Here is a 572,749-nt window from a genome sequence, read left to right as displayed (position 1 = left end):
TAGCAGTTCAAAAGCACATCAAAGTGCAAGTAGATAAATAGGTACTGCTCCGGTGGGAAGGTAAATGGCGCTTCTGTGCGCTGCTCTGGTTCGCCCGAAGCGGCTTAGTCATGCTGGCCACATGACCCGGAAGCTATACACCAGCTCCCTTGGCCAATAAAGCGAGATGAGCGCCACAACCCCAGAGTCGGCCACGACTGGACCTAATGGTTAGGGGGCTCTTTACCTTTACCTTTACTGATTGCAGCTGGGCAGTGGTGCTGCAGGGAAGCTTCAATCACCACCATGCAAATACCGCTCTGATTGGCCAGCTTCCACCTGTGTGGACTCAGGATGCTGATCTCAAAGGAGGAGGACTAGTCAATCAACAAACACTTGCATAGTGGCAGAAGAACCTCAGTCAGCAGTAAGCAACCATGTGATTGCTGATTGGCTAGCCATTTCCTCTTGAAGAGCCTGCTGCCTTCACCACTGCCTCTTAACTGTTACTGGTAAAGGCAGGGATCTCCTTTTCCCTTGATCTTCCCATAGCTGCAGCCAAGAGCTTGCTAGCCATTTCACTGACCATCACAGGGCCTCATAAAGATACAATGAGGTGCATTGCTGTGGGTGATATCCAACAGTTCCGCTACTTCAAGGAGTATTGGCTGTGCAATGGAACTTTCCTCATCCTCGCCATTTCCTGCACACTGCCTGCTCCCCAATATCTGTCCCCCACCACCTTCCAGAGCAGATTCACAGAGTCACACAGGGAGGGGACCAGGCAAAGGAGTTCCATTGTGCAGCTAAACAAAATACTCCTAGACCTAGCAGAACTAGCACCCTATAAAGCTAAGCTAGCAATCGTCATCATCATACAGGTTTAAAATACAACAGCGATGGATCATAACACATTTTGCTCTGGTGGAAAGCTAATGAATGATATGCACATGTATGTAAAGTCTCTGAGCTGCTTTTCAAATTAAAGCAGCAGGTGAGGAGGGGGGCTCATGGAGACACATGGCCAGCCCCATCTCCTTCTGCTGACACAGAGGCTGTAGCCCCATCTCCCAGCCCCAGTGTGAATGGCAGACATCTTTCCCTGCCACCTGTGCATTTGGATGCTGTGGGAAAGGACTCTGCAAAAGCACAGGTAACTTCAGTTCTGGTAAAGCTGCAAGGAGCGAATGTGGTCTAAAGCATCAGCGAAGGATGGATCGGTGTAAACCTAGTTCATGCATCCTTGTGAGACACACACACACACACACACACACACACACTGCAACTGCGACCCTCCTACGCCCTAGCTTCAATTCCAAAACATACATACGGTATCTGATTTTGTAAGGGGTGTTGTTTTTTTGTGTGCTATCCACAACAACAGAACCTCAGAATGAAACTATGGCTGCTACTTAGCAGTTGCACATAATTTTCATTTTTGCAAAAATGATTTACCGTGGTTTGTTTTCCCCAAAAAATGTAAACGTCACGCAATAACTGTGCAAGGCAGATTGTTCTTATTCCTACAGCTGATAGGTGAGTATTTGCCCAAGGGCACAAAATAATTGCTTATTTTGTGAAGTAGAAGTAGCACTAGAACTCAGGTATCCCAAATTCATGTTTAGAGCTAAGTCCACTAGACCTCATGTCTGGTCAAGATCTCTCTCTCTCTCTCTCTCTCTCTCTCTCTCTCTCTCTCTCTCTCTCCATACACAAATGTCTAAGGGCAAGCTGCTCAAGTTTTCTGTTCAGTAGGAGAAGAAACACCTGACCTTTTTCAGCAATATTGAATTCATGTATTTATATTTGCTTCTATGTTACAGTGTTACTAGCTGGTGCTGCTTCTAACTGCCGCACTTCCGTCCTCTTTGCCTTTACTGTCCTTTACTTAATTTGCCCTCACTGCCCTTAGCCTGGCTGCAGCAACCCCTGTGATTTAGCAATGACCCCACAATGCTGCATCTGACATGATGACATTGTGGATGCTGCAAGAATCAAGTCATCCTATGGGGGTCATCTCAGGCCGTCAATTTAAAGACAGTGAAGGTAAATGAAGGTGTGAAAAGTGAGGAGGAGGAGGAGGAAGAAGAAGAAGAAGAAGAAGACTCCAAGAAGGAGCAGCAACCAGGGAATCACAGAATCACAAAATGGTAGAGTTGGAAATGAGAAGGCACTGAACAGCATTGAAACAATAAGAACATTGTTGACCGTCCTCATGGTAATCAGTTTGGCTGTACTGAAAATGCCAATTCCAAAGCAAATATTGAAATGAGCAAACATTTGTCTCCAGTGTCAGATGTTTCCCAGATCTCCACAAGCTGCCCAAGCTGGGCTTTTCAGTTTGCAGCGACCATCTGCCTATCCCTTCGAGCCTTGATCATAGGGCCATAAGAACCTGCCATATACCAGGTCAGACCACTGGTCAACCTAGCTCAGTATTGTCCCCACTAACTGGCAGTGTCTCTCCAGGGTACATTCCCAGCTCCAGCATGTGAATTTTGAATTTCTGTTTGGCTCTTGTGGTTCCTCTTCTTGAGCCTCATACTCAAACTGCTGTTTCTCCTTTTTCTAACTTATTATGTCTCAAAGTTTGGTAGTATTTCTAGCTCCTTTGCAATCTCAATAGCAGCTATCAGAACTTGTTGCAAACCATCATCACACCTGCTGCCCTCAGGGGAAGTACTGGTCACTTGCCATTGGTTTGCAGCTGAATTTAAACCACCTTCCTTATTTTGCAGGAGCTTGCTTATAAGATTGCCTTCAAAAAGGATGTTGCACCTTGTAACAAGCGATGCCACAAACTGGAACTTACAAATTGCAACAGCTAGGGCCTCCGCTTCAACTCAGGAAGTACAGTACAGTAATTCTCAGATCTACCTTTTAGGCCTGCGTCATCAAAGATCTCTATTAAAACATCCTATATATTACCAATATGATATTTCCATTGTTTTAAAGCATTGCTTCAACTCTCCCATCTTGTTTCATTCAGTGGCTTAACAGCTATGCCTAAGTCTGATACATGGCTAGCTAGATTTTGTCAATGCTGAGTCAATGCAGATAAATAATTACAGATCTGTTGAAGGTGTGTCGTTCAACACACAGAGCGTGTGTCGAAGGACACAAAAAGGCATGTGAGTTGTTGCATAGTATTCTTTTGTATGCCATTTTCTTTGTCTTTCATGTGACTCCGATTATCATAACCTTGACTATACAGATTCTCAATTTGTAATCACATTTGGTCAAGCTGTCCAAGAAGAGTTTATGTCATGAAGGCACCTGGAGTCTCCTTTAGTGGAACAAATTCCAAGAAATGTTCTCAGGATAAATAATAATAATAATAATAATAATAATAATAATAATAATAAATTTTATTTATATCCCTCCCTCCCCAGCTGGCTAACACCAAATATAAAAACAATTGATTGAAATACAGCTTAAAAATAAATACAACATTAAAACATTAAAATGCAACCTCATTTCAGTGGAAACTCAATCAAAAACTTTTTGGGGGATAAAAACGTCAAGTCTTCACCAAGGCTAACTATCCAGACTGGTCCTACATGGGCCAGAAAAAAGCCAGGGAAGTCCCCAAACAGGAGTTCCAATACAGAAGGAGAAAGGAAAAAAGAAAGAGGGCAAGGGAATAAAATTGATTCCAAGCCAAAGGCCAGGCGGAACAACTATCAGGCTGAGGGCCAATGTCCCATGTAGTACAGCACCGGGTTTTCAAAGGAACCAACCAGATGTATGCAGGAAATCAGGAGCAGAACATGAGCACAAGAGCTCTCCTGTGGTTTCCAGCAACATTGTGGAGGCAGAACAAAGCCATCACGGCTAGATGCCGTTGACAGTCTTCTCTTCCATGAATTTGTCTAATCCTCTTTTAAAGCCATCTAAGTTGGTGGTCAGGTCCATATAGTTAAAGCTATGGTTTTCCCAGTAGTGATGTATGGAAGTGAAAGCTGGACCATAAAGAAGGCTGATCGCCGAAGAATTGATGCTTTTGAATTATGGTGCTGGAGGAGACTCTTGAGAGTCCCATGGACTGCAAGAAGATCAAATGCTTCCATTCTTAAGGAAATTAGCCCTGGGTGCTCACTGGAAGGACAGATCGTGAAGCTGAGGCTCCAATACTTTGGCCACCTCATGAGAAGAGAAGATTCCCTGGAAAAGACCCTGATGTTGGGAAAGATGGAGGGCACAAGGAGAAGGGGACGGCAGAAGACGAGATGGTTGGACAGTGTTCTCGAAGCTACCAGCATGAGTTTGACCAAACTGCAGGAGGCAGTGGAAGACAGGAGTGCCTGGCGTGCTCTGGGCCATGGGGTCACGAAGAGTCGGACACGACTACACGACTAAACAACAATAACAAAGTTGGTGTCATCGCTGCCTCCTGGGGTAGCGAGTTCTGTATTTTAGTTGTGTACTGCATGAAGATGTCCTTTCTTCTATCTGTCCTCAGTCCCCCAACTTTCAGCTTCATAGGTGGCCAAGCTCCAATTACGAGAGAGAGGAAGAAAAACTCTGTCCACTTTCTTCACACCATGCACAATTTTGTACACCTCTATCCACCCCCTTTAATTGCCTCCTCTATAAACTAAAAAGGCCCAAATGTTGTAGCTTTTCCTCCTAGGGGAGTGGCGCCCCCTCTTTGGCCACCAGCATCAGTCTGATGCTGACGGGACCCCAGTGTGCTCTTTCCCCTTGCTCTTGTCTCGCTTTGCCTTCTCGTTTTGGTTTCCCGTGAAACAACAGGGCCTTTCAAATCATGCCTTGCAGATTAGCTTGCAAGAGCCTTTCTTCTCTTCCGCCTGCAGCCTGTGGTCCTGCATCCTGCGGATTGCTTGCTAAAGTGACAGATCCAATCCCCCGCTGGCTTCATTAACCGCCCGTATTGGTGATACTGATTGCGACGGGTTTTTCCTTTGACAGCAGTGGGGAGGTTCAGCTGTCCGAGGCGTATTTCACACACTGGGTGATGAACAAGAAACATAAAGAGAGAAAAGGGAAAGCTACAAAACTGGAAAGCAAAATTAATTGCACCAAGCAGCCTTTTCTTGCCATATAACCCAGAACTAGTCAATTACCTCCAGAACAGCTGGAGCAGCTGTTTCCTGAAGCCCGCGGTTGCTTTTATTTTATTTTATTGGTTCTGGGTTTTGCTGCCTTGGCTGCATTCAAGGCATTGCGTTTTTGATCTCTATAAAGCCTAGTTTTGATTAGTGTCAATTGGATTAATCAAGGTCTGCTTAAAGCACATAGGCCCTATCAAGAGTTAGAAAACTACACAGCTCCTTGGTTAAAACTTGTAATATAATGCAGTTGGTAATAGGGGTGCCTCCACACTGTCAGCGTTTTCTGGGAGGGATTCAAGAGCTTACCAGAAAATGTGGGTTCGTGCAATTGAAGTGGAGTAAAGCACTCTGCTGCCCTAGCAGCACTTTTAGAATGAAACTGACTTTTTGCAGTTAGGAAAGTGACAGGGAAAATGCATTTGAAAAATGTGGGGTGAATGAATGATTAACAAGAAGATGTATAAACACCCTGCAAGCAGATCAAGATGAATGGGACAAACATCTTGTACCAAGTTTGGCTCAGTTGGTAAGAGAATGGGATTCTTAATCTCAGGGTTGTGGGTTTGAACCCCACGGTGGGTAAAAAGATTCCTGCATTGCAGGGGGTTGGACTAGATGACCGTAGTGGTCCCTTCCCACTCTACGATTCTATGAATACCCATTGTCATATAACACCCCCCATAAGCAAATCAGCATGAATGCTCAATAAAGACCAGATACAATCTAACCTCCTCTGTTTAAATTTTGTGCAAGGAAATCAGGATGAATGCTAGATAAATGGGAGCCTTAGGGCAGACGCTTTGAGACTATTTAAATAGAAACACAGGAAGCTCCTTATGTTGTCAGAGCATTCGTTGATCTAACTTAGTATTGTAAACATTGATTGACAGAAGCTTGGGGTTTCCCCCAGTCCTACCAAGGGACAAGGGCCATTGAACCTGGAATCCTTTGCGTGAAAAGCATGTGCTCTACCAACTGGGCTACGGACTCATTAACATGCAGCAGTCAGTATCTTTCACGTAGGAAGTTGAACTATTCATTTAGGACAGTATTGTCCTTTATGACAGGCAGCAGCTTCCCAAAATTGCCAGCAGAAGAGGGGTCTGTCCCATACCTATCTGATTCCTTGCACATCACTTGATTTATTCCATTACTTGATGGCTTGCAAATGGATGAGTGAACCAATTCCACATTGCCGTGGAGTTGACAAAATTTGTCTGTGGTGCTTCCCCTGTGGTGACTCGTCATCATTATTATTACTAATGTTAGTCGTTCCTTCCCTCCCAACACCAAGCCCAAGGTGGATTGCAGATCCTTAAAACAAAGCCTATCTCCATAAAATGCAATAGCCTGAAGCGATTGGTGGGGCTTTGTGCTAAAGGAAAGCACTGCCACTCGTGCAGGGCAGAGCACCCCATTTTTGGCAATCCCATCCACCTACTGCAGTCCCTGAAATGCTGCTCTGGGAGTCATGGGCTCTATGGAACAGAATGGGGTATTGCAGGCCTGGGGCAGTTTCAGGAGAGGGCAACAAAAATGATCAAGGAAGAGGTGCAACTCCCCTGTGAGGAAAGGCTACAGCATTTGGGACTTTTTAGTTTAAAGCAGGGGTCAGCAAACTTACCACGCCTCGGGCCGGTGTCTCCAGTGCCAATCGCATGGCGTGCCAGAGGGCACAGGAGCGTGTGCCCATACGCGTGTGCACACACTATTTCCGGTGCACTTCCAGGTGGGAGGAGCACCGGAAATAGCTTGTGCACATGTGTACGGGCCTCCTCCGACCCGGATGTGCACCGGAAATAACGCTTGCGCATGAGCAAATAACGCTTGCACATGCGCACAAGCTATTTCTGGTTCTCCTCTGGTCCAGAAGTAGGCAGCTGCGCAACGCAGCAACGGTAAGAGCGGGCGACAGCAGTGGATGGCAGGGGTCACCGTGGGCCGGATAAACAAGTCCCTCGGGCCTTATCTGGCCCGCAGGCCTTAGTTTGGGGACCCCTGGTTTAGAGAAACAGCATCCCATCCAACATTTTTCCAATGAAAAAAGGGACATCCTATTTTGTTCCCTCCAACATTTTTCTGTTGAAAATAGGGACGTCCAAAGGGAAAGCAGGACAGTCCGGGATCAAATCAGAAACCAGGACACATTTTGTACCTCCGGTGACTGCCCCTGGGAAATTGTGACACTTGGAGGGTGTGGCGAAAGTGGAGATCTGAGAGTCCTGATATCAAAGCAGGGAGTTCCATAAGTACACAAGACATAATTTGACGCTGCAGTCCTCAAGTGATGAGCATGCATGCCTGCATCTTTTGCTGCCTGGGCTTCTCAGGCTTTCTGACTCACAGCCACAGGGTTCCCTCCTTAAGAAAGGGCAGCATGCAGACAAGGACCCTGGCACAGCCTCTAGGTGACTTGATAAAGCTTGGCTGACTTTAATCAAAACATTGCTTTATGGAGGAAGATAATCTTCCTATTTAAGGATGCCTGCAGCCTCATCTTAACCATATAACTTGGAAGAAAGTCCCACTGAAATGAATTATGGAACTGACATCCAAGCAATGTGATTTTGAAAAGAAAAGAAAAAAATTCAGTGTAGGAGGTCTTTAGACTCAATCTCCAGTGTTTCCAAACTGGGAAAACAGGGCTGCAAAAGATCTCATTTTGAGAAACTAGACAGCTTAGTTTGAGACGAGTTGACAGTACGAGGCCAGATGGACCTCTGTTGTGGTTCAGTATAAGCCAGCTCTTTCTAATCCAGGATTCCTGAGATCCAGGTTGACATTTCAAGCGCAGCTGAACAGGAGGTGCAACATATGCAACAATGGCCTTATTATCACCATAGAGACGACGGTAGGTGACACAGCCATGTATCTGGTTTTTTTATTATTATTGGAAATCCATTATAGCCATCTTTGGGTGTTTTATTGCAAGTGAAAGCTGAGGCGAATCCATTTCCCATATTGATTCCACAGTGGCTGTCATAAGCAGAGTGGTGTAAGGCTCGAATAATGAAGCTGACCTCATTATTCAGTGCAGGCCCAGTCCGATGCAGCCAGAGCAGGAAACCTGCGGCTACAGCATCTCTGAACCCCTTGATAGACTCTTTTAATCCTTCACTGAAAAACAAAGGAGCGTCAACCAGCTTCCAAGGAAGTCTATTTCACTGTGGACCAGCATGGACCATTAGCTCATGGACCTTCATACAATGAAGCTGAACGCCAGAAGATTCAGATCCGAAGTAGTTTTTTACACAAGGAAAAGGTAAAGGGACCCCTGACCATTAGGTCCAGTCATGGTCGACTCTGGGGTTGTGGCGCTCATTTCGCTTTATTGGCCGAGGGAGCCGGCGTACAGCTTCCAGGTCATGTGGCCAGCATGACTAAGCCGCTTCTGGCGAACCAGAGCAGCGCACGGAAACGCCGTTTACCTTCCCGCTGGAGCGGTACCTATTTATCTACTTGCACTTTGACGTGCTTTCAAACTGCTAGGTTGGCAGGAACAGGGACCGAGCAACGGGAGCTCACCCCGTCGCGGGGATTCGAACCGCTGACCTTTTGATCAGCAAGTCCTAGGCTCTGTGGTTTAACCCACAGCGCCACCCGCGTCCCGTTAGTTTTTCACATAGCACCTAGTTAAACTATGGAGTTCGCTCCTACCAAAGGGGATGGCTTCAAAAAAAAAAAATAAAACATCTTCATGAAGGAGACAGATATCAGAGGCTACTAGCCCCTATGGCTATGTTCTACTGCCACTGCCAGAGGGAGTACACTTCTTAACTGCAGTTGCTAGGAATCACAAGTGGGGAGAAGGCTGTGATGCTCAGAGATTGTTTTCAGGGTCCCACAAGCATCTACTTGACCACTTTGAGAATCAGGTGCTGGATTAGATCAGTATTTTCCAAAGTGGGTAACACTGCCCCCCTGAGGGCCACTGGAATGACTAGACTACTGCAATGCACTCTACGTGAGGCTACCTTTGAAGGTGACCTGGAAACTACAACTAATTCACAATGCGGCAGCTAGACTGGTGACTTGGAGACCATATAACACTAGTCCCAAAAGACCTACATTGGCTCCCAGTACATTTCCAAACACAATTCAAACTGTTGGTGCTGACCTTTAAAGCCCTAAATGGCCTTGGCCCCGTATACCTGAAGGAGTGTCTCCACCCCCATCATTCAGCCCGGACACTGAGGTCCAGCTCTGAGGGCCTTCTGGTGGTTCCCTCACTGTGAGAAGCGAGGTTACAGGGAACCAGGCAGGGGGCCTTCTTGGTAGTGGCACCCGCCCTGTGGAATGCCCTCCCTTCAGGTGTAAAGGAAATAAACAACTATTTGACTTTCAGAAGGGAAGTTTTTAATATTTGATCTTTTATCATGTTTTTAATATTGTGTTGGGAGCTGCCCAGAGTAGCTGGGGAAACCCAGCCAGGTAGGTGGTGTATAAAAAATAAATTGTTGTTGTTGTTTTGTTGTTGTTGTAGCCTCAAGTGCCATTAGGGGGTGTTGAATAAAAACAAGAGGGCAGTGGTGGAAACATAAAGAAAGAAGAGAAGAGAATTTTGAAAAACACATTTCACCTGTTGTGTAATGACTCTTACCACCAGGTCTGGCGCCATTGTGGGACATTTGTCAGTGCATCTTTCTGCTCGTTCCTCCGGGGAGGAGTGAGGAAAACCCAAATTGCTGTGGAGATGGCAATCCTGAGGAGATTGCAGTGGGAGGGTGGGGTGGAAATTGTTAACCCTTTCCTCCCATCAATCAGTGAAAATGTCCCCACCAAATATTTGGCGAGGGGGAGAGCCAACTTGAATACAGAATTTTATTTTGATTCCCAAGTCTGGAAGCGGAGTTGCTACATCACTTCCAGCTTAAAGCAGGAAAAGTAACAACTGGAAGCTGCTAAAGCAGGGGCAACCCAACCATTAACCGTGGTGAGGCAGTGGCCTCAGGCGGCAAGCAGGCTGGGGACACCTGGGAGGGGTGGCAAATCTGGGCTCCTGAAGAGTGTGCATTTTTGTCACCCACAGCCAGCAGAACCACCGCTGCCTCCAGCCGCTCCTCTTTTTTTCTCCCCTGCTGCCTTCCATCACCTCAGGTGGCAGAGCAGGAGTGGGGCTTTTCCTGGTTTGCCTCAAGCGGCAAAATGTCTTGGGCTGGCCCCGTGCTAAAGCACCCACTTCTAGAATCCCCCTCACAGTGTCCAGGGAGCAAGGTGGAAACCCTAGTAGCAAATGGACCGTGATGCGAAAAGATGGTTACATAAACACTCCCTGCGGCACTGTAAATAAAAGCATCCTCCATTCTGCAATTTCACACCAGTTGCCATCCTAAGCCATTTTCAGGTCACACACACAAACACACGCTGCTTCATTTTCTCTCCTTTTTTTTTTTTTTTTTTTTGCCTTCTAAAACATCTCTGCAGGAGGGCTTGGGAGAGTACAGAAGCAGTTGCTGACTCATTGTTTGAGTGTGATGACTTTCCTATGGAAGGGGGGGAAATAACCCTAGCTTTTAAAAACACTGGACCAGGAGGAAATACTTGCTTGGAGCTTTTATTATTCATATGGAACGGAATGAGCATTAATAGGAATATTACAGAAACAAACAAAAGAATACTGGCTGGAGAGATGATGCACATTTTAGGTTACTTCCCCCTCAAAACAATCCTGTGAGAGCGGTTAGGCAGGAGGTCTGGCCAAGGTCCTGCAGCTGAGTAGGGATGTAAATTTGGGTCTCCTTACTCCTAAGCAGAGACATCACCTTGCCTACAAAGGTCCATATAGTTAAAGCTATGGTTTTCCCAGTAGTGATGTATGGAAGTGAGAGCTGGACCATAAAGAAGGCTGATCGCCGAAGAATTGATGCTTTTGAATTAGGGTGCTGGAGGAGACTCTTGAGAGTCCCATGGACTGCAAGAAGATCAAACCTATCCATTCTGAAGGAAATCAGCCCTGAGTGCTCACTGGAAGGACAGATCCTGAAGCTGAGGCTCCAGTACTTTGGCCACCTCATGAGAAGAGAAGACTCCCTGGAAAAGACCCTGATGTTGGGAAAGATGGAGGGCACAAGGAGAAGGGGGCGACAGAGGATGAGATGGGTGGGACAGTGTTCTCGAAGCTACCAGCATGAGTTTGACCAAACTGCGGGAGGCAGTGGAAGACAGGAGTGCTTGGCGTGCTCTGGTCCATGGGGTCACAAAGAGTCGGAAACGACTAAACGACTAAACAACAACAACAACACCTAAGCACAACATCACACTGGCTCTATTTTCTCTCTCTCTCTCTCTCTCTCTCTCTCTCTCTCTCACACACACACACACAAACACTTCCCAAGTTGCTTGTGATTCTCTCCCTGACTGCTCAGACCAAGGGTGCAGCACTGGGTTCATAACAGGATTGTGCACCTTTAACACTTAGAAAAGAGGAAGTCTGAATTATAAAAAAATAAGATCGGCACAAAGGCATCTCTGGAAAACAATGTGCTTAAATTTGCCCAAAAGGCAAGACTCAAGAGTCTAAAATCTGTTTTAAAAGATCTATCTTAAATACATCAGCAGAAGCCCAGAGTTTGCTTTCATGGTCTTCTACAGCTTCTGGGCTGATTCACTGCACAGTACACACAGATTCACTCCCCAAAGCTGAGCTCAGTAAACAGATCTAAATAAGGAACATTTTTTCCTTACTCCTGGATAAGGGGCACACTCACACCTCCTATCCTAAGACTGAAGTAGCAGCAAATTATGCCATATGGGGGCTCCTAAGGATTACTGCATTTCCCTGCCATGGTAGTTTGCTCCCAAACTCAGAAGCCAAACAGGAAATTACTTTTAGTTCTCTGGGGGTTTTTTTTTGTTGTTGAAAAAGGCATTTGTTAAGCCCATGTTAGGAGCTCCCATTGCTGGTTCTGAGCAGCAGTTCATGTTCCTTCCGCTGATTGCCCAATTTTCCATTTACACTAGCAATGCAATGGCACTAAGGCTGCTAGGTTACCAGCTGGAGAGACTCTGCACCAACTTTATTGACTTTGAACATTTGATTTTTCCCATGCTATCAGCAGTGGATTTAATTTATGATCGTTGATAATTTAACGTCTTTAAACTCGACAGGAGAGGGAATAAAGCCCAGTGCAGAAATAAAACACTAGTATGCAAATCTGAGTGTGTGGGATGCTGTCAGTATACCAAAAGGACACTCCATGGAAGGAAAAAAAGGTAACGATACCCCTAACCGTAAGGTCCAGTCACGGACAACTCTGGGGTTGCGTGCTCATCTTGCTCTATAGGCCGAGGGAGCAGGTGTTTGTCCACAGACAGCTTCCAGGTCATGTGGCCAGCATGACTAAGCTGCTTCTGGCGAAACCAGAGCAGTGCACGGAAATGCCGTTTACCTTCCTGCCAGAGTGGTACCTATTTATCTACTTGCACTGTGTGCTTTCGAATTGCTAGGTGGGCAGGAGCTGGGACCGAACAATGGGAAGGAAGACATCCATAGAAGTAAGGTTGCTGCAATTAACTTGCATGCATTGGACCAGCCTTTCTCAACTTTAGGTCCCTATATGTTGTTAGACACAACATTGATGGCAGAAAGTGAGGAAGAATTAAAGAAACTTTTAATGAGGGTGAAAGAGGAGAGTGCAAAATATGGTCTGAAGCTCGACATCAAAAAAACTAAGAGCATGGCCACTGGGCCCATCACCTCCTGGCAAATAGAAGGGGAAGAAATGGAGGCAGTGAGAGATTTTATTGCTTGGGCTCCATGATCACTGCAGATGGTGACAGCAGTCACAAAATTAAAAGACGCCTGCTTCTTGGGAGAAAAGCAATGACAAACCTAAACAGCATCTTTTAAAAGCAGAGACATCACCTTGCCAACAAAGGTCCGTATAGTTAAAGCTATGGTTTTCCCAGTAGTGATACATGGAAGTGAGAGCTGGGCCATAAAGAAGGTTGATCGCCAAAGAATTGATGCTTTTGAATTATGGTGCTGGAGGAGACTCTTGAGAGTATCGTGGACTGCAAGAAGATCAAACCTCTCCATTCTTAAGGAAATCAGCCCTGAGTGCTCACTGGAAGGACAGATCCTGAAGCTGAGGCTCCAGTACTTTGGCCACCTCATGAGAAGAGAAGACTCCCTGGAAAAGACCCATCTGGGGAGTCAAGGTTAAGAAAAGGCTGTATTGGCTGATAGCCAAACTAGTCACTTGTGCCAACCTTCCTTCGCAGATCTCACCTGAGTCTCCTCTCTCAATCACCTCCCCCCACCTTACCTGGAGGCATAAGAGGGCAAGCAAAGGAACTCCTTCTTGAAGCCCTACATGGCATTCAACGAAATTGACACTTTCCAGTTTGGTGCGGCAGTTGGAGTGTTGGACTGGGAGATCAGAGTTAAAATCCCCACTCATCCTGAAGTTCCCTGAGTGACCTTGGGCCAGTCACTGTCTCTGAGCATTTCTGCAACCAAACACTGTGTACAGAAATGAATCTGTCAGGGGCAAGTGCGCATAAAAACACACACAACATGACAAAATGCATCATATTGGAGGGAACTCTGGCACAAATGTACATTTTAGGCAAAACTGAATACCAAAAGACATTTTATTAGGAGAAATTCACACTCAAAATGTTGATGAATTTTCATTTTAATCACAAATTGCTGTCATTTTAGGAGAACTGAATTTTAAGATGGGGAAAAATGCTAAACTGACAGAGGCCAGATCTGGCAAAGTTGTTCATCCTGTGGGATAACCAGCTTCAAACAACAGGCTTAAGTCTGATTAATGCATGAAGGGGTTAATACTATCCTGCCAGGTTTTGCTTCACCCACTTCTCCTTACCTTGGAAGGAACTAGGTCATCAAGCCTTTATTTCTCCTCAGTCTACCCGAGAAGCTGAGCTTGTGAAGAGGTTTGAGCTGGTTGCTCCAACTCAGACCGCATGGCTCTCACAAGCCACTCTATACCAATAATTTAGGAAGAAAGAACTATATTTTGCTTCCATGTTGTTTCTCAGTAGTCCTGTTTGGCTCCAGAGTTCACTGTTAGAAGGAGTTGGTGACTATATGGAACCTTGAGGCTTAGTGGCGGAATGCCTCTGAATGGCAGTTGCTGGGGAGCAACAGTTGGGGAGAGTTGTTGTCTTCTGGCCATCACTGTGAGCTCTCCAAAGGCATCCGGTTGGCCAGAGGGGAAAGCAGAATGCTGGAAGAGATGGGAACTTTGGTCTGAGCAGGCAAGTTCCTTCTTACACTCATAAGGGACAAGTTGGCTAGAAGTTTAAAGATCAAAGCTGCAATGGTGTGACTTTCTAAAGAAAAAAACAAAGCCAAAATCTGATCAAGGCAAATTGCCACCTGCTTGTTCTGCACCATTTATTTCACTTCCAGAAACCAGATTTGGGAAGAGGTTAGGGAAAAGTTCATAGCTGGGTTGCCTCCTTGCAGCTTGACAAACCATACACCACCCATCTCATCCCTCTGCAAAAGCAACTAGGATACCCAATAGTTAATTATTATTATTATTATTTATTTGTACCCCGCCCATCTGGTTGGGTTTCCCCAGCTACCCTGGGTGGCTTCCAACAAAGATTAAAAATACATTACATTTTTGGTCCTGATGGGCATAAAATACCCCTTTTATGTGCTAGGGAAACCTTATTTCCCTGCAACAGAAAGCTTTATCTTGAAAAAACTGTGTCTGGACTGGACCTACCCAGAAACAACTGAAAATAGCTGCATTATCGTCCCAGAAACTTAAATCAGAAAAAAACCTTCTATCTTATTTTGAAATCCAACACGGCAGCATTCAAATATTGTTTTACTTTACTTCTCAACAGTAGTATTCAGGAGGAATGTGTGGTGTAGACATTCCATTCCCCATCTTCCTTTACGAGCACTTTTGTACTATGACATATTCCCCCCCTATATGAGCGTAGCCTTTACACTTGTAATTGTTCCCAAGAGAGCAGCTCCTGGGAAGTGATGCTTTGCCACTTTACCTCTCACACCATAAATGCAAGCGTGAGTGTTCTCAGCAATTCCCAAGACTCCTTCAGCCCCTAATTAGCTCTCAAAGCCAATTAAGCACAAGTATTTAACACGTTCTCTTAATTTCAGTTGGGATAGTTCAGATTCCTACCAAGAGAGTTTCATTCGTTGTCTCAGAGATCCCATGCCACAAGAAGGGAAGACAGTCCTTGTCTGTGGAAAAGGTGGGACATAAATAAATATAATAGTAATGCTAACAATAATGTTGTTGTTGTTTAGTCGTTTAGTCGTGTCCAACTCTTCATGACCCCATGGACCAGAGCACGCCAGGCACTCCTGTCTTCCACTGCCTCCCACAGTTTAGTCAAACTCATGCTGGTAGCTTCGAGAACACTGTCCAACCATCTCATCCTCTGTCGTCCCCTTCTCCTTGTGCCCTCCATCTTTCCCAACAACAGGGTCTTTTCCAGGGAGTCTTCTCTTCTCATGAGGTGGCCAAAGTACAGGAGCTTCAGCTTCAGGATCTGTCCTTCCAGTGAGCACTCAGGGCTGATTTCCTTCAGAATGGAGAGGTTTGATCTTCTTGCAGTCCATGGGACTCTCAAGAGTCTCCTCCAGCACCACAATTCAAAAGCATCATTTATTCAATAATAGAAATGTGTATATCAAACTAAAATATGTATTCAAATATGTATTTAGTGATAAAATGCCTGTTTTCACGTGGATTTTTTGGAGGGGAAATTCACAGACGAATGCAGAAACAAGGCAGAACAGACTTAGGCATGTATAAATGTGAAACTGAGATGGGCCCAAAATGGCAGAGGGCCTGGTCTGCCTGCTCCACTTCTGCCTTCCACCAACTGTCACCATAGCAGCCAGACCATGGCTGTGGCAGTAACTCCATTCCCAGCCTCTTCTCTCTTTTTTTGTATATCTTTTTTTTTAATTTTCTGTTTTACAATTTAAAGAACTCATTTTTACATCCTTAAGATATCAGTGACTTCCCTTCTTCTCTTTCCATGGTTCATTTCACATATCATAAATCCCTGTATATTTTACAAAAGCTATACCATTCAGTATTCCATTATTGCATCCATCAAAACTTGTTTACACTGTTGAATTTATCTTAATACTGCCAGCATTTTCAGCTGTGCACAATTATTTCATTCCCAACCTGTTCTCAATAAGCCTTTTAGGGAGGTAGGAATGGTTTTTAGAGAAGTCTCAAAATTCTGTTAGTCATGTGCATCAGTGCTGGCTTCAAGGGGCCGAGGATCTTTGGGCCCTGTGGCGTTTGCCTCCTAGGTGGGTCATAAGGAAAGGGTTAAAATGAGTGTGATGTGATTGGCCAGTGGAAACTGATAGGAGGAGTTAGGGTTAGAGGGAGAGTTGTGTGAAAGTCAGTTGAGAGTTGGGAGTTGAAGAAGGAAGAGGGAGGAATAGTCTGTGGGTTGGTCGAGTTGTGTGGTGAAAGAGTGAGAGGAATTATTTGGTGGAGTCAGATAGTTAGTCGGGATAATCAGTTTGAAGTTGTTAGGAATGAATAGGACAGTTAAGGAACTAAGATTAAGAAACTGCCAAGGAAAATTAACTGTAACCATAAGCTTGTTCATGCCTATAAAATAAACTTGATTATTTGTTAATGTTAACAACTGGCTGGATTCCGTGTGTACCCGTGAGGAGAAACGGGTTGGTGGCAGCGAAGAAAGCTATTACAGTGGTGGCACAGGGTCAATAGACCGTCAAACGTCCGGGGACCCTGTGTGATCGCCACAGGCCCCCTCAATCTTTTTATTTTTGAGGGGGTCAGGGCCCCCCATTATCAAGGCCAAATGTGAAACCGGATGTGGAGCGATGTCAAGACATCGCGCCGGGCCTCAATGTCCATTGGCTGCACCCAAAAACATTACTCCAGAATGCAGCACAAGATTCAACTAGCGCAGAACTTACTTGCATCTCTTGAAATTAAAAGCACTTATCTTTGCCTGGATTGAGCTTTTATTATCTAGAAAGGCCCAGCTTGTCCACAGTCACCATATGGCACTAACAAAGCCAAACGCTGCATTTTCTGCAGAGTGCTAATTAAGGTGCCCTTGACCAAACCTTCTAAAAAAAAAAAACGTGGTTTGAAACCTGTCAGGCACCATCTTCTGCAGAAGGGGAAAGGGAATTCTATGATTCTATGAAAGGAGGTAAAACTTCATACAGGAAAATGCACTTATGAAATGCCAGAGGCATAGAATCACAGAACCATAGCATTGCAGAGCTGGAAGGAACCCCATGGGGTTGTCTGCTCCAACCCCTGCAATGCAGGAATCACAACTAAAGAATCCTGACAGATGGACCTCCAGGTCAATTAGGCCTTTTTCAAGAGCACCAAAAAATGAAAAAATCCTGCCGTGGCAACATTACCCAAACAACTCAAACATTTAGTGATGTTGCCTTAGTAGGAAAACAACAACATTGTGCCCCTGAAGAACACAGGAAGATGCCTTATAACAAGTCAGACTGCTGCTCCATCTAGCTCAGTACAGTGGATGCTTGGATTGCGAACATGATCCATGAGGGAAGCACATTCGCAACCCGCAGTGTCTGCAACACATCTGTACACGCGCAGGTTGTGATTCGGCGCTTCTGCGCATGCACAAAGCGTGATTTAGCGCTTCTGCACATGCGCAAATGCAAGTGCTGAAACCCAGAAGTAACCCTTTCTGGTACTTCCGGGTTCAGCGTGGTGAGCAACCTGAAATCACACAACCCGAAGCGTCTGTAACCCGAGGTATGACTGTACCTGTCTATACAAACTGGAAGTAATAATACTAACAACAACAACAACATTTATACCCCACCAATCTAGCTGGGTTTCCCCAGCCACTCTGGGCGGCTCCTAAGAAAATATTTAAAACACGATAAAGCATCAAACACTAAAAACTTCCCTAAACAGGGCTGCCTTCAGATGTCTTCTAAAAGTCAGATAGTTGATTATTTCCTTGACATCTGATGGGAGGGTGTTCCACAGGGCTGGCGCCACAACCGAGAAGGCCCTCTGCCTGGTTCACTGTAACCTCACTTCTCGCAGTGAGGGATCCGCCAGAAGGCTGTTGGAGCTGGACCTCAGCCTCCGGGCAGAACGATGTGGGTGGAGACGCTCCTTCAGGCATACTGGGCCGAGGCCATACCTGTCTCAGTACCTGATTACACAAACTGGCAGTATCTCTCCATGGTTTCAGGCTTGGGGGGGGTTGAACCTTGGTCCTTCTACATGCAAAACAGATGCTCTACCACTGAGTTATATTTTTGCCAAAATGTGATGGGCATTTTATAAGCACGTTTTATTATTTTGAAGAAATTCTTTTTTTCCGTACTGTTTTGAGGTACGGCCCGCTTGATTTTTCCCTCCTGCTGTTTGATCTGCCATCCCTTCCTCACCACGCAAACCCCACTTGCCTTCCGCAGAGGAAGTAGATAGGATCAATATCCCCGTAAGGTTTTTAGACTACTGAGAGGGAGACACTTGGCTCAACCATCAGCTTTAAAGTGACACTGAGAGAAACAGAGAGGAAGGTGTGGCTTCAAAAGTAGATCGAGAAGTCAATGCAAACACTTCAAGGGCAGCTGTACTCAGAGGCTCACCTCAAACAGCATTAATATTGATGTTGTCAGAGATACAGCCAAGGGCAGGCCTGATCAGCAAGGAGCTGTCTGTCATTGCAGGGTGTAAACAGTCTGAGGAGAAGAGATGTCTGTGTGTTGTGTGTTGTGAGGAGGTATAAAAGCCATTCAAGTTTTTTTAATATCTTTGATGTCTCATTGTGTTTTTATATTTTGCTGGAAGCCACCCAGAGTGGCTGGGGCAACCCAGTCAGATGGATGGCATTCAAGAATAACATTATTATTATTATTATTATTATTATTATTATTATTATTCGGTTGTTCTTCGGTGCTTCTCCAGTGTTATCACATCATTGCCATCTGGAGGTGCAATCTTGTGCTATAGCTCAACGAAAGCAGGATTAAAAATAAAGGGGAACATTTGTGGTACAAAACAGTCACAGGATTTCAGCAGGAAGTTATGGGGCACGGAATGACTGGAAACAAAGTCGTATGTCTATCCAAAAGCTTTTGCAGACGTGAACAGTATTGAAAGCTGAATCACACATAACTGCCCTGATACTATCATGAGCATAAATTGTTGCCAATGCACAATAAAAAAAGGATTTCTGGAAGTGCCCGTACAGCTGTTCCCAAGGCCAAATCTGTTCCAGTGAGTGCTAGTTTGCCACCTCTGTTTTAAAGTCTGGCTAAGCTTAGGGAAGGGACGCGGGTGGCGCTGTGGGTTAAACCACAGAGCCTAGGACTTGCCTATTAGAAGGTCGGCGGTTTGAATCCCCGCGACGGGGTGAGCTCCCGTTGCTCAGTCCCTGCTCCTGCCAACCTAGCAGTTCAAAAGCACGTCAAAGTTCAAGTAGATAAATAGGTACTGCTCCGGTGGGAAGGTAAACGGCATTTCTGTGCACTGCTCAGGTTTGCCAGAAGCAGCTTAGTCATGCTAGCCACATGATCCGGAAGCTGTACGCCGGCTCCCTCGGCCAATAAAGCGAGATGAGCACCGCAACCCCAGAGTCGGTCACGACTGGACCTGATGGTCAGGGGTCCCTTTACCTTTTAAGCTTAGGGAGAATGAGTTAGTTAGTTAGTTAGTTAGTTGGTTGGTTGGTTTATAACAGCAGCCTTCAATTTTGTATCCTGCATTCCACACCTGAGTAATGAGAGACAGTCTCAAAATGCTATTTCGGTTCATATGCAACAACAAGGACAAACTCAGCCATCTGAATGATCTCTTGAAACTCTCCTCTCATGGTGCTATCTATGCTTTCTTTCTCTGAGAATAATAATAATATTTAAAAACCTAGCCCCATGCCCACTTTCTAACCAACGGCGTTCAACACACTTGGAAGAAAGGCTGAGATTAAATATTTGCCTTTTGAGAAGTCATTTGCATTCCAGCTACAGACACACTTCACCTTCTTGGAACTGGCTCAGAATTCCAAGCAGCCCCACATTTCTTTTTATTGGAAAGATGCCCAAGCCGGCACGATTCGTCAGCCTGGGTTTGCCTTTCAGAGTATAAGCATTGTATGTTTCAGGACCTTGCCTGCATCCGACTTCAATGCCTCCATTTTGTGCCGATTTGCGTGCAGTTTGTCAATTTGACCTTTGACGGGAGCATTTCCAAACCTGCTCTACCTGTGGAGCCAGCAAAGGGATCAGCTCATCTGTGAGGAACTTGTGGAGCAATCTGCATTTTTTTCTAACAGCAGAAAAACAAGCTGAAACATCTTAATTGGGCAGGAAGAACAGGTTTCTTTGCCAAAGGAAAATAAACTTCTTGCTTTCACTGCCTGAAGAAGACTGCAAGAATAGCGGGTGGGGGTGAACTGTCAAGAGGACTGTCAGCTTTTTCTGCTCCCATGAGTTTAACAACACCTTCACAGGCAGAAGTGTGGCAGGCAAAGCCTTTCCTGGCATGTAGATAACTTCACCTACTTAATTTCTCAGGCTGCTGTTGAAGACACCCTGGACTGGTAATACACACCCTCCAACATTTCTCCAATGAAAATCGGGACATCCTATTTTTTTAAATTTTTTATTATTATTATTATTATTATTATTATTATTGACACTTGGGTTGCGAACGTGCTCCGTGCGGGAAGCACGTTCGCAACCCACAGTGTTCGCACATGTGGGTCGCAATTCGGTGCTTCTGCGCATGCGCAAAACGCGATTTAGTGTTCCTGCGCATGTGCGAGCGCCGAAACCCAGAAGTAACCCGTTCCGGTACTTCCGGGTTCGGCGTGGTGCGCAACCCGAAAACGTGCAACCTGAAGTGTCTGTAACCCGAGGTATGACTATATTATTATTATTATTATTATTATTATTATTATTGTTATTGTTATTGTTATTATTAATACCCCGCCCATCTAACTGGGTTACCCCAGCCACTCTGGCAGCTTCCAAAATATATAAAAACATAATAAAACATTAAACATTTTATAAAAAAACCCTTCCCTATACAGGGCTGCCTTCAGATGTCTTCTAAATGTTATTTGGTTACTTATCTCCTTGGCTCGGAGGTCACATAAGGCTCTAACATTTCTCCAAGGAAAATGGGGACGTCCTAAGGAAATGTGGGACATTCCAGGATCAAATCAGAAACTGGTACAGCTTCTGTAAATCTGGGACTGTCCCTGGAAAATAGGGGCCTGGAGAGTCTGCATGGAGAGTCTGGTAATAGGGGTGGGGTGTTATGAGGAAATATGGGGTTGGCTTTTACAGCCCAACTCCCCATCAAGGGACCCAGTATGACCCAAGTTCTTTATCGGCCAGAGAAGAATGAGTGGAGGCAGGAAACTGTTGAAGAAAGCAAGGCAGAACTTTATTTTCTGTTGGAACTGAGTCCACCAGCCCCCCTTTGCAAGAAGGTGAGGGGACCCAGAAAAAAGGTGTGTAGCAGCTTTTAAAGGCTTTAGAAATTGTCTGAGACAACCATCATCCAAACGTCACAGAAAAGAGGCAGAAATATGAGGGTATGACCTGCCTGCTGTCTGTCAAGATACCTGATCATGCTTTCCTGGCCAGTGTGGGCCATTCTTTAGGAATGGTTCTTGAATCCATTATCATACCTATCCCTGCTCATACACAGAAGATGCTCTTTTGACAGGTCTGCTCTACTTGTCAGACAGGTTTCACAGAGGGGTGGTGAAAAGTTAATTTATTTACAGGATTTGAGGGATTACCAAGTGGAAGGAACAAATGTCTATCAGGAAAGGTTTTATCGAGAACTTCCTACTATCTGTTTTGGAGGGGGTTTCAGAGTTCAACTGTAGGCTAAAAATGGCTTTGGTCTTGCTCTCCGTACTATTTCAGACATGTGGTTTGTGTGTGTGTGTGTGTGTGTGTGTGTGTGTATGTCATTTGTGACAGCTTAGAATTTTTATAACGGGGAATTTGATGCAGTGCATATTTAAAGGCAAACCTACCTGATTTGCAATTTCCTAAACAATATGCAAACTGAAACACAAGTATCCTTTGAAATTTGCATTTCTCTGAATTTTGCAATGCAAAATCAGTCCAGTGAATATTGTCAGCCCTAATTATGCCCGTTCCCCAATTTGCATTGTGTTTCCTTTGCATTGAAATGAATGGTAGTAATATCATAACACTGCAAAATATTGACAGACCAGAGGCACCCTAAACAACAATACAAAGGAAGAAAAAATGATACCAACTACATTCAGCGCACAATTTGAATGAAATAGACACGTCTCCTTCAGCAGTTAATAACACTGCTTCTAGTATGGATATGTATCTGAACAACAGGCTATTGCACTGTGGCTGCCATTCATTTAAGTCTCATAATGACTCCTATTTCAACACAGAAGAGAGCATTTGGATTAATGATGCCCAAAATAGTCAATGCACAGATCTCCGATAATACCCAACATGCATTGCACTACTTTTACACCAAACCATTTTTCATGCAGTTTCATTGATCACATTTCATTATTTAAACTATCTTCTTTCTAATGAGGCCCTGATCACCAAGCCATACAAGAGGATGAGGTGCGATAAGCATATTAGTTTCAACACTTGCTTCCAAGGATAGTAAAACCAGCAAAGCCCTGTGCGCGAATGCTGATATTTACTAAGCTTGCTTTCGTATTAAACTGCAGTGTTCCTTTCCAACATGGAACACAGCTTGTCCATTGTGGTGGGGGGGCGTGCCCTAGTGAAGTACTGTTAATGTTCTGATACACACAATATGGGCACTTCCAGATGACCTGTTTCTTGAGCATTCAGCCTGATACACTTGCAAGGAGATTAGATTATGCCAGCTCTTTACTTAGCATTCAACATGATTTGTTAGTGGGGAGGTTAGACAATGCATCAAGTGTCATCCCATACTTTCCAGTGCATTTCCCCACCATGTTCTTTATCGTAAAAAGTCTGATAATTCCAGGAAGTGGGCTTGTTGCACGATACCTCCCAGTCAACTGTATTTGCATACCCTCCAACATCCCACTGATCAAAATTGGGATGCTCGCATTTTGGTCCTTAGCTCCTCATAGGCGACTTGTACAAGCCTGCAAGACCAAAAAATGAACATCTTTTGGTCTGGCTCTCTGGTGTGAGCCAGATGATTTGTGTGAGAGTGTAAGACCCCCAAAAACCCTGAGCATCTTTTGGTCCAGTGCTCTGGCACAAGCCAGCTGGCTCGCACCAGTGGAACAGACCCAAAAACAGGACATTCCCGAATCCAATCAGAAGCCAGTCAGGATGGCTTCTGTAATTTCAGGCTGTCCTCCTTAAATTGGGATGGTTGAGGTGTATGTATTTGTGCAATCTGGCCTCATGGATCAAACGGAGAGGCCTGGTGGGCCCAATTTGGCTCACAGGCCAGAGATTTCACACCCACGCATTAGAAAATAGTGACAGGCTGTCACTATTTTCAGGGCATACTAAAGAAATACTGTATCTGTTTTAATAAAAGAGCTGTTTAGCTTACTGTGCCTTTCATTTTCCACTATGGCAAAATGATATTGGCTGAACAAAATATGCTTGCTGCGAGCAAATGCTGCACCTGTGTCCATTCATCCTCTAAGCTTTCGTTGTCAAAACACGCATCTTCCTAGAAGCAGATATTGTCCTCTGTGTTTTTGTTGCTAAACCAAAGCCACTCTGAAGGCTTGTGTTAACAACCACATGGAACCAGAGGCAGGGGCACCCAAAGAGACAAAGACAAATCCCTTATGATCCAAGACCCCCAATTCCAATAGCAAACCTGAAAGCAGGGGGCCCGGCTGGGGACAGTGGGAATATGGACTTCTAGAACAGTAATACAGAATTCCTGGTTTAGGAACCTCATGTGTGTAACCAGGGTGTGTCGGTGCGTAATTTATTTTCATTTCCCAACACAATCCTTTGGATTCTGGATAGGGGCTGTTAACACAAATCTCCCGGAGCAATAAATCAGGCCCAATGAACGACGTCTTGATGCCTGACTCAAAGGACAAGTCGTCCCCTGCCCCATTCCGCATACAGAAGCCAGTCAGACTAGCGATTGAATCTTGCTTCAACACTGGCAATGGGATAGTGTCCTCTACTATGCCAGAGGGCATAGGTTGATTTAAGGAAATATTGTTCAACCTTTGGAAAAAGGCCTGTAGCTCAGTGGCAGAGCATCCGCTTTGCGTACAAAAGGGACAGTCTGAAAGTCCCCTGTTTTCACATTCTTGAAGGCCCTGGGTTCAATCCCTGCCATCTCCGGGTCCAGCTAGTAAAACACCCCAGTCTGAAATCCTGTGGAGCCACTACCAATCAGTGTAGATGAAGCTGAGCTCTATGGACTGTTGTAAACAAATATCTGCCCTTTCCCCCTTAATGGGGTATCCAAGAGCCCATATAGGTTCCTTATTGGTAGGAGAAAATAACAGAGGCCAACCAGGGAATATTAAGAAACAAGGCAGCTAGTAAGCCTGATCTTTATTGATCTGTTGCAACAGGGTGATCCCCTCACACACGGGAAAGGAGGAACCCAGAACCAAGGTGTGCCTGCCCTGGAGCTCAAGACCACCCCTCCATACATCATACATACCTCACAGAAGGGGTGTAACCCAAGACCACCCCCCAGATACATCATACCTACATCACAGAAAAGGTGGTCTACAGCAGAAATCTGAGTGCGTTGTTTATCTTGTCTGACAGGTTACCTGTTAAGGCTCACTTGATTGGATACCCTGGGGAGCCTGGCCAGTCCTTTGTAATGATAAATACTTAGTTCCTGAGCCAGGTCACAGGCTCACCCTATTCAAACACAGACATACACTTAAGACAGGATTTGTGAAGGAAAAGACAATGGGGAGGCTTTTCCATTTTCCTTTGACCTTGCAGAGAAAACATTTGGTCAGTTTGGGAATCAAAAATGGTTTCAGGTCGGTCTTCCTGTGCTGATCTACGTACGTGCTTGGTTGGTACATTTATTATATACCTAAGACCTTAAAATTCTTATCACAGAACCAATGGTCTGACTCAGAAAAAGGGAAGATTGCTAACCTTGAGTCCTCAGATGCTGCTGCCCTACAATTCTCACCAGCCCTGGCCATCAGCTAAGATGGCTGCAGATGATGGGCATTGTAGCCCAACAACATCTGGGACTCCAGGCTGAAGAACATTAGTTTAGGGAGTGCATGAAAGACAACGTGCCACACTTTGAGCAGGTGGTCTTCTCACCTTTCTAAAGCACAGCATGCATGCATGCATCTGTATTTATACCGACCGATTCACCCTCCATCTTGCTTCCCAACCACAACATTTAGGATCACAGAAATGTAGAGTAGGAAGGGACCCCAAGGATCCTCTAGTCCAGCCTTTCTCAACCTGTGGGTCCCCAGATGTTGTTGGACTATAACTCCCATCACCCCTAGCTAGCTAGGCCAGAGCTCAGGGATGATGGGAGTTGTAGTCCAACAACATCTAGGGACCCACAGGTTGAGAACCGCTGGTCTAGTCCAACCTGCTGTAATGCAAGGAGTTCAACTAAAGCATCCATGACAGATGGTCATCCAACCTCTGCTTAAAAACCTCCAAGGAAGGAGAGTCCACAATCTCCCAAAAGAGTCCATCCCACTGTCGAACAGCTCTTACTGTCAGAAAGTTCTTCCTGGTGTTGAGTCAGAATCTCCTTTCTTGTAACTTGAATCCAATGGTTCGAGTCCTACCCTCCAGAGCAGGAGAAAACAAGTTTGTTCCCACTTCCATGAAACAGCCCTTGAGATATTTGAAGATGGCTATCATCTCTCCTCTCAGTCTCCTCTTTTCCAGGCTAAACATACCCAACTCCTTCAACCGTTCCTCATAAGCCTTGGTTTTCACAAATGCAGCTACCACACTGTGCCAGGGAACTGAGAAGTTAGTGATGTCAGTGGTGCTGAGCAATAGGTGCCTTCCACAAGGCTGTGTTTGTGAACTTTCCCCAGGTCAAGTTCATCCCTACTTTCAGTGAGAGTTCTAACAACCAAGAGGAACAAAGTCTTTGTTCCATCAAGACCCGCCTCTGTAATATTTCTCTATAACCCATCTTTCACTCTCGGAAATGTTCCCATTGATTTCAGGGAGAGCAGATGGAGGCATTGTGTACTCATGACAGAGCCCAGTTGGATTTCCTCTTTGGCGGGAAACATCCTGTGATAAACGCACACTACAATAGCCCTAAGGCAGCTGCTGCTGCTCCTTTATTTGACTGAATGTTAAGCTCCTCAAACAAGACCCCCAGCAACAGCACAGAAAAGTGGAAGGTGATAACAGGCAAGTCGAAAGACGAAAGCCAATACCTCATACAGCCAACAGGTATAAGCGCACATTGCAATATCAAAGACGCAAGCGGGGAGGGAAAATAGTGTTTTTACAAGGTATTGATTGAAAACCATGTCAACACTGTGATTTCAGCAAAATGACCGCTTTGTACAAGTCATTACAAGCCAGTGAGAGGGAAAGGATGTTAAATACAGCAAGGGCCAGGGGATGTTATTTCACATTTCAGCAAAGAAGATTTCGAGGGTGGGAATTATTGTCAGCAAGGCTTCAAATAATGCTGGCCCAAAATCTCAGCTGCCAAAAGAATAATGGGAGCAATAAGAGGAGGCAGCATCAGTATCCCTAGACCATGGGTAGGCAAACTAAGGCCCGGGGGCCGGATACGGCCCAATCGCCTTCTTAATCTGGCCCACGGACGGTCCAGGAATCAGCGTGTTTTTACATGAGTAGAATGTGTCCTTTTATTTAGAATGCATCTCTGGGTTATTTGTGGGGCATAGGAATTCGTTCATATATTTTTTTTCAAAATATAGTCCGCCATCCGCCTCCAAGGTCTGAGGGACAGTGGACCAGCCCCCTGCTGAAGTTTGCTGACTCCTGCCCTAGAAAAACTAAAATCTAAATGTGCCTCTTTTAACTAGTTGCATCTATTTATTTATGCATTTCTGTGCGCTCTGGCACTCGTCACGGTCCTCCGTGCGCCAGTAGCGGTTTAGTCATGCTGGTCACATGACCCGGAAAGCTGGCTGTGGACAAACGCCGGCTCCCTCAGCCTGAAAGTGAGATGAGCACTGCAACCCCATAATTGCCTTTGACAGGATTTAACCGTTCAGGGGTCCTTTACCTTTTTACCTTTACACATTCCCTCCTGCTTCCTTACTGTGTTATTCAAGTCAATCAGGGAGCACATACCAAGGAAGGCGACATCACAATGCTATGCAACCAATCAGTGTCACTACAAAATGTAGTGAATTGCCCTCTTGGAAAGTAGGGAATGGATTGCATTCTCAAGGCAATGGACCAACACCCACTCACCCTGTCTTCCAACATTGTGTGTGCTCAGAACTTAAAATTTTTTTAAGACCTGCAAAGTGACTGGATAAATCTGCCAAGACTCACTCTTGTCAATGCCTAAAGACCCTAATTCACAAGACTCCAAGATTGTATGCTTGTGAAACGTGGACCACTTATAGACGTCATCTCCAACTCCTTGAAAGATTCCATTAATGGTGTCTCCGGAAAATTTTACACATCACCTGGAAAGACAAGCAAACTAATGATGCAAAGTTCACCAGTGTCGAAGCAATGATTCTTCAACATCAACTTCGTCGGACTGGTCATGTTGTGCGGATGCCTGATTATCGTCTTCCAAAGCAACTACTCTATTCCAAACTTAAAAATGGAAAGCGTAATACTAGTGGTCAACAAAAGAGATTCAAAGACTCTCTGATGGCAAATATAAAAAAAAGGAGTATAAACACTGACAACTGGGGAAAACTGGCATGCGAGTGCTCCAGTTGGAGAACAGCCTTTATCAAAGGTGTCCTGGGCTTTGAAGATGCTTGAACTCAGGACGCAAGGGAGAAACATGCTAAGAAGAAGGCATGCTTGGCAAACCCTCACCATGATCAACTCCCACCTGGAAACCTATGTCCCCACTGTGGAAGGACGTGTGGATCCAGAATTGGCCTCCACAGTCACTTACGGACTCACTGTTAAAACCGTGTTCATGGAAGACAATCTTACTCGGCTATGAGTGATTGCCAAAGAAGAAGAGATTGTTTGCATTGTTAGGAGTTTTGGAGGGGTTCTATTCTTGAGTAGCCAGGCTAGCTTCCTGGTGAGGCAATGGGTCATTAAGGGAACAAAGGAAGGGGCTCTGTGCAAGATGAAAAATGGGTGGGAGGCCCTCCCCCAACTCATGGGTAGGTAGAAAGACAAAGGCAGGGTTGAGAGGAGAGAGTTTGGAGTGATTTAAGCTAGAAGAAAAGCAGCAAGCTGAGAGACAGAGCAATATTTGATTTCCATTTGAATCCAAACCTGTGGCTACGAAGGAAACAAGGCCCTCTCAGGGAGTTCATGCTATGAAACCCCTCCATTGCAGACTCAGGTTGTATATATGTGTGAATACACCATATATCATAAAGACTGCCCCAAAGGAAACACAAAACCTAGGTAACCCCTGGAATCTCACAGCACTCAGAAATTGGAGTGACTGTGCAGAAATTGGAGTTTGTGAAATGCATATCGGCTGAGGAGGCTTGCTAACAGATTAATATCGTGACAGCCCTATGCTCACAGTTTTCCCTGCAGTTATTTATTCCATTTTGGACAGCAGTCACGTCTGCCAGGAACTAGGCAATGACCTTGCCTGGTCAAGAGCTTCTCATTAATGCCCCAAATGTAGAACTGTTCAATAAGAAAGATTAAAAATGTGATAAAAGATCTTTGCAGAAATTGAACTTGTGTGACGGAGCAACAATATCTTGGGGAAAGAGTCTTGACCTTCAAGTTAACTGCTCTAACAGGCAATGGATTTGCTAATCATTCCTCTGGTAAGGAATTTAGTATCCTGGGGTCAGCAGAAATCTTCAGTTAAGGATCCAAATGCTATTTTCTTTCTCTCTTTACAAATGTCCATGCAGAGAACTAGGGGGCATGAGCCTGAAAAGGTTAAGCCCTTTTAATTTCCATTGATTTAAAAATCTGAAACAGACCCACACCTACTGAAGAGCTATAGTGCTTTTGCTCTGCATGCAGAAAGTTCCATGTTCAGTTTCTGGCATTTCCAGGTGGAGTATTTTATTTTTAAAAATGCCTGTTTATATTGCAGCCTTCTAGATTGCCATTCCTGGAGTAACAACTCTTTAGGATGAACTCAAATGCCCAACTGCGTGTAGTAGTTATTTTAATTATTTACCATGTTCCATACATATGCATATTCTTATATTTAATGGATAACCATTTTTTTATTTTTGTCTTATGCTTTCAAGATTTATGGGAATAACCCATTCTATTTTTGAGAAAAAGAGGTGCTGGGACTCTTAGAGGTTCTCTTAGAATGGCAATGGCACTCACTTGAGATGTGCCAGAACTGAGTTCCGGCTGTGGAAAAAAAGGCCTTGGAAATAACATATTCCTGAAAGGAAGAAAAAAACGGAAAGAAAAATTGAAAGGGAATTAATGGCTGCCATTCACAAATAATTCTCCATTTTTTTTCTGAAGAAGTATGAAATAAAATCCTGGAGATCTTGTTATTATTATCTGTACTATTTGAAGAACTGCATTTTTTTATATACGGTGACTAGTTTGGATAAGTTGTATTTGTAATTCTGTATTTTATTCACATACACTAGCATACGTTTGCATTCAACTTTCACTAATAATCTTCATTTTATTGTCATTAGGGTCCCTACGACTTTATCTTTCTATTATTGGGTCTAAATTTTTTTTAAAAGCCAGTGTGGTGTAATGGTTAGAGTGTTAGACTAGGACCTGGGAGAGCAGGATTCGAATCCTGACTCAGCAATGAAGCTCACTGGGTGACCTTGGGCCAGTCAACATCTCTGAGCCTAACCTACCTCACAGGGTTTCTTGAGAGGATGAAATGGGGAGGAGGAGAACCATGTATATCACCTTGAATTCCTTGGAAGATAAAGGTAGTATACCAGGGTTGCCATATTTCAAAAGGTGAAAATCTGGACACAAAAGTTGTTCAGCTTTTTTGGGCAAGATCTCAAAAAAAAAAAAAAAAGTTTTTAAGTTATTTTAAAGGAAATTCGCCAAAGTCTACACTTCCCACTTCCGGACATGGGTTGCCATATGTCCGAATTTTTAGCGATTTAAGTGATTTCTGCCTGGACACTGTTTCCGATGGTTGAATCCTGGCAATGTCTGGAAAGTTCTGGACGTATGGCAACCCTAAGTATACAAAAGGAAGGAAGGAAGGAAGGAAGGAAGGAAGGAAGGAAGGAAGGAAGGAAGGAAGGAAGGAAGGAAGGCTGCTTCCTATGTTCCTAAATCCCTGAAGCTTAGAGTGCTTAACATTTAGCTGGATTATATGACATATATGAGCAGAGTCTTTTTTGTGGTAGCCCCAATATCAAGGAACATTTTTCCAAGAGACATTTGTACAGACTCCTGCCTGCTGGCTTTCTGAAGGCAGGTAAAAACCATTCCTGTCCTAGCTTTGAGGTCCAGCTTTTGCTTTGCTTGCTCTATATTGATTTTCCTTTCATTTCATTTCATTTCATTGCCGTGCTACTCCGTTTTACGGTTCTTGTTTTTCATTTGTGTTTTATTACTTCATTGTTCGATTACGGTTTGCTTTACTCGCTTACGAAATCCTCGTCAGCAGCGGGCACTGCAGACACAACTTTTAATCAATAAGGAACAATGAAAGGCTTCCATTCTTGCTTTCAAGTATGTCACACTAACGTTTATTTCGGGTGAGGAGTTTCTGCTGTACATCAGTTGAAAACTGGGAAATGAAAGATAAATCTGGCTGGAGTCAAGGCCCATGGAGAGCGTTGCCTTTTCAAACAGAATTCTCAATTTAGTTGAAAGCACCAAAGAATTTCATTGCACTTAAAGCAGCGCCATGTGGGAAGACAACTTGCTGGAACGCCACCCCCACCCCCAGGAGAATCAGGTGACAGATCCCAGAAGATTTTTCTCCCCCTGCTGTTCAATGAATAGAGTCATTGGAGCCGTAATATTTTATTGATAGATACTTGGATGCAGAAAGCAAAGACAGAGAGGTAGACTAGTCAAAATACAAGTTAAAATAGCTGGCATTTTTCATAAAGAGGGGGAGGGCGGAATGCTGCGTGGCAGCTAACTAGTTTTATTTGAGAATAAAAATTAGAGAGAGGAAAATGCTCTCCCTTCTTAATAATGCCTCTCCTTCAATGAATGTCCAATTAAGGAGAAAAATAAACGTACAGAAAGCAATCAGTGCTAATCATACTCCGTCTCTGAAAACATCCAGCAGAACTCCTTATGGCCCAATTAGATGAGCCCGGCAGCCTGAGATTATGCTTGTTTACATGGAAGTAAGCTCCACTGAGTTCAGTGGGACCAGTCACTGGTACAAGTGCTGGATTGGGGGGGGGGGTGCGGATATACATTTGTTATGTATTTCCATATCCTCCAACATTTCTCTGATGAAAATAGGGAAGACCCTTTGCATAATGATAATTTTACTATTTGTACCCAGGTTAAGAACAATTTCAGGTTAAGAACAGACCTCCAGAACGAATTAAGTTCTTAACCCGAGGTACCACTGTATTCAGCAATGAAACAGGTGGTGGACTCATCTTCCTTGAGGTTTTAAGCAGAGGTTGGAGGGCCAAAAGTCATGGATGTTTTAGCTGAGATTCCTGCCTTGCAGGGGGTTGGACTAGATGACCCTCGAGGTCCCTTCCAGCTCTACAATTCTATGATTCCAGAATACTCATAATCCTTACAAAACACAATTTTATAGTAATGAGAAAGAAAAAGAAAAACAGAGGGGGGAACTAAAAAACAAACAAAAACCCTTTATCACATTTATGTCATATAATATCGGGGGGGGGGGGACCAGATAAAAACAAGAAAAACTTATTTCTTCCTATGTGACATTTATCTGTCAAGTGATAAAGCTTTGGATTTGGCTCCACCTTCTGATGTGATAGGGGATGTGGGTGGCGCTGTGGTCTAAACCACAGAGCCTAGGACTTGCCGATCAGAAGGTCAGCGGTTCGAATCCCCACGATGGGATGAGCTCCCGTTGCTCGGTCCCTGCTCCTGCCAACCTAGCAGTTTGAAAGCACATCATGTGCAAGTAGATAAATAGGTACCACTCCGGTGGGAAGGTAAATGGCATTTCCGTGTGCTGCTCTGGTTTCGCCAGAAGCAGCTTAGTCATGCTGGCCACATGACCCGGAAGCTGTCTGCGGACAAGCGCCAGCTCCCTCGGCCTATAGAGCGAGATGAGCGCCGCAACCCCGGAGTCGTCCACGACTGGACTTAACAGTCAGGGGTCCCTTTACCTTTTACCTTCTGATGGGATGGAGTCCCCTGAAAGCCCCGTCCTTCCGGTGCCTTAACCAGCAGTGGGAAATCTGTGGTCCTCCAATCACTGTTGGACTCTAACTACCATCAGCCCCAGCCAACATGACCAATGGTCAGGGGTGATGAGAGCTGTCGTTCAGCAACACCTGGCGGGCCACAGGTTCCCCACCCCTGCCCTAAACTCCAACCATGTAGCAGATTTTTAAAAATATCAAAGTTGGCAGCCCTATGCTACAGGGCTGACTCAAAAAATCTCCTGAGCATCGTGTGCTTGCAATTAAATGAGCAACGTAGCACAGAACCCTGACAGCGCTGCAGCTGTAGCAATTACCTGGCAGCAATTGCCAGAGCTGCAGCTGTGCTTTTTCAAGCCGCGAAGCTCGTGGGAAATCGCGACTGGATTGCTGACGGGTAGGCCTTGTTCAACACAGCAAGGACGGCCAGGATGCATCGCAAATAACAGAGTCCAGCGGCACAAAACTAGCCCCAAGAAGGAAGGGTACATAAGCGAAGTCACACAGTTTTGCTTTTCTAATAAATAATAGTGAGAAAGCGCCACCCCTGTGTCAGAGCAAAGGCCTGTCTAGTCCAACGTCTTATTTTGCCCACTGGCCAGCCAATGCCCATGAGAATCTCACAAGAAGGTGTCATCCTACAGTGGGGGTCTGGAAATATGCCAGTCCTCTTTAGCCAAAATAAAGCGTCTCCACCCCTATCGTTCTACCCAGACACTGAGGTCCAGCGCTGAGGGCCTTCTGGCGGTTCCCTCACTGCGAGAAGCCAGGTTACAGGGAACCAGGCAGAGGACCTTCTCGGTAGTGGCACCCGCCCTGTGGAACGCCCTCCCATCGGATGTCAAAGAGAAAAACAACTACCAGACTTTTAGAATACATCTGAAGGCAGCCCTGTTTAGAGAAGCTTTTAATGTTTGATGCATTACTGTATTTTAATATTTTGTTGGAAGCCGCCCAAAGTGGCTGGGGAAGCCCAGCCAGATGGGAGGGGTATTAATTATTATTATTATTATTATTATTATTATTATTATTATTATTAAAGACAGTATGTCATGGAAAGATCAGCTTCATTGTAATTCAAAAAGCTGGGCAGCAAATACAAGAGTTCAAGGCATCTATATAGCATTCTGAATACATGAAGCCCTCGTGCCCATATCATCTCTGCAATATTATTGGTTACAGCAGTGGTTTTCAACCAGTCTGCTGTAGTACCCTGGGGTGCCTTTAATGATGGTCAGAGGTGCTGCTGGCAACACTGTCCTCTGTCCCTCCTTCCTTCCCTCCCTCCTCTGATGCCCTCTCGCATCTCTGCCTCCCAAAGGCTTGCACGGCTGTTTGTTGCAGCAGCCCCGGCTACAAGCTCTGCAGGCAAATGGTGCCTCTGGGGCTGGTCAGGGGTGCTGGTTGCCAGGAGCTGAGGCAGCCTCGGAGTAAGCAAGCAAGCGGGCGAGGGAGCCCAGCCAGCCAGCCCTTGCTGTTGGGAACGGACAGGCAAGTCCCATGACTCAGCTACACAGCTGCAAATTAAACGTTTTAAATGTGTTGTAAAGTGCAATATACAAATGCGTCACTAGATGGCGAGAGTGAGCTATGCAAAATTAAAAGTATTTTTCAAAACTTTTTTTTAAAAAAAGCATTTCCACAGCGTTTTTTTAATATGTGTGTAGATTCTTGTCCAGGCCCCTGTGGGACAGTGTGAGGAGGCACCTGTCTTTAGGGCAGGGGGGCAGCTCAGAGACCAGGGGCAGCAGCGGCGGCTGCCCAGAGGGCTCCCAAATAGAGGGTAAAGGGAAAGGAGGCTGAGGGAACACTCCACAAAGGAGTGTTCAAAAAAGGGTGAGAAGGTGACATAACTGGGGTCTTGAGCCCAACAGGGGTGCCACAGAAAGAATGTAGTTGGTTAAGGGAGCTGTGGACTCAAAAAGGTTGAAAGGTTACAGCAACACGTGAACAGCTCTTGTCTGGCCTTCAAAATAGACATTCCATATTTGGAGTTGTTTCGTACCTAAGAAACTCTCATTATCTTTATCAAGGTGTCATCCTCAATCATCTTCCAGCTGGCTCTGGTCAGCCTAATTGAATCTGTACCAGCCTCTCCTTTACTGGTGTGCATTCCTAAACTCTGTTAATGGGGCAGGGAGCCCTGCGAACTCTCATCGCCTGCTGATCATGGCACAGCTTTGCTTAACTGAAAAGCAAAAGAATACAGGAATACAGAGAAAAGGCACAATTCTGAACTGGGCAGTGGCTACATGGCTACAAAGGCAATTACAGTCATACCTTGGGTTAAGTACTTAATTCGTTCCGGAGGTCCATTCTTAACCTGAAACTGTTCTTAACCTGAAGCACCACTTTAGCTAATGGGGCCTCCCGCTGCTGCCGCGCTGCCGGAGCACGATTTCTTTTCTCATCCTGAAGCAAAGTTCTTAACCTGAAGCACTATTTCTGGGTTAGCGGAGTCTGTAACCTGAAGCATATGTAACCCGAGGTACCACTCTGGGTGGCTTCCAACGGAATACTAAAATAAAAATAAAACATCAAACATTAAAAACTTCCCTAAACAGTGCTGCATTCAGATGTCTTCTGAAAGCCAGATAGTTGTTTATTTCCTTGACATCTGATGGGAGGGTGTTCCACAGAGAAGGCCCTCTGCCTGGTTCCCTGTAACCTCACTTCTCGCAATGAGGGGACCGCCAGAAGGCCCTCGGAGCTGGACCTCAGTGTCCAGGCAGAGTGATGGGGGTGGAGACGCTTCTTCAGGTATACTGGGCCGAGGCCGTTTAGGGCTTTAAAGGTCAGCACCAACACTTTGAATTGTGCTCGGAAACATACTGGGAGCCAATGTAGATCTTTCAGCGCTGGTGTAATATGGTCTTGGTGGCCACTCCCAGTCACTAGTCTAGCTGCCGCTAGACATTATGAAAATGATTCATTCATACACTGCTTCTTTTCTGTCCCAAAGGCCTCCAAACTCTAGCAGAGTTTGTACAGTGGTACCTCGAGTTACATACGCTTCAGGTTACATACGCTTCAGGTTACAGACTCCGCTAACCCAGAAATAGTACCTCAGGTTAAGAACTTTGCTTCAGGATGAGAACAGAAATCGTGCTCCGGTGGCATGGCAGCCGCAGAAGGCCCCATTAGCTAAAGTGGTGCTTCAGGTTAAGAACAGTTTCAGGTTAGGAACGGACCTCCAGAACGAATTAAGTTCTTAACACGAGGTACCATTGTAGTACCATAGAATACAATAAAATCCCATAAATCAACTAGCAAGCAAAGCAACACAAGGCAACTGAATCACAAACTGGGAGAGTCAAAAGAAAACCTTTCCCAGATAAAAGATTAATGGGTGATCTCACCAACCCTGTACATCGCAACATAACGGTAAAGGTAAAGGGACCCCTGACCATTAGGTCCAGTCGTGGCCGACTCTGAGGTTGCGGTGCTCATCTCGCTTTTTTGGCCGAGGGAGCCGGCGTACAGCTTCCGGGTCATGTGGCCAGCATGACTAAGACGCTTCTGGCAAACCAGAGCAGCGCACGGAAATGCCGTTTACCTTCCCGCCGGAGCACCTACTTGCACTTTGATGTGCTTTTGAACTGCTAGGTTGGCAGGAGCAGGGACTGAGCAACAGGCGCTCACCCCATCGTGGGGATTCGAACCACCGACCTTCTGATCAGCAAGTCCTAGGCTCTGTGGTTTAACCCACAGCGTTACCCACGTCCCTTGCACATCCCAACATACTTAGCGGCTAGACATCTAAGCAGACAATGAGTTACACCACCAACTACAAGAATTAAGGGTGTTCTCACCACCCACATATTTGTCATTTAGGCTTTAAAGCTGGCGCTGGAATTCATTTTTATATTAAAAACAAAGCTGTTTGCGGACCTCCCAATCCACACTGTGGCCCTGATCTGCGGCTCATGTTAACATGGTTCTGTTCTTATTTAAACTGCCAATTTAGAAGCTTATGCAGAAGCAACTCTCCAAAGGGGTTCTGGTTTGGTCCTCCATTCTATTTAACACCTACTTGAACAAATAATCTGACCCGCAAAATACCTCCCCCAATGACTGCACACTTACTGAGGTTACGGGACATTTTTAGTGGTGACTCCACATCTGTGCAATCTGTTGCCACTTAAGAGTCACATAGTCCCAAACCCTGACGCCCTTTCAGGCATGCTGTTGAAACATTATTATTATTATTATTATTATTATTATTATTATTATTATCTCAAGCCTTTCATCTTCGGTGAGAGTTTACTTGATTGGTGTTTCCCTGCTGGTGGTAAAACAAGAAAATAAAAGCTCTCGATTCCGTTATCTTTGAGGTTTTCCTTACTGTTTACAGTTTAAATTGGGGTGGGGGGGTTCCCAGTGATTTTTTTTAAAAAAAGGTTTTTCACCATTTTTCAGAGCTCCTATGAATCGAAAAGCGGATTATAAATTTTCAAATTAAACGAATAAGTGAAATAAAACCGAGTCAGCTTCTCACCCCAGGCTAATATCATCACAAAGCATCCTGCATTAATTGAGGCCCCACAGGGCAGTTGTGTTTACAAGCCAACACAATTTTTCATCGCTAACTGGATCATTAACACAACAGTGTGTGAAGAATAGCGCTCTATGCAATTCAATGTGCGCTGAAAATCACCTCAGAGGGCGTCAGCAGTCTCTCCTTTACCTCTGCCAGGATGCAGAAAATTATACCGTTGGCTACCAGCATCCCAGGATGAAGCTTGCCATGCATTATATATATATTTGAGACGAAAAGGTTAGAGGGATCAATTTATAATTTAATTAAGCTCAAACCTCTAGACTCTTTCCTTACAAGGTTAAAAATACAACTTTACCTTAGACTCTCCAGGCACGCCATGTTTTATTTCAATCCATAATAAGATAATATTTATGTTGTTACTTGAGAGACAATCGTTTTTCACTCGACGCCCTCAGCAAAAGGCCCAAGTAAACAACTTTGCTGAACGCAGAGTTTCTTCCATTGAACATAAATAAATGTTTCCACATTTTCAGGTTTGTGGCAGAAACCTACTTCTTTTCGCACTCATACCGCTAGGACCCGGAGTCAGCCGATTTAACTGATTGGCAGGAGAGCCAGACAAAAGTGAAGGACTTCTTCATGCAGTGGGTAACAACTTTGTGGAAGTTGCTGCCACAGAACGCAGCAATGAGCAATAGTTTCGGTGGCATCGAAAGGGGATTAGATGAATTCATGAAGGACAACCGCAGATAGACTTACTAGCTCAGGGGTAGCCAATCTTCTGCTCTCCAGATGTTCTTAAACTCCAGCTCCCATCCACCCCAGCCATCATGGCCCAATGATCAAGGATGATGGCAGCTCTAGTCCAGCAGCATCTGGAGAGCAACACATTGGCTACTTGGGGTTGTTTCCAAAGCAATGCACAGCAGAACTTCTGTTTCCTCCTCTGCTGCCTGCCCACCAAATCTTGTCCAGATGGTCTTCTAATCCTCTGGAGCTGATGTTGAGGGTGCACAGGAAGATGCAGGAGAAAGGAGGGTGTTAAGTATAATTGTTTAATTCTCACTGAAATGGAGAATGCCTAAATGTGTATTACTGAAGGCTTCATCATGGGGATTTTCCATGGGGCTATATTAAGCTCTCTGGGTTCCTAGATGGGTTGATACTTAATTGTTATTGTTCTCTGCTAGCTCTGACATAGTGTTTTTTCTTTTTTCTTTTTTCTTTTAGCTCTGACATAGTGTTTAACCGTAGATCAGGTGACAAAGGTATTTGGCTGCAAATCTCCATTTTGAAACCTGATCTCCATTTGCCACTTGATCTAGGTTAAACACTCACGTGTTAGCTAGCAGAAATCAGCAATAGTTACTTATCAACCCTTCTAGGAGCTCAGAGACCACAATATACATCAGTAACATTTCTCCACATTAAAACCTTCAGTAATACACATTTAGGTATTCCCCCATTTCAGTGTCAATTAAACAATTATGCTTAACGATGGAATCCCAGAATAATCACAGCTTTCATTGCGGGAGGCCAAGGCTGCACAAGGAAGAGTGGCAGCAAGCAGTGGTTCTTTGCAACACAGCATGAGAGGAGAATCTCCATGGCTGGCTGTTCAGAACATCCTTCCAGAGCAGTACCCAAGGGCAAATGTCCCATTTACCCAACTGGAGGAAAAAAACCTTCAGTCCTGCTCTTTGGAAAAAGACACCTGCTTTGGAGCTCCAAGGCTAAGTTTAAGGCAGGGCTCATTGCCTCCAGGAGAAAATGATTGTTAATCCCTTTAAAGAGCAACATGGCATTACTTGATGGGCATTCTTCTTCTCCAGGGGAGACACGGCGAGAGGTCTGATGGCGACATTTTAATTTTCCTTTCTCATTAGCTGCTTTATGCCAAAGCTGGCCGTGTTTTTGTGTGTGGGAGAAGCCACACTTGCTACGTTCGGGCACGCTGCCTTATTAGCGACAAAATTATTTGTGTTTCTCTTCTCTTTGCAGAGCTGGCCGCCAAGAGGTGTTTGTGCATGATCGCTTCCCCACTCAATTTGTTATTGTAATTGCTGCCATTGCCATTTTTAAAATTAAGCAAATAAAAGCCAAGATTGGTACCTGGCGTAGCAGTGATCAGAGCAATAGAACAGGAAGGCATAAACTTGGAGATGTTAATTCAAGGTTGCCTGTTATAGCCAGAACAGGCTATAAATAACCAGATAAGATGGGGGAGAATGCCCTTAAACCTCAGAAGAAATTCATTCTTTTGTTTTCAGAACATTAGGGAGGTTCTTTTTCCATTTTTCTCCCTCTGTGTTGATATCCTTGATTGAGAGCAGTCAAAGCAAAGCCAGCACTTCACTTCTGAAACAGGGGAAAGCTGCACAGAATGCTAATTCTTTTATCAGTCCTTTCACACGTGGAGCATCAAAACCGAAAACTGGTAGCATCTGAGGCATTACACTCCCTATTTAACTGCTGTGAACTCTTTGCCATAATTAAAACCACCTTGGTACCCAGTGCTGGAAGCCCATCAGATCCTGGCTGCCTCTTCAAACAAGTTCCAAGGAAATGGCTGAGATTGAGGAAGTATCTGGTGACCAATATGTTATGATCCTGTGATGGCCAATTATAAGCAAAGATCCACAGTGGATTATTCAGTTACAGATAGGTGGCCGTGTTGGTCTGCCATAGTCAAAATAAAAAAATCCTTCCAGTAGCACCTTTAAGACCAACTAAGTTAGTTCTTGGTATGAGCTTTCGTGTGCAAGCACACTTCTTCAGATACACTGAAACAGAAGTTGCCAGATCCTTCTATATAGTGAGAAGGTGGGGAGGGGTATTACTCAGAAGGGTGGTGGGAATGGGAGATTGGCAGATAGCTGGGATGAGCCTGCTGACGACCCATTACAGTCGTTAAGAGTCGTTAAGAGTCGTCAGCAGGCTCATCCCAGCTATCTGCCAATCTCCCATTCCCACCACCCTTCTGAGTAATACCCCTCCCCACCTTCTCACTATATAGAAGGATCTGGCAACTTCTGTTTCAGTGTATCTGAAGAAGTGTGCTTGCACACAAAAGCTCATACCAAGAACTAACTTAGTTGGTCTTAAAAGTGGATTATTCAGTCGGCCAGCTGAACGCTACTAACTTCAGAATAATAGCAGCTTTTTGATAACCACAGAACAAAAGTGGGCCATGAAATGCTTCCCTTCCAAGTACTCAGAGTACAACAACAACAACAACAATGTCATTAATTATATGCCGCCCATCTGACTGGCTTGCCCCAGCCACTCTGGGCAGCTCCAAACAGAATATTAAAAACACAATAAAACATCAAGCATTAAAAACTTCCCTGAACAGGGTTGCCTTCAGATGTCTTCTCAACCTCAGATAGTTGTTTATCTCCTTGACATCTGATGGGAGGGTGTTCCACAGGGCAGACACGACTTCTTGCAGTGAGGGAACCACCAGCAGGAGCTGGACCTCAGTGTCTGGGCTTGACGATGGAGGTGGAGACGCTCCTTCAGGTATACAGGATGGAGGCTGTTTAGGGCTTTAAAGGCCAGCACAAACACTTTGAATTGTGCTCAGAAACGTACTGGGAGCCAATGTAGATCCTTTAACACAAAGGAGTATTTACTTGGACATCAATATAGGGCTATTTAGTATAGAGAAAAAGTAAGAGGTGACATAAGTTTATAAAATTATACATGGCATGAAGGGAATGCATTATTTTCTCCGCTCTGATAAAAATGGCACTAGTTGGCCTCTGTGAGAACAGGAATCTGGACTAGATGGGCCAGTGGCCTGATCCCACAGACTCTTCTTATAGGTCGAATGACAAGGGGGCCACCCATGCTCAGAGAGTGTCCCCACGTGCAACATCTTCCGCTTGATCTAAGTGGAGGGAGTAGGGATGAGCATATGAACTTATGCCTTCCACTGAAGTGAATGGGGAAGGAACATATGTCGGGATCTCCGCTCGGCCAAGCTGATAAAGGTCATTTTCTTCCCCCAAGTCTTAGGAATCGCCTCTCGACGAATAACGACCTGAGCCTTTGATGAGGCTCCAAGGCACGTTCCATTCAGCAGAGTTTCCAGCACAGGAAAGAGACGAGAGGTTTGGGCTACATTGTAAAGAGTTTATTTCTAAGCTACGCAGACAGAAAAAAACATCCTCTCTCTATGAAAGAAGAGCAACTGAACAAAGGAAACAGGAAACCACTAATGTCACATCCTGTCTCCTTTCCCGTGAGACTGGAAGGTCTCTGGAATGTAAACAGAGTCCTGTGACTCCAAGCAGCTGAACAGTGATAAGAACAGAAACTAACACCATATACCCCACTCAGTAGCCAGACCTAACTTGGGTGAATCTACCCATTCAGGACCAAACAAGACCATGATGATAAACCACATGGTGGTCCCTTGAATGTTTGCTTTTTCTTTATCAAACACTTGTCATGGGCAAAGTGCTCTGGTGTGAGACCATGGTTCACTTTACCCATGAACGTGGCACTAATCCAGATTACACTTACACACACACACACACACACACACACACACACACACAGTTATTCTTAAAGTGAAGAAGAATAAACTATGCAAGGGCCAATAATGTGATTGTGAGCAATCATTTCTTTGAGTAAAATCTTTCCATAGGATCCTTACCATAGGATTACCATAGGAACTAATGCCAGTGTACTGGAAGAAGCAAAGATCACCAGTGTCGAAGCACTGTCTTCAACATCAACTTTGTTGGACTGGTCATGTTGTGCAGATGCTTGATTATCGTCTTCCAAAGCAACTACTCTATTCTGAACTTAAAAATGGGAAGCGTAATGCCAGTGGTAAACAAAAGAGGTTTAAAGACCCTCTCAAGGCAAATCTTAAAAAAAAGGTAGTATAAACACTGACAACTGGGGAACATTGGCCTGTGAGCACTCCAATTGGAGAACAGCCTCTACCAAAGGCTTTGAAGACGCTCGAACTCAGGACAAAAGGAAGAAACGTACTAAGAGGAAGGCAAGCTTGGCAAACTCTCACTGTGATCAACTCCCGCCCGGAAACCCATGTCCCCACTGTGGAAGGACGTGTGGATCCAGAATTGGCCTCCACAGTCACTTACGGACTCCCTGTTAAGACCTTGTTTACGGAAGACAATCTTACTCAGCCACAACTGATGGCCAAAGATTTATAGTGAAGAAGAAATTATGCAAGGGCCAATAACGTGATTGCGAGTAATCATTTCTTCGCGTAAAATCTTACCATAGGATCCTTTTTGGATATTCCGCATTACACTGCATTTGGAGGAGCCCCCCCCCTCTGTGTGTGTGTGTGTGTGTGTGTGTGTGTACACCCACACGTTTCCCTCCAGATATTTCTGGACTACAACTCCATTGCTCATGCTGGTGGGGGGTGATGCAAATTAAGAGTCCAACAACATCTGCAGGGTCACAGATTCTCCTCTCATAATAGAAAATATATCTATCTGCACATAGATATCTAGTGCATTTCTAAATGGGAACTAGTACAGTAAAAATAGTATTATTAGCTAAGTTTTACTCAGAGTAGAACCACTGAAATAGAAAAAGTGATTAAGTTAGGTCCATTAATTTCAACAGGACTATTTAACTCAGTAAACCTGAGTTGAGTAACATTCATTATATGAGCATTTGCCATGAATATATCTGACACCTTGTACAAAACAATATCCGGCTTATTACAGTGTGTGACAACCCCTCCCCATTGCTAGAAAGAAGAATCAGGAAACAATGTGGGAGAACAACTATTCTGTTAATCAACACAGAAAATGTTAAATCCTAATGTTAGAAACATGTGTGCCACCTTGCTGGAAAGGATATTCTCTTTAATAAGCAACTTTTGGATGTGCATGGGCAAAAACCAAAGATTTATTTTATTTTTATTTCTTGCTTTAAATGTCATTTATTTTCATCACAGTGATGACTTGTCAGAATGCACTCCAAGCGCATCTCACCCCCCCCCTCCAATGAAGATAAATGCCAAGCTGAAATAAACAGATGAGAGAATATATTTAGAATTCGGACGTTTAGCAATACAGCTTTTTGCTTTTTTTTTTAAGGCTGGTTGTTGTGGGGGAGGCTTAGAGAAATGTAAGAGCAAGTTATTTACTGTAGATCTTCAGAAACAAAATCTTGTTATGATGGCAATTATCTAGATTAGCACATGCGAGGCAGAATTACGTATTCATCTATCACATGCTCAAGGAGGCTATACAGGACAACCAGGCAGTGTTCTGTTGATACTTATTGCAGCGTAATTCACTTTTAGACCATTCCCAATGCCATTATGCTTTGAAGCACCAAGTGGCTAATCCTGTTGCTGGCTAGGGATGGGGAACTTCCAGTTTGCAAGCCAGAGTTGGCCTAACTTGTGTCCCCATGAGCCCGAGGCAACTTCTCCCAAACCATGCCCATCTGTCCCACACCTTAAGTCATATGTGAGGCAGATAGAAACATAGAATTGTAGAGTTGGAAGGGACGCTGAGGGTCATCAACCCCCTGCAAAGTAGGAATCTCAACACGTGGTCCCCCAATTTGAAACCGTGCTGGCTCACACTTAGCTTTGCAAAGGCGCTAGCAGTTTTATTGCTGCATCACCAGGACGCCGCCCTGGTGGTGCAATAAAGAGGAGGAGGAGGAGGAGGAGTTTGGATTTGATATCCCGCTTTATCACTACCCTAAGGAGTCTCAAAGCGGCTAACATTCTCCTTTCCCTTCCTCCCGCACAACAAACACTCTGTGAGGTGAGTGAGGCTGAGAGACTTCAAAGAAGTGTGACTAGCCCAAGGTCACCCAGCAGCTGCATGTGGAGGAGCGGGGAAGCAAACCCGGTTCACCAGATTACGAGTCTACCGCTCTTATATGTGCCGAGTGGCTGACTTCCAGCACATTTATTATTATTAAATGCAAACTTTCTTATTTCAGGCAGTGGCCCAGTCTCACCAATGAAAAAACAGAGAAATGCGGACCCAGGGTGGTGCTTTCAAACACCAAGTTAAAAAATGGGCATTTTGCTATTTTTTCCCCCAGAAAATGAAATACTGCAAGTGCATTTGCCTGCCTAATGCTCACAACTCTACCATATAATATCCCAATTTCCTCCGCTGAATAGAAGCAGAAACCATCCTTTTCAAAGATGACAGCACCTCTAAAATATACCACCGTGGGCCATGTTTTGCAAAAAGAGGAAAAAAAGGTCTTTCACTGCAACCAAATGCTATTTTCCTCCGTAACTGAAAAGCCACTGAATGAACTGCTAATATTGCCTGTGCCTTCAGTCCTCAGTACCTTCTTTGGATGAATTACCAGGGTAAATAAGCACACCAGAGGAAGAAAATCTCATCGGCACACAGGGCTGACAGTCAAGTGACACTTGGACACTCAACAGCAGCACAATTTCAGCTGCGAGGCTTTGATGGCTCTGCATTCAGTGCAAATGTACTCCAGAAAGTCGGGGGGGGGGCAGAAATTAGAACAAGTAGCTTTTCCTTCTCTCTGCTTGAAGAAAACAGCAAGGTACAGCCTGTATGATGGATGGTTTCTTACCTCGGAGCCTGTGGAAGAGTTGGGCTCTCGCTTTGCAGAAGAAGGGATTTTACCCTTGGAATCCATCCAAACTAAGGCTGCAATCCAACTCATGAGTAAGTTTCATGGAAATTAGTGAGATTTATTCTGATGTTGATATGCACAGGATCGGGCTGCAAAAGCCACCTTTGATGTTATATTTCCCCACACAAAGTAAGATGTCTAGTGTAGTGTGTGCACACATTTTGATGCCACCAGAACTTTCAGTCTCCCAACGATATCGTAGGTTGAGGACAGTACTAATGTACTTGGGGTATAGTTGGGGTCATACAAAGCCATCTTATACCGAGTCTGACCAATTGGTCCATCTACCCGGACTGGCAGCGGTTATCCAGGATTCAGATGGAGGTCTCTCCATCCTTGGGAGATGCCAGGGATCGAACCTGGAAGCTCCTGTATGCTCTACCAGTGAAGTGTTGCCCTTTCCCGAAATTATTCAGCTGGAATGACGAAGAAAACTCCCAGTGACAACCAGGAGTGTATATTTAGGCAAAAGAACTGTGAGCTCCATTCCATTCTGGTGCTCAAAACAGCTCCACCTTCCAGGCCCGATTCTTCCTTCTTAGAAAGCTACTTTTACTTGATTTGCAGTATTGACTGCACTGTAAATTCCCCCCTTCCTTTACCCACCTGTAGTTCTCACTCAGTCAATATTGTAAATAAGGGGTAAGTGGGGAAATCTCAGGTCAGGGGGCCAAAAGCAGTCCTCCAGGCCACTGTATCTGGCCCTCAAAACCTTCTCTAGTTATCTTCCACCCCAGGCCATGCCCCTCACTGCTCCCTTGAGTCCTTCTGCTTGTGGCTGGAGAGCGTTCTTGAACTGTGGTTACATCTCTTGCCTACTACAGCTGTTGCTCTACCTATTTTTTCCTCTGGCCCCTGGAAAGTTTCCCAGGAGGAAATGCAGCTTCCCCCCCCCCCCATTGTAAACTGCTGAACTAACAGAGTCTCAACACAGATGTAATAAGGCATGGGAGAACATTTCTAGCAATAGTGAGCACCATGTCCAATTCTGTTTTCCTGCTGTTGCTTATTTAAATATTTCTATATGCAGCGGAAATAAAACAAGGAGTAAAAGTTCAAACCATGATGCATTGAATTTATTTAAGGGCAGCGATTTCAAAATTAGAACACCATAGAAAATTTTCAACATATCCACAACCCGTCATAGGAGAAAACTACTCAATAAGTAACATGCAGTCCTAGCTGGGAAATAACAATTTGTTCTGGTCTCCAGTATTGAGCATGGCACCTGCCATTGTGAGAAACAGGACGTGGCATCACCTCCTTTGGCAATGGCCTTTGGCTGAGTGCCACTGTGCACTTCCAACTTGAGTTCAAACGGCTCCTTGTTCAGATTTTCTCATGTCACGCAACTAGCTTTGTTTGGGAAAGGATTTCGTTCACATAGCTGTTGTTTTTTGCCCCGACTTCATCTTTCAGCTGCTTCAGTTTGGTTCTGATGTCCTCCTCAGACATGTCCGCCAGTGGCAATGCTTTCACATTAGAAAGGAAATCCTTGATTATTTTTTCACCTTCCTAGAAAGGAAAAGAAAATGATGTTCAGCCTCTGATTTGCGCCCTCCTGGATTCCTCTGCAGCGTGGGTGGGGAGCCTCAGAGGCTTCTGCTGCACCATTTCTAAGCCCCTACGAATGCATTCGTCTGGCACTGAAAATAGCAATTTCAACAACTATGGGTTTGTGGATCAATGACTTAAAATGGCAGAAAATGGCAAATTAAGCAGATGTGATACACAGAAGATCTAGATTCAGACTCCTAGTTAAAGTGTGTGTGTGTGTGTGTGTGTGTGAATACTGATTGCTATCACAGAATCTATTTGCTTTGGCTGCTGCACCCAAGTGATTTATACAAGTCCTGATAGCCTTTAATTCCTAATACTGTGTGTAACTGATGAGATGAGCTTTAGTCCGTAAAACCCCAGGCTACAATAATCCGGTTCATTATCTTAAGGTGCAACTAGAGTTTCCTTGCTGCAGCAAACTGACATGGCTACTTCTCAAAATCAGTTCACAAAGCGTTCTTTACAGTTCTGTTTATACCATTCAGCAAACGTGTCTGGACAGCATCAGTCTAACTGCAGAAATCAGGGAAGAAATTTGCAGACTGAAAAGGATTAAGCATTAAACACACATTGGCGAGTGAGCTTTTGCAAGCCAGTGCTTCAAAAACACAGAAAGTATCATCTGAGCAGTTGTTAATGCAGCAGCTGTTGCTCACCCACAAATCATCATCTTAAAGCAAAGAGGCCGCAGAATGCAAAACTCTCAGTGATGCAGTAAGCTATATTTCCTGGTTTTGGAGGAGATGGCTCAGGGAGCTCAAAGTGGGTATCAGTCTTCTGATAAATGACATAGAGAGACAGGGACCCCTGGATGGTTAAGTCCAGTCAAAGGCAACTGTGGGGTGTGGCACTCATCTCATTTTTCAGGCCAAGGGAGCTGGCATTTGTCCACAGACAGCTTTCTGAGTCATGTGGCCAGCATGACTAAACCGCTTCTGGCGCAATGGAACACCATGACGGAAGCTAGAGTGCACAAAAAAAAAAAAAAACCGTTTACCTTCCTGCCGCAGTAGTACCTATTTATCTACTTGCACTGGTGTGCTTTCCAGCTGCTAGGTTGGCAGAAGCTGAGACAGAGCAACAGGAGCTCACCCCATCACCTGGATTCAAGAGACAGGAAGGCAGGCAGAGTATACTAGGCACCCTATAATGTTTTTTTGTGGGCACCATTCCAGGGGCAGTGGTATCACTTAAGAGGTTCTTGTTGACAAATCCGTATCTAAATCTTGTAGATACATTATAGAAAAGGGGGAAAGAAATGATTTCAACAAGCGTATGACAGTTAGCAAACCTGCTTCTCTTTGTAGAAGTTCCTGGCTGGTGGCTCTTCCTCCTCGGCCTGTGGATTTCCAACGGTCTGGAACTCCCCCAACTCCAAGGCCTTTGTCTTGGCATTCTCTATCACATGCTTGGGAAAAGCAGCTAGCTCTGCCACGTGGATGCCAAAGCTCTGGTCACAAGGCCCTGGAAGAAGCATCACTGGGGTCAGTCCTCAAAAGGTGAAAGCAGAACCTGTGCATCTGATTCCATGCTGCCTATTTCAGAAAGAGGGGGGACTGACTGCCTGAAAAGTGATGTCCGGGTCAAACTCCACCCCAATTTCTAGCAGTTAAACATAATCCTGCTTGAGCTGGGGAAATCTGAAACTCAGCCTGGGTCAGGGGGTTTCAAACACCATAAAAGTGAACATTGCTAAGAAGCAGTAAGTTATCAAAATGGGGCAAGAGTACAAAAGGAAAATGTCCATTTGGGGTTGCAAAAGCATCGTGTGTCAACCATTAAAAGTAATTTGCGGGGGCCATAAATTGGAAAGGATTCAGAGGACAGGAATGGAAAAGGGTACCAAAATATGTACATATCCAGCCCAGAGCCAAGCAATGTTGGGACACCCCCAAAAGAGGAGTAGCTTGGAAACTTCCATTTAAGTTAATCGTGGCTTCCTGTGTCATTCAAAACAGGAACGGTGGCTAACATTAACCATGGTTGCTTCAACAAGCCAGTTTCTTGAAGTAGTTTAAAGCAGGCTTGTTTGAAACCAATCAGCTAGTGTGGGTTAACCACAGTTTGCCCTCCAGGTGACATACAGGCTGTTAACTAAAAGTGAAAGCTTCCAAACTCCTCTTCCTGGCCAGGTGGAGGGGTGGGGGAGCACATGAGTCCAGGAGGCGGCTATGGTTGTTCACAATGCACTAAACTAGGGCCAGGGAATCTATGGCTCACCAGGTGTTGTTGAACTCCAATTCCCATAATCCCTGACCACTGGCTAAGTGAGTTGGAGTCCAATGTCTGGAAGGCCATAGGTTTCTCACACCACCAACCTTCCCCCATGTGGTGCCTTCCAACTTCAATCAGCTCCAGCCAGCATGGCCAACGGGCAGGGATGATGGGAGTTGTAGTCCAAAACATCTGGAGGACATCAGGCTGGTGAAGACTGCTCTACAGTAAACAGGGTGGATTTCTTCCAGGGATCTGAAGCGAGCCTCACCATTTTTCACACGATACAGCATTGTCAGCGTGTCCTCTGTGGTTAGCGCTGTGACGTGCAAGTTATTCATGGTGGGGATCTCGTCAGCAAGTGCGGTCAGTTCGTGAAAATGAGTGGCAAACATACAAAACGCTCCAATTTTGCTGGCAATATATTCTGAGATTGCCCAGGCCAATCCAAACCCATCATAGGTAGATGTTCCTCTCCCAAGCTCGTCAATGATTACCAATGAGTTTTCTGTTGCAATCCTAAAACCAGAGGCAATAAAGTTGTCAAAAGTGGTACAGCTTCAAAACTAAACAGGAAAACTACACCACTGGCCGCTGAACAATCAAGGATACACAAATGCTACTTTCTCAACATTCCTCTCTTTTAAGAGCCTCCTCCAGATAACATTCCCTCTATTTCCAAAGTTTAGAACTCCTGTCTAGCCCAAACACTCCCAAAGTACTTCAGGGACTGAGGATGCTAAGTAGCCAAAGAATGTAAATGTCTGAATTTCATGGGAAGGAGGGTGAAGAACCTACGTGTGGAATGGAGTGTCCTGGAGAAGGGTACTGATATCTGACTATGGGACTGAACAGGAACACAGGATACTGAAACATTTTGCTGTAGGTCCCATTTGTTCCCAATAATACTGAACTAAAACGGCAATCAACTTAGAAGCAAAATGAGCCCGTTGTTTTCTTCCTATGTTTGGAGACTTCTGAGATTCTCAAAAATATACTATTCTCCAGTGGCTGTGGCCAGTCTCAGAGAGTATCTGTCCTGTGCACAAAACAGATCACAAGCACCTTGGGGAGTGGGGTCACTAAGCTTGTAGAAACACTTGGGGCTTCTGGCGAGCAAGGTTTGCAAACAAAGGTCTTACCTAAGGATGGCAGACGTCTCCAACATTTCCGCCATGAATGTAGACACGCCTTTCAACTGGCTGTCTCCAGCTCCTACCCGGGCCAGGATGCAATCCACAATGCTTATCTCTGCAGAGTCACATGGCACAAAACAGCCAATCTGGGCCATGAGAACAATCATCCCTGTCTGGCGGATGTAGGTGGATTTCCCTCCCATGTTTGGTCCTGCAGAGCAAGTAGCAGCAGGAAATTAAGCGGCATTTCAAGCAGGAGGAGTAAAGGTCTTCTTGACAACCTAATATGCAACTTCAGTTTAACATACTGTGCTGTTTTTTTATTTTAAATCACTTAGTATTTCAAAAATCTTTATTCGGTTTACACTGTACATGATATAAAAACAATATCTATTGAAGCAAAATGAAACCTAAAACCAACAAAACAACATTAATTCTGATTAAATACAGCTATTCTTCAATGTCCTTTTTATTAACTTTTGATTAATTATCATATTCATAAGCTGTTCTACCTTGTCAGTGAGCAACACCACCACCAATGCAACCATGGCTGTTCCATCTGCATTTTATGAAAATCACTTCCACTGATTTGCATGTTGGGTCAGTTTTGCACTGGTTGTCAGGCTTCAAACTTGAAAGCTGAAACGTTAAGGCTTGCCTGAAGATTGCTTCCCCATTTCAAATCAAAACACCCACCTAAATGCAGAACGCTCGTCTGCAGAAATTATTATAGGCTCATTTCTTCTCTGTTTTGAGGCCGGGATACAGGCTTATTTTAAAACATCCTCATAAATAACACGCACACATACAACACAGAAGATGGAGGCAAGAGGGGAAACAGGCATGGCATATAAACGAAGTTTTTACCGGTAATGATATGGAACATCTGCTTGCCCTTCTCAAAGGTCACATCGTTCGGGATGAAGGAAACGTCATCTTGAACTTCAATGCAGGGGTGTCTTGAGGCTTTCAGCACAATCTTCCCTGTCCCCTTTTCCAGAATTGTTGGGCGTACGTATGGGGTCGGCGCTGCATTTGACGCATGAGCAAAACTGACAATAGCATCCAGCTGGGCTATGACATCACTCAGGATCTGTATGGGCTCCTTATACCCTGTTGGAAAAGCACAGGCTCAATGCAGCTTCCTGCTTTGCAGAAATCTAAAAGGAATCCAGACATTAATCTGGCACCGCCACCCGCTTCTATCAACTTCTACCATCCTAGCATACAATGAGAATTCTAGCTGGTGATGTGATAAGCCAACTTGCAGGTGAGAACATAGAACACTTTTCTTTCTTTGCATTTGAATATCCCAAGGTGGGGGCGGGGGGTCAATTGGGGTCCTGGCTTCATGGTTGCAGGTGCAGCCGTTTCAGTTATGCAATATCCTTGCACCTCAGTGAAATGTGTTGCTGTCCCCTCTGGCTGAGTGGTCCCTCTCCCTGCAGGCTCAGTGTCCACACAGGAATCTGTATTATACGAAGTCCTATCAACGGTCCATCTAGCTGAGTACTGTTCATACTGGCTGGCAACTGCTTTCCAGGGTTTCAGACAGGGGACGTTCCCTGTCCTATCTGGAGATGCTAGGTTCTGAATCTGAGACTTTCTGTATGCAAAGCAGATGCTACACCTCTCTCTTACCACTTTCATTTCACTTTAAAAAAACAGCCAGTCTAAATAGCCACACCAATTCACTACATTAAAAAAGGACACATAAACCACTGTGGCACAAGTCTAGGTAGTGCGTATGGAAGTCCTGGGCTGCCCGGACGACAAGACCTGCCCCCTTCGGCCTCGCTGGGGTGGTCCAAATGAAAGCAGAGCAATATGTTTGGACCAGCTTGGCTGCAGGAGTTGCCGGAAGGAGGCGCACAAGGTGCCATCCAACCATCGTAGGGACTCCACTTTGGATTGGTGCAGGGCTTACTCTTTAACCTTTTCTTCTCCCCAAGATGTCCCACAAGCTAGCAGGTACGGGTTGTTCCTCAGGGTTTGCTCCCAAAACCTTTCTCAGGAACGAGTCTAGCCGCAAGGCAGCAGAGGTTTAGGATCAGGGTTTTCCTTCTCCTAGATGGGTTACCTTCCCAGGTTGACGATCCCCATGTGCCCCTCACTTCCCTCTACAGCCCGTGCAAAAACAATCTTCTTGAATATTGGACCCGCTACTGGCCTAGTCCGTTCAATCCGCAGGAGCCTGACTTCGCATGCAGAGGATAGTCAAGTCTTAAACACACACTACCACAACTGCAGTGATCAGGAACAGTATCTTCCCCCAACCCCCCATCCTCTCCTGACATATATACACTAAGTGCAACCCTCAGCCATGAAGGCTCTTGAAATCCTCAACCACCAGTACTCAAAGTGAAGCAAACTACCCCAAACCACCACTTATGTCGCTGAGGATGTCTGGGCCATAAAAAGTGTTCTGCCCCTAATAAAAAGGTAAAGGGACCCCTGACCATTAGGTCCAGTCATGGCCAACTCTGGGGTTGCGGCGCTCATCTCACTTTATTGGCTGAGGGAGCCAGCGTACAGCTTCCGGGTCATGTGGCCAGCATGACTAAGCCGCTTCTGGCAAACCAGAGCAGCGCACGGAAACGCCGTTTACCTTCCCGCCGGAGCAGTACCTACATATCTACTTGCACTTTGATGTGCTTTCGAACTGCTAGGTTGGCAGGAACTGGGACTGAGCAAAGGGAGCTCACCCCGTTGTGGGGATTCGAACTGCCGACCTTCTGATCGGCAAGTCCTAGGCTCTGTGGTTTAACCCACAGCGCCACCCGCGTCCCTGAGTCTGCCCCTAATAATGACACCCAACTCCGTCCGTCCCCCCTCAACTTCAGGTGAAGCACTGCATTCCTTAAAAATATGCCTGAAGGCAGTTACTGACTGCATAAGGGATAACAAATGGAAGCTTAATCCAGGCAGTAAAGAAGTGATAATGATGGGACAGCCCAAAACTATCCTAGCATGAGTTAGATCCCCCACTAAGGATGAGATTTGCAACCAGGGGTTGCTCCTAAACGCTGAACTTCTGCTGGATTCTCAGGCGACTGCAGAGCCTAGGAGTGCATTTTGCTGGGTTAAGCTAGTGAGCCAAGGTGATGCTCTTTTCAGATAAAGAGTTGAACTCAGTCCCTCATGCTTTAGTAACCTCCCACACAAGTGACTGAAACACGACCTACATGTATTCTATGTTTCAAGAAGCAGCTAGCGCAGAATGCTGCAGCTCATCTGATCACGGAAGAAGCCTCAGTGAAATATTCCAGATCTAGCTCATCTGCAGTGGCTGCCTGGCCCGGTTGCTTCCAGGCCCAGTTGAAATTGCTGCTGCTGATCTTTTAAAGTCTGCATCAGAGCTGAGGAACCTCAGGCCGGGGCCTTGATGCAGCCCTCTTCACCCCAGGCCATGTCCTCTCACCCCTAAGCAGCCATGTTCCACACCCAAACTGTCCTTTAATTGGGTTCGTGAACTGATAATACCTGTCGCTTGCCTAGATGGAGAGCTGTGGGGCAGTGGGACTGAGGCTAAAGAGCAATGAATGTAAATTTGGCTTTTGTGCGGTAGGCAGTTTCTACACCCACAAACACCCACCCACACATCCTTTCTATTCTCCATCCTGGGAAGTGAAGAGACACTATCAGAGCTTATTTCAGCCAGGATAAAGCACTCAAAGGCAGTGTAAAGCAGGGGAAGTTGGGGTGCTGCCTGGGAAAGTCCCATGAGCCAGATATTGAGGTTTGGGGGGCTGCATTCAGCCCCTGAGGTTCCCCACCCTGTTGTAGCATCAAACCAAGATATGGTACTACGCCTAAACAGAGTCACGGAGTACTATAAAGCACTAGTTGTGGGCTGCGCCAAAGTATCATTAAGCTCCAATTAAGCATTTGAAACCAACTACACTCAGAGCCTGTTGACACTACTCAGGAAGGATCCTGCCGCTTATTTGCCAAGTCCTAAAGTATGTAAGCGATGTCAGGTGACAACATTTTAGCACTCGGAAAGCTCATTCTGCAAGTGCACACCAGGGAAATCACTCTTGCACATTTTAGTATTCTCTCTGGAAAGTTTTCCAGCGCAAACCTTTGCCGTCTCATTGAACTGGTAAAGAGCAAGGGCTAATTAAACTGCTGTGAGCAACCCTGGCTTTGAAAAGGCATATCACTAGCTGTTAACACTGAATGCATAAATTGGTTGACAAGACAGACCTGCTGTCTCTCTATTATACATAAAACCTTCCACAGGGACAGAATCTGATCTTCTTGACAGCATCATTCTTATCCCCACCCGCCCCGCCCAAACGAACACCCCAATTCACTTTCACAACGCCTCCCAATTGTGCGTTTTATTGCCCCAAAAGATCTTCTAACTACCATGCAAAGATGTCTGGCCAGATGTTCAAAGACCAGTTTCTACCCACAAAAAGCTACTGGGGAAACAATTATAGATAATTGCCCTGGAAGGAGAAGTTAGGGAAGGTGGGTGGTGTTAGCTAATGCAGTTAAGAAAACCACCACTAATGTACTCACTGAGACATTTGCAATTCTGCTCCCATGCACCCACAAAGCTAGGAGGCATTCACCCGAGCAGCTTTTCCTGAAACTGCTGCTGAACATGCTAGCGTGCTCCAGTAGAGCCACTTCGGCTTTGGGTCAAACCAGATGAGATGGAGATTCAGTCACAGATTTCCTGATTCTAGTTTTTGTTCATTTTTTTACACATGGTGGTAGGGTACTTTTAATTTTCCCATAACAGGCAGGAAAGGGGCACAGGAAGCTGCCATATAATAAAGTCAAACCACTGGTCAATCTTACTATGTACAGCCTACAAACTGACAGGCGGAGGCTCTCTGGAGATTGTACAGAATGCTGCCATTCTGCTTGCGCAATGGACTTTCGATTGCTCAATTAATCTCCCCACTACCTCTCCTCTCCTGTGCAGTTCCCCATGCATGCCCAAAAAACCTGCTCGTGGGGGGGGGGGACGTCCTCCCAGCCCCTTCTTATCTCTCTTCCCACAACTTCCCTTAGTGTTACCTCTACTACAGAAATTTTGATTGTAAGATCCTTTGGGGTAGGGAACTGTATTTTGCTTATGTAATTCTGTAAAGTGCTTTGTACATTTCACGTCAAGCAATAAACACAAGATGTAGTCAAACAAAGAAGCCAGACGATTCCACAGCTAAACTAAACACCAGAGCACCCACAAATGAAGAATGAAAAGATTAAACGGTGCAATCTATTTGTTCATTCACTAAGCAGATTAAAAATATGAATTTTATGTAGGCTTTTTATTAGAGCTGTCCTCAGCGAAATTGATTCAGCACCGACTAAATTACCTGCGTCTTTTTGCCAGCTCGATACAAAACAGTCACCACAGAGGCCATGTCAAGTTCCTTCCTTTTGCAAGATGAAAACTGGGCTAAAATGGACAGACTATGGCCGTGTTTACACATTTGAAGGACTATGATGCCTTTTTAGACAGTCATGGCTTCTCTCAAAGAATTCTGGGAACTGTAGTTTGTCACAGAGCTACAATTCCCAGAGTTCCCTGTGAAGAAGGACTGATTGTTAAGCCATTATGGGACCTGTAGCTCTGTGAGGGGGAACAGGGGCCTCTTAGCAACTCTCAGCACACTCAACAACTATAGCTCCCAGAATCCTTTGGGAGGACGCCATGACTGTGGTATCACAGCACTTTAAATGTATGGTTTGGATGTGCCCTGTGATATAAAGCTTTGGCTGCAGATGTCTTAGTAAGTTGGACCCCTTCAGATCTAATTCAGCTTTAATCCAATCACATGGCAAATACAGCAGCCAGCACAAGGGGGGGGGGGGGGATTGGTTGTATGAATGCACCATTAAACAAATTTATAAAACCTTTAAAAAATGACAATCTTAGCTGACAATGTATTTCTTTTCTTATTCATTTATTTATTTCCAGCCATTTTACCTAAGCGGTGCAGTATCAATACCTCTCAGCACGTTTTAACACCTAAAGCAGGTGGTGTTATAATCAACACTTCCGTTTCACTCAAAACAGCTGGCAGCAAAATGCAAACGTAGCGCACAAAGGTAAAACGCTACGAGGCCCAATCTCACACACTAAACGAGGCTAACTGTTTGAACAGCACATTCCTTTAGCTGCCGTGCCCAAGTGCTTGGGCGCCCGCTGCGCCCAAGAATTTAAGCAATCTGGAACAGCTTATGCAAGAGAAAACCACAAGTCTTTCTCATCTGTATCACCATCTTACTCATGCTAAAGCTGCCTGCACATCAGTGCCCTGTCGGAACAGGATTTGAGGGTTGCCGTTGCTTGAATCTACATCTGATTCATGAGCACAGAGATCTCTGCAATGGCGCCCCTTTAGGACACTTAGGGGTGCAGAGATGCAAACTGTCACATTAAAAATCACAGGACATGTACACGTGCCAAAAATAATAGATCAGTGACGAAAAATGGCACCAGCATGTTTTAAAGCAAAGAATAGTATTTGGATATAAAAACAGACGTCTGGCAGTTCCTAGCAGTTTTAAAGCCCTCTCTAGACATTGATTGAGATGCTGCGACCTCAGACAACTGATGCTCAGAGTTGCTAGCATGCTCACTTTTGTTTCTAGAAGCGAGACCACCCAACCCGCCACTGTCTGAACAGCCGTGATGTCAGGGAATGTTCCTGGAAAACCAGAACAGGGACAGGAAACCAAGGTGGAAGGAAGGCTACGGTTCTGAAGTGCCTTCTGTTTCATTAGCAGCAGTTGTGCTGACATCTGTAGCTGAGTGCGATATAATATCCAGAGGAAAACCCAACCAAGTTCTGCTTGGCACCTCTAAGCAGACATACGGCTGCAGGCCATGTTGGCAAATTGTTTTCCGCAGTTAACGTAGTTTGTCCTCACCACAAGATGGGTCACATTTCTATTTCAGAGAGGCCGCAGGCTGAGAGCAGACCAATTACTTTTGTACTCACTCCACAAATGGTGTGTGGGTGTTCTACTCCTGGTTAAAACATATCCTCGGAACATATCTGGTGATTCCATGTATAAGCACACAGTGTTCCTTACCTGAGGCAACGCCGATGATTTCCTTAACAACGATGGCCTGGCTTTTTTCATACTCTCCTCTGATACTTATGTATTCTTCATTGATGCTTTTCAGTTGACTGTGCAGGAACAAAAAGGAAAATGTTAGCAAACTTCCGCAACCTGGCAGAACACTTCGCTGACTCGCACCCACCCCACAGGAAGTTTAGAAGACACTTCCATTGCCGTTCCGAAGCAAAGGCAGGGATATGTGTTTCACGCACATGTTAGAGAACTTCACCCCGTTCTTCTGGGTTTCCAAGACCTTATACTTCAGGTTGTTTCGCAGGACCTTCTCTTCTTTGTAGGTGATTCGGAAAAAATGCCCAAACTGGGAGTTGCATTCTAATTTGATGCTCTTGCCGGCTTCCAGACCTGTTTCATGGGAAGGGATTGGGGGAGAATAAAATCCATGACTGATTGCGGCATTATAAACACACAAATCACATTTTCGTTATCCCCACTCAGTGAGTCAAATTTCTCTCTTGGCTGGGTTTTGCTGCTTGATATTGTACCAGGCCACCTGCCGAGAAATTAACTCATAGTCACAGGGCTTGGAACAAGTCCTAACACCTAGCTCACTAAGAGTTAAGAGGAGTTTCAAACTGCGGTTCCACTCACCACTTTAGAAATCCCTCTACTGTAATGCCACGGAAACCTAAGGTTATCCAAATTGGCAAGGAGAGGGAGCAGCTCTTATAGGAATGCTTTATTTATTGACACTGGATTGACAAGATCATCACAAAGGATAAACGCATGCCTGTACTTCAACCGTTCTGGCTGCTGCACCTCCAAAAGGGTATTGTAGAGCTCAAAAAGGTGCAGAAAAGAGCAACCAGAAGTTATCAAGGGTCTGAAATACTTCCCCTACTAGGAAAAACTTACATGGGTTGGGACTATTTAGTTTAGAAAAAGGGCAAGTGGGAAGAATGACTGAGATTTCCACTGTTGTGCATGGTGTGGAGAAGGTATATAGGTAGACGTTTCTCTCTTTCTCACAAGACTCAGGGTCATGGGTTTGAGTCCCACGCTGGGCAAAAGATTCCTGCATTGCAAGGGGTTGGACTAGATGACCCTTGTGATCCCTTGCAATATAGTACAGTGGTACCTCGGGTTACATACGCTTCAGGTTACAGACTCCGCTAACCCAGAAATATTACCTCGGGTTAAGAACTTTGCTTCAGGATGAGAACAGAAATCGTGCAGCAGCGGCGCAGCGGCAGCTGGAGGCCCCATTAGCTAAAGTGGTGCTTCAGGTTAAGAATAGTTTCAGGTTGAGAACAGACTTCCAGAACGAATTAAGTTCTTAACCCGAGGTACCACTGTACTAGACTCCAACGTTATCCAACAAAAGCTGAATGGTGAGAGATTCAGGACATACAAAGAAAGAACCCTTCTTCACACAGTGCATAGTTGCAATGATATCATTTGACGGCAGCTTTAAAGCACTCATTCCACATTGCCTCATTTGCCAACAGATCTCTGTGTGTCTGCCAAAGAAAACCTGTGCACTGCGGGGGATTCTGGGTGCAGGAGAAGAGGTGTTCACTGAACAGAGACAAGGCGCTGGTCAAGTTTGCTGTGCTTCATGCAGGCATGAACTGACTAAGAGTGGACCTTAGAAGATAGCCAGTTCTCCTCCTTTGACCATGTATTGTGGGGGAAGTTTCCAACAACAGGTGTGTAGTTTTTTGTTTGTTTTTTTAAAAAGCAAGTGCACAACTGTATTTTAAACAATGAGAATGTGAAGCATTTTTCAGCATCAAAACACAGACTGTGTGGATAAAGTGACGGTCATGCCAACATACTTAGTTCCCTTGCTGCCGCCTTCAGCACACCCTGCATTTTTTCCTCTAGCTTATCCATATTCTCTCTCAGCTCAATGAGGCTCGGCTCAATGGAGGGTTTCAAGAGGTATTCGTGGCTCTCCACCTGGGATATGGAGAGAGAAGAGTTATCCACAGAAGAGTTAAAAACAGCCGCCATGACCCTTCGGTCGTATTACGAAGCATTTAAAACCCACCAGTTCATCTAAAGCAACTTCTGAGACCACATGAACTAAGTAACAAATGTGGAAGATTAAAACTCTTGATTAGATCAGTCTAAGTGTCAAAACAAGTATTTATCAAAAGATATGTTAAGTTCACAGAACATTCTGGGGTTTGCAGCCTAAGGGCTGATCAACACCTTACATAAAATAAAAATAAATGAATGAATCACATGGTGAGGACTTTTACCTTTTTTTATTAAAAAAAAGTTCAGTCACGTGAACTCTATGCATATCAAAAATGATATGGATTTGGGATGATTCTAATAAACATTTATGTTATAGCGAGATGTTAAACTTTTCAACAGTAGCTCCTCATTTAGAGATAGCGAGATGTCGGCATTCCGTAACAGATTTGTCCCTTGATTTGGTGTACTTGAGTTTGGGCAGTTGCTCAGGCAACTGACATGACAAATCCGAGTGGCCAGGGGTAAAACGAACCCATTGTCTTTTCACGTAACTTAGCAACCATTTACTTCATATATGCAATGTGAGGACCATACAAGAATACCACCCAAGACACATGGCAATCTGTGGAGAGATTTTGGTTGGTTTTCATGTACCTTCTTATATATTCTATATGTCTGCAATGAAATTCAAAAGCAGCTAACAAGCATTTCTCCAGAAAGATCAGACGGTGCAGTCACTGTCTGATCTTTCTTGAGAAACATGTTAGCTGTTTTTATTGCTCATCTTTTATTACTGAGTTTTGAAAATACAAAACTTAACAAAAAGAGTAGCACATCAGCGGGCTAGCCTAGAACCTCTCTCCACCAGTGTGACAATTCCTCACCTGCAGCCTGAAACTGCCTAGCTCAGGAAAGACTCAAACCTTTGCCAAACTGGTGCCTCCAGGTGTTTTAGACTGAAACTCCTGGCCAGCAAATGTCAGCTTAAGCTGCTGGGAGCTTCCATCCAAAACACCTGAAGGGCGCCGGAATACTCTACACTGAGATCCTGTTGAACAGGTAAGCTCAGATTGAAAAAGAACATAAAAATGTAAGATGAGCCTGAAGGACCATGTCAAGCCTGTAAGCTGGACATGAGCGCAACAATACTCCGCCAACCTGAGATTCCCAGCAACTGGTATTCAGAGGCATAACGTTGTCTTTTCCACCCGCCCAAAATGGCAGATCATCTGGAATGCAGATGAACTTCACACTCTGGTCACACTTAAATCTAAATCTGCTCCACAAGCTCCTCAGGAGCAATGATCTTTTGGGGCTACAAAGCACAGTATGAATTCTAAAGAAAGAATGAGAGTTTAGTCAGGCTGCCTTCGAGATCCCCAAAAGAGAACGCCAGAATAACACTTCTATGAACACTGCAGAAATCCAGTGAACAGATCTTAGGCAATAATATATTGCGATGTCAAACTACTTCTCACATGTTTTCTCGTAATCAGAAGAAGAAGAAGAGGAGTTTGGATTTGATATCCCGCTTTATCACTACCCGAAGGAGTCTCAAAGCGGCTAACATTCTCCTTTCCCTTCCTCCCCCACAACAAACACTCTGTGAGGTGAGTGGGGCTGAGAGACTTCAAAGAAGTGTGACTGGCCCAAGGTCACCCAGCAGCTGCATGTGGAGGAGCGGAGACGCGAACCCGGTTCCCCAGATTACGTGACTACCGCTCTTAACCACTACACCACACTGGCTCTCACACTGTTTTGAATCACTGCAGCCTTGCTCAAGTAGGGCCATGTCCAAAGGAACAATTTGTGCATAGTGTGTCAAGAACGGTGTTAATGCTAAATAATGCAGATGTGGTAGGAAGAACAGACTCAAAAGATGCCACTAGTTCATACAATGCACCATTTATGTATGGAATCTGCGGCCACCAGGTGTTTTGAGGGCCACTAGACTAGATGACTTGACGGCGACATCTCTGGGCTGCTTCTTTGCAGTGATGAGTATTAAGACACTCCCTTTTGGGTTTGGGAGAATGGGACAGCTGGGTTGGGAGGAAGGGGAGGCAAAGGTGAGCCAGCCTTGCTTCTAAGTCAAGGGTAGGCAAACTAAGGCCCGGGGGCCAGATCCGGCCCAATCGCCTTCTAAATCCAATCCGCGGACGGTCCGGGAATCAGCGTGTTTTTACATGAGTAGAATGTGTCCTTTTATTTAAAATGCATCTCTGGGTTATTTGTGGGGCCTGCCTGGTGTTTTTATATGAGTAGAATGTGTGCTTTTATTTAAAATGCATCTCTGGGTTATTTGTGGGGCATAGGAATTCGTTCTTCTTTTTTTTCTTTTCAAAATATATTCCAGCCCCCCACAAGGTCTGAGGGACAGTGGACCAGCCCCCTGCTGAAAAAGTTTGCTGACCCCTGTTCTAAGTGATAGGTAGAATTCTGGGGCACTGCATGTCTGGTGAGATCATGAGCACAGCTCACAGATGTATATTAAGCACAACAGGTAATTGTGCAGTTTCACATTTTTACTGATTTACTTCTGTATTTATTGTGCTTTTATTCTTCTTTTGTATTAATCTGTTCACTGCTTTGTGGGCCTTTGGGTCCAAAAGTGGCACATAATAGCTATATGAATGGACCTCCAATGATAGAGAAAGCTAAGCGGCAGCAGAATGGGACAGCTATTGCCTTAATTACCCTGCTTGAGGACTTTCCCATGGGCCACTGTGGAAAACTAGATGGACCACTGATCTGACAAAGCAGACCTCTTCTTGGTAAACTTTCCATGTGGAAACAACTGCGCTGCCACTTCTAATGGCAGATTGCTGGAGCATATTCAAAACAAAACGGGTGTCCTCCTGGGGGACTCACTTCTGCTTGGAAGGGTTTTTGTGAAAAGACGCAGCTGCTACTGTGATCGTTTTGTCAGAGAGATGCTCTAACATTTACCCAGCAGGGACACATTAGCAAAACAGAGGATGAGGTGGTCTACTGTATTCCCGAAACATCAGCCCAGCCTTCCAGATAAGTACAGAAGTCAAATCAATCAATTGAAAAGTTCATCAGCCAGCTGCCTGACCATACCTAGACCTAGAGCAAGGGTCAAAAGGTAGCTAGATACAGTCAGGCAGGCAGGCAGCCGGCTGATGAACTTCCTTGGAGAAGTGGGTTTCTTCTCCAAATTGCTGAACAAATCTCAAATAGCAGCAAGTCATCAATGGCAAAAAGGACAATAAATAAGAAGCACAAGGTCTGACTAAGTATTAGATATATAGCAGCATGCAGAAATATCTGAAACAGGGCTATCGAGCTCTAGGTTCGAGGTCTACAAACTTCTAGCAGCCACACACAGTGGGATGAAAACCCAAAAGGCAAGCAAAATGATCCACCAATATGTTGTGCTACTAGATCTCATGATTGCTCTGCTAATATTTTAACTTCGAGGACAGACGCTCTATTGTTGCTGTTTTAAACTTCTGGATGTTAAGGGATGGGGGAAGGACTTTTGTGCACTGAAGGTTCAGCTGTGTCAAAAAACATTTCCTACCTTACCAGGAATTGATTTTTGAAAACTCATCTCATGTTAGGTATAAGATAACATTCCTGAGGATCTATGCTTTTCTTTTCTTTTTTCAAAAACAGATTCTAGTCCTCAAGGTGAGTCACTGCCTCTCTCAAAAGTACTTTTCTTTCTTTTCACCTTGTACCAGAGCATCCTCAGAAATGCAAATTGCTTTGTTTTTGGTTTCCCCTTCATAATATGTTATTAAAGCTTTTTCGCACTTTGATTCATCAGTTAACAAACAAGATGCTTTTCAATATCCAGAGACTGGTCCCTCCCATTCATTTGCCCTCACATGTTAACTTCAAATTATCAACTCTGCACTTTTCTGCCCATTTGAGAAATCCATATAATGGGTTTCTGAAAGCAAAATTCAAAAACCATCTTCTATTAAATCTATCCCTAGCATTTTTAGGAGAAAAAAAACCTTTTAACTTTAAGCTGCCACATCCTTACACTGCTCACACGTTATCTGTTAAAAAGCTATTTTCAAAACAGTCATTTCATCAGGGAAAAACGAGTTTCTCGTAGGTCACACTACTCAAAATGGGACGAGGGAACCTCGCTTTTACCAGAAGCTTTGGGGGAAATAACAAAAGAGGTGAAAGCCTTCTATCCCCTTCACTCCCAAACTTGTAAGGATGATGAAAAATTCATTACAAAAATGCTGGAAAGGACTTGTGTGCTTTCTGCACATCACATTGTAACCTGCATTGCAGCAAAGAAAAGCTATCTAGAGCCTGCAGGGAATGGGAGGAGGGACAGAGCTTTGTGATCACACTGTACTATCAGCAACTACAAAGAAGCCCTTTGCTTGCTTGCGGACCAGGAACAGCTGAATGCCACCACCGAGGAAGTCAAAATATTCCCAGAAAAGTGCAGAGCAGACCCCAAAGAGAAAACAGGGGAAGTGAAATTATCTTTCCCTACATCTCCTGGCAGCTACCTGGACTACATTCAGGGGCACACCAATTATTTCCCTCCGTCCCTCTTCTGCGCTACAGCTCAATGGCAAAGCACTTTCACTGCATACAGGCACTCCTGGCTCAGTCTCTACCGCTGCCAGCTAAAATGTTAGGGACGCAGGAAGCTAGCTTTGAACCAAGCCAGACCCTCGGGGTCCATCTAGCTTAGTACTGTCTGGCAGTAGCTCTCCAGGGTTTCAGCCAGGGAGTATCTCCCAGCTCATGCTGTTGACATTCCAGAGGATGCTACCTTGCAATGCCCTGCCAGAGAACGTGTTAGCTCAACTGTAAACGGCATCTTTCTACCACCCCAGTGCTACGCATCCCCAGCTGAACTCCCCCCCTTTTTTTTTTGCAGGTCTGAACCACTGCATTCACTTGGCCTTTACAAACTTAACCCAAAGCCTAGGGCCTGAGTAACTTGCAATCCCTCAGCTCGAGATCAAGAGCAAGGTGACCATCAGTATGCTGGCGGCACCAGACAATATTTCTCCTTTCCATCAGATTCTGGCAAGGGGTGGAAGTGCTGAATCAGTGCTTGGGTTTGGTTAATGGAGTGGATGAGGGCCAAACCTGAAAGACCACCTGCCCCTCTATGGACTAGTAAGTTCGCTTGGATCAGATGGGTAAATTCTACTTGTGGCACTGTACCCTACAGAATACCCTGCGGAATAATACCCTTCCTTCTGCCACCAGTTGTTTCACACGTCTTGTAAAAATATACACTTTCCATGAGTCATAAGACTGAATCCTGCTTTATACGATTTCCCTGAATCTGTTTTATTAGACACACATACAAAACAATAAAGGGATATTGTTTTTACCCTGTACACAGTGTACACTGCTTAAGAGTTTTTAAAGTTAAGCAGTTAAGGTAGGCATGTAATAAAATACATAAAATAAACTGGAGCCCAGTCAAGAGATAATACTGGTATTATAAGCCAGTCAGAATTACTCCAAAGCACATATGGAGCAGATCAAGGATGGGGCCCCTCTGGGCCAACCAAATTCAGCTGTCTATGACCTGGTCCACATGCAAAATAGTATGGGATGGGATCCCACCTTTCTACCGCTGACATCAACCAAGGGACACTTCACCTCTGACTTCCAAGTCACACACAGATGGTGCAACCAATTCCAGGATTTTATCTAGTAAACTGGGGTAGGCAACCTATGGCCCTCCAGATGTGGCTGGACTCCCAATTCCTACTTTTTCAAGTGCCCCATAATGCCCAATCTGCATTTGCAAGGAAATGTTCCTTCACTGGGGTAGCTCCTGTGCTCTGGGGGTCCCTGCCTACTGACATGGGGCAAGCACTCACACTTTATTGTTTTTGACACTAGCTGAAAGCTTTCCTGTTTGGGCAAGCCATTTGCTTTTAACTGGTTTTTGGGTTTTAGTTCTGTTCAGGGGCTGCGGCACAGTGGTAGACCAGCTACTATGCATGCAGAAGGTCTCTGACAGACAATGTGAGCTAAATAGACCAACAGCCTGGCTCAGTATAATGCAGCTTCCTTTGCCCCAGCTGTCATTTTATTTTGCACACCACTTGGAGAGCTTATTGGTTGAGCAGTTTGTAAAAATTTCTCAAATAATAAATAAAATCTCAGCCTTGAAAATATCTCCCCCTGGACACCCACCAAGGCTTGGAAGAGACTATAAGCTCCTTGTCACAGGAGGCTTGTGACACTGTTCTGTGAAGTGCAATGTACACAAGTTCCACTATATAAACCGCCATAATATATACACGCTACTTCACGCAATGTATCTGTGGCTCTATAAACCTAAGTCCGTGAAGCTGGAAGTTTACTCAGCGCAGGCCGAGCAATATAATTTGGTTGCTATGCCAACCTGCAGCTTTACCGTACCCTATTAAAGAGAATGATAGATTCTTACAGGTCTTAATGCGAAACACAAAGCTGTAAAATCAGAACCTGCGAGATCCCGCTTTCTCGCCCACTGCGGACAGTTTGCTGTTCCAGCAACTGCAGCTGCCCCTCCAACATCGGCCTTAACTAACTTCCATGGATTTTGGAAATGCAAACAAAACTTGGAGTCATGTGTCTTACTTGGCTTCATTTAAACTTATCTACTTTAATATATGGAGAATTTCTTGTCCTTTTGTTTTTGAAAGCAGGTGGGTAAAACCTAGGGGAATCCTCGACAGCAGAGAAACACTCAGGAGGAGTGGCTCACAGCAACAGGTCCCTAGCGGTGGCAGAACTGTCTTACTTGCTGCGAAGAGAAGCGGCAATATCAGGCTGCATGGATGTACCAGCAGGAACGTCAGGCTGGCAAAACAAGCAAATGCACATTTTTTAATTTCTGTGTCCTACAGGTTGCAGAATCAATTTTTCTTTGTGTGAACTTCTGATGGGCGTAGAGCCAGACTCTATACGTACAGCACTTAAGTTAACTTCCTATTTTCTGCTTATCCAGATTTCAAGTCGGTTGAATATCTAGGAATATCCGAAGCTTTATAACCAAGTCAGACCAATGGTCCATTATCTCAGTAATGCAGACACCGACTGGCAGCAGCCCTCTGGGATTTCAGGAAGGGAGTCTTTCCTAGCCCTACCCAGAGGCACCAAGGGGTGCCTTTTGAAGTGGGAACGTGCTCTAACACTGACTACAACCCTCCAGTCATATCTTGACCCAGGCAGCCCAACAAACTTTAATTAACACACATGAAAAACCAAAGCAACTCTTTGTGGTAGGGACAACTCCTATTCAAAAGGATTCCCCACTAGAACTACTATTTTACTTATACACACACACACACTCTGTTCCTGTAGCATGTACCGTATTTTTCGCTCTACAGGACGCACTTTTTCCCCTTCAAAAATGAAGGGGAAATGTGTGTGCGTCCTATGGAGTGAAGACGCCATAGCCCCGCGACCCTCTCCCGGCTGGAGAGGTGACGCGCGGCTATGGCAGGAGCCTCTATAGCCACGCGTCACCTCTCCAGCCAGGAGAGCGTGCGCGGGGCTAAAGAAGCCCCCCGCGACCCTCTCCCGGCTGGAGAAGTGATGTGTGACTATGGCAGCAGCCTCTCCGCTGCACCTTTCCGCTGCTCCCTGACCTGCTCTTTGGGGCTGGTGGTGGGCTTCCCCCCGCCAGCCCCAAAGAGCAGGTCGAAAGGAACCTGAAGCCTGGAGAGCAAGAGGGGTCGGTGCACACCGATCCCTCTCGCTCTCCAGGCTTCCAAGGTAGCCGCCTGAACGCACCTTAAACGGCACCTTGTTTTAGAGCGGGAAAACAAGAGGGGGGAAATTCTCCCTCTCTCTGCGCAGCGCCTCCTGCCGCTTCGCTGAAGGGGTGCTGGGCAGAGAGGGGGAGAATTTTTTTTCTTGTTCTCCCCCCTCTAAAACAAGGTGCGTCCTATTGTCCGGTGCGTCCTATGGTGCGCAAAATACGGTGACTGCATTTCAAGAATTAGTTAAGACTCATGTGTAGCTACTTGGATATGCCAGCATCATGGTGCTATGCATGTCGTTCTATGTTAGAGGCGCTCAGCTGTGTTGGTTATGGGATGAGATTCCTGGATGTTGATGCTCCCACCTTGGAGAGGCAAGTTTTGTGTTGACAGCCTTCTGACTGGTTGGTCTTTGGTCCCAGCCCTATGATTTTATTTATTTATTAAGCTATTTATATACCGACAACTCATAATATATCAAGTCAATGTACAACAATATATACGTGTATAATAAAACCCAAGACACCATAAAACCAGTATAAAATAATCATTTAAATGACGGGCTAATCTAGAAAGTTTAAGCAGCTGCATAGGCTTGCCGGCCTTCAAACCAGTGTTCAAGAGATGTAAATAGGTATCTGACATGTCAATAAGGCGAAATGATCACAGAACATTCACTGAAGGAATGTCTCTGCCCACTGGAAGTCGCCCCCACCCTGGCCACTCAGATCTTCAGAAGAGGACCCACCACATCTAATATATAAGGGAAGAGCCCTATGGCTGTCTGTAGCAGGGCCTTCTCTGTGGTGGCATAAAGTCTCTGGAACTCCCTCCCTAAGAAACTCTGTCTCCATTACTCCCTACGTTTCTAAAGCACATCATACAGTTAGCTTCAACACGAGCCATACAGTACTGATGGGACAGATTTATGTTATAATCTGATTCCTCCATTAATGCCAGTCCTTGGTGATTTTTAAATTGTGCTGGCACTTGGTTTCTTTTATTGCCCTATGGCTGTTTTTAGTCATTTTGGCGGAACAGTCTTGAGTAAGTTTTTAGAAAGGCAGGCTGAAAAGTTTAAATATAGAAAAGTTGTTCATGCTGCTAATACCACCGGGTCATCATCCGCCCAGCACATCTTTGACAGAACCAAGCAACTTTATTCTGCTTCCTTCAGATTACCGTGTTCATGTCCAAAGTTTCATCAATCATATTTTGGAAATTGGAAAAGTCAGACAGCAGTTCCCTCAGAGGTCCTGTGAACACTGCTTGTACTAACGTTTTGCTGTTTTCTGAAAAAAAGGAAAAACACAAACATGTATCATAATCACCATCAATTTATTCCTTGCCTTGTAAACTGCCATCTCACGGCAATCTACATATAAGATAATTAAAAACAGTTCAAAACGGCAAATAGGTTTAAAGCAAGAATTGCTCTCTAAAGAGCAATACAGAAGCCAATTTTCAGGGAAAGGTGGCAAACACTGCAGAGACAATTTTAATTTTTTAAAAGACAACAGACACAATGTATTCCTCAGGCTGCCAAATTAAAGAGTGTTTTTTAATATATATTTCAGACATTCCCATTTCATTTTCTTAGCTACTGGCACATTCAAATCAGAAAAGTACATCTGAAGAGGTCAGCATAGCCCAAACTTAAGTTCTCTTAAGTTCACCATTTTGCTTTTTTAAAAAAATCCAACCATGTACTTTAAATTGCCCTGACTGAGAAGATACACTTATTAATATTGAAACCCGGAGTTGTGGGGTGGGGAGAGAGGTGGAAACAGCCTGGTTGTTCTGCTAAGCCTCTGCCCTCCGGAGGATTTTGGACTACAATTCCCAACAACCGCCAACCAGCTCCGGAGGGCACTGGCTTGGTAAACGCTGCTCTAAAAAAATTTAAAACTGGAGGAAAAATTAGCCACGCACTTCACAAATTAGTCCTGCAAAAGCAACACTTTCTATGTGAAAAAGGAAGGAAAGAATGTGTTGTCTTTTTTTAAAAAAAACAACGTAAAGACGTTTTCATGTGCCAAGGCTTCTCAGCACGTAAACTAGCTGCTTTTAATTGCCAGTGTTTTTTCCAGCCCTTGCGCTGTTTTTATAGCTTTTACAGCTGGTTTTATATGGAGCTTTTATTGCCTCTACTGTTTTTCTTGCTTTGTGCTTGATGGCTTTATGCCTCCTCTTTTATGACAGCGCCTGAGAGATGTGGGCTGTAGCCCTGGGCGGAAGGAACCTGATCCCAGGCCCACTCAACAAGCAGAGTGATATTGGGGGCAATTTCCTCCTCCAGCGCTCCTAGCCTCGATGGGCAGCCCACACACAAACCCTGCAGCCCATGCTCTGAAAGCAAGGAGAGGCTTTGGCCCTCTAGGTATTGGTGGAACTACAACTCTCATTATCCCAGCAAGCACAGCCAGGGACAGTGGGAGTTGCAGGTCGGCAATATCTGGAGGGCTAAAGCCACTCCACCCTTGTCCCAATGGAATCCATATTACGAAGCAAGCAACTGTATTCAAGTCCTCGCTGCCTCTCGCCAGCTTAAGATATAGATATAGCACAACAGTGAAAATGTATCACCATCAACTTTGTCCAGTGCTTCTATCACATTCGGTATCTGATTAACAGCCTGGTATATTTTGTAACAGTCCTGGAGTGTGGCTTTCTTGGGGAATTTTTTCGCTATCCGGTTGAAGTCCGGAAAGCGACGGAGCACATCTTCTTGAAGAGACTGCCTCAGCTCTGCGTCTTCCACAAAGGCCTCCACCAAGTTTAGCCTGAGGGTGGGACAAGATGAAACAAAAAGAGACCAAAAAATCAGTTCGTGCACACAGGGCTTTCATAGCCTCCGGAGGCAACTACAATCGCTCTCTGTCCCCACACTTCTTCTTTTATTTATTAATGGAAGCACAGAAGATTCAGCTTGCACCAACAGCCCACTCCCAGACGGTGGCTGAAAATCACAGTGAGAAGAGCCAAACAAGTGAAAATCTTGACAGCTTGGAGCCAGTCACTTGGCAGTTTGCTTTGCTGCCATCAATAATGTTCATGATAAATGTCTGGTCAAAGGTTTCAATGAGAATTAAACGGGAAACTGTTATCTTTTAAAAGTTCAGCAACACCCTCCCCTGAAGCAGAACACTAAATTATTGTTGTTGTTGTTGTTGTTGTTGTTGTTGTTACTAATTTTATTATTTATACCCTGCCCATCTGGCTGGGTTTCCCCAGCCACTTTGGGAGGCTCCCAACAGAGGACTAAAAACAGAATAAAACTTCAAACATTAAAAACTTCATCATCAACATCATGACATTTCTATCCCACCTTTCTTCCAAGGAGCTCAAGGTGGTGTACATGAGTCTCCCACCTGCATTTTATCCTCTCAACAACCCTGTGAGGTAGGCTAGGCCTAGGATGTTCAAAGCATACCCAGAAAAAACTAAGAATTTGTCAAGAATGTATAACTTGCTGCTGAAATGGAACACTCAGGATGAAACGGTAAAATCGGCTATGATTAAATGGGCACAAGACGTTGGACACAATATTATGTTCGCTGACTGGGAACGGTTATGGACCACAGGTATGAAATTTACGGCATGTAATGCCCTAAGAGAGAATATTATGAAAATGATATACAGGTGGTACATAACTCCAGTCAAGCTTGCAAAAATCTATCATTTGCCCGATAATAAATGTTGGAAATGTAAAGAAACTGAAGGTACATTTTTTTGGTGGACATGCCCAAAGATTAAGGCTTTCTGGGAAATGATATATAATGAATTAAAAAAGGTATTCAAATATACCTTCCCCAAGAAACCAGAGGCCTTTCTCCTGGGCATAGTCGGCCAAATGGTGATAAAAAAGGATAGAACTTTCTTTATGTATGCAACAACAGCAGCAAGAATACTCATTGCAAAGTATTGGAAGACACAAGAGCTTCCCACACTGGAGGAATGGCAGATGAAACTGATGGACTACATGGAACTGGCGGAAATGACTGGTAGAATCCGTGATCAGGGAGAAGAGTCGGTGGAGGAAGACTGGAAGAAATTCAAAGACTATCTGCTGAAACATTGCAAAATTAAAGAATGTTAGAGTGATGTTGGATTGAAAATAAGTGGCTTCCAGCTGTACAGGACTTAAAGTTATGGATAGATTAAGATTAAGGAATAGGATTAAAAAAAGTTTAAGGAAATGGAAATTTGATTTTTAAAAGGTAAAATTTTAATATTATATTATATGAAGAGTAAAGATTGGGATTAAAAAAGGGGGAAAGAAATTGCTGGAAGATTAAAGATTGGGATTAAAAAGGAGGGAAAGAAATTGCTGGACTAACAAACTGAATTGGAATACAAAAGAGGGAGGTATGAGGAGGTCCGGGAAACAAGTAAATGTAAAAGAAGTGATGAAAAGACGGAATTGTTTTTAACTGTTTTTTCTTTTTTCTTTTTGTATTTTGTATTGTGTATTTTTCTTTTTATTCTTAAATTCTTCTTTTTTATTAATGTGATTCTTTTCATGTGAAACTTTAATAAATATCATTTAACAAAGCATATCCAGAAACACACACAGAGAGAAAGTAATGCTTAAAAGACGAATCTTTAAAACAGAGATGGAAAGCAAGTGTCCTGCAGCCATGACTTTGCATTCCATTTTTACAGACAAGCCATGGACTGGCCCATAGGACCTTTGCCTGCAGCCTATACAGCACTCTCTCCTTCTCGAAGGAAAAACATACAAGGAGAAGCCATAACAGCATCTACCCCCTTCCCCGACTAAGCTTCATTCTTTGGGAGCCAAACATTGGCGTGTATGCCCCAAGGTGCTTCTCTACAGAAGCACGTTGGGGCTCTACAAGATATTGCACTCTTGGCCCCACCTAGTCCCTTCAAAAGACAAAATTGCTTCCCATCCTCATCACAAAGCAAAACCCGATAGTGGGGAAAGGAGGGGACGCAGGCTCACTAGCAGAAATGCAGTCTGAGGTTCCAAATATTGTCAGCTAAATAAGCTTACCAGCTTTGTCTTTTAATTAGTACTTCCATCCGCCACAAACAAATACCACTAAGACAATCAACTTTCTCTGCTTTTTTTTAAATTTTGCAGAAGGCTTCTCAACAGCAGCACAGTCAGCAAGGGGGAGACGGGTACATGTGCAGGAGGAGAGATTGGGAGAACGCTTCTGGTTTTTCAGTTCAGGTGCCAAAATGCCACCTCCAGAGAAACGCCTTGAGTCAAAGTATATGACCCATCCTCCTCCGTTAAATCCAAAGCAGGGATCAGAATGAATGACTTCTAGAGAACATTACCCTTTTATTCCCATTTTTTTTCATTGGTGAGGCTATATGGGGGGGGGGGGGGAAATCCCACTTTTTAAAAGGGTCATAAAGCAAGGAGACTTTCCCACCGTCGTATGACAAATGAGACCTGCAAGTAGTGGGTTTTATTTTCTCCAAAACTCAATGCACCCTCTTGAAGGATGATTTTTCTTCTACTCCTGCAATAATTCCATGGCATTAGAATTCTATCTCTTTCTGCTTCTGCAGCAAAGCAGAGTGCTCGGGATATTTTTATTGCTTCTTTCTCCATAAAGGGGACGATCCCTTACCTTCCTACACTCCAGCATTATTGTACTAGGAAGAACAAATTAATGCAAGCTTTGATAGCCGTCAAAGCACAGAGGGCTGAGATCTGCCGTCAGTTCAGTGCACAGCTGACTTGTTAATTTATGCTCACATATAAGCAGGCAGGCTAACTCTCCGTTAAATGCTTCTGGAATTAAGTAGAAACTCTTCAGTGACATCTTGCTAAAAGCCTCGCTAGCATAACCAGCGTTACGCTTTTCTTCTTCGTAGACACAACTGTGGCTTTGGGGGAAATTAGGTTAGATATCAGAAGCTGGTGGAGCCAGGGGCAGATCTGGTCCTGACAAATGTATCTGCCAGTTTCCAAGTAGCTCATCACCACCCCTTATGCCCTACGCTTCCTGGAAGTTTGGAAATGAAAGGGAGGAGGGAGAAAGGAATATCAGAAATGAAGGCTCTGCCCTCCTTCCATATCACTAGAAAGTAGCTGATGGGTCACTTTATTTGCAAAGCAGTTTCTTGCTGAAAAAATAAGTCCAGAATAAAGAAGGGGGAATAAAACGTATGAACTCAAATCAAGGGACACTGGCTAGACAGCAGCACTGCTGAGAACGAGGAAGAAGATCCAGGAGACGATTGTGAATCACAACTAAATGTGGCACAAACATCATGATGGTGCTAAAAAAGGAAAATGACATTTCAGATTCATGAGCTGAAGCATCTTATTGCATGACGTATCCAGCAGTTGTTGAGCAACCGTCAGGCTTTGGCTGAAGAAACTATAGGTACCATGCTCTTTTGGAGAATTCAAACTGAGGCACAAAGGGAAATAAGCAGGACTCCAAAATACATGGAAGGAATGGGAGAATTTGCCTTAGAGTGGAATGAGGGTCTTTTAGAAGCAAATAAAATCTAAAAATGTGCAGCAAATAATGTGTCATATTTGTTTGTTTGTTTGTTTGCATACAAATGCCACCAGCAAGCGGTACTGGTTTTGGTGTGTGAATGACTGTTATATGTCTTAGTACCAAACAACGCTTCTCTGAAATGTGTTAATGCTGAACGTGACTACTGGAAGAAATTAACAAACAAGCAATACATGAAGTACTGTATGTTCAACGAAAACGCACCCATGCAAATATTATCAAATTTTACAATGAAGATTAGGCAAACCTGGTCTGTTTGCAGAGAACTGCTTGGCACTTCTAAATTTATTCTGCTTCCATGATTTGGCATCAGAAAGAAATGTAGAGGCAGGGTAAAGGAACTGGTAGACATTTCCATATTGTTTTATGCAACTGTGATGAATAGGAAGCTTTTTATTTTGTAAAACAATTAACCACCAAGAGTATTTCATATAATAAATGAACAACACATATTTCCTCCAATAGTTACTTTCAGCATTCAGCATAACACCAACCAAGGCACACATTAAAGATTAGTTTTTAAAAAGAGTAAAAACAACCCCAAACACTCATGGATAAGATATAAAATAGAAACATGGTTTAGCACTAAGATTTATAATACTCTTTAATGTGCACCAAAGCCAGAGTTTCATGTAATTCACACACCTCTCTCTTGCTCACAATTCAGAGTCATAGATCTCTTATAAGCCTCTCGTTCTGCAGTTCTTTGGGGCAGAGTGCTCCCCTCTTGTTATTACTAAATAACAAAACAAGAACTGCATGAAGGAAGGCTTTGAAAGTAGATGCTGAGGTTATCAAGGCAAAGTGCGGACTACATATCTTTTTCTAGTGCTCAGCAGAATCCACTGCTGCAATTTTGAGGCTTGCCAGAGAGGTAGCAGCGTGTTGCAGCAAACACAACAGGTAGTCCTGTAGCATCTTACAAAACAGATTTATCACAGCACAAGGCCCCCAAGTGGGGAAGTCCACTTCCTTCATTGCAAGTGCCATCCCCAGATGACGGGGCAGATAAGATACTCATTCACAAGAGGGAGAAATTGCAAACAGAGGGTCACGGATTAAAAGGGTGGCAGTGGGTCTGTGGCATTTCTCTGCAAGTCACAAATAGATGCAAGAGCAGAACAGAGGAGCCCATTCAAAAGAGCAATTATAGTTGGGGGGTGGGGAAGGGTCACATTAAGATTCTGTTAACACCTACAGGGAAAGAGCAAACCAGAGTCCTGATTTAGTCCAAACTGAGCACAACAGAATTTGTAGTTTTATGCTAGAGCTTCCTGTGAGGTCTTGTTGTTGAAAGTATAGTGACTTTGAAGTCAGCTGCAGAATGCTCTGTAATGCATTACAGTGGAACCTCAGGTTGCGAATGTGATCCGTGCTGGAGGCACTTTCACAACTCACAGCAGTCGCAACCTGAGATTTAGTGTTTCTGCACATGCGCAAGCGCCGAAACCCGGAAGTAACCTTTTCCAGTACTTCTGGGTTCAGCGCGGAGTGCAACCCGAAAACACGTAACCTGAAGCGTCTGTAACCCGAGGTACCTCTGTACAGCTTCCAAGGTGCCTGCTAATTTTTATGTCAGATTTGAGCCCCAAGTCCTATTCTTAAATACTTACAAGTTATTAAACTGGTAATAAATATTTTCCCAGGGCTATTATTTCACGTGAATCCTTTCTGCTAGAGCAGAGCAAATCTGCTGGATCTGTATTTATTTCTACGTGCTGTTTCATATTATCCAAACGTTCATATGTATTACTTTTCTGTCCCAGGGGCAGGGCAGGTCTGCTTTCTACCTAACAATTCTGCATTGGAGAGCTGGATATTTATATATACTGTATATGTCTGGCTTATCTAGTCAGAATGATGCTGCCCTGAAGCTGTATCCAGAACAACTAAGGAATGTTGCGGTTTTCCCTTAACAGACTTAAGGCTCTGAAACGTGCAGAGGTGCATAAATTTTATCTTTGGTGATAATCCAAAATCGAGACCACTTAAAATGTGCCACTAGGAACATTAAAAAACCTATGTGAAGTGTTGGTTCTTTCTGTTATAAGTATAAACAGCATGTCTCCACTCAGAGAATACTTTCCTCTCACGGTGCGCAAAGACTTTTGAACAGAATAAATTTTCAAGTTACAAGTCCTCCAAATTTATTGGGGATGTGTAAGACTTAAAGTACAGAAACGCAAATGTAGCTTATTTATAAAGAGGTACAGACATTGGACTATATCCAGTGCTAGTCCTACTCAGAGTAGACCCACTGATGTTCACAGGCACGACTATTCTTTTTAATATGTCAACTCTTGAGTAGCTGGCTACAACGCTTTTAGCTCCTGCTCAGCAGCCAATGTGGTCCTCAGTACCACCAGAAAACAATGTAAGCCTCTGAAGATAGCCGCAGGTGGAAGAGCAGGGCAAGGGAGGGGAAAGGAATCTAGATCAACTACAAATGGAGACCCAACTGTGGTTCATGCCAGCACAGATGTACCGGAGATGTTTGGGAACTGACCATTAGGTCCAGTTGTGACCGACTCTGGGGTTGCGGCGCTCATCTCACTTTATTGGCCGAGGGAGCCAGCGTACAGCTTCCGGGTCATGTGGCCAGCATGACTAAGCCGCTTCTGGCGAACCAGAGCAGCGCACGTAAACGCCGTTTACCTTATCGCCAGAGTGGTACCTATTTATCTACTTGCACTTTGATGTGCTTTCGAACTGCTATGTTGGCAGGAGCAGGGACTGAGCAACGGGAGCTCACCCCGTCGCGGGGATTCGAACTGCCAACCTTCTGATCGGCAAGTCCTAGGCTCTGTGGTTTAACCCACAGCGCCACCCACGTCCCACCAAGATGTTTGGGAATTGAATGCACACGATTTCCCTTGCTGTAATTTTGCACCTTTGCACCTGCTAAAGGCAGGTGATTGATATGCATAATAATGCAGGGCTCTGGAGAAATTAACAAGGAAACTTGACAGATGGGGCTGGCGTTCCTGCACAGGAGAGTCCATGGCACTTGGGAGCATCGGATCAGGTTCAGCTGGCCCTGCTGCCTAATAAAATTCAGCAATAGATTACACTGCAGCCCACTTGACAGCCTTTTCACAAGCTATTAGAAGCGACTTCATGTTGGGAGACCCCTGGTTTCCAACAATTCCAGGGATGATGTGCTATAATAAGCATGTTGGCATGACTGTTCCCTGACCTTTATCTTGCCCCGCCAAGGTTTTGATGTGCCTGGGTCAGGGTCATTTCTCCTGCCTAGGCAGTTATCTTTTCACAAGGGTCAACACTGATACCAAAATCCAGCATCGCCTGAGCTCTACGAGTGCGGCTTTCTCCCGATTGAAGTGCAGAGTGTTTGAGGACCTGGACATTCGCAGGGAAACCAAAATGCTTGTTTACAAAGCTGTTGTACTAACAACCTTACTGTATGCTTGTGAAACATGGCCCACTTAGAAACGCCATCTCCAACTTCTCAAAAAATTCCATCAAAGGTGTCTCCGAAAAATCTTACATATCACTTGGAAAGACAGGCGAACTAATATCCGTGTACTGGATGAAGTAAAGATCACCAGTGTTGAAGCAATGATTCTTCAACATCAACTTCGTTGGACTGGTCATGTTGTGCAGATGCCTGATTATCATCTTCCAAAGCAACTACTCTATTCCAAGCTTAAAAATGGAAAGTGCAATGCCAGTGGTCAACAAAAGAGGTTTAAAGACTGTCTCAAGGCAAATCTAAAAAAATGTAGTATAAACACTGACAACTGGAAAACACTGGCCTGCGAGCGCTTCAATTGGAGAACAGCCTTTACCAAAGGTGTCATGGACTTTGAAGACACTCAAACTCAGGATGCAAGGGAGAAACGTGCTAAGAGGAAGGCACGCTTGGCAAATCCACACAGTGATCAACTCCCACCCGGGAACCAATGTCCCCACTGTGGAAGGACATGAGGATCCAAAATTGGCCTCCAAGGTCACTTACGGACTCATTGTTAAAACCGTGTTTATGGAAGACAATCTTACTCGGCTATGACTGAAGAAGAAATCACGAGCCAGGGTTGAGATTGATCACCTTGGATAATACATCTGGCGTTTTGAGGATGAAGGAGTACTGAAATTTATAGTCGAGGCTATAGCAGCACTGGTAATACTTCTGCATGCTATCGTGTGTGACTTGATCTTTCTGCCGGAACGGGAAAGGCTATAGCTCAGTGGTAAAGGACACACTTTGCATGCAAAATGTCTCTAGTTCACTTTCTGCTGGGCTGGTGTAGTGGTTAGAGTGTTAGACTAGAACCTGGGAGACCAGGGTTCAAATCCCCACTTGGTCATGAAGCACACTGAATGACCTTGGGCCAGTCCCTGTCTCTCAGTCTAGCCTATTCTCATAGGGATGTTGTGGGGATTAAATGATGAGGGGGAGAACGATGTACCGCCACCTTGAGCTCTTTGGAAGAAAAGGTGGAATATGAATGCAATGAATGAATGGGCTTTGGAAAGAAGGCTACTTTTGGACGACTATTTTAAAATCGTCACGGTCACTGCCCTCTCACATCACCTCTCTCCCTTGCCTCTGACTTTATGCAGCATTTTAGATGCACTCAGAATGCCTCCAAAGAGCGAGTAAAAAAATCAGCTGTCAATCCTAACTCTTCCTCAGGACTGGAATTCAGGCAAGATAAGATGTTCTGGTCTCTGAACCTGCGCTGCACTCTGGAAGGGCCCTGAAAGTCAGAATGTTTCCAAAGCACCTGCCAAAGGATTTTCTCTTGGTTGAGGGGGTGCTGGGAGGGAGAGAGGTAGATCACTGATGTTCCCAAATCCTGGCGGGCTACCAAGGCCATCCAAAATTAGTGGCCCATCTCTAGAGAATTCTAATAGCGTTTTATCTATAGCAGTAAGACAAGAGGTCTCGCAAGCAACGTTCATACCTGTTATCTGATCACAGCCAGAATGACCACTACCAGTTTAAATGCCTTTTCAACGCTTATTTTGTTATGCCGGCACAATTCCACTCAGTCCCAGAACAATTTCATGTTGTTCAATCAAATAATTCCTCACTTTGTGCTTGGCCAGACCTTCACAGCATTAAGAGAGACTATAAAAATGTAACTCAACAGCATGAACCAGCCTTCCCCAACCTGGTGCCGTCCAGATCTTTTGAACAACAACTCCTATCAGGGCTTTAACGGGTGCCATTTGAAATGCAATGGAGGAGTCACACTTAGAAAAATGAATGGAGCAGCATTCAACTAAATTGCACACTTTGGGTTAGTGGTAGAGAAACTACAAGTGTCCACTTCTTCCATGAGAAGACTAGGACTAGCTCAGACACCAAAGACCCAGAACTCATTTCCATGCCATTTGGTGGGATTTCATTTCTTACATGTCAAACTCACCCACCAAATTGCTAAATTTGGCTTTCAGGATGCGTTTTCCTGCTTTTTTCTAAATCAAAACTGCAGACAAATGAGGAAAAAAATGCCAACATAAAGTTGTGAAACACAGGAACAGTAAGTAAAGAGAAATGAAATAATTTTACAGTAACAGAATAATATTTCTAAAAAGAAATCAAGTTTCCTAGCAGCAAAAGTGGCTTACGTTTGTCGCTGAATGGAAGCCACCCCTTTAAAAGACATGCCTAGCATTTAAACAAGCCCTTAAAGACCTTTATACTCAACTAGGTATTGGGTAGGTTTCCCTGGAAGACACATGCAGATGTCTGGAAACAGACATTAATTATGGTTCATTTCAAACCCGTCATCGTCGTATTAAGGTTTTTGACACTCGCTTGTTGAAAGCATCCATAGTAAAGTGTTAACCACAGTGCTGACAGCACAGGAGGCAGGTGCTAACTCACAGCAGAAGCTTCCGAATGCCGCCTCCCAGACACCTGGATGGAGGAAAGGGGAGGAAGGGAATGAGCAAGCCCAGGACGAAGTTAGGCTCACTGGTATCTGCTAAACCGGGGGGGGGGGGGAACCTTTGACAGCTCAAGGGCCACATTCCCCGCTGAGGAACCTTCCAGGGGCCACATGCCAGAGGCTGCTGGAGCCAGAGGCAAAACTATACATTTGTGCAGTAGGCTGGTTTCTGCACATACACCCCTCTCTATGGAAGTCTATGGGTGACATTTAACCAAGTTTTATTCAGAGAAGACCCACTGAAATTAATTGACCTGGCTTAATCACAAACGTTCATTTCAACGGGTCTCCTCCTGAGTAAAGAGCAGTTGCATACCACTCCATTGTTCTAATTTGGCAGGAGACAAGTTAGTGTTATGGGCCTTTCTTCTGATTAAGCTTCAACTGTGCTGCTATTCTGCCAAAACAGGAAAGGAAAAGGGAAAGAGAAGATCACACAACTGACCTGGTGTTCATTAACTTGCAAGACACTTCAGGGGGCAAGACTGCCATTTCACATTCATTTTAAGTTGGTGAGTTCTAGCAACTGGGAGCGGGTAGTTAAGAGCCAGCTAGAAACTGCATCTGTGTACAGTCATACCTTGGGTTACAGATGCTACAGGTTGTGTTCTTTCGGGTTACGGACCTGGAAGTACTAGAACGGGTTACTTCCGGGTTTCAGCGGTTGTGCATGCGCAGAAGCGCTAAATTGCACTTTGTGCATAAGTGCCGAATCACAACCCGCACGTGCGCAGACGCGCCGCTGCAGGCTGCGGACACTGCGGGTTGCGAACATGCATCCCGTATGGATCACATTTGCAACCCGAGCGTCCACTGTACTGTACTTAAAAACTTCCTGCTGCTGGGAGCGCTGAAGTATCACTTGGTGGCCTTAATCCAACATCAATGGATTTACAGCATGCTCCTCAGACTTTGGATCTGGGCACCACAGAGTTGAATTGCCTGAAGAAATTGGTCATTGGCCCACAACTGTGATTTTATGGATGAGAAGAAGACAGCTTTGTTCTCACAAAATATCCAATGGAGCATCTAAGGTGTTTGTTGGGGTTTTTTTTTAAAGTATGGTGGGGGATGCACGAAGAAACATTTGATCACATCACACACACACACACAAATACACACACCTGCAGTCTGAAGCGGCACTGGCCAGATACAGCATTTTTACGTTTCTTCATTCATTAAAATGTTTATAACACAGGTTCATTAAAAAAAGAAAACCAAAGCAGCTTGCAAAAAGAACTAAAAGCAATTAGCGCACTGTATAAACAGAACGTAAATCAACAGAAAGCCACATCTGAGATTACAGTCAACAGTGTTTATATTTTTTAGAAATAGGTCCTTGTGGGAAAAGATTGCCTTTGCTTGACGTCTGAAAGCCACCAAACACAGGAAAGTGGGAAGCTACCTTGTGGCAAGTCAGAACATTGGCCAACCTAACTCACTGGCTGGCAGCATGTCTGGGATTCTGAAGAGAGGGTCTCTCCCAGTCCTCCCAGGAGATGCTGGGAACCAAATCTGGAAATTTCCGCATGCAAAATGGAGGGTCTACCGCTGAGTTACGGAGCTTCCCTACAAAGAATGGAGATTCCCAAGGGAAGGAATGCCTTAATGTCAGTGCTATCTCAGAGAAGGCTCCGACCTACATTGCCACAAACACCTCTGCTGCTGCTCCTCAGAAGAACAGACAGAAGCCTATGGACCAGGACTCATGTCTACCATGAACTCTGTAGTCCTAGGCAAGCAACATTCTGTCAGCACATCACATTAGGAAGGAGGAAGATAATGATATTACTGGTATTATTACTAATACTACTTATTAATGCAATTAATATTTCTAAAAAGTTATATACCACTTAATGCCAAAATACGCTTATACAGTACAAATATAAAAATTGTTTCGCTAAGATGTGGACAGTGATGGGCACCTGTCGGTGGGGTCTGTATCACAGAGGGCTGAAGTGCAAGGGGAGATTTCCCCCCACCTGATTTTGGGAAATTCCCCCCTTGCACCAAGCCCCATGGAACCCACAGCGTCAACTGTTCAGGAGGGGCCCCCAATTCTCTGGAGAGTTTTGGGGGGGGTACAGGAGAGGGGAGGGGAAGAGTTGCTCAGTTGGCAGAGCATGAGACTCTTAATTTCAGGGCTATGGATTTGAGCGCCACGTTGGGCAAAAGATTCCTGCATTGCAAGGGTTGGACAAGTTTGCCATCATGGTCCCTTCCAACTCTACAATTCATATTCTAAATCATATGATCCACTGAAAGTGTTAATTTTTAGCTGGCAGCTGGTTTCATCTTCTCTTTTGTTTTTTTTTGGTATATTGTTTTAATGTAAACTTGTGGTTTTATTGTTAGCTGCCTTGAGTGTTTCCTTTGGGAAAGCATGATATAACTTTTTATAATAAAGAAATATTACTACTGCTACTATAATAACCAGCGTGTTGGGGGGGGGTGTTACGTTAAGTAATTTATATACCACCGCAAGCACTTTGCTTGCTTTACAACATTCACAGCAGCCCCGAGAGAGAAGCTCCCTAAGTTTTTGCCCCACCATAGCTGAGCAAGGATCTAGGCACCCGTGCCAACGAACACCACAAAAAGGTTTTCATACAGGTTTCTGGTCTAGGTCAATCCTCCACAGGGAGTCTGTCAGGCTTTGTTGAACAGAACTTGATGTGTTTTCCCCTCGGGCTTCAGAAGACATTCATAGTCCTTCCCACACAAAGTCTTCTTATAAGCCCACATGCTGTCTGCTGAAGTCATTGGTCGCTGCTGACAAGCCTAAAGAAAGATATCTTCTGAGTAAGAGCTGCTTCTTTTTTAGGAGGATGGCACTACTACCATCCCAACTTCTATAGATCTGCAATGGAGGAGATTCTCATGGAGGGTGGCCACGATGTGGGATAGCTCAGTTGGTGGAGCATGAAACTCTTGATCTCAGGGTTGTGGATTTAAGCCCCAGCTTGGGCAAAAAAGTCCTGCATTGCAGGGAGTCAGATGACCTACGTGGTCCCTTCCAACAGTTCTATGATTCTCTGGTTAAGCTCTGCCTCCACAGTTGGAAACCACAGAATGGGAGGCTGCTCTTGTCCTCAGATCCTGCTTTGAGGGGTTTCCTGCAGGCATCTGGTTTGCGACTGAGAACAGGAGGCTGGACTGGATTGTCCAGCCAGCCAGCTCTTCTTATGTAGCAAACATGAGATGGGTGCAGAAAAGAGACAGTGAATGCTGCCTGCTTAAGGCTGTGCTGTCACCCACATGCACACAGAGCTTTATGGAATTCTCTGCTGCAACCCTTTCCCACCTCCTAAAAGCTGCTCCTGAATGCCCAGCAACCTCCCTGGGGGTGCATGCAGTGCACTGAGGTGTGCATCGCTGTGAAAACTGGGTGACACCTAAACCCACCCCAGACAGGCACATACTTGGAAGCACTTTCTGCTCTGGCCATGCTATATCCTGGGGTGGTATTGCTTGAAGCAGTTCTGTTAGCAGTGTCTCTCAACCTTGGGTCCCCAATTGTTTGATGGACTACAACTCCCATCATCCCAAGCTAGCAGGGCCAGTGGTCAGGGATGATGGGAGTCGTAGTCCAGCAGCAGCTGGGATCCCAAGATTGAAAAATACTGTGATAGCACAAGGATTTCTGGCTACGCAACGGAACCCCTCCTCAGGTGCCCACTAAATCTGTTCTGGGGGTTCCTCCAATCCTACAGAGCATATCTGGGCAGGGTGCAGGGAGAGGAGAGGGAGGTTTAGTTCAGCCAGAAGCACTTGTGATGAAAAAACTACTTTGTTGATGCTGCCCCGGCTATTCTTTCCATGTCTATTCATTATCCAACTTCTTCCCTTTCAGAACTAAAGGACTAAAACTTTAGTCCTTTAGTCTTAAAGCCAGTATTAAAGCCAGAAGATACTGGTGCCAAACTATTCAATGAATTGGATTCATTAAGCCTGAGACTCCACTTTAATCATACAAATTCATTAAGCCTATCCTAGTTAAATTCAGATAGTCCACTAACATACGCTATAAATCAGCCTTCCAGACCTTCACCAGGCAACCTGTGACAGGTATTTTTGGAGCTGTAAGACAAAGCTGAAGCCCCTTTGCCATGCAAGCACAGCAGGGGCACCGACTGTCATTTGCAATCCTCTTTTCCTTCTCTGTTGACCCACAAGTGAATCACACAGCCCCGAGCTGAATTGGGAGCTTTTGTTGTTTGCAAGATCAAGGATCCAAATCAACATTACTTCTTTAAAAGGTCAGATGCTCAGCTTTAGCTGCACTCAGCTTCCTCAGATTTCATGACCAGCGTAATACCAAGTCTGGTGCCATGAAGCAAATAATCATTTTAATGGCTTAAGACAAACAGAATCGGAAGTATGAGAGCAACAGCTAATACAAACGTTAAGATAAAACAAGGAAATGGCATGCCTAGTACAGTACTGATGTTTCATTGTTAACAGAAGCAGCAGAAAACTCAGAGAGTTGGACTCAAGACTAAATTAGCTGCACTTGGTTCCCACTGATTTCAATGGCTCATAAGTCCAACTAATTGAAGCCCAATTCCTCTTATCATAAACAAACTCATGACTTGCAGCAGAGAAAACCTATTAAGGGTGGTTCTAAACACTAGAACTACCACTGCTTACGTACATTCAGGAAGTTTTTCAGCCTTACCAGAACTCCCTGGACTAGTTTCCTTCCAGCTACTGAAAAGCAACTCCGCCTTTTTGGAGCAATCTAAACAACCATCCTCCGAAAGGCAAACAACTCAATATACTCACTTAAACACCAACAAAAATTGTGATCCAAAATTGTAGGAAAGTAGTGATGCGTTTTCTAATCTAGGCAGTTCCAAGCATCAGCGCTGAAGGAGAGAATATTTACCTTTCTTCTATTTTGTTCCTGTCCACTAGGGGCTGTTTGATCCACTGGTTCACCAGCCTCTGTCCTTGGGCCGTTCTGCACTTATTTAACAGGGCAGCCAAACAGTGCGTACCTTGAGCATTTTCCGAAGAACGCTGAGGGGAAATAACACATTGTGGCAAAAAGTCAATTTAAAAAAAACAACAACCAAAAAACATTTGTGCAAAAGTGAGTGAAACCTCTCTAAAAGCAGAATAGTGGCAAGTGAGAACATGTATGTGTTTTGCATTTTAGTACTTTTCTTCTGAATTAAGAGGTGGTCTCCACAGTGGTTAGAGTGTTGGACTATGACTTGGAAGGCCAGAGTCCAAATCCCCCCTCGTTCATGGAGCTCACTAGGTCACTTTAGGCCAATCACTGTCTCTCAACCTTGCAGGGTTATTTTGAGCATGGGATGCAGAGAGCCACGTATGAGTGTGTGAGCTCTTTGGAAGGCAGTGTTGGGAGAGCGCTCTGGGCTATCTGCAGCCCCCCTGGATCTCCAAGCGTCCTCCAGTGACCACAGTTCTGGAAAAGGCACCCCCTTCTTCTCCAGGGCGCTCCAGTGACATAAACCAACTTAATTTATGTGGGGTGTAAATGTAATAATAGATAAATAAAATTATTTCCTTTATGCTTTATAGTTCCTTTATAGTTAATTTGGCATGCTGCAACAGAGTTCAAGCCCATCCTTCCAGTAACAAAGGAGGCAACTCATAGGGAAAACAAACTAGCTGAATTGAGAGATGAGGAGAGGGGAGAAAAAAATGGGGGCGAGGGTCTTTCCCTTCTATGTGGATGTATACAAATGTACTAGATCAGTGAAGATGAGGAACCAGGAGCTTAGCTGTGGAGCGGTATCAGAGCACAGCTCGTTTTTAAAAACAATAAAGCCATGTAAAGCTCCGAAATAAAATAATGGGCTTTACAGGGCTATATACCAAGATCAATACAACTTTATAGCGTCCCTAGCTAGCTTCACAACGTGGCTTATGTCTTTCCTTATGTCAAGGCAGATTCTGCCACATTGCGTGGATTAAAGGTTTACTTCCCCAACATTTTCCTTCCCAAATGCTGCCTGATCCATCGATGCAACACAAAATACATTCTTTTAAAGCTTTCGGCACATATTTTATTTATCTAAGCTTTGCCAGCCTAATATGCTATGCAGGAGTGGGGAATACTAGCTGCAGGGCATCTGCATATATTTGCATGCGCACACCTGTCAAAACAAGGGCTGCAACATGTAGTCTATCTAATCTATTAGATCAGGGATGAGGAAGTAGTAGCCCTTACTGGACTATAACTCCTATTGTCCCTGAGCCTTGACCCTGAGACTCCTTTGAGATGTATGTGCGCCTTCTCACTTCCAATTTACTGTTTTATTTGTGTGCAGATGTTAATCAATTAAGATGCATAGTTTATTATGATTTATTTAATAAGTTGATTACCGTATGTTTCGCTCTATAAGACGCACCAGACCACAAGAAGCACCTAGTTTTTGGAGGAGGAAAACAAGAAAAAAAAATCTGAATCTCAGAAGCCAGAACAGCAAGAGGAATCGCTGCGCAGTGAAAGCAGCAATCCCTCTTGCTGTTCTGGCTTCTGTGATAGCTGTGCAGCCTGCATTCACTCCATAAGACGCACACACATTTCCCCTTACTTTTTAGGAGGGAAAAAGTGTGTCTTATAGAGGAAAAAATACTGTATATCCACTTAAGTCATGCTCAGAACAGACCAACTGGAATTGATGGACATGACAAACCCAGCCAATTTGACTTTGAAGGGGGGGCAATTCAAGAATGAGTTAGACAAAATTAATGGCCTTTTAGGCTTCTTCCATGTGAATAGTTCACTTTTTGAATAATAAGAGTTATAAAGATGCTTAGGTTGGATACGGCCAAAAAAAGGTTGGGAACCACTGCATTGGGCCATCAAAATCTGCTCCAGAGGTTTGGGGGACCCTCTGGAGCAGATCTGAGGAGTGCGCAGGGAGCTGCAGGAGGGAGGAGAGGAATTATTTGTGCAAGCAGAAGTCCTCTCACACAACGTTGGATGCAATCTACTGGTATCAGTGGGTCTACTTTGAGTATGCCTTGATCAAAATAAGTTCCGATGCGAAAATCCTTAACCTGGGCTAACTCCTGAGAATACTGTTCTCTTAATTCAACTAAGATTTGTTTCTGGAATGAGCTTGTGTTCACATTTCATTTACATGCTTATCTGGATGCCACTTTCCCACCCAAAAACTGTGTCCAACTTAAAACAGATGTGCAAAAAAAGGGCATGTGTCCCTATTTTAGGCAGGTTTGTGTTGCAGGTCTGTGCCCAGAGTCTTACGTACATAGCAATGCCCCGGCTTACCTGGAAAAGATTAAGTGCCCTGACAGCAGAATGATCCAGTGTGACATATTGATGGAGGTTCATGGTGGAGAGTTCGAACTGCCCAAAATTAGACTCGTCAGTTAAGAGTTCTAAATACTTAATCACTGCAGCCAAGGAAGTGATGGCGATCTGGGGGGGTGTGGGGAAAAAAAAGGGGGGATTACTCTACATGCAGTAAGACAGGCAGCTTGTCACTGGCGTACTGTTAGGTACAGAGCTGGATGCCATCCAACTAAGGAAGAGTTCCCAAATGAACAGTAGAATCGGCAGTTAAATAATTCCACGTGAAATTATTGCTAGAAATTTGATAGCAATCTAGTTCCGAAGATGCAACAATAAGCCAAACTATGGTTTAGCGAAAATGAGTTAAACACATGGTTTCTTGGAGCAAAGACTGCAAAGCCACTGTATCTCCCCCTGCCCCCCAGTCCTACTGCTGCCATGCTACCCAGACTCAAGCAATGGTTTGGCATAGCAATATATCCAAAGCTGGGATAATGACTTGTCTGGCTCCAAACAAACCATGGTAAGCCACAGAACAAACCATGGTTATAGCTTGTGTTTCGTCTGGAAAACTATCAGCCCAGGTTAGATGCAACACTTAGCCAAACCATGGTTGCCCCCCAGGTAGCAAACCAACAAGAGGAGTTGCAATCTTCATTCAATGAACCCATGTGTTTGCACGAAGCCATGGCTGACTCTAAGTTATATGTGAACTAGGTCTGTATCTCTGTGCTAGAAAGAGATAAGGTGAACAGCCAAGTACGGTGGAAAGCATTAAGAGCCCTATCCTGGACTGTCCCAGTCAAAGGCTTTATCCTTCACACACCTTTAAATTAGTGTTCAGAGAACTGCAATAGCCACTATCTGCAGCAGGAGAGCAAAGAAAGAACAGAAGCAGCCATTTATCCCACACTGAAAGGATTATGCAAATATAACAAAAGTACTTTAGTGTTGAAATGCAAACGTAAACTGCAGTTGTTTGAAAAGCTAGCTACAAACAGATCTTCTGTTTAAAAGTGACATTGATGCCCATTTTCTTCTGCAAAACTCCTTTTTCTTTTTAGCAGGTCATAGTGCTACTTCTCTCACTTGAAACTGCATGTTAAACATCACCAATAAACATTTGCAAAGCGTAGTTCAAGTGCAGAGAGAGAGGAAGGGAGACTAAGGCTACATTCAAGTTTGTGGCAGAGATGAGAATTGAACCAAGCACTTTTAACTCACACTTAGCAACTGTACAAGCCTTCCACCATTCAAATAAAGGTTGTCATAAAGAACAAAACCACAGGTGTGGTTCAAAGAAAACCTTTGGGAGAGCATTAGTTTAAAAGCAAGCCTTATACATGTTTTCAGAATGTTATTAAAAGTTGCAGGCAGTCTCCCCAGCAGGAGGAGGAAGTGCTAGCCATAGCTTATGTGTGTTAATTTAAAATTGCCCACGCACTGAGTTGGCTGTGTGTAATTTTAAGTGGGTGAGGGAGGAGAGCGTTAAAAAAAATGGTAATTTTAAAAGATGCCAGTCACTTATCTCGTGTAGAATGAATGCAAGAGGTCTAACCGATCTCTCACAGATTTTTTGCTACAGTTATTATTATTATTATTATTATTATTATTCCATAAAATTTATACACCGTTTAATTGTAAAAAATACCTCAAAGTGGTTTACAGAAGGTAAAACAGTAAAATCAAGAATTATTTACAGCCCTACTTAAAAAACATACAAAAGTTAAAATACTAAAACGGATTAACAATTCCTCAACTTTCTAAGCATCCATCCTAAAGATTCCAGAAGAGCTTCCCTGAAAAATAGTAATTACTGATGGGCTTTCCCTCTCCCAGTCACCTGTTTACAGTACTTTAAGAATGTCAGCATTCTTTAATTTAGGGTGGAATTCTAACCCCTAGACAGCAGCTTCAGGGCTTGCTGGAGCAATGCAGTCAAGCACAACATCCACAAATCATCTCTGCTGTACCAGCTCACAGCTCATTTTGGAGAAGAAGCCCACATTGGGCCTGTCTTCACGATGGCAGCAGGGGGTGCCCAGAATCAAGTGAACCCTGTGCCAGTCCAGCCCTCCCCACAAAAGCCCTGCTCTGGGGTTTTCTGATGGCTACCACTGGTATGAATACCAGCAGCAGCGGCTTCTGCCCATTCGCCATTTAAGCAATTGTATGGGGATGATCCTCGCCAGTGTCGTTCCCCAGCTGGCGGAGACTGGCAGAGTTGAATGGAAAGGTGGCTCTGGTCCCCACAAACACTTTCTACCATGGCAGTTTGGATTGCTCTGATATAATGGCTTGATTTTACCACACAGTCGTACCTCGGTCTAAGAACAGTCCTGTTAACGAACGATTCAGGCAACGCACTCCGCCAAACTGGAAGTAGGTGTTCCAGCTAGCAAACATTGCCCCGGAAAACAAACAGAAGCGGACCAGTGGAAGGCCACCAGCGGCGGCAAGCCTCATTGGGGAAAGCACGCCTCAGTTTAAGAACGTTTTTGGTGTAAGAACGGACTTCCAGAACGAATTAAGTTCGTAAACGGAGATACCACTGTATATTTAAATTGGCTGCTGCTGCATGAGTTTTCATTCCTTGTATTATTATTATTATTATTATAATTATTAATTATCACCGCCATCTTAAATAATCTTTTCTTACTATGTTAGTTACTCTGGGAACACGAGTATATATTGAGGGTATAGAATATGAATTACGTACGTACGTAAATAAATAAATAAAGGTTACAACAACTTTCTTGAAAATATGGATTAAGATGGGGTGGGTACAGTAGCTTTATACATTAACTAGACTAGGCAGCAATGCTGAATATCACTTTTAAAATATTCTTCACACATCCATGCTCTAATGGTTGCATTGCTTTTTGTAGCAACGTAAATATTTAAAGAGGGCTTTATCTCGTCTATCTGCAAAAAAACCCCTGTGAGTTACATCATTCAATTTTACAGATGATGCAAAATAACAAACAAAAAAGAGCAGCCAACGAAGGCTAGTTTACATGTGTCATTTTGTCTAAACAGAGGTAAGACCCGTGTAGAAAAATGTATATACCACTATGTGTGAGACGGCAACATGTATTTGGAAGTCTCTCCAGCAAATAATAAAATAGTAATACTTCAAAAGCATTCGTGTAACTTGCTTGATATTTAACTTCAATGAGAAGTAGCAAGAAAGTATTTGTTTTGACCATGTCCATTTTCACCGTGCATCCCATTCCATGTTGCAGCTTAGGACTAGACCCCAGGACTGAAGTCTAGAGCCACCAAATGACCACCCAGGGAGCAGTAGATGTCAGTGAAGTGGCAAACAGGCCCAGTATCAGCATCTGAACTGGTATGAGAATGCCTGGGTCATTGCAGCATCCTTCCTTTCTTCTCCTAAAACATATTTTTGGAACATAGGAACAGCCCTACCTGGAGCTGCCAGGTATTGAACCTGGGATCTCCTGTATGCAAGGCAGATGCTCTACCACTGAGCTAAGGCTCTTCCCCTTAATATTTTAGTCCAGGAGCAGACAGCCAGGCAGGTACATGGTTACAGGTGCTCATTTTATGTATTATTGTTTTCTGCAACAAAATGGTACTTATTCCCAGGTAAAGGTGTTCAACAGCAGGGTAACAGTAGCAAACACCCATTTTATTTCTGTGGCATTGGCAGTGCTACAATTTGAGTTTAAAATGCAAAACCTAACACGCTCAGGAAACTTAAAAAAAAAAAATAATGCTCAAGAGTGGTTTAAGTTTTTTGCTCTAACAGAATCAGGATTGTTAGAAGCTGCTGTAAGCATGGAACGGCATTTGTGGCGGGGGCGGGACAGTCTAGCACAAGGGCCTGCAAATAAAATGGCTAATCTGGATGATACCGATTCCTTCAGTATCATCCAGATTAACCTTTTGTTTGCAGGCCCTTATGCTAGGCTGACCCCTGGCGGCAATCATACATCATAGCAGCCAGCAAAAGACAACTGTCCAATCTAGGCTGCCAGCAAATGAGCTGCAGTGAGATCAATGAAAAACTTTTAGTTGACTAAAAAATGGGCACCCAACTAATCAGGTAGCAATTTATTTACACATGTTATAGATATATTTAGAAGCTCATTTTTTTATTATTAAAAAAATGGAATCTGCAGGCATCATAAAGGGCATTTCTCTCCTCTCCTTCACACAACAGGGAACACCTCTTCTAAAATGATTCCCATGATGACATGCTTGCATCAGAGAATTGTACAGTTGCAATGCAGAAATATGCAGCTGTCCCATACATGACTCGAATCTGCAACCTTGGCATTATCAGCATCACACTTTAACCAACTGAGAAAACAAAATATGCTTCTTGTTTTGGAACTACTGTTTTACCCACATGCACACTTAATGGACATGCTAAGCCAACTGGCATTCCTTTAATCAAGCACCAGCCCCTAGAAACAAACCAGTGTACCATCATACTATGGTCTGGATAAATAGATAGATAGATATCAGCATCAACCACTGGCCTTTGCAATTTGAGTATAAAATACAAACATGTATGAACACAAACATGTATAAACAAAATTACCAAACTAAATCAAAATACCAGCCATTGCAATTTGGCCTGGTTCAGACCCTCATTGAGACACCATTCCAATTCATCAGGAAGAATAGCACAAGCCAGTTTGGATGGGCATAAACCTCTCCCTGCCCTGTCATGCAGCACCCCCCTGGCATGCCTCTTTTTAGGAACTCAGATCAGCCAGCTGAGCCCTGGCATAGCCACGATGGATGACGTCTGCCAGTGTATCTTTGGCTGTGCTGGGATGAGGGACTTCAGCCGGCAGAGCCCTGGCAGAGCCCAGGCTCAGCTGGAGATCAGTCTATTCCAAATTCCACTCATACCAGTGGATTGCTCTATAGGGCACAAAGCTCTGGGAAGCATTGGATTCTGGTATACAGGTTCAAAACACCACTCTGAACCCGTACAAAGAAGAAAGCTGTCAAACAGGTTGAGCCATTTCTTCTCCCTTTCAAAAAGAATTTACATGAAAGTGGCCAAAGAGGAGGCGCTGGTGCAAAATGCCAGTGAAGCCACAAGTTACCAGACTAGGACACTTTTCTGATATATATCCCCCCACCCTCAAGCCTGGTTACCCACCTGTTGGTCCATTTCGGGTAATGTTGCACTAGACATCTTCTCTTTCCCTTTCGATCTCAGCAAGCGGTTGAGATCTTGAACAATGTCCTTTGTTACAAACTCGGTCTTTTTCCTCTCTGTAATCAGAATCCCTCCTCTCTGAACAACCTGCACAAATATATATATATTTAGATATAAAAATTGAGAATGTTCTCTTCCATTAGAGCAGAGATGGGGAACCTGTGGCGCTCTAGATATTATGGGACATCAACTCCTCTTGTACACTGGCCACTGGCCAAGCGGGCAAGGCTAATGGGGAGTCCAACAACATCTATAGAGCTGCAGGTTCTCCAGTGTTGGAATATGCTTCTGAATACCAGCTGCTGGAAGCCACAGGAGGGGAGAGGGCTCTTGTTCTCAGGGCCTGCTTGCAGGTTTCCCACAGGCATCTGGTTGGCCAGTGTGAGAACAGGAAGCTGGACCAGGTGGGCCACTTACTTGATCCAGCAGACTCTTCTTTGTTATTAAGTGCACCCGTATCAGCCTAACCTTATGCATGTCTGCTCAGAAATTGACTGAACTCAATGGCTGAACTCAATACCTCACTCCCAGGTAAATGTGCACAGAACTGCAGTTTTACCAGAAATTTACTAACTTCCATGTAAACATGCATGTAAATCTCTCAATGAATTCATTCAAAATGGATCTTACCATAACGTTTTTGTTACGATATGGATGCAATGCAGCTGCAAACTGCTAGCTTGAAAACATCACATGATGGGAATGTTGGAGCTGACTGTGGGAAACAGCCTTCCAGCCAGCTCACAGGGCAGTTCACTGGAAATTGCACAGAGTGTAATTTGAGACCTTCCTCATGTGATTGTACAGGAAGTCTTACTCACTTGTTTGCCGGAGTCTGAAGTGAGCAGACACATTTTATGTGATGCTGAAGAGTCAGAAATAAACCATGTAAATAAACATTTCTGACTATCTCTTTCCCCTGCCAGGGGAGCAGGAAAGAGTGGGTGTGTTCTTCCCACGCTGGGAAGAATCACCTATAGAGACCTAGCCTGAGTTTGCTGGGGAATGCAGCCAGGGAGGTCATCGGAACTCAAGCCGGGTGCCTGGGAGGGTTGCCAGCTTCTTCCGATAGAGGCTTGAATTCCAACAGTTTTAACCAAAATGTTTGAATCAATGTAACTACTGATAAACTAATAATCCAAGTGAGTTATTTAATAACAGACACAATAATGTATTCTCCTTAATCGTTTGTAATATTAGCAATTAATAAAGGGTGAAATTCTGCCAAATTATAAGCATTCCTATAGAGTCCAGAGGGGAAGGTACTTTACATACATGAAATCTTTCCCTTTAAAATCTATAGGATATGGAGCCAATTTAATGCAGAAATAGAAGATCCCATTGCGTTCCATTGAACTTACTCCCAGGTAAGCGTGCCTGGGATTGCAGCTGTAACATGTTTCACTTTGGATGGATTGTGTCCATTTTAGAACACGAACTACTCATTATTAACAAAAATTAAGCACTAGGAAAGATGAACATGCTTGTTAGACATGTATCCCACTACAGTCTAGAAACTATGAAGAAAGCACTGATTTCTCCATAAAAGCTCATTATTTTCCCCTCTGGGTGAGAAATATACATTCCCTGCTCCTTACAATTCCCCCTATATGGTGGAAAAGATGGTTGATGCTTTTACATTCCTATAAACTAAGCTGTGAATAACTCTGTACATACTATAAATATTTCATGAAACTGCTGAAAGCCAAATACCTATGCTCCAAAAATACGTGACAATAAATTGATGTGTCAACATCCCAAGTAACTTTGGACTTGTGAGTTGCCATACCAAAAAGGTTGGGAACCACTGAAGAACGTTAAAAGAAAAGGGAGAAGAGAATCCTACTTTTTCTTAGCTTTTCTATACCTGCAGCACAAATTAACTTGAAAGCCAAACCCTGTCCACTTCTGTAAGTCTTCTACCAAATTTAAGAGGAGTGGGGGTAGAACTGGCAGAAGGACAGAGGATTACTTGGCTAGTAATCATGGCTCATGTTTATAGGCGCTGGGCAGTAACCACAGCTAGCCTAATTCAAACATAATGCAAACCAGGTAGTGAGCGAGGGAATCTGAGAGTATGAAGGGAGGAGCACATGACCCTGAGAATCAAGCCATGGTTTGGCCATGACATTTGGGCCAGGCCCTTGAAAAGCAGCTATAACAAAAGTACCACCATCTCAGCGAACTTAATCAGCCTGGTATAGAAGGTAGAAACTGGAATCAGAAGCATTGACCCCCACCAAAAACTCAACATAAACTTAACTGCTAAAGCCAATTAAGGCTTGAAGACCTGTTTCAAAAGTAATCTTCAATGAGCTGCTCCCGCCTCTACTCCAAATTTATGTAAACAAAGCCTACAGCCCATAACATTTCCATGGCTTACCTCTTTCAGCTTTTCCATCTCTCCAGCAGCCTCTCCAGTAGGTAGAATACATTCCTTGGGGCCCATCTGAACTAGCAGAGCTTCAAGGTTTGAAAACTGGTCATTATCTGGAAACTCACATACTTCCAGCTTCCTCACTAATGTATCCACAAACCCAACTCCAACAAGTTTTTGCCCATCAGCTGAGGATACCCGAATGCCCACAACACCAACAGAAGATGACATATCGTGGTTAGAAAACAGAACGTCTTCAAAATGGGCAAGGTTCCCTGGAGAGCCCTATTTAAGAAAGAAAAATCACAGTTTGAGAGTTTCTTCACCTATGTATCTGGTCCACCTGCCTCCCTCTCCCTGCATTAGACAGACCTTTTGAAACACCTATTTAGGTAGTCTTAGCCTGAATAGTTTCTTCATCTCACCTGAGGCCTCTTGCTGACAGATCCAAATGCAAACTCTAAAGACTGCAGATTCGCAAGGCTTAACATGGATCAGCTTCCTCATCGTTGTCTGTGGGTCTAGGATTCTTAATACAATTTAATGCCCCTTATGCCCTTGAAAGGATCTCCAATATCATTTTCCACTGGGCAAATGTGGAGTCAGTAAGCTTTGCAAAGGTAAAGCTATGGCCACTCACTGGATCCTGGGCTGCCAAGCTTAAAAAGTAAGTTTCCCCAAAATGCACAAAAGCAAAACTACCAAAATTGCAACAACAAAAAATCACTCAAAAAGTGATTAGATTAGCCAAGACTAGATTAGCCTAAGCAGAGAAACAAAACTGGTGGGTGGGGAAAAGAAAAGAGAACATTGGCAGGGGGTTTGCTATCCCCATTAGCAAAAACAAAATAGCAAAAAAAAATGAAAGGCTCAAAATTCAAAAAGCAAAAACTTTTCTCAACAATTTAGGTGCTGTCTGAGCCCATAAACCAATGTTGGAGAGAGAGGTTTGGAAGAGATTCGTACTCAAGGAGAGAAAGAGGGGGAGCAGAGGTTGCTGCAAGCCTGCTAAGCAACACCCATTCTGGCAACTTGAGCTCTGGGCTCAGATTAACCCTTTTGTGCATGCAAGTGTGAATCAGTAACTGTATGTAACAATGACAATTTAAACATGTGAGGCACAGAATTGCAGGCACAGACTTATTATCTCAGGATCTAGGCACTGGTCTCTTATTCACCCAAATAATTATTCAGCTCTCAACACGACTAGTGCTTTGTGATGCTTTTTGAGTGATGCGAGGTGACTCCAACTGCTAAAGAATAGAACCCAAAATCTTAATGGATAGCAGAAAGGCAGTAGGAAATGCATCTTACTAGATATCAGACGAAAAGCACACACAGATTTGCAAAGCAGTAAGTATTTTATTTACTGCAACTGTTTGTGATGAAGACTTTACCTTATATGCCAAATACCACTCTCCCTCCTTGGTGGATTTATTTCCCGCCTTATTCTTATACACCTCAGCCCTGTAGCGACGAATCAAAAGCAGATTCCTCAAAAAAGATTCAAAGTTCATCTTGCTAAGCGCAACACTTTCAAGTTTCCGGTTTCCTAAGAGATGAGAAAGCAGCATAAGGAAAGTGGCTGACATACCACACAGAGAAAATTTGATCCACTGAAGTAAAACACATTTGATTTTGATGGGAAAGTTAATTTGCTCTTGTTAAAATCAAACATGCTCAAATTGATGTAGCTTACGTTCATGATAGCTCCCACACTTACTGTGAAAAGATTTTTTTTAAAAATGATTAAACAGCTTAGAAAGTAAACGCGACAAAGCAAAAGGCAAACAAGAAATCACATGAAGTATACCTTTCCTGTTGCATATAGACAAAAGGCTTACATACTGAATCAAGACAGTAAAATGAGAGCTCTAAAATAAATCTCCAAACCACAGGCGTAAACTTGAAGGGGGGCTTGATTCCCCTGGGGTCACCTCCCCAAGAACTTAATCCGTTCCAGAAGTCTGTTCTTAAACTGAAACCATTCTTAAACTGAGGCGCACTTTCCTAATGAGGCCTCCCGCCACCAGTGCCCTTCCACCATTCGGATTCCGTTCTTAGTCTGAGGTAAAGTTCTCAAACCGAGACACTATTTATGGTTTTGCGAAGTTTGTAAACCGAATCGTTCTTAAACCAGGCTGTTCTTAAACCAAGGTACCACTGTATACATTCAAGGCAACATAATTAACAGGAAACTAAAATATTATCTTAAAGATTTCAAAATAAAACATTGCAAAGGAAGTCAACTACAGAATGCACATTTAGAACAGCAGAGTTAACACAAAAAAATAAAAAGAAAACATTAGTAAGGGAAGTAAAGTATAAAATGCACATTTAAAACAGCATGGTTAGCAAGAGAATAAAATACTATCATAAACATAGAACATTATCTACTGAGCTCAATGACCTGGATCTGCACTCAGAGACAGCCAAGATACCATCAAAATCATTGCAAATCATGCTCAGTCTCACATATTGACAGTCTCACACGACAGACTCATTTACAACAGCAGCTGCACCACAGGTGTGGGTGGGTGTATATACAGTGGTACCTCGGGTTAAGTACTTAATTCGTTCCGGAGATCCATACTTAACCTGAAACTGTTCTTAACCTGAAGCACCACTTTAGCTAATGGGGCCTCCTGCTGCTGCCGTGCCGCCGGAGCACAATTTCTGTTCTCATCCTGAAGCAAAGTTCTTAACCTGAAGCACTATTTCTGGGTTAGCGGAGTCTGTAACCTGAAGCGTATGTTACCTGAAGCGTATGTAACCTGAGGTACCACTGTGTGTGTGTGTGTGTATACACCAGAGAGCCACTGGTGATCAAGACTTTTGAAGCAAAAGTCCATTTTAATGGAACTGGGTTTTTTTGTTTTTTGCTTTTGTGTATATATTTATTGCAATGTGATGGTTAGCGTGTCAAGACTAGGACGCTGGAGAACAGGGTTCAAATCCCAACTTTGCCACAAGCTCACTGCCGGCATAACCTACTTCACAGGGTTGTTGCGAGGATTAAACAAGGGAGAGGGAGGACCATATATGCCACCTTGAGCTCCTTGGAGAAAAAGCTGAGATATAAATGCAGAAAATAAATAAATAAAATATACACATATAACTTTTTTTTTTTAATGCTTTAAGCTCAGAAGTTAACATAATCTCCTGCCTTTACTTCTGTGTTCTAATTACAGGCTCTGCTTGCTTTTTATAACTTAATTAGCTGTTTATCTGGCAGAACTGTTTGAATAGCATTAGTTGTATAAAAGTAAATGTAAAGGGACCCCTGACCGTTAGGTTCAGTTCTGGACGACTCTGGGGTTGCAGCGCTCATCTCGCTTTATTGGCCGCGGCGTACAGCTTCCAGGTCATGTGGCCAGCATGACTAAGCCACTTCTGGCGAACCAGAGCAGCGCACGGAAACGCCGTTTACCTTCCTGCCAGAGCGGTACCTATTTATCTACTTGCACTCTGACGTGCTTTCAAACTGCTAGGTGGGCAGGAGCAGGGACCGAGCAATGGGAGCTCACCCAATCTTCTGATCGGCAAACCCTAGGCTCTGTGGTTTAGACCACAGCGCCACCCGCATCCCTATTAGTTGTACCCTGGTACCTCGGGTTACATACACTTCAGGTTACAGACTCCGCTAACCCAGAAATAGTACCTCAGGTTAAGAACTTTGCTTCAGGATGAGAACAGAAATCGTGCTCCGGCGGCGCAGCAGCAGCGGGAGGCCTCATTAGCTAAAGTGGTGCTTCAGGTTAAAAACAGTTTCAGGTTAAGAATGGACCACTGTATAGTTGAGTGTTATTTTTCGGAATCTCAACTAAAGCAAACCCTGACTCTTGCTGATTCTTAAACCCACAAGCGCACAATCAAAACTTGATACAGTGGTACCTCGGGTTAAGTACTTAATTCGTTCTGGAGGTCCGTTCTTAACCTGAAACTGTTCTTAACCTGAAGCACCATTTTAGCTAATGGGGCCTCCCGCTGCTGCCGCGCCACCAGAGAACGATTTCTGTTCTCATCCTGCAGCAAAGTTCTTAACCCGAGGTACTATTTCTGGGTTAGCGGAGTCTGTAACCTGAAGCGTATGTAACCCGAGGTACCACTGTACTGTATTTAACTTGACCACAAGCAGACTCCACCACCACCCCCCACCTCGGCTGCGGGTGGCTGACTCCCACTTCTCCCCCGCCCTTCCCCCACCCAATTCATTTCAGCTCCTGTTGTTCAAGACTTGCTGCAACTTTGCGTTATTTTCCTGCTTCCAAACGAAAAGAACAAAATGCGCGTGTTGGAGAAGGGGTTACTGTTTGTTCCCATTTTATATTGTAAAGCTAAACCAAGCAAGCAAGCTTCCTAGAGGAGCTGTTGTTATGAATGCATGTTATGAACTGTCCTGCGTCCTTCGGCTGGAGGGCGGCGTGTAAATTTACTTAATGATGATGATTGGAAGAACGGCAACAAAGCAGGTGACGAACGGAGAGGCAGCTTCGGCGAGCCCCGTCGTGTTAACGGAACCGGCGTCCGACGGAAACCTGCGGGGGGGGGCCGACCCCCTGTCCCTTCCGAGAGCCGGCAGCCTCCGGACTCAGCCCTCCCCCCGGCGCCCTTACCTTGCGCCAGCATCCGAATGACCGTCCGCGTCTTGAAGACGTCGGCGGCGGCCAGCAGCGCGTCCCTTCCATGCACCGTATAGTAGTCGCCGCGCTCGAAGAAGCGCACGGTGGTGTCCGGCTTCTCCGGCAGCGCCAGGATGGCGCGCACGAAGCCGCTCTCGGCGTTCGCCCCGTCGGGCCAGCACGCCTCGCGCGCCGAAGTCGAGGGGGAGCCGCCGACGGCGATGTCCACCGAGACCGCCAAGGCCGCGTTGAAGTCGGACGCCATGCTGCCGGAATCTCCCGCCAAACGAAAAAAACTGCCGCGCTTTACTGGTCGCGCCTCCTCAGACGCCGACTGCCACGCCGCCCTCTCGGCCGCCGTAGCGAGTCACGTGCTCCTCGGAGCCCGCACGAGCCCTTGCCGGATGTCATGGCAACGGATGCGCGCGCAGCGACGGCGGTTGAGATTTTCAGGGGCCGTTTTGCGCATGCTGTGAAAATGGTGGGCGGGCTTTTGGGCTCGCCTGTCTGTCCTTCTCTCGCTATTGAATGACTGAGGATCTTAGCCAGGGGTCAGCAACCTTTTTCAGCCGTGGCCCGGTCCACCCTCCCTCCGACCATGTGGGGGGCTGGACTATATTTTTTTTGGGGGGGGTGAACGAATTTCTGTGCCCCACAAATAACCCAGAGATGCATTTTAAATAAAAGCATACAATATACTCATGTAAAAAGCTATGGTTTTCCCAGTACAGTGGTACCTCGGGTTACATACGCTTCAGGTTACACACTCCGCTAACCCAGAAATAGTGCTTCAGGTTAAGAACTCTGCTTCAGGATAAGAACAGAAATCATGCTCCGGCGGCGCAGCAGCAGCAGGAGGCCCCATTAGCTAAATTGGTGCTTCAGGTTAAGAACAGTTTCAGGTTAAGTACGGACCTCCAGAACGAATTAAGTACTTAACCCGAGGTACCACTGTAGTGATGTATGGAAGTGAGAGCTGGACCATAAAGAAGGCGGATCGCCGAAGAATTGATGCTTTTGAATTCTGGTGCTGGAGGAGACTCTTGAGAGTTCCATGGACTGCAAGAAGAACAAACCTATCCATTCTTAAGGAAATCAGCCCTGAGTGCTCACTGGAAGGACAGATCCTGAAGCTGAGGCTCCAATACTTTGGCCCCCTCATGAGAAGAGAAGACTCCCTAGAAAAGACCCTGATGTTGGGAAAGATGGAGGGCACAAGGAGAAGGGGACGACAGAGGATGAGATGGCTGGATAGTGTTCTCGAAGCCACCAGCATGAGTTTGACCAAACTGCGGGAGGCAATGGAAGACAGGAGTGCCTGGCGTGCTCTGGTCCATGGGGTCACGAAGAGTCGGACATGACTAAACAACAACAAAAACACGTTGATTCCTGGACCGTCCGCGGGCCGGATTGAGAAGGCGATTGGGCCAGATCCGGCCCCCAGGCCTTAGGTTGCCTACCCCTGGTCTTAGCCATGCTCTGCGCCCACCTGCCGTGTTTACTTGGGAAGTCCAGCTCTGCTGAGCTCTGCGGGCATCACTGCTTAGTGGTCCTTGTCTATCCTACCTCCAGCAATCCCCGCTGAACTTCGTGGGACTGGCTTTTGAGCACACAGGTGTAGGACTGCGCTGCTAAATGAGCTTAGTGAAAAATATAAAAAGAAGTGCCCTGCTGGATCAGAACAATGACCCAGATAGTGTGGCATCCTGCTCTCAAAGGGGCAGCCAGATACTTGTGGGGAAAACCAGGGAGCAGAGCATGAGCCCAAGAGCACCCTCCCCCCCCCTCCTGTGGCATTTAGCAACTGGTGCTCAGAAGTGTTGCTGCTTGTGCAGGCTGAGAGTACAGTGGTACCTCAGGTTAAGAACTTAATTCGTTGCGGAGGTCCGTTCTTAACCTGAAACTGTTCTTAACCTGAAGCACCACTTTAGCTAATGGGGTTTCCTGCTGCCTCCACACCACCGCAGCGCAATTTCTGTTCTCATCCTGAAGCAAAGTTCTTAACCCGAGGTACTATTTCTGGGTTAGTGGAGTCTGTAACCTGAAGCGCCTGTAACCCGAGGTACCACTGTATAGGGCATTATGGCTAGTAGCCCTCGGTAGCCCTCTCCTTCATGAACTTGCCTTATGCTATTTTAAAGCCATCCAAGTTAGTGGCCATCCTTGTGGGAGGGAGTTCCACAGTCTTGACTTTCTTTTACATTGAATCTTCCAACATACAGCTTCCCTGGATTTCCAGGGGGAACGAGAAAGGGAGAATAAGCATAAAAGTATCCACTTTTTTCCATGCCATGTTTATACCAATGGTTCTCAAAGTTTTTTTTTCTCCAGGCTGCACTTTCAGGAAAAAAATGCATTGAAAAACACAACTGGGATTGTCCTCAGTATCACCTGATGTTCCTCTTCTCATTTTGAAAAGATAGTAAAGGTAAAGGTACCCCTGCCCGTACGGGCCAGTCGTGTCCGACTCTAGGGTTGTGCGCCCATCTCACTTAAGAGGCCGGGGGCCAGCGCTGTCCAAGACACATCCGGGTCACGTGGCCAGCGTGACGAAGCTGCTCTGGCGAGCCAGCACCAGCGCAGCACACAGAAACGCCGTTTACTTTCCCGCTATAAAGCGGTACCTATTTATCTACTTGCACTTAGGGTTGCTTTCGAACTGCTAGGTGGGCAGGAGCTGGGACCGAAAGACGGGAGCTCACCCCGCCGCGGGGATTCGAACCGCCGACCATACAATCGGCAAGTCCTAGGCACTCAGGTTTTACCCACAGCGCCACCCGCGTCCCGCGTGAAAAGATACCCATCTGTAGTTCACAAATGTTTTTATACTATACCATATAACTTAATTGTTTATATTTTCCTTTGGTTGTCCTTGAATCTTCCCACCACTGCCATCCTCTCCTGCAACACTAGTGTGGCGCACCACACCATTTGAGAACAAACAGTTTATATGTTTTTATCATGTCACTTCTTACTTGCCTGTTCTCTAAACTAAAAAGCCCCAAATGCTGCAACCTTTCATTAGGGGAATCACTCCATGCCCTTGATAATTTTGCTGCCCCTTTTCTGTTGTTTTTTAATATATATATATAATATTAAGTTTTCCAATTTAATAATCCAATGAACCACATTAAAACATTCCAAATTGCAATACAATAAAAAAGCCAAATATAAATGCCAATTTTTTTATCTTTGGGTGACTTCCCATGCTCTGAAGTGCTGATCATCTAATCTCACATTGCATTTCTTAATCAATAAGCCATTCCGATGTTAATCCTTCACATAATTTTCATTTACTTTCACAACCACTGGTCTATTCAACTTTTGCTTTCTTAAGTTCTGTATGAAATATTTTCCCGTTTTCCACAGTCCAGCAATTCCATTTTCAGTTTCTGCCCCCTTTCCAACTGTACAATATTATTTTTGAGGTGAGGTCACCAGAACCATACACAGTACTCCAAATGTGATCGCACCATAGATTTATAGAAGGGAATTGTGATACTGGCACTTTTATTTTCAGCTCCTTTCCTAATGATCCCTAGGCATGGAATATGTCTTTTTTACAGCCTTTGTATGCAAGTACCTTCATCGAGCTAGTATAGCAGGCCCCATAATACACTGATCTTCAACTGGTGCTCATGGCCTGATCCAAAGTGGGTCACAACAGCAGTACCACCATGCAAATATATGGTAAGTGGTTAAAAAATGGGTCCTCAGGTTTATGTTTGGGTGAAAAGTGAGTGCAGAGTCAGAAAAGGTTGAAGATAACTTGCCATAACACACTTCAGATGGAGGGAGAAATATTTCTTCCCCCAGATATTGCTCAACTACAACTCCCATCAGCTACAGCAAGAATGGCCAGTGGCAAGGGAGAATGGCAAGCTGCAGTTCAGCAACATCTAGAGGGCCAGAGGTTCCCTTTTAGACAGGTACAGCAAAAGGTGAGAAGGTAACTATCTAAAATTAATAAATCCTAGGCATGCAGTCTTCAGTGGAAATTATTCCTAAGGAAAATGTGCACCAAATGATAGCTCTGCTGTCTTCCAGCCAAGTACTTCTTTGCACTACTGTTACTCTTCAGGTTTTCCTCCCTGCAGCCCAGTCTTATACCTGTTTACTCAAACGTTCTCTGTACGATAGAACTTACTGCCAAATAAGTGGCATGGCACCTGAACCAATGGATTCAAGTTACAAAAAAGAGATTCCGATCAATATCAGAAATAACTTTTTGACAGCAAGAGCTGTTCCGACAGTGGAATAGACTCCGTCGGGAGATGGTGGTCTCCTTCACTGGAGGTTTTAAGTAGAGGTTGATGGCCATCTGTCATGGATGACCTAGCTGAGATTCCTGTATTGCAGGGGGTTGGACTAAATAACCCTTGGGCTCTCTTCCAACTCTACAATTCTATTATATCAAAATACCTTTTTCCTAAATGCTAATCTAATTAGAGTTATGTCTCTAAAACTAGAATGAAGATATTGGGAAGTGTCTCATTAAGTCATTCTTAGAAATACCACAGAAGAGCCGAAAAGATTTTCAGAATTTATTAAAATTACTTGTAAAAAAAAGAGCAAATCTGAAGGAAAATATTTACAAGCATTAAAAAAAACCACACACACTATATTCCATGATCTGCAAGAGATGCAAGGTGGCCAAATTCATTTAGTAACTTACTAGACACCTCAAAGTTTATACAAAACAGTTATTTAACATACATCCAACAAAAAGGCATCAGTAATTTTACACAAAGAAAGGACGTTCATCTTGCCCAACTAGTAAAAATGTTTAAAAAATGGATTACAGTCCAGCAAAATGCAGTCTAGTGTCAAAATTTGAAGTAATCCTTTTATTAAACTATAAGGAAGTATTTAAACAAAAAAAAAAGTCTCTACAGGTAATCTTCAGTTTACATGCTTCTGCCATGTTTATCCTTATTTCGTGTTACAGCAATTACGAGTTTAGTTCTCTGTGCATTTCGTTCATTTCCTTTACCTGAAGACACACAAAAAAGAGTTTTATTCCTTTTCAGTTTTGATGCCTTTAGAACATGTTCATTTATTAATACTGTATTACCAATAGAATGGACACCAGTCACCAGCCTAGAAACTAATTTTTGCTAAATGTAACTCCCCCTGCCCCCAATAATATCATATGTTCAGCTTTTTGGCTGAATTTGTTTACAGAAGAATCCAGAAAGCTGTAATTTGCAGTTTTGTTTTTACTACATAAAAAACCTCTTCCCTGGGCCAATGTATGTATCAGATCCTAAGCACTCTAGAAAATAATATTTCCTGTGTGCAGCATTTAAGTGACTCCCCAAACTGTTAGATGTCAAAACACATTCTCTCACACACAGAATGTTGGCCATACTTGTTACAAGCATGGCATATGAACCTTTCAGCAACTTATTGCATGGCAAGTTAAGCAAATAGATACTGTAAGAACCTGCGAATTGTTCCTGTTCACTTTCTTGCTAGATTATAGTTTTCATTATTATTTTGTTTTATTATTCACTCTTCACACTAAAGTCAAAGGGCAGGTCAAAACAATTTTACATACAACATTAAAAACAATTTCAAAAATTAAAAAAAAAAATGAACCACGAGAAGCTAGAATAAGCCGTAAAATATGCACCTCAGGTGTTACAAGCTCAGAGGAATTTTTATAGTACCGTTCTATGCCATTGTTTAAATTCTTAACAGTTCCTTTGATTTTGATTTTTTAAAACTCACCTCAGCTTTTTCATATTTCCCCTTCTTTCTTCTAGTAAAGACCTGCAGGGAGAGCAACAGGTTACACCAAGTTTTTGCAAAGCTTAGCAGTTCAAGGATCCACAGAACACTCATGCAACATCCACGACTTCCCAGGTCCCATTCACTGAGGTCCCCTAAATGATAAAACCTTCTGGCCAGTCAGGTCCATGTTGCTTATGAGACCTGCAAGCAGGGGCGACCCAGCCCGTTTCACCACCTAAGACAAAATAGGAATTGCCACCTCCTGCCCCCACACCCCGCCATAGTGTCCCACCAGAATGCTCCAGCTTCTCATGAAACTCAGGTGTTTCACAAGTGGGGCAGGAAAGATGAGTGGATCTGTAAGCAGCCATTGTGATTCTGCTGTCTGAGGGAGGTGCTGCGCCCTGTCTCATGGGTGGGCTTGGTTCATGTGCACACAGGACCAAGTCTCATCTACTATAAGAATTTATTTATTTTTATCACTGCAAGCCAGGTCACTGTGGGAAGCACAGTAGCTCAGTGGTAGAGCACATGCACTGCATACAGAAGGTTGAAGATTTAGCCTCTGGCATGTCGAGGTAGGACGGGGAAAGACCCCTGGAATGAAAGCCCGGAAAGCCACTGTCAATCAATATAGTCAATTGTGAGAATAATGATCCAGTGATCCAAACTCTGTATAAGCACCTTTTTCCATTTCTGTAATTTGGACCAAGGTATGAAAACTGGACTGGAATGAGCATATTTCACAGCAGCAGCCACCCACACCAGTGTCTGCCCGTTACAGAGACTTACGATATGGTCTCCGAAAAGTTTGCATGCCGTTTCTTTAACAAACTGGGCATTTGTTCTCACTATGATAGCTTCCTATTACCTAAATTCAGCCTATAGCATGTATGACGATCAAGTATTTACCTCGCTTATTCTTATCCTATTCAGGAGTGAATAGCTATTTCCACATAAAATACTACTACCTCGGACATAATACATGAAGTTATTCAACCTTAAAGATCCTCCCAGGAGGCCCTTCAGGTCCCCCAACCTTCAGAATACTCGCCCAAGGAGGTTCATCTGGTACAAGTCTCTGCTGAAATAGAGACTTCAGATACCAAGTTCCATTATATTATAACTGGCTATTTTATTTCTGCTGCTACTGTGACTGTTGCCTTATTACACAACTCTGGAACATTTTTAACCTGAAGAATGGGGTTAAAGTATCTTATAAAGTTAGAAAAACATACCAGTACAAGAATACCAGCAACTATGGCCAGTATTATAATTACAATCACAGCAATAATACCAGGATTCAAATGTTGCATTGTGAACTCTGGTGCCTTGTCATCAATGTAGTAGATTATAACATCATTAGATTGAAGAGGTCCTGTTGAACTGTGAAGGGTAAGATTTGGTCCTATAATCACAGAGTCCCCTTTCATCTGAAAGAGTAGAAGCACTAGTTACTTTTGGAGTAAGTAGTCCAAGCAATATCCAATCACTGAAATACAGGCAACTACTGACTTGTGTGGGGTTACATTTCTGATCCCCATGCATATTGGTGGAGCGTGCACAAGTCTATTACGTCCCCCCCTGCCCCCCCCTTTTCTGGTCACTTACGGGTCACCACACTGCACATGTGCCCAATTGCATATAAATTGGACAAGCGTAAATCAGTCGTTGCCTGTAAAGCACTGAGTTTACATGAACCATTCTATTCTACCTTGCACAAAGGGACTCGTATACTTACATCTTTTTCAAAATAGTACGCCACATCAACTATATCTACATCTGTGGCAGATTTCTCTGAAGCGTTTTGTTTCAGTTCAATAAAAACGAAAGGCTTTTCATACTGGGATGAAGAAAACACAGCAATTAGATCCACATAACCAATAAATAAATATATGAACAGAATGTGACTTTGTTAGGTTTTTAGAAATCTCTTGGAGTTTAAAAATCATGTTCTTTTTGAATAGTACTATAGTAATAATAATAAATATTAATAATTTTATTATTTACACCCTGCCCAATTGGCTGGGTTTCCCCGGTCACTCTGGGCAGCTTACAGAATATATAAAACATACACTTTAAGACAAGTGGTTTGTTTGTTTCAAGAACTTGTATTAAAAGAGATTAATATAACAGTTCAAATATCACAGCTGTATGATACAAACTCTGACAAAACGTCTTGAATTAGCAGGCTATGGAATTACAGGTGGAAGCTACAAAGAGGCACATTTCTTGTGAAGCCTAATACGTTCCATTCCTAAAACTTGTTCTTGGGAATTCTGGGTGACTCCCTCTTGAACCTTCGATTCTTTTATGTTTTCCCTTCAGTAGTTGATTATATATTTTGCTTTTAGCTGGGCTTTTTAGATTAATATAAAATACTTACAACAGAAAGTCCTTTATATAGTAAAATTAAATATTTAACGTTGGGGTTCAAGTATATCTCCTCTATCTTGAAAGTTTAAAGGCCATTTTTAGAAATACAGTGGACGCTCGGGTTGCGAACGTGATCCGTGCAGAATGCACGTTTGCAACCCGCGTCCACAACCCACAGCGTCGCATCTGCGCACACGTGGCTTGCAATTCGGTGCAAAGCTCAATTTAGCGCTTCTGCGCATGCTCGACCGCCGAAAGCTGGAAGTAACCCGTTCCAGTACTTCCGGGTTTCGGTGGCCCGCAACCCGAAAAAACGTAACCTGAAGCGTCTGTAACCTGAGGTACGACTGTATGTGAATACTAGCACAAAATTGTCTATAGGAATCCAAATATGACAGAAAATCTGCAAAAATTGCTATTCATACCGTAGCAGTTATGTGATTTTTATTCAATTTGTAACGCTGAGAAAGTCGTTCTCTGATTTCACTACAAAGACAAGAATTAGAAACTGTTAGTACTTGAACATGTGATTTAGAACTGAATCTTGTGTCATCCTCTAACAACAATCTAACATCTTTGCATTAACCCCTAAGGGACACATCAGCAACTTCTATTGGTTCTGTCCTGTCAACTACAACTTCTGCAACTGTATTTACACCTTTCCCCATACTTGGCACTAGCAGAAACAGAGGCAAAGCTGGCTTAAACCAGCCCACTTATATTTTGCTACCAACATCAGTTAAACAAGCAAAGTGTAGATGCAATATAGCAAGAACAATGGCTTTGGAGGAAGTTAACACTGCATTAGTATACAAATCACTTCCTTTTGAACTACATTCTGAAGAACATCCCCATCCCTAGAAATTGTATGTTTTGCAATCCTAATTACTTCAAACAGACTAAAGACATACCTCTCAAGGCTAGGTTTGTCCAAATCAGTTTCTGTCCCAGAGTGCTTCATTTCCATCGAAATCCAGCTGAAAAACAAAGTATTGCGCTCAGGAATTTAGCTGGCCGATTCCACACATTAAATACAAGCTTAAGAAATAGGATTTCAAATAATCTTTTATTTGTAAAATTACAGTGGGAACAAACTTGACAATATAAGGAGTGGGCAACTTTAAACACCACCACTCCTAGAGCCACATCTGCAGGGCTAGACATTTGGAGACACATACCACTGGGCAAATTGTATATTCACTTTAATCCCCATGCTCTGAAGTAGACAAAGTGCCTTAGGTTACTATTAGCAGTGTGGGGACAGTGATATTGGCTGCATTAGGAGTGCCTTGTAGTGCAGGGAAGAAATTAAACCACACTCCCACCCAGCTCTCAATGCAGGGGAAATCTATTTCTGCACTGATTGCTGATCAGCTTGGCAACACAGGAAGTGAGTGAGCCATGGCAAGCTGCAGTGTGTGCTGCTGAGGGACATATGTTGCTTGCTGGTTGCCCACCTGTGACATAAAACATTAATGTTTTGTACCTGCATGTTTATATATTTGCCTGGCACCAAATATTTATATTGCAAGGTACATGCAGTTTCATTGGAGGCTTACCTTGTCCTTACTACTTCATCGCATTTAATGTCTTTACCCCCCTTGTCAGTTCTTCGTACTCCAGCTGAGTTCACACACCAGCAAGTGTCTGTACCATTGCACTGCTTAGCTTTGAAGTTACCATTGTCATCACATTCTGGATCATAAATGCCATCATTGTCTCTAATAGCATGTTGTGGTCTATTACTTCTGCCAGTCTTTGTGCGGTATATTTCTGCTTTCATCAGCAGGCATTTTGAAGACACTGAAAATAAGATCGCAAAGAACCACATTTAAAGTTACCTTTTCAGTTTCAAATGTCTGATTATGCTGGAATGCTAGGGCTTCGCAGCTCATATTTGAAACTGAAGCAAGTTATCCAGGAGTTGTTGTACTCACATGTTCCACAGTCCACTGTGACATTGGACCCAAAACTTGTGCATCTGCATGTACTGCTAACTGAAATACAGTTTACCACGTTCTTGTTGTTCAGGCATAAGCAACCTGTAATAATTAAATGTATCAGTTAGGAAGGAAACCAGTCAGGTACCATGCACCAAATAGGCAAATAAATGTCTTCACTTCTGAGGGAGGAAGAAAAATTCTCTCTCTCTCTGTAGATATCCAAGCACTCAAGATAAAGCCAACAACTGACACCACAAATCAAAGCTCAGACGAAGTTATCATTTTAAGAAAAAATGGTTTAATTCAAGTGTACTGAATTTTAACTTAAAAAGAGGCCCATACCAAAAGTGTCTTGTGTTTATGTAATATTTCTGAAATTACTTCCTTCTGGTGCATTGTAATAATGTTATCAAAACAGTGCAGTTTGCATATCAGAGTATTTACATTGTTTACCATCAGCACACAGTAGACTCCTGCTTTACTATTCCCTTCTAGCAAGCAGGAACAAACAATGCTACATCCAAACCAGAGATGAGTTTTGTTTTGCTCAAACAACATCAAGAACAAACCACAATCTCTAGTTTGGATCAGGGTGGATAAAAAGTAATGATTTTTTAAAATGGGCTTTTATTTAAATTGAATTTTTTATAAATAAAATGCTTTTGGAGTAAAAATCTTTCTAAAGATAGATTTCTATTTAAGTTAAGGAAAAAACCTTAATCCCATTGTTCCTTTGCAAATTTATATACACAGAATCAACCCCATACCTCTTAAATGCTAAGTTCCAAGAGGTTCGATGAACAGATTGTTTGGAGTGGAATAGATCTGCCCAAGTAAGTGTGAAGCAGTAAAAATGAAAGTGTAACCTTGTGAGCAGAATACTCCACAAGTCTTGGGATATTTGTGTAATAATTGTGCGAGTCAGTTGCACGCCTGTGCAACTCAGACTTGAGGCAAGTGCTGAAGGCACTTCAGGGCTAGCAACCTCTTCCCAATCCCACTGGGTTCCAACAACTGCACCAACACTTAACTGTACAGAATAGGCACCTGAATGTAGAAGCAAATCCAAAGGGGTAGTGGTGGAAATAGTAACTGGGATCTGTAAGTCCTTGGCGAGACCTTGAAGTGCTTGCCAGTCAACTAATAAGAGTTCACTGGTTCCAGGCCCTTCTTCCCAGGGCTCGCCTGACATTGTCCAAACGATCAAGTCTCTAACCACATCAGTTTACAAACATGGATACATATGCTATAATGTTACTGTTTTAGTTAAATAAGTTGTTAAAATTGTTATTAAGGAAATGATTATTTTTCTCCTTCCAATAAAGTACAGCAGAAAAGTTGTCCAAATATAAGTAGTTAACTTATTAAACCTCACAATAATTTCATAATTATCTTCCTATGTATTTCTAGTAGAATAACCAAATCAGTAATTTTTTATATAACTGTAAAAACTACCTTGAAAGTTTATTATTCCAAAAATGAAACCTTCATCTGGTTGTAAATATTAAGATTATACCAGCAAGATTGTCTTTCTGTAAAAAAGTGATTTAAATCAAGTCTTACTTAAATTACTTAATTACTTAAATTAAAAATTACTTAAATCAAGTGATTTAAATCAATTTCATTTAAATCAAATCCACCCTGGTTTGGAAATAACTAAGAAATTACAGTGTGTTGCTCCCACTGGCTACATAGGAGTAGCAAAGCGGGAGTCTTCTGCTTTTGAAGATGTCATCCCCATCCTCAAAAAGGGGGGAAAGGAAGACCCAGGTAACTACTGATCAGTGAACTGGACATAGATACCAGGGAATGTCCTAAAACAGGTAATTCAATAGTTGGTCTGGGAGCATTCAGAAAAGGATGCTGTGATTACCAAGACCCAGCATGGGCTTCTCAAAAATAAGTCATGCCAGACCAATCTGATTTCTTTTTTTGATGGAATTACAAACTTGGTGGATCAGGGAAATGCTGTGGACATAGTGTATCTTGATTTCAGTAAGGCTTTTGACAAAGTCCCCCATGATATTATTGCGAGGAAGCTGGTAAAATGTGGAATGAAAGAGGTAATCGTTAGGTGGATTTGTAGCTGGTTGACTGACTGACTGAACCCGAAGAGTACTCATTAATGGCTCCTTGTCATCCTGGAAAAAAGACAAGTGGGGTACCACAGGGTTCTGTCCTGGGCCCGTTGTTGTTCAGTGTCTTTATAAATGATTTGGATGAAGGAATTGAGGGGACGCTCATAAAAATCTGCAGATGACACCAAACTGGGAGGGGTACCTAATGCCGCAGAAGACAGAATTGGAATTCAAAATTACCTTAACAGATTGGAGAACTGGGCACAAGCTAACAAAATGAATTTCAATAGGGACAAATGTAAGGTTCTGCACCTAGGCAGGAAGAACCAGGTGCACAAATATAGGATGGGGGGCACCTGGGTTACTAGCAGTACATGTGAAAAGGATCTAGAGGTCTTGGTCGACCACAAGCTTAACCTGAGTCAACAGTGTGATGCAGGAACATAACAGCTAATGCTATTCTAGGCTGCAACAACAGAAGTATAGTGTCCAGATCAAGGGAAGTTGCAGTATCACTCTATTCTGCCTTAGTCAGACCACACTTGAAATACTGTGTCCAGTTCCAGGCACCACAATTTAAGAAGGATGTTGACAAGCTGGAACATGTGCAGAGAAGGTCAACCAAGATTATCAAGGGTCTGGAAACTAAGCCTTATGAGGAGCACTTGAAGGAGCTGGCTATGTTTAGCCTGGAAAAGAGGAGACTGAGAAGAGATATGATAGCCATCTTCAAATGTCTCAAGAGCTGTCTCATGGAAGAGGGAACAAGCTTGTTTTCTCCTGCTCTGAAGGGTAGAAACTGAACCAATGGATACAAGTTACAAGAAAGGAGATTCCGACTAAACACCAGGAAGGACTTTTCGAGAGAGCTGTTCGACAGTGGAATAGACACCCTTGAATGTTTTTAAGCAGAGGTTGGTGGTCCTCTGTCATGGATGCTTTATTTGAGATTCCTGCATTGCAGGGAGTTGGGTGACCCTTCCAACTCTACAATTCTATGACTGCAATTTCCACTGGAAAGGATTATAGCTCAGTGGCAGAGCATGTGCTTTGGATGTAAAATATCCCAGGTTCAATTCCTGGCATCTCCAGAGAGGGCTGGGAATGTCCCATCTGAAACTCTGGAGATCTGCTGCCAGTCAGAGTAGACGCTACAGAGCTGAATGCCTCAATGGCTTGATTCTGTATAAGGCAGCTTCCTCTCAAAGTCTAAAGAAAAAAAGATTCAAGAACTCAGTGGAGGAAGTCACTAATCTAAAACAAAATTTTAAGACTTGCGTGTTGAATAATTTGAATACACACATTTAAAGGATTTGGTTCTCTCTCCAGGAAGGAAATATCTACTGCCTATTTTTTAAAAAATAAAGTGTGAGATGCTCTACTAGCTACACATGAGATGCTATGTTTTTAATAATTCATGCTACCGATACTCAAATTTTAAGCGAGGCTTTGAAAATTGGTGACAGATGGTTATATAAAAGAAACCCACTTGGGACATACTAAGAAACACTCCTTCCGCAAGAGTCACAACACATGGGCATTTTCAAGAGAAATTTTACAACTATTGTCTATCCTCTAGTAGAAGACCAGATTTGCTCTCAGGCACCTCCCCTAACCCTGGGTGTAGTCTCAATTGCAGAAAGGAGCCAGTCACATCTCTGCTCTGCTTTATTTCTGCTACCAGGAAATGTGAAATTTGAAAACAGCTCAAGGCCTCAGGGATGGGCTTCCATTTACCAACAGGAGTCACATAGGAGCTGACACAGATTAAAAAGGAAAGCAAAAGTTACTAGCCTGTTCTTTCCAGGGCTCTTAGAACTATAACAATGAAGCCTCTTCTCTTCCTGATGGAAGAGGTGCCCAGCAATGGCGGCAACAGCTCCTTGCAGCCCATTTAACCCCATGGGCTTGTAAACTGTACAAAACAATCATATTGATGGCACTCCCATCAGACAGCAGATATAACCAACACTGATGAGCCTTCTATTTACACACGTCAGCTCAGTCACCCATAGAATACACAGCAGCAGGAGAGGAAAAAGAAGGCTGCTTTGGTTAATCAGAATAAAAAAATTCCTTCCAGTAGCACCTTAAAGACCAACTAAGTTAGTTCTTGGTATGAGCTTTCGTGTGCATGCACACTTCTTCAGATACTGAAGTAGTGTGCATGCACACGAAAGCTCATACCAAGAACTAACTTAGTTGGTCTTTAAGGTGCTACTGGAAGGAATTTTTTTATTTTGACTATGGCAGACCAACACGGCTACCTATCTGCAATTGGTTAATCAGGTGATTGATCCGTTAATATCACAGCCCTAGAAGGTTCCGACACCAGGGCTGCTCCAGGAAATTTTACTGTCCGAGAGGAAGGGTTAAGATGACACCATCATTCTACATAGTGGCCAACTGGACCTAGCATTGGCAATGGGTCAGTGTCCTCCACCACACCCATAAGCCACAACCGTAGGGAGTTGCAGGGCAGGTTGTATAGTAAACACAGTCCTATCCTCAAACATCTCACCTGCCCCCCCCCAGGCAGCCACCTCACTCCGCCTAGTGGTGAGGCCAAACTCTGCACATCACCTAGCAGTTCAACAGCTATGTATTTTAAAACTACTTCCTCTTTGTGATGTCACAGGCTGAGCCTCATTCCTGTTCTTTCGAGGCAAACCTGGGGGGCGGGGGGCGGGGAGGGCGGACAACGTTTGAAAGGCAACGGTCCTTGGAAAGAAGAGTACCTCTGACAACGCTTAGATGTCGAGGGGGGGGTAGGGGAAGAAAGATTCTTCTGCACAGGGAATTTCTTATCTTGAGAGACGACACAAAATAAATAAATTCCGACGACATTCAAGAAAGGAACCCTGTAGCTGCTGAGCCCAAGTTGGCCTTACCTCCCATTTCTTCAGACAGGTTATGGTGAATATCGGCATAACCATATTGAAGCGCTGCTTCACCTGAGACACGCACTAATACTATATACTGCCCACATCTCAGCACACCATTTTAAAAATAATAACCTCAATCTAGGTTCTGAAATGAAAGTTAGTTTCTTCGAGGCGCGGGGTTGTACCTAGCTAAGTTAAGACTTCCACAGGATCCAAATCCGTCCCTTGACTTCGACGGATCTACTCTCGGTGAGTAGACCTAACACTCCAGTGGGGTCAAAATTTGAAGAAAAAGTCCCCCGAGGACCGCGCTTGGGTCGGGCCGCCACCCCCAACTCTCCCCGGAGGCCCTAGCTCTCTCTCCAGGGAGCTTCTTTCCCAAGCAGCAGGATCCTCGACGGGGGGCAGCCAGGTGCACCCCCAGCCCTTGTCCCCTAACCCCCACCCACCCCGCCACCCACTGAAGGCAAACCGAAGCTCTTTCTGTCCCGGTGAGAAGAAGCGCCTCGCCCCTTCCCTCCCCGCCCCGACGGGGCGCCATTTTGTGGCGAGCGGGCACGGCTCGCCTCGCTCCTGAAGGGGCTCTCTCCGGGCAAGGCGCCATTAAACCCCCTCACAGGAGCGGATAGTCGGAGGAAGGGGGAAAGAGAAGGAGGCTTCCTCGACGGATACGTACTGCAGTTCACGGTGGCGGCGAGCGCCAGCATCGCCAGCGCCAGGTAGACGGTCCCGCGGGGCAGCTCCATCGCTGGGCAAGTTGAAGGGACAGGTAGGCAAAGGAGGCAAAATAGTAAAACAGTAATAAAGAGGAGCGCTGCTTCGACGCGCCTTCTCCTCGAGGCTCCGCGGCGCCCTTTCTCCCCTCGCGAAGACGCTCAAGCTGCTCAGCAGGTTCCGCAGGTAGACCAAGCCCCCTCTCGGCCGGCCGCGCCCGACGTCTCAGGTTGCACCTGGGGCCTCCTCTCAAACGCCGCCTCCCCTGGCACCTGTGTCGCTCGCTTTCACTCGCGCGCGCTCCCGCTTCCTCCTTCTCCTGCCGCCAAGGACAAATGAGTCTCTCGGGGCTCCCGCCAGCGCTTATAGCCCGCAGCGCCACCTGAGCGAAACTGGGAGCGGCCGGCGGGGCGGGGCGAGTCCGGCGGCCGAGGCGAAAGAGGCTCACCTGCCCGCCCGGTGGCCCATATATGGACTTTTCCGGCGCGAGGCACCTTTGGAGGGACGGGGCGGGTGCTGAGGTAAGAGGCGCCTGGCACCTGCTGTCTGAGGGAATGCAGGTGGATCCTGCTGGAGCGCCGTCTGAATGTAACTTTAAAAAATGGGGATGGGTGGTGTTTTCACAATTTACAGTGGTACCTCGGGTTACAGACGCTTCAGGTTACAGACTCCACTAACCCAGAAATAGTACCTCAGGTTAAGAACTTTGCTTCAGAATGAGAACAGAAATCACGCGGCGGCAGCGCGAGGCCCCGTTAGCTAAAGTGGTACCTCAGGTTAAGAACAGTTTCAGGTTAAGAACGGACCTCCAGAACGAATTAAGTTCTTAACCCGATGTACCACTGTACCTGTGTGCTGGTCCAACTGGGGAAGGCTGGGGCTCGCCAGGTGGATGGCAGCGCAGTGCGCAAACTGAAAACTCTTGCTCTCTTTTCTCCCCACACCCCAACAAGAAACCAAGAAGTTAGCCCACAAGAATTTAAAGTTCAAGGAATAGGTTTTGACAGCCTGCCTGCTGGTAACTGTCGCAATTGTGCCCGAAAGAATTGGCCTGGTGAAGTCTGTGGCAAACACAGGCACAAGAAGGGGAATTCAGGGCACCTGTGGGGAAAGAGAGGATAGGGGATGCCCTCAAATTTTAAAGTTGATGGATCATGAGCTGCATATATCGAAAGCTTCTTCCTTGTGCTGTAATAAATGTATCTTCAAGGACCTCTAATGGAACCGGGGTTTCTAGTGTCCACTAATAAAACTACATAACTGACCCTCGTGGTACCTTCCAACCCTAAAATTCTATTCTTCTGTTATTATTTATTAAATTTGTGTGCCACCCTTCATCTGAAGGTCACAGGGTAGTTCCCAACCTAAAAATACAAAATGAGAACACAGAATAGAACAAAAACCAATAACCCCACTCCCATGAAGACACTTGAAAGCCATGGAATATTAATCAGCCAAAGGCCTGGTTAAAGAGAACCATTGTTGTCTGGAGTCTAAAGATAGATACTGAAGGTGCCAGATGAGCTTCCCTGGAGAGAGCATTGCAAATGGGGAACCACCACAGACAAAGGCTCATTTTCGTGTTTCCACCCTCCAGACATCTTTTGAAGGGGGGACAAGAAGGGCTTCAGATGATTACAGGGTCCAGGTTGGTTCAAATGAGGAGAGGCAGGTAGGTTCTTAAGGGGATCACAAGGTCTGAGTTGGTTCCTATGGGGAGAGATGGACCTTTTGGACATGGGAGAGGTGGTCCTTGAGGGACTGCTGTTTAAGCAATACCTGACTGTTTAAGGCTTTACAGGTCAAAACCAGCACTTTGAATTGGGCCCAGAGCTTCCCTTTTATAATTTAGTCTCACTAGGTATGGCTCTTGTTCTGTCTCTCTGCATACTGTATATGTTTATTTTTTAAAAGCATAAATCCCACTCTTTAGCCCAAAATGGCCCAGATTGACTTACAAAGGTCTGTGATAAGACAGTCCTTGCCATCAAGCATATAGTCTAAAAAAGCACAACGGAAAAGGAAAAATGAATTGGAAGGGAGGAGAAAAAAGCAAACTCGGGCATTACCGGTATTTTTTAGTTACAGAATTCTGTATTGACTAGCAGGAATAGAAAGGTTTCAGAGAGAGGACAAAAATAAAGTTGCTGGTCTTTCAACAGAGCTCATGGAGAAGCCTTGTAGTCCCATCTCTCTCCCTCCTATAATGTTGGAGTTAATAAAAAGCTGTCTGAGCTCTTCAGCTTAGCTTAGCAGCAATAAATTTATGTTGTCATATATTGTTCCTATTAAAAAGGAAGCTGTTTATAAGTCTACCTGTCTCTACGGAGTGCTGACCTGACAGCAGAACCTACTGAGGCATAGAAAGCTGACTAAGTACTCTACCCCTGGCCCACAGAAAAAGAGATAATATTATACCAAGCCATTCCTGTTGTATTCCCACCCTGTTGATGGATCCACCTGCAAGAAGCTGCTTTACATTTGTATGTTCATGCTTTTTCTTAATAACCTTACTTTATCAGATTTATGGAGGAAACCTGAGATTCGCTCACACATAATCTGCTTTGAGAGCCACAGAAAATGATTCTGCACACCTTAATCTCTCTTTTGTATTCAGAGTTGGGCATAGTCAAGATCTGCTCCCAACACTCTTTAACTATCCTGTTTTACAGGAGAGTGAAGTTGGTTCCCAGTTCCTAGTTCCTTATTTGCATTTTCCATGGGTTTTTTTATTTGCAGTACAGAGGAACAGGGGGAAAGCAGATATTCAAGAAATATTAACTTGCAACTCAACAGTTCTGTGAGTCTATGAATGTCCAGCAAACTGGAAAAGGAAAAGGAACAAATGCCAAAAGAGCTTTGTGTCACCTTTAAAACAAACAGAATTATTGTGGGAGGGGCTTTGGCAACAATAAAAGCTGTGCCACAATCAAATTGTTGGTCTTTCAGGTACCATAAAACATGGAGCAGGGCCATAGTTCAGTGAAAGAGACATGCTCATTATGCCTCTCCCATTCCAGGTCCAATCTCTGGCCTCTCCCATTAAATAGAGTTCAAACTCGTAGCAGCACAAGAAATGATCTCTACCTGTTATTAGTACAAAGAACATACCCTGGTTGCCAAGTTTCAACCACAAAGGCCATGTGGATTTTTAAAAGGGACAGATCTGTTCTTCAAAACCAGGGGTGAAGAACGTGTGGTCTTCCACATGTTGCTGTTCTTCAGTGGCCACCATACCTGACCATTGGCCATGTTGGTTGGGTCTGGTGGGAGTTGAAGTCCAATGACTCCCGGAGGACTATGGTTTCCCTCCACTGCCCTAAACATGTAGTACAAGCACTACAGATGAATCGGGGCTCTCTGACACATGACCATCAATGTTTAGCTTGAGATACTGTCTTTACTTTTTACTGAGCAGATCCAAAAGCATTTTTGGCTGAAGAATAGCTTAGAAATACTTTAAATAAGTACATTTTGTGACACAGGATTGCCCTTCACACATACCTTACTACTGGCAATACTGCTGTAACTATAATACGGAGCAGTGAGCATACACCAGACCCAGAGACCTGCGAGGAATATGCCTGAAATCCTTGGTATCTGAATACATGAATCCTCTCCCCAAGAATTTATTGTATTTTTGTTTTTTGCTTTTCAGACAAAAATTGTCTTCCAAAGTGGCTCACCCCAATCAAAAATAAAATAAGATACTTGTGGCAGATACTGTCTATAAAAAAGGGACACAGGCTCTCAGGCATACAAACAAAAAATACAAGACACACAAAGTAAGGTGGAGTAGATGGGAAAAGGTAGAGGAGGGAGATTGATTTGGTAATGCCAGAATGTATGTAGTTGTGATTGTAAGCAGGCATTTATTGCTATGTCGAGCTCAGCTGATCTGCCTTGCAAGTGTGTTTTCTTTCACAGAAGTACAAAAGCAAGTGGTCCTTGTTCCTCTGGGCACTGTGTCCTTTCTTTTACAGTCCTAGGGTAACTGGGAGTTGGAACAGTATTTTTTCTGGTGGGGTAAGGCAAGCTCCCTACTGCTACTTGTTTTCTGGTTGGTGCCTGGGGCAAGGTTGGTCTTTCCCTTAGCATGTGTTCTTCCTAGATGGAAAGGAAGGGATTCAACCTCCCAGAGTCCCTTGTTCCTCTGGGCAGTGACAAAAGCCATCAAGTTATTCCCCTCATTTCTGCAATCCCTGGGAGACAAGCATTCCTTCCTTTCCTTCTTGCTTCAAATTCTACAGAGACCCAATAAGTATAAATACTCCAGGAACAAACAAAATTGTGATACACAAATGAGCCGAGAATTATAAAACATATTCTACACTAAAGCATTACAGAAATGGCAACCTGTTATACTAAATACTGATAATAGCATTCCATGGCTACTTCCCATGGATTTAGCCCTCAGGGAAACAAAAACATAAAAAATCCCCGTTCCGCCCACAAGTATTCAATGAAAGAGTCACGGAAAGCTTATTCAGTTTCCATACTGTTGCTACCCATGTTATCTGGTGACAAGTATCTTAGAAAGGAATCGGAACAAGAAACAGCAGGCACTTTCTGTCTTTTCTCGCTCCCCCCTTTTACTTGTTTTGTTTGATTTATTGCTTTTTCTCCTTTTATTGTTTCTTGTGTGTACATGCTAGTAAAAGTGTGTGAGAATAGAAAGAGAGCACAAGGAGTTGTGTGTGTATCAGAAAGTATAATTGCTGTTAACAGAAGGCCTTGGAAAACCAATACACTTTTAAAATTAATTGACAGCTCCCCAAAGCCCCAACCACAGCTTTTTACCATTCTTTAAATCACAATGATGGGGAACACAAGAGTATGTTTGTTAAGCAATCTTTATGAAGTGAGTTTGTCTATCTGCTCCATATCTGTAAGCGGATTATTTGTACAAGTGTACAATCTGCCCCCTTCAAAAAGTACTGCATATATACTTGTGTGTAGAACCCAAGAAGAACAGGCAGAGGTATCCAAGTGCTGAGAACCAGGTACAACTTTCCATGAGCTCAGCAAGCTATTTTTATACAGTGCCCAAGGGCAATCTGAACAGGAGAGAGAGAGAGAGAGAGAGAGCGCTAGGCGAGGAGGAGTAACAGGCAAATGGAGACCATCAGGAAGATAAGAGAGAAATTAAAAGGCGAAGCAAAGGGCAAGGGTGGATTCTTGAGTTCGTCATCAGTGTAAGCAAAGCATGATCATTGTCTGCTAGACAGAGGAAACTATTACTCACTCATATTATTTGGTCACACAGAAACAACACACACTTTTTTCATGACACATTTTCTTGTAAAAACTGAACAAGAGCCTGTTGGATCAGGTCATTGGCCCATCGAGCCCAGTATCCTGTTCTCACAGTGGTCAGCTAAATGCCTGTGGCAAACTGCCAGCCAGCCCCATGCATGAGAGAACTCCAGTGGTTTCCAATAACCGGTCTTCCTAAGTTTACTGGATGTAAAATGTATAAAAAGGTAAAGGACCCCTGACAGTTATATCCAGTCGCAAACGATTCTGGGGTTGCAGCACTCATCTCGCTTTACTGGCCGAGGGAGCTGGTGTTTTGTCCGCAGACGGTTTTTCCGGGTCATGTAGCCAGCATGACTAACCCGCTTCTGGCGAAACCAGAGCAGCACACGGAAATGCCATTTACCTTCCCGCCGGAGTGGTACCTATTTATCTACTTTGACATGTTTTCGAACTGCTAGGTTGGCAGGAGCTGGGACCGAGCAACGGGAGCTCACCCCATCACAGGGATTCGAACCGGCGACCTTCCGATTGGCAAGCCCAAGAGACTCAGTGGTTTAGACCACAGCGCCACCCGCATCCCGCCTGCAAAATGTATACTGGATATAAAATATCCCAGGTTCAATTCATACTAGAGCTGCAGCTCCTCACTGACATGTGGCTGTGACCATCACAGCAACTGGGGAGAAAAGGCTGTGAGCAGACAGGCAGCTATAGCTGTTCCTGAGCCTCACCTGTGTGATGTAGATCGCTGCCTGCTCCCAGACCCAGAGCACTGAGTTCTAGGATGCACATAGGTCATGGCTAGGCAGCCCATGGTGCTCCTAATATCCCAGTGGTTTTTTTTCTACAAAAAGTAGTGCTGGTACTCACCATGAAGTTGTTCCAGTAAGTGCCACACTTTTTAACAACAACATAAAGAGTTTCTGGTACTGCGTACCCATGGATACCCCCTAAAAAAAGCACTGCTAATACCCAATCATATTTAAACTATTGAAAGAGATTAGAGAACAGCAATAATGTGAGCTTAAGGTAGTCCATGCCCAAGAGAACCCTTCTTACAACATACTTCTATTCCCCTCCCATAGAATTGTAATTTGACTGTTTGTGAGACCTTTCCTTGACACTGGTTTTGTTTTTGCTTTCCTGTAACTGTTGAATTGTCTTCTATTTTCCTTGTTGCAGTTGGTTGGATTTATATTCATACTCATTTTATTGTACCATTGTGTATTATAATAGGAAAGCAATGTATGTATTATTTATCAATAATAATAATAATAATGAATGAATGCTCTAATAAGGTCTATCAGGTTCACTTCCTTTAGTGGAAGAATCGGCAAGCTTTTGAGCTACCAGTAACTCTTTTCTAGGTTTGATGAACAGTTCTATATTAGTCAAATGTTTGCATAGTCTCCCAACAAAAACACCTCCATCTAATACAATACATGACTTAATCTCTCTCTCTTTTATTTGGTCTGCCCATTGACTGTATCCTGCTCAGTACTTAATATTTGCAGCATCCATTTATTCTTCTTGGTAGGGAATAACTATTCTGCACCACTTTGTTGCCAGGTTCATGCCCTCCCTAGGGAGTTATCTGGCAGCAGTAGCCAAACACTGGTCTGAAATTAGTCATGTATTTAGAACTGTAGCTTTAGCAGTAGTGTGGCTCCCAGAGGGAGAGGTGTGCTATTCCAATTTTTTTACAACAGAGAGCAGATAAAAAATAGTAACTGGAAAGCACACATGATGAAGTTGCCTGCCTGGCCAACTTCATTAGTATAAGCACATGTCCAGAGTTTGACATTGTGCCCCTCTCTGCCTGTAAATTTTGTCTCCATTTGAAATTTCCCTTTACTCCTTGTTGGGAAGAGGGCTGTTGTATTCAAGTCCTGCTGGCTGGGTTCCCATAGTCATGTGAGTGTGAGTTGATCAAGATGCCGGACTATGATGGATCTTTGGCACGGCTTTTCTTATATTCTTATGTCCTTTTAAGTAACCACTTTCTGGCTTCTCCCCAAGCATGCCTGCCTTGCGGATAACATGTGGTCTGTTCTGCTTCTTGATCTGATCCTCCAGCCTGCCCTGGGGCTACAACTCCCAAATTCAAACCTCTGAACTAACTAATCCTTTACTTTTTTGCTTGTCACTTGCTTCCATCCAGTTTTCCAGGATTCTTAATAATTTCTAGTCTGGAATTTATCCATTCCTGCTGCATTCCAGTTGACCTGCTCTTGCCTCATCGCACCATTAAGGGGGACGTTCTCCTTCACAAATCCTATGGAACTGACTGGAGGCAAGAGCACAGTTGCACTCCTATTCATTCCAATGGAGTTTGCAAAGGACTTTTCAGTGGATTTTGCCCTGAATGCACAACTTGGATCTTAATCTAAATTTACATGGGTAGGCAAACTAAGGCCCGGGGGCTGGATCCGACCCAATTGCCTTCTCATTACAGACTGCGGACGGTCCAGGAATCAGTGTGTTTTTACATGAGTAGAATGTGTCCTTCTATTTAAAACACATCTTTGGGTTATTTGTGGGGCATAGGAATTCATTCCCTCCCCCCAAAAAAGGTATAGTCCGCCCCCCCCCCCAAGGTCTGAGGGACAGCGGACCGGCCCCGTGCTGAAAAAGTTTGCTGATCTAAAAGGAACTGTACACATATATTCTCATGGCAATGTCTTACTCGTGCTTTGGCAATTTAGTACTAAAACGAGCAGCAGAACTCATTGCTTGCATATTATTATCAACAATACGTATTTACAGAACATGTTGCATTTCAACATGGTAGCTTAACAAGTTGAAACACAGCCACCAGCTCTATTCATACTCCTGAGTGTACAGGACTTTTGTGATAGCAATCTTTTCTGCTTCCTCTGATGATATGGTATGAGTCACTAAAGTCACTTTTGTGACCTGTTAAGAAGTGCACACCTACCCCTTCCTAAAATGTCCAGTATGAAAGTTCACATTGACTTAAGCATTGTCTTCTCAAAAGCAGACAAACAACATTCTTCATAAGAGTAAACATTCCACATAGGCATCACCAAACGTGCTGCAAAATGACATGCTTAGAAGGAGAAGAACTACCTTCGAAGTTGCATCTTGTAGTAAAGTCATAAAATTGTGTGAGAGAGATGGAGGGCCTGTCAGTACACAGGACTGTGGCTTTAATTCAAGTTTGCTGTGAATATGTCAACCGCTTACTGACAGAAGCAATTAAATAACCCCATGCCCTTGCTTTTTCATCTCACTTCAGGTTCTGGGTAATCCCTTCATTGTACTAAAACTGAGGAGGACTAAATACAAAGAACAGTTTTCTGAAAATAACCTATTTCGTAAAGATTCTCACTTAAAAAAATATCTGATGGGCTACTAGCTGGAATGACAAACACATTGGTTGTATGTTGCTCTGGAATTTTTACTAGGAGATTTACACAATTTTCTTGAACCAAAACTAAGAAGCAGATTTGTGTTGGGTTGCCAGACCATTAAAATATTATTGGGAACAATATATAAATTTATAAAGCTTCAAGTGAAGAACTCAAACTATTATCTTTATTCTGTCGTGTGTGTGAAAATGACCATGGAGATTCCTTCTGTGTCCATATATGGTGTTGTCTCTTTCACTTCCCAGCTGCTGTTTTCTCCCATCGTGGCTTCGGGCAGAACTGAATATCGAAGTTTCTCAGAGGTCTTATCTCTCCATCCCTCGCTTCGATGTCTCAGAACAGGCAACATTCTGCTAGAAACCATTCTGTCACAGATCTTCACCATTTCCCCCTCTTCCTAGGAAAAGGTGGGCAGTTTTCATACGTGCTGAAGATTTAATACTCCTTTCCAACTCCCATAATCTCTGCAGCATTCTTATCACAGCCCCCCAATTCTTTTCCTTCCAGCAAGATATTTATGCCCCAATTAAACTTTATCTTAGATTACATTCTGTCGGTAGCACCCACAAATCTCAGTCTCTTTTTCCTTGTCTGCTGTTTTTAAACAGAGGTGAGAGAAATTACTATGTCTTTCCAACACAGTCCTACTTGAGCTTCCTCTCCCCCTCCGTCCTTCATTTCAGATCACACACAGTTTCCATTTTTGCTTGTTAATATCAATACTACTCCAACATCACTTCCTCACTTGTAAATATATTTTAATCTTATATTCCGGAGAGGGTTGCTGAATCACAAATATATAAAAGAAACTTAGAATAAACAAACCATGGGCTTCCCTCTCCCCAAACGACCCTCACGCCGAATAAATTCTTATCTTAATTCAAACCTTTGATCCATGTAGCTGGCATATTCAGCAGTACGTTGTTGCAACCCTTTCCCATCACATGCCGGTAATTTAAAGCCAATTAAAGATCCAATTAAACAGAGAACCTGGGGGGAATTTGGTATCCTTGTTTTTGTTTGGCAATGATACCCTGCTGTCATGGGGGCTGCCTATACAGGTGAGACCGGGAGCCCTTTATAGGGAAGTTTTTTAATGTTTAATGTTATATTATGTTTTTATATATGTTGGAAGCTGCCCAGGGTGGCTGGGGCAACCCAGTCAGATGGGTGGGGTAATAATAATAATAATAATGGAATAGGATGTCCCTATTTTTATCAGAGAAATGTTGGAGGGTATGGAATTAAGTAGTAGTAATAAGTTTCCCTTGTAACAAATACATGGGACAAAATGTATAGTCCATGTGCATGATATTGCATTTCTCTTTCAGGCATCCTAAGAAAAGCAAAGAGCTACCTGGAGGTTATATTTAAGAAAGCGTATTAATTTTCTAGTGCCTCTGGTCTAGCGAACAGAGTGGCATCACCAAGAATGCAAAAATTGATCGCTAAAATCTCAGTTCAGTATATCCGCCTTATAGGAAGGAATACGTTATTGCACCAAGGAGTGTTTAAAGTTTAGCCAAACAATTGCTCTTCTGGGCTTGACTAAAATTTCTTAGGAGAAATGTTACTCATTTTCTGTGAGCACTACTTCATAGCACACTTTATTGCACCACCTAAGAATTCCCCAAATATATGTAGCAAGTTAAGTCTTGTTATTGTGGATAAATAAAGGTAGCAGTTGGGGTGGAATCCAGTTCAAAGAAAGCAAAATCCCACACCTTTCTGTATCGCAAGACAAACAAGCTTTCGTGTGTCATCAGCCTAAAGCTTACTTAAACCCTTGTTTAAATTTATAAGGAAAGTACAGACTCAAGCTTGATTAAGAGTCAAATACTTGAACAGAAGCAAAGTGTGACGATGACCCTCTGGTTTCTGTACATGCTCAGAGTTCTTCACTGCTGCAGCTTATATGCAACTGTCAAGAAAACAAAAACCAGCTAAGGCAGGAGGAGGAATCAAAGGAAATAAACATAAACAAAAAGGGTGAGTACTACCATGGCTCCTACTTTTTTCAACAAGAAAGGTATTTCTGGTGAACCGTATGCCCCACTTTCCTATAACTATTGTGCCTGTAGCGAAGGAGCCCTCTATATAGCAGAGACTCTCTGTTCACTTTCTAGTCGGTTTCTGTGGCTTTCCAGACTTCTCCCAGAACAGAAATATGTTGGAATTAGAATGCAGAAGTGTCTACTGCGGTGAACAGAATGTAGACGTGTTTTTCGGGGGGCAGGGGAAGCAGCAAAAATGCACACTTTCACATGCCAAAAATCTTGCGCAACACACAGACACAGACCACAGCATTCTTCTAGAACACGAGCTAAAATGCAAATATGTGTGATGGTATAGTGTACAGTGAATACAACCATCATTCACTGGGGACATGAAATCACTGGAATTAAGACACTAGCTGCAGAAACGATTCCTTCAGCTCTCTTTCGACACAGTGTTAAAAGTGCAATTTCAGCAACCAACAGTGCCAGCACCTGGAGTGCTAGGTTACATATGATAATAAAAGAAAACACTACGTTTTAAGTAGGGTATGGGGGCAGGATACAGTAGAAGTATCTGACATGCAAGTCCTTTTCTAGGTTTTGCATGGGTAGGTCCAAGGTTGATCATTTGATACAGAGTTTGTGGCTGAGGGGTGGAGGCAGGACCCAGCTGCTGTTCTGAAAGCCCCAGGTAACGTTCAGCAACCGTTGAGCCTTCTTGCTGATCTGGGTCTGTTGGGCAGTAGTGTATAAAATGTGTTCCACAAATCATGATTTGCACTTGCCAAGAGCTGAGTCAGCCAGGTCTGTGGTTTTAACAGGCGATAAACCAGTAAGATAAAGTGGAATTCTATAGGAGGTTAAATCTCTTATTTATATTGAATCATTGATATGCCCTGTTCGTCAAATATTGGACGAAGCAGATATAGGTTTGAAGTTTACAAAAAGAACACAAATAGAAAACAGGAGGGGTAAGAGAGGAGAAAAACAAAAGGAGGAGATGCTACATGACTCTTCCCATCCCTTTTGAGGGCAAGAAGCTAGCAACCACAGCAACAAGAATTTCCCTATGGTAACAGCAGTCACGAAATTAAAAGACGCCTGCTTCTTGGGAGAAAAGCAATGACAAACCTTGGGTATGCACTGGCTGAAGAATTTGTAGTGCTTCCTTTCGCCTAGATTGCCCTCTTGAACAAAACAGTCAGGATATCCCACCTACTCAGGGCACTGTTGGGATGCGTCCGGGGAGACGGGGGCATTTGGCAGGCCCCCAGCTGGCTCCAGCCACCGGCCGGCAGCCGGGCGAACTCCGGTACTCGGAACAGCATCAATCAGCGACTCGAGCCTCCGAACCCTTTGGAGACTGAGCACGCTCTTATCAGCAGATTGAATAAATCTCCACAACGGAAGTGGCGGACAGAGACATGTGTAGGCATTATTTACAGGCGTTTATTCAGCATAGCTCAGGAACAAAGGAAAAAACATGTCTGCTTCCCTTCGTGTCCAAGCAAACAGCAGTACAGCAAAAGCAATATACAATGGAAGTTCCCAGCAGACTGTGCTGGAAGTAAACAGACATGTGACATACAATGACTCCACATATCTGTTCCTCTTAAGGCGGAACAGAACATCAATATCCTAACAGGCACTAGCGCCCTCAGTGGTGCTTTATTTTCATGAAGCCATTTGGGGCCAAATGAGGGGAGAGACTCCATCAGGCAAGGCCTCCTTCCACCTGCCTTGCCCCACTCTCTACTTCTCATTGTGTATTGTATTGTTTTATGTACTGTGGACTTGCCGTTGTTTTATTGATTATAGTTTAGATATTATTGTAACTGTTGAGTGGATTTCTGTTTAACTTTAAATGTTGATATTATTTTATACTATTCTAATGATTGTCGAATGTTACTTTTTTGATGGAGGTTGCCTATTTTTAAGTTATGTTTTATTATCACATTTTTGTATTGCATTAGATTGTTATAAAATGTACATTTTTTGTTTCTTCAGCTTGTAAACCGCCTTGAGTATTGTAAGATGGAAAGGTGGTATACAAATTAAAAATGATGATGAATGATGAAATGTGCTGGCCTCCTGAAGCAAGGTCCTTCAGCATAGTTAACTGGCTGCCTTTGCTCTAAGGACGTTTGGATTCCCAAGGACCTGTTCTCTCCTGTGCAAGTGTGATTCACTTAATGTTTACCCAACGCTGGGTATTTGGCATCCGAAGGCTTGGACGGTTGTTGTTGGCATCTGTCGGTGTCGAGGGACAGTGGAGTGTGCCTCCAGTGGTGAAGTCAGAGCACTGTGCTAGCAGCACCAAAGTGACCTTACTAGGGCGCAAGCCTGGTCAGTGTGTATGGAGGTCCTGGACTGCCCAGACAAGACTCCCCTCTCAGCCTCGTTGATGTGGTCCAAAGGAAAGCAGAGAAAGACATTTGGCACCAGCTTGGCTGCAGGAGTTGCCTAAATGGCAAGAACGGACTGCACTGAAAAATACCATAGTTGTTTTGGTAACACGGAAATTAGAAGTCTCTGTTGGGCAAGGCTTTTTTGATAGATCATTCATATGTGGCTCTCACACAGTCAACGTTTGAGGAATATGCATGGGATAGTTAGCATTCTGGTGTACCTATTCTTGTTCAGTTACCAGAAAAGTTACTACGTTAAGGTGCGGCAGCATAAAAGAGAAAAAGGGCAGTGGCAACTTTGCCCCACCTTGCTGTTTGGCAGTTGCTAAATGGACTTTGCCTGCAGCCGTTGAGTTTCCTTTTACACACCCGACACTGCAGGCTTTATTGTATTGGCTTGGGTGGAAGGTGCTTTTTATGGGCTATGGTGCATGTCCCACCCACTATACGACAATTAACTGCTCAGTTCTCAGAAAATGAAAAGAATCTGCACCAAGCACTGAGCAAGCATTGACTGATTTAACTCACAGACTGTATTTTGCTGTTGCCAGACCTTGATGCATGCTTGCACAAGAAAAAATAAATCTAAACCTTCAGGAAACCCCATATTCTGGACAAAGGGAAACTTGGAAAAACAGGTGATAAATTATTACAAAGTTTGTAGTATGTAGGCTGGGTGTGTGTGTAGTTTATGGTGAACTTACCTGATGTGTTTGCACAGTTGGGCATTCTTTTGAGCGTGGAGCAATTTTGCTAAGAAAGGTGTTTTGATTTGCCTTTTTAATGGCACAGTGCCTCCTTTGTCTTTATCGTGTAGTTAAAAACAAATTCAGCAAAAAAGCTTTTTCTGGCATGAAGAGGAAACAATGGGAAAGAGGAGGAGGTTTCCTCTCCTACGTTTTTGCTTGTCCCAGTGTTAAAGACAAGCCTTGCTTAAAAACGGGGGGGGGGTTGGTACTTGCACAAATCAAGCACTTGTTCCTTCCCCCACCCCTTATTTTATTATAAATTTCTAGCCACAAAAGCATCATCATGCCTTTAAGATCTTTTGTAAGCTTTAAAATTGGCATCCACGTTGGCAAATCTTCCAAACACTCTGTCCCAGCTCCTGCCAACCTAGCAGTTCGAAAGCACACCAGTGCAAGTAGATAAATAGGTACTGCTGTGGCAGGCAGGTAAACGGTGTTTCCGTGCGCTCTGGCTTCCGTCGCGGTGTCCTGTTGCACCAGAAGTGGTTTAGTCATGCTGGCCACGTGACCCGGAAAGCTGTCTGTGGACAAACACCGGCTTCCTCGGCCTGAAAGCGAGATGAGTGCTGCAACCCCACAGTCGCCTTTGACGGGACTTAACTGTCCAGGGGTCCTTTACCTTTACCTTTTTTATATCCATAATACAGTACAAAAAGAACAAGAAGTTTTAATGAGCCATCAAGGACACTGAAGATCCCTTCTCTGTCTTGCCTGCTATCATCTTTTAAAACCATGGACAAGACTGATTCAAGTTGCAATCCAAACCCCTGATCCACTACATTAGGAAGGGAATTGGATGGGCAGGTTCCCCACCACCACTGCCACACCCAAAACAGTTCAACTGCTTCTATTATTCTCCAGCTTTCTAAAGGGGTAGGCAGAAGTACTGCCACAGCAGGATTCCTATTGAGGTAGCCAGTGGAATGTTCTAACACAGTGTTCCAGGGGTGAGGAAGGCTAGTGGCCAAGCTGGGCCAGAACCCATGGATCCTGAGCTGGTGCCACTGCTGTCATTTGAGCAGTGTTTTACCTGCCTTCCGCTGCAGGGGTGCAGTGCAACAGTGGCTCCACCACTGTGTCACAAGCCTTGGTTCCCTCCAGGTGCTTTGGATTGCACAGGTAACTCTTGGCCAATGCAGTTGCGGCTTGTGGAGTTTACATCCTGCCCCCAAAAGCCACTTAGAAGGACAAACATTCTGCCTGTCTTGCGGGTACTAAAGGCACAGGAGTGTTGTCAAAGGAAAAGTGGCAACGCTGCCTCTAGCTTGGGAAACGTGAAATTGCTTTGTGTAGAAACTCCTTTTCAGAAGGGGAAGTTGAGTTCCGGGTGGTGACTCATGAGTCCCGGAAGTCTGGCTGAATTTCCCAGGGGAATCACAGAGGAGGAGGTCCCTGGGAGCCTCTCTGTTTGCGGGAAGCTCACTAGTGCCACATACTGAGTAACTATTGTTCTTAGCAATTGGATGCATAAAGTGCGCATTCCAAAAGGCAAGAAAACAAGAGCGCTGCTGGATCAGAGCAAAGGTCCATATAGGTGGACTGCAATCCTACTTACGCACACTATAGATGCCAATAAAACTGCCAATATCACGAGACTTTCCTAAATATCCTTAGCACAAAATTTGCCTTTATTTTTTACAGTGCCACTGGCTCAGCATTTTCACTGAGCTATCTACTGTGCTCCAAAGATCCTTTTCCTGGTTAGTCACAATTAGCTCACGCCCCATCAAGGAATGCTTAGATTAGAATTCTGTTTGCCCCAGTGACTTCACTTTACACTTTCTGACTTACATCAAACCACAAATCCCTGGAGGAATAGATTGTTTGGCTTGTGCTGTCAACATTGCTCTAATACAAACCATAACAATTAATCGCAAATCCTCTGGATATATACTTTTCTTTTCTTGCAGTGTAATCTTGAACAAACATCTGTACCCTGTTCAAAATTTTGCTCCCCTAATCTAATGCCTTCATCTGCCTCAGCTGCAGCAAAACTTGTCTCTCTGGTATCAGTCTCTACAGCCACAGTAGCCGCAATAACTCTCCAACGGTTTGACTTCAACCCCAAAGGCGCAATCTCCCATTGTTTCCTGAGACAGACAGATGCCAACCAGTCTTTAGAATAGAGGTGTATGTACGTGCTTAATGATCATTTGCTGCCTGCATATTTGCAGCACTTGTACCTTCTGTTTTCATGTCCATGTAATAAACTGAACTTTACTGCTTCCTGTTGTGACATATACTTGATCTGGGTATACGTATAAGGGTTAAAGGTAAGCACACATTTTTATCAAAAGCACTGTGACTCCATGCAAAAGGTTCCTTTCTTCTAACCGCTGTACATATGAATTCATGCGTGACAAGCATGTGGGCTCAGATGTACATCTCTTAACAATACTTTCTGTCACAGCACTCAAAAGGTGTATTGCACAAGGGCAAGGGCAAATATATATAAAATACATGGCAGAATGCACAGGAATCATTTAGCAAAACACAATTTGAAAATCCATACATGTGGAATTTCCTGACAGGTAGTCCCGATTCCAATGGGTAGCTTAGAAAGTGAGCCGCACGCCTCCTACAAAATCTAATTTTAAATTGTCTCGTAATAAACTGCAGGAAACATGTCCATGCACACTCCGAAGCCAGACCTCTCTACAGCCAAGGAGAGCAGCATGCTTTCTCCTATTGCAATGAGCCAGCGTTCTTTGCCTGACAAAGCCGTTTCGCCTACCATAGAAACTTACTGCAGCTACATTATCAATAATTAATCCCAATGGAGGATGAATCACGAAGGAGCAGCTGACTGCAAAATGTGGTGTTTGCTTTCTTGCTGCGACGACTGAAGAGGAACAGAGTTGTCTAAGCTAGGGCTGAGAGACATCTTAAGGGACTGCCAAATGCAGAAATCACAAAGAACAAGACTAGTTATTTCTCAAGTTTCTAATACTTGGCGCACTATTGCTTTTTCTGGATTAAAAATAGAGATACTATATGAACGAGAAATATTTTTCTATTTTCTCCGAGCAGATAGGGGTCCTTGAAATTTCAGGACAGGACAGGTATAGACCGCTATCATTCTGCCCTCCCTTTTTAACCAGTTAGCAAAGGCTTAGGCATGGAACTTAATACCACAATTCATCTCCTTTCACTATGTCCAGAACCTAAGTGGATTGGGCCCTGAACATTTGGAGATAACTTTCGCACGCTTACTCTGAATAGACTGAGCTACCGATTAACTACCTTTTCAAAAAAGAAAACCGGATGTAAGGTAGGACCTAGAAACTCCCCTGAAATAATTGTACACTGCTTATGCGTTTCAAGTACACTGGGGCTGTATGCTGTTGAAATGTAGATACCAAAATATCTGAAAATGTACTTAGTTCAGAAAAGAACTTCCATAAGGTATTTTTTTATATGATCACAACAGCAAAACCTTTACATGCTAAATAAAAGATATATGGAATACCCCAGCTTAGAGATTGGCTTGTTAAGTTATAGAATTCAACAATTATCAATAAACTAAAATGGGTGTCTTTTGGGTAAAGGTAGGCAGCAGCAGAGTTGAGCAGGAATGATAATTTTTAAGAAAATACTGGAATACCGAGTGTAGTTTATGGTAATCCATTTTCTTTAATAAAATTTGAAGGTAATAATGGGCTGGATCCAGATTATGTTAATTGGACCTTAGATCCCATTAGAATCAATGGCAAGTTAATCACTAAATTAGTTCCCACTGATTTCAATGGGACATACATGCAACTTAACTCCATATGGATCCCACCCAGGGTTTATTATTTTTGAACTTTCAAAAAAAGCCAAATTACTTCCCTGCTGGATGTTTTTTTTTAAATACTTACAAAATCCCAGGAAGTTTCAAGGCAAGACATGCCCCTTGTAGAAGCCAAATTCTTTCTCATGCAGAATTTGTACTTCTACCCACCACATGCCTGCAAATTTAGTGCCCTGTACAGGTTTACTAGCAGCAATCTGTTTGCAACTGTACAGGTTTCCAAAGTGGCAATCTGTTTGCAACACATTGCATGCTAGTGCCTTAACATGGAGGGAGGAAAAATCAGTAAGACCAAACCAATCAGTGGCTTTAACTTGTAAAGACCTGCACAGCTTGGCTTAGGACAAGGGTCTCTCAAGGACCACCTGCAAATGTCTTGAGAAAATCTGGCAAAGCTGTTCTCCGGGTTCCTCTGCCTAGTGAACAGAGGTGGGTAATATAACTGGGGGACTGAACCTTTTCTGTGGTGGTGCTTCCTAGATGCTTATGCCTGGTTCCTCCGTTCACAAGTTTTCAGTATTGGACAAAAATTGTTTTACTTGACAAGGTATTTTAATTCGATGCCCTTGTTAAGCTTTTGTTGTCTTGAAGCTTTGAGTTTTAGCTGAAATGTTTATTTGCTACTGCCACTTTTTAGTTTTGTCCTTAACTTGTTGGTTTATTATGTTTAGCTTTATGTTCATAATTATCCAGTAAATTTCACAATCACTTTTTTAAAAAGGAAAGACAAGATATACATAATTAAGATACTGTACTACAATTATTGGATGATTTAATCATTTAATCTGTTGTTTCCATTGACAAATTATATTAAAGATTTTTAACATTTGTTTGTGTTATTTGAAATGCTGCCCAGATGTAAATCAGTAAGCCAGCAAAGCATTGGTTGGTTTTACTCTTAAAAACCTTATGCATATTAAATTCTTCTGACAAAATCTTGACATCTTAAAAAAACACCCCTGAACTACCCAAATAATAATAAAAGCACTTAACTTTATGAGTCAAAAACATAAAATAAAATAAAATATACTTTAAGTAACAAAATATCAGTTCTTATGTGCTTCAAAAAATTATTTCAATCATACAATTTATACATTTGAGTCAACCTTATGTTTATTACTATGTGAGTGCAGTTTTCAGTCAAATCCATACGAGAAATAAAGGCCTCAACGGATAGCTTGTACACCAGTCAGGTACAGGGTTTAAAGGCTTTTTCCTACATTGCAATCTAATGACATGAAAGCATTCCTATGACTGAAAAGATTGTGTTAGTGGTCAAATAATCTGTGCAGACACAAAATAAGACTCTGGAACAAGCTTCTTCCAAGTCAGTTGTATCTATTTACCATTCGGAGGATACATTTTCAAGTTTAGAGAGCCACACAGGAGTGATCTCATGTCTTTAAAATTACCCATGCAGAAAACAGCGGACAGAAAATAGAATTATACCTGTAATTTATTTGCTTATTAATACATCTATAAATGATAGCTTTTATAATGTGCATGCTTAGAAAAACATGCTTATAAAGACAAATCCAAGTTGGAAGCAAATGCATGCAAGACATCATTTTGGACTAGCAAGTAAAGTCCAAGGATGTAATTCCAGTATGTTATTTGAAGTGCAGACAGAATTATGTACATCTTTCACTAGTGGAAGCAGCTTCTAAAGAACATTATTAGATGTAGCAACTTTTGTTTTCATGAGGTAATTTTGTATTTATGTGTAAGTAAGTAAAGATACCAAAGATTGTATACAACTCACCAAGAACTTCTTCTATGCAAGGCCCATCAATTCAAATGGGAGTTGCACAAGACATTAGTGGATTGGGTTCACCGGTTTTATGGCATGGCATGCTTAATGTAAGAAACGCTCAAACTTTATTCCCTGCAAATTACTTAGGGCCTACAGTGCTCATGACTGACTGCAATTTCATTCTTCTTCCTGGGCCGTTTGCCCTTCTAGAGGAACTCAAGACAACAGCGGCAGTGCTTTTGGCTGAGAGAATTACACTTCCTCGAGGTTCAGTCTGCAAATAAAGGGAGACCGGAAGGAGCCCAAATAGAGATGTCCATCATGTTCATGTGCTTCACTTATGTACGTTGCCACCATTCCATTCGGATCATGGAAGCTTCTTCTGTAGGATCCGGTATCACTTAGTTCTAGAAGGAGGCTGTACTTGGGCACAAATTTTATCACCATTTCTTGACTGAGAAGCTGGGGGAAGAAAGTATTCATTTTAGGGATAACCACCTCAGTCATAAGCATTACGAGTACACTGAACAGTCAGTTAAAATATGTTAACCAATTCAGATTTTAAACCCCAGAACATCCAAAGTGTATCAACCATCCATAAGCTCTTTGAAGCACAATTTATTATTGGCCAGAATTAAAAATATGCTCAAGTATCTTCCCCAACCTGGTGCCCACGACCCAGATGTTTTAGATGACTTCTCCGCCATTCCTGACCATTGACCATGCAGGCTGGGGCTGACGGGAGCCATAGTCCAATGCTTTTGGAGGGCACTAGGTTGGGTAAGGGTGCACTAAATCAATGGGGAGTGTTAAAGCTTGCCTACAGTTTGCCCAAATTAAGCTTTTCGTGATGGGTGCTTTTTGTTTTTTTAAAAACTGCAAATGTAAGCATTTTAATCTTAAAGCATTTTTAATTTACTGTCTATTTGAGTGAATGTTGCAGTTTTAGTGCTTTTTAATTTGTTGCATCCATTTTATGCTTTGTTCTGCTACATAAAAATAAAAACTACTTTAATGTTTCATAAACTTGTAAACCACCCTGGGAACGTAAATTTATGTTGAAGGTGTGGGATATAAATATTGATGTGTTTCAATCTTCACACCAGTCCAACAAACACATAAGGTAATAAGCACCAGTGCTGGCAGCTGGGACACTTGTTGGACTGCTAAGAGGAATGAAGAACATCAGCCCTCGGAACTTCCGTTTGCCAGCACCACCAAAACGGAGGGAGGACTTCACAGGTGCCTCCAACAGCCATTGCCTCTCAAAGTCCTAGGGGTTGAAGTGGTTTCAATACCATCTGCCTAAAGCAGGAACAACTGCTTGACTAGGAAAAGGACTCTCAAGGGGAAAAAAATCCGTCCCCCAGAACTTCCTTTTGCTGCCACCATCTTTGAGACAGCACAACAAAAAGTCACACAATTTAAACATTTGATTGATATTGCCCGGTATTCTGGCTCTATCATTGTGAGGGCAATAGGATCTGTCCATAAATCGGCTATTTCAAATCACTTTTTGAGAAACATTAATATTAATATACTGCTTTTAAATGTCTTTTTTTAAACGAACCAATTGACTCTCAAGATAGGTTATGCAATTTATCATCAAAGCACAATTTGTTTTACCTTAAATATTATTCTTTTAATCCATGGTTTTTCAGATAAGAAATCCAACATAGAAAATCCAGGATTGGACCGAATAGCTGACATAGCCACCCAATAACCTCCAGAGCTGCTTGGACGTATGTTATCTGGAAAGCCGGGCATATTTTCTATAAACATGTCTTCTCCACCTTTCATTAGGCCAGATACGTAATATCTGCAAAATTAAAGTGCTTTAATATATTACAAGATAATAGCACATGTCAAGGAGGAACCATAGAAACCAACAAGTGCTTCCCAGGAGGAAGAAGAGCCAAGAAAAGACCTACTATATCACAAGTGGGCAAAATTCGTCAGAGCAAGTGAGTCTGCAGTTTGCATAGTAAAAGCAGTGAGTTCGCTTGCAGAACACAGTATTTAAAAAAGCCTCTTCAACAAGGATGATCAACAAACTTTGCATCGAATATATTCCTAAAAAGATAGGTAAAGGGACCCCTGACCATTAGGTCCAGTCGTGGCCAACTCTAGGGTTGTGGTGCTCATCTCGCTTTATTGGCCAAGGGAGCCGGCGTGCAGCTTCCGGGTCATGTGGCCAGCATGACTAAGCCGCTTCTGGCGAACCAGAGCCAGAGCAGCACACGGAAACGCCGTTTACCTTCCCGCCGGAGCAGTACCTATTTATCTACTTGCACTTTGATGTGCTTTTGAACTGCAGAAGAGTAACTAGTGGGGTGCCACAGGGTTCTGTCTTGGGCCCGGTCTTATTCAACATCTTTATCAACGACTTGGATGATGGACTCAAGGGCATCCTGATCAAATTTGCAGATGACACCAAACTGGGAGGGGTGGCTAACACCCCAGAGGACAGGATCACACTTCAAAACGACCTTGACAGATTAGAGAACTGGGCAAAAACAAACAAGATGAATTTTAACAGGGAGAAATGTAAAGTATTGCACTTGGGCAAAAAAAATGAGAGGCACAAATACAAGATGGGTGACACCTGGCTTGAGAGCAGTACATGTGAAAAGGATCTAGGAGTCTTGGTTGACCACAAACTTGACACGAGCCAACAGTGTGACGCGGCAGCTAAAAAAGCCAATGCAATTCTGGGCCTCATCAATAGGAGTATAGCATCTAGATCAAGGGAAGTGATAGTGCCACTGTATTCTGCTCTGGTCAGACCTCACCTGGAGTACTGTGTCCAGTTCTGGGCACCACAGTTCAAGAAGGACACTGACAAACTGGAACGTGTCCAGAGGAGGGCAACCAAAATGGTCAAAGGCCTGGAAACGATGCCTTATGAGGAACGGCTAAGGGAGCTGGGCGTGTTTAGCCTGGAGAAGAGGAGGTTCAGGGGTGATATGATAGCCATGTTCAAATATATAAAAGGATGTCACATAGAGGAGGGAGAAAGGTTGTTTTCTGCTGCTCCAGAGAAGCGGACACGGAGCAATGGATCCAAACTACAAGAAAGAAGATTCCACCTAAACATTAGGAAGAACTTCCTGACAGTAAGAGCTGTTCGACAGTGGAATTTGCTGCCAAGGAGTGTGGTGGAGTCTCTTTCTTTGGAGGTCTTTAAGCAGAGGCTTGACAACCATATGTCAGGAGTGCTCTGATGGTGTTTCCAGCTTGGCAGGGGGTTGGACTCGATGGCCCTTGTGGTCTCTTCCAACTCTATGATTCTATGATTCTATGCTAGGTTGGCAGGAGCAGGCACTGAGCAACAGGAGCTCACCCCATCGCGGGGATTCGAACCGCCGACCTTCTGATTGGCAAGTCCTAGGCTCTGTGGTTTAGACCACAGCGCCACCCGCGTCCCTAAAAAGATAGCTGAGCTTAAAACACTTGGCTAATGCTGTTGGTGCAAACTTTAATGTATAGCCACCTCGGGAGGCATCCCACATACCTTCGTATTCTTGCCATAGTTGTTTCGGCCACCAACACAAAGTCTTCAGCAGGTGAGAGCTGGACTCCATTTGGAAATCGGAGCCCTCCCATTAAGACTTTCACTTCCTTTGTGACAGTGTCATATTCAAGCAAGCTGAGGGCAAAACCATTAACACAGTCATTAATTTTTAAATTCATTTGTCATAAAGTTACGTGCAAACTAATACATAACCATGTAGACAATAACAGAACCAATACAAGGAGCACATATGTGTAAGAGACCCACAAGACAGAAGGGGTCTCAAGCACAGCAGTATTTATAGTCCAGTTTCCTAGAGATTTCAATACTCACAGGCTCATTTAACTTCTGTGAACCTACATGTTTCTTAGTTGCTTCATTCACAAATTTGCTTGTAATGCCGTATTTTTATTGGCTTGGTTTCCACGCAACTCTAAGCATAGTTTATTTTGAACTATGGTTTAACATAAACAAGCAGCCTGCTGCTGAAGGCTCCTCAAAAGTCTCACCACTCCTGTCTGGGCCGTTCTTGAGAGACACTAACCACAGCACTGGTTCACAGGTATGCATTAGTAGGAGCACAAGGAACCTAAACTCCAGCTCAAGGGTGGGGCTGCTCATTCAATTAAGCTATTACTATTACCTTTAATTAAGAATTAGCACATTGGCTAAGAGAAAATTCCACACCAGGCAGTCCCAGCCGTGCTACAGACCAGAAACTCACTAAGAAACCCAGTCGTACTGCTCTGTCAAAATTCTGCTTTCGCAACTGGCATCAAAACACTGCAAGGATTTTCCCCAGTTGGGACTTACCGTCCATCATCAGAAGCCTCCATGATTAATAAGGAATAGTCTTTTCTGTGCCATTTACTACTGGAGTCAGTAAAGTAGATTTTCCTTCCGTCTCGCGTCAGTGTAAGATCATTCACAAAGGACATGTTTTTTCCTTCAATGGGAATCTTGGAGGACACAAGTGGTTTCACTTCACCTGATCACAGAAAGGAGGACTTGGTTAACCCCTTGCTTTCCTACATGCTTTAAGTTTAGATTACAGTATTTTTCGCCCTATAGGGCGCACCTCGGTTTTTTTTGGGGGGGGAGGGAAATAAATAAATAATTATTTTCCCCCCAACCGCGAGGCTGGGGCGGGGGAAGCCCGAGCTTCCCCCGACCCCAGCCCCCAGAACAGGCTGTTTCCCGCAAGCCTTGCAAGCCCGCGGGAACTCCCGCCGGGCTCCCAAGGCTTGCGGATAGCTTCCAGAAGCCTGGAGAGAGAGAGGGGTCGGTGCGCACCGACGCCTCTCGCTCTCCAGGCTTCAGCGAAAGCCTGCATTTGCCCCATAGGACGCACACACATTTCCCCTTCATTTTTGGAGGGGAAAAAGTGCGTCCTATAGGGCAAAAAATACGGTAGTTAATAACTTTCCAATGATAAGAGCTTTCCTTATGCATCAAAATGGCAGGTAGAAAATAATTTACAAATATTTTCATTTACTTTGGCTAAGGAAGAGGAATCTGTGTTTGCACATAAGAGAGGTTTTTTGTTCTTAAAATGAACAGCTTGCATTTCAAGGTGTGCTTTTGTCGTATGTTATTTAAAGTAGATAGCTCCATCGGGCTGAGACTTTCCCAACTCCCTTCTTGCTGTATTGAAACTTTGCTTTAAACAGCCACCTTTTCCTGAGTGTTTCCTTCTCTCTGCTTGCTCTGCTTAAACCTGTGTCATTGTTTAAAACTGTAATTTTCCTCTTGTGTATGAGAGAAAAAGGATGTAGAGCCATGGAATATTACATAGTCCTTTCACACAACATGTTTCATTCCCAGTATTAGGGGTTGTTTTCAGCATGATTTCCCAGATTCAACACAGTAATTTAGAACAGGTATTTTATTAGCAAGCAAACACTCATGTATGTACAACATTCATCAGCTGATAATCTTCACTAACGGAACAAGACAGAACAGGATTGCTCATCTTAAAACAGTGACATATATCATCATGGTGTGTGGGCAAACGGCTGCAGAATAGGAAGGAGACATGAAAATGGGGGTGATCTGTATGCAAAGAGGAGTTGGAAAAGGAAGTGAAGGGGGGAAAGGGGGTGCAAAAAGGAGGGAGTAGGAGGCATGGGAAGGGGTTTAAGAAGAAAGCAGGGAAATGAAAGCATCTGAAGAATAGGAGATCATAGCGACTTCACAAGGAAGACAAAAGAAATGCCAGGCCAAAGCAAACATAAACAGGAAAAACAAGAGTGCAAGTTTACCTGAGACAGGATTGATTTCAAAGAGTCCATAGTATGCATCTGCCACAAAAAGGGTGTTCTCTGGTCCAACTCTGATTCCGAGAGGTCTCCCACATGTGGTTTCATCTTCTCTGGTTCCTTTTAAGACACATTTCCAGCAAGTTAACAGCAGCAGGTTTTATACAAATATTTCTATACTGCTTTAGGAAAAAATGCCATTACTTCAGAATTTAATCCAAAAACAAATATTCAGCAAAACTTTACTGATATCAACACCATTTTATGCTGACAAAATTCCAAAATGGTACCTTTAGTCTGTTGCAGGAAACAACAATGCAACTTGCAGACTATTGAGATTTTCTGGGCAACATTAAATTGTGCTAGTGCAAGGATTAGCATGAACACAACAAGACTTTCGCCCCTCTCCTCCTCCTGTGCGCGCCCTGTGCTATCCCTAAATCTGCTCCAGAGGGTGGGAGAACTCCCAGAACAGATTTAGGAGGCACACAAGAGGAAGAGAATGTTTACTTTCGCAAGGATAAATCCTTGCACTGATGGAACTATTTGTTTAGTGCTTCATGCCAGCAGGCACAACAAGACTTCCCCTTCCTTTCCTCCCACTTCTGCCCCCCCCCCCACAGCAAACAGGGAATTTCCCTCTTGCACAAGTAGGCTGACACTTCAATGTCACCCTAACATATTTATTGTGAAAATTTCATGGACAAATAACTAGTTGCCTTATAATAAATGTGATGTATAATCTCTTCTAATAGTGGATTTTTATTGCATTTATGTTTTTGTTGCCACTTTTAGGACAAGTTATTCTTTTTGCATGCAGAATGAAGATGTAGCCAAAGAAGCAGCAAATGTTTAAAACTTTTACGTTCACAGTGCCCTCTACTGGCTGTTCCAGAAAAGGAAATCAACACAAGCAGTATCAGTGCCTATAACAAAAGGAGAAATAATTTGAAGCTAGACGTTCATTCTGCAAGTTGCCAACAAGCAGTACTGAACAACAGTTAGTCTCTTTCTTGCCCCTTACTGACTTCACATGGCACAACCTGTGAAAAACATAGTAAGTGAAGTCATTTCCTTTTTCCAAAATACATTTCTCTTCCACTGTTCTATGTAGGAAAACACTTCTAGTCAGAACAATGCAGAGTTGCCTCTCTCAACTTTAACAGGCTAAAGCCAATCACTCCAAAAAGTTGGACCACTGCTATCCTATATTCTCTTAAGCACCTCTGTGTTTGAAGGGGATATCCTGAGTGTAAGTTATTGGACTGTGCTATATAACAAAATAAATGGATGGAAGCATTAGAGAAAAAGAAAAGCTACACAGAATTTTATAAAAACACAAAATCAAAGGATAGATGTTAAGGAAATGAGATCCTACAAGTAATGGTGCAAATCTGGATGCTGCAATGAGGCTTCTCATTCTGTCAGGGAACTGCCATCAATGCCGGAGGGAGAGAGCAAAATCCAGAGGGATTCCGGAGCGCGTCCCGGGAGTGGGAGAGGCAGCCCACCTTCTGGGGAAGAGAATCAGCGCAGCACCAGTGGAGAAGGGGGGCAGATGGGGGAAGCGGCGAGGCGGTCCCATGACTCCTTGCCGGGGACCAGCGGGGAGAGTAGAGGTCCTCCACTGCCTACGCCCTCCTTGCGCAGAAGGCTTTCGCGCAGAGAGTGTAGGAGGAGACTAGGCGTCAAAGAGCTTCTTTGCTGGAAGTAGTTTAAGAAACGCCCACTGACGGATTCTGCCAGCGATTGAGACAGCCACAGGTGAGTGGCTGTCCGGACAGGAAAGGTTCACTCAGGCAACCCAGCCAGGTGTTTGCACCGGCTTACGCACGAGCAACCCCTAGAACCACTACACATTCTTCATGTGCAATTTCAGATGTTGTAGTTCCTCATTTTTCATGTGCAATTTCAGATGTAGTTCCTCTATTTTTCTAGCTAAGCTAAAGTCAAAGATGGCATGATGTGCAGTACCAGAATGAGGGGCATGTTATCCATATTATATTGAGATACTGACTGTGCCTGGCTGCTATATGATTGAAATAAAAATTGAAATACTTTGTTGTCACTTGTACAACTTGTATACAGTGAGATTACACAAGCACCCCCACTCAGCTCTCTTAGTCTTAATTCCCCTCGTTTACTGACGCACACCCACCAAACCGAAAGTCAGTTGCCCTGTTGTTATCTTTTCATTCAGCAGCCTAACAGCCCACAGATAGAAGCTGTTCTTTACCCTGTTGGTGCAACTAATCATGCTTCTATATCTTCTATATCTATATCTTCTGCCTGATATCCTCAAGTGTAGCCAAACACCACCAGTCCTGGCTTCCCGTAAGCTACTGGGCCCAAATTATAAACTCCTGAACAGGTTAGGACTACTTGATGGAGTGCCTTTCCCAGCAGGTCCCAACCTGTCCAATGAGACTGGCAGGAGACTGGCTGGTGGTACAAGCAATGGGTGCTGTGCATTTGGCAGTGACATGGCAGGGATTGTAATGGTTTTTTTTTCCTTTCAGTAGTTTAATTTTTTTATACAGCATTGTACTAATTGGATGAAGGTTGGTTTGGAAATAAATAATTTCTTTTGAAGATTGCCAGAATATAGCTGTGTTAGTTCGGTAGCTTGGAATAAGGGAATCTGTATTTTCTTTCACTGGTAGCCATGAGTCTGGGAGAGCATCAATTTCCCAAGACCTTGCTGCATTCTCCCTTTCATTTACAGAACCTTATGACACATGGACCTTTACAAGTCCGCTCCTCTTAACCACTGCATGGTCAGTTTCCTGCTCCGAACATCCTCTCTGTTGCTGTCCCATGTCAAACTCAGCTAGGGTATTTTCAACCAAAGCCATTATATGGCAATCAGGGCTGCAGTTGAGCAGTTAGCTAGAATCATTGGCATGAAGGTTAAAAGAAGCACAAGAAGAGAACCATCAGGAAGTGTTGATACAGTTGCATACATAAAAAAATAACAAATGGTAGCGTGCGCTGAATTACTGACCATTACTCCACAGTGTTAGCAATATGTTTTTATTCCACAGGGGCATTCCTGTCTTCACACTTTCAAGTCAATTATTGGCACAGTTCTCAGACCAAACCTGTATAATAAGGCCCATGAAACTATATACCAAAAATAAACTGCCTGAAATGCACTGTGAAGAACATTATGAAATACTACTATTTTTCCGTTTAGGAAAAGAAAAATCATTAGTGCACCTTAAAATGAGTTAGATAATTTACAAGCAAATGACTTAGCAAAGCTTAAAATGTTGACAGTACAATCACTATACAATTCAGACTGAAATGCAATAGCAGCAATAAAATACGTGGTTCCTCTAACTTACCACAGGGGCCATGTCCAAGTCGGGCTAATGTGTGTATTTCGCCATTTTCAATCTTTAGAATTTTTCCATCCGCTGTACCAGTGAACAACACATCTAAGAGAGACAAGTTGTAAGATATGCTTTTTATGAATTCTGGAAACTGGAAGTACTGTATGAATTGTACATTGTTCCTTCATAAAAAAGCTCATGACCTTTAAATATTAAAACTAAAGTCAGCCTCAAATCATGTCCACAGTAGACTCAAAGCCACATGAACACACTCCAGTCAGCATCTGGCTCATAAACAGGACTCCAAATATACAACCTTTTGTAGGGATAACTTAGATCCTTTATATTGAGATACAATACTTGTTCAATTTTTACTTTCTTTAATGTTGGTATCTCTTGGATTTCTCGCCATCAGTGGACTTTTGTAGCTCTGGTGGCTGCTATTCACCAATTAAGATTCCAGTAGAAAGGGAAAGCATTGTTTTCATTTTCCATAATCCAAACTAATAGATGGCTTTTTATTTTGATGCATTTCCCATTAGTTAGAGTAATCAGAGATTGACCAGCCTTTAACTGTAACACTGGGACAACCTTAAGCATTCATGGTTATTTTCTTATTTCAGAATTTTGACATTCTCGGTATTGTCCTATTTTTGGTAGTATGTGTGTTTGGTTACATTTTCTGCAATTTATACGTTTGCTGTTTATTATTTTGATTATGAACTGTAAATAAATGGCGTTGCCTGTGAATCTATAGTGATTCTTGCCATTTGCTTCCTGGAAAGTTACAGAGGCCATGTTGGATCAGAAAAAAAGGACTTCTAGCCAGCATCTTGTTTCCCAGTGAGCAGCCAGATGCTTCTAGGAAGACCATAAGCAGGACATGAAGGCAATAGCCCTGTTCCATTGTTGCTCCTCAGCAACCATTGAGACATTTATCCACTTACAAGAGCAGGGACATCCAGGCACCTTGAGTATTAGACCCTGAGCACACCAGGTGGGGACCCAAGGTACACTAGCTCTCTGGATGTAGAAGATCAGCTCTCCCTGGCTCTTTCACATAACCCACAACAGCTACAGAAACCACACTGTTACAACTTATAGTATGTCATATCTTCTAACATGACATGCTCTTTCACTGTGTGCTTTATATAATTGAATTATTTCAGAAATCAATTGCAGAGTTATTTGGATCAATAACAGATGATCAATGGTTACACCAAGAGTTACCAACATGACTTATGGAGTAGTTATTATTATAAAGCAGGCTTCCTCAAACTTGGCCCTCCAGATGTTTTTTGCCTACAACTCTCATGATCCCTAGCTAGCAAGACCAGTGGTCAGGGATGATGGGAATTGTAGAAAAACATCTGGAGGGCCGAGTTTGAGGAAGCCTGCTATAAAGTATTTGGGGAAAAGAACAGAGCAAGAGAAAAAATGATTTTTTGCTAGGCTCAGAAGGTCTCATGTTTGACTCAAGTTCCAAGCATTAAGACCCTTCACAGTTTAGCATGCAGACATTATTGTGCTTACCGCCGATGTTTGCAATAGATTCTGGTCCAACAAGCTGATTTTCAAATAGCCTTTCTGCTTGTCGGAGCTTGAAGTTTGGCTCTAATGCGCCAGTGAGGAGAGGAGGTTCTTTGAAGCTAGGAGAGGGGAAGAAGGAGAAGCAATTTCATCGGTGGACTGAAAGAAAAGGGCAGGCAGCCAACCAATTTTGGAAGATTCTGGGTACAGATAAACCTAGTTTTCCTTTCTACCTCAGGCACTAAAAGGCAGGTGAGGCTGGACATGAGTTTCAAACACACTCTGCTCATACTGCATACGGAAGTCTGATCAAGGCATCAACATAAGATCCAAAATGTTACAATATCTTGATAGAAAATTTAAACTATAGTTTAACATAACATGCAAAATAAGCCAGCATCAGATAGAAAAGCCACAGAGAGGCCTGCAGATCTCTTTTAATTCAAAATAGGGGGGGAAAAACCAGGGCATTTGCAAGATCAGCATGATGGACACTATCACAAGGACATACAATGGACCACCTATTGGGGAAAATTCCACACTTACATCTTTTATACTAGTTTCCTATTCTAGTTTGGTGTCAAATGAACAAACACCAATTGTTCAAATGGCAATGCTTTCAGTTTTCAACATTGTACTCATTTCCAATGTTGAAGCATTTTAATACTGCATATTTGTAACTCAATTATTTCCATAGCTTTTCTGAAACAATTCTCCATTGCAAGTTAAAATGCTTCTTAATGAAGACTTGCTTTTATGGAACACCTTAAAGATCACTTCAAAATACACACCGTGATTACTTTGGCCAATAAGATGTAATCATCCAGAGAAATGATCATACCACCAGGTGGTCAGTAACACTACCAAACAGCTTAGGAAAGAATCTTACCTAAATGAAATAGTAGCCATTTCCCTGTTCTAGATCTGCTTAGTGCTACTTAATCCTGTATTTTGCTGTCAGGATAATGTAAGTTAAATGGACCAAAGCTGAATACAACATGAAAGGTTCTATGAAATGGAGGATTCTAAGGACAGAGATGTGATTATGAATGTTAAACTTGTCAATTCCTGAAACTTATCATGACAGTAAGATTTATAGGTTGATCTAACCTTATTTACTTGACAGTAAGCCCCACTTATTTCAGAGGGACCTGATTCACAGACGTATGCTTTGGACTGTAGCCTTAAAAACTTTTTTCATCTCAAAAAGATAAAGTATTTATTCTGACATATGTATGGCTCCTCATAAGAAAGTTATATGGATGGCCTCCATTATATAAGCAAAGAACACAATTGAAATATAATGCAAAAAACAAAAGCATTCAGCGGAAGGGAGAAACTGCATAAATACTACAAGACAGAACTTGTCACACCATACCCCCCCCCCCCCCGTTTCAAACATAAAATAAAAAAGGACGCAGGAGGCAGGGTGCCAAAGGCAGCAGGGAGTCATAATGATACATAACTTACAACAACCATGTTTGACTTAGTTTCAACCCCCCCCCCCCAAAAAAAGCCTTTGCCAATTTTTCTCTGAGCTTTCAAAGTCTAATGTGTAATCAAACATTTGTTTGCATTTGCTTCTCCAGCATACCTTTCTTTGTGTGTTTGTGGCAGCATTCAACGCTCAGCAGGTTTGGGTGCTTTTGACCAACGGGCAGCTTCCTCTTTCTACAGAGGTTTGCTCAACATACCACCACTGCATAACCTGTCACAAGAACAAGTCTAGTCTCCCATGCCTAACTGTATGTAACTGTCTCACATTATCACGGGAATGTAAGCTGTATTCCTGTAAAGCTGTGACTCAGGTGTTCACCTGGGCCCAAGTTTTCATGCGTGACTATTTTGATGAGCACCGTACACTTTTTGGCACCTGCTAAAAATATTCCTTTTTAGAAAATCCTACCCAGATGCTTTAAAAACTGAGGTAATCTTAATCTGTTTTAGTATTTTAACTTTTGTATGTTTTAAAGTAAGGTTGTAGATTTGTCTTGATTTTTCTGTTTTATCTTTTGTAAACCACTTCATTTTTAAAAATAATACAGTGGTGTATAAATTTTATGAAAAATAATAATAAAGTAAGTCAAATTTATTATCACTTCCTCAGATGCATGGAAGCGTTATCCTGAGTTTCAGGGGTGTGTACAAATTCACATGCAAGCATTTGTATAAGTTCCCTTAAGTCATGTGGGGGAACCCCTAAGAAAGGGTTAAACTGTTCCATAAACCAGGTGCCACTACTGAAAAGGCCTTCTCTCTGGTGGTGAAAATATGAAAGGTGGCATCCAACCAAGCCGTACTCAGAGAAGATCCACTGGAAAAAAATGAATTTAGTCAGTCATGACTAACTTGTCACTGATTTCAGTAGATCTACTCCAAATACGGTTAAAATATATATCATCCAAACATATATTCATTCTCAAAACCAATGCAGTAAAGCTTTAGTACTAACACCTGGCAAGACTGAAATGAGAACTGAATACTCTCATTTCAACAATATGGGATTTTATCAATCTGGAGTGTTCTCCTTGTTCTGAAATCTTTCCCAAATGAGAGATGTCACTTTTGGGTGCTCTCAGAGCCTCCAAAGTACAATTTCCTTCAAACACTTCTTGGTGAACTCCTGGCTCGCGGTACAAGAGAACTGGGCCTCTTATCATTAAGCTCTCTCCATGGCTACCATACAAATATCCTTCTTCCTTCCCTCAATATTCCTAAAAATGTGCTGAATCCACATTTGGCTTCATGTTTGCAGAGACCCTAGATGCAGAGAGACCATAGGCTCATTTTAGCTGAGCAATCTGCACAACCCATGAGCAAGGTATACTTATTGTGTTGGATCAAGTCCATGTAGGCACCTTTGCAAACATGTACGCAAGACAGGTGCGGAGCAGACTCACCAAGGGGAGTTGACACAATTCCCATAGTGCTAAACAAATGAATAACCAGCTCTAGCCAGATGAGAACACTTGCCAAAGAAGTCCTATTGTGCTTGAAGATCCTCTTCTTTGCTTGCAGTCTTAAAGGATGCACTGTTCATTTCACTTCAAAAATCAATTATCCATCTTCCTTATATTTGATTGCATTTATTTAAAAAATACATACGGCAACTGTTATTCATTTCTAAGATCTGAACTGAGACAGCAAATGTGAAATTTGTTGAGATACCAAAAGCAATCCAGCTTTCAATACGTCTTTCAATATCAGAATACTGTATATCTTAGCAGGCTGCACAGTCCTGTGTATACTACACATCACAGTTTAATCAGGTCTTACCCTACTAATACCTGCATTCTGAAGGAAAAAAATTAAACTTACTGGCGATAAAAAAAATCCTAATTAAGTATTCAGTTAAACACTTAAATTATATGCTACATTCTGATATCATACATACTTTGCAACTCACCTTATAGGCTGAGGGTCTATTGGACACTCCAGAAGAATTATTGCTCCAAATAAGGGAATAATTAGCGATACAGCCAAAGTCATGAAAGTCACACGGAATACTTTGTTGCTGTAAGTACTGTAACAAAAATACAAAACAGATTAGAAACTTAAATTGAAGCTCTGCACAATTTTAAACAATGATCACCAGTGGGTTAGTGTAAATCTGTACCAGCGATTTCAGGCCAAGATTATAATATTTTTTGAATGTGTAACTAGCAATACATCAATGTATGCCTAGTTTTTCCACATAAGCATGTTGTATGAAATCAATGATTACGTTATTCCACTAATCAAAGGGGAATCACTAGTCAAATGAAGAAAAAACTCCAAATATCCTTTTCAAACCCATTACAATTTACCAATGATGTTACAGCTGAGCTATACGTTAAGTATATCACAAAATGACATCTCAGGAATGTACCATTGCAAAATGCAGGTGTAAGATTACACATCCAAATGCTTCGTGTAGAAAAGCTCCCTGCACACGGAAATCATGTCTAAGAAGATTCTAGCCTACCCTTCTTCCCATTCTGTTAGTTATCCACAAGCAAGAATTTAAACATTTAGAGTTCATAATTAATATCCCACCTGCATTCTTAACAGTATAGTCCCAAGGAAGGATATAGCTTGTGATGCAGAAAGCTCAGGCAGCAGAAAGGGAGGGAAATCACCTCCTCTTTCTACTTCTCTCTTAACTGCAGAGATTTGTGTTTACTTGAACCTTTGCAGCTTATGCAAAGAATCTTTGTGGAGGGCATGTGGGAACAGGGGATTTGCCAATGGAGAACAGGTAAGTGGATTTAAGAACTCTGCATGTTAAATGTGACTGGTACTTTCCAGTATGTGTTAGAAGCTGCCCAGAGTGGTTGGAGCAACCCAGCTAGATGGGTGGGGTATTAATAATAAAATTGTTGAATATTATTATTATTATGTGTTTGAGGTAGTATCCACAATGCATGAATCTGACAGTTTAAATCCAAACCTTTTTATAGCCGCAAGAGAGATTAAGGGTAAGTAAGTGGGAGAAACAGAACTGAAGTTCTGTGGATGAAACCAGCTTAAGATTTTACTTTCTCAGGGTAAAGGTTGCATTTCTAACCCTTAGCAAGCTTTTTAATCACCATGATTTGTGAAAGGAAAACAAAGCAAAGAAAACTTGAAATCTCATTTTCTGTACCATTTCTCTTCAGTTATCTACAAAGATAGATACTGGAGTACATTTGGATACATGAAGACCTTTGTTATTAACAAATACAGTATGGTGTCCTTCATAAATCAAGGACAAAACCTCTGCTAAGAGGAATGTTACGCAGAATTTTTTTCTCTGATCAGCACATAAATGATTTTTTTTAAACAACTGCGAAGGGATAAGACAGGCTTAAAGGCCCTAGGAGCTGGCAAGGTCTGAACATCAACATTTCATCAAAGAAGTGAAGAAATGCTGAACATGGATAAAAATGAATTGTGCTGCTCAAAAACCTATTCATATACTTCTTTTTCATTTAACATGTCTAATTTGAAGACCACCAGCAACACAGAATTTGGTAAAGAAATTCAGCCATAGGAAATATGCCAATAGGACAGATAACAAACATCAGCCAACAGGCCCCACTGAAATGAATGGGATTACTTCTTGGTAGACAGGCAAAAAGAATTCCCCGTTAAATAATTAAAATAAAATCAGTTTCTCAAACTGCAGTTTTGATGACACCAACATGCAGCCTTCTTCCCAGTATAGAAATTCTGGGACATCTGAATTTGGCATTATCGTATTAGTTACACCTGAGAACTATTGTTGAAAGAGCTCTGCCCCACCCCAAACATGCAAGATTGCAATAGGTCTGTATGACTCAAGAGCTTACTACCAGAACCCGAAGCGCTGGAAGTTTATTGTTTTTGTTACATGTTTCTGCAATGTAGAAAGTATCCTAACTAAGTACAGTAATTTCTCTCCCAAATTTCTCTCTCCCAAATTTGGTGTGAAGGTAACATGTAGATTATAAACTGTTTTGCACACACACCAGATCAAGGATAGGTACATTCACTGAAAAGGACAACAAATTCAAGCAGGTTTACCCAAGAGGTTTACCCAACATTATGTCCCAAGGAGATGTGACATAATTATCCCCTTTTCTCTTCCATAGATTACCTCCAGGTACAGGTGTACAATGGAAACATGTGTTTACTGGAAGGTGAATCAGATATGTTAGCCATTGGGAAATAAGGAAATACTCCTCCAAGGAAGCATAAATGTAATTACAGTATTCTGCAGTCCAAATGCAAACTGAAATATGAACAGAGTGCTGGGTTTGCATGTACAGTCATAGCTCGTATTGCGTTAGGTTCATGTTGCGTCTTTTCAGCTTGCGAACGTGGCAAACCCGGAAGTGTATATACTTCTGGGTTTCGCCATGCGCACACGCGATCTGTGTGCTTCGTGCATGCACAGAAGCACTCAATAGTGCCACGCACATGCGCGGAAGAGGCACTCTAGTTGCGGACTTTTCGGGGTGCTAACAGCAACTCAGAACGGATCGTGTCCGCAACTAGAGGTACCACTGTAATGTAAAGCCAAAGTTAGAAGAAACCAAGGCTCATAAGTCAGCAAAAATCAAGGCTTCACATGATGATTTGTTGGCAGTAGAGAAACCAGAGTTTATTAACCATTGTTTAATAAACCATGATTGAAGTGTTAAGTGCAAACCAGGCTGTTCTTCGCAGTGGGTAGTGCTTCATTTAGACTCACTAAGCCACCACCCCCAAACCACACAGTAAGTCACATTAAGAACACAGTAAGAATAAGCAAACATACTCAGAAATGTACTTATGAAGGGGCTTGCCATGGATACTATTGCCATGATTGCCATGACTATTAGCATTTTTGAGTCATACTCTCGTATTTCAGCTGCTCACACAAATCCACCAAACTATCACTTATCTGAATTTAGTATTTGAACAATGTTGTCACCAGATAACTCCATATACTTCAACAGAGCTTGAAGATTTCGCCATGCTGGAAAGATGACTGAACTCTCCCCTAGTTAACCCTTGTCCTCTCTACATAATGCTTCCTTTGCAAATGAGCCTAACAGGCTTCAATGCTGGAACCAATTTTCAACACCAGAGTTCTGACCAGGGCATTTTATACAGAGTTTAATAAAAGAAGAGTTATTATTTTTATTGTACTTATTTACCACTTTTTTCTGCTATGAGCTCAAGTTAGCATACATGGTTCTCCCCCTCCTCATTTAACCTCCACAACAACCCTGTGGAGCAGGCTAGGCTGAGAGGGAGTGACTGGCCTAGTGAATTTCATGGTTCAACCCTGATCTCCTAGGTCCCAGTCTGACACACTAACCACACTGGATCTCACATTTCATGTGCATGTGCAGCACTCCCCAATTTCCATAACTAGTTACCACACATTTGGGATTTAGAAAGGTTTCGACTTAGGTCTCTCTTCTGGTGTTTTTTTTAATTACTGCCATTTCATTGCCTTTATTGCAGAATTATTCTTTTTGTTTATACAACCGGAGCACGTTTGACACTTTACAGCCTTGTATAATGGGTGGACGGGGGAGAGCTGGATTCCTCCTTTCCAAGCACTTTTCGATCTACATTTTGGTAGGTTAGAAATGAATGCCCAAATCTTTTTTGAGTGCACCATACGAGCAATGCTAATAAAATCCACATGTTGGTTTTTATGGCAGCTATACAGTACTGTGATCACAGAAGGGGCCCCGCGCGCGCGCGTGTATTTACTGTGGGGAGGTAGAAGAAAGCGTTGTAAACAGCAGGGCCAAAATACAATGCAATACGAGAGACACAATACACCGTGTTTGTGTTACATCGGGTTACATGCCTTGGCAGCACTGAGAGAGAAAAGAATCAAATTATTATTATTATATACGAATAAATGCCAGCAAATGAGAGGCCTTCCAAAAAGGTTTGAGCCCAGGAGCATCTCGTTGCAGAATTACGCGGCCCTCTCCACCTTCCACCCTGCCCTAGGCAGGGAGGCAGCTCAGCCTCTCCCCTCCCGCCCCAAAGCACCCTCGGGCCAGGCCAGACCCACTCCTTAAACCCGGGGTCTGGGGAGGAGGCCGAGGGGGAATGCCGCCTCACGCCGCCCACCCAACCCAGCTGCTCCCTCAAGGGCCGAGGCGGGGGCTCGCTTTCCGGCCCCCTCGCGCCCCGCGGAACAACAGGAAGGCACCCCTTTCCCTCAGGAGCAGGCGGGCGGGCGGGCGCCCACGAGGTCACCTCCCTGAGAAGCCGGCCGACGCCCCTCACGCACCTGCCATCCTTGGTCTCCTGAGCCGTGTTGTCCTCGGTGATCACCTGAGGGCGTATAGGGCGCCGCTGCCTCAGGCCTTCCGCCTCATTCATGTTGCCCCCGTCGACCCTCGGCGTGACTGAGGAGAAGCGCGCTCGCCCGCCGCCGCAGAACAAGCTCTCCACGCAGCGCCAAGAGGTGATGCCGCCCCGCCCCGGAGCTCCGCCCCCGCCTCCATGCTTGCCCAACGGCCTCCAGGCTGGGGCCCCGCAGGCCCCGCCCCCTACATACCCGCCCAACGGCTGCCAGAGCCACGCCTCCTCGTAACGGCCGCCCCGCCGAAGCCCCGCCCACTCGGCTATGCCCGCCCAACGGCGACCCAACGGCCCCGCCGAAGCCCCACCCCGCCGCCCAGGGTAGACCAATCGACGGCAGCCAGCTCTGAAGCCACTTCTCCCGTGACCAGAGAGCCGAATGGGCCGCCCTCAGCTTCCACGAAGCCAGCGCCTCGTCGCTCTTCGGGCAATGACTGGCTGAGGCGTTTCAGTGCTGCCCACAGACAAGACCCCTCTCTCTTTGTTCTCTAATGGGATCGACTTTCTCTCTGACACACACGCGCTTGACGCTTCGTAATTCGCAGCTCCGCCCACACAACGCGGCTGAACGTCGGTAAGCCCGTCCCCGCCCACACACTACCCACCACGCCCCCTCTCCCTGCGCCTGCCCAATCGGTGTTACAGTTGCATGCTTAGGGGGTGGAGTCAAAGGCGTATATCTTTCCCCGCGAGGAAAATGGAACTTAGAACGTCATTGTATTAGGAACGGGCAGTTGCAATGTGTTTAAATGTCCATATTGGTTTGTTTTTGTTCTTATTATGTCTTTTGTTTTTCTGTTTTGTATTTTTATGTCATGAAACGCCCTGCCTGTGATCTTTGGATGAAGGGTGGTGTACAAATGTAACGATGATGATGATGATGATGATATAAACAGGTGATTTGGGAGGGAATAACCTCTGGAGTTTACTGTACCTGAGCAAGTTGGGTATCTGAGCCCAAAGAATTAGTGGGTGTATATGCAACATCAGAAATAGAAATATTCACACATCGTCAGGGAAACATTTCAAGCTACCAGGACGCTGCCTGAATTACATTTCATCAAATAAATTCAGCTTAGGAGGATCTGAGTAGAGACAGGTTCTGCACCAATACAGATGTAACTCAGCTTTGTCAAGTTGAGCGCTGCTGCAATTGTAAATGGTATATATTACCAGTGCTTTTTTATGGGGGGACGCAGGGGCACGCATACCCCTGAACATTTTGTGAATCTAAGTTTTGCCTCATTGAGGGGCAGTATTTCAATACGAGTAGGAAAATAAGAGTACCCCTAAGCATTTTTATAAAAGCACTGTATATTACCTTACATATAACATTAGTTGCAAGAGGAATCTTAAGTGCACTTTCTGGCTTAAATGAGTATTCCATTACTTGATGCAGAAGTGGGTAGCTGCAGCCCCTGGGGAGCAAATGCAACGCCCTCCGTCAGACCCTCATCATTCTCCTGAGGAGGCCACACTCCTCACTTCCTCTGGTTCATACCCTCATGGTTTCTGATAGGCTGGAACACGTGCTTGAGTTTTGATCATGACTTTTGCTTATCTGGATGGAGGCTGGTGAAGAGTGTGTTTAGAACCCAGCCTACTGTACCAAAGGTAAGATTTCATTCACACTTTTGACTCTGGACCCACCCACTATTGGCATGCGGTTGTTGACCAGAAGGCTGCTCATCCCTGACAGAAAGCATTTTGATATTCTAGCACACCTGGGCATCCTAGAAAGGTTTCCAGAGACCAGCACCATCACTAACACCTGACCTGGGCTTCCAACTGCAGGGCCTATTAGTGACTAGTTACTGATTCCCATAATTCCCAGGAGCAACATTACGGCTGGACGCTCCAGGGCATTATGAAAAATTACTAATATGCTAGCTTTCAGTCACCCTCAGATTGCTGCGGCTACTACCAGCACTTTATATGTCTGAGGGGATCCATATACAAGGGACAGCCCACCAGCAAACTTTGTGTACCAGGAGATCCCTTAAACCAGTTGACCAGACTTTTTCAGCATTTCTTGGATAAACTTTTATCCTTAGCCTTATTAACTGTAATTGTTTTTAATTAGAATAGCACAATTTGGTTTTAAAACTGATAAACCGATTTGAATTTTTAAAATGATATTCAAATTTATTAATTGCATTTTTAATTAAATAATGCAAAATAGGTTTCAATTTCACGCAGAAGCTGCTGTTTTAATACAGAATATTTGTATGTAAAGCATATATTCCACAAAAATAGAGAGACTATCATTCATCTTGTTCTGTGGTGGGAGTGCTGGCTGCCCTTATCATTTCCCAAGTTTTGAGGGAGTGAAGCCATATTCAGGTGTTTGAGGAACATATGAGGGGACTATATAGACCTTCTGTAGGAAAATGTACATTAGACTGCCACAGTGGATATTTTTATAGATTACGAGCAGACTAGAAATCAGCAAAGATTTGTTTAATCAAGGGAGATTCCAATTCCCTTAAGATATGCTGCCTAGTGGCCATTAGATGGCACCAATTTTCTGTGTTGGTAGGATAAACTACTAGAAGTGAGCCTTCCAACGGTTACTTTTGGCTCCAAAATGCAACATTGTATAATTTATGCTACCTAATAAAAGGCAGAGATCGGAAAGAAGATTGCCTTGCATGCTTAAAAGCAAATGAAAAGAAGTCTCTTCCTGTTTTGAGGTTTTGGCCAAGAATTCTTCCAGTTCAAAAGCTGCAACCAAGCTAAAAAGCTCTTTGCTAAGACATACAGATCTGTATCCTAAATACTTCAACCACCTCATAAATGTTCCTGCCCTTTGGAATATAGGCAAAGTCCAATTAATATACTAACTCAGGTATTTTAATATATGTATTACTTAGCTGCAGCCCTTTGAATCCTAATATGGTTTTGATATTATATGCCTTTTTATAAACCTTGCATAAAGTATCAACAATAACTGGCTATAAAAACTATAGCAGATTTTTTCACATACAGACTGTTAACAAGGATCTTTCATGAAGATTTTCAGAAATATGCTATTTCCATTTTCTGTTTGTTAAAAGCAACACGGTTTGCAGGGCCGAAACTAGGCTTTCTGTCACTCGGGTCAAAGACCCATTTTGGCACCCTACACCCCCCCATGTGTGTTTGCGTACATACATACAAAGACACAAACCTCAACACATTTATTTGTAAAGGACATAAAAAGTAGGCAATATATTATTTGAATACAAAGGAATCCTAAGAGGTGTTATGACTGTATAATGAGCATCCCTTCCAGTAAAAGCAAATTGTGTCAAAAATAGAACTTCCATGTTCAGCAAGTGTCTATCCGAGGTCAGGATTTTTTGAATTGGATTTATTTGGTCACAGGATCAATAAAATACTGCATTTCCATAATATCAGCCAAGACCCTCTGGTTTCCTTTTAATATGTCCCCCCCCCCCCCCGAGGCTTTTTGTCTCCCACTCTTCTTCTTGGTTCTGTGCAAACCCTTTCAATGAGTTCAGACGTGTAAATTTACTCCCAGATAAGCTTCAACAGGATTCCTTTCAATTTTATTTTTGTTTGATTACTAATTTTAGGAAATGATAGTTTTGTAGTCATTTTAAGTTCCATGTAAGGTGAAGAAATGCTTTTTTTTTCTCTACACATTTTTCATCAAGCCATATATTATATATCCTTATTAAAATTTTATCTTTCAGTTATTCCTAATTAAAATTTGCTTTCACAAAATATGAAAAATAATTTATTCTACTTAAATGAATAATGTCCCTCTGCTTTTAATGAATGCAGTATCCAGAAAGATATCATGGGTTACTCAGAAGAGAGCATTTTCCCCAAGAGTAAGTTCAAAGAGTGATTAATATTTCCAAGGCACTGGTTTTAAGGTTGAATTAATGCTTTCTGTTTAGAGTTCCCACTCTGTGTGGTTTTAATAAAGTATTTTAAAAAGATAGGCAGGATATCCAAAATATCAGGATCTAACCTACATGCTGCATAGTTTCAAACAAAGGCAAAGTGCAGTGAAATACACACGAAGGGTATTGTAATATACGTATTTTTCAGAAGGAGAATCTTCTGAGCCTCACATGATTAAGCAGAATTCCATGAAAACTTGTGCGTATTTTATGGTTCCTTTCGTTTCTCGGCGTTTCTAATGGAACATATCCCCACAGCTTCTCATTACAAAGTAGGATGCTTAATTTTGTACTTCGCATATGCATCAAGTATTTCTTCAATGACACTGGAGTCATCCAGTGTGGTGATATCTCCCATATCGCTTACATTGCCTGTCACTATTTTCCGTAGCAACCTTCTCATTATTTTCCCTGAGCGAGTTTTAGGAAGGCGCTTCACTACCTGTTTGAGAAGGGGAAGAATTGTGTTATTGTGAAAGTGAACCACTATGGCAATAATATGTTAAATTAAGCCAGACACATACAGCCTTCAGCCTCTGGCCTGGTTCCCCCATTACAAGAACTGCAAATGGAAAAAGTTTAAGTGTTCTTTTGCAATTTGGAACAAACTGTGGTTTCCTACCATGTCCAAAAATGGCAAAACTGGTTTGCTCAAGAAAGTTACTTGGAAGACACCACAATCTGAAACTGTGGTTTGATCCAAGTATGTTTTAAGTATGGCTTGAAGATGCAACAGCTTTCCTGAATTTGGACATAACAAGAAACCAAGCAGCAAAAGGAAACTTTAAACTTCCTACCCTTGCATGCATAGAAGAAAGGAATGGGTCTGCTTAAGCCCAAGCCTGACGGCACATTCTTATAATAGGTTTTATTGTTGTTTAGTCGTTCAGTCGTGTCCAACTCTTCGTGACCCCATGGACCAGAGCACCTATAATAGGTTACCCTTTGCATCTTGACAGTGCCATTGTTTTGTGCCTATGTGATCTTTTAGCCATGTCCATGAAGTGGTAAATGTAAACATATGCCAAAAGACACCTCTGATACTACCTTTAAAAGAAAAGTGGTATATGTACAGAGGACAAAGAATAACGGTGGCACAAGTCAAGTAGGAGGAACTTAGGCTTCGAAAAACAACAACAGTCTAGTAATATGAAGCCAGGGTTTCGTACAAGGCTTAGTAATGTCATTTTATAAAAGGACTCTAAGGGAATTAATCATGAAGTAAGTTTTGTGTACAGCAGTAGCACTATAACAGAGGACAGTATATTTTGGAAGTAAAAGAAAGTCACCCCCTAGTTCAAGGGTCATCAGGCTAATGCAGTGCTTGCTAAATCAAGAAAAACCTGTCTGGCCATTACTAAACAAAGGCAACTGCATTCAAAGAAACATGACTGGAGTTATTCCTCTTAAAATTATGGATTCCCAAAATGAAAAAAGCCTATGAAAAATGTAGATCAATTGTACTGCCCAAGCACTTCTAGTCAATAATGGACAACCTGCCCCCACAAACAGCTGTCCCCATTTCACCATTAAAGAAGGAAGTGGGAAACAAGTGAGTACTGCTAAGTCCCTTTAACCAAACAAGGGGCAGGTACAAACTAGTCTGAGAGGAGTCTGGGAGATACTTGTTCCTCCTCTAGAAATTGTCCCCAGTGCCATAAGGAAGGTTAGTAGATGCATGTTGACCCCCTGTAGCCTGATATTATTAAAGACAAATTCTGATCCTGAAGAACTTACCAGAACATGATCAGGCACAGCATACTTGGCTATCTTGGAGGCAACTATTTCCCTTAGCTCTTTGGTAACCGTTTCTGGATGTGCTTTCTCATCTTTTAGAACTATGAAAGCAAATGCAGCTGGAAGAAAGGACCACAGTTCATTTACTATACATTAAACTACTCTCGACTCTTCCTTTTCACTACATAAGACATGTAGAATAGCCCATTACTCAGTGCAATGAAGCGTGAAAGTCTTGCCTAAAGCAATGGCTGTAAGGATATTCTTTTCTAGTTGAGTTAAGAAATTATGCTAAAATTCCTGTTCTGATCAATGTAGTTTTTCTTCATTGTTTAAAAATGTTTAAAATTCAAGTACCATTCTTAGATACAGTTGTGAAAATATTATTGCAGTGCAGACTTACACATGTCTACTTAAAGGGGAGTCATATGAGTTAAATGGGATTTAATCCCAAGTAAGTGTGTATAGCATTGCAGCCTTAAAGACCAAAAGCTTTAATGCCAAATCATGCCACATTTTGAGTAATGAATCCTCAAAATACTAAGGTGTTCAAAGTTCTTCTAGAATCATAGAACTAGGGAGTTGGAAGGGACCACAAGGGTTGTCTAGTCCAACCCCCTGCAAAGCAGGAATCTTTTGCCCAAAGTGGGCTCAAACCCATGACCCTGATATTAAGTGTCTCATGTTCTACATCGTGACGGGTAGGTAAGAAATCTTATAAATGCCTGATTATTCTACATGTGCTTCCTTATGTACAGAAAGAGAATCAAATATCAGAAATCAAAAGCACTACTCCTTGTGCGAGAATTCTTGGATCAAGGTACCATGAATTTAGTTTATAAGCTGACCCTGTTAAACTTCATATACAAATCCTGTTGCTAAATGTTTTAAGCAAAAGCATTTCAATTCAATGAAATACTATTAATCCGGCAGTATGTTTTAAAATTCTGATTCTGCACATCTGAACAAACTGGTAACAGGAGCACCTGAAATAGAATCTATTCTTTTTTTCTATTAAACCATACCTTTCCTTATCTGAACCTATAAAAAGCAATCATTAAACATGAAATTAAGTATTTGAATAATATCTTCAAAACATTTCATTTGCTTACCTTCCCCTTTGATATCATGCGGATAACTAATCACTGCTGTTTCAGGTACTGCAGGATGTTCATCCTTTAAAAAGACAAATAAAAAAAAATAAAGTTATGCTTCATACCTTCGTTTTACAAGCTGCATGAATAGATTCATATATACATGTATGCATGTCACTTGGGCCTAGTTCTTCAAACTGCCCCCAGCAGTTTCTGTAAGGGAGCGTTACTCCATGGAAAAAAGAAAAGAGATTCCTACACACACAAATCTGGCAGATCAGTGAGAAGGTTAGGCTAGAACACCACTTCACAATATACTGTTTTGTATATACAAGTGTATTTTCTTATATGTAGTCTGATGTGGTATTCCTGAGTTTACCCTCAAATCCATTTGAAAAGACTAGGCCTTGATCTCTCATCAGCCACTGACTCTTCACCAAATGTGTGAACCGTTTCCTTCTTAATAATTGTGTTTATGGTGATATCAGGTGGTAGACTGTCTGTGGTAACTAATCTGTAACCACATAAGCAAGTTATCTCTTAATGCCACAATGAAGATGTCAATGAATATCAATAGGTGAGCAAGCCCTAAAATGAAAATCTTGTGGATTAGTGTGATTCCCCGATGGTCAATTATGTTCCCACTGACTTAACTTAATTAGGGCCAACACTTTTCATTGCCCTAGTAATTACCATAGCATCTTCAATCTCTGCAGTTCCAAGTCTGTGCCCACTGATGTTGAGGACATCATCCATTCGCCCCGTTATCTGGTAATAGCCTTCTTTAGTTCTATAAGCACCATCACCTGTAAAATAATAACCTGTAACAACAAACAAGCAGTGTCAGTTAATGCCTTTGATGGCAGCACTAAAATTCAACATCAGAATGGGCACTGTCCATTAGTCCTTATAGAATAATTTGTATGTGTGAACATGATTCATAACCACTCACTGGTATTATTTTTTTAAAAAAATGGGAGGAAATGACCCATGTCATAGGTGACATTTTAGAAGTATGTACATAAAATAATGTATAAACAACACCAATTAGTAAATATGTTTCAGAACTTTTCATTTTTATCACTGTTGGCTTTACATATATACACACATATGCTTAACTGGCTGGGATAATACAAGGTGCAATATCCAGCTTGTACAGAAATTGCTGGTACAAAATTGATTTTTCTTTCTTTTTTGAAGTGTCACATATGCTATACAGTACTGTCAAAAGAAAAGAGTCTGCAGCTTATGCAAAAATTATGGTGCACTACTTGCACCAGTGTTTCCACTCTCACCTGGGTAAGCTTTGAAATAAGCTTCTACAAATCTCTGGTGGTCTCCATAGATGGTCCTTGCTATACCTGGCCAAGGCTGTGCTATGCAGAGAGCTCCAGAGACATCATTGCCTTCTACAACATTCCCCTGAGAGTCCAAAAAAAAGAAGCAACTGTCAATATAACAATTACTGTAAACAGAGATGTTGCAAAAGCTGAACTATATTGCCTAACTGTATGTTTCATTAATATTTACAATTTAGGACATCACCAGCAAGTGAACCACAACCTTCTATCAAAGTCCTAGACTAGAGAGCATTGATACAGTCAGCAATTTCCCTAACAAAAGTAAAGTCCTATCTAGATAGCAGTTCTGACCAGAAAGAAAATAATAAATGAGATAGGTAGGTAGGTAGATATGAGACAATGATTTGGGAGTTTAGGAACAATACATATACCAAAAAGGCACTATGTCTTTGAATGTTCTTTGGTCATATTTTAATAAATCTCACCCCTTCATCCATCAGAACTGGGGTAATCCCATAGAAAGGCCGCATTGCTATGGCAGGAATGATCTCAGCTCCTTTTTCTGAAGGCCGAGGAGCGATGCAAATGCCACCAGTTTCTGGAAGAAAAATGGTGGAAAGCAATTGAAATCTATTCATCCTCTGCTCTTCTGTAGGCTACGGTACAATGTAGCCCCAATAAAAACAATAGCAGGTTTATTATTCATTGCAATGGGAAGTGGATTGAATCCTTTAAAAATACGTAGAACAACCTTGCAAACAGTTCCAATATATAACAAATAATTCCAATCCACACCATCCATGCCTTGCAGGGAGCCTTTTCATCTGAGAGGCAGAATATCTGAAGGTATAAGATTTGACTGCCACCCCAGTCTCAAACCTCTGAAGGCAAACTCACACACATAAATATAAGCATTATTATATAGTGGGGCCTTACTTGCTTCTTTTCAATTTTCCAAATTTCCAGTTAGTGAAATCCCCATCAATAAAATGATCTGTGTTTATTTTAGCGGGGGGGGGGGGACTCTCCCATTCAGGCAGGCAGACGGGAGAGAGAACACTGGAAGGTAAGAAATAGAGCATTTCTAGATGCAACCCATCTGTCAGTGACAGTACAGAGGCTTCTAATCTAGTCTTCTCAGGCTGCCAGGAGAAACAAGCAATAATTGGTAGGGTGGCTCATGTAAAGGCATTACAAGAATGAACCCAAACTTCATTTTGTACTGCAAGTTGGTGGATTCCAACTAGACTAGACTTTGATGATGATGATAATGAGCAAGTATGAGTAAGGGCTCCTGAGAGGTTAACAAAAGCCCATGGATAGGCAATGGATCTATTTATGACATATATATATATTGTGCTTTTCTCCTATGATAAAACTCCAGGCAGCATACATGGGGCTCCCAGGCACTGACCAGAACTTTAGCTTCAACTAAACTGCTGTGCCATGTGTCTTCAGACCATGCTTTGTACATAGATGCCATCTCCCACAGGATACCCATCAATCTGGACTCCCAAGGGTGGGTATACTACACCAGAAGTCCAGCATTGTCAAGAGCCACAGAAATGATTATTCTCCCGGACATAAAATTTTCCTTGGCAAGCTCCTTTTTAACAAACTCAATTTTGTCTCTGTCCCTAGCCACACAATGGTTAAGAGCAAGGATGGACACCTGCAGATCCAGGTTAAAATTTAGATTTCTAGCCTACATTATATGGACTGCCAAACCATCCACAATGGAAAAAGATGGATGCTGCTGGGTGGGGGAGACAACCACATCTTAAAGGAGGGGCAAGTAACTATAGATTCCCATATGTTCTTGGACTACAGTTCCTATCATCCCTGACAACTGGCTATGCTGGTGCCAATGGGACTCTAGTTACTTCATGAAGCCACACTAAAGCATCTATAGTGGCATCTTTGGGGACAAGTTCTTAACATGTTGCAGTGACTGGTATAGGGAAGGTATCAGTTCCTGTGCAAAAATACAGGGACGCGGCTTGTTTTATTTCTCTCCCCAACATGAAGCTGCCAAGAAAATTGTATTCAACCCAATTTCATACACTTAGCAAGTAATTTCAACAGCAGTGATAGAAGTGCAAGGATATTAAGGAATGTGCTTCCTTGTGCTGTTTTCACAGCACTTCAAATGGTTTGCTTGAAAAGCGGTTTATGAGACTAAAATACTATTATTATATAGGATTAGATTCTCCCACCCATTATGGGCATTCTGCGATTATTTTCAATTCAGGACTGAGCCTCTTAATCATTCTTTCCTCATTTCTCTCAGGATAAATGTTAAATCAGATCAGAGATTTCAACCTTAATCAGATCTTTTATAGCCTAACACTACCAGATACACAAAAAGAAGCAAAAGTAATAAAACCACCGGAATATTAGGCCCTACAAATAAAGAAAGCCATATCCAACAGTTGTATTCAATTCCTTTGATAACTGTGATTTATTGCAAATGAAGAGCTACTGGTAAATGTGTAATTTTTGCTATTCATATCTAGGGATTTTGTCTCCTGATTGCCCTGTGAAGGTTGGAAAAGGAGAGGGTAGGGCTGTCCTAGTTGGCACAAAACAGCAATCCTTCATCTCCCTACCCCACCCCCTATTTATGGAGATCAGGGCTCAAACATGGCTTATATGCTAACAGGGAAATTATTTGGGATGTCTCAAAGGTAATGGATGTTTGCCCTAATTACAAATCATTGCAAAATACATTAAAGCTATTGTTACTATTTATCGTGCATATAGCACTTTTAAGGCATTAGTCCCTTTAGCCTGTTTGTCCGCTTAACTGGGGAAACAGAACACTCTACTCCTTTTATAAGAAAGGAAACAGAAATAAACTCACATGTAAAATAATCACAAGCACATCAACACTCAACAGGGAAAGGGTATGAAGTCTATAGTACTGACTTCCAAGACTTAAGTTTCAACTTGAGAATTGTTCCCATACAGTTATCATTATTTTCTCTCAAACTTAAGTGCTGCATTGGTAAGCATCTTAAACAACAGTTAATGGTTCTTGCTTTAGTTTTTTTAAAATTGGATTTGGGTACTAGGTGCTATTGGTTTGTTGGTTATCTTAAAAAGGTGCTTCAAAGAAAATTATATTGCAATGCTTCTCAATGACTACATTTTATTGTGTTAATGTAATTATTTTAGAACCGCTCTGGGATCTTGATGGATGAAGATCAGTTTAGAAATTGGCAGAATAGTAAAACTAGAAAAAGAACTGCGCAAGAGACATAGTGAATAGGGAAAAGGTTGAGCACCCCTTACCCAAGCCCATTGCTTCTCAACTAAAAACAGCAACAACTTTCTGAAGCTAGTGTCAGGCCTAAGGAACATGTATGTATGCGGCATGTGTAGTTAAACCCTAAGTTTCACATTCACCTAAAAAAAAACAACCCATAGACAATCCACTAAATTCTTAGCCACCTATCTGAAAAGGGAGATAATAATTCCTACTTTACAGGCTATTAAGATTAATAATACAATGTACACAAAATGCTTTGAATACTTGAAATTTGCTAGATTCATTAACCACAGTAGTATCTGAATATTCAAGCTGCATTTAGCACCAAGCCATATTCCATGCATCCTTTTGGCATCGTGACAAGCTTTTGTTTAGAATAATATATAACCTCAAAGGTCTTGTCAAAGCACCTTACAAAAAACTCTCAGAATAAAAATCAGATCCTAATATGGTGTCAGAAATGGTGAAAGGATTATGACTGTTTTTGCCCACATCCTTGGTCCTCCTTGGTGTCGGTTTTTGGCTTCTGTCGGCTAGACTGCAGAGCCTGTTCAGGGCTTCTGAGGCAAGGGAGTGGAGCTGAGCAGCTGGATCTTGCTCAGCCCACAATGCAGGCAAGTCTGCATTGTTTAATGTTCTGGAGTTTGCTGTTCCATGCTTAGGTTATTTCTGTGCTAACCTTGAATTAAATGCTGGTATTATTATGAGGCTTGGGACTAGATTACCTGAAGGGCAACCTGTTCCCACACAAGCCTGCTCAGCTGCTAAACTCTTACTACCTGAGGCTCAGGGACACTTGTTCAGGTTCCCCTGCCTTCATAGGTGAAGTAGATGGTTACCCGGAAAGGGCTATAGCTCTGGAATGTTGCCCCAGGGAAGCTCCCCTAGAACTGGCTGCTGTCTTTCTAGCATCAAATGATTTTTATTTTTATTTTACCAGACTTTTCAGATTCAATTTTGTGTAAGTCTCCAAAATAAATGGGGAAGAAACACAGTTCATCACCGGAGCACATGCTTTGCATACTGAAAATTATTGGCCTCTCCAGTTAAACATAGCAGGTGATCAGAAAGACTTCTGCCCAAGACTCTTGGCAGACACTCTCAGACACAATAGAAAATACTGGGTGAGATGGACAAACAATCTGACCTCCTATAAGGCAAGCTACCTCTGGTTTGAGGGCTGAAGGTTCATTGAACACTGGATCTGAAAATTATGCTACGGTGTAGAGCTTGATCAAACTTTGCAAATATATTAACACAAGATGTGCACAATGAGCTCCCTGTTACACACACACACACACACACACACACACACTCATAATCTCCCTCTCACTTATCCACTCATCCAAATGCTTTCAAATGGATTCGTAAAGCCTGATTTGTTAATCTTTATGCCTGTTCAAGTTGATTATCTTGTGGCATACTGCTGCTTCAGAGAGCTATGTTCCAGAGTGGATAAACAGCAATTAATGAGCTATTTTTAAATTGATTGTGAGATGTGCAATTGAGCTAACACGGTGGCAAATCAACTCACATTCTATATCCTCATAAACACTCCATGCGAATTATTCTTACCACTACCATTTATATCCAAAGGAAATAATAAATCCTCTCACAGGAATGTGTGCATTTGTTTTTGCATTGGGTATAAAGCTTTTGAGAGATTAAGGTTTCTGCTTCTGAGCATCAGCAATAATGGAAAAAATCATTCTATTTTCAAATAAATATTTAAACTAGATAGACTAACTTCAGGGGTGTTGTCACGAAACAGCTCAGGGGATCCGAACCCTAGGCTCTTTTGTAATGAGAGTTTATAATTTAGAGATATTCCGTTAGTATTAAGAAGTCAGTAGTTTGAAGACTCGCACCAAGGTCAGATGCCCCAGGCAGTTCCAAAGGCCTAGAGGCTGTTGCACAAGCCATTTCTTGTTCCTCTAGCCTGATAAGATGGCTTTAAACAGGATGCTAGCAGCTACCCAATAAACACACAATGTTTATTGTGCACAATGCTCTGTGTGTACATGTGTGAAGGGGGAGGGGTAGAAAGATTTTTAAAACTGTCATTTATTTTTACCTGTTTGCCACCAAGTGTCCACAAGAGAACAGCGTCCCTCTCCTACCACATTGTAGAACCACTGCCAAGCTTCATGGTTTATGGGTTCTCCCACTAAAATCCAAAATAGTAAAAGGAAGAATTGCAAGTTCTGCCAAAAGTATTTTATATTTGGTAACTGATCAACAATCATATTAAGAATGACTGAAGGAACTGGATATGTTTAGCAAAAAGAAGAACTGGTAGAGAAACATGCTAAAAATGTTCAGAATTGGTTGTCCTTTCTACTAAAAATAGGACATAAAGCAACAGGATGAAATTAAAAAGAAGATGCATTTTTGTAAACCTTTAAGTTACAAACGCGAATTAAAAATCATAAAACTTTGGAAGCTTTGAAAATGAAATGTGTGTATTTGCATCTACTGCAGATACTATAAAGAGTAAGGGGGCTGGGTGTCATGAACCAAATTTCCTAGGTTGTTTCTCCACAGCAACAAGCACTTGGGTGCACAAGACCAAGAACGGCAACAATCAAAAAGGTTCTTCAGATATTTGCAAAAGAGGCAGCTCACATCATCTTGTCAGTTAGATTACTACTGCTCAGGTATAAGAGTGGCCAGCCCTTGCAAATACAGCAGCCTATGAATTTGTGCTTTGACTGATTAATAAAGTATAATTTATTGGCTGGTGTACTCAGTGCTCAAATTGGAGCTTCTATAGCACTCTTGCCATACCATTTCATGGTTAGTCCACTCACAGCTCCAATGCGAGTGTGACACAGGACTAAACTGGCTATGTAAGTAGTCTTCTTCCTTATCATCTCCAGGATCCATCTTTAATCCCAAATGTTGAGATGGGTCCCAACTTCAATCATCGATTGCATATTTCTACTTTTTCTCTAAGCTGCGAACAGGGACAGCAAAGCCTCCTGCAATTTTAATAGTTGCAGAGATTCAAGGATGTTTCAGCTTGTCATGCCAGAGTGAGAAAAGCTTTACCTACTGAAAGCATCTCTAACCACTCAATTATTGGACTCTTGGGTGCTAGAAGTACTTTTCACAGGTAAATTAGAAATAATTAGTGGGGCAAAAGTCCTTGTGTTCCTTTTCCATCTGGTTATTATTTATCTCTCCCCTTTGTTTAGAAGATAAAGCTCCCACTGGTGCAATCCAGCTACTGTAAGGTCAGAGTGTGATCCACATATGGATCCTGACCTCCCAGTTGAAGAGTAATATGACATTTTCCACTGTCAACAAAATTTGCACTGTACTCTTCATGCTCTCAGATATTTCTAAGATTTAACTCATCTCTGACAAAATAAGAAGCTTCTCTCTCTCAAAATTATTACAGGACTGGGAAAATCTGCTTCCATAGAAATCAGCAGTACTGACTTCAAACGGAACAAAGCCTTAAATTGTGCATTCTCACCTGATCCAAGTGTAGTTAGGGAAGATCTGTCATACTTCTTTACATATTCATCTCCATACTTCAGCAGCAATCGCAATGCAGTGGGAGCACAATAAAATTGATTAATTTTTAACCTTTGAACAGTTTCCCAGTAGCGACCTGCAAAATTCCAAGTGGTCATCTTAAATTTTTCTGTGAACTCCATAAGCACTTTGTTGTTGCTGTTTAGTCGTTTAGTCGTGTCCGACTCTTTGTGACCCCATGGACCAGAGCACGCCAGGCACTCCTGTCTTCCCATAAGCACTACATGCTCAGAATAACTGGAGTACAATGAGAATACATACATTGTAATATGGGCACAAAGCACCTACTTTTTAAAGACTTTAAAAATATTTTTATAGATTCTCTGCCTGTCACACTAGCCCATCATTGTGCTTTGTGTTGTTGAGCTGATACCACTATTAGTATACCCCACCCAAAACACTTTGTACAGGCTTATGTTTAAGGCTGGAGCAGTTAAGTCCACTGATCTATACTAAAATCAACACCTACCTTTTAAATCGAGCCAAAACAGATAATTTGAGATACCATTTGTACTCCTTAAACACATAGCAAGATGGTGACTGGCAGGTGAATGTGGACAGTCTCTTCTTAACAATTAAGACCAAACCTTATCATATATCCATTGGTCTGCAGTCCTTATGCTACAGATTCACCAAATATATGCAGTGGAAGGTTGGCAGCTGCTACATCACCTCTGAAAATTCTCATTTCTAATATCTTAATACAAGTACATCAATAGAAGGTTACTAAGATATATAAATCAATATAAATTAATTTTACTTCCGACATTCCCTCCCTATCGGCCTCCAGGTTCTCACCCAGGGTCCAAACAAACTTTCAGCTCACCCACAAAAGTCTCACAACAAGAAGAATGCCTGGAAACAGCAGACATCACCCTAGTCTAGAACTGCCTTTTTATGGCCAGGCCCAAGGTGGATGGTGCTTCCTCAAGCTGCCACAGCTGTGTCCCATTCAGCTGCATTCTCCACACCCAGTTCCAGGTACAGCAGGTTTGTACCTGCTCTATGTTGCTATGATGCTCAGTTTCAGATTATGTGTGAACCAACACTCCTGATTTCTTTTTTTCAAATCACTAACAGCAAGACAACTCCACCTGTGGTTTGTTTGGAGAGAAACCAACCACAAGTGCCAAGTCACACGTAATGCCAAGCCGTACTTTATGGTATGTTTCTCCCAGAGGCATGCAGGGTGGAGCAAAGTGGGGGCAACTGAGCAGCATGGTTGTGCATTGTTCTTGTATGGTAATCTGTGGTTTACCATCATGTGCATACCAAGCAGTGTCTATACTGTAGCTCTCTGGGGATTATCGACAGGTATCTTTTCCCAGCCCTATACGGAGATGCCAGAGTTTGAAACTGGGAGTTGTTACATGAACAGCCCTTCTCTGTGCCCAGGAGTTAAACTTTTAAGTTTTTACTTAAGGCACCTGGATTAGGATAGACTGGAGTGCTTTCAAACAGAACTGTGGTGCTTCCATTGCAGAGTGGTCCATACACAACATAGCTGTGTCCCGTGATCCAACCAATATCAGCCATACAACCAAAAATGTCATCTTGCTTGTAGTCAAACACATGCTACAAAGATGAACAGTAAAGCAGGTTAGAGTTTACATGTTTATTTATTAATTATTCTCTCCATCATTCTTTAGCAGAATGGTACACTTCATGTGGTGAAACAGGTGTACAGCCACAGATTTCAGGCACTTTGCTCTTCACATTCATGGTTTCATGTGATGGCCGAGGGCAGATCCACACCATACACACATGCCTCCCCACAAGGAATTATGGGAACTGCATTTTGTTAAGGGTGCTGGGAACTGTAGCTTTGCGAGAGGAGAGCTACAGTTCCCAGAATTCTTTGGGGAAATGTCATTTATTTTGCTCCATCAAACCATTATCAGCAAGTCAAGAATAAACATTGCTGGAAGTGAAACAAACCATGATTCCCAATTCATATGTAAGACAGAGATCATGGGATGATTTGTCCCAGTGTGAGCAGGGAGGAGCAAAATGACCAAGGTAAGCACATTCATAGCAGAAAAAAGGAGAGCATTGGACTACTAACTAGGAAGTTGCTTTTAGGGAAACTCTAAGCCAGGCATCGGCAAACTTCAGCCCTCCAATGTTTGGAACTACAATTCCCATCATCCCCGACCACTGGTCCTGTTAGCTAGAGATGATGGGAATTGTAGTCCCAAACATCAGGAGGGCCGGAGTTTGCCTATGCCTGCTCTAAGCACTGTTCTTAAGCCCTTTTCAGCAGAACATGAATACCTCTCCATTCACCCAGGCTTTTTAATTGATGTAGTCTGTGCCTCTCAGTTTTAGCGTTTTGTTGGAGTGCAATGAGTTTTGATTTCTGTTGTGTTTATGTAGCTTTTCATTTTGTATGTTATTTTGTTTATTGCCTGTTTTTACTCATTTATTGTTAAGCCACCCAAAGAAATCTATTTTATGTAGCAGAATACAAATGCTGTAAATTAGTGAATGAAATATCTGGGAAGTGACCTTGCCCAATAGAATGTATAACCAGAATTATGGAGGGAATAAAATACTTTTCAATACTGAAGCTGAATAAATTATTTAGACATTTTAGGGCTAAAGTGTCAGCTTTTGGTGTGCATATAACTTAAGTCTAGCAGAAGGAATCAGAGAAATTTTTACCAGGCACCATTTCCAAAAATCATCAGTACATCTCCCCACCCCCAAACAAATTTATTTTTACTATCTGTTCTCCACAATTACTACAGATATAGTAAAACAACAAGTGTTATTTTCCAAGGGATATGATTTCTGATGTACCTTGTGCGTTAAGGCAGCATAAAGGAGATAGCCAGCTTGGGTGTGAACAATCCCTTTAGGTTTTCCTGTGCTCCCTGAGGTATAAAGCATAAAGAGCATATCTTCACTGTCCATTATTTCAGGGGAACAAACTGGCACCTCCTTAGCCATCTCCTAAATAAGGAAAAGAAAGAGGAAGTATAAGAAATATTATCATCATCATCATCATCATCATACCCCACCCATCTGGCTGGGTGGCTTACAGCACATATTAAAACATAAAAACATCCCCAAAAAAGGGCCATTTCATAAAAACTGAAGCAATGTTCTGGATTCATAGAGTTGTGGTTTTGTTTATTTAAATGCTTTCATGTTTCTGTGCAGAAACAGTGGCCCAAAGTCTATTGTGCTGCACTCTACTGACAGCTGCCATCTCCAGTAAACTCCAGGCACACCTGGGGTATGGATACAGTATTGTCCAAAGGCTGTGTACCAGCTAATTAGCTATTGGGTAACTCAGCCAGGAGCCACAAGTCCATTGCACTGTTTTTCACTGGGAGCTAATGCAACTGTTACACCATACATCCTCTTTTGTTTCAGTTATCTTGGAAGCAAGAACTTGGAGAAACAGTGGAAGTTCTTTACTGCTGTTTTGAGGGCAGTTTTGACCTGAATGAGAGTGAATCAACTGAAGTTTAATCCAGATAGGACAGGTACTGCTAAATGGGAGATCTGCTGATCTGGATGTACGTGCGCAACCTGTACTGATAGGGTTGCACGTCTCCTGAAACAGTAAGTTTGCTGGTTGAGAGTTCTCTTGGATGCTCAGGTGCAGGCACTGAGCAGGAACACCTTACCGTCTTCATTTAGTAAGTCAGCTGTGTCCTTACCAGGTGAAATCAGACCTGACCTCTGTTATACATACCGTATTTTTCGCTCTATAACATGCACCCGACCATAACACGCACGTAGTTTTTAGAGGAGGAAAACAAGAAAAAAAATATTCTAACCAGTGGATGTATGATTTTTGTGGTTCATGCTGTGGCCACAGACATGTGATCTGACAGTGAGTTTGGAGTAGCCCAATGCAAAAATCCTGAGGATCCATGTGGATCCATGCTTTGTAACTACGTTTTAAGTGGGGAGGGAAGGAAAAGCACTCAAGGGACAAGGAGCATATGTGGGGTGGGTGGAGAAGGATGCTGCTAATAATGCAGAAGAGGGGTTTAAGGGGAGAAGGCTCTTCTCCTCTCCCATTTTGCTCCTTTAAAGCAAGCAGGCTCTGCTTTTCTCCCTACTCCCCGCTCATCCCCGGCTTAGCGAGCTGAAAAACTTTGCTGCTATGTAGCGAGCTAAGTGGGGAGGAGAGAGGGACAGAGAGCCTGCTTGCTTTAAAGGAGCCAACCGGACAGGAGCCGCTTACACTCGTGTAAGCGGCTCCTCTCCTCTCCCGCTTTGCTCCTTTAAAGAAGCAGGCTCTCTGTCCCTCTCTCCTCCCCACTCAGCGGCTCTTCTCCCGCTTTGCTGTTTCAAAGCGAGCCACGGAGGAGGGAAGGAAGGGGAACCATGGATCCTCTGCTCACGACTGCAGCAGACCCCCCCCCTGCCACCCGTAGGCATTCCCTCCATAACACGCACAGACATTTCCCCTTACGTTCTAGGAGGAAAAAAGTGAGTGTTATGGTGCAAAAAATACGGTACCTTTGTCACTGCCTGGTTGGATACCTACAATGTGCTCTACACAGGGCTGTCCATGAAGACAGTTCAGGAACAGTTGGTTCAAAATGGAGCCACTAGGTCTTTTGCTAAGACCAGGAGATTTATACATATTGCTCAATCCTTGACCAACTTTCCTCGTTTGAAATCCGTTCAGACTCAACTGTGGTTGCTGCCATTGGTCTTTGAAACATCTTGGGACAATGATTATCTACAGAACCACATCCTCCTGGATGAACCTGCTCAAGAATAGAGTTTTTGGAGAGGCTCCTCCATGCTCCCACTTGCCATCTGAGGTGAGGAGTGGCACAAAAAGAGCACCTTTTCAGTTGTGGTCCCCCCACCCAAGGGAATAGATACTCCATCACTCCCCACCTTTTGATGACTGTTTTATTCCAACATGTTTTTAATTAATACACCTCCTCTTTCATAATATTTTACATTGCTACTATTTATTTATTTATTTATTTATTTATTTATTATTTTGCTTGCAATTTTTCATGATCCAAGATTGAACACAGACTCACCTAAGTCTTCCTGCTACACAGTTTAAAAAATCATTTTGGGAGAATATGAACACCTTGTCTTAAAAGTAATACTGAAGTAAAAGATTTCTTAATCCAAAAATGTGTCTAATTTTCAAAAACAAACACACAGCTTCAGAAAATAATGGGGATGGGGGGAAAGATGGGTTCCCCCCCAAATTTCCCCAGTTTGTCTGGACTCTCATCTCTAGATATGAAGCTGCAATCCAAGGATGCACTAACTTAACAATTCCAAGTTTCAGCCTGGCCTTTGATTCATTATAAAACTAGGCTCATCAACATTAATTTGTTCTAGACAAAACACCAGCATATAACCTGCTGTGATAAAATATTATTGCACCCTATAGAAATACCTGATTTAAAAGAAGTACCATGAACATCATGAACATACTTCTTCAAGGAGAATATCACGACTGCCCATGTGGATTTTGTTGGTAGTTCTCTGGGTCACAAAGACACACTTGACACTTGGACAATTCTTTACAGCTTCATCCACAGTCTTCTTCAGTTCTATGACTCGTCCGCCCCTGACTCCCTGGTTAGAGGTGATGACTGCTTTGCATTCAGCTAACAAGAAAAATCATTTGTGGACTTAGCAGTTTGTTTTCCTCCATTATTGTTCCGAGTAATATTGTAACCAAGACATTATATACTGTATAGTATAGCAGAACAGTAACTCATACACAGTTTCCAGAGGGGTAGCTGTGTTTTCTGTTGCAGCAGAAACAAAAGGTCTTGTAGCAAAACTAGAAACAGACTCTTGTCCACAAAAGATTACACCCCCTGATAAATTTGTTAGTTTGTAAGAAGCTTCAAGACTCTATAGTTAAGCAGAGGCTTAACTCTTATCATAGTGCTGTGATGCTTAGTCCGCAGATAACAAATCTCTGCATCTGATATCATATAACTGGCTGGTGGGTGTAATGAGGCCCATTGGCCAATGTTCCTCACAACATACTACAAAGGGCTCTAATGTACACACATGATTTTTTGTGCATACAGAGGCTAACACATTCTTTTCAATGATGGGGAATATTAGTCATGCATAATGGGAATGCCTGTTGTATGTGAAGAGAACTGCCCTGCAATATGAGGAAAAAGTCATACTGTACTATGAATGTTTATCAGCTACCCCTTCCCAGCATCTGAAAACTACTCACAGTCATTGATCCTCCCTGCCAATGAATCTGCACTGAATCCAGCAAAGACAACGGTATGAACAGCACCAATTCTGGCACAAGCCAACATGGCAGCCACTGCCATTGGGGACACAGGCATATAAATAGCAACTCGGTCCCCTTTTTTTATCCCATTCTTCTTTAATGTATTAGCAAGGCGGCAAGTCATATCCAGAAGCTCCCTGCAACACAGGAAAGAACCATGTCATTTCTGTATGCTCCAGTTTGTTAAATATGTATTTCTATAGCATAAGGCTAGTATAAAGCAATGCCAATCCCAGTAATTTGAGTTTTTAAGAAAATTTTGAATTGGAAGATATCGTAGAGTTAAAAATTTGAAACTGCCATGTTTGCCTAATATTGAACAGTACATGCAATTGGTACCCACTCATTGTTAGTAGTGAACTTATGAAATGAGGGAAATGATTTGGAAATTATTCACTGGCCAGTCTAAAGATCTATAACAGATAATTATTATTCCACCAAAGTCCCCATCTATGCAAGATTTAGTTATTTACTATGTATTAATTACCTGCCATTAAGACAGAATGAAGTATGTCATATAATGAAATATATGCACTGTTTTAACAGCTGAGAGCAACCATTTTAATACATGATCTAAAGTTCAGAGAAGTTGTTATCTGAATTATACCAAAAAATGGTATAACAATCCTTAGCTTTGTCTCTTGCTGGTCTTTTGGATAACATTTGCTGAACCACAGAAATCAATAGTGCTTTTGAAATATTGACATAATGAGGAATACTTGGCCTTCATCAACATTCTTAGCATTCAAGAGACACTTACAGTGTTCAAATATAAAAAAGAATGCTTTGTAGGAAGCTTGCCTCCTTGCTCAGCCTTAAAATCTGTAATTTGTTTCATATGCATTTGATTGTGTAATTGCTTCTTACCAACTAACGACCCAACCTGAAATCAACAAATCTATGAATAAGGCTATTTTTTTAAAAGTTGTTTTTACTCTTAGAATAGAGTCTAAAAATAATTAAATGGAGACTGGTATAAAGTTCGTATCTTTTCCAAAGCTACCTACAAGTTTTATGGCTAAACAAAAATGAGAAACTCGGATATCTGCCAAACCATAGCTGTCTTAGTAGACAACTATTCCATCCCACACTATCCAAATAATTCAGATATGTTTCAAGAATATGGTATCAAAGTCCTGCACAGGATCAGAACATTTCAGAAGGGACCATAAGGACAGAACTACACATTGTGAAGTAAATTCAAGGTTTCCAAGCTGAGGTTTGTCTCCTATTACTAACAAAGGGACCAGAAGACATTTACAAGTGAGAATTGACAGGTGGAGTTTAATCCTGCTCATATCCATGGATGAGTCTGGTGAAGGCTGGTCCACTAGGTCAAATGGGACACTGCTGCACCAACCTCAGCCGGCTCCACCTACCTGCTTTCAGTCTTGAGGGTGGCACTGGTTGTCAGTGCCTCCTCTCAGTCTCAGCATTGCCCTCGTGCAGCTCTCTGCCTTCTGCCCTACCAGTCCCTGTAGGCACAAGCCACCGCTGGATTATCCCCTGCAAACGCCCTTGGCTATTTTTCCTCCCAGTAGTGCTCTGTAACCAGATGAAGCACAGCAGGAAGAAACAGCCAGGAGAAATTTGCAGAATGATAAGAGCTGCAATCCAGCAACATCTGGAGGGCCACAAACTCCTCCCTCCCTGTATTGTGCTCAGAAAGAAAGCCAGCCAGCAACAAAAGCTAGAACTGTTTCCATTCCTATTAATGTATCTATATTGTTGTATAATATTTTCCATTCCTCCACTCAAGAAGTAGGCTGCAACGCTATCCAGGCATTCGCAATTCGACACCTCTAAAAAAAGGCAACAGCCTCTTGTGCTGACAGTTCCTATACAGTTATCAATATGCCAATGCTTCCATGCCTTCTCCTGAGATAAAGCAAATATTTTCATGGAAATATATTACATTTATCTATCCACTGGTAGCTGTAAATGGATCAGTTTTATGACTGTGTATTTTGCAAATATGCATCAAGATCGCACTGTGTATTTTGCAAATATGCATCAGGATCATGCTGAAAAAATCCAGAGCAAAACCTTAACTGATTATCACCAGTTCATTGTCACTGTATTATATATTTTCTGAATACATGTAGCTACAAGTCATAAAATAATAATAACACTAATTTTATTAATTATTATTATTATTGTTGTTACTACTACTACCACTACTACAGTATTATTATTATTATTACCCCACCCATCTGGATGGCTTACAACACATATGATACCACAAAAAAACCAACCATTAAAAACTTCCCTATAGAGGGCTGCCTTCAGATGTCTTCTAAAGGTTGTGTAGTTGTTTATCTCTTTGACATCTGATGGGAGGGCGTTCCACAGGGAGGGAAGCAAAGTGCCAAAACTTTTGAATGAGTGGCAAACAGCTTTTGACCTGCTTAAAAAAAAACTAGGGATATGAGAAACTCCCAATGAAAATATTTGCTTTATCTCCCAAGTTAAGGCCCAAGCTGAAAATGGCCTATCCTCCTAACACTATCTCAGTGTTTCCCAGACACTCCAAGTAGGAGGTACACATTATTTACTTTCAGATATGGAAGTATGTATGTATTCCACAAGTGCTCATGCCCAGCTTAGGTTGTTTCACCAGCTATGGTTCCTTCCTGGACTGGGATAGCCAGGCCTCTGTTGTCCTCTTGCTTAGACTACTGTAATGTGCTCTACATAGGGCTGCCCTTGAAGACAGTCCAGAGGCTACAGCTAGTGAAGAATGCAACTGCTGCATTGATAAGGGGTAGCTTGAAGGGACCATGTGATACTGGTGCTGCAATATAAAACCTTTAATGGCTTGGGTTCCAAGGACCCAAAAAAGCGCCTTCTCCAGCTCAGACCCTATCATCAGAAGGTGAGGCCTTGCTGATAGTGCCACTGCTGGGAGCTGCCCAGTTGGTTCGGCTGACTCATGACGGGGCCCTTTCAGTGGTACTTTGCCTGTTGTGGAAAGCCCTCCCTAGCAAGGGGCACCTGTCTCTATCATTATTAATTTGCAGGAGAAGTAGTATTCTTCAGTTGTGGAAAGCCCTCCCTAGCAAGGGGCACCTGTCTCTATCATTATTAATTTGCAGGAGAAATTTGAAAACATTCCTGTTTACCCAAGCATTTGGTGGCTGAAGAATACTGCTCCTGGCAACCTCAAGATCATTAACTGTCACTGTTAGGGCTTTTAAATGTTTTCAGTTGTAGCTGCCTTTAGAATGTTGACTGTTATAGAATGTTTTTTCCTCTGTTTGTTTTTAAATTGTGTATCTGTTTGCCATTCTGGTCTGCTTTGGGAGGAAGGGCAGGACGTAAATACAATAAATAATATGTGGATTTAACACAGGCTATAATAATAATCCCAGCTAAAATGTCCAGACCAGGGGTCATCAAACCTTTTCAGCAGGGGGCTGGTCCACTGTCCCTCAGACCTTGTGGGGGGCCAGACTATATTTGGGGGGGGGAAACCAAATGAATTCCTATGCCCCACAAATTTTAAATAAAAGCACACATTCTACTCATGTAAAAACACCAGGCAGGCCGCACAAATAACCCAGAGATGCGTTTTAAATAAAAGGACACATTCTACTCATGTAAAAACATGCTGATTCCCAGACAGTCTGGGGGCTGGATTTAGAAGGCGATTGGGCCAGATCCGGCTGCCAGGCTTTTGTTTGCCTACCCATGGTCCATACTATTTACTGATAAAGTACTCATGCCTCTTGACAACACACATATTTTTATTTTACTGGTCACCTACTTTCTGTGTGATACCTACATCTATCTATTTAAAGCAACAGCTGTGCATGGACAAAACTCCTTAGAGCAGTCAATACATTTTTATAGCAGCTTGGTTAATTAGCTGATAAGTCTACCAACAGCTTGCTATTATTAACAGATATCAGAACAGCTTGAAAGGAATCACTGTGTTTGCAGGCCTTGTCCCTACTGAGACAACCAAAGACCAGAGGATTGTCACAGCTCAGTTTCTTCAAACTCTTACTTGAAGGCAAACCTAACAAAATACCTAAAGGAACATACTGGTGTTTAAAATAGCCAATGAGCCTTATGCACAATTTGGGGGAGGGGAACCATGTCAGGATCAAGAATGCAACACATGGGGCTATCCGTTCCTCTTCCAGCCCCATGCTGTGGTATCAATGAAAACAACCCGAAGGCTTGCGGATAGCTGCCTGAAGCCTGGAGAGCAAGAGGGGTCGGTGCCAACTCCCGCTGCGCTCCCCGGGCTTCAGGCAGCTATCCGCAAGCCTTAGGAGTGCGCCCCCAGCCCTTGCCACTGCTCCCGGACCTGTTCTGGGGGCTGGGGTCAGGGGAAGCTCGGGCTTCCCCCGCCCCAGCCCCACGGCTAAAAATGAAGCCAAGACAGCGAGCAGGATCCATCCCGCTCGCTGTCTTGGCTTCTGCAAAAGCCGAGTGCAGCCTTTCCCAGCTGGAGAGGTTGCACGCGGCTAAAGAGGAAGTCAAGACAGGCAGCGGGATGGATCCCGCTCGCTGTCTTGGCTTCTTTGCTCTTTGGGGCTGGGGGGGGGAATATTTTTTTTTCTTTATTCCCCCCCCCCTAAAAACTAGGTGCGCCCTATGGTCCGGTGCGCCCTATGGAGCGAAAAATACGGTACATTAAATGTGATCAGACATTGAATGCAATGAATGGTTTGGCTAAGAGTTCCAATGTATTTAATTTCATAAATAAAACTAAATATGCTATTCATACGAATCTCAGACTAGAGTGGATATGACTCCATCATATTGAATATGAAACTAAATATTTGAGTATATTGTTAGAAGTTTGTGGATGCCTTGATTCCCCTAAATTTATTGGTGTCAGATGCTCCCCTAAATTCCTGGGTCTAGTGGGTATTGGAGTTTAATCAAGGCTTGGAGTATTAAAATGGGCTGCCAGATGCTGGTTTTAGCCAAACAGGCCAAATCAGTTTCCCATACAGGCAATCACCTGGGAGAAGAGCCAGTCTGGAAAACAAAGATCAAGGTGATGAGCCATTAAGAAGACAAGGTCTGTGCCAGCCAGTCTCCCTTTCCTACCTCCTTTTTTCAACTATCCCTTGAACACAGACACCCCCCCCCCTTACCGTTTTCATGCCTCATTCTCCCCCCTGTTCTGCAGCCCCCTCTGTGTGCACACCCCATGATAGTATATGTTGCTGTAGCTTTAAATTGAGTAGAATCTTAAGAGCAAGTCAGTCAGTTAGCTTGTTCAGTTAGAGAAGGTTAACTTCAGCTTATGGATGTTGTGTGCATGTGAGTGCTTGCTTGGTAATAACATATATTTTCTAAATTATTACTTTGCATCTGGAACATCATGTTGAAGATAGCAAATGGTTCCAGGAGTGAAATACACTGTGTTAAGGTACAATCTCTGCTGTTGTTTAAAACCACAATTTCCCTCCCATGACCAATTTACCCCTGCCATTGTTTAGAAGAGCCACTCATTTCCTTTCAGTATCCCCCCTTCTTGCTGTCCTGAAACTTCTTCCTCTTCCATTCCCTTGCTGTCTCATGTGAGACAGATAAAGAATGCACAGCTCTGAAATAATTCATAGCACTTCACTCATACTTCTGCCATTGTTCCAAACCACCACTCTCCCCTGTCAGTGTCACCCCCATGCCAAGGCCACCGCTGTTGTGCAACCAGCTTTCACTTTTGCTCCTCTACCCTAACTTGGTTTCTTGGCAATCCAGAATTGTGATGAGGCACTACAAATCCTCCAAGGTGGGTTGCACAGAGATATTCTTACATTTTTCTTAGACGCAGCCCATGTTCATTTGCAGAAAGACCTCACATCCATGTGGACTGGTTCCTTTTTCTTACACTAGCTTCAGTTTGATTGCAAACTATATTTCCTCTTCTGACACAGCTAGCTTCTTACTGTACATGTGTTGAAATAGCATTGTCAGGCAAATTTTTGTTACATTTCTATGTGCAACTATGTTTAGATGTAACTGTACTTTTGTAATATTTTGTAATAGATTAATTCATCCGTTGTTGTTTTTTTGTAGACATATTTTTAATATATTAAGTGGTTCAGAAATTATTTAATCATAATAATGAAATTCTGTCTTATTAAATACCTGTTAATGACAACTGAGCAGTTATGAATATTCTTTAGGCCACATTGCCATATGGTTTCCAGTAGCCCCTTTCTGACTGGCTGCTCAGCTACCGCCAAATGTCCCATCAATCTACTGCTGGGTTCTAACCCACTATTTGAATCATAGAATCATAGAGTTGGAAGAGACCACAAGGGCCATCGAGTCCAACCCCCTGCCAAGCAGGAAACACCATCAGAGCACTCCTGACATATGGTTGTCAAGCCTCTGCTTAAAGACCTCCAAAGAAGGAGACTCCACCACACTCCTTGGCAGCAAATTCCACTGTCGAACAGCTCTTACTGTCAGGAAGTTCTTCCTAATGTTTAGGTGGAATCTTCTTTCTTGTAGTTTGGATCCATTGCTCCGTGTCCGCTTCTCTGGAGCAGCAGAAAAATTGGGAACCGCTCTGCTAAAAAAACACTGGTTGTCTTTGCCATCTTGTTCACCACTACTCCTGGACTGATTCCTCTTCTTTAGGCTGGCCATCATCAAAGAATGGAAAAGATTTTGTACAAAAGCTCTTCTTGAAGTAGGCAGTAAGCACGCCCCAACTGCAATATAAGACACATTCTGAAGTCATACCTGTAGGTGACTTTCTCCTCAGTGCCAGGCTCATCTTTTTCCCAGATCAAAGCCACTCTCTCTGGAGAGTGTTGTGCATATCGGTCCAAGCAGTTAACTGCACAGAAACAAATTATAAAAAAGCAACATTTACAGTAGATTCTAAAGTGTCAGATTTGATAATCAACTTGTGCTGTTAATATTTTTAAAAGATAATGAACAAATATAATTTATTTAAAAAGCCTCTGATCATGCAAATCTACAATAATGTCCCAATGAAATAGTCAAGAGCATCAAAGTACAGTATTCAGAATCATTAAAATAAATGAAATTGCACTGTATATCAGTTTAGTTCATAAACATACACTACAGTCAAGCATCTACAATAATTCTGAGGCAGTAAATGTAAGGATGTCATTAGATACAGTTGCCATATACAATGGTACCTCGGGTTAAGTACTTAATTCGTTCCGGAGGTCCGTACTTAACCTGAAACTGTTCTTAACCTGAAGCACCACTTTAGCTAATGGGGCCTCCTGCTGCCGCCGGAGCCCGATTTCTGTTCTTATCCTGAAGCAAAGTTCTTAACCTGAAGCACTATTTCTGGCTTAGTGGAGTGTGTAACCTGAAGCGTATGTAACCTGAAGCATATGTAACCCGAGGTACCACTGTACAGTTGTTGAAACTTTGACAGTATGATTCTGTTTATAACACAAGATGGCCACAACTGACTAACTCCCTTCATGGGTTGTTGATGATCTTTGTAGTTTAGACCACCTACAGTCTAAAACCAGGCAAACAAGAGCTATGCGATTGGTATGTAAGCCAGGAATATATGCATAATATTTATTTATCTATCTATTTATATTTATTGAAAAATACAGCCTCTAACTAAGGCCTGCATAGGAAAGGCAAAGCAACAGGACATTGGAAAGGCAAGAGACTGAAAGTCATTTGGTTAATATAGCGCTCCCCCCCTGCACCCACTCTCTCTGCTAAATATTACAATTATGTGGAGGGATTGGAATGTGTATAACATACTGAAAGGAGTCCTGCCTCCTAAGCACAGGATGACTGATACACACAATTCTCCCTCAGCTTTGAGTTTACCAGGCCCTCTTTCCAGCGCTTAAAGGCCTTTTAAAATCAAAGTTGAAGTTTGGCCATCAGATTTTGCTGTAGATAGCTGTTGTGTAATTACTGTATGTTTCACCCTTCTAAAAATGCATATGTTTTGTAATTATAAGCTCATGTTTTGGAAACCTAATACTGTAGTGTTGTGCTCTTCAGCCAATCCCTTCAATGCCCTTGTTGGTGTCCTTTTCTTCTAATTGACCCTAAGGGAGTCCTCTATTTACAAATACTGTAATCAACAATCAAGGACAGTTCTTCACTGTACAAAGCTTAGAGAAACTTTACTGGGAAAATTATTCAGTAAAATACTTAATTTCACTGTATGTTCCCCACCCCCATGCCTGAGACCAACTATAACATCCTTGAAAATTAAGGCTTCTTCAATAAACAAAAGCAGCACTAGAGTCCTTTAATTATTCCAGCCACGTTCAAGTACCTTTTCAACTCTTATGTGTATGGCAATGGTAGCTTAACTAGGTCATTTAACTCTTCTCTTCCTTAATATTTAACATTTAAATGGTTTTCATGACCTTGATTATTTCTATACACTGGTGACTTGATTGCTTTTTAGCTAAATTCTACTTATTTTTAAATATTTTTATATTCCACCTTATAATCATTTTTTTCTTTTTACCCTTTTATTACAATGCAATTTGCTATCCTCTTCTATGAAACATGTATGACAAGATACATTCCCCCCATTAAACATTAACACATCAACTCTAAACCAATTTAAGCAAGTTATTCTCATCTTCTAAGTAAGAATGCATACAACAGTGATATGAAGATAAGAAGAGAAAGTGATAAGTAGAGCAAATGGAGTCAAAATATAATTAACAAAAGTGTGCATAATATAGAAAGCTCCATTAAAATAAATGAAAGTTGGCAGCTCTTCCTGTTGAATTTTGAACAATGTCACATGTAAGCTACAAAGAATTGGATCAAATGCTAGTCAATGATCAAATTGAAATGGATTCTAAAGCAGTTTCTTTCAGCATAATAAGCCATCTGTGAGTAACTTTAACACCCTCACCTTGTAGAATATTAACTTGTAAAAAGAAGCAGCTGAAGAAAATGTGGCATTTCTGGAAAATGTCATCTGTGACTTTACTGTAGATTTCTCCAGCATGTCAACTGCAATGATGAAACCTGATCACTGTGGTAATTGTTGAAAATAGGTAATGGTTGAAAATAGAAACTCACATCCAGAAAGTGTTAAAGAACTGATGTGCCTAGGTTTAAATCCCTTGAGTTTTATGAAGCTGTGTTGCACTTTGAATGAGAACAATTGGAATAATGAAGGATGCAATCCTAAGCACTGTGACTAGAGAGTTAAGGCCTACTGAACTCTGTGGAACTTAATTCTGAGTAAACATGATTAACAGAGCAGTGTAAGAGAAACAGCTGTATCTTTTTTATTAACTGAAATGAACTGTAAGTGTAAAAAGTGTAAATGAGTGCAACTGTATTTAAATTAACAGAGAGGAAGTGGGGAGAAAGATCCTAACATAACCTCTACTGTAATTGTTTCTAAAGAAAGCAAGCTTTTTTTATATGGAGAACAATCATGGGTGTAGCCAAGGGGGGCCAGTTGCCCCCCCCATCAAGTAATATCCTTAACTGACCAATCATGTCAGTCCTCCCTCCCCCCCCAAAAAAAAAACCTGGCTACACCCATGAGAACATTAATCATGCCACTTCCCACAACCACCCCACAGGTGGAACTGACTCTGACTGGCAATGGCTTTCCAGGATTTCAGGCAGGGAACATTCCCAACAGATGCTTGAACCTGGGACCTTCTGCATGCAAAGAAGATGCTCTACTACTGAGCTACAGCCCTTCCCCTATAAAGTAGTACTGTTCCAGGATTACTGTAGCCTGAGCTTTTGCTGAAAGTGTATCATCTCATGTGCCTCATTTGCTAAGGTTAGCACTCAACTTTAGTGGGGGTGGTGATAGCCACTGTTTATGCAATCACAGCTAGCAGCAAACAGCCATGGGGACACCAGTTCCTATAAGAGGGATTCAGAGCCACTTACTTTATAATGAACCACTGTGGATTTAAAATCTTATTACCTTGTTATTGCTAGTTAAAACAGTGATTACAATTAGAACCCTATTGATTGCACACAAATTCATTTGGCAGTGAGGGATCAGCACTCTGCATAGCACATGTTGAGAGGCACTTTCACCTATTCTTTAGTATTACTTAACACAACAAAAATTAAGATCCTGGTATTATAAACAACTTTACAGGAGAAAAGCAGCTATTAAAAAAGCATTTTTGGAATGCTAAAGCCAAAATGTTCAGTTCTCATCTACCAAAGCTGCACTAACACATACTTTATGACTTTGACAGCAGAATCAGTTGCCTCTAGGAAATTCACAAGCAAGGCACAAATGCAATAGCCCTCTCTCATTGTTGGTCCCCAACATTGTACAGTAAGAACCTCAAATAGCTTCATCTTTCACTATTTTTCCTTAATTTTTCAATATGTAATTGAATATGCTCGAAGTCTACAGTCACAGATTCATTATGTTTAGCATTAAACTTATAATTCTACTTTGAATAATCTTTGCCAAAGGAGAAAAAAGAAAATTACCAAGACAAATAGACAGGGAAAATCTTTGGTATATTCAGCTTCTTTCAAAGCAGGGCATGTGGGAGTAATAGTCTGTTCCAAATAAAAAATAAGGCAGGGACTGAGGGTGCATGGCTTGTCCATCCCATTAAAGTAACAGAATCAATGTTAAAGCTCATGGAACTGTTTTTCTGTTGGTTAATCTTCATTTTTGTTATTTATACTTCTGTAATTGCTGAAATATATGATAAACCATTATGACATGACAAAAAGGAAAAGGGATGCAGGAGCAAAAAAAAAAAATTCAGTCTCATGCTAAGTACATAATATTTGGAGAGGTTGTAGGTCATTTTTTCAATTGTCAACTGTGGTCAAGTTAGATTTTTATTTTTTAAAAAAATAATTGTCACAAAGCATTTTAGTATTACAGACCCTGCAGAAAACCAATAATAAAGAGAAATCACATCCTCATCTGCTAGCAGTTTCATTTACTATCCAAGTTTTAAAAGCAGGAGGGGTGGGAACAAATTGTGCTTTTACCACAAAGCCAAGTTCAACTTCCACAGATGAGGCTTCCTAGCAACAAGCATTCCATGTACCAGGAAAAATGTAGTGCCCATAGCAACTATTTAAGAGGAATTTGTGTTGAATTAAGTGGTTAGCACCATCACCAACTATAGCTCCTTGAGCTTTCCATGTTTCAGTATTGATACATTCACTCTTTCTGCAGAATCATGTAAAAGTACATACTGTACAGTATATGTCTTACAAGGCCTTTATTTATACATGTCTTATTTTTAACAGCAGGATTTTCAAAAATCTAACAATAGGTTCTTTTGCAAGGAAAGCTTCTGGAAGCTGTTTCATTTACAGTGGTACCTCGCAAGACGAATGCCTCGGAAGACGAAAAACTCGCAAGACGAAAGAGTTTTTTGTTTTTTGAGTTGCTTCGCAAGACGAATTTCCCTATGGGCTTGTTTCGCAAGACGAAAACGTCTTGCAAGTTTGTTTCCTTTTTCTTAAAACCACTTGAAGAGGTGCAGTTGCGACTTGACCGTGCTTCGCAAGACGAAAAATTCGCAAGACGAAAAAACTCACAGAACTAATTAATTTCGTCTTGCGAGGCACCACTGTACATTCTTATGGCATTGAATAGCTTTTTGATAGGACAACACCTTATTTTCTACTAGTCAAACTAAGCCCATCCTATATCTAGCTTGTTAATGCAACAGTTACAAAAGAATCAGCCCAAACTAGAAAAAATGGCCAATCTAGTTTTAAAACAGATGGTAGTTTCCAGAAGATCTGAGGTCAGCCAGGTGGTTAAAAGGTTGTGGAGCAGATGTGAAGAGTCTAAACAATGAAGGAAGCAAGTGGTGGTTTGTATTTTTAACAACTCTGTGGAAAAACAGGACAGCTAATTAAAGGGCTTTGGGGTCTAGTTTTCTTTTTAGTGGAGCACAGTAACCCTTGATGGGGTCAGAATTATGGATCTAACATGTTAATACTGTTATTTATTTGTGCTTAACTGTTTGAATATAACTGCAAAGTCTAATGCATGAAATGTTTGTAGGCCAATGTGAAATGACATGCACTTTGCAGCCAACATCCAGGGACTATGCTCATTCTCAGGGTTAATCAATAGAAAAAGCTGCCACCTGAAATAATAATAAATAAATCAATATAATCATGAGGTAAACCTATATGGCAATCTCAAATGTTGAAAGACATGCTTTTAGTATATATCCAACCTGTGTGCATCATAATCACACACACACGGCAAGGGTACTCATTTTATTCTGCTTCCCACACTCTCAATATGGTACACAGCAAGCAACCAGGAGTATGCAAAATTGCCACCCAAAAGAGCTCTCAGAGAGCTTTAAGTAATTATGACTTTTAAGTTCTTTGGTAAAAAAATATATATACCTGAAAAGTTCTTCGTAAGTTCTTTGGGACAGGGACCTGTTTTTTGTTCATATTACTTTGGAGGCAGTAATGTTTCCCACTACCAGTTGCTAGAAAACACAGGAGGGGAGAATGCTCTTGTGCTCATGTTCTGCTCCTTGGTTTCCCACAGGCATCTGGCTGGCCACTGTGAGAACAGGATGCTGGACTAGATGGGCAATTGGCCTGAGCCAGCAGGCTAGTCTTCTGTTCTTATAATCTGCCTTTTATGTTGATATATGACTATACAGTATAAATAAGGTAGGCCCTGCAATGCTTGCTCAACCGCATTCCATGTGGTATTTCCAAGCACCAATGGAAATGTCCACTGGAGGTAAAATGCTTCCCCCCCTCCCCGCAGCAAAGTATTTAAATGCTATTAATTTGTAAGATGAAAATGCTGCTTCCCTACCTCACAAAAACCACAGCAGCAAAAAAAATGTCATGAGAGAATGATAAGCCGCCTGTGACCGCAGACCCAATGAAATAAAAATAATGAGCAATTCACTTATTTGCATATTGCTTTCCCTCCCAGCATATCCTTAAGGAAGGACATCTGCATCACACAAAACAAAGGTTGCTTCCATTATGTGAGCTGACAATTCTGAAAAAGCTTGTTTGTCTACTTTGAACTCTATTTCCTGTACTCTATTCACAGGGCCACATTGGCTTTCACAAATGCACAGCAGATGGTGGGGAGAAAATGTGTTTTAAATATGAAGATGCATTATCCTAAGAGCCACAGCTAATTTTTTTCCTTTTTTAGGTTGACTCTTCGAGGTCTTATTGCAAAACTCTTTCCTATCCTAGGCACCCTATGAACTGCAGATGCCAAAGATATTTGAATTCGGGGCATTCTGCACTGGAGAACTTGTGTAGTCTTACAACTCATGCGGGCTTCTTGAGCTCAGCTCCAGAAAGCCACACCTCAGGCCCTAAAACTTGTTTTTCGCAGCAGGGCCGATCGAAAAGGCCCGACCTGACACAATGCAGGTGCCTCTGAGCATCTGCAGAGCGCATTCGACCCCTTATTTTCTTTCTCTTCGCCGCATTAACAGCCACCTCATCACTTTGCAGGCGCCTGGCTTTCCATATCACTTGGGTGGTGACTTCCAGGCACTGAATTAGATAAGCTTTCGAAACCTGAAGGACTCGAGGAATGAGAAGACGGACCGAGGAGAGAGAGAGATATATAGCTATATATATATATATATAAGATGTGTGCGCGCCAGGGGCAACTCCTCGCCCCTCCTGCCCAAGGAAGGCGCTCCTTACCCGCCACATTTAAGCGGCCGCCCAAGAACCAGCGGACGCGGCCCTGCGCGAAATCCCACTCGCAGTCGGTGTGGTGCGCGGCGTCCCACAGCAGCGCCTCCCGAGCCAGCGCCCCCCAGAAAGCCCCGGGCGCCTCGGCCGCCCTCCGGGACACCTCGCCATAGCTCCCCCTCCGGAAGGGGTCGCTCGCCTGAGAGAGGCAACGGCCGCCGCTGAGAAGGCGGCCGCACGAAGGCCGTCCCCAGGGGGCGCCCGGCCAGCTCCGGCTCCACCAGGGCAGCCTCCCTCGCCGCCTGCTCAGGGCGCTCCGCAAGCGGCTCAGGGCAGCAGCCGCGGACGGTGTGGCTGCCATAAGGCCGCCGGCGAAGGTTTGGCAGGTGTGTAGCGGCGGGGGGCGCTGAAACCGGCTCGGCGCCGCCTCCGAGGGGGCGAAGGAGGGGAAGCGGCTTTCGAAATCGGTCGCCTGAGGCTCTGAGTTGGCCCAGCCAAGTTGGCCCTGCGCGCTTCCTCCTTCTCCTCCTCCTTCGCCTCACCACGCCTTTCCCGCCCTTTTCCCCTGCGTCTCATGAGGCGAAAGAGGAACTGAGCGCTCGGCCTCTTTAGCAGAGGGGAAACTTAAAAAAAGAAGTCTGTGGAACAACTGAAAAGTTCCTGAGTTTCGGAAACTGCCGGAGCGGGTAGCGGTTAAGCCGTTAAACCGTGAGGCGGGATTCGAAAAAAGTTCAAAAATCGGCACTCAGCCGCGGCCGAAGCGAAGGGCGACCCCATTTGGGCTGGTTCTCTCTCTCTCGCTCAGCCTCACCTGCACCAATGGTTTGTTGAGGAGGAAAAGCATATTCTCTGTAAACCGCACGTTTTGATTTGCAGCTTCTCCCACAGCCGAAAAGCAAAACGACTCTTGCGGATGATCTCTCTTAGGATTGAGATCTGAATTTCTATTCGGAAACGCTAATTGCAAACGTTGGAAAGGTGGGTGTGTAAATAAATTTCGACTGGTGCGGTACCTTAAGGTTTGGCAAGGTGCTTTTTTTTTCAAAGAGAAATTGCCACAAAGCTAGGCGTAAGTAACCCGGGGGCAAAAGATAAAATATGGAAAGTATTTTTTCCTCATGTGTGAAGTATAATGTTTGCCCTCCGACCCCCAACATACGCCAACTATGGACCTTTTGAACTATTTGCCTCATCTGGAAATCTTGTGGAGAAAGTGTGCCAGCGTGTCTTCATCTCAGCCAAAGCACCCAAGAGATGTGTCACAGAAAAACCAAGTGATAGGTGGACAAAATATATTGTCATGCTTCTCTAGTAATGCATATACTGCCACCAAGCTTTGTACCCATTTCTCATCCAGATTATATTAGAAATAATTATCATGTTAGTGAGTTATGCTTATTTTTATTAAGCAGATAGGATTCCATGTCTATTCAGACTTAAATTACATCCACTTGCATTTTCTGCATATTAAATTAGTTTTTATTTAAAATCGGACTTAGTCCAATCCGCTGTTCATTAAGGAATTCCTGGTTAAAAAGGTAAAGGGACCCCTGACCATTAGGTCCAGTCGCGGACGACTCGCTTTATTGGCCGCGGGAGCCAGCTTCCGGGTCATGTGGCCAGCATGACAAAGCCGCTTCTGGCAAACCACACAAAAAGCCAAGAGCAGGGATGGGAAAGGGAACATGTAGCCCACCCAACATTATTTTACTACAGCTCCCATGATCCCTGACCATTGCCTATGCTGACTAGAAATGATGGGAGCTGGAGTTCAACAACATCTGGAAAGCCATAGGTTCCCTGCTTCTGCTCTAGGGGAATATACAGTGGTACCTTGGGTTACATATGCTTCAGGTTACAGACTCCGCTAACCCAGAAATAGTACCTCAGGTTAAGAACTTTGTTCAGGATGAGAACAGAAATCGTGCTCCGGCGGTGTGGCAGCAGCAGGAGGCCCCATTAGCTAAAGTTGTGCTTCAGGTTAAGTACAGTTTCAGGTTAAGAACGGACCTCTGGAACGAATTAAGTACTTAACTCGATCTGTTCCGGAGGCCCATTCGCAACATGAAAAGAGTGCAACCTGAAGCGCCGTATCTGCGCAGGTGCGCATGCGCAATTTGGCGCTTCTGCACATGCGCGAGCGGCGAAACCCAGAAGTAACCCTTTCCGGTACTTCCAGGTTGCTGCGGGACGTAACATGAAAGAACGTAACATGAAACAAACATAACATGAGGTATGACTGTATATTCAATGCTTTTTCTGTTTCTTCATTTTTTCCAGATCACGATTTCAGTTCTGTATCAACAGTGTTTAAGACTGAGTTTGAAAATGTAATATTGCCAATATATTTGGGGTGGTATGAAGGAGGAGGAGGATTAAATGCTACTTTCCCTCTACAGTTCTGGTAGGAACTCAGCTCTCACTGAATTGCTATTCCCATGCTAATCACTGAGATACTTAGGCTTCATTTGGAAACAATTTCCCATCTGTTGAGCCTTCGTTATTCATTCAAAAAAATCTGTTTGCAGGAAAATGTACGCTGGCTGCTGAAAGAATACTGTAATTATTTCTACTAACGGTGATAATTGGTTTCCTTTTGTGAACTGGGGAATGCTACCTTTACAGTTCTGTGTTTAAGAGGATTGTGTTTTCCACAGAAACAGATATAGCTAATTCATGTGTTTGCTTGAATGGAGCAGACCAACAGAAGACTAATCAGGGAAGGCTGTTTGGCACCACCCCTGCCTGGTCTACTCTCCCAGGCAGCAAGATAGTGTGCGTGTTTTGTTGCTTGCATCAGTTTGTCCACAGATATATTTGCCTGCAGGTAAGCGAGTGTTTATGCTGATTGCAGTACAAGGTATTGGCTGATTGTAGGCTGAGTGAATACAGTTGAGATGTGGCTGTGGTCTGGAGCCTGCCTTGCTATAAAAACAGGCTCTGCTGTGAGTGGCAGAGTTGACACCAAAGGGATTGCTGATTTAGTTCGAATCCACTCCACGGTGGTCAACTCCTATTGCTCTATCCCAGCTTCTGCCAGCCTAGCAGTTCAAAAGCACACTAGTAGATAAATAGTAGATAAATAGATATTGCTGCAGCAGGAAAGTAAACAGCGTTTCCATGTGCTCTGGCTTCCGTCACAGTGTTCTGTTGCAGCAGAAGCAGTTTAGTCATGCTGGCCACATGACCCAGAAAGCTGTCTGTGGACAAACGCTGACTCCCTCTGCCTGAAGTGAGATGAGTGCCGCACCCCATAGTCACATTTGACTGGACTTAACCATCCAGGGGTCCTTTACCTTTACCTTTTTTACCTGCTGATTTCGGGAGTCATGGGGCATCTCCTATCGTCAGTCGGGCTATGAAATTGTAGGCAGGCACTGTAGGAGGTAACCTGGGGTGAGAGTCTGGTAGAGGGGAAGTTTGGTTGGGTAGTGTTCCCACTCAGTAATGTGGGAAATGGACTGAGGATTAAATATGTAGATTTAGATCTAAACCTCCTCTCCCAATGTGCGTGGGAGAAATACAAAAATAAAAACTGGTTGTGAAGTCTTTTTAACAGAGTAAAACATTTGTAAGTTTTGCAGCTCATTAAAGCTTGGGAATTAGCCAATTACACATTTTAATCCCAATTATTTGTGGTCTGTTGACCTCCCCCTCTTCACCTCCATTCCAAATAATGAACTACATTTTTTAAGGAAGATAAATGAAAAAGGGTTTACTTACATTTCAATGCAGGCAGCAAATACAGCAAAGTAGTGAGCAAAAAGTACTTATAAGTTACAGTAAAATAAAAGTTGGTAGTCTTAGCTAACATGGCTTAATGCAAAATAAAAAAAATCCTTCCAGTAGCACCTTTAAGACCAACTAAGTTAGTTCTTGGTATGAGCTTTCGTGTGCAAGCACACTTCTTCAGATACACTGAAACAGAAGTTGCCAGATCCTTCTATATAGTGAGAAGGTGGGGAGGGGTATTACTCAGAAGGGTGGTGGGAATGGGAGATTGGCAGATAGCTGGGATGAGCCTGCTGACGACTCTTAACGACTGTAATGGGTCTTACAGGAAAAGGCAAGGGGTGAGAAGGTGCCTTTTCCTGTAAGACCCATTACAGTCGTTAAGAGTCGTCAGCAGGCTCATCCCAGCTATCTGCCAATCTCCCATTCCCACCACCCTTCTGAGTAATACCCCTCCCCACCTTCTCACTATATAGAAGGATCTGGCAACTTCTGTTTCAGTGTATCTGAAGAAGTGTGCTTGCACACGAAAGCTCATACCAAGAACTAACTTAGTTGGTCTTAAAGGTGCTACGGGAAGGATTTTTTTTATTTTGACTATGGCAGACCAACACGGCTACCTATCTGTAAATGGCTTAATGCAGGAACTTTAGTCATGCACATCTGGTCATCTTTGAGTCATGGTGGAAAGTGAAAGTCTCACAGGCAGAAGGAAGTAGAAAGGATTGTCTCCTTTGTTACAGAGTTCCCACCTGGAGGAGGTAAAGGAAGTTCCTCTCTAAGAAGAGTTCCTCTCTAAGAAGTTAAAGAACTCTCTGTCCACAAGCCCTGTGCTTGTCTAGCAAAACATGCATTTGTGATATTGACTGCAAACCTCACAAGTAAGATACAAGGGAAGGAGTGTTGAAATGGACTCAACATCTTCCTCTTGACATGTGGAATGTTATGTGCCTACTACTGGGCCTTAGTTTGTTATCTTGTGACCCTAATCTCCCAGTTGTACCTGGTGATATTGAATGATGGTTCTAAAACATGTCTGGGTAAGCAGGTAGCTGAAAAGCTCCATGATTTGTGGATGAGCGGGCCAACCAGGTGTGTATTGCTGGGGAGGCCAGATCTGACTCTGCTCTGCCTACCTGGGTATTCAGTATGACATCAGCCCAGACTGGAGGGGGTGAGGAGGTGTTGCTGTAGTGCATAGGGGCTTACTTCCCACCACCAGAAAACCTCTCTCTCAGAGTGGTACTGAATGACCTGCATCTGGTGTTGGGCCAAAGAGACAGGTTAGAGATGCTGTTGGTGTACCACCCACCCTGCTGTTCATCAGCTATCCTGACTTAGCTGATCTAGGCTGTCCTGGGTGTTGTGTTGGAGGAACCCAGAACTGTGGTTTGGGGTGACTTCAACATCCAATCTGAGGCTGTATCAGGCCTGGCTCAAATGGTCATTGGTCCAATGTAGGAGTCGAGGACCAGTTAGGAAGATCTGCCCGTGATGGAATCTGATAGATTCCTAACTGTTTGCAGGGGAGGGTGTCCAGTGGATAGAGCAGAGGATCTTGTTGAATCTCTAGTTTTGATATGGAATGGTGAGACCATATGGCCATTGACACAATCCCTCCTGAGGGCCCTCTCAAGTGTTGTGGAGTCTAGAATTTTTGGTTTGAAAGTGGAAAGCTAGCTTCAGATTTCTGTTCAGCAGAGCACTGTAACATGAGGAGTGAAGATATAGGCTAATATATAGGGGCATACAAATAATGCATTTCCCTCACCAGTGAGAATCCACAAAGACATATTTTTATGTCCATGTTTAAAGCCTTCCATGTTGATGGCCATTTCTGCCTCCTGTGGAAGCAAGTTCTATAGTTTAAATGCACTGTGTAAATAAGTAGTTTCTTTTATCTATCCTGAATCTTCCAATACAGTGGTACCTTGGGTTACATACACTTCAGGTTACAGACTCCGTTAACCCAGAAATAGTACCTCGGGTTAAGAACTTTGCTTCAGGATGAGAACAGAAATCGCACGGCAGCGGCAGAGCAGCAGTAGGAGGCCCCATTAGCTAAAGTGGTGCTTCAGGTTAAGAACAGACCTCCGGAACGAATTAAGTACTTAACCCGAGGTACCACTGTATTCAGCTTCATTGGATATCTATGAGTTGTAGTGCTATGAGAGAGAGAAATCCTTTTCTCTATCCACTCACATGCCATGTAAAAATTTATACACTTCTATCATGTAATCTTTTGTTTGACTTTTCTCTAAACTAAAAATTCCCAAGGGCTGCAACTTTTCTTCATAGGGGAGTTACTCCATTTCGTTGATCACTTTGGCCAAGGCAATCTCTGCTATAAAAGTCAGCTCCTATTGTGATATTATTTTCTGTTCTTATAACTATGGCTTGATACTGTATATTGGCTATGTACATGGCCTCCGTGGTTTTCTCAGGTTTTCTTGGTGAAAATACCTGTCACTGTGTGTGAAGAAAGATAATGTGTTATACTAGAAACCTAGAGGACAGGGTGTCCAGGATGTCTTCGTACCATAGAAAGGGGAGAAAAAAATGATAGCAATGGGCAGGTGTGAAGCTGAGTGGGAAGAAACCTGAGAAAGCAGGAAGGAAAACCATCTTGAGGTGTTGAGGAAGAGTGATCTAAGGGCAAAATTGATGGAGGAGGTATGAAGTTAAAAGCCTAAGTAGAAAGAGAGATGGTGTTGGTGGTGGAAACAAACACAGGGACAGATATATCTAGGTGCTATTGGCAGTATTGGGTGGCTGAGTTTTATATGTTTAAAGAAATGAGCCAGGCAAATTTTGGCTTTCAGTTTCTAGTAGCATACGTTCCCAAAGGGCATATGTAAAGCTACAGGCTTAAGCTAGGTTGAACAGTCATCTCCTCTATCCTGAGACCACTAGGAATGGTATTTTATGAGCTGGCTAGAGATTTCTATCACAGTTCTCAACACCCTCACCAAAGTATAATTCCCAGGATTTTTTGGCTATAAGGTAAAAAGGTAAAGGAGCCCTGGACTTCAGTCGAATTTGACTATGGGTCAAAGCTCCGTTTTCTCATCTCTGTTTTCAGGCCGAGGGAGCTGAATATTTGGCCACAGATAGCTTTTTTGGGTCATGTGGCCAGCATAACTAAACTGCTTCTGACGCACAGAATACTGTGACGAGTGCCAAAGCACATGGAAACGCTGTTTACCTTCCTGCCGCAGCTGTACCTATTTATCTATGCACACTGATATGCTTTCAAACTGGTAGGTTGGCAGGAGACAAATCAATGGGAGCTCACCCTGTCACACAGATTCAAACTGCCAACCTTACAACTAGCAAGCCTAAGAGGCTCAGGGGTTTAGACCACAGCGCCACCAGCGTCCCTTTGACTATAACAGTTATGTTGCTGTAAAACTGATATAATTTTGTAGCATTCAATATATCTCATTTTTCTTTTTCTTTTCTTTTTTACCGGAATCCTTATACAGTGGTACCTTGTTTTACGAACTTAATCCGTTCCAGAAGTCCATTCTTAAACTGAAACCGTTCTTAAACCGAAACACACTTTCCCTAATGAGGCCTCCCGCCGCTGGTGCCCTTCCACCGTTTGGATTCCATTCTTAGACCAAGGTAAAGTTCTCAAACCAAGACACTATTTCCGGTTTTGAGGAGTTTGTAAACCAAATTGTTCTTAAACCGGACTGTTCTTAAACCGAAGAACCACTGTAATCTACTTGCTTGTACTAAATAAACAGAAGACGAGTGTATATTCAATCTCTCTTAATAATTAAGGAATAGCTATAATTGCTGCTTAGTGATCCAGAGGGTTTAATGAAAATGGCCAATAATTCATTGGTGTACTGGACTTTCCTTCTTCAGCAGTTTTGTTGATAATCTACAAGTGAAAAATAATTGAAGAGTGCCCTCTTCTGTTTATTGCATGAATCACAAGTTTTGAAGCTGGACTGTACCTGACCTTTGCTACTGCAATGTAACAAGAATGTGAAATATATGTATCTGAAGAAGTGTGCATGCACACGAAAGCTTATACCAAGAACAAACTTAGTTGGTCTCTAAGGTGCTACTGGACAATTTTCTTATATCTTGTGAAATATATGGCTTATTGATGCACAAAGCAGAGACGTTGATAGGTGTATACAAATTCTGAGGTATATTGAAGGATAAGTAAAATTAACAAGGAGAGAAGTAAAGAAGTGTATACAAAATAAACAGCTGTTTGAGATTCATTTAATGATGGTGGTGGTGCAATGAATCCAATACAGCACACAGAGCAACCAGGCCTGTGCATGTAGATCCCTTTTAAGAAACCATCAATCACATGTTTAGCAGGAGTGTTTTAGTAGAAACCCTACTCCTTTACTAGCCAATCAGTGGGATCTTAGCCCTTTTCTTTCTTGTTAGCTTTACCAAAGTATTCTTTGCAAATTATATCATAAATGTTGCAGGGGAGAAGGCCATGCACATGTATTCCAGCATAGCTATATCTTAAGTGTCCAAAATGCCTGTTAGATCATAAGTGAAGATTGGCATGTCATGTGGCCTGGCACATCCATAGAGTATAGCATGAGAAGGATGGGCCTCAGCAGGTGTTCACAGATGTATGAAAGAGATAGCACAATGGTCCTGCTCTGAGTGACTGTGAAGTTTGTGAGTTTGGACCTGTCATGCCTAAAATCAGGTGAAGTCAAACCAAAGTCATGTTTTTGTCTGCCATGTTGATTCAAAATGGCACATGGTGTTAAAAAATCAACAAAGATGGTTGCTCACACTTCAGAAACCCTCATTCTGAGTTTGGCGATGATATCTCAAGAGGTGGCCAAACCTATGCCAAAAAATGGACAAAGTCACGTTACCATCTGCCATCTTGATTCAAGATGGCATTGGCATCCAAATGTCAATGAAAATTGCTACTCCCACCTTGGGAATCATTGTGCTCAGTTTGGCAATGACATAGGTTCTCAAGAACCTATAGAAAACAGGTGGATGAACGGACAAAGTATTTTCCAAAACATACAATAGATAAAGTGATCTGTCAAGTCACTTGAACTTGGCCCAATAGGAGATAGACAGCCAGTGTAAATACCGCAATAAAGGTTTTATATGCAGATGGTACTTTGCCCCCACAAGTAACCTAGCTGCTGCATTCTGCTAGTATTTCTGACCTCTGCTTGGTTTTAGTGCTTTCTGCCAGTTGTGGCCCCTCCCAGTCGCCACTGAGCAAGATTTGGATGCAGCATTGTTTGCACTGCCAGATTGTCAGCAGCCACACAAAATGTGCTTAACCATAGTTTGGACTGCTGTGCTCATGGAGAAGTGAAATAGGCATTAGTAATTGAATATATACACACTAAGGCCTCCAGTATAACTACATGCATGGGGGGGGGAGAAAATGGACAGAGCAGGAGGTTCAAGGCAAACTTGCTATCAGCAATGCAAATCAGAACTACGGAAAAAGGGATGTGGATCATAATCCCACAGTTAATCTGTGATTTTGGGGGCAGGCGGGGAACACAGCTTGTTTCTTCTATATGACTCACTGGATAGTAATGAACACTTCATGTTCTCTCTCATGTGCAATAACCTGTATTACCCTCTGGGGGGCAATCTCTTTAAACATCACATTTGCTTAATCTTTCAATCTGAAACTCTTATCAAGCAGCAAGATGGGATAAACCTAGATAAAATGCCAGTTAAAAATTAATATTCCTAAGTCATTCAGTAATGGCAGAATACAGATGTTTCTGCAACAAATGCACACAGCCTTCCCTTTTATGTGAACATGAGTCATTCATTATTAAAAAGAATGGGGGAAAGTCTTATGAAAGCCAAAGAAACATATAATCCAGTCAATCTCGTAACCCCCTCCACAAATTAAAATCTAAATAATCTCATTTTTTTCACATTTCATTTTTTATGTCCTCCCTACCCCCACACCTCTCATCATTAATTCAGCAAATACTCTTAAATCCTAGGATCTAACTGTCCATATGGCAAAGTGAAAAGATGTAAATATGAAAGAAAATGTTGTTGTAACCCAGATAAATTAAAAAGAATGTGGAATTACTTACAGCATTATGCATGTTTCTATTTTAAACATTCCAGATGGAGAGAGATGGTTGTTTCTAGAAAAGCATTTGTACTGTTTATTCTTGCTGCTTACTAGCCCCGTTCAGATCACTTCAACCAACCTACTAATGGTTCAGCATCATCACAATAATTGGTAGTAGTGATAATCATTAGGGTAATGTTTATATGAAAGAGGTTGGCTTGTAAATACCATTTTATTTTATTATATTTCTATTGCAACACAATCAAAATTTGTCCCCCTTGAAATGAGATGCAGTGCCACCCTCTAATACTTACATAACCTTATTTGAGGTTTTCCCTGTCAAGAATTGGTTAATCGTTTTGGTTTAGATAGCAAAAACCAAGGCTACATATCGCGAGCCCTTTTTGTGTTATTCATCAATGTGTTTTGTATTAGAAGAATCCACAAAATACCTCCTCTCTATTCAGACATACATAGTTAGGATTGTGTTGGGACATCTGTAGAGTAGAAAGCTGTGTGTGAAGGGCTTGTTCAGAGAGATGTCAAAGCAATAGAAATACAGGTTCTAGGTATAACAGCATAGCCTGAATAATGGGGTGGGTCATAGCAGAGGTGCCTAAAAGGGAGAGGGTTGAAAAACTGAAGCTTAGAAATTCCTGCTTTTAATATGTATGTTTTCTCTGCTTTTATTGTTTCCAATGATATCTGGCTTCTGTTTTCCAATGTGACAAGCAAAGAGATGTGCCATCTGTGTCATGTAAGGGGTGTGGTCATAAATGCAACAAAATGCTAGTGCCAGCACTGCACGGCACAGATAAATTTGTTTGCAAATGCTGCCGAATCAGGATTAGGCTTTAAATGTGCCAAACCTCGGCTCTTGTAAAGCCTAATTTCTGATTAAATAAGCCTTTACCCATCATTATTTATCATGGTCACTGCAAATTCACTTTTAGGAACTCAGCGTTTGAGTCACTCACAAATAATTACTTACTCGCCAATCTCTTTTCATCCTTTCCTGTTTATTCCAGCCAAACCTAGTTATTTTGAGAGTGTTTCAAAACATGCATTAGGATAACAATCCGGAGCATCTGTTGATCATAGTGTTTGCATTACTATGATGTTCTGAACAATATTTTCCTAAAATTTTCATAGCTCATGTTTTTGTTAGAGTTCTCTCTACATTTTCTTGCTGTGTAGACAACCTACCAGTCCTGCTCCAGGTGGGAATATCATTACGTGTTTGTTCACATGTTGATCTCTATTAGGAATCTTTCCAGACTGGAATTACCTAGATTTTAATAAAACCTTTACATCATTTTCAGATAAAATTTGTCTGGCAGAAAAAATTGGAAACATTTCAATATGTCTGTTAGAATGTGATTTGGGGCCAATTCTGTCTTACACAGAAGATGAAAATGTACTACGAGTTTATCAAATGGTATGAAGTGTAGCCATTTTTAAAATACTATTTTACTTTCTGGATTACAACCCACAGCCACTGTCCCCAAAGCCACCTGTAATTTATATCTTTAAAAATTATGTATTTACTAACAATTTTTTTTTAGGAAGACTAAAAAGCTACATCAAAAAAATTATCTAGTTAAGAAAATCAATGTATGAAATTGAGCCCTGTCTCTTTATACCACCACCACCCTCATGGATAACTTCTTGGTCAATGATTGAAGCTTGTGAAAAGCACCTTTCTAGTCTGTAGTACCAGTGGTCCACTGTCTCTGGGAAGTCCTAAGCTCACGGGTTACCTAGTAACTGAGGCTCCTGTAACTACTTCTCTTTACTGTCCTGAGACATAGTAAAAACTGCTTTCAGCCCTGCTGTGGCATCTTTGTCTCCCTTGTTGTCAAGCACTGAAATCCAGGACTCTCAGGTGCTCAAAAGCAGGAAATCAAAACCCTGATCTGACACTGAGATGGGGATATGTATCAATGCCTTAATATGAGAAGCTAGAACCAGTGCTGCTGGGTGGGGGAATTGTTATTACCAGCAGGATATTGCTATCAGGTAAACATCAGAGGGCAAGGCAATGCTAAGCCCAATGTGCCCAGTGTGTCATCACATTTTGCTTGATACCTCTAGGTGACAGTGGGACCCCCACACTGCCTGTTCAGCTCTTCATGTTGTCTAAGAAGCTGTTTCTAAAGGACATTCAGACAGTGTCTGGGGCTATGGCATGTCACCTAAAGATCCGTCATGTGCATGAATTTTATTTATTTAAATTGCTGTGAAAACAAAATTATTTCTCCCTTTCTCAATATCGGTTTCTTTAGAGGAAAAAGTAGGAGAAATTTTCTAATAATCTTAATGTAGGCAGAAACTGAATCATTCTAAATGCTCCTATATTGAGGGATTATATCTACCGTATCTAGCTAGCTATATTCAGATACTTTGGACGTTCTATTGAACCCAGTATGTATGGTTCCTTATCATCCTGAGAAAAAGTGACGACAAGCGGGGTGCCGCAGGGTTCTGTACTGGGCCTTTGTTGTCCAACATCTTTATAAATGACTCGGATGAAGGAATTAAGGGGATGCTCATCAAATTTGCAGATGACACCAAACAGGAAGAGGTACCTAATGCAGCAGAAGACAGAATTAGAATTCAAAATGACCTTAACAGATTGGAGAACTGGGCGCAAGCTAACAAAATGAATTTCAATAAGGACAAATGTAAGGTTCTGCACCTAGGCAGGAAGAACCAGGTGCACCGATATAGGATGGAGGACATCTGGCTTACTAGCAGTACATGTGAAAAGGATCTAGAGGTCTTGGTGGACCACAAGCTTAACCTGAGTCAACTGTGTGATGCAGGAACAAAAACAGCTAATGTTATTCTAGGCTGCATCAACAGTAGTGTCCATATCAAGGCAAGTCATAGCACCACTCTGTTCTGCCTTGGTCAAACCACACCTTGAATTCTGGACACCACAGTTTAAGAAGGATGTTAACAAGCTGGAACATGTGCAGAGAAGGTCAACCAAGATGATCAAGGGTCTGTAGACCAAGTCTTATGACGAACAGTTGAAGGAGCTGGGTTTGTTTAGCCTGGAAAATAGACTGAGAGGAGATACAGCCATCTTCAGGTATCTCAGGGGCTGTCACATGGAAGAGGGAACAAGTTTTCTCCTGCTCTGGAGGGTCGGACTTGAACCAAGTTACAGAAAAATAGATTCCAAGTAAACATCAGGAAAAACTTTGTTAGTAAGAGCTGTTTGACAGTGGAACAGACTCCCTTGGAGGCTTTTAAGTAGAGGTTGGATGGCAATCTGTCGTGGATGCTTTAGCTGAGATTCCTGCATTGCGAAGGGTTGGACTAGATGACCCTTGGCACCCTTTCAGCTCTACAATTCTATGATTCTATGACAGCTTATAGGAAGTAATGAAGCATTGTATTGTCTTAGTGCCCTGTGAAGATTTATTCTGCACATTGCACACAGAGAGTGACTGCAGATTTTGAAACAGGCTACCCCACAAGCTCACACATTTGCTCTATGTTCATACATAGCTTTGAGTACAGTAGGCTGATGTCAAATCAGCAATGTAGTCTTTGCAGCAGGGGGGCCGTTTGCTGAAAAATGTAGGCCACCTAAATCTCACTCTTTCATCAACAAAGGTTTTTGTAACCAAAATAGGACTTGCTTAGAAGCTGTATTCTCAAAATCAAGCCGCTAATATATATATATCTTCAAAAGCCACAAACAAACACAGAACTTTATTTGTGAATGCATAATAATAAATAAGTGGCAAACAAAACAAGTAGGGGAACATTCAGAAAATGGAGGTATCTAAAGTGCTTTCAGACAAATATAAAAAGACAAAGGAAATAAGATTAAACATTAACACTTTTACAGACATAATTACAAAATATTTTTCCTATGGCATTTTACAAAATAGGATTTTTTATTTCTGGGTTCTATGGCTTGATATTTTAATACAAGTGTGAATTCTATGCATAGCATGTCAAATAACATTCAAAAATGTAGAGTTATTGCATATGTTTTCCCAAATACAAATTTGTACAAATGCACAGTGTAATTCCATTTATTATGCTCAAATCATGGTAAAAGGGACAGATTCCTTATCAAGTAGAATTTGCTGCAGCTCAAGGTGAAATCATTGAGTCAAGAACAAGGAGATAGTCCACAGTGTTCCCAGGTACCATTTCCCTGCATCAGTTCCCAGGTACCATTTCCCTGCATCAGTTGGACCTACTGCATATTGTAAACACAGGTACCCTGATGTAGCATTTTCTAAACAAAGAGGGTTGATACACAGCTTTGTGCAGGGAAGATCTAACTGTTTTCTTCAGGGTCAGGAAATGGTCTTTGTGTGCAGAGAGAATTTGTTCAGCACAGTGTTTGTTATAGACTGAGATTCTCATTTTCTAGAGCTGTGCACAGCATTCTCTGACACAAAAGAAAACAGCGCATGTGTTCCACAGAACTCTCTATCTGGGCAAGAGGATTCAATTCAGCATGTGGTGGTGGAGTGAATTCTGGTGAAATTAAAGGGGATGCTGTCAGAACAGATTCCGGTGGCCTTCAGAGTTTGGTATAAGTATACCTTGTTTACTAAAGAATGAAAGGTCAACAGATAGTCTACCCCCTGTAGGACTCAAGATGTGCACAAACACTTTTTGCTGACAGTTTCACTTGTAAGGAAAAGAAACCATGGTTCTCCATACACATTCCAACATCATGTCTTCGATACATGTTAAGCCCTTAAATCGCTAGGCATTGCTTGTCAAGGCTGGTTTGTTGTGCCCCTCCCCTCCCTAGTCTTTGTAATGTCACCCGAAATATAGAAAATAACCATTCCTGTCCTATAGTAGCATGTAATCTAAAATAAAGTTTCCCTAAGGTTTATCACTTCTGAAAACAACACCCAAAGCATTTTTGTCAATACCACACCTTGGATTAGCTTAGATGGAGTGTCTTCCGTTTCTTTTTCTACTATAGCAGGTGTGGCTAACCAGTTGCTTTTGGTCTGCAACTCCCATTGGCCTCAGCCAGCTTGGCCAATCATCAGGAATGATGGGAGTTGTAGTCCAGCATCCGGAGGGCCACAGGTTAATCTCTCCCATGTTATAGAATGAGGATGCCCTGATGTTTTTTCTGGAGCTGCTAATAAAAGGTGACTTAGTGAAACATTTTTAAGGAAAAAAACAGTAACCCCAATTTATCTTGTTTACGTATAAACAACTTTAATGTTGAAAAAATAAATTTTATATTTTGGATGGGCAGCATCTAAAAAAGGTCCCACTTTTATGTAAAATGTACTAGTTAGTTGAAAAATACTAATAAATATTAATTAAACATTAATAAATATATTTTCCCATAGCATTGAAGAGGTTTCTTCATTTATTTATTTTCTATTGTACCACATCTCTCCTCTTTCTGATTCTTAGTGCTCACTGTCCTTCATTTTGGGCTGGGGGCCTCCACTGAGACACTGTCTCAAAGTGTCGTGCTTTTTCTCATGCTTTGCTGTGCTGGAGAGATCCATTGCAATGTCATCCGAATTGTCCATTGAGGTAAATTTGTCAGTGGAGCTTCTTTCCTGCTCTACCTGCTTAATTTTTAATTCCTCTTCAGGGCGTTGAGATTTCCAGTCACTGTTCCCCTTTTCCTCGCTTTCGGGCTTAGTTGTAACATCCATTGATTTTTTATGCATTCCTTTAAAGAAAAGCAAAGACCAGAGAGAGTACTGAGAGAGAATACTGATTAAACCTAACAGTGACTGAGAAAGCTAGCACACTCTAGCTTGACTGAAACTCATTGGGGTAAACTCATAGCAGCCCACTGAAATCAGTAGACCTGCAAGATAACCTTATCCCATATATGCCCGCTCAATTGCTTCAATCTGCAGAACTAGTACTAATACAGGGGCCGCACAATACTCATTATGCATTTGTAAGAAATTTACCTTTTAGTGCAGCAGCACCCATATTTCAGAACTCCTTGTCTACTGACATCAGGAGTACATCACTCTACTTTTCTGGGTGTCAGGTTAAAAGCATTTTTGCTTAGGCAAGCCTGTCCAGACATGTTAAATATTGACATGTGTTTTAATACAGTTTTTAGTTTATCATTGCTTTTAATTATTTTTTGAATGTTTTAAATGGTTAACTTTTTTTAACTGATAATTTTATCGTTTTATTCTTGTTGTACACCACTTTGAAGTTTCATTACAATCAAAGAGTATATAAATATTGTGAAATAAAAATAAATAATAGTCATCAACGGCTGCATCCATTGCAGTACCACACGTGCCATAGCTTGCTCATGTAAAACACATAAGCAGATCTGCCCTCCCCATCCACATGGTCCCATCATTAGCCATGCATACTAAGATATCATACAACTGGATTCATGGAAGACAGGTCAGTAGCTCTGCTTCTGATATTCAAGCATGGCGGGATCTCCATAGGGGATTTCACAAGCAAGGCAGCTGTTTTCTCCATGCAATGTCCCTGTCGTACAAGGAGGAAGTTTGAAGGACTAGGAAGAAAGCTGTTCTATCAGCTCTGATAAAATTCTTAACCAAAGAACAAAATGTCACTTTATGTAATTAAATCTAAATTTCACTCTAGTGCTTTATAAAAGTGATGACAAGTCAGCTAACAATCACTTCCTTATTTCTCAGTTAATGAAGTGAGAAGGGCTTTCAAAATGGCAAGCATTACTGGGGTAGAGAGCAGGTGTATAGGGTGTAACTAGAGAATGGATATGTATATTATAAGAAGTTGTATGTGTGCAAGCATGAGCAAACACATGAGTGCGCACCCACCCCAACACAGTGGGATCCTTAACAGTGAGGGTTGGAAGGTAGATTTCACCAGCATTGCAGCAGTGCCCACAAATGCACTCAGCAACACAATTGGGATGAAGGCTGTGAAGCCTAAGTCTGCTCTCTACCCCAGTAGTGGCTTTCATTTTGAAAGCCCTCCCCACTTAATTAACTGAGTTTCAGCCCAACCAGCGAATGCAGAGCACTATATGTTTGCTTACCGAGCAGCCAGGGGGCACAGGAGCCCACAAGCCCACTTTTGGCAGAGTTGATGATTGATTCAGGTAGTGGGATGGAGTGTCTCACCATAGCACCATAGAGACCATATTCTGCCATCACGCTGCTGCGGCCCCAGCACTTCTCACGCTTTCGCCACTTGGCTCTTCGGTTTTGAAACCAAACCTTTTGGATGTACATCAAGAAGTATATATTTAGCAAAAGTATCCATATTTGTGTGGAGGACTGATGGGGAGGGGGGAGGAAAGAATATCAAATAAAACATGTCAGATCAAGAAAGCATATGCTCTAAGTAATTTTTGAGTTCTCTGTTGGCATAAATAAGATGGAAAACACACACAACCAAATTAACAGTTTCTCAATCTTATTCCTGCACTAAATAAGCAATAGAAATTCTTTTTCCTTTCATTGTGTTCAGTGCTATTTTTCTAGAAACAGAAGTGCTGGAAGCCACCATGAACACCTCCTTTGTTCTCTTATAATGGCAATGGTGCCCACCTGAGAGGTGCCAGAACTGAGTTCCTGCTGAAAAAAACTCTTTGTTCCAGGTGAAGATGATACTACATAAATTAACTGATAAGGTTAACCTTCACTCCTTTTGCTATTATTTTTCTTTCTTAATACTACATAACACTGCCTTACTTGTAAAATACTACCTGGTCTGGGATTATGTCACTTCTACATTTTGTACAGTACCAGCACCCTGTTGGTGCATATTTACAGTGGCAGGAGAGTCATAATATTGGAAAGTGCAGGCTAGATATTGCAACTAACATCAGTTATTTTTTACTTATTTCAATGGACCATTCCTGTCCATCTATATACAATGGTACCTTGGGTTAAGAATTTAATTCGTTCTGGAGGTCCGTTCTTAACCTGAAACTATTCTTAACCTGAAGCACCACTTTAGCTAATGCCTCCCGCTGCTGCTGCGCCGCTGCTGCGTGATTTCTGTTCTCATCCTGAAGCAAAGTTCTTAACCTGAGGTACCATTTCTGGGTTAGCGAGGTCTGTAACCTGAAGCGTCTGTAACCCGAGGTACCATTGTACATTTTTATAGAGCTGAATTAGAATCAGATGGCTGGAAGATTATACAGCCTAGCCTCCTGCACTGTTGCACAATTTGCTAGGAAAAAATAATTCCTTACAGCTATTTACCCAAAATAAAAAAAATCCTTCCAGTAGCACCTTTAAGACCAACTAAGTTAGTTCTTGGTATGAGCTTTCGTGTGCAAGCAGAAGTTGCCAGATCCTTCTATATAGTGAGAAGGTGGGGAGGGGTATTACTCAGAAGGGTGGTGGGAATGGGAGATTGGCAGATAGCTGGGATGAGCCTGCTGACGACTCTTAACGACTGTAATGGGTCTTACAGGAAAAGGCAAGGGGTGAGAAGGTGAGAAATGGCTTAGTCATGTATAATGGGATAAGATAGCTCATCCCAGCTATCTGCCAATCTCCCATTCCCACCACCCTTCTGAGTAATACCCCTCCCCACCTTCTCACTATATAGAAGGATCTGGCAACTTCTGTTTCAGTGTATCTGAAGAAGTGTGCTTGCACACGAAAGCTCATACCAAGAACTAACTTAGTTGGTCTTAAAGGTGCTACTGGAAGGATTTTTTTTATTTTGACTATGGCAGACCAACACGGCTACCTATCTGTAGCTATTTACCCAGCCACTCCTTAATCCAAAGATGTCAAAGTCAGATGGGCTAGAGTACCAAATTCCCCATCAGGCAGATACTCAACATTTTTTTTAACTGAAAATAAAAGATGCTGTTGGTCTTCAACTTCCTTCAGCCTCAGCCAACATGGTCAATGGTCAGGCATGATAGGAATTGTAGTCCAGGAACATATCCATTCCTACCTGCCCTGAGGGTCTAGTAAGCTCTCATGACTTGTGTTTGATCAGTGCTTTAAATGAATGTGTTGACACTCAATACAGGCAGCCTTTACTGAGGACTGTAAATAATAATAATAATTATTATTATTATCATTATTTATAGCCCACCCATGTGGCTGGGTTTCCCCAGCCACTTTGAGAGGCTCCCAACAGAATATTAAACAGGATAAAACTTCAAACATTAAAAACTTCCCTAAATAAACTTTCCATTTCCACACTTTATGGTGGCTTAACAATAACAAACAACATACCTGTATCCTATCCTCAGGGAGCTCTGTTTTCATGGCTAACATTTCTCTGGCATACACATCCGGGTAGTGGGCTTCATTGAAAGCCTTTTCCAATTCCTCCAGCTGATGGGCAGTAAACACAGTCCTACAGGGACAATAAACTCAGTAATTCATAGATGGCCGTGTCACATCCTTTAGAAACAACTTTCTGCTCTAGTAGCAGATGTGTAGTTGGAATTATACAGTCCAGAGTGAGAAATACCAAGTGAACTTGTTAAACTCCTGTATTTGCTATTTGCCTGGAACTGCAAGTGTGTGTGTTTGCATGTGTGTGTGATGGAGTACATGGTTGATGGACTTCATTCATCCTGCAGGCCTCAGACAATATTTGGTGGTCCCCAGTATTATTGAACTCCACCTCCCATAAGCCTCAGTCAGCATGGCTAATGGTCAGGGATGATGGGAATTATATAGCCCAGGAACATTTGGAGAAATGAGAAATTAACATATGAGCTGTATTTTTTGGCATTGCTTTCTATGGGAAAAGTGCCCACAATGTTCTCACTAATATAAAAGCACGGTTATTTGTGACTTTTAATCTTTGATGCCTTAGGCAGGGTTGGGAAACTAGTAGCCACCAGCTGTTGATGGACTCCAGCTCCCATCATCCTTGACCATTGGGTTTACTGACGGGCTGATTGGAGTTGTTCCAACCTGGTCTGAGACCTTGATGTCTAAATTACCGTATTTTTTGCTCTATAAGACTCACTTTTCCCCTCCTAAAAAGTAAGGGGAAATGTGTGTGCGTCTTATGGAGCGAATGCAGGCTGTGCAACTATCCCTGAAGCCAGAACAGCAAGAGGGATTGCTGCTTTCACTGCTCAGCGATCCCTCTTGCTGTTCTGGCTTCTGAGATTCAGAATATTTTTTTTCTTGTTTTCCTCCTCCAAAAACTAGGTGCGTCTTGTGGTCTGGTGCGTCTTATAGAGCGAAAAATACGGTACCTTGCTCTTGTGCAAGGTAATGGGAATGAACAAGAGGGAGCTAGAGTCCACCCCAAGCTCTGCTGCTCAGACAAGCAGGCAGAGCGCAAACTATAACTTCCAGAATGCTGTACAAAATAAGAACTGGCATAGAAGGGTGTCCCTTTGTGTTTCCATCTGCCTAGGAATTTATTTTTTTCTGTAAAATCCAGAAATATTACCAGGTCTTCCAAGTCTAAAACGGAAGAAAAATCCTTTCATTACCAACCTGTGATTTAAATTAACTCAGAATCTCCTAGCTCAATCAGATTTCATGCTGCCTAGAAGTTTACTGTTGTGCTTTCAAGACAGTGCAACCTTAGATATGCATAGGTTTACAACCCCACTTACCTGGGAGTAAGCCCCCTTGAATTAAATAGGCCTTGCTTCTGAGTAGACATGGTTAGGATGGCTCAGTTAATCTGGGAACACGGAGAGCAACCTTTATACTAAGTCAGGCTACTTGTCCATCCAGCCCAGTACTCCCTACACTGGCTGGCATTAGCTCTTCAAGGTCTCAGGCTTTTCCCATCACTTGCTAATCCTTTTTTCAACTGGAGATGCTGGGGATTGAACCTGGGACCTTCTGTGTGGAAAACATGGGTTTTACTACTGAGCTATGTCTCTGTTGTGCCTTCAGGGCTTACTTTGAGTCAGGTTTTCCCCAATATATTTTCACTGCTGAGGCTTAGCACTGAGCATATAAAAAAAGAAAAAGATTCTGACCATGTGCAAAGTGTCTTTCCTTTGCCACTGAGTAACCACAACTAACCATTAGGACTTCAGGTTAAATGGTGTGATTTCTGTCTTGTCCCAAGCCCCAGAATTCTCTAGCAAAAATTCACATGTCTGATCAAGTGGCAGTTTCTTTCTCCAACATCTACAAACCAGATAACTCATTTTAAAAAGTTATACAGTACTGTCCAATACAATGCAGAAATGCTAACAGTGAAATCCTATTGTGTGTGTCTACTCAGAGGTAAGCCCTATTGAGTTCAATGATCCTCACTCCCAGGTGGGTGAATATAAGATTGCAGCTTAAGTGAGATTTTAAAGAGAGAGAATGTAGCGTACTTACAAAGTTTAACTTTGGGATGTAATGCTACAAGCTGTGTCTGGGAAGACTCCAGTTATATTTATCTGTCATACCTGTGCCGCCGTTTCTTTCTCTTGATCTGAGAATCGGATGCCTTGAGGTTGTTCTTGTCCCCCGACAAACTGTCTTCATCTAATATTTGGGTTGGGGAGAAAAACATATAGATCAAAAGTTTCCCCCATATAAGCATTGTTCTATTCAACTTATTTATATGCACTGTTTAAAACAGATTTTTTTCCCCAAAGCCATTTCCAAATTGTAAAAGAGCAATAAAAATTACTGTGAAGAAAATCAACATTAGTGTAAAAATCCAACAAGACAGCTTTCAGAAGTAGAATTTGTTAATGGCAACTCTGCTTTTAAGGCCCACCTAAAAATGGGAGAGGGAGCTCTGTAGACTTCCCCAGGGAGGGCATTTCACAGCTGCAGTGCCAACTAATATTCTACTTAGTACAGCATCTTCAGTGTCAAGAAATAGCCACTGATGAGCATATATTGACTGTTACCTACCACATATGCCACCTTTGAACCAGCCTATGTCCAATAGTCCCTGTTGTGGCAAGCACCAAGGAGGGGGGCAGGTAGCTGCCAACCAGGACTACAAACAGGGCTGGCAAGTGGCCAGAGCTGATTGAAACTGCTCTCCTCAGTCATTAGGAATATAGGTCAACTCCAGCCATCTCCACTGCCTGGCAAAATAAATGGGAGGGAAGCTGCCACAAACACCAGCTTTTCAGCACTAGCAGAGCAACTAGAGCAGGTGGGCAGAAGGCTAAGGCAGGAATAGAATCAGAGGAAGTCAAATTCTTCTATCAAGGGACCAACAGAATAGGGGGCTCCAAAGTAAACCTAGTTGGTCCTAGATGGAGCCTTCTCTGAATCACAATAAAAGTTATCAAACAGCCTTTATTTTTCCATTTCAATATTTTATTAATGCATAAGATATACAGAATCAAATATTATATGAGATTGCTTGTTTAAGCAAATTACTTTGAAACGCCTCCGTTCTCCCATAGTGCATAGGACAGTTTTTATTCCAATGTATACTGTTTTGCAGAACCCTTAAAAAACCCAAGAGAACTCTAGCTGAGCAAAATTCTGTAAGAACCAACACCTTCAAACAGCCGCTGAAATTTTCAGCTCAATAGTATTTTAGTGCCCTTTCCCTCCTTCAGTTTTATGCTGACCTCTCAGCTGGCAGCCGTGCTGCCTCTGAGATTACTAACTCAAGCAGGCATTCCTTTAATCTCTTCCCTGGAAAGACAGAGGCTGCCATCACACGCTTGCACAGCAGTGATTGAATCCCATGGGAAACCTGAGGAAGCCCAGTGCCATGGTGTTTCCTACCTGGTTAGAACCCCACCGTGGTGGAGGGTTTCAATCAAGTGAGAAAGGCCTACCTTTGATTGCCATTGGCCATGCTGATGTTCAACACTGCAGCTAAATGAACTATAACCATTGAAGAGAAACTCAAGCATGGTTTTGTATGTGTTGTATGAAAAGGATTTGAGTGAAAACATGCATGAGTGAAAATGTGCATATAACTTCCAAGTCCTAGTGTTCACCCACAGAGATAATTACCAAAATCACACACTGGAAAACACCGTGCCACAATATTTGACCCATGCTCCTCACCCAATAATAGTGCTGTAAGATGCAAGACTGTTAGATTCTTCCCATGGACTCACCTGTCCCAACAAGCTGTTTGCCTAATATTTCCACACCTATTTACATCTGCACATCCAAAAGTGATCCCTTATAAACAGAATGTCACAGAAATGGTCCTTGGTGAATCTGTCTGAACATTTGCACATGTGAAAATATTTGTACATGTGTGTTCCCACATGCAGAAGCTTGTCATCCAAATGGCCCATCCATATAAGGATTGTTTCAGATCTTTTTGGAGTTCTCTCATGAGCACTTTTATTTGCAGAAATTATTTAATGTCTGCCAACAGTTAATGGTTCTGAAATAGCCGTCTGGTGCTCCAAATCATCTCCTTCCAAATCTTTCCCCCAGCAGATCAGGTCACCAGGATTTCATGTAAAGCATTAGCATATCCATGTAGCTCTGCCTTTGGCTAGAACAGGGGCTAGAGTATTGGTGACAGATATGATAAACTTCCTGCTCAGTCATGAAGCTCACTGGCTGGGTATGGGCTCACTTTGGGAAGGGCCGTAGCTCAGTGGTAAAACATGTACTTTGTGCATAGAAGGTTTCAGGTTCAATCCTCAGCATCTCCAGGAAGGGCTAGCAGTGACTCGTGTCTTAAATTCTGGAGAGCTGCTGCCAGTCAAGGTTGACAAAATTTGACTAGATTGACTAGTGGTCTGATTCTTTCTATGTTTCCAAGTTACTGTTTCTCAACACACCGTAGGGTGTTAAAATGTTGTGAAGCTGTAATGTGGGTTATTGGAAGGACAGGATGCAAACACCTTTTTCATGGACACAGACAGGTCCTGTTTAACAGCTACATGATCTCCAGGATTCAACAGGTGGCACTTTTGCCTGTACAGAGATGTAGTGAGAGTTGAGGAAACCTCATGTTGTGGTGGTTCATATTATACTGCTTTTAAAAGGCACAGGATATCTGTTAGGAACTACAGTGGTACCTCGGGTTAAGTTCCGGAGGTCCATTCTTAACCTGAAACTGTTCTTAACCTGAAGCACCACTTTAGCTAATGGGGCCTCCTGCTGCCGCCGCTGCACAATTTCTGTTCTCATCCTGAAGCAAAGTTCTTAACCCGAGGTACTATTTCTGGGTTAGCGTAGTCTGTAACCTGAAGCATATGTAACCCGAGGTACCACTGTATATTAAACTTAAGATTGTTATCAGCTTTAGATATGGGAATCAAATTTGCATGTTGCGCTGGAAAATAAAGATTGGTGATAGCCCATTAATGCAAGACCCATGCAGTGTGAAGACCTAACGGGTTGGTTGGTTTGTTCGTTTGTCTATCTATGGCGTGCAGTGCACGCACCTACCAACTGAGGATATTTCCCGCATCTGGTAAGTAGACTCCAGCCCGCTGACCCTACCAAAAGATCTCTCGGTCCGTAAGGTGGCACACAGCAACTCTTTCAAAGTGCTCTTGGAACTTCGGAGGTGTCCAAAAGGAACTGATCGGCGCCTGCCTGCCAGCCAGCCTCTCAGCGGCTCTGTGCTGTCTGTGCGCCCTGCGGAAAGCAGCGCTGTTCCGAAGCAGCCACGCTGCGCAAAGGTCGGGCTCCTGCCCTGCTTGGTGCGCCGCTTCCTCCGGCCGCTCACTGCTCGATCTAACCCGGCCTGCGCTCCTCCACCCCTCCCGGCCTCTCGCCCCACGGCAGTCGCTCTCCTGGGTTCCCCTCCCTCCGGAGAGGACCTGCCCCAAGCGGGATCTCGCTTACCGGAGATGTTCTCCTTGTGCTTTTCGGCCCCGGGGCCGTATTGGTGCGGGTGGTGGCTCGGGTGGTGGTGCGAGTGGTGATGGTGCTCCGGGCGCGCTTGCAGAAAGGGCAGGTGCGCCGGCAGGAGGCAATGCGCCCCGGCCGGCTGCTGCGTGGCGAAGCCGCACAAGAAGCCCAAGCCCATGGGCAAGGGACCTCCGCCGCCTCCTGCCAGTCCCGCTGCTGCCCCTCCGCCGCCTTCGCAGCCCGAGCCGGTCACGGAGGAGGTGGCGGGCGGCTGCAGCTCCGCCTCCAAGCCCAGCAGGTCGGTGATGGCGAAGCCCTTGGAGCGCAGGCTGCCGCCCGACGGGCTCCCTAAGCGCGCCTTCTCGGGGCCGCCGCCTCCTCCGCTGGGCGTCAGCGCTTTCCCCTTGGCTTTGCCCTCCGCGATCTCTTCGCGGCCCGTCATGCTGCTGCTGCTGCCGCCTCCGCTCGCCTCTCCTCGGCAGCCGGGCGCCTACACACAAGCGCCGAGAGACTCTCCGAGGCTTTTTATCCTGCGCGCCCCAAGCCGCCCGGCGCCAATCAGCTGCAGGGAAAGTGTGCGCGGGACGGAGGGGGGGGGTCACTCCCTGAGAATTAATTGCCACCAATTTCCTCGCGGTCCTATCACTCTTTCCCCTGCTCCCCCTCCCTCGTTTCCCTCTCCGCTTTCTGACTTGGGTATTATTTGCTCAGGGTAACAATAAAAGAAGCCTGCTTCTTGGGAGAAAAGCGATGACAAACCTAGACAGCATCTTAAAAAGCAGAGACATCGCCTCGCCAACAAAGGTCCGTATAGTTAAAGCCATGGTTTTCCCAGTAGTGATGTATGGAGGTGAGAGCTGGACCATAAAGAAGGCTGATTGCCGAAGAATTGATGCTTTTGAATTATGGTGCTGGAGGAGACTCTTGAGAGTCCCGTGGACTGCAAGAAGATCAAACCTATCCATTATTAAGGAAATCAGCCCTGAGTGCTCACTTGAAGGACAAATCCTGAAGCTGAGGCTCCAATACTTTGGCCACCTCATGAGAAGAGAAGACTCCCTGGAAAAGACCCTGATGTTGGGAAAGATGGAGGGCACAAGGAGAAGGGGACGACAGAGGACGAGATGGTTGGACAGTGTTGTCGAAGCTACCAACATGAGTTTGACCAAACTGCGGGAGGCAGTGGAAGACAGGAGTGCCTGGCATGCTCTGGTCCATGGGGTCATGAAGAGTCGAACAAGACTAAACGACTAATCAACAACAGATTTCACTACGAGGTGCGCAAGCCCCATCGGCTTCGGCGTGTGTCCCCCATCTCCCTGCCCTCAACACCGTCCACCCCCACCCCACCCCACCCCCGTCCCTGGCACACAAGAAGAGGCTGCAGGCCACCCAGATCCCTGCGAGAACCTGCAAGCAGGACCTCACTGCAACGACACCCTCCTTTCCTGCAGTTTCCAGCAACTGGCATTCAGAAACATACTGCCATGAATTTGTCTAATCCTCTTTTGAAGCCATCCAAGTTGGTGGCCATCACTGCCTCTTGTGGAAGAGAGTTCCATGTGCTGCATTAAAAAGTATGTTATCTGTCCAAAATCCTCCACCATTGGGTGCCTACGAATTCCAGTGTTATACAAACTTCTATCCTGTCACCTTACTCTCCTTTTCTCTAAACCTAGAAGTCCCAAAAGCTGCAACCCTTCCTCATAGAAGAGTAGCTCCACCCCCCTGGATCATTTTGGTTGCCCTTTTGTGAATTCTCAAGGCATAGCCCATAGGAAGCTATATCAAGTCAGACAGGTGGTCCATTTAGCTCAGTACTGCCTACACTGATTGGCAGCAGCTCTCCTGCGTTTCAGATGGGGTTCTCTCCCAACCCCACCTACAGATGCCAGGGATTGGACATGGGACCCTCTACATGCAAAACAGATGTTTTGCCACAGAGCTACGGTCTTCCCCTCAGGACCACTGGATATTGTCACCCCTTAACCCCCTCTTCATTCTGTCATAGTGATATGGCGACAGATAGTAATAAAGAATGCTAAAGACAACCACTAGCAAGATAGCAGGGTGTCTGTTCAGAGATACTAATGCAGCATAACTGTAAGTGGGGGTCTAAAGGTAAAGGGACCCCTGACCATTAGGTCCAGTCACGGACGACTCTGGGGTTGTGGTGCTCATCTCGCTTTATTGGCCGAGGGAGCCGGCGTACAGCTTCCGGGTCATGTGGCCAGCATGACTAAGCCGCTTCTGGCGAACCAGAGCAGAGCACGGAAACACCGTTTACCTTCCCGCCAGAGTGGTACCTATTTATCTACTTGCACTTTGACATGCTTTTGAACTGCTAGGTTGGCAGGAGCCGGGACCGAGCAATGGGAGCTCACCCCGTTGTGGGGATTCGAACCGCCGACCTTCTGATCGGCAAGCCCAAGGCTCAGTGGTTTAGACCACAGTGCCACCCGCGTCCCATAAGTGGGGGTCTACACTGTAGCATATTTAGCATAACCATTAATTAGACAGTGAAGGGATCCCAATAATCATCTGCAGCCATTCGGACCTGGAAAATCAAGAACCATCAGATTTCTTGGCAATGAACCCTTGGATACCTTTAATTGCCTGTTCTGTCTTAATTCTCCATGTACTGAGGGAGTGCTGATGGCACAGGAGGAACAGATGATTTATTAAAAACACAGCATGCTTTACAAAACATCCCATTAGAAGTAATATATATTGTAAGCCATGGCAGCCAGACTGTATCTGCAAAGCTGCCTTACAGAAGTTCAAGCCATTTGTTCATCATTCTAGCCCCAAATTCTGTACTCTGGCTGGCAGCAGCTCTCAGGCTTTCTCATTACCCACAACTTGAGCCTTTTAGCTGGAAATGCCAGAGACTGAGCCTGAGGCCTTTTGCATGGGAAGCATGTGCTCTGCCACTGAACTATGGCATCTTCCAATAGAGGTACCATTGTCTTCTCCCCCAGACAGGGAAAAACCCTTTTCCAATTAAGGCAAGGATGAGTCCATGGGAGTCTGAAGGAAGAAAGTTAGGCAGGAGTTTATGGTAGACTCACAGAGCAGGGGACTAACAGGCAGGAAAGTTACAACTCTAAGGACTCTTAAGGACGGGGGAAAAAATTAAAAAGCACATGCAATCAGAAACAAATCCTTCAGAACCCTGGACAGGTCCCATGAGCAAGGTTATTTGTTGCATGAATGCCAAAATCCATATTAAGACAATACCTTTAATAGGACAACTAAACTATCACAAGGGACGCGGGTGGTGCTGTGGGTTGGACCACAGAGCCTAGGACTTGCCGATCAGAAGGTCAGCGGTTCGAATCCCTGCAATGGGGTGAACTCCCATTGCTCAGTTCCTGCTCCTGCCAACCTAGCAGTTCAAAAGCATGTCAAAGTGCAAGTTGATAAATAGGTACCACTCTGGTGGGAAGGTAAACAGCGTTTCCGTGCGCTGCTCTGGTTCGCCAGAAGCGGCTTAGTCATGCTGGCCACATGACCCGGAAGCTGTATGCCGGCTCCCTCGGCCAATAAAGTGAGATGAGCGCCGCAACCCCAGAGTCAGCCACGACTGGACCTAATGGTCAGGGGTCCCTTTACCTTAACCTTAAACTATCACAAAGCAATGTGTAAGCTTTTGAGTTCTCCATAGTTCTTCATCAGACAAGATGGTAAACAATGGGATGGGGGCAAACAAAGCAACACAGATGGAGAAAACCAAGGAGTCTGTCTCTCTTCATATCAATCCCCCTGCCCCCCCAAATGCAGCCCTCCAAGCCTCTCAGTCTGGGTACTCTCCCTAATGACATTATTTTTTTCCAGGCTGTACCCCTTACTGGCTTGCTTCACACCCTCCATGAGCATGAAATGTGTCCTTGAACTCTAGTTGTGCCTCCTGCTAGCCTAGCTAAAGACTAGGGTCTGTGAGCAACATGTGTAGAAACTAGCCTACTGCACATAGGTAAAATATACATTTGTTGCTCCACCTATTTGTGCCTCTGATCCCCACTCACTATTGGCATATGGCCCCTGGAAGGTTGCCTAGAAGGAAATGTGGCCCTCAACTTTAAAAAAAGCTCTTCACTGGCACATGTGCTCATAGACACATTGTCCTTTTCGCTTAGGATCTTAGACAATATCTGTCTGTTCACTGGTGTTTTGGTGTTCCATTAGTAAGCTGCACAAAAAGAAATGGGAAATGGATTTTTGTTTTTGGGGAGGGGGGCAGGAATCAGTGTCAGGTGTACAAATGACTCTCAGCTGCTGCACTCTACAAGCTGCTTTTGTGATTATACCAAAGGGAAGAGGGAGTTGCTTCTCAGTCCATCTACAATTGATAGCATGGGCAGCATTGGGGGCAGGTGGAAGCTGTGGGGTGGTACAGAAGAGGCAAGTGTATTTCTGGGGAGGGGGCAAGGCTTGTCCCACATTTTAGATATCCGAAAGAGAAATAATGGACCCTACGACATGAATTCTCCCACACCAAATCTCCAGCAAATCCCACTGATCTTTTTAAAGTTAACTTTCAAATAAACATGTCTAAGATTGTAGCCTTATCTTAATTTCCAGTTTATGATTTAAACTTCCCCAAAACATCCAGCACTTCTTGGGAGCAAGCCTCCCTTTACCCTCCTTTCAATGCTCCCTATTCTGTAAATGATAGTCCTAGGATTGCAGCAATCTAGTCTGTAAGAATTAATCTGGAATAATTGCTACCCTTTAGCCCCTCAAAATTATTGATACAGAATAGAAACTTCCACTTCACATGTGAGCAGAAAAGAAGAGATAAACTGACACACACACACATACCCCCCCCTCTCTCTCTCTCTCTCTCTCTCACACACACACACACACACTTCTCATTTATTGTTTATTTTGGCAATTACTGGGAGGGGAAAGGACACCTGAGAGCAACTTGCTCCAAATCTGTGTTGTATCAGGGGAGATTGTAAGGTATCTCTCAGGAACACACTCCATGTTGAAATTCCACCATAAAACCTACATTGGTTAGCATGTACAATTGGTTTTAAACTGGCTTTCTCCCCTCTCAGTTTCTATTCTGCATTAGCAGTGATCACAAAAGAAATATATCCTCACTAAAATGCATTCTTAAGGAAAGAAAGAAAAACTGCAAATTCCACACTGTTTCTGGGTGGTTTGTTATTTGGCTGACCAACAAAGCCAGCTTGCCAGCTCTTCAGTGTGTCTTTTGGACACTGGCATCAGGCTTGGTCAAATTCAAGCTGTGATTCCAGGTCAACTTTATTTTTAGCATCCGTCAAATCCATCAGTAAAGCTAAAATCTGCTAGGTTTCAGGCTCTCTCTTTTAAATTGAGAGAGTTGTTGCGTTTAACCACAAGCCACGTGTCACCAAACAAAAACAGGAAAGCGGGAGAGGGGAGACTGCAGCTATTTGTACCTCTGATTCCATTTCTTGCACCTGGATTGCATTTCCCCGCTTCATCTGTTTATGCAAACGATTTACAAACAGCTTACATCAAGTGCTCTAAAGCAGATCACTTTTTGATTTGGTCCTTTTCTGCTAAACATGCAGATTAAACAGGGGTCTTCTGATAAAGATAATTACAAGAGGACTGCGTATTAACTTTACATTATTAAAGAAAGACCCAAATCTCCCCTTGCAAGCTGTTCCTGGGATTAGCAAAACAATAACTTTCATTTAGGGTAATTGTGATGTGAATGGCTTGGGTTTTATGGTTTTGCTTTTGACGATTGCTTTTTGATCATTATTATTCTTGGTTTATAAGAAAAAGCTGGAATCTCGTTTTGAATTAGTCAGGTGTGAAGGAAAAGAAAAGAAAAGAAGGAGTTAGTAGTTTCAGACTGACTCATTAATGACAATGCTATTAGGGCTGCTGGTAATTTTGCTAGCAGCTCTGCTTACCCCAAACCAGGAAAGGGGAAATAGCTGTAGATTTTTAAGAAGCAACATTGGCTGCTTTGTATCCACTTATCAAAGAGTAAGCCCCATTGAACTTATTGGGGGATATATACTGTATAGGATTGCACTGTTTGGAAGAGCAAAATATTGATGACTACAGAATATAAACACGATTCATGCCTGAGATTTGTAGCCTATATTGTTCCATGGTCTCAAGACAGGTAACACTGTTAAAAGCACACACACACACAAACTGATGTGTAAAGACATTTTATAACAGCTGTCATCTAACTACAGAATTTTGTTTGATTCATCTGCCTTTGATTTACGTTACTGATTATATTTAAATATATCTGCAGATTACCAGCATCTTAAATTTTTTCTATCTTAAATAGATAAATTAAACTATGAAGCTACCTGACCATTTCAAACAATAAATAACTACCCTTATTTGTTCAAAGGAAAGTAAATCTTTATTACCATATTTAACCTTTTCAATCCCTAGTATATTACACACAAATCAAAATCCCTAGTATATTACACACAAAACAATTCCCAAATTTAACCTGTGTGCTGCACAACATGGTCTGTAGATCAAAATTGGTCCCATTGAACCACTGAAATCTTTAGGTGACTGATCTACTAGTTGGAAAGCAGGGAACAAAAATTAAAGTTAAGAATTACATTAAAAGTTGAATGCATTTTGGAACAGTAGTTGTATTCAGAACATCCTAATGAAAATATTAGCATGTTAAAAATTGTTCTTAATTTAAGTAAATAAAGTAGGGGGTTCTCTTTTTTAAAGATGTGGGAGGTTGAAAGGATATGCTTAGGAATTTTAGTTCATATTAACAATACTGAGTTTAGTGTACCTATAAGAGATTAATTTGTGTATTATAATTGATAGTTGAAATCCTATGCAGACTGATTTGGGAAAAAGCTCCTTTGGCTACAGCGGGTAACAATGGGACACATAGTGCCTTACTAAATACTAAACATTTTTGGAAACAAAACTCTCTCTCTCTCAAAACTTTGATCGCAGCAAAATGGAAGAGTAATGAAATCCCCTCTATACAAGATTGGATCCAAAAGCTGACAGAATATGCCGAATTAGATGGTTTATCAGAAAAAATAAAGAATAAATCAAAACAGGAATTTGTTTCTAAGTGGGAGGTTTTCAAAGAATATCTGAAAAATAAATATAGTAGTTTAAATTCTGTTGCAGCATTCGAGGAACTTCAGTGATAGTTGCTAGGTAGATAGAAGAAATTAGATTTATTGAGAATAAGTTTAATTATGAAAAAAAATGTGTATTGGCAATACGTAATATGAATTTGAAATATGGAATAGACGGGAAGTTGGGTCTTTAGTGTTAAGACCAATAGATGTTTTATTGTTTGCCAAGAAAATTATGTGTCTATGGTTATTTTTGTAATTGGTGTGTAATTTGGTATTTGTGTTTTTTTGTGTGTGTTTTTTTCTTGTTGTATAAATAAATAATTAAATGTAGAAGGTAAAAAAAAAAAAAAAATTTTTTTTGGAAACATGAATTCTATTCCTAAGTTATTTAACACTTGGGTGGCGATTCTAGCACCAGAAATGTCTCTGCTTATCACTGTAACATTACCCACCCTTCAAAAAATAAAAGCAGGATATATAACAATGACTCCTGGCAAACTTGTAAATTGTTCCTCTTGCTGGATTTTTATAAATAAGACACTCCCTTAACCACTGTGGCAATGAAAACTTGTTTGGGGGATAAACCCCTTCACGGGCTTTTAGGTTGTCAATTAAGAGCATTTCTTCCCTGCCGATCAGTTTAAAAAGATGTCACTAGACAGTTAACCCCAGTCGAGAGAATTATTGTTGACTCTTCAGAGTGTATAAAGGAGCTGGTTTCACTGCGTACAACATTTTGTTAAAGGCCACTTTTAATTTAAACCAGAATCATAGGCCTTGGTGGGAACATCCTAGAGAACTCTCATTGGAAATAGAACATGGCTGATATTAAAGGTCACAATCTTTCTCTTTTATACACTAGAGCGCCATCCCATTATACTGGAGGGAGTGCCAGGAAAATGAGACTTTTTTTGAAATGTGGTGGAATTGTCCCAAAATTAATAATAATAATAATAATTTATATCCCACCCATCTGGCTGGGTTTCCCAGGGGTTTTGGGAAAAGGTATCATTGAGAACATAAATGCCCTCTCAACTGCTTAGATCTGTACCACTGTTACAGGTATCACATAACACCCGTTCCATATTTGTAAGAAATTGATCTTATGGTGTGGCAGTACCTACAGTTTGGAACTCCCTACTGGCATCAGGCTGGCACCTTCACTGTATTCTTTTAGGCACCTAAAACAAAACAAATTTTTTTAATACAAGCCTATCCAGATATGTAGAAAGTTGATTAGTGTTTTTAGTCTATCACTGCCTTTAATTTTTTATAAAATGTTTTAAATAGCTGTTTTAAACTGTTTTTACCAATAATTTTGTTTCACTCCTTTTGTAAACCATGTTGAGGGTGTGTGCGTTTTTTCAATCAAGTGGTATATAAATTTTATGAAATAAATAAAATAAATAAATAACTGAGTAAACAGTCCACTCTTCCCCTTATTTGGCACTTTCAAATTGATTTGTGAACACTGATCAGGATTTGAAGAACAGAGAATTGGCACTTTCAAATTGATTTGTGAACACTGATCAGGATTTGAAGAACAGAGAATCTGTTTCACATCTCCTTACAGCAGAACAGGCTACAATTGCAAAGTTTTGGAAGATTTTCAGTCTTGATAATTTGGATTGTTGGTATACCAAGACTTGGCAATTTGCCTTCCTTGAAATTATTTTGCGTAAGTTAAAAGTATCCAGAGGCCAAAGTGCCCAATATTGCTTTATTGTCATTAGGTTTGATTTTATTTTCTGTGTGAATCAGGGCCGGCCCACACATGGGACAAGGTGAGGTGAGTGCCTCTGGTGGCAGGATTCACTGGGGCAGCAGATCCCAATGTCAACCTTCCGTCCCCCAACTTGTCCCTGATGTAGATTTTCCTTCACCTCTACTTCCCCAGTGGGGAGGACTACCCCCCCCCAATTTTGGGGTCCACCTCAGGTGCCAAAATGTATTGGGCTGGCCCTGATGTGAATGTAGCAGCTGAAGGACCCCAAGTCTCACTGGTTTAGGCAAATGTCTGGATTTAGTAAAATTCTAGCTTGTCATCTGTACTTTATTTTTGGAATTACTGTCTGTTACTATGTAGTCACAAGCTGCAAAATCTTTTACTGATGGCATGTCTTGGTACTGCCTTTGCGAGTTTTACATTTATTTTATTTATGATCTCCAAGTGACGACAACTGCATTATTTATTTGTACTCTTTTTTACTTTGTTATTATTAAAACCTGCTTAAAACTGTAAACACAGTAAAAATACTGAGGTGGGGTGGGGAGGAAGACTTTCACTGGTAGTGCGAGGGAGCAAATCTGATGTAGTAATTAGAGAAGCAGTAATCCGACCACCACCCACAACAAATTTCCTGTCCGACTAGATATTAATGGATAAACCCCTAATTTCCCCCTCCCCTCCCCCCACCCTTTTTTTGACGTGGCACCAGAATCAGCTTAATTTCAGCAGTTTTACGTTAAAGGCTGAGCTCCTGGCGGGGATGAGGAAGCCTTAAATATGCATATGGCCAAGTCATTTGGAAAGTTTAGGGATAAAGCATATATAATTGCTCCTAATCAGTTTATGAAACATAAAAGCTCAAAAGCGAGAGAAAGCCGATAGACAGAGGAGAGGAAATAAGAGTTTTAAATCTCCTGCACTTTACAGAGAGAGATGTGATTACTTACACAGAAGCAGACAAAAACAACCAGCTAGACATAAAGACGGGCTTTCTGCAGTGTACCTGGGGATTTTGCAGGAATATGTGCCTGTTGCGTGCTCTAGCTTGCGTATTTTCTACGCATCTTCTACTCTGAACCCTTTGTCAGTGTACTTTTTTGCTCCTGGGCTTTGCTTTGCACAGACATGGCATTTGCACTTCCACACTGCGTTCTCCCATGATTTGCACACTTTCTTTCTTGCAAGAGGGAGGAGGTGGGGGCAAAGAAGAACCCAAGTAGAGCATGCTCTGGACTGAGCCTTTTGACAGTAAATCAGTTAAAGGATCTCTTGATATATGCTCATCAGATAGGATTATCTGGAATTAAACTAATCAGTAAATGTTTCTCTGCTCATTATTTTGCAAGGGAAGATTTTTGGCCTATTCCCCGGCGCCAAAAGATTATTAATCCCTTAAAGAGCAGGACATCAAACATCGCTCCTCGCTCTAATTTTCTAGCATCCCCTCCCTCCAGGGCACATGGAGACTCTACAGTCACGTGTAAGGCAATCCTGGGGATTGCGTTTGCATTGGGAGCGCAGAAAGTAGATCGAGATGTACTGATAGATCTCTGGGTGACTTGCAGAAGATCAGCGAGGATTTCTGTCTCCCAGCTGTTTAACCATAGCAGCAACAAAATGTAAGACTTGTCAAAACGTTGCCAGAGGGCATTCCAAAAAGAGCAATATCACCTTTCTAGTGTGTCCTCAGCAGTTAGGAAGTAAATGATTATGGATTTGCTCATCTCCATGCAGGTCTCCCCTTCTGGGTCAAGTGTCATGCACCAAAGCTAGACATACCTGTTGATCAGACACAAGGTAATGGTTGCTTCCATAGCAGTCTGCTGCCTGAAGCAGCTGCATCATAAAGCTCTATGGGAAAGCATGTGACTTTAACACAAACTTACCTTATAGTGTTGCTGTAATACTCCAGACCAATTTAGCATCTACAAACACATAAGACAGAAAGATGAATGTATCCTTGACAAATCAGTTCTGTGCATTGGCCCCATTGTATGGACTACAAGGAAGAACAAACTCCTTAACATTCCTCCAGTCTCTGCCTAGTTGTCTGGCACAGGTTTATGTCCCTATGGACTGCAAGAAGATCAAACCTATCCATTCTTAAGGAAATCAGCCCTGAGTGCTCACTGGAAGGACAGATCCTGAAGCTGAGGCTCCAATACTTTGGCCACCTCATGAGAAGAGAAGACTCCCTGGAAAAGACCCTGATGTTGGGAAAGATTGAGGGCACAAGGAGAAGGGGATGACAGAGGACGAGATGGTTGGACAGTGTTCTCGAAGCTACCAGCATGAGTTTGACCAAACTGTGGGAGGCAGTGGAAGACAGGAGTGCCTGGCGTGCTCTGGTCCATGGGGTCACGAAGAGTAGGAAACGACTAAACAACAACAACAATAGTTGCACCTGATATCTCCTTAGTCCTCTGAAGTGACCGATCAAATCAATGCCTGCCTTTAGCTTTTAATTGATAGGATCCTACTTCCTGCATGTTTATCAAGTAACCACACTTACCTTTGTGGACAGCAGAATCTAGGCAACACTCCCAATTCTCAGACTTGGGAACCATTCACCTACAGTACCTTTGTCAGCTCCCATCTACTGATCTGCACCTAGCGTACCTTCAGCTTCAGCTTCTGCACAGCCTCTTCTGACTCAGATTTAATGGAGAAATAGAACTGGGTGTTAGTATACCGAAGACACCGAAGACTTCCTGATGACGGTTCTCAATGGCTTCATATAGATGTTTAATAACATTGGGGACAAAACAATGCCTTGTGGTAACCCACAACTGAGTTGCCAGGGTGTAGACACCCCAGTTCTGTTCTCTAAGATCATCTATGCCGGTAGGAGTGAAACCATTGTAAAAACTGCCTTCGGCTCCCAGCCCATAAAAATAGTCCAGCAGTACACCACAGCCAATGGTGTCAAAATCCACTGACAGCCCCAATGGGAGCAGCAGGGTCACACTCCCCATTCTATCCCTCAAGCAGCATGACAAGAGCCGATTCTGTACCAAAGCCAGACCTGAACCCAGACTGGAATGGGTCCAGATTATTGGTTTCCTCCAAAAGTACCTGGAGCTGAACTGCAACCACCCTCTCAAGCACCTTGCCTCAAAAGGGGTTCTTGTGTAGGTGTCACATATGAATTTCAGATACAGGAATGATGTATTAGTATCATCTGGGGGGAAGGGAGAGGCTAAAAGTCCTTTATAATTAATATATATCTGAAGCCACACCCATTCAATTGGTGGCATGCTCCAATTCTGGTTCTGCAATATATTCCTGTTAGCCTCATCTGCAGGGTGCCCAGTCAACATCCTTGCTAATTCCTGGTAATAGATTTCTTTCTTAAGGCGTTCCTCTTTGATTAAAAACAGAAGAGCAGTCATGATTTAAATGGACTTTAAGATAAGAGCAAAGCGTGTGTTGACACACTCGACTTTTGCATCTGGAGTGTCACAGATTAATCAAACTGCTGGAAAGTGGAAGAGCAAGACAGCTGTCAGAGCAGTCCTGGCTAGATCTTTTAATTAATTCATGGAGAAATACACAGTGGGTGCGGGGAGAAAAGTAAATGAACATCCAGTTCCTAATGTGGCAAGATACAAAATATATCCATTAAAAAAAACCAGTTATTTCGGTAACTTGAAATGGCACCTGCCTCATACACTTACAGTTGCAATCCTATACATGTCTACTCAGAAATAAGCCCACTGAGTTCATTGAGACTTATTCCCAGACAATACTGGATTGCAGCCTAATACACACTTACCTGGGAGCATGGTCTATTAGACTTAGCAGGACTTACCTCTGAGCTGACATATATAGGATTGCACCCCATGTGCCTCTATTCACAGCAACAACAAATTCATTTTAAGGGCATTTCTCCCACCCAATGCTGTGCAAAGTTTACATTAGTTAAAGATGCATGTGGCGATCACACAGGGTCCCCGGACGTTTGACGGTCTATTGGCCCTGTGCCACCACTGTAATTGCTTTTCTTCGCTGCCACCAACCCATTTCTCATGGGTACACACGGAGTCCAGACAGTTGTTAACATTAACAAATAATCAAGTTTATTTTTATAAGCATGAACAAGCTAATGGTTTCAGTTAATTTTTCTTGGCAGTTTCTTAATCTTAGTTCCTTAACTGTCCTATTCGTTCCTAACAACTTCAAACTGATTATCCCAACTATCTATCTATCTGACTCCACCTAACAGTTCCTCTCACTCTCTCACCACACAACTTGACCAACCCACAGACTTATATCCTCCCTCGTCCTTCTCCAACTCCCAACTCTCAACTGACTTTCACACAACTCCAACTCTCACTCTAACTCCTCCCCTGGGGTTCTCACTGGCCAATCACATCACACTCATTTTAACCCTTTCCTTATGACCCACCTAGGAGGCAAATGCCACAATGCAAAATATGTCCTTTTGTGTCCAGATTCCTCACTGGCCTTCTAGAATCATGGACAAAATTGCATTTTCTGCTCCATTAATTCCATAGGCTCCAACTCTCCCTACTTACCAAGGAAGTCCCTGTTTTCTGCACTCAATAGATTACTTTCTGTGTTTTGCTTTGCTCCTATTTTGTCCTTTGGATGTTAACAATCCAGAAGGCTTCAACCCCATACTGCCTACAAGTATTTAGAGCAGGAGTGAAGAACAACATTAAGTGTGTGACAAAAAGAATGTTTAGTTTACACTGGCAACAGACTAAACCAATAAAATTAAAATTAAAGATAAGCGAATGTGCCTAGTTTCTATGTAACACCGGACGTGGGTGGTGCTGTGGTTTAAACCACTGACCCTCTTGGGCTTGCCAATCGGAAGGTCAGTTTGAATCCGTGCAGCAGAGTGAGCTCCTGTTGCTCTGTCCCAGCTCCTGCCAACCTAGAAGTTCAAAAGCACACCAGTGCAAGTAGATAAATAGGTACTGCTGTGGCGGGAAGGTAAATGGCATTTCTGTGTGCCCTGGCTTCCATCACAATGTCCCATTGTACCCGAAGCAGTTTAGTCATGCTGGCCACATGACCTGGAAATCTGTCTGTGGACAAACCCCGGCTCCCTTGACCTGAAACGAGATGACTGCCACACCCATAGTCACCTTTGACTGGATTTAACCGTCCAGGGGTCCTTTACCTTTTACCTTACCACGTAGCACCCTTTTCAGCTACTTCACAGAACACAGGCCCAGTGGGGCATTTAGGTAGCTTTGGAAACAGTTGGGTGGTGAAGTTATTATTTGAAATAATATGTGAAGTTCCTCAGGTTTAGAGGTTTCTGTATATTTATAGGGGTTTTTTTTTAATAAGGGCCTGCCATTATTTTTCTGGCACTTATTTGAAGATTACATTGGAGGCTGAGGTGGAGAAGGTACAGCTAAATCCGACAAGACCAAATTTAAGAGTCGAATTGTTTCGCTACAGCTGAGAATTTGGTGGTGCCTCATATGTTACTACAGTGGTACCTCGGGTTAAGAACTTAATTCGTTCTGGATGTCCGCTCTTAACCTGAAACTGTTCTTAACCTGAAGCACCACTTTAGCTAATGGGGCCTCCTGCTGCCGCCGCTGCGCAATTTCTGTTCTCATCCTGAAGCAAAGTTCTTAACCCGAGGTACTATTTCTGGGTTAGCAGAGTCTGTAACCTGAAGCGTATGTAACCTGAAGCGTCTATAACCCAAGGTACCACTGTATGTGATAATGATTTAATTTTAGTAATGTATAAAAATCATTTTATTTAGACAAAACACTATTAATGGTTTATGTGTATATATTACTTGTCTCTGCCACTGCCTTTGCCATGAGTCCCTTCAGAGACACTTAGTAATGACCATTGGCATATAAACAAACATTAAGAATCATATCAAAAATACTTACATAAGCACAACCTGAAATGATGTATGCTATCTTGCAAATTGCACAGTGAAAGAAATCCACTGTGGCCAACCAGATGCCTCTGGGAAGCCTGCAAGATGGACATGGATGCCACAGTACACTGCCCATCTGCCTTTCCCAGCAAGTGGTGTTCAAAGGCATAACAATGTCTCTGACAGTTCAGGTACAATATAGCCATAATGATTAGAAGCCACTGAATGTAAATTCAAAGTCCCCCTTGTAGGATTAATTATGTACAGCACTTCATAAGTCATATATCCAACTCCTTAAATCATTTGATAATCCAAGTGTTTTGCCAGCCATTGTAAATTCTGCTTGCTTAAAATAAACAGCTGGTGAGCCAAATTATTTAACCACCTGAAACCCTTCAAAATTGCCTTCCTGAATTCAGTCTCTATTTACCAAGGGACCCTCTACAAAATACTCTGAAGTCGATGGAGGGATCTCCATTAGTCTTTCAGTCAAAGTCCAGCATCACTTGTAAATTAAATATAGCACAAGTACTAAATTAGCTGCGGACACAGCAATTATTTGCACTTGCTTATACCTAATTAGAGTTAATTGAAAGGACAACAGGAGCTGCAACTTGGTGGGCTGGTGGGAAGACCTGGCCACACGGCAGAACTGAGTAGTGGAACTCCAGCTGTGATAAGCTGCAAACTAGCTAAAAGGATGTCCACTTCAGTTCTCTCTGCAAAAGAGCTATTATTTTAGTGCACTATGCTTGTCCAATTGCCTCAACTTATTATTTTGATCACTCTTTCCAAATGTGCTAATTTAAACAGAAACCATCAAGCTCATTAGTGAGCCTCTCATTAAAATGGAAAAAAGAAAATATAAGCACCAAAGAAGGAAGTCTGAGCCACATACAATAGCTGCCATATTCATTAAATCAACATCCTCCAAAAGGAGCAAAACTGCTTCAGAAACACAGAAACTCTGCACAAGAAGGGTGTTCTGTGTCAGTCCCAGGTGACTCTGAGGCAACATATCTCTTGAACGAGAGCTTTCCAAGGTCCTGAAAATCAGGACCTTGCCTTGCTATTTGGCACTAGCCAGCCTGCCCTCCAAGCTTTTAGTCTTCATCCCTTCCTTGTTTGCCCATTTTAGACTGTGAACAAAACTGTTGCTATTGTGACATTCCTGCTTCTTCCAGTAAATTTAGCAGCACAAGCTAATAGTCAGTTTAGCTGTTAAGTGCAGGAAATTTAGAGATAGTATTAGATACAGAGAAAGATGATAATTAAAGAAGGAAATAAAAGAACATGTTCAAGACTTTGACAAAGCAGAGAATCCTTAAAGCTCTCTTTCCAGAGATAGTGCAAGAATTTGTACAGTTCTCTTGGGCAAGCACATAAATTATACTTTAAAATGTTTAAACTCTCAAAAGAGAGGAAAACATACGTATTTTTCCTATTGCCATGTCCCCTTTTAGTGAACATCTGTCACCAAATACATTTCAGAATAATATCATAACAGTGGCTTATAATTAATCAATTAAAAAAATGGAACAGATAATTGTACAGTATGCAGTGATGAGATGCTAATGGTTGCTAATCCAGTGTAAGCTCTGGCCAACATTTTTAATGAAATTAATCAAAAGAGTGAAATATCAGCCTATAAAGCAGCCTCCACCAATCTGGTGCCCTCCAGATGTTTTAGACTACAACTCCCATCAGCCCCAGCCGCTAACGCTGGCAAATCACAGCCTACGAGGCCACCCACGACAGATATGCTAAAAGAAGATTTCAGGTGGCTAAAATGGGAAAGATTGTAGTAAGACATCCATGGCACAGCAGAAAGCAACACTTTTGTGTTACCTTATACAGTGGTACCTCGGGTTACAGACGCTTCAGGTTACTGACCCTTCAGGTTACAGACTCTGCTAACCCAGAAATAGTACCTCGGGTTAAGAACTTTGCTTCAGGATGAGAACAGAAATCGTGCGGCAGCGCGGTGGCAGCAGGAGGCCCCATTAGCTAAAGTGGTACCTCAGGTTAAGAACAGTTTCAGGTTAAGAACAGACCTCCAGAACGAATTAAGCTCTTAACCTGAGGTACCACTGTATCCTGATGTGACTACAGCTCTTTTGATGAGTGAATTTTAAACCAGCCTCAGAATTGCTGCAAAAAAATTCCCTCTCCCAGACTTCAGTGGGAGGGAAGGAAATAGCTTCTCCTCATTCATGACCACCCTGCCCACATCACCACAAGAGGGCATAGGGAATGGTGTAACTCAACACCCAGTCACAGAACACCACCACAAGTATATAACCCCTTACCCAGGGAAACAGTAATACAGATGATCAGGCATGCGGCATCAGACTATATATCTCTGGCCTCTATCTAATTCTCTTTTATACTCCCTTCTCTTGCGGGGGCCCAATTAGTGCCATTGCCTTCCGTTAAGAGTTTGGGTGTAATCCTTGATGCCTCCCTTTGCATGGAGGCGCAGGTTACAGCAACAGCCAAGGCGACATTTTTCCACCTTCGCCGCATCAAGCAGTTGGTCCCTTACCTTTCCCGCCCCGACCTGGCCACAGTGATCCATGCGATGGTCATCTCCAGGCTTGACTACTGTAATTCGCTCCAAGCAGGGCTGCCCTTGAAGCTGTCCCAGAAACTCCAGCGGGTACAGAATGCTGCAGCGAGGCTCCTCACAGGGTCTCTGCCATGGGAGCATATTCACCCAGTGCTTTTCAAGCTGCACTGGCTCCCGGTGGAGTACAGGGCCAGATTTAAGGTGCTGCTTTTTACCTTTAAAGCCCTTCATGGCCTAGGACCCTCGTACCTGCGGGACCTCCTCTCCCAGTATGCCCCACGGAGAGCCTCAAGGTCCATAAATAGCAACACTCTAGTGGTCCTGGGCCCTAAGGAAGTTAGATTAGCTTCAACCAGAGCCAGGGCCTTTTCAACACTGGCTCTGGCCTGGTGGAACGCTCTGCCTCATGAGACCAGGGCCCTGCAGGATCTGGTATCTTTCTGCAGGGCCTGTAAGACAGAGTTGTTCCGCCTGGCCTTTGGCTTGGAGCCAATTTGATTCCCCCCCCCTTTCTTTTTCCTTTTTCCTTTCTCCTCCTGTGAAGAGGCTGCAATTAAATATTTTAATGTTTCAGTATTTTAATTGTTGTATTTTAATCTTGTTTTTAAGTTGTATTCATTCAACTTGTTTTTATTATTGCTTGTTAGCCGCCCTGAGCCCGGCCTTGGCTGGGGAGGGCGGGGTATAAATAAAAATTATTATTATTATTTTACAGCCATCCAAGTTGGTGGCCATCAGAAACAGTGTTGAGGAATCTCACACGGCGCGTTCTGGGGGACTTCAACATCCATGCCAAGGCGACATTTTTTCGCCGCATCAAGCAGTTGATCCCTTACCTTTCCCTCCCCTCTGGGGTGGCTCAGGACTTCATAACCATGGGGCTGTCCCAACATGTCATCAGTCCAACGCATCTGGACCATGTTTTCTCAACTGGGCAGGAAGAGGGTGATCTGGAGGCTCTTCTTTGTGTGCCTCCTCCATGAGAGGTCCGGAGGGTGGCTCCCCGCTTGTGGAATGCACTCTCCAGGGAAGCATACCTGGCAACTTCATTGCATATCTTTAGGCATCAGGCAAAAGTATTCCTCTTCTCCGTCTTTTGGCTAACTAAAGTATGGCCTTTTAAACGGGTGTGTGTGTGTGTGTGTGTGTGTGTGTGTGTGTTTGTTCATTAGTATAGCATGTGTGTGTTTGTTTGTTCATTAGTATAGCATGCATTTTTTCCTGTTTTTATATTGTAAGCTGCCCTCTGATCCTTCGATGAAGAGAAGTATAGAAATTTAATAAATAATAAAGGGCCCTTCTTAGCCTGGCCCAGGGCCTCATTATGATGATGCTGCTGCTGATGTTGATGATGCCAGCACCAAAGGACAAAGTTTAGTAAGTGGTGTGTTGAGATACCCAGCAATTTAAGTGGTCTGGAGTACGGGTTGAAAACCATTTGCCATACTCAATTGAGTTTACCCTGAGTAATGGGCAGGGGGATTAAGAGGCACAGATCTGCGCTTTCTAAGAGCTGCCTGGCACAGAATTCAGCACAGTTAGAAATCTGGGTTAAAGCATGTCTGATCCTTTACTATTTCCAGGCCAGTTCACCCATCTCTAATTGGCACACACTGGGTTACAAAGCATCCACAGAAGTATTTCTATATTAATTACTATCCAAGTTTGATAGCTTGAATAGCTTACCATATGGTATTAATTTTCAGAGGGAAGCCCCCTGTTGCAAAGTATGGCTTGGAGTGGGGGGGAAAGTTAACCCATCTAAAAATTAAAATAGACATATGACCATAAGATAAAGAAGCACCCTGTCGCATTTAGAATTCACCAATGGCTGTCATCTTCTTCCAAATGCAGACTGACACCCAAACTTGAGTTAACAGTTGTGCATCATTGCTTTCAAGGACTAAACTCCTTCTGGTACTACAGCTATATAGGTGCCATCTTTAATTATTTTCAGTGGGAAAAATATCCTTCCTAATTATGGGAGACAAGAAGTTAAGGAGGTTTACTTGATTTCATCCTGTGCCTGCTTTCAACTTCATTGATAGTTTTCATAGAAAAGTTAAAATCTCTTCGCCTCAGCTGATCAATCTCTAAAATGGATATAACACAAGACTTACAACACCCCCCTCACAAACCATGTATGTCAGCCCACCAAAGGCTCAATAGATGTCCTGTTTCATTGCCTGCTTGGGACTGCAGAAATTACTGAGGGGTTCGAGCACATGTTAGGGCCCAATCCAAGGCGGAGAAGTTGCCACGTTCAGAGTTGGATTTAGGCATGGGTTCAAATTCCCATTCAACCATTAATCTTTCTGGCTGGTGTTCAGGCCAGCTGCTAAATCTCAGCCTAAGCAACCTCACATGGTTGTTGTGAGGGTAAAATGGGAGGGGCACTGTAAAAAGAGTAGCCAAATAAACATGTGAAATGAACAGCAGCTGTACAGGATTATACCCAACTCAAGAAAGAATGAGCCCACAGGAAACTTTACAAGATCTGGAGGGTACAGACCCAGGCCATGGGTCATCCAGCATCCAAAAACCAAGTAAGGAGAACGGGTTTCAAGTAGCCAAGGATGGCTTAGATTGTGTAGAGCCTTGGACAGCTCCCAAGAAAGACGAATAGTGCTTTGACTTCATCAAAATAACATAAATGTAGACTACTGCAGACTGCTGAAAGCTAACAACATTTTCAAAAGCCAGAACCCTATAACACAATCTCACACTAACATCTGTGGGTAACCACCCTCCATGTTCATCCTATATTTGTTTACAGTGGAGAATGGAGCCTTAAATGGTTGTTGAGGTGAGGGAGAAGTCAAAACGATGCCAGAGTGGCAGAAGCAGACTTTAGCTACATTCACACAGCAGTTTATTCTGTTTCCCCAACATATCTATAACTGTTAATTTCTACATTAAATGTGAGCTTTCACACAATGTAAAAGCCACTTCCATAAATCTAGCAGAATAGAGTAGAAGTTTAGTGCTCATTTCCATGTTAATTCCTTCCAGGAAGAAAACCATTTGCAACCCCCATTAATGCAGAATATCATGGGTGTACAGAGATGGAATTTGAGGTGGTATACCTGCATACAGTTCATTCCTGCTGTTTTCATGGGTGACTCACAGGGGAACAGAAGCAGGTGTGTGCAGGAAGCATAGGGGAGTTGCAATATTGTCAATGTGGTGTAGTGGTTAAGAGCGGTAGACTCATAATCTGGGGAACCGGGTTCGCGTCTCCGCTCCTCCATATGCAGCTGCTGGGTGACCTTGAGCTAGTCACACTTCTTTGAAGTCTCTCAGCCCCACTCACCTCACGGAGTGTTTGTTGTGAGGGAGGAAGGGAAAGGAGAACGTTAGCCGCTTTGAGACTCCTTTGGGTAGTGATAAAGCGGGATATCAAATCCAAACTCCTCTTCTTCTTCTTCTTCTTCTTCCAATAATATTCATTGTTGTGCCACACCACACCCACTGGTATGAATGGAACTTAGTATAGCATGCTCATATACCAGTCAAAAAGCCACAGTTCTATAACCCAGCAGGTACTACAGTCTGAAAGAAACATGAGAAAGCAGGGCAGAAGCACTAATAATATAATCAGGAAAACTAGTGGACTGTTTTCCATATCCGAGGCTACATTCACATGGCAGTTTATTCTGTTTTCGCAATGTTTCTCTGACTGTTAAGTTCCACATTACGTTTGAGCTTTCACACAATGTAAAAGCCATTTCTAGAACAATAGTGCAAAATAGTGCAAGTTTGGTGCTAACTTCCATATTATTTGCTTTGGGGGGGGGGATCCATTTGCAAATAATATGGAATGGTGTGGTAAACTTGTCATATATTCCGCTATAATGCCAGAAGTGGCCTTTACTCTTATGTGGGGCTGTCCCTGAAGTTGACTCAGAAGCTGCAGCTAATGCAAAATGCAGCAGCCGAATTGCTCGCTGGAGTCACCATTATGTTATGCTGCTACTGAAAGAATTGCAGATAGCGACTGGGCTAAGTTCAAAGTGCTGGTACTGGCATGCTTGGGACGGTGCTGTGGTCTAAACCACTGAGCCTCTTGGGCTTGCCGATTGGAAGGTCAGCGGTTAAAATCCCTGCGACAGAGTGAGCTCCCGTTGCTCTGTCCCAGCTCCTGCCAACCTAGAAGTTTGAAAGCACACCAATGCAAGTAGATAAATAGGTACCACTGCAGCGGGAAGGTAAACGGCATTTCCATGCGCTCTGGTTTCCATCACGGTGTTCCATTGCACCAGAAGTGGTTTAGTCATACTGGCCACATGAACCGGAAAGCTGTCTGTGGACAAACACCGGCTACCTCGGCCTGAAAGCAAGATGAGTGCCGCAACCCCATACTCGTCTTAGACTGGATTTAACTGTCCAGGGGTCCTTTACCTTTACCTGAAATTTCATTTTACCTCATTCATAGTCAACTGAATGAAGCATTCTGCAGGAGAGGGCCTCCTATAGACACCATTTCACCAGGTGGTTTGTTCCATACAATGTAGGAACTGGGCCTTTAATGTAACAGCACCTACCCTCTGGAACTTCCTCCCACTGCTTTTTTGATAGGGGTCATCTCAAAGCCTACCTGTTGAAGACCTGGCTTTCCCAACAAGTTTTTTAAAGTGGAGATTTTTATCCAAGTCTGCACCTGTATTGGATTTGAAAATGTTTTGATATATGTTTCCATTGTTAAACTGCGTTCAGAAATGAAACAAATAAATAATACACACCTGTAGCACTGTTAGTAGCGGCAGGGGGGCCTCATTCAAGGAATACAGTCATGAGAATATTTCGATGACACATGCATCAGTGTGCTTTTTGATGGAGAATGCATAGGATGAAGTCACAAGACTCGCAGTATAGTAGCTGTACCTACAGTATGCTACTAAATAACTGGAATGTTCTCAGAAATTTATGTACCAGCCTACACCATCTGGGGAGCAAAGTTAATTCAGAAACCTCTCAGAACATGTCTTTTCTAAAGCTGTTGTTCTTAACTGGGCTTGTATCCATCTCATTTTACTTCTGTGCTTGAATCCATAAAATATCAAAATTTCACAATCTTCTATTTTTAAGGCATCATTTATTTTGAACCTTTTCGATTATGTGTTTTATGGTCTTGTTTTCTGTCACTTGCCTAAGCTTTCTTATTAGGACTGTATTTTAGGTGTTGTTATTTTTAAAGAGTATTTTGGTCATTATACACGCACATTCTGTACGCTGCCTTGAGTACACATCACCATAGAAAGGTGGTATATGAATATTGAAATAAACAAGCAAACACACACATAACAATTTAAATTACAGAATGAGACATTTCAGGGGGAGGAATTAAGAATCAAGGATTTGGGGGGAAACTGAAACATGTATTGAAAACAATAATAAAAATATGTAGGCATTTATTTTGGTTCCTTGTTCATACCATTTGAGATCAGCATGATTATTCGGGGATTCATCTGTTATTGCTTTTTTGTTATTTAACAGCTGCACATTAATAACAGCTCCATTTATTGAAGGATTTGAGTTGGGATTGCTATAATAAAATATACAGATTTATACTGTTCGCTTAAGAGAACTCTTTGCAAAAGTAGAATTTCCCCTCAAGTGATTATGAGGTCCAGAACATATTGTTTTTGCTCCAAGCTGCAGCAAAGCCCCATCACTGCTGAGCATGGTGACAGATGTCTTGTGTTAATGTTGAATGATTAAATATCTCTGTAGCCACTCCCTATCTATGTAGCACCACAGCACATCATCCGTGCAATCTGTCTTCAATCTGTTCTTTTTGCTGAAAGCTTCGAGTGTCACCGATTGTCAAGGAACTGACACTGCGGCACAATCTGCATGCTGTTTCTTAGGGCCAAACCTCCGCTCACAAAATCCTTCCAAGGAGGGAAGGGCATCCCATTTACTTTTCAGGCAGCTGCTGAGACCTCTGGTCAGTGATGATCATTGCAGACTTTTTAAGAAGCTGGAAGAAGCACGAGGAAGTCTGTGCACCTTATAGTCTTGCTGCCTGCCATCCTTGTTCTAAAATTGGTACCAGCTTTACCGCTCCAGTACGCTAATGGTATCGCACACATCCTGCAGAATATGATCACAAAGGTCTCTGCTAACGTGTGTCATGACTCAGAAGTGATCCAAGCACAAATCAGTAGAACCAAAGTTCCCAAGGATTTAGTATCACCACTTTTTGTGCAAGTCAGACATTATCTGGAGCACTTTAAGGAGGATATTTTTTTTAAAAAGGTTAAAGGACCCCTGGATGGTTAAGTCCAGTCAGAGGTGACTATGGGGTGTGACGTTCATCTTGCTTCAGGTCGAGAGAGCCAGAATTTGTCCACAGACAGTTTTCCGGGTCATGGCCAGCATGACCAAACCACTTCTGGCGCAACGGGACATTGTGATGGAAGCCGGGGCACACGGAAATGCCAATTACCTTCCTGCCACAGTGGTACCTAATTATCTACTTGCAGCAGTGTGCTTTCAAACTTCTAGGTTGGCAGGAGCTGGGACAGAGCAACAGGAGCTCACCCCATCATGTGGATTCGAACTGCTGACCTTCCGACAGGCAAGCCCAAGAGGCTCAATGGTTTGGACCACAGCGCCACCCGCCACCCTTCAAGGAGGATATAGACAAATTGCAATGGGCTCAGAAGAGCGCAATGGAGATGGCCAGCACTATGCAAACCAAGGCTGAAGATGCTGGGAATGTTTAGCTTGGAGGAGAAGAATGTAGAGGGACGCAATAGTACTTTTTAAATACACAAAGGACTATCATATAAAATAGGGCAAAGACATGTTCTCTGCTGCCCCAGAGGACGGGACTAGATCTAAAGGGCTTAAGTAACAGGATGGTAGATGTCAGTTGAATATTAGGAGAAACTCCTTGATGGTCAGTGGAATAATAGAAACAGTTACCTAGAAGGATGGTGGCTCTTCAAGCAAAAGCTGGCTAGCCATCTTTTAGGTATGCTCTGCATTACGCACGGGATTGACCTAGAGGTAACTCCAGGCTGTTAGTATGTTGCAGGAGGGATTCAAGCACACACCAGAACTTTAGGTTTGTGCATTTACAGTGGATTAAACTGTTCTGTGGCCTTAAAGGAACAAACCTACTTTTTAAAAGACAGAATCCTTGCGTCTTGAAAAGTGACAGAGAAATGCACTGAAAAGCATAGGACGAATGGGTGATTAGTGGGAAGATGTGTAAACGCCCCATAAGCAAATCAAGATGAAAGCCTGCTGTCATATAACCACCCCACAAACAAATCAGAATGGCTGCTCAATAAAGATCAGACATAGTTTAACCACCACATAAAGAGATCAGGATAGCTGCTGAATAAACCAGTCATCCTAAGTAGCCTGCAAGACCCCTTCCAACTATGTGATCGTGGGGCAGCTGCATCAGCTGGCAGTTTTTGAATGCCATTAAAGGTAGGAGAAAACGAGACTGAGAATGGTCCTGGGCAAGCCCAGTTGAAATGACCCAAATGTAGGCAAGAACGTTATTCTTTCTTGTGCAATCCCTTCCCATTCATTTCAGTGTGGCTTGATGGTATATATCACATGTAGATTGCAGGGGTGGGGGGAGTAGTACTATTTGCATGTTCCACAGGACTCTTCTTATGTTCTTAAGGCCAATGGCCCATCCAGTCCACCATTCTCTCCTCACGTTGGAAACCTGCAAGCAGGGTCCAAGCACAAGAGCACTCTCCCCTCCTGTGGTTTCTAGCAATTGGTATTTAGCTGCATTACTAACTTCAACTTTCTTGGGCTCCATGATCACTGCAGATGTTGACAGCAGTCGCGAAATTAAAAGACGCCTGATTCTTGGGAGAAAAGCAATGGCAAACCTAGACAGCATCTTAAAAAACAGAGACATCACCTTGCCAACAAAGGTCCATAGAGTTAAAGCTATGGTTTTCCCAGTAGTGATGTATGGAGGTGAGAGCTGGACCATAAAGAAGGCTTATCACCAAAGAATTGATGCTTTTGAGAGTCCCATGGACTGCAAGAAGATCAAACCTATCCATCCTAAAGGAAATCAGCCCTGAGTGCTCACTGGAAGGACAGATCCTGAAGCTGAGGCTCCAATACTTTGGCCACCTCATGAGAAGAGAAGACTCCCTGGAAAAGACCCTGATGTTGGGAAAGATGGAGGGCACAAGGAGAAGGGGACGACAGAGGACGAGATGGTTGGACAGTGTTCTCAAAGCTATGAACATGAGTTTGACCAAGCTGTGGGAGGCAGTAGAAGACAGGAGTGCCTGGCGTGCTCTGGTCCATGGGGTCATGAAGAGTCGGACATGACTAAACGACTAAACAGCTACAACAACTAACTTCAACTATATACATTTTATGAAATAAAATATAAAATGCAGTGGCAGAACACTTCTCAGAACACTTGGTCCCTCCCCTGGATCCAGCTCCTTACTCTCTAGCTCACTACCTGCCTCCTCGGGTTCTGACATTTTGGGGGGATGAGGGCTGATTTTGCCTCCTGCAAGCCGCTGCCACCCTCCCTGGAGTCCTCAAGCCCCAGCTCTCTGAGATCCTTCTACCCTTTCCCCATGATCAGACCATTCCCTCTATGGCATCTCCACGGGACTTACGACATCGGAGGATTTCATCCCTTACATTGTGCTTCCCACTCTTTTGTCCCCATTTGACACAAACAGCTTGGTGTTTATGCATTCCAGAGGAAAGGCAGCTTCGAATAATCAGATTGATTCTATTTCCTAGCCCCAGATAATGGCTTCTTCGTCCAGCTTTCTAATCAAGTAAACCAATCAGTTAGCGAAGAGATTTGCAAAATGAATGGTGTCTCCTGGTCAACTGAAATGCCAGTTTTTCACCCCATGGGTGGCGCCGTGATTTTCACACACTGTGTGACAGCAGGAATGCCTACACTGAAAGAGCCAGTGATAATGGCTTCTAGTTTCAGAACATTGATACACAAAGGGTCTTCGGACCTCTAACGACTATTGATAATGAAATTTACAAAGGCTTGTGAGAATGTTTCAGTTTCCAACCCCTTAGGAGGAGGAGGAGCCAGTGTGGTGTAGTGGTTAAGAGTGTTGGAATTCTGCCTGGGTCAGAGGAATGTGCCACAAGCGTAGGCACCGGCAGATATTCCTGTCGACCTCCCTGCGTCTCCCAACCTCTGCTGATAAGCAGGCGAGGTCCGGCGATTCTTCTCAGATGTATGAGCGGAACACACCGTTCTTCCTCTCTCCCCTTTGGTGTCCCCAGGGAGGGGAAAGAAGCAGACAGAAAACTATTTACATCATTTATTTCTGCCTCTTACATCAGTACAGAGAATCATGTCTGCACTCAACAACAGCAAGAAGAAAAACTCCTCCCAAGAACATCCAGTACGGGTCATATGACACACACACACACTGAGCTAACATCCGGTGCTCAGTACAGAATGGACTGCCCCTTTGTTCCCATGGCAACAGTCACAAACATCCTGTCTGGCTTTCCAGCCACAAGCAGCCGGCTGAGCTGCTAGAGCCTTTGCTTGCTGCAGCATTGGTGCTTTATGGTAACATACTCCCCCTAAAGTATCAATGTGTGCTGCGAGCAAAGCGTCATCCAGAGAAGAAAACAAACAGTTGTTATATTTATAACATTCCCCTGTTGTTTCAGTTCCACCCTTGGAACTACCCGCCACTGGTTTAACCAATGTACCTCTCTGGTTGTGTGACTTCGCATTACCTCGGTTAACAACTCTCTGTTGTGCCTTTGTCTCTGACTCAGACACAGCCTCAATCTGTCCTTGGGCGTTTACAATAGCAACATATGCAAGGTTAGCAAACTCCTTTGAATACCTCTTGGGTGGTACACCCTTCGTTGCTCTCTCAGACCTACGTATGAGGTTCTGATCCTCTGTGCTCACCGGTTCAACCTTTGAACTCTCTGGAGAACCAGTACTAAGCTTAATCAATGGTTCATCCTCCTCTTCTGAGGGTCTAGTCATTATGTGAGATTTCCTCTCAATGACTGTGACAACTGAGCTGTCTGAGCTATCGCTGTCATCATCAGTACTACTGAACTCAATAAGATCAAACTCATCATCATCATCATCATCGTTTCCTGTGGGAAATGTCTGTACTACCCGCTCTTGCTTTGGAGCACTCTCTAGGAACTTTGTGAGAATCACCTGACCAGATTCAGACAAAATTACTCTGTAGAGACCCTTTTCATAACCCACAAAAATGCCTCTGGCATTCTTTACTCCACCTGGAGCTTCTGTTCTCACATGAGACCCGAAAACCTTAAAATAGGCAACAGAAGGTTTTCTATTGAACAGCTTCTCAAAAGGAGAACATCCCAACTCTGTTGAGACTTTTCTCAACCACACATGAAGATAGGACGCTAGCGATTCGGCCCAATATTCATGTGGCAAATGTGAACTCAGCAATTGCGCATTCATCCCCTTTTGCAATTCTTTGTTCACTTTTACACAGACCCCCCTGTTCCACGCTTCTTGCGAAACTGCAACTTTGCGGTCTATCCCTTTTCCATCCAGGAACTTCTGAAACTTCTGTAACAGAAAAATTTGCTTCTCATCTGTGAAAAGACAATCAATGTTAGCATCATGCATACTTTTAACCTTGTCACAAAACTCCTGAAACTTTTCTAAAGTTTCTTGCGGTTTCTCCATCATATAAACCCAAGAATAATTAGTGAAACAATCCACACACAAAAGGTAATATCGTGCACCGCCTCTAGATGGTTCTAGAGGACCAATCACATCAGCATACACCCGCTGAAATGCTCTGTCGACCTTCTTCGTCACCTTCCTGGTGCTCACACTGGTCTTGGTCACCCCTGCAAGAGAGATTTCGTTAGAATCAGAAGAATTACATTTCATGTAATCACTTTGATCAAAAGTCAACAAATACAGTCCATCTTTCTCTTTGGCAGTAAGAAACAGTTCTCCATCTTTGTAGATCTTGCAGCTTTTAGCATCATAGGACAGTTTCAGTCCTTTCTTTGCAATCTGCGACACGCTCAGCAGATTAAATCTCAGTTCTGGAACCAGGTAAACATCATTTATAGTCAAGTTCAGACTCTCAAGATACACAGTCCCAATTCCAGTCGCTTCCAACTCCTGACCGTTGGCCTGTTTCACAGTGAAGCTTTGCTTCTTCAACGTCGAAAATAGTCCTCTGTGCGGGCACAAATGTTTTGTACAGCCCGTGTCGATTATGAATGCGTTCCCAACATCTGGCGTGGTTCCTTTCGCCATCATAGCCTTTGCAGGTTTCACCTGGCACTTGGTACGGCTTTTGCCTGACGCCTGAGGCTTCGTAGAGCTGCTCTTTGCTCCTCTTGACTGGCGCGGCTTCTTACAGTTTCGCTGTAGATGCCCAGTCTGTCCACAATTGTAGCATCGGACAGCACTCAATGCTACACCATGCTCTCCAGTAGCATCAGCAGTGGGGGAATTAGAACTCTGTTCTTCCCTCCCCCTGTCTTTTTCTTCCAGTGCAGCAAGTCTGTCGTGTTCATTCAGGACCACAGCACAAACTCTCTCCGCGGTCAGCTGCGCGGCCGGTAGGGAACCAAGCTGACTGGCAACAACCTTGTAGGTGCGGCTAAGGCTGTTTATCATCATGAAGCAAAACACTTCCTCCTGAAGACGAAATTGCGTTCCACCATCTGTTGACGCAGAAACTTCATTTCTGTCAGGTGCGCTTGAACATCTCCATCAGGCGCAAGTCTCAGATTGGTCAATTTCTCAAAATACAGCAACGCTGAAGAACCAGCATCTCTCTGATGCGTTGTACGCAGCGTGTCCCAAACCTCTTTCGCATTTTCTAAATGCTGAACATGCACCAACTGATCATCTGAGACACACAGAATTATAGCAGTCCTGGCCCTTACATTCCGTGATTCCCAACCTCCGGTTGGTGCTGCAGGGATGGGGTTTTCAATTACATCAAAAAGCCTCTGATTCTGCAGCAGGGCCTTCATCTTTACAGACCAAGATGAATAATTGTCATCGGTCAAGGGAGGTGGGCAAGGCAAACCTCCCCCTTTCTTGGCATCCATCTTGAAGCCAAGCCTCCAGCTCACAATGTCAAACAAACTGTAAAATCCAACAGTCGTTTTTTTCCTTTCTCACGCAGGCAAACTGCAAATTGTTTACGCTCTTTGCACCTGGCAGCTAAACTCAGGCTGCTATTGAAAAGTCCCTTCCAAGAGCTCGTAAACCTTGTAGCCAAAACATTCTCTGATTTTGTTTCGCTTTCCCAGGCTTACACTCACAGTCCAGCCCCTTTGCCAGTAACTTTCCGTTACCTAGCAACAATGCATTTCAATAGGACTTCTTATCTACCACAAAAATTTGTGGAATGCAGGCTTCAGCCTCCAAGCTGCAGGCCTCTTCTCCCGGAGCTTTTGTTTTCTCTGAAACGCAGCTCCGTGAACCAGGGAATTAATCTTCCTGCGTTCACACTTTTAGCCCGAAATGCAGCATACCTTGAACTTTGTTGCTCTGGAAAACACCTCTTCTTTCCACCAGCTGTCTGTGGAGCCTCTGGCTGTTCTCAGACGCTTTTCTCCCTCCTTGGAGCAGAGGAGGACAATCCACCAGCCTCTCATGCAGATGTCCGATGAATCGCAACCATCCGAAGGCTGCCACTGTTGGAATTCTGCCTGGGTCAGAGGAATGTGCCACAAGCGTAGGCACCGGCAGATATTCCTGTCGACCTCCCTGCGTCTCCCAACCTCTGCTGATAAGCAGGCGAGGTCCGGCGATTCTTCTCAGATGTATGAGCGGAACACACCGTTCTTCCTCTCTCCCCTTTGGTGTCCCCAGGGAGGGGAAAGAAGCAGACAGAAAACTATTTACATCATTTATTTCTGCCTCTTACATCAGTACAGAGAATCATGTCTGCACTCAACAACAGCAAGAAGAAAAACTCCTCCCAAGAACATCCAGTACGGGTCATATGACACACACACACACTGAGCTAACATCCGGTGCTCAGTACAGAATGGACTGCCCCTTTGTTCCCATGGCAACAGTCACAAACATCCTGTCTGGCTTTCCAGCCACAAGCAGCCGGCTGAGCTGCTAGAGCCTTTGCTTGCTGCAGCATTGGTGCTTTATGGTAACAAAGAGCGGTAGACTCGTAATCTGGGGAACCAGGTTCGCGTCTCCTCTCCTCCACATGCAGCTGCTGGGTGACCTTGAGCTAGTCACACTTCTTTGAAGTCTCTCAGCCCCACTCACCTCACAGAGTGTTTGTTGTGGGGGAGGAAGGGAAAGGAGAATGTTAGCCGCTTTGAGACTCCTTCGGGTAGTGATAAAGCGGGATATCAAATCCAAACTCCTCCTCCTCCTCCTCCTCCTCTTCTTCTTCTTCTTCTTCTTCTTCTTATGCCAAAGTTCGAAAGCACGTCAAAATACAAGTAGATAAATAGGTACCACTCCAGCGGGAAGGTAAACGGCGTTTCCGTGCGCTGCTCTGGTTCGCCACATGACCCAGAAGCTGTATGCCAGCTCCCTCGGCCAATAAAGCAAGATGAATGCCGCAACCCCAGAGTTGATCACGACTGGACCTAAATGGTCAGGGGTCCCTTTACCTTTACCTTTACCTTTACCTATGCCAAAGCTGATACTACAAGCCGCCATTGCTGGACACCTGACGACGTCCATCCCCAGCAGAAGTCCATCCGCAGCAACCTCATGGCGCTGCTCTTCCTCTTCCTCGCTGGTACGGCCCGTTCACTTGCCCTCTCCAAGCAGGGAAAAGACCAACTTCCAGTGTCAGAGGCAGAATGCCTTGGAATAACAGTTACTGGAAATTGCAACTTGGGGAGAATGTTGCTGAGCTCAGGTTCTGTTTGCGGGCTCCCCAAGGGCATCTAGTTGGTCACTATGGAAACAGAGAGCTGGACCGGTTTGACTTTCAGCCTGATCCAGTAGGGCTCTTCTTATGTGCAACAGCTGCCCCTCACCTTGCACTCTCCCTCTGAGTAGTAGATTGTGTAGATTGCCGCCGGAGGAAAACAGCAAGCGAATGGTCAGTGGGGAGAGTGGTGTTGAGAGGCCAGCCCCCCACCCAAAAAAAGTCCGGCAGGAAATGCTGCTTTATGCTAAAGGGCAATCATGACATCACTAGCGGAGGTCTGTATAACCTTCAGTATCAAACTGTGTGCTATCAACAGAACACAGTGATTAATAATAATAATAATAATAATGATGATGATGATGATAATGTGCCTAAAAGTTCCTAAAAACAATACAAACTATGCATGTTTATCCAGATGTAAAGGTAAAGGGATCCCTGACCGTTAGGTCCAGTCGTGGATGACTCTGGGGTTGCGGTGCTCATCTCGCTTTATTGGCAGAGGGAGCCGGCATACAGTTTCCAGGTCATGTGGCCAGCATGACTAAGCCACTTCTGGCGAACCAGTGCAGTGCACAGAAACGCCATTTACCTTCCCGCCGGAGCGGTACCCATTTATCTACTTGCACTTTGTGCTTTCAAACTGCTAGGTTGGCAGGAGCAGGGACCAAGCAATGGGAGCTCACCCCATCGCAGGGATTCGAACCGCCGACCTTCTGATCGGCAAGCCCTAGACTATGTGGTTTAACCCACAGCGCCACCCGCATCCCTTTTACCCAGATGTAAGTCCCACTATACATAGTAGGGCATTTTCCCTGGTAAGTGTGTTCAAGATACAAGCAAGTTAATTCCTGACCACAGGTTCACAACCTAAAGGACACAACATGAAAGGAAAAAGGAATGCGCAGGGAAGGAGAAGACAAGAAAATTCTGGCATCCGTTCATCAACTTTCCAAACTGTAACTCAGCAAAGAGGGGAAGGGTTTCTTGCTTTTTGGCCCTGAATGGAACTGGTGCATACATTTTCACTGATGATATGGTGGTTCTTGCTTGTCTTACAAATGATTGAGTGAGGTTCCACATGTATAAAAAACCTTCGGAATCCTGAAACATATCAGCTCCATGAACCACTTCCAGGCACCTTGAGCTATCTGTTAGCCTCTTGCAGTACCTGAATTTTCTGGAGGTAAGAACAAGGAGGCTGCTCCCTGCTGTTTCCCAGCCCTTGCTGTTTCTGATATAGCTTGTTGTTCCTGCTCAACATAAGCATGAATAGCTTAAAGAATCAAAGAAGAAAACAGTCAGAAATTCCTTCCTTGCTCCTCTCTTCCAAAACAAAACAAAACAAAACAAAACAAAACACAACACTTCCAGAGTAGGCATGTAGCAGCATGTCTCTCCTTGCCTGCTGTATGGGACAAGGAGAGGACTAGACAAGGCTCTTAAGTCACAGGTGCCTGTAGTTGTGGGTAAGGATCAAATATGGGAAATTTTGTATGTGAAGAATGCATTCCACCTTCTAGGACGGCAGCTCAGCTCTTGAAAGGTTCTCTTGGAGCAAGCTTCAGTGAAGCAAATAGGCGTGTGTAGCCAGAGAGCAACAATTTTTTATTTATTTTTTTTGCAAATGCAAGCTCATCTCCCTTGTACAGAACATCTGTATAATCTGGAAGTATATTGTCTTCCCAAAACTATTATCTGTTTGGCATCTGGTTGCAATGACCTACTCCAATGACAAGTCGCACGCGTTGTTCACACACACACACACACACACACACACACGAGCCATATGCAAAGGACAGATGAGGCTGTTTTTATCAAAAGGGGCCAACATGGGGAGGGGAAGCTGGTGAAGCTGGGATCAATTCACATGCTTTTACACATGCCACTTTAACTCCCACAACAACAAAAAAGAAAGAAACCTGTTATGAGGGCACTTAACCATGTCAGAAGACAGGACAGATTGTAATAAGGGCTCGTCTACCCCCCTCCTCCCCGAACATTAAGTCTTCCTTGCTTTACAGCATCGAGCATTACATGTGGTGTTTAGCATTACTAGGCTAGCCCAGAGCACAATCGCTTCTGTCATTCTCCAGCAGAATTTTTCATAGCTATTTATACAGAACAGTCTCAATACTCATGGGTCTTCTATTTCATTTTCATTTCACCTTTCCTTCAGGAAGCTCCTCTCGTTTTATTTTCTCAGTCGGCTGAGTGGCCATTTGTGCCTTGGGGTGGAATCCTACTTGGCACTAATTATTTCATCGAGCAAGAATTTCTGCTTGCCACTCTCTGTCCCCCTAAATCTGTAATAGGGGGTCCCCCATCCCTCTGAAGCAAAGACGTCCCACCATCACACTTCCTGGACTTCTTAGAATAACACCACCCTAAATCTCTTCAGTTCTAGTCCAACTTTCCTTGGCACTACAGCAAAGTGAAATAATATTTATATATAGCACATGATGAGTGTTCAAAGTGATCTGTTTGCCTCTTAGTAATCTTTACAATAGGTAGGCCAATATTACTCCCCCTCTACAGTGGTACCTCGGGTTACATATGCCTCGGGTTACATACGCTTCAGGTTACAGACTCTGCTAACCCAGAAATAGTGCTTCGGGTTAAGAACTTTGCTTCAAGGTGAGAACAGAAATTGTGCTCCGGCGGTGCGGCGGCAGCAGGAGGCCCCATTAGCTAAAGTGGTGCTTCAGGTTAAGAACAGTTTCAGGTTAAGTACGGACCTCCAGAACGAATTAAGTACTTAACCCGAGGTACCACTGTATTGCCATATTCATTCTAAGAGCGAAACAAGGCTGCTTATGGCTCAGGTTTTCTTCCCACGTTTCCCAGCAAAGTTTAGTGAAAGCAGGAGCACAATGTGACACCATCACACTCAGCATTGTTATTATTTATTAATGTATACACTGCAAAATATTTAAAAATATTTAAAAAGTCATACAAAGAGTAAAATGTAAATTTCTATAATTAAAATATGCAGTAATGCAATCCCATTAAAACAATGCAGCAATTTCAAAAAAGGAGAGATTGAGCAATCAAGGGATTGCCTGGGCAAAGAGGTGTGTCTTCAAAAGCTGGAAGAACGTCAACACAGATGTGATGTCTTGTATTTCAGCAGGGAGTGCATTCCATAACACCTGTGCTGCCGATGAAAAAGTCTGCCTCTTGTGTTACCGCAAGCCAATAATCACCGGGTCCTGGTCAGATTTATTTCCCTCCCTGCCTCAAGTGGCAGCCAGACTAGCAGAGCTGGGACAAGGAAACACTCAGCATGATGACATGATATTGTAATCCTCTTCCAATTTAAAACACTTCCAGGAGCCATGAGATGATGTAGGGTGGCAGCAGGTGATGCATTTATGGTAATATACAATCTGGCCTTCAGAGAATGTCTGAAATTAGCCAGTGGCCAAGATGAGAAGTGAGCCAGCGACCTTCTGGTTTGCAGCACTTTCCCCTGCATGTTTTCCAATAAGGCTCCCCTAATTGCGCACATTCATTCAGATACCAGCACCAAGCACCCTTAGGCAGCTGCCAGGTCCCCAGCATCCTGGTAGGGCCTTCTGGTGCTGATGCCTGCCCTAGGCCCTGACCGTTGGCTTTAGGTGTAAGGATTTCCCACAATACTCCCCAACATAGCATTGCTTTGGAGCAATCTTGGGTATTTAAACAGCTACCTGCCACTGCCAGGGGAGCCTGCGGATGAAGACCCACCAGTCTAAGAGGGGACCCACCAGAGGAAACTTAGCCAAAGGCCCATCAAATCTGGAGCTGAGCCTACATTCAGAAAAGCAAAAGCGTCTATTATTATTGGATGCTTGACCATTCTCTCATGATCAAGCATCCAATGAAAATGTGTTATATTAAAAGTACTGGGAATTGAGACACTCCAAAAATTGAACAAAGTTAAAAACAGGCGTTTAAAATATTCAAAAGTAAAACTTCGCAGCTAAGCTAAAAACAGATTAAAACATGTATCATCTTCTACCTGTCTGGATAGCCTTGTCTGGACAAAAATACGCCAATAAGTATGCGGAGGAGGTGCTTGTCTGATGTCAACAGCAGGGAGTTCCAAAGGGTGGATTAAAATATGGGTTTCTTAGAAGAGCAGAATGAATATTATGTGGCCCCTGTAAGCATGCCAGTTCCACATTTTTAACTGTGTACAGTGGTACCTCGGGTTACATACGCTTCAGGTTACAGACTCTGCTAACCCAGAAATAGTGCTTCAGGTTAAGAACTTTGCTTCAGGATGAGAACAGAAATTGTGCTCCGGTGGCACGGCGGCAGCAGGAGGCCCCATTAGCTAAAGTGGTGCTTCAGGTTAAGAACAGTTACAGGTTAAGAACGGACCTCCGGAACGAATTAAGTACTTAACCCAAGGTACCACTGTATTTGCAAAAGAAGCCAGGCATAACTTGCATGTTCTTCCATCCCTCATTAGCAAATATGAAGAACTGAGAAGTTTCAAGAGCAGCTGTAAGAGGGTGGCCAGAAATAAATTTTGGCTTATTGACAGCAACCCCTGTCCCACCCCAAAAAGCCTACCTGAAGTTAAATCCATTTTCAGACAATTTGTGGGACTTTTAAAATTACACACACACATACACATTTTAAAATAGGTTGGTTTTTTTTTAGTGTTTGTCAGCCAACCTAGTACAGTGGCTTTTTCACTTAGTCAATTGGCTTGAATACAGAGCCTATATATCTTTCCATACATCCCCATGAGTAAAAGGCCTAGAGACTTATCTTTCTCTTAAAAAATGAAAGCTGAATATTCAGGGAAAGGGTCTACAACAGCCTGAAGGGGTCCAGCATCTCGCTGCCCCTCCTCCTCGCCTACAGTGCTGTTTGGAGTTTATCCATCTAATAGGTCACGCTAAAACAGGGCAGTCCATTTTTTTCCTTCACTTTCCCTACACCTAAATTTACAAGTTAATAACAGGTTTCCATTAATTATTGATTTTCCTGATAATTCTTGTTAGAGTGGAATTAACACTATTGTTCCTGAACAAACACTCTGCCCAAATGCTGTGTTTAGTGGGCTTGTAATCAGCTTTACCCACTTTTCTTCTAATCTGATTGAAACAGATTTCCTACCCAAATCTTTTTTATTATTTTGTTGATATTAAAAGGTCACATATTCACGATCCTGCCTTCAACTTTAATTTAAGTCGCAGAGGCTGAGTTATCATGATGGGCAGATGAAGAGAAAATTCCAAATAGCTCACTTTAAATTAAAATTGGGGGGGGGGGAGGAAGCAAAGGAAGAGTTTAATGATAAAAATAAAATATAAAATGGAAGAACGCCCCATCTGATGGAATCCAAAGGTGGGTATTTAGAATTATTACTAGATATGTTTTAGCCAGTTTCCCAAGCGGTATGTTATGTAGCTGTTCATCATAATGCTTTTTGACCCTCTGCATTTACTCCATCATAATTATCCTTTAATACTCTTATAAATGAACTTTTAGCTTATCTTTCATTAATTCTCAGAACAAGCAAAGCACTATAACGTAACCAACAAACCCATCTAAATAAAGTGCTTAACCCTTTGGAGAAGAGAGGGAGGTATGTTTTGAAAAAGGCAGCAGCACACTTTTAAAAGTTAGAGGGCGTTAGGGTGCTTGCAGCTTGCAGCAGAAGATCAAGTGCTCTTCCAAACAGAAAGCAATCAAAGGGTGAAGACAAACATTTCATTTTGGGGGATTGCTCTGGAAATGCCCACACTGTAAATCAATCCAAGCAAATTTTAACTTGTGGGTTGTGGGGTTAGGGAAGGATTCTGGATGTCTGAAACCAGAAAACTGTTGTACATAACACTGGCTGGCTGCCCTGCTCTTAAAAAAAGCCCAAATAGTAGTTTTGTACCTTTAAAAATAAATAAAAATCAGAGACTTCCGGGGTAGCGCCATCGGCAATGGCAGATTCCCTCTGAACTGGAGGGACCAGCTCCACGGGAATTGGGTCTTTTCCGCTACGGCGAAGCGGGGACCCATTCAAAAATCACAGGCGGATGAAGCCTGTGACCATGGGACTCGGCGGGCACCTTTAGCACCCCCCCAACCCGCAAAGGAACCCACTAACGGGCTCCGGAGCGAAGAGGGGGAAGTGGCGCGGTGCTGAGAGTCAACTGCTTCTTCTGTGGAGCGAAGCCGCACAGCCGTTGCCGGAGAGCGCTGCCTTTTTCCTGGGACAATTTGGCTTTTAAAACAACCACCCGGGAGTACTTAAGTTTCGGACAATTGGACTCTAAATAAGGATTTGGGAGCAGAAAGGAAAACTGGACTTAAAAGTTTAATTTAATTTGGCACTGAAACGGGAAGGTCTAAACAGGAAGTCAGCCTTCCGTTTCTTTGTAGATAGATTAAAGCAAAGACACTGCAAACTAAAGTTCTGAAAATCGCTTCTAAAGGATTAACTTTCATCATTTAAAATTGTGGAACCCCCTTCGGAAGCAGGAGAAGAGGGGGCATTTTTTCTGGACTGTTTAAACCTGCAGAACTGAGTGTAAAGTAAAGTAACTTTCCACCGTCTTGATCCTGGAGCGGGGTGTCAGGACTGACGTTCTTTGAAGCTCATTGACCAGAGACAAACGTTTTTGACAGATAGCTAAAGGAAGAGATACATAGTGATTCCAGTGTTCCCCTTCGCATTTTAAAGGAACAAATATTGACAAAATATCTGAAAAAGGAAACTTTGTTGTTAGATTTGTTTTTAAAAGAAAAGAACAAGCAGAAGTTTTTCCCCTAGAGGGAGCCTGTGAAACTGTAACCAATTTTGAATTGGGAAGCTCGCAGCTGTTACAGATTACGATCGTGGGAATAGACTTCTGACCTTGCAGGACAATGTATTCAGAAGCTCTGTTGAGTGCTTTCTGCAAAACAAGTGCCCTACTGGAACAGCTACATGAGAAGACGGATTTTATGACTGATGCGATTAGAAATTTTGGACAAGCAGTGGGATATTATATAGAGCCCACCCAGGAATCAGATCAGGAGTGTGCCCTGACAGAACAGATGAGGGAAGAGGATGTTGCTGAATCTTGGGCGCCAGAGATGGAGGGAGCTGCGGCCCAGCAGGAACATGAATTCTTGGATTTGACAAATGAACTTGGAAAAAGCCAGATTTGGAAAGATAAAGTTTGGTTTGGTTTGGAAATTGGGGGTTGGATAGACCCCCCTATGCAGGGAGGTTTGGACTTTTCGAGTCTGGCAATGGGCCGTGAGATGTTTGGGGTTGTGGGGGCTCTCAATTTAAGTTTTAAGGTTTTCATAGTAAGATAAGATTAAAATAGATTAAGGTAAAGTAATGACAGAATATTATGAAATATGGAAAGGATTTGCTGTAACAATTAATAACCAGGATACAAAAAAAGGGAGGAGGAGGAGGAGGTCAAAGAAAGAAGGTAATGACAGTTAAAGATTATGAGAATATTGGATTTGTTTTTAAATGTTTGTGGTATATTTTTGTCTTTTAATTGTGTCGTGTTATTTTTTGATTTTGATTTTTATTAATCTGTATTGTTTGACTGTGGTTTGTCTTTTCTTCGTTTTTTCTTTCTTTTTTCTTTTTTGTTCTCTTTTGTAATTTTAAAATTTTCAATAAATATCATTTAAAATAAAAATAAAAATAAATAAATCAAATTTTCAGTGAAAAGGGGGATGAGTGAAGGGAGAAATGTTCAGGCAGTACTTTTATAAATTAAAAAATGAAGGCAGACCACTTGCGGCACAGAAAGAAGGTCCAAAACTGATGGCTGAGCCACTGAGGCAGTTGTATATGTACCTATTTCTAGTTCAGTTGTGAAGCCCAGAGGAAGCTGAGCCTGAGCTGTATCTTAGGCACCTATACTATGTCTTCCCCTAAGGGTGATGCTCAACTCTGCCATCCTGGTAACATGAGTGAAGGCACACACAGGAGGAGAATATACGGTACTTAAAAAAACAGAATTGGATACTCCTAAGAAGCGAGAATTTAAAGAGATGTGAATTAACTGGAGAGATGTCCATCATGATATGACACATGGCAGCAGGTACTATGAAAGAAAGAAAGAAAGAAAGAAAGAAAGAAAGAAAGAAAGAAAGAAATTTGTATGCCACCCATCATTTGGAGATCACAGGGCGGTTCACAACATAAAAGACACAAAATGAGAACAGAGGGACAGAGGCATAGACCAGGTGGGGAGCTGTCCAGCAGGAACCAAGTCTGCAGGACTCAGCAAGCGAGTGTCTTCATGAGTCATTTATTCATTTATTTTCCATACTTGTATACTGCAATTACATTTTTTAAAGAAATCAAAGCGGTTTGCAACAATTATATATATATAAAGTAAAGGTAAAGGGACCCCTTACCATTAGGTCCAGTCGTGGATGACTCTGGGGTTGCAGCGCTCATCTTGCTTTATTGGCCGAGGGAGCCAGCGTACAGCTTCCAGGTCATGTGGCCAGCATGACTAAGCCACTTCTGGCAAACCAGAGCAGCGCACGGAAACGCCGTTTACCTTCCCGCTGGAATGGTACCTATTTATCTACTTGCACTTTGACATGCTTTCGAACTGCTAGGTTGGCAGGAAAATGTATGTAAGGCTGTTTCTGCCTGGTTTCGAACCGGGGACCTTTCGCATGTGAGGCGAACGTGATAACCACTACACTACAGAAACCCAGCTGTATACAGAAACCCAGCTGTATATATATAACTTCCATAAGTCAGTAACTTGTTTTTAAAATAGAAGCAATTTCTAAGGCTGCACCCAGGGTTGTCCCCAACTAAATTCTACTTTGAGTAGGACTAGTATTGAACACCGCTCAGTTTTTTCTTGAATAGCAAATCCATTCACCCCTTTTTTATAAAGTAAAGAGATTGTGGTGCTGTTGGCATACATACCTAAAACATATGTCAGTTTAATTACTTAGGAAAATTGTTATTCTGTAGAACTAAAGGTGGGCCAGACAGACACGTGCTCCTAAGTAATAATCACATGGAGTCTGAAATGTAGTGGGAAATACTTCTTCTGTCCTCCTTAAATAATGCCTCTGCATCCCAGTCTCTAGCTAAATTGACAGGAGTCAGAATCGTAGCTGTCAAGCGTCCCTTATTTGGCGGGACAGTCCCTTATCCCAGCGCCATGTCCCGCTGCTGTCCCTTATTGATGATGTCCCTTAAATAAGCTACTGAAGGTAATGGGGCCCTTTCTATGTCCAGCTGTCCTTTGTCAACAACAAATTGTTGCTTTTTTTGTGTTGAATATATGCTATATGGTAATTTATGGACCTAATAGGTATCTAAAGCCATTTGCACGCAACAAAATATGTATTTTATCAAAGTAATTGTTGATCCCTTATTTTGGCTGCTGGTCCCTTATTTTCAAATCTGTAAGTTGACAGCTATGGTCAGAATACCAACCCACTCCCAAATATTGCAGTCAAAGAAGTTGCTGGGTACCACTGTTTTCTGGTTTGATGATCAATATGACTATCACCCGTTATTCTGACCAGTTTTTTTATTTAGGGGGGCAGTAAAGTAAACAGGGGTGTTTACTCTTCCCATGCACTTCTCCCTTTCTCAAGAAAAACAGCATCATCCTGCTAGAAACCAATCCAGTTTTCATGGAAACTTCTTTTGTGACATTCTCTGAAAAGGTATTGCATTCATAATAAGGAAAATACCTAATTCTCTTGGAGAAGAGTTTATGCCCATAAGGGCATTGACATTAACCTGGGAGGGTTAGATTATATCTGGTAATGCCCTGCAGAGCTTTAAAGAAGATTAGGCCAAGAGTATTGCTAGGCCAGGTGTACGCCTCCTGATTTTCTGTAGTAAATAGAAATAATATCAGTAATAAAAAATGTAGATAATCATAAAAAGATTAGCAGCTCTGTCCTGAGTTTCAAACTGACTTGACAAATTGGTAGCTTTTCAGATATTAAAACGTTCATAAGATGACAAATTAAATAGTCTCTCTCTCCCTCTCACATGTCCCTAACCTACCTTATTTGCTCTTTAATATGATTGGCTTTCATCAAATCCTGTTATATGATTTCCCATGATTCTGATAGCAAGGTGATGGTTTGCAAGGAATCACATGGCTTTATCTTCAGCATAAAACTATCATATGAAACAGAGTTGCTCTGATTTACACCAGGAGAAACCTTTACACCAGCTGAATGCCTGATCCCCAACAGTGCTTGACTTGGAAGACCCAGATAAAGAAACAATGTTATTATTTAGCTTTGACATTATTAACTTTTTATTGTAAAGAAATCACATTGAAAGCTTTTTTTTTTTTCAAATCAGTTTTGAATAACCCAATCCTCTCTTTTGTCTTAAAGGCATAATAACAGTTTCAATCCCATTTACCCCCAGCAGCCTAGCATAGTGCAAATGGCAAAACGTCTATTTATTTCCTGACAGCAATAATCCCCTCATCCTAGAGAATTTGCCATGATAAACATACCACTTTTTCTATTGCCAAAGTGTTAATGGCACAGAATAAAGACACAAAGCTGGTTTGGAACTAAGGGAAAGGGTGCAATATGGCACAAGGCTCCTACATGAACAAACAGCAATAAGTTAATTGCTTCTTTGGTCAGCTGATGTTGTTTTCCACATTTCACTAACAGGGCAGTAGCAAGTCCTCTCAAAGAATTGAGCCACAACCCAATCTGAAGAAATTAAACCCTACCAACAACCATCCATTCTACAAATTAGGAGCATTCATACATTACAGGGAAGCCAATCTGGGGTTTGCCACCAAGTGTGTACACTCAGCAGGGAGCTGCAGCCAAGAACATATGAGCATGTGTTTCCAAACCTGTCTTTTTTTGTACTCATGTGTTCCATTTCTGGGTGCACACCTATTCATTTAGAGAGAGGTTTCCTGTGTCGCTCAATAGGAAATAAGAATAAGAATAACTACCCACAGACTGCCGTTGTTTTCTACAACACAAATAGATTTGCATCAATGCATATCTGTAATATGTGTGTGTGTCATATATGTATATGCATATAATATATTAGGGAAATGTAACATCTTCCCTTGTCAAGGAAGAGAATCAGAAGCTCCCACTTCCAATTTTCAACAAACCACACCTCCCATGGTATCTGTTCTAAAGGGAATGTGTGTTTTTCACCACTATTTAGTGAACAAACTAGGATCTGAAACCACAGTTTGATCTGGTTTATCCCCACTAACTAGGGTTTAAAGAAACCATAGTTTCCCAAACTTAGATGTCACAGTGAACTGATATTTGTTTAAACTCAGAAGTTTCTAATCTGCTCCTCTGATAGAAGGTGAAGAGTTTGCTGCAGTTCATTCACAAAGGCAGAAACCTTTGTTTTCCATTACAGGCAAAACAGAGCATTGTCCTTCAATATATTCAAGCTGGAGACAATTTTTTTCAGCATTAAATGTTGTGTGAGGAAGCATCATCCCACGTGGCTTGAACACTCCTCTATTATATTGCTTGTTTGCAAATTCTTTGCAGCACTTCAAAAACCTGCAAAACTTACTTGACTAGAAACAATAGCCAGTCAAAGGAAAATATTGTAATACAAGAGGAATGGTGGGTGAATCATACCATCTTCAAATCACTTCAAAAATTATTCTCCGACTCCAGCCTAAGATACAAGCAGAAAGTGTTATGTATATAGTCCCCCCCCATTCCAGCCCCCCTTAAAGCCAGTGCTTTTTTCTTTAAAAAAATGTTTATGGGTATTCTCATTTTGACTCAAGAAAATCACCATTTTCTAGTTCAAATCAGGGAAAATAAATACAGTAAATGGACAAAAGTACAGAGATTCACAAAATGTTTAGGGGTATGCGTACCCCTGTGTCCCCCCCAGAAAAAAAGCTCTGCTTAAAGCTGTTTCTTCTTCCACTTGTCAAGGCAGAAACAATTACTCTTTTTGTTCAGTGCTCCTCATCAGATTACCCTACTTATTCATGGGACTTCCTTTTATGAAGGGAGGGGAGAAACAACAACAATCGTAATTGAAAATGAAAGCACGCTTTGGGGAGAGGAAGGTAACTGATTCAGGCCTGGATTTACAAACAGGCAATTTGCAAATTAATTGCCCCCTAACAATATGTTCAGCAGACAGGTTGTCCACACAGAGGCTGCATCCTTTTTGTTGTCTGGCGGCTGCCTGGTAATGGGCAGTTGAAATGCCCTTTTAAAAGGAGACAATGGGCCTGCTCATGTGTGCAACAATTTAGTGGAGAAGCTGTAACGCCCACCCCGGGTGGCAAAGGCTTGTTCTGTTTGTGTCCAGCTGCTGTAGCCTGGTCCCGGGAATACAGAAGCCATGTGTATGCAAAAAAAAGCACGCTTGCCTTATTGCCCCTTCTGGCCTGGAAATGCCGATCCGCAGATGGGCCTTAAGGGAATCTGCTCATTTAACAAACCTTGCATTCTCCCTAACAAAATGAAAATGTTATTGGGCCTTCGATCAACCAAGTAGCTCCAATTAAATTCTCCAGAGAGCCACAAACGGGATGCTAATTGGCTTGGCTCATAGATTTTCCACGCACCTCCCCGTGAAACAGATTGGGGCATTTTTCAGGCGACTGATTGTTAATTGAAGTAATGAATAGAGAGCTGGAGGGGCATATCACTTTGGTTTGGTAAATTTCAAACCCAAGCTACTTGTGGGAGCATTCTAGCAATGGGAATGCTTTTCATGGGAGATGGGTCAGCAATAGGTTAGCTGGAGGCAGTCTCCAGCCTAGCTTGGTCTTTTTCGGACAATCCAACTCTACCTATTTACTATTACCTAGTGTGGCTTCATCCTTGGGGAATAAGAGAGGGAGAGTTTACATTTGATCAGGCTTTTCTTGACAACTGTTGCTCTTTGGGAGGATCAAAGGAGCTCTTCCCAAACCAAGAGCTATCTGCACTGTAACGCTCCTGCTTCTGAGATTATCACTGTCCAATTTCCATACGGCAACTAAATTGAACTATCACTGGTTTATTGCAGTAAAAAAAAGTTTTTTGTTGATACCAATGTTCTGGTCAGTAAACGCATATGCCTCGCCTTGGTGGATAAGGGTTTTGTCATTTTAAATTTTATTAATATCTAATTGTTTGTTGTTATTATTATTTAACAGAAGTTGAAAATATAAAGTCTTGTTAGCCCTTGCATTTGTTAGCAAAGAGCCTAGTAACAAGTAGGATTAATTCTTGGTGAACGAAAGACCAGAATGCTGTATGCCTATTATTTATTTTATCTTTGAAAGCAAAAGATACTATCTTTTAAAGAAGAACTGAAAGAGAGGGAGCCTAAATTATTAGTATTGGCACCTCCAATAGAATGACTATAGCCTTGTTCAGAGGAAAACGTCAGGCCTTGGAAGAGCCCACACAAATCACATCAAGATCTTCCCGCTGTCAAAGCTGGAAAAGACGAGGTTCCAGTTCATCGCAACAACAACCGACCAAATCCTCAGACCCAATTCACTCTAAATTAAAGCCAATGTTTCTCCCCTCATCAACAGGTCTGCTTGGTGGATAAATCAAATTGCAGCAGCTGTGCCTGACTCTTCAGTTCTGTCATCTTAATGATTAATTGAGGGCCAGAGCTTAATTGGAGAAGCGTGTTAAAAGTTAAAGAGGCAAAGGCTAGCTAAGAAGCTGAAGGTTTTGCTGGACAAACACCATAACACTCTATTCTGCTGCTTAGGGACTTTGATCCAGCTTGCTTTTTAAGGGAGGGGAGGCCGGCTCAGCCTTAATCCTGATGTCAGTCTATTTATGTTTTGCCAGCCTGCTTTACACATTTTGCACTCTGATCACATGCTTATTCAAACGTAAGCTCTTCTGAGTTCAAAAGAACTCATTCCTAAAGTGTTCACAGGACTGCAGCAGAGCACCACCCATCTCTACTTGCTTCACTGAACTGATTTCTGTGTAAATGTGCATGGGATTTGGTTGCCTGTTACAAAAAGCCACACTGACTTCCATTTACTCCTTTAAATGTTTACTCAGTAGTGAGTATCACTGATTCCACATGGATGTATTGCTGTTGCCTAATCTACATGTTTCAGTCTCCATTTGAAACTCATGAGACTTGAAAGTGCTGAATCATGCCCACCCTTCATCTTATCAAAAGGCACACTCCTTATGTTTTCCCTGTTTAGCAAGCTCAGAAAACCTGACGTGTAATTCAGTGGAATAGGTGCCCAGTTCCCCAGGTGTAGATGGTCTATCACACTCCCATTCTGAGTGACTATTGCCTGCAGAGATTGCTCTAGCCATTTCTGTCTGTATGGTCTCTCTCTCCTCTTTAGGAATCAGTTCTATCACAAGCCTTTTTCATCCCTTTATATCAGATTGAGGTTGAATCCTGACAAGACAGAAGTACTGTTTTTGGGGGGACAGGAGGCGGGTGGGTGTGGAGGACTCCCTGGTCCTGAATGGGGTAACTGTGCCCCTGAAGGACCAGGTGCGCAGCCTGGGAGTCATTTTGGACTCACAACTGTCCATGGAGGCACAGGTGAATTCTGGGTCCAGGGCAGCTGTTTACCAGCTCCATCTGGTACACAGGCTGAGACCCTATCTGCCCGCAGACTGCCTCACCAGAGTAGTGCATGCTCTGGCTATCTCCCGCTTGGACTACTGCAATGCGCTCTATGTGGGGCTACCTTTGAAGGTGACCCGGAAACTACAACTAATCCAGAATGCGGCAGCTAGACTGGTGACTGGGAGCGGCTGCCGAGACCACATAACACCGGTCTTGAAAGACCTACATTGGCTCCCAGTACGTTTCCAGGCACAATTCAAAGTGTTGATGCTGACCTTTAAAGCCCTAAATGGCCTCAGTCCAGTATACCTGAAGGAGCGTCTCCACCCCCATCGTTCTGCCCGGACCCCCTCCACACCTGCCCGCCTCCTGTCCCCCAAAAACAGTACTTCTGTCTTGTCAGGATTCAACCTCAATCTGTTAGCCGCCATCCATCCTCCAAGTTAGAAGTTAGAAGTCGCAAATGTGTCCTCTTTTCTGCTCTTCAAAATATGGCAACCCTGCAGTGTAAATGGGCTGAAGGGGCAAGGAGTATTGAGCTCTTTCTCTACACACAATCATCCCAATGATTCCCCCCACCCACAATTTGTCCCTGATGCTATTTAACATCTCTACATGAAGCGGATAGAAATGGCTGTTATGAGTTTTGGAGCAGTGTTAGCAATATGCTGATGACATGCTGCTTGGTTTCTTCATAATATTTGAATGTGGCTGTGCAAGTTCTGGACCAATGCCTGAATGCAGTGGTGGACTGGATGAGGGTCAATAAACTTAGGCTAGAGCCTGTGAAGATGAAGGCTCTGTGGGGAGGTGGTCCCTGGGTCTGGAAGACAGGCCAGTTGCCTGTTCTGAATGGGGTTGCACTCCTCTGAGGGAATATACCACCTTGATGTTTTATGAGTGGGCAATATATACATTTATATTTTTGTAAATAAATAAAAAAATAGGGTGTCCAGATGCAAAAGAAAACAGGACTCCTGCATTTTTAATAGATGTGTAGAAGAGATAATCTCAGCAGGTGTAACTGTCATTTGAAGTCTAATTGGGAATGTTAAGAACTTAACCTGATACCTGTGTTCTCCACTGAGCTACAGACCTTCCCAACCTGCACTATGAAAGGCAGTCTGAAAGCGCTAGCAGCTTGGTTCGCACACACAAATGTGAAGATAATTCTGTTCCAAATAAAAGGACTCAGCCTACGCACTTAATAACAAGCAGGAGTCGAAATGCAAGTTTGCGTAGCAAAATGTTGCCCCCTGTTGGTTAAAAACTGTTTTATTGGTTAAAAAACCTTAAAGAATAGAACAATTAGCACTTTGACATCACATTTCATGATTTCAAGTTAAGAATGACCCGTGAACACTGACTTGGTAGGAAGGTCCACTGAAGCTCAGTTGGTCCAAGTCACAAACCAACAAAATTGGTATTTAGTTAGGAACTCCAAAACCAACATAGTTCTGTATCTTGAATTGCTCTACCCATATGCACCCCACTATACAAGAAGGGGCTTGTTTTCCTGTGACTGAACAATAATTTTCTGCATTTCGAATGTGTAAGGATGAGACATGTAGCCAAAGAAGCATAAATGAGACCTTGGGGTTGTAGTGGACAGCTCAATGAAGATGTCAACCCAATGTATGGCAGGGCAAAATCTAGCTTAGGCATCATAAGGTAACAGATTGAAAATAAAACTGCCAATATCATGAAGCTGTTATACAAATCTATGGTGTAGCCACATTTGGAATACCAGAATAGGTTCAACCAAAAGGACCAAGAGAGTAGAGTAACTCCTCAATGGAGAAAGGTTACAACATCTGGAACTTTTTACTTTAGAAAAAAGGCAAGTAAGTGGGGAACTGACAGAAATGTTTAAAGTTACCACTATGTTGAGAAAGTGGATGAGAGAAAATTCTCTGCATCTCTCATAATATTAGATCACAGTACCATTCAATGATTCAGGACAGACAAAATAAACTATTTATTTACACAATGCATAGTTAAAACTCTTGAATTAAGTCCCACAACATGTAGTGAAGGCAACAAACTTGGATAGCTTTGAAAAAGGATTACACACATTTGCTCTGCTTGCCTTTGGACCACATCAGTGAGGTCAAGAGGGGGTCTTGGCATCTGGGCAGTCCAGGACCTCCATACACACTGCCCAGGCCTGTACCCTGGGGAGGTCACTTTGGTGATGCTAATGCCTAACTTCAACCCCAGAGGCACACTCCATTGTCTCTTGACACAGATTCCAGTGAAATTATCAATGAAATTACTAGGCATGATAGCTCCAAATTAGAGATGGTGTGCCTCTGTACACCAGTAGCTGGGGAATCACACTTGGGAAGAGTACTGGTTGCCTAATATGGGAAGAGGTTGCTGGACTAGATCTCTTTTGGTGTGATCCAGCTGGGATCTTATATTCTCACTGGCAAATTTTCTAGTGGTTATTTCCAGTTATAGCCACTAGATGTCATAATACCACAGGCAATATCAGATACTGTACTGTACTTGTTTAGTTGTGTCCGACTCTTCATGACCCCATGGACCAGAGCACGCTAGGCACTCCTGTCTTCCACTGCCTCCCGCACTTGATCAAACTCATGCTGGTAGCTTCGAAAACACTGTCCAACCATCTCGTCCTCTGTCGTCCCCTTCTCCTTGTGCCCTCCATCTTTCCCAACATCAGGATCTTTTCCAGGGAGTCTTCTCTTCTCATGAGGTGGCCAAAGTATTGGAGCCTCAGCTTCAGGATCTGTCCTTCCAGTGAGCACTCAGGGCTGATTTCCTTAAGAATGGAGAGGTTTGATCTTCTTGCAGTCCATGGGACTCTCAAGAGTCTTCTCCAGCACCATAATTCAAAAGCATCAATTCTTCAGAGATCAGCCTTCTTTATGGTCCAGCTCTCACTTCCATACATCACTACTGGGAAAACCATGGCTTTAACTATACGTACCTTTGTTGGCAAGGTGGTGTCTCTGCTTTTTAAGGGGACGACAGAGGACAAGATGGTTGGACAGTGTTCTCGAAGCTACCAGCATGAGTTTAACCAAACTGCGGGGGGCAGTGGAAGACAGGAGTGCCTGGCATGCTCTGGTCCATGGGGTCATGAAGAGTCGGACACAACTAAACGACTAAACAACAACAAAGGAAGCAGGCGCCAGACCTTTCGATGGGGGGAAGATTAGCCGATTCTGAACCGATTTCCAACAATGTGTTTTTCGCTCCCCACTTAATAATCAATATCCTCGTGTCATCCTCCAGCGCCTGAGGAGGAGTTCTGTGAGACCCAAAAGTTCGCTCCCAATGGGGTGACTTCCAGATCCTACTACACTACAGGCCATAGCTGTCAAGTGTCCCTTATTTGAAGGGACAGTCCCTTATTCCAGTGCCATGTCCTGCTGCTGTCCCTTATTGATGGATGTCCCTTAAATGATGTCCCTTAAATTTCAAAGGAAGCAGCTCCTCTCCCTCCCTCCCTGCCGGCTAGGGAGGAGGGAAGCTCCAACTGTGTTGCTTGGCTGTGTTGCTCACCCAATAAGGAGTAAGGATGACTGGGGGGTGGAGCTTTCATGCCTTGTGCTGATCAAATCAGCTGTGTTGCCTGGGGACTCGCCTTTGCTCAGCACTTCCCAGCGGAGAGGTGACAGTGCTTTTCCTTGAGGCTTCGTTTGGCTGCTGGCTGGGCTTTCTGCCTTTGGCTCAGAGGGGCTCAGAAGTTGAACATACCTGTGCTGAGTGCTCGGATCGGAATCGGATGGATACGTCATCGACGGCCCACTCACCCTTGCCGGTGAAAAGGTCTGTCTGGAGCGGGGTCACATGGTGGGGGAAAAGGAAAGGAGATCTCATGGGAGAGGAGGAGGCTGTGTGTGTGTGGCTAGTTAATGCAAGCTGAGGGGTTTTTTGAATGCTGGACGCCATTTTGTTGCACCTGCTGCTGCAAAGTTTGCAGTGCAAAGCCAGGCCAGGGAGCCATCTTAAATTGAGGCTGCATAGGCCTTGTGGTGCATGTGATTCAGATTCTATTCAGTTGAACCTCTGGTTACAAAGTTGGTTGGACAATGTTCTTGAAGCTACCAGCATGAGTTTGACCAGACTACAGGAGGACAGGAAGACTGGAGTGCCTGGAACAGGTGAGGCTGCAGGTCCCTTATTTTGGCTGCTGGTCCCTTATTTTCAAATCTGTAAATTGACAGCTATGCTACAGGCACTCTCGCCTGTTGGCGGGCGGACGCCTGCCTGCCCTGAAGGCAGCTCCGTCACCTCGCGATAGGACCGGGAGGCGTGAGACGACAGGACCTCCCCCTCTTGAGCCCCAAAGCCGACTGAGGAGGCGAAGGACACGACGTAGTTTTAAGCGCGCGCATGCGTGGCTCCCTTCGGCCTGCCCCGCCCACTAAGCTCCCCTCGCGCCAAACGGGCAACCGTCGAGTGCGAGGGCAGGATGGGAAATGGAGGCCTCAGTTAGCGAGAGCGGCCGGGGAGCCGAAGGGGCTTCCGAAAGGCTGAGCCGCCAGCTTGAGGTGAGTCGGGCGCGTCTCCCCCCCCTTCCTCCGACTGAGGCGAGGCCGGGGAAGGGGCTTCCAGTCCGTGCGGGCTGGCGGACGGGGCGCAGCGGCCCCTCCCATAATGCGTCTTGCGAGAAGGCTGAGAGAAAGCCGGCGACAGCTGCCGGCACGTACTTTGCAATAGGCTAGTCCTCATGGAGCCGCGTCGCATACTCTCTCGGAGGGCGCTAAATTCGGTGGGGGGGGTTAAGGGTGCGGGGGGGGGGAAGGTTCAGGAGGAGAGAGGACTCCTTCCGAGCCCCCTTTTTAAAAAAGTAACTGGCTGTGAAGGAGGGCGGGGTAGGTCGGTGGGATGAGGAGGATGTGCTGGCAGGTGCAGCTTGTCGCTAGGAAGCTGCTCCACTGTGGAACTCCCTGCCACAAGATGTGGCGGTGACCCCGTGCTGCAGGTGGCTTTCAGTGGGTAGGTTTCTTGCAGGCAGCAAAAGGGAAGGTCGCAGCGTTTGCGGCTTGTTAATTCAGAGAGAAGGCGAGTAAGAGGCAGCGCGAAAGGAGATCATGAAGAAAGTGGGTTTCTCTGCCTCTCCAAAAACCAGGACTCGCGTGGACAGAGAAAAGAAAGTACCTCACGCCGTGTGTTGCTAAATTACAGAATTCCCTCCCTCAGGATGTCGTGTTTGCCACCAACTCGGATGGCTTTAAAAGAGAATTAGACAAATTCATGGAGGAGGAGGAGGCTATCAATGGCTACTAGCTATGGTGGCTGTATTCTGCCTCTATGGTTAGAGGTACGGTAGTAATGCTTCTGAATATCAGTGGCTTGTAGATTTCCCACAGGCACCTGGTTGGCTGCTGTGAGAACAGGATGCTGGACTAGATAACCCTTGACTCTATGCTAATTTAGCATATTGGCCTCAAAAACGTGTTTTCTCCTTGGTTATTCATTTGCAGTGAAAGACTTATGTTTTACTTGGTACTTAATAAGGTAAAGGTAAAGGGGCCCCTGACCATTGGTACTTAATAGTGGGCTGTTAAATTCAGTTTTTAAGAAATCAGATTTAGCATGCTTGAATTCAACTTTAATTTTAAACCGTCTGTTTTTAATTGATATTAAATTAAAATAATTAGTTAAATTGTTAATTTTGTTCCATTCTAACTTGACAGGATTTTTACATGCTAAGAATGCTTTCCAGTCTGCAGTGTGCTGGTTAATGCAGCACAGAGAGCAGAAGAGAAGCATTTTTCAACAGAACGTGCATCTTAGGCATCATAGGTTTTGCATTCCAATTGCAGGTGCAGAAAATGCAAGCAGCAGTTCAGTGGTAACTTAAATAAAGTCTGACCTAGAGCTTTGATGCAAGTATGCATGTGCAACTTCCATATTTGCATGTCCATGCTGTTGATGGTTATTTTAATTCCTCTGTAAGGCAAGAGCACAGATTTCATTTCAGACAAGGATTTAATTCTTGGGGCCCTACAATCTTCAAGTCACCTTAATAGACTGTTAAACATTACTTTTAATCATATTTTCCAGTTTCTTTCCCGGACCTTGTTAAATTGACTTTGCCATAGCCTTGAGTAAACAATTTACACCACACCTGACAATTAGTTTTACAACTAGTTCTCAAAGAGAATTGAATTGCTCTGTTTGGGTGGGGAGGAGGGTTGCCCTCCCTTTATTTCTGAATTGGGCTCCTCAAATGGCGCAGGCTAAAAATCTAAATTTAGTAGCCATGTTTTGCTCTTTCATGAAAAGGCCTGTGTTCTTGGAGATGAACTGTACCAGAATACACAACGTCCTTAGGCAAAACACACAGGTTCCTTTCAAGGTGCAGAACAAGTATAAAGATAAACAGTCCTTATGTAAACAGAGGAAGGAACTTGTAAACCTGAAGGAAATGACCCTCATAATATACCCACAATGTTCTAACTGAAACCTTACCCAAGTTAAGCAGCAGATTGTGAAACCTTTATTCTGAATGTGGTTGGTTAATTGTTGATGCAGGAGAAGTGTTTCAAGTTGTAGTGACCCCTCAAAAGGGCATAAATTCAAAGGGTGGATTTCAAGTTTGTACTAATACACTTGTTCTGTCAGCAAAAGTGTTTCTGCTTGCTGGATGGAGCACTCTCCCATTTCCTCCCCCCCACCATGCTGGGGTTTTTTCTGACATTTTGGAGCATATTTGGCACAGAAGGAGTGGGTGGGTGGGGAAGTCCCTTTGCATTAGCGGGAGTCTTTGTGCTGGCTTCCACTAGCAGCACAACAGGTTAGTTGAATCTAGCCCAGAGTGTTGGGCCAGTATAACTTTGTATCCACATCATTTTTTAAGATGCTTTGATAATTAATTTAAAAAAAAAAACTTTAACATACTGTTTGGCCAGTACGGAAGACTTTTCAAAGACTTGTAATAACCTGTCTTAATAAGCTAGCTTCATTACCTTAACCACATACACTTGTGTTCATATTGGTATTCTACCATGTTCTCTTGCACCCCCTCACTTTCAAGCCAATGTGTTGAAAACTTTTAGTGTATTATTTTTAAAAATAAGGTTTCAGGCATTTCCATTTTCAGTTAGCTCACAGGTTCCTAGCCCTAGAGTTCTTACAGTTAAATATAGGTGACATTTCTGTGTAGATCTTAATTGTCCTTTTCCCTTCTAATAAATTAATTATCGGTCTAATAATATTGGTCTAATTGCAAAATATGACCTTGTTCTTTCATCAGTATTTTGTGTAATTCTATAGTATAAACAAGTTTTTGAAGACCAGTCTTCGTAGTATTAAAAAATTAAATGGTCTATCTTTAGGGATATCTTCATAATTCTAAATATTAAGGCACTTTTTAATCAGTGGGCATCTTTATGTCACACCTGTAACTTTTTAATATGGCAAATGATTCTTCAAGACTAAAGACACAAGGAAAATATCAAAATTTTGTGCTGTATCAAGACTATAGGATGGATGATTCCCACATATTTTCAGGTTAAGCAGTCTTTCAGGATACTTTGCATTTAACAAATAGGTTCTGGTAACTTTTTCTTAGCGAGCAGGAACTTCCAGCAGTTTCAGTTTGATAGATATTTTTGAGTAAATATTGAAAAAGAGCAGTGGATGGAACTCGCCACATCATACATCAGCTTTCTCAGTATTTGTCTGTTAAGTTTACGTTGGTGTTACTTTAGTGTATAATTATTTGTTTTTCAATGCAGAGGCATCATGCGTAACTCCAGTTTTAAGTGAATCAAGAAAGATTAATGGACGCTATGAAGATACCAAAACCATTCTACACTTTCGCAGTTTTTACATGTGCTGCTATTTATGTGGTATATGTAAAATGGCATTTGGACTTTAAAACAAAAGCTGCTGTCAATGATTTGGAAAGCCAGCTCAAAAGTGAAACGTCAAGAACAGATCAGGAAGTTCTTTATGGAATCATGTTTGATGCTGGAAGCACTGGGACTCGAATACACATATTCAAATTCACACAAAAGCCAAAAGGTAGGGTAACATGTTTCAGTTAAGCTGCAAAATTTGTATTGGGACAGTACCTTTATTAGAGCAACTGAAATGTGGCAGGACAGCATGCAAGTTTTTGAGTTCTCAACAGTTCTTCATCAGGCTAGATAAAGTGGGGGCAAGGAGGGAGAACAAATGGTTGCTGATAAAGCCAGGAGCCTGCATTTTGTAAGAGTCTTAAGATAAAATGTGTGAGTAGGCACAAGAGGCTCTGTAAGTGCTATGCAGATTTTAGGTGTGAAGACATAGGTCCTCAGACCAGTTCTGTTGTGTTATCTGTATTATGGCAACATAGTTTGCAAGGCTTCATTACTTCAGGATGAAAGGGATGTGTTGCTAGTGAAACATAGCCAATAGCTAGTTCTTTATCTTAATTTTTATTCTATACACCTAACCTGGAGCCACTGATATCTGTGGGGATGGAGGAGCTTAGCTGAGATCTAATTCAAAGGCTGAATTTGAACATTGCCTTCAGATGATGCAGCCTAATTACAGTGTTCATATGAGCCGTTAATGTTAACCATATTGTGTAGCAGGGTTTCATGTTAATCCCTGGACAGTGGCGTTATCTTGGCCTTCAGTGTATAAATTTTTTAAATTGTAGATTAACTCAATTCTATTGTACTTCTTTAACAGAAATTCCTAAATTAATCCATACCACATTCAGAGCACTAACGCCAGGACTTTCTGCATATGCTGACAGTGTTGATAAGGTAATTTGAACTTTACTCGTCAAGAGAATATGTCTGTGATTCTCACTTTCTGTAATGTGAAAATTCAGCAATTTATGTTACAATCCTATCCATACTTTCCTGGGAGTAAGCACCACTGAGCACACAGACACTTACTGTGTAAACATATAGGCAGTGGCACTATGCAGTTGACACTTTTCCAGTCACTAGGTTACAGAAATACTGTGCGTACATTCTGTTAAATAGCAGTACACTTGGTACTTCAACAAGATGCCCAATCTTGTGGATTTGCAGCTTTGAAAGGCATGTCCTACCAGTTTGTAGAACATTGTGAAGTTCCACTGTGAAGGCTGTTGTGATGTTGTGCTAAAGGACCAAGTTATAAGTTAGAGGTTCTTTTAGCTTCAAAATGTCACTGCTGAGCGGTAAGAACGGAGTCTGACCTTGGCACTCAGGACTACTCATGTCAAACAGCTGGAACCAAAGTACTTAACACAGATTGACGTGTCTATAACTTCCCTGCACCTTTAGCCCTCAGGCCAGAGGCTCTGCACCCTTGCTTTATTTTGGCTAAAGACTGACGCAGGATCTCAGAATGGTGGTGGCAAAAAAGATATTCATGTATCTCGAACTGGAAAATGGGAAGTGATGAGCAAAACATGAATACTAGTGTGTGCGTATCTCTACCAAAGTCTTCATTTTTTAAGTGCTAAAATAGAAGCACATTTATTTATTTATTTATCTATCTATCTATCTCTCCAGAGTGCTCAAGGAATAAATGAACTACTGACAGTTGCTAAAGAAGATGTTCCTCTGGAATTGTGGAAGTCCACTCCTTTGGTCCTTAAAGCAACAGCCGGCTTAAGACTGCTGCCAAAAGAAAAGGCACAGAAATTGCTGGATAAGGTACTTTGCTTCTGCTGTTTTTTTGTAACTAAGTTAGCTGCACATATTATATACACTATGCTATCGGTCTTGCCAAAATAATCCAACATCCATTCTTCTGTCCACTAGCTAATAAACTTTGAGGCATAAAAGTGAACAGCACAGTCTCAAAGAATGGCTGCATCATAAATGAGTTGTTATCTGACAGGGTGCAGTTAACATTCTGGAGACTGAAATATAAAATACATAGATGAACTGTGTTTCCTCATTATGCACTTTGGAAAGGGTATATCTATAAATGCCAAACATGCAGGATGGATTACAACAGCAGACTTGCAAAGTTGGCAACAACCTTCTTTAAACCTTGGAGGGGGGAGTCTGTGACATGACAGCTAAATGAAGAAAATCCAGAGTATCAAGATAAAATCCAGGATAACATAGCTCACCAAAAATAAAAGTGAACAGAAGCTAGTCTATGTTTTCTGGTGAGGAACTCATGAAAGAAATGAAGGGAGTCATCATACTAAAAATTCTAAGGTAACACCCTCCTAACTACTCTGCAAATGCTGTGTTATTTTGTCTACAAATGCAAGCTTCCAAACCCTATCATAGCAGTTTTGCATGGTTAATCTCCACTTCTCCATAAGAATGTGATCTTCATCTGGACTGCTACCAGGAAATGGTTTATAAATGCTGTACGTGTTTTTTTGTGGGTGTGGAAGGATGCTTTTTTAAAACACTAAAAAAATTAGTCTTATTTCAAATTTAGGTAAAGGACATCTTTCAAGAATCTCCATTCCTTGTAAGGAATGACTGTGTCTCTGTAATGGATGGAACAGATGAAGGTAGGGATCTTGCTTTTGTCCGCAATTAAGCAAATTTTCTTTTCAGCGGTTTCATAAAATTACTTTTAATTCGGCAATAAACCTCTGTGAAACTCAGGGAAGTTGTTGTTGTTGCTAAATAGTTACACAGCACTGTATCTCCATGTGGCAAGTACAGAGCAAAACAAACAAATAAGCAAGTCCATGTCTCAGTGAACTTGCAATCGAAGACCAGCAAAGGCAAGGCAATTTCCATTCCTCCTCCAGCTTTGTTGTCAGTTTTTTTCCATTCAGCCAGACAGCACTCCCTGCCACTGAGTTCTTACAGGTCTGTTTTGAGAGGTCCTCCTTAGGTTTTTTTCTTAAGACTTGTACTTTTTTAAACCTCAGGGTCCACCCGAATCTGCCAATTCCTCCCACGTGTGGGCAAGTGCTGCAATTTTGGCTGCATAATAGGATGCATTCTCCCCTGAAGATAAGCTATTTGTTGCAGCATGCATCACTTCCATTTGCTTACACTAATGAATCTCCTCTGCCATTCTCTTGCTCATTTGTTCAGTTTGGAGAGACCCTAACTGAGCAAACATGTCCTGTTTATGCATTCATGTATTATGTATATTGATTACTAGAAGTGGAAAACCACTTTGTGTCTATTCACATAATTTCAATTTTTTTAAACCAGGTATTTCAGCATGGATCACTGTCAACTTCTTAACAGGTATCTATAGAAGTAAATTGTGATCTGTTAATGATGAGCCTTATGTTTTATAATTATTTATGTATCAAATATATATTCTGCCCTTCCTTCCAAAGGAGTCCAGGGCAGCAATTTTGTGGCAATATATGCCATGCTGTGACCCTTAGTTTGTTCTGTAAAACTACAAGATTCTCAGTGTAATTTCATGCATTTTTACTTGGAAGTACAGCTGTGTTCAATGCGGCTTACTCCCAGAAAAGTTCAAATATGATTGTAACTTCCTGAAGACGGTCTGCTTTCAAACCCTATCTGCATTTATAAACTAATATGTTGGCAATAGAGCTAAATAAAACAACTGTATGTTATGACCTTGTAATACAAAAAATACACTTCTTGCATTTGCACCATAAGTACAAATATTTAGCAGTGTTTCAGAGCAGGGTGGCACATAACACATTGCTCACTCAGCAGCTAGTTATTTTGAGTTGTTGAAAAAAGTAATATTTGCAAATGTATTTTTAAAAGATGCCCATTTAAAATTCATAGACAGTAACCCTTATCTACTTCTGAGTAGGTGTGGTTAGGGTTGTTTTTTTAAAAGAAATTATTTAATAGGATCTCACATTTTGTTCATAGAGCATAATTCCATGCAGATGCTTTGCCTGAGGTATAATGACTAAACACGCTATTAACTTTGTTTTTTTAAATAATACATTTCAGATAGCTTGAATACTCCAAGAAAGAGGTGTGTAGGAATGCTGGATTTAGGAGGTGGCTCAATTCAGATCACATTTCGCCCAAGCACTAAGGTAACAAGAACACGGGTCCCCTTAGTCATGTCAGTTGTAATGAACGACCAATTGATGTGTTGCTTTTTTCCCTTTGCTCTGCTTCCAGTTTGATTTTTGAGTGTCAAACATATTGCTTGGAGTGTATATTCAGAACTTTGTGCTTGAGAAGAAGCAGGTTGACCTTTCATTCCGGCTTTTTCCCCCTCAAGGCAACACTTTGCCCTGGGCTTTAAGGCTATAGAGCTGAACATACGAACTTTTACCCTAGTATGATTCAGTAACTTTGTGATATGGACTGTTCGGTGCTATTTATCCATGCAAGTTTTTCCACAGAGTTCACGCAATGCCCTCATCAAAACGCCACCCCTTATCCCTGCCACCCACCACTTCATCTGGACTTACTGTTTCTGTGTTATTGTTGTTGTTTGGGGGAGGAAACGTAGAACATCATTTTGTTGAGGAGGGTGTCATGTGGCTGCTGTGTAAAACATATGGGCGTGAGCACCACCAGCTCCACAAGAAACAGTCATACTTTATCATAAGTGCTCTGATGGTGTTTCCTGCTTGGCAGGGGGTTGGACTCGATGGCCCTTGTGGTCTCTTCCAACTCTATGATTCTATGATATTCCTAAACTGACCTACCTCATAGGGTGGTTGTGAGGGTAAAATGGGGAAAGGGATGGAACTTCCCCTGAGTCCCTGTCATGGGAAAACGGAAAGATATAAATTAATTAATTAAAAACAACAATAATATATGAGCTCCTTAAAGGAAAGGTGAGAGAGAGATGTAATAAACTTTCAGATATTTCAGATCTACTACCAGTTCTAAACATGTATGTGCCACACTTTGTCATTTATTTGAAATGGAAAGTGCCATTAAAAGGGGTTGGTATTTCATCAGGTTTCCAAACACACACAATAACCTGCACATTCTTTTTTCTACATTCAACCTGATAGGATGCTCAAAGCCAAGTTTTCCAGCTTATTTTTTTTTTATGGTATTTACGATGCCTGGCTACATAAAGACCATAAAGTTCTAAACCCTTCAGAACACTCTTGTTCAACACTCCTGAAATCATTGAGTTTATTATTCTGCTTTGCTTTGTATGGAGCATTCATGGAGTGTTCAATTTCTTTCTCTTTATAGACCGCCCTGGAGAGCTCCCCTGCTGGTCGCATCACTTCATTTCAGATGTTTAACACCACATACCAGCTGTATTCACACAGGTTAGTTGTGAGTAGGAATGGGCAATTCTATCCATTTTAGTTTCTCATTTTTCCAATCTAAAATTCCATTCAACACATTTCCCCATTTTTAAAGGTCCTTGTGAAAATTCACCTGCATTTCAGTTGTGAATTTCTCCTATTATCTTCTTTGGCGATCACGCGTAGCTGAGTAAGATTGTCTTCCATGAACACTGTCTTAACAGTGAGTCCGTAAGTGACTGTGGAGGCCAATTCTGGACCCACGCGTCCTTCCACAGTGGGGACATGGGTTTCCAGGTGGGAGTTGTTCATGGCAAGGGTTTGCCAAACATGCCTTCCTTTTAGCACATTTCTCCCTTAGATCCTGAGTTTGAGTATCTTCAAAGTCCATGACGCCTTTGGTAAAGGCTGTTCTCCAATTGAAGCACTTGCAGGCCAGTGTTTCCCAGTTGTCAGTGTTTATACTACTTTTTAAAAATTTGCCTAATACACACATTTATACAAAGTGATAATCCCTAATATTTCTGGTTTTGTACAATACTTTCACTAATACATGCGTTTTTTGCACACTTTACCCTGGTATATCCTAAGAGATCACTTTTTTTCATATAAAACATAGTTTCTATCTCTGGCGCAAAAATCAATTGTTCATATTTTCTGACAGTTTAAAACCCTAATAGCTGCCAACCTAATTGCCAACTTAATAGCTGCCAATAGCAGATTCTGTTTCTGTGTGTGTATTATTTACAGTGGTACCTCAGGTTACGTACTTAATTCGTTCCAGAGGTCCGTTCTTAAGCTGAAACTGTTCTTAACCTAAAGCGCCACTTTAGCTAATGTGGCCTCCCGCTGCTGCGCCGCCGCCACCGCTGCCGCGCAATTTCTGTTCTCATCCTGAAGCAAAGTTCTTAACCAGAGGTACTATTTCTGGGTTAGCGAAGTCTGTAACCTGAAGCGTATGTAACCTGAAGCGTATGTAACCCGAGGTACCACTGTATTTAGAGACGACCCTTAGCGGATACCATGTAACAATAAAAATGAACTCTGCCTCAGTGCCAAGAGTGTTGAGTTTGATCATGTTTTACCTCCTCCCCAGTTACTTGGGACTTGGGTTAATGTCGGCAAGGCTGGCGATTTTAGGAGGAGTTGAAGGTCAAGCCTGTAAGTATTGCACATTAAGCTTGAGTGATGGGGATTTTAGATTTTTAGATGCTTCTGTTTAACCTGAGCTTTGTGCTATATAGGTAACTTAACCAAATAGCAACCCATCTTTGTAGATAAGGGATCTTGCCAGTTTTTCTTTATTCTGTGTCTGCTTGATAGCTAGAAAATTGATGCTAAAATTATATCTATTTAGATCATTTTGTCTGAAAAGGATAAGATTCCTGCTGCCTCTCAAGTAAAGGATGAAGGTTGTGCAGTTGTAGGAACAGGATTTAAATGTTCTGAGATTTGTGTGGCTGAATAGAGGGACAGGGAAATGCTTTGTGGATGGGGAAGATCAAGATCTCCATATGAACTCTTTCCCCTTGTGTCAGTGCATTTCTTTCCCTTTTACAGTAAAGGAAGGTGAAGATCTTACAAGTTCCTGCTTATCGCCTGGTTCCCAGGGTGAATGGGAGCATGCCAAGATAATATACAAAATTAAAGGGCAGAAGGCAGGTATAGTAACTGGTCATCTCTTCATTTGGTAATGCACATTTCCCGTCAGTATCTCCATTAACTTCAATCGGGAATCGCCAGAGTGGCATGGGAAAGGAGAGAATTTGAAAGTGGAAGGGGAGAATTTACTGAATTCTGTGCCCCTGCCAGTGATTACACTTTCGAGATATTGGGTCCTTATTTAATCAGAATGCTCTATACTGGGATTTCGTACTTATGTTAAGTAATATTAGATATGTACTGTTGCCTTATAACTTCACTTGTTTACAATTGAACAATGTTCTAAAACTGTTTACTCGGCGAATCTCACATACTTGAATGTCGTCACCAAAGTTGAATTATTAAGGGTGTTTCCCCCCTGCTTTTAGGAAAACCTCTCTTCGAATCATGTTCTGATGAAATAGCAAAACTGATCAGCACGAAGGTTCATAGGACAGATGAAATAAAGGATTTGGATTTTTATGCCTTTTCCTACTATTACGATTTGGCAGTGGATGCTGGCTTAATAGGTAAAATTGCTTTTGATTTCACTAGTAATATAAAGGTGATTGACAGTAGTGTTCTTGTTTGAGATTTAGGGACATGCGAAACTGCCTTATACAGAGACCATTTGGTCCATCTAGCTCAGTACTGTCTACACTGGCTGGCAGCGACCCTCCAGGATTTTAGGCAGGAGTATTTTCCAGACTTACCTGGAGATGCCAGTGGGAATTGAACCTGGAACTTTCTGCTTGCAAGGCAGACAATGAGCCACTGAGCTATGGCCCTTCCCAAAGTGAGACAAACTCCCATATGAAATTGCTGAGCTAAAGTTCATGTGTAGATATGACACAGTGGTCTGAAGAGAGATTGGGAGTGACTAGCTTGCTACAGAAAGCAGCTATTCTTTGTTAGGTGTTAATGTACTCTCTATAAATTTTAATGCAGTTGGAACTGAGTCACTCCCAGATTTAGCTGGCTCTTTTACTTTTCCCACTGGGTTTTTGCTTTCATTCAACACTGCATAGTAATGGTGATCACATTTAGACTTTGTATTGCTGACTCCACTTTGTAATAATACTCCTGTCCTATACTGTACTCTTCTATACTGCGCTATTATACTGTATGAGAGCCAGTCTGGTATAGTGGTTAGTGTGTTTGACAAGGACCCCGGAGACCAGGGTTCAAAAACCCACTTGGCCATGAAGCTCATGGGTGACCTTGGGCCACTTACTGCCTCTCAGCCTAACCTTCACAGGGTTGTTGTGGAGATTAAATGAGGAGGATTAACTGTGTACACAGCCTTGAGCTCCTTGGAGAAAAAAAGTAGAATATAAATGCAGAAATAAATACTCCATCTAAGCCTGGCCGTCAATTGCAGATAACACACTTTTGCATCTCTGAGATAGGTTTTGGCCCATGATGAAATTTTAAGCCCCAACCAATTTTTTAGTGTGTATGGCACTACAGGACACCTTATGGGCTGCAACAGAGTCGAGACCAGTTCTGAAATTTGTCACCATTAACCCTACTAGCTAATTTTCTAAAAGCAAGTATAGTGGAAGAGGATTGAATTCAATAGACTTCTCATTCTTTCTGTTCCTACAAGTCAGCTTTATATAAACTGACTTCCTCCTGCTTCTGACTCCCAAGAAGCATTAAACTTCCTGAATTTACCAGGGACCTCCTTCGATCTCTCTCTGGAGTCCCATTGTCAGTGACAGATTATTATTATTAGTAGTAGTAGTAGTAGTAGTAGTTTAAATTTGTATACCACCCTTCATCCAAAGACCCCAGGTCTGTTCATAACAGAAAAATACAAAATGAGAATGCAAAAATGATCCCAGGAAGGCTTGCTTTATGCTTCATATTTTGTGCTCTTCACCGTTCACTGCAGTCCTTATTGCATCACATTACAATGAAAGAGCATAATGTGGTTCTCTAGCACAACTGGGATGGCTGTAAACATAGCCTCTTTGTTGCCAGCATACTGTTACAACTGAACACAAAACTGTTAAGAGGTGTATTTTGCGGCATCACTTCCAGAGGCCAAAGTCTGCTGTTTTTCCCGTCATTCTTAGGAGCATTAGCAGTGATGCATCCAGGCAGCTCTGCTCTGTCTCAGTACTTCCCATCCCCACAGTCAAGGTATGTAGGGTGCTTTGACTCATGTTGTTCCACACCCCAAAACTGGTCCACATGGCTGGCAGAGATTGAGACAGGATTAGTGTGACCAGTACTGTTGACATAGCTGGCTTCTTGAGGTGGGATGTAAAGAGAAGTACCTGCCTTCTTCAGAACTGCGTCTTTCCTGGATGTGCACTCTAGCAATTTAATTAGGAGAACAGAAAACCTCTTAACCTGTGCTTGCATGCATTCTTTCTTTCCTTTTTATGTGGGGTCATTCTGGCTAGATAGTTGTGCCATGGTGGGAGAGGAAAAAAGCTATCGCTGCACCAAACACAACCTGCAGACCATAATTTATTCAGTCTCAATACAAGACAAACTATGTAGATTCTGCCTCTAGTAAGGGCCTGGATCTCACTGATGATAAACTTGAGTCTCGTCTGTTCCACAATGGACTACAACTGAGGACTCAAAGAAAGGAATGTTCATCCATGTAGAAGGCTAGATCTTGGAAGGAAGACCTCACTATATACCAGTGTACATCTTTGCCCCTCCCCCCCCCAGCATGCTAGTTTTCTGTGTGCATTTTTCTGAATGGAGGAGCATTTAATTATGTTCAGTCTGAAAGCCAGACGGGTTTGCCTCCCTCACTGAGCCCTAAGCTAAAAAGTTCAGTTTGAAATGCACAGAGCAATTACTGCTTAAATTATGCATTTAGACTACCTGTAGGCTGGGTATTGTTCCAGCACAACTCTTCCTTCTCTTCCTCTACAACTGAAGAGCCCCTTTTTTCTCTTTAGATAATGAAAAAGGAGGGACCCTAGCAGTTGGTGAATTTGAAGCTGTTGCAAAGAATGGTGAGCCACTTCGTCTTTCTATTTGCTTGCTTATGTGTGAACAAGGAATGCATCATTAAAAGGTTGACAGTTAAAACTGTAGCCCACCTGAGGACCAGCACTGAAAACATCATTGTTGCTATTATTTATTACCCACCCTTCAACCTAAGATTCCAGGGTGGGTTGCAACATTAAAACACAGTATTGAAAACAGTATAAAAAAACTTACCATCAGAAAAATAAGGTGGGTCCTAAAACTGTACACCTCAAGTGGCAAAAGTATTGTGGAAATACAATCTGCTTTTTACAGCTCATTTTTCTGTTTCTATCCCCAAAGTGTGTAAAACCATGGAAGATCAAGAAGGAGAGCATCCTTTTCTCTGCATGGATCTCACATATGTCAGTTTGCTTTTGGAAGAACTAGGCTTTCCAAAGAGCCACGTTCTTAAGGTAATCATTCTTAGCCACTGTATTTAGAGCTAAATGTGAGAAGAGGCTATCTCACAAAACAAGCATTAATTCTGCAGGTTTTGAAAAGGGAGGCACATACGGCAGTATTCAACTAACATGTCTTGTGAGTGCAAGGATTTCTGCTTGCATAATAGAATCTCCCCTCTTCTTTTCCTCCTGCTCATGCCTCACACCCTCCCCAAATCTGCTGCAGAGGGCTGGGAAACCCCTAGAACAGATTAAGGTAACAGGAGAATTCCATTGTGCAAGCAGAAATCCTTGTGTTGATGGAACATTCACGTAGTGCTACTTTGAATACAGCCCTACTTGCAAATTTCCTCATTTAGAGTTGCCTGTGCAGAATCTTGAAATCTCGGTTTTGCTTTTTAAAAATATTTTTCATCTTGTGACAACAAGGGCTTCAGTTAGTAGACCGCAAAGAGCTGGGGGTGGGAGTGGTGGAAGAGAGAGAGACTGAGGACTCTGCAGGAAGGAGGGAGTTTTGCCCAGAACCAACTGCACACCAAGTTCTTAAACTACGAATCACACTGCTATTTGCAAACTAATTTTTAACACATGCAGAACTTATTTTGAACACTCAATTGACTTTCCCCTTTTCCCATTATGTAAGCTAGGTGTGTACTGGATTACATGACCGTGTTGATTTAGAGAGCTAGTACACACATGCATATTCATCATTTAACTGAAATGTCAAGTGATAGCTTGTACTTCTGAATGAGCCATCATGGCTCCTACAAACTCGGAGAACTTACATATCACCGGAGGCAAAACACATTTTTAATAGAGTTGGCTTGCATATACAGCTGCAAATCATGAAGTACAGAGGGGCCAAGTGACGAATGTGTGACGCAGGCAAGAGAAACAATCATTTCCAATATCTTTGTCCACTTTTCATTTTAGCTTGCTCGAAAAATCAACAACACTGAAACCAGCTGGGCTCTGGGAGCTATACTTCACTATATGGATTCACTTCACAAACTGCAATATTAGGGCTTTGGGAGCCTTGGGGATGCAGTGAGTCTGGGAGGATGTGATGTGGCAGCATTGTGGAAGCTAAGCAGGTGTGGACCTGGTCAGTTCCTTGGACCGGAGACTACTGGAAGCTGCACTACTGGAAGACTACTACTGTAAAAGCTATACATATGTGTGTGTGTATATTTCATAAATACATTTCAAAAGGCCTTGACCTCTTTCAGCAGGGAACTCAGGTGCTAGTTTTTGGTAGCTTAACATACCACTACTCTGAAATTGTGTACCTTTCTAAAAGTGTCACTTAAAGTCGGGGATGGTGGTTCCGAAAAGGACTAGGCCATGGCAGCTGAGATCCAAGTCTTGGGCAACATACCTGAGCTGAAATGGAATGAATGCAAAAATCACCCTGGGATTCATGATGAGAATATAGTCATGTTCTTCAGACTGCCAGGGGTACCTCCTTTCTCCTCCTCTGTCCACATTTGCCTAGTTTTCTATATTTTGGGGACAGTTCATTCCCTCCATGGCAGAATTTCTACAGTGTTTGTCATCAGGGATGACAAACTGACTCTACCTCCAGGAGGAGTTAACTCTTTCTTGAATGCTTCGCTCCCCCACTGACCAGGAGGAAACTTCACAGCAAGCCAAACCTGCCATTCTCTATCATGTTCTACAGTCTCTATGAGAAAAGCACATCATCCTCAGGCAGGCTTTTTGCCTTTCCAGCAAGCATTCTGAACCTAGTCTCAGAAACAAGTGTGACTTTTATATTGCAGTGTGTGCGTGCACATTTGGGGGAATTGCTTTGCTTTATTTAAATGTATAGAAACTAACAAATGGTGTCTTTTAAAAAATATTTTGCTTTGTCCAAGTTTACCAGTAGGCATTGAGATTTATCTTCTGAAACTCAGCATTTCTGTTCTTCATAGTCTGTACCATACTGGGTTATTTTGGCGGTGTTCTGGTGGTTTTAAGGCCTTTCTCACAATCTGAAGCCAGTTGGTGTCTCACTTGCTAGCAGCACACTGAATTCTTATTGCTGAAATTGAGTTGATTTTTAAATGAAAGGTTAATAGCAAACTTCTGCCCTCTCCTTAATGTTGATGGCAGAAAGAAAGGTGGTTAAAATGGCATGTTGGTGTCTCTCTGCTGGAAGGTGGGTTTTGTCATGATGGAGACCCCAGTTGTGACCCAACCATTGGTTGTCCTACCAATGATAGCAAGCAGCCCCCAAACCTGTCTTTCTTAAAAATCTCGTTTATTTGAAAATATTAAAACCAGCCTGTGACCGTTCTTGCTATTTCTTCCTTTTTCCAATCTTATAGAACCCTCTTTAAATTCAAGAAGATCTCTGTATATTCCCCAGTTCTTTTTCCATATTTAGTTTTTTTACAGCAACTGCCTCCATTGGGGATATCCAGCATGGAGTCTTACTTCTAGGAGATCCTTATGCCTTACTCAGACACGATACATACTCTTTCTGATCATGTTAGAGAATCCCTTGTGAACTTCAGCTTTATCATAATACAGATAACATTGCCACCCATACACTAGATCAAATCATTTTAAGTCCAAGATACCCGCATCTTTCAAATCCATCTACTCCTTCATCCGGCCCAGACAGGCTGCCTCATAATACATTTTTAGGTCCAGCAGGGCAAACCCCCCTCTATTCTTTGTGCCAATTAAAATTTTGTATTTAACCCTAGGTTTTTTTCTCTTGCCAGACAAAATGTGTTATATCTTTTTTCCATTGTTTAAAGCAGTTGGTATTTCTGATCACAGGCAGGGGTTGAAATAGGAAGATCATTTTTGATGACACATTCATTTTAATTGCAAAGATTCTTCCTAACTTTGCGAGGTTAACTCAGTTCCATTTCTCCATGTCTTTCTTAACTTCAATCCAAGTTTTATTATACTTGTCTTGGACGAGGTTTAATTTTTTAGAGGCGAGCCATACCTCCAGATACTTAACTTTCATTTGAACATGGATTACAGAAAACAGGGCTACAACTTAAGGGTGAAACTGCACATTATGAAGCACGTTTGATTTAAATAAGAAGAAGAAGAAGCATGAGGAGAGGGGCACTTATTTTCATTTGGATTGTGGTGTACAGGGAAAAGGAGTTTAGCCTTTTCTTTCCCCACCACAATTCCAGTTAAAAACTGCCTTTCCTCCCTGCAACAAGCTGCTGTTAGCCTGAGAGGGAAACACTTGCACTGTTGTCAATGGGGAACTTTCCCCTCTGGGCTAAAAGGGGTGGGTGGAGGTGCAGTTTTAGTCTGCAGAGGAAGAAACAGTTAAACTTCTGCTCCCCTGCATACTGCAGTCCTGACAAAAATTGCACTTGCTGCTGTATAGTTACTTTTTAAAAAACCTGACTTGGTTCCTAATGATGTACAGTGGTGCCTCGCAAGACGAAATTAATTCATTCCGCGAGTTTTTTCGTCTAGTGAATTTTTCGTCTTGCGAAGCACGGTGTCGGAAAAGTTTTGGAAAAGCTTCAAAAATCACCAAAAAACCTCAAAAAAGGCTACCACACCGCGCTCTATGAGTTGCTCCTCGAAGTCAAGTCGCAACTGTATTAACGGTGTTAAGAAAAAGGAAACAAACTTGCAAAAAACGCAAGACGTTTTCGTCTTGCGAAGCAAGCCCATAGGGAAATTCGTCTTGCGAAGCAGCTCAAAAACCGCAAAACCCTTTCGTCTAGCGAGTTTTTCGTCTTGCGAGGCATTCGTCTTGCGGGGCACCACTGTATTCGCAGAACATATTTTATTCAAAAATTGTCATTTCTCACCTGCAAGCTGAAATGGGGCAGTTTGTTCTGTTGCCATGCTCTGCTTCTGAGGTAGAAAAAGCCTTGGCTTCTTCAGAACTCTGCCTCTATCAAAAGAGGCAGAACCCACAGTCAAAGATCACTTTCTGGAAGCTCTAGTCACAAATCAAGCACACTTGAGCACTTTCCTCCACACCAGCAAGTTCTCATTATACCACTGAAGAAGCATGCAGCCATGTACCCGCCAGTGCTAGCTAAACTTAAACTGGTAAATAATTCCCACAGAGTCCACTAGGACTCATTTCAAGTAAACATGGTTAGGATTAGCTTGCAAAGTGAACAGACAAAAACCAGTCATAAAGCTGCCTGGATATAGTTTTTAAGAACCTTAAGAGTACTGGGGAAGTTCCCCAGGGCAATAAATGTTCTGCTTATTGTTTAAAAAGGGAAAATGGGACAACCCAATTGGCATAGGATGACTGGAAGAAAGAACAAGGGTTAAGCTAGATCAAATAGCCTAGAATGAGCGAAGATAGGGATCGCCTTGAAAAGTGGGTTATTGGACTGATTACAGAAGGTGCCTTCAATGTGTTTTGGGTCAATATTTTCAGAAAACTATTACCTTGAAGCTGAAGGTTCTAAGCAAGGTGGTCAAAGTCAAATTAATGCCTTCATTAAGAGTTACGATATTCGTGTCAGTAGCAAACTATTTGTTTATGTAGTTCCATCATAGTGCATAGTGCTTTGCAAAGTACAACAGGAAGGATCCTGGTCCTAGAGGACTTATGTTGTTGTTTAGTCGTGTCCGACTCTTCGTGACCCCATGGACCAGAGCACACCAGGCACTGCTGTCTTCCACTGCCTCCCGGCAAGCCACTCCAGCATCCCTGCCAAGAAAACTCCATGGATAAAGACAACAGAGGACTTATAGGCTATATAATTGAGCGCAGGAAGACGGCAGAGGAAAGGGAGCTAAATTAACACTAATAGGTATACCTGGGACTTGCACCTTTTTGCTCCCTGCACCTGTAAGAAAAGTGGAGATTGCTTGCTTAATGTTCTTGGAAGAAATTTCTGATGGCTCAGAGCTGTTAAAAACAAGCTGTCCCACCACATAAAACATAGGAAAGGAAATAGAACCCAAGGTTAAGGGGGTTATTCAGTTGCTTCTGTTTTTATTTTGATTACACATTTTGTGTTCTTATATCGTGATTTTATCCTGTGAACCGCCCTGAGACCTCCAGGTGTAGGGCAGTATATAAATTTAATAACTAATAAAATAATCATAATAGCTGGTTTATTCCTAATTGTTTATCTCCATTTGCAAAACAATTCCCTCACCGCAGTTGTTCCACTGTCCCGTGTAAGTAGAAGCATAGAATTGTAGAGCTGGAAGGTACCCCAAGGGTCATCTAGTCCAACCCCCTGCAGTGCAGAGATCACACTAAATAATCCCTGACAGATGGCCATCCAACTTCTGTTTAGAGACCTCCAAGGAAGGAAAAGCCACCACCTTCCGAGGGAATCTGTTTCACTGTCAAATGGCTCTTGCCACCAGAAAGTCCCTCCTAATGTTTGGTTCGAATATCCTTCATTTGAATCCATGGGTTTGGGTCCTACTCTCTGGAGCGGCAGAAAACAATATTGCTCAGTCTTCCGTGTGGCAGCCCTTGATGTATCTGAAGATGGCTGTCAGTTGAGTTTCATGTGCATTTGATGCAATACATTCTCCCCCTGGCAAATGCCACTTTAGAAAGCTGCCTCACTGACTGCTTTTTGTGTACTTGTCCAAGTGGGTTCTAGTCTGCGAAGGTTTATGCTACAATAAATCAATTAGACCAGCCTTTGCCAACCTGGTGCCCTCCAGATGTTTTGGCCTTTAACTCCCATCAGAATGGCACAGCACAGGGCTCCAGGTTGGATTAAGACTTGAAGGTGCCACAGAACTCTTGGGGGGGGTCTGCTTATTCATAAGGTTGTTAAAAGGGCTGTGCCAAGTCAGATCAATCATAGCTTACCTCTCCACACGCTCTTCTCAGACAACGGCCAAGTCAGTCACAGAAGCTACAAGAGACAGAGTGGTGGGATTTTCCATTCTCTGCCATCGACTCCCAGCTTCTGGCCATCTCAAAGGTACAGGGAATGTTTGTGTCTTACATATGTCTTTTTTCCATTAATGAAAATGGCTGGGGTGGCACTTTGCCACTTAGCACATTCAAGGCCTTTGGGCGATGATCCAGAGGCTCAGCGCCATGAGTCTCACTGTCTGGTGTGAGATGGCTTCCATTTAGGCTTTGCCTCCTTGCTTTTGATAATTGGCAGGGATGAGGAGACCTTATCGTCTGCATTTCATAAATTCCAGTTGCTAGAAACCAGAGGAGGGGAGAGGGCTCTTGTGCTCCTACTCTGCTCCCTGGTTTCCCACAGGCATCTGGCTGGCCATTGTGAGAACAGGATGCTGGATTAGATGGGCCAATGGCCTGATCCTGCAGGCTATCCTTACCTTCTTTTCTTTTCTTTTGCTAATGCAGTTTTTATTCATTTTCATCTTTGAAGATGGTTGCACTCAGCTATATCCCTGCTTACATTAGAACATATGACATGCAACAATTACAAAAATAAAACACTTAGATAAATATTTCTGAATATATTAACACAGTTGTTTTGAAGTGTATATACCAAAAGTAGCATTTATTACAGATGTGAAATGATGCAAAGTAACAGGGCTTAGATTGGGGACCGCGAGCAAAAGTCATTTTGTATCAATAGCAATTAGAATGAATAGGAATCTATAGGAAAGGGAGTGAAAAAAATTAAAAACTGCACTTCGTGCATGCCAGACTATGCTGCAAACTACGGGTACCGTTCTGCCGTGTTCCTCACTATTTATGTCATCAATATGGCAGAAAGTGAGGAATTTTGTTGTTGTTGTTGTTTAGTCGTTTAGTCGTGTCCGACTCTTCGTGACTCCATGGACCAGAGCACGCCAGGCACTCCTGTCTTCCACTGCCTCCTGCAGTTTGGTCAAACTCATGCTGGTAGCTTCGAGAACACTGTCCAACCATCTCGTCCTCTGTCGTCCCCTTCTCCTTGTGCCCTCCATCTTTCCCAACATCAGGGTCTTTTCCAGGGAGTCTTCTCTTCTCATGAGGTAGCCAAAGAATTGGAGCCTCAGCTTCACGATCTGTCCTTCCTTTTAGTGAGGGTAAAAGAGGAGAGCGCAAAATATGGTCTGAAGCTCAATATCAAAAAAACCAAGATAATGGCCACTGGGCCCATCACCTCCTGGCAAATAGAAGGGGAAGAAATGAAGGCAGTGAAAGATTTTACTTTCTTGGGCTCCATGATCACTGCAGATGGTGACAACAGTCACGAAATTAAAAGACGCCTGCTTCTTGGAAGAAAACAATGACAAACCTAGACAGCATCTTAAAAAGCAGAGACATCACCTTTCCAACAAAGGTCCGTATAGTTAAAGCTATGGTTTAACCAGTAGTGATGTATGGAAGTGAGAGCTGGACCATGAAGATGGCTGATTGCCGAAAGCGCTACGAGTTCTTAGACTAGTCTTATACTCCCGCGTCTCCCGCGCAAAGGAAGCTGGATGCCTCCGTCTTGTTTTTGAAAGCAGCTCAGCCTCCCTCCGCACCGCGCAGGCGCTGCCGCAGCGAGTCCCGGTCCCAGTGGGCGGAGGATAGGCGCTTGCTCGCTGCTTCCCTTGCATCCCACCCCCTCTGATGCTCTCAGCCAGGGCGCCTCCCCACGCAGCAGCCGCGGCAGGAGGAAAGCCGAGGAGAGAGGAGGGAGGGGAAAAAGAAGGAAAACACTTCTGCCTCCAGGCCCGCCTTTGCCCGGGAAACTGAAGCCGGCGCTGCGCCATCATCGGCCAGCGAGCAAAGCTTCCCCAAGCGAGCGACTCTCCCTTTGCAGCAGCGGGCGCCTATACGAGCCAGGATGGCCGTCCCCTTGACCGACAGCGAGAAAAGAAAGCAGATCAGCGTGCGGGGCATCGCCGGCCTGGGCGACGTGGCCGAGATCAGGAAGAGCTTCAACCGGCACCTACATTTCACCCTGGTCAAGGACAGGAACGTGGCCACCCCGCGGGACTACTACTTCGCCTTGGCGCACACGGTCCGCGATCACTTGGTGGGGCGCTGGATCCGGACCCAGCAGTATTACTACGAGAAGGATCCCAAGGTAAGGAGCTGCGGGGTTGCCTCCCCTCCGGCGCCGCCGCAGCTTGCACTGCAGGCAGGAATGCATTGGATTCCTCGCCCTCTCCAAAAACCAGGCGCAGCCTCTCTTTCGCTTCCACCCGCGCGCTAACCGCGCAAATCTTTCCCCGTTTCGCAGAGCCGAAGGCAGGCCTTGCCGGCTCTGGAAATGCCCCCCTCTGCTGGCCGACGGTTGCCTGCGCGTGTGTTTTGCGTTTTTGCCCGCGCTGCTGCGCTTTCCTTGCAGGGAGATGGTGCGCCAAGAAGCCGCTGGAGCGTGGCGCGGAGAAGGAATCCCATTTCCCATAGGCAGCAAAGCGGAAGTCTAGCAAATAAGGGCAGGGCCCGTCGCAAAGTCCAGGTCCGCATTGCAATCAATGGGAAATCTCTCTCTTCCACCGTGTGTGTGTGTGTGTGTGTGTGTGTGTGTGTGTGTTTAGCAGCCGTGGATTTGCGGCAGTGGATCTCCAACCATAGTGATGTCGACTTTAGCCAGTGTCTCTTTGGAAAAGGAGGGGTATTTCTGGGCAGCAAAACGCACCGAAATTAAGGGCGCAGCGAAAGAAGATGCTGCCTGTTCATTAAGGGAGGGGCCCTCCGAGATTCGTTTTGTTTCCTTTTGATTGCTGGCCCCGGGGGCTTCAAAGCTTTCCTTCCAACTGCTCTTCAATCCTACACTGAGCAGCATTACATGGGGAGATCCCTTCTGCTGAGTCAGACCTTTGGTCCGTCTGGCTCAGCATCTCCTCTGAGTGGCAGCGGCTTTCCAGGATTCAGCTAGATAGAGGCTTTTCCTGCCCTACATAGAGATGCTGGGGATTGAGCTGTAGGCAAAGGAGGTGCTCTGTTGCTTGTGTTACCTAGTCTTGCTCTGATAAAAACAGGAAATTCAGATCCCGTTCTGATAAGAGAGGATGAGCTCGTTTGGGGGCTGTACTACTTCATAATCTAGACAGATATTATTGAATGCTTTCCCCCCCACCCTGGTGGCGAGGACAACAGCAACACTATGCATGGGAAACTAGCGGCTGAACGTGCAGTTTATACAGGTCTTCTCAGAAGTAAACTCCCCAGAGTGCAATGGGATTTATTTCTAGGCAAGTGTGTATAGGACTGCAGCCTAAGCTCCTTGCTTTGTGCTGCCTTTCTGTGTGGAGGTGGGGACCCTCTTGTTTGGGCGAGTATTGCATTCTGGAGTGGTGCCAACCAGACACAGGTTCACCGTGTCCTTGAGAAATAAGCCTACATGATCAAGAGTTAGGAACATAAGGAGCTGCCTTATATCATGTCAGAACATTGCTCCATCTAGCTCAGTAATATTGTCAACACGGACTGGAAGAAGCCTCTGGGGTTTCAGCCCTAGCTGGAGACGGCGGCCATTGAACCCGGAGTTAACTGAATCTGCATGTAAAGCAGATTGACTGCCACTGAACTGCAGCCCTTCTCCAGAACACTATCATTTTAATGTGTAATGCTTGTTGCGTCGACAATGCCTTCCTTTTTGCAAGTTTTCCTATGTCCTGGGCAGCAGCCAACAACAATCTGAAAGCTCTTGGTTGTGTAGGTGATATCAACCAGCTCACAAGAGCTGCTAAACTGCCTCTGTCTGGGCTCACAAGTAATGCTAAACAATAGTTTAGCTATCAAACCATAGCCAATAACTGATACTTAAGGCTCTCGGCTCGGTTTGCATGTCACACGACTACTTAGTTGGCACCCATCTGTCTTGGGATATGCCAGCCCATGGTTTATTAACTATGATTTATTTAAGCTAAAGCGGAGCCATAGTTACCAGTGGGGGGGTGTTCTAGCCAGGGGGTTTTCCCCCGGGTGAAGCCTCCAGAGGGGTGCTATTGAGGCTCCCAGCCTGTGTGTGCCAAACTGGGTCTTTGACCCAGGTGAAATAAAGCCTGGTTTCACCCCGGCTAAAGGCTAAACCACAGTTTAGGCTTCTAAGGCTTCATTCAACAAGGGATGGGGGAACCCCGCACCTGCAGGCCATCCAGCAACTGGTATTCTGTGGAGGCAGAGCATAGCGTTTTCAGAACTTCTGTGTTTTTTGCTCTACTGTGCCGACATACGTTTTGTTGTTCCTGGTTTTATGAATATATGCATGTGTGTGTTTTTGAGCTGTGAGTGGTTTCATTCTGCTCATTTTTATAGCTCTTGTTGATTCTTCTCAAAAGGCTTTTGTCTTTTATTGCTAACCACCCAAAGGACTTTGTTTTAACTGGGTAGCATCCAAATGATGTTAAGAAACAAAGAAGGAGTTCCCTCATAGTCCAGCATCTTTGGATCGTTCAGAATCATCAGTGATCGAGGAAATTCATTTGAAGCTGACAAAAGCGATGAAGGGCAAAGCTGTGGCAGGCAGGAAACATCCAAGCAGGTTATAACCAAGGGACCCGTTATTTTGTGTTGGTCCACAGAGTCTAGAAATCAAAGGCATGCCACTTCTAGCGTGAAACAGAACTTCATTGTCAGCCATAGGTTGAATTGTCCTTTGTGAATTTTGTCACATCTACATCGTTCATTTAAAGCTCTCTTGTGCCACTTTAACAGTCATGGCTTCCCACAAATAAACCTAGGAACTTATTTGTTAAAAGTGCTGGGAATTGTAGCTCTGGGGAAGATCTCCTACCAGCGCTCAGCAACCTTAACCAGTGATTCTTTGGGAGATGCCATGGCTCTTGAAAGAGATAGGAGATGTAAGGATATGACCAGAATCTCTTCTTTCCCCCCCTGAAACGATCTCTGATGAAAATGTCTTCATTGGTCCTGAGCTTACCAGGGCAGCCATTTTGTTTCTTGAGGTGACCCTGAGTTCCAGTGTTCCGAGAGAGAATAATTTTGCTCGTGTCACCCTTTCCACACAGCTAGTTTTTATTGCCCTTTTCTCTGCCTTCTCCAGCTCTGCATTAATGGGAACATAATTCGTTGTTTGACAAGCCACCACCGCAGTCTCTGCCATCCTTCAGCAACAGGCAATTCCAGAATGACAGGAATAAAATTAGGTTCCAGTCACGACATCTCTAGCAAAATGAGCCTCGTGCAGATCAGCAAATGGCACATATACCCACCCCAAGTCAAGGTGCATAACACCCAAAGCCAACCAAAGTTATTTTGGAACCTGAGGCAGAAAATCCCACAGATATATGCCTCCTCTGTCACATGGCAAGAAGTACTTAGCTTTCAGGTTTTGAACCAGAGGGTACTTATTCCGGAAGCACTACAAGACCACTTTAAACAGACATGGCTTCTCCACAAATAATCCTGGGAACTGTAGTTTGTGAAAGGTGCCTAGAGTTGCTAGGAGACTCCTGTTCCCCTCACAGACCTACAATTCTCAGAGTGGTTTCTGGCCAAGGATTTCAGACAGAGGTGTTCTAACAACAAGAGGATGCCATTTTGTCTATGGCTTCATTCTCCAAAGATGTCTCTTAAGTGGTTATTAAAATATCACCAAAAATACCAGGGGGGAAATCCACATTTTTACAGCAGCACAGAAAGATTAGATAAGATCCTCTTAAACATCAGTGTAAATCCAAAGTAACTAATGCATGAGGACTATATTAACTACTGGCAAACTGAAATACAGCAGAGGCAACCTGCCCCACCTCACAGATATCCAAGCATTTATTTATAGGTAGCCTCAGCACTCTCATCTCTGCTGCTATCTTGGTGACTTAAGCTCACTATGTGATAAAGAGTGAGGCCTCCCATTGCCCATCTTTGATGAAGGCTAACTTGGCATCTGTGGGGTTTTGTGGCCTCTCACCTTCATGTCTTCCTGTCGTGTACCTTGCTCAGAGCTCTGAGTTTCGAAGTGGCATCTGCTGTCCACAGACCATAGCAGAACAGAGTCCTAAGTAGTCATGGAAACCGTTGCAGCTTTCCTAGCACGCTCCATTTAAGCATGGTCCGTGTACAGCCTGATCCTAGGGATGTTTGCACAAGAAAATACCTGGGGTTACCAGCTGATCAGAAGGAAAAAGACAGAACAGAACATCCTGGCCTGCATTTGACCCTTCAAGGGAAGCTTTTTTGAGCTGTACATCAGGCGTGGGAAACATCAGACCCAGGGACCCTCCAAGTTTCTCTCTCTGGCCTTTGGGTCTCTGGCCACACCACAAACCCCTCCCCAAAGCTGCATCCTCTCACCCCAGGCCTCAGTCCAGCCCTCCATCACACCCTCCTTTTTGCCTGGCTGGGATTTATCATTGAACTCTGATAATGCCTCTTGCGTGCCCGGATAGTGGATAATGGATTGGGTGAGAGAGGGGGGAATAGAACAGGGGCCACCAACCTGGCACAAGTGAGTCTTTCATGGGCACCCTCAGCCAGGGTCCCCAAGCTAAATGCCTCTCTCTCTCTCTCTTTTTAAACTAAGTCTCTAGTGTTCCTAGAAAAAAAGTTATGAAGCAAAAGGTGCAGGTACCCTTCTAAGTGATTTCTATGAAATGACCCCAGGAAAGTGGGTATAGGTTTGCAGCTGCCAGCTAGGCTTTGCTTTAGGGGTAAAACAGAGTTCTTGTGCCTTTAACGGCTGTGTGGCAGGCAGAAATTCAACAGGCTAGGCCTTTTCTAGTATGGAAATACCATGGCGGAAAAAGCTGCACCTGTTCACATTCTTTGCAGGCGTTCTACACGCGTGGACACTGATTTATTTTTGCACCCTCCACTTGTAAAAGAGGATACAACTTTGCATGTCAGGAAGCATATGCAGATTTTGCAAGTGGGGCAGAGAGCTCAATCCACATGCAGAAAACCCTGTAGGCATCCCTGAGTATGTGTGTGCATGAGAGAGAGAGACAGAGAGAGATCTGAGGGAGAGGGGTTGGGGTTGGGGTGGGGTGTATCACCTTGTATATTTTTCCTAGTCCTCAGGAATGCTCTCTGTTGTTAGATAGCACCAGCATCTTTGTGTGAAAGATTGATTTCCACAATTGGGACTAGCAGGAAATGGCAGCCATTTTGTATTATGTCATTCCCCCATGCCAGCCATTTTGTGGGAGGTACCCACAGCACTCTCTCAAAATATGCCCGCTGGTCCAAAAAGGTAGCTTGGTAACTCTTTGTGTAGAAAACAACTGGCTGTAGAAAGAGGGGGGAAATATTTGTTGCCCTGCCCATTCCCCCCCCCCCCCGGCTCTGCCCACCACTGAAATGTGGCCCCTGGGAGGTTGCCCAGAAGGGAATCTGGCCCTCTGGGTGAAAAAAGGTTCCCCAACTGCTGTATTTGATCATCTGCAAATGGGTGTAGACCGAACTGCTTTCCACAGGCTGGTTCAAAGGTTGACAAAACTCCTGAGTAACAGTGCAGTCCTAGCCATCTCTCTAGCAGAGAGGAGAATTCAAAGGGACTTACTTCCAGGTAAGTGGGGCTAGGGTTGCAGCTTTAGAAACATAATTTGGTACCATTATCGGTCTCCATGCCTCAGTGGCAGAGCATCTCTTTGTATGCAGAAGGTCTCATTTGCCTCCATCTCCAGGAAGGGCTGGGAGAGAGTCCCTGCTGCTCAGCATAGACAAAGCTGAGTTAGATGGACTCCGTATAAGGGAGCTTTCTGTGCTGTGCTTGAAATCTGCCTGACATATATGGATCACAAAGTCTGCAGTGAAAAAATTGTCTTAGATCTGCTACCCTGCAGAGAGTTCTTTTGCATTGACCTGTCACTAGAGCAATTCAGGCCATCGTTGTTGTTTTCACACAACAGAGAATAAAACAGCAAACGGATGGATGAATCCTTTCCTCTGAGGTATACAAAGGACCTATGACAGCCTGGTCCCTGGGCGTCCTGGATCAATTTCCTATTTGTGCCATTGGATACCATCTGGCAGACATGAACAGCACTGCAAAAACTGAAGTCGTCATGGTGGCTCTACCCTTGCAGAAAGAAGCCAGATTTGTCAGTTGAAATAATCTGGAATTCACGGCTGGGAGGTTTTCGAACCACGTTCCAGAAAAACACTGGATTTCACCAGCAGAGACGAAGCTCTATGGTACAGCATCTACATTTGCATGCAGAAGTTCCCACATTCAATCCCCAAGTAGGGATTAGGGAAAAATTCCTGTCTGAAATCCTGGCATTGCTGCTGCCAGTCTGTGTAAGCAATACTGAGCTTGACTGACCCAAGCTTCCTATGAAAGCTTCCTATGTTCCTAGATATTCAGGGGGTCCTTGTTGAGCTGATCAGGAATGGCAAATGAGTTTCGTACTTGCTGCCTGTTAATCTTCCTTTACGATGCGCACCCAGGAGGGAATGTCTGGCTGTACTCCAAAGTGCACACTTGGTTCATACACAAAACGTTTTGCTGCCTGAGGCAAAGGACAAGACGGCGACTCCTCTCCAATCCACATACCAAACCTGGACAGGACTGGTAGCTGAATGACTGGGACCTGGAAGATCAAGGTTCAAGTCCCCACTCAGTCATGAAGCTCGTTGAGTGTCCTTGAGTCAGTCACTGTTTCTCAGCCTAGCCCTACCTCCCAGGGCTGTTGTGAGGAGAAAATGGAGAGCGGTAGAACCATGCATGAGCTCCATAGGGGAAATGTGGAATATAAATTTAATAATAATAACATTGGGGGAGGGTAGCTTGCTGCACCTTATCTGAGGCAGCAGGGCAACTAAGGGCCCCCATGAGAGGTTATGCAACACCAGAGCAGATTGCTTGGGATGTTCAAGAGATACAGTTGGAGTCAGCTGCTGCTTGAGGTGGTACCAGGGTCATCTTAAGCATTTTCAGTGCCAGGGTGCAAAGGTCTGCCTGGCGCGCCCCCCGGTTGCCCAAAGTTGTTGACCTTTTTTTAAGGCGGGCCGGCAACGCATGCATGGCAGAGCTAGCCTCAGCAGCAACAGAGGAGCCCCAAGGCGCTGGCGGCAGTAGAGCAAGGCTGGGCCAGGCGCCTGGGGAGGGGTGGGCAAGCAGAGCCCCAGCGCAACAACAGTCGAGCCCGAGGCGGCTGCTAAGCAAAGCCAGGCGCCTCGTGTGAGCAGCATGTGGTGGGCGGGCCTCTCGACGGCCCGCCAATCCCAAGCACGTAGGAGGGCGGAGCCGGCCGGCTGCCTCAGTGCTTCGCTCGCCCGCAGCAGAAGAGCTGTGGCGCTCCGGCGGGCTCTGCTCCACTCGGCAGCAGCTGTCAGCTCTTCCCAATCCCCAGACTCCAAATCTCGGCCCCGGACTCTTGGCCTGGCGCCTCTGAGAGCCCGGCGCCCGGGTGCCCCGCACCCCTAGTGCCTATGGGTAAGACAGCCCTGGGTGGTACCTTGCCTCCCTAATGGTAGGGCCAGCCCTGTTTCTATATAACGCCGTGGCCAGAGACAATGTCAGCAGACGGCGTTCTTGGGCAACTCCTGAGGAACCTGCCGCTGCAATGCAGCCCCTTTTCTGGTGCTCCTCTGATGTCTGCCTGGCAGCTACCATTGTAGTTACCCACAATGCCCTGCTGTAATACCATAGTGCCAAACTTTTCCTCAGGTATGCCCCAACTGTCCCATGCACCCAGAAAAATAAATAGGAGGAGGAGAGGGTTTGCCTGCCCTCATGAGGGAATCCCCACTAGCGGGCCTTGTGCTGAGGCGCCCATTGGAGAATGTGCACCGGCCCTGGCCGTATTAGTAGTTCCCAACAGGACAAATTAGGCCCCATCTGCATTATACATTTAAAGCAGCATCATGCCACTTGATAGAGTCATGGCTTCCTCCAAAGAATCCTGGGAAGGGTGGTTTGTTAAGGGTGCTGAGAGTTGCTAGGAACTACAGTTCCCAGAACTCATTGGGAAGAGAGATTGGCTGTCAAACTACTTTGGGAATTGTGGTTCTCTGGGGCCTAGGTTTCCTGTGTTAACTGAGTGTTTACTATAGAATGCACCTTCAAATCCTGTACCATTGTTCCCTCTTTACTCACACTCCCCCTGCCAATAAAGATTTACACCAGTTTAGGTCCCATTATGCAGCTGTCTTTTTATAAAAACAGAAGGCGAGCTCTGCTGGAACAGGTACAAATTCTGTCTAATCCTGCATCCTGCTCCTCACGGTGACCAAACAGATGCATTTCCTGTAGCAGGAAACACTTGTTTAAAAAGTTAAAAATCCTTGTGTTCTGCAGTTGTTTTTAGATTGCTAATATAGATGGTGTTTACAACTGCCTGGTACTTTTTGAAAGTATTATACTGAGGCTTAATATCACTTGGTATCAACGGGCCACTCTCGGGCTAATTGGCTCTATAAGGTTGTTTTGAGGCAAAGAGCCACTGCAGTTTTGAGGAAGTTTTTTCCTCTGTGTGGTTGGTTAAATGTCTCCTTGCTGTGTACAAGGTCTGAAGAAAGACAAAAACCTCTTTGTTTACTTCTCAAATTACATGCTGTGTTTGTTCAGTTTTGCTCAGTGAAGTGTTGCCAAGATCTTTTTGCCTTCTGGACTCCGTCTGTGTCATGCAAATGACTTTGCTAATGCGGAAGATTGCAAGACTAGCCCAAGGTCACCTAATGAGCTTCATGGCTGAGTGGAGATTTGAACCAAGGTCTCTGCAGCCCTGGTCCAATACTCACACCACCATATGCAAGTCACCTCTTGACATTATAATCATCTTGGGGATGAATAATTTGATTTTATTTAAATAATAAAGTGATGAAACATGCATGTGCAATCTCCCCTTTAGCAAGGAACAGATAGTTTTTAAATGTGTATACTTATGTGTCATTAAGGGATGCGGGTGGCGCTGTGGGTAAAACCTCAGTGCCTAGGACTTGCCGATCGTATGGTCGGCGGTTCGAATCCCCGCGGCGGGGTGAGCTCCTGTCGTTCGGTCCCAGCTCCTGCCCACCTAGCAGTTCGAAAGCACTCTTAAGTGCAAGTAGATAAATAGGTACCGCTTTATAGCGGGAAGGTAAACGGCGTTTCCGTGTGCTGCGCTGGTGCTGGTTCGCCAGCTGCAGCTTCGTCACGCTGGCCACGTGACCCGGAAGTGTCTTCGGACGGCAACGGCTCACGGCCTCTTGAGCGAGATGAGCACGCAACCCTATAGTCGGACACGACTGGCCCGTACGGGCAGGGGTACCTTTACCTTTACCTTTTTATGTGTCATTGGGAGTCCATTCTTTGGGGGAAGCCATCCATCATGGATGCTTTAGTTGAGATTCCTGCATTGCAGGGGGTTGGACTAGATGACCCTCACGGTCCCTTCCAACTCTACAATTCTATGATTCTATGAATCTAGAACCTGTGGCCCCCCAGCTGCTGTTGGACACTATTCCATCAGCCATAGATAGCAGAATCATTGCTTGGGGATGATGGGTGTTGTAGTGCAATAACCTCTGGAGGGCCACAGATTACTCATTCCTGACTCAAGTTGTTCATTTAACTATCAAATGAAAAAGAGTTATGTTGCCGGGGGGGGGGGTGTCAAGAAATGTGGAAGGCTGTGGTGCCTATTTTCAGGAACAATTCCTCCTGCAATTTTCCAAGTAGATGAGAGTCTGCTAAAAGTAAACCCCTTTTTCTCCTTTATGCAAATGTTAGAGAGGCACTTAACATTATCTACATGGATTCAGCAGAACAGTGCTATTAATATTTTTGGAGCTGGCAACTGGTTATCTCAAGGGAACAAATATGCTTCACCATTCCTCTCACAGGAGTATTGCCAGGAAAAGAAGTTAAGAAAGGGTGTCCAACCGCATTCTTTTTCCAGAAAGTTCTGTAGAAGTGTCAGAGTGCAGGGAAACATACAGCAAATGTGTGAGGAAGAAGAAAGCCCCATAGTTTTCAGAATAATAAAAACCAATCCATTAAAAGAAAAATGATCTGGAAAGTTTCCAAGAGAGATCTTGTCTAGCTCTCTGTGGTAGGGTGAGGGTCTGGACCATGGAAGGACTACTTAAAATTAGGGATGGGCAACCTGTGGCCCGCCATTTGTTGTTGGACTCCAATTCCCATGAGCTCCAGACAGCATGGCCAGTGGTCAGGGGTTATGGGAGCTGTAGTCCAGCAACAGCAACCTCTGGCAGGCCACAGTTTCTCCACCCTTGGCTTAAGTGGTCTATCCTGCCAAACCGGTCTGGCTTTGTTACATAAAGTAGCAACCAAATACCCTTCTTTTTGTTAAATCTCCTGCAGCTGGACTTTTCTGGAAGGAAAGAGCCATTTGGGAACTTAGCTCTCTTCCTCCCTGTGGGTGATGATGCCATGAGCTTCCTTTTATGAGGAAGCAAGTTTAGATTTAGGAGAGAGCCTAATAGAAGGGTTGAAAGCTGTACGATGCGCTAGGACAGGGGAGGCAACCTAAGGCCCGGGGGCTGGATGCCTTCTCAATCCTGCCCATGGACAGTCTGGGAACCAGCGTGTTTTTACATAACTAGAATGTGTCCTTTTATTTAAAATGCATCTCTGGGTTATTTGTCGGGCATAGGAATTCATTCATTACCCCCCCCCCCAAAATATAATCTGTCCCCCCACAAGGTCTGAGGGATGGTGGACTGGCCCACGACTGAAAAAGGTTGCTGACCCCTGCGCTAGGACCTCTGAAGGACCTGGGTGCCTCCTCCAACCTAATGGGGGAGCAGGATCAATTGGAGTGTTAATACTGTGAAGATTCAATTATGCTTAGTCTGTGTCATGGTTACTGGCCTGAATCTTCTCCTGGCTCAGAGCTAGCCTCAGAAAGGGAGGAGACATTGTCTTGGAGAATGGTTGTCCTGTGCTCCAGGACTGTCAAGGCCAGAGGGTGTGGCTTTGCCCAACTTCTCAGACCCAGAGGGCATGCCCCAATGCAGCCCTCACTGCATCCGTGCTATAGGAACCAGATGCTGCACAACCAGGCAAGTGTCCCTTTAACAGAGAGCTCCACAGAGGGAATGGAATTAACAGTAGATCCGGATCAGCCAACAACCTTCAGAAGCCCTCAACATGCCGCTAAGACAACAGCTCTCCTTAGGTGAGTTCCAACTAGAACTTGCTACAGAGACCTGTCCAGGGTCCTGACGGATTGTGCTCTACCTTGTCTGTTGTGATCGGGGAGAACCTCCCTTCACTCTTCTCTATAGGTCTTGGCTTTGATCTCTTGGATGTGACTCTGCTCTTCCAGATGTTACCCTATTCTTAGAGTGATTCACTGCATCGCCCATCCTTCCCTGGGTCCCTTGAGCCAAACTAGGGCACAGCAGCCTGTATATATCAGCAGAGGATTCTTCCCCCACTATTTTTGGGTCCAGTCACCAACCCACCAACGTTCCTGGTCTGTATGTTGCATTTACGGCAAGATGGAAAAACAGGAAGAAGGCATGTTGGAAAGAAGGAGACTCATGGCAACCAGTGCTAGGAAACGGTCGCTAGGAGAGAGGGAAGGTGGTTGGAAAAGGACAGGAAGGGAGGAGAACAGTCCAAGGTGATTATTTTTGGGAGAAATGAAAGGGCAGGGAGAGCCCTATCAGCCTTGAGACTGGATGAGGAACCCGTGGTTTCATAAGTCACACAGTCTGCTGGAAATTCTTGGTTTGCTGCCTAGCAACCACAGGGCCTGTGTCTTGATCTCTTAAAAGAGGGCCTTCCTCAGGATCAGCCATCTCAGACACTACAGTCAGCAGGAGAGGCCCTCTGAATACATGACCCATAGCAGTGCCTTCTTGGTGGTGGTTGCCTATTTGTGGAATGCCCTCCTTGGTGAGGTGCACCTGTCTCCCCTGTTGCCAACATCCACAAGGAATTTAAAAGCATACCTGTTCACCCAGGCATTTGATGGCTCAAAGATACAGGTCCAGGAGCTGAGGATAATCACACAGCCTGTGATAACCTGCTGGTGTTTAGTGGCCTCGAGACGGTTAACAGAATAAAGTGGGTTAACAATATTTTGTTTTGTTTTTAAATGGAACGGACTGCCACTTAGATCAGCTACAAAGCCGGATTCAAGATCACTGGAGCAAGAACAAGCCTTTTGTTCCTGCTGTTCCCCCAAACCTGTCTGTTCAAGTGAATGATGACTCATCTTCACCCTTCTATTCTTTCACTCAGCTCTTTCACCTTGGACAATGAGGTTTGCCTCTCTTGGCTTCCATCAGCTTTGCAATCAAACACTCTTCCAGCTTCCCGGACCTTTATTTAAGTACAAGGTGGCGTCAGTATTGTTGCAATGCCAGGCCTTTCTCAAAAATCACAAAAATGCTTTGGGGAAAAGTAAACGTACACATTCAGACACACACTAGTGTGAGCAAAGGCTTGTTCTGTTGCAACATGCTTGTTGCGTTAGTTCATAGAATTGTCATCCAGTCCAATCCCTTGGACTGCAACTGACAGCTGCCAGTTTGTGCCAATCGTGAGGGACAGGACCGTGGCAGGGGGGCAGAAGCATGAAGTGCAGGCCCCAGTTCATCTTTAAAAGCCATGGGAAAACCCACACTACTGTGTTGTGCATTAGGAATTCAAGAGGTTGTTGGCCACCCTGCCAGATCCACATTCCTCTGTCTATGCTTCAGCAACGGTGAAGATTTTGGGGGACATGGGGCCAAATTCCAACCTTGGAGCAAGAGGGAGAGTTGCCCCCTTTCAGTGTTGTTTGGATGTTCTCTCTGGACCCTACGCTCCACTTGGGGGCTTTCTGGAGGCACCTGGTTGTTCTCTGCATGGGAACAGGATGTTCCTACTAGCTGATGCTTTGGGCTTAGCTAAATAGGGCTTCTCTTACGTTCTGATAGGGCAGAACCCACAATCCATTTCCTTCGGAACAGTCCTATTAAAATCATAAGCATTGCTGCAGAACTAGTGGAGCGTGGGTTCTGTGGTCATTTATCTTTTTTAAAGCAACTTACGCTGAAGTTTCTTAAAGAGACCTACATGGTACAAAACTTTAATGCATCCATTTTGGCGCTGGGCAGTGTACTCATTTCCTGACCTGAGACAAACCAGACCTCTCGGTAATAGTCCTAAATCCTCTTTTGTGTCTGGAGTCTCCCATTACTTCAGACTTGGTCTGCTGCTGCTCAGTGTACAAAGGGGCCAACAAACATGGCCATCACAACAGAATTGCAGAGGATCATCTAGTCCAACTCTCCCTGCAATGCAAGGAATCTTTTTGCCCAGTGTGGGACTTGAACCCTTAACCCTGAGATTAAGAGTCTCAGGGCTCTACCAACATCACAATTGACTGATTGATTTTACAATGGCAGTGCCTAGGCTACAAGGGAGAAATGTGCCATTTGCTACTATCTCTGCTGCCCAGTAGTTTATCAGCAACGGTATCCAAATAAACCTTACAGTAGGATTTTCATCAGAGTATATTTGTGTGATTTGGACTATCTAGCGTATGTACTTGGCCACTGTTTCCTCCTTATACAGAGACAGGCACTGACTGCCAGTGGCACTCCAAGACAGCCTTTCCAATGTGGTGCCCTCCAGTTGCTTTGAACTACAACTCCTATCAGCCCCGGCCAGCGCTGCTGGGGCGGTTGTTACTTCGTACAAATCACAAGGGTGATCAGCATGCCTCACAGCAAAGACGTGTGCAGACATCAGTCTTGCAAGCTGGGCATGTAAAAGAAACACTTAAGAACTAAGAAGAGCCCTTCTAGACTAAACAAAGATTCTGTTCAGCAACTTATTTCTAGCTATACTTGATCCAGTGATGCCTATGAGATGCTCACAAGCAGGGTGTGATGCTCCCATTTAGTGGTCATGACTAATAGCTGCTGATAGGCCTTTGTTCTTCATGGGATGGTAAAACTATTGCCTAACAGTAGGGACCCTGAACCGCAATTCTGTGCATGTTTACTCAGCGGTCCGGCTGTGTTCGGTGAATCTTACTTGCAGGGAAGTGTGTGTATAGGATTGCAGCCTTCGCTCTTGGAAATGGGAGCATTCATGGAGCAAGAGACCAGACCCAAGTGCAGGCTAAACAATGTGAGCCAACACTGCCATTCCTTTTGGTGCGAGGTAATTGCTAGTGTAACTTGCACCAAACACTGACATGTCACAGAAGGTAATCAAAAAGTGTGACAGTGAGCGAGCAACAGAAAGGGATTTTCACTCTCAGGCTCCCCCTCCCTCCCCCTTTTGTCTTGGTTGAAAGCAAGACTGAGAGGTAATAAATATTTCAGAATTGCTTAAGTGTTGTTCTACTTCCATTGATTTCCCTCCCCTAAAGAGGGATTTCTGCTTAGTCACTTATATCCTCATCCTCCAAGGACTCTCCTAAAATAAGATCCATTAAAATGAGTGGACAAGGCTGTCAGAACTCTTAAGTACCAGAAACACCAATTATTGAAGTTTTTCCCCCACAACTGACTATTCTGATCCTTCGAGCCAAATCTCCCTCCCGTGAAACGGTACCTTCTGGTGGTAGCAACATAAGAATGGCTGCCTTTTACTGAATCAGCCCCATTGGTCCATCTAGCTCAATGCTGTCCACACTGACTGGCAGGGTCTATCCAGGATTTCAGGCAGGGTTCTCTCCCAGCCATACCTGGAAGTGCTGGGGGTCAAAGCAGATGCATGCAAAGCAGATGTTCTGCCACTGAGCTGTGGCCCCTTCCCCTTTGTAAAGAGGAGGCTGCCAGATATATTGCCAAGGGAAAGAGAATTGTCACAGGTTGCAATGTGATGAGTACTGTTTTCATGTTTTCCTGCTTTTGTGTCCGTCCGTCCCCCCCGTGAGTCTATGTGTGTGTGTGTTTTTTAAACTTGTGTACTCAGACTTTGGTGTTAAGGTAAGCATTTGGGGGGGGGGGAACCTGGAGTTCAGGCAACTTCTTTGTCAGTGATTCCCACCTGGAAAGATCCATGTTAGAGCTACCAACTCACCTCCTTTTTCTGACCTCTGGATTACCCTGTCAGCTATACTTTGCCATCTGGGCACATTGCCAGTCAGTGTGGAAAAAACAACCACCCAATCCTGATCCAGGGCAGTGTGTTTACAAAAAAATAAAGTTGTGCAGGTTTTGTTACTACATTTTTTTACCTGTCTTTTCTCAAAGAAGGTTAGGGCAGTGTGAATAATTCACACTAACACCATTTGATTTCACACAACAATTTTATGAAGTAGATTGTGCAAAGAGCCTCAAGGCTGTTGTATGGATTAAAACTTGTCTCTCGTCATTCCTAGTCCAACACTCTTCGACCACTAAGCCACCCTGCAGAGTTTGCTTTGTGTTTTGTCATTTGCTCTGTTCCTTCTAAACACAGGGAGTGCTGGTCAAGGCAGCCGTTCTGGGCATTCAAAGCTAGGAGGATAGGAAGATGTTTATACCAAGTCACACTCTTGGCCCATCTATGGTAGCTGAAGAGTATTGACATCCTGATGACAGGACGTCTCCTAGATTTCATGCAGGGGACATTCCCGGCCCTACCTGGGACCTTCTGCATGCAAATCAGGTCTTCTGCAAATGAGCTCTGGCCTTTGCCCCGGAAAGCTCTTGTCTCCTGACAACTGGAAACATTATTTTATCCTCTCGAATTTTGCTTTACATTCTTCCTGTTGTCCAGCCTAACTTTGCCTTTGCAAGGCCTAGAAACTTGCTTTTAAAAAAAGGAAAGATAAGATGGTTTTGGTGCTTTTGTGGAAATGTGCAGACACAGCGGCCTTGCCATGTCCGCCAGAATTCATTATCACTGTCACCATTACTCTAGTCTAGAAGCAGGTGAGGTGTGGTTAAAGTGTTGGACTAGGATTGAGAAGACCCCAATTAAGAGCGATGAAGCTCCCTGGGTGACCTTAGGCTGTTCACTCTAAGCTACCTCACCTAACCAACCTCATAGGGTTGTTGAAATGGCAAATCAGCCTAGGACCCTCATACCTACGGGACCGCCTCTCCCGGTATGCCCCACGGAAAGCCTCAAGGTCCATAAATAGCAACACCCTAGTGGTCCCGGGCCCTAAGGAGGTCAGATTAGCCTCAACCAGAGCCAGGGCCTTTTCAACACTGGCTCTGGCCTGGTCGCTTTTGGCCTGGAATTAACTTGATCCCCTCCCCCTCTCTCTTTTCCCCTTTTTCCTTCTGTGACGGATATCCTGCTTGGGGACTTCCCTGGCTTTCTTCTGGCCCACGTAGGACCAGTTTGGGTAGTTAGCCTTGGTGAAGACGACGTTTTTATCCCCAAAAAAGTTTTTGAGTTTCTGCTGAAATGAGGCTGCATTTTAATGTTTTAATGTTGTATTTTAATCTTGTTTTTAAGTTGTATTTCAATCAATTTGTTTTATATTTGGTGTTAGCCGCCCTGAACCCAGTCTTGGCTGGGGAGGGCGGGTATTAAAAATAAATTAATTTTATTATTATTATTATTGAGGAGGAGAACTATGTTTGCTGGTGTGAGCTTGCTAAAATATAAAATCCAGCTTTTCTTTCTCACTTCTTTCCTAGCGCATTTACTACCTGTCTTTGGAATTCTACATGGGACGGACCCTTCAGAACACAATGGTGAACTTGGGTCTGCAGAATGGCTGTGATGAAGCCATTTACCAGGTATGTTCATTCCTCCTTTGGGGGCTGATGCTTTTTGTGGGTTCATCACCAGTCCTGTCCTTTTTCTGATGCAAAAATTGTGGCACTCTGCCTAGGGGAATCTCACGTTGCAGCAGGGTCAATTTAGTCTGAAAGCTTTCAGATTCTGAGAAAAACTAGGCAATGGAACAAGTTGCTAATGGGAGCCGTGGAATCGCCACTGGCAATCACATCCGTTAGATCAGATCCATCTTTTTTTTAGGACTACAATTCCCATCATCCTTTACCACTGGTCTTGCTAGCTAGGGATGATGATAGTTGTAGTCCAAAAACAGCTGGCTGGTAAACTAGCCTAAGACTGTGGTTTCAGAGTCTGTTTTTATAGTCATTTGCAAACCATGGTTTGCCAGATGGTATTGGTTCAGACATCAGAATGAACTGTGGTTCTGCTGTGCAAACCATGGTTGGCTTTACATCACTGTGGAGATGCACCATTTCTCTCCTCCTGCTCCTCCCTCTCTTTGTTTTTAATAAGTTTTTTCTTCCAAAATAGCTGAATCTATTCTTTTTTGGCACCTGGGCCCAAACTACAATAATAGAGAGCCCATTAATTTTTATGGCCTACTTAAGTTTCGCTCTTAGCCCCATGGCATTGCTCTGAATGTTTATTGCTAAAAGGAGCATGACTCAAGGATTCCATTCCTTTTGGCAGAGCTATCAATGTGTTTTGTCCCCTGGGCAGTTACCTTATTATCAGAGTCTGGAATATTATGAAAGCTTTGGAGGGAGTGTGGAGGAGCGGGAGAGAGAAAGAGACTTGCTTTGCTTGGACAACTACCAAGTCAGTTGGCTTTGAAGCTCAGATTTATCTCTGATCGGAACTCCTGACATTTCTGTTTTCAGTTACAACCAATGGCAGTGGGTTCCGATTCTGATCAGAGAAGCTATGGGGGCTGGGTTAGCACGTGCGCACACACACACACACTTCCCAAATCAGAATTGCTCCTGAAGCCACAGTTCTCCTTGTTGGGGAATAGGGTGGGTGAGATGCACGTATAAAAACACGCTTCAAGTCCAGATGCACATGTTGGCAAGAGTGATGGAGATAAACCATTGATTCTCCAGCCATGGGTGGCTACCACTGACAAAGATGTAGAGGTAACAACGGAACTGAATGGAGGCCCCATTCCCCCCCCCAATCCGTTGAGCTGCATACTTTCTTCCCACCAACCTTACTCAGAAGTAAGTCCTATTGAATTCAATGGAGTGTTTTCATTGCTGTTTCTGCTTTTCACTATAGCTTGGGTTGGACTTGGAAGAACTGGAGGAGATTGAGGAAGACGCTGGCCTGGGCAATGGAGGACTGGGGCGTCTGGCAGGTGAGCCCTTTCTGGGCGGGCCTGGGAACACCTCGCTGTCCTACAGTGTAGCGTAGTGGTTAGAGTGTTAGACTGAGTTCAAATCCCCGCTTAGCCAAGAATGCTCACTGGATGGCCTTAGGCCAGTCGCAGTCTCTCAGCCTAACCTACCTCACAGGGTTGTTGTGGCGATAAAATGGGGTGGAAGGGGACCAAGCACACCACCTTGAACTAACTGGAAGAAAGATGGGATATAAATGTGTTTAAATAAAGGGAAAGTATACCTGCACCAACCGCCGCCACTGCTTTGGCTTTGTACTGTGCTAGGTCTTGATTTGTTTCTGTTTTTATTTTTATTAGGCATTCTGTGTTTTTTATGTTGCATTTTTATGTTGCGAACCACCCACAGATCTACGGGTAGAGGGTAGTGTACAAATTTTAAAAATAATAATAATAATAATTAATAATAATGTCTTAAACATGAGTCCCAGTGAGTGGCATTGGTAGATTGGCTTTCCTGGACATTTGCTTCTGTCTACTAATGAAATAGTTTGGGCCCTTCCTCTTTTAGCTTGCTTTCTGGACTCTATGGCGACGCTGGGGCTCGCAGCCTACGGTTACGGAATCCGCTACGAATTTGGCATTTTCAACCAGAAAATCGTCAATGGCTGGCAGGTGCGTTGGTGAGAGAATTCTCGTTCCTTTTGGGGTGCTGCCATTGCCTCCATCGTTCCTAGAGATCACCATGCTTGGGAGGGCGAAAGATGCTTTATCGCTTAGGGTGAGGCCTAACCAAGTGTTTTGAGAGGCAGAGAAAATAGGTATCTGTGTCCCGGCCCTCCCTGAGGAGGGATCTTGTGGCACAAGCATCAAGGACGTTTTGGAAGGGACGCTGCAGGTGTGGGAGAGTACAAAATCAGCCAATAACGGTGAAGGAGTGGAAGAGGCTGTACCCATACAGAGATCAAAGGCAGTCGGCTGGGTAGATCACAGTTAAATATAGACAGCAGCTTTATACCTTTGGTTCTTTTAACTGAGATCCTTTGTTGCTGAAGATACAGGGAATCAAACCTGGGACCTTCTGCACGCAAAGCCTGTGCTCTACCATTGAGCTATGATTCTACCGGGTGTAAAGTGCATTGCTGGTCAGATGACCTGCAATGAAAGCAAGTTTCACATCCCATTTTTCCTTCTTTCAGGTGGAAGAAGCCGACGATTGGCTGCGTTATGGCAACCCTTGGGAAAAAGCCCGCCCAGAGTACATGCTTCCTGTACACTTCTATGGCCGGGTGGACCGCACTCCGGATGGTGTGAAATGGGTTGATACTCAGGTACAGCAGTAGAAACCTACCTGTGGGGATGCCACGAATAATATTATAATAATTTATGACTTCTGCTTTGCCCATCTGACTGGGTTGTCCCAGCCACTCTAGGCAGCTTGCAACAGAATAATACAGGACACAGGGTAACACCAGACATTAAAAGCGTCACAATACAGGGCTGCAGAAGGTCATATGATTGTTTGACATCTGATGGGAGAGTGTTCCACCTGGGGGAGCCACTACCGAGAAAGCCCTGTTTCCCTGTAACTTCACTTCTTGCAGTGAGGGAACCACCAGAAGGCCCTTGGAAGTGGACCTCAGTGTCTGAATGATGAGGGAGATGGGTGTGAGTCCGTGATGAAGTGGAGGTGTCAGGTTTGGAGACGTTGACTGTAGTAGCAAATATTTATACAGCTTTCCTCAGTGCAGTGTGTTGCAGGCACAATAATAAGGCTTTCCTCCCTATGAGAGGAAGCTTGATGGGTTGATGAAATAAGTAAATAAATTCGTAAATAAAAGTCATGCAGATTAGAAACAAAAGGGTTCAAATGGCAAGTTCTGAGGTAAGATAAGCTCTTCTACAGGAAGCTGGGAAACGAATAGGACACACAAATAGTACACGCCTGCCTCGCTCAACCAGGGGCTGATGGGAATTGTAGTCCAAGACTTCTGGAAGGCAGCACTGAAGCACATTTGCACTCGTCTGCAATTGAAGTCTCACATTTTTCTTTTGAAAGAGCCGTAATTAGGCCTGGTGCCTGACTCACTGAACAACAGCATGTGGTGGAGGAGAAAAGAAATACATTGCGTGGGGAGAAAGAAACAGGGGGCTTGATCCACCAAGAATTTCTTCTGTCGGTGCTCCACTGGCAATAAACGGGAATTGGTTCAAGAACAGCAGAACCTTCAAAGCCCAGAGGCTTAGATATATTTCTTTCTTTCTTTGTCCCTCCCTCAGTATTTTTTTCCCACACTTCTGATGCCCATACTCAGGTTGGTTTACAACAGTTTAAAAATCACAGTGCCATAAAAATGCATGCAAACTAAATTTATCTGTAATGTTCTGAACCTAAGAAACTGAATGCGAGTTGCAATATAGACAGTTTTGGGAATGGAAATAAATAAATAGGATACAACACCAAACTACAATGCATTAAAAAAGAGACAAAGCACCCCACTCCTCCCTGTCCTTACCCCCAACTGAGCGGCAGGCTAGGTATCCTGTGGGACCTTAAAGGCATGAGCTTTTTAAAGCTTAGATCCGATGTATTAATTTCTGTTGCTGCCTTTGCAGGCCATATTTGGGCCTGCTCTGCCAGCTTGCCCTTTCCATGTTTTGATCACTTCCACATACGCCGAGTCTCTGGTGTTCCACATTTGTTGCTTGGAAGCCCGTAATTGGTTTAAACAGCGGCATTCCTCTGGGAAGTTGGCTAGGCCAGCTATTATTCTTCGGTAGAGAGAGGCTCAATAATAATGCCAGCTTCTGGCTGTTTTGGAGGATATACAGTGGACGCTCGGGTTGCGAATGTGATCCATGCGGGAGGCATGTTCGCAACCCGCAGCGCCACATATGCACACACGCGGGTCGCGTTTCGGCACTTCTGCGCATGCATAAAGCGCAATTTAGAGCTTCTGCGCATGCGCAAGCGCTGAAACCCGGAAGTAGCCCGTTCTGGTACTTCCGGGTTCGGCACAGTGCGCAACCCAAAAACACACAACCTGAAGTGTCGGTAATCGAGATATGACTGTATAGCCCTGGATTGTGAATTTTCTGTAGCTATTGCAGTTGTACAGGCATAGGCAAACTCGGCCCTCCAGATGTTTTGGGACTGCAACTCCCATCATCCCAAGCTAACAGGACCAGTGGTCAGGGATGATGGGGGTTGTAGTCCCAAAACATCTGGAGGGCCGAGTTTGCCTATGCCTGCAGTAGTACATAGGTGATTGACCCACCTGCCAATCACCAATGTCATTGTGATGTCTGATGATTGACAGTTGCATTGCCCTACCCACCTGCCAATGCCTGATGCACAGCACTTTCCCAACAGCCCACAGGGTGCCGAGTGCGAGGGGCTTTGCTGTTCCTGCAACCCCAAGTGGGTTGCCTTGAAACCTCTTCTGAAACAGAGGGGCACTCTCATTGGAAATGTCTTGCTGCCATTGTCGGAAGGGGCTTTCTCCCCACACACCAGCTGATTGACAAGGGGAACACACTTTGCTCCAGCAAAGGAACAATTGGCAGCTCATTTCAAGCTCCCAGTTGTTGCTTGGTAACCATGCCAGTACCCGCCCCATCCCAGGTGTCACATATCACATCAGGTGGGTGCAGTTTAGGGACAACAGCCTCCCGAGCCAAATGGGGAGGCCTGGTGGGCTCAGCCTTTGCCCACAGACTATTGGGTGTAATCTTTGACACCTCCCTCTCCATGGAGGCGCAGATTGCAGCTATAACAAAGGCGGCATTTTTTCATCTCCGCCAAGCTAAGCAGTTGGCTCCTTGCCTCTCTCGCCCTGACCTAGCCACTGTGATCCATGCGATGGTCACCTCCAGACTGGATTATTGTAACTCACTCTACGTGGGGCTGCCCTTGAGACTGACCCAGAAACTCCAGCAGGTGCAGAATGCCGCGGCGAGACTCCTTACTGGTCCTCGCATTCACCCAGTGCTATACCAGCTGCATTGGCTCCCGGTGGAGTACAGGATCAGGTTTAAGGTGCTGGTTTTAACCTTTAAAGCCCTACACGACCTAGGACCCTCGTACCTACGGGACTGCCTCTCCTGGTATGTCCCACGGAGGACCTTACAGTCTTCAAATAAAAATACCTTGGAGGTCCCGGGCCACAGGGAGGTTAGGCTGGCCTCAACCAGAGCCAGGGCTTTTTCGGCTGTGGCCCCGATCTGGTGGAACACTCTGTCACAAAAGACTAGGGCCCTGCAGGACTTGACATCTTTCTGCAGGGCCTGCAAGACAGAGCTGTTCCACCAGGCCTTTGGCCAGGGCACAGCCTGACCCCCTCCTTTGGCAATCCTCACAGAACTCTAGCCCAATGGTTGCCATTAATCTGATTTGAACTGATTTTATAATGAACTGATTTTAGAATGTTGTTTCATTTTACTGTTGGTAGCTTCAGCTGGGGAGGGCGGGATATAAATAACATATTATTATTATTATTATTATTATTATTATTATTATTACCCCCAGTTCCGCTCTAGGTTGTGCCAAACATGCTTTTTGCAAGAGACTTGATGTCTGCTGCTTTATCTCACCTTCACTGGATCCCTTCTCCTTAAATTAGGTTGTACTTGCCATGCCTTACGATACGCCTGTTCCAGGATACAGGAACAATACGGTGAACACCATGAGGCTGTGGTCAGCCAAGGCACCCAATGATTTCAATCTTGAAGAGTGTAAGTGCCATCTCGTTCTCTTTTTCCTTTTGGAAAGCGCACAGGTCACATGTTGCGATGAGGAGTTCCCCCCCCCCCCTTTTCATCACGTTGTGGGGTTTTGTGTGGTCTGGTTCAAGAAGCTGGGTGACATTGCTTCTTCCTCATGCTTTCCTACAGCCAGGCATTTTCAGGAAAGTAAGGAGTGCAAGCCAAACAAACAAAGCTATCAGCCTGGATAGCTCAGTGGGCTAAAGCATGGTGCTGATAAGACCAAGGTTGCAAGTTTGATCCTCCTAAGGGACAGCCGCTTATTCCCCCAGGGTCCCTTCCAGTTCTACAATTCTATGATTCTTTGAAATGCCTCAAGTATTATTTAATTTATAGCACAAACCTATAACATGTCTACCAATCAGGAACTCCCACTGAGTTTAAATGGGGCTTACGCCTAGATAAGTTGGTACTGTATAGGATTGCAGCCTTAATGGGCGTTCTTTGGGCCAAACTGCACTTTACATAAAACATGTTATCCCATTTAACTTGGGGATTTGGTTATTTTCTGGGAACACAGGAAGCTGCCTTTGAGCATGGCAGTTCATTGGTTTGTCTAGCTCAGTACTGTCTACACTGGCAGGCAGCAGGATTTTACAAAGGAGCCTTTCCCAGCCCTGCCTGGAGACACTGGGGATTGAGTTTGGCATCTTCTGCATGCAAAGCAGATGCTAAACCACCAAGCCATGGCCCTTCCTCTGTTAAATTAGGGTTGGCATATATCCGGATTTTCCCAGACATATCTGGAATATCGTGTCCAGGTGGATGTCTGGGGAAATCCAGACATATGGCTGCAGTGCTTTTTTTCTTTTTCTTTTTTTGCTCTTTTCCCATAAAAATAGCTCAAAAAAGGCATTTTGTCTAGGCAATTTTGCCCAAAAAGCTTAACAACTTTGCCAAAATAAACTCAACAACTTTCCTGTCTGGATTTTCAGTTTGAAATATGGCAACCATAGTTAAATAGCAACTGGGGGGTGGGGGGAAGTATCTGGATTGGGTTCACAGACAGCAGGATCTAACCCTTCCTTCCTGCACCATAGCACAAACAAAATCCCCACCCCCCACCCCATTGCTATTTGCTGGGCAAATAGGGCTGCTGCTGATGCCATGGGACTTTTATCAGGAAAATATGCAATTATTCTAGAGTTTTGCATTTTATGTGGTGGGCTGCTCCGCTGAGATGTGTTCCTTCTCCCCACCTAGTTAATGTCGGTGATTATATCCAGGCTGTGCTGGATAGAAACCTGGCAGAAAACATCTCCAGGGTGTTGTACCCAAATGATAACGTAAGTGGCTCTTCTGTGTTGCATTAAAATCTCTCCTGGTTAACCGCGAGCTGATTAGAATTTGTTTTTATGTCCCCTGCGTTGACCATGGTTCGCCTTGGCAGAGAAACAGAGCACAAAACAACCATGGCAACCGCCACATCACCAACTACAGTGGTACCTCGCAAGACGAATGCCTTGCAAGACAAAAAACTCACAAGACGAAAGGGTTTTTTGTTTTTTGAGCTGCTTCGCAAGATGATTTACGCTATGGGCTTGCTTCGCAAGACGGAAACGTCTTGCAAGTTTGTTTCCTTTTTCTTAACACCGTTAATACAGTTGCGACTTGACTTCGAGGAGCAACTCATAGAATGCGGTGTGGTAGCCTTTTTTGAGGTTTTTAAAGACTTTGGTGATTTTTGAAGCTTTTCCAAAACTTTCCCGACACCGTGCTTCGCAAGATGAAAAAAATTGCAAGACGACAAAACTCGCGGAACAAATTAATTTCGGCTTGCGAGGCACCACTGTATTCTTACCATTTTTGCGCTGGATATCATTATTATTATTACTATAGCAGGCTTGTCAGCAGTGGCTGCAGGAGTGACGATTCTTCTCTCTCTGCCTTCCAAAGTTCTTTGAAGGGAAAGAGCTGCGTTTGAAGCAAGAGTACTTTGTGGTCGCCGCCACTCTCCAGGATATCATACGGCGATTCAAGTCCTCCAAATTCGGGTGCCGCGACCCCGTGAGAACCTGCTTTGAGACCTTCCCTGACAAGGTGAATATTTAAAAATGAGGGCCGAGACATAACTGCAGCTTTCGTTCCAAAGGACACCTTAGGTTTTTGCCTTTGGGATGGGTGGAGGAGCACTCGACATTTCACAGAAATGTTTGAGAAGCTAGGAAGTCCCCAAGCAAGCTCTGGTTGAACTCCCCCCCCCCCCAGTGGAAACAGCTTCAACTTTAGATGTCCATTTTACAGGTTGCCATCCAGCTGAATGACACCCACCCTGCCCTCTCTATTCCTGAGCTCATGAGGATCTTTGTTGATGTGGAAAAAATGGACTGGGATAAGGTAAGAGGGAAATGGACACAGCCATATTGCATGTGTCAGCAAGGTTCTCTCCATGCAAACTGTCCCAAGAGAACTGTGGGATTGTCTGCTGATGAAAGTGACCATGTGGTGATTGATAATACCATCATTTATCTGTTTTAGGCCCATAAGTAGTAGCAGTTGCCAGGACATTGCCCCAGTATATCGCCATGTTTTGCTGGTGATATATCGCCATGTTGAGAACCAGATATCGCCCAACCCTCACACACGTCGTGATCTGCAATATATTGCCAGGTCAAATGTTATGAAACAGTTATCATGATATGAACTTCCCAAACCGGTTTTGGATGATATATCGATATATCACCCAGCCCTACTGTTGACCAACCACATCCTCCCTCCGCAGCAACAGAAACAGGCACCAAATTTTTAAAAGCATACTCTCTTTGGATTCAAAAGAAAAAATAGGCTGTGTGTGCACCACTGTTTACTCTGGCTCCCTACACTCCCACCACTGGTATTTGAAGCAGAGTACATATGTGTGTTGCCTGTAGTTTCTTGAGAAATACTGCTGTTTAATTACTTTTCCTTCCAACCAGGTTCCATCCAATTCAAAAACGGGAGCTGCGGCTAAGCTGAGATGTGTCTATTTGAGACAGCCATTGCACATGCTCAGATAGCAGCTTAGTTGAATTCAGCATGGGTGGCCCCGCCCACCTGCCCAACTGGCCTACTTAGGATCTTGCTGAACAGCCAATCCCTGTCCCCTCTCCCCCTAGTGCCACAAGTCAGTCCCTATCCAGGTACATTTAATGCTTCCATAATGTGATTGCAACTGACAAGCCACAGATCGGGTTTAGCCAGACCTGCTTAGTGAGCCTAAGAGAGTGCAGCAGCTTGGTTGCTACCACGATCAGATTCTTTTTTTTAAGAATTTAAATAATTTTTATATTTTCCACACAACAACAACATGAAAAATATTGAAAAATAACACACAACACACAAAAACTATTCAAAAAACTAAAAAAGCAACAACTAAAAAAAAAAGTCCATATCTTACAAGTTAATAATATAAACATTAAAAAAAAACACAAAACATTGACTTCCACCAATCCCACAGCACCTCCTTTATCTCTCATTGTGTCTTCCTGTTTTCCTTATCATCTCTATCTAACATCTAGATATAAATCCCTCTTTCTTATCCTTTCACTTCACAAGGTTATTCCAGACGCAGCCAGATTTCTGTCCTCGAACTTTGACTTTTGAGGTATTCATTTAGGCACTCCCATTCTTTTTTTACTTCACTTTTTGGTTTTTGTCTTATTATGTCTGTCAATTTGGCTAATTCTAAGTATTCTGAAAGCTTACATAACCACTCTCCCCTAGTGGGTAACCGATTCCCTTTCCAATACTTAGCCAACAGGATTCTTGCTGCAGACATTGAGTATAAGAAAAAATTAGTTTTGTCTTTAGGAATATCGTCATTTAAAATTCCTAAAAGGAATGCCTCTGGCCTTTTACTATATGATATTCTTAGTATTTTCTTTATTTGTTCGTGGATCAGATTCAGTCTGCAGTGCCCTCGTGTTATCTCATCCGCTGTTTTTAATTTTTTGCTCCAGGCCTGGGAAATCACGAAGCGAACTTGCGCGTACACCAACCACACCGTGCTGCCTGAAGCCCTGGAGCGCTGGCCTGTCTCTATGTTCGAGAAACTCCTGCCAAGACACTTGGAGATCATTTATGCTATCAATCAGAAACATCTCGACGTAAGGAGATGGGATAAATGAGGTGGTGGGGAAAGGTTGACTGAGAGGCCTGGAGGCTCAGTCTGTACCTAAGCCACAAGTTGCCCATTGCCAAAGTCAGAAACTTTATAGAACTTTGTGGAATCCTATTGGCACTTGGCGTCACCTGAGCCCTGCTGAATTAGGAGCTGCAATGCTGGCCACCTTCAGTGGTGCCACTATGGCCCAGAAGGGAGGTGATGGCTAATTCTTGTACAAAGTGTTGCCAGCTGCCCGGGAGGTGGTATTGCAGCAGCAGTTCAGTGGGGATCAGGTGACAGAAAGGCAAACTGCTATGGTAATGCAGAACAAGGATGTTAGAGATTAAAGGGCTCTTTTGCCCTGGCACAACAAAATCGGGTATTTTGCTGTTTGGAAAGTAACGTGGAAATGCCTGCAAAAGTGTAGAGTGAGCAAATAGCTAAACAGATGTAGTATAAACACACCACAATAAAAACAGAATAAGTGTCCATTGCTGTAGAACCAACCTGCAGACAAATCAGAACAGATGCTCAGTAAAGATTAGACATAGTCTAACCTCCACGGGTGGCGGTGTGGGTTAAACCACAGAGCCTAGGACTTGCTGATCAGAAGGTCGGTGGTTCAAATCCCCGCGACGGAGTGAGCTCCCGTTGCTCGGTCCCTGCTCCTGCCCACCTAGCAGTTTGAAAGCACGTCAAAGTGCAAGTAGATAAATAGGTACTGCTCCGATGGGAAGGTAAACGGCATTTCCATGTGCTGCTCTGGTTCACCAGAAGCGGCTTAGTCATGCTGGCCACATGACCCGGAAGCTGTACACCGGCTCCCTCAGCCAATAAAGCAAGATGAGCGCTGCAACCCCAGAGTCGGCCACGACTGGACCTAATAATGGTCAGGGGTCCCTTTACCTTTTTAACCTCCATGTAAGTGTTGTGTAAACAAATCAGGATGAGTACTCAATAAGTAGGTCATCTGGAGAGGCCCAGAGACCGCCAACATACAAGCTGTGGCGGTTTCTAGGGGAGAGGAAGTAAAATGGGCTCATGACCTCAATCGTCCAGGGAATTTCTTCACATTTTTTCTGCTGTAAAGGGTTCCATTGTGGGATCTCTTTTAGATCTTGTTGTTAATATCCCCCTCTCCTTGTGTCCTTGCAGCATGTGGCGGCCCTCTTCCCAGGAGACATTGACCGCCTCCGAAGGATGTCCGTGATAGAGGAAGGAGACTGCAAGAGGGTCAATATGGCCAACCTGTGTATCATTGGCTCCCATGCAGTCAATGGAGTGGCCAGGATTCACTCGGAGATTGTAAAGAGCTCTATGTGAGTCCTTCTTCCTTCACTTTTTTGCAACAGGCTGTCAGCTCAGGGGAAGACAGGCCAGGCTGCCAGAGTCTCCCCAGAGATCTGTGAGCAAAGGTAGTTTATTTTCTGCACATGCATCGCTGAAAATCCTTCGCCAAACTGTTTGATTTTCCATTTTCCTTTTTATGCACCTCTTTCTCTCCATTTGGCCCAGACCCCAGAAATAGCTTATTGTTCTTATTCTTATTCTTATTTTTTATTGAATCTATATACCACCCTATACCCCCAGGTCTCAGGGCGGTTCACAGAATAAAATAAAAATATAAAACTAGAAAATTTATAAATCGTTTTTTTAAGTGGTCACATTGCATGGCTGAATGTTTCTGCTCACTGTTATCAACTGGCCCTAAATAGCACATGACTCCTTCTTCTTCTTCTTCTTCTTCTTCTTCTTCTTCTTCTTCTTCTTCTTCTTCTTCTTTTTTAGATTCAAAGATTTCTACGAAATGGAGCCGGAGAAGTTTCAGAACAAGACGAATGGCATCACTCCAAGGCGGTGGCTCCTGCTTTGTAACCCGGGACTCTCTGATGTCATTGTGGAGGTGAACTGACTTCAGCCAATAGGAGCAATTACCCCTGTTGTTGGGTCCTCCTCCTCCTCCTCCTCCTCCTCCTCAATGGATCTGTCTTCATTCCATTTTTTCCTTAGATCAGGACCATTGAACCTCAGACCTAGGGCCTGAATCTAGCTTCCCAGGCTTTGGTTTCTGATGCTTTGGACTCTGCAGACCACACCCCACATTTTTGCTTCTGGCCCCACCCACTTTGGCATGTGGCCTCTGCAAGGTTACCCAGAAGGAAACGTGGCCCTTTCATCAAAAAGCATCCCCCACCCTTGGCGTTTCTTGGGTTTGGGGTGTGCAAGAATTCAGTCGCCATGTCCCTAACTTCATAGTCTTTTGTCCCTGGCAGTTCATAGTTTTTGTAGTGCAGGGAGCGCAGAACCAAACATAAGCAGATCTGTCGATTGATGGTTTTCTTTCTTCTTTTCACTACAGAGAATTGGGGAAGATTTTCTAACAGATCTAAGCCAGCTCAAGAAGCTGCTAAGCTTTGTCAATGACGAGGCCTTCATCAGGGATGTCGCCAAAGTTAAACAGGTGAGGATGGCAGCATGTTAGCGAGAAACATTGTGATATGCTGGGCTGCGGTCGAGGCAAACCGTATATGTTAATTGCTGGTTCTAAACATGTTCCAATGTATTCTAATTACTTTTTAAAAAACTAATTTGTTCTTGCAACTTTGTGTTTTCTAATTTTGCTTTAAAATATTGTAAGCTCCCTTACAGCTTGGGTGGAAGGTGGGATATAGGTAAGTTATAATCTAGAATCCCAGCCTAGACCAAACTGTGCAGCTAGAGTCAGGCTTAAATGTCCTGGCCAGTAACTTCAGCCCTAAATTTCCTTTTGCCAGGAGAACAAGCAGAAGTTCTCAGCCTACTTGGAAAAACAGTACAAGGTGAAAATCAACCCTGCCTCTATTTTTGATGTCCACGTCAAAAGAATTCATGAATACAAGAGGCAGCTCCTCAATTGCCTGCATATCATCACACTCTACAACCGTGAGTAGCTCAGCCCAACAAAGCAGCAACTTCGGGGCTACGGAATGCTTTTGGACAAAAATAATCATAATAACACAGCACCAAATGTACGCAGGAAATTGGAAAAGTAGCTTGTTGGGGAGATAGTCTTCTTTCTCTGTCTAATGTGCGAAGTTTTCTTACATGCAAGGATGCTTTTGCAAGCATTCAGAAATGCAGTCACCCCACCTGCAGATTGAAGAGTAATAATATTAATAATTTATTATTTATACCCTGCCCATCTGACTGGGTCTCCCCAGCCACTCTGGGCAGCTTCCAACCAAATATCAAAAACAATACAGCATCAAACATTAAAAACTTCCCTAAACAGGGCCGCCTTCAGTGTCTTTTAAAAGTAATATAGTTGTTTATTGCCTTGACATCCACTGGGAGGGTGTTCCACAGGGCAGGCGCCACTTCCAAGAAGGCCCTCTGTCTGGTTCCCTGTAACCTCACTTCTCGCAGCGAGGGAACCGTCAGAGGGCCCTTGGCGCTGGATCTCAGTGTCCGGGCAGAACGATGGGGGTGGAGACGCTCCTTCAGGTGTACAGGACCGAGGCCGTTTAGGGCTTTAATGGTCAGCACCAACAGATACTTAGCACATGAAAAAAGGTTGAGGGGGGTGGCACATGATAATAGAATCCTAGAATCATAAAGTTAGATTACCTAAGGGTAATCTAGTCCAACTCCCAGCAGCAGCAGCAGCAGTAGCAACAACAACAACAACAATTTATTATTTATACCGCACCCATCTGGCTGGGTTTCCTCAACCACTCTGGGCGGCTCCCAACAGAACATTAAAAACATGATAAAACATCAAACATTAAAAACTTCCCTAAACAGAGTTGCCTTCAGATGTCTTCTAAAAGTCAGATACTTGTTTATTTCCTTGACATCTGATGGGAGGGCGTTCCACAGGGCGGATGCCACTACCGAGAAGGCCCTCTGCCTGGTTCCTTGTAACTTGGCTTCCCACAGCGAAGGAACCGCCAGAAGGCCCTCGGCACTGGACCTCAGTGTCCAGGCTGAACGATGGGGGTGGAGTATCCTTTGGGTATACTGGGCCAAGACCCCAATGTATGTTCTCAGCGGCCACTCCCAGTCACTAGTCTAGCTGCTGCATTCTGGATAATGCCTTTGAATACTACTTGCTGGGAGTCGTGAGCAGGGAGGTGGCTGCTTCACTCATTCCATGCTCAATGTCAGAACAGGATGCGTGGCCTGATCCTGCATGTCTCTTATGTTCTTAATTTTGCCGTGTGTGTAGATTAAGCTTAAGAGCCGTGCCATTTTACTCTATAAGTATCGACTGTGTGCCTCTCCACCAGTGATACTGCATTGTCTTTGGCTCAAGATCCCAGGGCAAGGGGCTTTGCCACGCTGTGAGATTTCAGCCTTAGTAGATGCATGTTTAGGAACTTAATCAGAACCTTATGTAATTAATAGAAAGGGCTGACAAACATGTCATCAGCTGACAGGCCAGAGCAAGAATGTGGATATCTTGCAGGAAGTCATCTGTGTGGTTTGCAGATCATGTGCTGGAATGTGATAGGAACCAGACCACAGCTGATGAGAGCGAGGCGTTTATTTTGCAATGTTCTTATTGAGGCATCGTCCATCTTGCATTTAAAAGCACATCTCAAAATAATATTCTGCATAGCAACAGCCTTCGATGGCTGAGTTCCACCATTGCTTTTTTCTTTTTTCCTGCATTGCTTTTTATGAATGTATTTAATCTGAGTGAGAGAAAAGAAAGACGAAAGAGAAAGGAGGGGAAAGGCCACAAATCTCTTAATTAATATAATAGTTTTAACAAAAGCAATTAAGATGAAATAATTATATAAGTTGAAATAGGTTGGGCGGAGGGGAAACGCAACCTGTAGTTTTCTCATTCCAATAATTGATAAAGAGAGACCATTTCTCAATGGGGTTATTGTTTTGGTTTACTTGTGTTTTATCTTGTATTTTATTCTGTAAACTGCCCTGAGATCTTTTGATGAAGGGCGGTATATATATTTAATAAATAAATAAATGACACAAATTAATCATCATATTGCTTTTTCCAGGTATCAGAAGAGACCCAAAAAAGTCCTGCGTGCCAAGAACAGTTATGATTGGAGGAAAGGTAAGGGACTTGATAGGGACGCGGGTGGTGCTGTGGGTTAAACCACAGAGCCTAAAACTTGCCAATCAGAAGGTCTGCGGTTCGAATCCCCGCGACGGGGTGAGCTCCTGTTGCTCGGTCCCTGCTCCTGCCAACCTAGCAGTTCGAAAGCACGTCAAAGTGCAAGTAGATAAATAGGTACCACTCCGGCGGGAAGGTAAACGGCGTTTCCGTGCGCTGCTCTGGTTCGCCAGAAGTGGCTTAGTCATGCTGGCCACATGACCCGGAAGCTGTACACAGAAGCTCCCTCGGCCAATAAAGCGAGATGAGCGCCGCAACCCCAGAGTCGGTCACAACTGGACCTAATTGTCAGGGATCCCTTTACTTTTACCTTTAAGGGACTTAATGCTCAAGCAAGCTTTTTCCTCAGTAGCTGGGACAGTGTTTCCCAAACTGCAGACAAGCACATGCACACACTCCCTCCCTAGGTTAGCACTGGGAGTGTGTTCCATCTTGCTCCTGCAGGGTTTATTTTTCGACCGTGTAAACATGAGAACTACCCTGTTTTCCTGACTTCCAGACAGAGGCTCTGATATCAGTGAATCTGGACAGCACCCCTCCTGAAGTTGTTTGCCTGATTACACACCCCGGCTCTTTCCCACCAAGTCCCTTTTGATCCATGCGTATCTTCCCTCTCTGCCTCCAGGCTGCCCCCGGCTACCACATGGCAAAAATGATCATCAGACTGATCACGGCCATTGGAGATGTCATCAATAATGACCCTTACATAGGCGACAGGCTGAAAGTCATCTTCTTGGAGAACTACAGAGTGTCCCTTGCTGAGAAAGGTAAGAGGACGGGGATGTTCTTAGGCTGGAGACTTTTGGCTTGGACTTTGGAGATTCTGGTAGTTGAGCCAGGCAATGCAGGTGTTGTACTACACATAGCTGTCAACTTTTCCCTTTTCTTGTGAGGAATCCTATTTGGAATAAGGGAATTTCCCTTTAAAAAAGGGAAACATTGACATGAGCTACAATCTAAGCAAAGGGTGTGTGTGTGTTTTTGTTTGTTTGTTTTAAGTAGGGGAGAAGCATTTTTTTTACCAGAATATCTTTTTTTCACTCCACCCCAGTGATCCCTGCTTCAGATCTGTCTGAACAGATCTCCACCGCTGGGACTGAGGCTTCAGGGACAGGGAACATGAAATTCATGCTGAACGGAGCCCTCACCATCGGGACCATGGATGGCGCCAATGTAGAAATGGCTGAGGAGGCCGGAGAGGAGAATCTCTTCATCTTTGGCATGCGGGTGGAAGATGTGGAGGCGATGGATAAGAAAGGGTTTGTACGAACAGCCGCGTTAGCCTTGCGTCCTAGAAACAGGTTGTGTAGCAGGGATGGCTTTCCCTTGACATCCCTTGGTCTTAGCCTTGCTTCAGCTGCATGAAAATGCTCAGATTAAATGGAGCAAAGGAGACCTGTTTTGTGAGGTTGATTGGGGGGGAACCTCAAACCCAGGAAAGGGATGTGGCCCTCCACACTTCTCACGGTCAGGACTCTCCACTGGCCACACCTCCTCCCTAGCCACGCCCTCTTTCTCCAAGCCACACCCCCTTGGTGGTCATCCTTTACACACACCCAGTGTGTGGTTTTACCTGGCTGGAATTCTGGTTGTTGTGCTCTTTGGTTGACTAAATGGAGAATAAAGAGGAGCCTGTGAGTGTGTAGGAACCAGCCTGCTAGGCAAAGACAATATTTACATTTGCCTCCAGCCCTGTCTGCTTGTGGCAAGTGGACCCTACCAGGTTATACAGCCCTTGTTGGGGAAGGGCTGGGGGAAATCTTGGTTACCCCTTTTCTAAATCATTGCCACAAGATGTTTGCTCTGGTGATAGAAAGAGCACACGCCATTCCAAAAAGAAATAGATTTTAAAAGTGTTGGTGTGGGAGAAGTTCTTCAAATACTACAGCAACTTACAAAAACACATAAGTGTAATGAGCACAGTACATAAGTCTATCGATCTGCTTGTGGGTTGCTTTGGACTAATTAACTCTCCATAACTTGTACTAGATCTAATAATGGCAGACCGCTTGCTAATAATTAGCCGAGCCTATGGCCGTTAATTTGACTTGGTGTCATCATGGACAATCGCTTCAAAATCAAATCCAGTTCGTCAGTCATTTGAACTTGGGCCAGCCCTGTCATTGGGCCGAGTGAGGCAGCCACCTCAGTCAGCAAATGCTTAGTGGTGGCAGGATGTTGGAGGAGAGCTATGTGTGCCATGTGGCTTGCCTCATGCCCCTCAAACTACCCTTACGCTGCCCTCAGGTGTGGTGGAAGAGCCCATCCCATCAACAGTGTTGACGCAAGGTCAAGCTGCCAGAATGTCATTTGCCTCAGGTGGTAAAATGTCTTGGGCCGGCCCTCTTTGGTTCACTTTAGTACAGGGCTGTTGACTCCTTTGAGTGGAGCATATAAAGCAACGTGTTCTGCAAGCGATGATGAGAAGGCCGAACATGTCATTTGTTTCCTCGTTTAGGTACAACGCTAAGGAATACTATGAGAGGATTCCAGAGCTCAAACAAGCTGTTGACCAAATTGGCAGCGGCTTCTTCTCACCAGATGATCCCGGGTGCTTCCGAGATGTCGTCGACATGCTTATGTATCATGACAGGTGAGAGGCAGCAATCATGCGCCTTCCCTGCATGCTCTAAACCAGGGTTAAGCAGTGGTATGCGTTTCATGGATAATAATAATAATAATAATAAAATTATTTATACTCTGCCCTTCCCGGTTCAGGAAACTGGGCTCAGGGCAGCTAACAACAAATTTAAAACACTTAATTGATGCTACAAAAAACAGCATAAAATACGTGTAAATAACAATAAAATCAAGAATCAAAAATTAATTTAGGGGGAAAATCCATCCAATAAACATTAGATGATCACCAGGGCTAGCTGGCTAAATTAGTCCCACTTGGGCCAGCGAGGAGACCAGGGGAGAACCAGCTGTGGGATCCCAGAGCGGGCAATCTTCACAAAACGGGGAGGGGGAGGGAAGGAAGGGGAACAAAAGATCAGGCTAAGTTCAAATTGAAAGCCAGGCGGAATAGCTCTGTCTTACAGGCCCTGCGGAAGGAAGTTAAATCCTGCAGGGCCCTGGTCTCATGGGACAGACCATTCCACCAGAGCCATCACTGAGAAGGCCCTGGCCCTGGTGGAGGATAGTCTAACTTCCTTAGGGCCCGGGGCCTCTAAACTATGATTATTCATGGACCTTAAGGTCCTCTGCAGGGCATACCAGATGACATACCATCCCTGGCTTCACTTTTCTGACGGTCCATGGTGTGGCTTTTCTATGCCTTTGCAGCCACCCAACTGGCTCTGTATCTCCATATTACGTTACCATCATCGAGAGGGAAATGGGCAGCAATTTACAATGGCTGACACTCATTTTATGTCAAAGGCGTATACACTTTTGTATATACCCTGGCCTTTGCAGTGGTGAGTATAAGAAAAAGCTGGAGAGAACACACGTCTGAGATCGCAGTTACTCTCAGATGCTTCTTTGTTTCAGGTTTAAGGTGTTTGCTGATTATGAAGCCTACATCAAAGCTCAAGGGCAAGTGGACAAGCTGTACATGGTAAGACCAATGTTCAACAAGTTTTGAAGATTTAAAAAATTGGCTTATTTGTGAAATAGACAGAAGACTATGGCTCTGGTTTCCTAAGGTGAACTGAGTGGTGGGAAAGACCCCTTCTTCTCAATGGATTTGTAGACTGAAAAGTGCATTTCAGCATTTTGGGTAAACAAAGTGTGAATTTCAGCCAGCAAAAGGCTGTCTTCATTCATTCATTCTGTATCCTACCTTTCTTTACAAAGATGCCTGAGGCAGCTAACCATGTAAAATGAAAAAATATATTAGAAAACCATCTAAATGCAGACAGAAGGCAGATGATATACAGGTCAAGTAAGCAAGAGATCAATGATTTCTTAATGGTGAAATATCAATGGGGAAAGTGCCAGATTGTGGGCAGGGAGTTCCATGGCCAGGGTGCTAACACTGAGAAGGCCCTGATAGATTAAAGTAGGTTGGAGAGAGGGTGGACAACAGGCCGGAGGAGGAAACAAGCCTTGGCTGCCATATATTCTGCAGCTGTAAGAGTGTTATGGACATACGACTATTCTATGGGGTTGTAGATTCCCAATTAAAGGTTAGCTGTTATATACAGGGAGCGACCATTTTAGGCACATCCATTTGACACACAACTGCCAACGTGCGCATTGTTTTGGCCCTGGGAGGGGATGGAACATACTTAAGTGCGACTGTTGACACGTGCAATGACACAGAACACAACACCCACAAAAACAGAGTTGTCAGCTGGCAACTCTTAATTTGCGCACATTTGATGCACGCACGACCGCACACACAGTGCTTGGCACTGAAAGAGGGTGGGGCGGACTTCTGCGCACGAAGACCCAGAACATAATCCCCGTGTAAATGGGGGCAGGGGGCTGCCTGTAATTATAACCTGCATTGTGTCTTTTGGGGTTCCTCTGCTGAAGCTACCAAACTTCTCACTCGTTTCCTTTCTAGAATCCCAGAGAGTGGACTAAAAAGGTAATCAAGAACATTGCATGCTCTGGCAAGTTTTCCAGTGACAGGACAATTACCGAGTACGCCAGAGAGATCTGGGGGGTGGAGCCCTCTGCCGTGAAGATCCCTCCGCCCAACATCCCGAGGGAGTAAGTCCGCTGCAAGAGGTGCATGCAAAGGCCCTGCTGCTCTGGCACTTCCTGCTTCCCAATGAATATTCCACAGATGAATTCAAAACGTGCATTTTACCACCCGCTGGGCTTCTCATATATTTATAAAAGGCATGGTGGTTACTTGAAAACGGAGGCAAACTGGTGCTCTGCAGGGTTACAGCCGATAAGCGTTGACCTTGTTGGCAGTGATAAGATTCTGAGCCTAAAGCAGGGAGCTTGAGTGAGGAAGGTGAGATGAGGCCATTCTCTCTTTTAAAACCCCTATTTAACCAATGCAACCTGCATGCATGTTCTGTATTATTGAGACGGTACCCGACTTCCCACGCCCTTTTGCTCCCATGCCAGGCCACCCTATTTAGTCAGGAGATGCTTATGTCTGTTGGGGGGGTGGAAACTGCAAAGACAAGAGTTGGGTGCTGTCAGATGACTTACTTTGAACAAACATGTGCTGCCCTCTGTTGGGACGTTAGGCTGGAACTCTTCAATGACCCCCAAAATAGATGCACTTTTCAGAGATCATGTTCTGAAGAAATTCCCATCCTTCCTGTTATTAGACGCCCAAACAGTTGTTATTAACCTGCTCCAGTTTTAAACTGTCAATTTGCATGTGCTGAACTCAAGTGTTTTTTTTAATTGAGAAGATCTCTCTCTATATATCTATATGGGAACTTCTGGCAACAGGACACCTAAAGAACACCTGGGGGTTTAACAAGGATGCTGAAGAATATTTAAGCAGTGCTGAAAGGACTATTGCTGTCATCTAGAGTGCAGACCATAACAACAAGTGAACATGAAGCTACTAGAGAAAACCTGTAGTCCCCTAGATACTTGGCAGTCTTCAAAAAATCCCCACCAAAAAAGCCAAGATGCTGTTTTGAGTCTTCAGGTACACCACCATCCGTGGTTTGTAGGCTCCTTTTGGCTTAGTGGGTCATCAGTAGTGCAGCTTTGATGCAGAAGTTGCATTTCCTACAGGAGGGGTGGGGAACCTGTGGCCCTCCAGATGTTGGACTGTCAACTCCCATCATCCCCAACCATTGGCCAGGCTGACTGGGGGCTGATAGGAGATGGAGTCCAAGAACATCTAGAGGCCACCATATAGCCCATCCCTGTATTACACTCCAGTGTAGAAGACCACACCTGGCAATACATGCAGCTAGCTTTGGAGTCACAGCTCCACTTCCAGCCCAGTGGCCTTCATTCATCAGTTACTGTTTCTGGGTCTCACATTCCTACCTTATTAAAAGAAAACGGCACCTATCGTTTGATTCCTTTTGAGTTTTAATTTCAGACCATACCATTAGTTTTCCTGGCACCTGAGCCAGCCCTTTGCAGCCTTGGCTGCTAAATAAGTGGCTGCTCATTTCTAAGGGCTGGGAAAATTAGCTGGAAAAGCGGCTTGATCCCAGCTGGGCATGGACTGCCAACTCAGCATGCACTTTAATGCAGAATACCAGGACCAGAAATGAATGTATGTTATTATATAAAATTCCAGAACCAGAGGGTTCATTAAAAGTGCTAGTTTCTTTTTTTCTTCTTCAGAAATCACCAGTAAATAATTGTATCTAGTTAGTATTAATTTGAAGAAATGCTGAAACACATGCCATATGAAACGACCACCCACATATATTTTCCACTTCTTATAGGGGTCTTAGTGGCCCTACCAAAAAAACATGATTGGCGTTATTAAAGTTGACCATCTCTTTTGATGTGGTGATGCTTAAGCCAATGCAACTAGAATGCTCTGGGTATTGAATACCCCATGAAAATAAGTAAATCAAAATGACACTAAATATGTTTTCAAAGCAAATTAAGTCATGTTACAAAAATTGATTGCTGAAAAAATCCATAAAACTTAACTTTGTGAAACGAGTATCTGAAAAGTAACACCCTTGTCATTTTCATTTCATGACAATCCACTGTATTTTCATCTTTAAAAAGTTTGTGTAGTTTTGCCGCAGCTTGTGCAAAGGATCTATATTTCTGTATTTCTGCTGTAAAATACAACACTTTCTGTTGTGTGGACCACCAATTTGATTCAGTAAGCACCTGTGATAGACATTTAAATCTTGCATGTTTATGCGACATCCAAGTGTATTGTTGGATAAATCCTTCACTACTGCATCTTTGCAGTTAGATCCTCCGAAAACACAGTTATGGTTGTTTTAGAGAAATGCATAAATGTATCTTTCTGAATCTAGCAGTAGGCATCAATTAATAACCTAAAAGGGAAAGGGTAGGAGTTGGAATATGATGTTTTGACAAATGAATTATTCCACCTTTCAGCACTGCTTGGCAGGTGCTGGTAGTGCAGCCCAGGAAGCTTGCATTTGCTTACCAAGATGGTGCCTTTCAGATGTTGTGGACTACAACTCCCATCATCCCTAGCCATTAGCCATGCTGACTGGGGATGATGGGAGTTGAGGGAAGGGTGCTTTTTGTTTTGTTTCTACTTATATTCTTTGAATCTTTGACTTACCTATGCCCTTGGTAACTATGGGCTATGGGTGTGGTACCAGAAATAGTCACTATATTTAACAAAGATGTTAATGTTCATTGAGTACACAAACTGATGTGGTTACTTTAATATGCTATTGCCTCTTTTAATTGGCATACACTGTCTGACTTGTTGCTGTCACTTAAATACCAATGGCTTATTTTGCGCTACTATTAGTAAACCAATAAAACGTTGAGGAAGCAGTTGCCGTATTTTTCACTCCATAAGACGCACCTGACCATAAGACGCACTTAGTTTTTAGAGGAGGAAAACAAGAAAAAAAATATTCTGAACGAAACAGTAGATGTATTATTTTTGTGGTTCATGCTGTGCCCACAGACATGTGATTTGATGGTGAGTTTGGGGTAGCCCAATGCAAAAATCCTGAGGATCCATGTGGATCCACATTTTTGCACCACTGCAGCCCCACGAAACAGTGGATGCATGATTTTTTGGTCAGACTATAGCCATGGACATGCTATGTGATCTGATAGTGAATTTGGGGTAACCCAATGCAAAAATCCTGAGGATCCATGTGCTTTTACCTCCCCCCTCCCAGGCAGCCTCCTTTATCGCTAGTGTCCCTTATCTCCCTCCTGGTCGCTTGCCGATCAGCTGCTCAGTGGCTTTGTTTCAACACCCCCTTCCCTCTTTCTAAAAAAAAGCACGATCTGCTTTTTGCCCCTGGGCAATTCGACTCCAGGGACCATGCATTCGCTCCATAAGGCGCACAGACATTTCCCCTTACTTTTTAGGAGGAAAAACGTCTGTCTTATGGAGCAAAAAATACAGTAGTTATCCTGTTAAAACCCTTTTGCCAGATTGTCCTTATATTTCACTCCACTCCTATTGAGACTTACCAATGCTGTTAACTGAGGACTTTTGTTGAAGCCCCCAGAGATCTGTTTCTGCGATATTGTCCTGGAATCTTCCTTTGGTTCTTTTACCAGATACTCCAAACTTCCTCTCACTTCTTCTCCCTCACTTGCCCTAAGCCAAGAGATTCAGCTACCTAAGCAAAACTTTGGCCACCAAGCCACTCTTGCCTTCCTTTCAGGTCTCCTTTCTTCTTCCTTGATCATCTGCTGTTGTTGTCTTCTTCTGGCTGTCCACCACAGACACCAAGCCCCAACCAACACGGACTGACCCAGACTGACTAGCACCCAGCCTTATATGCCCTACCCTGTCTAGCCCCCAACCAATCACATGGTCTAACTAAATGTTCTAAACCTGCAACCACCAATCAGAATAGACATACTCTCTAGCTGTCTTTTGCATACTCAGAGTTCCATCTCCAACTGCTCCTCAGAGGTCAGTTAAAGTCCTCCAGTGATAGTTAAACCAACTCTCACCTGACTAAACAGAAATGTCCCCCCATATCACATTACAAAACAAATTACATTAACAAAACAAATAGACATCATAAGAGAAGTTCAAATAAGCAGGATATATTCAAGGGGTCCTGTGAAGGCACCATGTGGGCTAGTCCTGTTAAAGCAACACTTCTTTAATCTGAGCGGGTCAGTCACAAAGTGCAAGAATTATTGAAATTATTCCCATTCTATTAAAGCAGAAAAGTTAATAGTTAAGGTGCTCTCATACTTGAGTGGACTACAAACCTTAAATGCAGTGTATACCATAATTTTCGCTCTATAACACGCAGATTTTTTCTCCTAAAAGGTAAGGGGAAATGTCTGTGAGTGTTATTGAGCAAATGTGTGGTCCCTGGAGCTGACTCGCCGGAGCGCAGGGGCAAAAATCAGGCAAAAATAAGATCGGGACGCAGGGGCAAAAATCAGGCAAAAGTAAGATTGGGCGGGCGGAGGGAAGGCGGAAGCTGCTGCTTTCCTGCATTCTGCCTCAGGGTCTTACTGCCCACCCGCTTCTGTTTCTGTTGCTGCGTTTGTTCAAACTCAACAAAGAGCAGGGAATCCCCTGCCCTCCTGGCAAGCAGAGGGTTAAGGAAAGGATCGAGTCCTTCCTTCTAATTCTTTCCTAGTCACACTGCGCCCAGGCTCCAGCCCACCAGGCTCCAGCCCACCAGGCTCCAGCCCACCAGGCTCCAGCCCACCAGGCTCCAGCCCACCAGGCTCCAGCCCACCACCTCCTCCTCTCCGTGCTCTAGGGACTCGCAGGCAGCCGAAAAAAATGCAGGTGGGGGAGAGAGAGAGAGAGGGCTGGCTTGGGTGGGGGGGGGGACTTTTGCCTTCCTTTCCTCCCCCCCCCCCGTTAAACCCCTCCCCTGCATTCTTAGCCAGCTGCTTTTCTGCACACCCCTCTCGTGCTCCTTGTCCCTTCTGTGTTTTTCCTTCCCTCCCCATTTAAAACGTGGTGACAAAGCACGGATCCACATGGATCCTCAGGATTTTTGCATTGGGTCACCCCAAATTCACCATCATATCACATTACATGTCCATGGCTACAGCCTGTACCAAAAAAATCACGCACCCACTGTTGCCTGGGGCTGCAATGGTGCAAAAACGTGGTTACAAAGCATGGATCCACAGGATCTTTGCACTGGATCACCCCAAATATACCATCAGATAACATAGCATGTCCATGGCCACAGCCTGCACCAAAAAAATCACGCACCCACTGTTGCCTGGGGCTGCAATGGTGCAAAAACGTGGTTACAAAGCATGGATCCACAGGATCTTTGCACTGGATCACCCCAAATATACCATCAGATAACATAGCATGTCCATGGCCACAGCCTGCACCAAAAAAATCACGCACCCACTGTTGCCTGGGGCTGCAATGGTGCAAAAACGTGGTTACAAAGCACAGATCCACATGGATTCTCAGGATTTTTGCATTGGGCTACCCCAAACTCACCGTCAAATCACATGTCTGTGGCCACAGCATGAAGCACAAAAAAGATACACCCACCGTTTCATTCAGATTTTTTTTTCTTGTTTTCCTCCTCTGAAAACTATGTGCGTGTTATGGTCAGATGCGTGTTATAGAGCGAAAAATACGGTACTACATAGAATGAACTCAAGGGTATAATTATAAAGTCAAAGAACCAACTAGGTGACACTGTGGACTAAAAACAGCATTTGAGTAGGTAGAGAACAGTAAATTAGCAAAAGATTGAAGACAGAGAAGAAAAGGTGGGGTGGAGAATGGCAAAGGTGAGAATTCTGATTAACCATGCTCTTTTTATAGCCTTCTGACAAAACCGTCACAGGCCCCTTTTATAGTTTTCTGCCACCTCTACCCCCCCTCCAGATGTTGTTGAACTGCAATTCCATCAGCCCCAGGCACCATGGCAAATAAACAGGAACTGTAGTCTATGATATCTGGAGGACACCATAATGGTTGCCACATATCTGGAATGGTGCTACCACAGCCTCATCGAACCCTCCAGGTGTACAACAGACTAATTGTGTGAGGTGACATAGGCCTTGCCTAAGGCCACCAGATACAGCTGCCTCTAATTCAAACCCAGCTGTTTCATCTCCAAATGCTGTATTTGGAGAAAAAATAGGTTTAAAATAACTGAGGGTTACCTGCTTCGGCTAGGGTCTGCAGAAAGGCCATCCATCGAAAGAGTCCCTACCTTCCTTGCCTTGCAAGTTTGCTCTGTAGGTTCCCACAAAAAGTGTGAATGTTGACCATTCTTAATCATTCCAAGAAATAAAGATGGTTTAACTAAAACAGCAGGAAGCCAGCAAGTTTATAAGCAAACAATAGGAAATGCTTGACTGTGAAGAGGACATTTCAAAGAGGAGTGGAGAAGTTTGCAGCAACCCAGTATACACCATCTCTTCATCGATTGATGAAGGTTCATACATGTAAACATGCTTTTAAGGGCATTTGAGACAAGGGCTAGCCTCTGCTATCTCCATTTACGCTGAGTAGGCTTGTGGAAATCAACTCTGTATTCCAACCTCCTCGTTAGGAAGAAACCATTCTGCTTGCCTTCCTTTGCATATGGAAATCTGTCCCTCCATTGAAGTGAGTGGGAGAGCCCCTACCAATACACGAGCACACTGGGTGTGAGGTTGGTGGGCTGGAGTTGATACATCATGTGCTTTTCGTTCATTTTATCAAAAGCATAATAATTGAAGGATTTCCTGGAAGGACAGTTTTGGAATTTGAACATTAATGCTGTTAATCTCACCCTTGATGGAACGGTTTATAGTTTGATTACAGGTCAGTATTTGTGTGCCTTGTCCTGCTGTGTCCATCTAAAACTCCAAATAGAGGGTTGTGTTTAACATTGGCATAGACAGTTGAAATGAATGGACATTACAAATTCCAGTCTATTATTTTCAGTGTGTTTAACTCAGCTGGATACAACCCAAGGGAATGACATTTTGCTCTCTTGAGTGTTTCTCATTATGTCTATTTAAATATACTTTTAAGCAATCAGGAACATCTCTCTCTAATGATAAAGCACTGTCCCGCATTGAGTCTCAAGCATAAAACGTCACATGCAGACATTCCCACTTTGCAATACAACTTTGTTTATATGGCCTAAAAACCCAACCTAGTAATTAACTTGTACTGCAAAGATGGCATTTCTTCAGACAAGAGTGGGCTGGAGTAGCAGAACTGGATCATTAATGAAGATCTCTGACTTAACCAAAATGGTCCATTGCTTGCAAAATAAATGTTGTTTGTCACTCTCATAGCACTTTCAAAACTTTGAGATTTTGAGTTTGTGTATGTGTGTGTTTGATATACTACTGTCAATCTCTTGTGCTCTCAAAATTATTAAAAGTCACACAGCCATCCACTGTAGTTGCTCTTTATTTCCCTATGCATTGTACAGAACTATTGCATTACATGGACACAGTGCTGACTGTGAAAGAACGTTGGGTGGGATTAAGCAGGGCTTTATTTTTTTTTAAGGAGTGCCAGCATAATCTCCTGTAGTTCTGCTGGTTTGGTTTCCATATAACGGGCACCTGTACATCAAAATATTATTAATAGGGTGGCTTATCCTAATAAGAAGAATGGGGAAAAGGCTTTGGGGGGGGGGGGAAGGCCATCCAGTGAAGTCTATTGGAAGATTAGGACATCTATAGGGTTGCCATTATGTCCCCTTTTCCAGGACACATCCTCATTTTCATGGGTATGTAAAATGAGTCTCATCCATAGTTAAAAGCAGAAGTCGGCAAATGTGTCCTCTTTTTTGTTCTTCAAAATATGGCAACCCTATATGGAAGGAAGTCCTTCTTCACACACTGCAGTTAAATTGTGGGCTAGGCCACCAACTTGGCTGCCTTGAAAAGAAAACTTAAGACAATTTAATGAGTGTCTTTCAATGGCAACCATTCATGATGGCTATATACTTCATCCCGTATCAGGCTTCTGAATTCCAGCTGATGGGGAACAACAGCAGGAAAGGGTTTTTTCATTCATGTCCTGCTTGAAGGAAATGAGCAAGAGAGATGGCTTGACCCTGTTGCATTATCTCCCCCCACCTCACAAACTTCTCTGTATGTTTAAGTATAATCTGCTAAGTAACATTTAATATCTCTGACCAAGTAGGCTCAGGTCCAGAAAATCTTGGGCCACAATAAATGTTAGTCCTTAGGAGTGTCATCAGGCTCAGAAACAGAGCCCAAGATGTGGGTGTCACCACTAACTTTTCCAGGAGTGTACACTTTGGTAGGAATTCAGAGTATTAAATCCTCAGTTACATAGCTCTGCCACCAGGGGACGGATCATTACTGAACACAGAAGTATTCCATTTTGCTTGCAGCTCTTTGTAAACAGATATCAGTCAACGGGAGGTCACAAGACTTGCAACAGAACGAACAAATATGGACAGACTAGCTACATACGAACGAATTGCATGTCGACGCAAATTAAGAATGGATAAATATGAAGAAATCTGGAAGGAATACTTAAGCGATAAAGCGGACAGTGGTAGGAAGTAAGGGGAGGAGAGGTGGGGAAATATTGTTAAAAAGGTGTAGTTACAGGTATATCAGTACTCAAACCTGATTTGTTAAATTGTGTTATTAGTGTTATTGTGGTTTTTGTTGTATGTGTTTTTTGTGGTTGTTTGTATTGAAAAAATTGATTAAAAAATTAAAAAACAACTAACAAATACTGAAGAACTCAGGAGCTTCAAACAATTTTTACCTAAATTACACCTTTCTTTCATCCAGAAGCCTCTTTTCACATACTTCAAGAAAACTAGGTTTCTGGTAAATGTTAGCTGTGTCAGTATATCCAAACGATATACCTCAAGCAACCGTCGTGAAAGGGAGAGGCCTAGGGACTTCTCCAAACTGCAGTTCCCAAGATTCCTTGGAGGCAGCCATGAAAAAGTAATACAGGAACATAGGAAGCTACCTTATACTGAATCAGACTCTTGGTCTGTTTAGCTCAGATTTCAAGCAGAGGATATTTCCAGCCCCACCCCCTCAAAGCTGTGCTGAGGTGTAAGGTGCTACTTGGGCAGTATGTTTAAAGCTGCAACACAAGTGGACAAATGTGGGTGCCAATAAAGATTATGATTGTAGGACACTTCACAATGTAAAGTGCTACAGAAATTATAACGAACAGCTAAACACATGGACCGCAATCCACAATTTCAAAGGACACGAGAGGAAGTCACTCAGCAAATGGAGAATAGAAAAACTTGCAACCCTACATTCATATTGAAAATTGGTTGCCAAACATCACAGTATATATACCAACTCTAGGAAACAGAAATCCAAAGTCCATTGTAAGTACGGTACACATGAGTTTGTCAGACTTGGGGCAGTGATGAATCACATGCTGCTGGCTGCTTAGTACATTTCTGCTGCTCAGGGGAGCTTTGAAAGAAATCAGTTCTATCTCTGTTCTGCTATTAGCCCCAGACAAATCACAATGGGCAGGATCCAATAGTTCCTTGAGTAGTCAGAAGGATCCTCTTTGTCCCAGATCCCCATCCATACCCAGCTGACCCCCCCCCAAAAAAAAACCCCACACCCACAGCATTTGAGAGGGTTCCTTAACCCGTAACCCCAAGGGCTGAAGCAGAAAGTCCAGTTATACAAGCAAAATTCCATGCACAATTATTTAGAACCCATCCAATATGCCAGACATGTTAAATTCTACGTGTCTTTTTGATAGTATTTTCCTGGGCAGATCCAGAAGCCCATAATTTAAATTTAATTTTTTTAAAAAGGCTACAACAACAAAAATTCTTAAGTAATTTGTTTTATTAAAACTACACACTTTTTAGATAAACATTTCCATTTCAATGTGTATCACTGGCCTAATAATTGGAACATATGTCTCGGGATAAACAGCACTGATACATGCGCTGGAATCTAATTTTTGTTGCATGGGAGGAGGTGACATTTCCACATTGGTTTGTACTTTTACCGACACTAAGGTGGGCGATAGCAGCGGCGGCGTTACATGGAACATTCTGTTTGCTTCGACAAGAAAGGCAAAGTTAAGTGTTTCTGTCCTTGTTAGTGTAGTAAACCAAAGCACATGGAATGTAGGAGGGAAGAGATGGGATTGTATATGTGGCACAATTTGCTCAGAGGTTATGGTGAATCAAAATCTTGGTAGATCTCACTACAGCAGAAAGTCTCACTGCAAAGAACAAGCTACTGTCTGCTTTGGAAGTATGATAATCTCTAAAATACAACTCTTTGATGCATGCAAAACCAGAGTATTCCATATACAGACAATATTAGCAAACACTGCTCTCTAATACACTTCAGGCTGAATAATTCACTTCTGAACACTAATATCTAAGACTACTATGCCAAATGCTTGTATGTTTGTGGAATGAAACAGTTCAGGGCCAATGACACAAAACCTGGAGCTACTGTAAATCAGTCTGCTAGGACCCAACAGCTAAACTGCCCATGGCCCTTTGATTCCTACTCACAATGTCTCAAATTGTCTGCCATGCCATGCCTGCATGAATGGTGGACTGAGAATCCTGAAGAAGAGCATGCTGAACTCACGTCTGGTTTAAGCAGAAGCCCTGACACGAGTGAGATGGGGAGGAATGGCAGTTTTCAGTTAAGAGCCATGGTGAACTGCAAGCCATCAGGACTCTTAAGGTCTAGTATTGCACTATGTAGCATCTCCTTCAAACACCTCCAAAAGGTTACTAAAGTGGTCTTTACTGTCTTCTTCTCAATATGGATGGATTAATGCATTTTTTAAAAAAATAATAATCTGTAAATTCAACAACATAATGGCTAAATGTGTCAATTTTTTACGCATCAAAAATGGACTCCAGCAGCCATAATGAGACCGAATCATCATGAGGTATATAAGGCCAAGGCCAATAAGGGAAAGAAATATGAATTTTAGATTCAGCATTTGCTACTATTAATTTACTATCGTGCTGCCTGCTAAAATTTCGATTCAGGCCAGGATTGTTTTGCTACAGCTAAAAAATGAAAAATAAGTATTTGTTCCTGGCATGTGCCAACTGAAGGAAACATTCAAGGCTGGTCAGGAAGTTTTCATACATCTCCAGCTTTTAATTAAAATATATATACCAAACTAAATATGTTATGCAAAAAAAGAATTTTGTTTTCACTTTCAATGCCTTTGCTTGGTCTGAAAAAAATTAGGACTTTCAAATATAATTGCTAATATTTTGCTGTTAAGGAAAGTCAGAGCAAATGTTTTATTGCCAATGAAAACCAACATAATTTACCAGATGAGAACTTCAGGTTAAAGTATTTTGATGTAATTTCTCTCACAGAAAACTTTTGACCAGCTTTAATGTACCTGAGTATTATTATTTTTTTAAGGAAATGAAAGGGCTGTAGGGGTATTAAGGATCATGATTATGAAAAATGATACCAATTTTCTCATCCCCAAAGTGCTTATATGTCTCTAGAGGAGACTGGAAGACATCTTCATCACAGCAGAAAAAAAAATCTCCACCCATTCTTGACAAAGTATAAAGACACCTTCTATTTACTGAAGGAGTCTTTCAAACGTTTGAGGGTGCAATTTGTATTCAATACATCTCACATCACCCATTGAACCTGTACATCTAAATAAAATGGTTTGGAGACAAGAAAGAATCTCAAAGTCAGAGGAAGAAAGAATCTTAAAGAGGATGTGTCTGTATATGAGGTATAATAAAGATTTTTATATATTATCTATATGTGGGAGACAACTAAGAAACTTCAAAGCAAGGCAACAGAGAAAGAGAAGCTTAGTCACTATTAAATAGTTGCCTTATTTTAAAGGAGAAACATCCTTCATTGCATTCTGAAATGTTTTCTTGAAAGCATCCTGATCTCTTGAAAGTTCTCAAATGAATTTCAGAACCAAAAACCATATTCAGCAACTCTGCATTTGACAAGGGTAGGGGAAACTCCTCACTGAACTAAATTCTATTAAAAGAGCAACCTGCAACTCAGGTAAACTAGATGCAGCACTGAAATATTATAGCAGTTACATTTTTAAAGACAATTGCAGTTCATTTGCGTTTCCGAGTGCAAGGGTTTTTTGTGTTCTAAAAAGCTGTTGCGGCCGAACAGACACTTGTAGGAATGTTCATAATTTCTGAAAGGTTTTTGCCAAGTCCTTCTTGTGCTTGAACTTAGTTGTTGTGATTTGTTTGGTTTTCTTGTTCTTTAGAAGGGGCTTGCGGGGAGAGGGAGAGAGACGAGCCAGCTACATTCTTTTCTTCGTATCTCTATCGCCCCAGAGGCTGGGTTTCCAAGTGTATGCATTAAGACTGAAGCAGGAATCTGTGACTTATTCAGTGTCTGGGTTTAAAAGAATGGCAGACCTTTTCTTGTAGATGACAACTTAAGTCAACCATGCAGTTAGTCCTCAGTGACGATGCTCATGTCCCAATTTTCCCAGGAATTCCCTAAGAGGGGAAAATACACACCACACACATATGTATCAGCAGTGTCAGTTGTTTTGGTACTTCAACTTCATCCATTCTCTTCCCACCTGCCCTTCTGAGGCCAGTAGATTTCAGAACTCCGGTCAACTTAAGTTTTCCCACTTAGATACTCTTAAATGCCCTACATTGCAGAGCAATCGCTCTCTTTCAAAGATGGGATCATGATATTTAAAAAACAAGCAAAACAGAAGAAGGGACACAAGCATACACATAGTCTTACCAAGCTGTCAAACTTGAAATTATGTTTGTAGCTGTTTTTGTTTTTATTTACATTAGTTTTCTATGTCTTAACTGTTTTACAAAAAAGTTTAATAAAAATCTTAACACAAAAAAGCCCTTGAGGTTCTGGGGTGCAGCCTTTTTTTGCTTATTCACATGTCAACCCCCCTTATACATTTAAAGCAAGGGTGTGTTGCTTTTGACAGGGGTGATGAGAGAAGATGTATGAATATAATGTCAAAAGGATGCATAGGGAGTGAAACTTGCCCTGCCTTAGGAACGCAGCACCCTGAGTTTCAGACTTGGCTCTTTCCCAGCCCTACTTCTAAGATACTAAGGATTGTTTTTATGATATGTTTGTAAGTCACTCTGATGTACATGCAGCAGGCTATTCATCAATTAACTGCAACAATGGACCTTTTCATACAAAGCATGTGCTCTACTACCAAGCTTCCTTCCTTTCCCCTCTCCTATACCTGCTCAGATACTGGATGTGAACCAGGGTGAGAAAGAAGCGCCCCAAGTGAAGTGACAGATCAAAAGGAGGCAAGACAAGAGGGCGGGAGGGGGGAGGAGGATTGGCCACTCTCACCCACACACCCATTTTTATGCAAAACCCAAACCTGCCATCCTTCCTTGCTTTAAATGCATTGTAAAAAGAGGAGACATGCAAACATGCATGACTGCACCAATCATATCTCATTTGGCCCTCAGTCTCACCCAAGTCATTTGGAAAATGTTGCCAATTTAATCAGCAGTTACTAGCAATGATGTGCTTTTGTGCTTGGGTCCTACAATAAACCTCTGGGGTAAAGTGGAAGACAAAGGAAATTATTCCAGAATAAGCACACGCACGCGCGCACACACCCTTTATGTTGTACAGCTCAATTGCATCTGCCTGTGCAAACAGCAGAACACAGATTATGAGTGACCCTTTTAATTACCGCAATATTCGAGGTAGTTCTGGGCTCTTGTAGATGTATTTATGCCTGTAGCCTAGGTCTGTGTGAAATGGAACGAACTGTACTTTGTAATCACGGAAGCTCCGAGATGGGGCAGCAATGTTGTATAGCTGTAAAAGACATTTCAAAACAAATGCAAGTTAATGAAATGGATAGCCCCTCAATACAGAGCAGTGACAACGTCTATTTCTGTAACTATATTTGATGTAGCTAATTAAGCACCAGTTACTGCACGGCAATTTCTGTGCCCAAGAAACAATCATACTTGCTTCATGTCAGCTGGTTATATCACTCTTTGACCATTCTGTTCTACTTGAAACTGGGTAGTTACAAGAACACTGAAGGGACAAAGTCTCAAAGTACTTTTCAAATGTGACTTTATGGATTGAAGGAGAGATCAGAACCCACAGGTTTGTGATATGTGGATCTGTGATAAGTGAAGCTGCACATCTGTTGCTCAGAATTTTTTTTAAAAAGAGCTTTGAGTTTTAAGCAGCAATGGAAACTCTTCCAATGTTGTATAACAATGAACATGCACAAAGTTCAGTTGTTCATGACTTGTGTACACAAATATATGCAACATGGGCCTCTTGAACAGGTATTTTCCAAGGGAGGAAACCCATGTTATCTTTTCTAAACAAAGATTTGACTGTGGAGCCTGATCTTTTTCTGACACATGCTGTGGAGAGTCAAACTGATTCTCAAGTGAAAGTCCACTTGAAGGATAGGTATTTATGTCAGACGCTTATGTACCACTTAATCATTTGTATGTGTGAACAGTATACATAAAAACAAACTTTAAAACTGCTTTATCATAAAACTGAATGCTGCTGGAACAAGGAACTTTTATTGAGGCTTGGTCCCATTACATTAAAGACATGGCTTCTAGTAGTTGCAAGTCATGCATTTGAGCCATGGGGGACTACCAACAGAGACTCTCACAAAGCCTCTGTGATTGGGACATGGGATATGGGATCTGGCAGTCCTTAAGTTGTCCTGGACCAAAGCTGATAAGGACCTTCGTAAAATTAATAGAAGAACCTTGGAACCTTGTCTGGGCAGCTTTTAAGTACCAGAGTTAGTCCTGGTGATAGTTTGTCCCCATCAAGAGTCCAGCTGCAGCAATTTGTGCCAGCAAAACCTAGTTCCAAACTCATCCTATTTTTGTTTTGCATCACACTGTTCCTGAAGTGATAATGTCCTATTCTGTCAGATAAAGAGGTGATTTCCATGAAGTCTGAGTCCTCAGAGAGCTGGCTTAAGAGCTTCTCACCCTAGACATGGGATAGCTGCCACCCCCTCAAGACTGAAGCACAAACTGGGCAGCAGAAATTACTCAAGATTAATTAGTGCAGAGTACAAAAGTTGCAGTCCTGCATATGCAGCATTATTTTTGGCACCTCCCTTTCGCTGCCGCCTCTTAGGAGCCAACTATTCCCAGCAACTTTAGGAGCCATCTGTGCGGAGCCCTGGGAGCACCATACAGAGAAACAAAATTTGCTTCACGGCAGCTAATTTTTGTTTGTTTGTTTGTTTTTTCTTTCTTTTTTTCTGTTTTATTAAATTTGCTTAGTAACATAAAATTATTATATATATTCTATAAAACAAAGAATACAGAACAAAATTCATTCATACTACAATGCCTAACTACATAACATTAATATATATGGTTTCTGAAAAAAGGCTTACATAACAAAATCAATTCAAAATACCATCCGGTTTACTTTTTTTCCCTTTCCCTCCCTCCCCACTCCAGCCCTCCCCCCACCCCGGTCAGGCCTTCCTTCTTCATATCTTTATCCATGTACACAGTCTGTTCATTCGAGCTTGTATGTTAGGGTTGGCTTCCCCTCTTTCTATCCATTTCCTGTAAAATGCCCATTTATTTGTGATTCTTTGGCATTTATTTTCCCACCTATCCTCTGCCACTATCTGTGTGAATATTTCTGATTGTACGTATTCAAAAACATAATCATTCCATTTTTCCATATTCCATTTGGCCTTTTCTTTCCATCCCAAAGCAATAACTGCCATTCCAGGTAGAATCATAATCTTGTACAACTCTTGCTTATTACTCTTTACTTTGTTATTTCCCAGTATTCCCGAAAATAACAAATCCCTATTAACTTCTATGTTTATTTGAAATAATCCAGAAATTACCTTTATAATTTTTTGCCAATATTATAATCTTTTGCCAATACAGGGCAGCTAAATGATGGACTGTTCTGGATTGTGGCAAAGGAAAGCACAGGAAAGGAAATAAAAAGGAGGTTCATACAAAGCCAGATTCTGCCCACAGTTCTGTTCTGGTTAGCCCAGGCCCTGGCCCAGGGCTGAATTACACATTCCATGCAAATGTGTATAGAACAGAACCATAAAGGCTGCTACTCCTTGAAGGGAAAAGCAGTTTTGCCAGTAGCTTGCCGAAAGGGAGCTGCAGTGTAAAAGCAGCAGGCAAGGAAAATGTTAGGCACTATGAAAATAGCTTCCATCCAAAGCTGTTTTTATCTAAACCAGTCACAGGGTTTAGTGTTAGTTTGGTCCATGGAACCTGGAATTAAACATGGCCCTCTCTACTGTACACCGAAGAGCTCTCCAGGTTTTTTGTAAGAGTTTTTATTGTTTTCTAGAAACAAAACAGAGAATCTGTTACAAACCATATGGACAACAGAAAGTATATTTTTGGTCATATAAACATGTACTGATAGAAACACTTGTTTCATTATCAGGCCAACAAACTTCACTGAAGTTGGGAGAAACAGGCGATTTGAGTCCTTTTGTTTGGGAGTTAATAAAATAGATAAACTGAAACCAAGCCGTCTCGAACATGCCATTTGTAGTTTCTCCTCTAGCCACTTGGCACTTTGAGGTTGCTCTCCCAGTTCTAATTCATTCAGGATATTTATGAGCAGAGATTGGGGGGGGGGGAGCTTAAGGTAAGGAAACACACCTTTTTTCCAAGATGAAATGGTACTACAGGATCATCTTCAGCATGAAGAATTAGCAGAGAGCAAGAAATATGCTTCACGCTGTAAAAAAACCCACAACATTAATATGAATTTTTAGAAGTCCACCAACTCAGAATATCTACAGCTTAAGTCTGTGTAACGCAGAACAAGAAGTTTTATTTAAAATAAAATAAAAATATTTCTGGTTAAAAATGAAGTAGGCCATATAGATCCCAACTTTCTAAGTCAACAAGTTCTATAAACAAAAATTTCTGTAATAAAGGCAGCAAAACAGCTGGACTGTAGAAGCTATCCAGTGATCTTGAGATTGTCACATGCCTACTATGCAGAAGTTATGGGTGTACTTGGTGAAATTAGCTCCTGGCACTAAGTTGCACAATTTGATCCCTTGAAACCAAGGTAGCTGACCTAGAGAAGCTGGTTGAAGTGGACTAAGCCTTCAGGGATGAGACAGCAGCTTCTGATTCTCAGGATTTAGAAACCTATCAAGAAAAGCCTCAGTCAGAAAGACAAAGACAAAGAACATTCAAGAGATTTACTTACTTCTCATCATTTGCAAACTTAATTCCACTCGATGTGATGGGATCAAGGAAGAACCAATCAAATCCTGGGAAATATCTATAAATCTGAAAAAAATAAAGTTCACAAGTATGTGAGTGATAAGAGTATTGAAGTTTCTTTAGAAGATTTTGGCTATTTCTGAACAATTAAAAAAATACCAAACCCTAAATTGACTATAGTCACACAGGTAGTCACAATGCAGGTACGGGTAGGAACAGGTAGAACAATGCAGACTGTGGAAGCATTTTTTAAAAATTAAATGTTGTGCTGCAAACATCAGAAAATGATGGTTTTAAAATCTTCAATTAAATTACTTTTTAAAAAGGTGCAATCTGTTCTATTACTTAATATTTCTGTGAATGGTTTAGACTGAAAAGTTGGTCATAATATCAACAGCTTGCACACATTAGCTCAGTTCTTATCGGGGAGGAGAAGGTGGGGCCAAATTTATTGAGAAGACATATTTACACCCTGCTCTTTGCGCTTGAACAGCTCATTCGTATAATAGAAAAAAAGGGAATATCAGTTCTCCATTGGATGCTAATTCAGGAGTTGCTTCAATGAAGAAGTGGGAAGCAAATAGGAAAGCGGACTTCAATTCTTCCTTTCAAGAGAAGGACTGATGCCACCTCATTCCCTGGTGATCATTTCCTGTTGAGGAGTATTTTGATGATGAAGAAGAAGAAGAAGAAGAGTTTGGATTTGATATCCCGCCTTTCACTCCCCTTCAGGAGTCTCAAAGCGGCTAACATTCTCCTTTCCCTTCCTCCCCCACAACAAACACTCTGTGAGGTGAGTGGGGCTGAGAGACTTCAAAGAAGTGTGACTGGCCCAAGGTCACCCAGCAGCTGCATGTGGAGGAGCGGAGACGCGAACCCGGTTCCCCAGATTACGAGACTACCGCTCTTAACCACTACACCACACTGGCTCAGGACAGAAGAGCTGCATCAAGCTAAACAGCCAATATTTTTTTTAAAAAAAAATGGGTCAGAGTAATTGGGGAGGATGAAGGTTTCTTCTCCAATCCTAGCTTTTCAATCTAGTTCTAATATTTGACACACTATGCTAGGAGGACTCTCCTTTTCACTCCTCCCTTGTTAGTGGAAAACACTCACATATTAGAAAGGAAGACTTCAGCAAGCAGCTTACACTTTCCCCAGCCAACAAGTGAAGCACCAACAATTACTCCTCACAGGGATATTAGTGCAAATGGCACCAGGCGTTCCCAGGATGTATGGCTCTTCATAGGCTCAGCAAGGCCTTCTTTAGAAGATATATATACCTGGAGGGTGTAGCTTACACCCGTTTACATTTCAGAGTAACCTCAAAACAATGATGGTTTATAAGACCCAGTTGCAGGCATACAAGATGCATTTAGAGCTCCTTGATAGATTATCCCAGCTTTGCGAGTCAGTATGAAAAACCGAGAAGTGCAATACCCCATCTTCTGAGTGCTGATGCATATTACCTTTAATTTCTACACTATCTCTTAATAACATCGGAGTCAAAGCTTCAATTTTACTGTACTATTAGGAATGTATTAGGAATGCATTTGCAGAGTGTGCTTCTGACATGGAATTTTTTTGTACCTCGGTGGATTGGCAAAGCTCCTGCAGAAGAAAAAACATTTCCAGAACATGGAAAAGACAATACTCAATTTTCAAAGGCTAGCTAGCTCATGAGCCAACAGACTTCAGGTATGATTAGAATTCTCAAGTGAACAGATGCCAGATCACACATGAAAAGATGAGAAATCCAGCATATAAATCTGTACTTGCCACTGAAAAAGGATGGCTTTTTGCTTCTTCACGTATGTTCGTAAAAGGTGACTCTAATATCAGGGCATCAGGGGGCGTTTCTGAAAAACAAATAACAGAACTTCAGTGCTGTCCATTTAAGACACTAATGAGGGTCACTGGTGATTAGTATTGCTAGGCTAGGGTGTGGGAGACTAGGGTTCAAATTCTGATGCTTACTATGTGACCTTAGGCTAGTCACTAGTCTCACAGGGTGGTTGTTAGAATAAAATGGAGAGGGGGAGACCTCTTTACACCAACTTGAGCTCCTTGAAGGAAAGGTGGAATATAAATGTAATAAATAAATCTCTGTGCTATGCCCACTGCAAGATATGGAAGCTGCAAAGCAAATGTTTGGTATAATGCACTTAAATGAAAGGGTGTTTGAATGATACAGCAGAATATGAATCCAGAGCCTGAATGAAACATGAGCTGCAATTCAAGAACATGTTCACCTGATCAGAAACGAGACAATATTCTCAATTTCCTCACCCCTCTGCCTGAAAGGGCACCAACTGATTACATTTTTAAAAGGTCAGCAGACTCAATTGAAATCAAAGGCTTTGAGACTAACAGAAAGTTGTGAAACAGAGCATTTCTACTAATATGTGCCCTAAGCTTTGATGGCAACTAGAATCTCTGCAACACGGAATGCCACAGACTAAAATTAAACATGTAGATGTATATATGGCTTAAGCTCTCAGTCCTACTTTTGCTGAAAAGTGACAGGCAGATGCACCAAGACCATATAAATCCTATAGCCTTTAAAAATGATAATAAAAGTTCGCCTGCATCTATTTTAAAACTCCCATAAAGGTTTTTAAAGCTCAAAAAATCATTACTGCTAAACACAATCACAGTAACCCTTTTAATCTATTTTGAAAGACAGCAGGAAGTTGGGATATATGAAATGGTGTTTGATAACATCACCAAAATATAGCTCTCTTACCTCGCTCACAAAGACGCCTTACAAGATTGGTTGCAACTCTACAAAAATAAAATCTACAATTAAAGATACCAATTACAGAAAATTGTATCATCTTCCTTACAACCCAATCACACCCATGTTTACTGAAAAGTAAGTCCTACTTTGTCCAGCAGGGTTTACCCCCATCTATGCATAAGATTGTAATCTCACTACCAAGTGCTGCTCAGCCTTTTGGAATGCCTATAGGTGCATCTTTAGTTCTGTGATATCATCAAGATTTCTTCACTGTGAGACACTATGGGTATCCAGTTTTCAGAGTTCACTGGCTGGCTGGCAGTCGTAATAATGCAGATTTGAAATGGGAATAAATTGGCACCGTAGACATGTCCCAATAAAAGGAACAAATAAAGAAGGGAGTTTAGGTTGACACATCTCCATTATAATTTCACTGGAGATGCTGCTCCAATAGGTTCCTTATATCGTAGGTTCCTTCTATCTTATTTTCAATTCATATTCTCTTGAATTCCATTATCTACGCAATATAATCCATACTATGATTCACTATTTGTTCAAAGAGTAAACACAAAAATCAAACCACAACAATTAATTTTAATTCACTGCTAATCCAACAGAAAGTACTTCAGACTGCAATTACTGTATTTAGCATCGAATTGTTGTCTCAAATGCAATGTGTTGTAATAACACAGCCTCATATATTAAACGATTGCTTTGTGCAATCTGGCCTTACCCAGTGCCCAAGGAGTGTCCCCATATATACACTGGATTGTCTCCACTTCTTGCTTTTATCCAGTCAAAAACATGAAGAGCATCATAGGTCATTCCACTCTCTGAGGGAGTGCCTATTGAGTCTCCCCAGCCTACAAAGAGAAAAGCTACTTTATTCCAGGAATCATGTTTCAAGCCAATCAAAATAAAGTGTTCTGGTTTCATGTCTGAATTAAGGCCAAATAAACTGAGTGGCCCAGGGAACTGCAACTTAAAATGTCAGTTCTTAATTGTCTTTTAACACCCTGGACCTTGCTGAGATACCTACTGAAGAAAAACTGAACTGGCAGAATACCAAAACTAAAGTCCAAGAATCTTTTTACTCAGTCTGGTTCTATTATAGCCTGAAATATTCCAAGGCAAACCCTCCAAGAGTTCAACTGTGGGGGTTGAATAATACTGTAAAATGAATGGTACCAATTCAGACTGTACGTGGGAAATGCCATTTGTGAATAGATGAACTCTCTTCAAACAGAACACTAGATCATCAGAAAGGAAGACTCTGACCCAGCCTTTTGTCTGTTGTCCTGCTTTGCAGTGAGTTTTAACAACGCAAATGTTCAAAAATATGAGCTCCTCCCCCCCAATATTCTGAAGAAGTACAGTCCATTCTACTTTCTTACTCTATCAGACTTGTCATTGCTTTCCAGAGATTTCCACCTAACACTGCTTAAATGCGCATGGAACTAGTTTGAAAAAAGTAGTATTTTTAAACTTTGCCCTTCTTATCCAAGTCTATCGGCTAGGGAAGGGAGAGGAAACAGAAGAACACCTGCCTGCTGAGAAAGAGTTCAGTCACACCCAGCACTGAATGGCTGCAGGGCAGAGCAGTGAGCTTTGTGCAGCTTCTCTTCTATCTGCAACAGCTGTCACATTATGTTCTCTAACAAAACCTCATTCCATGTTCCCTCAATAAAAGCCATTAGGACACAGGGCCTTTCAGAGTCACGGGATCATCTCTGTGGAACATCGTTCTCAGCAAGAGTCTAATCTAATCAAGCAGGTCTTTAGGAAATTATTATTATTGGTTGTTTTAGGAAGTGATGAGGTTTTATCTTTAAAGCGACTGAGTGCCACAGGTTCTGTACAAGTAGTGTTTTAGGACTTCTTTTGCATTTTTAAAGTTCTAGTTGCGGTTCTATTGTTTAAAAAGGCAGGGTGAAAATAAATCGAAAGCCTATCTTAAGAGGTGAACCTCACTCTAAGATTAAGCCAAAATATGGCTTGGGGCAAAGATACAGGCTTCCCAGTCATGGCTGCTTTCCTCCTCAGTCATTCTGCTGCTGTGCTGAACTAAGTCATGGTTTGGCATTGCATGTCATCTGAACCTGGGCTTGTGGTTCCGCTGCCTTCCAACAAATGACAAGCTATAATCAAAGTCTGTGCCATAGTTTACAGCTCACTGTTTGTCTGGAGAGAGCTAAAATATGAGCCATGGTTCAGACAACATGCTACACCAAACCATGGCTCAGCCCAACACTGCAGAAGGAAAAGCAGGGGAAGTTGTGTGTGGCAGTTTCCAAAGTGCAGGCACTGTCACACCAAGATATCAGTCTCTTACAAATGCAAAAAGGCTGTTCTGCAGCACCTGTAACAGTGCCAGCTCTACAGATCAAAACCATCAAGTCGGCATATATGAGGCAGGCCAATCTCGCATGTAAACTGGTCCCAAGTTGTTAAGGGCTTTAAATGCTAATAGTAACACCCTGGACATGGCCCAGTTGCAAATCAGCAACCAGTGCAGATCTCTGAGCACAGATGTTATTTGCTTACAAGCAAGCATGGTTCAACATTCTGCACTAGCGGCAGCTGCTTGATCAAGTGCAAGGGAAGCCCCACATACAGAGCAGACTGCAGGAATCATTTGGTGAGTGTAGTAAGCAAGGATACAGCCCCTAGAAAAGTAATAACATGTCATCTGGATTTTCAAAGAGTTTATGAAATAGACTTTTATTCATCAGTCAATAGGATAGTAGTTACAATTTGTTAGCATGAGTAACAGATGCCAGCTCAGGACAAAAGAGTAAGAATCTCACCTCGATAATCAAACGTGACCACATGGTAACCAAGAGAACTCAAAACCTATAACAGAAGGCAAACAGTCACAATTAAGATTATGAAGTATTTTAAAAGGACAATAAATTGATACATACTTTCCTGTTAACATAATTCTTCTCCCCAGTACTACATATTTCCATGCAAAAAAATATTTTTTTACAAGGGTAGAGAACACGCAAACAAAACCATTCCAGAACAGGTTTTACCACTTGAGATTCTGTAAAGCACATAAGCAGCCTGAGGTAGTGTCAAGATGCATAGCTAGGAGTTGATTACTATTACAGCGCTAGCACTTTATGGCTGTTCCTCACAAAAACTATAGAAGATAAAGAGAAACTCCTCTGGAAGCAAGCTTAGATAGCTAAGCTATTAACAGAATTGCATATAGTAGTATTCAGGTCATTTGACTAATATTACTGCTTTTCTCACCTTGTAAAGTTCCACACGGTGATCCCCTCCTCTATTAAAAGAATTTGGAAAATCACACATTAGTTTTAAAGCCCCAAGACATATGGTTCTGGTACATTATTTCCCTGATCTTTCAATACAACTAGGAGGACCTTTTTCTTTTAAAGACTAGCTAGTTGAGCATGGTTCAGTCAAATTAGCACATTGAAGCTGAATGGAATAGTTAAACACATGCAAAAACTGCAATCCTATACCCAGTTAGCTGAGAATAAGCCCCACTGAATTAAACAGAACATCTCAGTAGAAATGTATAAGATTGTGCTGTAAGGAACTGCAGGTCAAAGGTGAGCTTGCCTTGCCCTGCCCAGTGACATGGCTGGCCCTCACCCAATCTATACCAAAAGAAACAACAGGTTATCCTCCTTCTCATCCCTTCATTTATCTCTCTCTTACCTAGTCCCTGCATTTCCATGTAAGTAAAGGATCACAGGGTGGCTGGAACCCAAAGCATCCTCATACCACAGTTGGTCCTTGCCTTGAGCATCTTTCCATACAGCTGTGGGAACCGTATGCCTGGAAGGAAATGGGAAATCAGGAGAAAACTGTGACCCTCCCAGGGCGCAAGTCTGGGCAGTATGTACTGAGGTCCTAGGCTGCCCAGAGTTAAAACACAGCTTAAACTTTAACTGTGGTTTTACGTGACATGTTGACCAAGCCAAAACATCTACATACAGGTCAAGTTGAACTAGACATTATACAAGGTGGGGGAATGAACTAGACATTGGGCTGCAGCAACCCCAGTTTCTTTGTAATGTGTTTTCCTGCCCTCAGTTTCTATGAGAGGTCAGGAAGAATGTGCCTGTTCTTCTAGGACAAGCCTTCCATGGTCAAGTGACCATATATGAACATACATGGTCAGCTCACTGGTCCATCTAGCCCAGTATTTGTTTGCTCTGCCTAGCAGCAGCTCTCAGACTGAAGTCCTTCCCAACTGCACCAACCTGAGATCCAACTGGAGATGCTTGGGATGGATCCAAGATTATGCATGTGGGAGGCATGTGCTCTACTACTGAATTTTGACTTCCTATATAAGGAACAACCATCCTACCAGTTTCAACTATAGAAATATTATTGATCATTTATTAATTAGTCCCTTGAATATTTAAAAACAGGTGACTATCTTTTCAGACAAACACCTTACAATTCATACACACATACACAGTAACAACCCTCCCCTCAAGAGCTACTGGAAGCTTTGGCAGCACACTAGCAGCAAAACAAAGTAGTTTTGGGCTGATCGAAACCACAAAAATTTTAGTGTTGGCAGTTAATAGCTTTTCACTATAATGTGGGGCACATTAGTATCTGAAGTCTATAGCTGTATCACTCAGTGAGCAGTTATGGCAGTTCTTACAGAAGGAAAATGAAGAAACCAGACACAGCCAGAAAAACTCTGGCAGAGAATTTAAAACTGCTTGCTGCAAGAGATCTTACAACATGATGATTTACCATAAATCAAATGCACCCACTCATATTAATCATGCACCTCAGGAAAAAAAACCAATGACACCAAAAGTCACTTGAGGCTTACGTTTTTCTCCATGAACTAGGACAAGACTTCTTCATTTCAGTTAAAAGATAAAGCACCACTGAGTTTTAATTAACAATATTTCGGTTGACAAACTTTTTTGCCATCTAGTTTTGTAAATTTTATTTGTTTTGTAAATGTTCATTTGTTTTTGTCAACACAAAATCAATGAACTAAGTTGCTCTAGGTCTAGGAGCCAACACAGGCACTATTACAAATTAACAGAGCCAAGCTACTCCAAGGCAATCACCTTTTCACCTTTTTAATTTGTGCCTTGGAGCAATCCCACATCATGTTGATTCACTTTCTTAGGTCTTCTCTAAAGCATGACCTTCAACATTACAGAACTAAACTTTCAGCTTTGTATCACCAGTCTTCATTGCATTTTGGTCTAATTGCTCAATTTAGTTTAGCTGCAGCCCAGAGAACAGTGTATCTTTCAAAAGAAAACACTGCATTCCCAGCAGCAAATTATACACTCCCACACACAGAAAAAGCAACAATTGCAGGAGTTTGCATGGTGTTACTGAAAGCTCTCTCAACAAAGGGATCAAAAGCACAGCCTCTTTACATAGGCTAAAACAGACTCCAGTGGATAATGGGAGTGGCAAAGCTTTCCTTACCAGACTCCAATTGTCACATCTTCTTCTGGTTGTAGGTAGTAGTTACAGGTGTGGTTCAGACCTTGGTCCTGAGGCTTTTTCAAGTCAATGAAGTAGGGTACTCTCACTGAGAAAGAAAATAAATATCAGTTTTACATTCCGTTTACCTACTGCTTGAGACCAAACACCCTTCACCAAAAAATAATTTTAATACAGAACCTCATAATGGTTATTGCACTAAAATTAAAATGCATTGGCAATGGCATTTTCAAATTTCATGAAAGAAGTGTATTTATTAACTGCAATGGTTTATTGTCAAAACAGATACCAAAGTGGCTGCCCTATTTCCAAGAATCAGAACAGATAATTAAAAATATTATTTCAAAAATCCTGGAGACCTAAATTTGAAGGGCAGAATGGAGGACAGTTTGAAAGACAGTGCCACTAAGTGACAGTTTTCCCATACTGTATACAAAACATTTGAGAAAATTGACAGTGAACTTTCTACTATCAGGCAGGCACAGATTTTAGAATATGATCATACCAAGCACAACATGGAAGATGTCACTAAAGAGAGCAGGCAGGGAACAATTGCTTTTTCACTAACTGGTACTAGAACATTCACTGCAGATGCTAACAAACAAACAAAATTTCCAGGCAGCATCAAGCTTTTCCTCTATCAGCACTTCATGAGCAAGTAATGAAATACAGGCAGATGCTAACAAACAGAGATCTTGGTATTCTTTTCTTTCTTTCTCTTTCTTTCTATCATTATATAAAATCTGACACTGGATTTTACTGCTGGGAACAGCAATCGAGAGAAAGTTGCATGTGGCTATGCAAAATGATTGCAGATCCTAATTTTTTATTCTCATATGCATATGATAGGAGAGTTATCGTGCACACAAGTTGGAAATGCTAGAGCCTAGATGGTGTCTTTTGTATAAAAAACTAGGAACTTGTATATTAAAATGTCCACATGGTTTTAAGACACACAGAGAGAGGGTGGGAGAGAGAGAAAAGCAGGATTCTTACCAAAATTTAGGAAGACAAGCTTTGCCTGAATAGCGGGACAAAGTTTTACTAGAAATGGAATGGCTATGTACACTCCCAACAACCAGATTACTACCTTCCGCAATCGAAACCACATTCCATGTCTCCTGTAAAAGAGGAGGGGAAAATATAATTTCACACTACATTCAAGACACTTGTGAAGCAAGATCTACTCTGCCAGGAATATAGTGGGTACTACTATATTCAGGCTACTTCCATGCTCAAATACATAGCTACAGTCATCTGTTTTAAAACATGTATTGTTAACATTAATAGCTTCCCATTTTTCTAAGCACAGCATAGACAGTTCCAGCGTTGAGAAAACTTCTATTATTTATACATCACTTTACGTGGCCCCTTGAAAAGAGTTGCACAGAGAGTTCTTGACCAGGAAGCTTAAAAATTACGCTGACAGGAGGATGCAGAAGGCAAGAGTAATAAGAGATGAAGTGAGGCGTCTCTTTAAAATGTAGGGGGGAAGCGAGAGAGATTTCCTGATCTGTCAGTGTCATGATTTGCCCTGGTACTGTTACACACAAAGATGCATTGGGGGGAAACAGATATATCTGAGCTGCTTGCCAACTGTCTACAAATGGAGCTTACTCATAAGTGTCAGTCTAATTACATTTGGGAAACTGTTCTGTCTTACTTTGAACTATTCTTAGCATAATTTCAGCATCATCCAGCTTTACGCACAGAACTAGAAAAGCAAAAACACCCTGTTATTACAATTATAAAAAGAGATAGAAGTCTGGAACAAAGACCTAAGGATATATGGGAATTTCCTCGCACAATCTAAGTTGCTAGTTTCCTGGTGTATTAGAATTTGAACTTAATTCATAAACTGGAATATCCAGGTTTGGGCACGCTAAAGAAAGTTAATTTGGTATTTCTTAACAAGTGAATTTGAAGCTGCGTGTGGTTTTTATTATCACCACTACTAATACAGATAGGAATAAACTAGCATAAGCTAAGGCGGATAACAATAGAAATGTCAACAGGCACCAATAAATACAATACACAGGCGAATGTACAAGAGTATGCCTACTGGAATTATTTTTAAAACTTTTCTCCTTTGAAGGGTAAGACATCATGCAACATCACAAACATTTCTGGAAACTCCTCGCAGCTTCAAGGGCGAATTTTATTGCAGGATGGTGGCTACATGAGAAATATATGCCCAAGGCCCTCTTATGCATCCCAAACTAGTTGCATAGTTCTTTAGCTTCAGGAAAAGAAAGCCATGGACAAGAGGCTTAGTCCACATTTTCCCATAGAGGAGTTGACTGCCAAAACACAGATGGATCTAAGAAGTCATGGATCTTCAGAGTCATCCCAAGACTTTAACCAGCAAGGGGGGGGGGGGGGCTTCTTTCTATATGGCGGCTGCAGTCTAACTTAGTTCACTGAAGCTTCTGTGAGCTTGCAAACAGACCTCACAGCCAGAGGCATCTGAAGGTGTTTAAGGGAGAGGCCCAGAGTACTGTGTCTCAGTGTGCCTAGGACTAAGAGACATGGAGGGTGAGGAAGCTGCTGCAGACCTGCAACATCTGTGCCATGATTTTCTGCCGGAGAACATGTAACAGTAACACAAGTATTTTAGTATTTTGTAAAATATCAGAAAGGGGAATGTTCAGGCAGGTAGAAAATACACAAAAAAGCATCATCAGAACTGAAGTGCAGGTTTGTTGCTAAAAAGCAGTCTTAAACCCATTTGATATCCTCTAATACAGGTATGCTTGTCCCCCTTATATCACAGGTGGGGAATCTTTTTTCAGCCGAGAGCTGCATTCTCTTCCAGGCAATTGTCAGGAGATGACATGCTAATGCTAGGTGCGGCCAGAGCAACCAATGTAAATTTATCTTTGTACAGTAAGCTCATTTCTGCACACACCCTTTTCTATTGTCCATCCAGGCAATCACAAGCATTGTCCTAGTTCAAGGACATATTCCAGCCATTCAAGGAGGGTGGCAAAGCAGGGCTGGTGAGGGCCAAGTCCCAAGAATCAGACAGAGAGGCTTGGCGGGTTACAGGTGGCCCCCAGAGCCGAGGTTGCCCATGAGTGCCTTACATGCACCACACATTCTGATTCTACTTCTAACCTATGGCAAGCATGTGGAGGAGCTCAAGAACCATCAAGCCTATAATAAATGACAGGACTGACCAGTTTTGCTCACCTGCAATGATGGGCAAACCTGACAAAAACTCTTGTTAAATGGTGAACTGATCCCTAGCAGATACCACACAGCTCATTAACTCTAGAGATTCTTGTGGAACCAAGCATTTAAGGAACTAGCATTTTACTAAGTCCAACTCCTACCTGCATGACTTGGGTGGTTTAGTACGTTCCACTCATTGTGGTTTGTATATGAAGTTGCCTATCTGATCCCTGGTGTCATAGCACCAGATGAAAACCTAGATTCTTGATACTTGGGTTATATGGCAAGTTTATCCTATATGAGACCATTCCCAATTTGGCACTGTGTTTTGGAAACAGAACAATAAATTACAGTAGGAGTCATTAGAATATAAACATGCAATCATGAATGACTGGGAAGGTAATGGGTTTTGGGGTGTGGATTTTTGTGTTTTGTGTTTGTTTTACATGGGACAATTCCTCTATAGAATAGCACAGGGGTTCCCAACTTTTTTTGGGGTCCAGGCGCCCATTTGGATATCCAAGCAACTGTCATGGGACCACAAAAGGCCCATTTCTCAGACAAAACCTGGTGAGTGGGGTTAAATTTTGCACTGGCCTGCATGTGCCTGTTTCCAGGAAGGAGCAGGGGCACACAGCCAAAGCAGAGGGATTTAACCCCCCAACTCATCAGCTGGGTTGCTAGCACAATGAATTGGTGGGTGTGGGAGAACTATGTACATCACCTTCAACTCCTTGAAGGAAAAGGAAGATATAGTTCAAATATTATACCCTTTGTTGAACAGTTTCAAAAGCATTCAAACTGTATTTATAAACAGTAATTTCTAAAACTTACAATAATATCATCTTAAACATGGAATTTTTAGCTCCTCCAAAGAAAGGTTATAGCGAAGCAGACACACTTTCAGGGGCACAATCCCCTGAGAGACAGGATCTGACAGCTTCTGATTTTCAAGGAGACCACCACTGGGTAACTTATCTTATTAGCAGATAGAGGCACCTAGACTCATCATGAAAGGAGAGAATGGAAGACAGCACAACGTAACACTCCCCACCAGTTCATGTACTGTATTCCTAAAGATTTGGATTACCTTCCTCACCAGACTTCTGCTTTCTTAAAAAACAACCTTCCAGGCTTCTCTTCCTCTCCCCCTTCCAAAATTCCTTTATAAAACCCACACCTTCCCCAGCTGCAGTCCATTTACTTTAATTGCAGGTTGGACTACTCATGAGTAAGCAAATGCTCTGGCAGCTGCTTCTTCCCTTCACCCAAAGAAACCTTTTTCTGGGCTGCCTCATCTAACTATTGCAAGCAGTAACCATTAATGCAACATATTTACCAAATTATCAGGGCAGTACCTGTTTAAAAATGGATCCAGGACAGATTCAGTATCATTGTTCATCAATAACCAGAACCACTACTATGATGTTGCTGGGTTTTTATTATTTATTATTATTATTATTATTACTACTGGCATGAACAGGGAGTATGACTGAAGTCTCTTTCATAGAACTTCTTTTTAAACAGAAGAGGGCATCAGATCTTAATCAATTTTCCCCTGGAGAAAAGTACTGCAATAGAGCAAACAGTTCCTTTTCTGATTGTGCAACAGTTGGAAAAAGTTTTTAAAACTGGTTTATTTTAGATTTGCCCAAGCTAAATTATTAAGAGCACAGTCATGAGACAAATTCACTTACTGAAAAGTTAGCTTGTTTTTTTTTAAACAATTGCATTCTATGTAACAATTGGAATAATTCACAAAGGAGGAGAATGGGGAAAAACAGGAAGAGAAACCAGTCACAGTCATATGACTACCAGCGCAGCTTTGTTGCTCAAGCAGTTTGCAGATAAGGGCTCATGCTTCTATTAAGTATTTGCAGACATTTCTGCTTTAGTACAAAACCAGCTAGAAATAGGTTTTCGTTTACAAGCTGCTTCTGTGATAGAGGCTCAAGATAAAAATAACTTTCAATTTAGTGCAAAAATGTGGAAATAGGGGCAAAAAGGCTTCTCAGTAATTCAATCTTTGAAATATTTTTCAACCTATTGTAAAAGTTAATGTGTCCACCAAGAATGCAATCCATAATGCACATGCTATACTTCCCTTATTGTTGCAGCCTGCCGGTTGTAAAAAATACTGCCTTAGCAGGATTTGGGGTTATTCTGCAATTACATCTTATGACTCCGTTACCTTTAGTCTCTATAAGCTATATTTATTGGTCACCTTTTTACTAAGGTAACTCAAAGTAACTTACAATACATAACACACACATACATTAACACCAGCATAAAAAAAAACCCAAAGAAAAATCTAAAAGATAATCCTATTTTTAAAAGACAGTATTAAAACATCCCACCCACACAAGGATGCTACAGATAATTAAGAGCCAAGGCACTGGATAAAAATAAATGCTTTTTCCTGATGCCTAAAGCTATGTCATGATGGTGCCAGGTAAGCCTCCTTTGAGAAAGCATTGTACAAGAGAGGAACCACCACAGAAAAGGCATTTTCTTGTGTTGCCACCCTCCAAACCTCTCAAAGGGGCACACAAAGAAGGACCTCAGATGATGACTGCAAGGCCTGGGTCAGTTCATATGGGGAAAGGCAGTCTTTGAGATATTGGGGTCCTGAACCACATGAGGCTTTATAGGTCAAAATCAGCACATTAAATTGGGCCCAGAAACTAATCGGTAGCCAATGTAGTCAGGCTAGGATTGGTGTTATGTGCTCTGACCATCTTGCCCTGGTGAGCAACCTGCCCACCAAATTCTGCACCAACTGCAGTTTGCAAATCGCGTTCAAAGGCATCACCTTATGTAAGTTATTGCAGTAATCCGACCTAAAGGTTACCAGAGCATAAACAGAAGTCAGGCTATCCCTGTCCAGATAGGGATGTAGCTGGACCACCAGCTAAAACTGATGAAAGGAACACCAAGGCACAGAGAGCACCTGAGCCTCAAGCAACAGGGATGGCTCCAGGAGTACCTCTAAGCTATGTATCTGCTCTTTCAGAACGACTGTAACCCCATCAAGAACAGGGAACTGGAGGGTAGGACCCAAACCAATGGCTTCAAGTTTACAAGAAAGGAGATACTGACTAAACATCAGGAAGAACTTTCTGACCATAAGAGCTGTTTAACAATGAAACAGACTCCCTCAGGAAGTTGTAGTCTATCCTTCCTTGGAGGTTTTTAAGCAGAAGCTGGATGGCCATCTGTCATGGATGCTTTAGTTGAGATTCCTGCATGATAGGGGGGTTGAACTAGATGACCCTCAGGGACCATTCCAACTCTACAGATCTATGGTACCATGAATCTACCTCCCATCCACCCAGTCTCGGAAACCACCCACTAACAGTGTCTCAGTCTTAGCTGAATTGAGTTTCAGTTTATTGACTCTCATGTAGTCCATAACTGAGGAAATACATTGGTCCCCCACCACACCTGCTGTACATTTTAGAGCAATTAATTCATATAATGAAGATTCTCTCTTGCACACAAACACAGGTGAATTACTCGTCCTAAGAGACTACTGAATGTCAAATCTATTAGGCATTGTTAATAACAAAGTAAATACAGTATACAGATTCTGAATAAACCAGGAGTTCGTACTCACTATTAGTTTACAACACAGCATTTTACCCTTAAACTATGCTTAAAGTCATAGCTCAGCAGTGCAGAGCAAACTCCTTTGTATACAGACTCTCACTTGCTTTTCCAGTTAAGTGTTTCCATATTGCGAGAACTGCTGCCAGAGAGAATAAATACATAGTGTTACGGAATGGAAGTCAGTATAAATCAACTTTATATGTATATATTCAGATCAGGCAGAATTTTAAATAGCGTGTTAAGCACATGCTCTGCAGCATCACAACTACACACACAAACATACACTATTCCTATTCAATTATTATTTGTTTCTTTTCTGAGGGCACAACCCAAATGGTGGCAAAAAGATTTCTCACTACTGAGGTGAGAACTGCCTAACCTAAGCCAGCCATCACCACCACCCTGATCTCTCACAATCTTCCACTGGCTCCATGAAGTAATAAAGAGGTGAGACAAGAACCAGAGCTCCATAGGCAATTATATAAAAGGGCCTGGTTGTGTATTCATATTAATTTCTATTTGTCATTGGACTCTAGCCCGAGATGAACCAGACTGTCTGTTGTACACCTCCCTCTGACCCCGGTTTCCAGGTTACTGAGTCCTAGACTTTGACTGACTCATCCTACAGCTTCATCAACTATCATTACCTTCTAGTATTTAACACCCACTCCCAATTATGATTTGAATCTTATTTCACAGCTAATAATCAACCTTTTGCCTTGTGACTCAGACCTAAACCTTGGTCTTGTGCCAGACAGATAAGCCATCTCTTATAGATCAGCAGTCAGGCATGCCAATCTGCCAAAACCATAGAGAACGTAAGACCTAAAGGACCCCTTTAGGGCAAACCAGCCTGTAACACATACTAGTCCACAAACACCTATATTAGTCAGTATGACCTAAAAGAGAAAGGGTGACAGCCATTTTAACAGTTCTCTGCCTAAGCTTTGGCCCCAGAGGAACCTAAGAATTGGCTCCAAGCAATTGGGGGGGGGGCCCATGGGGTGAGCTCCTGTTGCTCGGCCCCAGCTCCTGCCAACCTAGCAGTTCGAAAGCACGTCAAAGTGCAAGTAGATAAATAGGTACCACTCCTGCGGGAAGGTAAATGGTGTTTTCGTGCACTGTTCTGGTTCGCCAGAAGCGGCATAGTCATGCTGGCCACATGACCTGAAAGCTGTACGCTGGCTCCCTCGGCCAATAAAGCGAGATGAGCACCGCAACCCGAGTCATCCATGGCTGGATCTAATGGTCAGGGGTCTCTTTACCTTTACGCATTACCAAAATGCATCTGAGATGCCAAAGTGGGCTTTGATGAAGAACAGCTGACTCCCCCATTACCACTTTCTGGCCCAAACAGGGTATGCACCCCTAAAATCCAATTTCCGACCCCAAAGATCCCTTTGGAGAATGAAGTTGGCCCACTTTTGCTGCTAAAAGATCATAAGTGAAGGAGGAATTGGGCTCCCCTGTGCTTTTGTGCATCTGTTACTGATGATTAGCTCAGTATCATCTGCCTAACTGGAAGTGGCTCTCTGGGGTCTCAGATAAGTGTTTCCATCAGCCTTGATACTAGGGATTGAACCTGCGAACTCCTGCATGCAAAGCATGCTGCCCTGCAAGACACCTATTGTCTCTGTTCCAAACAACAATTGCTTTAGCTATTTAAAGCCCTTTGCACAAACACTGAATAATTACTCCCAATGGTGGTAGCAACTATGACACTTTGGGGATGGAGAAACAGAGACTGTAGGGAATAGTTTAAGATTTATTTTTCCTTTTGGCTCATCTTCAGCAGCCAAAGGACTTTGTTGTCTCGTCTTTGTGTGTCCACAAGTCAAAACAGTGCAAAATGAAGACTTAGCATCTAGATTTTCTTAATTGCATGTAAACTATGTAGAAATAATAAAACAAAGTAACGTTTGGGCATTTCTTAACTGCATGTAAACAAAAATATTAGTGTTATTGCTACAGACGACAATTTACAGAACAACATAAGCAAAAAGTAGGGCCTCTCAAGGAACTCCCAAGAGAAAAACAAAGAGAGGAGAATGAGAGGCCAGGGTAGTAAAACATAAATAGATGTAGATGAAGTTAGACATACTTGGGTTTCATTTGGAGGGGGGAGAGAAATAAGGGTTATGAAAAGGCTTTGCAGATAAAGGTAAATTTCAAAGAAGGATTTGAAAGAATTTATGACTAAGACAGACTGAACCATTTTAGAAAGTAGGAGATTAAGTTTGGATTGCAGAGGATAGGAGCGCGATGGCCCTCTCATTTGCCTAGCTGGGAATGCTCATGAAGTTCCCTTGGCAATCAGTATCTTAACTGCAACAATATCATTTAAAAGCTTGATTTTTTTAGGAGGATGATGATAATGTCCTATAAGTAACACAGAGATTTTGGAGGAAAAAAACCCACTTCCAGACACAGTACACAACATGTTCATGTGTGGTCAAGAAACGTAGTAAAAAAAGGAACACTCAATACAAAACGCTATAACAAAGCCTGCCAATACATAGAAACAAAGAAGTATTGAAAAACAGATATATACACACCCTCACAGTGTCAGTTGGGGGGAAAAACCTCCATCTATACTATAGAAACAAGTTTTATTTTGACCCCCTAAAGTAATAAAATAAATAGGGCTTACTGTAACCTCATCTCAAGCATATCAAATTTGCTTCCTTTATTTCACTCTGAACTATAAAGCTGATCAAGCTGTATTGCCAGCTACATGAACACGTTAACAGTATATTTTTGGAGGACAAAGTAAACAAAAGACATGACCAAAAACAAGCTACATACATAACTGATGCATCTACATGATACAAAGGCCCTTGTAGAATGTAATTTACTGATTTCATAGTAAGAATCCAGTCTTCATGACTGGGAAATTAAAAATGTGACAGAAAAACATACTAAAGGATATGAAGGCAACTGGAATGATTAAAAGTCCATGGTTTTTGTAGCTAATGATTTAAGAGCCTGCTGATTTTTCAAAAGGCTGGCTCAAGTTTCTCATATAAGGAAAATATCTAAATAAAATATTGTAAGAAGCAACACCTCTGCCAATTGTAGTTTGTCATCATCAAGTTGATAAGATTTTTGTAAATTGCAGAAGTTAGCTACAAGTAATGCATACAAAGCTGTGCCTTACATAGTATATTATTCCAGATATGGTCCTCAGTACCAAACATATTTTCCTCCTCTCCTACATTACACCAAGGGGGGGCGCAGAGAAATAGTCCTCACAGAAGCACAGGAAAGCCCAAGTTTCTTAGAAAAATATGCAGTTAACAAGTAGCCTACGAAGAGGAGGTGGAAAGGCTTGAGGGCAAACAGCAGCAGCATATTGAAGGACTTTTATATCTTGTAAAAATCAAGTTTCAAATACTGTGCCAGATCATTACTGTGGTTGATTTCAAAGTCATTCATTCAGTAATCCTAACACTACGTATGCATTTGTTTATACATTTGTTTTTCCAGCAGCAGGTTCAGCTATGATATGAGTACTGGACTTCTTAAGAAAGTTTTCCACTATAGATTGCATGAAAAAGATCACATATGTCTTTTTTTTAATGCCCTCTGTACTTCACTGTCAGACAATGAAAAAGTACACACAAGTAAGCTATAGAAGGCTAAGTACAGAGACAATTCAAGCTACTTGATGGCTGTGTCTACACAAAACTAAATAATGGTTTTGCGTTCAGAGAACAAGCTTCAATGAGTCTTGGGACAGTACTCTCTTCTCCTCCTCCAGTATGGTTTCAAGATCAGAAGCTTCTGCTTCCTTTTTAGATTAGCCAGCAGTTCAGTGTGTTGCCCAAACCCTAAATGGTGGCTAATTTTAACTATGGCAGGTTGAAATATGCAAGCTTCATAAATTACAGTTTGGCGCTAGCTTTTTGAACCAGTTTATTCGGGTTCAAATAACACAGAGGTTGTAGGATGTCATCCTCATAGATACACCAGAGGAAGAGGAAAGAGCAAACAAGTCTAAGGCTCTTTGTGGCTTTTTCTCGTAACACTAAACTATGGTTTAGCATTACATCCAAACCACCCCATTATTTATACTGATGCCAAACTCTGATCAGTGTCAGACTGAGATAATGAGACTCAAAAGTACAGTAAGATAGTTTAACAAGGCTGATTGGCAAATAAGGTATAGAAAGCTCAGTGGTACAAAGGGAATGTAAAATAACCAAAACAATTTACATCTCCAGTAGAAAACTCTCCCAAGACTTTACTGATTTACCGAAGCATGTGAAGCGCATGCTTCACAAACATTTTAAAGCCCAGATTCCATTTCCTGTTAAAGTTCCACAGAAAGCATCTCTGAAAGAGAATTCTGACACTGCTTTTAAGAGTAGACATTGGTGGACTAATGGATTGGCTCTGATAAAGCAATTTATATATACCTAGATTTTAAAAATGGTTGAACCTCCACTCATTTTAAAGAATACTATCTTATTGCACAGGGAAAGCTCCAAGATGTCTTCCATGGACTAAGTGAGGCAAAACTATATTCACTTTTCAGGATTACACATAAGCCTGTGCACCAATTTATAGAAGCAGGAAAGGTTCACCAAACAATTTCAAAATCAAGTTGAAATAAACTGGTCTCAAAATTAAAAATCCAGAAAGGGAAAACTTTGAGGGAATATTTAAATCTTGTTTTTATTTAGCAAAGGTAATATTATAAATATTTTAAATAAATGAAATATTTATGGTGTTTCTGCTTTAAGTACTCATTGTTAACAATGCCTGAACTCAAAGAGAAATTGAAACAGAAAATTTACAACAGCATAATGAATTACATTCATACCAGAAGCAAAGAAACCTTAGGACGACTTGATAAACGTAAAAGAAGCCTGAGAGAATTGTCCTGAAACAGCTCTGAAATTGTCAGTTATTAAAGGCACTTTTAACCCATGCTTCATCAAAAATGATGAAAGGGTAAGAACATTCACAAGACCAATTTAAAATAATAAAAACTACAAATCAACACAACCACAAGAAATGCTAAAAATACAAAATTAAAGCTTAACCTGTCCATCCAACACACACTCTAATGACCTACAAATGCAAACACGAGACTCTTTAGTAGGTAGAAAAATGCTAAATGTGTTGGCACCAGGAATTACTTCACTGGAAAGACACTCCACAATCAGGGTACCAACAGGGTACCCTTCTGTGCATCACCACATATTGTGCACCTGCCACTGGTGGATCCCAGAAAAACGACTCCTCTACAGATTATGACTCTTTTGTACATGTATGAAGTTTATAATCCTATGTGACTGAGAAGTAGGTTCTGTTGAACTCAGTGCTGCTTACTTCCAAGTAAACATGCAGTGGATTGCACCCTATGTTCTTCAAGTGCTTATTGAGTGATAATTTCATTTGTTGAGGAGTGATCTTTGTGAGAGAAATTCTTGGATTTCCCCACACACATTTATTTGATAGAGATCAATTGTGATGAAGTGATGGATCTGACATGCAGGCACCCAGGCTCATTCCTTGCTAAACTCTGAAGTTTGCTACATGGCCTGACCAATCCTTAGACTAACCTTGTTCACAGGTTGCTGTGAGAATTAAAAACAAAGATAATCACCACCAGGTTCTAGGGCACTTATAAATTGCAGTGTGTATAAATTGCAGGGAAGAGGTGGTCAAAAACTGATGACAGTGTAGAGAGGACTAGTCAGCTAGCTGCAGAGGAAAAGATGAAATGAGAAAACATTTGCTAATATGATGCTGAACGGGGGCTTTGGCTTTGTACACATTAGCAACATAAAACATAGCTAGATCATTATTTTTCTCAATCCAGATCAAAGCTGGTTTGGGGGGAAATAACTCAAAACATAGTTTTACATAAGAAACAACAGAATAGATGTGGATTGTGGCTAATGTGTGTACACCGCTTCCCAAACAGCAGTGGGAGTGTGTGGGATGCAGAATAAACAGGATTGTGGAGACAGCTATATTATTATTTAACTACAATTACTCCCATGCATGGGGTTTGTGAGGCAACATCTTCAAACTAATGTACACTCTGGTGGCGCCAGAGATTCCGCTGAGGACTGAAACTAAAATAGGGCATGCTCAGAGGACACCTTACATTTTATATTTATTTGAGATTTAATTAATCTTTTCTACTTTAAATCTACCGTCAGAGATTATTGATTAATGGTTACTTGAGATTTGAAGGCTTGGAAGGTCAGTGATCACAGCTGTGAATTCACCATGCCTAATTACTTGCAGCAAGTCCCAGCAACCACAATAAGGTAAAGGTAAAGGGACCCCTGACCATTAGGTCCAGTCGCGGACGTCTCTGGGATTGCAGCGCTCATCTCGCTTTATTGGCCGAGGGAGCCAGCGTACAGCTTCCGGGTCATGTGGCCAGCATGACTAAGCCGCTTCTGGAGAACCAGAGCAGCGCACGGAAATGCCGTTTACCTTCCAGCAGGAGCGGTACCTATTTATCTACTAGCACTTGTCTGATTGGCAAGCCCTAGTCCCTTGTCCCTCCTAACCACAATAAGTCTTTCTACCAAATAAACATGCATGGGATTAATATGAAGGTCTCATAGTGTGCTGACCTCCAGCACCTCCACCCCTTTAATAAAGGTGACAAAGAGGAGAAGCACAGATTATATAAACAGTGGTACCTCGGGTTAAGAACTTAATTCGTTCTGGAGGTCCATTCTTAACCTGAAACTGTTCTTAACCTGAAGCACCACTTTAGCTAATGGGGCCTCCCGCTGCTGCCGCACCACCAGAGCACAATTTCTGTTCTCATCCTGAAGCAAAGTTCTTAACCTGAGGTAATATTTCTGGGTCAGTGGAGTCTGTAACCTGAAGTGCCTGTAACCTGAAGCGTATGTAACCCGAGGTACCACTGTATTGTCTTTTAAACTGTTAATGTGTACAAAGGCAAAGTCCCTTTCCAGCAGTATAACAGGCAAGCATTTTCTCATTTAATCTCTTCCTCTGCTGCTAGCTGACTGGTACTCCACTCATTCATCAGTCTCTGACCACCCTCACCCCCATCATTTACTATTCTCTAACACTTTGCAATTTAAAATACGGAACGGGAAAAGAAAAATGATTGTGTGCGTTTAAAAATATGTGTTGCTGACAAGCTGAGTCAGGATGCAAGGAGGAGGGGGAGGGAGAAAGGAAAACCTCCCTCTATCCTACCATTGGGTCAAGGGCACATAGTTTTCAATATTTTTCGGGGGGGGGTGTGAAGATACAGTGGTTCATTCATAAAAGGTTTGTAACCGATAACCCATTTTGCAGCAAAGCAAAATGCTTATAGCTAAAGACAAACACCATTCGAGGTCGACTAAAACATCTCCAAGCTGTGTTTTTCAAAGCCATATCGAACCCCACCACCCCCACCCCACGAAAACATCCATCCTCCGCAAACCTGAATCGCCGTCCGGCTCTAACACACCCTCCTCTTCTTGGCCTGCAGCCGCACTCGGTGAACCCATTGCAGCAATAGGGGAGGGAACACCCAGCAGCGAAGGCCTCCGACCCTTTCACTAGCAAACCAGACAGCCCCTTCAGGCAGGGGCTCATTCCGTCGCAAGGGCCGCCTTCGCCACCTCCCCCCCCCCCACTCCCGTAACCTAGAACAAAAAGGCGGACGGAGAAGAAAACAGCCAAGGGCATTCCAGTATGAATCGCTCGGGGCTATGGCGGCTGGCGGCGGGGCTCAGGAAGGTTGCCATAGTAATGCCAGGCCCCCGTGTGAGGGTTTTTCTTGGGGGGAGGGAGAGAAGAGGCGGCGGTTGAAAGGGTCGGAAGGCTCGGCGACGTCGAGCGGGCCGCCCGTTGCCATGGAAACGGGGAAGGCCGAGGCCGGGCTGGCGGTTGAAGAGAAGATGGAGGGGTTGCCATAGCGACGGGGGCCGGCGGGGGGGGTCGCCTCACCTGCCGAGCGTTCGCTTCATGCCAGAGTCGGCGGCGGGCCGGGAGCTACCAGGCAGGCGCAGGCTCGGTCTCAAGCTGAAGCCCTTATCCGGCTGCTGGGAGGAGCAGGAGGAGGAAGACGCGGCAGCCGCTGCCGGAGCGGAGGAGGCGAAGCGCTCATGCTCCAAGGTGACGGACTCGTTCCGCTTTCTCATGCCGGCGGTGCGAAACGCGCGGGCGGTGCCAGCTCAAGCCGCTCGAGGGAAGACGCCTCCGTCCCGAAACCGACGCTGGCTTCCCCTACATTATGCCAACCACAGCCCAGCAACCGAAAGACTAGCGGCGCCTCTCCGGCGCCACCAATGAGAGGCGGCCTCGGCCCACCTGACCTCCCTACGCGGTTACGTCACAGGGAAGGGCAAACGTGACTGCCTCCTGCCCCCGCTTTTATTTAAAAAACATGGTATTGTTTTGCTCACAAAAAATATGGCTCCCGCGTCGTCGGATGCCCTCATACATATCTGAGTACAGTACAGTGTTTGCAAACGCCTTTTCCTCTTCCCCGCCCCACTCTGCCCCGGCCATTTTGAATGAGGGCAACCGCGAAGTCACAAGCTTGCGGGCTGAACCGTTTGTCTTACCTGAACTCTGGGCTTCCCATCCGACATTGCGGCATTATTATATTATTATATTATATTATATTATATTATATTATATTATATTATATTATATTATATTATATTATATTATATTATATTATATTATATTATATTATATTATATTATATTATATTATATTATATTATATTATATTATATTATATTATATTATTATATTATATTATATTCTGTTTTTCAGACCTGTAGTCATCTACATGTTAGAGGCTACACTCTGAAAACATGCTGCGGGCAGATGCTCTTTATAAAAACTTGAATGCAAGGTCATATTTTCGAAATCTCTAGTAATAGCTAAGCTGCCTCTAAAATTCCAGCAGCATGGTTGTTATGTTCCTGTTATTAAATGCTCTTTAACCTGATATCCGACTGCCCTCCTCTTTTGCTATATGCATTCAAGGGCTTTTGCTTTTTGCACAATGCTCAGCAGGACTGGCTCACCTATGAGGCAAGGTGAAGTGACCACCACAGGCAGCAGGATCCACAGCAGCAGCAGATCCAGCCTCTAAGGGATACATTGCTTACCACTGTGGCTGCTGCAGCAGCAGTGGCTTTGGGTGACATGCTCCTTGGAGTCTGGATCAGTCACCACCTCAGCAGCCCCACTTCAGTGTTGCATCTACATCAAGTCTCTCAGCAAATAAGAGGCACTGCTGGTCTCCTCCTACCCCTAGGGAGGAAATGCCCTCCTACACCTAGGGAGGCTGCCCTCTGGTCTCTGCACCCACCCAGCATAACTTGTTCCTGAAGAAAACCCAGGACCTTGAGATTAAGAGTCTCATGCTCTGCTGACTGAGCTATCCCAGTGTGTTTGGCTGCATCTTTATCTGTATCTGGCTGTCTCCTTGTTGTCCTTCTGCTGGCAGGTGAATACCGGTACTTTTTTGTCCCAACAGGCTTTTGGGAACTGACTGGGTTGGGTTTTTTTTTTCTTTTGTAATCATTTGTATGCTTTTGCTAGTTTTTATATATGTATATGGTTTTACTTCTATCAGTGTTTGTTTTTTCAATTATTGTTTTTTCTACGTTTTTATCAGTTTTCATTTTTATCTGTAAGTCTCCTGCCTTCATCTTCACCATGGACACAAGCCATGTACAACCCATCAAGCTGGCCTGAGTCCCCTAAGTGCGGGACCACACTGGTTCTCAGAGACATTGCACTAAATCCGTGTGGAATCCATGGATGACACCAGCCATCTACAACATGAAAAGTTCAGTCTGGGAAGGAGAAGATATGCTGGAGGCTGGATGTGAGGCCCGATGGTTGTGCTGAGGAGCCCTGCTTTTGGCCATAATCCAGTGGGGTCAAAACTCTCTGGAGTGGCATGTTCGTAAACTGGTCAAAGCTGATCTGTTCCCACCTCCCGACTTTTAAAAGGAAGGAAAAGGTGGGTTAAATAATAATAATCATCATCATCTCACAGAAGACTTACAATGTGAGATTTTTTACAAATCGAAACAAAACCAGCTGAATCATGAAATGAATGTCACTGCAAAGCTGGCTCAGGAAGAAAGTGGAAAACGATATTTAAGTTTCACACATTCGGTTGCCTGAATCAGATCCCCAACGATCTCTCTTCCCGCCAGCTGAATCCCTAACGGTGTAAACGTATACACAACTCCAGAGGTTTCAAACACTGGCTAGGTTGTGATACGAAACTCATTGTAGTGTTATTGCAATTCCAAACAACCGCCGGCCGCGAGCTATAGGAAACATATGCGAGGGAGAGCTAAGTTTGTCCCTTCCCTTTTCCCGTACCGTAAGAGGCGGTGCTTCTCCCCCTCGCCTCGCCTTCCTATTGGCCGAGGAGTTCAGTGGCGCGGGTTTTGCTGCAGCGCGCGCCGAGCGAAGGCAGTTGCGCGTCTGAGGGGAATCGATCAGTCCGGCCGCGGCCATGTTCTGCGAGAAAGCGACCGAGCTCATCCGGGAGCTCCACCGCGCCAGCGACGGGCAGCTTCCTTCCTTCAATGTGAGCCTTTGGCGGCGCGGCCTCCCTTCCCTTCCCCCTCCTCCGAAGGGCCGCCCAGCCGCCCTGAGGGGACTTTCGTGAGAGAAGCGGACGGGGATCCTTCGGAACTCCCTGCCTCTTGATACCAAGCCTTCCCTGAATTCCTACTTAATAATAATAATTTTATTAAATTTACCCCGCCCATCTGACTGGGTTTCCCTGATAATCAGGAATGGCGCTGTGGCTTTTACCCTGCTTTAGCATTCTAACTTTTTGTAGGTTTTAATGTATTTTCCCCCGATTTTATTTTATTTTTACGACCAAGCGGTGTATAAATTTTATGAAACAAACAAAACAAATGATTGGATGGCTGGGATTGCTCCACAAGGCTATTCCTTCATGAAGATGGCTGTTAAAAGCAAAGAGGATGGCGAACTGGATTGGCGTTAATGCCATAAAGCCCACCTTGATGGAGGGTTTGATGGTGAGTGGGAAAAGGTAGCAGACTAAACTCTTGATAGCCATTTCCCTGATGATTTGAGTGAGTGGATCTGGGAGTGCCTGACTGCCTAATAAAATAACGTTCTGCAGTATAAAAGGCTTCCCATTAATTATCTGGTTGGCTAGTCAGCCTGAGACTGAAATCCTATGCATGTTCACTTGGGAATAAGTTGCTGAGATTTACTTAGTGAGCATTTCCCCACAAACTTTACAAATATATGGAGAGGAAAGTTGGACTGAAAATCTAAATGACTACTGCGCCTGAAAATCAGCACTGAGGTACATCACGGTTGACTTGAATGAACATCTGACCAATAAATGTTTCACTGATGCACCTGGAGAGAGAAAGAGTGGTCTAAGCTATGTTGATAGTACGCATCTTTTCTTCTTTAGCTTCTGTAGAAAATGCCCTGCAACCTACACACCACCATAACAGCTGAGTTTTTTCTATGAGGCTTGTAATCATGCTGAACCACTCACTTGTACAAATATTTAGTCATTGTCTTATCTAGCAGCTCAAAAGGAAAAGAAGCAAAGGGAAAACTTCAGAATATTGATAGAAACAAATTCTGGATAGTGAACAGAGCGGAATAGAACTAGAATAGAAATATGTATGCATATTTGAGTGTAGAGTTGGCACATGTTTCCTATTTTACAATGTTTTAAATAAATATTCCAACTGGTGATATGCTGGCTAAAGGTGTCGGTTGAGTTGCATATAAATATTTCTGTGGTAATGGTTGATGGCTACTTCAATTTTTATAGGAAAAAAGGCGTGCATTTTATTTATTGCGGTTTTTTGTTTGAATTAGGCAGAGTAATCATGTCAAATTATTAATGAAATTCGTACTTTCCATGTTGCAGGAGGATGGAATCAGACAAGTACTTGAGGAGATGAAAGCATTATATGAACATAACCAAACTGATGTGTAAGTAAGGTTCTTTCAGGAAAAACAGACCCAAAAAAACTCTGCTAAAATAATTACTGTATTTTTCGCTGTATAAGACGCACCAGACCACAAGACGCACCTAGTTTTTGGAGGAGGAAAACAAGAAAAAAATATATTCTGTATCTCAGAAGCCAGAACAGCAAGAGGGATCGCTGTGCAGTGAAAGCAGCAATCCCTCTTGCTGTTCTGGCTTCTGGGATATTTGCGCAGCCTGCATTCGCTCCATAAGACGCACACACATTTCCCCTTACTTTTTAGGAGGGAAAAAGTGAGTCTTATAGAGCAAAAAATACGGTAAAAAATAAGTTGCAGAAGTGAGAAATAAAATACTTTTTAATATTATGGAAACAACTTTATACCTACCATGAGTTTTCCACGTAACTTTGTGGCTGTCAACAGACTTGGACTTGATTTAGTAGGCAGCGCACCGACCCATCTCGCTCTACAGGCTTCAGGAAGCTATCCACTAGCCGTGGGAGACGCAGCTCTCCCACGGCTAGCGGAGAGCTTGCCTGCACCCAGAAGCTTGGGGCGCGCTGAGCTCAGCACACCCCAAGCTTCGGGCTTCGTGCAGCCCTCCGCTAGCTGCGGATAGCAGCCTGTTCTGGGGTCGGGGGAAGCTCAGGCTTCCCCTGCCCCAGCCCCACACCGGGGGGGGGGGAATAAGAATTTTTTTTCTTTATTTCCCCCCCCAAAAAAACTAGGTGCATCCTATGGGCTGGTGCATCCTATGGGGCGAAAAATACTTACTTTATTAAATTTGTATATCATCCATCCAAAGATCACAGAGCAGTTCACAACATAAAAACACAAAATGAGAACATAAAATACACAATAAAAGATAAACTAACCAATAAGCACCTTCGCACAAACACATTTAAAAGGCCATAGAATGTTAAGCAGTCAAAGGCCTGGTTATAGAGAAATGTTTTCGCCTGGCAGCTAGATATATGTAATGAAAATGCCAGATGAGCCTCCCTGAGCAGAGCATTCCACAAACAAGGAGACACTGCAGAAAAGGTCCATTATCGTGTTGCCACACTCTGGACCTCTCATGGAGGAGGCACATAAAGAACGGGCTCAGATGGTGATTACAGGGTCCTGGTTGGTTCATATGGGGAGAAGCAGTCCTTGAAGTATTTTTACAATGCATTTACTTATTGACATTCTCATTCATAATTGTTATTTGTGTGTTTTAATTATTGATGTTTATTTGATTTGTTGTGAGCTGCTTTTTGGAGAAGAGCAGCGTGCACAGAGTAAAAGAACTAATAATGCAGTCATTGCCTGATGGGCTAGGTTTACACACTAATTAAAGTGGTCCCCCTAACCACAATGTGTACTTTTATGTTTCTTGCTTTCAAAGTATATGTAATATAGCTTATCCTTCTATTATCAGAAATGAAGCTAAATCAGGACACAGTGAGCTGATTCCAACAATCAAGTTTCGCCACTGCTCTCTGCTGAGAAATCGCCGATGTATTGTTGCATACCTGTAAGTTTCTTGCAGTCATCTGTGACTAGGGAAATGAGATAAAAAGCATTTCAGAAATTGTTTCCAATTCCAAGATTTTATTCCTTCACTTCTGGAACTGGTAGATTTCAGAGGGATTTCCCAAGGTCACTGGATTTGCATGTTTGGGCTTATCCATTTAACCTCGCAAATCATTCCCTGTGATTGATACTCCTGTGATTTGTAGGAGTAGTTTGAATAGCCTCAGGCCAGGAGCTGGTAAACATGGCACTATAATCCCAAATCAGGGACTGTTACGATTCTCCATACATTGAACTGAGCTGTGTAACACCAGAGCAAAAATCTTCATTTTTTCATAATTAGTTAAGGAGTTAGTTATCAGTTTAAAATAAAAGTCTGATTAAGAACACTTCGTTATTCATTAAGGGATTAAATGATGTCTGTTTCTGATTATGAATACTTTTGTTATGCTACCATGTTTGTTTTCTCAGGTATGACCGCTTACTTCGCATCCGGGCGCTTAGGTGGGAATATGGTAGCGTGCTGCCAAACGCTGTCCGATTTCACATGTCGACTGATGAAGTAAGCCAATTTGTTATATGTGTAGGTTGAAAGGACAATGATTGTACTCGAAATAAAGGAAAGTATACAGAGTATATTATTAATAAATGTTGAGTAACTTAGCCATGTAGGCACACTTAAATAGACACTTGTTGTGATTTAATGTACCGTATTTTTCGCACTATAGGACGCACTTTCCCCCTCCAAAAATGAAGGGGAAATGTGTGTGCGTCCTATGGGGCGAATGCAGGCTTCAGGAAAGCCCCAGCGCCAGCCCCACAAGGTCGGGGGACAGAGGGAGGCGGAACGCCGCCATCCCGCTGTCTCCCGAAGTGGTTTGGAGGCTGACGGCGGGGAGACCCCGCCGCCGGCCCCGCAAGCTCCGGGGACAGCTGGGAGACGCAGCGCATCTTCCTGCTGTCCCCGGACCTGCTCTGAAGGCTGGCGGCGGGGAGAAGAGCGCTTCTCCCCGCTGCCTGCCCCCAAGCTCCGGGGACAGCTGGGAGACGCAGCGCGTCTTCCCGTTGTCCCCGGACCTGATCTCAAGGCGGGCGGCGGGGAGAAGAGCGCTTCTCCCCGCTTCCTGCCCCGCAAGCTCCGGGGACAGCTGGGAGGCGCAGCGCGTCTCCCCGCTGTCCCCGGACCTGATCTCAAGGCTGGCGGCAGGGAGAAGAGCGCTTCTCCCCGCTGCCTGCCCCGCAAGCTCTGGGGACAGCTGGGAGGCGCAGCGCGTCTCCCCGCTGTCCCCGGACCTGATCTCAAGGCGGGCGGCAGGGAGAAGAGCGCTTCTCCCCGCTGCCTGCCCCGCAAGCTCCGGGGACAGCTGGGAGGCGCAGCGCGTCTTCCCGCTGTCCCCGGACCTGGTCTGAAGGCGGACTGCGGGGAGAAGAGCGCTTCTCCCCGCTGCCGGCCCCACAAGCGCCTGGGGGGGGAAATAATTTTTTTTCCCTTTATTTTCCCCCCAAAAAACTTGATGCGTCCTATGGGCCGGTGCGTCCTATGGGGCGAAAAATACGGTAAGCTGCAGCACAGTGGCAGAACGCATGCTTTGCATGTAGAACGTGTCAGGTTCAGCCCCCAACTTTGCCAAATAAACTAATCTGATATCAGGGCTGGGAAAGATCTGCCCGAGAGCTTGGAGAGCCCACTGTCAGTCACATATTAACTGTGGACTGCTTACTTGCTAATTCATCACTCTTCTGTTGCACATTGACAAAAAAGGAGTACAGTCATACCTTGGTTTTCAAACTGCTTAGTTCTCGAATGTTTTGGCTCCCGAACACTGCAAACCCGGAAGTGAGTGTTCCAGTTTGCAAACTATTTTTAGAAGCCAAACGTCTTGACGGGGCTTCCACAGCTTCCAGTTGGCTGCAGCCAATCAGAAGCCGCACTTTGGTTTCCGAATATTTTGGAAGTTGAACAGATTCGAACTATATGCTCTATAGAGGAGGCTAGATAGAAGTAAGCAGTTCCAAAACTTGCACATTACTCCCCTCATATCCCCATGTCTTTTGTTTTAAATCTTTAGGTAATTCTTGCTTGACAGTTTGAAAATAGTATTTCAGGATTAATTAAGCCAACTTTTTTATAATTCCAGGTGGTGTGGTTCAACCAGTATAAAAAGTCTTTGGCTACCTATATGAGATCTTTAGGAGGAGGAGACGGGCTGGACCTCACACAGGACATTCAGCCCCCCAAAAGTTTGTACATTGAAGTAAGTGAAATTTAGAACTATGGAAGGCTTGTTGTATTTGGATGTCATTGGCAGTGTAGTCATATGTAGGTACTAAGAAGTCAGTTCCTTGTTTCAAACTGGAAGCAGTTTGTTGCAGGCAGAGGAATCAGAATTGTAGAGTTGTAAGGGACCCTGAGAATCATCTAGTCCAACCCCCTGCAATGCAGGAATACGCAGCAGCCCCATATAGTGTTCGAACCTGCAACCTTGGTGTTATCAGCACCTTTTCACAGAATTGTTGCAGTTTATTATCACAGATAATAACTATTGTTTAACAGGGTAATAAAAAGCTAAATGAAACTTACTGATGTGTTCATATATTGGAAGTATGACTCCTTTTGTCTACATATAGCTTTGTTGTTTAGTCGTTTAGTTGTGTCTGACTCTTCGTGACCCCATGGACCAGAGCACGCCAGGCACTCTTGTCTTCCACTGCCTCCCACAGCTTGGTCAAACTCATGTTCATAGCTTTGAGAACACTGTCCAACCATTTCGTCCTCTGTCATCCCCTTCTCCTTGTGCCCTCAATCTTTCCCAGCATCAGGGTCCTTTCTAGGGAGTCTTCTCATGAGGTGGCCAAAGTATTGGAGCCTCAGCTTCACCATCTGTCCTTCCAGTGAGCACTCAGGGCTGATTTCCTTAAGAATGAATAGGTTTTATCTTGTTGCAGTCCATGGGACTCTCAAGAGTCTCCTCCAGCACCATAATTCAAAAGCATCAATTCTTCGGCGATCAGCCTTCTTTATGGTCCAGCTCTCACTTCCATACATCACTGCTGGGAAAACCATAGCTTTAACGATACGGACCTTTGTCGGCAAGGTGATGTCTCTGCTTTTTAAGATGCTGTCTAGATATACATACAGATATTGCTACATATAGATAGTTTTTCTTAACACAGACTTCCTGACAGTACTTTAAATTTGATGGTTATTTGTTTCTTTTTACAGGTTCGGTGTTTGAAAGATTATGGAGAATTTGAGATTGATGATGGCACAACAATTCTGTTGAAGAAGAACAGCCAGGTATTTATGATAAGATGGCAAACAGAGCAAGAACTCAATTTGGGTTCCCTGTTGTTTAAGGAGCTAGATGGAAGTGGTTCTCCTCTGCTTCTGGCACAGTTTAGGATACAGAAAGTTGCCCTATACTGGATCAGGTACAGTTAGCCTAGTATTTTAACTGGAGATCCCAGAGATTGAACCAGAGCCAACTCCAGGTTTACATGGGCCCTTGAGATTCTTTCATTGTCCTGCCCCTCTGTCCTATAAAAGTCCACTGGCTGATGGGTGAGGGAAATCTCACACACAGCAAGAAAATTGGGAGGAGGATGCAGCAGTGCTGATGAAGAAACCAGTGGCATGGCGAGGAAGGAAGGAGCAAGGAGATGGTGCAGCTGTCTATTTGTGACCTTCTGTATGCAAAGTGTGTGCTATGGTTCCTCCACACTCTCATTATGCTTACCATTGTCAGCTTTCATGTCATTCTACTCATTTTCATGAAGGAAAACACTGGAGCCATTTTAGTACTTTCTATCTGGAAAGATTCAAAAGCATTTCATTATGTTGGTTTATTTAAGACATTTATCTACTGCTTAATCATTCATATTTCTAAACAGTGTTAATAACAGCAATGCACAGAACATGGGAGTTACAGTAGCTATGGCTAAAATAGCAGGGGTTATTCTATTATTGGACCTCATTTGAAAACAAACAGTACAGGTAGAGTCAGGAGTTACTACCTTAACTACACCATAAATAAGACTAGCTTTAGCTTTATAAAGGGGACGATGAGAGATTGCAAATGTTTGCCTCAGCTTTGAAAATTGTTTGCTTCCCCACAGCATTTTTTACCACGCTGGAAATGCGAGCAGTTAATCAGGCAAGGAATTTTGGAACACGTCCTTTCTTAACTTGCTGTTCGCAAGACTGATTTAAGTACCTATAAACATTTTAGCAGATTTTAAATGGGGTAAGTATAGAAACATGCCACAGTGTCTTGTGTTTTTGAAAAAAAAAATGCAGAGACTTAGTTACTGTTGTGGGAACTGCATGGATACTTAGTGAAGAGGACAAAGAAGAAGATGATACGATCAACAATTTAAAAATATCTCTATCCCAAAACAAGTGGAATTTCTTTTAAGCTCATAGCTTGCCTTCACTTCTGGACACATTTTGAAGTATCATGTTTTTATTCGCTGGCCTTTTTGTATGAACCAGACATCGTCTTACTGTAAATGTCATGCTTAGAAGAAAGCAACAACATTTCTACTATTAAGTGTGTGCATTGTTAAAAGACCTTTGAAACGATGTAATGATAAAGTTACTTAAGGAGTGGTACTGGTTAAGTTGCAGTTTAATTGCTGCTAACACTTGTGTTTTCTCTCTAAGCTTTTATGCTATAGTACTCATTGAGCAGGGCCTTGAAGTAGATGAACTACAAGGCTCCTTCCAACTCACAGAACAGAGGTGGGCTAAGTTTTATTTGGCCTGAGGCCTTGACCAGCATTCAAGTGGCTGCAGGCCAGCAGTGGGTGTGACCATTCCACATGCACACAGATGCCCACTTTCTACAACTGATTTGTGCAAATTGGCTGGGTGGAGAGACTTATCACCCCCTCTCCACTCATCAAAACATCTATCTGGTGACTAGGAAGGAGGTGATTTGCACCCCGCTCTAGCTACCACCCACCTCAATTCTGTGTCCATTATAAATAAATAAATGGCTCCATTGTCAAGCTGTTTCTTGTAAGATGTTCAATAAAAAATATTGCTGCTTGCACCTTTAGCCTGTTAGCTCTAGTCCTGTCCACTGGAGCAGCAGAGAACATATCTTCTGTGTGTCAGCCTTCATCCTTTCTCTCCTCTAGTTAAACACACCCAATTCCTTCAGTCTTTCCTCATTGAACTTGCTTTCCATACTACTGGCAATCTGTACTGTCTTATCCACTGTACCCTTCCAGTTTGTGCAGTGTCCAGAACTGTACAAAGGGACTCCAGATGATTCTGCATAGTGCTGAATAAATTGCAGTACAAGAGTTGAATGGTTAGATGTAAAATTATATCATTTTGCCTTAATTACCAGATTGTACTTCATTAAATATTTCCTGATATTTGATCAAGAATTTTATCTCCAATTTCATATGCCACAAAACTTCCAGAAGTTGACATTTTACCTGCATTGAGGTCGTTTGTAATGAGTCACTCTTGTTTCTATCAAACTCAAGAGTAAGCCGTTCTTGAGCTTGTGCATAACATACTTGGTCACAGGACCACTGGTTTGGGGAGACTACAGGGAGCCACAGACTTTGGCTCTCTTCCTGGGTACAAGATATAGAAGCATGATTAGTCGCACCAACAGGGTAAAGAACAGCTTCTATCCATGGGCTGTTAGGCTGCTGAATGAAAAGATAACAACAGGGTAACTGACTTTCGGGTTTGGTGGGTGTGCGTCAGTAAACGAGGGGAATTAAGACTAAGAGAGCTGAGTGCAGGGTGCTCGTGTAATCTCACTGTATACAAATTGTACAAGTGACAAAGTATTTCATTCAAAAGATTTCTGCATTGCAGGGGATTGAACTAGATGATCCCAGTAGTTCCTTCCAACTCTACAAATCTGATACATGGTGTCTCTGTCCATAAGCAAACAAAACATAAAAACACCACCAAAACAATTGCTCTCTTACTTTAAACTAAATGAGATTTAATCCGCCAAATAGGAAGGTACTTTAAAAAGTCGTCTATTTTCTGAATTTGCCTTAGTTATTTTAGGACAGGCTCTTACCCATGTTGTTCCTCTCATTTAGTTGGGTTCCAGCTTTACCTATGTTTGCTGCTCTCTCCCGACATATCTACCCCAGCCATTTGCACACAGAGAGAAAATCCAGTGACTTCACAAGCAGTATAAATATCATTTAATTAAAAAAGTCATGCCAAATTTTACCAAAAAGGAACATAACCAGTTTTTTTTCTGTTTACATCTGATATACACTGATTTAAAGGAGTACATATTATACTTGTAGAAAACTGTACATATATATACACAATACAAGCCAGTGTACAGACTAGAGTGGGGGTGAGGCACGGGGAGGTAAGAATATTGCAATCACAATAAATATTCAGTCCTGAGACAGAACGAGAGCCAAAGAGACTTCCGTGAAAATGATCAGAAGGCACTAAAAGCTTTAGCTTCCCTATTGCAAAAAAAAAAAAAAAAAAGAGAGAGACAGGGTAGTTTATTGCTACTGACTAGTAGAGCTGTATCTCCCTCTTCAAACTTATCCCTGAGAGTATGTTTCTCATGCTGGTTATGCTGCTTTCTGTGATGGTTTCCCCACATGAAAGAGATGAGGGATCCTTTGAATATCATGTCCTTTTTGAGTCTCGTGAGAAGTAAATAATATTCATTTGGCCAAGATCAGAAAGGTATACAGTGAAGTGGACCACTGCATGGAGTATTGCTTCTACCACAGTTTGTCACTTTTGCTTTAATGCCAACAACTGAAAAGCAGATTTCATTGAGATGCCAGAGTTATTTCTCTAACTAATTTGTTCAAGGATGAGATTTTCTCCTCCAGTATTAAATTTCTGTTGTCTGTGTTCTTCTGCCTCTGTTCTGTAACCTGCAGAGTTTTCATCAGCTGTGCATTTTCCACATACAGGTCTTTCAGTAATAGATTCGACTTGGCATTTTTTTCAAACTGGAAAATAAAATGAATAGCGCTCCATTAATCTGTGTTTGGTGATGATACAGAACTCAAAAACATGCTGCTTTCTGTTTTGCTAGAAAAGCAGTCGCATGAATATTAACTAGGAAATAAGCAAGTGATATGGTCCACTGGTTTTAAGTTTTAGCGACAGGTTTAAGCTAACCTATGATGCTCTATGATATTTGACTACAGCTCCCATCAGTCCCAGCCAGCGTGGCCATGGATTATGGGAGTTGTAGTTCAAAAGCATGGAGAGGAGGGCCACAGGTTAGCTGCCCCTGCTTTGAACAATTGTTTTTATATCAAGACCTTAGGAGGTAACCACCATTCTCCCTCATTCCCAGAATGTAGCCCATCTTAAACAGAAAATATGAACCAGTGCAAACATAGGGACAATCACGTCTTTAATTAAAAGGATGGTTCTTAAAACATTCATGTTTCGACAAGACAGTTGTGGTAATTTTAATGTGTTGGTGTTTTAACTTTTGTACACTTAGGTATGGTGATTTTTTTCTTGATTTGACTTCTGTAAACAACTTTGAGAGTGTTCTCTTTCTGTCAAATTAAGAGGAATATAAATTTTATGAAAAATTAATCATCATCATCAAACATTGATCCATAATAGTAATCTATTTGGAAGTAGCAATATGATTAATTTAGAATAATCCCTTTTCATCCATCTTCCCCCTGTTAAAAAAATAACAATTTATGTCAGCACATTTCCCATTCCCTTCGTGTTTTGACCTTGGAATAATTAGTCGATGTACAAACTGTCCAGAATAACAGCTTTGCTATAAATCCAAACTGGAAAAGTTTAGAACAACCCCAGATCCAGTGCTAGCTTGAAGATGTGCTCTAAGAATGGCTATAGATAGCCTGTTCTAGTATTGTGTCCTACCAAACCTGCCTGGGAAAGGGGGTAGCTGTTCTTTTGTCTTTCCATATACTGTAGCCAGAAGTGCACTGACTGATGGGGCCACAGCTTATACCAAGAGTGGAGAATCCTGGATTTTGCCACATGGGGCTTTTATGTGTTGCCTACAAGCCAAGCAGCTTGCAGTTCACACAGTGTGCAGGACACTTACAAATGACTGGAGAGGACCAGAAGCAGTAGCAACCATGAAACAGGGTCACTCAAATACAATATATTTGAAAATCATTCAGTGCCAAATACATTGACATAATTCGGGACACATCTTGGTGGTGCCCTGGCTATTTTTGGCCAGCTTATGTCCTTTTCCAGACAAATTATATATTTTTTACATTTAATAAAAGAATTAATGCCGTAAACAGATCATGGGCCCATAGACCACCTAATCCCCATTCCACTGACCTGCTCCTTGAGTTCAGCCACCTTTTCCTGAAGCATTGTTTGCACGTTCTTCAAATTCATCTCCAGTTCTCCCACCTTTTCCTCCATTAATCTATGCAAGTTCTCATGCTCTTCCTGCAAAATAAAGGGACCAAGTCATAGCCGTGATAGTACAACAGTTATGGGAAGTAACTACCCTTGGGAAATCAATTCACTTCAAACAAGTCCCAATGCTGCATCTGAAATAACGATTTATTATCTTGGAATCTCCTTGTAACTTAAAATTCACTGGTTCAAGTCCTACCCTGTAGAGCAGGAGAAAACAAGCTCGCTCCATCTACCATGTGATATTTCCTTTAGATATCTGAAGATGGCTACCCTTATCTCCTCTCAGTCTCCTCCTATCCAGGCTAAACATACCCAACTCCCTCAACTATTCCTCATCTGGCTTGGTTCCAGACCATTTATTATCATCTTGATTGCCCTCTGCAACCGTTCTAGATTGTACATAATCTTATATCATGGCATCCAGAACTGGACATAGTACTTCAGGTGTGGTCGGACCAAGGCAGAATAGAGCTCATTCTCAAACACAATCCACAAATTATCCCAGATGTATATCGATGCTCTCTGTGCTGTCTGCAGCCAAGCCTTTACATAATACAGGTACAGTGGTACCTCAGGTGAAGTACTTAATTCATTCCGGAGGTCCGTTCTTATTCTTAACCTGAAGCACCACTTTAGCTAATGGGGCCTCCCACTGCCGCCGCACCGCCGGAGCATGATTTCTGTTCTCATCCTGAAACAAAGTTCTTAACCGGTGGTACTATTTCCGGGTTAGCGGAATCTGTGACCTGATGCGTATGTAACCCGAGGTACCACTGTATTTTATTCAGAGTTAAGAGTCCACTTTTCAATAGGATACAACTTTCCCAGCACAGTATTTTACATGCAGCGTTGCCTCAGACACTTAACTGCATGTGGTGCTCCTGCACCAATAACAAAAGGAGGCTTGTATAATTTATACAAGTCACAGAATTTTGCTTCATGTGCTGGATCTATTGTACCTTTTTATTTAAACAGGCATATTAAGTAACAGTTCCTCCCCCCCCCGAACCCCCGGATTTTCACCATTAATTTTAACCGATCTTATCTCTGTTGGATGTTTTTTGTAACTTTATTCTACAATGCTTAGAGACTATGGCATTAAATGGTGTATAAATAGTTGAAATAATTACATAACAAAAATGAAGACTAGACGAGAGTCGCTGTTTGAAAGTGCCTGTTTCAGGTAGTAAGAGGCTGTGTAAAAACCACACATGTACACATACTGCGTTTCCACCTCGGGAGCCTTTATTTTTATATGAGACACAACTCGAGCACCATTCTTCCCTACCTGATATGTGGCCGCCTGCCATCTCATCTGCTTCGCCTGGGAGTCCAGCTCTCCTTGCAGCTGCCTGACCACATTCTGTTCTTCTGCCAATCTCTTTTCTAGCTCTGCAAGGCAGGCCTTAGGTACGGAATTGCCTGCCTGGCCCTTTAACTCTTCTAGCTCCTGTGAATGCCGAAACTTGGCCATGCTCAAGCTCGTGTTGGCTTCTAGTAGCTGCAATGCAAGAGAAAATTTAAAACATCATTAAAAGTTGAAATGCTGAAGACCAGGAACAGAGCACCTTTCTTGGACTGAGCGCTGGGGGAAACTATCAGGGGCTGCATTCTAATAGTGGGTAGGGACAAACCCCACCACAAAGCTATTTCCCATAAAAGCAGGCATATATTTAAATCTAAAAGCTTTGTCCTCTATTTTATTCATACTCTGGCTTTTTTTTTAAAACAAAAAAGTAAACACCTCTCCAACACCTTTCATCTGTCCTGTCTGTTCAAAGGCAGAAAGAACTTAATCCCAGATGAATGCAAACAAGGCAGATGAACTGCTAAGCTGAAATAAAGCCTCAAACATCAAAATGCAATTGCTTCCTGCAAAAATGCATGCATGTAGTTGCAATATGCAGGGGTTACTTTTTGCCTATTTGCAAGAAACGTAAGCCTGAGACATCAAATTGGGGAGGGGGACATCCAGCTGCTAGAAGGGCCTCCACTGTGGGTCCCATCACCACTGGTAAGATTCCTGCCCTTGAAATAACCCCCGAAATGCCCCCCCCCATTCTGCCATCAGCCAATGGGGGGCAGGAGAACATTTTAGCTGAGCTGCAGAATGAGCCAGACATTTAACAGAATAGATTGGCTCAGGGGTTTCCCCTTTGCACTTGAGCAGATTGCGACAAGGGTAACTGCCGGTAGCCACCCAGAATGTCCTTGTGTTGGCAGAGCATAAAACTTTCCCTGATCCACAAGGTTAGATCCTGTACCATTGGTATTCTTCTATGGAGTTTTTAGCTTCGTTCTATTGTTTCAGCGGTTCTTTGTTTTGCACCATGTATACCACTCAGAAATTAAATAAATATTAAGTGGTTTACCAATAATTTTAAATAAATAAAAAATCGCCTCTGCTTTGATCTCCTTGCAGCAGATCTTGCCGAGCAAGAAGCTTAAAATTGTGCATTTTGCACAACAAAGCCCTTTCCCCTCCCTACTTAATAGCTGATGGCTGGGCCCCAGTAGCACACAGAGAACTGAAATACTCCACAGTCCATTTAAAGGTTATTTCTCATCAGATCTATTCAAAATAAAGTAGTGGTACTAATCCACTACTAATTCTCTTGGAAAATCTCGAAGCCAGAATTTATTGCAATATATATCCAAACACAGGCAAAACAGGTGAACTCCAGCAGAAACTGCCCTGGTCCTTGTTAGTTTTGCAGAGTAAGAAGTGCACAACCAGTGCCAAGTCATCTAGCTCTGTTTTTCTTTAATGTTGCAAAACAACAACACTGCTATCCCGCTACAACAGTGCTACCCTCCCCTCAAATCTATGACATTGGGACTAGATCTTCTCTTAGGTTTAATGTTTGGACACATTTCTTTGACCAGGTGTAAAGGCTCCAGGCCTGCTCCTCTGTCCAACCAGGGCATGCACTTCACTGCTGCTTCAGCCGTGCCGAGGCCCTCGTTTGTAACAGGCAGTGATGCTTCCAGTGGGACAAAGGCAGGCCATATTCAGCTGCACCAGCCTACCCGATCCTGGCATTCTTCCACCTCTTCTCTCAGCTGTGCTTTTGTTAGCCGTAGCATCTGACACTCCTGTGTCGAACGTTCCAGTTCAGCCTCCAGCTCCTGAGACTGGCTGGCCTGTTCAAGGAGAGAATGGCAGGAAAGGATGAGGCCAGCAACAATGTGGGATCTTTCAGTAGTAGTAGTAGTAATAATAATAATAATAATAATAAAATAAATAAATAATTTTATTTATATCCCACCCTCCCCAGCCGAAACCGGGCTCAGAGCGGCTAACAACAATAAAATTACACAGAATTCTAAAATCAATTCATTCTTAAATCAATTCAAAATCAAATTAATGGCAACCATTGGGCTAGAGTTCTGTGAGGATTGCCAAAGGAGGGGGTCAGGTTGTGCCCTGGCCAAAGGCCTGGTGGAACAGCTCTGTCTTGCAGGCCCTGCGGAAAGATGTCAAGTCCCGCAGGGCCCTAGTCTCTTGTGACAGAACGTTACACCAGATCGGGGCCACGGCCAAAAAGCCCTGGCTCTGGTTGAGGACAGCCTAACCTCCCTGTGGCCCGGGAACTCCAAGATGTTTTTGTTTGAAGACCATAAGGTCCTCTGTGGGACACAGCATACTCAAGACACAAATCCTCTTGGTGCACGCCTGCTTTCATGTGTGTGTGTTTCAGGGAATATAGGGGCTTTGGAAGAGTTTTTGAGCATCCCTAGGTTTTTCCTTCTGTGAAAGGGGTATTTCAAGGTACCTGTGACGATTTGTTAGATTCCCAGGTGTGTCCTTGGGCCTGAAAAGGTTAGGGATGCTTGATTTCGTATTTATCCATGCAAACCCAAACCTTATGTGTGACCATTGTATTCTTCCTCCGATATGCCTAGAATGACTCTCTTTCTAAATTCCATTGCATTAATAAATTCACTAGGCAAACAAGTCAACCCAATTACACTCCGATATTCACAGACTTGCTCTATGGGGCTGTTAATGGGCAGCCCATTTCACCCTTTATTACTCCCAGAAAATAATTGCCACTAGCCATGGGCTAGCAGTACACAGGCAAGAAATCATAAGCATGCTCAGATAGTTTATAATTTAAACCAAGTGCGCAGCAAAAAGAATGGAAGAATTTTCATTGTGATGGCTCCTTTTGAAAGTACTACTCTTCCCCTGTTCAGCACTTCTATTTTTTATTTTATATAACAGAATTTGCATACTGCTTGATTGTAAATAAAGCCTCTAAGCGGTTTATACAAGGAATACAAAATACAAACTTTAGTTTTAGTTCTAGTAGAGGAATGAAGTAAATGCAAGGTGCTGCAGAATTTTCACCCGCCTTCTCCCAGAAGGCAACATATTTTAAACCATCTCCTTTGCCTAAACACAGCAACTCAATGACCACCACAGCAACCCAAGCTTTCCATCAATGTAGTAAAAAGCAGTGCATCCCTGTATCCATGGTCCACGTATTAGGCCTTAGAAATTTCCACCAGAATATTGCATGGCTGGCTCAACATTATAGGTGGGTTTGTGCAGTGGGACATGGCAGCCTGGAACTGATGTGCCCCTTCCTCCCCGTTCCGATCAACCTTACCTTTTCCCTCCAGGCCTTCAGCTGCTGCTCCATCAGGGCCTTCTCTCCCTGCCATGCCAACCGCTCCTGAAGATGCTCCTTTGTCAATTCAGCAGAGGCCTCTTGAAATTGCCTGGCAACCGCAGCTTCGTGGTCCCTTTGGCTCTCCAGCTCGACAAGCCTCCGATTCAGTAAACTGACGGTATTCCGGCTGACATTGTTATCACTGCTCAGTTCAGAGAGTTCATGGCTCAGCTGATCTATCCTGGTGTTTAACTGGAAGATTTCCACCTCGTAGTGTTTATTCTAAAGAGGCATTTCAGACATTCAGAGCTGCGGCATTCATCCCAACCAGGGGAAAACATCTTAACATCTAATCTTGAGTTCTGCATCAGGGGGTGTCTCATACTGCTTGCCCGCAAAGAACGGGTGCAGGGGTCTTCTCCCCGTTTTTTGGAGCAGTATCACACCTAGTGTATATTTCTTAACGAGGGTGGAGGAAGTTAAGAAATGCCTTTTCTCGGGATGAAAGGGCTGGTTTGTTTGATGTTTGAATTACTGGAGCTATGGCAAGCAGAGCAAAAGGGGGCACTGCCAGAGCAACCCATGACTGACTCCAACGTTACACGTACATTGTTAAAGGCACATGTACTAGAAAGATTCAAAAGGTTGCAAAAGAACTCAACCCCTACTGAAATAGCATTTAACTCTTTGCAAGGTGCAGTGGCGTAGCGTGGGTTCTCAGCACCCGGGGCAAGGCAAGTAATTTGCGCCCCCTAACCTGGGGCAAGGCAAGTAATTTGCGCCCCCTAACCCGTGGATTTTAGCACTCGAGTCTCTTCCGCACCCCCTCCAGATGTTGCGCCAGGTGCAGCAGGCCCCCCTGCACCCCCCACGCTATGCCACTGCTCCCACCACAAGTCTTCAGGACAGCCATCCGAAGGCTGGCGCGGGGAGAAGGTCTCTCCGCCCGACCGCCAGGCTTCGGAGCAGCCTTCCGAAGGCTGGTGCGGGGAGAAGGTCTCTCCGCCTCACCGCCAGGCTTCGGAGCAGCCTTCCGAAGGCTGGCGCGGGGAGGAGGTCTCTCCGCCCCACCGCCAGCCTTCGGAGGAGGTCCGAGGACAGTGGGGTTCCTGCTTCCTCCAGGAGGGCCGGCCAAACGCGCCCCCCCCCCCAAATGTTGCGCCCGGTGCGGCCGGCACCCCTGGCACCCCCCACGCTACGCCACTGGCAAGGTGGGACAGTGTATGGTTTTGGCACTTGGAAATCCAAACCTTGGGCAAAATTGGTGTCCATCAGCCTAACCTTGCATGGATGAAGTTAGAAGGATTGTAAAGCATTTAAACATTGGAAAGAGGATACAGAAATTTAATCTCTTGTGTCTCCAGATGGGGTTGAAACCCTGTACTCTGCCTGAAACCCCGAAGAGCCAGCTGCCAGTCAGTGTAGACAATACTGAGCTACATACACAGCCTTTAGCAAAGGTGTCATGGGCTTTGAAGACACTCGAACTCAGGACACAAGGGAGAAATGTGCAAAGAGGAAGGCACGCTTGGCAAATCCAACTGTGATCAACTCCCGCCTGGAAACCTATGTCGCCACTGTGGAAGGACGTGTGGATCCAGAATTGGCCTCCACAGTCACTTACAGACTCGTTAAAACCGTGTTTATGGAAGACAATCTTACTCAGCTATGAGTGATTGCCGAAGAAGAAGAAGACATAGACTAATGGTCTGACTTGGTATAAGGTTGTGTTTTTTATGACTGGTAGCAGCTTTCCAGGGTTTTAGGAAGAGCTTCCCCCATCCCTCACCTGCTAGTAGATCATTTTATCAAAATCCCAGAACTGGGTCTTATGTAAAGGCATATCTAATTGTACTGTTCTCTCTCTCTCTCTCTCTATATATATATATTTATATAATTTACCAGTTGATTTAATTCTTCTATTCCACGCATCACCTTCTCTTTTTCCACCATCAATTCGTCAATATGTTTTCTGAAGAAGGAAGGGGAAACAATTTAAATTGTACAACCATTTAAACATAGTTTGCATAGATTCTAAAACAGGAGCAGGAAACACACTGCCACAAGTCACAGCTGATGTTTCACTATTGTCTGCAACAGCAGTGCAAGTGGCTTGCAAAAAAAAAAGGGGGGAAACGCAGCTTCAGAAAATGAGTTATGTTGGTCCTCAACTCTCCAGCATCTTGAAAAAAAATTTTTTTTAAAGAATATTAATAGTAGGTCTGCTAAAAACAAAGCTGTTTTTCATGGCAGCTAGATCTAGCCCTCTTATTTTTAGTTCTCCCACCATGTCTATGTACAGATTTAAGGTGGCAGACCTAAGGACCAGACTGGAAATTCTTGTATGTGTAGTCATACAACGCTATAACTGAGCATCCCGTCAGGTACACTGGAGCACACACTTCATTGCACTGATGCAGCCACATTCTGAGGGCTCGCTGTGCGCGGCTAGACCCTCTTGCCAATATTTCTGTTTAAAATTACACAATCCTTTTATTCAACAAGTTGCCTCTTGGGAAGACGTATGGTTTCACATTTACAGTTCCTCTGCAAGCTTCCCAAAGAACCGCACCACCGCCCCCCTTTCTTTAACCTGTGCTTTCTGTTTGCTTCACCAACATCCTCCACTTCTTGCTGAAATCTTCCAAGTTTATTTTTTAGGATGAGGTTGTCTTCTGAAACTCTGTGGAGCTCAATTCTGCATCATGGGAGAGAGAAAAAGTATTGAAGGACCGGAGTTAGTTTGGGGATGTTAAAGAAATCAGGCAACTAGATTAGCCATACTCAGCTAAGCGTCATCGAAATAAATATGTCTGACAACAAGCAGTGGAACTGGACAATCCACTAAAAGAGAAGCTTTTTTTTTTAAAAAAAATCTTATTACAGTATATGCAATGCTTTGAAAACTAGCTGCTTCCAAATGTGCTGTTTATACCCACGTACATCACTGAAATAAAAAAGAACACTTGATGTTATTCATATTACACCACTTGCTCAGTAAGGGTCAAACTACATCTGGTGTTAAAGGTAAAAGGTAAAGGACCCCTGGATGGTTAAGTCCAGTCAAAGACGACTATGGGGTTGCAGCATTCATCTTGCTTTCAGGCCGAGGGAGCCAGCGTTTGTCCACAGGCAGCTTTCCAGTTCATGTGGCCAGCATGACTAAATCGCTTCTGGCACAACGGAACACCGTGACGGAAACCAGAGCGCATGGAAATGCCGTTTACCTTCCTGCTGCTCTCCTTATTTACTCACACTGGTATGCTTTCAAACTGCTAGGTTGGCAGGAGCTGGGACAGAGCAATGGGAGCTCACCCCATCATGGGGATTCAAACCACCGAACTTCTGATTGGCAAGCCCAAGAGGCTCAGTGGTTTAGACCACAGCGCCACCCATGTTAAGTGTTAAATGTGTGCCAGCACTACACATTCACTTATTTTATTCTTTGAATGGCAGCTGATGGGTGGGTGGGGTTAACCCTTTCTCTGTGTGCTACGGACTTGCCAAACATCCCTCCTCAAACTACTGGCTCCCACGTTTTGCTACTTACTTATCCTGTTCACAGGCAATCTATGACTTCTTTCTTCTGTGAGACAAAACTAGAGCTCTATGCTACGGCACGGGACACACAAACTTGATCTCAAGTCACTATGAGAATAGTAGTTGTGACCCAGAGATCTAAAGTGCCCCATAAAGGAACACATGCTCTGTTCTCTTTGATGTTAGGCATGTTTCGTGTAGTTGCATCCGTTAAGCATCCCTCGCAGAAGAAAATGCATCCACGCACACCAACACACGAGAACTGAAAGGCTACATACACATCACACATTTAAAGCACACACACCTCAAATCCTGCAAACCATTGTTTGTTGTGCATACAGTCAGAGTCTGAATTAATGCACACTATGGAACAGAATTTCTATTGGAAGATGGATCATCTCTGCTATAAAACGTAGCACGTGAACAAGCCCAAAAGTAATAAGCAAGCATGCAATGATTAGTCAAATCATTTTAAAAAGATGAGTGCATTTTTATAGAAGAACCATACATTTCATAGAACAGTAGCTGTGAAACAGCATATTAGCAATAATTCTTTAGCAGGCACATGGAGAGCCATTCCAGAGACAGTGTGCCAGCCAGATAGCTGCTACATGGCAAAAAATGTCACAATTCCCCAAAAGTGAGAAGGGAATTGGACCAGGTACCATACAACCGTATTGGTGAGAAAGGCTTTTGCCTAAATTACCAAAAGTTCAACCATAACACAATGTGGCAGAATATGAGACTACCATTTATATTGCCAAGTGCCCATGTTTCAAAACGGTAATGTCACCAGACCTCATGAAGTGTGTCTCAGCCTCATGCTTCATCTTCATGTCTTCTTCCAGTCTGTCCCTTTCCTGGGCCAGTCTCTGTCCCAAAATGGAAATCTCTTTGGCATAGTACTGCTCCATTTCTGACCTCTCCTTCTCAAAGCTCCTCTCGAGTTCTTGGGCGGGAGCCAGTTTCTGAAGCTGGTCTTTCAAGCCATCAATCACCTCCTGGCATTTGGCGTTCAGCTCTTCCAAATCGCTCTTCTGTTCCTCCAGTTCGCTGATCTCAATCTTAAAACCTTGTTCAACATCCTTCCTTTCCTTCTCAAAGTTCCTTTTCATCAGCTCAATTTCTCTTTCGTAGTAATTGACCTAGCACAGTAAAGCCAAACCAAACTTTTGTTACACATTTTTTAGGTAGCATGGTTAATACATGCACAAACCGGTCGAGAGTCCCTACTTCATGTTTAACAACTTGATCCTTGAAGTGAGGCATTGCAAGAGCTAGAAGCCTATGCGTTTCAAGAGGGTAGGATTTTTATACAGAATGAGGGCATTTAACAGCAGGAAATCTTGCGTAAAGATTTCTTACTCCATACAGACTTACTCCATTCATACAGAACTAACTTGTCATCCACAGTTGAACCAAGCCCAGCCTTTTCTACAAACAGTCATAATAAGCCATCCCACATTCTCCTAATTTACATTGGTGATGAGATACTTAATTTACAAAAGCAATGGAGAAAAGCACCACAAAAAACCCCAAAACATTTCATTATCATAAATAAGTTTACATCTATAAAAAAAAAAAAACTTAAAATGCTGATTTATTTTAAATTTAACAACAAAAGCTACATCATTTGGTCAACATACTCAAATGTATCCTGCTGAGCAAGTAACCCAAAGACTGCATTCAGAAATATATTGAGAGTCTACTGATTCTGATGATGATTTTTAACCTGAATTGGCGTTTAAACACCTGCCTGTGTCTTCCTCCTCGACTCACCTTGGTTTCCAGCTGTATTTTCAGGTCTTGATGCTGTTCCTTCAGTTCTTCAACCAGAAGCTCCATTTCTATGCTTACTGAATAGGGACTGGATTCAATGAAAACGACACCTATAAATAAAATTATTCTTGAAAGAAAGGAAAAGAACAGGCCCAAGAATGCAGAATCGTGGAGGATAAAACTACTACTACAGGATGACCATGCCTCTATGAATGGATGAAGCATGTTTCTCAGTTGCTGGAAACCGCAGGAAGAGAGATTGCTACTGAACTCAGGTCCTGTTTGCAAACTGCCAATAGGCATGTGGTTGGTCACTGTGAGAAGAGGATACTGAAGCTAGATGGGCCAATGGCCTGATCCAGCAGGATCCTCCTTTGTTCTTAGAACACTGAGGAAACAAACTGCCAAGATTGATCATGTATCTGGGGTGTGTGGTCTGGTTGCTGTTCCTCCACCAACACACTATTACATAGGGAGCATGGGAAGGGGAACGAGAGCGCAATGGTTCGAAGCATACAACTGTATGCTCTACAAATAGAGGATTTAACCTCCTTCCATCGGGCCTGTAAGACAGAGTTATTCCGCCTAGCCTTTAATCTGAATTCAGCCTGATCTTTTATTTCCCTTCTCTTCCCTCCCCCTCCCCTTTTATGAAGATCACCCGGTCTGAGACCCCACAGCCAATTCTCCCCTGGCCTCCTCGCTGGCCCAAGTAGGACCAATTCAGCCAGCTAGCCCTGGGAATTATCTAATGCTTATTTCCCCTAAATTGATTTTTGAATTTTATTGTTATTCATGTTTTTATAGTGTATTTTATGCTGCTTTTATAATTAAGTGTTTTGAATTTGTTGTTAGCCGCCTTGAGTCTGGTTTTTGAACCGGGAAGGGCGGGGTATAAATAAAAAATGTATTTCTATTTATATTATTTATAAATATGCGCCATGGTGATTGAATAACTTAAAACGTGGGCCCGTTATCAGAACTGGTTACTGACACACTGGAAAGGTTTCAGAGTCTAGATGGCTCAGGACCGTAATACCTCAAGGACCGCCTCTTTGCATATGAACCTTCCAGGACCCTAAGATCATCTTCTGAGGCCCTCCTTCGTGTGCCTCCTCCTTGAGAGGTCCAGAGAGTGGCAACACGAGAACGGGCCTTCTCTGCAGTGGCTCCCCGTCTGTGGAATGCTCTCCCCAGGGACGTTCGCCTGGTGCCTTCATTATACACCTTTAGGCGCCAGGCAAAAACACTCCTGTTTAACCAGGCATTTGCTTGACCTGAACCCTTTTAAAATGTGGCTCTTTTGGGGGGGGGATGTTATTGAGTTATTGTTCTTATTTTGATTTTATATGTTGTGGTCTTTTCTGTGAACCACCCTGAGACTTCTGGGTATAGGGCAGTATATAAATTCAATAAAAAAATAAAAAATGATAACAGTTTAGAAGAAGCATAGCTGTTAACGTTTCCCTTTTTTTAAGGGAAATTCCCTTATTCCAAATAGGATTCCCGGCAAGAAAAGGGAAAAGTTGACAGCTATGTTTAGAAGAGCCACACGATACACAGGTCATGCATACCTATTAAAAAAAACAAAAACAAAGGAAAACACACACACACACATGCTTAAAATGCATGTTCTACAGGTACACTTTCTGGGAATGTGGGATTGATCATAACACCTCAGGCAACAAATCTTACAAGTCTTGAGGGGAGAAGATATTAAAAACAACAGAGGTAGATGTTTTAGCTATCTGAGGGAGAAACGTGATACGTTATTCTTTTAATACGCATTGGATAAAAGAGCTGTGGGTTGAAATTACAGACCACGACACCTGCAGCTGAAACATTTGGGGAAATATCTGTAGCCCTTGAAGAAGCTGCCTGGGAATCTTCGTATCTGGAGGTTATCCAGAAGAAACTGGACAGGATTGTCAAGAGAAGATTTTGATACTGGATATCGTACTGCCCACGGCACGGGGGGGGGGGGTGGATTAGGTTTCTCTTGAAGAGTTCTAGAGCTGGCATGTATCTTAACACTTACTCCTTCTTAGAAAATGCACACAGCTGGGAACATTTCTTACCATTTTGGCCTGCCACCGGAAAGTGCTGGTGTCCAAGAAGGAGTTCCTCATCTTTTTGTATGGTGTCTTAAAAGAAAGAAAAAGGTACACATTATGACGAAAGGAGTTCTTCAAAGATTTTGTATAGCAGAAGGGAAAAGGCAGACAGGACCTTGTGTACCACAATTTGCTTTAAGATGTTTTCATTGCTGTATTTTAAATTGTTGTGACCCCCTCTGGGGGGGGTCAAGGGTGGGTCAAGGGTGGGTAATAAGTCAAATCAACAGCAACAGCAACAACAACAACTTGCCCTTCTGGTGCAAGAGAGAAGAATGGATGCAAGGACCATTGTGCCAGAATGATGCATATATAACATCAAAGCAGTGTATCAAGATACTCAGGAGAGGCCCCCCCCCCAAAAAAAACTTTGAATCATATAAGCACGCTAGGGCACACTGCTGATATGGGGAGAAAAGGGTACATAGCATGAAAAGGGCTGAAAATTTTAAAAGGCGACTTTCCCCATGCTAATAGGACCTGGATACAACACTGTGGACATAAATACCAAGCGCCAAGGATCAACAGTCCCCCCAGGACATAAGATTTTTTTAAAGGGCAAGGAAAAGGCTACAGCAACATAATGAGGCACATCGATAGACACCCCCCCCCCGAGAGACGCACATCTATACAGAGAAGGAAACAAAGCAGGTTTTTGGCAAATCAAACAAACAAACAAAAGCCTAAAGGGTGAAATATGAAGAAAGCAGGGATAACTTATGTTTAATCTGTCACTTAGCCTTATGGCAAGCCTGAAAGAAACCAACAGGGAATTTTCTGAACTCCTGGCAGCATGTGTTTTTATCACATTATCGCAGTGCCTTTAAAATATATACAGTGGAGAGGCAATTGATAAATAAATGCTTGACTCTAACCTTCATTTATGAATTCAATCCAGCGTGGAAAAAGCAGCCTAACCCGATATCCACCTGGTCTAGCTTTCCGACTCTGATTGATCCATCAGAATTGCTATTCATTTCTACAAGTGTTTATATACTGCCCTCTTGCAAATAGGGCTGGGCAAGAGATCCATATATCGTCCGAAACTGGCTTGAAGTCCATACCATACCATGATATTGGTTTCAGTTTTTGAGCTGGTAATATATTGTGAATCATGGTGTGTGTGTGCGTGCGCATGCACACTATGTGGGGGAAACTGAAAATTCAACCATTGCTCCATCCTTATTTCAGACATTGTGATATATTGTGATGTTTAGCTGGTCATATTGCCCAGCCCTACTTGCAAAGCATTTCACAGCAATGTAAAATCCTTTAAAAGCAATACAAACCAATCATCAAAACGAATGGCTACTCAGGAAAAAAATAAATAAAACTCTATGTGCCTGTTGGCATAAAATAAAAGAGAGATGCCTAAAAGTGAAAAGTCGAGGATACCTGCCAAATCTGCACAACACTAAATGCCTGACTTCTGGCTGAGGTCAGTTGGGCCTCTGCAATGTGGGGGACAATTAACAGGGCTGCTCCAGATGATCTCAGTGATCAGGTTGGGCTCTAAGGGATCAAGCGGTCCTTATGCTATACTGGACCCAATTTATTCAGGGTTTTGTGTATCAGCACAAGAGACTTATACCTGGCCTGCCAGGATATGAGCAGCCAGCGTAGGTGTTTCAGCAGAGGTGTCACATGCTAAAGCTTCCAGGCTAGGTCCAAGGGTGGCCCAACACAAAGCGCACTGCAGTAATCCAGCCTTGAGGTTACCGGAGCGTGCAGTACAGCGACCATGTTTCCCACTTCCAGTTACGACTGCAGCAGGTATACCAGACACAGATGGCGAAAGGCACTCCTAGCCGCAACAACCTAGTGCTACCTGGCTACCTTTAACCATCCCAAAAGAGCGAGAGTCCAGAGGGTAGGTGGTCAGACACACTGCTGCAAGTATCTTGTTAACATCATCAGGCTGCATCAGCAGGAAATGGTCCCATTAGAGTGGACCAGATGTTGCCTTAGATCTCTCAGCTGCATTTGCTGTAACAGGGGCAACATGTCATTTCTCTATTCTGCCATCTGGAGCGTCTGCGCACATGCAGGTTGCAGTTCTGCGCTTCTGCGCATGTGCGACCACCAAAACCCAGAAGTAACCTGTTCTGGTACTTCTGGGTTTTGGCGGTCCGTAACCCGTAAAAACACAACCTGAAGTGTCTGTAACCCAAGGTATGACTGTATTTGATTTAACCCAATCTGACGTTCTAAATGCAACTTGCAATACGCACCCAGAATTCTGGCTTTTACGTTTTCAGGCAGCAGCCTTTCTCCAAGTCTGCTGGCCTTCATTTGACACCAGGCTAGACTATGCTTGCTTTCGTGCAGCTGGGAACGCAGTTTCTCCACCTCCATTTGCAGCTCATCGTTCTTGTCGCGCAGCTCCTGAAAGGGAAGAACCCGGAAGCTCAAAATGTGGAACAGCCTCCCTCGGATCTACCTCGTTGGGTGCACAGCAACCGCTCCTCGACAGAATAACCAGGTGTGCTTGCAAATAACTCTCACAGAAATGCTATAAGACAGTCTTTAAAAAACACAAGACACTGGAACATAAGAAGAGCATGCTGGATCAGGCCCGTGGTCCACCTAGCCCAGTGGCTCTTTAACTTCTTTCTCTGGGCCGTACTTTCAGGAAAAGAATTTGGTCGCTCCATGCCACGTTTTTTATTGACTAAATACAAAGAAGCAACTCCTAGCAGTGCTTGATTTATAGCACAGAACAATTTGCTGTGCAGTATCATACAGTTAAAGTAAAACCAATCAAACAAAACTGAAAGGACAGAGGGAAGCAGAAATAGGCTCCAGCAGAGCCCTCTGGGCATATACTTCGTGCAGATAATTCAAAATACAGACTCCCAATGTCTGAGTGTTTATTTTCTTTGCAATGCTTTCTTAAAGGTAGCTACTTCAGATGCTGCAAGAGCACTGAACCCTTTTTAGCAAATTCATAGTTTTTTGTAGTACAGCTATTCTCCCTCACTGGATCATCACCTTGTCGTGGTGTGTGGGCTTCAACGTTCCTGGGATCCTTTGTGAGCTGTTGAACTGCAGGACTTGCTCAAAAACAAAAGCCTACCACTCAGTTCTGAAAGACACCTGAGTTTCTGGAGACACCATGAAGTCTGTGGGGGAGGAAGAATTGGGAGCTACGGACAGAACTGAATTTAAAAAGATCTGCACTTCTCATTTCCTTAGCTGACAAGGTACACGAACGATATAACTTTACAAGTACAGAAGGGACTAGAGGGGGACAGGACTGAGGCCTACTCAACACAAAGGAGGTAAAAAGCGAGCCGCGATATAGAAGTCCATCGAAATGGGAACTCAAGCATTTCCAAAAACAAAAACCTTGTAACACGCAAGATCTCAGGCTGCAACAAGACATCATGCAGGTTTGCTAAAGAACAGTATACCACTACAAACAAGTGGATCGTGCACACACCTGAGGAGGGGGAAAGTGCTCACCTTCACTCTCTATCAAGATGTAGCAGCAGCAAATGTCGAGAGTTTGGGGGGAAACAGGGAGAACTGAATTGGTAGCAGGACACATGAAATAACTCTAGTGCAACAGCAGCAGTTCTACCTGCACTGTCGGAAGCGACAGATATTACATTGTGATTTCCTTCTGGCAAGAAGCAGAGCTGGAGCAAAAACGGCAATAGTCACATGCTCCAAGTTATCTCTACAACCATTTGGTAAGGTGCCCCCGATTTTTATTCTAATAAAATATAGCTACCCTATGGTTAGGATCTCACTGTTCTGGTCTACGAGTGCAGCTCTCCATAGGCTCTGTAATTAATGAGAATACATTTAAAGCGGTATCATACCACTTTAAACAGTCATGGCTTTCCCCAAAGGATCCTGAGAGCTGTAGTTTGTTAAGGGTGACGAGAGTTGTTAGGAAACTCCTATCCCCCCCGCAATCTACAATTCCCAGAGTTCCCTGGAAAGAGGAACTGACTGCTAAACCACTTTGAGAATTGTAACTGTGAGGGGGAAAGGGGTTTCCAACAATTCTCAGCACTAGTAACAAGCTAGAGTTCCCATGATTCGTTGGGCATAGCCAAACCGTTGCTTTTTAAAAAAAGTAACAGCAAACCATAGTTTACAGCTAACCAGGAAGTAACTAGCTAAATCTGCACAAAGGAAGGAGGAGTGCTTGAGGCTTGATCACACAACATCAAACTATGGTTTGGCACTACGTCTGAACTTACCCTCTGTGTTGAACCTTGGTGTTTAACTGCTATTCTAAAACGTGCCATTGAGGAATTGGTGTAGGCACTTATCAAAAGATTGCTGATCTTTTAAAGAAAAGAGGCGTGAAGCCTTAATTATTATGAGACTTGAATGAAGGCTGTTCTCTCGGCACTCGGATGGGTCCTCCCTGCACAATGCCATTTATAACATGTACAGGCCACCTACCCGGCACTGCAGCTCATATTCCTGAATGATTTTGGCAAAGCGTTCTTCTTGATCAAAGAGCTCTGTGCTGTGTGGATCCAGCAGCCCCAGCTAAAGCAAGCAAAGAGGTTTATTTTAAAAGTATTAGTGGTGAAATTACTATATATATTCATTCATTCATTCATTCATTCATTCATTCCAAGAAATTTATACACCCCTTGATTGGAAAAACAAACAAACCCTCAAGCAGTTTACAATTAGCTGATGGGAGCCAATTTTTTGGCAGCAGCAGGCTAGATTTATAGCTTGACCTTAAATACATTTAATTTGGAAGCTCTGTCAACTTCAAGAAAATGTGATTTTTAATACATGCACTTATTCTTGTGATTAGGAACCAAATAAGGCCACAATAGAAAGTCAACTGAAAGAGGTCAAAATCCTACAACAGAGATAAATATGAATTTTATTGGTTTTCAACATGAAGAGGAAAGCATTTTCATCAATCCGAAGCTACCTTGTCTTTCAACATGAAGTTGAGATCCTTCTGAAGATTTAGTACTTGCTTTTCAGATTCAGACAACTTTTGAACCACTTCAACAAGTTCACTTTGTAAGCGACTATTCTCCTTTAAAAAAAAACAAAAATATGAAAAAAATGAAATGAAATGAAAGTGCACATTTACCCTCATTAAACACGACACTGGGGTACCTTTTGCAATTCCTGAGCAAGATACCAACATGTAGGATACAAAAAGGTGAGCGCCCAGAAGTAATCCTGAAAAACCAGCTCCACCCAACAAGGTGCTCCAATCCTCAAGGGAGCATTTTAGGGGGCCAGAAGGGAGGTGGGGATAAGAAAGTAAGTTTCCACCAGTCCAGATAGGTGGATGGATCTCTCTGAAAAGTGGGTTAAATTCATTTAAAAACAAAATATAACTCTCTAGTCCTCACAGCTGCAGATTAAAGTATAGCAGTAATGCCTGGTGAAGTCTCCATAAATCAAGAGACGAAAGCATATTTTTACTTAATATGTACTATTTGCAGAATTCAGCCTCCCTTCAGGCAGGATTTTTACTTTATTGTTATTTTCAAGCTCAGAATATGCAGTCTTGCTGTAGGCTGCACTGGTCATCCTGAAGATAACAGATGCTCGGAATCTTTACCTTGATCACTAAGCTCAGCTTCTGCCTCAGGCTAGATTCTTCCGCTTGAAGAGATCTGATGTCTGCTTCTAACTTGGTTTTCTGGTGGTTCCCTTGTTGCAAGAGCCGCTCCTTCTCCATCTCCGCTTCAGACTTCATAACACTGAGTTTCCCTCTGTAGTCTTGCTCAAGGTCTCTGCAAGATACAAGCACTGTTATGGGTATGTGCAAGGATTTTCCATGTGAAAATAAAAACAGAATGGTCCACAAGAGAAATGACTAGTGAGACTGAGGAGTTGGCCTCTCTACAGTCACAATTTTGTGAACATTGGCTGCATAGCTTATGCTGTGCTGTTTCACTGGATGGCAAGTTGGGTCTGCTCTTCACACTCCTCCTTGTGTATAAACCCCATCAGATAATGACACCAAAAAGCTGGCTCACGTACTTCATTTTACTCTCATTGTGGTGCTCCAACGCACTATTGTGATCATCCACCTCCTCAAAAAGCTGCAGCTTCTGCTTTTCCACCTTCTCCAATTCAACTCGCGCTTTGTCTCTCTCAGTGGATATTTGCTCTACCTGAGCTCTGCAAAGACAGTGAAGGTGCTGTTAAGTATGCAACCGAAATGTTGCAGAAACATCTTTCTGTTCAGTTTCTATCCTACCGTTTCCCATGGGATCAGTGCAAAAGAACAGCAGATTTTTAATTAATTTAATCCAATTTAAAACTGCATGTATTTGTTATCTTCCTATATACATAAAACAGTAAGGCTGTCGCCACACTGCGGTTTGGGTGGCAGACAGCACAGCAAGCTGTTTAACAGTAGGAGGGAAGGTGCTTCAGAGAACAGTTTGGACAAACTGCTCTCTGAGTTCTTCCCACTCTTTTAAAAGGGTTGGGAGTTGGGATAGGTTTGGGCAAACTGTGAAGCAATAGGTGAAGGAGTGGGTGAGGTGTAAAGGGAGAAGGGGTTGGCCAGGAATGGGGCCTCCACCCAAAACAGCCAAAGAACAAGTTACTCTAGATAGCGAAGTTCGTGTCTGTAAGAAGCAAAAGCTGCCTGTTGAAGTCCGCTCTTGGGAACTGTTATCTCCTCATCAAGGGCTGCAGACAGCTCCAAGAGGTTAACTCTCTCCTCCATGTTGAAATCCAGACTCTGTTAAAACACACACAGAGAGAGCTTCTCAAAATCAAGGGAAATGTAAGTCAAGAGGTTCTAAAACTACTGCTATCAATTTTTATTCAACGCCAGTGTGCTAGGCTCTGTATACAGAACAGCCAGAGCAATTGAAGGAAGGGGGCTTTAAAAAGGCCGATAGCAGGAGGTACAGAAAGCGTGAGTCTATGGTGTTCCAGAAAAGGCTTGGCAGAAATGGGATTTAGAGGGGAGCTGCCTTAATAGAGAGGGCAAGGCTGTTTCAGAAGGGATAGCCAAAATGGTGTCCTCCAGATGTCTTCAACTACAATTCCCATGATCCCTGTCTGTTGATCATGCTAGCCAGGGGCTGATGGGATTTGTAGTTGAAAACATTTTGAAGGCACCATGTTGGCTATCCTTTCATCTAAGCCAATGTTTCCCAAATTTGGGTCTCCAGCTGTTTTTGGACTACAACTTCCATCATCCCTGACCACTGGTCTTGCTAGCTAGGGATAGTGGGAGTCCAGAAACAGCTGGAGACCCAAGTTTGGAAAACACTGATTTAAGCCATCAGAAGAACCTTGGGCAGAAGGAAGAGAAAAAGGGTCAACAACAGATGGGTTAATGCAGCTTGGAGCAAAGAAAACAAGAAGGGGAAGAATTTCAATTCCCAGGGTTCTTTGTAGGGTGCCACTGTTGTACTACTTTCTGAGTAGCTTAAAATGTGTCACACGGATGCTAATTAATATGAAGGTGCTGCAATTCATCACTGGGATCTTTAGTGGGAAAGAGGGATGCGGGGGGGGGGGAGAGAGAGAAGGGGGGAAACGCTTCTTCTTGGGATGAAAGGAAAACCAAAGCTTTCGTAATCTGTAAGGAGCAGCTAGAAACCTTAAGGATCTCCTTGCAGTTTTCAACCCCTTCCTGGGCCCAGATGGAGACAACTTGCTCAGGCCTTGCAAAGCCACTGCCGTCATCGATGCTGGAGAAAAGATTCAAGGCCACGGAGCCAGATAAGAAGGATGGAGTTGTGCTTCTGTGCGCACCGTCTTTGAAAATCTGGGGGCGGATTGGGGAGGGAAGCGATGGAGGGAGGAAAAGAAGGAAAAGTCTGTTTAGACAAACAGTGTAGCAATCAAGTGAGACCTGAAAGGCAACATGTTTTTACCAATGAAGAACACCCTTATGCATCTATAAATAAAGGAAGTTGGTTGTTCGCAGCTACCAGGGTTTGCATTTTAATATCAGTTGTGATCGTATGTAAAAACAAATGCCTTCAAAAAGCTTGTCCAAAGGTGAGCAGAAGGAGGCACTGTAAGGACTTACCTAAGTTTAAACCAGTTCTCTAATCCTCCACCTAAACAGAATTAGCTTGTTTCAAGCTGGGAAGACCAGAAGGGTTACCTAGTAGCCAGATGCATGCAGCCCATCTGAACTCTGTAAACAGTACTCTATTTATTTATTTATTTTGACCCACCATTGGAAAGCTGCTTATTCTCCAGTGTGAATTATTACTCTGGGTTACATCCGCATGGGTACTTAGGATTTTCTGCACCAACTGCTTTAACTAGGGTGTGTTCATAGCTCCTACTGGATGGGATTACTCTATATCTGAGCTTTATATCGGATAAGCAACTCTCTCATTAAACAGGCACTAGGCCATATTGCAGGGACGCGGGTGGCACTGTGGGTTAAACCACAGAGCCTAGGGCTTGCCGATCAGAAGGTTGGCGGTTCGAATCCCCGCAACAGGGTGAGCTCCCGTTGCTCGGTCCCTGCTCCTGCCAAACCTAGCAGTTCGAAAGCACGTCAAAGTGCAAGTAGATAAATAGGTACCGCTCCGGCGGGAAGGTAAACGGCGTTTCCGTGCGCTGCTCTGGTTCGCCAAAAGCGGCTTAGTCATGCTGGCCACATGACCTGGAAGCTGTATGCCGGCTTCCTCGGCCAATAAAGCGAGATGAGCGCCACAACCCTAGAGTCGGCTACGACTGGAACTAATGGTCAGGGGTCTCTTTACCTTTACCTTTTAGGCTAGAAAAGGCAACTCGGAGATCCCACACACCACTCCAATACTTCAGACTGAATTAATTGTTAGGATATTTCCGTTCCACCTTAAAAGGGAGCAGGGTTTGTGAGTCACAGAGTCTGCGCATTTCCTGTTCACAGGAAGTTTATGTTTTTCTATTGCTTTCGTTTCTCTCTCTGTGTCTGGAGACACTGAAGCAGGCAGTCATGTTTTTCTTTGTTCTGATCAACGCTGAATAAAACTTGTAAATAATGCTCTCCTGAGTGCGACTTTGGCTGTGCATTATCTGCTGATAGAGAGTGTGCATCGGCTCTAGAATGTGGCAAGCTATTTCTGGAAGCTCGTGTTGCTAATTGCTGATACTGTATCTACGGGAGATCGATGGATTGTCCGGCAGCCGGCTTGGGGGCCATGATGGACTTTGTCTCCCTGGCAGTATCCCAACATTAATAAGATGAAGTCTGCTAAATTCTGCCTTTGCTTTGCTTTCCAGGGATCATAAAAAGTAGAGTAAATGAAAACAGTCCTTGGCATCTGAATCTTTCAGGTCACCTTTTGCATTTGAAGGTCAGTTCAAGACATTCTAGCCTAGTTCTCATATGCAGCAGTAAACCACAGTTGCCCATTATGTGCACGAGGAAGAGGAAATGGGAAACTTCCGTTTCTGGTTTGCAACTAACCACGGTCACCCACAACATTTGAACTTTGGAAACTGTTGTTTATTTAAACCACTGCTAGTGATAACAATTCAGGAGGCAGCAATGGTTTCAGAATGTGGCTTGCTTTAGAAAGTCACATTTCCCCAAATTTGGAGGTCACTGAGAACTTTGAAACAGAAAGCAGGTGGTTCCAGTCTTCTCCCTTATGCACGCGAAAAAGCATGTTGCAGCTTAGTCACACAGCATGAAAACATGGCTTCCCGTGTGTCATAACACAGCTCTGCGTGAAAAGGCGCTGCTGGAGATCCTCTGAATGGTTTCAGATTCTGAGCCTTAAAACTATGTTTCTGAAGGAAGTCTCTCAGAAATTATGCTTTGACCGTTACCTGGTGGGATGGTGATCTCTGACATCTTGCTTTGAGAGGTGTGGAAGAAATAGGGCAAAGAATGGGGCTGTGGTTGAACAGGCCAAGCTGGAACTCCTTTAAGCTTACTCTGCCATCTCCATCACCATCCAACTGGTGGAACAAATCTTCGAGATCCTGAATAAAACATTTGTAAAAAGCAATCTATCACAAAGTATCAGACATTATATTTAGGGAAAAAATTACCTGAGGAATTTGACCATTTTATGCTGTCCAAAAAAAATACAAGAAGTGGTATTTTATAACAATTTAAACTAATAAATGCTCTTGGAAGCACAACAGTTTCCCCTAAAACAGTCATTTTACTGCCTAGTCATTAAGAGGAATAAATTGCCTTTTGGAAGGTGAACCTACTACCAGGGAGAAACACACAACACAAATACTCCAAATAATGCCCCCCACATCAAAATACATTGATTTGTTCCAACAGTACCAATAGGCAGCCTACCACAGCAGCTCACCAGGTTGTGACCAAAATTTAATAAAGTCTACCCAACCTTAAAGACTTGGAGAAGGCACATTATTGTTAGTGCTTTCAAGTTCTTTGCAGTTAGTGGGCAACTGCGGCAGCACTCTTGCCCTGGCATCTCTTCTGCTTCTTTGAGGACTGCAACGAAAAGCTGCAGCACCACCTTGGTGGTCTTTCTGGCCAGAAAAAAAGGAGTGTGGTACTACAACATCTACAAAAATGTAACATGGGGAAATGCCAGTATGGTACAGTAATTAATAGTGTCGGACTAGGACTGAGAAGACCCACTTGGTCAAGAAGCTCTGGGAATAATATCTATATCTATATCTATATCTATATCTATATCTATATCTATATCTATATCTATATCTATATCTATATCTATCTATATCTATCTTCAATACTTGGCCAAACGATTTCCAACAGCTGAATTTACCCCACCTCTTTTTCCATCTCTTTGAGTCCAATGTTCTTACAAACGGTAGCCAGCTCTTGTTTGTTAAGGTGCCCGTTCTTTCCAACGCCAAGATCTTCCCAGATGTCCCGAACCTGATTCTCAGTCATGCCAAAACACGAGGGAGAGACCTTTCTGGGGCTATCATAGAGGTCATCATGCCAGGTACACCTTCGCCCTGTAAATATAAAGAAATTCCACCAAGCAAGAAGAGCAGAATTTTATCTTTAAATTATTCCGTCAGTCACAGCAAAGACTGCTCTTTCCACAAGCCTTCAGCCATTTAACAGAGAATCCCACTCTCCTCTGTAGACTTAATTTTTCAAAATTGCTTCCTCCAATATTTGCCCTGTGTACAAGACTCCAATGCTCTGCGAACCTTCAAGTACAAAATATACCAATGATTTTGCATTGTTTACAACGTAAATAGGGTTTCCACTGTAGATGGAAGTATATAACACAATGAAATAAAATGGGATTTCCCCAGGAATGCATGAAAGCATTCTCAGAAGAATATTGACCTGTCTGCTTCATCAGTCTCCCTTATCCTCTAACTGCATCTTTCCAAACAACGTAAGCATGGCATAGTGGTCAGAATGTTGGGCTGGGACCTGTTAGAGCAGGGTTCAAATCCCTATTTAGCCGCAGAGTTTACTGGGTGGCTTTGGGCCAGTCATTGCCACTCAGCTGAACCTACCTCACAGGGTTGCGGTGAGGATAAAACTGGGAAGGAGGAGAACCATGTATTGCTCGTTGGAGTAAAGGTGGCATTTAAATAAACGAGCAATAGTTTTCAATGCTAAACGTTAGCCCCATAATAAATCTGAGGGAAGAAAAGTTTAGGGTGATTGTTTTAGCAACTAGTGAAAAAAGAATACTGATGTGCTGAAGTTATCAAGTTGTCTTTTAGCAAGTTGGACCACTGGTCCACTTCACCCAGTACTGAACTGGGAGAAGGACTTTGCACGCAGAAGGTCCTGGGTTCCATTCCAGCATCTCCAAGTAGGACTGGAAATAATCTCCTTCCTCAAACCCCAGAGAGCCACCTGCCAGTCAGTGTAGACAATACTGAGCTAAGATGGACCAAAGGTCTGACTTGGGATAAAGCAGCTTCTTATGCCTACTCTGACAGGCAGTGGCTCTCCAAAGTCTCAGAAAAAGGTTGTTTTCCACCACTTGCTTCCTGTTACATTTAACTGGAAATATCACGGACCTTCTACCTGTAAAAAACAGATTTTGTTACTGAACTATCACCCTGTCCTTAAAGTCACTGATTGAAATCAGATGACCAGAGAGTTAAAGAAGGAAAGTTTCCATCCTCAGTATTGCTTTTTCTCCTTTCCTTCTTTCAAAAGGAGAGAACCCGTTCTAATTGTTTTAAACATGCATTTTGAGTTTAGGTTTCTCCTACCTTGACCCTCAAACATCTCATGCTGTTGTTCTTTTGTGCTTTCGGCCTCTTCGTCTGATTTAAGGCTCTGAAAATAAGAGAAGGATTCACTGTTTCATGCAAGCTAAAGAGCCGAGCTTTTTTTTTAAAAGGATTATCATGAGTCTTGTGGAGGTGTCCTGGAGGGGATGGTCAGATCCTGAGGAAGAATGGGAGGAGCTCAGGGAGGTGACCAGAACGACCCTGGGGAGGATCCGAGTGGAATAAAGCAGGTGGAATCAGGATCCCAAGAAGTATCTGCACCCGGGGAGGAGATCAGTCGTCTGAAGAATGGACAGCTAGATCCAGGAGAGGGTCAAAGCAGATTGGCAGAGGGGTGTTCTGCTCCTGCAATACTGCATACACCTAGTCAGACACCTCCTGCTAAGTGACTTCTCCTGCCAGAAAGGGGCTCCCTCCAGAGAGACAGGCAACTGAGAGGATGCTGGATGCTGAGCTAGCCCCAACCCCACTTGTCTCTGAGATGCACTGGTTCTCTCCAGCCTTATCCTAAGTAACATCAGCTTCCTGGATGCTGGCTTTGGATACAGAAACTGTGGGAATGTTCAGGGTGGCAGGAGAGGATATATTGTTTATTAATATCCTTCCTAACTTGCATTAGCAAGTTCCTTTTCTTAGCAGAGTGAATTCCCCTTTACACAGCAGAAAACACAGTTGCAAACTCATGTGAGTTTCTTAAGACAATACGCAATTCAATCTGGCTTGTCCAGACTGAAATGTGTTCTAATATTTTCCTGGTAAGACCCCTTGAATCCCTCCTAAAAGAATAAAGACACCACAGTCTTACAATCAGGCAGAGCACAGTGTGATCCCTGAAGGCAGGCTTACAAGCATATACAAACAGGTTTACCCCATATGTGGGTTGACCTAGTGACTGCAGTTAGCATCCAGGAAGTTCGCCGGACGAAAGGAAGATGGAAAAGAGGGAGAGTAGAAGCATGCCTTGGCCTTTTACCAGGTCTGGAAAGGTCATGCCCACCCACTAGTCACATGTAAGGAAGGATGCTCCAGGCCAGGAGGAACAGGAAGTTTTTGACTTGCTGGACTAAACATTCCCTTGCACGTCCACTCTAGCAAAACAAGGAATGTTGTATTTGACTGCTCCCAGTGGATTACATCCCACAGAAGCATGCAAACACCTCCTCTGCAATGACACGTTCACTGCCTTGATATCTGAGCCTAATATTTGCTGGGCAGGCTTTGGAAACTTCTGAACTTCTGGGTAAGCATGAACTATGAAAGAAGCCTCATGTTTACAAGGCTGCTTCTTCTAAAGTAACATACAGTAAAACTCAAGAGACTCGACCTCACCTCCACACTCTCCAAAGATGCTGAGCGTCTCAGCTGACTTTTCCCATTTGCCTTTGCTTGCTGCTCCTGTAAATACTTGGGAGTTTCCAGACTTGCACCCTGCAGTTCCGGCCTCGTCCGGCGGCCGTACCACTTGGCCCCATGGATGTATTTAGGCTCGACTTCATCCGGAACAGCTAAGAGTTGGAAACACAATTGTAGATCAGGATCACCAGTCTGATTGCAGCTCTGCTCTACAGCATACTTAAGCTTAGTGGTCAATAGCGCACTGTAAACAAAGGAACTTGAAAGCAGTAAATCCAAAACAAGTAATCTTTTAGCAGCCTCCACTCTTCACCCACCTGGTTCCAGGTAACTGCTCTCATCATCTGAAAGACCAAGACTGATGCTTGAGGACAATATGGTCACAAAGCCTTCCTTAAACTCTTCAAAGTTAACCTAGGAGTGGACAGACAAGACATTGTTAAGTCAGGTGTATACCAGTTCTTGTTTCTGCTTTATGCTGAGTCAGACCATTGGTCCACATAGCTCAATACTGTCTACACTGACAGTGTACTGTCACTTTTGCCAATCCAGCTAAAGAAGATCTGGTGGTAAACAGGGCAGCACTGATTCCCAGCACAATCTTGTTCTCGTTCAGTTACTCCAGAACCTACCCCTACTGGAGGACGTTGCTAATGTTTGATGAGGTCTCAAAGACCAAATTTAATTCACCTGACAGGAACTGATATTCATCAGGTTTGGGGAATGAGCAATACACCCATGCATTTTGCATCACTGCCCTGGCACTCTGGTTTTAAAGATAGGCACCAGCATGAATGCAATACACCAGATGCTACCTGCCTAAAAGGAGACTGCTGATTGCTAAGCTCTTACAGACTCCACCACTAGAAAATGTACCGTTCCAGGGCACTGTAGCTTGGGCACCAACGTGGCAAGCCAAAGTGTTTATTTGGTCTGGCTTTTGATTCACCAAGGTGTTTTAAGATGCCACCTGAACAATAAGTACACAAGTGTAATTTCAAAGGGTAATTCTCCTTTGAAAATGAGTAGATAGTTAACGGGATCAAATTGGAATGTTGTCGAGCTTCAGCAGTTATGGTAGGGGTGCAAATATGTGTGTGTGTGTGTGTGTGTGTGTGTGTGTTTCATAAAAAGATAGCAAGGCGGAGTATAACATATAAGGATAAAATCAGCAAAATATACATAAAACCACACTTAAATGTTTACTTTACTAAGCTATCGTCCCATAAACAAGCCTTAAAAAAATGCTCTATTGGTCTGGGGTAGAGATTTCAACTTTTCACACCAGAAATATACATGCATTCTATTAACAAACATTCCGAGATACTAGAATTTCCATGTTCTTTCTATTAACCGTTTTGACTATTGCAATCAGTCACCCTTATCTTTCTTATTCTTTACAGTAAGAAAGAGAAGTCACTGTATTTTTGCACTTGAGAGACTGAGAATATTTGATTGGCAGAAACCTTTGCAGGATCATTTGTAAGAATGGGAACAATACCCTCAGTCAGTTCAAAAGTGCAACTTTTGTTAACAGAGAACATGCTTCCAGCTTCTTGCAAGTTCCATTAATTCAGGTCCCAATTTAGAAAAGACAGGCAACAATTTATAACTCTCTGCTGAAAACCCAGCAAGGATGCCCATGAATTCTCTTACATAGGAAATTAGTTTGAACTTTAGAAAGCTAGTCACATAAAACAAAAGAACAAACAGAGCTTTGCTTCTACACCAAAAGATTTGGGCCACATAACTGGCTTGGAGGATTGAGAATAAATACAGCAGTGAGCTGCAGTCAAACCATTTCTCCTCTTCTCCAATAATACAAGGGGAGGAGACTGGAAGGTGCTACTTAACAGCACACCATAATTTGCCTTTGTGTCCAAATGCAATAAACTATGGATTGTTCATAAACTAAGATCCTAAGCCATCCTGGATTGGGAATGAGCAGCAGTGAGCCAGGACATTTGGAGAAGAAGAAGAAGAGTTTGGATTTGATATCCCGCCTTTCACTCCCTTTAAGGAGTCTCAAAGAGGCTAACATTCTCCTTTCCCTTCCTCCCCCACAACAAACACTCTGTGAGGTGAGTGAGGCTGAGAGACTTCAGAGAAGTGTGACTGGCCCAAGGTCACCCAGCAGCTGCATGTGGAGGAGCGGAGACGCGAACCCGGTTCCCCAGATTACGAGACTACCGCTCTTAACCACTACACCACACTGGCTCTCCATTTGGAGGTCCTGGTTTGTATGCAAGTTATATTTTGACCAAACCAAGGTTTAGTGTACTTGGACACAAAGAAGTAGAAGCTTCTGATCTCCACACACACACAAAAAAAACATGCTTTGGAAGATTGTGTGAATGCAACCAACAGCTACCAGGTAACATTTTCTGTTGAAGATGAAGACTACTCCATACTTCTGTACGATAGTTCTGTATTCTCTTGGTTGCATTCAGACAATCATGCAACGGTCACCTCCAGACTTGATCATTGTAACTCGCTCTACGCGGGGACTGCCCTTGAAGCTGACCCAGAAACTCCAGCGGCGAGGCTCCTTGCAGGGTCCTTGCCGTGGGATCACATTCATCCAGTGCTTTAGCAGCTGCACTGGCTCCCAGTGGAGTACAGGGTCAGGTTTAATGTGCTGGTTTTGACATTTAAAACCCTATATGGCCTAGGAGCCTCATACCTATGGGACTGCCTCTCCTGGTATACCCTGCAGAGGACCTTAAGGTCCATAAATAACAACCTGAGCCTCAAGGAGGTTAGATTGGTCTCAACTAGGGCCAGGGCCTTTTCTGCACTGGCCCTGACTTGGAGGAACGCTCCATCACAAGATACCAGGGCCCTGCGGGATTTGACATCTTTTTGCAGGGCCTGCAAGACGGAGCTGTTCCACCTGGCCTTCAGCTTAGACTCATTCTGACCCCTTATATGGGATGTGGTATATAAATTTTCCCTTGGCTTTTTTTTTGCTGGCCCATGTAGGACCAGCATGGATAGCTGGCTCAGGTGAATATCTGATGTTTCCTCCCTTTATGGTCTTGATTTATGGGCTACTACTAAAATGAGACTGGTTAAACCACAGAGCCTAGGACTTGCCGATCAGAAGGTCAGCAGTTCGAATCCCCGCGACAGGATGAGCTCCCGTTGCTCGGTCCCTGCTCCTGCCAACCTAGCAGTTCGAAAGCACGTCAAAGTGCAAGTAGATAAATAGGAACCGCTCTGGTGGGAAGGTAAACGGCGTTTCCGTGCGCTGCTCTGGTTCGCCAGAAGCGGCTTAGTCATGCTGGCCACATGACCTGGAAGCTGTACGCCGGCTCCCTCGGCCAGTAAAGCGAGATGAGCGTCACAACCCCAGAGTCGGCCACGACTGGACTTAATGGTCAGGGGTCCCTTTACCTTTACCTTTTACTAAAATGAGGCTGCATTTTAAGCCGTATTTTAATTAACTGTTTTTCCCCCTATTATGTTTTATTATAATTTATATTTGGTGTTAGCTGCCCTGAGCCCAGCCCTGGCCGGGGAGGGCGGGGTATAAATAAAAATTTATTATTATTAATCTTCCAAAGCATGTTGCTTTTTGGTGGAGATAAGAAGCTTCTGTGACCATCTAGGTCAGTCCTTTGTCTGCACCTACAAAGTACTGTCCTTGTAAGGTGCTAGTTTTTGCAGAAGCAAACAGCATAAATCCACCACCACCATTTTGAGACACTGCTTTCTGCAACTTGGAAAAGAAAGATCTGAAGGGATGACTGCACAGTAGGCAACAGGGATGTGAACACTAAAGGAGTTAAAGGTAAAGGTAAAGGGACCCCTGACCATTAGGTCCAGTCGTGCCCGACTCTGGGGTTGCGGCGCTCATCTTGCTTTATTGGCCAAGGGAGCCGGCGTACAGCTTCCGGGTCATGTGGCCAGCATGACTAAACCGCTTCTGGCGAACCAGAGCAGCGCACGGAAATGCCGTTTACCTTCCCGCCAGAGCAGTACCTATTTATCTACTTGCACTAGCATGCTTTCAGGCTGCTAGGTTGGCAGGAGCAGAGACCGAGCAACGGGAGCTCACCCCGTCACGGGGATTTGAACCGTCAACCTTCTGATCGGCAAGTCCTAGGCTCTGTGGTTTAACCCACAGTGCCACCCGCTAGGATCCCCCTAATCACATCCTAGGCTTTGCAAAGGCTTTGCAACCGGGAGAGAAGAACAAGCCATGCCCAAAGTGGGACAGTTAAAAAAAATGACACAAGAGGGAAGTTTAGGCCACATTCCATAATGTCCATCGGAAAATAAGTGGGACAGGGTTTATTTAGGTCTCCCTGAAAAGCGCAGGGACGGCATCCTATCCCACTTCAACACAGACATGTCGAGTGGTGCAATTTTGGGGGGAAAATATGCCCCTAGGCTTGCCTTTAGGAGGCACCAATGGGATTTAAAAGTGTTCAGGGCCAGACAGGAAGGATGAAGAGTGACCAGCTGAGAATTCCATGCACGGATGGGAACAACTGGTGGGGAAGGGCCGGGAGACAAGATTGCCATTTTAAACCGTTATGAGAGAAGTGCTCCTTCAAAACAGTCAGGCGCAGAGGCCTTGGGCCTACTTACCCTGGCAAAGAGATTATTTCCCAAGAGGTTCTCCAGGAGTAGGGGTAGCTGCCTCTCCAGGTGTAACTTGCGACATAGCTCGGTCAGCTCTTCCTTGTCCAAATACCCGGTGCCTGTGGCATCGCAGCTGTTGAACACGTCCTTCAGCTGGGACACATATTTGTTCTCTTCCTCACCCATCCCATAGTATAAGACTCAGCCTAAAACAAGTCAGTTGCAAAGGGGAGGAAGGCAAGAGAAGTGGAAATATGAGAGTCAACATTCCTAGTAAGCACTGATATCAAACATTCAACCACCATTCTTTTCTCCTTTTGCATTTTGTAGAACTAGGACTTTTCTTTTCTTCTCTCTCTCTCTTTCCCCCTTTTAAGCGCCTAAATTTAAAATATGGTATTTGAGCAGGTTAAGGGTAGCCAACATGTGCTTGGGCTACAGTTCTCATTATTTCTGATCACTGGCTGCGCTGCCTGGTGCTGATGACAGGGATCAATGGCGGTTAACAGCCCAGCACAGTGGTAAAAAGCACCAAAGAAGAAATTCCAGGTTCAAAGCTGAACAAAATGTGAGCTCACTCGAATAATAATAATAATAATAATAATAATAATAATTTATTTATACCCTGCCCATCTGGCTGAGTTTCCCCAGCCACTCTGGGCGGCTCCCAATCGAGTCTTAAAAACAATACAGCATTAAATATTAAAAACTTCCCTAAACAGGGCTGCCTTCAGATGTCTTTTAAAGATAAGATAGCTGCTTATTCGCTTCACATCTGAAGGGAGGCCGCTCCACAGGGCAGGCACCACTACCGAGAAGGCCCTCTGGCTGGTTCCCTGTAACCTTACTTCTCGCAATGAGGGAACCCCCAGAAGGCCCTCGGTGCTGGATCTCAGAATTGCCCAACCTAGCACCCTTCTGATGTTGTCAGACGTTTTTGTTCCAATAGTCAAGAAGCTTTGATCCTTGGCTTCAGGGAGCCTCTACCCCAAGGATGGGGAACACATGGCCATCCACATATTGCTCCCAACAGCACCAGCCCGGATAACCAATGATCAGGAGGTGATGGGAACCTTAGTCCTACAACATCTGGAAGATACTAGGTTTGGTGAGGCTGGTCCACACTGATTGGCAGCAGCCCTTAGGGATTCAGCCAGGAGTCTTGTCAAGCCCTACTGAAGATCTGGGGACTGACCCTGGAGCGCTTCTGCATGCAAAGGATGTGCTCTACCACTGAGGTACAGTCCATCCCCAAACTCATTCAGTTGTGCAGAGTGGCTACCGCTATCAGTTTTCCAACTCCATAACCGTGTTGGAACCATAACCATAACTGCCTAAAGCAGATTAGCCACCACAATTTTCTGTCCAAAACGCCTTTCTCCGCCCAATGCCAGCACTAACTCCGGAAAGCAGAAGCACATACTCAACTTCTTTACAGAGTAGTTACGCCCCAACTGTGTTGTGGGATTGTGTTTGTAAGAAAAAGTTTTGAGTATCCCATGATCCAGGTTTTCCTTCTATTCTTCTTCCATTCACTTCTGCCTTCCTGTATATTTGATGGTTTCTTTGTTCAGTACATGATGGTTGGATGCATAAAACTCCAACCATAAAGAATCCGTAGTTTTTAACTGGAGGAAAGTATGCAGTGGATTTGAAGTGACAATTCTAACTTCTCACAACGCACTTCTCTACCCGGTGAGCACCACACTGCTGGGGTATGTTGAGGCAACAGCTTCCCATGAAGTGCCTCTTGCCCATCTGGTGGGAAACAGAAAGGGAGGCTTTGGGCAGGCTGCGGTAGCAGAAGAGAGGCTGAAGGCTGGATCCGTCCCATAGTTCCCCACCCTTGCTAGGGGAATCTCAGGAGGAAGAACCCAATCTCCTTAAAGAATGTAAGACTGTAAGCAGAGTCTCCTGGATCAGGCCAGTGGCCCATCTAAGTCCAGCATCCTGTTCTCACAGTGGCCACTCACATGCCTGTGGTAAACCCACAAGCAGGATTCGATCGGAAGAGCACTACCCCCTCCTGATGTCACCTCAAAACATGGAGGGAAGAACACAGCCCTCTAGAAGCCTTCAAAGGCCTTCTTCCTACATGAACTCCTTCCAAATTTCCTTTCACTGGAGGGAGGGGGGAGAAAATATTGTGTTTCTAAACCTCTTTTAAAAAGCCCTAACAGTCAGCTCAGGTTAAATTTATTGTACCGACCTAAAAACCAAAGGGAAAATTTGTGTTGTAACTCGCAGCCCATGTACCAGAGAACACCCCCCAGGGGAGACTTGACCGTAACATTTTAAGGGTCAGTCAGCATTATACTGTAGATGTAATACATCAAACAGCTGGAGAGAGATGGCTGGAGAGAGTGATTTCTACATCAAGAGAAACAGCAGAATGGCCTGAAATTAATACAACGGGGCGAAGATTCAATCATTTATGTAAACAAACCCAGCTTCCTACCACATACCTCTTTTTGAGTGTCCAGAGGAGCTGGCCTCTCACCCGCTGCTCTGAGCAACACCCACGCCAGGGCACTTTGCTGATCTGTGAGATTTGTGTTGTTTTAGGTGCTCAGTTCCTTGAGCATTCACGGCATGGCACAAATCATTACGTAAGAGTGGAATGTTGACAGCTTGTAGACAGAAAGAGAGCGAGGGGGTATAAAAGTCTGGGGTTTGCCTCAGTGTTGTATCCTTTTGAAATGAACTAATTGACCATGGTGGTGGTGGTTGTTTAAGAAGTACAGCATGCCATGCATCCATTTCTATCCAACAAAGTAGCTTTGGAGGAGAGGGAGAGCTAGTGAGAAAATGGAAACTAGACAGCCTCCTTCCTCCATCACCAAACTCCTTGAAGACAGATTTTCATTTGGCACAGCCAAGAATTTCCGTTCTGGAAGCATTCTTGGCTACACCAACAGCTGGAACTAAGAGGAATTAAGTCTGTCTTTAAGCCAAGCCAAACTGCACTTCTGGCACAAAGATGCTTATCAGACAATCCTTACCGTCTCATGGCCAAACCAGCCAGACGTAAGAACGTGGACCTCTTGTCCATCCAGTTTTGCCCCCAGTCTCCTGCTGCTGATTCCACCCCACCCTCGCCCCGAAGAATTGGGCAAAAAACAAACCTGTTTTAAGATTCATGTAGGAAGAACTGACCGAGCTCTAAGCAGTGGGCAAGTTTTTTTCCATCCCTTTGAATAGCAGGCTCTTGACATATTTTCAGGAGGAATTCCACCATGGAGATCATGGCTGCTCCCTCAGCTACATTCTCCTAAATTTTAATCTGCATTTACTTTTCTGAGATTCAAACAAAATAATAATAATGATATAACTTCTATAGCAGCCAGAGAAGCAGAAGCTTCCCCAAAAGAATCTCATTTTGCAAGGGCATGCCCAGCTCTAGGTCCCGTTTGAAGGCAACTGTGGGATGGATGGACCACTGACCACACCAAGTACAGTTGGTTTTGCATTCTTAATTCTACTGTTGCATAAGGCTGACATTGATTTCATCGAGAGTTCCAGTAGTGGCTCAGGCAGTAGTATCTGGACCAGGAGATGTCTCCTGAAGTTCATTCTCCACATTAGTGACCTAGAGGAATGTCTTGGGTGTGCCATGCCAGTTATACTGAGTTTTAACGTAGGGCCTGTATTTAGCACAACACAACTATTTATAATGGAAACTTCTGCGGCACCAACTGCTTCAGTGTCCTGCACCGGTCAAGCACACAGCCACCTGCTCTTGTGAGACCCCACTGTTGCTGGAGCTTAACTGAGCTGGAGGCAAAGAGCATATAATGGAGGATTCTGGATTAAAAAAAAAACCCCTATCAACAGGATAAGCAGAAAAACAGCATCTGCATACGAGTTTCATTTATAGGCAAGCGCTAATGTTAATTTCACAAATTGAATATGCAGGTGGAAAAAACGAATTAAGTAGTGGCAGGGTTAGCAAATGTAATTCTGGTGCGTGGTAATGAGCTTAGAGAATGACCTCAGCAACTCCCAAGGGCTCATGGTTTAAATTTCATTTTAAAATCAGGCAGCTAGGAACTTCTAAGCATCTGCCTGGAAAATAATACGCAGAATCTTCCTGCCCTCTCTTCTCAGCTGCAAGCAAAACTAAAATCGTAACAAACTCCAGTAACTGTAAGTACGGCACACTTCATCCAAGACAACATCTCCCTGTTCGTTCTGAAGGCTGGGAAGATGAATTATCAAGGCTTTTAAGTTTTAAGCAAAAATCTTTTCAAGTTTTGGATGCATTTTTAACATATCTTCTGGAGCAGTGCCCTTGGACAACCTGCCTACAAAGACATCCCCAAAATCTGGCCACAAAGCAGGTGCAGGGAAATGCACACACTCCAGAAAAAGCAAGGCAGCCATGACCACACACACTAAGATACCTTTTTTCTGCTTGTGCTACCTGCCGCAAACCCTCAGTGTGTTAGGGACTTCCCCTGCATGTGAAGACAGGTTCCCATGGATTGAGCGGACGAGATAACAGGTCCAATGGTCAAGAAGATGGTTTCTGCATGTGCTGTAGAGGGAAGTGAGGGGCAGATGGGGCTCATCAACCTCGGAAGCTAGCCCATCTAGGAGAAGGAAACTATGACCCTAAACCTCCATTGCCTTGCAGGTTATCATCCGGAGAAGAAAAGACTAAGGAGTAAACCCTGTTCCAGAGTGGAGTCCCTAAGATGGTTGGATGGTGCCTTGTACGCCTCTTTCCAGCAACTCCTGCAGCCAAACTGGTCCCAAACATTGCTCTGCTTTCCTTTGGACCACATCAGTGAGGCTGAGAGTGGGGTCTTGTCATCTGGGCATCCCGGAACCGCCTTACACACTGCCCAAGCTTGCGTCCCGGGGAAGTCACTTTGGTGCTGCTAACCCAGCAGTTTCACTTCCCCTCCTGAGGCGCACTCCATTGTTTCTCAAGACAGATGGATGCCAACAACAGGCTACCTGTACTTCCACATGATTATTAAACTAAAGGCAAGGGGGAAAGCTTCTTTGCAGATGCATCAGATTGGTCTTAGTTGAATGGGATATTGTTTATGCCAGCAAGACTGACACACACCGTAACAATTGAGGGCAGGCACTGAGACAACACACAACCTTCTGCAAAGCAAAACAAAGCACAAGAGCCACTTCCATAATATTACCTGAACACCATGGTGTCCCAATAGCAGTGGAGATTGCAAGAGGCAGTGGGGTTTCTCATGGATGGTGCAATATGCATGTCAAACAAAAGGTTGAAAGTGCTCCACGTTGCTCTTTAAACAGAAAGTATAATGTATGTCACAGGTGCAAGTTATGGACGTAAAACATAGATGGACCCTGGGACCAATGCCATTCTAGTAGCCAGGGCTTTAAGAAAGCACCTGGTACAGATTTAACTGGGGTTAGAGGAAGGCAGACAGACTGGCTTTCACAACAGAAAGCCCTTTAAGTAGATACTAAGCTTATCTTCTCTTCTTGAGTCTTACCCTCAGTTGCCCATATCAACTTTTCCTGTTATTTGCCACCCGTCTTTCCGGTCTTATGTAAGCTCCTTGTTATCCCACAATCCATTAGGCTTCTACCAATCCCACCCTAGCTATCCTCTTATCTTCCACTCTTGTCTCCTTCTGTATTAAACATATGCTCTGCATCTTGCTATTGTAACCTGCTATTTATCGTTTATACTCTCACTCCTATCATTTATTTTTGTTTAAACTTTGCCTTTTCACCATAGGGTCTTCAAGGAAGCTTACATTATCAATGACTAGCAAACTTGTAGCCACGTTGCTCAGGAATTCTAAGAATGCCCCCCCCGGCCCAAAATCAGTGCAGTTTTGAAATCAATTGTTAAAATCTGTGCAGTTCAGAAAGGTTCAACCGCCATCTTGAATCAAAACGGTATCCAACTGTATCCAAACGTAGAAGGAAACCTGCTCCTTGATTCTCAGGAACCATCATGCAAAATTTGGTTAAATCATAAGAGCTGGAAATGCATAGCAAATAAACAAAATACTGTCCAAAACACATAGTAGATAAAAACTATTTTTTTGAACAGAATGAAAATTTAAAACCCACAACTAAAAAATGCAAGAAATAAACAAATTTAGCAGCAGTGTTTTAACACCCCTTCTTTTGCTTAGTACAAATGCTAAAACTAACCTTAAGTGTTTATCAATTACTGTCTATGAGTCCCTCAGTCCAATACAGAGACATGATTTACACAAAACATTTCATCCTCTTTCAGACTTGTTTTGACTGTCCCACAACCCGAAGCCCTCCAGATGTTTTGGACTATAACCCCCATCAGATCCAGCCACAGTCCAAAACATCTGGATGGCACCAGGTCAGGGAAAGCTGTGCTGTACTAATAATTAACACACTTCCTACAATCATTTCCTACCTTAGGTGCGAAAAAGGTCCTTGCTGCACCGTTCTTTTCTGTGTTTAAAATTTGCTACAGAGTGCTTACAGACAAAATGTGAGTCACAGCACATTTCCATCCCCCCCCCCCAAACAGAGCATATTATTCAGATTGCTGCTGCATCTGGAACACAAATTAAAAACATACTGATCAACAAATCAAAGGTTCCGTCTGTTCTGTTTTCTTGTTCACCCTCCACCCCAACGCTTTAGGTAGGCTGTCTGCCTTTTCATATATTTTCAAGATGACTATGTCCATCTTTATCACGCAGACATTTGACCACTAACTTTTTAATTGCAGTGTTGTATTTGAAATATTGTTTGAATTAGCAGGGCTAATCAGCGCTTTGAATGGACAACCCTTGACGCAACCATGTAGAACCAGTTCCTATCCCCCAAAAAAAGCTTAATCCCGGAAAACAGATGGCATGTTTGAATAAAATGCATTGAGTGCATGTCTACAATAGGATCACTATCCCATATGCTCCAAAGACCCCTATTTACCGGGGACAGAATCTATGTGCTGCTACCTGTCCCTAGTAAATCCCTGTCCCTATTTTTTCCTTTGAGCAATATTAATGATTTGCTTTCAGCACGAGATACTAGATTTTTCATGGCTCAGCTCCTCCTTCAGAGGCTCTACAGTGGTACTTCGGGTTACATACGCTTCAGGTTACATACGCTTCAGGTTACAGACTCCGCTAACCCAGAAATAGTACCTCGGGTTAAGAACTTTGCTTCAGGATGAAAACAGAAATCGTACTCTGGCGGCGCGGCAGCAGGAGCAGGAGGCCCCATTAGCTAAAGTGGTGCTTCAGGTTAAGAACAGTTTCAGGTTAAGAATGGACCTCCAGAACGAATTAAGTACTTAACCTGAGGTACCACTGTACAGAAGGATGGAGAACTTGGGAGCCCTCTATAATTTGTTTGGATTACGACCACCATTATCTCTTGCCATTGGCAACGCTGACTGGGACTGATCCAACCACATTTGAAGAGCCAAAGGTTCCCGAGCCGTGCTCTTGAAGACAGCTCTCCAAGGAGGGTGGAGGAGGCACCTTGTCTGTGCATAAGAACATAGGAAGAGCTTGCAGGATCAGGCCAATGGCCCATCTACTCCAGCATCCTGTTTTCACAGTGGTCAACCAGATGCCTTTGGGAAACATACAAGCAAGACCTGAGGACAACAGCACTGTCTGGAGGAACTGCTTTCAAATATGTATTTAATGTGCAAAGCAAAAAATAAGATTACACAGAAGTGAATATTATTTGAGACAGCCTTCTACTGAACCGGGTTTTCTTAAAGTAAAAGCCACCATGGGATGGAGCCAATGTTAGAAATACTCCAAGGACACCCACAGAAATTAATGGACATGGCTAACTTAGGTCCATTAGTTTCAACAGTCAACTGAACAAAACATTGCTTCCTTGGTTTCCAATAACCAAACTACTCCATGCAACATGACGGCACACAGAAAAGCAGATTGCTCATGCACAGGACTTTGTATAGCTGAAATCCTCAGCTAATTCACTTCAAAACCTCACGAACACATTATTTTTATGAGCCTAAGCCTGGGACAATTGATTGAAGATCACATCATATTTCTCTCACTAGCAAAACCGAAACACAACCACAAAGCCTGGTCAAAACAGACTCCAAGTTAGCTGTCATGAAGTCTTTTCTGCTAGCAGACATTTGTATTATAGTTTTGACTTGTGTCCCTGCCAAATGTTCCTGCTTATAAAAACTCTGTCTCATCGGATCCAACTCAGAAGAGCCCAGAAATTTAAATATCACTGCATTTGAACTCAACTGCGAATAATACAATGTCATCCCATTGTTGAGATTAATCAACAATGCAGAAGGAAGGTCTAAGTTTTTCAACTCCCTCACATCAAATACACATTTGGGTTAAAAAACTGAATATGAAGAATGTTCTTGTGGCAGTGAGATTCTCACTCGCTTCAGCGAAATCAAGGAAATTACTTTCACAAACTTGGAAAAGCTCCTTCTCATTGGCTAGAGCTGTAGCCCAAAATGTGGGAAGACACTGAACACCCACCAATTATTTATAAAATCTCAATAGCCTGACTTTCACTTCAGTTGAGGTCCTAGGGTAGCTTACAATTACATTTAAAACATATACCGTATATAATCAAAATCACAACTAAAAAAAACTAAAAACAGCAGCAGACTAAAATTTCAACGAAAAGCAATTAAAGCCATTTGCCTGGCACTGAAAAAATATATATTTTAAGAGAACAGCAAGGAGACCACTTGAGAGTTCCACAAACAGAGGGCAACAACTGGAAGGTTACGTATTTTTCGATCTATAAGACACACCAGACCACAAGATGCACCTAGTTTTTGGAGGAGGAAAACAAGAAAAAAAATATTCTGAATCTCAGAAGCCAGAACAGCAAGAGGGATTGCTGCGCAGTGAAAGCAGCAATCCCTCTTGCTGTTCTGGCTTCTGGGATAACTGCGCAGCCTGCATTCGCTCCATAAGACGCACACACATTTCCCCTTACTTTTTAGGAAGGAAAAGGTGAGTCTTATAGAGCAAAAAATACGGTATTTTCCTAGTGAACATCTGCCTCACTTTAGAAGGCAGGAGCGTCAAGGGAAGGGCCTCAGAACATTATCTTAGCACACAGGCAGGTTATTGGGAAACTAAAATAATTATTTGCAAGAGGTTCAAAAAAACCAAACCTGGACCCATTTTTAACATACAAGAACCCCACTAGTTCAAGCTCCATTATCTCACACCCATTAGCATCAAGCCACTTCACAACGAATATGGATGTTGTTACTACCTAGGACCACGCCACTTCTATCAGAAGACCCCTGACCCTGGGTCACTGAGAAGGTAGTTGGTGAAGAGGCTCCCCCATGAGAGTGCAACAGCTATTCAAGTTTTTCTTCCTTCTATTTCCTTCCTAATGAGTCTTATCTTTAGATTATAACCCTTGTGCCCATTTCTAATTTTTTGTACAACGAGCCTCAATTTAGAGGCTTCAATTCTGTTTCCCTTAAAGGAATTGTTTTGCAAGCAGGAATGTAGCGAGGTGAATTTACAACCTCTTAAATAAATCTTCTTGGCAGATTAAAATTGACACCAAATTAGTTGTATATTAAGAAATAATCTTCTCCCTCTAAAGTCTAAGCTCCAAAAATTAAAGTGCTTGTGAAAGAAAGTTGGCAGACCACACACAGCTATTCATTTTTAATCATTTAAATGTAAGCAGAATTTCTGTGTTCTTCCTACAACTTTCAGGAATAAAACTCATTTCTACAATACTGTTGAGTCTTTCTTTCAGACAGGACTGAACCAGTGGCAAATGTCCAATTGCCTGGGTAAGTCGATTTTTGACACAAATATCTAGGAATCTGAAATATTTTCCTAGACTTTTTCTATGTTTGTTATCATTTACCTTTACATTTTTATGTTCCTGCGTTGTCTCAGTTACACAGACAGTGTGAAATTTTGGTAAAAGTCTTTAGCCTTTCCTGAGCACACTGGCTTTAAAAGTTCAACATTTGATTTCTAAACAGAAAAAAATAATAATTTAAAAAATCACAACAAATGTTTTTTAAAGGTACTGTTTTTCTACAGTTTAATGTTGAATGCACCCACAAGCAGACAACCCTGATGCAAGTCCTTAATCTTCCCATCACCTCAAAATTGATATATCTGAAATGGTGAATCCTGCGTTCTTAAAAGATAACTAAAAATGTAATTTAAATTCAGCTGTTTCATTATTCTGTGGTTAGTCTTTCGGTTGTACCTGCCCATTGGACTTGTATGATAGACTTTTAAAATAAATTGGTCTATACATACACATATATAACTTGAAAGCGATCCAGATCTCTTTAATTTCCAGCCATCTATTCATCTTCTGAAAAGCATACAATTTATTTATGCGTTGCATTTATATGCAATAATCAGCAGTCTTTCCCTGCCCCAGGAGGGGATGCTAGGGATTCAACCTGAGACCTTCTGCTCTAACCCCTGAGCTACGTCCTTCTCCACAAGCTATACCAGGCTGCAGACCCCTTACAAAATGAGATGAGGTTATAAGAATGCCCAGAAACAGACAATGCAAAGTTGTTGTTTTTCCCAAAGTCACTCTCTGGGGGTGGGGGGAGCTGTAAAATCTCATTACAGTTATATTGTTACAGACAGACCACAGTGCTTTCACACTGACTGCATTCAAGGTTGATGAATGACATCAGTCATAATAAGGAGTAGATTATCAAAGGGTAGAATAAACCTCCCCCCACAAGGGCATAAATTGATACAAGGAGACTCAAGCATCTACACAAAACAGAAAGGAATTATTATCTCAACTGGGCTTGCCTGCTCCCACTCATCACAAACCTGGCAGCTTTCTAACATCTCTTGAGAGAGTGTTCTGGGGCATTTATTACAACATTTATACCCTGCCTTTCCACTCTTTGAGTTCTCAAGGTAGATCAAAATAAACATTAAAATGTTTAAATTAATTAAAAGCGTAAAAAGTACGTCAACGCTGAAAATGAAAGCAACACAGAATACATGCACACACAGAGATGCACTGCAATCCTAACCCCGTTTACTTGGAAGTAAGCCCCACTGAATTCAAGGGGACTTCTAAGTTGACATAGTTAGAAGTGTGCTGTAAACACCAACATGCGTTCATATACAAAAACCATCTTAACTTGGTGCTGGAAACTATAATAAACCAGTAAAACTATGAGGCACAGGGTGCCCTCATTGGGCAGGGAATTCCATAATCTGGGCAATCTCTCCTTTTCCCCATCAGCTGTGCCTCAGCTGGTGGCAGGACACAAAGCAGGCCCAGCTGAGCACATGGGACAGGTAGGACCATGTCTATCTGCTAAATGAACAACGATAACACAGATATCTAATGATATATGGGCTGCAATGCGGAAAAGCCTATACTGTAACAAATCTGTAACACATCACCACGATAATAATAATTATTATTATTATTTATTATTTATACCCCGCCCATCTGGCTGGGCTTCCCCAGCCACTATGGGCGGACTCCAACAAAATATGAAAATACATTCTCAACCATTTCTGGTATATCTTTGTCTGTGCATGGATCTCATAAATTGATGGCATAACTGTCTATTAAACCTCTAGTGCAAAATAAAACTAATTTTCCTCCTTGCATTTGTGATTTATAAGAAACCAAGGTAAACCTTAACGGTAAAGTGCAAAAGGCACATATAGATCTTAACCTGTTAGTTATATTCCACGGGTCAGAGCTGCCAAATAATACAAAATGAGGGGTTACTTTACAATTAAGATCAAGGTATGACAAATTATAGATGCGTTTGTTCAACAATTTTAAGTCGACAAAATATGTCAACATAAAATATAGTTTAATATGGCCTTCTATTGCTGTATACTTCTATCCCAAACACAAAGCTGAGTTCAGTGCTGGAAAATTCTAAAATCCTGTGGTTAAATCCTGTTACAAGACTTTTGATTGTCTTCACCCTAAGGTGCTATAAGTGTACTCCTTAAAATTGTAAAGTGTGAACTGGGACAACAACAGCTCATCTTATTCCCCCCTTCCATTCAATATTTACTTAATTATATGCTTTTTTGAGAACCTTGAAGCCTGCCAACAGGCCGGTTTTCTTTTCAAAACAAAAAACCCACCATTAATAGACTTGGCTTCATGCCTGGGACAAAGCTGAGCTCCGCGGGTCAACTGATGTTTGTCTTTCTTACACTTGGAAAGATACAAACCATTTGGCTAGTGGAAACTTGCTGCAACTAAACTTTGAAAATCCTTGCTCATAGCTGAGGTACAGCCTTATTCTGATTTGAAGATGGAGGCACGCTTTAACTCTTACAACCCCCAAAGCTTTGCTTTTACAGTAAGAAATGCATGGTGGGGATTTGTTCTGTCAGAAGCACCCGTCTTCCAGAATAATATGACAAAACTCCCAAGGGCACACATGAGTTTAAAATGTCACTCAGGGTTCCTTGGAAGAAAAGCAAGACACAAGTGTAATTAAACACAAGATGCTGCCTTATAGTGAGTTACAGCCTTGGTCCATCCAGCTCAATATTGTCTCGGTTTCAGGCAGGGAATATCTCTGAGCCCTACCTACAGGTGTTCAGAATTGAATCTGAAGCCTTCTGAAATTGAGGAGATCTTCTGGCACTGAGTGATGGCCCTTTCCCTGATACTTTGGATTGGGCATCTAGAAAAAGTAGGTAAAGGCCACATATCCTTCAATATGGATATCCAACAGTCCTCTGGTCACTCCTAGAACAATATTTTCTCCTTTGGGCACGGGAAAACAATAAGGAACAGGGCAGAACAAGTCTCATAGGCCCTAAGGGAGCCTTCATCAACCAGGTGCCTTACAGATGTGTTGGGCCACATCTGTCCCACCCAGCACATCCTGAGGGCAGAGGATGCTCAAATAGTTAGCTGTTGTTAGTTTACACTTGTCTAGGACTAACAGAGCAATCCTAACCATGTCACTTTAAGTTCCTTTTTTAAAAAAGCAACTGACTAATGAAATTAACAGCACTGCTACTCATAAGTAAGTCATATTGAATTCAATGGAGCTTACAGCTAGGTAAGCAGGGTTAGGACAGCTACCTAAACCAGTTTACATTTCAAGTGCAGTGTAAATGGGTCACAGCTGATGACTGGGGAGGGGGAGCTGAAAGGGGGTAAGCTGGGAAATTTTGCCTTAAATTTGATGCAAGAGATGGATGGCCGAATTCCTCCTACACCCCAAACTCCCTCCACACAAGAGGAACTAATAAAGGAGTTTATACTATAAAAACCAGACAAAACAACAGCTGGTGTTCCTTGCAACCTACTTCTCTTTAAAAACGGAGAAGGTGCAGAGACGAGATTTCAAAATAAAGTTTTGGTTGCTTTTAGGACCAGGCTCTTCATATAATAGCACAAGCTGCACATTTGGCGAAGAAGGAAGCACCAGGTACATGAAAAGGAAAGGGATTTCAAGGCAGGACCCAGCCAGTTTGGAGAGCTGGAGGGAAGAAATGTGGAAAGAGTATCGACAAAAGGTTACCCCACAGAGAAAAGCGGGCGGGGGAAACCTCTTAGAAGCACAACCCCCCTGGCTGGTGAGGAAACTCGGATTTTAAAAGACCAACGGCAAAAAAGCTGGTCTCAAAGAGGAGCAGCCACGCCAAGAAAAATTCGTACAGAAGTTGAAACGCAGATATAAGAACAGGGAGGTTCATCCTTGCCGTCGCCCCTCCACAAAATGTAAACACACGCGATGCATGCTTCAGTTGAGATTCCTGCGTCGCAGAGGGCTGGACTAGACGACCCTCGGGGTTCCCTTCCAAGTCTATGGTTCTGGGAGACAATCTGCCGCCCAAGTTGCAGAGCCAGGATCAACTCCCCGCACAAAACTCCCTGGCTTCCCTTGTCCCAGAAGATAATTTGAGGGCGGAGAAGATAATTTGAGGGGCGGGTGGGGGGCTCCACAGAAGCCAGAGTCAACCTAAGGAGCAGTGGGGCGGTGGGCGTCTCAGCGGTACCCACCTCTCTCCTCCGGCCGCTTCTCTCCCTTCTACCACCCGCGCCGCGCCCGCAGCATCTCCCCTGCAGAAAACGACCTTCCGCCGCTCGCGGCCCCTTTGTGTCCCCTCGGCCAATGCCAGCGTGCTCTGCTTCCCTTTCTCCCGAGGCTGCCGCCGATGCTCCTCCCTTGAGGACGTCCACGCTGAAGCGAGCAGCCTCCGGCTCGCAGGCGGTTTTTCCCTTGCAGCCTCCCCAGCCCGCTCCGCCCACCCCGGATTCCTTTCAGGAGCAGACGCGGCGCGCAACGGCTCTCCTGCGCGCTCCTCTTCCCAGGCAGGGGACCGACCTCTCGGCGAGGGCTGCGCCTCCGGGGGACGAGCACTGCTCTCGCCCTCTTCTCCTCCTGCTGCCGGGCTCGCTTCCAGCGTGTCTTCATGGGCTTTCTGGCCTCCTTTGCTGGCTTGGAGGAGCCGGCAGGTGCCCTGGCTGCAGGGCTGCGGAAGCCAAGCCGGGAACAGGGGAAGCGGCTCTGGTGGATACCACCGCCGGCCAGCAAGTGCCGGGGCGAACTTGGGCGTTATGGCGCCCTGAGCAAGGGCAAAATTTGGCGCCCCACCAGATATTTATTATTATTTTCACAATTATTCATTTCGGTACGGCTTAGGGGCCCACTCTCTTGCGGGCCCCCCAAAAAATTGAAAGGGGAAAAAAACCTCTGGATGTACATTTCCAAAATATAAGATACAAAACAAATAAAATAAAACCTACATGCAGCAACAGTGTTTTGTGTTGTGTAGGCCCCTATTTGTTATGTGCAAATGGCTTTCGATACCGATTAGGTCCATAAATTACCATATAGCATATATTCAACACACAAAAACCGACAATTTGTTGTTGACAAAGAACAGCTGGACATATAAAGGGCCCCGTTACCTTCAGTAGCTTAGCGTGGGTAGGCAAACTAAGGCTCAGGGACCGGATCCGGCCCAATTGCCTTCTAAACCCAGCCCATGGACGGTCCGGGAATCAGTGTGTTTTTACATGAGTAGAACGTGTGCTTTTATTTAAAATGCATCTCTGGGTTATTTGTGGGGCATAGGAATTTGTTCATTTATTTTTTTCAAAATATAGTCCAGCCCCCCCCCCCCCCAATGTCTGAGGGATGGTGGACTGGCCCCCTGCTGAAAAAGTTTGCTGACCCCTGGCTTAGGGCCTCATCAAACCAAAATCCAGCTCTGGAACAGTTGCTTTTCTTATGGATCTACTCAGTAGGTACGCCCATAAATATAGGCAGTGCTTTCCCCCCCTAAAAATAATGATTAGGGGTACTCTCATTTTCCTACTCATATTGAAATACTGCCCCTCAGTGAGGCCAAACTTAGATTCACAAAACGTTTAGGGGTATGCATACCCCCAGAAAAAAAAGCACTGAATATAAGTATTGTTATTTTGAACCCCCTCGGCATGGCGCCTTGCGGGGGCGGGGGACGACAGCCTGCACTGCTCTAAATTCAACACTGGCAAGTGTAATTGACTTTCTGAGCTGCTAAGCATTTTTGCTAAGGAGCAAGACTTTTTAAGTTCAGTAGGACTTACTTGCCCGTGCACACCTTATGTAGATGGCGTTTCTGTGCGCTCTGGCTTCCGTCACGGTGTCCCGTTGCGCCAGAAGTGGTTTAGTCATGCTGGCCACATGAGCTAGAAATCTGTCTGTGGACAAATGCTGTCTCCCTCGGCCTGAAGCGAGATGAGCGCCTCTTAACCGTCCAGGGGTTCTTTACCTTCACGTGCTGTATATACAGAGCCGTAGCTAGGTGATCTTGCGCCCCGGCAGAACTGTCCAGATTGCGCTCCCTAGCCACGCACAAATTAGCTCTTCTTTCCGCCTCTCTTCTAACCCCCTCCCCGCCTCCACACATTCAATTCACCAATTTAAAACCATTTCTTACGAGGCAATAATCAATATTTATATTTATGGACATATTTTAAAGCCGATTTTGCCCGCCCCATCGCTTGTGCCCCTGGTGGGGGCCCACCTCACCACCCCCTAGCTACGGCCCTGTGTACATACAGTGGTACCCCGGGTTAAGTACTTAATTCGTTCCGGAGGCCCGTTCTTAACCTGAAACTGTTCTTAACCTGAAGCACCACTTTAGCTAATGGGGCCTTCTGCTGCTGCCATGCCACAGGAGCACGATTTCTGTTCTCCTCCTGAAGCAAAGTTCTTAACCCGAGGTACTATTTCTGGGTTAGCGGAGTCTGTAACCTGAAGCGTATGTAACCTGAAGCGTATGTAACTCGAGGTACCACTGTACAGTATTCAGCCATGTTCACACCATACATTAAAAGCACTATGATACCACTTTAAACAGCCATGGCTTCCCCCAAGGAATTCTGGGAGTCGGAGTTTGTTAAGGGTGTGGAGAGTTAGGAAGCCTGCCATATTCCCCTCCCAGAGCTGCAATTCTCTGAGTTCTCTGTGAAGAGGGATTGATTGATAAACTGCTCTGAGAATTGTCAGTCTTTGAGGAAAATAGGGGGTCTCCTAACAACTCTCAGCAGCCTGAACAAACTACAAGTTCTCTGTGGGGAAAGCCATGACTGCTTAAAAGTGGTATTGCAGTACTTTAAATGTGTGAATGTGATCTCAGAGTAGAGTTGTTGGAATTTGGGGCCATTAATTTCATTTGGTCTAGAACCCGCATACTTCAAACCAATGTCAAGCTTCTCCCTAACTTCTTTCATCTAAATGGTTAAGAAGTGCTTCCTTCGTTCCGCATGATAAAGGCTGAATCACTGCTATCTGTCCCCATCTCCCCCGCTCCCCATTTCTAAGAGTCACAAATATAGCATGACCAAGTGTGACTAATGTGTCTGACAGAAAACAGACTCAGATGCAATGTTTTTTAAAAAATAAAAATATTTGGCTGAGGGCAGATGAAGGTTGGTGGGGCATTTGCCCTAATGGACTGGCCTCTGCCAAGTTTCAAAGGGTATGCAAAACCAACCAGATACTTTTCCCCCTGTGGTTATTATGTGCAGAAAACTCATTTACAGCATAGCAATGTTTTTCCTGCAAACACCCCTTTACTAAGGGGCACAATTTTTAATGTAAACATGAGTGTTCTGCTCACATAGCTGTGTTTTTGCATTATTTTATCTGAAGAACAGAAAGCTATCCAAGTGAAACACTTGGGACCTCCACTGGCATGCAGTGAGCTAACAACAGTTACACAGAGCGTGAAAAGTAAATGGATGGGTTTATGCAAACACTGCACCAAAGATATACTGTATCACAACGGGCCAGCCAACCAGTTGAGAAATTGACACGGTTGAGAAAAGCCAGAATTGCTGAGATTAAAGTGTCCGTCAAGAGGCTGCTTGGTTGGACAATGGACATAATAAATGTTGTTGGAGTATATTTTGTAAACCTGGAAACATTGCAGCAGTGAGCACTTTATAGCCTCTATTTGCTCTTGGGTACCCAAGAATCCATTGGAAAAGTAGTTCTTATGTGTTTCCCGAACAACTGGCATTGCTTCTCAGCCAACTGACTAAGATCAAGTGTCAGTATCTATTATTATCAGTGCAATATCTGGTATGTCTGCTACTTGTGGAGTGTTTGTATTAAATATATTTTTGGAACTGGGAGATAGAATAGGAACTTGTTCCATTCGCTCCCTGCATCAACTGGGTATTGCAGTATTCCAGGAATAGTGCACCACAATAATTCTGGTCCAAAATTAGACAAAACTAATTATGCAGGAAAAGAGGCGGCATTGGGAGCAGACCATCAGGCACCCGAGGAAACTTTATTCTGCTTGCCTGGCAAGCAGGAATGGCAGTAGGGATGAAGAACTTAGGATTCAGCTGCCACTTTGGGGGCTTCTGGTGCCTGCTTCAGTTCACCTAATGGTTGAGTCAGCTCTGGCTGTATGTCACTCACAGCAGCCTGGCCACACACATAAGCTCAGACATTTGCTTGTCTTCTACTGCTGTGCACACTCCAAGTCCATGGTCACCCATAGGAGATGCATCAAGCAACCTGGGTGCCTGTTCAAGACAACAGTGCCTAATCTGCTCGGGATGCATACAGGTCTCTGTGGTGCAGTTGACCCGCTCAGCCACAAATCCCTGGTGAATCCTAGACCTCCACTGCAGGAAGAAACTGTCTAATGGTAAGAGCTGTTTAACAGTGGAACAGACTGCCTCAGGAGTTCATGGGCTCACCTTCACTGGAGGTATTTAAGCAGGGAATGGATAGCCATTTGTCAGGGATGCTGTAGTTACAAGATTCCTGCATTTGCCATACTCTCTAGTGTCAGAAAGCCATCCCTGATCTCATATTTGAGACATTGCAGCTGAAACGATAAACTGTAAATTATCAATTTATTATATATTTAACGAAATGAACAAGTACTGTTCTCTTGGCTTTAAAACCTGTTAAAGGTATAATATGTACCCAGCCTTACTGCACAAAGCACATTTATCCACATTCACACCCACACACCCAAGAATCCTGAGAATTGTAGCTCTGTGGTGAGTAGACTACATTAACTAGGATTCTTTTCAGGGGTACATGTGGGGTTTAAATGTATGGTGTGAATGCAGATGTTTTCAGTGGAATGGGTGGCAGGTCTATAAAATAAGCTTTGGGAAACTTTGTCAAACCCTTCAATCTGCACTGCTTTCCCATTTAAATCTCCTGCCTCAAACATGGCAAATAGACACGCGCTTGACATTCCTCACCCCCAGCCTGCTCAAAGCAAAAGAGGAAACTTTTGTATTTTAAAAATACTTAAAGCGACAACATTTTGTTTCACTGTTAATTATGATGCTGCTTTACATATGTACCATTATTACATTTTTTATTTTAACTTGTAATGTTGTATGTGATGTTTTAAGCCATGTGGTAAACCATTTAACGGTTCCACCCCAGAAATGTAAAGCAGAACACAAAAATGTGAAAGACAGACATGCATTTAGAAATTATTTAAAGAAAATGAATCTGGGTTCAGTCTAAAACACTCAAAACACACATAATTAGACCTAGGCTAAAATCCAAAATGAGTTTCCTTCTTGATTTCTATGGAGATTTCTCCTTGGGTCCGCAGATGTTGTTGGACTACAACTCCCATCATCCCTAGCTAGCAGGACCAGCGGTCATGGATGCCGGAGCTGTAGTCCAACAACGGTCAGTAGGTGGGACAGCTCAGTCTGTAAAAACACGAGCCTCTTAATCTCTGAAACCTACATTGGGCAAAAAAAAAATCCTGAAACTCAGAGGTCGAAAATAAACAAATATAAACAAATAAATAAACAAAAATAAATAAATCCTGAACCTTTCAGAGCTGGACGATGAACCTCATGGTCCCTTCCAACTCTACAATTCTAACATCTAGGGGCCCAAGTTTAAGAAAGGCTGTTTCACTCTAAGAAATATCCGTGGCACCTCTAAGTTCCTATCTCTATGGGAGTGACGCAACGCCGCCCGGGCGCAGGATTTTGAACGAGCGTCGAGCGTGCTCACGTCCATTTGAGCGCGTCGGGAACGGGCGCATGCGCAAATCCCCGGCGGTCTCGCGCGGGGTGCGTGTTGCGTTAAGGCCTTTGCTCTTCCGGCGCGTCGTGCGGGCATCTCCTCGGTCGAGTCCGGTTCGGTAGAAGAAGGTCTCCTGCGGCGGCGTCGGTCGGGGTTCGGAAGGGCTAGAAGAAGAAGCCTCGAGCGGGATGTCGGGGCCTACGGCAGGTTCGGCGGGCTCGGCCCGAAAGCGGCTGCTGAAGGAGGAGGACATGACCAAAGTGGAGTTCGAGACCAGCGAGGAGGTGGACGTCACCCCCACCTTCGACACCATGGGCCTCCGCGAGGACCTCCTGCGCGGCATCTACGCCTACGGTGCGCGCGCGGAGCCGGCGGGGGGGGGGGGGCCTGGCCGCGCCGCCCTTTCCGCGGAAGTAGGGCGGGAGGGAAGGGAAGGGAAGCAGCTCTCCGCCCTCCCCCGGGACGGTTTCGGCCGTTATTCTTACTTGCGTTCGGTGCTTTTTATGTATCCTCCTCTGCCCAGGTAGGCGCCGGTGTGAGATTTAAATAACGGCGTTAAGATTCGAAACCAATTCAAAGGAATACTATATAAGATTTATTATTATTATTAATAATAATAATAATAATAATTTATACCCCGCTCATCTGGCTGAGTTTCCCCAGCCACTCGGGGCGGCTCCCAATCAAATGTTAAAAACAGTACAGCATTAAATACTAAAAACTTCCCTAAACAGGGCTGCCTTCAGATGTCTTTTAAAGAAAAGATAGCTGCTTATTTCCTTCACATCTGAAGTCTGGTAGTTGTTGTTCTCTTTGACATTTGGTGGGAGGGCGTTCCACAGGGCAGGTGATACTACCGAGAAGGCCCTCTGTCTGGTTCCCTGTAACCTCACTTCTCGCAATGAGGGAACCGCCAGAAGGCCCATGGCGCTGGATCTCAGTGCCCAGGCTGAACGATGGGGGTGGAGACGCTCCTTCAGGTATACAGGACCAAGGCCGTTTAAATGTAGTACCATTGTAATTCGTCCCCACGTGTTTTTTCATTGGGTTATTTGTTTTACTTCCATGAAATTTATACGCCGCTTGGTAGTAAAAACAAAGTGAATTCCTCGAAGCAGCGAAGTCTCCTGCTTAATATCAATTGGCAGGGTGTTCCAAGGTGTAAGCGCCGCCACACTCAATGATCAGGTTCATACAAATGCGGAATGGGTATTATGTAGCACCTGTAGCAGTGCCTAAATAAACTTTTAGTATGTATTGTATTGCTACTGCATTCCAAAACATCAGCTACATCAGTTTTAACGGGCACACTGGTTTTTGTGTATTTTTTGGGGGGGGGGGTGTCTCTCCTTTGTGTTGGTGTATCAAAGTCTACACGACACAATACAAAAGGAAAAGGTGAAGAGGGTTGTGATGAGAATTGCTGTTGGAAAGTGTGCCCAAGATAGGATTTCTTCTGAAATAAATCTCACTTCAAGCATATAAAGCAGTGGTGCTGCTGGACTTGAGCTCTGATCTGCCCCAACTACAACGGGGTGATGGGACTCCTAGTCTAACAACACCTGGAAGGTACCATGTTAGCTACCCTGGATTTGTTTCTTCCTCTTTTCTCCCATAAATGCAAAAGCTTGTATCAGATTTAAACCATACTCAAGAGTAAACCAGTTGAAATCAGTGGACTTAAGTTAGTCATTATTTAAGTCTGCTGACTTCAGTGGGTGTACTCTGAATATGATAGTTTGATACAACCCTTTGTTATTTACGGAGACATCAAACCAAACTTTCCCTTCTTGGTCATTTGTAGCTGCGTCCCTCATTGAATTTTTACTTTGTGAATTTAGAGATGTGCGAAGTTTGCAGATTGTCGTTGGCCACTTTCATTCCCAAATAATAAATGTTGGCACCTGACTGTCACTTTTTCCTTCCTCTCCCCAGCCTCCTCCCTAGCTCCTATTACTTTTTAAAATTGAGTGCCAACAGCTATAGATTTCAGTTCTTTGGATTCTAAATGTTGGTTTTATTACAGTATTGCTCTGGCCAATGTTTTTAAGGTACATCGTGTAATTGGAAGGGGAATCTAACCTTTACAAATGAATTTTGTAGGTTTTGAGAAGCCTTCAGCTATCCAGCAGAGAGCTATCAAACAGATCATTAAAGGAAGAGATGTGATTGCACAGTAAGTGAAATTGCACACACACACACACACACACACACGACTTTGGGATATTGTCAGACTAAGAATGCAAATAGTTTATTGAATAATAAGAGTTGGAAGGGACTCCAAGGGTGATCTAGTTCAACCCCCCGCAATGCAAGAATCATAGGTAAAGCATCCTTGACAGAAGGTAATTCAACCTCCGCTTAGAAACATGCAATAAAAAAATGGATTCCTATTTATTTATTTTAAAAGTAATAGCAATCCACTTAAAACTCCCCACTCTAAAGGGAGTCAAGGTCTGCCTCACAGGATTGCAGTGTGTGCGTGTTGGTCCTCCACCTCATCCACACAAGCCCTGCCCCAACTCACCAGCTTCATGCTTTACTCAGCTCTTTCCATGTTCTTTAATTGTAAGGAACGATGCTTTTGAATGCACAGGACTAGAGTAACTCCAAGAGGGCAATTTATGGCATGTTTACTGAAAACTAAATCCCATTGGGTTCATTGGGACTCGCTCACTAGTAAGCATGTGTAGAACTGCTGTCTCCGTGAACCATTTAGAAAGAGATGCCTTTACTTGGTGTCTTTTACTCTTTGGCACAGTCCCATCCAGCTATAATTCTTACCTGTAGGTATAGTTTTTCATAGATTAAGGTTACCAGACATCCCCATTTCCCAGGGACAGTCCCCAGATTTACAAATCAGTCCCCATACAAAATCCATTGAAGTTGAAAAGTGTCCCTGGATTCAATGAAAACAATCTGGTAATTTTATCATAGATGGCATTCATAGGTAGCTGTAGGTGACCTCCCACATTGATCTCATTGTGACCATATACCTATAACTGTCTAAAATTAGAATCTAGGTGTTCAGGGGAATTCTCACTTATTTTGCATGTAAGTTCTAGTATTAGCTTTATCTACTGTAAACCACTTTTATCTTAGGTTAAATAAGCTGTAATGCAGATAATCCCTGTAGACAAAGTTTGTTCCATTTAGAATTGATTAGCACAGTACATATATTAGTCTTAAATTTTATTTGGAGGCTGGTCTCAGGTAGATTTGCATATCTGGTTTCATTAATGGATAATCTGTCAAAACTTTTGATAGTACTCAACAAGGTTAATATTGTATATGGTGATATTTATTGCTTATGTTTTCAGACACAGCTATTAAAAATACTATTCTTTCTAGATCACAGTCTGGAACAGGCAAAACAGCAACGTTTTCCATCTCCGTTCTACAGTGTCTGGACATCCAGGTACCTTTGGAACACAAATACTCAACACTTACTTTTGAAGATGCAAATAGTGTTCTGACTAGTTATAGTATATAATCTCATTGTCTTAACATTGACCAAGGAGAGCGTTCCAGATTAATTCCATTTTTTGAACATTGGATTCCATCCCAAATACTCTATACATGCTTTGTCTCATTAAGAGAGATCATAAGTTGATATGTGAACACTTCAAATAACTTTTTCGAAGGAACGAAGGCTGCAACACTTAAACTGTTTCATTTCAATCAGGTTCGTGAAACGCAAGCATTGATATTGGCACCTACCAGAGAATTGGCAGTACAGATTCAGAAGGTAAGCAAATCTTATACAAGATTGTAACTTACGAAAATGGAATGCTGCAGCATCTCTAGGCCCTGTGACAAGCTCTGTTCTCCTTCCACTACAAGCAGCTCAGTTATCTCAGGTGGGTGCAGCATTATATTGAAGCCTCAGTGCCCTGTGGATGCTTCTAGAGTGGCTGCAAATGTTTCTGCAACAGCCTAAACAGAATGGTGCTGCATACAAGCGCCCTTACACTTAGCACAATCCCAGTGGTCTTTCCCGATTTAAATTCTGAAAGCCCATAATTTGCCTACAGTAAAGGTAAAGGTACCCCTGACCATCAGGTCCAGTCGTGACCGACTCTGGGGTTGCACGCTCATCTCGCTCTATAGGCCGGGAGCTGGCGCTTGTCCGCAGACAGCTTCCGGGTCACGTGGCCAGCGTGACTAAGCCGCTTCTGGAGAACCAGAGCAGCACACGGAAATGCCGTTTACCTTCCCGCCGGAGAGCGGTCCCTATTTATCTACTTGCACTTTGAGGTGCTTTCGAACTGCTAGGTTGACAGGAGCTGGGACCGAACAACGGGAGCTCACCCCGTCGCGGGGATTCGAACTGCCGACCTTCCGATTGGCAAGTCCTAGGCTCCGTGGTTTAACCCACAGCGCCACCCGCGTCCCGTTGCCTACAGTAGCTTCTTGTAATTAGCAGCAAGTCCCAGGCAGGGTTTGAGAACACAGGATTGCAGCAACCTTCCAAATGCTAAGCAAGTTTGTATTGGGTCAGTGCTTGGATGAAAGACTGCCAGGGAGCCCTTTGCATGCCGCCTGGAGTTGTATGATAGAGGAAAAGTAGAATAGCAGTGTGATGTATATAGAATGCATTGCACCATTTAGCACTTTTGAATCTATCGAACAGCTGTAGAAATGGCTGCAGCAACAAGACAAAAGAAGTCAAACACTCTTGACTTTGAAAATGAAATAGTATTTACATACAGGAGAATGCGCCTCTTCAGTCTCTGACACATGCATTCACAGGAGATGTCATGGCTCTTGCCAGGGTCCCTGGTTCAGTTACTGTTTGGGTTGTGTAGTACCCTTGAATATAAGCTGTTTGTGTGCTTGCTCCTGCAGGGGCTTCTTGCTCTTGGTGACTACATGAATGTCCAGTGTCATGCTTGTATTGGTGGGACCAACGTTGGTGAAGACATCAGGAAGCTAGATTACGGACAGCATGTTGTTGCTGGCACACCGGGGCGTGTATTTGGTGAGAAGATTAATTTTATTAAGGAAAACCAAAGAATTTGCCTTAATGTGTTGAGTAGATGCTTGTAAGCTTTATGTTCAAGATACTTTTCAGTCCTTAGTTCTGTGCTCCAGGTGTGGAACTACAGCTGTGGTTCTCTTACCCTGTCCTCCCCATTCCTCCCTTATTCTGCACTTTGTCTTAGTTTTAAACAATCTATGAAAGCACCATATAAACAGAAATGCAACTATAGAAAATTAGGTTAAGTAGTGCTGTTGCTTTGTAACTTTTGTATAATCAGATTTTTTGTGTGCTTGGTAAGTATACCACTGCTGTCATAATCCCAATTGAGATCAGACTCCCTTTGCTCCTCTGAGCCATCAGTTTGCAGAATAAGAAGTGACTCTCAGCATCTCTGCTAGATCCCTGTTTCTTGACGCAAACCTGAAATCTTTCAGATATGATCCGTCGCAGAAGTCTAAGAACTCGTGCCATCAAAATGTTGGTTTTGGATGAAGCTGATGAGATGCTCAATAAAGGTAAAGAATTATTTTAACCCCAGTGTCCTAAACTTTTGTTGTGGATGCAAGTCATGGTTTTTTTTCTATAAAAATCCAAAACATGTTTGCCTAAAATGTCGGAGCAATGTGTGTTTTTCTGTCATACAAATACTTGGAAACTCCTTCCAGGTGGCATCAGGGGGGAGTTCCCGCGGGCTCACAAGGCTTGAGGGCGGCAGCCTGTTATGGGGGCTGGGGTTGGGGGAAGCTTGGGCTTCCCCTGCCCCAGCCCCGCGGCTGGGGGGGGAAATATTTTTTTTTATTCATCCCCCCCCCAAAAAAAAACCCGAGGTGCGTCCTATGGGCCAGTGCGTCCTATAGGGCGAAAAATACGGTATTCAGTATAAGAACTCCGCAAAACCGGAAGTAGTGTTCCAGTTAGCGAATTTTACCTCGGTCTACGAACAGAAACAAAACAGTGGAAGGCACCGGTGGCGGGAGGACTCATTAGGGAAAGTGTGCCTTGATTTAAGAACGGCTTTGGTTTAAGAATGGACTTCTGGAACGGATTAAGTTTATAAACCGAGGTACCAGTGTACTTGTTAATTATCGGCAAGGCACCAAATAATTATTTGGTGAGTAGGCAGGAAAAATCTATGGCCAAATGTCACCTGCAGCTATAGCCCCCCACACACTGAAGCTTTATGCCATAACATTAAAACAAGTGTGAGTGCACCTTACCTTTTTAGATTGAAGGGGTAAAGTGATGAAAGGTGAGTTTGAGCTCCATGTCGGGCAAAAGATTTTTGCATTGCAGAGGGTTGGACTAGATGATCCTCGTGGTCTTTTTCCAACTCTTCAGTTCTATGATTGCCAGTGCTTCATTCGTTAACAGCTTGCAGAACTGCTAGCTTGTATTTTGTTTGATTGCAAGTCACTTTGGGTTGCCCTGGGCAATATAACATGACTAAATGCTCTTGCCAACCTAGCACTTCAAAAGCATGGCAGTGCAAGCAGATAAATAGGTACCGCTGTGGCAGGAAGATAAAACAGCATTTCCGTGCACTCTGGCTTCTGTCACAGTGTTCCATTGCGCCAGAAACGGTTTAGTCATGCTGGCCACATGACCCACATGTCCTGTGGACAAGTGCTGGCTCCCTCGGCCTGAAAGCGAGATGAGCGCTGCAATCCCATAGTCACCTTTGACTGGACTTAATCGTCCAGGGGTCCTTTACCTTTTTACCTTTACCTATGTCAAATGAGCCTCACCATTTCAGCAGACAGCCAGCAATACTCCTACCCAAGCAGTTTCTGGGGTACTCTGGGCTTAAGTTGCCTGAGGCTTTGTAAAGGAATACAGAGACCTTAAACCTTGTTTGGTAGTAAATGGGCAGCCAGTCCATTCTGCACCAGCTGGAGCTTCCAGACCAAGCCCAACAGAGTGCATTGTAATCCAGCCTAGAGGTTACCAACACATGGACTATAGTCATCGGGCATGGAGGAAACAAATTTGGAGTGGCTTTGGTTGTAATAAATGTGCACCAAGGTACAATAAGGTTCTCAAATGTACCCTCTCTTGTTTGGTTGGTTCATCTAGGTTTTAAAGAGCAAATTTATGATGTGTACAGATACCTTCCTCCAGCAACACAGGTGGTTCTGATCAGTGCCACCTTGCCACATGAGATATTGGAGATGACCAACAAATTCATGACCGACCCCATCCGCATTCTGGTCAAGCGGTGAGTGAGTGAGTTTGAGTTTAGCTCACGTTGGTGCTTCCTCTTATATTAGTAGTTCTGAATCTGATGACAGTGACAGTGTTAAATATCTGAAGTATTTTCTCTGAATGCATTTGATTGTTTCCTTCCTGATCCTTGTCCTGCTGTCTAAATTCTTCTGGAGGGTATGAAAACTGGGATTTTGGCCCCATTGGGTTTTCTTGAGGCAGATACAAAAGTGTTTTGTAAACATTGTACTTAGCATTTGTATAGCACTTTGCCTGCATATTCAAAAAGCACGCTGTAAGGCATGTCATTGTTATCCCCATATTACAAATGGGAAGGTGCAAACAGAGGCTGAGAGGTTATTGACTACCCTAAGGCCACTTAATAGGTTTGTGGCTCAGGTTGGGACTTTCCAGCTCTTATCCACTGCATTGTGTCACTTCTCTTTGCCTTGTTAATTGCAGAATCAACTACTGAGTTTTAAAATTGGACAGATATGCACTATATTACCATCTGACAATTTAACTATAGGCATTCCTGTAGACTTGAATGGGCAGTTCTAGAGAATAACACTGCAGTGATAAATGTTCAGTTTTATAAATGTAATGTCTTTAACAATTTAAAATCAATCAGCTCAAAATTTCAACCCCCTCCTGTCTCAATCCAGTGATGAGTTGACGCTAGAAGGGATCAAACAGTTCTTTGTGGCGGTGGAGAGGGAAGAATGGAAGTTCGATACATTGTGTGACCTGTATGACACACTCACCATCACGCAGGCTGTCATCTTCTGTAACACCAAGAGAAAGGTACGTCAGCAACAAACAATGCCTGATTTAGTCAAGTCATGATTCATGTTGGCGCTGACAGTTGGGCAGAACTAAAACTAACTTTTTTTGGAGGATTACTCCTGCCAAATTTAAAAATTAACTGACTGCTCCCTGGCTCAGGTTGACTGGCTGACTGAGAAGATGAGAGAAGCAAACTTCACTGTTTCATCCATGCATGGTGACATGCCCCAGAAGGAAAGGGAGTCCATCATGAAAGAATTCAGATCTGGGGCAAGGTATGGCAGTAATTTTTGAATATAGCAGGGATGGGGGAACATTTCTGGAAAGAGAGCCACGTTATCCTACTGGATAGGTGTTAGGGTCCGTCCCCCCCCAACAGCGGGCAGAGCAGGACCCAGAATTGGACAGAACAAGATCCCAAGCTATTTCCCATGGACACAGAAGTATATATATAATTATTAAATCCATTCACGTTTCACCTTTCCCCAGAGACTTTTACCAAGGTTGTGTGTGTGTTTTAAGTTGGCCAGTACCCTTTGTCTCTCCTCGCTTTGCAAAAGGCAAAAAGAACAGGGTTATCCTAGCAGAAGAATGCAGATAGAATGAATGCACAGCTGAACAAGTCTTGTGAAGTAGCTGCATAGAACTTTGAAATGAAATTTCATCCTGAAAATTGCATGCATGCCATTATAAAATCATGGACAACTCTTTGCATATTTGCAGAAAACACAAGTCTGTGAAGACATTTTCCTTTCTACTTGGATCTTTTGCAGTAATTTTTGCAGACAAAGGAACAAGTGTAATTTATGAGGGTCTCTGCAATTCAATAACTGCTTTTTTCTTTTTCTTTATACAGCCGAGTTCTTATTTCTACAGATGTTTGGGCTAGAGGGTTGGATGTTCCTCAGGTGTCCCTGATTATTAACTATGACTTGCCAAACAACAGAGAATTGTATATACACAGGTAAGTGTGCACGTATATTAAACTCTTATTTTGCAATGGGAAGCTTTGAAAAAGGTTTTGGGGGAGTAGCTTTCCCTCTCCAGCTGTCTAAAAATGGGGGAGCAAGTGAAAAGGGAGATACTTGGATGTTTTGGGGGGACACTTAAGATTTCTTCCAGAAAAAATGATGGAAGATTTCAGAATATAGTGTTTAACAAAGAAAATGCTCCTGCTTTTTTAAGTCCTTCACAAAACTTATATTTAACATGAAAGATGTGCCTTTTAAAAAACTTGTAAGATGAATTGTTGTATAGAATATATGGCACATGTCCATCATTAGTAGTTTTTTGGTTGGTTGAAGTTGTTTTTTGGTTGCCCTGAGCAAGATAAATGTAAACAAATGTAAAAAATAAACAGTATAGGAAAATTCTGATTTGTGTGATAATTGCTTATTTAATTTCACTGATTCTGAGTCCCGCTCTTGCCCCACCAGGATTGGAAGATCAGGCCGCTACGGCCGGAAAGGTGTCGCCATCAACTTTGTAAAGAATGACGACATCCGTATTCTGCGAGACATTGAGCAGTACTATTCCACTCAGATTGATGAAATGCCCATGAATGGTGAGTATCTGATTCTTTGCCTAACCTGGTCCTACTCAGGCAGATAGCCATCATCTTCTTTGGATTGACTGGTTACATTGCATGTATGAAATAAATAGCTGTTCACTAATCAAACAGAAGCTTTGTGATTTCAAGATTGCTGAAGGGCAGGAAGATAGTCCTTCCATCACACGCAGCATGCCAGCTCAGTGATGAACAGGCTCCATAATTGTATTACTGCTGTACAGTACAGACAGTTTAAATTGGACCTGTTGTCCCAGCTGGAATCCTGTTGATAGATGAGAGATGATATGGAATTATGCACAAATATTGATGCTAAGCAAGCTTGTGCAAATGTTACTCCTGCCATACAATATAGCAAGGAAATAAAAACAAAACCCTGAGAGTTCAGATATGCTGCTCTCTTAAACTTCCATCAGCTCCATCCACATGCATTCCCTATCAAAGTTAGTTGCATTTTCTTAGCCATATACTTCATAATGGACTATGTGGTGGATATTAGGAATCCAGGGCTCTGTGCTCCTCCATATTGGACACTTCCCACTGTGCCAGACTGTCTCCCCAGCCTTCTGTGTATTGCAATTGCGTCTCTTCCCCTGGTCCCTAACCACAATTTCATCTCTTTGTTCATGCGCATAAAGTTGTAAGCCAGATGTCAAATGGATAAATGTTTGGCTTGACCCTCAAGTATTGTGATAAATACTGTTTGCACTCAGCTCATTATCATGCCTTCATTATGTTATCTCTTTCTTTAATCTAGTTGCTGACCTTATTTGAAGGAACAGGATGGACTGAAGACTTTTAGCTGTGATTTGTTACAGCACCGGCTGCTGTTCACGGCTTCTTATCTTAAGACCAGGTTGTTGTAACTCTAAAATAGCTATATGTACATCTGATTCAATTAGGCCTGTACTTCTGAATATGGTTCTGAAAGATCAGAGTTGGTGAAAAGCATATTGGAAGCAGCTACAAGTTTGTGGTGATATTTTTTTAAAAAAACATTGTCATTGTGGGAATACCCTAAATGTAGAAAACTCTTTTTAATTTTCTTGATGGAAGCTGTAAAAGTAGCATCTCTGTAAATAAGGTGTTCATTGTCATCCTGCCTGCTACTATCTTTTTTTCTGATTAAAACAATGAAGTTTTCATATAAATTCCTTGTCAGCTGAATGGCAACTGGTGCTTTAGAACAAGTTGTTCTGGTGTTATGCCTCTCAAACAGGGTCAAATGATTTTTAATTAGCAAGTGAAGAGGTCAGTTTAAATGAAGTTTCTGATGATGCTATTTTATATATTTTCTAATTAAAGGTGCAGTGCAAGGGAATGCACTGTAGACATTTTCATGCTTTTTTTCACTGTTCTAAAATCTTATTTATGTATTTATAGCAGGGAAGTGGTAACTTCCAATTTGTGTGTATTGCAAGTACTGATAAAAGATTTTACCATGCCAAATTTTACGTCAGATGCAGAGGTATGTTAAGATTCACTGCTTTGCTAGAGCAGTACAGATGACAGTACAGTATTGCCACATAGTTATGTACACTCCGAGTTACCTTAAAGTGACTGTAATGTATCAACTATGGTTAGGCAGCATTTGCATGTGGACTTTCATTCTGTAGTGCTTTTTAAATGGTTGAATGCTGTTTCTAGCCTTTAGTGACCAACCTGAGCATCATTGTTAAAGTGGTCTTCATTTGAAGTGTGGACCACAATAATGGTTGAGCTCCTCTCCAAGGTGAATTACATGAAAGTTAGCAGCCCTATCTCCCTCAGTGTTCCTGTACAGAATGCTTACTGTGTTTAAACATCTGGGGGTTGAATCCAGTTGGACAGCTTTTGATCCAGCACATACCTCTGTTGATAGTTGACTTTTGCTGATTCTTCCTCCCCATTGCAATAACTCTTTAAAATTTGTTCCAGAGAGTTGAAGACACCTTGCAGAACTAGGTGGAAAGCAGTATGGGGCGGTTGAAGGCCGAGTTGTGAAAAATAGCCTCCTCCCCTCTTCTTCTTTAGTAGCAGCACCTGCTGGGTCAAAAGCTGTTGGGTTCTTTGCCGTGTAATGAACTTTGACTGGCACTTAAGTTGCACAGAGAACTGAACACCATTTTGTAAAAGTTAGTCTCTTATGCTTACAAATAACCATTGCTGGCCAGCACATCAAGAGATGCTATATAGTTGATACAGTAAAGTTACATCAACATTTCTAAATAAAAATCATGAGTTTAATTTCATATATACACAATTGATTTTAATAATGTACCGGAAAATAAATTACAGGAAATAACTTTAAAATGCAACTGAGGACAAAGTTTCACAACAAACATTCCCACTGATTTCCCATGGGGGTGAGATTGCAGTGCTCAAGGCAGTAAATATCACAAATATATCAAAAAACTCCAAATTGTGTTGATGCATTCACACATTTACATGAGCCACAAACATTCCTTTACAGGGACTGTACTTTGCCTATCACAGAACCAGGTTTTGCCATAAACTACAAAACTTTGATACAAAATTGTATTTATATATTTATATTTTTTACATGCCCTGTGGTTTCTTAAAAAATAACTAGACACACTGTACAGACAATCCTAACTCATTGCTTTGTAGCTGTAGGCAACGGTTTTTGTTTTTGGATGGATTTTCTCCCCCGCGAGTCGTATTAATGGCATTATATATACATGAAGGCTAAAACTGCAGAGAAAAATCTGCTCTCGTTTCTCAATACGCATATCCTGTAGGACAAGGTCTCCAAAGTTTAAAAGGCAAGACAATGTACACTTGAAGATAGCTTCCTTGGTTACAATTGTTACCTCTAAATGTAATTTCTGTGGAGATAATATACATGCATTTGGGTAATACTGGTAGAAAAGGCAGAAAAGCAAGGAGTAGCTAAATGTAGTGGCTCAAACATGACTCCGCAGCTGACTGCAACCGCTGATATGTCAGCTGGATTCATCATGTTAACGGTTTACAAGTGTTCACAAAGTTAAAATATTTGATGGGATATTTTGTGGCTACATACATTCTGTTAAAAGATTTCCTTGTATAGGCTCGATAAATTACTTCCCTGAAAAACCCTTTTACAGTGGATATGTTTCTGCAAGACAGAGCCCACACCACCTCCCCCTGGGTACACTAGTGTCGAAGCAGATACCTCACTTTCCTGTTCTCTGTGGCATTGGGCTGTGTCTCAGAAGCAAAAAAAAGGAGAAAGCCTTAAAAGCCATCAAAACTTCTTACCCTGCACCCGCACCCTCCCACAATGTGACGGCAGCAAATTGAGAAGCCAGTCAGAATAATCTACTTCTCTAGAGTCAATGTAAACTTTGGTTTATTGAGTTCTCATTGTACAGCAAGCAAGTCTAGGATGGGCAGGCAGATGAAAGGAGATGAATGGTCAATCTGTCTTTAATCTGGCATGCTGAGACATCTGTTCAGTCAGGCCTGCTTTGAGAGAGTTTGTAACCGATTGTCTCATAGTATCCTCAATCAAATTATCACCAAGAGGTTTTATCACCTGCAGCATGAGAAATGTACAAAAATAAATAAATAAACGTAACTCAAAACCCCAAACCCGCTGAAACATAAAAAAAGAAATTAGACAGAACAAAAATTAAAATCATGTATGAAATGCATCCCAAAGTATAATACAAAAAGAAAAAAAAAAGATGAGTTTGGCTACCAGCATATGGTTAATAACTTCCAGAGCATTGAGTGGTTTCCTCCTATGTAGTATTTGACTGAATCCAAATCACTTTACAATTCCTAGAACGTCAGGTGCAATTTCATACCCTATAATGCATCTTCAACCTGGTATGTTTATAGCATTTATGTAAAGTGGGCCAGATGGTCCTGCTTACTGTCTATACGAGTTAAGTGTGAACGCTTCAGAAAGAAAAGAAAAGAAAAGAAAAGAAAAAGAAAAGGGTAAAAATACTGGCTAATTTTTCTTCTTGTTATTGTTGGATGAAAGCCGCTGCCGTTGTGCTGAGGTAAGAGCACGGCGAATCACTCGACGTCTAACAACTTCAAAGAATTTGGAACACACCTAAAACATGGAAGCGAGTTGTTAGAAAAGCAGTTGGCAGAGAGCAGGGGGAAGGGGAAAGCAGTCTGGGTGTTAAAGACAGTCCCCACTGATATTCTCACCTTCTTGGGACTCCTCTGAAGCAAAGGAAGAAAGAGACAAGAGACAGGAAGGTGTAAGGTCAGTAGTGAAGGATAGGAGTTAGACACTGAACAAGACAGCTTTTGCTTTCAAAATGTACAGGCTGATCTTGTAGGCTGGGGTCTGCCTTCTAAATACTAACTGCTGGGCCTTAAAGTTTAGAACAGGTTATTCAAATTCACCAAAGATTTGGAGTGCAGCTTTGACAGTTCTATACCACAATCAACCAAGGTCTTGCACCAAAAGACGAGTTCAGGAACAGTAAAAAAGCTTTCTCCAAATGAAAAGCATCTGGCTATTAGCAGTACAGGATCTGCTGTGTATGCTGAAGATACAGGTTCAGTTCCCAGCATTTCCAGGTCAGGCTGAGAAAATTAGAGAGCTTCTGCCAGTCAGTGTTGACCCAACTCTGTACAAGGGAGATTCCCAAGTTCCTGGGCATGGAGCAAGTTTTAATAAAAGGTCATTTCCATGAGAAGAATCAATAAGCAAGTGAGAATTTAAAAAACATTCTGAGTAAATCTATAGAAGCTGCTATGTACTATATCCATGGGTGGCTTTGCAGTAGTGGAAGCCGGGAGATCCCAATCCTGCCACAGCCCATCCAGCCATACTGCAAGCTGTTTTGGAGGGTCCCCCAAAGTGCAGGGTGTCCCATTCTGTTAGGACAAAGCCACTATTGGATACAACCCTTTATTTCCAAGCCCCATCAGTAAAGGTAAGGTCTCCAGATGCAGCAGAAGGGGTGTTCATTTAGCACACGGGCTACAGAGGTTTCTACTATATTGTCTACAAACAGAACTGTAGCTGGACCACGACAGGACTGCTTGAATCATGTATCTTTGGTAGCTGGTTGGTCGCTCAGGATACTGGAATAGATCAGGGCTCTTGTGCTCTTTCTACACCTTAGTGATATTCAGTACCCAAATCTTATAAAAGTTGTTTGTGGGGGGCAACATCCTAGTTCTATAAAAGCTCGGAGCAACCTTCCTACTCTTACACTTCTAAAAGAAGTGGACCTGCGGCTGCTCCTGGCTGCAAAATTCCAGTTAGCCAGCAGGTGGCAATATAAGGGCATCCTTTTAGTCATGCAACAGGACTCAGTAGAAAAAAATGACTCTTAGGCCAAGTCTAACCTAGGTTAAATAATGAGGGGACTCAACATTTGTACATGAAAAGCCACAAAGTACAAAATCAGAGCCAATGGTAGGCTACACATGGTGTGTTTGTGGTTCATTCTTTACATATTTACAATTCAAGATTCCTCCCATCTCTAGTTTCAGATTAAGGCTACACTCTGAAACACACTTTACTAAGAGTAAGCCCTACTGAACACAGTGGGACTCACCTCAGATAAAACATGTAAAGGATTGTGCTAAGGGAACTATTAATTAGTTGATGAGAAGGCACTCTCAAATGTCTTGGAAGCTGTTGCAGCAGAGCACAATGTATGTTTCTTTTGTTCAGGTTTAATCAAGAAGAATTCATGTGAAAATCTTTTTGAACAAAGAACTCGGAAACCCTTTGCTGAAGTGCATACATACCTTGATGTGGCCAGCCATTGATGGCTCATAGTCCTTCCCCTACACAATAGGAATTTTAATGAAAAACCTCCTACCATGTGCCTAATTAAAGCTTTTTGCTTGTCACATTCCAATTCCAAATCTCCTGCTGACATGTTTATGCACTTAGTCTGTATACCTTTATACAGTCTTTAAGAACTGATCATTTTATGAACAAGCAATTTTAGTGTGCAGTAAACAAGCCAACGTATGCTACAGCAGACGGTCCTATAATGTACTCAAGCTCAACTTCCATGAAATTTCCATTCAGTGTCATGACAACCAAATATGGAATCAGAACTGCTAGGATCTGTCTTTCGAAAGACAGTTCTTACTTACTTTTTAAGAGTATAAACCAAACCTGTGCCTTTTATGGACACACACAAAGGGAGATGAACTTACATTACTACCCCTGCCTTCTAGGGATTTTCAAAATCTGGTTGTATGATTGGGCACGGAGGTACTAAAAATATTCTGGGTGGATTTCAAAGGCTATTTCCACCAGGTTCATTCTCTAGTGATTTATTTCTGGTGTTTGTTCTTCGTTCTTGCAGGAGGGGCATTTAGACCAACTACTGCTCAAGAACAGCAAAGTTGGCAAGTTTCTTCTGGAAGGAAAACTTTTAGATCAAAGGTACCCACCTGATCCCATAGTAGCTCAGCCATCTGATCAATGAGTGTTCCAACTTCTCTGAATTCCCCAGAGTATTTAACGTATGCCCAAGTACAAAGGGAGACAAGAGCGACCCCCATTACAAGGTTACATAGGGTAGCTATGGAGTTCATTCCAAGGAAGCCAGTCAGTCCTGAGATTATGTACATGGCAAACATAACAGCAAAGAGAGTAGCAGGGGTACGGGCAGCATAGAAGAGGTTCTTGCCATCGTTGTGCTTCACAAAGTTTGCATAGACTTCGTCGAGCTCTTCATCAAGCTGGTCCTGGTAACGGCGACAGAAATCCTCACCTCCCATCTTTTTCACAGAACGGAACTGTTTTATGGCAAGCTCTTTTAGATCTAGGTGCTTCCGCTCTAAGTCTGCAGGAGCAATATAAGGCTTATCTCCTCCACAAACCTGTTGGAATAAGCAGAATCGACCTATTAGCTTGCATTATGTTAGAATTCGCCTAGCGTTATAGGGGTACGAGGGCTACAGGTGTAAGTTTATTCAGATGCAGTGTTTATTCTATTGGACAAGGACTGGGAAGATCCAGGTTCAAATCCTCGCTCAGCTACAAAGCTCACTGGATTACCTTGAACCAGTCACTATCCCTCAAGACCAGCCTATCTCACAAGGTTGCGAGGACAAGTGAGAGGCAGAGAACCATGCATACCTTTGCAGAAAAGGCAGAATAAGTTTAAATAAATTTAAAAAAAGGAGGTGAAGGAGGAAGCTTCCCTTCACTGCTCCTTTTAAAAAATGTAGTAGCTCTCCAGCATCACCTTCGGAAAGACGGCTGCTTGTGCCTAAATCAGACTGACGCATGTGGAGCAAGGGCAACCAAAGGGCATTAATGTGTTAATTTTACATTGCCTTTATATATATAGCACCACATAACAGCTCCAGAGCCATTCACGATCCTTCCAGTGTACTAGCTAAGCAATTCATCCGAGGGCTGATGCAGGCATAACATCCATGCTTAAGCGACCATGCTGCGGAATCAGTCTTCCTTACCAGCTGTCCCCGTTACCTCCCTCAAGCCTCAACATCACAATTTGAAAGTTTCTCTGCACTAACATTAATCTTGGTATATTCAGGTACATTTGAGCGGCATTATTCCCCACCCCCTTTAATATTTCCCCCACTTCCTTTTCTGTGTTCAATTTGCAAATAAAAAGTAAAAAGTCTGAGAAGCAGGCAACACCACAGCTCAGACTTTGATTTATTTATATACTGGAACCAGGTGCAAAGAAGTAGCTCACCGTGTCTGTATTCAGAATTAAGGAACAGGGTGCGCCTTTCTCAAACATCCTTGACAATCCACTGCAAATCACTCAGAGATTTATTGGTAGATCTTGATCTACCTACTCTTGGTTTATGAGATCTAAGCTCAAACATCTACCCAGTGCAGAGCAGTTCTTAGATTAAACTAAAAGCATGCAACATATCGTCCATTCACATCAATACCTGCTCCATTCCTTTGTTGTAAGTATCTTTTGCTCCAGCTACTGCAGCAAGGTTGTTGGCTTCTGCTGTTGCCTTAAGTTTTAAAAAAAAACAAAGCATAGCAAGTGGCACTAAACAGCTTGGAGGAGTTTCATTTGTGTCATAGTTTCCATATTTGTGATCTGAATACCAAATGAATGTATTCTTACCATATTTTCATACCCTAAACTCCTGAATCATTACTTGCAACACCCACCCTCTGATGTCAGCTCTTGGACAGAATTGCTTGGCAATCTTAAAACAGTTTTTTGGGCTAGTCTGCTGCAGTTACCAGAAAGAGAATCCCAAAAAACACTGCTTTACGAGAAACCCACACCAAAGAAAGGCACGTCAAGGTACTAGATGGGAAAGACCCATTTAATCTCAGTTTATCTGACAGCACAAGTTGGCTATGTGCAGAATCAGTGTACACCTTCGTTTGTCACGCTGACATTTAACCTTTGTATGCATAAAGCTTCCATTTCAGCATCTAGGTGGGAAACCTCTGACCCATGGGCCAAACTTGGCTTGCCAGGCCTCCCTCATACGTAACATTGGGTGTGGGGCAGGCAAGGGTGGGGCTTCAAATGAACAATTGGGAGTTTAAAGTGGGCTCCCAGTTATTTCTTCGCTGGAGCAGGGCATGCCCCCATCTGAGGCACAAATTTACTGATCTGGGATTTCAATCCCCAAACCTTGAAATGTCTCCATTAACATAGTATAAGAACACAAAAAGAAACTGCAGGATCAGGCCAATGGCTTATCTAAGTCCAGCATTCTGTTCTCCCAGTCGCCAACCAGAGGCCTATGAGAAACCTGCAAGCAGGTCTTGAGCACAACAGCACTGTCCCCTCCTGCAGTTTCCAGCAGTTTCATTCACAAGCATACAGCCTCTGACCATCAGCTGGGCTGATTTGCATTTAACACTCTTGGCATCAGATACCTTTAGAGATGGAAGTGTACAAAACTTTACCTGAAGCATTGACTTAGGGTGAGGCAGCTCCTCTCCTTGATAGATTTTAATATAAGCCTAAAAACAAAGCAAGGTTTTACTGTCTAGTTTCAATCGACTGGAAAAGCAGATTTTAAACACAACGCCCAAAATTCAAGTTCCATTAAAGAATATAACTTACTGGATTAAGGTGGTCTATCATGTCCACCAATATTAAATGTTATACTTTTTAAGCAATGTTGAAGATTGGATTTACTGAACAACCACCATGCTGTAGGGAAGCATAACCATAATTAAAGGTGGTTTTCCTAGGATCATTTTGTTGGGTGTGCTTTTTGGTAGCGCTCTGTACCAATAGATGGGTGCAGCAACACAGTTCAAGGACAAGTAGACTCCATGCTGCCCCACATATGCCAACTTTGGGTGATGACAAATCAGATGTGATTGCCTACTCTTTGGTACAAAACACTGCAACCACCAGCCAGAGCAGGAGACTACTACTTCAAGAACAGGAGTTTGCAGATTAAGGTCCTGGATGGTGTACGTGCATCACTCCAGGGGAAACTGGAAACCACTTTGCATCATAAAGAGGAAAACAGCCTAATGAGATATGAGGCAACCTGGGGTGAGTGAAGTTGCCCATATAGCAAAGAGTTAGTTTAATGCTGGAAGAGCCAGGAAAGGAAACAACATTGAAAGTCTCAACTGAAAACTGGGGCCATATAGCTGCAGAAAGCTTCTTTTCTCTAGCAAGAGCATAGTTAACAGAACAGAAAAAATAACTAAGCTTTATGACCAAAAAACAGCCATGCCTTTGATTATGCTAGCCATAATGTGCAGAAATTGCACACTACTGTATTTCAGTGGGTCTCTGTCACTTAACAGGACTTTGGCCTACAAGCTGAAGGGCTTACAATAGGTTCGCTATTTTAAAGAACTGATCAATGAGCACAAGTATTTGCCTACCTTGAAATATTGCACAAGATCTCTACATGTCACCTTCGAGCCACTGATCTCTTTCTCTACCAGGTTTTCAGGAGCAAGCAGCAATGGAACCAGATTCCGTAGCTCACTCTTAAAGTCGTCATCAATGTCTAGTGGAATCAGTCACAGAAAAGGAGTTGCAATTTTGCCGCAATTAACAAGACACTCCTTCTCTCCAGAGTCAGTGGCGGCTTAACATGATGTGAAACACCCCAACTCAATAATTGGATATCCAAAAAGAAAGAAAAACCTTAAAACCTTAGCCAATGCTGAAGGTTGTTTCATTGAAAGATTGCCAGTCCTTTTTAACAAGGCTATCCAAAAACCAGAGCAGCAACAGCAGCACTGTCATCGATTTGTGTTCTTGAATCAGAAACACAAGATAAACAAGATCTTTATTGTCCCAGTTTATTTCTAAAATGCTGTGAATGTTAGATCTTAGTTCTCTAACAAATACTCACATAAAAAAATTCAGTCGCCTAATACATGCCCTGGCTGATGGCTACTTTGCTGGGCGCTCTATTCCAAGCACAGAAGAAGTGAGCAAAAGCTTATCAGTGAAATATAAACATTGCTTCAGGTGTGTGTAAGAGTTTCTATTTATGCCCATCAGAAAGAATATAAATAAAAATACAGCATTAAAAATATGCAATGATAGGCAGCTGCTGTTTTTCAAGCATGTCCAGATTCTGTTGAAGCTTTCCCCCACCCCCAAGCTAGCATGCCTATACAGTTCTAGTATAGTAAGTTTCTCAAAACAAAAGCCCAGTTCAGATGTAATGGGAAACCATGTTGGCAACAGTCTGGCTTTGTTTCCCCTACTCCACTTTCATTACTGTGTAAGTTTCAATCAAACATCCCATTCACTGCTGTCAGCAGCTTATAAAATACATTTCAAATATATACACTAGTGCCCCCCCAACACCCATCAGCTGAATATTTGACTACAGCATTCAAACAGAATTTATACTAATATCTCCTTCTCCAATAAGCATATTACTCTATATATCAGAGCTCATCCGTACTAAATTTTAGAATTATGTACACTTCATCTACCACCTTCAGTACATTTGCACTTGAATACAGATTCAGATCAGTAATCTATTAAAGCCAGGAATACAAATGAAAAACCTCATACCGTTTAGCCTCCCATCAAAGCTTGGGTTTGTTGCGACTTTAAGACCAGGATGTGGCAATAGGAAACAGCCAAGATTACTGAAACATGAGTGAATGTGCTTCCTTACATTCTGGAGCTCTTCGTGCTGGTGCACCTTAACCTACAAGAAATACACATTTTTCATAACACAATCTTATCACAGATGTTATACATCCTTCTGGCACCACAGCTTAGTATTATTTTATTACAGAGAATATTAAAGCTGACCTAATCCAAAACAATTGCTTTTAGGTTCTACGTAGTGCAGCTCTCATGAACCAAGTTCTCGTTTGTTTAGGAACATGGTCTTACTAACGATTTACTGCAGGTCATGGCTTACCTGTAACCGTTTTTCTAGAAATTGTTTTCCTCCAACTAAGCCATATGGATGTTCATAAGGATAGCTCCAGTCTCTAATTAAGAACATTAGTGTCTATATGAGAAAGACAAAAGTAACCGTTAACTGTTGCCCTGGCCAACAGAAGAACATGCATAACTAGAAATACTCAGAAGCTGAACAAGTAGGATTTTAATCCCCAAAACACAAGTAGCCTGAAAATGCCACCATGGAAGCCGTAGTTTAACCTCGGCCTTTCCATAAAAATTATACACCAACTGCTTTGCCATGTGTACCATCATTGCTTAATGTGCACAAGGTTTGGTCACAAAAAAATGGCTTTTGGCTACCATCAACAAGTCTGTTAAGGCCAATAGCTTTATAGCAGACTGAGCCAACACTATATGAACTTTGAGAGGAACCTTTACCCATTATGGCTTGGGCAACTTACACACAATCACCATGCAACACGTGATGGAGCCCAGGGAAAATATGGCTGCCCTGATCTACACGTACTATCAATGTGTAAAGTTAGGGACTATGTAACTGCCTTAAATGTTTTGCTGAAGTTGGTATATGCTATGATTAATGCTTACTGGATTCTACTGTAGTGTGTGAAACTGCCCTACGTTGTTAAATATACATACAAAAATTAATTAAATATGACCAATATAATCATGCTATTACCTGAAATGGCTTTTGATAAATTTCTTCCATAGCTAGCCTTCCGTACTCTGTAAACAACTATAAAACGAAGCCATTAAGCATGCATCGAGAGTACAGAAACAAACAGTACTGCAACACATGCTCAGACAGACATTAAAGTAGCCCAATACTGGATTTCAAGTCATTATTCATCATTGTTAGGTGCTTGCACTGACCAAGCTTATAATACAAAGGAAAGCAATATACAGTCATACCTTGGTTCTCGAACAGAATCTGTTGCCGAAGTCCATCTGACTTCTGAAAACATTTGAAAAGCAAGGTGTGGCTTCCGATTGGCTGCAGGAGCTTCCTGCACTTAATCGGAAGCTATGGAAGCTACGTCGGACATTCGGCTTCCAAAAAACGTTCGCAAACCAGAACACTCACTTCTGGGTTTGTGGCGTTCGGGAGCCAAAATGTTCAAGTCGCAAGACGTTTGAGAACCATAGTACAACTGTATTCCAATCCATTAATAAGGCCTGCAGTACTAAACAACTTTTTGCCTACTTCCACTGTCTTGTGACTCAACAGTAATCCTCTGTTTAATAGGATCCAACCTACTTTTGCCAATTGTGGCAATAAAATGACTACTATAAATACATTATACTATACAATATTTCTCCTTTCTAAAAAGAAAATGAAAAACTGCTGCATTAGCCATTTGAGGTCACAATGTTCAGTATGTCTGGGAACACCTCCCTTTAAAGCTGATAACTGAAAAATAAATTGACTAGCTTGTACCATAGGCAGCTCTAAAAATTGTGCTCCAATCTGAATATTTACCAATTCTTTAATTTTATCTTCTAGCGGTATGTACCAGCAGTGCCCACCTCCCCATATTATCTATGTCAAGGTTACTTTTGACCCATGCTGTCCGACTTCAAAACTATCTCAAAACCAGAAAGATCATCTTTTAGTGGCAAGATCCAGATGCTTCCATTACTCTTCCACCAAGCAGCTCTACCAACCAAATAATTTCATTCTTCAAACCTAGCATCCTTCTGTTGAATCATCATAGTATTTTCCAATAGGAGGCCAAATTTAGCAGAGCCAATTTGGACAAACATTCCATAACTGCTTAGAACTGCATAGAATCCAAGTATTATTATTTTTTATTACAATCAGTATACTTAAAAAAAAATGAAGACAAATATCTCAGAAGTAACGGGCAGGGAGCACATTGCAATGTAATGGCCATGACCCTAAGCATTCTGTGCTGTGTCCTATGTGCACATCATGTCTTTCAACATCCCATCACTCTTCCTACCTCTAGTAGCAGCTACATTCCAAAACAGCACTCCTTGAGATCAGCTACTAAAGGAAGTTAGCCAGATTCTGCTTACAGGAATATTTCCCCCCCAAGAATTCTGACCTGTCCTATGACCTGTCCTATGTCAACACGCAACTCAACACTCAACTCAACAACTCAACACTAATTATAATCTAAGTTCTACAGTCATGTTCCTTAGTGGGAGACCGTCATTGCTTATGGACATATTTACCTGCAAATGCTGAAGATCATCTTCTTGAATGTTCTGTGATAAATTGTACACCTAGAAAACATGTTATTAGTTTTTTTACATTTCTGCAACAGATTTTATACATTTTCCTATTAAAAAATACACCAGCACTGAGTGAGTTACTACCCAAACTAACAATCAGGGATGGGGTCACACTGTCCTAAATCCTAGTCAGAATGCTTCACATCAGAAGTAAAAAGGGAGTTTTTAAAGCAAAGCAAACACTAGCATGATCACGTCAACTTTCTCAAGTTGCCTCGTGTCAAAAGTTAATAAATGCTAACCTGCGACAGCCACAGAAATAAGGAATCAAAACCAATGGGATTTGGGTGGTTAACTAAGCAGACAGAGCCCTGTTGCTAGGTATTATGTGGTTGGGCATACATCAGATGCCAGAGCTCTTCAAAACACTCCCCAGCTTAGCAATGGTGAGCATTCCTTCTCATTTTAGTGAGTGCTAAGGCACTTTCCTTTGTCCAGCAAATATATGATTCTGTTTAAAACATAAAATTGTAAAAACAGAACCAATGCCGAATCAAATTAATTCTCTAAAATCGTTTGGCAAAACTAAAACTATTTTCAATAGGCACTGAAATACCAAAATTGTCGATGTCTGCCTTCATAGGAAGTTTTCCAAAATACTGGTGACACTGTTCTAAAAACCTTACTGAGGGTTCACAATCAATGTCCAGATCTAAGACTGTTTAGCTTTTAAGCAAAGCTGCGATGTCATATGGCTTCAGACTGTGCATTTTGAAGCTGTAGCCTGAGGATATTCAGAGGCTACCACCACTTTGAAAAACATATATCCTTAGCAGTGTTCGAAACTCCCATTGTCCCAGGTGCATTTTGAGACAGGGAATTTCATTAGCGCAAGCAGTTTCTGTGCTCTGGGTATACTACTGCGCCTAAGATTTCAGATTAAAACTGCAGAGTAGAAGAAAAAGAGGACCTTTTTCTACCTCCCCATTTCCAGCTACTCCGAAGACTGGAGAAGAGACTCTCTTAATAATATTAGGGGGGTAGACAGGGAAAGGACTAATAGACCATGTGAAAAATGAACATAATATTTTAGCTGTGGTTCATTCATTTTCAGCTTTTATTCTTTTTATTAAAAAAGCATGCCTAGACATTCCGTTGTGGCGCCCATAACCTAGGTTTAAGGTGCCATTTAGCTCCTAGCTTTCATATCTCAGTTTTAAACAAGGGTCCTTACCTGGACCGAACTCGTCATGGTGCTCAAAGCAAATACAGTTGCACAGTCTTTGATAGTTGATTGGCTATCAAAGGCACCTTGGGTATCCATTAGCAATACTGCAACCTAGAGGAGTGTTGCCATTAAAAAGAAGAAGCAAAATTACTAAACAGGCAGTTCTGACATCTCTATGCTAAAAACTTAAGCTATCCCAGCTGTCTTCTATTAAGCCATCTCAATTACCTCAATTTGGCTGTCATAAGATATATTCCACCAGCCAGAGACTGTTTTATTGGCAGCCTAAGGACTGGCCAAGTAACCCAGCCACCTTTCTCTCTGTTGCACTTTGGTTTTTTTTATACAACATGTTTATGCACTAGACTGAACCAGGATCCTAACTAGATTCTAAATATGACCTAACTTCTGGGGGGTGGGGGGTCGGGCTATTGCACACACTGTTCAAGTCATAAACAGGTAAGCTTTAAGATTACCTTATCAGCTTCATGCAACTGACATTCAGTAACAAGTTGTCTGCGTATCTTGTTTCAACTTTACAAAATGGCAGCGTTTTTTTTCAAAGTGGCAGGAAATAAGATATGCAGAAAACATGGTAATAATATAAAATATATTAAGCTAATATTATTTATTTCATAACGTTTATATGCCACCTGATTGCAATGAAACAGAAAACCAACCCCTCAAAGTGGTTTACAAAAAATTATTCAACTCTTGAGGAGAGAGCCAAGGTTTGCCACAGTCACACCCAACGTACTTCAGACAGTAAACACCTGCCAGCTATTTAAAGTAATACCTTTGTCCCATCAGGCTTGGGAATTACGAACACTTCACTCCAAATCTGAATTCCAGTTGTTTCTCTCTCACACCCTCCTCTCCATGTAAACCCAGTCAAAGGCTCTTGGCTTCCACCTATCCAAGAAGATGATTCCTGTAACAGGAGTCACATACTTATTCAGTGTGTTAAGAGGTTCTAGGTAATCTTACGTTAGAACATTTAAAATAACTAGTCAGGGGGAAATCTTATTTCAATCAAAAAATAAATGTTTCAGTTTTGCGGAGTTTTCAATACCAGTCAGAAGTTAAAGTGACTGCTCTCAAAGAACACAATTCTTGGTTTCCCCCCCATGTTACTTCAAGGACAGTACAAGCTTTCTACATTTATAGAACCTGAAAAGAAATATCCTGCTGAGTTAAGATACCCCGTAATCTTATTTGCATTTCTATTCATATTATGTTCCCATAAAATCTTGTAACGGTGTTCCATTTCTTTGGCTTTTGTCAGCACTTGCCAAGCAGTTTGTTAAAGTATTCTGCCCTACCCTTTAATATATCTACGCTTTAATATAAACAGGGAACCAGCTTCACAATGCATAAGGCAATATTCAATGTTAGTTATACACAAAATAAACCCAGTTAAATCAATGGATTTAAGTAATACCTATTGATTTCTAAAGGCCTACACACGAGTATGGCTTGGGTCATTATCACGAATAATGTTAACTGTGCAAGAATCTGCATGCTGTTTTTTTTTTACAAACCCATCCATTTCAGCTCTATCATTAGGTAAAGGCTTGCATACACACACGCGCACACACACACACACACACACACACACCCCTTTTAAACAAGATGCAGGGAATTCCAAAGTAGCTCTCTGTAGAAGTGCGGCCACACTGAAGAAGTCTAACCTAGCAGCATGTATTCCTAAGCAACTCTCCCATCATGTCTTTGCTGAGTTCATAGCAATCTAAGAGGTCATGGTTAGTACTAGTGTTCTTTCCAGAACTGCTGCGTGACTCTCTCAGCTGCAGAGATGCCTAGACTAGAACATCAAGAGACACAAGTAGTGTCCCTCTATCACTGAGCTCTTCCCTGCTCATAAAGGCACTGCTTGAACAACACAAGCAACGCTGACACCAAACTCTACATACATTAAACATAATAGAAACACCGCCACCCGACCCCACCCCCATCCATCTTCCCTCTCTCCACCCCCCTTTTCTTTTTTCTTTTTTTTTCTTCTCCCCCTAATGCCTCAACAAATGAAACGGATTTGTAAAAATGTTACATGGGAAAAAAAAATACGAGGCACTACACTTCTGTAAAACAAGAAAATCCTTAATAAAATATTTAAAAAAAAATAAAATAAAGGCACTGCTTGGTCACCCATGTTTGTACCCAATGCTCCCTTAGCATAGCAAAGTGTTTTAGCTCACAGAAGGCAAGGCAGCTGGTTTTTGCCATTTTCCTCCATATTTTAGTGTTTTCAGTGGCCCTGGGATCTACAGTAGATCAGACAAAATTAGCTAATAATCCTGCAGGTGTGCTTGTGTTTTCCACTATTGCAAAGTAATCACTGGACATAGGCCATATTCTGTATGTTATTCTCTGAAAAACCACTTAGACTAAACTAATTTATACCAAAATAATTATGCCTTTTACTTCCAAAGTCAATATCAGATCACTCTGTCGAAGCCACAAGAGTTTAAGAACAAACTGGGGTTTTAAAGGTTTTATTTAGGAATGCATTACAATGAACCCTAAGAAGCAAATACCTTAACATTTCCAGTTAAAGAGTAGGACGTAAATGTTTTCAATAAAACAGACTTGCATTCAAACTAGTTTGAATTTTCAAGCTGGTGTGCTTTAAGCTACTCACCTTGTTGTACATATACCTAAGCATAAAGTCCAAGAGAAAAGATTTGCCTTTACGGAATGCACCAGCTACAGAAACAACTACTATATTGAGATCTCTTATGTGTTCCTGAAGCAAAATTCTCTCCAACGCTGACTCATCCAGTTCAAAGTTATGATCGTCTTCATGAGCAAGAACAATTTGTATTGGGCGTGGCTTCTCTGGAACCACCTCTTCATCAGTATCCAAAAGGGCGTTCTCTTCTGCGTCCACAAAGTTTTCCCCTAGGAAATAATTTTTTTAACATTAGTTACATTCTGTTTCCAAATTCTGTTAGAACAATTCTGTTCATTTATACATTAAGTGAAATGGAACGTAGGTTTCTTATCACTAGGAATGACAACTTGGTAAGTCATCTCAGAACAGCTGCCCCTTCAGCAAAATTACCTTTTCCCTCCCGCTTACCACAGCAAGTCTAGAAAATATTTTCAACCTGGGAAGCAACTTTACAGTTTGGTTTACCAATTAAGCTCGCATGCATTTTAATTCTGTGTTAAGCCCCAAAACTAAGGAAACCACAATAAAGAAGACCTGATAGTCTCGTTGTCAATATTAAAGAAAAGTATATAGTAGTTCTCCGTCTAGCTGAATTACATCAGTAGCTTTCAAACTTTGCAGACCTGGGACCCACTTTTACCCTAAACACACCTTTAGGAATCCACTTCTTAAATTTCTTACCATACATTTGAAAGGTAGTAGTTCTGTTGTGCTCCATCTTGGGTCAGACTGAGTCCCAATTTACCAGCTGAAGAACCAATGAACTAAATGGAATGCAACAGAACCTTCTGGTCCAAAGCCAGAACCACAAACCTGCTCTCATGGATGGCCAACTTTCTCCTTCCCACCATGGGACATTCAGAAAGCACGCGTCTTCCTTCTAGCCCTGCGTCAACTTACAGTAGAAGGACAAAACTCATCGTAGTGTCCTGGTTTTATCCCACTGTGCCTGTGAATGTATTAAAGTTCTCTCTATGCAGTTTTAGAAAAGGAATTATTTTATTCTAAACGGTGCAAATTCCTAAATTTTTTTCTGGGTTCTTGTTCGCTTCTATACATAGTGGCTATTAGTGCCAGTGTTAGAAATTCAGATATATAAACTAGGCGCCAAATGGCTCCTTAAACCAGGGTTGCAGGCACCAAAATGGAATGTCCAGTTGCCATTTTTGAGCAAGAAGGCTCTAAAGTCTTATTTTTCAAATGATGGAATGCCAAATAATAGTGAGAAATGGTTGTCCGCATGCTCTGGTTCTGCAACACTGTAGCACAGCTGAACTGAAGTTAGCAAACAGTTTTAACCTGACTGACTTCCCTAATTCCTAATTGTGCTGAATTAAGACTTTGTGTGCAAGATACATGTTGACACTTGCATAACCTACGAAGTCCAAAACTTCAGATTTAAACAGAAATGCATGCATAAAGTTTTCTGTGAAGGAGAAATACAGAAAAGCATTTGTTAAGAAAATGTCTAAAATCAATCTATAGAACCACAATGAACTATTGTTGGATATGGCACCATTCCATTCATTTGGGCACATACCAAATGTTTACTCAAACCTTCACCCCACAAAGGAAGCAATTCAGATTACATATTAAAATTAGAAGAGTATTTGAGCAAGATCCAATGTCATGCCAGCAGACACAATATGATTTCCATGTCTTCTATGCCTCACCACCCACAGAGGGTCACCCAATGTTCTAGAGCAAATTTTGGGTGGGCATTAAGGGAAGAGGGGAAGGGTAAATCTGGTTTGCCAAAGCAAAACACCACATTTGATTAGGACCATTTGTATACAAGACAGCTCTCAGAAGAGGAAGTCAACACTTATCTGAATGTTGCATTAGTAGATGTTAGTGGTGAATGATATCCAATCTTAATCATACTCCAAGTAGACCTACTGAAATCAATGGGCTCAAGTCCATTTATTTCAATATGTCTACGCAGAATGTGGCTTAGTTGGACATCACTCTGTGTTTAAGGAACTCAAGGGGGTTTGCTGAACTAAACATGAAGAATTCACTTTTCAAACTCCACAACAGCTGATATTGGATTGCCTGCGATGAGCCAGGGGTTTAGTCATGCAGCTTGCATACTGTTTCCTCCACTTAAAGAAATTGGGGGTGTTTTTTTTGGGGGGGGGGGGGGTTACTTAAAACACACCACATACAAATCATGGTCTCTTTTTTTTGCTGTCAGCTGAAATGAATTCAGGGTCTAGTAATCTCTTGCACAATAGATTTTCAGTATGAAACCGAATTCTGCTATTACTATGCAAATTTTTCAAGAAAAATTTAACTGTTTAAATGGAAACATTTTTAGAAAAACAATTAGAACACTACCTTGGAAGATGTGTTTTATTGGCTGTCTTCCTGACAAACCGACAAGGAATGCACTACATTCCACAGCCTGTAGTTCTGTGCCAATGGCTATTAATGGATCTCAGCTACAACTGAATACAGCATTTCTCTGGCAACAACAGTTTGATGTTAGCATGGGCATTTTTGAGTGACCTGCTTCTGATAATTATTCATTCAGGCTGCAGAAAAATATTTAGAATTTCCATCAACACTTTTAAGGTCCCACTTTTAAGGTCCAATTATAACCAGTGCTGTATTAGTGATCTCTATAAGATGAAAAAATCCTTCAAATAAAGATCCAAATTTAGCAACAAAACTCTTCAAGTAACCAAAAAATGTATCTGAAATAGGTAACCATGTCTTATCTACCCAGGTTTTTACTTTAACTAGGTACATACAAGTAGTCACTAAATTGCAGCTTTTATCGCAGTAGTGCAAGTATTATTCATACTATCTTTTGGACTCTGCTTCCCTGCAGATTTCTTACAAACAGAAATCTAAGTAGTTGTTCCACAAGTCTGATTAGAAACTGCTTTGATTAGGAACCCCCTATGGATCAGGTGACAGGTCTCAGAACAGAACAGCTAGTAAGTTCAATAGACAATGTTCCTAGCAATGGAGATGAAACACCAATAAAAATTCAAAGTAGTGAGTAGAAAGGACCACAGTTCCTATAGCTTAGGGAGTGCTACTCTTATAATAAGTGTTTTTAAACATGTCAGAGGTATCCCAATAGAATTCTTTAAATGGTCACACTGATATTGTCAGGGAAGAGTTAGAAGTTTCCAGTTTCTCAGAGGGAGAAAGCATTCCCCAAGGGGGGAGGGAGAGCAGTGAATCTAATAGAAGGGAGCAAGAGGAACAACAGGGAGGGACCGGCTGTTCCCAGGAAAGGCAAGGGTTAAGTTCTAGCTCAGATTCGGAGGAGGGGAGATACAGGCCAGCTCTAGCCAGGAGGTTAGAAAAAAGAGCGGGAAAGGAAGGGAAGGGCGCCTTCGCCATTTTGAGGGTGGCTGGTCACGGAGAAGCAGCTCAGAAGGTATCCGAAATAAGTGACTCTGAGGAATAATAGTTAAGAACCGTTTATAAGAATGTTTTGTTAATACGCAATAAAAAGTTTTATAAAAGAACAAGAAGCGTTTGTGTGGTGATCTGAAGAGGACAACGACCAGTCCTGACAGATATGCTATTATCAGAAGCCTTATCTATATGCACTTAGCATCTTCCCCACCAATTTTCTCAGCAGCACAAATAAGTGATCTCCCTCTTATTGGATCTGTATTATTTTTCAGGTTGCCAAATTTAAGCAGCCCTGCTGCATGGATTATGAACCACTTCTGACACACTTTCAAACACACCTTAAGTATCTTCATCTTTATCCTACTACTTTTTGGCCAGAGTCCAACAAGAAAGCAACACTAGATCCCTTTCCCCTACCTGGATCCAGTTGCATGCTAGAAAATATCTACATTACAGAATAGTTGAAATATGGCACTGCTAGTACCTTTAAAATAAATCATTTCTTAGCCCAAGGATACTGAAGACTCAATATTATTCTTCCAAGACAGCATCCCACAATAACCCCACTGGCTAACCAGTCATCTCCTCCTGCCATTTTCTAAATGCTAGTCCACAACTTAAACACAAATGAGTCACTCCCCAACACTGTACTAGACCAACAGAAGAAAGTGCTACTTCTAGTTGTTACTGGACCTGTCAGCGTATTAGACAGAACTGAACAAATCATGAAACATTTTAAGCAACCTGAGACCTTCAGCAGGACGTAGCACAATTTAACAGCAAATCAGAATGATATTGGAACACAGTCTCAGCTATTCAAGTGGGATGAAGTGCTGTTTACGTAAGATGGTACCCTGACCTAAAAGCCTGTATATTCTGGCCAATTTAAATATGCCATTGCTACACACTTTCTCAGAGCAGCCAGGAGTCTTTATGTCTAACAGTCAGAGTTAGACAGGTTGGACAAAACTGTCACAGAAATGGTTCTGAAACAGTTGAAGACACAGAAATATTTCACCATTTCATGACTTTTGCTAGGAGGCATTATCCCCTTCTTCCTCCACTTTTGATAGTATTTAACAGTAAAAAAGAACATTTGACAGGATAGATTAGATCCATTTCAACTGCTCATATATCTGCAGTGACAGTGGAAACAGTTAATATTTCAGAGTTTGTTCTTCAGCCAGTGGTTGTATAATTGTTTATTAATGTTGGTTATTGTATTTTAAAAGCTATTTTTTGGTATTATACATTTTATCCATATGGAAAGTTGCCTAGAGTTATCTATCTGTGTTAAACAACACACACATTTAATAAATGCAATCTAATCATATTATTGGGGCCATTTTATTTATTAGACTATTTGTATCCCAGTCAACACCCTAGGATCTCTAGGAGGGAGATTTAAAAATCAATAAAATGACAGAGTTTTAGTTTAACACACATATGCCAGAAAAAAATGCAATAAAAACAAAATATCAACAATATTAAATAACAGTGGTGCTAATAACCAAAGTCTTGAACAACCAGGTTTTCACCAGGTACCTGAATGCCAGTAATGTGGGTACTAACACAATTTCCAAAGGGGGACCTTCGAGCAAGGGTGCCACCACTGAAAAGTCCCCTTTGATCTCTAGACAAGAAGCCACAGGCTGAGACGATAAAATTTGCACCACCAAGTAGTACTTGTGGAGTATGTGTGCTTAAGCAGAGTGTGTGTGCTCAGAGAAAGAATGCAAATAGTCAGCAGATAATAGAAAAAGTAATATTTACATTAAACATGGATCATTTTTATTTTGTAATGTTAAAAGTATGGAGCTGCTTTTTCATTTAATTTGAAGAATATTTGCTTGTGCCATATGAGGAAAGTAGATAAAGAACAATCAGTTAAAAAATAAAACTTCATCTGGTCTAGTAACTGACTTTAACTTGATGGAACTAAGCCACATGTTATCTTGGTGAGTTCTGCAGCTTCCAAGAACAGGCACAGTTGCAACATGAGCTTGAGCTAGGCAAAAGCTATCTGGCACAAGCAGCCATGGTTAAGCATAAAACCAGGGGCACATCCAAACTCTAAACCTGCATTTTCAAAGCAAGTGCTACCCTCTTAAACTATGCCCAAGACAGCTCTACTGACCAATACCATCTCTATCTTGTCTGGGTTAAGTTTAAATTTGTTTGCTTGCATCAAGTCCATCACTGCGACTCATAACATGTGAAATCAACACACCAATTTTAAAGCTGCTTTTGTTTTTAAAAAGTGAAAAAATGTCATGAATTGGCCTTACTGGATGCAACGACAGACAAGTCCTGTATCCCATTCTAATCATCTACTGAATCCAGCTGTGTGGTCTTGTACTCTTCTACTCTGCATAACAAAGGGTGCTGGATTATGCTCCTTGGCAGTATAAAAGTTGAGTTGCAAATATATATTTTAAGTGTTATACATGTACATGTATATACATTTCCCACCTCAAGAATACCCAAGTTACAGAATGGGAAATGTTACCCTGACCAGGGGCCAGATAAATTGCTTTGGGACTACATCATGCCTACAGGTTCTCAGCTGGTCATCCCTAGATTAGATATTACAGCCAAGATCAAAAGTTCATATGTTACTATAGCAAGAATGCCCTAGCTAATGTTTCCTCAGAAAATGTCTGGCTTACATAACAAGGATCAATTGACAGTTACTGACCAGCTTTTCATAGCAGCTGAAAAACAAGAGCATGGACTTGATCTACTACTACAAGTCACAGCATATGGAACTCAGTATGTTGTATGACCAACAGAAGTCTCTTTACATCTTTAAGTAAGAACACATTGTACTATCAAGCTTATTTATTATCACCAAAATGCATAAGCCTGCAATTTGGGTCAAGCAAACAAACAAACAAACAAACAAACAAACAAACAAACAAACAGAACCTGGTCAGGTCTGATTACTGCACCCCTTGAACATACAAGTTGGTTGGCTGATGATGGGCAGTAGTATTTAAACAGTTGTGACTATTTAAGTATTTTGGCATTTTTAGTAGCTTTTTAAAAATAAGTCTGGAAAGAATTTAATGTATCCCTTCCAATTTGTAGCCTCTGGTATGGAATATTCAAAGTTTAGGCTCAAGATTTCTCAAATATCCCAATGATTGGACAACTGGAAGTATTATGTTGCTGTGTACCGTATTTTTTGCTCTATAAGACGCACCAGACCACAAGACGCACCTAGTTTTTGGAGGAGGAAAACAAGAAAAAAAATATTCTGAATCTCAGAAGCCAGAACAGCAAGAGGGATCGCTGCGCAGTGAAAGCAGCAATCCCTCTTCCTGTTCTGGCTTCTGGGATAGCTGCGCAGCCTGCATTCGTTCCATAAGACGCACACACATTTCCCCTTACTTTTTAGGAGGGAAAAAGTGAGTCTTATAGAGCAAAAAATACGGTAATTACATTACCCAAACCCAGCATGTGTATAAATCTTTATGGAAATGGTGCTGTATCCTAAAGCTTCAAAAACAAATGCCAGTTCTTGCCATTTTTCCTCTTTCTGGAAAGCTTATTGGAAGCAGTGGTGAACACAAGTAGATAGAATGCATGACATTTCTTCATTTTTTATTGGTTTTTTTCTATATTACATCACAATGCAAATATACCAAAGCCATCCCCACATCGTCCCCATCCCCACATATATTTATCATTTAAATCATCAATCAAATGTAATATTTTTTTGTCCTTCCCTCCGCCCCCACTCGATTTCCTCTACATTCTGAGATTACATTTATCTTTGCATTCTACAATCTTCTCAAATCTTCTATGTATTCTTATTATCCTTCCTTACTAATTTACCTTCCCTCAGATACTTTACATTTTAATCTAGGCATATTAGCATATTTTTTGATCAATATTTTCCCATATATTCATCAAAACATTTCCACTCCTTTTAATTTTTGATTTGACTGATTTCTTATAATAGCTGTCAATTTTCCCAAAGCTAAGTATTCATTTAATTTACAAATCCATTCCTCCCTTGAGGGTACAGTTTTTGACTTCCATTTAGCAGCAATCACTACTCTAGCTGCTGTACTTGCATGGCATTTCTAGTTTGCTGACCTAGTGAACTGACCCTAACTTGTTTTTCAAAGTGTTGTCTTCCCGTGCTTATTATCAGACACTAGAAACATGCCTAAATGGCAGGAATGCACACCAAATTCAAAATGGTACCCAAACTAGCTTATAATAGGTTTCTGACAATAGCACAATAAACATCCTTCATATGTGACACAACAGCATTAGTCAGCCTTTTAAAAACACTTCAGCAGCTCAGTAAGCCAAAGCCCCCAAAGCTCACCTGAGGAGTTCAAAAGATTGCCAAGCTGACACTCTATCAGACTACACTGGGTAGGAAATTATAGGACAGCAGTGACACTTCAGCAAATGCCCTAGGATCTTGATCCTCCCATGTGATGTATTATGCTGGAGGGAGCAGGTGATCTATGCAAGAAAGGCTTAAAGGCAGGTACCAGTACTTTGAAATAGGCCTGGAAGCATAATGACAACATGTACAGCTCCTTAATGTCAGGAGCCCTGTCACTGCATTTTGGATAATTAAATTCTTGCATCGCAGTAATTTTATATTAATGCAACCCAGTTTCACCCAATGGCTATATCAGGCATCCCCAAACTCGGCCCTCCAGCTGTTTTGGGACTACAACTCCCATCATCCCTAGTGAACAGGACCAGTGGTCAGGGATGATGGGAATGATAGTCCCAAAACAGCTGGAGGGCCGAGTTTGGGGATGCCTGGGCTACATCTATCATTCCCAGAAAAAAGGTACAGCAGACACACCAAGCTAAGCAGAAATAAGGCACTCCCTGCTGTATACCAAGCAGTAGATCTAGGTCCAGACTTATCTATAGGTTGCTGCACATAAGAAGAGCTCTGCTGGAGCATTAAATAAGGCTTAATCAGATTCTCATTTCATTTATTGATTTTTATTTATAAATAAAACTATTAGACAATTCTGAAATAATCTGTAACTAATTGACACATTGATGTATATATGTATGGTGATTGACAGCCAGGGCATTTTAAACAGAATTGCTTATATATGTATTGTTCATAAAGAAAATTTATAGTGTTTTGTTACATGTTGCTTGCATATAATTTAATAAAAATTAATGGAAAACATTTTTTTTAAAAGGAATGGGTGGAAAAGAAGACCCCTGCTGCATCAGGCCAGAGGTCCATCTAGTCCAGCATCCTGTTCTCACAGTGGCCATTCAAAAGCCTAAAGAAAGGCCACAATCAGGGCTCAGGTAAAACGGCACTCTCTCCATTCTTTCCACCAACTGGCACTCTTTCCAAATGGCACTCTTTCCACCAACTGGTATTCAGATGCATATTGTCTCCAACAGTGTTAGTAGAACCTGGCCATCACAGCAGCACCATGAATTTGTCTGTACAGGCAACTCCCGTTTTGCATGCATTAAAAGAATGCATGCTCCCATCGCCGCAACGGGAAGTGACTGAAAAAGGAGGCATTGTGGGCTTACATGTGCTCTGGCAAAGTGCACGGGGGACAGGAACGCACTCCCCGTGCAAAACAGTTGTTACCTGTACTGGTGACCGGGTATAAAGAGAGCCTATTCCCTGAATCTCTGGTAGATTACCTACACCAGTAACTGCTGGTTCTGCTGGACCTCTCAATGGCTGTTAATGTTGCCTGTGGCATTATTCTGGATAGCCTGGCCAGGATAGGATAGGGTAGGGGCATGACTTTGTGACTGTCCTAGTTGGGAAGGAGTGATGAGGTGAGTGGTGCTGGGACTGAAGATGGCCACTGTCATATGAAGTGTCTTCAGGTTCTATTTTGCCTCTCATGCTATTAAGATCAGCATGAAAACTGGTTATCCAGAGATCAGTGGTAAAGTAACACTAGTAGCACTAGTGTGTCCATAGCCAAAGAGAAAAGCTGAGTCCAGGTGCATTCCCAAACTTCAAGGGTAGTGCAGCCTCATCCAAAACCAGACTGTAACCTAAACTATGATTAGCTTTCCTACTGACAAAAGCACTAAATCATAGTTTAGCAGATTCAGCGGGATCAAGTGAAATGTCGAAACTAATATGCTCCATCTTTTCCCTGCTGATATTTACTTTTAATTTCAAAGAATCTCAGTTTAGAATTATATGCAAAGCAAGAATCTTGCTTTAAAGCAATGGTTAGGTAAACAAGACAGCTTCATAACCCATGTTTCGATGTTTGCTCATTTAGCAACTACTGATTGTTTAAAACCAGGATTGTTGATTCACATGCAATGCTAAGCCAAGTTGTTTTTTTTGAGACTGAATGTACCTCTGAAAAGTAGTCCTCATCCTGGCTGCATTAGAGGAGGTGTGTATGTGTGCACATGTGTATGCTTGACATGGAGTTTACTGAAGCTGGTCCATGTAGCACCGAGATGGGAAGCCTTTTTCAGCCCAATTATCATGCTTTCTTTGGGGCAACCTTCCAAGGGCTACAGACAAGCAGTGGGCAGGACCAGGATAAGTGAGTACAGCAACTGATGTGCCTTTTTTCTTTGCACTAGGATAAGGAACTCTAAATCAGGAATAGCCAACATGGTGCATTCCAGATGTTTTGAACTACAACTCCCATTATCCCTGCTGGCTGGAGCTGTTCTAGATGCTGCTGGACTACAGCACCCACAATCCGTGACCACTGGCCATGCCACAAGGTGAAGTCCAACAACATCCACACAATCAGAGATTCCCTATCCCTGCTTGTTATATTCCCTTCACACAAACGTCAGGTTTCTACATGTCTCTCCATCCAGCATTATAATTCAAAGGCACAGTCAAGTCACACAAAGCACCTGAAGGCATAATGAAAGGCCAGATAGAGAGGCCTGGAGGGCTGTATTTGGCTCCTGTGCCTAAGGTTCCCAACACCTGATATAACACTAAACCAGTGATATCTAATGTGACGCCCTCCAGAATCTAGATGCTTTGGACCACAACTTCATCATCCCTGATCATCAGCCATGTTGGCTGGGGCTGATGCAAGACATCTGACAGACACCAGACTGGAGAAGCCTGACTTTAGAGTTATATATGAACCAGACAAGCAACTGGATTATCTGTCAATTACTATTCCCATTGCTAGAAGATGTATCTGTAAACAAGTTAATGAGTAGAATTCAAGTCATGCTATAAAAATGTTCCACCTGCACAAGCTTATCAGTTTGCCAGGTAGAATGAGCCTCCTCTCCCTCAGTCGTGGGGGGCTCTCCCAACCAACCTAGAGCCAATTTGGGGGGGACAGTGGGCTGGGAAAGTCCTGCTGCGCAAGCAGAAGCCCTTGCGCAGGGCTTTCGCTGATAGGGTTTATTAGGTGACTCCTGCCCAATATGGGGAGGGGAGAGAAAAGAGAATTTACAAGTCTACCAGTACATGGTAGCAAAGAGTTACAGCTAAAAGTTTAGCAGTGAAGAGTTAACCGACATTTGTACCCCTCATGCAAGGGTTCTGTAACACACAGCTGACACCTGCTGGTACACCCTCATCAGAAGTTGTTAGTTTGCCAACACTTGAGATTACGTCATTAGAGAGAAGTAAACGCATTCACATCTTGTGTAAGGCCCCAACCCGTACAGCTCAATTACAAGCACTGTGAATGCAAGATTTCTGATGCCCTTCATTCCAGAAGAACCCTTTAACAAGCCACCCAAATAACTCTGAATGGCTTCAAGCAGCAGCTTTAGAAAGCAAGTTTGATGCTTTTTACTGCTGTAAACAAGGAATAAGTTTTTGTTTCATTTTTAATTAAAAACTAGGTGATATGCTCACAAATGAAGGTTAGAACTTTAAGTGTATGGATGTTACAGGAAGTCACAACTGTAGTGCAGATATACCACTTAGGAACTAGTTTAAAATTAAATTTAATAGAAACTAATGGGCACAAAAGTTAGTTTAAAATTCTATCTCAAAACATTTTCGCTATTAATTGTGACATGATGAACCCATAAACCATGACATGATGAACCCATCCAGCAACTTTAATTGTGACATGATGAACCCATCCAGCAACTTTAAGCAAGATTGCTAGAGGTATACAACACTAGACATTTTGCCTGGTGACAACACTAGTATGTTGGGATAAAGTCTTAGAATGCTAGGTACCCAAGATGAACAAATATGTAGTACAGTATGTGCCTATACATGTTTTACCAGGGAACCAACATGTTTTCACTAAATTTTGCAATAAACCTCCATTCAGTGTCATCTGGCACATGCAGAAGAAGCAGGAGGAAATAAAGGGTTAGCTTTACATTTGAAACTTTAAAGCTGCATACACTTCTCACCACTTCCACATGCCTCTAAAGTACTGAACCAGTCAAGTGACAATGGCCCCCTCATTTTGCATGTGCCAGAAAACTTTGCCATTGGAAGAGGTTTCACTTCATGCCCTTCCACGATGTGATTGCCAAACAGATTCCTGGCCTCAAGTGTGGAATTCAATTTATTCAGAAGCATTTCTACTGCGCTCCAGAGATGCTTACTCATGTAAGCTCTCCATAAGTCTACAGTCACACCTTACTTACCCTTCCAAGCCCTTGAATTTGCTTTTTTACCTGTGTGGCACTTGTTACAGAATGTACACACATACCTGTAGCTCTGAATATGTTCATACACTAAGACTTCCAAAGGCTTTATTTTGGGTAAACTGCATACACTTTTAGAAAAGTTTGTAAGAAAAAAAACTTTTCCAGAAAAGGGGTTGATTCAGTTTCATGCTTAGCTTTAAGTGTTAAAATAAGCCAGCTACTATAGATGCCACCAATTATTTAACAGATTTGTTTCCATTAGCTTTCTAACAGAACAGAATTTCCCCTGAAGAGAGACTTTATTTAAATATTTCTAAGTTACACACATAATGGTGTCAAAGCACTATCATTTGCCAGGTTTATTTATGGAAATAAGTGGAACAAGCATTATACAAGCAAATCCCCCTAGTGGTTTGGCAACAAACCTGCATACAAGTTTATCACATGATGTACACAAAAGCAAGACTTCTTGGGCATTTGCCAATTTGGACCACATTAGAGGGGAAAATAAGGTCTCTGGTTATCAGTTTGATTTCATATTTCTCCCCCTGCCCCACACAACTTTTCAGATGCACCAAAGACATGCAAATGCTAGTTTGGGCAAGTTGCATGAACTAGCTGTATACAACAGCATAACTGAGATTCTTTTCCATGGTAGGAAAAGCAGGAGTGAAAGAAGAGAAATTACGGTACTTTTGTTAAGAAGTAGGTCACAGTATACAAGCTGTGAACATTGCAATCAGACATTTCTCCATGCAACACTGCATCCAAAACTACCAATCACAGCTCCCAAGCACCAGCCAGAAACAGATCTCCCCATTCAGTCATGAAGTTAGTACTTTACACCTGTGAAGCTCAGCTACAGTACCTTTCCTCCTAACACTAGCAACTGAAAATCTCCAGTATGCCATATTTTGCATATAGAACTTAACATTTGATATACCTTAGCTCTACAGTCTAACAATGTTGTGATCTACACATTTCCCCATATCACTGAAGTAGACACTGAAAAAAGTCTAACATCATACCTCAAAAGACTGAGTTATGTGATCCACATAACCAAACTATTCACTTATTCAACCTTGAAGTCATGAAGGAGGGGCACAGATAATAGCTGAGCATATGTTCTGAATGTAGAACCTGCAAGATTCAAACCTGACATTTCCAGGTAGAGCTGAGAGAGACTCATGTTTTGGGAGTCTTATGCTCTGGAGCATAGCTGCCAGTAAGTGTAGACCAGAAGTGGGCAGAATATAAACTGAAGTGAATAACAGGATATCAGCAAGAATTCCAGCTCCTGGTTGTTTATATTCTCTCCTTCTCTAAATCAGGCAGCCAAGCTGAATAAAGCTTGGGAGGAAAACCAAGAGCAAATATTTGTGCATCTGAACTGTGAGCTCAGTTCTAGTTCTGAAAACAAATCCCTGGACTGAGCATGAATCAAGTATGCTCATTAACTCTGGGAGCAGGCTGACCCCACCACCTCCTATTTTGTCCTTGGCTCCATATGGTGGATCTCAGGAGTCCAGTAAAGAAGCAGCAGCAGCAGCTCCACAAAAACCTGAAGTCTGGTGAAGACAACACGGAGCTAAAAGGTTCAGGGGCTTGACTTGGTATAAGACACCTTCTCATGAGCAAATTCTCCACTTTGCTCCAGAAGCATTCGGGAAGGAGGCCACAAACTCCCATGCCCCGCAGACCAGCTAGCCTCTACCACGTGGGGCACTGGCTCTTTCCACCCGGCTCTGTACACCCGCCAGAGCTTGCAACACAACATGCCTCCGAGGCATTGCTGTGTGTGTGTGCGTGTGTGTGTGTGTGTGTGTGTCTTAAGACACAGACACACACACATTCTCTCTTCTCTAAGGGGGTGGGGGAGAAGAGTCGGGCCTGTCGTAGCGATTCCTAATCCACGAGAGATCCTACAGCTCTTTCCCCTCCACGCACCAGCCACGCTGTGTCACCCGCCTCCTCCCTGGCCCGCCTAATAGACCCACGGACTCCCCTTCCTCAGCCCCGCCAGCAGATGCCAACGCCCTCCTGGGGGCAAGGCGGCTGCCCAACCACCCACCGACCTCCCCCGAGGAGCAGGAGGCCTTACGGCACCCACCCCGCTTCCCCCAGACCAGCACAGACGGTGCCGCGGCCTGGCCGGAGCCGGGGAGCGGGGAAAGGCCGAGGGACCGCTCCCGTCGCGCTCTGTTCTCCCCCCCCCCCACGCCCCTCGGCTCGTCCTCCCGCCACGCTGCGCCCCTGTGAGGGAAGCCAGTCCCGCCCGCAGCCGTTACGGGAGCGAGAGAGAGAGAGAGAGACCGGGGGACGGGGAGGCAGCGGGGGAGCCCTAGGCCCCGGCCCCCCGCCCAGAGCGGCGAGGCTCCGCGCTCTTCCCTCTCTCGTCGCCGCGCCTTCCAGACCCCAGGCAGGCGCCCGGTTTACCTGCCAAGTCCGGCTGTAGCCGGGGCAGCGCTACTCGCTGCCCGAACCGAGCCGCGTCCCCTTCCGCCATCTTGTCCAGGTTTAAAATTAACTCCCCGTGACGTCAAACGCCGCCGCGAGCCCTTTATCGGCGCCCGCGCCGAGCCCGCCGAGGTGGTCCTAGCGCCGGCATGATCTGCCCGCGCGCGCGGCTTGCTCTCCCTCCTGCTTCTCTCTCTTCTCTCCTCCCCCTCCCCCCGTCAACCGACAAGGCGCCTGCGCGATCGCTCCGGCCGTTTCCCGCTCACCTCGGCTCTTCTGCTGGCTGTCGCCGCCGTAGGCAAAACGACGCCTCCCGGGTCCTAAAGCCGTTGCGCATGCATCCCGCGCGGAAAAGTCGGTAGGTTACGGATTATTTGTTTCTTCCTTTCATCTTTGGGCCCCTACGAGCTCAGCCACTGGTCTTGTTTGCCGTGACTGCGGCCCAGTAGTGGAAAGATGTGAGAGTTGAAAGGAGTGGGGGCCTCTGAACATGCACAGAGTGCATTTGGTTCCCCCCCCCATCAATAACCAAAGTCTGACCTGTTTTTTAAGCATAGTAGGGTGTTAGGAAAGAGGTGGAGAGGCTTCCAGCTCATGGCAGGCTAGAACTCCAACTTTATTTTTAAAAAGACATTATAGGGTACAGTGGTGATCAAAGTAATTTGCTGCACAATCCTATATACATGACCACTCAAAATTAAGGCCCATTGCGTTCAGTGGGGCTTATTCCCAGGTGAGTAACTACAGGAGTGCAGCCTGCAATCTTATGCCTACTTACCAACAGTTTAACTGTCATTCACTGAGGATGCCATTTTGATGCAGAAAAAGGAATCCTCACCATCACTTTGAGTGAAGCGAGTCATTTTTTTGTTTCCTTTTCCCACAAAGCCTCTGATGGTGGAAGCTTCTGTTTTGTTTTTAATTGTACCTCTACCTATATTCACCTTGAATTCAATGGGGCTTATTCTCGGACAAGTGGGGATAGGATTGCAGCCTTGAACAGCAAAGTAAAGACATCAATTGCTACTCTTTACTTAAGTACATTTAAGGTTAACAGGACCTGGGTTTCCTTTTGCACCAGGCAAGTCCTAACTTTCCCCCTCTGTTGTGTGGCAAGCCTCAGCTTGGGTACAGGACAAGGTGGGGTGGGAGAGAGTTCAGTCTGTGCTCAACACAGAGCTCTGAAGTTGCTACAGATTCCTGACAGGAGGATATTGGCTCTTTGAGGAGAAATAAAGTTGCAAAATCATAACATAAAAACCCTGTTAATGCCATTTTGCATTTAGTGTAATAGGTTGCCATATTGCTTGGGAATTGTCCAGATTTCCTCTGCCTGAGCAGATGCCAGCTTCATAGTTTTGGCACCACCCCAGATCTTTTGAACCCATTCATTAGTTTCTGGGGGTTTGTTGCTCTTCTTCCAATATCGTGCATTTAATAGGAGGGATCTAATTCTGTGAATGGAAGGGGCTTCCATTCAAGGAACCAACTGCATCGGATCTCCCTTCCCTTCAATATTTTTCTCAGCTATCAGCAGATTTGCTGTCAATTTCTGCCATTTGCTTGAAGCAATCTCCTTCAAATAATCAAAGCATTATCAGTGGGTCCCTTGATAAATTTATTCCTATACAGTAATCCTGATTATAAAAGCAAAGAACTTGTTCCAGATAAATAGCTATACAGGGTTCACAACATATGCCATGTATATTTTTTAAGAGAGAATATTAAACTCAAATCCATATTTTTTACTTTGGTCTTGTGGACCTATCTTTTGGGATGTGTTGGGAGAAAATTGTTTTACAGAGAAAATATTATCACAAGGAATGTGATAAGAGCTTCACTGTCACTTTCACACATGAAAATTGTTACTTCAGCTTTGAAATGGGAGAAATGTCTTCCAGTGCTGTGCTCTTTGAAAAGAGAATGCTCTCTGTGAGAATGTGTTTGTGCTAATTCAGAAAGACAGCCACTGATAAATTAGGAACAAATATTAAAAATTAAAAGATACACTACTGGTTATAGAGTGCTTTTTTCAATCTTGCATGTATTTGCTTGGCTGTACTGAAGAACAATGACCAAAGAAAGATTGGGAAGTTATTTTGACTACGGCCGTCTTGGTTTGAATGGTTTACTAAAGACATTGAAAGTACAGCAGCACATTTAATACCCTATCAAGATCCAAAATGAACTTTGAATGTTGTGCGTGCGCAGTTCCTTTGCTTACTTTCAAAAATACATAGCCTGCAATCCAAAGAGTTATCTCTTGCATGATCCCAATGGGAATTTTTCTGACTTTCCCCCCATTCACCAGAGGTCTACAATGCAATATTGCAATTTGCTTTTGAACTTCGTCTCCATTTCAAAAGTGATTTGTCGTGGGGGCAGTTGTCCAAAGTACTCATGAGCTAGTGCATGGGTGAAGAATCTCTGGTTCTCCCATTGTTGAACTACAACTGCATAATCCCTGACTATTGGCCATGGTGGCTGGAGCTGATGGGAGTTGGAGTCCAACAGTAAGTGGAAGACCACAGATTCCTCATCCCTGAGCCCGTGAAATTGTTTTCATGATTTATTGGATCCTGGCTATAATGAACAACACTGGGAAAGACATCAAAGCTCTAACATATATCTTTTGTTATCTTCTGTATTTCTCTGCATGGCCTTATGTTAACTCACAAAAGCAAGTTTCCTGAGAGTCTCCCCTCTCATTTTCATCCCCCGCCTGTGTCTACTGTACGTCTGTTTATTTCCCTGCCCCCCAGATAATTTGCCTGGGTTCAGAGTTCCTTCTTCCAAGAAGGGGCAAGCACTGCATTATGCTATCTGAAATTACTGTCTTTAAAAATATCACTACACACTCCAGACAACATCAAGCACTGTTAATATCGTACTGATTCCAACTGCAGACCTATAGCATGTGCTTAAATTTATCCTGCTGAAATTAGTGAGGCATTTAGAAGTGTTTAACTTGGTCTAGATTGTGCCAGATATATTTAGAAAGGGGACACGCTGCAGACGACCTAGTCGGAGGAGGGGAAAGAGGCTGGGTAACTTTCTAAAACTGATGACATTGGTGGAAACCAAGCGCAGAAAGAAGATACTAAAAGTGCATCTCAACTGGCAGCTGTTTGTGGGATATTTTCCAGCTGCTAATAATGCCCAGCTGAGAGCATGAATTAAGATAGATTGAGAAAGCCAATTCCCTGAATAATCTGTTCATTTATATATGAGGAGATTCATTCAGTTCTCATGATGTTGATTGCTTTGGGAGGAAGAATGCAGTAAAAAAAAAATTGTTTTCACGCCGTGACTTAAAATCTATGTTGCTAGGGATCGGGTACCATGAAGGTCACCATAGTCCTTAGTCCATTCTGACTGTCTTTGCTTCTTGAGACTGTTCAGGTATCAGTTCAATACTATTTTGCTTCTTGCTTCTTATTCTTTGATTACTATTTACAACTACCTCATTTTCAACCAACAGAAATATATCTATCTCTTTATTAATATGCTGCTGTTCATCAAAAAATACCGGACTCGTCTACAACAGCTATACATAAAACCATACAATAAAAACCATTTTAAAATCAGAGCTCAGCTCTCTGCTGTGGAAAGATGTGTTCTTAATGGCCCACATGAGCCTAATGGAATGTAGAACTTTTCATCAGGCGTTTAAAAAGTTGAAACAGAAGGTGCCTGTTGAAATTCTGTTGGCAGAGCATTCCACAAAGCTGGCCGGATGACACCAAAGGCTCGGTTTCTTGTTGCTGTCAAAGGAGCCTCCCCAACTCAAAATAACAACTAACAACAGCCCTGCAGATGGTCTCAGTGATTGATCTGGGATATAAGGGTTCAGGCAGTCCCTAAGGAACCCTGGGGCCTAAGTTGTTCAGGGGGCATAAGTTTCAACAAGGACATCACATGGTGCCAGATGCCCTCAGCATTCTGCACCAGCTGGAGTTGCATCACCAGGCCCAAAGACAGCCCCACGTAGAGCTCATTGCAGTAATCCAGCCTCAAGGTGACCAAAGCATGAACTACATCGGTCAAGCTATCCCTGTCCAGGAATGGCTCTAGCCGGCTAACCCAACAAAGCTGGTAAAAGACATTCCTAGCCACAGAGGACAGTTGGGCACCTAATGACAACGATTTATTTAGAAGTACCCCCAAGATATAGGGATGCAGGTGGCGCTCTGGGTTAAACCACATAGCCTAGGACCTGCCGATCAGAAGGTCAGTGGTTCGAATCCCCACAACGGGGTGAGCTCCCGTTGCTCGGTCCCTGTTCCTGCCAACCTAGCAGTTCGAAAGCACATCAAAGTGCAAGTAGATAAATAGGTACCGCTCCGGCGGGAAGGTAAACGCTGTTTCCGTGCGCTGCTCTGGTTCTCCAGAAGCGGCTTAGTCATGCTGGCCACATGACCCGGAAGCTGTACGCCGGCTCCCTCGGCCAATAAAGTGAGATAAGTGCCGCAACCCCAGAGTCGGTCACGACTGGACCTAATGGTCAGGGGTCCCTTTACCTTTACTTTACCCTCAAGATACGCACTTGCTCCTTAAGAGGGAGTGCATCTGCAGCAGATAACTTTCCTATCTCCAGGACATGAGGACCACCTACCCAAAGAGCCCCTGTCTCACCAGGATCCAAGCCCTCATCCAGTCCACCACTGCATTCAGACACTGAGCCGGATATTTCACAGCCTCTCCTGATTCAGGGGTTATGGAGAAATAGAGTTGTGTGTGCTCAGAGTACCCATTGCTCCACAGCTCCTAATGACTGCTTGATGACACCTCAAAGTCAGGGATTGAAGTGGAAATTGAGGAAGATACTGGAGCCCTGCATCTAAAACACAAGAATTTATCCCTCACTTAGAAAATGAACACTCTTTGTCTCTTCCCATTCATTTTATGTATTATTATGTTTATATCCCACCTTTTCTCCAAGGAGCTCAAAGTGGTGTATAGATGGTTCTTCCCTTTCCCATTTCGCTCTCTCAACAACCCTTTGAGGTTTTTAAGCAGAGGTTGGATGGCCATCTGTTGTATGGTTTAGTTGAGATTCCTGCATTCCAAGGGGTTGGGATAGATGATCCTCAGGTTCCCTTCCAACTCTACAATTCTACGATTCTGTGATTAAGCTGAAAGACAGTGAGTGGCTCACGGTCACCCAGCAAACTTCGTGAGTGGGGATTTGAACCCTGCTCTCACACATCCTAGTCCAGCACTCTAACCATTATGCCAAGCCGGCTCCCCATGTTGTCTGGGTCTAGCCTGCATGCTATTTTCAACATGCAGGAATTTCTTAAAACAGCCTACGTGTGGTGCCTTGCCTACACTGCTCCCATAACAGCAGCCCTCTCCTCATAATTTTTCCGCACGTTGTGGAAACTTTCCACATGAACGCTATCTGTTTCTAGCAGCAGCTGCTGCTCTCCACATCAAGCGGAGGAATCTTACAAAGATCACTGTAATACTTTTATTACAGTGCTTTCCCCTAAGTCAAGGGTGTGGAATCCGTCGCCCTCCGTTGCTGTTATTGAACTACAGCTCCCATCATCCCTGAGCATTGGCCATTATGGCTGGGGCTGATGGGAGTTGGAGGACTTCCATGTTGCAGGAGACTGCCTTAGCCAGTAGCAGAAAGATTATGTTCCTGTCTAAGGAAAAAATGGCATTGGCATAGGGAGGACCCACAGCACACATGTAAAGCACATCCAACACTCATTTAAAGCACATGGCTGGGAACTATAGTTTGATAAGGGTGGTGTGAATTTTAGCTGTGGGGGGGGGGCAAACTACAGTTCCAGGGATTCTTTGTGGGAGTCACATGCTCTGAATATGTGCTCTGAATACCGGTATGTGGCTCTGCCAATAGGTTCTATGGAAAGGAAGAGGAACCTCAAATGAGCATTCAGAGGGGCTGTCGTTGACAAGTTGGTATCCTTTAATATTACCCCATCTCCATCTGCCACCACATGCATCCTGTCTAACTCTGCCTAATGAGACCCAGTTTACCAAAAGGCTTAACATGCTGTTTACTACCATGGCATCAGTACATTTGCAAAGTGTACAGCAACACTTAAAATATGATCAATGCATTCATTTTCATCCAGCAAATCTTTATCACATGTTCATTGACTGATCCTTTCAACCCTAATTACGATGTGTAGATTTTTTTTAATAAAAAAAAAGGAAAAGAGGGTGCTACCAGATGGATGTTTATTGTGGGATCGGTAGTCATGTATGCAAACCTTTTGGAGTGTCCACACAATATTGTTGGTATCAAAATTCCAGCCCATATTCCCCCCACCCCATTTAACTCAGATTTACCCCTTCCACAAAAAATCAAGAAGGGTTTTTTTTTGGGGGGGGGGGTTAAACTAGTTGCCAGCAACCCATTTGTGATATCTGAATGACCTGTTTGCAACATCAAGCTCCCTTTTGGAAAGACCCAGAAAGCCGAGCCAAGACCCAGATATGTTTTGCAAAGTAACATGTCACACTCCAAAGATCTCAGTAGCTGGGCTTTCAATTTACATAACTCTTCAGAGGCTTATGGATTGAAATACAGGAAGTACTGTAAAAACACAGCAGCCATAGACAACAATACAATTCTTTATTTTTGTGATAATAATTAACGGGGGAAAGGACAACAGGTTCATTGAAAGTTTGAAGGCTGCCACGGCTGTTGAGTGTTACACAACCACTCTAGAGATTTAAAGCCAGAGACCTGGCAGGACTACAGAAACAGAATAAGATGTGAGAGGAAGTTTCTTGCACGCTCTCTCTCTCTCTCTCTCTCTTTCTTTCTCTGAACCAGCATCTGAAATCGGGATGACCAAAGCTTTTCAGAAAATTACATTGGGCAGTAAATTTGAAATTAGACCCAAGTTCACACAGTAGAATCCACCGTTGCTGTAACATCTGTACCCAAATCCAGAACGTGGAGCTTTTCTCTCACCTAGGACCCCTAAGGTGAACTGCCCGAGATGGGTAAAGAACAGCTGGCAGAAAATGCAGCACTGTTGATCAAGCAAGGGCAACAAGCCAAACTCTTTTGGTATTTATGTCAAGCCTGGCCAACCGAGAAGCTTTATCCTGTTAATGTCTTCTGCTGACATTCATCTCCAGGTGCCTTCAGAGGTAAGGCAGGTGTCAACTGGTGAGCAGGCTATTTTTGGCTGTTGCTGGCATCTATCTGTCTCGGGACACAGTGGAGGAGTGCACTTTTGAGGGTGAAGTCAAAATGTTGCACTGTTGCAGTGCCTGCTTTGGCTGTTGAGGCCCGCTGCAAGATAGGCATGTTTTGTTGCAGCCAGGGCAGATGAAGGCGTCCGGTTTTGCTGCTGCAGATGCACCATGGCATTTCTCCTCTCTGCACTCCTCCCAGCAGTCATTCCTCCTCTGGTCAATGCTACAGATGCATGACCTGACTTGTTGTTTAGTCATTTAGTCGTGTCCGACTCTTCGTGACCCCATGGACCAGAGCACGCCAGGCACTCCTGTCTTCCACTGCCTCCCGCAGTTTGGTCAAACTCATGCTGGTAGTTTCGAGAACACCGTCCAACCATCTCGTCCTCTGTCGTCCCCTTCTCCTTGTGCCCTCCATCTTTCCCAACATCAGGGTCTTTTCCAGGGAGTCTTCTCTTCTCATGAGGTGGCCAAAATATTGGAGCCTCAGCTTCAGGATCTGGCCTTCAAGTGAGCACTCAGGGCTGATTTCCTTAAGAATGGAGAGGTTTGATCTTCTTGCAGTCCATGGGACTCTCAAGAGTCTCCTCCAGCACCATAATTCAAAAGCATCAATTCTTCGGCGATCGGCCTTCTTTATGGTCCAGCTCTCACTTCCATACATCACTACTGAGAAAACCATGGCTTTAACTATCACTGCCTTGCCGCGGCGAAGGGGCTTGAATAACTCAGAGAAGCTATGAGCTATGCCGTGCAGGGCCACCCAAGATGGACAGGTCATAGTGGAGAGTTTTGATCAAACGTGATCCACCTGGAGGAGGAACCGGCAAGCCACTCCAGTATCCCTGCCAAGAAAACTCCATGGACAATGACCTGACTATCTCCAGGCAATTCAGTCATCTGCAAGGGATTCCCAGAGAGCACGGCTGATGTTGCCAGCCTTCATGCCCCACTATCGCAGTCCCCTTCCCAGGGAGGCTTACCAACATTATTATATCTTAAGGCGCCAAATGAAAACCTTTCTTGCAGGTATTGTTCTGCTTGGTTCTGTAATGCCACTCCTGCTCCTTTAGCCTCAGTTAGCACCCACCATTCTGTATTTGATCTCTGAGGACATTTAGTGTTCTCTTCAGGGTAGATGTCATTGCCTTAGTGTCACACAGGCCTGAGCTCTGGGCATTAGAAATTAAAACACTGACTTCACATCTGAGAGAAGTTATCTGACAAAACAACAGCCTTCCTGCGGGTAGCCTTGATGCTGTGGGATAGCCTTGGTTCACACACAGCCGCTTCCCTTCTGAAAGCAAACAAAGGACTAGTCCAGGGACAAAGCTTCTGATCTGCATTCAAAATGCCTCAGGTTCAATTCCCATCTTAGGGTCAAGGGAAACCCCTGTCTGTAACTTTGGAGAGCTGGTGTTGCCAATCTGTGTACCAGGCATGTCCAAAGTCCACTTTGGGGGTCTAATCTGGCCCGCCAGTCGGTTTAATCCGGCCCCTGTGGCAGTTTATTTTCCGGGGTAAAATCCTAAAAAAAACCTCAACAACTTCAATCCTAAAAAACACTTCAACAACTTTGGCTGGCCCTTTGGTTGGCCTTCACGGCCCTTCACTTCATTAAATCTGACCCTCTTTGAAAAAAGTTTGGACACCACTAATTACTGACCTACGTGGACCAATGTCAACAAAAGAGGTTTAATGACTCTCTCAAAGCAAATCTTTAAAAATGTAGTATAAACACCGACAACTGGGAAGAACTTGCCTGCGAGCGCTCCAATTGGAGGACAGCCTTTACCAAAGGTGTCATGGGCTTCGAAGAAGCACAAACTCAGGACGAAAGGGAGAAAAGTGCTAAAAGGAAAGCACGCTTGGCAAACCCACACCATGATCAACTCCTGCCCAGAAACCTATGTCCCCACTGTGGAAGGACATGTGGATCCAGAATTGGCCTCCACAGTCACTTAGAGACTCACTGTTAAGACCATGTTCATGGAAGACAATCTTAGTTGGCTACAAGTGATTGCCGAAGAAGAAGAAGAAGAAGAAGAAGAAGAAGAAGAAGACACATAGACCAATAGCCTGATCGGTATGAGGCAGCTTCCTGTGTTTCAAAGTCAAAGAATTGTAGAATTGTAGAGTTGGAAGGCACCCCAAGGGTTATCTAGTAAAAACCCCTGAAATGCAGGAATCTTAGCTAAAGCATCCATGGCAGATGGCCATCCCAGAGGTGTAGTGTGGAGGGTGCCGGGGGTGCACAATTTTTAGAGTGGGTGCAAACAGGTGCCCCTACAGCAGGCTCCTTCATCGGAGCCTGGCTCCATGCCCAAAAGGGGCTGCTGTGCCTCTCCTGGTATGCTCCGCAGAGGACCTTAAGGTCCATGAATAACCATTGTTTAGAGGTCCCGGGTCCTAAGGAAGTCAGACTATCCTCCACCAGGGCCAGGGCCTTTTCAGTGATGGCTCTGACCTGGTAGAATGCTCTGTCCCATGAGACCAGGGCCCTTCAGGATTTAACCTCCTTCTGTCAGGCCTGTAAATCAGAGCTATTCCGCCTGACCTTTAATTTGAATTCAGCCTGATCTTTTATTTCCCTTCTCTTCCTCCCCCCCCCCCCCTTTTATGAAGATTACCTGTTCTGAGACCCCACAGCTAATTATCCCCTGGCCTCCTCACTGGCCCATGGAGGACCTATTCAGCCAGCTAGCCCTGGGGATTATCTAATTGCTTATTTCCCCTAAAGTAATTTTTGAATTTTATTGTTATTCGTGTTTTTATACTGTATTTTATGCTGCTTTTATAATGGTTTTAAATTTGTTGTTAGCTGCTCTGAGCCTGGTTTTTGAACCGGGAAGGGCAGGGTATAAATATTTATGATGATGATGATGCCTGGTGCTGCTCTGCCCCCAGGTCAGGCCTGACGTGGCGGCAGAGAGCAGGAGAGTCAGCGGTAATGCTGCCGCCCACCCTCCTTGGCTGCAAGGCACCTCACGCCCAGCTGCAGTAGCTCCACCACCAGGTCACATCTGACCCGGCGGCGGAGAGCATGCCACCTTGGTCATGGCAAGTCGTGCCCAGCCGCAATAGCTCCGCTTCTGCTGCCAGGTCAGGCCTGACCCGGTTGCAGAGAGCAGGGGGAGAGGGGGCAAGAAAGCTGCTGCCCATTCTCCTCAGCTGCCCAGGGCCTATGCTCCGCCGCTGAGACATCCAGCCTTTGCTTAAAAACCTCCAAGGAAGGAGAACCTACAACCTTCCGAGGGAGTCCGCTCCACTGTCAAATGACTCTAACCATTAAAAAGTTCTTCCTGAAATCTCCTTTCTTGTAACTTGAAGCCATTGGTTCGAATCCTGCCCTCCAGAGCAGGAGAAAACAAGCTTGTTCCCTCTTCCATGTGACAGCTCTTGAAATCTTTGAAGATGGCTATCCTACCTCCCTCTCAGTCTCCTCTTTTCCCAGTCTCCTGTTTGTTCATTGTTTTAGTTTATTTTATTGTTGGTTTTGTAGATGCTGTTAAAAAAAATTACCCAGCCATTTACAGGTTTATCAGTAACTATACAAAGATTCTTCCAATAAAGCAAATCTGGCCTTCAAACCTTGTAAATGCATAAGAATCCAGCTTTTTTCATTTTTTTGCAATAAATCTTAAAGCTGATCATTATAATCCCCTACAACTGCTAAAGCTCATGTTGGCACCCTTTGCCAAACCTTACCTAATCACTTGAACTGCTGGTTCTGGGATGACCTACATGTGCCTTAAAACTGATCGTTTGCAAACCTTAGTGTTTAGGACAGTATAGTCTTCTGATTTCAGTACAATTTACATCTGAGTAAACAAGCACAGCATTGGCTGCCCATCCTATTATAGCCAACAGGACCAAATGAATTAAATAAAAGAACCTGTCTGCTGCTGAGAGCACTGGTAAGCTCTTAAACAGGTATGTAACCCTGTTTAATAAAGCTGTTTCATTACCACCAGCTGAGTAAGTAATGACTATAGTAAAGGTTCAACAGACAACATTTTAGGAAAAATATTTTGCTTTATTATGTTGGGGCAGCCAACAGATATTGTTGGACTCAGAATCCTACTCAGCCTCAGACCCCAGGCCAATACATAAGAATGATGGCATACCTTCCAACACATTGAAGCCAAAATCTGAGATGCCATCTTCCCGTTTTTTAATCGCGAGAGGACAGCAGCTGTTCGGATTGCCTCAATCTCAGCCCTGGGGAAAAAAGCGCTTTCTTTGAGGGGAAATTGCACGAGATCACAGCAACCAAAATGGCCGCCGTGCTCCCGCAATTAAAAAACCCCACAGGATGTCTCAGTTTTTCTGGGACACTAGCAGAGTATGTGGTAGGAACTGAAGCCCGACAACATGTGGGGGATATCACATTGACTACCCCTGTAGTTCTGTACTCAGGTCCTGAAAACAGGGACCCTGTCTGATAAATAAGGACAGTGTGTGTAAGTCTGTATAAAATCTGGAGATTCTGACTCCAGCAGAGGTTGCTGTAAAAACTATTACAACCTTATGCCAGAGGATTCTGCCAGCAAAGAGAAGGGTTACTGCTGGCACAATTTATCTCTGCACATATACTGGAACATAATTATACAACAGGCTGTAGAGGGTCATGGTGCCCCAGTTACCCTGTAGTACAAAATGACTCTTCATGCACTGTCACAGTTGAATACAGAAACACGGCTCCCATTCTTAATCAGTGGGGCGGGGGAGCAGAGAATCACAGATAGGTGAAGCATACAGAAAGAGACAAGGTGCGGATTCTATGTGGCAGAAAAATGGATTTTTTTTGGTCTTCAGTATATCTGAAGGAGCGTCTCCACCCCCATCGTTCTACCCGGACACTGAGGTCCAGCGCTGAGGGCCTTCTGGTGGTTCCCTCACTGTGGGAAGCCAAGTTACAGGGAACCAGGCAGAGGGCCTTCTCGGTAGTGGCGCCCGCCCTGTGGAACGCCCTCTCACCAGATGTCAAAGAGAAAAACAACTACAGTGGTGCCCCGCAAGACGAATGCCTCGCAAGACGGAAAACTCGCTAGACGAAAGGGTTTTCCGTTTTTTGAGCTGCTTCGCAAGACGAATTTCCCTATGGGCTTGCTTCGCAAGACAAAAACGTATTGCAAGTTTGTTTCCTTTTTCTTAACACCGTTAATACAGTTGCGACTTGACTTCGAGGAGCAACTCATAGAACGCAGTGTACATAGTAGCCTTTTTTGAGGTTTTTAAAGACTTTGGTGATTTTTGAAGCTTTTCCAAAACTTCTTTTGCTGCCAAGTTAAGCTTTTAAAACTTTTTTGGGGGGTTTTGGATTTTGGGTTGGGGTGTTTGGAATTCAAGGACTTGGTGTTGGGGAGGGGTTTGCAATAATCTGGAAGCTTGTGTGTCTTTTTTCTGCATTTTTTATGATTTTCTGTGACCATTGGGCCACTCTGCTGTTTTTTTAAAAAAATTCTGGATTTGAATTTCTGTGTGCTGGGTGGCTGGGGGAACAGTTGGGGAGGGGTTTGCAACAGTTGGGGAGGGGCTGGGGGAACAGTTGGGGAGGGGTTTGCAACAGTTGGGGAGGTTGTTGTACCAAATTTGGCTTTGTTTGGACTTTTTTTGACCATAGGAACGCATTAATTGATTTTCAATGCATTCTTATGGGAATTCGTGATTCGCAAGACGAAAAATTCGCTAGACAAAAAAACTCGCGGAACGAATTAATTTCGTCTTGCGAGGCACCACTGTACCAGAGTTTTAGAAGACATCTGAAGACAGCCCTGTTTAGGGAGGCCTTTAATGTTTGATGCATTACTGTATTTTAATATTTTGTTGGAAGCCGCCCAGAGTGGCTGGGGAAGTCCAGCCAGATGCGCGGGGTATAAATATATTATTATTATTATTATTATTATTGTTATTTTATTTTATTTTATTTTATTTTATTTTCCTTGGTATGGTTCAGCACAGAGCATTTAAATGAATTAATTGATAAGACTTCCTCTAAAGAAGAATCAAACTGCTACAACTTTAACCACACCATACCATTGCTACCAAAATGTCTTCCTCGTACTCCAGCACCTCCTGCCTATAGCACTTGACTGGCAAATTGTTAGCAGTTTATTCATGCTTGTAAGCTCAGAAGTCTTCTGAGTCAAACCCAAGGAGATCATCGGACAAGTCTAGACTAGCCTGTTCTACACTCCGGAGCTTTAAACCAACTGCAGTTAAGTGCAGAATAATATTCAGACAGTGAGGAATTCAGATAAACAGAAGCACAACTTAGGACAGGTGTGGGAAACCTGTGGCCTTCCAGATGTAGCTCCCGTCACCTCCAGCTAGAATGACCAAAAAACAAGGGGTGCTGGGAGTTGTAATCCAACAACATCTGGAGAGTCACAGATCCCCAATCCCTGATTTAGAATGTGGAGACTCTCATAATGTGCTTAATACTGGGCAATGTTGGTTCTTCACCACCCCGCATCACAACTTGCCTTGGACACATACATTTATTCTGTATCAGGTCTCAGATATGCTCCATCCCTTGCACTTCAGATGGAATGCTGACTTTTTAAAAAACACATTCATCCTTTACAAAAATGACCATTTTAAATGCCATTGGAAAAACTACTACAGTATGTGTGCACGTCAGTGATGTCACAGGTACTAGACAGTAGGTGCTCACCATAGTCTGCTTTACTTGTGCCCCTCCCCCCCAATACACCTGGCTCCAGAACATTAGAATGGGAATGTTCTTTCACATCAGTAAATGTACCTTCAACTGTCTTTACTTGTACATGGGTACAAGTGTCTCTCTTCCCCATATGATCGTTGTCCACAAAGTCATAAACGGAGGTCTATGGTTGCTTGAACAATTTCTGCAATAACTCCCAGGGAATGGAGAGTTAATAATTTGCTGCAATTACAACATTCTAAACACTAAGTTACCCAATCATAACCAGGGAATGGTTAACAATAATGCAATAGTACCTTTGCCCTTTGGCCACACAGAATGCTGATCCAGTGCCATAGAAGATATTAGTCCAGAGTCTCTAAAAATGGGTGACGGGGGAAGCCAGGACAAATTGCTGCTGTCACTTGTAGCAAAGGTGGAAGCCATTGGCCAGAAACTTTAAAGCAAATTTGGCCAGCCTGGTGTGAACCTGATGGACTGTGGATGGCTGGAGCTGATAGGAACTGTAGTACAAAATAGCTAGGGGGCAAAGTCTACTTTTATTTTTATTTTTTTAAAATTAGATTTCCTGAGTGTGAACACAAGAGCCAAAATCATACACCAGTCTCACATCTATTCTGCCTAGTACCAGCATTTTTCATTTCCTTGTCTAAAGCCGATGCTAACAGGGAAAGCTGTCAAGGAACAAGTCTACTACAGTTTTCAGCCATCAGTCTGCAAGGAGAGCAATTATAGAGTTACAGAAAAGACTAGTGTGGCAGGAGCGAGTTTCTGTGCAAACCTTTTCCTAAGGCAACGACTCAGCAAAGGCACACACAAAATTCCGCCGACATACGCGAGGAAGCCAGAAGCACCCCTGACCTGCACATAGAACAAATGTATAAAACAATCATGTACTGTCAAAGCAAACAGCCATTACAATATTAAACAAAGCAAATTAAAATAACAGGCCGCAAAAAACCACATTAAACAGAAGCAGAAAATAATAATTAGGAAACCTCACAATGGGTCAGACTAACCACAACTTTAGACATGTGTTTGAATCACACACTTGCAATTGAATACCAGTTGCCGAAAACTGCAGGTGGGAAGAGTTCTGTTGCATCTAGTGGGATACTGTGGGAATAGGATGCTGGACTAGGTGGGCCTGATCCAGCAAGGGTCTACTTATGTCTTTAACTGGCCACATCTCTTACTGTTTAACAAAGCTCCAATCCAGATCAGGCTTTGCCCTTCCCAACCATTTTCCAAGAAGGCTGCTGACCCACAAAGCTGCTGCTTGCTCCAATTTAAAAATCAAATCAGAGCAGATAGATTCAGGGTGGCTGACATTCAGCTGGAAACCAGTTTCCCCCCACCCCATGTCACAGCCCCATCCAGCTAGAAATCCCTTGCGGCTACCTTGTTTAGGAAAAGAGAAGTGGTTTAAAATCGTGCTTAAAGTCTCGTCTGCTTTGAGATATACATGAAGCAGGTAGCAAATAATATAAATTAAATGTTATGGCTGTAAGGTATGCTGCTATCATACATCATATAGCCCACCCCAAATTTGAGGACATTCCCACACCAAATGTTTGTCCTTATAGTGCTGGCACAGTCCACACTTTTTCTGGATCTTGCTGCCGGGAAGTTAACAGCTCTTTTAAGAAATGCCAAATACTGTACAACAACCAAAAGGTTTGTTGTTCCACACAAGCGTTCCACTTGGAACAGGAGGCTCAATCGTTTGCTTGATGGATTTACTTTCAGGTAGGCCCTCCATTTTCCCACTTAAGACCAGAGACTAATTTGCAGTCTACCCATGAGTGGATCTTTTCACTCGGTTTGGCATCATCCACTCAGCAGCTAGAGCCAGCCTTTGAGCAAGCGCCACGACCTAAGCTGAATTAAAAGGAGGAATAGATCATTCTGTCGCATCACCACCATCAGTATCAGAGCTCAAAGAAAGAGCTAACGAGATGAAAGGGATACAATCTCCCATAGCAGTAAATCCAGAAAGCAGAAAATTAGTGCTGTGTTTCACAAGCGGTCAATTTCACATATCTGTATGCGGATGGATGGATTCTACGCACGTTTGCATGGATGTAATTCTCACTTCATTCAGCAGGCTTACTCCCAAGTAAGGATGCTCAGGGTCACAGTCTCAGAGCAAAACCTTTATTTGGGATTATGTTCCTTCCAGCTCATTGCAATTTACATTTGAGTAAACAAGCACAGCATTGGCTGCCCATCCTATTAAAGCCAACAGAGCAAAGCCAAGTAAATAAAAAGTCCTGTCTGGTGCAGAGAGCTCTTTTTAGGAGCATTGTAACATTTCTACCCGTCTTCTCCATCTATTATCTAACAGGTGGTTATCTCCTATTATCTAACAAGAGGTTGAATGTTACTGCCCGACATAGTAAGGATTTAACTGAAGGTAGTGGAAATCTGTTCCTATTTGCATCTTTGGTAACAATGTGCCCCTGCAGAAAGCTAGCATTTCATAGAACTAGACTATCAAGTTGCACAAAGGTGGGGCATGAGACTGGTTTCTACTTAAATGCATGTTCAGGCTCGTTGTACAGGAACACCAGATTTATTTACTGTAGGCATTCCTGTTTCAATTCCCAAGCTGGGGGGGGAAAGGGACATTAATTAGAAGACTGCTCTTATAAATCCCTCCATTGCTTCATTTGACCATTCGTAAACATCTATTCTGATAAGACCTTGCATGGGAGAATACCGTTTAAATACACTATAAGGGGTGTTTTCATAAATCTATATGAGTTGGTATGACCCGGACTATAGTCTCACATGCTGAACACTGGATGGGAAGACTGGAAGCCCAGTTACGTAATCTCCACAGCTGCATATTGCTCATGTATTATTTCCATGTGTGCGGCTGATCCAGTTTAGCAGGAAGCCAGCAAGGGAAGGAATGGGGATAGAGGAGTCATTCTATTTCTTTTTCATTTTAATGAGAAACTACAGTGGTACCTTGGTTCCCGAATGGCTTAGTTGCCGTGCAAATTGGCTCCCAAACGCCGCAAACTGGTTTGTGTTCTGGTTTGTGAATGTTTTTCGGAAGCTGAACATCCGATGTGGCTTCCACTTGAGTGCAGGAAGCTCCTCCAGCCAATTGGAAGCCACACCTTGGTTTTTGAACTGTTTTGGGAGTCAAACAGACTCCTGGAATGGATTATGTTCCAGAACCAAGGTACCACTGTACCCCATTTGCTCAGTTGGTTACAGTGTGGTGCTGATAACGCCAAGGTTGCAGGTTCGATCCCCATATGGGGCAGCTACATATTTCTACATTGCTCGATGACCCCCAGGGTTCCTTCCTCTACAATTCTATGAATATATGTACTTCTTGAACCAACAGGCAAACGGAAACACAGCTGTCCTTCAAAGTTCATCCCTTACCTGAATCTACAATGCAGTTTTCCAACCAAACAAGTACAAAAATACATCTATTAGCACTTGTACTGGTAAAAACAACCCAGAAGAATGCATACGTTAAGGGAAATGGCTTGCAACAAAATGTGTATATTATTCAAAACTGTGTACAAAATGTCTTTATTAGGAGAAATTCACACTAAAATGCTTGTGGGATTTTATATATATTGCAAACTGCTACAAGTATTGGATTTAAGACTGAAAAAAGTGAGAAACAGAAAGAACCAAAAACGACAGATTTGCCCATCCCTATCAAGGAGACAGCCATTATGAGCAATGGACTTGGGGAGCGTTGTAGGAGAGGCAGCAGCAGTATGGTGCAGGATATAGGGCATGGGCACAAGGAGACTTGGATTCAACCCCTGCCCAAAAGGTCACTTCTTTTTCAGCCTGGCCAACACCAGAGGTTCTTTGTAAGGATTGCCTGGGATAACACTCAGAACCTGAACTCCTTTGCAGATTACTGGGACACAACTATGATCAATCAGTAAAACAGTATTCCTAGTTTGCAACATGACCTGCTGTAATCCACAACAGCCTGCACTTTGATGCAATAGCTATGTGGCGTCCATTAATTGTGGCTGTTGCCAAATCAACTATTTCAGCTCACTCTGCAGCCTGGTGCCAACACTATGTGACCTACATTATTGGTGCAACACCAAAGTTATTACAGCCACCCTTGCACTGAAGCCTACATGCATAATTACTAGCAGAGCAGGTTAGGTTTACAAGATCCAGGAGATCCAGCAACTTAATAATAAATCGTTTAGATTAGGAAAGTCAAGCCCAGATCAACAGTTATAGAAGGCCAAAAGAGCCCTGACTGGCTCTCCAGATCACCTCATCCTGTTGAGTGGACGAACTACCTTCCAGCCATCTTCAGGGGGGTGGAGCAGCAAGGCCAGCAGGAAATCAGGCCAGCAGAAACCTGATTTATTGGCAGCTTCAGGGCCTAATAATGCATAATACTTATGGTACAGTTTACTCATAGGAAACTGCTTTAATTTTATTTTTTTGTTAAGAACTATTCCCAGCCCTGCATCTGGAACTACTGCGAACTGAGCTGTTCATCAGTTAACTAGGCAACAGTGCTTTTCATATCAACGTTGAGAGTCTTTTCTGCTTTGCAATGCACCAGTTACTTTGCTAACGTTTTGCACGACACTTTACATAGGCTAATGTCATTATGATAAAAGCCATTTGATTTGTTTTTGAATAGGAATTATGGATTCATCAACACCACAAACTTACATCACTTGCAAATCACTTTTAGCCCACAAAGAATCTTGGGTGCTGTAGGTTTATTGAGTTTAGACGTATGTTTATAGGCTCCTAACAGTTTTACAGGACCACAGTACCCAAGGTTTGTAATATGGTTGAATCTTCGGTGGGAGATCTGTTTAATTATTTGCTGGATGACCTCTGGGTGACTGTCTACCCTTTGTGCTGTTGGGAATGAATTCAGCAAATGTCTGGGATGCGTGTATTCTTTCCACATTAGCTCAAATGTGTGCTGGGTGAATCCTTTAGACTCAATAAAGGACACCCCATTCCATTGCTGCCTATCTTTAGCAGCAGCACTTGTCATCGCGGACTAGCATGGCATTTGTTAACTGCGTTGTAACTCGCAAAGCTAATCAGGAGCATCATGGGGCAATATATTAGGCACCTCTGCAAAGCCAAGAAATGTGGTCAGATTGTTAGCAAACAAATAATCTAAACAGCACAATGGTCAAGGGTAAGAGTTGATATTAAATTGCTGATATCGTACTTCTGAACAACACTTTTATCGTGCAAAGAGCTCAGCAGTTTCCTCCTTACATTACTTCGCAGCTACCCTTCAGAGGAAGTCACTATTATTCCCATTTTACAGTTAAGAACACGGGGTTGAATCCAAGCTAAGTTTGTTGAGCTTAGAACCCATCAAAATCAATAGGACAAGTTAACTATGACCTTGCCTAAGTCCCATTGATATAAATGGGCTTTAAGGGCAGCAAATGCAGCTTTGTCCTATGATACCTCACCCCTGTGTCCTACAGCCCAACATCTGCCGCCTGAGGCAGCCACCTCACACCAAATGATAGGAATGGCCTTGTATAATCCTGTTCACATGATCTGTTCTGTAAAGTTAAGTTAAATCTGATCTGTACCGGGGCCCAATAAAGCATCACAGAGTTGCAATCACTTGTCTCTCTCTGTGAATCAGTTGAGGATAATTATGTTCACTTTCAGATTATTATTTTCACCATTTATCATTAGAGGGTGTGTTTTAATACAAGCTAGAATGTAGTATAAGTCTCTGCCCCACGCAGGTTTGGCAGCGTGGAGAGAGAACAGCAGAGGGAGAGATCATGAAGTTAAACATGTGCAGGGATTGGGAGCCCAAGGCCAGCCAGATGTTCTCAGACTCCATCTCCCCCCAACATAGCCAACTGTCAGTGGTGATGGGAGGCAGAGTCAACATCTGGAAGGACCACAGATTCCCCATCCCTGAGCAAGAAGAGATGGGCTTTGGAGCAAAACAGGTGGCACAACTATGCAGGCGTACAAAAGGGGGCAGGAGCAAAGAAAGATTTAAAGACTTCTAAAGTGATCGAAAGTCACAGAGTCTGAAAAGTTAAGGTCACAGGCAGGCATTTATCAGGAGAAAGATAAGAACTTCATGCTGACATTTTGCAGAACAGTATGAACTCTCTCATACAGAAATGGAAGGTCAATGAATAATTTTCCTTTGTGTTGTTTCCATAAATTTGCAAAGGATATTTATTTCCTTGTACAGTACAGATAAGGAAAGTGAGGAAAGCTGTAGGGCGTGGGGTGGGGGACACTTTTTGGAGAGCCTCGTCTGCTACTGCCGTTTGGGTTCCCTCCAGCTTCCCAGCTAGCACATCTCAGCTGTCCGTGGCTCATTGGTAAATAAATGCATTTATGCAACAGGTTGCAAAATTCTTCCTGCCATTCTCACGCCGAGCAGCAAAGGCATGATACAATATTAAATCCTTTGGATATAGAAATCCTTTAGTGCACCGAAAGCAGAGTGAAAATAAACCCAAAGTGCCATCTCAGAGGTGCAGAATAACCCCATATTAGTTGTTCGCATACTGATGTCCTGATTCAACACTGAAGCCACAAGCTTTGCAGATCCTATCCGGTTGCAAGTTTACTTGAGTTCACAGAAGTGGTTGCCAGCTTGAATTTCTGCTGGTGCAGAAAGGAGATCAAAGTACCTGTGTGTATGGGAGAGAGAGGAAGCCACCTTATGCTGTTTGCCCTGCTAGCTCATTACTGTCCTCTGCCTGGAAGCGACGTCCCAGGGTCTCAGCTACAGGTCTTGCTCATCACCTGCTAGGGACAGAAACATGTACTCTGCCACTGAGATATAGGCTGTGTAGACACGTAACCTTTGAAACACGCAGAAGCTTCTTTTTCACAGTATGCTTTCATATAGTACATAGCGGTTTGCAGTTATACACACCTTTGCAAGATAACATAATCTAAAACAGCACCCATTATCCCTGCTGTCCGCACACACAGGTGAGCATGTTTTCAGACTATTGTGTTCTCTGTTGCCCTCCCCTAAATTAGTGTTTCCACAGGCTGTGTGCGTGTGTTTCAAAGTCTTCTGAAAAGGGGCCTGGAAACTGGTGTGCTGATATATGGAGGATATATATCAGTATAAAGAGGCAGCTAAGTTACTGTACTTCTTCCTAGTTTGCCTGTTTGATTCGTAGCCAAATAGTTAAACATAGTGAGAAGTCCTGCAAGATCAGTAGATCTGCCCCATAGGAGAGAACTTGTGCTGTGTGTGTGCAGCAATTGAGAAGTATATTCTCAGCACAAAATGGATTATAACAATTACAGCAGAAAGCATTTTACATTGACATGGGGATGGTACAGTGTGTACAGACTGGGGTTTGGTAGAAAATGCATGTGTTTTTTTTGGGGGGGGGTGTTGTTTAACTAATAACCCAGAATGCAATGAAACCCATACCTCCTCCATTGAAAAATCCTCTTAACATGTGCCCTTCTTTCTCACCTTTCTTATATCATCCAAAACCGGTTTGAAATCCATATAGTGATATCAGTTTCATAATCTCTCTGACCTGGCAACATATCGCGAATCATGATGTGTGTGCTATGAAAGGATCACAATGTGGGGGGAAGCATGAAGCCAACCAATGCTTCTACTACATAGCTCCATAATTATTTCAGACATCCTGATATATTGGTATATCGCAACGTTTAGCTGGTGCTGTATCGCAATGTTTAAAACCAGATATCGCCCAGCCCTAGTGCCAAGTCATAATAATAATAATAATAATAATAATAATAATAATTTATTTATACCCTGCCCACCTGGCTGAGTTTCCCCAGCCACTCTGGGTGGCTCCCAATCGAGTGTTAAAAACAATACAGCACTAAATATTAAAAACTTCCCTAAACAGGGCTGCCTTCAGATGTCTTTTAAAGATAAGATAGCTGCTTATTTCCTTGACATCTGACGGGAGGGCATTCCACAGGGTGGGCACCACTACCGAGAAGGCCCGCTGTCTGGTTCCCTGTAAACTCACTTCTCGCAATGAGGGAACTGCCAGAAGGCCCTCAGAGCTGGACCTCAGTGTCTGGGCTGAACGATGGGGGTGGAGACGCTCCTTCAGGTATACTGGACCGAGGCCGTTTAGGGCTTTAAAGGTCAGCATCAACACTTTGAATTGTGCTCGGAAACGTACTGGGAGCCAATGTAGGTCTTTCAAGACCGGTGTTATATGGTCTCGGCAGCCATTCCCAGTCACCAGTCTTGCTGCCACATTCTGGATTAATTGCAGTTTCCGAGTCACCTTCAAAGGGAGTCCCACGTAGAGCGCATTGCAGTAGTCCAAGCGGGAGATAACTAGAGCATGCATCACTCTGGCGAGACAGTCTGCGGGCAGGTAGGGTCTGAGCCTGCATACCAGATGGAGCTGGTAGACAGCTGCCCTGGACACAGAATTGACCTGAGCCTCTATGGACAGCTGTGAGTCCAAAATGACCCCCAGTTTGCACACCTGGTCCTTCAGGGGCACAGTTACCCCATTCAGGACCAGGGAGTCACCCGCCCCCTGTCCCCCCAAAACAGTACTTCTGTCTTGTCAGGATTCATCCTCCAATTGCCGCCAGGCACTTACACAGGACCTTTACCGCCTTCACCGGTTCTGATTTAAAAGAGAGGTAGAGCTGGGTATTATCATGATGGAAGGGCGTTCCACAGGGACGGTGCTACCGCAAAGAAGGCCCTCTGCCTGGTTCCCTGTAACTTCACTTCTCGCAGTGAGGGAACCGCCAGAAGGCCCTCAGAGATGGACCTCACTGTCATCTTACCTCCCCACAAATGTTGTACAAACAAAGACAAATGCTCGATAAACAGGTAATCTGGAAGCAACTCAGGCTTTATTTGTTTGTTTGTTTGTTTGTTTGTTTCATCCATATCCCCTCTTTTCTTCCATCATGGACCTCAAGGTAGCACACCCAGGTGGCCTTTCATGCAGGCGCTTAACAAATCCACACCTGCTTAGCTTCTACATTGCTTCAGCAAGGTGGCAGCCTCATGTCCCCTCAGGCCCTGACCCAGAGCACTATTTAAGACATCTCTCGATCCCAAAAGCAGTAGCCCTAGACGCTGGCACATTTAGAAACACCAGCATACTGGGAGATTAACTAGACCAGATTATATAACAGGACAGGGGAGAAGCTCGATTTAGGATCTTGACCTCAGTTATACGATACCCTTCCTTCAGAACAACTTCCTGGGTAATCTTTTAGACCTTGAGAGTGTTACCCTCAGTCACCTGACACTGTCACTTAGAGAACACTTGTAATCAATGGGAACAGGGCAGATATAGTACAGACAATGTAGACTTCAAAGGAGATACAGCTGCTTTATGAAATAAGCCCCAAGCGCCAAATGATGAGTAAGAGGAGCCACAAAATGATTAATGGATACAAATGGGAGAGGCTCTAGAAAATTAATTGTAGAATTAAGGCCAGAATATGTTTCGTGATTAATGACTTCGGGTTTGTGAAGCATGTTGCAAGGAGAAAACACTGTAGAAATTGCCACAGCTGCCGGATTGCAGTTATTACCGGGGTTGAGAGTCATACTGGCCTGCAATTCAAAGTGCCGCTTCCTGCTAGTTTTGCAGCAACCACCACAACCCAAAATGGGCCAGATTGGGAGCCATGCCTGAGACTTCCATTCTTGCCCCTCTGTATTCATTTAAGAACAAATGGAAATTGAACCAAATGGGCCACGTTTGTGGGGCTTTCATGGAGCCCCTACTTTCAGATGGAATTCAGCTAGCACCCTCAGCTTGTGGAATTACAGTTGATTTTGTTTGTTGCTCTTATGCAACAAACCTTCTTTGCCCTCCCAAAACTGGACTTTTGCAATAAGGAAAGTGACAGGAAAATTCACTGGAAAATGTGGGTAAAATAGACCCTGGAGAGTATGCCACAACTGCAGCTAGAATTTTGTTAGCTAAGAATTGGAAATCACAAGAAGTCCCAACAGTGGAGGAATGGCAAATGAAGATGATGGACTTTTTGGAGCTAGCCGACCTGACTGGAAGAGTCCGCGACCAGAAGGAGGAGGAGTACCAGGAGGAATGGATGAAATTCAAAGACTATTTAGTTAAATATGTTAAGATAACTTAATTGGAAAAACTTGCAAATATCAGATAGGCTTAGGATTTAAATATGTGATGTTAGAGAATAATATGTTTAAAGTCAAAATGAAAACAAAGAAAGATGTTAAGTGATTAAGTTAATTTTATGAGAAAATTGGTTTTGGAAAATTGTTACAATGATATACACTGAAATTCAGCCAGGGGGATTTGAGGAAGTCACTTAACAATGTTACTAAGATTGGATCAAGTACAATTAAGATGTATGTTTGTTTGTTTGTTTAAATTTTTTTGGAAAACCAATAAAAAAATTTTGAGAGGAAAAAAAAAAAGAAAGACCCTGGAGAGGCACTGCCAGTCATTGTAGAGAACAATGCACAAGATGGACCAATGGTCAGCCTGGATATCAGCCTGGATAGCTCAGTTGGTTAGAGCATGGTGCTGGTAATGCTAAGGTTGCAGGTTCAATATTGCCCCATATGAGGGATTGCATGGGGGTTGGGCTAGATGATCTTTGGGGTCCCTTCCAACTCTACAATTCCATGATTCTATAATTTGATTTTACAACTCCATATAAGGTAGCTTCCTTTTTTTTAATGTCTAACCTCCCTGCATACCAATCAGAATGAATGCTCAATAAATTGCTGACACTGTCTAACCTCCCTGGTAAATGAATCAGGATGAATGCTTGATAAACAGGTCATCTGGAAGCAGCGTTGGTTCAATTTCCCATTCATCCCAAAACGAATGCACGCTCCATGGGCTCACAAGCCTAGAAGCCAGCACAGACTAGTGTTTTCTCACACAGCCTGTTATAGGAGGAGATGGCAGTGAGAACCATCGCTCAGAAAGACAAAAATCGGAGGGTGCTATTTCATCATCATACGCAGCAATTGCTACAATCCCCCTTTGAAAATATCACCCCCACCTTCAAGCCTTTCTCTCTCACACACAAACCACTTCCTCACTTCCCCTAACAAATCGGCATTCTGCAGGTGCTACCTGTAGAAGTGTTACCACGGTGTTGATGAGCTGTTGAAGGAAGGTGGGGACTCTGCTGTCAATTCCCCCACAACAGTTCCAATCCATTGAGCAAGGAGGAGGAAGGTGGCCCCTGGATTGACTCAGGTTTATCCACTTGGTCAGTGGTTTGTTCAGCTGGAACTTTGGAGGTATGCATTTGGGAAAAGATTATGATCATTATCAATTAATCACTGTCCTTGACTGTACTGTATGGCATTTTAATACATAAAAGAATCTGGGCTGTGAATTACACACTATCCCTTTTAAGCACATTCAAAGCATATTCTTTCCCTCAAGGAATTCTGGGAACTGTAGTTTACCCCCCCTAGAGTTACAATTCACAGCAACCCTTAACAAACTACAGTGCCCAGAATTCTTTGATGAGGAGAATGTGCTTTGAAGGCATGGTTTGTACACAGCAAGGAATTAAGAAACACGCAGAATTAAATGCAGCCAATGTGGTAATTACAGAGTGCATACTTTGCTTGCAGAAAATCCATGGTCTCTCCAGTAGTAAACTAGGCAAGACCTCTGACTGAGATCTCGGAGAGTTGCCATCAGTCAAGGATAGATGGAACAATAGTATGTCTCAGTATAAGGTGGCATAAAATGTTCATACATCAAGATAACTTTAAGATGCTTCTAGAACCATGAATGTGTGTGGTTGAAGTGATTGTTGTCTTTAAGATCTGTGCCAGTTTATTCTGCATGTGACCTTCTCTGTCAGATTAAGACAAATATACCTTTGTAACCTCAAAATCCCCTCTCTACGACTGGCGAAAGCAGAACAAAATGTACAGAGAAAGCTGAGCTATGTTTCATTTGCCCAAAGCATGCACATCACAGAAACCAGCCATTTTTGGTATACAACTTATATACCAGACTGGCGTAAAATTGTTTGATTTTATTCTGTTGTGCTTTGTTTGCTTTTGCCCTGTGTGAGGAAAGTAAGGCAGGCGGGCTTTTTTTTAATAAATAGGCCACTGTTCCCAATGTAGTGCACACAACTGAATTAGCTGTCACAACTCCGGCTGATTAAAATCCGCTGTCATATATCCAGATCCTTGTAAGTATTGACTTTTCCATTGATTTGTGTCTGCGCTAAGAATAAAGCTCTGGTACCAATCTGTAGAAATGCTCAATCTCCTCTGTTGGGATCTGTTTATGCATTCAGCAGGATCAAGTGAGAAAACAGATTTTCTTGGACTCCTCCACTTCAGGCAGTTGGGAAGTTGCAAGTTTGAATGCTCGTGTCAAGATGCTGGACTAGATAGGATTTTGGCCTGAATTTGATATAAAAGTATAGCATGTACTCAGACTGTATGTTTCAGTGGTCTCTGCTTTACTTGACAGTGACTGGCAGTACAGTGGTACCTTGGGTTACAGACGCTTCAGGTTACAGACACTTCAGGTTATAGACTCCGCTAACCCAGAAACAGTACCTTGGGTTAAGAACTTTGCTTCAGGATGAGAACAGAAATCATGCAGTGGCGGCACAGCGGCAGCAGGAGGCCCCATTCGCTAAAGTGGTGCTTCAGGTTAAGAACAGTTTCAGGTTAAGAACGGACCTCTGGAACGAATTAAGTACTTAACTCGAGGTACCACTGTATGTAGAAAAGAATAAGCTTGCAAGGTAAAAAGCTGGTACATTCGATCCATGGGACAATCTGTACAGCGGTTGTGGAGCCAAGGACTGAAATCTCATTAAGTGTGACTTCTAAACAGGTGGACATGAACAGTTGTATGTCTTATCACTAAGAAGGAAGGCAACTGCTCGGCCTTGGATACAAGCTTATTGAGTCCCAGGCTTCAATTTAGCAGGACCCTGAGATGATAGAGCAAAAGGGCACACTTGAAGTATGCTTGTCATGAGATGCGGAGCTGGCCGCTAAGAAAAATTTACGTGACTCAAGTTTCACTCCATTTGTTTTTGCAGAATCCGCTGGTGCTTTTTGTGTGTTTCAGTAACAGCAAACGACATCGAGCTTTTGCACTCTGAAAGGCAACTGTGACTTAGGTGCATAGCACAGGGTGTGACGACCATAATAGCGTGGAACACTGTACATTATAAAGCCGCATTTCTCAAATTAGCCGGAGGGAAGTCTAAGCATAGGGACAGACAAGGATGGCTATTACATGTAGCTGAATTTATACATGGCTCTACAGTGAAGATCATGGCCACTGGGCCCATCACCTTCTGGCAAATAGAAGGGGAAGAAATGGAGGCAGTGAGAGATTTTACTTTCTTGGGCTCCATGATTACTGCAGATGGTGACAGCAGTCACGAAATTAAAAGACGCCTGCTTCTTGGGGGGAAAGCAATGACAAACCTAGACAGCATCTTAAAAAGCAGAGACATCACCTTGCCAACAAAGGTCCGTATAGTTAAAGCTGTGGTTTTCCCGGTAGTGATGTATGGAAGTGAGAGCCGGACCATAAAGAAGGCTGATCGCTGAAGAATTGATGCTTTTGAATTATGGTGTTGGAGGAGACTCTTGAGAGTCCCATGGACTGCAAGAAGATCAAACCTATCCATTCTGAAGGAAATCAGCCCTCAGTGCTCACTGGAAGGACAGATCCTGAAGCTGAGGCTCCAATACTTTGGCCACCTCATGAGAAGAGAAGACTCCCTGGAAAAGACCCTGATGTTGGGAAAGATGGAGGGCACAAGGAGAAGGAGACGACAGAGGACGCAATGGTTGGACAGTGTTCTCGAAGCATGAGTTTGACCAAACTGCGGGAGGCAGTGGAAGACAGGAGTGCCTGGCGTGCTCTGGTCCATAGGGTCACGAAGAGTCGGACACGACTAAATGACTAAACAACAGCATACAAGGGATACCCACTATGTCTACTCAGTCCTGCTGTCTAGACTCTATACTAAATTATAGGTTCACAGCCAAAGGGCCTGCCTGAGTGAGCAAGCTGCTCTAATGTCCCCAGTGGTGCTTTGCAGACAAAGCTAAGTTTCTAGACCGCTATTGGGCTAGCTGCAGTGATGTCACAGAGGAGCCTGGACCTGGGAAGTAAAATACGAGGATAAACTGAGAGGGAATGTCTTGGCATTGGAATTTCAAGTCCACCGGCTAATTTTAGTGCCAATAAACCCCTTCACCTTTGCCTGTATGATGTAGGCTTCCAGAGGACACCTCAGTGGTGCAAATCAACTGAAGGGAGTATACGGTGCCCAGAATGCGACCTCATAATGCACTCTGCCAGACAAATTCCAGTAATGTATATAGGAGTGACAGAGGTTCCTCAAATGCTCTGAGAGGGGCCAGGGCAGGCTATGAAGCTTTCAAAGTGGGTATCGCCTCTCCATTTCACAGCTTCTCATTCCCTCCCCTCCCCACTAATCCCAGAAGTGCTTACATTGGATGCCCCGGGATAGCCCCCCTTGTGAACCTGGCTAGGTTGCTTGAATCCTGGGGGTGGGGAGATAGGGGGGCCAGTAATGAAATCCACACGTTCTTCCCCGATTCTTCCTTACTTTTTATCAAATCACCCACCCACCCCCTGAACCCTCCTTAAAGTAGCTAAGGGACAGAAGCTTAAAAAGAACGGCAAACAAACCCCGTCTCTCCCTTCATGAAAGGAATCGGAAGGAATATTGTTTGCTGTGAACTGTTTCCGAAATCTTTTCTTGACAGAACATACATAGTTGAGTGGGAAGAAGACTCATGGCGGCACGAGACACCCACCGCAGGTAGCTTATTTTGGATGTCACGGATTATCGGCAAATGACTGGTTATTTAAGTTATTGTTATTTTAATTTTATTTCCAGGGTCAGGAGAGAGAGTTGCTCGTGGGGTTTTCTGCCTCAAATTCCAAAATACCTTTATCAACTTTCGGTACTATGCATCTTGATTCGGAGTGTTCTTTTGCCATTTACTCATCTGTAGCCCTCGGGGAGAAAATGTCTTGCACAGGCCCTAACCATAACCAAATTTACGTGTGTGTGTGTGTGTAAAGTCATTTGCTCACATTTTTCTCTCCCTACCTTGTCTGCCCCTCCATCCCTGTGTTGTTTCTGCACTACGTCACATCCACAGCATACATTTAAAGGACATTTATATCACTTTAACAGTCAGGGCTTCTGCCCAAAGAATCATGGGAACTGTAGTTTACCCCCTCACAGAGCTATAATTCCCAGCATGCTTAACAGACTACATTCCCCAGGATTCTTTGAGGGAAGCCATGTACTTTAAATGTAATGCTGTGGATGTGACCTTAGAGACTATAAGCTCCATGGCAGCTGGGCCCTATCTGTTTAACTCCATGTTGCCATGCCAACTGAGGCCCAGCATGAGCACCAAGCACCCAAGGGGCAACTGTCGAAGCTCAAAAGGACCGCAAGGACCACTGGCATTGACACTTGTTTTGGGTTCCCTACATCAGGTAGCTGGGAGTTGCCTTTTTAATTTCTGCATTGCTTTGTGGACATTGTGGAAATGAAAATGGTGGCTCCTGAATCAAAGTGTCACCGCCACCACTGCCTATAGGAGGCCCACTGATATGTGAGGCAGCCCATCAGTAGTAACAGTAGTTGTCGTTGTCATAGTAAATAAGTAGTTCATCAGATCCAAATATTGAGTTTACCTTGGTGTGGTTTTATTTATTTAGTTTACCTAGGGTTGCCATATTTCAAAAAGTGAAAATCCGGACACAAAAGTTGTTGAGAGCTCTCTTTTTTGGCAAATTTTGGGGCTTTTTTTTTTTTTTTTTTGAAATCCGCCAAAATCTACACTTCCGATATGGGTTGCCATACATCCAGATTTTCCCAGACACTGTTTCTGATGGCCGAATCCAAGCTACCGGTATGTCCAGGAAATTCCAGACATGTGGCAGCCCTAGTTTACCGCCCTTTATCTGTAGATCTCAGGGAAGTTCACAACATTACTAGGAGCCACCACAAACAGTCCAAATGAGACTTCTCCTCTCTTCCGATGCACCCTTTATCAAAACAGAGACATTTACTGACAAGTGCCCAAGTCGTGGGACAGCTTTGGGGCCCAAATGCAAGGGAAACCCCAACAAAAGACTTAACTGGGACAAATTCAGCAAAATCTCTACAAAATCTCTAAGAAAGGAAAAGAGCAGCTGAAATCCCTCCCTCACCCACCCAAAGGGAGGGAGAACTTCAGGCTACAGAGATAGCACCTGTTAACTAACGCACCATGCTCAATACATTGACACCCATAAATGCCATGCGCTTCTCCTCCAGGTACAATTAGGTGTGGGAAATTAAGCTTCCTACTCACCCCAAGCTGCCCCAGAACAAACAGAGCCTAGTTTAAACATTCAGTTTTGATGCTGGAGGAATTATCTTTGCAAAGAGTACAGACAGACAGACATCAGTTCCCCACCCCAAGTGCGTTGAGCAGTGCAGCTGCCCCTTCTAGGCTGTATCCCACAACCAAAATATAAAATAAAATAATGTAGCAGTGCTCTTGGTAATAAGTAACAGTGAAATGTTCTGATTGGTGATCTAGTGTAAGCTTGGGGGAATGTATCCCAGTGGGAGACCTTGTCAAGTCTGTACGTCTCTGATACCCTTCATTAGTGACCTCGAAGGGGAGTCAGCCTCATGCCAATGGAATTCACAGTGACACTGAGACTCTGTGACAGCGTGCATATGGAAATCCAGAGGGGAAAGAGGCCAGTTGGGTTCATAAGGCGGTGTTTTTCCAGGGTAGACCCTTGAAAGAATGGAGCCATATTTACCACAAGCCTTCAGGCCAAGATGTCAGGAAAGCAGGGGGTGGTGCAGAAGTGGCCTTGTTGGGGAAAATAATAATTTAATAAACCTGCATTTTGATCATTCCATTTTCTTTTGAGTCTATGGCCTAGCTGAACTGAAAGGGCCTGTACCTGCCGTTTTACAGCACAGAAGTAGCTGCTTTTAGGTACTGTGCATAGTGAATGTCTATTCCAGAATGCTGAAAAGAATAATCCGTTAGACTCTGTGAGGTTGCCATTGTATGCATGAAAAGAAAATTAGCTAGGCAAGGCAATTGTGATTCATCTTGAATTGTTTTGTAGACTGATGAAATAGGACATTAGAAGGCATTTAATGAGCATTTGAGGGTTAATAGCAATAGATTTTGCTAAGTGTTCAATCAATCAATCAATCTTCTTTATTGGCATAGTAAGAGTACGTCGTATACATGGATTGGAACACAGATAACAAAACATAGAAGGAGGTAAGACTGTCCAGACGTTGGGAGATACAAAGGTGATTCTTACGATCTATGGAGGACGTAATTTCATGGCATCACTCAAAAATATTGCCACATTCTCCACAATGTCATCCTTACCATTATTCAACAGGTAGGTCACCCTGGAAGAATCAGTGTGATAGATCCCCTCCTCCTTCAATAAGGGTGGCCCAAATACTTAAAATATACATTTGCATTAAATGGGCAGTGAAATAAAACGTGGTGGATTTGACCTGTTTTGTGCCATCTTAAATCAAGGATGGGAAATCTGTGGCCCTCCAGATGTTGCTAGATGACAACATTCCTCCTTCTTGACCACTGATCGTGCTGACGGGAATTGGGAGTCCAACAGCATCTGGAGGGCACCATCTTCCCCACCCCATATTAAATCAAACTTTACATTTTTACATTTCATCCAAGCAAAGTCATTATAACAAGGAGAGGTCTTCTGCCTAGCTTTGGTGGAGAAACCCTTTTGCTTAAATCTCTCTGTGTGTGTCGTCATCCCCCACACTCCCTAGAGCAAGAGTTCAGAGGGTCAGGCCACTTCTGTGTGCAGGAAGGCATTGCTGAGATTTTCAAAGCAGAAGCCAATGGTCAGTGATCATTTTCTCTTGTTTTCATGCAGCTGTCTCTCAGGAATGCAATCTTTTACAGTGGAATTTGGCATCCCTGAGATCCAGAAGAGAGGAAACCAGCAAGTACTTCTGCCAGATGGGCTGGAATGCACAGTGGGTGGGGGGAGAAACTAGGTCTGTTTAAACAGAAATAGAGATCTGTATCACTTAAACATGGAACTGGATTCTTAAATCATTATTGCAAGATTAAACGGTCAATGCAAAAGCAAACCGAAGACCAGCCCAGACATGATGGGGTCATCATTCAAATCACCCCTGTAAAGTGTGGTATCTTAGAATAAAAACACAAAGAGGAGATGCTGAACCCTCTCCCTTTGGATCATAGCAGTTGGTTGCTCCAGCAAATTTACTTTATTCCTGGCACTAGTACTAGAAGTGACCTGAAAACATAATTAAAAAGCCTACCCAGGGCTTGTAAAGACATTAGTCTTTTGGGGCCTGGGCAGAGCTTGTCTGAGGCCTGGGGTAGGCGTCTTGTTAGAATAAAGTTAAAAACACAAACAAAAAAGCAGCTGGCCCCTGGCAGGGGCCCCTGACCAGCTTAGCTCCATTGAGGCCTAAGGCAAGTGTGACTCACTGCCTCCCCTTCTCATGGACCAATTTGCAAATACAGTACTTGTGTACATTCCCACAGTGGACCTCCGGTTCCCAGAACTCCGGGAGGTAAGGGAGTGCAAACCGAGTGGTGTGGACAACAACAACACAGTACAAATACATCCCATCAAGGACCGCCCAATAGTGCAGATGGGAAACCATTGAGATAACAGTTCAATTAGAAGTACTCATGCATGGGCAAAAGCAAGCTCAGGAAAAACGACCCATGTGCATGACCCATGTGCATATTAACTCTCTGATGTGTACAGTCTAAACGCGGATGATGTTGTCGTGTTTCTCTATTAGTTGTGCACTGAGAACAAAAATGTCAAGTAAGAAATGGGCGTTCCACATTGTGCTTCACAATTCAAGTCAAAAAGTGGTACGTGGTTCCACAGTTTGAGTGACCATTTCTTATTTCAGAGCTCAGAGGCTGAGACAAGGCCTACTGCAGAGACTGGTGAGTTCAGCTGTTTGTCAGGGACCAAAAATGTCAATACACCCAGTTTAAGGGAGCCCAAAGGTTCCTAAAATCCTATAGCTGAGGTGCATTTTGCAAGCGAAAGCAAAAATGCAGGTACATAGTTATGGAGGTACATGTGTCTGGGCCTATGATTTTGTTGTTGATTTTATTTAAATTGTTATTTTTAAGTACCTAAACACGACTTTTTTATATTAAATGGAAGGCAATCCCTTCCCATAGGCATACAATCTATGTGAATGCAGATTCATCGCTGGGCGTCAGTGATCTACAACCTGCACTGCAAACTTAGTAATTCTAGTCTGCACACTTGAATCTCAGAGATTTCTCTCTCTATATATAAAGTCCAAAGGTCACTGGTAAGAGAAGAAGAAAAGTTCTGATCAAAGTCTTATACGAAAGCCTGTTATCTGCTGGCCAGTAAGCCGGGACTGATTACCGTATTTTTGCTCTATAAGACTCACTTTTTCCCTTCTAAAAAGTAAGGGGGAATGTGTGTGCGTCTTATGGAGCGAATGCAGGCTGCGCAGCTATCCCAGAAGCCAGAACAGCAAGAGGGATTGCTGCTTTCACTGCGCAGCGATCCCTTTTGCTGTTCTGGCTTCTGAGATTCAGAATATTTTTTTTCCTGATTTCCTCATCCAAAAACTAGGTGCGTCTTGTGGTCTGGTGCGTCTTATAGAGCGAAAAATACAGTATGTCATGAACAACAACACAAGGACCAAGGACTGGGAACACAGGGCAGCTTTAAGACTTGAGGGTGTGATACGAAGAGCAAAGTCAGGTGCTGGACTTTCCTTCATTGAAAGTTGTTAAACAGAGATTGTATCTCAATCTGTCCCAGAGTTCGCTGGAATGAGGGCTGACTGTTAAACCACTCTGAAAATTGTGTCTCCGTGAGGGGAGCTACAGACCTAGCAACAACTCTCAGCACCCTTAACAAAGTACAGTGGTGCCTCGCAAGACGAAAATAATCCGTTCCGCGAGTCTCTTCATCTTGCGGGTTTTTTCGTCTTGCGAAGCAAGCCCATTAGAGGTTTAGCGGCTTAGCGCTACAGTATTAGCGGCTTAGCCGGCTTAAAGATCAGCTGATAAGCGGCTTAACGATCAGCTGATAAGCGGCTTAAATATCAGCTGATAAGCGGCTTAACGATCAGCTGATAAGCGGCTTAACGATCAGCTGATAAGCAGCTTAAAGATCAGCTGATAAGCAGCTTAACGATCAGCTGATAAGCGGCTTAGCATCAGCTGTTAAGCGGCTTAAAGATCAGCGGATAAGCGGCTTAGCATCAGCTGTTAAGCGGCTTAAAGATCAGCGGATAAGCGGCTTAGCCATCAGCTGATAAGCGGTTTAGCGGCTTGGGAAAAAGGGGGGGGAACGGAAAAAAACCCCGCAGGAACTCGCAAGACATTTTCGTCTTGCGAAGCAAGCACATAGGAAATTCGTTTTGCGAAGCACCTCCAAAACAGAAAACCCTTTCGTCTAGCGGGTTTTCCGTCTTGCGAGGCATTCGTCTTGCGGGGCACCACTGTATAGCTCCCATAATTCTTCAGGGGAAGCCATGACTGCTGAAAGTGGTATCATAGCACTTTATAGGAAGAATAGCAAGGTTCCAGGTCTGCAGCCCAGCAGGTTGGGGGAAAGGCATGGAAAAGGAGATGAGCCAAGGGGCTAAATGAGAGAAGAAGATTCCTGGCATGCAGCCTCTCAATGCATCAAGGAATATAAAGGGAGGCTTATCAATCTCTGGACTGCCACCAGAAAACAACTCAGCCCAGACTTGGTTCTTCAAGGGCAGCGATTTGCAAGAAGCTTTTCACGGTGATGGGGGCAGGGGGGGGATTTGCTAAAAACATGGGCCCAGTAAAAGAAGTTGGCAACCCTAGTTGTGAATGAGACAGGGACATTCAGCAGGCCTCACACTTGCAAGCTCTAAAACTACCTATAAAAGGAGGCAGGGCCTGTTCTTCTTGTAGCTCTGCAGCCAGCAGAAACTGGAAAGACTAAAGCACCGTCTTCCCCTCAAAGTCTCTTTCCCCAGTGGCCAAAAAGCAACAACAAAAAACAGACACCAGGGAATGGATGGATTGCATCACATGGCCATTCAAATAGCAGCACTGCTATTAAGTGAAGTTGCTTCCAGCAACCTAACTAGGCAACGGGAATTGCATTACACAATCATTTCATAACAGGGCATGCTTACGAGTTCTCCGTGTGCACCACTGTCTTCCATTAGAAAATCTAAACTGGTATTCATCCCCCTCATGCAAACTGGGTTTCGAAAAATTACCTTTGCTTGGGCAATGGTACTTGCCGCAGTTATTGTAGGAGTAGCAAGCAAGCAGAATGCAGGAAAGAAAATAAACATTGGGCTTAGACAGGAGGAGGAAACAGAAAAGTAACTAAACATTTGCATTACTAGGCCTCTGCAAATGCTGCTACAGGGACGTGCCCCAAGCACTGTGTATAAAACAGGCAAATATCCAAATGATTCTCTACCTAAGTAGGCAAATAAACTGAGAGAGAAGATAGAAAACTCTCCAAATTGTTTGCAGTCAGACAGAAGAAGCAAATTTTTTGATCCTGCGGTTTGCACATTAATATCCTATATACTCTCCCTTTCCTTTCCAGCAGATCACGAGGTAAACCAAAGCACTGCAAATTTTTTCTTACGTTTATTCTGCTTTTGCCTTGCTCAGCTGTATCCTTGAACTGTGCTAATGCCTACTGAACGCAACTGGGCTTTTGACACAAAGGTTAAGGCTGCATAGAGTCTCCCAAGAACAAACCATTGTTTTACATTTCTACGCATGCATCCTCCCCGACTTCCACTATACTTTCTCCCAAGTAAATGCATGCAGTATTGTAGCTTAATTTGCTTCTGAAACCCTAAACGCAGAGTGTGACTTACCTCCTGCCTATCAAATGGTAAGAGGAACCTATGAATGTCTTCTAACTCATTTACTTAGCAGCCTGTCAGGACTCAAGCCTACTTACTGTGGGATCACTCTGAACCGGTGGGACCTTAGTGGTAATAGGCAGGGATTCCGCCTGCACACCAGAGATGGGGATCGTGTGGCCCTCCAGATGTTGCTGAATGACTTCCCAATCACTCCAACATCTGGAGAGCCACTGATCCCTGTGGTACATCCTCAAACCATTTTTTTTGGTCAAAAGAGTGAATTGCAGGATAAACCTGCAAATAATTATCTTGAATAGTATTTGGACAGAGTAGGAAAAAACTAAAAGTAAATGTTCTTTTTCCTGAACAAGCTAGTGATAAGGCCAGTTCCTTATTAAAGCTTTCGCTTGAATCTTGTATAGCAGAAAAGACAAGACAGCTGGCTTGCAGCTGATTTCTGCTGCAGAGAGAGTTCATTTTCTTCATGCTTTGGCAGGAGCAGGCTCTGACTCAGTCGTCCACCATGAGCGGTGATGTCATTGCTCATAAGGAACACCTGTTCCACGTGTGCTGCACTCAAGACACAGGCCTAGCATTTATAAGAAGGGCAGACACTCTGATCTGTCTTTCACACATGTATTCTAGGCAGAGGACCCTGCTGCGCATGGAACACGATAAAATTCTGCAAAGGAGGATGGGTAAAGGAGCAGAATGATTCGGTGTTCTGAATCCAACACAAGTCCCTCTGGAGAGGCAGCCTTTACTCCCAGGTGGCCAATTCACTGCTGACCTTAAGGCATTATCTTCTTTTTTTGACTGCAAATGGCTATACACATTTTGATTTGTGCTGCTACTATGCATTCTCTCTTATCCACAAATTCCCAGTTTGTCTAGCGACTTAAAATTTTTACACCACCGAGCCAGCTGTGGCTGTAATATATTGAATGTTGCAGCCCCTTGCCGTCACTTTGGAAGCAGATCAGTTTCCCTAAGGAAGCAGCAATGAGGCAAAAATGCAGCTTCTGCCGGAGATTAAAGCAGCTTAATTCACACAGAGAAACAAAACTAGGTTTTTAGGTTATCATCCTCAATGACAAAGAGGGAGTCACTAGGACTCCTTGGATCATTGTTAGCAGAGAGGCACTCTCACAACGGAAACAAAAATGCTTTTTTCCTCTGCGAAAATGACTGGGAGAGCGCAAGATTTGTCAATACAATTCTGATGCAATGCATGGGCTAGTTTTGGAATGTAAGATGGTGTACAAAGGACAGTCTCACATCTGTTGCTCCACACACTCTTGCCCTGACACCCCCCACAATTCAGCCCTCAAACTGAAAATGGTCCCTCCTTGTTTTAAGGGGATGTAGTATGCGTGCCTGTTGTCTTTGTCCATGGAGTTTTCTTGGCAGGGATACTGGAGTGGCTTGCCAGTTCCTGCTCCAGGTGGATCACATTTGGTCAAAACTCTCCACTATGACCTGTCCATCTTGGGTGGCCCTGCATGGCATAGCTCATAGCTTCTCTGAGTTATTCAAGCCCCTTTGCCACAGCAAGGCCGTGATCAATGAAAAAGACAGTGATCCCTGGAAAAGACCCTGATGTTGGGAAAGATGGAGGGCACAAGGAGAAGGGGATGACAGAGGACGAGATGGTTGGACAGTGTTCTTGAAGCTACCAGCATGAGTTTGGCCAAACTGCGGGAGGCAGTGGAAGACAGGAGTGCCTGGCGTGCTCTGGTCCATGGGGTCACGAAGAGTCGGGCACGACTAAACAACCACCACCACAACAAGTATGCTTGTATGTGCTGTTTATGCAGAGCCACATTGTGCCCTTCTGCAAGAGCCCTGCGTGGGCCAGCCTGCCAAGGGTCAGGGCTCAGAAACTGCTGGTTTGGTCACATCATTGCAAGTGTCCCTTCTGGCATAGCAAGGCAACCGTTCACCTGGAGATCATAGAATCATAGAGTTGGAAGAGACCACAAGGGCCATCGAGTCCAACCCCCTGCCATGCAGGAAACACCATCAGAGCACTCCTGACATATGGTTGTCAAGCCTCTGTTTAAAGACCTCCAAAGAAGGAGACTCCACCACACTCCTTGGCAGCAAATTCCACTGTCGAACAGCTCTTACTGTCAGGAAGTTCTTCCTAATGTTTAGGTGGAATCTTCTTTCTTGTAGTTTGGATCCATTGCTCCGTGTCCGCTTCTCTGGAGCAGCAGAAAACAACCTTTCTCCCTCCTCTATGTGACATCCTTTTATATATTTGAACATGGCTGTCATATCACCCCTTAACCTCCTCTTCTCCAGGCTAAACATGCCCAGCTCCCTTAGCCGTTCCTCATAAGGCATCGTTTCCAGGCCTTCGACCATTTTGGTTGCCCTCCTCTGGACACGTTCCAGTTTGTCAGTGTCCTTCTTGAACTGTGGTGCCCAGAACTGGACACAGTACTCCAGGTGAGGTCTGACCAGAGCAGAATACAGTGGCACTATTACTTCCCTTGATCTAGATACTATACTCCTATTGATGCAGCCCAGAATTGCATTGGCTTTTTTAGCTGCCGCGTCACACTGCTGGCTCATGTCAAGTTTGTGGTCAACCAAGACTCCTAGATCCTTTTCACATGTACTGCTCTCAAGCCGGGTGTCACCCATCTTGTATTTGTGCCTCTCATTTTTTTTGCCCAAGTGCAATACTTTACATTTCTCTCTGTTAAAATTCATCTTGTTTGTTTTGGCCCAGTTCTCTAATCTGTCAAGGTCGTTTTGAAGTGTGATCCTGTCCTCTGGGGTGTTAGCCACCCCTCCCAGTTTGGTGTCATCTGCAAATTTGATCAGGATGCCCTTGAGTCCATCATCCAAGTCGTTGATAAAGATGAGTGAGTAAAGAAAGGAAATCAGGAGTAGAGCGGGGATGGGAAAGAGGCATGATCAGAAGTTCAAGGACATATTCCAGCCAGGCAAAAACACTTGGGGTGTAGACTGGAAGAGTGTCAAGGGGCCAGGTGGAAAGGTTTGGAGGGCCACATTCATTCTCTGGACCTAAGACTCCCCAGCTGCAGGGTAGAAGCCAAACCTGCTGCCTGCTGCAGATGAACGCAGTCATTTAAAAAAGGGGCGGCTCCTTTCTACAAGGCCCCATCCTGGGTTCCTTTCGTTGGGCATACTAGACGTGCTTAGACATTTGGCTGAATACACAAAAGGTGAAAGCAGGGGTGCATGAGAGCCCTGTCCTCGATGTCTCTGCATGCATTGCACCACCCGCCCCCAACCCTGGACCGTCCCGGTGTTCGCTTTAACATAAAACCCTATATGCATTTGGGAATCCCGATAAAGCAAGAGTGCCTTTCATTTCACAGAGAAGTCTTGTGCTCAAGTGAACACAAAGAGGCCTTCCCCATGCAATGAAGAATAGATTGGAGGTGGCTGGGATGACTCACATCAGGACAGTTATGTTTGCCCCACCCCCATGCGCCCCCTGAAGCTGCCTACTGCAATTGTTGCAATGAATGTTGAGAACTGGCTTTTATAGGTAGTCCTGGGAAACATGAAACAAGAACCGTATTCCATCTTTGGTGGACATGTTCAACAACCCAGGGGTTTGGGCAGGCAGAGTTTGGGTTCGTTTCAAATGTTACAGCCCAGATTGTAATACTGTTGGCCTTCTATCTGTTCCAGGGGGGCAGAAAGGGGAAATTATTCACAAGGAACTTGGGCAGAGATAGCAGGCAACTAGAAGGCTGCAGACTTTTCAATTAAGGACTGGATCACCAGGGTTTGGCAACTAGCCTTGGATTTAAAAAAAACTTACCTGGCATTGCAGTGCTAAGTGAATAGTGACTAAGGGCCAATTTGTGGCTAAGTGGCTGCCCGTCATCATATACACAGGCAAAAAGGATCTCCAAAATTGTTTCTACCACACAATGACTTTTGGGATTGGTTTATGCCTGCAAGCTAGATAAAGGCAGACTGACTTCTGGAATGATTGACCTCAATTCTGGGAGGAAGAGGAGAATCGACCCAGTACTTCAAAGTTCATTTTAATTGCTGGGGGTTATGTGCATAACAGGGTCAACATATTTTTAAATAAGAACCATGGCCATTTAATGCAAACAATCATGTGCGCACCTGCCAGCTGCACACTACAAGAAGGCTGTGCCAGTTTCCTCTGCAGATTGCTGCTGCTGCACCAGTGGCACCTGCATTCTGGTGCGACAAAATACCCTTGTATGTAGACAAATTCATGGGGGCAAAGTCTATTGGTAGCATTTTGAACTGAGCTCAGAAATAAGACCCAGTGGATATATTTTAGTACCGGTGAGTTATTGTTCTCAGAGCCCGATGCAAGTTGACCCTCAAGGAATTGTCTTCTGAGCTAACTGCTGTTTCTGAGTATTCTTCAGGGGTAGCTCCTTGCTTGCATTGCAGTAGCCTAACATGAATGTTACCAGGGCAACTGCAGCTACATCCGCAAAAAAAGTCGGATCACCAGCCTCGGCTGGTAAAGGTGCTCTATGACACTGTAGTCAGCTGGGCTTCTGGTGACAAAGCTGGATCCAAGAGCACCACCAAACTGGGAACCTGAACCTTTAGAAGAGGGATTCTCAACAATGCACCCTTCAGATATGGGGGACTCCCGCTCCCATCATCCTTGAACATTGACCAGGTTGGCAGGGGCTTATTGTTTGCAGCGTCTGGAAGGTGCCATGCTGGCTACTCTTGCTTTTGAGGGAATGCAATCGCCACTTCTCATTACAGAAATAAGGAATCTATAAATTCTTGTTTAGTAGCTACTGCTTGGAGAAGCCAAGTGTGAAATAGTTTTATTCTTGTGAATAAGGTTTTCTTACTTTTTGCAGTCCTTTACTCCTAAATGAAAGCTAGTTTTAAGAAACGAGGTGCAGAGGAATCCTGCTTTTTGTTACCAGGCCTGCCACTACAATTCAACATAAACCTTGGAAAAGGAGGCTATTGTTCTGCCCCAAGCAAAGGAAACCTTGTCAAGGCTTGTATCATCCGTAAGTGCACAAGCTCTGAAACAATTAGACACATTCCTAATTATATCAGTTACCCATTCCTAGACAATAAAAAGAATTGGTTACAGATAGGATTGATGTTTAAATCTCTCTCCTGTAGGAGAGGTGAGTGTTTGGAAGCTAATCCCTGGCTGCAGGCCTCCCTCTGGTGGCTGCTTTGCAGGGAACACCCTGAAAGCACATGGTTTTTCCACCATAATTATTAGGGAGCACTAGAGCAGGGATGGGCAGAAGGTAGATTGGGATGTACAGTGGTACCTCGGGTTAAGTTCTTAATTCGTTCCGGAGGTCCGTACTTAACCTGAAACTGTTCTTAACCTGAAGCACCACTTTAGCTAATGGGGCCTCCTGCTGCTGCCGCGCCGCCGGAACACGATTTCTGTTCTCAACCTGAACCAAAGTTCTTAACCTAAAGCACTATTTCTGGGTTAGCGGAGTATGTAACCTGAAGCATATGTAACCTGAGGTACCACTGTATTGGTAAGAGCTCTGGTGGTTTACTTCAAATCAATCACAGCTCTTACTAGTACACCCGCAATGTATCTGGCACAGGTTTCTGGCTCCCATGGGTCTATAAATACCAACTAAAAAGATTCCCCCTTCCTGCCCCCACCACAAGATCTGAAATTGGTTCTTGTATCAATCACATATTCATGGAATGACCAATTTGCACATAAAAATGCTGTATGTTGCCTACTCTGGCCTAAACGACCTGATTTGATACTTTAAATTAATGCAGTTTTCTAACATATCAGTCTTCAACTCGTGAGTCGGGTGGGACCCACTACTCCAAGGAGGGGGAATTGTGGCTCTCCTTTACCATGATGGCTGGGGCTGATGGGAGTTGGAATTTAATAATATGCAGAAGACCACAGATTTCAACCCCTTATCTACAGTTTGGATCCAAAGATAAACTTTAGGTATTCCCAAAAGTTGGGAAAAGTTCAGAAAAAAGCAACCAAAATCATCATCATCATTCACTGAATTTCATCTGAGGATCACAGGGTGGTTTGCAATATAAAAACACATAACATACTGTCAGGGAACTGCCATCGGAAGGAAGGGAAGTGAAAGGGCTCACACAGGTTGGGAGAGACTCAGCAGCTGAAGAGGGAACCAGTAGGGGGAGAGGAGCTGGGCTGAGGGAAAGGGAGCTGGAGGGATGGCTCAGAGACACTTCCAGCGAAAACAGTGGGGAGGTTTCAGGACCTCCTGTAGGGACACCCACTCCTCGCCGGAAACTGTCACGCAGAGAGTCCAGAAGACGTGTTTCCGTTAAGGAGCTTTTATGTTGGAAGCGATTCCGAAAGCAACCACTGTCGGAATCTGCCAGCGACTGACGGAGCCATGTTTAAGGGGCTCCGTTACAGACAGAGGTTTGCAAACTTGACCAAACTCTGAGGGACTAGGATTTTACACACAAGCAGCTCATCGTCCCATCACAGCATTCCGACAGTCTTCGTGAGCAGCTTGTGCAGGAGAAGGCATCATGAGCAACCCAGCCGGAACCGGAGAAGCAGGAGCTGGAGCGGGTCCAAGCCTGGAAGAAAGGTACCGGGTGTTGGAGGTCCAGCTAGCGCTGCAGACGGCGAGGCTTGAGGAGAGGAGGGCTCAGGATGCAGACAAAAAGGGGAAAGACACCCAGCTCGTCAGAAAGGTACCAGGATTGGTGCAGAAGTTTGGGGGGGAGCCCAAAGACTATCATGGCTTTCGGACAGAGATGCAATATGCCCTCAATCTGCAGTTTGATGAATTCCCTGACGAGGAATCACGAGTGGCTTTCGTGATTGGGCATCTTGAAAAGGGGGCGAGAGACTGGGTTAGACCCCTGATGGCAGCGAATAGTGACGTCCTAAAGGACACGATGAAGTTCTTTCGCGCCATGGATCTGATGTTTTCCAGCGATATTGAACAGGGAGTGGTCCGCAGACAGTTAATGGCTTGCAAACAGGGGAGCCGATCTGTCCGTGAGTACTGGACTGACTTCACCATGTTGATCCATAAATTGGGGTGGGATCTATCGGCGGAACCCATTCAAATGCTCTTTGAAGAAGGGCTTTCTTCGGCTGTGAAAGACGAACTTTCCCGGGCGCCCAGGGCGGAGTCTATGGACCAGCTGACCAAATCAGCGCTGACCATAGGAGCGCGCCAGGAGGCGAGAGCATTGGAGAGGCGGGAAGGGAAGGGGGAACGTTGGAAGGAGTTCCGCATTCCAGACATTCCAGAGCCAACTTTCCCGCCGGCAGAGCCGATGGAAATCGGAACAGCGCGCGCGCGCGCAGTTTCAAAGCCCAGTGAGGGGGGAAAGAAGGAGGGAAAAGGCGCCCGGAAATGCTATCTCTGCCAACAGCCAGGTCACTTTGCCAGAGTCTGCCCCCAGAGGAAGGAATGGCAAGGGATGGTAGGAGCTGTGGAGGGAAGAGAGGAAGAAATACCGAAGCAAGTAAAAGCCAACGCCTGGCTGCCACCGTCGGGGCACAGCAGCCAGGCCAAAGAGCAGTGAAAGTGCCCACGCCAGAACCTCCTAAACCCGCCCTAGTGATAGAAGTGGCGCTAGAGCTGCCAAACGGACACCCTCTAAAGATAAAGGCGCTGTTGGACTCAGGCAGCTCCTGCAATTTCATGAGCAAAGAGTTTGCAGCTGAACACCAGATACAGACGATCCCTTTAAGCAACCCCCTGCAGGTGACCACGATCGATGGCAGGGAGCTGTTGGGAGGAGAAGTCAGCTTGCAGACCGTCCCAATGATAATGAAGGTGGCAAGGCACACCGAACTGATAGCGTTTAATGTGGCCACCTTGGGAGGAGCTCCCATTATATTGGGGATGAGCTGGCTAGCGTTACATGATCCGCTGGTGGGCTGGCATCAGAGAGTGGTTTCTTTTGGTTCAGCACATTGCTTAGAACACTGCAAAGAGGGAAAGGGTTTGGCAGGGGCCCAAGCCACCCTAGCAGGGACTGAAGTAACGGAGAACGTGAAGGTACCACGACAATACGCAGATCTCCGCGACGTCTTCAGCGAAAGGGAAGCTGACCAACTACCCCCGCATAGACCCTTTGACTGTCAAATCAATTTACTCCCTGGGGCACAGCTCCCTGTAGGCAAGCTGTACGCCATGTCAGACAGAGAGATGCAGGAGCTAAGAGAGTTCATTGACAAGAACCTGAAGAGAGGGTTCATCAGAGAGTCCAGGGCGGTGGGGGGCAGCCCAGTGTTTTTTGTGGATAAAAAAAACACGAACAAGCCGAGGCTTGTGTGTGACTTCAGGGCCTTAAATGCAGTGTCAGAACCAGTGGCTTTCCCTATGCCCAGGATTGACGACATTTTGACAAGGGTCAGGAAGGGAAAGATTTTTACTAAACTGGACCTAAGGGGGGCGTACAACCTGATACGAATAAGGAAGGGGGATGAATGGAAAACCACCATGTTCACCCCTTTGGGGGCATTTGAATATTTAGTTATGCCCTTCGGCCTACAAGGAGGCTCCGCGTGCTTTCAATCGTTTATGAACCACGTCCTGGGGCCTTTGCTTTACAAGAATTGTGTGGCCTTCTTAGACGACGTGTTGGTGTATTCTGAGAATGAGGAGCAGCATGTGAGAGACGTCAGAGAAGTGTTGAGCAGGCTGCAAGCCAACCAGCTGTGGGTGAAACTGGAGAAGTGTCAGTTTCATACCAAGGAGGTGGAATTCCTGGGGTATCGCCTGTCAGACAAGGGATTGGCCATGGATCCCGGCAAGGTCCAGGCGGTGCTGGAATGGAAAACACCCAAAACAAGGAAGGATGTGCAGAGGTTCCTAGGATTTGGGAACTTCTATCGTAAGTTCATCCGAAACTTTGCCCACCTGACGGCGCCCATTACGGACTGTCTCAGCAGTAAGAAGAAGTTCGTTTGGACTGAGGAGGCGGAGCGAGCATTTGAGGAACTAAAAAGGGCCTTCGCCTCGGAACAACAACTCCTGCATGTGGATTTACAAAAACCGATGAGAGTGGAAACTGACGCATCAGACAGAGCGATTGGGGCGGTGCTTCTGCAGCCAGGGAAGGAGGAGTCAGAGTGGAGACCGTGTGCCTTTTTTTCGCGAAAGCTGAACAAATCCGAGAGGAACTACACGGTGTATGACCGAGAACTACTAGCCATTCATGAGGCGTTCCGGAGATGGAGGCACCTGCTAATTGGCGCACAACATAAGGTGCAAGTGTGCACTGACCACAAGAACCTAGAGTATTGGAGGACGGCACGAGTGCTCAACCAACGGCAAGTGAGATGGGCCCAGGAGTTCTCCAAATTTAACTTTGAGATTTGTTACGTGCCAGGCCCAGAGAACATTAGGGCGGACGCTCTCTCACGCAAACCTGAATATTTGGAGGGGGAGGGAGCACCCGAAAAGAGACATGTCATTCCAGAGGACCGCTGGGTGTGTGGGGCGGCATTGGTGGGACAAAGAGAACTGGTAGAGGAAACAGAGAATGATGAATACGCCCAGAATAAGCTCAGAGGTCTTAGGGGTGAGGGAGAGGAACCAGGGGGTTTCGAGGAAAGAAATGGAGCTTTGTATTACAAAGCGGCACTGTATATCCCTGAAGGAGACTTAAGGGGGAGGGTACTCAAGCAGTTGCATGACAGCCCCACGGCGGGGCATTTTGGACAACACAAAACCATGTGGTTGGTCACCAGGGAATTTTGGTGGCCTAAGGTGAGGGAAGATGTACGGGAGTATGTAAGAGGGTGTGAGCAATGCCAGCGAGCCAAAGGGGAGAGGCGGGCACCGGCGGGGCTATTAGAACCCTTACCAACCCCAGAACGACCTTGGGAGGCAGTGTCGATAGATTTTATGACTGATCTGCCGAAGTCCAAGGGGAAAACAGCCATCATGGTGGTGGTAGACCTACTAACAAAGATGTGCCACTTTGTAGCCTGCTCGCATGCAGTCACGGCGGAAGAGACAGCGAAGTTATTTGTAGAACACATTTTTAGGTTGCACGGGGTGCCATTGAGGGTGGTCTCAGACCGAGGAAAACAATTTACTTCCAGGTTCTGGAGGAAGCTCATGAGCTTACTGCAGGTGGAGGTCAACTTTTCGACTGCCCGGCACCCTGAAACCAACGGGCAGGCGGAAAGAGCAAACGGGGTCCTCCAGCAATACCTGAGGTGTTATGTCAATGACAGAGAGAATGACTGGGTAGAAAAGTTGGCGCTGGCGGAATTTGCCTACAACAATGCCGAGAATGTGTCCACAGGGATGAGCCCCTTCTTGGCTAATTATGGGTGTCATCCCAGGGCTTTCCCAGGGGGAGAAGGGGAGAGATGGGGTGTCCCGGCAGCCGAGCATTTTGTAGAAGAAATGGAAGCAATCCATCGTCAGCTCCAACTCAACTTAGAAAGGGCGAAGGAAGAATACAAGAGGCAGGCAGACAAGAACCGAAGGGAAGGTGAAACCATAAGGGTGGGAGATAGGGTGTGGCTGTCAACCCAAGGGTTGCCGTTCAAAGGAGGTTGTAAGAAATTAAGACCCAGGAGATTGGGTCCCTTTGAGGTCATTCAACAGGTCAACCCAGTGGCTTTCAGGCTCCGGTTACCCAACCACATGAAACTGCACCCAGTATTTCACAGGTCGTTACTGTCACCGTATGAGGGGGGACGAGAAGGGATGGCCACTCGGGGACCGGTCATAGAAGAAAGGGAATGCAGCAGCCATGTGGCAGAAATCCTCGACGCCAGGTGGAAGGGGAATCAGGTGGAGTATTTGGTAGCGTGGGAAGGAGAACCGGAGTCAGAAAACACTTGGGTAATGGCAGAAGATATCAATGACGAGGTATTGATAGAAACGTTCCATCAAAGGTTCCCAAGGAAACCTCAGCCTGTGGAGAGGTTCCGGAGGGAATACTTTGGGACCACCGATGAGGAGGAGGAGTTGGAAGGATTCTCGGAATCGGAAGGGGAAGGGGAGATGGACTCTGAGGAGGAGGAGTACTTCGAGACCAGGAACCGCAACAGGTGGAGAGAAGTGTTCGGGACATCGGAAGATGAAGGAAGTTCATTCCGGGGTTTTGCCTCCTCACCGCCCGTAGAGGAGGGGGCGAGAGGGGATGAAGGGGGCCCTGGAGGGGAGGTGGATGTCAGGGAACTGCCATCGGAAGGAAGGGAAGTGAAAGGGCTCACACAGGTTGGGAAAGACTCAGCAGCTGAAGAGGGAACCAGTAGGGGGAGAGGAGCTGAGCTGAGGGAAAGGGAGCTGGAGGGATGGCTCAGAGACACTTCCAGCGAAAACAGTGGGGAGGTTTCAGGACCTCCTGTAGGGACACCCACTCCTCGCCGGAAACTGTCACGCAGAGAGTCCAGAAGACGTGTTTCCGTTAAGGAGCTTTTATGTTGGAAGCGATTCCGAAAGCAACCACTGTCGGAATCTGCCAGCGACTGACGGAGCCATGTTTAAGGGGCTCCGTTACAGACAGAGGTTTGCAAACTTGACCAAACTCTGAGGGACTAGGATTTTACACACAAGCAGCTCATCGTCCCATCACACATACAAATAAAACTTAGTAGAAAAACTATAATTGTTATTTTTTTAAAAAGAATCCCTGTCCCCTCCCCAATTTATGTGTATTGTGAAGGGTGGGGAGGAATTGAAGCATTAAGGTCCCAGTGCTGCACACGACTACTTGGGAGTAAGTCACGCAGGAGATATGAGTAGGTGTGAGCTTCTCTCTACACATCAGCGGGGTCTGCCTTGCTGTTTTGTGTCTCTCTCCTCCCTAGCTTGGTTCATACAAGGACGTAAAACTATCCTGTGACAATAAACAGTTTCCTTTAGTGCCAAAGACTGTCATCACAAAGCAAATGAGAAACTGTATTCATTCAGGTTGGTGTTTATTTTTTGTAAGGACATTCCAGGTTAGGATTAGCAATAAGGACATCATGCTAATGGGAGTGAAAAATTATTCTGAGAAGACACTATTTAAAGTAAGTTTCAATTCATTCTGGAAAAAAAAAATCTTTCTTCCTGTGAAGTTTCTCTTAAAAATCAGTGACAGTTATATTACTAAATATCAAAGTGAAAAGGATTTACAAATTTAGTTCTGCTTTTAAAATTGTTGCAATGCATACAGTTTTAACCAGAATTAACCAGCAATTTTACATCTTATATTCCAATATAATAATCCAACTTGCCATTTAAACTGAAGTGGAAAATAGTGATTGTAAATGAAAATGTACATTTTACTGCTGTGTGGAAACTGTGTTTAAGGTCTGCTGTATACAGTTTTTTGCACATGCTGCCTATAAGGCAGTTCAAACACCTGTAGATAACCGTTACACAAGTGAAAAAGCTCTATGTAATATACTGTCATCTACTCTTCAGAAGCCAACGGGAAAATGGTTGTGTAAAAACACTTTCATTATAAAACAAAATGAACTTAAGTTAGATTGAGACAAGAAAACCTAGAGCCTGCAGACAACATACGATTTCTTCAAGTGTGTAAATAAAGAGGGAAGGAGCTCCTTAACATGCTGTCCTCTGCTCTACAAATGGGAGGAAGTAGAGAAGCAAAGCTTCAAGGTATAAGGATTAGAGCCATCTGCAAGATAAAAGGGAAACTGTTAGGAATGTCATTTTCGATGGTTTTGTGCCTTATGTCAGCCTGTTTGTCTGAGAAAAGATATTTCTTTAAGCAAGTGTTTAACTACTGTGAAAAACTGCTACTAAAATACTAGAATCTATTTCTAGCATGCAAGTGCATAATGCATCAAAACTCAACCAAACCTTTCCCCTAGAAAGAAAACACTGTCTTTCTAAGAAGCCAGTTCCATGAAAACATGGCTTTATAGGGTGTTGTTCCCAGGGCTTCCATCACAGTTGCACTTCTGATGCAGAAGTATCACACAATCAGACCATTATCGTCTTGATGGGAAACACAGTTTTCTCCTAATACATCTATTGCTGTTGTGGTCACTGCATGGTATGTGGGTACACAAATTAACCAAGTTGCTATTGGAAAATACCTGTGACATCACTCACAAAGAATTACTACTAGATACGGAGCTTGTAAATCAAGGCCTCTGCTCTTACTTTCACTTTAGGGCAGAGAAAGTTACCAGTTACCATTTTACATGTTTTCTTCATTGTCCTTCACTGACAGAGGCCAGTGTTGCCCACAGCACCCCCAGACCATCATTCAAAACACACTGAACACCACTGGTGTACTGGATTGTTTTATTGAACACAGTCTTGGTATTATATTAGTGAGATGGCATATAAATATTTAAAACAACTCAATAAAACCCTTTAAGAAAGTTTCAATACAGTGACTTACTAGGGACTCTTATCTGGTAGTGATTAAGTACTGTAAGGGCTTCCACTGCATCTGTCTTGCATTCCCACTCCAACAGACCAGAAAGTGTTTTGGCTGAAGCTGTCAAAACAAGAATTTAAAATGTTTGCTTCACACCACCATCGGTAAGTTAGGATTCTTTGAGCACTTAAATAAAGTCAAATATTCACTTACGCTTTGGATCAAATACTTTGTATTTGATAAAAGACAGAACTTCATGATCATCACACAGCTGGAACAACAAAGTGAAAATATGTTCATTAAACATCAACAATCTAATTCTAGAGGATGTCACTTCAAAGCCGCAGAAACTGGAGATTTCTGGGATAAGGAGGACACTTGGCACAAAATGGTTGATTAGCTTACTTTTAAAGCATCTAAGCATCTAAGACAGCACCAGGGAACCTCCAGCCTGCAGAACTCATTAGGTCCAGGATGGGCCCCACTCTCTAGTGCACCCAAGTGTTCTGTTTTGAAGTGGTCTACATGAAAATAGCTTGCTAAAACAAGAGGTTTTTTCTTCCATTTTAGCAAGCATAAATGGTGTCATGCTACTGAAGCAAAGCATACTTCCACCGACAATCAGCTGAATGGCAGTGGGAGAGCACCTTCAAAAGGAACTGCACCATGAGCGGAAAATGGTTTGCCTTTAAACCGCTTGCTAAAATGGTTTTCCCCTCCGTTTTAGCAGACGGCCTCAATTCAAACCAGTCTATGATAAGGCAACAAGTCTCTTTGAAGGTGCATTCCAACCAGATTCAGCCAATCGGTGCTGGAAATTCACCTTAAAATGAGATTGCTATAACTGTCTATCAGCTGATCAGTGGTTACATCGATCCCCTTTTTACTTTGATAGGCATCACATGTCATATTATTGACTGGTGTGTGCTTCCACCCACCTATCAAAATTGGCCTATAGTGAGTGTAGTAGAAGAAGAAGAGGAGTTTGGATTTGATATCCTGTCTTTCACTCCCTTTAAGGAGTCTCAAAGCGGCTAACATTCTCCTTTCCCTTCCTCCCCAACAACAAACACTCTGTGAGGTGAGTGAGGCTGAGAGACTTCAGAGAAGTGTGACTGGCCCAAGGTTACCCAGCAGCTGCATGTGGAGTGGAGATGCGAACCCGGTTCCCCAGATTACGAGACTACCGCTCTTAACCACTACACCACACTGGCTCTCTGTAGCTGCAAGATCCAGCTCACTGGCCAGATCCAGTTCCCCATCCCTGATCTAAGATATAAAAAATGGAGTCTACTTTAAGGAGGTTAATAAATACTGACATCTGAAACCTAAATTACACTTTAACAGCTATGACTCCTGCAGCTTCCTACCTTTACAAAGCTCTCTTCAGTCACACACAGTGGAACATTATAGTAATGCAACACACAGGATGGTGGCTGAATGATATTCTTGGAAGCTTGACCCGCACTGGTAAAGCGATTGTTCTTGCTCATTGCAAAGTCTTTGTAACTGCTTGTCCCATCTTCCAGCTCGAATATCTGACTAGGAACAACTGAATGCTGTTTGGATACACTACAAATAAAGAGTACAGATTTAAGAACAACTTTGGGGAGTGTAAAAAAAAAGGAGGGGGATCTTTGTTATGGAATTCACAAAGCAAATTTCTTAACATACAAAATATGAACTCAAAGGTATAATCAACATTTCACTTGTATGTCTCACTTTAGTGAGTGACATTTGTCAAGTTATTGAAGAATATCAAATATAGAAGTATTTACATTAATGAAGTGTTATAACAAAGTTTACTCTTTGCATATAAGAACAGTATTCTTTAAAAAAAACCACTTTATTCAGCAGCATTTTAAGTATTATACACTGCTAGACAACTTACACATTAAAGACATGCTTTAGCTTTAGTAGTAAGATGAAATGCACACATACCAAACATTAAGTCTCTTCCCAAACAATTTGACGTTATTGAGATGCGTGACTGCTCTTTCAACAGCATATTCATCACCCATTTCCACTAAAGCTGTGCCTGGAATAGTCTTCATAAACTTCACCTGCAGGGTTGTTGGGGTTTTTTGGAAGAAAAAGACAACACAGTTTAAAGGATGGTAACTTAGGACATTTTCCAATTTGGTTGGAATATGCGTAGCTCCGGTTTCTCTTCACAGTAATTGCTCATTATTCTTTTAAGTTTAAGAATGGCTGGGGAAACCCAGCCAGGTGGGCGGGGTATAAATAATAAAATTATATTATTTTTATTTTTTTTTTATTATTATGTGCCTAGACTTTTTCTTTTACCTTTTCAATATTTCCGTACAAGCAGAACAAGTTGAAAACTCTTGAGCAGTTCATCTTTTGCTGGTGCAATCCACTAACCATGACAACTGAACCAGAGGGGTTGCCCCCATGCATGTAAGATGAGGAAGCCTGGGGAAGTGGGTAAGCAACAAGTTCTGGAGTATCCCGAGATGCCATTCGGTATCGGCTCGGTAATGGTAACAGTGGACCATGCGATCCTAAAGAAAAAATACTGTCTAGTTAATTTGGTTGGGAAAAGTTTTATTTGATCTGATATGAAGATTAAAGCTGCCAAGTTTCAGAAGCTGCCAGTTTTACCCATCTCCCCCCCCCTTTCCCCCTTTTCTTCCCAATGTCCCAACAAATGAAACTGATTTGTAAAAATGTTACATGGGGAAAAAATATAAACGAGAAAGAGACATTGCACACACTTTTGTAAATCAAGAAAATATTTAATAAAAAGAAGAAGAAGCTGCCAGTTTTAGGTTTTGCTATAATGGGCTATGCAGATTTAGCATCAACTACTGAAACCTTGTTAATCTAGACACGAATGTTAACACAAGCGACCAAAATATACCGTGTATATTTTTCCATGTATAAGATGATTTTTGCTAAAAAAAAAATATTGTAGGCAAAAATTTGGGGTGGTCTTCTACACGGATAATGAATGCAGAGCAGGGCGGTCGGTTGATCAGTTGACTAACACAGGATAAACAGCTAAAGCCACAAGCCAGACTTAAAAATAAAGGACTCTACTGTACTGATTTCAATGAGCTTCAGCACACCTAAGTGTTAGATGGTGGTCTAAGTGTGCTACTGCAAGTTTCAACCTCAGTTTTAGAAGTGATTTATGTGTGCAATATGAGAAGTATTAAGAAATGTTTCATTTTCTACTGTGACAAAGTTAACTGCAATTTAGAAAAAAATCTTGTTTGCTCACAGAATGACAACTTGATTTACAGTCAGCTGTGTAAAAAAAAAAAAAGTACTGGCATTTAAAAATAAAAATGAAATCATGAAAAACTGGTCATAAATGGATGCACCATGTAGCCATAACAGAATGCAAACTCAATACATCTTTATACCTAAGTGCACTAGGGCATGAGAAAGGCTCCCTATCCAATTCCCTTGTGGACAACCTACTGAGGGCCACATGCCGATCATGGGCAGGGCCAGATGCAAGTGGGTGGAGCAACAAATGTAAATTTTAACTCTTTACAGTAGGCTTGTTTCTACACAGCCTCCCACACCTCTGTCAGCCCTCCAGCCAAGAAAGAGGCATCATCAGAGTTCAAGGACACATTCTAGCAAGATATAAACATGCAGGATGCAAAGCAAAGCCAATGAGGGGAGTAGCCTGGCAAGAGTTCTGGCGACAAATTAAAGAGACCTGCAGAGCCAAATCTGACCCCTGGGCATGGGGTTCCCTACCCTGTACTAAGGCAAAGCAAGCTGGTTCAGGTAGCACAATGAGGGCAGCTAGACAAATGTGGGAACTGGTGCCTGAATAGTGAAGCAAGACATTTACAACTGTATTGGCCTATTTTCCAACTTAACCCATAACAGGAAGCCATATAACTTACCATAGCCATCATGCCTAAAGGATGAAGGGTGTTCTCCCAAAATAGCTTGCCTCTGGCGGCCTTTCCCTCTATCTAAAGGGGGAAAAAGCATTATTAAACAAAAGCAACTCCTGCTTAAAGATAGTGGAACTTCACCAGTAAGGACAGAGGGGAGTATTTTCTGGTTAAGAACCCTGCTGGATCAGAGCAAAGGTCCAATAGTGGCCAGCCTGATACATCCACGTTACTTTTAAGATGTTCTTTGCATACTGTAAACTAACTGTTTTAAGTTGATTTGCTCCAGCACAAAACACAGTTGTCAGATACCAAAACTATTGTTTGCTTGAGAATATTGTGTTTGAAAAGATTTGACATTTTAAACCTAAGAAGCCTGGACAATTCTCTTAACATCACACAATACAGCAGAGAACAAATTGCCTATAACTCTCATAAAAACAAGTTCTAAATGCAGTACAATCAAAGGACAGTACCTGAATCACACTATTAGCTTCAACAGCAACACATTTTCAAAGTGGGCTTCTTTCAAGAAGTTTCAGCATAAGCCAACAAAAACCTGTATTACATGGTTTCATGATCAGTAAACAGAGAGTACCATATTTGTGTACATACATAATCATATCAACAACTTTTGATCTGGGGAAGTGCTGTGAAGACTATACATTACTATACTACTAATACAGTCTATTGTATAATTGCAATGCTGAAAAATTGCACTATTATAATCACTTTTAACAAGGAAACATTCTTTCAACAAGCCGCATTTTATACAAGAATGTAAAGTTAACCAAGGGGTCAACAGTACTGGATAAAAGCAGTACACCAACCTAAAGTAATTATTTGCAATAATCAAGTAAAACTGCATTACAAGAACAAGCAAGTTAGCTTTAACTTTCACTGCTTCTTTTCATTAGGCAATCTGAAGTTCCAATACCTCAACTGATTGTGCAATGGGAAATGAGAAATATCCAGCTGAAGTCGCAAACAGTTCTATCTCAGTGTGGATAATGCACAATATTTCAAGTTTTGTTTCCAATGTTTGAGACTGCAAAAACAACCTAGGTTAAATCAAGGAATTAGACAGTCGTATAATAATTTGATTTTGATAGTGGGAGAGTAAAGAGAGGTTGTGGCACCCAGAACACAAACCCATTACTAGAAAGCAACTTCCACAGTTTTCAGCATGTGCTATCCGACATGGAAGTGCTATTCATCTCACATATTAGCCATATCATTCAGCCCTGAAGTTACATAAGACGACAGGATTTTTTTACAACGGAAGTAGCAAATAGCAGCCACCAGAATTACATGTTTGAGTAAGATGCAATGGCAGTCTTCAGCTTGGGAAATGAAAAATTTCACTTCAAACCGCCAAGTTCTGAAGATCAGTGGGTACCCTTGAGCAAAACCAATCTTTTCCACCTGACATACCTAACAGAAAAGCCTAGGATGCAAAATGTAAAATAAATAAATTAAAACAGCCATCAGTTAAAATCTCCTGCTTTAAATTTTAAACACTAAACTGTGGCACAGTTTCCAGTCTGAAGAAACCAGAACCGAAGCCTGTTTTGTAAAGATCATTCTCCCTGAAGCCAGAATCTTGCAGACTGGTTGGCCGTGGAGAGAGGAACAGACAACAACCTAAGAGGAATGGTTTGAAGAATGCATGTAAAGCAGCCCATCACAAGGACACTTTTGTGTAGACCACTCTTGTAAGAAAGCCAAGAAACTGAGTGAGTACTACATCGCTAGCTAACGAAGCTACTCATTCCTTATCAAGCAGTATGCTGCTCACAACACTAAAAGGAAATGTCTCAAGCATGCCCTGTGCTGCATTATTACGTCTATTGCTGATAACAGATTCTATACATTGTTTAACTCTCCAAACTGCAATCCTGTTTGGAGAAAGGAATATCGGTATCTCTGTTCCCCTCCATCACTTCTTGTCTAGGACAAGGATTGGGTATTTATGGCCCTCTGGATGTTGTTCGACTCCTATCTTCCCTGACTACTGCTACTGGCAATGCTGGTGGTGGTTGATGGGACTTGGGAGTCCAACACAATCTGGAGGACTACAGATTCCCTAGAAAATGAGCTATGAACAGTATATTCAGCTCTCTTTCTGCATGAAACTCTACTTGAGTACAAAATAAAAAGTATGCAAACTGGATATAAAGAGCCACACAACTTATTCCTTATGTCCCAGGGAATCTTACACTACTCCCCCCACAAAAGAGGAGCCCCTCCAGTACATGGCAACCGAGAACACTTTCAAAAGCAGTTTGCAATAGGACATGGAATTTGCTGGTGAAATAAAATGAAAATCCCAATGAACATTGTAACACACTTGGAAGCACCTGGTTTGTTTTCTTCCAATATTTCTCATTTCACATCGTTTAATATTCTGGGGTAAGGCACTGTTCATAAATACTGTGTGAATTGCATGCCTGCCAGTTGCTTGAATAGCATCTATGTATTTCAGAAAATTAACACCTGAATTGCCCAAGGTAATAATAATAATAATAGTAAAAATAAATTTTATTTGTATCCCGCTCTCCCCAGCCAAAGCCAGGCTCAGAGCGGCTAACATCATATAAATAAGACAATATGCATAATACAATATACAATATGCAATATAACTCAGTGACTTCCCAGTTTGGTAGTTTGGGGGAGGAGGAATGTGAGCTTTTAATGTAACGTACTGCGGGTGGACAATCTGCTAACCAATACTGCAGCCCCCTTATTAACCTTTTACAAACACTTAATTCTGCATGTCCAAGCCCTAACCTTTAAATAATACATTTTTACAAGCCAAAGCACTACCAGTAAAAACAACCTTTCAGCAATGATTAAAAGGAAAGTTGAAACCTTCACTATGTTTAAAATTTAGAAGATACTCTACCTTGGTTAGGTTAAGTTCCCACCTCCATGTTATAAATGCCTAGATTTTCAAAAGGTACATTACAGCAAATTATACACAAATCATTCAGTTACAAAGAACATTTACAGAAGTCAAACTACATAGCTTTTTTTTTTAACATTTCCATGCAGTTGTTATTCAAACTAGCCTTTGCAGTAAAAATGCTTAGACAAATTAGACCTTGTGTCAAATACTGGTGCTTGAGGGGACTTGACAGCATACAGCAAAATTTCAATTAATCTTTAAAGTAAGTGCAGTCCTTTAGAAAGCATTTACACTGGAAAACCTAACTTCAATTTTCTCTTACATTTGAGAAAGAAAGTTACCGCAATGTACAGGAGAGAAACAAGAGTTTGGATCTTCCATTTTATGGTGTTTCATTCTACAATGGTAATTTTAAAGGGACATAAGATTGGAAACACATGCAAACTGGTTTAGAATGGGTACAGTCTACCATGGTATTTTCGTGCCATGCAAACCAGAAGTGCTGTAAGTGGTCCTCCTTGATATGCTTGTGGTGATGGTGCATGCAGTATGCAGTCAAGGTGAGTTGCAAGTCTGAGGTTTTTCAGAGGGCCTGTTGATGATGCCGATGTGGTGCATGATGAAGTGTAGAGTCAGCCTGCTGGAGTCCTCTATCCTTCTTAATGCCTTGTCCAACAAATGAGGAAAATCCTTTCCGTGGAGAAGCAGTGTGCAAGTTTGTAGTTTGTAAGGAAAGTCTGCATCAGTGTCCTCTCCTCCAAAGAGTGAGAGCTGCTTGGAGAAATGCAAGTCCTTGTACTGCAAACATGCTTGCATGTGTGGGCTCCTTGTTAAATAGCTCAATATAAACCAGCAAGGGGCAATAATGTTGAGTTATTCTTTTCCAGGATTACAGGTCAGGATGCCTATTACAAGAGCTGCATCAGAAATACCTGGCTTGAAGTGACTAACACATTAGACAAGCTAACTGCATATATGTATATATTTAGATGCACATTTAGTACAATTACCAAAACACTTACCTCGTCTGCCCAAATATGGTTTAGTATAGTCCCAACTATCATTGTCATTTCGAATGACATTAAGTCGAGTTGGCTGTTAAAATAGAAACAAACAGCAAGTCTTAATCATTGCTTTTCTCCCAAAAAAACAGTCTAGAAGCTAAAGAAAGTATGATCATTACCCTTGCATATTCAATTTTTAGTGTACAACATCCTGCATATATATCTGCGCCGTTGAGTGCTGCTTTTGCCTTCTGAGCACAAAGAACAGATTCAAACTTGAGTTATGTTAAGGATTGTTATTTAAATCGGTGCCCCCCACCAAGAAAACAAGCAGCCGCAAGTTAAGCTAATTTAGAGCACAACACAATAGATCTAGAAGTTGCTCAAGGCTCTTTAATTACCCATGCAGAAACACCAATTTTATGTATGAGTCAATGACTAATACATGAAGGACATGAAATCAACAGCAACCCTATCGGTTTAAATTGCATATATGACCTTTTCAAATAAGTAATTTCCAAAATGTGTTCAACTTTAAAACAGGACTGGTATATGAGCAGTGTGCTTGCTATGAGCACTACATTAAAATCTTTACATTGTCAAATATGAACAGATATGGCGTGAAAAACCCGTGGCCCTCCAGCAAATGTTGGATTTCCTCTGGTCATTAACTGCAGTCAGCATGGCCAGTGATGGGGCATGACTGGAGCAGCACTCAAACACTATCTAGAGGATCACAAGCTCTCCACCCCCAGTTTAGGTAATAGTCTACACTGCCCTCACCATGGGATAGAAGCCAGAGGGTGGATGATATGCAGAGATGAGTTCAATAGTTCTCTAGCACAGTTGTTTGCCTGACAGGATTAACATGAGAGTAACACTTCCCCTTATTGAGGCCACTGTGAAATCCCTAGAACATAATCTTCAGAAGCATATACACACAGGTCACCACAAAAAGGATATTCAACCATGGCTTGTATTCCGTTCCTCTTGAATATGACAATACGCTGTACTTTTCCCACAGGGTTGCACACTGTATACAAAACGTCCTACAGAAGAATGAGGGAAATATTCAGATACCGTATTTGAAGCTTTACTTGGCAAATACTATTCAAAATGTTATTAGCACACAATAACAAAATCGCCTCCTTTAAGCAGGTAAAGTTTGGACCTAATTTTTTTTAGAGGAAGTGTACTAAACATAGATCAAGAAATTTATCCCAGTGACAGATATATAACTACATAGGGAATGCAAGGATATGATAACTGTAAGAGAAAAGTAGAGAAACGTTCTAGCTATAGTTTATCATCAAAACAGTAAGCCTAAATTCGGTTTTATCTCTATGTGCTTCAAACAACTACTTAGATTGCCAAAGTTTTTGTGTCCTTAAATAATTTTTAACTTATACTATATACCATTTATAAATTGGGAATAAGCAGAATGTAAACAATGGGAAAAGCTCACTCAAACGTAGCCCCAAAAACCCAAGACCTTAAAAATACCAGTGAACATAAGAATTTTACCAAAGTGCTAGGGTAATGCTATTCATTACACAAAGATAGTATGACTCTATGAATCATGGTGCATACACAACTGCCCTATATGTTTAAAAGAAGGGTGATCTGGGACAAGCTACAAATATACTAGTTTATAGAATATTGCATTGAGTTTTTGTCTTTGAATAATTTGACTAAATTAAAGACATTTTTAAAATACTATACTATAATTTAAAACTGTATCATATGATTTCCGTTAAGACAAGTACAACTATAGTGTACAAATCAGGAACCAATGACAAGTAAAATCGGAATAATGTAAAGAAATGTAAGTGATTGGCAGTTCCAAGCAAAAACATAAGTAGTGAGATGTTGCTGAATAGGAAGCAATTTCATTGTCTTCCTTTTTCCTTCCTATTATGGGCTGGTTGAGTACAAAAACATTCACCACAGACTTTAGATTAGAACCAAACAATTATCTAGCCAAAGTAACTCTTCTACTGCACAGATCTCTGTTGAATGAAATAATATCCTCCCCAACTGTTTGTTGGCATGGAACAAATAAATAATAACATGTACAGATCTGTGTGGATGCTTTCATTTGCATTATAAGATTAAAGTATATGACCTCGTTGACACTCAACAAAGCCAAACCATGGCTTAGCATGAGAATCTTAATCTCGGGGTCATGGGTTTGAGCCCCATGTTGGGCAAAAGTATCCTGCATTCCAGGGGTTGGACTAGATGACCCTTGTGGTCTCTTTCAACACTACGATTCTATGAACAAGCTAACATACAGACCCCTGTACAGAAGACTGTAGCCGCTTTGCTTCCCTTCTGGTTGTTGTTCTGCTGCTGCTGCTGCTGAGTTGTTCAAACATGGGTTCATGGTTTAGTCTTCCCAGACAAGCTGCAACCTATAGAACAGTGCTTGGTTACAGCTTGTGGTTTGTCTAGGGAGCACTAAACTACAAGCCAAGGTTTGGATGACAGGATGAGCAAAACCATGGCATAGAGAAGAAGCAAAACAGCCACAGCCACAATCTCCTCTCTGGGAGTCTGCATATTTGCTCATACATGCCAAGCTGTGGTTCAGATTAACATTCAATGCAAACAAGGGGTCTGAGAGTTTATCAGAGCAAGATATGAGACAGAAAAAAAACTCTTCGAAAGGAAAATATCATGCATTGAAGTCACTTAAAGTTATGCTTAAGATTAAGACATACCACTGTAATTGGATATAGAGGGTTCTGAATTGATAAGAGCAGAACTTTGTTCCCACCCGAGGGGTCGTCTGTGTTTCCAGGACGGGTAATTCTTTTGCTTGTAGAGTAATTGAAAAATGCTTGTTGTCCAGCTATATATACCGGTTCATCTGCTGCAAATGTCACACATTTTTTGGCACTTTCAATATCCTCAAATTCTACCAAAGCCTGGCGTTTAAATGGCATCATCATCACATAGCTGCAGGAAAAACAATAACCGTTAATGCGCCATGAAGGATTTTAGAGTGTTGTTTATGCTGTACTTTTGTACTGTTTTATTGTTGTTAGCCGCCCTGAGCCCGGCTTCGGCTGGGGAGGGCGGGATATAAATAAAATTTATTATTATTATCATTTAAGGCCATCATTAAATCATTAAGTTACAACTGATCTTAAAAAACTTCACAATAACAATTACTATTGCAAACTCAAAGAAAATATCCTACATTTCTTAAAATCCATGGAAGTTTGTTTGAAATCTACAGCACATGTGTCCATGTAACAATAGGCCAAGTTGGCAGCCAAGGTATATAAATATCTAATGTAGAAGCACAGAAATCAGAGTGTTCTCTTACCCAGCTTCCATATGGAGATGAGCACAATGATTTGCCTCAGAATTAACTTCTGAAGGATTTGGTAATTCCAAGGCTTGAGGCTTATGTTTCAATTTAGGAGTACCAGTACAGGCCTTGAAGAAGTCTTTTTTAAATGCGTTACGAAGTTCATTTTGAGTCACTGAAGATATAATATATAGTAAACATACCATATGGTTCCAAATTTTTCAAGCGCCTCCACAAGATCTGCCTCCACAACTGATTCACAGAGCCCTCGGACATGGACCACAGGAGAAACAGAAACTTTGTGATGACTTCCACCAGCATCCTAGCAAAAGAGAGCAATCGACTTTATTTTTCCAATTTCAATATAAAAAAAAATATTATAGATGGTTAACTGACAAAGTACCTTCAAGTTTATACTCGCCAAAATGTAACCCTAGTCTAAAATAGAAACTGTAATTAGCATTAACTTTGCTTAATTTAACAAGCCAGCTTCAGAAACCATGACATGTTAACATAGTTAACGTTAACTATGTTACACCAGAAAACAAGACTGCAGCTAAAGGAAAGCAAAACTTTCCAAACTCCTCCATCCCAAGGCTCACCTCTGCTTATAGCACATAACCACACGTTTAGGATAATGTGTCATAGGTAGTTTGCAAGTCCCTGACTGTAAGGCTATACCTATACCTTTAAGCCCTATCAAATTCAACAGGACTTTTGAATAGATATTCGTAGGACTGAGCTGTAGGAGTTTGAGCTTTTCCAGATGAGGAAAAAGCCCTGAATTTTATTCTTAGTGCTTGAGTAGTACTGGTCAAGATCTAGTTCCCATAGTCCATCCTAGCATTCAAAACTCCCATTGTTCTAGGCGCATTTTGCAGCAAGGAATTTCATTAGCACGAGCAGTTTCTGACCTCCAGGCACAGTACTGCACCTAAGATTCAGATTAAAACTGCAGAGTGGAAGGAAAGGAGGACTTTTTTCTGCCTCCCCACATCCAGTCATACTCTGAAGACTGGAGAAGAGGCCCTCTTAAGAATATTAGGGGGCAGGTAGGGGAAACATGGCTGTGTTTTTTGCAGTCTTCAGATGAGGACTAGACCATGTAAAAAATGAATATAAGATTTTAGCTGCACTTCATTCATTTTCAGCTTTGTGTTCTTGTTATTAAAAAAGCACACCTAAACATTCCGCTGTTGTGCCCGTAACCTAGGTTGAAGGTGCCATTTAGCTCATAGCGTTCATATCCCAGTTTCTAACACTGCTCCATCCCCATAACATGCATGGTAAGTAGAACAGTATCAATACCGGAAGGGACGGCTTGCTTTTCCTTTTAAAGTATCAGAGAAGACGTACGCTCCTGCTGAGGGAGAGGACATATGCTCCAAAGCAGTATGTACAAAAAAAAACCCAAATTAAAAATGGCAACATTTAAAGAGAAGGCAGGCATACCTAGCAGTCTAATTTTGAAGGACTGCAAAATCTGCTCCACAAGTACTCACTAGAGTAGGAAGAAGAATCATTTTAAGCCTGAGGGTTGCATTCCCTAACTTTTGGGGACCACATGTCTGCAGTGGGGAGAAGCAAAGCAGTGAATTGGGCCACCCCATTCGCCCTCTCACACACACACACTAACAGAGCAATTATGCTTGAATAAGGATCCTCTTGGCTCCAATGGGTGAACTGCAGTTTGTTGGGGGAATTGCATGACAGAGAGGGGAGGGTTAACCCTTCCATATCCAGGTATAAACTCACCCACCCCAAAAACCATATCTGAACCGCAATCAGGCTTAGAAAAAGGCTTCCATTGGTCCTTTCTGTAGATAACAATGGAAAACTCATAACTTTCATTTCACAAGGAGTATTTTGAATAACTGTCAAGTTCAGAATGACAGCAGTAGCAGCAAATAATTTTAATTCTGTACTTCTCAGACCAAGAAGGTATCCCAAAACATCCATCCAACATAAATCATTTTAAATTAGACATATCTCTCCACATCATAACCTGCTGATTTATCTGAAACACACTACATATTCTTGCATGCTACCCCATTCTCTGAGCAGTGTAAGATTCCAGGGGTTCCAGGGTTCATGTTTCTTTTGGAATGAGGGACAGCGGAGACTGAGGTGACTTTATGATATATGGTTTATTAACACATATATACAATCTGAGCATTTATGTGATAGAGGGGTTCACAACATTAACACCCAAGAGGGTCTTGCTTCTTCCATAGCCACCACCTTGGATTCCAGGAGAAATCAGGCATGGCTCTCTCTCTCTCTCTCTGCTTTTGCAGCCTGCAGCTTTGCTTCCAGCTTCTAGCTCAAGTAACTCAACTCCCTACTCTGACCCTTTTTATTTTTAACTAACAGGCAGTTGAGGGAGGGAGGCCTACCTATTTGTCCTCTGACACAGAGCCACTCCCTTTGTTACCTTAAGGACCCATACTTAGAGGGCCACTACCAGGCTGGCCTGGATATTCCAGCAAATGAATGTACTGGATACAGGAATTAGAAGAGGGGCTCAAGCATACAGCCTACTTCTCTCACCCCAAACTCATAACAATATAAAATTAAAATGCTAGTACTGTACTCTCTTTTCTTGTTCATGAATTTTCTTATAAGCATGGACTCTAACCCAGGCAGATGTCATATAGACCACAAGAGGCACACTTTCCAGTGAAATAACACTGCATCATAATGGCCAGGGCTCTATAGCAAACAAACTAAGCAGAATGATCATAATCAAGCCTTAGCTTCCCGAACAAGACAGCACAAATCTCAGGAGCTAAAAATAACTAATCAATAGTGAAATATGCAATGCCGTCTGAATTTCTAAAATTAAACACTCATAACAGCAATTTTATTTATATGTAACAGATGCCAACCAAACCTTTTGTAAAAATATGGACAGTAGGGGGAAGGAAGTAGAGCCTTGATGTTTTTATGAAGGGAGCTCTTGGATCTTGTAATATGTAACAAAATTCTATTAACATCTTTCTTAAACTCCAATTATAGTGCAAAACTGAACTGTCCCAATCTGAGATAAACTTGACAAATGTTTTTGCATGATCTTAGCCAGACAGAATATGAACAAAATGGGAATGGCAATATGTAGTGAAACAGCTTCAGAGATCAGCTGACTTTGTATCATGAAGTAGAATCAACTTATAAAGAAATTTTATCTCCATCTAACATACTGCAAAGGGAGGTTGTAATGATAAATGAAAAAGTACCTTGTGTACTAGCAGCTATAATAGCACTACATGTTTCTTAATACATGCGTCTTCTTGCTTTAGGCTTTGAAGACTGAAAATTCCACACTTAGTTTTACTAATAACAGTACAATAACAGATTTTTATAGTAACAGTACAAATGTTCAAAACGGAGAAATTTATTTGTGCTGCCTTGGTTGTACATGGGGAAATGGGAGTTTAAATTTGGCTGTGAAGAATTCAGACCATAACAGACATCAAATACGTGCCCAACAAATTGGATTATTTCAATGTTATTTATCAATTAATAAAAATGTGCTAATCCAAATGATCCAAATGCAATTATCCTGCCCCTAACAGAGGTTTATCCTACAATACTGGATTTCCCCCTAAAGATACAGGTCCAGTCTGTTCTTAATGTCCAAGCTTCCACAATCTCCTTAGGTTTATTTGTTCCAACTGCTGATCAACTGTTTAATAAAGGACAAAAGCCCTCTGGCTCTTTTCTCTGTAGTGTAGTTCCTATGCTTGACGGGTATGACGCACACACAGAGAGAACAAATACATTCCCTGCCAAACGCTGCAGGGCTCTCTATGAAAAAAAGCCATGGACGCCAGAGCCCCTCCAATGAAACATACTATTCTTTATTGCAAGGAAAGGACACAGATGGTCATCATTCCCCGCACCCTGTGCACACAGCTTACTTATCTCATTAAGGGATGAAAACATGTGAATATGTACACATATGGAGGTTGCAATACTCAGTTTCCACCTACAATTCTCTCTCCCCGCATTTCGGCGGGGGGGGGGATGGAAGCCGAAGTTATAAATACAACGCAATTCAGGGATGTAAGAACAAACTGCCTTCAGCAAAGTGAACAATGGAAAACACCTCCCTCTCCCCGTTGTTTTATTAGAGGAAGCGAAAAGAATTTTTTTTGCCTCCCGCACAATAAATCCTTTGATGGACAAAAGCGGAGCTACACATCCTCAGTCGGCTGGTGGCAAAGCCCACGATGCATCCAACGAAGGGGTCTCTCCGGCTCTATTAAATCGTCTTCTTCCACAAGTTGACATTGAAAAAAAAAAACAAAACTGTCGCACCTTAAAATGTCGTTTACCATAACAGACTAATCCTTCTGGAACATGTCCAGTTCTCTTCCCACATGCACGCTTATTATTATTATTATTATTATTATTCATTTTTTTACACCGCCGTTCATCCCAGGATCTCAAGGAGGTTAACAATATGAAAACACGAAAATGCATAAGGCTAATAAGGAACAAAACTTAGTAGAAAAACTTGGGATTCTCCTTTTTATGATTTTTTTGTATAAAAACCCTCTTCAATTTGCGGGTATAAGCATTAGGCTCCCGGCGCTACACACGCCTACTTGGGAGTAAGGCGCGCAGGAGATATACTCCCGAGTAGGCGCACCTCGGCTCGGGCTGACGCGGGTCTCCACCACCCGCCGTTCGCTCCCAGCGCGTCGGACTATAAGAGGCCGGCCCTGCTTACCCCTCCGGAGAAGCCCCCGGCGCGAGGGGCGGCCTTCTCCCTGCGGCTCTCGCCCTCCTCAGCCCCGTACTCGATCTCGCCCTCCTCGGCGGCGGCGCTGGGCTTCAGCCGCTTGGCCTGGCTCTCGTAGGCGCCGTCCTCCTCCTCCTCGTACTGCTCCCCAGAAGACGGCGAGGACATGGCGGCGGCGGCGGCCCCGGCAAAGTGGAGGTGAGGGAGGATACGGGACCCTCGGGGCTCCGCAAAAGACAGGCGAAGAAGCCGACGGAACAGGCCCGCGCCGGTGATGCTCGTGAGCGATTCTCCTCAGAGAAGACCGCTGCTATAACGCACGCAAAGGGGCGGGGAACGGAGGGCGGGAAGGGCAGTGCAGGTCCTGTCCTGCGATTGGACAGACATGTAAGCTGGAAGTCCGTGATTGGCTGATGGAGAAGCTTCTCAGAAGATCGGGGACACGCGACTGGACAAATGAGACGCCCGTCACGGCTAGATGAAAACGTTGTTCTCCCCCCCCCCGCCCCCGTATGTCTTGCTCTATCCCTCTCTCGTCCCCACCTCCCGTTCCAGAATCTGCCGCTGGATTCCCTTTATTCCTCGACTGGAGAGAGAAGGGCGAGGGAGACGCAGCCACGCGCGCATGCGTGCCCTTGCCGTTACTATGGCCAACGGTCGCAACGTGCGCGCGCTGCGGTGAAGGCAGGCTTTTGTGTATGAGCGTCTGGTGGCGAAGGACGGTTCCCGCCAAAGCGGTCTGGAAGCGGACAACTGAGGAAGCCAATCCCTCTGGCTGATTGATTTGTTTTTGGAAGAGGGCAGCATTTAACAGCCATCCTCACGTTTTTTGGGTGCTGGTGCTGCTGGGAATAGTTCCCCACCAAGAATGCGTTTAAGAAGTTGCCTGCGTGTGTGTGTGTGTGTGTACACACACACACACACACACACACACACACACACACGATCTGAGTGATCACAAGGACGTGAGCAAACTTCCAGGTTCATCGTATTTCTTCATGAGGCTAAATGTTGTGTAAACACAAACATGCAATAATAATAATAATAATGGAGTGAGGGTGAAAAGGTGCTGGTTGCTGGGCAAGGTGAGGGGAAAGTCCCACTGCAATTCATTATAATCTTAAATTGGGGTGGGGGGGGAAGTGTTTTAATACAGATGGAAGCCTATTCATGTTTACTAAAGGTAGCCCTGTTTAGGGAAGATTTTAATGTTTAGTAGGTTATTGTATTTTAATATTCTGTTGGAAGCCGCCCAGAGTGGCTGGAGAGGGTATAAATAAATTATTATTATTATTATTATTATTATTATTATTACTTAGAAGTAATGTTCACTAGGGTTTACAACAACCTGATAAATAGGAATAAGTTTGCAGCCATAATTAAGTTGTGTCACACTAGGTGCTAAAACACAGAAACTCTAGTTGCACCTGAGGCTGCAGGCATAGAGAAATGTGGATGATCTCCCTTTGAAAACACAAACACTAGTTCTGTCTTGGTTGTTGAAAGGAAAGCAGACCTGTGTAGCCTTTGGGTGCAGCCTGAGATCTCTGCACCAAGCAGAGCCTAACCTAGTTCAGACCAAAGGCTTATGCACATTTATGTGGGAGTATTGATAACTGGTTTCCGGTCACATCAGGAGTCAGTGGTGGTTTAGGCAGGGGAAAGCCAGGATTTATGAGGCAAAAATCCTGGCAATGGGGTCTGGGGAGCTCACTGCATCCTGCTTTGCTGCGCAAGCCCGTGTATTCCAACTTGAAAGGCAGAGTGGGTGTGACCTGGGAGCATGTCCCTGCTATGGACGAGCCTCTGTCTCCGGCATGATTTGTGGTTGGTTCCTCTATAATTCGGACAATTGGCATTAATCAAGAGGTGCTCCTGGACCGACATATGCTAATGGCATGCAGTCAGTCAGCTGCCGAAAGGACTGGGCTTGGCTGTTTGAAGGTACAGTGGTACCTCCGGTTATGAACTTAATTTGTTCTGGAGGTCCATTCTTAACCCGAAACCGTTCTTAACATGAGGCGCGCTTTTGCTAATGGGGCCTCCCGCTGCTGCGCGATTTCTGTCTCATCCTGAAGCAAAGTTCTTAACCCAAGGTACTATTTCTGGGTCTGTAACCTGAAGCGTCTGTAACCCGAGGTACCACTGTAAAGTGGTACCCCTAGTTACGAACTTAATTTGTTCCGAAACCTGAAACTGTTCTTAACTAGAGGCGTGCTTTCGCTAATGGGGCCTCTTGTTGGTGCTGCGCCGCCAGCACACGATTTCCGTTCTCATCTGGGGCAAAGTACTCAACTTGAGGTAACTCTTTCAGATTAGCGGAGTTTGTAACCTGAAGTGTTTGTAACCTGAGGCGTTTGTAACTCGAGGTACCACTGTATATGAAGGATCACATACGTGAAATGGAATATTTATTTATAAGATGTAACAGAGGTGCTGTTTGTAAGAAGAAAAAAGCAGCCAGCTGGAAGAATGATTTAACGACAAGTGAAGGATGTCAACTGGACTCTAAATAAGAAATGATGCAGGTATGCAAGGAAATGATGATGATGATATGTTTCGAACAGGAGCAGGAAACCTGATTTTAAGAAATTGTATAAAATTAATTTGGTTTGTAATAATTTGGAGAATAAAAATAATTTTTTTGGGGGGGGGATGTCATTGACTACTGCAAGATTTACTTCTAAGTAAACATGCAGAATTTCAGTACCTCCCTCACTTCATTTAGAGCAGGGGTGGCCACCTCCCAAGAGACTGCGATCTACTTTCAGAAGTAAAATCTGGAAGTGATCTACCCCCGTTTTTTGGGAAGGAGGAAAGCCTCATTTTTTTGTTAGGCTGCAGGCTTCTTTGGGGAGGGGAGTTCCATTTTGGGGTGGGGAAGGAAGGCAAGGGAAGTTGGGGTTAAGTCACACATGAAAACATCACTATGGATGAAAACAGCCACACAGAGGGAGCTCCGTCTTCCCTTCCTGAGTTCAAACAACAATGGAGGGTGGGATGAGGAGGTGGGGCAGGAGTCAGATTTACCCACGTAGAGGATTGGGAGCCAGAGATCGACCACGATCTACCAAAACATTGCGGGGATCTACCAGTAGATCGCAATCGACCTGTTGGGCATCCCTGATTTAGAGGTTATTACAAAGTGTTGATGGTTCTTTTCATCTTGCCACCAACATAAACTTCCCTCCACTTTTTGCATAGCATTTAGCCTCATTAATAAGCGTTTTTAGGAACTTGAAGGCTTGCTTACTTCTTGGAGCCCTTCTAGTTGGGACTAATAAACATATTAACCTACTGTTATTTGATAGGCTAGGGCCTAGCATTAAGTAGGGTGAAGTGATAGTTTTGGAGAACCATTTAAAGACTGCAAATAGTTCCATTTATTTCATATATTTAGCCAGTAATGCAGGTGACATTTACATTTCCCAGTTTATGCTTCAAAATGCCCTGGATTGAGAGGTCAAGATGGACCTCAGCCTAGCTGAAGTGGTCTTAGGTGTCAACATCAACTTAGCTTCAAAGCTTATAGGTTTGTAATCTGCTAGGAGGCAGATTTGCCTAGGTACCTTCAGTTCCAGAATACTAATCTAGATTTATCTGTGAAAGCTAGGTTTGAATCCTTGTTCGACTTTAGAACTTTATGAGTGGACTTGGACAAGTAATGGTGTTTCTTCAGGCTAATCTGCATCACAGGATTGTAACTGGAGAGGCTAACACACCAATCTTGAACATTTCCATCAATTACTGATTTCAGTGTGATAGGCTAGTTCAGTCTTGCAACTTGCAAAAATACAAAAATTGCCTTCCTTGATAAAACCTATATCCTTGGAGTGTTCTGTCTCAAAGACTGGTCAGCCAGATACCTCTAGGGAAACTCATCAGCAGAGCATGACACAATAACCACCTCCAGCTTAGCTTCAACGTCTCTTAATCAAAGGCACATTGATACTGAGTACTGAGGTTTGAGTGTCATGTAGCTAGAATAGAGTTATAAGTCTGGCATGGGTGGGACAAGGTGGGACCAACAGACTGAGGAGCAAAGGCTTTTGACAGCAAGGAGAGTTGGCTGTTCTGCGTGATTCTTCAACATCAGTCACTTCCAAACCACCTGTTTAATGAACAATCATCCTTATTTATTTGCTGGGAAGTTAAAACCTTGTGTCAAGCAGTGCATTTTCCTGTCACCTCCCTTATCACAAAAAAGTCTGATCTTTAGCGGAAGTGGGTGTGTTGCGCAAGATCTTCAAATCAACTTTGATTGCACAACATAAATTTGCTGGTATGTGATTGCATCCCCCCCCCCCCAAAAAAAAGAATTGCATCAATCTGGAAGCATCAATTGACAAAGAGGTATTCCACAAGACTCCTGTATTAAAAATTTTTTTTTTTTTTTAAGTCATGATGTGTGTACTCTGATCACAAGCTCCATATGTTGAGATCTTGAGATAATAGGTCCTCTGGCCTGTGTTATTGAAATTCCAGCACATCTTTAGCGTGCTCCATTAAGTGAAAACTGGTGCACATATTGTCAAGGAGTAAGTTTTATAGGTGCAGAAGCCACCAGAAAATCTTGCAGTTTTTAAGTGTCTCTGGGTTCTGGAAGCACAGCGGCTGTTTACAGGCTGTGTGCTATCTGAACTTCAAGGTCAACTGCTCTGGGAACAGGCTATAATTACTGTCTAATGGGCAGCTCAGCTACTCTTCTGATCTTTCGGGCTGGACTGTACATTTTTGTGCTTTTTGTTTTGCATTATACTGTGTGGTGTAATTTTTACTGTTTGTAACTGAATTTTGCTCTAGGGAGCTAAGTTTTTGGACCTTGATGCATCTCAGCATGAACTGTATGATTTTTGAACCCCAGTAAACCAAACTGAAGAAAAGCCTGCTGTTTTTCTGTGTGGTCTTTGCACAGTAAAAGCTCTACAAGCATTCGCTAAGCTTTCGCTTCTCAGCTAAATTTAGCAATATGGGGGTGTCTCTGGTTTCTTAGCACCGTACCTTATCACATATATCATTTGGTCAGACATGAAATGGCTGAGTTGCGCTCACGTGGGGAGATACCAAGGCTCACTGAAACATCACAATACTGGTGTTTTTCCCCCTGTTTTCAAAAAAGCTTCCACACCATCGGTGACAGCAGGTGTATAACAGACAATTTTACTTAACATATTTTCTGCTGCAAGAGGAAACTGTATTAAAGGTTGGCATTTTGTTGATGACTATGTCTTGTGGATGGTGTGAAAAAATTGTATTGCATGACCAACACCAATTCCACAACCAATCTCCGTCCGGAAACACTCTGTTATTAGGATTGTGAAATTTCAGTATGCTGAAAGAATGCTTCTGCTTACCAAAGACAGCCCTTTGCAGAAGGCCCCTGGTTTGGTGCAATTCGAGCTGCTAGAGCTCTGTCCAAAACATTGCTAATCTGTAATGGAACAATGATTTGTTTACTGTGTTCCTATATACAGTTCATTGGGATTTGATCTGGAGCATTTTTCAGAAGATTTTTAAAGCAACCCTCAATTAATAAGTAATGCCCCTTCCTAATTTTAAGCAGGGTTGTTTCTATTGATTTCTAGCAAGTTTTATACCACTTATCTGAGTTGTGCTATGCAAGTGCTTTTGGTTTTGCATGTTTTCCACCTCATTGGCCTCCAATTAGAAAGGAAATACACATGCCCATGTGTAACCACATAATTGCCCTGGACTCCTTTTAAAATGCAGAACTAATGACATGGTTGGTTGGATTGCAGCCTATGCTTTATTTTCGTTAATGAAAATTAATTCTCATATACAAGTTCAGATAAAGATTTGTCACTGCCTCTGTGGGTTAAACCACAGAGCCTAGGACTTGCCGATCAGAAGGTCGGCGGTTTGAATCCCCGCGACGGGGTGAGCTCCCATTGCTCGGTCCCTGTTCCTGCCAACCTAGCAGTTCAAAAGCACATCAAAGTGCAAGTAGATAAATAGGTACCACTCTGGCGGAAAGGTAAACGGTGTTTCCATGCGGTGCTCTGGTTCGCCAGAAGTGGCTTAGTAATGCTGGCCACATGACCCGGAAGCTGTATGCCGGCTCCCTCGGCCAATAAAGCGAGATGAGCGCCTCAACCCGAGAGTCGGTCACAACTGGACCTAATGGTCAGGGGTCCCTTTACCTTTACCTACCTAGAGAGTGGGGATGCACATCCACATGCAAGGCATTCAGCTGTCAAGACTGTGTATGCAATCTGGTAGAAAAGTAGTACTTGTAGCAATCAGCTCTTCAGTCAAGAGAGACGCAGTCCCCTGCATCCAGCCAACCAACAGCTGATCAACAGAACAGTTTTTTTAGTAGTGAGATGCAAGCTAAGGACTCACACAAGGAAATTTCTTCCGGGTAGACAGACTGAGCAAAAAAGGAAAAGATAAAAGAAAAAGCGCTCACAATGAAGTCACATGCACCTCAAAAAAAATTAGCATTGAAAGTATTTTTTTTTTAAAAAATGGAAGCAAATGCCGCCTGTCAGGGAACTGACATCGGAGCAAGAGGCGAAGGGGAGGCTCCTAGATGATGCTGGCGAAGGACCCAGCAGCAGGGGGAGAAACAGCTCAGTAGAGGGGGAAGCAAATCAGCGCAACACCAGGGATAAAGGGGGGCAGATGGAATCGGAGAGAGGGCTCCAGGACTCTTCACTGGACCTCAGTGAGGAGGGGACAGGTCCTCCACTACCCACGCCCTCCCTGCGCAGAAGACTCCTGCGCAGTGAGAGGAGGAGGAGACTGGGTGTCAAACAACTTTTATGTTGGAAGAGGTTCAAGAAACGCCCACTGACGGATTCTGCCAGCGACTGAGGCAGCCACGATGAGAAAGGGCTGTGTAGTCAGAAAGGTTTAACAAGGCAAATTAGCCTAGAGAGGCACCAGTTTACGCACGAGTAACTTATACTCATTACACCGCCTATTGCAATTTTAAAGCATGAGCATATGCATTAAAATGGTTATCACAAAGTTACCTTTACCTTACCATAGCTATATCCTATCACTACAGGTTTAAACTGCTTTAAAATTCCTTTAAGTTTTAAAATTATGTTGTTCTGCAGGTGCTCTGCACTTTCTCCTGCGGTCATACCTTCCATTTAGAGCAGGCTTCCTCAACCTCGGCCCTCCAATGTTTTGAGACTACAATTCCCATCATCCCTGACCACTGGTCCTGCTAACTAGGGATCATGAAAGTTGTAGGCCAAAAAGATCTGGAGGGCCAAGGTTGAGGAAGCCTGATTTAGAGTGTATGTTTGAGTGAGAAAGAGAAGCCATGTTTGCACACAATGATAAACTAAACCATGGTTTACTGGGACCATGCAAATATGCATGCCTAGGTTTGGAAAGCATTCTAAGCCAAATCCCGACTTCACTGTCCCACCACACTGGGTTAGAAGGACTGTGGAGGAGCAGAGTATTATCATTATCATTAGTATTATTCACTGAATTCCGTCTGAATATCACAGAGCAGTTTACAATATAAAAACACATAATGAACAAAACTTAGTAGAAAAACTGTAATTATTTAGGTGTGTTTTTTTAAATCCCTTTTTCTGCTACAATTTGTTTTGCAAAGGATGGGGAGGGACTGCCATTACGGTCCTGATGCTGCACACGCCAACTTGGAAGTAAGCGGTGCAGGAGTTTTGAGTAGGTGTGAGTTTCTCTCTGTACTTCTGTAGGGTCCTTGAAACTGCCTCATTGGGGTAAGACCTACCAGGACTCATCACTGCCTCTTGGCCCCCTCTCCGCTTCTGCCTCTGATTCCGGGCTGCTCTCTGCCACAGCCTCTTCCTGCTCACTGAACCCTGTTACCTCTTCAGCTTCTGACACCTCCTCCTCTCAGTCTGCTCCCTCCTCTCCCTCTGACCACTCAGAGTTGTTCCACCACCCCCTGGCTCTGAGTCATTTTCCCTTGGGTCTACATTCAGCCAGTCCATGACACCCAGTAGGCCACAGTCTGCCTTGCTGTTCTGGGTCTCTTCCCTCCCTAGCCTGGTTAACACAAGGGCTTAAAACCACCCTATGACAATAAGCAATTTAATTTAGTACCAAAGAGTAGAATCACAAAACAAATGAGAAACTGTTCATTCAGGTTTCAGCATTTATTTTTTGTAAGGATGTTGCAGGTTAGGATTAATGATAAGGACATCATGCTAATGAGAGTAAAAAATTATTCTGAGAAGACACTATTTAAAGTAAGTTGCAACCCTTCTGCAAAAAACAAACACCATATTCTTTTCTCCTGTGAAGTTTCTCTTAACAATCAGTGACTGTTTCATTACAAAATACCAATGTGAAATGGGCTTACAAATTTAGTATTGCTTTTTAAATTGCTGCAACACATACAGTTTTTAACCAGGAGGAGGAACCAATAATTTTATATCTAATATTCCAATATAATAATCCAACTTGTCATTTAAACCAAAGTGGAAAATAGTGATTGCAAATGTACATTTTACTGCTGTATGGAAACTGTGTTTAAGGTCTGTATACAGGTTTTGAACATGTTACCTACAAGGCAGTTCAAACCCCTTTAGATAAAACAAAGTGAACTTAAGTTAGATCGGGACAAGAAAACCTAGAGCCTGCAGGCAACATGATTTCATCAAGTTCGTAAATAAAGATGGAAGGAGCTCCTTAACATATTGTCCTCTGCTCTACAAATGAGAGGAAGTAGAGAAGCAAAGCTTCAATGTATAAGGATCAGAGCCATCTGTAAGATAAAAGGGAAACTGTTAAGAATAAATGCCATTTTGGATGGTGTGCCTTACGACAGCCTGTTAGTCTAAGAAAAGAGATTTCTTTTAACAAGCGTTTGACTACTGTGAAAAATTGCTTCAAAAATACTACTCTTATTTCTAGCACACTACTGCTTTGTATAATGCATCAGAACTCAATCCAACCTTCTTCCCCTATACAGAAAACACAATCTTTCTACGGAACCAGTTCAATGAAAATACAGTGGTACCTCGGGTTACATATGCTTCAGGTTACATACGCTTCAGGTTACAGACTCCACTAACCCAGAAATAGTACCTTAGGTTAAGAACTTTGCTTCAGGATGAGAACAGAAATCGTACGGCGGCAGCAGTGGGAGGCCCCATTAGCTAAAGTGGTGCTTCAGGTTAAGAACAGTTTCAGGTTAAGAATGGACCTCCAGAACAAATTAAGTACGTAACCAGAGGTACCACTGTATGGCAGTTTCTCTTGCTTTATAAGATGTGGTTCCCATGCCTTCCATCACAGTTGCACTTGCGAAGAATTATCACAACATGCCTGTACTAAACCAGGTTTTCCACTCCATACTATCACTTTAGTACAGAGAAAGTAACCAGTTACCATTTTACAGCTCAGCTTGTTTTCAGTGCCCTTATTCACATGTAACACCAAGCCAAACCATGACTTAGCAGAACCAAGAAATGTTCAGGCCCTTTTTCTCCACCCTCAGCATTTTGCTACACTTGGCGTGTCATCTAAACACACACGCTTGGGTTAGCTCTCCCACGCAAACCACAAGCTGTAAACCACAGGACAAACTTCTCAGCTCCGTTTCTCTGGGGAGAGCTAAACCACGAATCTAGGTTCAGACAACAAGCTAAGACAGGCCATGGCTTAGGTCAGTGCAGCAGTAAAGCCACCAGAGATGAGCAAGCACGCCCACAGTCCATGAGCCCGTGTTTGCTTGTTTGTGGCAACGCAGCTGGGCTCTGCATTAAGTGCAAACTGAGTCAGTATGATGAGGATTTATAAGAATGTTGTGTAAATGAAAATACACTGTTAAAACCGTTCAACCATATGAAAAAGTCCTTTGACTTCAAAGGAAGAAAACAAAAATGTTTTGCATTTTAAAGACCATAGGAAAATATTGACCAAGCCCAGTAAGTGTTATATCCTAGCACAACCTGGCTACTGTATTTGTGGTGTTTCTTGGTGGTTTTTATTGTGCACAGAAATGTTTTAATTGCACAGCATCTTGGTATTATATTAATGAGATGGCATATAAAATGTTTAAAATACATCCCTAAAACCCTTTATTCAAATGATACAGAGAGATAAAATATAAAGCTAAAGAATACTTTAATACATTGACTTACTAGGGTCTTTTATTTGGTAGTGATTAAGTACTGAAAGCGCTTCCATTGCATGAGTCTTGCATTCCCACGCCAGCAGACCAGAAAGCGTTTTGGCTGAAGCTGTCAAAACAGGAGTTTAAAATGGTTGCTTCACACCACCATCAGTAAGTTAAGTTTCTTTGAGAACTTAAATAGAATCAAATATTTACTTACGCTTTGGATCAAATACTTTGTGTTTGATAAAACGTAGAACTTTATGATCATCACACAGCTGGAACAATAAAGTGAAAATATGTTCATTTAAACAGCAACAATCTAATTCTAGAGGATGTGATTTTGAGTTACAGAAACTGGTAATTTATGTAAAAAATTCTTTCCTGTAGCACCTTAAAGACCAACTAAGTTAGTTCTTGGTATAAGCTTTCGTGTGCATGCACACTTCTTAGTTGGTCTTTAAGGTGCTACAGGAAAGAATTTTTTACTTCGACTATGGCAGACCAACACGGCTACCCATCTGTAACTGGTAATTTATGTGATAAGGAGGACACTTGGCACAAAATGGGTCGAGATATCAGGAACCCCATTAATTTTAAGAAAGTGATTATAGGGTAAAAATTCACCAGAGAAGTGTCCCTCCATTGCCCAGAAATCCTACAGTCTCATGCTAAACTCTTGACAGAAACATCTTGCTGTCCAATTTTGAAAATTACAAGATATTCTACTTAAGATAATGAAACATGAGACAAGGGAACAATCATGAGTTTAGTCAGCTCTCAACTGTTCCTTTGCAAGTGGCATTCCCTGTCAGTACCAATAAACTGTTTGGCACTGACCCAAGAGAACCTCCTGCACTAGGGAGCTCTGCACTGAATAATCTTTGGTGCACCAAGTGGTCTGTTTTGAAGTTGACTGCATTGAAACAGCTTGCTAAAGCAAGATTGTTTTCTTCATCTTAGCAAGCAGTTTCAAAACAGATGGCTTCAATTCAAACCAGAATGTACAAATGGATGTAGCAAGTCTCTTTGAAGGTGCATGGCAACTTGAAACAAGATTGTTGTAACTGTCCCATCAGCTGATGTGGTTACACTGATCTCCTTTGAAAGCTGATAGGTATCATTTGATGTCATTATGTCGTATTATTGAGTGTAAGATCTGCAAGATGCAATTTCCCACCCCTACTCTAGGACATAAAAAAAGGAATCTGCTAAATTACATATAAAAGCTATGACTCCTGCAGCTACCTACCTTTACAAAGGTCTCTTCAGTTACACACAGCGGAACATTATGGTAATGCAACACACAAGATGGTGGCTGAATGATATTCTTGGAAGCTTGACCAGCATTAGTAAAGCGATTGTTCTTGCTCATTGTAAAATCTTTAGAGCTGCTTGTCCCATCTTTCAGCTCGAATAACTGACTAGGAATAATTGAATTCTGTTTGGATACACTATAAATAAAGAGTACATAATTAATAAAACTTTTTGCAGTAAAAAAGGTGTTATTTTTCACAGAATTCACAAAGCACAGAATTCACAAAGCATAATATGAACACAGAGGGGTAATCTACATTTTACGTGTCAAGTAGTGAAGTCAGTCATGCATTTATCAAGTTATGGAAGGAGATCAATGAAATATAGAAATATTTACATTATTTTTGTAACAAAGTTTACTCTTTGCATATATGGACAGTATTCTTTAAATAAAACTTTATTCAGCAGCACTTTTAGTATCTTACACTGCTGAACCTCTTACACAATAATCAGATTGATAATTCAGGCACAGAGGGAGCAATAACCTTGTCCTTCTGCCAGCATGTGAGGACTTTCTTATTTTGGCAGACTTTGGGGGGATTGACTGCTTTTAATGAAAGGGCTGGTGCTGTTTCCACTGTAATTATGTGTATGTTTTACTCAGATCTTCTATAGACAGTATTCTTTTAAAAAACTTTATTCAGCAGTATTTTAATATCTTACACTGCTGGACACATACATTATAGGTGTGCTTTAGTATTAGTACCAAGATGGAATGCACACATACCAAACATTAATTCTCTTCCCAAATAATGTGATATTGTTGAGATGCGTGACTGCTCTTTCAACAGCATATTCATCACCCATTTCCACTAAAGCTGTGCCTGGAATGCTCCTCATAAACTTCACCTGCAGGTTTAAAGAATGGTAAGTTAGGAAATTTTCGGTTTGGTTGGAATATGAATGACACTGTGTTCTCTTCACAGTAATCATGAATTATTCTTTAAATTTCATTGCCTAAACTTTTTTGATTTTACCTTCTCAATATTTCCATACAAGCAGAACAAATTGAAGATTCTTGAGCAGTTCATCTTTTGCTGCTGCAATCCAGTAACCATGACAACAGAACCTGAGGTGTTCCCCCCATACATGTAAGATGAGGAGGCCTGGGGAAGTGGGTAAGCCACAAGTTCTGGAGTATCCCGAGATGCCATTTGGTATCGGCTTGGTAGTGGTAACAGAGGACCACGCGATCCTAAAGAGAAAGTATTCTTTAGTGAATTTGGTTGGAAAAGTTTAATTGGCCGGATATGAAGATTAAAGCTGCCAAGTTTTAAAAGCTGCCAGTTTTCCAATAATTACTAATACATCTTAGCAATTAAGGTTTTGCTAGAATGAGCTATGCAGCTTTAGTATCAACTCCCAAAACATGGTCTATCTAGACAAGAATGTTAACTCACATCAACCAAAATATAATTCATACAATTTCCCCTTCCCCATGTGCCTCCAAGGAACAAGCTAACTTGAAATGATGTAGGGGCTGGAGCCAAGTGAGTTCGACTCAGAGCACACCAAATGAAATTAATGAGTTTAAGATAGTCATGTGCATTAATTTCAATGGGTCTAATCTGAGTACGACTAACAGTGGATAAACACCTAAAACCACAAGCCAGACTTAAGAATAAAGGACTGTATTGATTTCAATGACCTTCAGCACATCTAACTGTTAGCTTGTGGTCTAAGTGTGCGATTCCAAGTTTCAATCTGTTTTTAGAGGCGCTTTTTGTGTGCAAAGAGAGAAGTATTAAGCAACATTTCATCTTTACTGTGACAAAGTTAACTGCAACTTGGAAAAAAATATTGTTTGCTCACAGAATGACAACTTGATTTATAGTGAGCCATGTAAAGTCTCTGGTTATTACCAAAATGTATTGGCATTTAAAAATAAAAAAGGAGATCATGAAAAACTGGTCATAAATGGATGTGCCATTTGGCACCAGGGCATGAGAAAGCCTCCCTACCCAAGGGCCAAATTCCCTTGTGGACAACCTTCTTAGGGCCACATGCCAGTCGTGGGCAGGGTCAGACGCAGCAGTGAGTGAAGCAACAAATATAAAATTTACCTTTGCACAATAGGCTTGTTTCTACACAGCCTCCCACACCTCTGTCAGCCCTCCAGCCAAGCAAGAGGCATCATCGGAGTTCAAAGACACATTCTAGGCAGACATAAACACTTAGGGCACAAAGCAGGGCCAATGAGGGGAGTGGCCTGGTAAGAGTTTTGGGGTCAAACAGAAAGGCCTGGAGAACAAAAGCGACCACCAGGCATGAGGTTCCCCACCCTGCGATAGGGCAAATGAGGGGGCACAATGAGACAGACAAATGTGGTGCCTGATTAATGTAGCAAGACTTTTTAAAAAGTGTTGGCCCAAGAGTGGTGGGGAAAGGATTTATACTACAGATTGCAGAATACATTAAGATGGCACCACAAACAAAAAAATAGGAGGAAAATCTAGACATATACAACTATATTCACCATATAACCCATTTTCAATATAACCCTTAACTGGAAGCCATATAACCTACCATAGCCATCATGCCTAAATGAGGAGTGGTGCTCTCCCAGAATAGCTTGCCTCTGACTGCCTTCCCCTCTATCTAAAGGAGAAAGAAAAGCATCATTAAACAATAGCAGCCCCCCTTAAAGATATTGGAGTTTATCAGTAAGCAACTGCGGGGAAGGGGTAATATTTTCTGGTTAAGAAGAACACTGCTGGATACTTCAATGTTACTCTAAGATTTTAGTCTGGATACTTTAAACAACCTATTATAAGCTGATTTGCTCCAGCACAAAAACACAGTTGTAAGAAGCCAATATTAATGTTGGCTTGATAATATTTGTTTGAGAAGATTTGCCACTTTAAGCCTGAGAAGCCTGGACCCTAATACTATAGACCAGAGGTTTTCAACTGTTTTGGGTCCACGGCTCTGTTGACCAACTACTTTCTTTCTGCAGCACCCTACAGGGCTCAGAAGCCCACTTATGTCACCCCTTGCCTGCAGAGCTGGTAGTCCCTCACCCCTCCCTTGTGGAGGGTTCCCTCAGCAAATCTTCCCTCATCTCTTCCTCCCTCTCCTTCGGAGTACTCTGGGCAGTCGCAGCTGCTGACCCGATATCTGCCCCAAAGAGAGGTGCCTTCTCAAACTGCCCCACAGGGGCCTGGGAAGCACCACTTGGCCAGCCCTAGAGGCACTATTCACCTGAGGGGCTTGTAGCTAGAGCTGCAGCAACAAACAGCCATGCAAGCCTTTGGGCGGCAGAAATGTGAGATAGCATCAGGAGGGAAGGAAAGAGGGACAGAGGCTAGTGTTGCCCGCAGCACCCCTGACCATCATTCAAACCACTGCCATAGATTGTAAATTACCTATAACTCTCATAAAAACAAGTTGTAAATGCAGTACAATCAAAGGACAGTACCTGTATCACACTATTAGCTTCAACAGCAACACATTTTCAAAGTGGGTTTCTTTCAAGAAGTTTCAGCATAATATAACAAAAAATTATATTACATGGTTTCATAATCAGTAAACTGAAAAGCACCATATTTGTGTACATACATAATTACATCAACAACTGGAGAAGTGCTGAGAAGAATATACATTACTATTAATACAGTCTATGTTATACTTTCAATACTGAAAAATTAAAACTATTAAAAGCACTTTTAACAATGAAAATTTCTTTCAACAAGCCACATTTTATACTAGAATGTAAAGTTAACCAAGGGGTCAACAGTACTGGATGAAAGCAGTACACCAACCTAAAGTAATTATTTGCAATATGCAATTAAACATGTATTACAAAAAGAAACAGCAATTAGCTTTAACATCCACTTCTTGCTTTCAGTAGACAATCAGAAGTTCCAATACCGCAACTGATTGTTAAGCAATGGGAAATGAGAAACATCCAGCTGAAGTAGCATACAGTTCTTTCTCAGTTTGGATAATGCACAATATTTCAAGCTTTGTTTCCAGTGTTTGAGACGTTTAAAACAACCAAGGAATTAGATAGTCGTATAATAATTTGATTTTGATAGTGGGAGAGTAAAGAGAGATTGTGGCACCCAGAACACAATTTCCACAGATTTCAGCGTGTGCTATCCAAAATGGAAGTGCTAGTCATCTCACATACTAGCCACATCACTCAGCCATTAAGTTACAGAGGACAGGATTTTTGTACAACGGAAGTAGCAAACATCAGTCACCAGAATTACATGTTGGAGTAGGATGCAATGGCAGTCTTGAGCTTGGGAAATGAAAAATCAGGATTAAAATTGCCCAGTTCTGAAGATCAGTGGGTACCCTTGAAAACCAAGGTTTACCTTCTGACAATAGTTACGAAGCTAACAAACTACTTAGGGAAAAGGTTGGGATGCAAAATGTAATTTTATATAAATACAGCCATCAGCTCAAATCTCCTGCTTTAAATCAACTGCATTTCGGTTAAACACTAAACTTGGGCACATTTTCCTGTCTGAAGAAACCAGAACGGAAGCCTGCTTTATGAAGAGAATTCTCCCCGAATCTTGCATGTAAAGCAGCCCATCACATTGACACTTTTGTGTAGGCCACTCCTGTAAGAATGCCAAGAAAATCAGTTAAGTATTACATCTCTAGCTGATGAAGCTGCCCACTCCTTGTCAATCAGTATGCTGTACACAACATTAAAAATACTCAAGCATTTTCCGTGCTGCTTTATTAAGACTGTTGCTGGTTACAGATTTTGGAGAAAGAAGTAACTGTGTTTTCTTTCATCACTTCTTGTCTAGAGCAAGGATGAGATATATGTGGCGCTCCAAATGTTGTTGGACTAAAACTCCCATCATGCCTGGCTAATGGCAATGCTAGGTGTAGCTGATGAGAGCTGGAGTCCAACACAACCTGCAGGGCTACAGATTTCCCATCTCTGCTCAAGGAAGAACATTGCTACAAAATGAACTGTAAATGGTAAATTCAGCTCTCTTCTTGCCTGAAACACATGGGAAGGAACAAGGGAGCAACTCTACTTCAGTACAAGATAGAACAGTATGCTTATATCTTGTTCCACGGGTCCAAGGGAGCTTTACATTTCACATACACAGGCCACAATATAGGAGCCACTCTAGTCCATGGCAACCCTGTTTGAAACTGAGAGTACTTTCCAAATCAATTTTTATTAAAGTTTTCACAATTCAAGAGAAGAATATCTAGAACAAATAGAATCAAAAAGTCTGGAAAGAGAGAAAGAGAACAGGAAAGAGAGAGAAAGGATAAAAGAGGGGAGAACGAAGAAAACAACACTTCTGCTTCTTTCAAAAGTAGTTTGTGATATGACACTGAATTTGCTGATGAAATGGAAATAAAAAATTCCACCGGACATTGCCACACACTTGGGAGCACCTGTTTTGTTTGTTTTCCTTCAAGAAAATATTTCTCATTTCCCAATCTTTCATGTACTAAGCCAAGGCACAGTTTAAAATTACAGTCTGAACTACATGTTTGCTAGTTGCTTGAATATGCATCTATATATTTTGGAAAATTATCCACTCAATTGCCCAAGGTAACTCAGTGACTTCCCAATTCGGTAGTTTGAAGGAGGGGGAACATGAGCTTTAATGTAACGTACTGCAGGTGGACAATCTGCTAACCAATACTGCAGCCCCCTTATTAACCTTTTACAAACACTTAATTCTGCATGTCCAAGCCCTAACCTTTAAATAATACATTTTTACAAGCCAAAGCACTACCAGTAAAAACAACCTTTCAGCAATGATTAAAAGGAAAGTTGAAACCTTCACTATGTTTAAAATTTAGAAGATACTCTACCTTGGTAAAGTTAAGTTCCCACCTCCATGTTATAAATGCCTAGATTTTCAAAAGGTACATTACAGCAGATTATACACAAATCATTCAGTTACAAAGAACATTTACAGAAATCAAACTACATAGCAATTCCTTTTACATTTCCATGCAGGTTTTTTTACTGACGAAAACACTATTCCAACTAGTTTCTGCAATTAAAAATGCTCAGACATTTTAGACCTTGAATCAAATATTGGTGCTTGCGGGGACTCATTTGACAGGGTACAGGTGAATTTCAATTAATCTTTAAAGTAAGTGCAGTCCTTTAGAAAGCATTTACACTGGTAAAAAACCAGGAGAGAAACAAGAGTTTGGATCTTCCATTTTATGGTGTTTCATTCTACAATGGTAATTTTAAAGGGACATAAGATTGGAAACACATGCAAACCGGTTTAGAATGGGTACAGTCTACCATGGTATTTTCGTGCCATGCAAACCAGAAGTGCTGTAAGTGGTCCTCCTTGATATGCTTGTGGTGATGGTGCATGCAGTATGCAGTCAAGGTGAGTTGCAAGTCTGAGGTTTTTCAGAGGGCCTGTTGATGATGCCGATGTGGTGCATGATGAAGTGTAGAGTCAGCCTGCTGGAGTCCTCTATCCTTCTTAATGCCCTGTCCAACAAGTGAGGAAAATCCTTTCCGTGGAGAAGCAGTGTGCAAGTTTGTAGTTTGTAAGGAAAGTCTGCATCGGTGTCCTCTCCTCCAAAGAGTGAGAGCTGCTTGGAGAAATGCAAGTCCTTGTACTGCAAACATGCTTGCATGTGTGGGCTCCTTGTTAAATAGCTCAATATAAACCAGCAAGGGGCAATAATGTTGAGTTATTCTTTTCCAGGATTACAGGTCAGGATGCCTATTACAAGAGCTGCATCAGAAATACCTGGCTTGAAGTGACTAACACATTAGACAAGCTAACTGCATATATTTATATATTTAAATGCACATTTAGTATAATTACCAAAATACTTACCTCTGCCCAAATATGGTTTTGTATAGTCCCAACTACAATTGTCATTTCGAATGACATTAAGTCGAGTTGACTGTTAAAATATAAACAAATAGCAAGTCTTAATCATTGCTTTTCTCCCAAAACAGTTTAGCCGCTGAAGAAAGTATGATCATTACCTTTGCATATTCTATTTTTAGTGTACAACATCCTGCGTATATATCTGCTCCGTTGAGCACTGCTTTTGCCTTCTGAGCACAGAGAACCGATTTGAACTTGATTTATGTTAAGGATTGTTGTTTAAAACAATGCCTCCACCCCCCCCCCCCAAAATAGCCACAAGTCATGCTAATTTAAACCACAACACAGTAGATCTCCTAGAAATTACTCAAGGGCTCTTTATTTAACATGTGGTTACAAATGCAAAAACACTAATTTTATGTATGAATGAATGACTAATACCATAGTCAGCATGGCCAGTGATGAGGCATGACTGGAGCAATACTCAAACACTATCTAGAGAACCACAAGCTCCCCATCCCCAATTTAGGTAATAGTCTGCACTGCTCTCAGGATGGGATATGAGGTGGAAAAGAATGGGATGGCTCCTAGTGATAAATGGCAAGAAACACAGGATAGCCATTCAAAATGCTTTCCACAGCTGGAAAGAACAGCTGACCACAGGTGTAACTGGGATGCTCCCTCTGGCCGGCAGGAGCTGCCATGTTGCTATATAAACAGTGGCTGTGAAAAAGGAAGTAGGCCAGAGGCTGGATTATGTGCAGAGATGAGTTCAGTGATTCCCTAGCACAGAGTTGCTTCTTCTCCTCTCTCTCCCCCGTGCCCTACTGCCTCACCAAAAGCTAATAAGAACTCCCTTGCTTTATCCCTCTCCCTTCTCTTTCCTGCCAAGAATCCTGCCTGCAACCAGCAACTCCCCACACCTTGCGGCATCCTTGTTTTTGGATCTGTTTGGTTGCTTTTTAAAAAAAAGAATGGTTCTGATCTGTTTAAAATATATTAAATCTACTAATTGTGTATTTAATTATATATACAGGCAACTTTCAATTTGTGCACGTTCAAGGCATGTGTGACTGACTGCACATGCAATGTTTGACACCAGAAGAGGAAAAAATGGCGGCAGGGTGAGGGTAAGGCAAGCTTACGAGAGCGATGACCCTGAACACAACCCTCACGCAAATGGGGGGCTGCCTGTGTTTAATTAAATATATTAATTGTGCATATTAAATAATATTTATTGCAAACTCTAATATATGATATGGAAATTTAAATCACTGTGTGGTCCCCAGGTTCTGTGTCAAAGTACTCTTGTGGCCCACTTGGTCTGAGAGGTTAGACTGCCCTGCCCTAGAACATAATCTACACACAGAGACACAAAGTGATACAAAAAGGATATTCAACCAGGGCTTGTATTGCGTTCTTCTTGAATATGACAATACGTTTTACTTTCCCCACAGGGTTGCACACTGTATACAAAACATCCTACAGAAGAATGAGGGAAATAGTCAGAGATTTGAAGATTTACCTGACAAATACTATTCAAAATGTTATTAGCACACACAAACAAAATAACCCCCATTTAAAGTTTGGATTTAGTTTCTGAGAGAAAGTCTCTTGTGTACTATGTAGTTATGTAATGATGAGAGAAAAGGGGACAAACATTCTAAAGTTTATCCATGAAACAAGGCAATTCAAAGCAGTAAGCCTAAATTCAGTTTTATCTCTATGCAGTCAGATATCTAATAAGACTGCCAAAATTTTAGTGCTCTTAAACAAATTTTAACTTGTCTTATAGCATTTATAAATTGGGAATACACAGAATCAAAACAATAATTTCAAAAACCTCAAAGTATGCAAGAAAAATGAAAGAAGACGACTCACTCAAATGCACTTGCTAAAACCCAAGGTCTTAAAACACAAGGATTTTACCTTATGCAGCTAATATGATGCACTAAGGTTAGGTAAAGTTATGCTTAAGAGTAAGACGTACCACTGTAATTGGATATAGAGGGTTCTGAATTGATAAGAGAAGAACTTTGTTCCCACCAGAGACACTGTTTGTGTTTTCCGGACGAGTAATTCTTTTGCTTGTAGAGTAATTGAAAAATGCTTGTTGCCCAGCTATATATAACGGTTCACTTAATGCAAATGTCACACATTTTTTGGCACTTTCAATATCCTCAAATTCTACCAAAGCCTGGCGTTTAAATGATATCATCATCACATAACTGCAGGAAAAACAATAAAACCATTAATGAGCTCTAATTATTTAAGGCCATCAATTGTAAATCATAAGTGAAATTTGATCTTAAAAGACTTTACACTAAAAATTCTTATTGTAAACTCAAAAAAAACCTACTACCTTTCTTAAAGTCAATGGAACCCAAAACTAAGAATTTGTCAAGAATGTATAACTTGCTGCTGAAATGGAACACTCAGGATGAAACAGTAAAATCGGCTATGATTAAATGGGCAGAAGACGTTGGACATAACATTATGTTTGCTGACTGGGAACAGTTGTGGACCACAGGTATGAAATTTACGGCATGTAATGCCTTAAGAGAGAATATTATGAAAATGATATACAGGTGGTACATAACCCCAGTCAAGCTTGCAAAAATCTATCATTTGCCCGATAATAAATGTTGGAAATGTAAAGAAACTGAAGGTACATTTTTTCACCTTTGGTGGACGTGCCCAAAGATTAAGGCTTTCTGGGAAATGATATATAATGAATTAAAAAGGGTATTCAAATATACCTTCCCCAAGAAACCAGAGGCCTTTCTCCTGGGCATAGTCGGCCAAATGGTGTTAAAAAAGGATAGAACTTTCTTTATGTATGCAACAACAGCAGCAAGAATACTCATCGCAAAGTATTGGAAGACACAAGAACTTCCCACGCTGGAGGAATGGCAGATGAAATTGATGGATTATATGGAACTGGCGGAAATGACTGGCAGAATCTGTGACCAGGGAGAAGAGTCGGTGGAGGAAGAGTGGAAGAAATTCAAAGACTACTTACAGAAACACTGCAAAATTAAAGAATGTTAGAGTGATGTTGGATTGAAAATAAGTGGTTTCCAGCTGTACAGGATAAAGTTATAGTTAGACTAAGATTAAAGATTAGGATTAAAGAAATTTAACGAAATGGAAATTTGGTACTTAAGAGGTAAAATTTTAATGCTATATTATATTGAGATTAAAGATTGGGATTAAAAAAGTGGAAAAGAAATTGCTGGACAAACAATTTGGACTGGAATACAAAAGAGGGAGGTATGAGGAAGTCCAGAAAATAAGTAAATTTAAAAACGGAAATGAAAAGGTGATATTGTTTTTAATTGTTCTGTTCCTTTTATTTTTTTTGTTTTCTGCTCTCTGTGTTTTTCTTCTTTTTTTGGATTATGTACTGTGTATTTGTATTTGTGTATTTCTTTTTTATGTTTTTCTGCTTAACTTCTTATTGAAACCTTAATAAAAATTATTTAAATAAAAATAAAAATGAAGAGGTCTTTTAAAAATACATTACAAAGCTTGTTGTGAGTCACCCAAGATCTAATATATAATAAACATACCATATGGTTCCAAATTTTTCAAGCGCCTCCACAACATCCGCCTCCACAACTGATTCACAGAGCCCTCGGACATGGACCACAGGAGAAACAGGAACTTTGTGAAAACTTCCACCAGCATTCTAGGAAATGAAAGTGATAGACTTTATTTTTCAGATCTAAATCTATCAAAAACAATATTATAGATGATTAACTGACAAAGTAATTTGAAGGCCCCTTTTGAAAGGGGAATGAAATATGAAGTTATATATACAACACAATTCAGAGTTGTTAGAACAAACTGCCTTCAGAAAAGTGAAGAATGGAGGAAAACACCTCCCTCTTCCCATTGTTTTATTAGCGGAAACCAAGAGAAATTTTGCCTCCTGAACAATAAATCCTTTGATGTGTAAAAGCGGACCTACGTATCCTCAGGCGGCTGGTGGCAAAGCCAGGTGCATCTGACAAAGTGGTCTCACCGGCTCACTTAAATCTTCATCCACAAGTGCAGGGGACTTGGGCTAGATGATCCTCATGGTCCCTTCCAACTCTACAATTCCATTATTTTCTTTGTTGTTGTTTAGTCGTTTAGTTGTGTCCGACTCTTCGTGACCCCATGGACCAGAGCACGCCAGGCACTCCTGTCTTCCACTGCCTCCCGCAGTTTGGTCAAACTCATGTTGGCAGCCTCGAGAACACTGTCCAACCATCTCGTCCTCTGTCGTCCCCTTCTCCTTGTGCCCTCCATCTTTCCCAACATCAGGGTCTATTCCAGGGAGTCTTCTGTTCTCATGAGGTGGCCAAAGTATTGGAGCCTCAGCTTCACGATCTGTCCTTCCAGTGAGCACTCAGGGCCGATTTCCTTAAGAATGGATAGGTTTTATCTTCTTGCAGTCCATGGGACTCTCAAGAGTCTCCTCCAGCACCATAATTCAAAAGCATCAATTCTTCGGCGATCAGCCTTCTTTATGGTCCAGCTCTCACTTCCATACATCATTACTGGGAAAACCATAGCTTTAACTATATGGACCTTTGTTGGCAAGGTGATGTCTCTGCTTTTTAAGATGCTGTCTAAGTTTGTCATTGCTTTTCTTCCAAGAAGCAGGCGTCTTTTAATTTCGTGACTGCTGTGATCACGGAGCCCAAAAAGTAAAATCTCTCACTGATTTTCTTTACGTACATGTAAATAAAAAACCTGTCACACCTTAAGATGCTGTTTCCTGTTACAGACTGATCTTTCTGAAACATGCTCAGCCCTCTTCCCACATGCACGCTTATTATTATTGTTATTACTGTATTATTGTGAGTATTCATTAATTTTCTACACCGCCTGTCACCCGAGGATCACAGGGCGGTTTACAATATAAAAACAGGTAGATGCGTGACATCCCTAACGAACAAAACTTTGTGGAAATACTAGGATTCAACTTGTGTATTGAGAAGGATGGGGAGAAACGGAAGCGTTAAGGTCCCGATGCTACTACACACGCCGACCTGGCAGTTGGCGCACCTGGCAACGGGGCGCTGCTGCGCGTCTTCTCTACCCGCCGTTCACTCCCGGCGAACACTGCGAAGGGCGAGGATTATAAGAGGCAGGCCCTCCTTACCCCTCCCGAGCAGTCCCCGGTGCGAGGGGCGGCCTCCTCGCGGCTCTCGCCCTCCGCGGCGGCGGCGCTGGGCTTCAGCCGCTTGGTCTGGCTCTCGTAGGCGCCGTCCTCCTCCTTCTGCCCAAAAGACGTCGCAGACATGACCAGCGAAGTGCGGGTGAGGAGGATACTGGACACTCGGGGCTCCGCAACCGGCGCGCGAACCGGCAGTCAGGCGAAGAGACCGACGAGGATGCTCTGGACCAGTTCACCTCACAGAAGGCAGCCGCGAAGGATCGGGAAGTACAGCGCAGGCCCTTGTCCTGCGATTGGAGCGACCTTTGTGTGGAAAGCTCCGTGATTGGCTAACGGAGAAGCTTCTCAAAGTTCAGGGACACGCGGCTGGGCAAATGGGACGCCCGTCACCGCTAGATAAACCCTCCGCTCCTCCCCGCCTTCTATTGCTCTCTCGTCCCCGCTTCCCCTACCAGGGCCTGCCGCTGGAGCCGTTTGTTCGACGGAAGAGGAAAGACGCGCGCGCGCGCGACCTCGCCGTTACCAAGGCTAACGGTCGCCCGCGCCCGCGCTGAGGGGAGGGGAGGTTTTGTGTATCTGTGCAGGATGGCAAAGGGTGGTTCTCGCCAAAGCGGCCTGGAAGAAGACAACGATAAAAGCGAATCTCTGGCTGATTGATTGATTTAAATAGATCACTCTGGCTGATTAATTTGTTTAAATAAATGTAATTTATTTTTGGAAGAGGATTGAGAAAGGTCCGTTGGAATGTCAGCCCCGGGATGGACCTTTAACCAGTGAACGTACAGTAACCCAAGCCTAGTTCTGCTCTGTTATGTACTGAGTTGAATAGGATCCAAACTGTAGCAGTCTGATTGGTCCTAGAACAATAGGATCCAAAAGGCAGCAGTCTGATTGGTCCTAGAACAATAGGATTCAGAATGCAGCAGTCTGATTGGTCCTAGAACAATGCAGCAGTATGATTGGTTGGCAGGAACCACCCAATCCTGCTCCAGATAGAAGTGAATCCACAACCTGATTGGCTTACAGTAGAATTCCAGAATTAGCCAATCATGTGCAGCCCATTGTGTAAATAATGTATATAAAGCAGATACTGTGAGGGGACATTTATTCATCCCTCCTCACCACTATGAGCTGAATAAAGAGCATGAAATCACTTTGCGACTCTGAGTATATTTCACTGGCGACGAAGGTGGGATCCCGCTGAGCTGACTGCCACACACAGCACCGCAGCACCGCCAACTGCCGCACCGCTGCCTCGCACCGTGTATCCAGGCTTCAGCTCCGGGGCACAAGGAACTCAGAATGGCAGCCAACAGCAGCTTCTCGCCATTCAACCCAGCATCTGGAGACTGGGAAGCGTACGCCTCCCGTTTCACCTTCCTCCTAGAAGCCAAAGGGGTCACCGACGAAGAAGACGCCAAGAAGAGGGCGATATTCTTCAGCGTCTGCGGAGAGGAGACGTTTGAAATCGCCCGGGCTCTCCTTGCGCCTGAAGACGTCGCTACTGTTCCATACAAAACAATAATGGAACAGCTGAAGGGGCACTTTTCGCCGCAGCCCTCAGTGGTGGCTCGTCGAAATGCCTTCTACGCAAAGCGGCAAGCCCCTGGGGAAACCATAACTGGGTTTGTGACCTCTCTCCGCCAAGCCGCCCGGTTCTGCAACTTCTCAGAGCTGGAGAACATGCTTCGTGACCGCCTCGTCGGTGGCCTGAAGGATGAGAAGCTGCAACGACGCCTCTACGCTAAGAAGGACCTAACGTTCCAGGTCGCTCTGGAGGAGGCCCTGGCAACAGAAGCTGCCGAGAGGTCGACCCAAGAGGCACGGCCGAGCCTGCCATCCCAACCGAGGGTCCACCATGAAGACCTCACCGACGACTCAGGATCCGACAGGGAGGAGGTGCACCGAGTACAGCAGCGCACTCAAGCAGCGCACAGACCACAGCTGCCTCGACGAGAAGGAGGGAACTGCGCAAGCTGCGGGGAGAGTCACGAGAGGAGGACCTGCCGTTTCCGCAACGCAGAGTGCAGACAGTGCAGAAAATCGGGACACATCGCCCGGGTGTGTCGGGCTCGGCCCACCCGACACCAGGCATCAGATGACCAATCCAAGAGCCCCAGGTCCCGGGGCCCAACGCACCAAGGCAACTCGACGGAGCTCACGGACTTCCAGGTATACCAGTTGCCCCACCCCAACGTAGAGAAAATTTATGTAGAGGTACAGATAGAGGGGGCCCCATGCCGCATGGAGCTTGACACGGGTTCAACTCTATCCATAATCTCGGCAAGGACCTTAAGGAAACTGTGTCCCACTGGGGGTCCCAAACTCAGGCCGGCCCCATTCACCCTCCGGGACTTCCAGAAACGTAAGGTCCCCACAATGGGGGTGGGGACCTTCAGGGTGCAATACCGAGGGCGGACGCGGCAACTGGACTTGCTTGTGGTCAAGGGCCCCTACATTAGCTTACTGGGATTGGCATGGTTTGGACCACTGGGGCTAGCTGTCACCGGGGTGAACCACACTAGCTTACAAGTGGACGTGGACGCCATATGCAAGGAATTTCCAGGGGTTTTCGATGGGAAATTGGGACAGTATACGGGCCCCCCCATTGCGCTACAGCTTGACCCCGCAGTACGACCGGTCAGGCTCAAGGCCCGCCGGGTCCCGTTCGCCTTGAAACCCCGTATAGACGAGGAATTGGACCGACTCGTAGAGCAAGGAGTGCTGGAGCCGGTGCCTAATGCTCCCTGGGAAACCCCAATCGTCACACCCGTCAAGCCTAATGGTTCGGTCCGCATCTGCGCAGACTACAAATGTACCATAAACAAGGCCCTCACGGCCCACGCATACCCAGTGCCAGTGGTCAGCCATGTCCTTGCCACCCTGGCTGGGTCGAAAATTTTTGGCAAGCTGGACTTGGCCCAAGCATATCAACAGCTGCCAGTAGATGAGGCCACAGCAGAGGCACAGACGATTGTGACGCACAGAGGAGCGTTCAGGGTAAAGCGGCTGCAATTCGGTGTCAGCGTGGCACCAGGCATATTCCAGAATATAATGGACTCTCTCCTTAAAGGGATTCCTGGCGTCACCCCCTTCTTCGATGATGTGTTGATTGCCGGCCCCACACCAGAGGAGTTTGAGGACCGCCTCCGCACCGTTCTGCACCGTTTCCAGACGGCGGGTCTCAAGGTGAAGCGGGAAAAATGTCTACTAGGAGTGCCTCAGGTGGACTTTCTGGGATTTATGGTGGACGCAGAAGGGGTCCACCCGACTGGGGACAAGGTACGGGCCATTTGTGATGCCCCAGCGCCCAAGAGCAAGACTGAACTTCAGGCCTTCTTGGGACTATTGAACTTTTACCATTCCTTCCTTCCCCACAAGGCGGCGGTAGCGGAGCCCCTACACAGACTCCTGGACAAGCGGGCCCCTTGGGTGTGGGGCCAGCGCCAGGAGGCCGCATTCCAGGCAGTCAAGGACTTGCTTGTCTCAAACTCGGTCTTGGCACACTTCGACGAGAGGCTGCCGGTGGTGCTAGCATGCGACGCCTCACCCTATGGCATTGGAGCTGTCCTGGGGCACCAACTCCCGGATGGAAGAGAGGTACCGGTGGCGTACTTTTCCCAGACACTCAACACAACCGAGCGGAACTACTCGCAAATCGACAAGGAGGGTCTGGCAATCGTAAAGGGAGTAAAAAAATTCCATGATTTCTTGTACGGGCGGCCCTTCACCGTGGTGACTGACCACAAGCCGTTGCTTGGCTTGTTTGCCCCCGAAAAGCAGACCCCCCAAGTGCTGTCTCCTCGCGTCCTCAGGTGGTCAATTTTCCTTGCCAGCTACCAGTATGCACTGATTCACCGACCTGGGAAGGCGATGGGCCATGCGGACGCCCTCAGCAGGCTACCACTACCGGAAACAGGCCCTGACCCAGCACCTGCACAAGAGGTTATGAGCCTGGAGCTGCTTCCCGACCGCCCCATTCAGGCACAAGAAGTTGCACACCATTCCAAGAAAGATAGGGTCATCTCCCGGGTCCTGGACTGGGTGTGGAGGGGATGGCCCAGCAGCAGCCCCGGGCCAGAATTCGCCGGCTACACAACCCGCAAACATGAACTGTCGGCCCACAAGGGGTGCCTGTTATGGGGAAGCAGAGTCGTTGTTCCCCAGCCCCTCTGCAAAAGGGTCCTCACAGCCCTACACGAGACACATCCAGGGGTAGTAAGAATGAAGGCCCTTGCCAGGAGTTATGTGTGGTGGCCGGGGATCGATGGAGAGATAGAGGCCTGGGTCAAACACTGCCAGGCCTGCCAAGAATCCCGCCCAGATCCCCCAAGGGCCCCAGTCCAGTCCTGGGAGTCCGCCCGAGCACCATGGTCACGCCTGCATGTGGATTTCGCTGGCCCCTTTCAGGGGAAAACATTCTTCATAGTGGTGGACTCCTACACCAAATGGCTGGAAGTCGCACTGGTACCGTCCACTTCCACGTCCGCAGCCATCCGGGTACTACGCAGGCTGTTTGCAACCCACGGGCTCCCTGACACTCTCGTCTCAGACAACGGGACTGCATTTACGTCAGGAGAATTCCAAACCTTCACAGCGCAGAACGCCATCCGCCACATCCGTTCGGCGCCGTTCCACCCTGCCACCAATGGCCAAGCAGAACGCATGGTGCGGACCACCAAGGACACCCTTCGCCGCATGACGCAAGGGGACTGGGAGTACCGCCTTGCCACATTCCTTCTAGCACAGCACAGCACCCCCAGCTCAACGACTGGCCGGAGCCCCGCTGAACTACTAATGGGTCGGCGCCTTGCAATCAGATTGGACCGCCTTCACCCCGATAGAGCTCAGGATGAGGTAGTGGTGGGGGAAGGCAGGAACCCCCGGACCTTCGAGGCCCAGGACCCAGTGTACGCAAAGAATTTTGGGGCAGGCCCAGCATGGGTACCCGCCACAATCACCAGGGTCACTGGCCCCGTGTCGTACGAGGTGCTAACGGATGGGGGGCAATGCTGGCGCCGCCACTGCGACCAGATACGGCGACGATTCCCGGGAGAAAACCAGGAGGAGGACAGGTCAGAGGAGTCCCAAGGGAACAGCGGGGCAGTGAGGCCCATAGAGCAGGAGGGGCCAGCAGGAGAGGCAGAATCAGTAAATACAGAGAGGACCCGTGAGGCCAAAAGGACACCGGAACCAGAACCACGACTGAGCGAGCCGGTTGCACCAGACCAAACAGCCGCATCACAGCCAGCATCCTTGGAACACGAGCCAGAACCCGGAGCCCGGACCAGGGAACACCCCAGGCCACAACGCACACGTAGGCCGCCGGCATACCTTGAGGACTATGAATGCGACCTCCCGGGCAGGACTGGAACTTAGAGGGGAGGGGTGTTATGTACTGAGTTGAATAGGATCCAAACTGTAGCAGTCTGATTGGTCCTAGAACAATAGGATCCAAAAGGCAGCAGTCTGATTGGTCCTAGAACAATAGGATTCAGAATGCAGCAGTCTGATTGGTCCTAGAACAATGCAGCAGTATGATTGGTTGGCAGGAACCACCCAATCCTGCTCCAGATAGAAGTGAATCCACAACCTGATTGGCTTACAGTAGAATTCCAGAATTAGCCAATCATGTGCAGCCCATTGTGTAAATAATGTATATAAAGCAGATACTGTGAGGGGACATTTATTCATCCCTCCTCACCACTATGAGCTGAATAAAGAGCATGAAATCACTTTGCGACTCTGAGTATATTTCATGCTCAAATAATTTATTCTATTCTATCGAAGTAAATGGGGAAAAACCTACCCTCAGCGATGGCCAGTGTATTCTCCCACAAAAGGAAAAGTCTACTGTTTGGTGTGCAAACTTTTCTCTAGCCAAACGACCTCAATTACAACTTCAGCTGCTACCGGATTCAGCGTTTGGCATCGTGCTTACCTTGTTCAAATGCACAGAAACTCGTAAAAACTATAGCAGCTCCGCGCTAACATATTTAACAAGAAAGCATGGTCAAACACTCACATCCAAACACGAAGAGCAAATTAAAGCAGAGCAGGATTATTAGAGAGCTTTTGCAGTGATTTCCCTTCTGGCAGAAAGTTGATTGGCGTTTAGGGGAGATGATGAAACATTTGGTTCACTAAACAATGGTAGCTTTCTTGTATTGCTTGAATTAATTGCCAAATTTGATCCTTTCCTGTGTGCTCACATAAATTAGTATGAAGGTAAAGGTCAGCCATTGTACTTATATCCTGATAGATTCCGACAAGCCTTGCAGAAACCTGCTCCTCCTGGCGACTCATTAGATGACCTTGTTGAGGACTGGAATAACCCGCTCTTGGCAGCCATTGATGAGATCGCGCCTAAGCACCCTCTGCGACCCCGTCGAAACCGGGCCCCTTGGTTTACTGAGGAGCTCCGGAAAATGAAGCGGGATCTCAGACGGCTAGAGCGAGTATGGCGACGGACTCGTGACGGAGCCTCAAGAACATCTTATAGGACGCTTATGAAAGCCTATGAGATGGCTATGAAAGCTGCTAAGAAATCTTACTTTGCAGCTTCCATTGCATCCGCTAGCTCTCGCCCGGCACAACTTTTTAGAATAATTAGGTCAATAACGTCCTTAGGAGGACAACCAAATTTAAGCACAAATTCGACCCACAGCTGTGAGGCATTCGCGAGCTTTTTTGCGGAGAAAGTCCTGTTGCTCCGCCGTAACCTCCCTGCCAATTTAGATACAGTGACTGAACTGGAGGCCCCTCAACTGACTTCAGGTCCAGTGTTGGACCATTTCGATTGGATACTCCCTACTGATGTGGATAGATTCCTCCAAGTTGGTAGGCCCACCACCTGCCTCCTTGATCCGTGCCCGTCTTGGCTGATTAGGGAGTGTCCAGATGTTGCGCGGACCCCCCTGGTTTAAATTATCAATTTGTCCCTTGACACGGGGACATTCCCAGGGGAACTGAAGGAAGCAGTGGTGTGTCCACTCTTAAAGAAAACTTCATCAGATCCCTTAGACCTATCCAATTACCGCCCAGTTTCAAATCTTCCATACCTGGGTAAGGTAACTGAGAGAGCGGTTGCTGAACCTCTTGGTAGGTTTCTGGAGGAAACATCGGCATTAGATCCATTTCAGTCCGGTTTCCGTCCTGGTTTTGGGACGGAGACGACTCTGGTTGCCCTAACAGATGATCTCTGTAGACAACTGGATCGAGGCGGGTCAGGACTGCTGATCCTTTTAGATTTGTCAGCAGCCTTTGACATGGTTGATCATGATCTTCTGGACCACCGCCTTGCAGACGTGGGGATACAGGGCATAGCCCGTAACTGGTTGTGCTCTTTTATCTCTGGTCGGGGACAGAGGGTGGCACTAGGGAGGGAAATGTCGTCACGCCACTCCTTGGTGTGTGGAGTGCCGCAGGGCGCAATTCTCTCCCCGATGCTTTTTAACATCTTTATGCGCCCCCTTGCCCAGATTATCCAGGGCTTTGGGCTGGGCTGTCACCAATATGCTGATGACACTCAGCTCTATCTGCTGATGGATGGCCACACCGACTCGGCCCCGAACACACTGACCAGATGCTTGGAAGCTGTAGCTGGATGGTTTCGTGGGAGCTGATTGAAACTAAATCCTTCAAAGACAGAGGTCCTATGGCTAGGTCAGGATGGCATGGGGATGAGGGACCAACTCCCTTGTCTTGCGGGGGCCCAATTAGTGCCATTGCCTTCCGTTAAGAGTTTGGGTGTAATCCTTGACGCCTCCCTTTCCATGGAGGCGCAAGTTACAGCAACAGCCAAGGCGACATTTTTCCACCTTCGCCGCATCATGCAGTTGGTCCCTTACCTTTCCCGCCCTGACCTGGCCACAGTGATCCATGCGACGGTCATCTCCAGGCTTGACTACTGTAATTCGCTCTACACGGGGCTGCCCTTGAAGCTGTCCCAGAAACTCCAGCAGGTACAGAATGCTGCAGCGAGGCTCCTCACGGGGTCTCTGCCATGGGAGCATATTCACCCAGTGCTTTTCAAGCTACACTGGCTCCCAGTGGAGTACAGGGTCAGATTTAAGGTGCTGCTTTTGACCTTTAAAGCCCTTCACGGCCTAGGACCCTCATACCTACGGGACCGCCTCTCCCGGTATGCCCCACGGAGAGCCTCAAGGTCCATAAATAACAACACCCTAGTGGTCCCAGGCCCTAAGGAAGTTAGATTGGCTTCAACCAGAGCCAGGGCCTTTTCATCTCTGGCTCCGGCCGGGTGGAACTCTCTGTCACATTAGACCAGGGCCCTACAGGATCTGATTTCTTTCCGCAGGGCCTGTAAGACAGAGTTGTTCCGCCTGGCCTTTGGCTTGGAGCCAATTTCATTCCCTCCCTCCCTCTCTTTCTTTTTTCTTTTCCTTCTCCTCCTGCGATGAGGCTACATTTTAATATTTTAATGTTCCATTATTTTAATGTATTTTGTTTTTGTTTTTAAGTTGTAATCATTCATCTTGTTTTTATTATTGCTTGTAAGCCGCTCTGAGCCCGGCCTTGGCTGGGGAGGGCGGGGTATAAATAAAAAATTATTATTATTATTATTATTATTATTATTATTATTATCCAAAACCATATGCAAATAAGTTATCCAGTTGATGGCTAATACAGTTAAAGATACTGAGCGACACCAAACAAACAGGTTAGTTTATCATGCAGCGCGTGCCTGGATGCAGAGAATACTTTTGCCACAATAAAAGCTGTATTGTGTTTTTTTCCTCAGCTTCTACAAAAAGCTGAGTGGTGCTAAAAAAAAAAAACCTTCCTTCTTGAGTCAAAAGTTCCTAAGCATTTATCAGGCACAAGATGGGAGGCTCTTGCCAAAACTACTGCAGCTTCTAGCAAAAGTTATGCTTACAGTTGTTGAAGCCCTTAGTCATATTTCCTGTGATGAAACTGAAAATGGAGATAATGGACAACAGACTGAAAATCTTCTGCAGAAAATGCAGATGAATTTACTCTGTTACTCTGAATTTACAAACAGGTATACATGTATCCCTTGGTCCACTGAAAATAAAGTGGCTAGGTTGCATTCATGTGGGGAAATCGAGATTGCTCACTGAAACATCAGTACACACATGGCAGTGTTTTTTCTGTTTTTAGAGGCAGGGCAAAAGAGCTGCCATACCATCCATGGCTGGATGTATAACAGACATTTTTTTACTTAACATATTTTCTGCTGTGAGAGGAAATTGGATTAAATGCTTTAAAAAGAGGCTGGCCTTTTTGTTGAGGACTATGTCTTGTGGATAGTGTGAAAAACTTGTATTTCATGAGAAACACTGATTATACAATCAATCTCCATGACTGGAAACACACTATTAGGATTGTGAATCCTGAATGAATGTCTGCTATATGAATGTTTCTGATTACTAATGAAAGCCCTGTGCAGAAAGAAGGCCCAGGTTCAGTCCCTGGCATTAGCAGCATGAGCTGCCCAAAACGTTGGGTTCCTACATGCAATTCATTAGAATTTGATTTGGAGTGCTTTTTGGAATATATTCTTAGTAACTCTCAGTTAATAAGTCATATCCCTTTGTAATTTTACGTGGGTTGTTTCTAATGGTATTTAGACCAGTTTTATATCATTTTCTTTTTCTGAGATGTGTTATGCAAGTGGTTTTGGTTTTGCATATGGTTTCCACTTCATTACCCTCCAGTTAGTAAGGAAACCCATGTGCTCCTGTGCAACCACACAATTGCTCAAGCGATACCTGCCCAAAAGCCAGATCACAAGGGGGGGGGGGGAGCTAAAGCAACCTTGATAATTACTTGAGACTGCCAAATCTCAAATAGGTATGTATTACTAAGTATTATATACTTGCCTATTGTTATCATAGTTCCATTGTCTCAGTTCTTAGCTTAAAAAGTAAAGGTTAAAGGGACCCCTGACCGTTAGGGCCAGTCGCGAACGACTCTAGGGTTGCGGTGCTCATCTCACTTTACTGGCCGAGGGAGCCGGCGTACAGCTTCCGGGTCATGTGGCCAGCATGACTAAGCTGCTTCTGGAGTAACCAGAGCAGTGCACGGAAACACCGTTTACCTTCCTACCGCAGGGGTACCTATTTATCTACTTGCACTTTGACGTGCTTTCGAACTGCTAGGTTGGCAGGAGCAGGGACCGATCAACGGTCCACAAAACTCCCTGTTCAATCTCACTGGCATCCATCTTCAATATGAGCAATTTCTCATTACTGTGGTCACGGTCAGGTTGATTGCCACATAGATAGAAGCTACACGGTACTGCTGACAGCAACTGCTTTCAAAAATACTGGTTTTTCTATTTTGATTTCACAAGAATCCCTTTTGCATGTTTCATCTCTGATCATCTCTGTCCCAGTGGAGAAGTTATTAATACATCAAAAGGGACGACCAGCTCACACATGAACTTGCACTATGCCAGGCTCTCTCTCACATCTGGATCCAACCTTAAAATGTATTTAAAAAAAAAAAAAAAAGCAATTACTGGCAAGTAACTGGCCCTCCAGCTGTTGCTGAACTTTCAACTCCCAGCAGCCCCAACAAGTATGTCCAATGCCCAGAGATGATTGGAGTTGTAGATCAGCGAACATCTGATCTTTGAGTAGAAGAAGGGCTTTATCAATCAATCAATCAATCAATCAATCAAATGGCATACAATATGGAAACTTGTCCTTCTTTCTCCTTCCACAGCTAATAGGAGCTTCAGGAAGAGGTACGTCTGCCATACGTCCATAATTTCCTGAACATAGCTGGGATTTGGCAGTCGGAAACAGTGTCTGGGCAGAAATCACTGAAATGTCCAGATATATCCAGATGTATGGCAGCCCATGTTGGAAGTGTAGATTTTGACAAGTTTCCTTTAAAGATAGCTCAAAAACGTCTTTGAGATTTTGCAAGAAAAGCTCAACAACTTAAGAGTCTGGACTTTTACTTTTTGAAATATAGCAAGCCGAGGAGGAGGGAAATTTAAGTCAAAATGGGAGTGGGGAGAAGAGGTTAAAAATCCATTCCCCAGTGCCAGAATTCCAATCTGAAAGAGGAAGGAACTTTTGGAAGATCTAACCACAGATCTGGTTTTTTTCTAGCAAATTTCAAACCGCCTCTCTGTATTAACACTTAGCAACTCTGAATCATCAGGGCCTACCTACACATTACTTTAAATACATTGCTTGATGTGAGTGATAACAGGTTTTTTTGTTTTTTGTTTAAATCAAGTAGCAGTGAGGGTGATCTGGAACACGACTACAGCACAAGAACAGGGGAGTTTTATCCCTTTCTTCTCCCACCACTATTCTTGGGGGGGGGGGGTGTGGAAATACACCTGGCAGAGATAGCAGGATTCCAGGAAGCATGGGATAAAGAGCTTTGCATCCTCCGCAAGCTTTCCTGAAAGTAGTAGGTTGTTTGTTTGTTTTTTGCATACACACCATGCATTTAAAGCACATAGCTTCCCCCACCCCTCAAGAATCCTGGGATCTGTAGCTTAGATCCCGCAGAGCTACGATTCCTAGCACCTTTAACAGACTACAGCCACCAAAATTCTTCGGGGGGAAATAGTGTTTTAAATGTGTAGGGTGCATACAGCCCAGCTGCTGACTTCATATTTTGGTGCCCCCCCAAATGCTAATATATTAAAAAAATCCCCTGTAAATAAAAAAGCAAATCAGAAAAGGCTCATGCATACAATAGTCAATTTTATTCTAGTATTTTGCTTGTACATATTTTTTTTTAATGCAGATAAACTTTTTTTTAAAAAAATACCATCCCTACCTGCAGTTTGCAGTGATAGAGCAGGTTTTGCTGACTCTGCAGATCAGCTCTAAACTATAGTTGTGCACAGGCTTCTTACATTTCAGTTTCTCTGAGTTCTGAAACCTTGAACATATCCATATAAGGAGAAGGGTAGGAAACAGCATGAATAAGTTTATTATCATCTTCAATCGGAAGCTGTGCAGTTAAAGCCTTTCTAAAAGGAATCAAAGGAATAGATTAGAACATTAAGGTTTGGGGCAGTAGCGTAGCAAGGCAGGGGCAAGGGGGCAGGCCATACCTGGCAAGGGGGGGGCTTGTAGGGTGGAATGGGGGGCTGTAGGGCAGCACGGTGGCTGCTGGGTATCAGGGGGCTGCTGAGCAGGGGAGGTTTCTGGACAGGGCGGTGGATCCCCTAACAGATAGCTCAACAATTTTGGGTGATCCCCTAAGAAAAAGCTCTGCCCCAGGCAATGGCAGGGGTTGCTAAGCCACTGGTTTGAGGTTTTAGAAAATCAACATAAACCCTTTGCCCCCCTCCCTTTCCATATCATACTGTATATCAAAAGCTTATGCCACACAACATAGATGCTAACCAACAAAATTGCTTTAACTTTCAACTGTAGGTGACAAAACAGAGGACAAGCCAATGAGTACAGAGGTCCTTTTTTGTTAGATGGATCTTAAACTTCTGCTGCCTTGTGGGACATCTTCAGGAGAAGAATAGGCTAAGGAGTAGATCCAGCACAAATCTGGAGTGGAGTCCTTAAGACTGTTGGATGGTGCTTTGTATGCTTCTGTCAGGGAACTGCCATCGGAAGGAAGGGAAGTGAAAGGGCTCACACAGGTTGGGAAAGACTCAGCAGCTGAAGAGGGAACCAGTAGGGGGAGAGGAGCTGAGCTGAGGGAAAGGGAGCTGGAGGGATGGCTCAGAGACACTTCCAGCGAAAACAGTGGGGAGGTTTCAGGACCTCCTGTAGGGACACCCACTCCTCGCCGGAAACTGTCACGCAGAGAGTCCAGAAGACGTGTTTCCGTTAAGGAGCTTTTATGTTGGAAGCGATTCCGAAAGCAACCACTGTCGGAATCTGCCAGCGACTGACGGAGCCATGTTTAAGGGGCTCCGTTACAGACAGAGGTTTGCAAACTTGACCAAACTCTGAGGGACTAGGATTTTACACACAAGCAGCTCATCGTCCCATCACAGCATTCCGACAGTCTCCGTGAGCAGCTTGTGCAGGAGAAGGCATCATGAGCAACCCAGCCGGAACCGGAGAAGCAGGAGCTGGAGCGGGTCCAAGCCTGGAAGAAAGGTACCGGGTGTTGGAGGTCCAGCTAGCGCTGCAGACGGCGAGGCTTGAGGAGAGGAGGGCTCAGGATGCAGACAAAAAGGGGAAAGACACCCAGCTCGTCAGAAAGGTACCAGGATTGGTGCAGAAGTTTGGGGGGGAGCCCAAAGACTATCATGGCTTTCGGACAGAGATGCAATATGCCCTCAATCTGCAGTTTGATGAATTCCCTGACGAGGAATCACGAGTGGCTTTCGTGATTGGGCATCTTGAAAAGGGGGCGAGAGACTGGGTTAGACCCCTGATGGCAGCGAATAGTGACGTCCTAAAGGACACGATGAAGTTCTTTCGCGCCATGGATCTGATGTTTTCCAGCGATATTGAACAGGGAGTGGTCCGCAGACAGTTAATGGCTTGCAAACAGGGGAGCCGATCTGTCCGTGAGTACTGGACTGAGTTCACCATGTTGATCCATAAATTGGGGTGGGATCTATCGGCGGAACCCATTCAAATGCTCTTTGAAGAAGGGCTTTCTTCGGCTGTGAAAGACGAACTTTCCCGGGCGCCCAGGGCGGAGTCTATGGACCAGCTGACCAAATCAGCGCTGACCATAGGAGCGCGCCAGGAGGCGAGAGCATTGGAGAGGCGGGAAGGGAAGGGGGAACGTTGGAAGGAGTTCCGCATTCCAGACATTCCAGAGCCAACTTTCCCGCCGGCAGAGCCGATGGAAATCGGAACAGCGCGCGCGCGCGCAGTTTCAAAGCCCAGTGAGGGGGGAAAGAAGGAGGGAAAAGGCGCCCGGAAATGCTATCTCTGCCAACAGCCAGGTCACTTTGCCAGAGTCTGCCCCCAGAGGAAGGAATGGCAAGGGATGGTAGGAGCTGTGGAGGGAAGAGAGGAAGAAATACCGAAGCAAGTAAAAGCCAACGCCTGGCTGCCACCGTCGGGGCACAGCAGCCAGGCCAAAGAGCAGTGAAAGTGCCCACGCCAGAACCTCCTAAACCCGCCCTAGTGATAGAAGTGGCGCTAGAGCTGCCAAACGGACACCCTCTAAAGATAAAGGCGCTGTTGGACTCAGGCAGCTCCTGCAATTTCATGAGCAAAGAGTTTGCAGCTGAACACCAGATACAGACGATCCCTTTAAGCAACCCCCTGCAGGTGACCACGATCGATGGCAGGGAGCTGTTGGGAGGAGAAGTCAGCTTGCAGACCGTCCCAATGATAATGAAGGTGGCAAGGCACACCGAACTGATAGCGTTTAATGTGGCCACCTTGGGAGGAGCTCCCATTATATTGGGGATGAGCTGGCTAGCGTTACATGATCCGCTGGTGGGCTGGCATCAGAGAGTGGTTTCTTTTGGTTCAGCACATTGCTTAGAACACTGCAAAGAGGGAAAGGGTTTGGCAGGGGCCCAAGCCACCCTAGCAGGGACTGAAGTAACGGAGAACGTGAAGGTACCACGACAATACGCAGATCTCCGCGACGTCTTCAGCGAAAGGGAAGCTGACCAACTACCCCCGCATAGACCCTTTGACTGTCAAATCAATTTACTCCCTGGGGCACAGCTCCCTGTAGGCAAGCTGTACGCCATGTCAGACAGAGAGATGCAGGAGCTAAGAGAGTTCATTGACAAGAACCTGAAGAGAGGGTTCATCAGAGAGTCCAGGGCGGTGGGGGGCAGCCCAGTGTTTTTTGTGGATAAAAAAAACACGAACAAGCCGAGGCTTGTGTGTGACTTCAGGGCCTTAAATGCAGTGTCAGAACCAGTGGCTTTCCCTATGCCCAGGATTGACGACATTTTGACAAGGGTCAGGAAGGGAAAGATTTTTACTAAACTGGACCTAAGGGGGGCGTACAACCTGATACGAATAAGGAAGGGGGATGAATGGAAAACCACCATGTTCACCCCTTTGGGGGCATTTGAATATTTAGTTATGCCCTTCGGCCTACAAGGAGGCTCCGCGTGCTTTCAATCGTTTATGAACCACGTCCTGGGGCCTTTGCTTTACAAGAATTGTGTGGCCTTCTTAGACGACGTGTTGGTGTATTCTGAGAATGAGGAGCAGCATGTGAGAGACGTCAGAGAAGTGTTGAGCAGGCTGCAAGCCAACCAGCTGTGGGTGAAACTGGAGAAGTGTCAGTTTCATACCAAGGAGGTGGAATTCCTGGGGTATCGCCTGTCAGACAAGGGATTGGCCATGGATCCCGGCAAGGTCCAGGCGGTGCTGGAATGGAAAACACCCAAAACAAGGAAGGATGTGCAGAGGTTCCTAGGATTTGGGAACTTCTATCGTAAGTTCATCCGAAACTTTGCCCACCTGACGGCGCCCATTACGGACTGTCTCAGCAGTAAGAAGAAGTTCGTTTGGACTGAGGAGGCGGAGCGAGCATTTGAGGAACTAAAAAGGGCCTTCGCCTCGGAACAACAACTCCTGCATGTGGATTTACAAAAACCGATGAGAGTGGAAACTGACGCATCAGACAGAGCGATTGGGGCGGTGCTTCTGCAGCCAGGGAAGGAGGAGTCAGAGTGGAGACCGTGTGCCTTTTTTTCGCGAAAGCTGAACAAATCCGAGAGGAACTACACGGTGTATGACCGAGAACTACTAGCCATTCATGAGGCGTTCCGGAGATGGAGGCACCTGCTAATTGGCGCACAACATAAGGTGCAAGTGTGCACTGACCACAAGAACCTAGAGTATTGGAGGACGGCACGAGTGCTCAACCAACGGCAAGTGAGATGGGCCCAGGAGTTCTCCAAATTTAACTTTGAGATTTGTTACGTGCCAGGCCCAGAGAACATTAGGGCGGACGCTCTCTCACGCAAACCTGAATATTTGGAGGGGGAGGGAGCACCCGAAAAGAGACATGTCATTCCAGAGGACCGCTGGGTGTGTGGGGCGGCATTGGTGGGACAAAGAGAACTGGTAGAGGAAACAGAGAATGATGAATACGCCCAGAATAAGCTCAGAGGTCTTAGGGGTGAGGGAGAGGAACCAGGGGGTTTCGAGGAAAGAAATGGAGCTTTGTATTACAAAGCGGCACTGTATATCCCTGAAGGAGACTTAAGGGGGAGGGTACTCAAGCAGTTGCATGACAGCCCCACGGCGGGGCATTTTGGACAACACAAAACCATGTGGTTGGTCACCAGGGAATTTTGGTGGCCTAAGGTGAGGGAAGATGTACGGGAGTATGTAAGAGGGTGTGAGCAATGCCAGCGAGCCAAAGGGGAGAGGCGGGCACCGGCGGGGCTATTAGAACCCTTACCAACCCCAGAACGACCTTGGGAGGCAGTGTCGATAGATTTTATGACTGATCTGCCGAAGTCCAAGGGGAAAACAGCCATCATGGTGGTGGTAGACCTACTAACAAAGATGTGCCACTTTGTAGCCTGCTCGCATGCAGTCACGGCGGAAGAGACAGCGAAGTTATTTGTAGAACACATTTTTAGGTTGCACGGGGTGCCATTGAGGGTGGTCTCAGACCGAGGAAAACAATTTACTTCCAGGTTCTGGAGGAAGCTCATGAGCTTACTGCAGGTGGAGGTCAACTTTTCGACTGCCCGGCACCCTGAAACCAACGGGCAGGCGGAAAGAGCAAACGGGGTCCTCCAGCAATACCTGAGGTGTTATGTCAATGACAGAGAGAATGACTGGGTAGAAAAGTTGGCGCTGGCGGAATTTGCCTACAACAATGCCGAGAATGTGTCCACAGGGATGAGCCCCTTCTTGGCTAATTATGGGTGTCATCCCAGGGCTTTCCCAGGGGGAGAAGGGGAGAGATGGGGTGTCCCGGCAGCCGAGCATTTTGTAGAAGAAATGGAAGCAATCCATCGTCAGCTCCAACTCAACTTAGAAAGGGCGAAGGAAGAATACAAGAGGCAGGCAGACAAGAACCGAAGGGAAGGTGAAACCATAAGGGTGGGAGATAGGGTGTGGCTGTCAACCCAAGGGTTGCCGTTCAAAGGAGGTTGTAAGAAATTAAGACCCAGGAGATTGGGTCCCTTTGAGGTCATTCAACAGGTCAACCCAGTGGCTTTCAGGCTCCGGTTACCCAACCACATGAAACTGCACCCAGTATTTCACAGGTCGTTACTGTCACCGTATGAGGGGGGACGAGAAGGGATGGCCACTCGGGGACCGGTCATAGAAGAAAGGGAATGCAGCAGCCATGTGGCAGAAATCCTCGACGCCAGGTGGAAGGGGAATCAGGTGGAGTATTTGGTAGCGTGGGAAGGAGAACCGGAGTCAGAAAACACTTGGGTAATGGCAGAAGATATCAATGACGAGGTATTGATAGAAACGTTCCATCAAAGGTTCCCAAGGAAACCTCAGCCTGTGGAGAGGTTCCGGAGGGAATACTTTGGGACCACCGATGAGGAGGAGGAGTTGGAAGGATTCTCGGAATCGGAAGGGGAAGGGGAGATGGACTCTGAGGAGGAGGAGTACTTCGAGACCAGGAACCGCAACAGGTGGAGAGAAGTGTTCGGGACATCGGAAGATGAAGGAAGTTCATTCCGGGGTTTTGCCTCCTCACCGCCCGTAGAGGAGGGGGCGAGAGGGGATGAAGGGGGCCCTGGAGGGGAGGTGGATGTCAGGGAACTGCCATCGGAAGGAAGGGAAGTGAAAGGGCTCACACAGGTTGGGAAAGACTCAGCAGCTGAAGAGGGAACCAGTAGGGGGAGAGGAGCTGAGCTGAGGGAAAGGGAGCTGGAGGGATGGCTCAGAGACACTTCCAGCGAAAACAGTGGGGAGGTTTCAGGACCTCCTGTAGGGACACCCACTCCTCGCCGGAAACTGTCACGCAGAGAGTCCAGAAGACGTGTTTCCGTTAAGGAGCTTTTATGTTGGAAGCGATTCCGAAAGCAACCACTGTCGGAATCTGCCAGCGACTGACGGAGCCATGTTTAAGGGGCTCCGTTACAGACAGAGGTTTGCAAACTTGACCAAACTCTGAGGGACTAGGATTTTACACACAAGCAGCTCATCGTCCCATCACAGCTTCCTTCCAGTAACTCCTGCAGCCAAGCTGGTGTCAAACAGTTTGTGCTTTCCTTTGGACCATATCGGTAACATGGGCATAGCCAGGATTTTTGTTGGGGGAGGCAGGCTTTTGTTAGGGGGACAGAACCTCAGATTTGCATTGATTTTCATTTGTTTAGGAGTGCAGGTGCCCCCCCCGATTCCCACGCCCATGATCAGTAAGGCCAAGAGCGGTGGTGGTGAAGAAACCAGAATATTGGTCTATAGACATTGTTGTTTCATACCTTACTTTTGGCTTATGTGGGAAAGTCAGCTGGGTGCACTGAGGTTCTGGCTTCAACCTTTTCCATACCGAAATATGGAGCCTGTGGAAAAGTCATGAGGGCTCTGTTTTGGTCCTGCAAATTCGGTGTCCAGGGCCAACTCTTAAACTTTTGTGGGTTTGTGGAAAAGAAACCTGCAGTGCAGATTCCAGGATTCTCCATCCTCCTAGCAAGAGCTTTCACCCTTCCATGATCACTCATTTAGTGGTCTTCAGTTCTACAACTTGATCTCCCAGTGCTCTCCATTGCACCCAGGCAACAGATTTCCTTGATTGCAAGAGCATGCTACTAGTGTAGATTATTCCTTGAAGCAGTCATGGGCAACTGCTCAACTTTGCCAAGTAATGGCACTGTCCATGGTAAAGGTAAAGGTAAGGGGACCCCTGACCATTAGGTCCAGTCGTGGCCGACTCTGGGGTTGCAGCACTCATCTCGCTTTATTGGCCGAGGGAGCCGACGTACAGCTTCCGGGTCATGTGGCCAGCATGACTAAGCCGCTTCTGGCAAACCAGAGCAGCACACGGAAACGCCGTTTACCTTCCCGCCAGAGCGGAACCTATTTATCTACTTGCACTTTTAGGTGTGCTTTCGAACTGCTAGGTTGGCAGGAGCAGGGACCAAGCAACGGGAGTTCATCCCGTCGCAGGGATTCGAACTGCCAACCTTCTGATGGGCAAGTCCTAGGCTCTGTGGTTTAACCCACAGTGCCACCCGCGTCCCTCAATATATGTTATGGAGTGGTAAGTTTCTGTAGGCTGGGGGACAACATTGCAGGGTAGTACCATGGACAGTACCATGGACTGCCCTGCAATGTTGTCCCCCAGCCTACAGAAACCTACCACTCCATAACATATATTGTGCTCTCCCTCTCTACCCTTTTCTAGGACGGTTGGCCACTTCATCCCTCAGTAGCCTTCTTAAAAGAGCAGGAACAATATTGCTTAGACTTCCAGCTCCACTGTGTTCTGCTCAGCCATCTTAGACCCCTGATTTGCTGTCTTTGTAGTGCTCTTGACTACTGGTAGAGGAAGAAGAAGAGTTTGGATTTGATATCCCGCTTTATCACTACCCTAAGGAGTCTCAAAGCTGCTAACAATCTCCTTTCCCTTCCTCCCCCACAACAAACACTCTGTGAGGTGAGTGGGGCTGAGAGACTTAAGAGAAGTGTGACTAGCCCAGCAGCTGCATGTGGAGGAGCAGGGAAGTGAACCCGGTTCACCAGATTACAAGTCTACCACTCTTAACCACTACACCACACTGGCTCTCCACTGGTGAGTCCACCTATTGCTCAGAAGAAAGCCATATCACAACCATACCATCACAGGCTGGCAGTAGCTTTTTTATGGACTCTGACCTTGTAAACGAAAGCTCCCTTCAGAGGCTCTGTTAACTTCCTGCGGTTGATTTCTTCATTGGATTGCTAAACAGGGGTTGTCAGATATCTGGCAAGCTGCAATATATGGCAGCTGCTGCTGCTATGTTGCCATGTTGGATTCCAGCTAAGGTAAGGCTGACTAGACCAAAGCACTACTGCATGCACTGTCTGGGCTAGGGCATGTTCTTCTGATAAGACTATTTGATCAATGAGTGCTGCAATGTGGCAGGAGAAAACCACAAGCCATTTTTCAAAATAAGATACAGTGATTTCTGAGCAGTGTGAGACTCCAAGGGCTCCAGGCACTT

The 572,749-nt window shown here is 43.4% G+C and overlaps 14 protein-coding genes and 6 long non-coding RNA genes across 44 annotated transcripts; 10 read left to right on the top strand and 10 right to left on the bottom strand.

The window, feature by feature from the left end:
- Positions 1-30,754: 30,754 nt before the first annotated feature.
- On the top strand, positions 30,755-41,588 carry LOC308472543. The gene is made up of 2 exons (XR_013983570.1): positions 30,755-31,060; positions 40,999-41,588. It is a non-coding gene; the product is annotated as an uncharacterized lncRNA (long non-coding RNA).
- A 4,088-nt stretch (positions 41,589-45,676) lies between these two features.
- Positions 45,677-98,498, bottom strand: MSH2 (mutS homolog 2). Its single transcript, XM_081000900.1, has 16 exons — positions 98,225-98,498; positions 95,006-95,160; positions 93,615-93,893; positions 91,172-91,318; positions 86,002-86,151; positions 83,620-83,753; positions 68,882-69,078; positions 67,478-67,587; positions 58,424-58,547; positions 56,840-56,990; positions 56,598-56,695; positions 50,400-50,645; positions 49,539-49,743; positions 48,668-48,915; positions 47,474-47,646; positions 45,677-46,137 (listed from the first exon to the last, which is right to left on the bottom strand). The coding sequence occupies exons 1-16, from the start codon at positions 98,493-98,495 to the stop codon at positions 45,967-45,969; spliced, it is 2,859 nt and encodes a 952-aa protein (XP_080857026.1). The 5' UTR covers positions 98,496-98,498; the 3' UTR covers positions 45,677-45,966.
- Positions 98,499-98,631: 133 nt separating this feature from the next.
- Positions 98,632-131,025, top strand: LOC308474685. Of its 8 annotated transcripts, none has more exons than XR_013984831.1 (7): positions 98,665-98,781; positions 100,562-100,658; positions 101,797-101,920; positions 117,621-117,747; positions 122,859-123,020; positions 124,506-124,602; positions 129,678-131,025. It is a non-coding gene; the product is annotated as an uncharacterized lncRNA (long non-coding RNA). The 8 variants fall into 8 exon arrangements; XR_013984832.1 differs by having other exon boundaries at positions 126,750-131,025; XR_013984833.1 differs by having other exon boundaries at positions 124,417-124,602; positions 126,750-131,025.
- On the top strand, positions 101,929-103,115 carry LOC308474743. Its single transcript, XR_013984916.1, has 2 exons — positions 101,929-102,171; positions 102,700-103,115. It is a non-coding gene; the product is annotated as an uncharacterized lncRNA (long non-coding RNA).
- Positions 102,761-114,310, bottom strand: EPCAM (epithelial cell adhesion molecule). Of its 2 annotated transcripts, none has more exons than XM_081001170.1 (9): positions 113,925-114,310; positions 108,280-108,384; positions 107,902-108,145; positions 107,254-107,319; positions 106,768-106,828; positions 105,708-105,809; positions 105,264-105,399; positions 103,964-104,005; positions 102,761-103,223 (listed from the first exon to the last, which is right to left on the bottom strand). In XM_081001170.1, the coding sequence occupies exons 1-8, from the start codon at positions 113,992-113,994 to the stop codon at positions 103,995-103,997; spliced, it is 795 nt and encodes a 264-aa protein (XP_080857296.1). In that variant the 5' UTR covers positions 113,995-114,310; the 3' UTR covers positions 102,761-103,223; positions 103,964-103,994. The 2 variants fall into 2 exon arrangements, with proteins under 2 accessions (XP_080857296.1, XP_080857295.1); XM_081001169.1 differs by having other exon boundaries at positions 105,205-105,399; positions 113,925-114,306.
- A 1,295-nt stretch (positions 131,026-132,320) lies between the features above and the next one.
- Positions 132,321-151,968, bottom strand: APMAP (adipocyte plasma membrane associated protein). Its single transcript, XM_081001103.1, has 9 exons — positions 151,695-151,968; positions 147,357-147,473; positions 143,954-144,069; positions 142,433-142,525; positions 139,089-139,205; positions 137,641-137,815; positions 136,828-136,962; positions 134,940-135,132; positions 132,321-133,775 (listed from the first exon to the last, which is right to left on the bottom strand). Exons 1-9 carry the CDS (start codon positions 151,784-151,786, stop codon positions 133,566-133,568), a joined length of 1,248 nt encoding a protein of 415 aa, XP_080857229.1. The 5' UTR covers positions 151,787-151,968; the 3' UTR covers positions 132,321-133,565.
- Positions 151,969-154,755: 2,787 nt separating this feature from the next.
- Positions 154,756-186,959, bottom strand: ACSS1 (acyl-CoA synthetase short chain family member 1). 3 transcript variants are annotated; one of them, XM_081000983.1, is made up of 14 exons: positions 186,529-186,959; positions 179,611-179,707; positions 172,831-173,030; positions 172,062-172,237; positions 169,431-169,583; positions 168,056-168,203; positions 166,567-166,704; positions 165,160-165,252; positions 160,300-160,412; positions 159,809-159,935; positions 159,207-159,334; positions 158,532-158,595; positions 157,420-157,538; positions 154,756-156,124 (listed from the first exon to the last, which is right to left on the bottom strand). In XM_081000983.1, the coding sequence occupies exons 1-14, from the start codon at positions 186,878-186,880 to the stop codon at positions 155,948-155,950; spliced, it is 2,085 nt and encodes a 694-aa protein (XP_080857109.1). In that variant the 5' UTR covers positions 186,881-186,959; the 3' UTR covers positions 154,756-155,947. The 3 variants fall into 3 exon arrangements, with proteins under 3 accessions (XP_080857109.1, XP_080857111.1, XP_080857110.1); XM_081000985.1 differs by lacking the exon at positions 186,529-186,959 and adding an exon at positions 178,674-178,804 and having other exon boundaries at positions 179,611-179,706; XM_081000984.1 differs by lacking the exons at positions 179,611-179,707; positions 186,529-186,959 and adding an exon at positions 176,016-176,080.
- Positions 186,960-186,972: 13 nt separating this feature from the next.
- LOC308474717 lies at positions 186,973-196,332 on the top strand. Of its 2 annotated transcripts, XR_013984886.1 has the most exons (4): positions 186,973-187,341; positions 187,408-187,497; positions 188,800-188,923; positions 193,737-196,332. It is a non-coding gene; the product is annotated as an uncharacterized lncRNA (long non-coding RNA). The 2 variants fall into 2 exon arrangements; XR_013984887.1 differs by having other exon boundaries at positions 186,974-187,497.
- Positions 196,333-200,879: 4,547 nt separating this feature from the next.
- Positions 200,880-211,899, bottom strand: VSX1 (visual system homeobox 1). Its single transcript, XM_081001140.1, has 5 exons — positions 210,997-211,899; positions 207,663-207,741; positions 205,513-205,636; positions 203,343-203,523; positions 200,880-202,007 (listed from the first exon to the last, which is right to left on the bottom strand). Exons 1-5 carry the CDS (start codon positions 211,442-211,444, stop codon positions 201,736-201,738), a joined length of 1,104 nt encoding a protein of 367 aa, XP_080857266.1. The 5' UTR covers positions 211,445-211,899; the 3' UTR covers positions 200,880-201,735.
- Positions 211,900-261,064: 49,165 nt separating this feature from the next.
- On the top strand, positions 261,065-276,090 carry ENTPD6 (ectonucleoside triphosphate diphosphohydrolase 6). 2 transcript variants are annotated; one of them, XR_013984778.1, is made up of 14 exons: positions 261,065-261,223; positions 264,419-264,707; positions 265,362-265,438; positions 266,180-266,323; positions 267,072-267,147; positions 267,809-267,844; positions 268,544-268,632; positions 269,762-269,841; positions 270,917-270,981; positions 271,381-271,482; positions 271,851-271,991; positions 273,543-273,609; positions 274,389-274,445; positions 274,762-274,843. XR_013984778.1 is itself a non-coding variant. In XM_081001098.1 (14 exons), exons 2-14 carry the CDS (start codon positions 264,464-264,466, stop codon positions 275,883-275,885), a joined length of 1,314 nt encoding a protein of 437 aa, XP_080857224.1. In that variant the 5' UTR covers positions 261,065-261,223; positions 264,419-264,463; the 3' UTR covers positions 275,886-276,090. The 2 variants fall into 2 exon arrangements, 1 of the variants encoding a protein (XP_080857224.1); XM_081001098.1 differs by lacking the exon at positions 273,543-273,609 and adding an exon at positions 275,796-276,090 and having other exon boundaries at positions 274,762-274,874.
- Positions 276,091-282,328: 6,238 nt separating this feature from the next.
- On the top strand, positions 282,329-326,542 carry PYGB (glycogen phosphorylase B). 3 transcript variants are annotated; one of them, XM_081000930.1, is made up of 21 exons: positions 282,329-282,841; positions 299,203-299,304; positions 300,584-300,662; positions 301,213-301,316; positions 301,841-301,972; positions 305,264-305,375; positions 306,609-306,691; positions 307,302-307,445; positions 307,650-307,742; positions 309,344-309,490; positions 310,645-310,808; positions 311,278-311,392; positions 311,849-311,950; positions 312,264-312,411; positions 314,496-314,554; positions 315,240-315,381; positions 315,666-315,873; positions 317,073-317,207; positions 318,110-318,176; positions 319,131-323,829; positions 323,890-326,542. In XM_081000930.1, exons 1-20 carry the CDS (start codon positions 282,599-282,601, stop codon positions 319,281-319,283), a joined length of 2,532 nt encoding a protein of 843 aa, XP_080857056.1. In that variant the 5' UTR covers positions 282,329-282,598; the 3' UTR covers positions 319,284-323,829; positions 323,890-326,542. The 3 variants fall into 3 exon arrangements, with proteins under 3 accessions (XP_080857056.1, XP_080857057.1, XP_080857058.1); XM_081000931.1 differs by lacking the exon at positions 323,890-326,542 and having other exon boundaries at positions 319,131-321,539; positions 321,590-322,435; XM_081000932.1 differs by lacking the exons at positions 282,329-282,841; positions 299,203-299,304; positions 323,890-326,542 and adding an exon at positions 300,307-300,441 and having other exon boundaries at positions 319,131-322,435.
- Positions 326,543-328,954: 2,412 nt separating this feature from the next.
- On the bottom strand, positions 328,955-361,110 carry ABHD12 (abhydrolase domain containing 12, lysophospholipase; the record flags this gene model as incomplete). Of its 3 annotated transcripts, XM_081001099.1 has the most annotated exons (14): positions 328,955-331,620; positions 332,823-332,950; positions 335,791-335,869; positions 336,353-336,435; positions 338,149-338,228; positions 339,116-339,153; positions 339,843-339,972; positions 341,917-341,962; positions 342,368-342,398; positions 342,800-342,919; positions 344,558-344,663; positions 345,572-345,696; positions 359,303-359,470; positions 360,989-361,110. In XM_081001099.1, the coding sequence occupies 14 exons, from the start codon at positions 361,108-361,110 to the stop codon at positions 331,581-331,583; spliced, it is 1,296 nt and encodes a 431-aa protein (XP_080857225.1). In that variant the 3' UTR covers positions 328,955-331,580. The 3 variants fall into 3 exon arrangements, with proteins under 3 accessions (XP_080857225.1, XP_080857227.1, XP_080857226.1); XM_081001101.1 differs by lacking the exon at positions 360,989-361,110 and having other exon boundaries at positions 359,303-359,930; XM_081001100.1 differs by lacking the exons at positions 359,303-359,470; positions 360,989-361,110 and adding an exon at positions 358,794-359,189.
- Positions 361,111-361,204: 94 nt separating this feature from the next.
- GINS1 (GINS complex subunit 1) lies at positions 361,205-370,245 on the top strand. 2 transcript variants are annotated; one of them, XM_081001204.1, is made up of 7 exons: positions 361,205-361,342; positions 363,269-363,333; positions 364,754-364,849; positions 365,320-365,410; positions 366,987-367,103; positions 368,072-368,146; positions 368,965-370,245. In XM_081001204.1, exons 1-7 carry the CDS (start codon positions 361,280-361,282, stop codon positions 369,031-369,033), a joined length of 576 nt encoding a protein of 191 aa, XP_080857330.1. In that variant the 5' UTR covers positions 361,205-361,279; the 3' UTR covers positions 369,034-370,245. The 2 variants fall into 2 exon arrangements, with proteins under 2 accessions (XP_080857330.1, XP_080857329.1); XM_081001203.1 differs by lacking the exon at positions 361,205-361,342 and adding an exon at positions 361,395-361,924.
- A 766-nt stretch (positions 370,246-371,011) lies between these two features.
- NINL (ninein like) lies at positions 371,012-417,612 on the bottom strand. 4 transcript variants are annotated; one of them, XM_081000862.1, is made up of 24 exons: positions 417,372-417,612; positions 403,398-403,597; positions 399,119-399,215; positions 398,778-398,953; positions 397,428-397,494; positions 396,004-396,194; positions 395,055-395,210; positions 392,875-393,042; positions 391,865-392,001; positions 391,290-391,430; positions 390,865-391,039; positions 390,217-390,327; positions 389,724-389,813; positions 387,533-387,686; positions 385,266-385,331; positions 383,188-383,297; positions 382,207-382,553; positions 380,462-380,566; positions 379,771-379,840; positions 377,866-378,150; positions 376,280-376,393; positions 374,538-374,750; positions 373,163-373,276; positions 371,012-371,820 (listed from the first exon to the last, which is right to left on the bottom strand). In XM_081000862.1, exons 2-24 carry the CDS (start codon positions 403,575-403,577, stop codon positions 371,635-371,637), a joined length of 3,453 nt encoding a protein of 1,150 aa, XP_080856988.1. In that variant the 5' UTR covers positions 403,578-403,597; positions 417,372-417,612; the 3' UTR covers positions 371,012-371,634. The 4 variants fall into 4 exon arrangements, with proteins under 4 accessions (XP_080856988.1, XP_080856990.1, XP_080856991.1 ...); XM_081000864.1 differs by lacking the exon at positions 417,372-417,612 and adding an exon at positions 406,517-406,537; XM_081000865.1 differs by lacking the exon at positions 417,372-417,612 and adding an exon at positions 405,857-405,872.
- A 5,298-nt stretch (positions 417,613-422,910) lies between these two features.
- On the top strand, positions 422,911-433,582 carry EIF4A3 (eukaryotic translation initiation factor 4A3). The gene is made up of 12 exons (XM_081001111.1): positions 422,911-423,246; positions 424,996-425,068; positions 426,244-426,310; positions 426,578-426,640; positions 427,741-427,873; positions 428,311-428,391; positions 429,950-430,091; positions 430,744-430,882; positions 431,024-431,139; positions 431,721-431,828; positions 432,301-432,428; positions 433,189-433,582. Exons 1-12 carry the CDS (start codon positions 423,081-423,083, stop codon positions 433,203-433,205), a joined length of 1,233 nt encoding a protein of 410 aa, XP_080857237.1. The 5' UTR covers positions 422,911-423,080; the 3' UTR covers positions 433,206-433,582.
- Positions 433,583-435,748: 2,166 nt separating this feature from the next.
- Positions 435,749-464,484, bottom strand: ATL2 (atlastin GTPase 2). Of its 3 annotated transcripts, XM_081001020.1 has the most exons (14): positions 464,281-464,484; positions 449,836-450,095; positions 447,970-448,104; positions 447,180-447,284; positions 445,946-445,996; positions 444,426-444,482; positions 443,742-443,834; positions 443,384-443,522; positions 442,228-442,355; positions 441,283-441,339; positions 440,292-440,363; positions 438,807-439,238; positions 436,584-436,598; positions 435,975-436,482 (listed from the first exon to the last, which is right to left on the bottom strand). In XM_081001020.1, the coding sequence occupies exons 1-14, from the start codon at positions 464,348-464,350 to the stop codon at positions 436,375-436,377; spliced, it is 1,722 nt and encodes a 573-aa protein (XP_080857146.1). In that variant the 5' UTR covers positions 464,351-464,484; the 3' UTR covers positions 435,975-436,374. The 3 variants fall into 3 exon arrangements, with proteins under 3 accessions (XP_080857147.1, XP_080857145.1, XP_080857146.1); XM_081001021.1 differs by lacking the exons at positions 435,975-436,482; positions 436,584-436,598 and adding an exon at positions 435,749-435,951 and having other exon boundaries at positions 464,281-464,482; XM_081001019.1 differs by having other exon boundaries at positions 435,974-436,598.
- Positions 452,213-455,174, top strand: LOC308474767. The gene is made up of 2 exons (XR_013984942.1): positions 452,213-452,975; positions 453,399-455,174. It is a non-coding gene; the product is annotated as an uncharacterized lncRNA (long non-coding RNA).
- A 33-nt stretch (positions 464,485-464,517) lies between the features above and the next one.
- On the top strand, positions 464,518-498,169 carry LOC308474707. Its single transcript, XR_013984876.1, has 5 exons — positions 464,518-464,659; positions 492,945-493,000; positions 495,444-495,624; positions 496,141-497,130; positions 497,175-498,169. It is a non-coding gene; the product is annotated as an uncharacterized lncRNA (long non-coding RNA).
- Positions 498,170-512,016: 13,847 nt separating this feature from the next.
- LOC308474671 (heterogeneous nuclear ribonucleoprotein L-like) lies at positions 512,017-529,669 on the bottom strand. The gene is made up of 13 exons (XM_081001253.1): positions 529,305-529,669; positions 524,773-524,891; positions 523,974-524,211; positions 522,213-522,299; positions 521,430-521,525; positions 521,269-521,341; positions 517,345-517,416; positions 515,762-515,979; positions 515,396-515,517; positions 514,825-515,026; positions 513,668-513,725; positions 513,476-513,574; positions 512,017-512,740 (listed from the first exon to the last, which is right to left on the bottom strand). Exons 1-13 carry the CDS (start codon positions 529,482-529,484, stop codon positions 512,685-512,687), a joined length of 1,620 nt encoding a protein of 539 aa, XP_080857379.1. The 5' UTR covers positions 529,485-529,669; the 3' UTR covers positions 512,017-512,684.
- Positions 529,670-537,430: 7,761 nt separating this feature from the next.
- LOC308474569 (heterogeneous nuclear ribonucleoprotein L-like) lies at positions 537,431-553,178 on the bottom strand. Of its 3 annotated transcripts, none has more exons than XM_081001045.1 (13): positions 552,685-553,178; positions 551,102-551,220; positions 549,520-549,757; positions 548,927-549,011; positions 547,688-547,785; positions 547,533-547,602; positions 543,253-543,324; positions 541,704-541,921; positions 541,454-541,575; positions 540,662-540,863; positions 539,630-539,687; positions 539,438-539,536; positions 537,431-538,056 (listed from the first exon to the last, which is right to left on the bottom strand). In XM_081001045.1, exons 1-13 carry the CDS (start codon positions 552,823-552,825, stop codon positions 538,001-538,003), a joined length of 1,578 nt encoding a protein of 525 aa, XP_080857171.1. In that variant the 5' UTR covers positions 552,826-553,178; the 3' UTR covers positions 537,431-538,000. The 3 variants fall into 3 exon arrangements, with proteins under 3 accessions (XP_080857171.1, XP_080857172.1, XP_080857173.1); XM_081001046.1 differs by having other exon boundaries at positions 552,588-552,718; XM_081001047.1 differs by lacking the exon at positions 552,685-553,178 and adding an exon at positions 552,572-552,677.
- Between the last annotated feature and the right edge of the window lie 19,571 nt (positions 553,179-572,749).

Source organism: Podarcis pityusensis (genome assembly GCF_964106645.2).
Source record: "Podarcis pityusensis genome assembly, chromosome: 3".
NCBI classification, from domain to species: Eukaryota; Metazoa; Chordata; class Lepidosauria; order Squamata; family Lacertidae; genus Podarcis; species Podarcis pityusensis.
The sequence above is the reverse complement of the archived record's forward strand: the minus strand, read 5'-3'. Positions and strand labels throughout refer to the sequence as shown.

Bases quoted from the DNA above. Each gene is read 5' to 3' on its own strand.
- ENTPD6 (XM_081001098.1), top strand. From the start codon at position 264,464: ATGGACGCTATGAAGATACCAAAACCATTCTACACTTTCGCAGTTTTT. The intron at 266,324-267,071 runs GTACTTTGCTTC...TTTCAAATTTAG, and splicing joins CACAGAAATTGCTGGATAAG to GTAAAGGACATCTTTCAAGA. The intron at 271,992-274,388 runs GTAAAATTGCTT...TTTTCTCTTTAG, and splicing joins AGTGGATGCTGGCTTAATAG to ATAATGAAAAAGGAGGGACC.
- MSH2 (XM_081000900.1), bottom strand. From the start codon at position 98,495: ATGGCGTCCGACTTCAACGCGGCCTTGGCGGTCTCGGTGGACATCGCC. The intron at 56,991-58,423 runs GTATGTTGGCAT...CCCATGAAACAG, and splicing joins GGCGGCAGCAAGGGAACTAA to GTCTGGAAGCCGGCAAGAGC. The intron at 46,138-47,473 runs GTTTGCTAACTG...TTTCCTTTCTAG, and splicing joins ACTTCTACAAAGAGAAGCAG to GAAGGTGAAAAAATAATCAA.
- LOC308474671 (XM_081001253.1), bottom strand. From the start codon at position 529,484: ATGTCCTCGCCGTCTTCTGGGGAGCAGTACGAGGAGGAGGAGGACGGC. The intron at 521,526-522,212 runs TATCCTTTTTGT...ACATAACTCAAG, and splicing joins GAATACAAGCCATGGTTGAA to TTTGAATCTGTTCTTTGTGC. The intron at 513,575-513,667 runs GTAAGTGAATAT...TTGTTTTGACAG, and splicing joins CAAAGTATTTGATCCAAAGC to CTTCAGCCAAAACACTTTCT.
- ATL2 (XM_081001019.1), bottom strand. From the start codon at position 464,350: ATGGCGGAAGGGGACGCGGCTCGGTTCGGGCAGCGAGTAGCGCTGCCC. The intron at 450,096-464,280 runs GTAAACCGGGCG...ATTATTTCCTAG, and splicing joins GCTACAGCCGGACTTGGCAG to GGGAAAACTTTGTGGACGCA. The intron at 443,835-444,425 runs GTAATAGCATGA...TTTCTCATATAG, and splicing joins TTTATCAAAAGCCATTTCAG to ACACTAATGTTCTTAATTAG.
- NINL (XM_081000862.1), bottom strand. From the start codon at position 403,577: ATGGGTGAGGAAGAGAACAAATATGTGTCCCAGCTGAAGGACGTGTTC. The intron at 395,211-396,003 runs GTGGGGTAAATT...TGTTTTATTCAG, and splicing joins TCAAAGAGATGGAAAAAGAG to GATCTCGAAGATTTGTTCCA. The intron at 387,687-389,723 runs GTAGGTGGCCTG...CTTCCCTTTCAG, and splicing joins AATATGAGCTGCAGTGCCGG to GAGCTGCGCGACAAGAACGA.
- ACSS1 (XM_081000983.1), bottom strand. From the start codon at position 186,880: ATGGCAGCCACACCGTCCGCGGCTGCTGCCCTGAGCCGCTTGCGGAGC. The intron at 172,238-172,830 runs GTGAGTAGTTTT...TTTTCTTGTTAG, and splicing joins GGCAGGGAGGATCAATGACT to CTGAATGCAAAGCAGTCATC. The intron at 168,204-169,430 runs GTACATCAGAAA...TCATCTTTGTAG, and splicing joins ATGCTGCCTTAACGCACAAG to CATGTGTTTGACTACAAGCA.
- VSX1 (XM_081001140.1), bottom strand. From the start codon at position 211,444: ATGACGGGCCGCGAAGAGATCGCGGAGGGCAAAGCCAAGGGGAAAGCG. The intron at 205,637-207,662 runs GTATGACAGATA...TTGTCCCTGTAG, and splicing joins AGAAAGAAACGGCGGCACAG to GACTGTGTTTACTGCCCATC. The intron at 203,524-205,512 runs GTATGTTGTTTG...TACATCCAAAAG, and splicing joins TCCCTGAGGATAGGATACAG to GTTTGGTTTCAAAACCGAAG.
- APMAP (XM_081001103.1), bottom strand. From the start codon at position 151,786: ATGAATGAGGCGGAAGGCCTGAGGCAGCGGCGCCCTATACGCCCTCAG. The intron at 147,474-151,694 runs GTGCGTGAGGGG...TTTTTGTTACAG, and splicing joins CAGGAGACCAAGGATGGCAG to TACTTACAGCAACAAAGTAT. The intron at 136,963-137,640 runs GTAAGTCCCAAC...TTTTGCCCTCAG, and splicing joins GAGGCTTCTGATGATGGACG to CTTGCTTGAATATGACACTG.
- EPCAM (XM_081001169.1), bottom strand. From the start codon at position 113,994: ATGGAGCTGCCCCGCGGGACCGTCTACCTGGCGCTGGCGATGCTGGCG. The intron at 108,146-108,279 runs GTGAGTACAACA...TCTTATTTTCAG, and splicing joins CACAGTGGACTGTGGAACAT to TGTCTTCAAAATGCCTGCTG. The intron at 105,400-105,707 runs GTAAGTATACGA...CTACTCTTTCAG, and splicing joins CGTACTATTTTGAAAAAGAT to ATGAAAGGGGACTCTGTGAT.
- PYGB (XM_081000930.1), top strand. From the start codon at position 282,599: ATGGCCGTCCCCTTGACCGACAGCGAGAAAAGAAAGCAGATCAGCGTG. The intron at 306,692-307,301 runs GTAAGTGGCTCT...TGCCTTCCAAAG, and splicing joins TGTTGTACCCAAATGATAAC to TTCTTTGAAGGGAAAGAGCT. The intron at 311,951-312,263 runs GTGAGGATGGCA...TCCTTTTGCCAG, and splicing joins ATGTCGCCAAAGTTAAACAG to GAGAACAAGCAGAAGTTCTC.
- EIF4A3 (XM_081001111.1), top strand. From the start codon at position 423,081: ATGTCGGGGCCTACGGCAGGTTCGGCGGGCTCGGCCCGAAAGCGGCTG. The intron at 427,874-428,310 runs GTGAGAAGATTA...GAAATCTTTCAG, and splicing joins CACACCGGGGCGTGTATTTG to ATATGATCCGTCGCAGAAGT. The intron at 428,392-429,949 runs GTAAAGAATTAT...TGGTTCATCTAG, and splicing joins TGATGAGATGCTCAATAAAG to GTTTTAAAGAGCAAATTTAT.
- LOC308474569 (XM_081001045.1), bottom strand. From the start codon at position 552,825: ATGTCTGCGACGTCTTTTGGGCAGAAGGAGGAGGACGGCGCCTACGAG. The intron at 547,786-548,926 runs AATATCCTTTTT...TAACATAAATCA, and splicing joins CGCAATACAAGCCCTGGTTG to AGTTCAAATCGGTTCTCTGT. The intron at 539,688-540,661 runs GTAGGTAGCTGC...TTATTGTTCCAG, and splicing joins CTGAAGAGACCTTTGTAAAG to CTGTGTGATGATCATAAAGT.
- GINS1 (XM_081001203.1), top strand. From the start codon at position 361,850: ATGTTCTGCGAGAAAGCGACCGAGCTCATCCGGGAGCTCCACCGCGCC. The intron at 361,925-363,268 runs GTGAGCCTTTGG...TCCATGTTGCAG, and splicing joins GGCAGCTTCCTTCCTTCAAT to GAGGATGGAATCAGACAAGT. The intron at 368,147-368,964 runs GTATTTATGATA...GCTTCCCCACAG, and splicing joins TGTTGAAGAAGAACAGCCAG to CATTTTTTACCACGCTGGAA.